Genomic DNA, 435,000 nt, shown 5'->3' with positions numbered 1-435,000 from the left:
AAAATATAGATATGTACTGATAAATGATCTGAATTATAATATCTAAAAGTCGAATCACATCAAATCGGGACCTTGTGAATCGGAATCAATACCCAGCCCTGTTTCCAGCCATCGTGGAGTGGGACAAACTAAAAACTACCATAAAAATCAAATGCCATCAGTACATATTAAATGGTTCTGGTTCTGATGGCAGACTTAACCTCTTAAAAAGGAGTTCTTCTTTCCCACTGTCACCAACTAATTACTCATAAAAGATTCTCTCATTTTTGGGTTTCTTTCTCTAATGTGGTGTTTATTTTAGAATATAAAGAATCTTGACAACTCTTTCTTGAATATCATTAAGTGTTAACTCTATAAATTCAACAAATTCAATTCAACTGAAAAAAATAATCAAAATAATCTTTGTTATAAAAATAAAATAATAAATAATCCTGGAGACGTAAATATAATTTGTATAAACAAAGGCGGGATTTGCCAGGTGATAGTCAGATCTAGCCAATGTTAAGCAGATTAACGGTCGTTTAAAAAAAAACCCCACAAACACTGTGGTGCACGTGATTCTGGAGCACCAAGACTCACTGTATATCATGCTTATATGATATCAAAGGCCTTGGCAAACCCTGCATGTCTCTTGCTGGATCTTTGCTCTCCCTCCCTTTCTTCCACCTTACACTTGGACGCACACTCATGAACCCACTCAGAGCTGAACAAGCCTGAGGCAATGCTAGGTCCATTTGATTGAAATAGCCATATTTCAAGTCAAGTGGGGGGCCATATTAAAATACTACTTGGCAGGCAAAATCTTCTTACACTGAAGAAGCCCTACAGCTCTCCTGCCCAACCCTAGCCCAACCCCTCCCACTAACAAAAGACTAATAAAAATCTCCCAAGTTTGTGCAAACAAACACAAATGAAGCCAGTCTACTGTAAACTATGACATAGAAACATATTCTCATTTGAGTGCAAATCCTTCCAACATCAGAGAATGGGGAGCGTTCACCTATGTGTGGTTCAGCAGAAGGTTCCCATCCCAATTCTGAGCATGCTGAATCTCTGGCTGTGCTCACCCACCCAGCAACCTTGAGGTTAATCCACTGCAAAACTCCGCTGGCATGTCATGCCATGTGTGTCTGTGTATGTGTGCAAGAGAGCACACGAGTCTTTGTGCCATTTTTTTTTCCATCTACGTGTTTCATCAGTGTAATTCCTGGTGGGATGCACATGACTCCCCAGACCTGGGCAACTTGCAGACCAAACCGTGTGCTGACACTTTAATGCTTTAGGAATTAAACTAACACCGCTGGCTTCCTGGCTCATGAAAGTAATAGGAAGCCATAGCACGGACCAACAGAGGTATTCTTTAAACAGAGAAGCCAGCTGTCCCTGACTTCTGACCTTTCATCTGCAGCCAGGAGTAAGAAAAAAACAATTTCCTGGTGTGGATCAATACAATCACATTATCAAAAAGCTTTAGTTAAGATTTATTTCTACACTGCCATATTCTCCAAGCAGGAATTTTATGATATACAGTGCTAGATCGTGACCTCTAGACGGGGTATGGTCAAGGTGAATGGCTGTTCAATGTTCAGTCTATATCAGATCTATCAACTAAATGAAGCTGTGTACTTGTTTAGTGGTTCATGGTTTCCAAAAGTGTATGTTTGATGATAAAAAAGGATGGCAGATGATTATCTTGGATCGATAGTAAAGGACTTCTCTTAATTTGAAACTGGTACACATGGTTTAGGGAGCATATGAAGTTGAATCCTGAAGCCACACAACGGTTTGTTACAAAAAAAAAAAGAATGCTCCTCTCATGGACATGATGATGAGATAGAGACATGTCATGTCTCCTCAAATTACCACAGCTATTTGTGAAATAGTCAGACTGTTTGACAATATTTAATTCAGCTTGAGTGGAATAAAACGATCAGGCGACGTGGCTCACACGTGATCCGACAGGGTTGTAGAAAAAAAAAAGCTTGCAAGAACAATGTCCCAGCACAAACATACACACACATCTTGGAGAGGGTTTAAAGGCCATTTTCTGCTTCAGTTGGAAATGTGCCATGCCTTTAGCAAGCAAGCAAAAGAGGAGATGAAACAGCATTTTGATGAGAGTCGTTTGGCAAAAACAAGATGGGAAAAACAATTCAGAGGAAAAACATTTGGACCACAAGTTACAAAAAGCAAGAGAAAGGGGAGAAGGATGTGCAAATATGCACTTAATGTGATATGATGTGCAATTCGATGAATATGTCGACAAATATGGGACTTGGTAAGTAAATGTTTGTATACCACTTATGAGACGTATATGTGCCATGTTACGATTTAATGAATAAAATTATTCTGTTTAAAATGTTCCACATACGAAGTTGTGGTGCAGGAATGTGTGTTCATCGATCGCCGAATCGTTTAATCTCCTCTACCCAAACACTTACATTCAGAGAGCATACAAAAGCTTAAATAAGGAGAATTGACGCATTGGTAATGTATGCATATCATTGCTAAGGAGAACTGAAATGACAATCCTCCTCTCTCCATCTGCCCACCCGCCACCAATACCACCCGCCACAGTTCCCAGAGGGTCCCCCATGACAATACAGAGGTGGTTGTACCTCCTGTGTGTGGTCAGCTAATAAAACAATTGTCTGGCCTTGAAAAGAGGATTACTTTAATCTAGCATCCTGCTGCTCTAGGCGCATAACGTGAACCTAGAGCAGCAGAATAAAAGGGTCTCTGAGAGCTATTGAGACACCCATTGTAAAGCAACTGAAGCTCCCCCATCAATCCATAACCCAAGATGCCCTGAGCTGACCCTCAGGTCCAAACAAGGGTACTGTAGTTTATCCATCTGGAAAACCATAAACACTCTTTAACTCGACCTTAAGTGAATTGGGGTGCACAGTCAACTATGAACAATGGATGCCCCTACACAACACTATTAATTATTGACTATTGCGTGGGATCGTGGCAATGAGCCTTATTGTTAGAGCTGAATTCAGCTTTAACAATAAAGCAATTCAAGTGAAACTTTATGAGAAGAATTTAGACTATGGTCAGACCAACAATAGCACCTAACCTTAAAATAAAACTTGCATAAACCCTGCAGTCACTGAAAAGGAAAAAACACTCTTTCTCTTTTCTTTTTTTGTAAAGTTTTGGCATCTGCTTTAAAATCCCTTTCAATTATTCACTTCAGGTTTACTTGGAAATACGCATGTTTAAGCTAGCAAAATCTAGAGAAGTCGAATCACAACAGTTTTCTCAGCAGTGTTGCCTGCACACACATGTACACACAGCCCCGTCTCTTTTATGTGTCCATGTTCTTTCACTGTTAGGTCACTTTTCCTGCCACACAGTTGAAAGCGGAAAGGTGCAAACCAGTCATTGACACATGCAACATAAGCATCTTATGTTGGAGACAAGCCAGTGTCTGTGTCAACTAGGGCTGGGCTATATCATACCGTTCATGATAATACCGGTGTAATTTTGGGCAACGATAGGAAAATGAAATATCGCGATAGAATGTGGGAGAAACACACATGCGCAGTGCCTATGTTTACATACGCACATGGCGGCGACGCAGAATGAGAAGAGCGAAAGTGGATCGTTGAATGAAACAGATGAACCAGAGTTGGTTTGTAAAAATGCTGCAACTTCAGTGGTGTGGAACTGGTTTAGCTTTCGTCCGTCAGATACACAGCAAAGCACTATTTTTGGTAGCACATGCTAGCGGGCTGTCGTTATTACCATGTTGTTTGGAAAATACGGCACACTTAAAATCAATCCTTTGATTTTTCTGAAAATTGACAGTGTCCCTTATAATCCCGCGTGCCTTATGTATGAATTCTGGTTGTGTTTACTGACTTCGAAATGATTTTATGGTGAACACGGCGCTCGAAAATCTGTCAAATGTTTCAGTACGACTTTGCTAAGCTACGAACCCGCACCGCTTGATGGATTGTCGGAGCATTACGGCTATCGTAGGCAGGAGCCTACAGGGTGATCGTACTGTGCTTCAACATAATATTACCGTATTGTGTGTGTATAACCTCTTTTTAAGTTTTGTGGATATTATACATGGTTATGCTGAGGATATGTCGGCCAATTTCCACTGGAAATGCCTTTTGGTTAAACTGTCAGCAAGGAATTTGCACTGTTACATTTTATATAACTTTAATGCACATAAAAACAGCTGCTTGTTTAAGTGAAAATACATTGATGGGGTTTTTACACTAATAAAGTTGTGGAGTTGTAAAGTATTTTGTCTAGTGTCAATTATATCGTCAGTTATATCGTTATTGCAAATTTTCAAATGTATATCGTGATAAATATTTTTGGTCATATCGCCCTGCTCTAGTGTCAACTAACCCCTCGTCAGCTCTCTCTGTCCACTTAAACAACTTATGGCTGTTGCCCAACTGATGCAGCAGCTCTCCCTATTGAAAACACTCAAATGTGTTCACATAGCTGGAGCAGATGGTCCAAACTTGCATCCTGCCATGTGCCCAGCACACTTTTTAGCCTGTTTGTGTGCCATGCCTGATCATAACCCTGCACTAACAGGGAAGGGGTGGCTGTGGTAGGACCGAGGGAGGGAAGAGCAACAGTTCTAATTTTCCACCCTGTCAACAAACTTCAAAAACAGATGGATCTTGGAGCAGAAATCCCTTTAGCTCTGCTTGAATGACTAAAGCCCCTGTTCACTGACCTTTTCTAACACAAATGCATCCTAAGGAGAAATGAATCTTGTGCAAATACACACCAGTAGAAATCAATAAGCATTCTCCACAGCCGTTTGCCCTCATAGCTACCATTTGCACATAGGTCAAATATGCTTAAGTCCCCCTGAAATGCCTCTTTTACCACAAAGAACTGCTGATCTGTATTATTCTGGCATTGAATAATCAAAAAGGAAACTTTTGTGGCTAAATGAAGATGTAAACCAGTAAGGACTGTGACCATGCAGGATCAGAATAACACACCTCACATATCTCACAATGGCACATATCAAACTACGGAAACTTTCCAAAATGAACTAAATTGTGACAAATGGGTGGGAGTAAAGACCAAAGCCTCTTTGACAACAGCCAAATACCTGAGTGCTCCTCGTCAGCACCATAGAGTATGTGTCAAGAGATGTCAGAGAAGGGAACAGTCACGAAACCAGCAACAGGATGCTGGCGGATACACTCAAGTGGGACATTCAGCAAGGCTGATGTTAAAATTCGAGGAATTTATACAGTAAAACATGATTAAATTGCGAGAGAATTGAGAGATTGGTCTTAATAAGACCATGGCAGTCCTTAGGATACAAGTGAAGAACATAAACTCCTTATTTATATGGAGACAGGGAGCAATGATAATTTAACATTTAACAGTAGTGATTTGGGACAGAAAGATATTTTCTGCTAAGAAATCGTCAGAATCATCATATATATACACTTTACCATATTTAACCTAAATTTAGCTCGAGGGGAGCAGTAATGAGAAGCTGTCCAATTACTAGAGAGAGATGACCAGTAATTGGACTGCTGAATCGAGTGACAAATAACAAGGATGACTCTTAAGGCTACTTAAGATGGGCAATACACAATTGAAACGAGAATCCCATCCACCCACTATGATCTAACGATTTTAGGGTTTTCAGTCACCAGGATAGGATGGAACACACTGACTGCACTGCATGGTCCAGCAACTAAATAAAGTCATCCAAAACTAAATCTTCAGTTCTGACAGCCGTTTTCTGCAAATACTCTCCACTGAGCTTTCCTTTCATTAAGATGTGCTCATAAACGACAACAAACTGTTGTTTAATTATGTAATGACATTCCCAATAGCTCTTGGTTCAGTTACAGCAAAGAGTCCTGCAAACTGCTCTATTTTGAGGCTTAATGTCTACTTGGATACTTGTGCCTCTGTTGCTTTAACGAACTCTCTTTTTATCTGCTCTGTTATAATACTCTGATTGCATTTGATTGATTTCTTTTAAAGCAAGCATTGATTGCGTTTGCCTCTCATGCTCACTGTCTGCCATGAATGATGCCTGGAACTCTCCAGGATGTGTACTGCTTCATATTGTTTCTGATGAACTGATGGATTTGTTTTAAGCTATCCCCTCCGTAGCTCTTACCAAACTGCCACTTTCCATGATTCTTGTATTTGTCTTTTTTTTGCCTTGCCGGCTATTCCATGGTTGCATCTCATTATTGCTGTCATTATAGTTGTTGTTCTGCTTTCTCTCTAGCTGTGTTTTATCATGATTCCCCCCTACAGACACTCAGACCGACATTAGCAGCACATTAAAAAACACATAATCTTTATTAATTTCAATGAGGCTTCTCCCCTGGTGCAGTAGGAGTGCTGCTGCAGGGGGCTCAGGCCCAAAAGAGCAGAGCAGTCTGGGTAAAGGTATATCCTAGCTCTATTTTTGCCCTGTGCAGAGCAATATCAGGCAATGCAAAACAATGGCCTGTCAACTACATACAAGCAATAATTACAGGAATACATTCAGCATGTAACCTGAAACCGAGTAAATGATTGGTGCTTTATCACTCTTTCAATCTTTGTGTCTACTAAGCTACCAACTTCCAGATTTGCTTTTCTTTCTATTATTCTGTGCCCTGAAGCAATACATTCACACCACACACCCCTTGTGTAGTTCTGCCAGAGGGCTATTGTTGGCCTCAATGAGCTCAAACAGGAGGTCATTATGCATCCTTTAAGACTGCCAACAATGAATTATATTCTTAACCAAATCACATGACTAATACATATATGCAGACTAGGGGTGCAAAAGTACATGTGTTCATTCCAAATTGTTCACTGTGATGTTTGGATTCCTCCATAAGCCCTGTTAGCCAAACTCTTAGAAGTCTATTTACTTTAGCAACCCAACAACAAAGCAAAATTGTTTTTGCCGTGCACCAGTTGTTGTACATTTTTCACATTTTTCAGGCAAAAATGGCAAACATTATCTGGTTTCAGTTCCACACTGGTGATTTCTTCTGTTTTTTTGTGTGACTGTTGATAACATAAAATAATCCTTCTTTGGATATGTGTAACAGGCACAATCTGATGTTGTTCCTAGACCATCATAATACTGTTTATAAAGGATCAACAGTGCAACTAAGCAGTGACGTTGTCGGAGCATTCAGTTAGCATTAGCCAAGAAGTTAGCTAATGCTTTTAAAACTATCACTAGCAAACCAACATGACTAAAATAAATTTGGGTAACATTACTATGATAATGCAGGAACAACACCAACACATGGGTGTATGTAGTGAGTGGGTGCCATGTTTAGTCAGTTGAACCTTCCAAGCTAGGTCTTCACAGACAGAGAAAACAACCCTTTAGTTGTGCTGATGGGTCAAATGGTTAATTTGAGTTCATCTTGAATATCTTAATGGACAAATGCAACATATTCATGCTACCAATTAGCACAGTGGTTTAGCAGAGGACCTTGTGTATAAGGCAGTGCAGTGCCTGCGATCAGTAGCGCAGAGACACAATGGGGCGTGATTGGACACAACAGTTGGAGCACGGGACCTTTATTGTTGTCTGCATCCCCCATGGCCTCTGTGTAACACTCTTGTTGAAGAGGGGGAGGAGGCTACATCACCTGTTGTCAATGCCCCCCCACCCTCCACAACCACCCCCAACCCCCAGTCTAACCCCTCACCCTTTGGTTTTTGTCTCTCGGAACACACACGCGCGCACACACTGAATGGTCTAATTAATTCATGGTTATCCTCTGGAGAAGTGTTTGGCTAGTGGGTCTGGCTCAACGACCAGCAGACGGTCGGATCATACAGAGGGGGTTAAGCTGACGGCCTCACTCCGACCATCTGATCCCCCCTTTCTAAGATCAGAATAACCACCAGCTCTGTGCTCCGCAAGGCCGAGACCTGCAATCCCATTAGTGAAGGATGGACACACCTCAGAGGTCACACAAATACACACACACACACAAACACAAAGAAGTTATCTTTATCTCTGTTATCTCTGAGCAACTGATAGTTCTGCTGCTGCAGCCAGCGCAACAAATTTGGATCCTTTGCTTTTAGTTAGAGTTGCATTAGTGATGGTACAGTATCACTGTGACTCAAGTCAGCCCTGACTTTGGTGAATAATGGTAAAACACAACACAAATCCTTTCAACAGCTGCTGAAAAGTCTGTAGGTATGGAATTTTTACTCCATCAAACTGCTGTGGATGCAAAAGTGCCCTCCGACAAAAATGTTCTCTGGGATTGGTCATTTGTGATTGACATGAGACCAATCAGATGACAAGGGTCAAATTCTCTGCTAATGAGAAGACTGCTTACTAATTCTATGAGCAACCAACTATGGAGAAGTTACAATCATCACACTTATTTAAGTGCACACACAAATCTACACATAAGATTTCCAGCACAAATTCTTTTACACTCAGATTTTAGATATCAGCATTTTGTCAACAAACCTCTCTTTAAAAGACATCTAAGACATAATGATATGATAACATCAGCTGATTCAAATCACAGTAACAGCTTTAAAAGGCTAACTGAAAAAATCTGAAAGATTATTAACAGTGTAAAAGAAGCTTAAGTCTATTAGTAATACAGCCTCCAGACACAGGCATTTAAGTATTCTTTGGTCCGTGTGGCAAGCCAATGACGAGAGCTGAATGAGGGATGAAATACAATTTCAGAAATGGCTATTATGTGACAAGAAAGTGACTTTTTTGTCAGCATTTATAGTTGGACTGCAAACAGATGTCCAATGGAACAGGAGATCTTGGCCCAGACATCTGCTGATATACTGGAAGGCCTGAAACATTGGCTCTTGCTCAAAAAAACTGAGTCATCAGCTGATAGTCAGTAGGTTTCAAAATTATGCTAGCTTGAAGAGCAAAACCTTCCACCAGCCTTGTTTCATCTTTAATCACTTGAAGATTATGTTGTTATGTTATGTCTTTATTAGAGATGGCACGATACCACTTTTTTATGTCCGATACCGATACCGATATCATAAATTTGGATATCTGCCGATACCGATATGAATCCGATATAGTGTTTTTAATCAATAAAACTGTTTTTTAATATCTTGCTGCATTTTGTATAAGTTCATACTCAAGTTTAAATAAACAACAACACTAAAGCTATTCTGTTATACCTGTATGTAAAAAATACACTGCACCCAAAATATTTCATAGTTCAGGAACACTGATCAATCTAATAAACTTAATCCTCCCTATTCTGGTATTTTAAAGAGTACTTAGCAGAAATATTAAGCAACCTAACTAATAGGGTTGCAAACTCCCAGCAAAAAAAAAATAGGAACCACCCCCACCCTCCACCTCATGATGCTTAATCAATGTAATCAACTTTAATTTGATGCAGGGTGAAAAAAAATGCACAGAAATAAATTATTTTTCAAGAATAATTAAATAGATTCAACATCTTTCTTCAACAGAATTGCAGAATTCACAGATGGTACCTTCTCAAAGAAAAAAGTACTATAGCTTACTAGGGTATATTAGACTTAACAGTTACTATATACAGTAATGGACTTCTATACATTTTAAATCAGATTAAAACTTTGGGTGTAAGATTCAGATAATTATTTATTAAAAGCTAGGCATTTTAAATGAGAATAAGAAAGAAAAGTATGTCTTTGTGCCCCTTTTCCCTGTTCATGCCCTATCGGCCCCCTGGCTACACTTTGCTAGATCCGCCCCTGCACAGTTACCAGCCGTCAGCTACGTGAAAAGGATCCTGGTGTAGAAAGTAATATTAAATACATTCTAACAACAGCTTATCAAGCTTAAACGTGCTGCTGTTGTTCAGCCGCTGGTTTCCTCTTTCTGGTGCAAAGTGGACCAAAAAAACAAAGAAGAGAGACGGACTCGCGATAGAAAAAAGCGATCAGCTGATTCAGTTTTAGATTGAAGTAGCGGCAGGAAGGTGAGGGAGAGAGAGTCAGTCGCTCCATATATCGGTTGTTAAGCTTAACATGGGAACGCTTTACAAACATTCAGAGATGAACTTACACACTTGCTTTACTTCTCTCTGGGATAACTTCCTCGGAGATGAAATGCTGGTTTGGTAGCGAGGCTACAAATACACACAGCAGCTCTATCACGTGAGCACACTGCTCCGACGTGCTACGGTTATGAGCCGAGTTACGCCGTGTCGCAAGTTTTGTGAGGTGTTTTTGATATTTAAAGGATCGGATTACATTTTTTATTTCTCGCCGATATCCGATCCAGTAATTTAGGTCAGTATCGGACCGATACCGATACGTAATATCGGATCGGTCCATCTCTAGTCTTTATACCTTCTTTAAGTGGAAAGCACACAAAGCACACTAAAATGTCATTCAGCACCAACAGCAGCTTTATTTTAATGTTCATTTTCATTCTGGTGTTAACAGCACTGACCTCAGCCTCTGTTTACACTTGACTGGCTGCGGTATGACTACGGGTCAATGGCCACTTAGCCATACATATACAGAGCACATAAATCAGCACGGCTGTCCTCCACTGTTTGTGACACAGCCTCAACAGAACTCATATCACATCCCATATGGCTTCAGACCACCGGGGTTACCAGCAGAGATAGAGATCCGTTCTAGGACGGCACAGGCAGCGTGCAGAGCGAATGCTCTTTTAAGAAAGCCACACCACACCACTTTTCTGTCCTGCTCTCCTAACTCCCCTAAACCTACCAACAGCTTTTCTCATTTTCAGATTCATAAACCTTGAAATCCATTTTTCTGCACAGGGGTCACAGTGATCAAAGCCAGTATGACAGGTGTGTGTACACACACTGCATATGTGTGTGTGTGTGTGTGTGTGTGTGTGTGTGTGTGTGTGTGTGTGAGAGCGAGAGCGAGAGAGCTGGAAAGGGAAAGCAGCATCCAGCTGGTGACAGTGCAGTTCAGCTGTTTCTGGAGAGGATTACAAAGGGTGAGAAAGTTGGCCTGGACTATAGTTACAAAGACTTACACATGTTTACACACACACATGAAATTCACAAAAAAGACAGAGGGAGGCAATTTTATCATGTCTCCACCTGTTCATTCCCTAAAATTCTCAAGACAGCTGCTATCCTGAATCTGTGAAGGTTAACCTCGAAATGACCTTAGAACAACGGGTGTGAGTTGGTTTTGGGGGCAATAAAAGCCTTAGAGTTTACCACAGTCAGCTTTATTTGAAGTTCCTTTGACTCCGCCCCAAGCACGTTGGAAAAAGTGCCATTTCCCCTCGCCGGTTGGTGTGAATATTCATGAGCAATAAAGCCAGGCAGAGTAGCAGGCATAATAAAAATGTCAGAGTTGTAAAGCACTCAAAGTAAAAAGCCGCCAAGAGCTCGGGCAAGTCACTCTGAATGTCAAATCTCCGCCCAGGGGTCTCTGGTCCGTTAGGACTATTGTGCTGACTAGCTTCCAACAGACGTGCCATACAATTTTGTATGCCACATTTTCAGGATCGAAGGATCCTTTTTAGCTCGCAAAATCGGATAGGACTGGGGTGAAAAACACAATTTGGACGGGTATACTAGAGATGGAGGATGTGCTCTTAAAGCAGGGCAGTGCTACATACAGGCTGGGACTACTGCTAAATAACAGCTACACAAACAGCACAAAGTGAAAGAAATTGTGCAGTAATTCTGTTGGTATGACTACTCTCTTTTGTTCCAGCATTTTTTAAAAGCTCTCAAATGTATTATGTAGCAACACATCATCTAATTTTTTTAAAATGTAGAATTACTTTCATCTGCTAGCAACATCACCTGTGAGGTTTAGCTACATCTGCTGATACTTCAAAAGGCTAACTGTTCTTGGATCCAGCATCCATTCATCAAATGTGTCATTAATAAATGAAAACTAAATCTGAGGCAACTAAGTAGAACCATCCTTAATGAGGTATTGAGTGTGTAATTAGCACTGAATAAATGCTTGCAAAAGAACAATGGTCTTTTTACTGCTGTGAAAAAATGATTAAAACAAATTCGTACCTGCAAAAAACTTAGTCAATGTGAAAAGAAAGTTATTTAACTTCTTCTGGATAACTATGCTTATTAAGGGTTCATAAATTCAACTAAAACTTCCTCATTTTAGCTCTCATCATCATTTGTAAAATTCCATTCCAATACCTTGGAGTGATGCTGACCAATAAAATTATTTCTAAGGCACACATAGATATCTTTTTTACTTGGAATACTACTATTTGTATTCACACAACTTCACTAAGTTGTGGTGATTTTTTGCCTTTAATACGTACTTTATTTTAACCCACAGGCTTTTTTTCCCTAAACCTAACCAAGCAGTTTTTTTAGTAGTCAACAGGTAGTCTGTGGGAAAAAACTAATCCTACATGGAAATGCCAAAAGCCATAGTACTTGGCTCCAGACTGAATCAGCCCCCATGTAAAAATGCCCAAATTCACAGCATTAAAAAGATTCTTATGGATTGGTACAAAAATGTTTTTTCTCTCTACAGACACCTCCACCTTTTATAACAACTACACAGTGGGCGAACACATTTGGATACTCCCAAGGTTTAAAGTCTAAAGCGAGCTTTGGTTGTTAGCTGTCTAGGAGGCTTAACTTTAGGTAATTTGAGTCCCTCGTACAGGGAGTGCAGAATTATTAGGCAAATGAGTATTTTGTCCACATCATCCTCTTCATGCATGTTGTCTTACTCCAAGCTGTATAGGCTCAATTACCAATTAAGCATATTAGGTAATGTGCATCTCTGTAATGAGAAGGGGTGTGGTCTAATGACATCAACACCCCATATCAGGTGTGCATAATTATTAGGCAACTTCCTTTCCTTTGGCAAAATGGGTCAAAAGAAGGACTTGACAGGCTCAGAAAAGTCAAAAATAGTGAGATATCTTGCAGAGGGATGCAGCAGTCTTAAAATTGCAAAGCTTCTGAAGCGTGATCATCGAACAATCAAGCGTTTCATTCAAAATAGTCAACAGGGTCGCAAGAAGCGTGTGGAAAAACCAAGGCGCAAAATAACTGCCCATGAACTGAGAAAAGTCAAGCGTGCAGCTGCCAAGATGCCACTTGCCACCAGTTTGGCCATATTTCAGAGCTGCAACATCACTGGAGTGCCCAAAAGCACAAGGTGTGCAATACTCAGAGACATGGCCAAGGTAAGAAAGGCTGAAAGACGACCACCACTGAACAAGACACACAAGCTGAAACGTCAAGACTGGGCCAAGAAATATCTCAAGACTGATTTTTCTAAGGTTTTATGGACTGATGAAATGAGAGTGAGTCTTGATGGGCCAGATGGATGGGCCCGTGGCTGGATTGGTAAAGGGCAGAGAGCTCCAGTCCGACTCAGGCGCCAGCAAGGTGGAGGTGGAGTACTGGTTTGGGCTGGTATCATCAAAGATGAGCTTGTGGGGCCTTTCGGGTTGAGGATGGAGTCAAGCTCAACTCCCAGTCCTACTGCCAGTTTCTGGAAGACACCTTCTTCAAGCAGTGGTACAGGAAGAAGTCTGCATCCTTCAAGAAAAACATGATTTTCATGCAGGACAATGCTCCATCACACGCGTCCAAGTACTCCACAGCGTGGCTGGCAAGAAAGGGTATAAAAGAAGAAAAACTAATGACATGGCCTCCTTGTTCACCTGATCTGAACCCCATTGAGAACCTGTGGTCCATCATCAAATGTGAGATTTACAAGGAGGGAAAACAGTACACCTCTCTGAACAGTGTCTGGGAGGCTGTGGTTGCTGCTGCACGCAATGTTGATGGTGAACAGATCAAAACACTGACAGAATCCATGGATGGCAGGCTTTTGAGTGTCCTTGCAAAGAAAGGTGGCTATATTGGTCGCTGATTTGTTTTTGTTTTGTTTTGAATGTCAGAAATGTATATTTGTGAATGTGGAGATGTTATATTGGTTTCACTGGTAAAAATAAATAATTGAAATGGGTATATATTTGTTTTTGTTAAGTTGCCTAATAATTATGCACAGTAATAGTCACCTGCACACACAGATATCCCCTAAAATAGCTCAAACTAAAAACAAACTAAAAACTACTTCCAAAAACATTCAGCTTTGATATTAATGAGTTTTTTGGGTTCATTGAGAACATGGTTGTTGTTCAATAATAAAATTATTCCTCAAAAATACAACTTGCCTAATAATTCTGCACTCCCTGTATGTACCTCTCTGGCATGCTTGTGGTGTTGGTGCTTTCTGGGGCTATTGTAATGGAATTACTTGAAAAATATTGTGGCTCGTTATAAGGTATAATCTCAGCCTCCGTCTCTAAATGTCATTGTTGTCAATCTTTATGAGCGGTGCAAGGAACGGCTCATATATATTTCATGAGTCACTGGTGATCGACCTGTTCTGCTGTTTAGGCACGAGGATGTGCTGTGAGGTGTGGGAATTATGGGAGCTAGTGCAAATAATATGTGTTAAACATTGCAGACTGAATCGGAGCTGACGACAGCAGATGTTCTCTGTCACTGAGGAACCGATAAACATTTTAGAGCCATCTTTTTAAGCCTGAACAGGTCTTTCATCTTCAAAAGAAGATTTCTGGTGAAGTATCCATAACTTCCAAGCTTCAGCTAAGCTGAGGGAGTGTTGCTTCAATTCTACATGAAAGAACCTCTGGTAGTAACAGATCTACTTTTTTGCTCCTGTCACTTTTGGTGTATACATAAAGAACATTAAAAGACTAACATGTGATATAAATCTTTTCAAAATAAAGCAGTTCCAGGCATGTTTGTCAGCGCTGGAAAATTCTGCCAGTTTATCCATACTGCAGCACACTGGCTGTCATCACCCTGCTTGCTTCTCAGCTTACAGCAGATGGTCCGTGAGGGGTTAAACCTCCTGAACCTTCCACCCTTCCCGCTGTGTTGGCTTTCACCTCAGTACCAAATATACACACCAATACACAATGCAGCTCTCTCTCAGTTTGCCCTCAGTGCTTCCAAGTCACCGGCTGGGGAGCAAAGTGACACCATGCCACAAAGTGCCATCTTGCGCCTTTTTGGTGCCATGCTGAGCCCCCCAGGCAGCTCCAGGCAGGCTTATGTGCCTCTGGCCTCATCTCAGGCCCGATTGGTGCCGTGCAGAGGGGCCTGGAAGGAGCTGGCACTGGCCTGGCTTTGGCTTTGGCAACTGTTTGTTCTATACAATCTCCCTCTCTGTCTCTCTCTGGGGGCGATACTCCAAAAGCGTGTCTGTGTGCTGGCATGAAGACACAAGTAAAAATACATCGGTTTTCCCTCTACCAACATGGATTAGGGATGCTTATCTGTGAAAGCAACCGCTGTGAGCCAAGTTATGTCCGTGTGCATGTGTGTGTTTGCAGGCAGCTGTGCACAATGTCACCTCATGACACCACAGTATTAATGGAGGAAGCTGGATATACAGAAACAGGACTGATCAGCTAGTGGCACTGCAGGCTGAAATCACACTGGTGTTAAAGATAAACCCTTGTGACCCTCCACCACCTCACAGAGATTGAGTGTTAGATTTTGTTGATGTGGGCCTACAAAGAAGATTAAACTCTCTGGTAACCTTTAACAGCTGTCAGATATATGGCAAGGGTGCTGGAAACCATAACTTTTGGTTAAGCGCTATGCTAATGTGATGAATGAAGAAAAGCAGGAGGAGCATCTTTGCATGTCTTAAGAAGAACTTAAAACTAGCACAGCACGAAGAAAGAGTTGAGGAGAACATTGGGAATTATTCATGTGGAGCGAGAAATGTACGGCCTCTGTCGCTGATTCATTTCTTTCCTCTTTTTGAAAAGCGAAAAGTGATTCACAACACCTCCACCTACTCTACCTGTCCAGGTTTCCACATACAGCTTACACTTCAAAAAACACCCCGCAGCTGATGTTGATACTGAAACAGAGCGAGACCAAAGTGAAAGGTAATTCTTCACGCTACTTGACGAACGCTTTAGTCGGGGTGACGGACACACTGTGCAGATCCCAGCTGCTTATTGAGGATGGAGAATGATTCATGGGCCGTTCTTCTGTTGAGGCGGACGGGCGAATTCAGTCTTATTATTACCTTTGTGGGGAGAGCATTTCAGGAAAATATGACACCTGGCTACAAAGTGTTGCACAAGAAGCTAGGGCTTTGCTAGTTTTTAGTGGGGATCAGGGTTTGTTTGACCATATTCAGCTGGTTTCCGTTAGTGGAACAAGAGATGGTTATAGTTTTAAAGGGAGGCCGATACTAGGAGAAGCCTGAGTGAGGGGATTAGAGGAAATGTCAATCTGCAACAGCTGCTGGAGGCAAGTTTGTCTAAATGAGCAGATTAAGAAAGATATCAGAGGAGCTGTAGAGCCTGGCTATCACTGTCACTACCAATGATTCTGCTCATTATAGATGTCATCTGACAAGTCATATTATATGTCTACACAGAGAGAGCAACAAACTAGTCCCCAACTATGTTTGTATTATAAACTGACAGGATTTCTTGAAATTACCTGCTGCCGCTGTCAAAATAAACTTTGACTTTATAATGATTTTCTAAAACTAAAGATAATAAGCGAATCTAGCAGCAAAGATTTAATTGGCTCTGCCCAATCTCACTGTTCACAGGAAGCATGGTTACGGGGAAAAAAATCAAGAGGTGTTTGTTGGAAACCCATCTGACAGGAGATTGTTGTATTTTAAGGATCGAACATCTGCTAGTGAGAAGCTGCCAACTAACAGTGGCCTTTGGTCCCCTCCCTGCGAGACAGTTTTTCAGCTTTCCTGTCCAGTGGCGACAACTGTTATCTCTGTTGTCGGAGCTAGCTGTCATCTATCTACATTAACAGGCCTGGTCACAGAGGCCTGGGCAGTGGAGGCTGGAGAGAAGGGTGAGTGGGGCTCTGGGTAAAGCTGCCAGGAGATCTGACACCAAGGTCAGGGGTGGTGTCTTAAGTTAACTCAGCCAAGTGAAAGCGATGATAAGAGAGCAGAGTGTTTTGAAGCTTCCTCTGCAAACCTCTGCTTTTAAAACGCAGCTAATGTTATTATTCTGTGAGTTTTATCTGTGATTTCATTCATTTTTACTGAAACTACATGATATTTGACACTTGTTATGAGGACTGCTTTTCTCAATACACACTATATTCTTTTGTTTCTTGTTGCCTCTGCTGCTTAGTTTTTTGCCGAACCAGCAAAGCCCCTCTGCTGTGGAACCAGCTCCCAGTTTGGATTCGAGAGAGAGGGCATTCCCTACTTTTAAGTTAGACTTTAAAGGGCTGGAACCTGTGATCCAATAGGCTCAGGCAGCTGGGTGACTTCTCGTGATGCACTCTTTTTTTCTGTCTTCCCTCACCTCCCAGCTAACAGATCACAACAGATGGTTGCCCCTCCCTGAGCCTGGTTTTGTCTGTTAATGCCGAGTTCGTCCTTCCCACCATCGCCCAGTGCTGCTCATAAGGAACCATCCTTTCTCTTGTGCTATAGGCTCTTTAATTTATAAAACACTGAAATCAGTGTTGCTGTGAACCCACGCTAAAACACACATATACGCCAACACACACTAACACAAGCGCCACACACCAACACACACTCACACACACTCACACAAACACCAACACACACTCACACAAGCCCTTATAGCAAAAACATCAAAGACACTTACTTGCCACTTCCAGCGATGCATTGCGACTGACTGCTTCACCCAAGTAGTTGCGCGCCACACACACATACACACCCTCATCAGGTTTGCTTCGCCTTCCGTGTACAATTCGCAGAAAGAAGAGGGAGCCGCTGGGTAATAGCATCCTGTGGGACCGAGGGTCCTCTCGATCAGTCTCGACCCGCTCTCCATCTTTGTACCATTCCACCATTGGAGTCGGACGCCCCTCAGCCTTACAGTTGAGGGTAGCTGGCTCCCCCTTGGACACAATTAAATCAGAGGGATGCTCTACAATCCGAGGGGCGGCATCCTCTAATCTGGGTCGGGATCCTGGTGGGAAAAGACACCACAGAGGAGAGACAAGTTAAAGACTACATTTGTGGTGCATGTTTTATCGTGATACAGCCAATGTCATTTGACACGGGAGAACACAGATGCTGTGTTCTCCCGTGTCATGAGGAACACAGCATCTGCTTAGTCATTAATGCCAAATTATACAAAAACCTCATTTCAAGGTACTGAACTGAGTATAAGCAGAAGTTTGTACGATGGGAATACCATAAAACTACATTGGTCACAGACTATGGATGTGAAGAGCATGGTTACAAAAGCATACCAGTGGAAAGGATCACACCTAACGAGCCTAAAAGTCCTCAGCCTTTTTTTTCCTTTTTACATATTGGCCACTGCACACAAAAGGCAAGTGGGCGGCAAAACTTGTAAAAACACACTCAGCTCGCCTATTTCCAAACCTCTTGAGCTGGACTGCAGCTGAACTCGTCATTTTATCACCAACAACACGACTGTGTGAAATGAGCACATAATGTTACATTTCAAGTATAACTCGAGAGGACGTGTGAAATTACATGCTCTAAATTCAGCATCTATAAAACTAAAAGCAAATCCTTGAGCCGTGGATGAGAAGCATGAAGGCAGTAAATCGCAGGAACCACTCTGATCTCAAGCTGATGAGAAAGTAGGCTGACTGAACCGCGCACATACTAAGATACTGAACACATATAATCAGCTCTGTACTTTACTTTCAAAGAATCCTTTGCTGAGTGGTCTCGACAGGTGTTTGGGGTTCAGGTTTGTGCTAATCTGTCCAAATGTATTGAATTCTTGTTCAGAGCTCTGCAAGTTTTCTCTTTCTTTTCTGAAAGCTGGATTGAAAGACAGAAGCAGAGAGAGATTAAAGTGGGGTAACTCCCCAGGTTCTTCTACCACCTCCAAATTTTGCTCTCCTTTGCCCAATAATCAAACTTACTCCCGAAAAAGTTGGGACAGCTACTAATAAATCCATATTTTTTTTAACAATAAAACATAGAAAACATGTCAAATATGTAAACCGAGCACAATAAATGCTGAAAGGTTTATGGAAGTTTAGGATCAACATATGCACCTATCTATACCGCATACTGTGTCTATTACAACACCATGGCATCGTGCTGAACTGCCCTGCCTGCAGTCCAGACCTTTCACCAGTTGAAAACATTTAGCACATCATGATGTGATCTGATAACGGACAAGAACAGGACAACATTCCAGCAGCTGGTCTTCTCAGTTCCCAGACTTTCATAGACTGTTGTTCAAGTGGGGATGCTGTTCCTATCAAATTCAAAGTCACATTGTTTTTCTCTGTTTAAACATTTGACGTGTTTTCTGTGTTTGAATTTAATCCAAATCATTACATTCTGTGTTTTTTTGTTTTTTACATTTTAGACAATGCCTGATTTTTTATTATTTTTTTTAGAATCGGAGTTGCAAATGATAGCATGACGGTTGTGCTGTAATGTCAGAAAAGCAATAACACAAACTCAAAAACCACGAGGCACAAGTGAAACATCACCTTGGAGAGCAAACAAAAGCAAGAGAAGAGGAGGTGCATCATCGTCGGTGTTATTCAGACGCTTGTGGGATTCATGAGTGTATTTCTGATTTGTCTTGCCTCACCACTATACTAGCAAGCCGTGCTGTTTTGTAAATTATAGGAGTGCTGCAATGCTTAGCAATATCCTAATGTTGAGCAGTGTTGTCTTTTTAGAACATTCACAGCAGGAGATTAGCCCGAGCGCTGTGCATATAACAGGAAAACAGAAAACATGAATTGCTGTTTATTTTTTAGGAGCGTTGCAGCTGAGCTCTGGACTGTAGTTTTATTCCACACCACTGATGCCATGATTGCTCAAATAAGGCTTAAATAGGTTTTGTCTAAATTGCTTTCAATCGTGAAAGCTTTTGAGTAAATTTGCATGTAAAGAAGACTGAAAACGAAAAGCAGACAGAGCTACAAGCGAGCAGATAGTGACACTGTTGCATTTGGACGAATCTTTAACCCAGGAGGTGATCAGCTCCCTGTGCTCATCCTCTAATATTGAGAGATAGCTTAAAACGTGCCTGCAGCATAGGAAAGTTGTAGACAGTGTGCTGCAGGGTGACAGAAAAGAAAGATAGCTACAATAGTTCATCCCACAGGTGCATGGATAAAAGGAAGTTCAAAGGTTAAGACTTTCTGTCTGATAACGTCTGATAAGAAAAGCAGTCAAAATTCTCGCCTTCAAAGCGACAAATCCTCAAGAAGGTTTTGGGGGATTAAAAACTCCACTAAAGTGCTTTTTGCTGATGGGATATAGAGTACCATATGACAGTCTTGCTCTCGATGAAATTACATTCAAAGAGATAGGAAGCTCAGGATAGGAGGAAAATGTGCAAAAGCTTTGAAGTTGCTTTTAGTTAGATTCAAATAGCAGCTGGGAATCTGTGTGCCAAGCACTGAAAGCATGACACAAGATAAGGATACACCTAAAATTACATTTAAAGTACTGTTACTTGTTATCTTGCATCAAACATTACCACTTTCTTCACATTTCAGTTGACTAAAATGTTTTTACAGTCTTAGTTTTTTGATGACTTTGAACTGGGGCTGAAAGTGATTGTATTTTAATTCAAGAATTCATGATAGTCTAATTTATACAAACTATTCCCCACAAAAGCACCTTGTGACGGAAAATATAAGCCTGAACTTGCATTGATCAAATTTAGAATCAGCGTTGACGTTTTCTGTGAAAACCCAAATGGAATTCTACGCTGCAGCACTACCAGAGAAAACTTTTGATGTGAAGGATTTCTAAAAATGAATCAAATAAAGTAATATTGTTAAAAGGTTGTTCTTCTGTCAAACGCTAACAGAAAACAGTTGTCATTTGGTTAAGTGCTCTCTGACCTCCCTCAAGGCCTCTGAGCTGTAGACTGTTCATCTAATAGCTTTAAGGTAGTAGCATCGTGGCTGAGCTGAGCCTGTCTGATCGGGGATATCTGGAAGAGAGAGAGGGGGGGGGTCTGTTGTGAGAACTCAGCAGGGCACAGCCTTTAAGAGCTGACTCATAAATTTTACAGTAAAAGCTGGTTGGAACAAGTCATGTGGAAATGTAAAGCAAAAGCTTTTAAGGAGGACGAGACCATCATGTGCGACTGAGCTAAATATTATCAAGAGAACGTCCAAGTTGCAACCACTGAAGACCAACTCTTGACAGATAACACGCCTGCTATCCACAGCAAAGCAAGCTTGGAGAAATGATCTCTCTCCCACTGTAGCAATATGTGGGATGTCACACAGAAATCTACGGCTCCACTGAAAGGATGACAGCAAAATGTCACTGCAGCCGGGAAATGTTCCGCAAGTACTATGGAAAAATGTCATTTTCTCAACTTCTACAATACCCACATTGATTCCGACATAAATATGATGTTACAGAAAGGCAAAATGGTTGCAGATCAGCATAACAGAAAATGACTATACTGCTATGCATACAAGGATATTTGAATTTCTAAGGCAAGCAGCACTGCTCAGCTACCGAGCGAGCGTAGACATATGGTATGTAACGGATAAGTGCAAGGCTGGAAAAGATGAACTCCAATCAGGTTAAATGGACAGTTTGGAGTCTCGACAGTCTGACTGCTTGTCTTGAGAAGACTTTCTAATAGGAACGTCGGGGCCCTCTGAGGACCTATTAGCTCCCATCCATCGTGTAATACAGCAGGATGGCAGCAACTCTCAATGATACATGTGAGATAATAAAGCCACAGGGATGCTCTAGGAGTCTATCCTGTGAGAACTGCAGTCTGGTTAACAGAGAGTGAAGAAAAGATGCAATACTGTCTAAATTGTCAAATCAAAAACAGATATTGTGTGAGAGTTCCTGTTTAGATCCTGTTGCGAAAATTGTTTTTATTTCCTAATTAAAAAACTGGACAAAGAAATACAAGAAATGCAATATGAAACTTTCTGCAGCTTTGCAGTCACCACATCCCACCTACGGGAGAAACTTCTAGACATTCTCATCACAGCTAAAGAACAGGACTATTGGCAAGTATGAAATATGTAATGCTCTACAATGTAAGGATAAAGGCTGCGCAGTGTTGTTTTGTTACACTGCAGAATGAAGGGCAAATTCAGACAAAGAGTAAATTCTTGGGAGTAACCAAGGAAAAGTCAACAAATTAAGATGTGGATATAATCTAAGTGCAAAATCTCAGGCTCCTTAATGTCATCCTCTCCAAAAAAGAGCAACGAAGCACAGGTATGGGCAACGGTTCATCAGTAGTAACATTTCTGGCAGACTGAGAATTGCAGATTGAGCCCAACCAATACATTATATAAGATATCAGCTATTTGCTGATATACTGGCCTCAGCACATAAAGAAGAGACACACCTTATAAGCACGTTAGAAGGGTTGATATTGTTCACCAGAGGGTCCAATAAAATAAGCAAGTAAGTAAAGTAAGTTATTGATTCACTTGTTGCAAAGATAAAACAACGTTATTTTTTTAAAAATTGCATTATCATTTTACCTTAGTAAGGACTTGTAAATAACCACACTTGACAAATGATTTGAGTGTCTAAAAGATTCCAATCAGGTTTTTAACTCACCAAACGTTCGGGTCAGTGTTGATCGTATGTCTGTATCAGCTGACACTAATCTAGACCAACCAGACTTTCTAATATTTCCAATCATTGTTATCTTTACTTCACTTTCTGCAAATATCTCTCAAGACTATGTCTGAAAAATGTCTTTAATTGAACTGTTTCTGATGCATGAACTGTAATTTTTGTGAGAAATGCTAATCAGCAAATCTCTCATCTATGAGGGGAACCCCCCCACCCCACCCTCGCTGCATCTACAAACTCATTAGCCTATAGTGATAATGCTGGCAGGGTTGTGGTCAATAGCAGCTTCTGGTAAACCTAGTAGAGTTTTTCTTTTTCAGGTTTAATCAACTACAAATGTGCTACAGGTGAGTGCCTATCTATCTGCATTGTTACTACATCACAGTAATTCAAAGAGTAGATAGTTGTCTTTAGTCTTTAACATAAAAATTTAAAGTAAATAAACGGAAATAAATAAATCAGATCTAATTTTTTTACATGTCAGTATGTTAACATATATGTTATTGTGTATTTTGAAATTTTAGGAAACCTGTTGCATTTGAATTTGCCTGCCACTTAAAAATGTTACTCCCTTTACATTCGCTTCTCTTCTGTAGCACTAGCTATACTGAAGCTCCACAACCAGAACATCTCTGGATTGTTGATGAGTGGGTACAAATGATGTTTTAAAATCCTTATGTCTATAGGATTCTCTTTTATGTGTTATTGTTCCTTAAAATTTGGATTCAAATCGGAGTGGAAGGCGGACAATGACGTAGAATATTAACTCTCCTCAAATGCGCTAAACTCAGGATAAAGAGTCTGTTTTAAAAATGTGAGCAGAAAATAAGGATAACTTTCTCAAAGTGTAGGAAGTAAAAATCAAATGAATTCAGTCGCCTCGAGACGCTTAAATAAATCCTCAAGTGCAGGTACCAAAAAATAAAACACTTAAGTGCAGTAACAAAGTATTTGTACTTCAGTACTTCCCACCACTGCTTATATACTTACAAACAGTTTAGTCTGTATATATTTATATCATTCCATAGCCTTCCTTCAGCTGTAAAGTGGGATGATACACTAACTTGATTCTTACTTGGTGTAACTACAAAGCTGCTTATTCCAGGAAATAATTCTTCCTATTCAGCATGAAATTTCCCTCCTTATCTGATGAATCTAAAGTGCCAGACTCAAAATCCAAGAGCTCAGCACAGAAAGCACTCTGTATTTAGAATATTTAAATATATATCCCGAAACATGAGTAGAAATGCATTAAAACTTTCAAACAACTTCAATGATTTTCACAAACAGTGGGAGTGAATTAAACCCGTGAGGGTGACGGAGAAATAGCGAGGACAGCGAGTTCACAAAACAAATGAAAAACTGGGAAGAAAACAGCCGAGGGGAGCACCGACCACCACTGCAATGTCCTTTCTGTAATGGAGCCTGAAAAAGTACAGAGCTAGAACTTTGTCTCATCTAGTACAAGAATAAATGTCTTGGTGTGTCCTGTGCTTTTAAAACGAGTACAAAAGAGAACCCACAGATATCTACAGTTGATTCCGAGCCCCAATCCTGCCTTATTGCACCACAAACAAAAGAGACCTTTCATCACTAAGCACATTTACTTCTTCTTAAATGATAAAAAAAATCAGAACACCCAGTAACCCGGTATCTGTCCAAATGGTACAAGACTGGGGCTGATAACTGATCTGCATTTGATCACCGCACCACTGGTATCTTTCAAGACATAAAGTAGAAGGATATCTATTCTGTATCTTTCAAGAACACCTGGGCAATTAATTGAAAATGAATCAAAACTAATTCAGAACCTCTAATTGTGCTCTAAAGTGATTTTGATTTGAAGGCACATCACCCATTGCTGACAGCATTTTCCAAACACAGATGGTACAGTGATAAGTTGGTGGTCAGATTCATGCAGCAAATCCAAGAAGGGTCCTCATTTTGTCTGATATTTGTACAAGGCTCAATCTTGAGGTCAACACAAATCCTGCGCTGCAGCCATAAGTACAAGCTGTCTCCAGCATGCAGCCCACCCCTGAGCCAACCACAGCGACTCACAGAAGGTTTCAGCGCATTGGTGGAGCGTGAATCCAGTCCACAAGGCAAATTATAGGACACACAGAAAACAAATATTATATTATGGAAAACCGTGTAAGGAGCTCTGAAACGCTGAAACGCTAGTTTGCCAAAGAAAATTCTCACTAAGAAGAATCTTCTCAATTAATAATTGATTTATTTCTGGTTTGCAAGTTAAAAAAAAAATCTAAACTATGAATAAAAACTAGAGCAGCAAGCTGAAATCATGAAATTTAGAACATTTCTATATGCAAACAAAAACAAGTATAACAAATAATAGAATAAATAAATTAAAAAAGGATCAAACTAGCCGATAACTGAACTTCTACCAATGGCCTGATCTGAGTAATCACTAACTGTTACACCTCACTTGTATTTGTAAATTTCATATTATAAAGCGCTGTGAAAATGCAGCAAGACAGTTAGGTATAAAAGTTCTATTGAAAATGTAACACTGTGTATGTATCAGAAACGTTTGGTTGACGAAGGCCTTGGAGGGAAAAGGACATAAAACGTGGACGGCACTCCAGCCCAGCGAGTCTTCCAAACCAGACAGGCTGAGAAATGCCTTTCATTTCAATGTGAAGGACTTGAAAATAAATCAGAATACTGCAATACATCAAACACTGCATTCCTTATCGCTCTGTGGTGAATTGTGGTAAAGAAGACAGATTAACCCAGCCTCTGGCTTAGCAAGTCAAATTAAGCCTAAGATGAGCTAACCCTCACACTGCGCTCAAGATAACCGAGCTTCCCTCCATGGTCTGTTCCTCCTGGTTAGAAAAAGTCTTTCTGTTGAAATAAAAGTACCTCTGACTGGCTAACAGGGGGAGCGTAATAATCTTTAAAGAGGGAACAGAGGAGTGAAGAGGATGCTGTAATTCCTTTTCCTCCCTTATTTTTCTTTGTCGAGATTTCTTGTCTCCACCTTCTATTTACTGAAGCTGCAGGAAGTGATTTGGAAATGTGCATTCAGAGTTAAACTGGCAGCAGCGAACGAGGCAAGCTGCAGTTTTTTCCTCCAGCCTTGTACTCTTTAACCCTCTGGGGAACATAAAATGAAGTACTTGCATGACAATACAAAGTGCCAGCCATAAAGAGACAACGGCTTTAACTGAGCCTGTGTTGATCCTAAGCATCTAAATGAGTGGGGTCAACTTTGGAAAAGGAACTTCTGTGTTTTTTATACTGTCTCTGCTGAGGCCGTGAACAGTTTGGTGTGAAAGTGGCCGAAAATGCTTCGTCCTGCTCGTTTCTTTGAAAAGCAGTGATCATGGTAATGTGAGTGAGAATGGCCCTGTGAGTATAGCCTCTTCCTCTGGTGAAGAGACTGTATGGGCTGGATGTTCGTGCAGGCTGACCAGGCAGAAGCTAGAGAGCAAAGTGCATTTTCTGCTCCAACAGGAAGAGAGCATTTTCCCACTAAAAATGTTCCTGGTGGTACAACATGCCTGAGAGACTAGGAAGTTGATTAAGCTTTGATTCACTTACACCTACAGAAACAAGACTGAAGGGCTGCAAAATGTCTTAAAAATGGACATTTCTACTGTTTATTTTGAAACATACTTCAACAAGACTTCACCTGACATTCTGGTATGAATAATCATAATAATGTGGGGGATGTTTCAGCTAAACTGTTCTCTCCAGACCAGCATCCTTCAAGTTATCACAAACCTTGTCGGTTGGAGCTCCAGCAGCCCGCTGGTAACAAGCATCGATTTTGTTTTCCGCTCACTCCACCAAAGCGGTTTCAAGCTTTGAAAGAAGAAGAGAGCAGCAACTGTATTTGGTGACTGAACTCCCACACTTCATCCCATTTCACTGTAAGTGCTCTTTGTGATGAGTGCAGAACGGGGGTAGGTGGGTGGGGGGTGGAGATGGTGCGGGGGGTGGGAAATATAAGCATGGAGATAGTTAGTGGATGGTTTGGCTCCAGAAAGGCTGTATGATGATGGCACGATTGTTCATTATCTCTAATTATCTGTCCATTAGTGATTGCTGACGAAGGTGCAGTCTCTCAGTCGTGTCAAAGAGGAAATCCTCGAGGGGACTCCAAGACAGGAACAAGGCTGGTTGTGGGTGGCCAAACACATCAGTGAGGAAATGCCACTGGTTTCCTGTCCCACAACAGCATATTTCAAGATTAGCCCCTATTGGATGCGTGTCCCCTTATACAAACAGACACAAATGTGCAGGCTGGCTGCTATCTCTCTGAAAATACACATCACACCACACAGCATTTTGAGGGAGGAAAGGGTCGAGACAACGACTTCCTGAAGAGGATCCACGACATCACTAACATGACAAAAGTAAACTATGGTGTGTGGTTTGATTTTGTTCTACTGACTCTTAGCTTGCTAGTCAAACATGAAATAATCTACATGGAGAGTGCCTGTATTATTAAAAAAACCAGCTCATGATAGCAATTAGCTCAATCATATATGAGACACATTTCCAAGACCCTTTATTTAAGTGGTAAAATGCAGCCTTGACGTACTGATGAGGACATTTCAAGTAACACTGGTCCTGATGTATCATTAAGTCATGAAGTGGAAAAACTGTAAAGAGCAAGAGCTGGATTAACATCCATCTGTTGTCACTTCTATAAGTGCTACCAACTCCAAAGATTTTTGAGGTGAAGGTAAGGTGCCTATTAAAGAAATCAATCAATTAGGCATAGCTATCAATCACCCATCAGGGCAAACAAAGTCCTCCTATCCCCAACTCGATGTGTGTATCGACACCGTCATCAGAAAAAAAAGCTGTCCCTGTCAGATTTTTACCTTGCCATTAAATCATCAACAGTAGCTGTCAGTTTCTGGCTACTACGGCATCACCTTGACACATCCGTGTAGAAAATAATCCATTATCAGGTGGCTTTTTCTCATGCAGAGCTTTTGAGTGCCAGACTCACAAATATATCCACAGCACTGAGTTACTGCTCTGACAGCTGTGGCAGTACCCACGGGCTTTTTCTTTGACTCTCCAGCAGTCGGAGTTATGTCACTGCTTCAAACATCGGCAGATAATATAAACAGGATAAACATGAAATCTGATTGGCTGCTTCACCAGTCAGATTTCATGATGACCTCACCCTTTATTAGGCAGATAGTCAGACACTGAAGCGATAAAAGGATGAGGAGTGTTAGTGTTTGTAAGAACAATGCAAACACTGCTTAATCATCCAGGTAAGGAAATCCCATTAAGTTGAATGTGTTCATATGGGAGAAATGTTTTGTCACTCATCCAAGTGACTGAAGGTCAGCACCACTGACTAACAATGGGCTCAGATTCATGTCTCACTGCCAGCCGGAATGCAATTCGCACAAACAGTTATTATGTTTAAGGGAGAATGAGTTTTTCACAGAGGGCAGGTAGGTTTGGATAACATATTTCCCTTATTAAGTGAAATGATTATTCAAAAACTGTACTTGGGATATCTTTGTCTCTATCTCTCTCTCCCTCTCTCTCTATATATATGTCTGTGACAATGTGTGTCTACAAAAACCTAAGGAAGGAAGAGGGTTGATTTCATGACACTGTACGTGTCTGGACACATACGGGGGACACAAATACAATCTGAGGGGAAAACTTTAGACACTTTTGAATCTTTTTTGGTCTCACTGCGGTGAAATACTTGCTATTTCATTTTATTATTATCTATATGAAGATTTTTTTTTTCCTGTCTCAACTCTCTTTGGGAAAATGCACACACCAAATGCCTCTTTGAAGCAGGCAGACATATCGGATGTGTCCCATTTTTGCGGGCACAGAGGATGCAGGAGGCCAGCCTCTCTGGAAGTTGTCAGATGCTGCGTTTGGCAGGGACTTTTTGACACAGCGTGTGAATTTATGCATGTCACTTTAATCATTTGCTAATGACAGCGATGAAGACCGCAGTGACTACGATACAGAAAACAACACCTCTATCACATGAAGTGTCCAATAACAGGCTGCACAAGCAACCCTCATGGCACAATACTGTTTTGTCTCCTTCTGTGTTGTGACCAGCTTTGCCTAAAACCACTGAAATCTAATGTTGAAGCAATCCATCTGTCTGCAGCCCAAGGCTGGAAGCTTAGGTATACTGTGTTGGGCCCTAAAGGCAGTTGCACTTGAGACCTTCAAGGAGTAGGGAGTGCTAACTTGTCCTGTCAGCACCTGCTGCTAAATAGAGATGAGTTTAAGTCCTTTCCCTTGATGCCTGATGAAGAAGGAGCTCAGTGTTTGTTGATTTTGGCTCGCTGTGGTAGGAACATGCAGCATAGATAATAAGCAGTGCCATTAAGAGAGGGAGTGCAAGCCTTAGTTTGCAGATGAACGAGCGAAAACACCCCACTGATATGTTTACAAAGTGTTTTTATTTATTTACTACAGACCAGTACACAAATAACTTGTTATTAATGCATCATAAGGTGTAGTCAATCTGATGCGTAATGCATATTTGGGACTGTGAAATTCTATTATCATGGGTACACACATAATGAGCGGCTGTTCAACGACAAGCATACGCAAATTCACCTCATGTTTATTTTAGCATTACTTATTATTCATTTCTAGAACTGGTTGACTAGCAGCTGGAAAAAAGCGAAACTACTCAAATAGTTAGCAGCACGGTGGCACGGTGGTTAGCACTGTTGCCGCACAGCAAGAAGGTCCTGAGTTCAATTCCACCATCAGGCCGGGGTCTTTCTGTGTGGAGTTTGCATGTTCTCCCGTGTTTGCGTGGGTTCCCTCGGTACTGCTTCCTCCCACCGTCCAAAGACATGCAGCTTGTGGGGATAGGTTAATTGGATAATCAAAATTGCCACTAGGTGTGAATGTGCGAGTGAATGTGAGTGCGAATGGTTGTCTGTCCCTGTGTGTTGGCCTGCGACAGACTGGCGACCTGTCCAGGGTGTACCCGCCTCTCGCCCTAGACAGCTGGGATAGGCTCCAGCGCCCCAGCGACCCTGAAAAAGGATAAGCGGAAGCGAATGGATGGATGGATGGATGGATACTCAAATAAGATTCAGAGAGTGGATGGATGATTAACGCTGCTGATTCTGAGGTAACAGGAGGAGGACGTTTAGTTCCCTGCTCTGATTTTGAGTGTTATTTTTCAACTGGCGCAAGTTAGGATCTTCTTGTAGCTTGAATGCTATACTGTGCCTCATTTCAGTGCATCATGGTTGAATGTATTGACAGCCTAATTGATCTGTGCAGAACAGATGGGCAGGCAGGTGGGGGGAGGAGGAAGGTACACTCACTGTGCGAGTGCGTGTTTGTTCTCGGAAATGACTACAAAGGTTTTTGTGTCTTTTTTCTTTCTGCAGAAAAGAATGTTGTCAGTATTCCAAAAGCAAAAACAAAATGAGCTACTGCATATTGGAGTGCTGTTATGAGCCATTCCAGTCGGTGGTGATGACTGTAACATATAAAAATAACAAAGTAAATCTGGGTTTGCAATGTGGAGTGCGGCTGGTAAAAGTCTCGCGCTGGGCTTCCATCTGAATAACCACCTAAATGGAACGGTGCTATCTCATTTTCGAAACACTGTACTGATTGCTGACTGCCAACAGAATTCACAAGAACTGTTTTGTATCAGTGCCTATTAGTACGTCCATGGGTTTGTGCAAAAAGCATTTTTCAAACAGCACATTCATCTCTGTGGGACACATCTTAGAAACTCGGAAAAATAAAAATACACATCTTCTTTTTACTTTCAGTTTAGTCATTCACGTGGTTTTGGGTTTAGAGTGAACTGGTCTTTCTGCCATGAGGACCCAGCGGTTGTTCCCCAACTTTAAAGAGGACTACTCAGACGTCTCAATGCAATCTCAGCTGCAGTTATAACTCCTGTCAAACTGTCCTTGATCAATCCATTAATCCCCTCCAACACCTCCTCCACTGTAACTCATTGAGGCTGACAGCATGCCTGAAAAGCCTTTTGCGCAAAATGCACAACTGCCAGAAACAGAAGAAAGGGTTTTAAACAATGGGCATCTCGGTAATTGTGCTATTTCAGCCACATTACACCCCACGGCACTTCCCTCCCTGAAGGAAATGGAGCTGTGCGCTCAGACTGTAATTACAGAGTGGTTATCTAGGTTTGGTGTCGGCTTTTTCATCTGGCAACTAGTCTGGTGAGGACATCCACATCGCAACAAAGCAGCTGTTTCCAGCTCCTGCCTTGAAGTCACATCAATAAAGTACATTGTAAACACATGAGTCACTGACAGTCATAGGAGAAGAGTTTCCTGAGGTCATCGTGGTGACTGATAGTGACAGCGGTGATTGGCAGATTCCAGTGTCATATTACTGGAAAAACAGTCTGAGACCAGACTCTGTGACTCTGGCTCCGCATGAACGGCCCCTTCACACGAAGACGAGGGATGGAGAATCATTCCTAAACTCTCCTTCATTGCATCTTCTTCTCTACACATATCTGTGCTGGCACTGATCTGAAGCTTCGTCTTCCTTTTAATCTATGCCACTTTGTATAACAGTGTCAGAGTGTGACAAAAACACACATTTAAATGTAAATTTACCGACGGCGGAAAAAAAGGCTGCCGCTAAAAACAGTACAGTCGGTACAGTTCGCTTTTATTTAACTCACCGTGTGTTTGCTAAAGTGAAAATAAGCAGCTTTAATCCAGCCTTTATAGTCCCAGAGGAGCATCTGGAGTCAGTGAAGGAGCACTTTCACAGATGCTGAGTTCATAGGCAATGTTTACAGGCTTGTAAAAGGGAGCCTCAGCAGTGGGGCTGGGCCCAAAGACACCACACTGTCACAAACTACATCATCCCACTTGCATCAAAAAAAATTGCTTTAGTACATCACACACGGAGGTTCATCTGTGCTGAACACAGACATGTATGTATGTTGACAAAGAGCCTGTAGCCAACTGGCAGCAATTTCAGTTATACACGTGTGATTGAGGGAGGATCTGAGGATCCAGCAGTCTCATTTAAGCATGTCTCTATCATCCCAGAGGTGTCTGATGTCTACAAGAAAGAGCCATAGTATGACTCCTGGTGTGCGTATGTGGCAGATTTCACTTCTGAAAGCTGAAATCAAAAGCACCATATGCATACGTCTGAAGGCAGAGTCATGAAACAACAAAAGCCAATATTGTGCATCATACATTTATATCCAGGGATCCGGTGACGCTTAAACCTACACTGTTTGGTACTCTCCACCACACAGACTGGGACATAGAGGAGCTGCTTAACATTTTACATGCAGCAGCAGCAGCTGGTAAAGGCTTTTTCCACCAAACCTTGTACAGTAGCAAGAAAGCATGCATTTTTTAGCAGTGCTGTCCACAGAGGGACTCAAACTTTCAACCCTCCCACACTCACTTACAGTAGTGGAGAAGGAACTGAAGGGTTTTTGTTTCACAATTGCATTGTGCCCATAAAATATGTTCATCTAATGGGCCCAATGCTGGAGATAAATGAGGCAGCAAAGTCAGATTTCTGTGGGGAGCAGATGCTGGTGATAATCCAGTATCCCCTGGGCAGGTCACACAGTAAAGCTGCATATGGGCAACTCTGCTGTCTGTTGTTCCTAAGTGGCCTTTTAAGTGACATCATCTAGGAGGATTACTCACTTATGCACAAATGCTGACATAAAGGGGGGCTTCCTACAAGATCAGCTGACTGATGTGAAATAGTAACTTTGTAAACTTTACATAACGGACATTATACAAGTGTTTTGTTTGTTTGTTTGTTAACTATAACCACAAAACAACCAATTTAAAACTTACCATATGCCAAACTTCCGAGTGCAAATACAACCAGTAAGGGAACCAGAGCCGGACGGTACTCCATTATACAAATGTGCACATAGGTAGATAAGGTTGGTGGCAGTCTTCAGGCTGTCCAGCAGCAGCAGCACTTATAATTTCCACACAGACGCACAAATGAGCGCCAGCCTATGGGATGAAATGTCAGCAACCAGCAGCGGACTCCGCAGGCAGCATCTCAGCCGCTCTACAAATAAACCACAAGTTCAAACTTTAATCCCTCAACGCTTCTGCAAAATCTGCGCTTAGTGTCGTACAAAGCAAGCTGCAGGTGATGATCGGAGGGGCGGCTGAGAGTGAGGGGAAGGCAGCGCCCGGTCAATGAGTCCCGTTTTTTCCTCTTTTTGTTTGTTTTTAACAGAGGAGAAACATTCATCAGGGCTTCCTCCTATAGAAAAACAGCCCCAAAGTAGCCGGAGTCATCGTACCGGGAGGAAACGTCCACTTTGTTAAAAGCTCAGCTCCATGTGTGTCACTGCTCCGTCCCTCTCTGCCGCTCCGCCACCAGCACTGAGCCTCAGCAGCAAACAGTGCGCTCCCGGTGCCAAAGCACACCACGGTAACAGAGGCCACAATGGCATTACCGGCTTCCGCTTGTGCTTTCAAAATAAAATTCTGATGAAGCAACCTGATGCAATGCCTACGGCTATATTATAAATTGATAAGTTAGAAAAGCATAGCTTTAAGAGGGCAATCTTTGGAAAATGAGTATTAAAAAACATCTGTGTTAATGCCAGTGGAGCCTGTATCTCATGTCTGCGGCAGATCTTGACAGACCTAACAAAATGCGATTGGTTACAGAAATCATTCAACATGTCAGGATTTTTATGCACCACATCTAATAGCTTCGACTCCGGATTCGGGATTAGAACGGTCTATCTATCTATCTATCTATCTATCTATCTATCTATCTGCAGAGAGAGAGAAAGAGAACCTACACTTCCTGTTTGTTGTTATCTTTTTTTAATATTATATTAACAAAAGTACATCTAAATTAAGCTTTCTGTTCTTTCAGTTGCGACAAAAGCTCCAGCCTGCTGTAACAGTATGCTGAAGGCAGACTCAGCATGCCTCCGGTTCATCCTTGTTTAACTCCGACTAACTTTACCACTCCAGTGCCATTCTCTTAAAGGGCCAGTGCGCTCAATTTCAATGCGTATGTTGCGGGAGCCTCTGAGGGACCTTTACAGTTAAACCTTTTCAGGCTGTAATGTTCGTACCTTCTAACCAACAAAACATGATAAGACCATGACCAGTTAGTCATTTATGTTAAATTCAGATTGAAATAAACTTCAGGAACTTAGAGACAATTATAATAAAAGAGCAAAAGTTACTAGTGGAAATATTTACTTGTTTTTTTGTTTTTTTTCAGCCATTACTGTGAGTGATTACTCAGTGTGCTTGATATGGACATGAAAAGTAGATACGGTTCGTGTTTCGTCAGATTGTATTTTGGCTATAATTGTAACTTAGATGAAGATTAGAGACGAGTAACCAACACAGAATCCCACAAGTAATCCAAACAGTTTAGTACTTTTTCTCTGTTGCTCTGTTTTCGTGTCCTCTATGCGCCGGTAAGATGTTTCCCACTCAAGCTGAGAATTTTCCTAAGCATTGAGAAGACGTCACCATGCTGTTCAAAAAAATCCAGATGTATAATATGCAATCAAAAACAGCTTGGACACTTTATCTTACATCTATATAGTTATATATGAATATTTTGCATCCTTGAATATGCCATGAAGAGCATGAATGCTAACGTACTGCTGCAAAGATTCATGATCTTTGCATTCATTCAGAAACCACTTTTTTTTTTCTTAAACTGAACTCATAATACTCAATGAGGCGCAAATGTCAGCTTTTATCTCATGGCTGTTATCTAACCACACAGGCATAAATGATTTTGGCAATAGTTTGAATCCAAATGCAAATTTCTCTTACATGTGTACGACCTTTGATTGTGCCGACTGTGATGCTATGTATACAAATCAGGCGATAGAAATGACTCAGGCACTAAAAGATGCAAACAACCCCCCCACACTGCTGCAAAATGTCACTATTTATCTGAGCACAGGCTCTGCCTGCAACTGATGGAAAGCGAAAAGCAATATTACATGTGCCAGGAGATACGGCAAACTGCAGCCAATGAAACTTGACTTAAGAGCCACAATTCTGCAATAAGGAATGATTGGCTAGAGTGCTGTTGAGCTGAATAAATATTAGGGGTCAGAAAGACCTGGTAAACACACAGCTCTTGACATTTATAGAAATGCATTGAATGGTGGTTTGCATCAAGCTGCGCATACTAAGTTGAGCTTTAACACATTCTGTCTCGCTGTGTTCTCAGCATTGCATGAAACAGAAATAATTCCACATCAGTAAGGTCACAGTGTCTGCTGCAGAGGGCTGAAAATAAATTCTCTCTTTTTGGGTTAGCAGGAAAAATGAGAAGCAAGCGCCACTTAAACACCCCTGATATTTCTTTCATGTTTTATGCATGTACATGTTTAATTTAATTGCAGAAACTGATTAATTGAGCATTGCTCTGTGATTGAATAAAACATGATGAGGCCCTCCACTTAAACGCATTTCCGTTTGTCTGTGACTGATGCCGCTACTTTGGTGCTTTCATCAAACATTTGGCATAGCTGTCAGTGGAATCAAGCACTCCATGAATTCAGACTAATTATCCACATTAGGAACTGAATTACAATGACAGCCCATCAGTGTGGATTGGTGCTATGCAACACATTTGCAGCTGAGCCGTAGACCACAAAATTTTGCCCTTTCCACACACAAAGATTTGTGTGTGGAAAGGGCATAATTTTTGCTATTCATTTGAAAGCATTGTAAAGGCCACATAGAGTCAACTTTTGTGAAATGCCAGCATTAAAACATTTCCTGGCATTCCTGGCAGCATAGGAAAAGACGGCCTCTATAATATATGGAGGCTAATTGATGGTTTGGTTGGCAGGAGACTTTTCATTGCCCTACCTCTAGACCAGCCAGTGTTTGAACAGAGTCTCTGGAATCTACAAACAATAAATGTGAATCCAAATAAAAAAAGAGTGTTTCCACAGTTGTTTAGAACAGATCCACTAAAAGAGTTGAATCCAGCACATGGCAAGCACGCTTCAAGACAAAAGTATCATCATATTCAGTAAAGCACCGGGCAGCTGAGCCTACTTTATAAATAAACTAATGACTTTAAGTGAAAGCAGCCTATGATGTATGAAGGATCTTTTTTCCCCCTCTTTTGGCCGAGGTTGCACTGTTTCTCCAGGCCGTTTAACTGTTCCACTCTGAATGGCTTTCAAATGCCTTTCAGAAGAATGAGAAATATCAAGTATCCCCCAAACATCAATTTATGGAAACCAAATAAGCCTTTCAGACCAACGTACCACACACATATCATTTACATATAAGCTCCAAAATAATCAAAAGGAAAGAGACTTGTTATTTAAAAGTCTATTCATTTATTTAAGATGAGACAGAGCTCATTTTGCATGCATGTGTGATGCAAACAACAAACTATCAGTGCTTTGTCATTTTAAGGAAAATTAATGTCTTGCACTTATCACCATGAAGGGTTTTCTAAAGAGTGCTTTCAGTATATGAAGCCATCCCAATGACATCGAGTAGTTGTGGAGACGGATTAATGCTTAAAAAATATACAATTTCTTTTGGCTTCATCCTTCTTCTTTAAGCAGCATTGTTGTAGGTGAAACCTGTGGCTCCATGATTCATGAAGTGTCAAAATGTATTACTTCCTGTCCAAGGATGTCTATAGATGTGACTGACTTTTTCACCTCTGAGGACAGAACAATAAATGACCTTGGAGATGTCCATTAAATGGAAAATGACATATTTTGTTCTTTCTTTGTGTCTTTTAAAATGGGGGGGTCATTTTAAGGAGACAGTACATGGCTGGTGCAGGACCACTCTAAGTACAATAGATGGATTTATTGTTGTTTTTTTAAAGAACGCATCATATTCATCATATGCATTGTGTTCCAGTTTTCCAATTTTAGATTTAAACAAATAAAGACACAGTAGACATTGAGACACTGATGGTACCAGTCCACATAATATGATATTCCCAGGGTGTGGCTGTGTTTTTGAGTTGAGCATTCTTATTATATTTTGAGTTGTGCTGCCAATTACAGTTTTTGTTGTACTGCTTTATTGTTTAACTTTGAAGGATAGTTTTGCTTTGCTTTTTTTTTTTTTAACCTAGTTTTACTTTTTGCTTTTTAAATTAGTTGCATGTGTACTTTTAGTTCTTTGTCACATTGTTTCACAGCCTTCCTCCATCTCTTGCTCTTGGGTCGTCTCATCTAATTTCATGACCTTTTGATGTAAAGATGGAGCGCTACACATGGCAAACCTTGGTATTTGCTTTTCTCGAATTTGCCAACATAATTTTCTCCTGTTCGTTACTGGAAGGCAAACAAGATTTTCCTTATTTTCGTGCTTAAAAGACCATATGAACTGATGTATTGTTCTTCCCACAGAGAAATGGCCAACATCCTTTACCAGAACCACTTCCTTCCTGCCTATAAATCACCATTAATGTATAAAAACAGTGATGGCAGTGCTGATATTGCTGGGAGTGTTCAAGGAGCAGTTTTGCATGCCTACAATTACAAGAGCTGATAAAGCTGAGGAAGAGGGAAAGTAAAAGTCTCTCAGATATATACGCCCACAGCTGTTGATGTCAGAGATTAGCCTTCTGTGAATTCATTGGCTAAGTGCAAATATGCAAATGCTTAAAATAATTGCTATTTAGCTCCCCCAAACTTGAGCTCTGATTTAAAGCTAAAAATGTTTTTTCAACAATGCAAGTTCATCTTTTAAAGTACCTTTAAAACCCCTGAAAGGCTAACCATGAGAGAACAATTTAAAGTTGGAAACAGCCACTGCTAAACCATTAACAAAACTTGAAGCAGAAAATAACAGAATATTAAGATGGAATCAGTGGCACACTGCCTAGGAGACACTGTACATTCTGAGTCACATGCATATGCCCCTATATATGATGATGCAGCAGAGCATGGAGAATAAGTCATTAAGTCTATTGCTTATAATCTCAGTAGGCAGACGCACGAATTCGTGTTACCTTGAAATGCCATTAAATGCTTATCATCGAGACATTTGAACCATTGAACCAAGGTTTCTCCTCCATTTCTAGTAATAAGACCCCCAAACGTCTGCACCTTTTTTTTAAACTCATGGTGGGTAATGAGAGGACAGCCCCCTCAAGAGGATCCAATGAACGAATTCTAGTATAGATTAATTGATTAGGAGGGTGGCGCTCTAAGATGACAATATATCTCTTTATTGATCTACCTTTCAATGGGAATAGCTGTTATCCAACCTCCCTCAGGGACGAAAAGAAAAAAGAGGAAAAAATACGAGGGGGAGATGGTAAAGCAGTCCAGCTAGGTGGGCAACTAATTTCCTGTTTCTCTTGCTGACTTTTCTCAACTTGGATTCAGTCCCACAGTGTGAATAAAAGGAAATATGGGCAAGAGATCCAGTGGATTGACATCCAGACTAGAGCTCTATTGTCTCTCTACTATCTCTGCTCCTATAAGAATCCACTTCTTTATCTCCACTTCTTCTCAGAGACCTCTTTCTTTGCCATCACTCTATATTGAGAGCACCCCCACCCCTCACCCCAACCATTAATTTTAGGGCTGTGAAGCGAGACGCACCTTCTGCTTTCTCCAACGCTCTCTGCATATATACGAACTGATAGGGGTGTATGAGAGGGCTGGGCGTCCCGTCTGTTTGCCACCACACATTATGATGAGACGGGCAGATTGTGGTGTCAAAGCAAACATTAAGCTCTTGTTTATCTGCTGGGGTTAACCATCCAGTGGGTTTCATATACTGACTGTATTTTGTAATGAGTGAGGATGAGGTTTGGCACTTGTACTATAAGCTGTGTGGATGTCTCTCTGAAGACAGTAGCTGAATGGGTCACCAACAGCAGAAACTGGTTATGATGAAGGACCAAAATGGGTAATAAAAGCAGTTATTTTGAATGACGGACAACAATTTTACATTTTATGACTTGGCTGTCCTTTCAATTTGTGAGATGACGAGGACATGGAGGAATCCTGAATGTGTTTGTATTGGCACTAAGCCGTAAGAGCTTCAGCAAACCTTGTAATATATTACAGCATTGGTGTCACTCTACACTCCCCTTTACTTAATCTCTTCCACTGGGTTTTGGAACAGCCATGGCTGTAGTTTAAACCATGGTTTTCTTTTCCTGAGCCACTGATTCCTGAGAACACTGGAGAGGTGTTTTGAGGATTGATGTTGCCTCTGATGCATCACTTTCCTCACTGACAGGATTGAAACATATTTCCTTGGTTTCTAAAATGTCTGGAATAAAATTCATCCTATTGTTACTAAAAGATGTCTTATCTTTGACACATCATGAAATTCATTTTGTTGCTCTCTCCTACACAAAAACAAGCTCGCTGCTCCTCACTTTGTCAAAGCTGTCTGGTGTCTATATTTCTGGTTTGTTGTCTCCATTGGCTGTGTAGCAGAGCCCTCCTATGTCCCCACCTGTGGTTTAGCTGAGAGAGCTTGTTGGTATAATGGCAAGTAATGAATGGCATTACCTGACCTGACAAGACTGGACTTACTATGATGTGGTCAATTTTAGAGCCAAAGCTTGTAGTAATGGGTGTTGTTCATGACTTTAAACTGTTGCTGTTCTTTTATTAATACATTTAGTAATATATTTGCAAATAAAGTCATTTCTGTTTCTCTACTGAACAATGCCATTTTCACATGACTGCAGTATAGGATTGTATGAAGTTACGCAGGATGCTACTGTGCCCGGCCTCTGCAGTTTTTGGCAGAAAATGCGCACCTTGTTCAAAATAGTCTTTTTCTCAGGCACCAAGTGGTGTCAGGACAGAGGGTCAGAGCCCACAGCCGGCTACCGCACTGTGCTGCTCTGTAATTTAGCCTCCTCTGCTTCCCCACCCCACAGAGCTCCCATCCATTCCTTTCCTCTGAGATGAAATGACTCTTCCAATTCTCCCACTCTGCACTGGGGCTGCGAGGTGGCAGGGTAGCGGGGAGGTGGGTGGGTGAAGTGGCAACTGCAATTATGGCCCTCCCCACAACACACATACCCTAGAGAGCCTGAACAAAATTGTCTCTCCTCCACATACAAGCTCTTCCGACTCCATTCCTTCTCTCACCTGGCGTTAACAGGCAGTCCCGGCCTTTCGTACCAGCTATTATGGTGTGTGACAGAGGCCATTCATGCCTAGCAGCTAGCTGCCTTATTTTCAGTCGGACTACATGAAGGAAAGAAAAGGCAGTGATTCAGCAACATGCATAGTATTTCCAACTAGCAAAGTACTAGTAATTTCAGTAATTTCAATTGGATATTATTAATTTAACAGTCTAAAAAGGATTAAAAAAAGCTTATGAAACCAATTTTGCTGTAAAGAGAGCTGCAGATCACATCTTTCTAAGGATGCAACCAGGAAGCCAAAAACAAAATCTGTGAGACTGAAATTAGAGACTACAACCTGAAATAATTTGCCATTTCATACTCCTGTTTCATCATATCCACTTCCAGGGAGCAGTAATCACACACATAGACAGATCAGACAATGCTAGATTTTGCACAGTGATTACGAACAGACTGCCAGTCTCCTGCATTGAATTTGACCCCCCATCTCACTGGGCTCCTGTGGAGAGGTAAGCTAATATTCTGTTATTACTTTAGCTATGTTTCATGCAAAATAATCCATTATATTTCCAGGACAGAGCTGTGTTGTCTGGCAAATTGGAAAGGGAAAGTAATTACACCATGAATACACACAGCTAGCTCATTTGTTAGAACCGAAAATTGATCTAATAAAGCAAAATAACACTCACAGCAGACATTCTCATTTTAATGGGAGATGGCAAACTAAAGCACAATGCCGAGTGCATACAATATCACAGTGGTCCACTAAAAGTGTAGCCTTTTACTGTTTGCCAGTCCTAGCCTCCAGTGACAGATCAAATAAGACTTGTAAGTATACCTTCATTGTGTCAAAGGTCACTGTGAATGAAAATGAAAGAGCATGAGAGCACATGTGCAATCAGGAGGGAAGATCAATGCTATTCAGACCACTTTGGTTTCAGACTGCAGTGCTCACAGCTGATTGTGGTCTTAATGCTTTCTTTGATTACATTTCTTCAGGTTTCTTCATCACAAATAAAGCTCTGAATACATTTTGGTTGTTTTTGTAACTCCTGCAGTGGTTTGCTGAGATTAGTGACCCATGAGTTTGAGATTCTTTACTTTTTTGTAAATACATCATCTGATATTTCATTTAGAAACATTCCCATGAAAATTTGGCATACACGTGTAAATAATTCAAAATAATCTAATACTCTATCTATGAAGATACTGTACATGAGCTTTACCTAAGGTTAGAGATGAGCAGAACTATTCGAGCTGTTTTTAGAAGAACACTGGAACAACTCCTTCCAGACCACAAGACAATACTGTACAACCAAGCATTTCTGGATTTACTGAGAACAGTCCCACCAGAAAAAGGACACACGGGTCAGAGTATTTTCTTGAGTTTGTATACACCTATAATGTCACCCCTCATTCTACCACTGGATACTTGGCCTATTTTCTCTATTTTCTGTTATATTGGGTAGAGTTCCAGCTTCCAGTTGATCAGACAACAGACTGGGCTGTTTGTCAGGATGCATGGATGGCTGGGAGGTCATCTAGAGAAAGAGGTCACTAGTACACATCAGTAGGAATGAGTCAACCAGATAAACAACAATGATCTGTAGAAATAGTGCACTGAAAACTGTGGAACCAAGAGCTTTCAGTTGTACGTATGTTATATATGTAGCTGGGTGGTAAAACGTAATTTCATAATGTAGTTTCCCACTTGGGTTAAATAAGTGTTCCCTCACGATGTTGGGGGTGAAGTAAATGTATTATGTGTTGATTTTTCTTTCTTTTTTTTTACTATATCATTTGTTGCTGTTTTGTTGTTGTAAGGTTTAAACATGCTGCCAGAAGTTACATATAGTTTGTTCTGCCTCCATTTGTTTTTCTCTTTATTTACATAGCATTGTTCTTTCTCTCAATGAAACTTATAGCGGGAGTCTACATTGTGATGAAGAGAGACAATTTTATTACTGGAACTGAAATCAGATCTATGAAACCCTGAGCTCCAAATAACCAACAAATACATGAATTTATTCTCATCTCCAGTTTGAATAAGCCTTTAAGGTCCCTCTAGAAGCTTTCTTTCTTTAAACTACATTTGATTCCATACCTCTCGGTGGCTTCCTTCCTTGTCTGATGAACAAATGTAAAGAGTCTGGGGAAAATGGCACTGAGATTCCTCCTCAAACCCCCTCCTTGAGGCTGTCAGGGTTAAACGTTACTGTCTCAAGGGGGAAAACGTGAGATAACGAGTGAGAGCCTAGTCCAAACACTCGAATGGGAAAATGACTGGTTTACATTTTCATATCATGACAGCACTGTTAGTATGAATACTAACGGCGTTAGCATGTTGAAGAATGCTAACGTTGTAGAATGTCAGTCATTTAAATTATTTTATTCAAATCCTATCCAAAAAATGGCATCATACAAATATTGCAATAATATACAAATGATGTGTCTCAGTCAACAAGTTGGAGGCACCTTCGCCTCCAATCATTGTAGTTGCCAGTCATCCTGTCCAATATGATCAAAGTTTGTCACAGATACAGTAGCCAGCTACGTTTATGCTATTTGTATAACTGATCTTCTAAGTGTCGTTACCTTGTCTTGTGAAAAATAAAATCTTACTGGTTGTTGTTGCTAGGACCAGCCCCAAGATGTGAGATGTGGCCACTCAACATATATATGTCCTGTCTTACTATCACAGTAACATGACTGAACTGACCGTGAGTACCAGACAGTCTTGATTACAAAAGCTCCAATAATGAAGACGTACCTTAGGTTTATGCTAACATATTTCCAATTAGCTTCATGAGCTTAATCTCATGAAGGAATTTATATACACATATAAACCAAAGCATTAAAACCACCTGACCAGTGTTGTTTACATCCCCATCTTGCTGCCAAAACAACTCTGACCCATCAGTGCTATCTAAAACATGGATGCTGGCAGCAGATCCATTAGGTCATCTACAGTCCTCAAATCCTTCCTGCAGATAACCAGTGAGATGGGGATCTCTAATCATTGACCAGTTTTGAGTGCATTACACATTACATTTTTTTTAATCACTTAATAAAATTAGAGGTACTACTTGAGCTACATAGGTTGTGCATATCTACATGATGAGGAGATAAGGAAAAACAATTATCAAAGTACCTTTTTTTCTTTACTTGCCTTACAGTCAGCTGACCTACACTTTAGAGGACTGGAAAAACTGGCATTAAGTTTAAATTCATTGTATAGAAGGAGAAGAATGTGATGGTAAAATAAGCCCAGGCTAATAATAGCTGCTGATAACACCACATTGACTTTTGTGCATCTGCAAAGACAGCATGCTAACACTAAGTAGGGAAAAACCCAGAGTGATGTTAAAGCTGAATCTATGCTCTCTCCAGGCAAACAGTCAGACTCTGATCTTTAACACTAGATTTACTATCCTGCGCAAATTTGCGTAACTTCCCTAAACCCAATACCCCCTAGAATTACTGGCTTTTTTATTTTCTGGTGCAAGTCCCGAGGTGTTAAGCACCCCTGCTGAGATTTTCACAGGTCGTCAGCTTGTTTCTCCTACAGCTTTTGTTGTGCAAACCACCCATTGTCCTTGAGGCCTGGCACATTTGCATTTGCTCACTCAGAGTTGCTCAGATCCAAGGCAGGCCAAACCTCTGTGTTACAACTTTCAGAAATGCCTGATAGAAATGCTTCAACTTACTCATGAGATTTTGACCACATTTTTTGCGGAAGTCACAACTATACTGAATGCACGACCGTTATTGCCAGCTGCAAGAAATGCTTGGTAGGGAACAGCTGTTCCCTACCAAGGTTCGTTTCAAAGTTTGAAAGACTTTGAAATAAAACAGACTTATGTACCCATATATTGTGAATGTCTGTCTTTTGTATGTAGGTTGTAACACAGAGGTTTGGCCTGCCTTGGATCTAAGTAAACAAATGCCAATGTTGCACACACACACACACACACACACACACACACACACACACACACACACACACACACACACAGCAAATCTGCATTTATTTGTCCCACAAGTGGAAAATCTGCATTGTCATTGCAAAAAGTGGACAGAGCACAGTATAGAAAGTGCACTATACAAACAATCTGGAAACATAAATATGGACACGTGTATTCAAAAATATTGGTGTATGTATACACACACACACACACACACACACACACACACACACACACACACACACACACACGTAGATAGATAGATATGTGTGTGTGTGTATGTATATATACATACACACACACACACACACACACACACACATATATATATATATATATATATATCGATATAGATATAGATATATATATATCTATGATATATATATATATCATATATCATATATATCTATGATATATATATATCATAGATATATATATATCTATATATATATATATCTATATCTATATATATCTATATCTATATATATATATATATATACATATATGATATAGATATATATATATATGATATAGATGTGTCTGTGTGTATAACTAGACTTTATGCTTTAAGTTCATGAACTTATGGCATTCATTTCAATCCTGTTTGTAAGAGCAATCATGTGTCCTGTTGGTGCCATTGTGGATTGCTGGTCAGAAAGTTTTCTGGTGCCACTAATCAAAGAGACAATGCCCCGAGATAGATTCATTTCAATTATGCAACACCTTCGATTTGATGACAGGGACACGCGGGCAGAACGGGTGAAAACAGACAAATTTGCAGCGATCTCCGACATCTGGACACGCTTCAACGAGAACTGTGCTAAGAGTTTCACCCAGGGGAACACATGACCATAGATGAACAGCTGTTCCCTACCAAGGTTCGTTGTCCATTCACCCAGTATATTGCAACCAAGCCAGACAAATTTGGGATCAAGTTCTGGATGGCCACGGATTTGGACACCAAATATGTCTGCAGTGCATCTCCTTACTTGGGAAAGGACCCCAGTCGTCAGAAGGGAGAGAGGCTGGCAGAGAACGTGGTCATGAAACTGATGGAGCCGTTTTGGATGATGGAAGAAATGTCACAACGGACAATTTCTTTACTTCACTGTCACTGTCGCACAGACTGCTGCAGCGCAAAACAACATTACTGGGCATGGTGAATAAAGTCCGGCGTGAACTTCCTCAACTTGCAAAAGATACTGCAAAGCGAGAGGTATTCTCCACTTCAGTGCTTAGAAGTGGCAGTGTGTCCTTGACAATTTATGCACCTAAAAAACCAAGACTGTGTGTGTTCTAAGTTCCATGCACCAAGACGTGACGATCGGTGACGGCAGAAAGAGGAAACCCAACACGATCACAGACTACAACCACATGAAGGTATGTGAATGTGTGTACAATTTTACACCAGTGCTACAATGTTTTCTGATGTGTGCTATACAGGCCTATAGAAAAAAACATATACTCATGACTCTCTCGCTCTGCTTTTACAGTGTGGTGTAGACGTGTTGGACCAAATGGCACGGATGTATTCTGTAAGATCAGCAACACGCAGGTGGCCAGTAGCGGTTTTCTACAATATGCTGGACCTGGCGGCAGTGAATGCCTACATTTTGTACAAGGCATGTACAGGGTGGACAGGCAAAGAAGATTGTTTTCGTCTTCTAGCTCAGCAACCGTTGCCGATTCATGCAGCACAAGGAAATCTTAGCACAGAGGCAGGTGCTGTGCCAGGGACTGTAAAGACAACACAGTGCCAGGTGCAAGAGAGCTGCAACAGGAATCGCAGCAGATTTACCTGTGCAACATGTAAGAAATTCACCTGTGCCAAATGCAGGGATGATGGACACTGGGTCTGCAAACCCTGTAAAGTTTGAAACACTTTGAAATAAAACAGACTTGTGTACCCATATATTGTGAATGTCTGTCTTTTGTATGTAGGTTGTAACACAGAGGTTTGGCCTGCCTTGGATCTGAGTAAACAAATGCCAATGTTGCACACACACACACACACACACACACACACACACACACACACACACACACACACACACACACACACACGCACAGCAAATCTGCATTTATTTGTCCCACAAGTGGAAAATCTGCATTGTCATTGCAAAAAGTGGACAGAGCACGGTATAGAAAGTGCACTATACAAACATTTTTATATATATATATATATACATATATATACATACATAGTTATACACACACACACATATATCATATACACACACACACACATATATGTGTATATATATATATATGTGTGTGTGTGTATATATGATATAGATGTGTCTGTGTGTATAACTAGACTTTATGCATATTATATAAGGTGTGGCTATATAAATATATAAATATATGTACAACTCTGTGTATATATGTTTATGGACAGGCATGCAGGCAGGTAAGGAAGGAAAGTAGCCTTGCAGGGAAGGAAAACTTGAATCTCTCATGGTTAGGGGTTGGGGAGGGTGTGTTTGCACAACAAAAGCAGGAGAACAATGGAGCTGACGACCTGTGAAAATCTCAGCGGGGTGCCAAGAGGTGTTAAGGTCGGGGGGAATTTACGCAAATCTGCGCAGGCCAGTAAATCTAGTAATAGGGACTTGCACCAGGGAAAAAAGGCTCAGTAATTCTAGTGTTAATACAGCACTGTAGCTTCTACCTGTAACTTTTCAATCAGCATGGCAGTTGAAGTGCTCTTTGAGCTCGTTTTCACATTTGCTGCAGGCTTTGGCTCAAAACTAAAACACTAAAGCTTCTGTCCTCATTAGGACCAGCATGGTGCGTAATATTATAGCTTTATGTTGTTAAATGGTAATTATGGGACAGTACATTTCAGGACATGTTAGGTGTAATGCAGCAGTAATGTACTAAGCAGTGTAATAAATTACTTTCTAATGCAATGTACTACCTTTAAAAAACAATGCGTGTGCTTCACTGTCAGTCACATTGTGTTGTCCCTCACTCCCCTCTGGTTGTGGCTTCACCTTGTCCTCATGGGGGAGGCTGTTGCAATTAGAAGTGGCAGGACAATGGATGTGTGTATTTGGACTCCAATGATGTTTAGGTGGATGGTAGATATCAAGCTCACATTTACATGAACGTCAGGACCCAAGACTTCCAAGCAAGTCACTGGACCGTAATGAGATGATCAGTGTTATTGACTTCACCTCTCTTTAATGTTCTGCTGTAAATTTGTCAGCTTCCTCAGCACACGTGTAATTTCCCAGTCCAATTTGGGAAGCCAAAAGATTTCACCTTTTTTAAACCATGAAGAATTCTGACCTTCAGCTTCTGTGGCCAGAGCGGAATAATAAAAAAGACTGCGAGGGATGAGGCAGCCCAAAGCACATGGATGCTTTAAAAGTCTTTTGTTTGTCCAGGTTCAGAACCACTTCATCATTAGTCATCATTAGTATGCTGATGAGTGTGAGGATGGAAACTGTGTCTCTATGTGAAGTTTTTTAATAGGTTTTTCACAGTATTTCATAAAAGGAAAAAAAGAAATATATGTAAGAGGGTAGACTAAGACATATGAATTAGAAGTTACTGCAAAAACATTTATAAGTGCTGTGCTAGAAAACCTCCACTGATTCAGAACTTAACCTTAAATATAAAGTATTAATTAAGGTCATTATATTTAAAAATGTAGCTGTGTCAATGGAAACACAGCGACATATAAAGACGCACAAAAGACACAAAGGTGCAACTATTCAGCTGTCGCACACACACACCTACACACCTACACACACGAATTCAGCCTTATCCCTTTCATCACTGCTTCACTTCAGCCGCTTTCTTCTCCATCAGCAATTCTTTTTTCCCATCATTGTCAGAGACGGCTTTATCCCTGTGAAAGCAAGGACATTGCTCGGCTGTAGGCTAGGCAGCGCTGCACTAGAAGAAAGCCCTTCACAGATGATTTCGGCTTTCTCTTTCCCTGACGGGGGGAGAAATCACAATCCCTTGTTCGTTGAAAATTATTGCTGGATTACCTGTGGTGTCCCCGTGCAGCAGAGCTATCACAGCTAAACCAACCCAACCTGGATTTATGACTTTCATGATCGACGCAGAAAGCGCAAGAATTACACATAAAATCTTCATTATTTACGTTTATATATATACCACTGCCAGACCCCATTTGTCTCATCCTGCCTTTGTCTCCTGTCTCTTTGTCTCTAATGATGACAACAATGACCAGGACAGGACTCACCAGGCTTACAGGGATCCAGGTTTCCACTCCTAACCTTACTTACTTGCTCTTGGCTTCAGTTTCTCCCCACCCTGCCCTCTGACATACAATGTGCCTGTGGCTGATAGGGAGAAGAGACAGTGTTGGAAGCAAGGGAAGGTGGCGGAGGGGGTTGGGGGCTCATTGTTTTCTTTCTCTCTCCTGGATCTCTCTTTATTTATGATACCTCCTGCACGACCAGGGACATGCAGCGACCCCAGGAACAACATTCAGCCATAATGTGCTGGTGATTGTGTATTGCAAAAGCAGACTATCCTCTTGTGTGTTGACTTTCTGGCTGATCACAAAACAATAGCCCCCCTGCCCATCACTCTGAGGGAGACAGTTGGTTTGAAGTTTGAGTGAATGAGGGCCACTGGGGGATGGTATCCAAGGCTGGACCATGAGGGTGAATAATGTTTTAGAGGGAATAGGGGGAGGTTTCATTTTAACAGTTATTGTTGCCTTCATCTTCTGACAGAGTCCCTCTGGGAAAATGATTACAAACTATTCAGCTCTGTTTAAAATGTATTTGGTTATTTAGGAACGAAACGTTAAACATTTGTGAGCAACTGTCCTCACGCCCACCATGCACAGCAGCACTGAGTCAGCAACTTATGTTAAAACTGTAAGCCTGTGAAAGAGCCCATGCAGGTAATGAACTATTGGCAGTTGTTAAACAGACTGTGTGTAATGGGTTGTTGGAGCAGTGAGTGCCCTGCTCACCTGTTAGCCTGAGCTTTGGACCAGCTGGACAGGCCAAAGAGCAAAGGTGGGCAGTCTGGGGAAAGGAGTTCAAAGCTGGTGTTGCTTAGCACATTTGAAGTTGCTTAGAATGGCCTCTTCAATAAATGCAACAGCTGATATGAATCAACCTTACAGCTGTTCATGCAACTGTTGTTGCACATTATTTACACTCCATTACCTCTTCCTCAGTTCTATGACTATGCTGTCATGACAGTAAGCACCTATCCAGCCTGTGTTCAAGAGGGCAGACAGGGTTCATCACAGCAGACAAGCACACTTTCTATACATTTACACCATATGCTTCATGAATATTTTATGCTAGATTAAAGTTTTTCAATTTCCTTTTAAAACAAAACAAACAAACAAAACAAGAGTTGGTCACTAGATTAGGTTTGACCTTCCTGAGAGTGCTAAAAGTTTCAGGGCAAAAGTTGGATTTGCAAACAGACAGAAATGTCACATGTTTATAAAAGATTAAGATAAAAGTATTAGTATTGGTTTCTGTACTTGAAAGTTTTCTAGCATTTTGAAGACACAGTGTTAGCTGGTAGTGTGTGGACCAGTTCTGTTTACATTATACATGCTTCCCTTAGCCAGTATCACTAAAAGACGTAGCATACATTTTCACTGTTATGCAGATGGAGTAATTTTATGCAGGATATGTCCTTCAATGCACGCATTAAACAAATATGTAGGACTATGTTCTTCTATCCATGCAATATCTCTAAAATTAGAAATATCCTGTCTCAGAGTGACGCTGAAAAACTAGTTCATGCATTTATTACTTCTAGACTGGACTAGTAGAATGACAGGCAGAGTTCTCAGGCCCTTCTTCTGTGGAACCAGCTCTAAGCTTGGATTTGGACAGACAGACAGACACCCCCTACTTTTAAGATTAGGCTTAAAACTTCCCCTCTTTGACAAAGTTTATAGTAAACGCTGGGTCAGGTGACCCTGAATCCTCCCTTAGTTATGCTGCAATAGACTTAAGGCTGTTGGGGGATTCCCATAATGCATTGAGCGTTTCTCCTTCTCTCACCCCTGTTCACTCACCATGTGTTTATACACCACTCTGCATTTAATTATGACTTATTATTAATCTCTGGCTCTCTTCCACAGCATGCCTTTTGTCTTGTCCCCTCCCTTCACCCCCAACCGGTTGTGGCAGATGGCCGCCCCTCCCTGAAACTGGTTCTGCTGGAGATTTCTTCCTGTGAAAAGGAAGTTTTTCCTTCCCATTGTTGCCAAAGTGCTTGTTCAAAGGGGGTCATTTTCTGTATTATTGTAGGGTCTTCACCTTACAATATTAAGCACCTTGAGGTGACTGTTGCTGTGATTTGGTGCAATTTAAATACAACTGAATTGAATGTAACTGAATTTTGGAGCCAGGAGTGACCATATTTAGATTCAGATTCCGGTAAGCTTAGCAGCATCCAATAAAGTATAGGAGTGCAATACACAGACACTGGGTAAAACGCCTCTTTGACTTTGTGTTCTTTATACCAACTGGATGTTATATCCCCACTCCCTTTTCATACCAATGACACTGATTCCAAATAGTAGAAGTAGCCTTGTAAAGCAAATGTAAAAAATAGTTCACATGTTAATACCTGTCCTAGACTAACTCTAAAAGTTGTTCACCTATTAGGAGTTGCAGACAAACTTTAATTATCACATTCATGAAGGAAAAAAAAGTCCAATCTGAACTCAGAAATGGATTCCTTAACCAAACACAGCAATGAGAAACATTACAGATCAGTGTCACTGTGAAACATTGTGTCACGTCTCAAGACTGAACAGTTTCTTTCATTGCAGAAACTCATTGATTGATGTCAGAGTCACGACTCATTTGAAAAAAAGATTAGTCACCAGCTTCGACTGACACAGTGAGAGTATGAAAATAACCACTAGACAGTTTATCTCATTCTTTGGATTCATAATATTTGTAACTTTTAACAGCTGCCCTGGGGCGCACTGACAGAGGCGAGGCTGCCGGACACTGGCGCCGCCAGGCCTTCTGACCACCACCAGTAGGCAACGGGTGAAGTGTCTTGCCCAAGAGCACAACGACCGAGACTGTTGGAGCGGGGCTCGAACCAGCAACCTTCCGATTACAAGACAAACTGCCAGCTCTTGAGCCACGATCGCCCCAACAACAGTTTCCAAGTCATATTTTTTAAATTTTTTCGAACTATTTAATATTTTTGTTTATGCTGATTATGTGCAGTAGAAGGGTCAATAGGAGAAACTTATAACTGGTTGTTAGCCTTGAGCTCCAGTCTGCATGCCAAATACCCCGGGGGAAGGTACTAACCCCAGGTTTCTCTCCGATGCATCCAACAGAGTATGAATGTGTGTGAATGTCAGAATCAAAGCACCTATGTAGAAAATAAAGTATAGAAAAAGTGCTTGCATGAATGGGTGAAGTTCAAAGTCCATTTACCAACAGTCCTATGGTTTGGTAGATGTGCTCAGAACAGAAAACATCTGATTGGAAGATATATTATCCTTACAGAGCAAATTGTTGTTTGCTGCTAGATAAATAAAATGTTGCTTACAGAAGAATTGGGAGAGATGCAGTAAAATGCTATCTTATCTAAAGCATTGCATGTATTTAAATATAAGTATATTTAACAGATATAAGTCAGTCTAACTGTCTCTCTCACTAAATGCCAGCTGACTCTTGGTGCAATCAAAGCAGACTGCGTAGCTCATGTCGGAGCTCACTGTGACAATGCAAAGTTCTCCCTGCTAATGGCAGGCATCATTAGTTTCATGTAGTGTCATCACTTTCAGTCTTTTTGTTTTCATCCGAACTGACCCGTGATATTGTGATGGTCAGCTCGTTAATTCGCAGAAGCTTAAGCCAGAAAAAGCATCCCAGCTATGAAATTGGCCAATTATCTGGCAGTGTTTTCATTTTGGACGGGCAAAGCAGTGCCAGCCTGCCAGCAGCTCATTAGGAAATGACTGGCTGCATCTCCTGAGCTATTCTCTATTTTGATATCCAAAACAAGGCTGGGTGAGCAAACGCACCAGTCTGTTACATGTGGCATCTCACATTGCAAACAATGATTTCATTCCTCTGTTAAGTTACAAGTGATAAAGCTCCAGGAATACAATGGATGGGATTTGGTTTGGATTGAGGAATCCAGCCTGGGGAGTGAGGGGTTTGCACACACCAAAGGGCCACAAGATAAATGTGAGAGGTCACAAAATGTTTATATATAGTCAATCATTTAAAAACAAAGCAGGAAACGTTTGTCTTTGTGTGTCTGAATAAGCAAAAGAAGAATGGAGGACAGTGGAGGAGGGCGGCTTGCCAGCAGATGAATATAGTATAGATAGTGACTTTGCTTGGCTCACTGCATAAATAGAAAATAATATAGGGTATGTTTGAGAGAGATGTTAAATTCTGTTTTCTTACAATAATTCATAAATAAAAACACCCTCTAAGAATGCAATGCAAAAATCAGTGTTTTAGGGCATGAGGCCTAAACCAGGGATGTGGAACTCCTTTTACATAGAAGCTAGCTTTGATCTTAAGTGTGCCGGACGAGTGAAACTCCCCTTTCAGTCAGCCTGAAGATGTTTGTTACCAACGTTCATGAAGACGTTCTCAGAAAACCTATTGGTGTTAGGCTTTTTTCTCTTCACAGAGTTGTGTGATGCTGTCCTTATATACAATTTCACTATTTCTGGAGCCTACATACAAACATTTTTATCAAATATCACTTACAGAATAACAGAGCTGATGACAGGTTGTGGATATGCTGGAGAAAAACTAGATGAGTGATGCTGAAAATGACTACTAATGTAAAACCTTCAAAGCTTTATGCTGTAGGAGGACTATAGTACTGACATATCATTTTAAGCCCAATATTTGTTTCTTTGGCTCCCACCAAAGTATCTAACTGAGGCCTAAGTAAAGTCAGCTCAACATATAGTCTCTAAATTGGTGTAAATTGGTGCTGAAAATACTTTCAGTACCAATTTACACCAGAGAGCAGAGTGAACCAGCACAAGAAAGCTGCAGCCTTCATGGATTAAGGTTTTTTACAATATACTGTAGATTATATGCTTTTCAAGCAGTGTTGTTCTATCAGGACAAACAAGACAAGCAGCGCTTGCAAAAAAAGAGCCATAAATTAAAACACACCAAAGTAAAGCCATCGCGCTTCCTTTCCCTTCCCCATCTCAGACAGTGCTGTCATGAAGCTTGTCGCCTGTTTACATCCATCCTTTAAATTACTGCCTTCTTGCAGTCGGAGATGACTGTTGTTGCTTAAAGCTCAGTTTGTGTTGTACAAAACTGTAGCTCTCTGCATTTTATGCATCTGTTCTCCAGGCTGAGAGGTCAGCAGCTTTTCCCTGTGGTTTGTGCGCGCACAGTACGGGAGAGTAGCGAGTGAGAAAAGTTGCCGCTGGCACAGCGTTCACTGCTCTGAGATCAGTTACGATCACAGCTACAGGAGCCTTAAGTAGTAAATGAGCTTTAGAGATTAAGCATCATAACAGATTAGTTCATTGGTTGAAGTAGTAGTTACTACTAACGTTCATTAATTTGGAGTACAGATCCATAACAGGATGGTTCACATGCTGATTTACCTAGGCCTGTGAAATTCTGTTTATTTGTTAGAACTATTTAAATTTTCCAAAAACAAATTTTTTTTAACAATCAGTCTAATACTTGGTTCGCCATTACATTGCTATGTGTGCAACCTACACAAATAGTTAAATTCAATTCAATTCAATTTTACTTTTTACAGCGCCAAATCACAACAACATTCACCTCAAGGTGCTTTATATTCTAAGTTAGACCCTACAATAATACATACAGAGAAGAACCCAGCAATCATAGTACCCCCTATGAGCAAGCGCTTTGGTGACAGTGGGAAGGAAAAACTCCCTTTTAACAGGAAGAAACCTCCAGCAGAACCAGGCTCAGGGATGGGCGGGGCCATCCGCTGCGACCGGTTGGGGTGAGAGAAGGAAGACAGGATAAAGACATGCTGTGGAAGAAGTGGAAGTTCTTGGTCCAGTTCTCAGATATGATTAATGAATTCAGATATCATCAATTTTATCATCCGTTGATCACGAGGTCATCTTGTCGGTTAGTTACCTCACTAAGTGCAACAAAAAATATCATAATGTGACCTCACTCCAACCTGCCTTTTCTTATATGTACATGCTATAGAGGTGAATTATTTACCAAGTTGAATCCTTAAAGAGACAGACAGAATGATATAAATGATGAAATGATAGAAATTGCCATCATTACACCACCTGTCAAAGGACTTGGCCATTTAGTGCCAGTATATTCATCGTATTATCCACATAAATATGAGCTAAAATAGGCCAATAAATCTCTTACATTTTTTGGAAAAGCTGCATTTACCAACAAACAAAAACATGTTTCAGCGACGGTTAATGTATGGCAGTCAATTAAATAATTAACTGACCACTTCTTACACTGCAAGCATATGGTTACGTCATTTCTCGGAGAAAACAGTTCATACGTTCTGAGTTCTTCCAGTTACCAAGATATTGGTTTCATGCTACTGACTTTCAAGGCTGTATAATACTAATTTCCCCTGTGCCACAAGCCACTGTGAGAATGTGAAATGAGTCCATCGCTCTGATAAACGGTCTAAATTAACTGAGATACTTGTATTTATTCATTCATTGCTATTGATTCAGGGCACGTATATGTAGCCAAGGTAAGGCCTTGCGCACAAGTCTCTCTTTAATAGAGATATCCACACACGGAATCATCAAGCGGGAACGCGTAAATAACTTCCTACAATGTGCAGTATCCGTGGAAAATGAGCTGCAAAGAAAGGAGGAAGGATGGCAGTCATCTAGTCCTAGTGAACTATTATTATCTAATCCACATGCAACACACACTGAAATAAATTCCATTAATTACAGCTTTGCTCATAGCCTGCAGAACAGACTGTGCTTAAACCAACAGGAGCACGCCTCTGACTGAGCCTCACTACTCTCAGCCCAATTAAATGAAGCTCGTAAATAACATAAACAATACTTCACACCCTTCAGGCACTGTAGTAATCAGCCTAAAGACACCAGGGCATAAAGGTAACAGTACACACACACACACACACACACACACACACACACACACACACACACACACACACCAAGGTAACATACACAGGTGTTTCAAGTGATGCTGATAAAAGCACAAAAACATTCTCAATTATCCTTTCTATTATCATAATTGTGACAATCACTGTAATGCACGCTCAGCCAATACTTGCTCATATTGGATCAGGTGATGTGAACCCATATCTGGAGTCAATCAAATATAATTTTCAAAAAAGCAGAAAAGCATGAAATTCAAGAGTCTAGTTGTAAAATTTGATGCTAAATAACTAAATATGTATTTCACCCTGCTCACTAATTGCACGGGCTAAATTTATTCTACTGCCGGAATAGCTAATGAGTCGTTTGGGACTGCAGATCTCTGGAGTCTGTGTACAGTGGCTACTTTTTTCCCCAGCTTTGTTCAACTTTCTCCCCAAATGCTATGCAAAGCTAATGCTTACTCACAGCCAAACCCAGACACAGTGCATACTGAATCCTTGTACTTTCACAAGGTTCCCTGGATAAATTGGCGGAGGCTTATGCATACAGATTGCAGTTATTTTAATTGGCTGTTGTTTCCCAGTAAAATTATGAGGAATTTCTATGAACACAGACAAGAGCTGCACATAACTCACACACACACACACACACACACACACACACACACACACACACACACACACACACACACACGTAAGCATTCACTGAAAGCAGCAAAGGCAATGTGCCTGTGGCCACATGGTTGAGTGTAGCTGTCAAATTACGAGTCCCAGATGGCCCTCTGTGGCCCTCGGCCCTCTGCTCTCACATCAGTGGCACGTAAACACGTTCACATCATTCACTCCTGACGCATTAGATACAGCCTAGCTTTTATGATTTTCCTTAGCTGCTTAATTCCCCTCGCTGCTTGTTTTAAATCAGTGCATGAGTGCGATTAAATTTTAATATACTGCCTCTGTGGTGACCTTGAGGCGGATTCTGCCCTTGTCAGCTTTAAAAGGGGAAATTGACAAAAATGTATTGCTAATTATTGATATAATGAGAGAGGCAGGCTTTGTTTTGGGACAGCGCAAACTGAAGCTACACAAGACTGAACCATATATACATACCTGAATAAAATGTGAAATACATTTTCAGGATTCAGCTCCCAAGCTTCTGGACATAAATTCCTCTGAGCCAGGATAAGGTAGGAAGTTCAGTTCTGCTAGAACCAGTCGATGGATCATTAGGCTAAATATCACCATGCTTTAGTTTCACAGCTACATCATTATTGGGTAATTGTTCTTCTCTCAGGTGCTCTAATAAAGTTCAATAAGCAAAGGCTAAGATCAGAAAATGTTGAAGCCTCGGGACAAAATTGTACACACCCAGATTTAGGCATGCAACAAAAATACAGGTAGAATCAAAATAAATGTGCCACATAGTGCTAAATTTGGGATATTGTAATAACTACACATTTTCTAGGGTATAGTACATGTATATTCCCAAGCAATAAAAGGTTCATATTTCTGGATTATACCAGCCTTTCCTGACCCCGTGCCTAGTAGAGATATAAGATATAAGATAGATATAACAAAGGCAAAGCTTTTAGTCACAAGTTCCCTAGCAGGGTCCACATCTCAATCCAAATCTGAAGCCTTTCTTAATAATCAATTAACAACCTAGGTGTAGGTTAATGTTCTGGGAATGGGATACATACAAAGTTGTACTGTAAACCACTTTACTTCGAAAGTAACAATATTGCACTTAATTTTCTGAGAGGGTGTGGCAAAAATAGGGTAGGGTTAGGGTCATTAAATATGTGAGTGTGCATGCATATAATATCTGTTTGCCAAGAAAGAAGATGTGTAACCTTTAACACATCACTCTATGTGCACGCATGCCCTCTGAGGCACACACATGCTGTCATTCTGGGCTGTTGCCTTTTTTGCTCACATGGGAATAGTTTATTGATCAGAGAGGAATCTCCCTAATTAGGCCTGAACTGGCAAGGAAAGAGAAAGGGTAAAGCGAGGGGGAAGGGGAAACAGTGAGGAAAAGAGGAAGACAAGAAAAAACAAAGAAGAAGAGAATGCAAAGAGGCACTTTGACTTGTTGTTCTACGATGGATTGGGACATGAGACAGAGCAGAGGAGCAAACAACAAAGGGGACGTGCAGGGGATGGAAGCGACAGGAGGAGGGAGGAGGGAGAATGACAGCAGAGAACACGAGAGAAAAGAGGAAGAGCACAACGCAGAGGGCAAACAAGCGAGACAGAAATACGATGGGCTGCGAAGTGTGGCTCTGAATTTACTACACAGACTCTAACATGACCACATCCCAGAGTTCATTGCTCTAGTTTTAGGAACAGGGAGGAAACAAAGGCTCCACTCACCCTCTGAGCATTTCAGTACTCAAGGGATTTAATTAAAAGATGCATTTAGGTTTTTCATAACACGCCCAGCTCCTTTTTCTTTTCCCCCTGCAACCAGTCATTTTATAAGAGTGAAATCAGCAGGTTTTTCGATGCATGCTGCTAGCATGAACACAACGTAAGCTAACACCTCACCATGAGTACACGTGAGTCCTTTTCAGGCCTCAATGAAAAACAATGGTGACCCACAGAGAGCAGCACTGCTGCATCTCATCTTACTCCAACTGAATGCTTCACATAGTCATTTTAACTTTTAATTCAATCAATTCAGTTTTATGTATATAGCATCAGGTAAGGCAAAGACTCAGCAATCAACATTTTGTAATGACTTGAGATATGGACAAATCTTCTCCACTCTAAATGCTTTCACATCACTCTGAATCTATTTTTTTAAGAGTTCACAGTTAGATTAACTACAAATTGTCTTGTAGTGTTACGCAGCAATGTAAACACAGAGTGTAGGGCTTCTTTATTTATGCTTGTGTTTGTTGATTTGGATTTCCAGCTCCATGTTTATATTCTTAATTTATTCTTATAGGTTAGCTTTACATCATTCCCATCTGAAAAACACTCTTTTTTCGTCTTGAACTGGCACTCAGTTCGTCCTCTCTCTGAATCCAGCGAGGAAACTTTCTTTAGATTGGCTGCTTCCTTCAAACAGGAGATTTCAGCAGTAGGTGTGCCAGGCTGCTGTGCTCATGGAAACAACTGTATACCGAACCTTTAAAGCATCCTGGGGGTTTACTTAGTCATACAATATCATTATTTTGAACCTTTTGTTATGTTTCAGGTGCGTATCCACCACTGGAATGAATATCAAAAGCATAATATGTCAAGTGGTGCATCTATCTTTGGGACTTCCTTCCTTAAAAACCTTGTGGGCTCAAACTTAAACACCAAACAAAAATGGTTTCTATTCAGGATGTCTGTGTGTCTATGCCAACACACGTGAAATCCTGCCTAAGAAATTCTGTCTTTTGATCGCATCAGGAAACTCAGTTCTGGGTGTCCTATTATAAAAACAGGGGACTGTGTTTCCTAATTTCATTTTCTGCCACAGATCAAATTCACTTTCTCTCTGCTAATTGTTCAGAATGTTAGAAGGGGAAAAATCCAGATTACATAACATCTAACGAAACAAATGTCAGACAAACAAAACAAGACAAAACAGGTAAAGTGCGTTTGTGTCTATTTGTGTCTGAGCAGGTGATAGTTGAGACAGATTCAGAGTTCCAAAACGAGGCATGCGTCATGCTTGTTGAATAAGGCGGTATCGGTGCCGAGCTCATCAAGCAGCCCATTTTCACACAGTCGGTACACTCCAACTAAATCTAATAAAGCTCCACAAAAACACTCTGCAGCAACATCAGAGAGCTGTCTCACAACGCTCTTCCCCCCCACCACCCCCGCTCATGTCTCTCGAAAATTGCACGGGCATACTGCCTGAAATGGTTTGGAATGTTGAAGGCTGGTGCGCTAAAAATGTGTTAATTACGTGGGAGTCAAAGCAAGCTTTCGAGTGTCATTGGTCTGGAAATGTGGAAAACTGAAGAGCTTGGAGCCACCAAAGGCCACAGATGTGATTATAAACTTAAAAAAAGGTCTGACATTTGTTATCTCGTCACATGTTCTAAATGGCTGAGCTGACCAAAATATAGCCAGTCTTCACTTAAATTGGGACGAGGTCGAAATGTGGACAGTAAATAGTGAGAAAATGAAAATGAAAAGCATTGTTGTTTTTTTCATGTTAGACACCTCTCTTTCATCTTTTCATCTAAATGAATTTTTCGATCAGTAACAACTTTCAAAGTCTAAGCTTGTGAGTCATTAATGATGATGGGTAAAAGGTCCCCCCCCTTACCCTCAGCCTCCTTTTGTAGGTCTGTCTCTTTTTTCCCAAATATTTAATCACTCTGAGATGAGGGCATCCTCATTTAAAGAGGCAGGCTGGTGTTAAGACACGTTTTTCTAATCTGAAATGTTCGTCTGACTCCTCACATCAAACCCCTGCTGTTTACAGCCCAGTTTCGTGTTGGTGGATGTTATTATTGCCTCATGTCTACCCCTCAGATCTAGCTCTGATGTGCATTTGAAAGGCTGCTTTACACTGAACAGTCAAATAAAACAAATTCAGAATATTAAAACGAGAGGCTGCTGCTTTTTGTTGCTGGACTCTAATCAGTCTGTTTAAAATACAACACACAGAAATTAATACTAAATTATTATTATTTTGTAACTGGAGAGCATAGTGCTGTTGGAATAGAAGCACAGCACACATCTCTTTTGTTGTCACCCCTGCCGGTGTGATTATGATTTATGTACCCGTCTATTTGATGGTCAGCGTGATGCCTCAGAAATCAACAGATTTCAGTGAAATTAGGTGGAAAATGAAACCACAAGCAATTACAAACAAGTGATTAGTATTTGGTATGGATTCAGAGCCAGGTGTAGATGGAGGGTTTGCTGCACCGGTGAAAGTGTTAGTGCCAAAAAAACGTAACAAAAAACAAACAAACAAACAAAAAAATTAACATTAACATTCAAGTGACAGCTCGAGGGATCAAGTCAAGTAGCATTTAAGCGCATGAAAGCTGACACGGGGTAGATCAGGGTTGATGTACGAACAACAATATGGTAATAGTTTTTTGAACTGCCCCAATTCTATTCAGTTCAGTTTTATTTATACAGCGCCAAATTACAACAACAACAACGGTCGCCTCAAGGCACTTTATATGGTAAGGTAGCCCAACCCAAAAAACCCAACAATCGTATGACCCCCTATGAGCAAGCACTTTGGCGACAGTGGGAAGGAAAAACTCCGGCAGAACCAGGCTCAGGGAGGGGCGGGGCCATCTGCCGGAGACATGATAAAAGACCTGCTGTGGATTTCCTACCGGCAGTCATGTTTTTTTCTTTTTGATGTCACAGTGAGCCCTAACCTTAGACTAGTGGTTCGATCCCCGATCCTCAACTTGTTTGGTGTCCTGAACTTAGACCAAAAAGAGACTGACACAAGGTGGCTGAGATCAAGGAACAGTCTATGTAGGCAACAAAAGCACCTTTGTTGAGGTGGGAAAAATAGTGTACGTAAATAAATATGGTCCTCAAATAATAAATACCCTCAGTTGTCATTTAATATACCTGTATAACAATTTCTATTAGACAGAGCTACACCGACACAAGGAGACAATCCAGAAATCCATCTGTGTGTTTGATGGTATTAGAAATGCAGTTCATGATCTCTACTGCCACCTGTCCTCAAGGCTGCGTGTGCGAGCCAGCTAAATGAAGCTGCACATAGTATAAACATTTGTATGTTGTAAAGTTTTATGTGACCTGCTACTACAGATATAAAATAGCAATTTTGCTTTAATCTGTCAAGTTTGCATCTTAAATAATTATTACTGATGTTCATTAGGATTCGTTGTCCCTGCTAAATAAGTAAAATAAAGAAAACACAAATCTTCATTGAACAGAAATAAAGTTTTTGCAAATATAAAATATTTGTAAAAAATGTTCAGACATTTTTTCTTTCTCTTTTTTTCTCCTAAATGACTTGATCTGTATATTGTTTATAAGATTTGAATAAAATGACAAAACCAACACATTTACAGTTTGAATTATCACCTCAAAGCAGAAGCAACTCTTTGATGTATAAAACAATTCAGTTTTTAGTACTTTTTATACATCGTTAATGTTTTCATACAGAAATGGCAAACATATTGTAAGCAGCACTGCCAAGTGGGTTGTTTCTGGATCTTATGTTTGTCACTTCCTTTAGGATTAGGCTACATGATAAGTAATTCTTTCCTTGACTTAGACGACAGGGAAAACATTGTCTCACAAAAGAGGTGAGAGTTAGAGCAGGCTTTTGTCCTTGTCCTCCAAACCAGCTCATCTGCTCTTTTTTCGTTTAAAAACTCAGTCCACTGGTGTTTATTCTGGACTGAATTGTCTATCACAAATTGTTTTGCATAACTGCAAACTAAATGCAAGACAGAAAAGGGTTTTTATAAAACATATTGTTAGAAAAGGTTGTGCTGCATTTATCCAAGTGTGTCTAACAGTGCTACACTGTCTATGCTGCTTTGAATGATTTAGTGTAAGTATACTGTGTACTCTGTTGCTGTGTCTGTTTTCATTGTACAGCAGACAGAACTAGGAGGACCTCAAGAACTGTCTTCTGTCCAGGCTTCATACATCATTGATTACTTATTGGTATTGATTCAGTCTGTCCTTCAACATGGGAGAGACCACTCACATAAAACACCCAAAAACACACAGAATGCCTGCACATCACAACCTGTGCATGACGGCCATGTTGCAGGCACACAGAAGCAAATAAAAAGAATTAAAGCTCTTCAATGTTTCCTTCTCTCTCTGTGTGTCCATCCCTTTTCTCCCTTTCAGTAACAATGTGTACCAAAGTCATGCAGCAAAGAGTCGTGGCTTCTTTGGTTTGTGTGAGGGCAAAGTGGAAATCTCTTCAGTTTCAATTGCCTCAGTCAATGGCTGTTTCCAACAATGAAACGCAAGCAGATGACCTTGTAGAGCCACTGACCAAGACAGGAAGCATTAAAATTTCATTCTTATACGGCCTGTTCTTCACCTCTTCTGTCAGTCTCTCTTGAAGGGTGGTGGATTGTGACTGAGGCCTGCAGCAAACCTCAGGCTGCTGAAATCTTCCTAAGCTTACATCTTTCTTTCTGATTTGTTGTGTTCAGATGAATAACGACATTTATACACTTCCTGTAATTGTGTTTATGCAGTGCATGTCTGTATGTGCACAGAGCATCATGTTGACAAAATAAGTATGTGGAAAATGAAGTGTCACAGTGAAATTGCTTGCTAAGAAAAAACACATATATATATACTCTCTTTTCATGTAAGCAAATGCAACAAAGCTATTACACAAAACCTGCTGCCATATGTGAGTCCACGCTGTGATATTCACAAGGCTGCTGTTTGTGTCATTCAATTACAAAAAACAGGTTGTAATTGTATCTAATTGAAATTTAGCCAATAAAAACCCATAGCTCTGCCAAATTACTTGCTGCAAATATGTCCTTGGGGACTTGCTGGGGAAATGTACGGTAACACGCTACAGGCATGTCAAAGAAATGACCTTTGGGAAAAAATTCGATTTAGCAGCAAACCAGTTAGAAATTAGCATATCCAGATGTAGCCAGCTAAATTTGATTTCATTGCTTTAATTGGATTTAACCTGCTTTGCTGTAATAGCTATAAAACTAGAGTCTTGGATATGCACCACCTCCATAGTGCTTGGATAATATTAAGACAATATGAGCTGGGAATATTGATATGAGCATCATGACTAGTGTGGGGAAGCAACACTGGAATTGCAATCTCTTTATTTAGAAATGAAGGACAGGTGGAAGATAGCAACAGCAAATTAAAATCTTCCTGTCATCTGACACATGTACCTTTGTATTACATGCTCGATAAGGGTGTAGCTCTGACACAGCAATCACAATCAAAATGTCAGAATACATTTCTAGGTCAAGCAGTGAGGATTGGCAAATAATGTCAGGTGCTTTGTACTGTGGTTGAGGTTACATGGCTGCATGATCTACAAGTCAGTCACTACAATAATGCACATTCTGTTTTGACAATCATAGAACAGAAAAAGGACATAAGATTTCATTCTAAACCAAGTCTGTAAAAACATCATGCTGATGCTGCCAACTATGACTAAACAGCAGGTATGGTATAGTACATTGCATTTGTACTACTGACTGAATACTGACTATAATTTAAGCCACTTTCACCCTTTTACAAGCTTTGTTCTTCGCACTATATGAGCTTCATTTATTGTATATGCATTAAAAATGCATCAGTTACAGTTTGCAGTATCTCACAAAACCCTGATCTGTTTCATGTATATAGAGAAAAAAACTTACTGTCAGTCTTTTTTTAATTATTATTAGGCAACCTGTGTGTTTTGCCCTTTGTGTAGAAAGACATAAAGCATCTGGAACAACCTTTTAACATGAAATGCTCCCCTAAACAAAAATATTAGCATTTTCATCAGCCTCTTCTTCCATGTGCTCACACATGAACTATAGGTCTCACAGTGGAGCCTGAACTACATCATTCTTCACTCGAAGGCCCAGCAGGTAGCTTTCGCTTCCCCTCGACCATAACTAAAAACCAGTGGTCAGCCGCCTCAGTGGTCAGCTCCTCTGAAATCATTACTATGTTAATAACTGCAAAATACTCTTTGGTAGCAGGACAGGGAATAGCCGGACAGCAGGACACAGTGTTAGAGGGAAAATATAGCTCCTTGAAACCAAAAGGGAAAACAAAATGGGAGAAATATAATGGAGGTGGAAAAATAAATGTCCAGAGGGAGATGTGGGGTGGGCCCAGAGAGTGCTGCGGTTTTTAATTCCAGATGATTTCCTCCAAGTTTTACCCAAATCAGGCCAGAGAAGCACTGATGGAGATAGCAACCCCTACCCTCATTAGCCCTCTCCAGCTGCTTCACTGACATTTTGCACTTCATCCAAAGCCCCAGCGTCCCCCCAAACTACCGTCGCTACCAGAACACTTCAAACACACGAACAGTAATTTGGTCCAATCTTAGACCCTTCTGAAGCTATAATGGAGGCCTCCTTCCAACACGGACATCAATAAAATTGCTATGTGTGTCTCTGCGTGCGGACGTCACATTTGTTTTCTTTACTTTCATACCTCCCACATAGTCCCACCGCCATCACCTCCACCACAGCTGATATGGCTGCTGCGAACAAAGAGATGGTCTTCCATTAATGTAATTGGCCAATTTAGCTGCTGCAGCAGCAGCTGAGGGCGGCTTTATACAAGTGGCTTTTCATGAATAACAAATTAGCCGTTACCTGGTGACTGAAGGTCCAACAAGTGGGTCTGTCTTCAGTGGGAAAAAACACTTATCAACAATTTCATTTGAATAGAAATTTGCTGCTTAACTTTTGTTGTAGTTAGGCGTGTGTAGTCAAATAACATTTATATTACACATTTTAGAGATAAAATAGGTGAAGGGTAAACACGTTACTTCTGTTTTCTGTGCTTTTGGGAGTTTATTTTCTCTATGTGCTACAGATTTAGCCATTTAGCTACACAGGAAATTCCACTTATCATACTGCATGTGATCAGTGGAAACTCTTTGTTCTTTTCTCTTTCTGTTTCACAATAGTTCATAATTTGGGGGTCAGAAGAAACATCATTATTTTATTGACTTCCAGTACATTTGTGTTTATTTAAAATGACAAAATTTTAATTATATCTACGCAGACCTACAAAGGCTCACTCTTTCACTCTTTGTTCACTTTGTGCTACCTTTATATACATTTACAATATTAGAAAACCATTTTTCCAACTGCGTCCATTGTTGTGTTCCCACCCAGAACAGCAGAAACTGGATCAAACCAGAAGAAAAAGAACAGCGGCAGACCCCAGTGCACAATAAGAACGTCAGGGTGTGTAGTTTCAGGAACAACCGGCAGTTTCATTAAATGGTAAAACTCTTCTCAGTGTCAGCAGAGCCGTAAAGAAAAGGCCATATCTGAGCCTGTCCAATAAAAGGGAAAAATTATGAAGGACAAAAGACAGGGACACTGGACAGAGGAACATTGTGAGACCTGGAACAACAGAAACAATTTTGGATTCATTTGTTAAGGATTTGGGAGAGGGAAAAAGATAATCCAGGACTTCTGGTGGCAAAGTGGGAGTTTTGTACAGGATCAAAGAGGACTTGAACACGAAAGGTTACCACAGCGTTCTGCAACAGTCTGCAACATCAATTCATTTTCTGCTTAACTGCTGCCAATTTCTTCCAACAACAGGATAATAATCCACAACACAGCTCCAGTCAGTGTAGTCGGCTGGCATCCTGTGTCACCAGATCTTAACCCAACTGTCCTATTGTGTGAACAGCTTGACGGTTTAAATCAGAATAGTTATCAAACCAATCTTAACGTGAGAGGTGGTTCAGGAGGGGGGAAGAGTGAAAATCCCCAATTGTCTACACATATTCACAGTTATGATTTATAGTTAATGCTAAAGTGGACTGGTACTCATATAGTAGTGTTCCTACATGCTTCATTCACCCAGTCACACACAAATTCATGCGCTTTTTCCTGTGGATAATACATCTAACACTTACACGCACACACACTCCAGCGGATGCACTGGAGCACAGGCCTTCTGATTGGTAGATGACCTGGTCTTCCTCCTAAACCGCAGCTGCCCTGAAAACCTGTAAATCTGTGATTGGTGCAAATGCACAACTTTTTTTTTCCTTTTTCAATTTCGCAACTCGTTTAACAAACAAAAACTATTAACCATGAGAAATGTGAAATTTTTGCATTAACCCAAATGTTTCAGCCTGGGTAAAAATAAATAGATAAGTAGATGAACACAGTTCTAGAATTATATGAAAAGCCACTAAAAACCAACAGATTCAGCATATCTGATATACATCATCAGCTCCAATAAATCTTAACAGTCAGTGAACAAAAGGTTACCGTGTTTGAACACATTTTATTCTGCTTCTCTCTGATGTTTGTGTGACATACGAGCGCACGACTGCAGGGGCCAGCCATCAAAAGGGAATGACCTTTCCCACCTCCTCTTTGGCTGCCACGTGTAAAATTCAGTAACCCTTCAGGTTTCTTCAAACAAGCCACAGTCAAAGCATGCAGGGAGCAGGGTGTCTGTCTGCATGGTTGTGGCACTGTGGTTTATTTCAATTCAATGCAGCTCTGATAAGCAACTTGTGATAGCCGTTTCCTGCCATTTTCCCCAGGCAGACAATCACGCAGGCAGATAACAAAAATAACAGAATGTGACCTCTACCTGTCTTGATTCACACAAAAATAACTACAGGAAAATCACATAACTGTGCTGAATGATTGTGCTGTTAAAATGAATTTGTACACAGTTAACTTCTTTATTGTGTTTCACATATCATATACACAGCACATCAATATTAAACCACTAATCCTCCACTTTCAAATCTGTTGACATGCTACCATTTTCTGATTTTTAAAAAATGCCTTAACCTGAAGCATATCGCAGTGGAAGGAGTGTTCAACGCATGCAAAATCTACCTAACGTGCAACTATTCTTATTGGCTCTTGGTTTCAGTTTTGCCCACTTAAATTCTCAAAAGAAGATTGCTTCTGTTCTGTCTTTATGCTTTTATCTGGGAAAATGTGTTAGTGTTCTGTTTTCTCCTTCATTCCTGCTTTCACTTGCTCTCAAAGTAATTTCACTCACAACTTTTGATGCCACCACACTCATCCATTGATCTTTCTGCTCATGTTCTTTGACTCAGACACTGCCTACTCTTATAATATGGCTGTAAAGCAACTCAATGTTATATAGTCTCAGTAGCCTGTAGGCCCTATGCAGAGCTGTGCAGACCATCGTGTGCACCTTGTAGCTGTCTACTGTCACCAAAGGGCAATACATAAAATGAGTGAAGCGACTTGTATTGTGGCATTTTCTTTCTTTTTTATCTTTGTGATATTATTAGTCCCTTGGCCTAGCCTCTGCTGCACAGACAGCTAGTGATAATATACAAACTGACTGTTAAAGGAAACGAACACTATTCACTGAAGCAATACCCAGCATTTCTAATCTGCGCTATTGATCTTTGATGTTCTTTCCTCTCCATGGTAAACTGTGCTGTCTACAAATCGCATCACTACTGTAAAGCATCTACATTTGTTTTGGAGTACTGGATACAAGTACCTGTGCCTTCATAACCTCTGTATTGGTTAAATTCCCTGATTTCCTAAGCAAATGGAGACATTAATTTTTTTCCTTAAATTGTATTTAGTACCGTGCTGAATAAACTTTATTTATCTGTACTGCTAGGTGGCAAAATGTCTAAAAATGACTATATATCAGGCATCATTGAAAACAAATATGAAAACGTGGAACACGACTGTCTTCTGTAAAACCATCTAAAAAGAGTTTTTATGTAGTTGACATATTATTATTATTATTATTGTTATTGTTATTCGTTTGTGTATTTAAAAAAGCTTTTTATAACGCTATAATGCTAACCAGATGTTTAGCATAAATCTGGCATTCGAAATACCACATGCTTTGCAATATAAGATGATAAATGTAACTACTGTTCAGCACTGACAAAATTATAGATTCTGTTGTTTTCTTCATTCTTATTCACATGTTCTCTCATTTTCCAGTGACTCACTCCCAGTTAGTATCAGCTGTACAAATTCGCAAAGCGTCTAATCTAGACTGTGAGATTCTGAAAGTGGACCCAACGTCTGTGATCAGCTACTGGATAATCCATCAGCTCTCTACAAACACAAACGGGTGTCAAAGCTCATGTGAGTGTGCACTTTTTCCTGTGTGTCAGTTCTGAAACTGATTTATTACTTAAGTAAACGTGGAGATGTAAGAGCTGAAGTCATCATATTGCAAGTCACCACTCTCAAGTCCTGTGATCACAGTCAAAACAGCCAAGTAGAAAACATGTCAGTCTTAATGCGGTCACAGTTTAAGAAATCCAGTCATTTTAAACAGTTTTAAAAAAAGAAATATGGACAGTGTTGCACATCCCGAGCTTAAATGACATCTTAAATGATGAGCTTAGCATAAGCCTGTGGACACCAGAGGCCGGTTGGCATTGCTATTATTATGCAAATAGACTGTTTTTCAAGTCCACTTGGAGTCAACCTGAAGGATGTACATGCACTTAATGACTGTAATGTAGTGCTCTGCAGATGAGTCTGCACAGTCACAAAAAAATGGCAGCCATCTGCTTAGACCCTTGTGTTCACCCTCTGACAACAAAATTGACATCACTTGGACCCAACTGGACCCATCCAAAATTGTGGTATTTTATACTGACTTACGTCCAGTCACAAGTCTAGAACCCGTTTATTTAGAATGGGACACACTTGCTCTGGTTGACATCCTGGTTAATGGTTGAAGTGCATGTGTGAAAAAGTGGTTGCAGAACTGAATTTACTACTAGAATAAGAGAAGTTACGTATTAGGTATTAGAAGACTCCAGTGGTTGACATGCAGTTCTTTTCTGTGTTTAATTAAAGGCATCAGAGAAAAGAAATACTTAACTAAAGAAGAATATCTGACCCAGGCTACTGATAGGGTGACTGTCACTTTCTCAATGATAAGCGTTTATTATCTGCGACTCATACCATTTATAAGCTGATAACTTTGTAAAAGGCCAACATGCTAATAGATTCACATTAGTGAGAGCATATTTAATGTGCATATCACATTTGGTTGCACTGCTGTTTAAACTGCTGTGAGACACAGCTCATTCAACTGTTAGCTTCTTATCTATTCTCCCCATATCTACAGAGCCTGAAGACAGCTCCACTCCATGCACAAATGCTGTCTGGTTTATGGGGTTTTTTGCCATTATATTACCTAGATTTTTTTAGCATTGTCATAAATCAATGAGACCACTTAGAACATGGACCACAAAATAAATTACCCCAAATCCCCATCCTCAGTGACACTGCCAAAACCACTGCAGAGAGCTGTTTACCCCCCGTTTCAGTCAAATTGTAATAAGATAATTTCATTTGTGTCCAAGACATATTCAACAAACCAATACTTGATTTGTTAAATTAAATTTGTCAAACTGGTTTGCATAAGAAATACTTATATAGACAAACTCATAGGCATATATATATTATATAGTGAGATGAGGCCTATGGTTTATAAACGTTTTGAAAAGGTCAGAGCGTGGTGCTGTATGGCTGTGGATCATGGCCAGATGGACCAACACATGGCGCAGGCATTGTCATTCAGATGTGGCGTGGGCTGCTTCACTTTTAATAAAGGACAAATAAATTAATTCAAACGCTTTAAAGGCCACTAAGGAAATAAGTATCATCTGTTACTGTGTGATCTGGGAGCTGAACATGTGTTTGCTCAAGTTTATATCAGGTCCAGTATTTTTATCAATGAGAAAATCACTTATCATTATACATTTACAAGCCTGCCTCAAGGAAATTGTATTTGTATCTTAGTTTGTATTACAAAGTACAAATGGGAAATGTAAACCTGGGATATTTTTAGAACTGGGGGGCTTGTATTTTTGTGTTTGGGTCAACTGTAGCTGTAGAAAGCAGAGAACTATGATACCAGAGAAGAACAGGGTTTGTTTTAAGTCCCATGTGTGGTTTGGTTTACACCAGGATTCAAATGACACTGTGTTTTTTCTCTCCTTTGGTCAGATTGTCAGATTAGCCGATTAGAGTTATAGTTTCTTGTCTTTAGAGTGAGAGAAGAGAGGGGAGGGATGTTGGGGATATCATTTTTTTTTTCATCTTAACAAACTCAGAAGACAAATATCTTGCTCTTTGGCTGCTTTCTGCTCCATATAGTTAGTCTAACTGGTTTCTAAGTGTGTCTGTGTGTTCTTTGCTGCTGAGCAGATGGTGTACAGTGAGGTTTTTGAGCTTTCCCTTAGAAAACAGCTGCTGCCAAAAACAATGTTGTGAGTGCAATGACACTGAAGAGCAAAATGTGAGCTGACCAGCTAAGTAACGTTAAATGGACTGTAGAGCTTAAAAACTAATTCTAGTGGTTTCAAAGTGCATTAGAGTGACAACATAGATGTCATTCAATGGCCTGATCAGCAGTTGGGAAAAACTAAAATCTGGCACATGGAAAAGCTGGGATGGAAGTGCAAACCCTCCAATTAGAGGACAACTTGCTATACCACTGCAGCTCATTTAGCTAACAGGACCAGTAAGCCAAGGTGAGCTTCAGATTTTTAGTTAAATCTTTTTAGATTCATTTAACTCTTACATCACATTGTTTTCCTTTTTTTCATTTGATTCATTAGCTTAAAATGTGCATTGTGGTTGGCTTGACCTTCACTGAAATGTGTCTGTATCTGCATAAAATCTTTTCCTCTACAATGTTTTCTTTAGACATGAACATATTTTGAAATACACATATTCCTGTGTACCTGTGTATATTTCTTTGTGGCTTTACTTTGAGCATATAATCCTTCCTGTCCACTGAAGCCCTGTTATTGTGGCAAACACTGCTGTAAGCCCAGTACACACTGTAGGTGAATGAAGGAGAGGAAGCCATGCTGTTGTTGGCACACATTCTTCTATGCCATTCCTAGTTGAGAATGGAACCACGGCTCTGTGAAAGCATGAGGGAAAACAGCAATTTGCCTGACTATCATTTCCACTGAATCTGAATTAAATTGCCCACTAGCTCTATGTGCGTGCATGCATACAGCTGCACACACAGACACAGACACACACACACAATGTTTGCTATAAGCAGCTGGACTAACTGCTGGAACCGTTATGCTCGTGCTCTCCCACTGAACTTGGTTTACTGTAGACTGTAAAACAAAACTGGCAAAGCACACAGCAGTTGTTCCAAACTAAAAATCCATGTCCGCAATACTGGAGAAATCATCCAATGTAAAGCTGAAGATTTAAATGGACCTTTTTTTTTTTCTAAATTTACTCTCATACTATCGGCTTTGGTACCTCTATTAGTGCATCCAGTTGAGGAATAGACTTTGTTAGTCACTGTAGCACTTCTCTTTGGATAAATGAAGTCCAACTGTGTTGGTGATTTCAGTGTGTCTTTGTGAAATATAGACTCATAGTTATGGACAGCTGACATGAGAAAACTTTGGTTTACTTGGCCTTCACTTATTATCCTGCAGTTTAATAGGTTAGCTGTGTTTCTTTGGAGTGCAGTGAGTATAGTTAGGGGGTAAAATTTGGCAGGTGGGGGAGCCCTAAGATCAGCTGTACTAACTCAGCATGGGGAAAAGAATATGTAGTGTGTGTACTGTGAGCTTCTTCATGTACAGGTTGTGATCAGCTGACTCATGCTGCTACTGATGCTCTGAAGTTTTCTGCTCTCTGTGGATTTACATACCTGAATTCAACAGGATGTAAACCAATATTTCACATGCAGATTTTCATGAAAACATCAATTTTCTCTACACTGACAATATAATGTTTGTACTGTCTTTATGCTGGATAGTATAAAGTTAGTATAGATGTGCAACTCAGTGAATGACTCTGAGCATCATCAACTTAAATACTAATTCATCTCTGCTACACTTTATGTGACCTCACATTGACTGTGAACAGCACAGCGTCTGTGCACCCGTCCAACACAGTGCTTTGCTGTAAATTCACCACAGAAAGCTAATCTATTTATCCTGCACCCAAAGTACTGTCATGGAACCGCTGAATAACACAAAGTACTCACTTCAGCATTTGCACTTTGTTACTTCTGGGGACAAGCTCTTGGCCTTCTGCTCAGTTTTTTGTATACTGGTTAACAATATCCACCGGATTCTGTTTTTTTCATTTTCACTGACTGAGTGCCTCTACCCACAGTATACTCTGTTACTTTACTTTTTAACTCTAGGTCCCATTGCAAATATTAAGTGAACAAATGTTTCAGCTTATTAATACTGTGTAGGAGGGACTGAGTGCTTTTGAACAGAGTCCTTGACACCAAAACGTTTGTAGTTTTAAAAACACTAATCAAAACCGAAATAGAAAACAATTATGTCACATCATTAGCCATAAACCGACTGAGTTATAAAATGAGATATGAAATGTACTGATGAGACATGACACCTGTAAGGTGTGACAAAACCGAACCTTCTGGATCTGCATGGAAACTGTTAATGAAGACTAAATGTGGCTTTAATTGTTCATTCATTATCTAACTGACATATGTTGTGTCTGCGGTTTGTAGCTATGCAAAGCAGCTTTATATACTATATAAAAATCTTTTTCTTAACAGGCCTCATCCGTTCAAACAAGGTCTACACAGACAGTTGGCATATAATATGTGTCTCAATATTGCAGTTTTTCAATGACAAGAGACTTTTATGAAGAGTGACGATGCTTTTGTCAAGACCAGTAGGGGTTGAAACATCATCAAAGAATTCAGGATCAACTGAAATTTGCATGTGCTCACATGGACAAACCTTGTGGAGAAAGGTTTTATGGTCAGATGCGGCAATTAGGCCACAATGACCAGATGCGTGTTTGGAGTGAAGATTTCTAACCTAAGAGCACTGCCAGCTGCCAGAATGTTTGTGGTATCATCAAGGTTATTATCGTTAACGAAAACTAGCGAAATAACAAAAACTAGAAGTGAAAAAACATTTTCGTTAACGGAAATAAAAATAAAAACAAAAAAAGGAAAACTAACTAAAACTGTAATGAGTGTTCACAAAACTAACTAAAATTAACTGAATTTATAGCAAAAATGCATTTAGTTTTCGTTGATGTGTGCGTGTCATACAATAGTCAAGGGTGAAAAAGAAGTTTAGTTCCAGGTTTTTTTTCTTGCTGTGTCTCATTATGCCAGCAGGTGGCAGTACGTTAGTCGAGTCGTCTGTGTTGCTGCTCCGTCCACGCGCAGAATCATGTCAGGAAAAGTCTGGAGAAAGCGCCAGAGTCCAATTTGGGATTACTTTGAATATGACTGTGTTTTGGATAAAGCAAGTGTCTTGTAGTGGAAAGAGACAAATTATGAGGGACATTTCTAAAGGGAAAAAAATCCCACAAACCTTAAAGTGCACTTGAAAAGCTCACACAAGAAGGCTAACCTAGCTTACCTTGAGAAGGTAAGGGAGCACGCCCAACCCTCATCCCCAGAAACAGAAGCTAACCCCAGGCAAGGCAGCGTGATGCATCCTGAGACAACAGGACTGGGATATCTACATAACTGTGTGAGTCAATTGCCTTCAAAAGGTTTATCAATTCACTTGAACCAAAATTACGAACACCCGGTGCTGCAAGAGTTAATAGTCTCATTGGGGCCAAGATATACATTTTATAGTTGCCTGGTATCAACGGTTGTTCATCTGCCCTAATTTATTTATTTAAAGAACCCATAGGTGGGAATGTGAGTTGTCTGTCTCTGCGTGTTAACCCTGTGACAGACAGGCGACCTGTCCAGGGTGCAGGGTATGGTAGCTGGAATAGCAACATACCCAAGGATAAGCAGAAGAGAATGACTGATATGATGAAACTGGGATTTTGTTACACTTTATTGCAAACACAACTAAAACTATAACTGAAACCAATCAAAACTAAACTGAAACTAATGATTTTCAAAAAACTAAAAACTAAACTAACAAACAATTGGTAAAAACTAATTAAAACTAATATAAAATTGAAAATCTGAAGTCAAAACGAAATAAAAATAAAAACTAATGAAAATTGCAAAACTATTAAAACCCTGGGTATCATTATGCTCCAGGGCTGGAATAATAATGAAGAAGGAGGACTGCCTCCATACTCTTCAATTTTACCTCAGGCTGGATGATTAAAACTTACACACAGTTGGCTTTTATTAAAGGGCAATGATGCCAAATATGCATCAGGACTGGTTTTGGAATGGTCTATGGCTATTTAATATCCATCCAGAATTATGCCACAATCTTGTTGACAGCTGCCAAAAACATGTGGTCAAGGTGCAACTTGCAATGGGACATTTAATCAAATATCAGTGGAGGTGAACGTATGTATCTGAGCCTGTATAATTTTGACCGTGTGTGGATTGGGGAAAACCAACCAACTAACCCTTCTTTGTAACAATAATGCTGTCTGTGGATCAAAAACTAACAAGTGCATAATCGCATTGGGACATACTATAAGGAAAAGCTGTAACAACATAGGGATCTGTTAACAGTAACATGTTAAACCAAGGTCCATGCCCATGAGTAGACTCTGAAGGAGAAATTGGATTTCTGCAGTCACAAATCCTGCTGTATATTGTAGTTCTGGTGTAAATCCAGGGGATGAGTGTTCGCCCTGACCTCAGCAACAATGCTACCCTACAATCACTCTCCTGTGAATGAGGCCACCACAATCCCATCTTTTTTCATTTCACTCTCCTTCTCCTTCATGACTTTACAAGGCCAAGTCTTGCATTTGAGTGCTCACAGAAAAGCTCTGTCAACACTACCTGTGGATGAGGATTTCCAAAGGTACTACTATCAAGGTGGGGGGAAGGGGGACGAAATATTGGGGACAAGAGAGGCAAGGATAATATTTCTGGGAATAGAGGATGGATACAAGGTGGAAAGGTCCAGTATGAGCCTGTTCTAATTCCCTGGGCATCAATTGCTGATGTTTTGTCAAAGCTGCTGGCATCTCAGAGATACACACAAGGTGTCCTTTGGAATCAGTGCCTTGATGGACTGACCACAGTGAAAGCATTGTTGACTTATCATGTATGGATGTTTGTTCAGGTGCTCATCTTGGAACGTCGATGTTTTCCTTACACATTTGATTTAATGTTGGGAATGGGTGTATTTGGACCTATCAGATCACATGTCTTGTCCTGTTCTTCCTCTGTTTTAGAAATGGGTGGTTCACTTAACTTCAATGTTTTCAGGATGTTCTTGTCTTTCTTTACACTAATAATGAAGTTGTTTGTTAAACTAATTAGTCTACAAAGTGGTTTTACTGAGTGTGAGACCTGCCCCCCTCAACCTGACCTCTGACATAGTTTTGAAAATTACCTATGTTCATAAATCCTCCAATACAATACACCATAAAAATAATACACCATGAAACTGTATGCAGTGAGACAGGAAAAGAAAAAAAGTGGAAGGAAAAAAGTAAACAGCAACAGATGCAAGAGAATAGAGAAATATGAGGAGAATATGAGGAAATGTGTTTTCTATCCAATCTCTGAGGGGAACAGAAAAACAAAACTTTGGTGAATATTGTCGGTTTTTAGAGCCCGCTTTCTCCTCTCTCCACTGTTGCTGATCGATATCAATGGCTTCTCAATTTTGCCGTGCAATGAGTTCTCAATAAAACCAGTGAACGGGCATCGCCCCCCTTCCCTCCTGTTACTGAATCCAATTCCTCAGACAGCTTCAGCCTTGTCCATAATGGATTCTCTGTTTCATAGGCTTTGGCTTGTGTTCCTGTGGTGCTCGGTTAATATTTCAGCCCACTGTCTGTCTTTCCAGCACAGCCCACTTTGTTATATTGATTTATTTGTACTTCCCTCTACATACCACCTCTGTGGTGGGAAGACGATCTATTATGGAATTTAATACCTTTCATAGAGCTCATTTTCTTCTTTTTTCTTCTCTTTTCCTAGAAAATGATGTGTGTGGGGAGTAGTGGGTGTATGCACTCCAACTAAACAAGAGTAGTGAGGAAGTTGAAGTCGCTTATTCATCCTTTTAAATCTAATTTTAACTAACAAACAGGATGGGCCTTATAGGCTGAGGTTACTTGGGTGAACTGTCCTTTTTCTTATCATGTGTAGTTTAGGGCTGCACTAGTAGGATTTCGTTTCCTGCATGATGAGGACAGGAAGTAGTCTTTGAAGATGCTGCAACTTTAGAAGGATGCATAGTGCACAGATGTGAAGAAGGAGGCCTGAACTCAGGACAAACAGCTGCTATCCTTCCTGCATCCTGCATGTTAGATGTGGCACCGCTGTGTTTCTACATGCATCAGTAGATTTTAGGACACTTTTTTTAGGATGGAAATTTAAAGTTGATGTTCAGTGGAAACCAATAGTGTGAAATAAACACTCTCATATCTCCCTCTGCAGAATGACATAGACAAGTCTAAATAAAAGCAAGACATGAATCTCTGGAGAAAAAGTGATGGTGGTAAAATAACATTTAAATGACTGAGCATGTTACGGGAAAGGACTTGTTATGGAGTTGCATCTTCAATTCAGCAATATATGAGCAGATGTATAGCTGACTTTAAGGCTTTGACTGCATAAAGTTAGAATAAATGGTAGAATCTGGTGAGTGAATCTAATCAACAACATCACCTCAAATATAATACAAAAAAAGATGTAATGATGGGATGGGGCCCATGGGATGCCATTATTTTCTTCTCAGTTATTTTCTAGTTTCTTATCTCCATGCTGTTACTGGAAGCAATGCCAAGCAACACCAAGCTGATTTGAAAGTCATATGCATTCATCTGTTTATCAGATTTAATTGCTAACTATCTAAAGGTGCTTGAAAGCCATTATGAAACCCCTCTGCCGCTAAGTAATCTTTTATGATAAAGAATTGTCTACTGAGTAAAGTACCTTTCATAGTACTTTGTATCAAATAGATAGTCCCCTCTTTGCACTTAGCTTGCCCATGTTAGGTGTTTTACTCAGAGGGTGTAATAGACTATAGATGTTCCTTTAGTGTATAGATTTAACTTATTGTGTGGTGAGTTCATATTAGTAGAATTTACTCCACCGCACAACCAGCAACAAACTCTGTCAGAGAGACAGATTGAGCTAAAAGCTAGCTGGTGCATAGGTGTGCTACAGGTGAAATGTGAAGTAGAGCTTCTTAGCAGATGATGATCACTTAATATAAAACTTATAAAATATTACATCCTGACAGAATCACAATTTACGTTTGACTATGCATCCCACTGCAAATGTGCTAAAATTGTACCGCTTACAGACTGTTTGTTACAAAAAGTAAGTAACTGATTACTTGAATAGCAAAGCTAACACTTTATGTTCCTACTTACAGTAAAAATCCTATGGCACAACTTTGTACCACGTCACGACCAACATTCTTCATGCAACTGATTTAAAAAGAGAGAGAGAAAAAAAGAAGAACAATTCATACAGAAACACATTTCCACAATCCCAGTTTTAGTAACAAAGCAGGAGCAAAAAAGGTACAGCATAAACTCTGAGAACACTCAGACATTACAACGGGGAAACACTAAAAGGTGACCTAAAACCACAGTCTGATCCTGTCAGTCTGGATGGAAGCCATTACTGTCAGTCAGCTGTCTTTCCTGCTGCTTTCATGGCAAAATGAGGGCAGCACTAAGGCAGGCTATTAACACCCACATCATCACCTAAATGAATTATTGCATATTTTCACTGCTCATCTCATAATGAGCTCAGACTGGGCCTTATTTTGGTAGATATATGAGCAAACTAGCCCCTGAGCACTAAAGCTGAGTGTGCAGATAGCTGCTGCAGTATAAAGAAGGCATGAGTGACAGAGAATGGACGGCTTAATTCAAACACATTGGGAGTTTGTAGACAAAAAAGGATGGTGTCTGTGAAGTGTTTCTGTTGAGTGCACCTTTCCTGTCTCTTTATCTTGTCACACACAATAACATCCTTAGTCATCGTAACTAAGATGGAGACAGCTATGGGGATGCAATATTTAGAAGACATGGTATATGGTCATAAGAATAATCCAGTATGTTCTCATAACTGGGCTTTTCTCTGTGTGAAATATAGAGATGGATTCAGGGCTGAAGACCTGAATGTCAGGGATTTGGTACCTTATATATTTGATATTGAGTTTTTTTAAAAAAAATTTATTTATATAGCACTTCCAGAACAACTGCCAGCTAAACACAAAGTGCTGTACACTTGACATTCCAGAAATGATACATTGAATAAGTTAAAAAGAAATACAGATAAAAATAAAAAAAAATTAGATGATAATTTAAATGACATTTAAAATAATAAAATTAGCACAAATAGCAACAAAAAAAAGTTCTCAAAACAACTTAGGTTACTGGTAGTAACAGTATATATGCCATGATACCACAAGTCTATTGTATTCAATATGCAATAAAAAAGTCAAGAAAGGATTAGTCTTTTTTTCCAACTGTTGTTCTTCTGCAGGCTGCAAATACAGCCAAAGTCATCAGGAGTCACTGAAATGTCTTGGTTATGTGTGAGAAGCTGGAGGTGTGGAGCCTGTCACCTTTATCTGCAGGATATCAAATTGATGTGCTGTGCAGAAAATGACTGTTGTTTTGAGGTAAGTGACATGCACATTGCAGAATTTTTTTTGCAACATAGTTCATAATTCACAGTTCACTAAATATGAGGTATACTACTATACCAGTTGTATAGTATATCAGTAGTATACTACTGTACAGTAACATGGCACTCAGACCCAATCTTGATTGGGTCTGAGTGCCATATTTCAGACGTTCACTTGCTCTTGTCAATCAGTCCTTTCAGAAACTACACCAAACTGCACACACTAAATATTCTTTTGGTGGATCCCAGTAACATTTGAAATGACTTTGATTAAAACAGCTACACATCTATGCTGTCTGCAAGTGTCCACAAGCTAGCATTATAGAGCCTTTGCTCACAAAAGACTTTGATTTAAATTAACAGGTTCAGTGTTGCCAGTTTAAAGGGTTTTTTTTTGATAAAGGTAATTTTAGCAATAGTGAATCATCTCTAATAGTGACAATGGGCTTTCTTAGGAGCAAAATAATGACAAAGAATTACTGGTTAGGGGAGTATTAAAAACATTATGAATGTTTTAATTATCACAAATTGGAGCAACAGGTTAATCATCTCGCTCCAAAGCAACTAATCAGGGGATCTCTCCAGTGTGCAGCTCCAAAGGTACTGACACTCTGAAGCTGGAGATCCACTGTGGCTCATCACCTTACAGACACCTTTCATTTGGACACTCTATTGAGTTCTGTACTATCGATTCTGAAAAGGCATCTACTGATGACAGAAGAAATGAGTGAAACTATACATCATTGAGTAAAAACTTCTACGATCACAAGGAATAACAGCAGTCTCAGTTCATCAAGTAACAGCCTGATGTAGTACCTGACTGGCTGGAATAATCCAATCACCCACAAGGAAATTCCAGTTCCAGCAAATACATTAGTGTAGGAAGAGAGATAACTGGTTAGATGATAAAGAGATTCACAGTTTGTATGTTGAATCCCTTCAAATAATGGTTGATGCTTGGACATGATAACTGCAGTCTGTAAATTAGCTCACAATAGATTATTTCACTGCTCGTTGTGTCACTTACTTTGAGTGGAATTAATCAGATTGTGAGTATACTAATTCAGATAACAGGACTTCAGATTACAAATTAGTAAATAAATATTTGTTATCAAATGGACAGTTATCACACAGAATAGGGGTCCTTTTTCCTTAAAAATAGAAAAAGGAGGAAGAAAACCCAATATATATCTATATAAATTTCTCTGTCACACTCACACAGACACACATCACAAAGGTTTGTGTTGCTCACTCAGACCTTGTTCTTGCTGCACAGCAACCCTCAGAAGAGAATGCTTGTTTCTTTTATGCTTAATTTAATGTTTTCAGTTCAGTTTCCTGCAGACGTTCTGATGCATGCTGTGCTGTGATTTATGCACGCTTTATTGATTATCTGACATTTTAAATACATCCCTTGAAGTTTCAAAACCAGCCTGAAATTAACAGCTGTCAGAGTTAACAAAGACACCATTATGTCCTGACACTGTTACCTCCCGCTCAGACACCAGGAGCTAATGATGGAACCATAACCACAGCATCGTATTTCTATGAAAGCTTTGTTGTTCACTGAGAAAACAGAACGTTAGCAAGAGTTTTCTTCCCCAGACACAATAAATGGGAGCTGATATGCACACTGTGCTGAGCCACCAGGTGAACTGAAGATGAAGGATGAATGATAAATGTTAAACACCACCATGAGTGTGTCACATAGACGTTTGAAGATGTTTTTAAAATGGGCTCGCACAGAAACAGGGGGACTAGTGTCTGCATCAAATATATTTAAAGGTGCATAAAAAGAAAGTACTTTTTATGCAGTATTATAAACATTCTATTAATGAATTATGACTATTCAGTCATGTAATGTTGTATCTAGAGATGATTTTAATTAGTAATATACTGCTGGGTAGCTTTATCTATATTAATACTGCATCTACATGTACTAGTAGATTTCTGTTTTACTAAGGTGCCATAAGTTACTAAAGCACAATAAGAACTACTGAGTACAAAGTACAATATTTGCATTAGAAAATATAAGTATAAAGTATAACATATACACAGAAACCCAGAAATACTTTAATAAAGTACAAATGTACTCTAAAATTAAAAACAATGAACATTCTAATTTGATTCCTCTAATGGCTTTACTCACTCGGGAGTAGCAGAAGTTGCACACAGCCTGTCCACGGGACAGCAAGCATACATCATGCCCCACTGGCAGCAGCATATATCAGAACTATAGTGCCTGGGCATCGATTGCCTCTCAGACAAAATTGTGATGGGAACTGTGTGAGGGGGAAAAATGAATTTCAGCTTTTGGCGTCGCGATACCCCCAAGTAGCCAAGCAGTGAGCAGGCAAATCCTTCCCCTTCTCCACCCATGTCTTTTTTAATCCATCAGTGGGTGCCTCCCTGCAAATGCACAGGGACAGGCTCTCTTTTTCTTTTCTTTTCTTTTTTTGCACCACACCACAATAAAACTGAAGTCTGGCTGGAGCAGAATTCACAGGTACTGTGAGCGATTTGTGACTGTTTCATTACTTCAGCCTGATCTGGAGAAAGGGTTGCTGCAAAGGATGATGTAGCCACCATTACATTGTCATTATTTAGCTCTGTAAGAACACTAGAGTGGAATAGTTTCATATCCTGGTGAACTGACTTTGATATAAATTCGGTCTATGCTTCAAATTACAAATATTTTAATTAAAACAGGAGGAGAAACAGGATTTGACTGAGAGATAAAAGGCATTTTGGTTTCAGTAGTTCTTTTCATATGCTAAGCAAAGGAGTTATTGTGATTTGGGAGGTTCAGATTGCACACCCTGATTCAAAGCAGTGTCCTGCTCAAAGAAGAGCACAGCTGTCAAAGTCTAAAGACTCTGTCAGAGACATTTACATTTTAGAACTCGAGAGCAGAGCTAAAGGGACAGTAGGTCAAAAAAAGCCCAAAAAAAGGAAAAGGAAAAAAATCAATTCGCTAAATCTGGAGCACACATTCTCATAATGTTTGTGGATCTGCATACACACACCTCCACGCAATCAGAGAGGCGCTCATGCTTAAACCCACACAGTCACACACAGATAGTGGATTTCAGATCAATGCTAGAAGAGAATCAATGCACAGTGGAGGTGGGAAGGCAAAATGCTCAGGGCAAAGATATATTTAGAAAGGTAAAAGACCTGCAAGTGGGACGGCTGCAGAGGAGAGAGAAAAGGGAGAAAATGAAAGCGGACGAGGAGAGGGGAGGGACACTCCTGGATCACATCCAATCTCCCAAAAAGGCTCAATGATACCAGATGCTGCTCACCTATAGTGAATTATCTTATGATGTGCATCTCGCACATTAGAAAAACAAGCCAAATGTGAAGAGCAATAATCTGCCATTCCTCTCATGTCTTCTATCTCCTGTTGCCCGAACTGTTAGTGAGAACGTGCTGAAGGGAGACGCACTATGAGCACATCTGTACAGAGACAGGACGTGTTTACAGGTGGAGAATCACAGCACTTGTTTTCTCCTCTGTTTCTCTAACTCTATTGGAAAAGATGCGTTCTCACTGGAAGTCTAAATGAATTTGAGCTACAGAGTCTGTGCTGACATGTGAACATATAGTATCTTTATATCCTCCATCTTTGCGATTTAGATTTAGCTTTAGCAACTCTACATCCTATTGTTGGGAAGTTACAACCTTCCAAAATGTAGACTGTATTTTCTTTGAATTTAACAAAGACCGGCAAGTAGACTGAACTCAAAACTTCATGGCATCCTTTTCAGGATACTGTGGCTAACTACATTTTAATTGCAGCCACTCTCTCAGAATGAATAAAAAGCTTTAAAAGTCTGTTAGAGTGACTAAAGTGGAAGAGTCACTCAAGGCTAAAAGCGACTCGTTCCTCCATTCAAGCTGCTGCTATTATGTCTTGTCCTTCGCTTAATTTAAACGTTGCATAAAACATTAATAGTGCTGGTGCAGAGAGTGCATACATATGAATGTATATTTTCAAATTTCCATAAGGAAAGAACAGTGGGCCCACCCACACAAATGCACATATCCATAATAGATGGAGAGGGGGCGTGTCAGCATGCCAGGGAGAGTGATGGATGTAGGTATGTCTGAGAGTGGAACGGGTTAAGAAGGGGGTATTTCAGATCAGTGACGCCCCCTCACCTGTCACAGCCATCCAACAAAACCCACCAAACATCAGACAAATTAAAGAAGAAATGATCCTTTAATATGCAGAAACAAATGAGAGGAAGGCAGAGGTTTATAGTGGAGCTACTATGACAGACAGTGCTCTTAAAATAGAAACCAACCCCCCCCTTGTTTTTCTATTAAACATACAGTGATAGGTTATATTCTCTGGGATTGAAGTTCTAGTTTCTAACACCACTAAAAGATCTCTGTCACCACCTAGTGGTCAAATGTGAGGTGAGAACACAGTGGGGTGTTTCCACTGTTTAGAAAGACAAATTGGGCCACAATAAAACATGCTGTCATGCTGACTTTTATTCTTTTAAATATGCTCACAGTCCACTGTAGCTCATTCCTGGCTGAAGAACTATGAGCAGACGATGAGGGTTACTGTTTTAGAAGCATTTATTCAACAAAGGAAGCCATTAACTACGCATACAACTGTATTACTGGTAACACTGGACTGGATCTTACTCAAAGCATTTTTTACAACCTCCTCCATTCACGCTTCCATCTAGTGTCGAACACACGGTTACATTCAAATGAAAACATCAGAGAGCAACTTGGGGTTCAGTGTCTTTCCTGAGGATACTTAGGCAGCCAGGAATCAAACCACCAACCTTTCTTCCAATTAGTAAATGACCTGCTCTACCTCCTGAGTTACATTCATTCCATTTTGCTGCCAAATTGTACATAAATTATCCAAATAAAAATACTTCTTTTCTTCAGAAAAATGCTCCCTTTCAGTATTATGTGGACTATTATTTTTCATCAGCTTAAATCCTAAATAATCCCTGCCATCTAACCTAACAGTGACCATCAAATAACAGGCCCTGAACCAATCCAACATAGTCCACTGATGTAAACTTCCATAATGCTAAACAACCCAGGTTAGTCTGTTCAGTTTCAACATGAAATAACCAAATAATTTTACACACATGAAGGACAGATCTAATGTCTGATCACAAAAAAGAAAAAGAAAAAAACCAAAATGAATAATAAGATCTGATGCAAACATCATTTGCTGATCCACTCACTTTCAAAATAACCTTACATCTTTCTCTCCTGGTGTTTGTCCATCTCTGAGTGAGCTTATTTCTTACTTATTCCTTTCTGATATAATGAGTTACTGGAATGTGCTGAAAAGAAGTGTGAAAAATGCCTCATGCCATGCGCCTTCCCATTGCTGGCCTCTACCATAAATGTAGAGGCCAGTTATCACAATCACTCAGGATAGATAGATAGATAGATAGATAGATAGATAGATACTTTATTAATCCCCAAGGGGAAATTCAAGGTTCCAGCAGCTTAAGAACACCACACACACAGCATTCACTACAATGTACCAGGATGATACACAACAATCAACAAAACAACATTACTAAATCTAAATCAATCTAAATCTAAATCAATCTAAATCAACAGTAGCAAAGCGTATAATGTACTGGGGATGCAGTCCTGTTTGAGGTGTGTGTCAGGATAATAATGCAATGGTGCAACAGTGCAAGGTTAAAATCTAGTGACCAACAGTAAATGTGTGCATATGTCAACATGTACAATAAAATGTAAGCACAGTAATTTAACAGTTCTAATATAAATATATGGGCAAATAATATAAAAAACTAACCAGCAGTAGTATAAGAACTAAGATAAAACAGAATAAAGTGTACGCATGGTAATATAACAGTTCAAGTATAAATATATTGGCAAATAAGATAAAACAGAATAACAGTAGGCTAGTATAAAAGTAATAGCATTAGTGCAAGTAAACATAGTAGTATAAGAGTTCTAGCAGCAGTGCAGGGATAAGGTACAATACACAATATGGGCAGATAAGTCCTGTGAATGTATTAGAGGGTGGCGGTGCAGATAGACTATGCAGAGAAGACCAACTCTCCTTTTCCCTTAAGTGAAGCATTGTAAAGTTGTATGGCCCTGGGTACAAATGACTTCCTGAGTCTGTCTGTTGCGCATGTCAGGGTATACACTGTGTTAAATGATCCGATCCGGTCTTTTTACTTTTATTCTTCTTAAAGGCTCTTTTTTATAAAGGTATTTGTCATGACTGTATATAAAAAACCCCTATAGCCATGGATTTGGACCCATTCAGATTTGGAAACATACACAGGGATTTATCGCTGACATCTGGTGTTTAAAACTGGTATTACAGAGATAAAGTAGTCCAGCACATTAAAAATTCCCGAGGGAATTCCCAAAGGACCCTTTCCTTCTCTGCTCCTTCTGCCTTCATGGATGAGTCCAGCAGCTGCTGCAGATAGAAAGCTCTGCATCCAGTGTGTCTCAGATGTTTTCCTGCTGGTCTGATAAGACTGAACTTCACTTATCAAACCACTAGAGGGAACCACAGATGTACAGAATATCTCACAGTGACATGACTGTGTCACTGTGCTAGTGTCATATAAAATTATTCCTTTTGTGCTTCTTTTTTTAAGTTTATCCCATGACACTGGTTGGATACAGACCTATCTGAGATGAGATTTGGAAAATCAAGTTTTGGAGTCGGGTGACTGACGGCGTGTCAGAGGCTCCTGTGAGCCACTGGAGGACACACTTGGTCTTATAACCAATGCTTTTGTACCATAGCTAAAGGACATAGTTCAGCATGGCATCAGCTCATATAAAGTGACTAAACACCAGGAATGTTCTGTTTTCACCACAGAACAAACTAATACTTGTTCTTTTGTTTTGTTCTGAAACTAAATAAATGGATGTAGAATGAAACAAGAAGCCCTTTCCTACTTTCCTCTGCGCCCAGCAGCGGCTAGAGACTAAAAACAAAGCAAATGGTTTCCACCTTTTGCTCTGAGTTTGACTTTAAACCACAAGTGTTTCACTCAAACTCAGAGCGGTCCTTTTCCTTTGATCGAGTTTTGTCAGAGGTGGACTTTGACCCTGACATGAAGGGGATTATATATTTGTTTATTTTACTGACTCAGCTTTTTCAAATGCAAAGTATGAAGGAACTGAAAACAGAGGGAGGAAGGGAGCAGCACACAGAGCTTTATGACAGCAATAATTTGCCAGGAGTTTATCCAAAAAGGCTGCTTTGCACTACAATGTGATAAAGTTACTGAAAGAAACTATCAGATTTGCTTATGAGAAAGTCAAAATATAATTTTTTGCTGAAGTATCTGTGCATTTTATTATAATAATTGAAAAATCCGACTGACTGGGAAAATTCATGCAGATAAACATTTACATAGCCAGGATCTGGGTGGAGCAGTGCTGCATAACAAACATCAACAAAACCCAAACTGAGCATAATGAAACAGAACCTTACACCACATCATCAATTCACACGTGACAAAATAATAAATAGCCGATAAAAAATCAAAAGATATGAAAATAAAATATGTATTAAAATAAAAGTTTTAAAAATGTCACACGAAGCCTGTACGCATCCGACATTCATGGATCAAAACACTTGTTTTCCTCTTTTGTGTTTTGCCCATTTTCCTATTCTGTTTCATCTAAATGTTGAATTCATTATCCAAACACGCTGGCAGCCACACATGAACATTACTTTGTGCACACTGATGTGGTTTTATCCCCTTCCCCCCTACTGGCTGCTTTTCTGCAGCTTCAGTTGTTTTCAGAGGGATGAATCATTTTTAATGTTTTGAAGGTAAATCCACCTTTATAATAACAGCACTGTTTGATATGCAGCGCAGTGGACAAGTCAAAGCAGATGTGCATTTATTTTCAGTAAATATATACGTCTGGAACAAAGGCCCAGGTTTTCAGTCAGGTGACATCATATATGACTCATATTATGCCCGACTACAGTCGTCTTCCTAAAGCAGCTTGTTTTCTTTGTGTGGAGGTGAACGTAACTGCAGCTGATGAGATATCAGGCTGTGACATCACCTCTGTCAAGCTTTCAGAATATTACATCCTCACACTGATGAGGTCAGCCCAGCACAGCTGCTGGACATTTCTGCACTTCTCACCTGTTCATTTCAAGAGAAGATAATAAGGTCGAGCTCTGTGCTGCACAACGTGTCAGAAATTAGCATTGCTTGCATATTTTAAGCTTAGACAACAGTTTTATAAACATACGTCTACTGCTTATGCATTTTACTCTCTTTTCCTAACTCTCCAAAGAAAGAAAGAAACTGCGTTTTGAATTTCACTCTTTTAGTCGCTGGCATTTTATATTTTCACAGTTAGCAGTAGTTTAGTGTTTTATTTTATTGATCTTTATATAAGTATTTTTAAACATATTAAATTCTGTTTATATATCAGGAATGTGATGGAGCAGCTGTGACCAGACTGGTAAGTCAGTGATACACCTCGTACTATCAAGCCTCTAACTCAGAGTCAGCTGGGACAGGCTTCGGCCCTGCATGTAAGTGCTGTGAGGTCAGAAACAAGAACTGGAATCTGTCAGCTGTTGTAAATGTCTGTGACGTTGGATGATAGACATTTTAAATACTTCAACTACTATTACAAAGTAACACATATACAGACGTATGGAAACCGAGGCAAAAAGGCCGCAGCAGCTTAACCAACACAGCTCACTTACAGTAACAGAACCCGTGGCATCAATTTGTATTAATAACTTATGAGCCTAACAGCACCGGTGGCAAGGAGAGTTATAAACAGAACAACCTGCCTATTAACTCTCTGTCTACACAGTGTGGGTGTGTACGTGGGTGTATGTGAAAGCTTTCATCCTTCTGAGGTGCTGCAAGTTATGTTTTAGGTAAGTGTGTTAATTCCTCCTTTACTGCAAGTAAAACTGTGGACATCTTTTTTACTAAAATATCCAAATGGGAAAGAAAGACTTAAATAATTCAATAGATTATTAAAGGAAAGAGCAGATCAAAGGTTAAAGAAAGACTTTAGTAGCTGAATATTTGAAGGACTGACCTCTAAAAGCATAAAATGATTTCTGTTCTTGTATTTATGATTTATACTTAGTTTTTAATAAATTTAAACTATAAATTCTTAAATTTTTATGCACTTTTTGAGCATCTTGATAATCAGTTCAGTTCAATTCAAAAACCCTAAACTGCCCTAAATAAACCCTAAATAAGCAATCTGGCTAATACTGACACTGATATTTCCAGTATTTTGGATTAACGTGAATCCTGTTTTTACTATGACAGCCACACACACGCACACACACACGCAGGCAAAACCTGATCACTAAAAATGTTTTAATGTTTTGATTGTTGAATAATTATGTCAGTCCCTATCAATCAGTTATAAGCAACGTTATAAGACAATAATTATGACAACTTATGCTTAGCTAAGTATCCCTCTGATCAGTGCCCAAATCAGCATATCAATGACTTAAAAAATGTTATGTTGGGGTTTTTTTACGTAACCACAGTTTATAGTTACAGTTACAGTTATAGTTTATTTTCTTACCTCTCCCAGTTCAAGTGCGTAATCCTAGATACAGGGGCGACTTTAACAGCTCCGGGCTCACCTGTAGTGAGTGCAGGCTCTTCTGCTGTTTACCTCAGCTAATGTCCATCTTTATTTACTCTAATGGAGGCTGTAAAACCTGGTGAAAGTAGTCCAAGTCAGTGAGTCAGTGAAGCTGAGATGAGGTGTTGGAGATGTCCTCAACTTTACTGTCGGTAATCGCTGAATGGTTTTGCTGATGTTGGCTGCTGTTAGCCGGTGTTAGTGAAGCTTTCTTTGAAGCGGCTGTAACACAAAAGTAACACTAGCTAGCGCAATGTTTAGTGCTCAATGTTAGCCAACTATAAACCAGCTCTTGTTGTTTAGCCAGCTTGCTGTCTACGTGTGTAATCTGTTGACAGTGCGTGATGGTGACACTATCCAGAATAAATAAGCATCTTTATGCAAGTTTTTGTGTGTTAGAGCCCTGACTTCAGTTCAGGATATCAAGCTTGAGGTGAGGAGGCAGATGATGACATTTTATCCAGTTACATTGTCTCAACGTATTAATCACATGTACAGTCCTTCATGTCTTAAGTCTGAAGGTGCAGAAACAATGTATAATTTACCTCCAGAGCACCCAAACATCTAGGAGTTTGATGATTTCTAAAAAAAAAGACGTTTTGCTTCCAGCACCAAGTTTTAATTACTCAAAGAGAACAACAATGCAAACCCAATCAGTCATTTCTGTTTTACAGAATCAAAATAATGCATTACCCCAACAAAATACAACCACTCCATCAACTTAAAACAATGCACTTTGCAGAATACATTAAGTAAACAAATTGCCAGCAATGCATCATCTGAATATGGCCACTCAAAGGTTGTGTATAAACAAAAGTGCAATTTATTACACCCATGGCAGGATAAAAACTATGCTTTAAACTACAACTCAACATGCACTTTGCCTTTTCCTCCTTACTCCCTCTGCCTTAGAAACCATCAAACAAACATGTCTGTTTGCTCCTGCACTTCAAGCTGATTTGTGTGCAAGTGAGCACTTTGAGTACTCCGGGAGAGTAGAAAAGCGCTATATAAGAATCAGTCCATTTACCATTTACCAAGTGAGAGAAACTGGCAGATGAGACATTGACATCATTTTTTATTTATTTTTTTTGCAGTGGAAACTGCATCCAGGACAGAAACAGCACTATACTGCTAACAGAACGTCTCTTCTTTTCAAGCCACAGACAGAATGCTAACGCTAAGCTGGCCAAACACCCTGAGTGGTTTTCAGGCTGAGGTCATGCGAACCTGATCTTCAAAAAGTAACAACAGCAGTAATGTCTGTCTCGCTGGGTTCGCTATCATCTTTGCTTTGTGCTCTCAGCTTTGTGTTCATACTGAAAAAATGAAGAATGATGGTACAAAATGTCCTCTTTAGGATGGGGATATTACTTTACTTTTCTTGAGTACTGACACTAGCACTTCTCATAATCCAGCTCTGAAGCAGGCAGTTCCTATGCATATGCACATTTACTGGACAATGACATCCATGCAAGCATTATAAACTTGTGCATTGGCTAACTAAAGATTTTCCCAAATCTGGGGTAAAATAAAATAAATCTTGAAAGCTTGTGTGTAAAATTGCTCCAATGATGGTGTCTAATGGGCTGTTTTTTATAATAAAAAATAAAATAAAAAACCTATCTATAGTTATATAGTTAATAAATGAACAAATAAATATTTAAACTTTAAAAGAAATAATTTTTTGGCAATTTAAGAAATAATAACAAACATAAGTGCAATTTGACACGAGTCACACATGGTCAGATTTTGTGATTTAAAATTATATAATGATTGCTGTGAAATTTTACCTTCATATTTGAGATAATTTTATAGAAAAATGTATACGTGTACTCCCAGCATGTTTTTTAAACTTTACAAATCCGAGGCCAGTGCTCTAAATTTTTGCTGAAGATCAATTTGTATATTACATTATTATATGGAACAATTGAATGGACTACAATAGTTGCACATATTTACTCGCACACCAGCGCTCTCCTGTTTCTGCACCATGTGAACAGTAAGAGACAGCAGTGGAAGTGGTGTCAGTGTACCCCGCTGTGGCCAGCAGCAAGCGCCTGATTAGCGCTAATGAAGACCTGCAGGAAGTGTTCATGCATGTGAGGGGGTGTACATAGATTAGAGTTGTGTGCACGCTAAGCTTCTATAATGAGACTAATTGCATATGAATTTTTTGCACGAACACTGAACTGCTTAGCCACCTGTAAGAGTCGCAGCTTATTTAACTTTCATGCCACCTTGAACTGGCTGCCATTACGGAAACTCCCCATGGTGTGCACACAAGACCTGATACTTATCTCTGACCCTTCACCTCATGCTCTGCATCTCTCCACCTGCAACTGGATGTCTAATATTTCCAATAACTCCCTGCTATCCTCCCAGTGTGTTTCCATGGCGACTTGCCCTTAACCTTCTGTCAGCCTTTCCCCGTGGTCTCGACCCCCTCCGCGCCTTTCCCTGGTCGTGGTTGCTCTCAGCCTGGGAAATCAGCCTAATAAATAGCTTTATGGTAATCAGGCTGGTGAACGGCAAGAAGAGCTCCCATCTTAATACACTTATTACAGTGCCTGAAAATATCAGTTTCCATTGTTGTCCTGTGGCTCTCAGCACACTCACTCTTTACAATTCACTCTGAACTATACTGTGAGTCAGTGTTTCTCTGTCCCTTCCCTCACAATATGCTATGCTGCTGTTCACCTGAGTAATGTCCTCTGCAGTGATTCTTTAGCTTTGTCAGTGTGTAACACAATTTAAACACAGTCCTTATAGTTTGGTCTCTTTAACCATATATATTATAGACATATTCAGTTATGAGCAAATATTTCAGGCACCAAGGAAAAGCAGAGATCAAATATTTGTGTGAGCACCATTACCTTGAAAAGCAGAATTTGTAGGGAACTTGTAGATTTATGTTGTTCCAGTGTAATCTGTATGTATGTATCTCTGATGGAGACCAGAGAGACTTTTTTCTGTGGCTGGTTGTTTTAGATATGCCAAAATATTTTAACTTGTGACCCACTCAGATGTCTCTGTGGTGGTACTGTGTGATGGATTTTTCTTTTTCTTTTAGTTGTATAATAATTTTATAGAGAGCACACAGCATCTCACATAGTCAGGTTACATACTGTCCTCACATTGGTTTCCTCTGTTGTTCGTCTTAGCAGGGTTGGCCAGGTCTCTGTTGTATGGGCCTTTCAACTACATCTGATAGTAATTAAAATATGACATTTGCGAAACATTTTTTTCACTTGCATGTAGAACTTTGTTTCAAAAGGTGCTCCAAAAATAAAGCTGAATAATATTATCATTGCAAATGTATTCAGATTTGGCCTTTTGATGATATTCTCCAATCACTGAGGAATTGTTTTTATACTTATGATAATAATAATGATCTCATTGTTTATCCAAGATTTAAAGGAGTGTAACCTTTACAGAGTAGTTACTTTAAGTAACATGATCATAATGGGATGTATGTATGCTATGCTATGGTTACTGTACAGATGCTGTTTCACTCTTACCTCAGAGAAGTGTAGTCTCACTGTTTAAAATTGGAGTCATCATGGCTTCTGCTCCTTGAGGGAATTGGCCTCATGGTATCAATCCACAATGTAACTGTGGAGAGCAGCTGCTTCCCTTCCAGTCTTACATGTACATTTGTTTTCATAGCATGTGTGCATTTACTGACCTTGTGTGTCAAACACAACCCAGCATCACTGGTCAAGAAATTCCAATAGCTTTGTCATCTTCCGTAGCTCTTTTATCTTTTCTTCTGGAAGCGTCTGGCTTTTCACCTTTAACATAATCTTGCTTTCTGAGATATTTCTTTCACCCATCCATCATCCAAAATTGTCTTTGACACTTGAAGCCATTTGTCAGCCTTCTCATTACATCTTCTGTCTGTCACTTTTTACTATTTTTTTCCCATATACCTCTTTCCATTTGGCACTTCAGAATTGGGTCAGTACGCTTTGGCTTTGAATACCAGATTGGATCCATTGGCAGGTTGGATTTGCAAAGGTTGGGCTGGTAACATCTCAGAAATGTTTAATATATGACTAAGGTGTCCTAGTATTCTGGATCTGGATTCAACATTCTAGAAAAAATGTGTGTGCATGTTGGGGGGCATAGTGTCCCCATAGTGTATATTAAAGGTAAAGAAATGACAAAAAATAAGCTAATTGCTCTGGTGGGACCCAGAGGGACAGCCCATAGTGACCCCACACAGCCCGGACAGTGCGAGACCCAGATGTGCCCCATATTTCACATCAGTACCTGGACCCACAGTTTGCTGTCTACCCGGGCTCCACTGTATTATACATGTTACATGGGCCACATGTGGGCACTGAAAACTGAAACTCACTGAATTCCTTCTTGGGGGCAAAATTACTATATATAGTAATATAGGTTTTCACAATTCACCCCTACTGTGGGCCCATACTGTTTAAAAAGCCACTGTCTTTTGTGTGTCAAAAATTTGTCTTGTTATCCAGCAACTGTGAAGCCCACAGCACATCATTCACATCATTTCTATCGTCATCAAACCATTCAGTTGTATTGATAGCCACCACCATCCCAGAAGAGACCACTCCCATCAGGATAGAAATCAGTAGAAAAATTGATTTGAACTAAGCGATGTTTCTTAGATCAACCTTTCACCTTATGGAGTTTACCCGACAGTGGTAACGTCAGTAAAAAAGGTTCAGGATATCAGTTTACATCAGCATTAAGAGCGTGACTGGACGGCAGCAGTTTTGAGTCACCTGACTCGGGGCAGCAGAGTGAGGAAAGTGGACGAATCAGACTGCCATCTGCTCCCAGCTTGGCCTACACATGGGAGACTGGTTATACTGGGCAGCTCAGGTGGAAATGTGTTTAACCCCTTACATAATGAAAAATAACAACAGTTCATTAGCATAAGTGGATCTGATTCCAAACCAAAAATATACAAATTATTTATATTTGAGCTTTTTCTGTATTTACAAAGCAGGACATCAAATAGTCTTTAGTCGAGGAGAAGCCAAAGGATTTTATGAGTGTGTCATTTTCTGTTTATTATTTCACACAGTTAAATCCAATAAAGTGTAATCAGAATAGGATTTACTTTATATTTATTATTTTAATCCGTGCAAAGTCTGATTTTCGATTTTCACATAAGGCACAAGCAAAATTAACACAAATGCCAAAATTTGAATAATTTGCAAACATTACGTTAAGCACCTAATTACATTTATATGACAGCAATTAAAAGTTAATTTCAGTCTTTATGTGTTAGCCATTTGGAGTCGAACATAGAGGAGAAGTGAATATTTTTGATCAAATCCATTCAGTTTACGGCTTTTGTTTGTCCTGTGTATGTGTGCCTGCATTTGTGTATATGTGCATGTACAGGGATGCCAAGCAGGTCACAGACTGACTGCACTGATTAATTAGGGTTTACTCAGTAATTACCAAGTGATCGTTGCACCGCCAGCTCATGGATAATGCCTTCCTGACACACACAACATTTACAGGCTTAGATAATGAATCATTATTGGCATGTGATAATGCAGATATTCTGAAGCATAAATTGAGATCATGCATCAAATAATACTGAACAAATCAAACCATGCATGAGGTATTTCTCAAGCATACTGACTGTTATTATTGTATTCATCTCGGCCTGTTTTCTCTTTAAAGATTCAAAGATTCTTTTTTAACAGTGCAAGAACTCCTAAATGAGCAGCCGTTCTTCTGGTTTTAATTAATTCAGGCTTCGTTTTTACTCAGCCTAATCCCAGCGAAATCAAAGGTCTCATTTCCAAGGGAGATTTAGCTAAGACAAGAGTCTACAAATGTTAGATGCAAAAAAGAAAAAAGTAAGAGGAACAAAGAGAGATCAAAATCTTTAATCAAAGCAGCTCTGCGGATTGCAGTCGATTCCATCGTGTTACCATTTGTTGTAACCTTACAAACGGAGGCAGGAATCCTACAATTCAGAGGTATGATTTTATATCCCCCCTCTGCTTTAACTCACAGTTACATTAAAATGAATGGAAATGAAAGAAAAAAGAAATCTCTCAGAAGATAAAAAAAAAGCAGAACAAACTCCTTCTATAGCCTTTTTTTTTTTTTAACATTTTAATGCATCACATCTGTTCACATTCACCTAGAATTCATATACTGAAAACACAGAAAGGAGCAGAAGGAAAACTTATTATGGTATGTGACACAAAGCCATCGTGATCTGCACTCTTCACTTTGTTTTTATATCTTAGTATTCATAAGCATGCATAACCAATTGTGTTGACACTGCAGGGTTGTCATTGCATGTTTCCTTCCCTCCAATGGATTCAGAAGATAATTGGCAATGGGGCTGTGATTTGAAATGGATTTTGGAGACAGCTATATGTATTAGATTGTGTGTGTATGGTTGTGAGAGCAGAAGGGAGGGAGATTTGTTTTCTGCTTTTGCTAATAGCTTTTGTGTTTTTACCTGTCTGCATATTGTTAGCAAATATAGAATATTGACATTTACTTCACTTTGTGTGTGCGGGAGACAGTGTAAGTCCTTTTACTGCACCACCAATCAATTTGCATTTAAAAAACACGCACTTCACGCCTTCACTCTACTCACGCTGGGTTTCTGTTGTAACTCCATTTGTTAAACACAGGGAAAAAATGACTTGGATGAGAAGAATGCCATGCATACTGGTTGTTCCATTAGTCCATAATGATGATGCAAGATCTGACTTCGGAAAAGCAATGTTTGAGTTATGATGTGCGTTTCACTTCAAGTACATGAATGGTTTCGGTTTAAGACACATTTATGTTCCACTTTACTACATTCACATAATTCAGTGATCAGCTTGGACAGGACGGTGCTTACACTTTGTCATAACTAATCACACTGATTGGAATAACAATGGCGTAAGGCAGATGTGATAAACAAAAGAACTATGTCATCACACTTAATATCCCCAGGAAGCTCCCTCTGTTATTATGTTGTCAGGGTTAGAGGGTGTTTGTCGCTGGGTTAAGGGCCACAACCTCTCTTGCTGACCCCTGAGTCGTCAACACACTTAACCCCTCATTTTGATTGACCTTCTCCTTGTCTGGGAGCTCCCAAATGAATCATGTAGCCAGCCTGTTTAATGCAATGAAGTGGGAGTCATTGAGAATGGAAGTGTAGATAATTTATAAGGAGTCCTCATGAAGGCCAAAGCTCTTTTTTTGTCTTGCAGTGTTGGGGGATTTGATTGATTGTGCATCTGTGATGTTGTCACCAAATTAAGATCTTAGTGTAACTGGTGCATATAATTGAAGAATTTTAGGAATCCAAATGGCACTGATGGGCAGTGGTGATTCTGCAGAATACTGAAAATACTAAAATGTCCCGACTACATTTGGATGAACTGAACTACAATAACTCTGAGGATCTTTACTGTTTATCAGGAGCCATCCATGGGTCAAATGCTGACTCTGTCCAACTTTTCAGTTTTGAAGCTAATATCTAAGCCTAAGCAAACTATGAACAAAATTAAAAACATAATGAACCATATTTAAAATAGTGGTCAGTCTTCATTTTCCCAAGTCATAAGTTATGAAACACGTTATTAGGAGGTTAGGGCCAGGTAGGTTTGGGTAGTTTTTTCCCTTAATCGATGAAATCATCATTTTGTATTTATTTAAATACTTTTCACAAAACTGTACGCCTTCATCAGCATCCAGTCTGCTTGCATTCACCAGCTGGATAAATCCTCGGTGTGATGGAGGAAGGTTTCCAAGTTGCTATTAGCATATGCAGAGCTCTCTTCTATTTGCAAAGTAGCATCTTTTGCCCTCTCTCTCTCTGTCTCTACTTAGTCCCCTCTCCTCCATGTTCATCATTGCCACAGATGCTCCCTAATTTCCAAATTTCCATTCCAGCTCAGTTATGTACATAATTCTGCATATGATCTCAGACACAGGGGAGATAAGCATGAAAACCATGACAAAAGGGTCTGTCTGGTGTAAAATCTCGGCGTGAAAGGAGAGAAAGATTTGCAATCAGTCCGTTCAATCAGCCATTTATCCTTGTAATGTCTAATAGTAAAATTTACCTTGATATATAAAGGTGTTCCAATTCTCAAACGGCAGATTTAAATTTACCCAAGCCAAAGAAACTTTTACAATCTTTCAAATCTGTGACGAAAATTGCGTTTGGAAAGAAAAGCTCGATGGGACCAATCATGCGAGCAGTTACGTGACAATTCTTCAACAGTCGCCCCCCCTACTGTAGCGACAAATTGGGGCTTTAAAGTGAAATTGTGGATGATAAGCTTATCAGTGATGCAGCAGGTAATGGAAACTGCGATGAGGAGGCTCAAGCTGACAGCAGCTGAAAATACGTGAAGATGATCTGGCAGTAATGGGCTACCTGGCCGGACTGCCGAGCTGTTGTTGAGCCTCCTCTGCGGGAGGAAGCTGAGGAGGTTTCTTAATGGGGAATATGGGAGGGATGGATGAAGGGATAAGGTGAAGGAGCACAGAATGGATGGCGAGGAACAGGAGATGAATATGCAGTGACTTAGATCCTTGAGTAGCTAAACAAACACTCACAGATATATTCAAAAGGAATTCGCTAGCGTTTTTTTAATTTCCCTTCAGTTATGTATTCACACAATGTGTAATACTGTTTATGCAGCAGACATGCCAATAAATCAAGGTGAGCTGACGCAAATTGAAGTGAGGCAGAGAAGCTCGTGGGAGTGAGCAAGATAAAGGGATAGATGGCCAGAGCAGAATGTTCAAGTGATGATGATGACGGCATTGTTTTTACTGAAATTAACATCATCCACCTTCAGTTTTGCACGCGTCTTCATCTGCACCATCCTCCAGATTCACTGTTTTATTTTGCCTAATGAGGCTGTGCAGGTTTCTACAAAGAAACTACCAGAGACTCTAGTCCTTGGATTATTTCACATATTTCATAGCCTCCACTTGAAACCTAACTTTCTGTAGTCATTAATTACTCCTTGATGTCACCGTTCCTATAAGTTGTGTACATGTGCCAGTTTGGCTATGTGGATGCTGTTAGTCTTTTCATGTTTTCAGACATGAATTGCTGCTTTTAAAAATCATTATGCCAGCTTCACAGTTGCAGAAATCATCATCTGATTTCGGTTTAATTGTACTTACAATACCATTTTGTTTAGATGTTTGTTTTTGTTTTGAGTATTGTGGACCATGTCATGCTGATAGCTTTTACTACAGTTGTGCGATGTAGCTGTCTTCATTCTGACAAGGTGTGATACAAACAGATCCTTTTTAAAAGGATTGTGTGCTCTGTTGAAGTACCTCATTCTTTTTAGAGACACGGTATTAAATCCTATTGTGTCTTAATAATGAGTGAGTTAAAAGAAAAGCTGGTCTATCTGACATTGCATTGCCAGGTTTATGGTGATAGTGAGCTTGCTTTGGATTGGTGCCATCAGTATGTGGTGTCTAAATACCCGCACCTCCCACCCTCCACCATAGTGTGCCTGGCCAGCCACTTCTGAGCTCTCACTGGTCATCAGGCATTCTCTTTCTAACCTGCTACAAAGTCCCAGCTGCGGTCGCACTGCCAGCATCAGCACAAGCTCAAAGAGAAAGGTCACATCTAATGATCCAGCCGTTGTGCTGTAGCTGGAACCAGCTTTGACAGTAAGTAAGGGTTCTAGAGGTGAAACGGTATCTGTGTCTGCGTTTTCAGTGTCTTTGAATTAGCATGCATCTCAGTGTATTGGACCATCCATGTCTCGAGTCTATGAGATGTGAGACAGAGAAAGAGGCAGGGACAGTGGTTGGTAGCTGAGGTGAAACATCTAGTGGTTCCCAGAGCTTCGTGCATACTATGAATAAAGATGTTTGACTTCCCAAATGCTCCCTAGTCATTTATTAATAATACATCTATACTATCTAACCATTAAATGAGGAATGCAGAATGTAGAAGTAAAACATTTTTTCAATATCCATTTTGTGTTACAGGTCCAAAGCCCTCTGCACACATGTACTCTCTACTAGATTGACAGCCCCATTAACAGCAAACAGCCATCATACTTAACATCCAGCACAGCAGGAGCAAGTTTAATGTTCCTCCTGGTGGGCACCAGGGCACCACATTTCTAGAGCTTCAATAGGCTGTTTTTGATTTCAGAGTGTTGCAAATAGTGTGTAAAATGAACAGAAGTGATTGTATTAAATGCTGATTTGCCCTGATAAAGATTCTGCAGGCGACCCTGCTTCTGCACAAATAAAAGTAGTTTTGGATGTTGTGTGTGGGAGGTTGCACCTTTATGGGATTTTGCATATTGAAATATGCAAAAAATACATATTTAGAAGTAACAGTACTGCACTGAACACACACACACACACACACACACACACACACACACACACACACACACACACACACACGTTCATTCCAGAGATGTAGTGAAAAAAGCAAAGAGGGACTAAGCCGACCTCCATAAAGGGTTAAATGGTTCCATTAGAGCACACACATACAACTGCACCATTAGGTATCTCCACCCACAGGAGCCCAAATTCAGAGGTCTTTATGTCTATAAAATTAAATAACTACATAAAATATATATCACAAGTACAGTGATTTTAAATGTGGCCGTTCAGTGACAATCTTAAAAGAGAAAATCTTATTAATTTTTCATTCAAAAATTCTTTTTAAAGGCTTGATTACATTATGCTTTTACATCTTTGAAAAATTAAAGTGATTTCGTTCACAGTACTCGTGCATCACAGCTCCTGAACACTCTTCATATTGATTCACAAGCTGAATATCTCAGCTCTGATTCAAGCATCTGTTCCCTGAAGAGCACCTGTCTCACCTATTGAACCAAGTGGAGGTTCAGAAGTCTCCTATGGATTATGAATGCATCTCCATAGTCTGGTGCTGGAGCCAGAGTGCAGCAGCAGAGAAGCTATTGTTTTAATCCATTGATTCAGGGAAAAATTATTTAAAGTTCATTATTTATGACAAAAATAAATGTCACTTTTTCGTTCTTTATTAAATGACTAAAAACATCCAAACAACATCTTTTGAATAAATTAATCTGAAACCAAATTGAACAACAACATAAGGACGCAAAGTTGTAAATATAATAAGAAACAAGCTTCCAACAATCAATTGCAAATGAATGAAGCCCAATTAGTGACTGTCAGTTAAAGGAGCTAAAAGAAACAGTCAACAGAAGAGGTGTGATAAAGAAAGAAACACAGACAGAGTGAGAGGCAGAAAGTGAATGAACTGATAAATGTACCAGCAGTCCACTATAGTGCTGTGTTTGACTGAAATGTCCATTATTTCCCAAATTGGTTATTGGGCTGCATTGATTTTCCCATTGAGCCTCCCTCTGAGCTCCAGGTTGACCCACACGAGCTGTCCGCCCACTGACTTGCTATTGAGCTTCTCGCCTGGATACCCACAGTTTGACCACCCATCCCCTCCCCAGTGATGAATCAGCACATGGTGGCCAGGAAAACATGTCTCTATTATGGTTTTTAAATATGTATGTGTCTTTGCGGGGTTGCAGTGCAAATCTGGACGATGATTACTTTTGTAGGATGTAATTTAGATATCAGAGGTTATCGTTTTCTTTCCTTTCATATAGTCAATCCTCATCTCTGTGACATGTTCACAAAAGAAAAAAGCTTTTATACCGTCCATCATTGATCACTGATTAGTCAAACTATTACATCTAACCCCACACGTCCTCAAGTGGCTGCCTGAATATATCTATATCACATAAAGACTAAAGGGGGGGATTCAATTTCTGTGAGCTACAGAGGAAGATTCCCAAGAATATGAGGCTGAGATGCACAGCAGGCATGTCTGTCTATCAGCCTATTAGACTGTGTTTCTCTGCTCCAGCCTCAATAGATTCATTGCTGCCTCTCCTGCTTACTTTCTCTATAGATTTTAGGAGTGAACCCCACAAACACTCAATCTACACTCCATTAGAGTTTACAGATGGCAAGAGAGAGAGAAATAGAAGTGTGATTGCAATGAAAAAGAAGCTATAAACTTGGCATTATTGAGGCTGTTTGAAGCTGACTATGGGGACAGGAGGGAGGAGGGAATGTGGGGCTCAGAAGCAAATGCACCTTTCACACCCATGTCCACTCATCAAAGGGAAGCGTCACTCCCCTCTGTGACAGTATACACCCACGCAAGGCATCACAAAGAGTGTGTACCTTTCTGTAGCTTTCCCTCTTTACCGTTAGTCAGTGGAGTCGAGCTGAGAAGCAGCTGGATGTTTTACCAACTCAGGACTGAGCGATAAAAGAAAGATCACATTTCTTTTTAGGTAAATAACATATGGTGAATGTGATAGATGGGTCTGACAATGATGTTTGTGTGTGTGTGTGTGTGTGTGTGTGTGTGTGCGTGTGTCTGAATGCAGCTTTCATTGGTATGCGATGACATGGAGACAAAGCTATGGTGCTCATTAAATCAGACATCATGCCAATCTCTGGACATAACTTTACCCTTGTACACATACACTAACACTCTCTCTCTCTCTCTCTCTCCATATATATGTATGTATATGTATATATCTATATATGTATATATATAGATATATATATACAGTATGTAACGTAACGTTTGTTAACAACAAAACTCCTTCCAGAACGGTAAAAAGTGGACATTAATAAATTTCACCCAGAGCAAAAAGAATAAAACAAAGCCAACACAGCTGTTAATACTGAGCTTCATCACTGGGTAAAGAGGAGCTTGGTGGCGAAAGTTAAAGAGATCTGACAGTTTGGGTACATCGTGGCTGACAGCAGACAGCTTCATTTAGCAGAGTGAGCAGGCTGCCACTCACAGTTCTGCAAAATAGGCGGTGTTATTGGGTAATACTGTCTCTGTCACATTTCACTCACGGCCCACAAAAACACCCTGACAAGTATGTGATCCCAGTTTGCTGACCCCCAACTCCCCTTTATTATTTCCCTGTAAGAAAAAATCATGAGGCAAGTGGGGATGCAGGATTGGTTCAGTGGTAACTGAAGGATGGACATATTCATGTGATTAGAAAGTTTATATCATAAAGTTTACGCTTAAATATTAACACCTTCTACTACAGTCTAGTAACAACACTTTATGTTTGCTGATCGTCATATAGTGTCCAGGAGTATATGAATGATATGAATCCTGACATCACATCCGTTTATCTCCAGTGACCTCACATGAGGTCACATTTTCCTTTTCAGTTTCAGATCTGCTTTGCAAAAGAGATCCAGGTGTCTTGTTCAAGAATGCCATGTGTGTTTTGAAGAGGTTGAAGAGGGGAAGATGCACTTACCGTTGAAACCGGTGAAGTTTCCCCACTCGAACAGCGAGCTGTTGAAGGGCGGCAGGGAGCCGTTGAAGGATTGCAGGGAGCCGTTGAAGTAGACGTCAGTTCCATTGGAAGGGTTTCGGATGGTGTCTGTGAACAGATTCATCTGCAACAAGGTCTTGATCAGGTAGCGCAGCATTGTGGTGCACAGAGGGACCTGCACTCCCCCTCTCTGCTCTCTGTACTTCTCACTGTGTCTCTCACTCTGTTAATTTTAAAAGTGTGACTCTGCCTCCCGCTGAATCTGCTTTTCCTCCTTACTCGGGGTTAAGAAGAGCTAAAGAGATGCTCTTTTCATCTCAAGTTGATTCAGACATTTCCAAACATTTTGAAGAAAAAAAGCTGAGAAATCTTGATTAAAAAATAAAAGTGAGTGAAAAGAAGTCAGATGATAAGGAGATTAATTGCTTGTAGATGTCAGACTGAGTCAGGGGGCCCCTCGCTGTGAATCCCTCCCAGCATCGGATTGTTCCTTCCTCCTTGTTTCTTTTGTTCTGGGATCAAATAACTTCACATGCTGTCTGCCGCCATACAAAACAACAGCTTCTCGCTGGTGTAAAAGAATCCAGCAATGTGATGATGACCCTTTCGAATTGCTCTCCTCTCTCCAACCCCTCCCTCTGGCTCCTCCTGTGTCCCTCCCTCCTTCTCCAGCTCTCCTCCTCTCTCGCGCTCTCTCTCTGCGGTGGGGTCCTGAGGGTTTCTGAGGAGCGAGAGAGAGCAGGTGCTGTTGGCAATAAATGTTTAATTATTAGATTAATAATCATCCCAGGAGGCTGTGAATCAGGGTGGTGGAGAAAAGGAGGTGAAAAGACGCACCGTCACTGTCTTAACCATACGTCCAAAAAAGGTCATCACATATGCATAAATGAACACATACAGTATGTGTTGGACAAACAAACCTGGGACTAACTAAACTCCTGCTGGCAGTGTTTGTTTCCTGCTGGTCCACATTTTCAAAGCACATTGCATGCAGACTTTTTCCTTTGTCCACATCAACAAATACCAGAGTGGATCTGTCTCTAAAATGACTTTCTCAGCAGTAAAGTGTAAGTTGGCTACAGCATCCTATCCTATAGCACCAGTGTTTGTTTTAAACTAAGCAGTAGAAAATTTTAATTCATTTAATTTTTAAAAAGTGAAAAGAAACAAACGTTACTTACTCAGCAATTAACTCTGCAATTTTCAAACATGCATAGCGAACATAATAATAACACTTTATAGCAGCCATCTTTAATAAATGCTGAATTGCTAATTAAACTTTATTTAACACTTTTTACTGTGAACAAACAATGATATTGTAATAATGTTTACCAGTTAATTTAGTTTCATTTTAAACTGTATAAATCACAAGATTGCAAACTTTAACGATCAGTTTACAATATACAGTAAAATAACAGATCAAAGCAATGCTTACATTAACTATTGATTAGGTAAAGATCCAGATATTTTTTTGAGTTTTTTTGTTGAAAAAAGCAGCATCTGCTTCATAATGGCATGACTTTAGCCCCTCTATAATGCAGTTTCTTTTAGCTGTGTTGGCCAACCACTATATATCCTGTTTCTATCCTGTGTCTATATGGATGAACGAAATGTAATCACATGCCTTCATGCTCAAGCATGCTATAGCTCTTAAAGCATAGTCTGCATATCATCATGGATACACACATGCGATCATAGCAGCATGGTCACATGTGGCTCCTGGACACCCCACTGACAGCCTCAGTGTGACTCCCATTAATGATGCCCATACACCATCCGGGGCCTGTCCTCCTGCTCCATCACTGTGACAAAGGGAGGCAACAAACCAACAAAGATGCCGTGACGACCCCCGTCCCGCGCCCTCTTCTTCGTGTCTTTTCCAGTCACTCTTTATTTTAAGCTGTTTTCTATTCATGAGACATGTGTGCCAGCTAAATCCACACATACAGTGTTAATGGGCATTCAATATGGGCATGCTATGGAAGAAGGCTGAGTTGCAATGGAGAATCAATAGCCACTGACAGGCTACATTGTGTATGAGAATCATGTTATCTTGTCGGGTTGTTCCAGCATTTTACATGGATGTGCTTCAAAGAGTTTCAATGATGAGTATGGACCACATTGAAAGTCTATATATAATTAGATATGTCTAAAGTCCTGGCATATTACATGAAGAAATAAGTCTTCTCTATTTCAGATTAGTGGCATTGACCATGTTAACTCTTATTGCCACTTTTTATTTCTAACATAAACTAATGAGGCAGCAGCAAAGTGCCACTACAAATATACGTCAATGATTGCATGCTCCCTGGATGCTCTCCTTAGCCACTCGTAATTCTCAGTAATGACTCTCCTCGGCCATGGAAGCTGCCATTTTCATGATCATATCATTTCTGCAGTGTAAAGATGGTGCTTTTAAAACATTCTGTTGTGTGAATAAATAAAAGTAGCATCATATTCTTTTTCAGTTCATCTGATATTTATTTTCTTGAATCTACTGATTGTTCATGGTAAAAATACCTAAAATTGTGACACATTCCTATATTTTATGTCTGGTGTTGTGTGATGTCAAAGAATGCACTACATCTGGAGTTTAAGATCATACACTTACATATCATTCACTTATTATATACATGGAATAAAATAGCTTTTTGTATGTTTAGGAGTTCAGTGGCTTGGGCCCTGACCCCTGGCACCGCTAACTGTACTCTTTCATAGAGCGAGTCTACTACAGTGATCACTCAAAGCTGTGTCTACTAACAGAATCCCCAGCAAACAGGACGGTGAAAACCCTTAAAGATGTTGCTGTGAAAGATTACTGTTAACCTCTCCACCACGATTCTGCTGATAGTGCAAAAGTTAAAAGTGATCAGGAAAAATGGTGTTCCAGGCTTTCTTAAGATATTTCAAACTGTAATTTTCTGCTCCATGTCAACCAACGCTACATCTGATTGGTTGGCCAGCAGCTGCTTGTCTGTCTGGACCTCAGCTCTGTCGTTCTCAACCACCTTCAGCAGTGTGTCCCATTGGGAGTTGGTTACTTCTAATCCAAATGTGGCACAGATGTTCCTGCTACTTTACGCTGGACTGTTTAAGCTGTTAAGCCTGCAACGTGGGAGAGTCAGCTGTGTTGAACTATAAACACTGACATTCACGCTTGAGAGAACTGTAGAAACTCAGTTTTTGTCTTATATAGTGTATTTACATTTATACATATTTCATAATGACCAAATTATGAGTGCAATGAGAAAATGAGGACTTTTACATAGTACTGTATGAGAGAGATACCTAATGAAACTTGTCAGAGTGTATTCAATGTTTTTCATAAAAAATAAAACGTTCAAATCTAACAGTATTGCCTCATGGTACAAGTAAGTACCTTTTACTGCTTGGAATGTTCTTTTTGCTCATCAAAAAGTTACAAAGTTACAAATAGATTGCATTTATGCATAACTGCACTCACCGATCCAGATCTGATTTGCAACAATTTGCCCTCTGCCTCATCCGGCTGACACACAATTTCACTCAGTGCGGCAGACAGGCAGGTACATAACCCTATCTTTACTAGCAGCAGAACGCACAAGCAGTAGCACAACAGACTCGATAAAGGATTTTAAAGGATGACTATGGAATTTCACAAGATCAGAAAAGCCCCTGTTTTAGCAACAGCAAGTCATGTTGACCTCTCCTGCAACAACAGCTGCAACAAGATGTTATTTCTTGAAAAAGCTAAGCTTTCAATTTGCATGTATTTTTTTTAATTTTAAGTAAGACAGGAACATTTTTCTGAGTTATTATTATTTTTATCAGTGATTTAGATCATTTAATTACAGATCATAAAGTTAAAATGCACATTAGAATAATGTAATAAACTAGTGGTACAAAAAATAACACTAAAGCTAACATAATAACACATCTGAAAAACATAATTATTACAGAAGAACATTATGAAAAGTTAAAAATGAATTTTGGATAACGTATTTTAATTAGGCTAAAAAAACTAAACACTCTGAAACAGGAAAAGTCATGAAATATGAGATGATGGGGTTTTAATTTAACAGTTACAGGATAACTGTGTTAAACAGTTACCATAACTGTAGCTGTTTTTTTTTCCACCATTGTATCAAAAATGGTATCAAGAATTTGAAAATCCAGTAGTATATTTTACCTGTAGGTACTTGTGTAAGAAATGCAAATTTGCTCATTCATACCTGCAAATTTCTGCCTTTTTATTTAAACAAAAACAGCCAAACAAACAAAAAACTGAGGTTAAACTAGTCATTAACATGACTGGAGCTTAAATAGCCATAGTGCTGTGAGAGTAAAAGCATTTGCGACAATTGTAGTAACATTTAGTAAAATAACACCTGTTTTTAGACAGGTTTCATTTCAGTTTAATCCATTTCATTTAATAGCTGGACATTTTCTAACCAAGTGTGACTGTGGTGCTGAATAGCAGGTATCTGCATGGTGACCTTTTGCTTTGTTATGAGGATCCCGGTTTGAGGCATGAAACCAAATTTCATGCAAATCCATCAAAAGGGGGATGAGTGGTGACACACTGAGTGTTTGGCCTTTCATACAAATGTTAATGCAGAGATGGATACAGATGGGTCATTAATGTCAGCGCCCTGTTGGACGGAACGCTCTGTCTCGCTATGACACACTTTACAAGCCTTTTAGCATCCACACGCAGCCTTACAAAGAGAAAAACATGAAGTTATCCGTGCGAATCCTTTGATCAATACAATGCAGTCTTTTTAGACTCACGGTTAGATTGTGGTGGACAGAGAGTCACGGGACGGTGGTTTCATCATGATTACTATTCAGAATTTAACAATGGGAATTTTGGCCAGAGACTACATGCAAAATATGGACAAGTGTGTGGATTTGAAAAGTGAAGCTAGTGTGGAAGTGTCTTACACCTGCATTGTATTTCAAATGACCAAACTGCTCCAGTCTTATTTAATATAATATGGCCCCATTTAGATTGAAAAAAGAGGATTACCTTTTGACTGTCATCTCAGGTCACTGCTGCAAACCCTTAATAATGAGTGCTGAACTGGAAGTAATAAATAAAACTGAATGTAATGGTTTTCTCTTGAATTATCATGTAAGTGTGAAGTCCCACAGTTTCTCAGTCAGATCCACCCTCCTGGTGATGGTGATACCCAATCTTCTCAACTCAAAGGTTTAAAACTGACCACAACAGGGACTTTGATATATAGTGTGATACTGATTAAATTAAAGTTCTGATCACCAAACTGATTAGGACACATGACATTCTGACCATGTCTATGCAGAACTGGATGACCAGCCATACAATCAATGCAAAGATACTTTACTAGACATGTGGAAACATTTATTTCATGTCACTAGCAGATATAAATTTGGCAAATCAACGAAGTTATTACAGTTAGTCCTATGGGAAGCAGGACTGTCAAGATGAAGCCGACAATTTCAGCCTGATGACTTTTCCTAAAACTGTGTATTGATTGTTCTGCATATTTGGACTGCATACTAAAAGCATGTAAATATAAGAAAAAAAACACATGATGCACATTAGTAAGAACTGTGTTTCTGGTCAACAGAGAAAATCAGAACAACACAGATGAGCTGATCTCACCTCGTGTGTAAGAACTCATTTGGAGAAATGTTATATATTATTTTTACCATGTGCACAGTGCTATTATTGCATTTTACAACTTCTTTTCCAATGGTGCTTTATGGACACAGACTTTATTTGTTCGAGACAAGAGGCAAGCCTGCTGCAGTATTTGGGAGCAGCTGGTGTTTGGGGATTACCTCAGTTGCAATAACATGCTTTAACACTGCTAACATGACTAATGCATACCTGGATTTTCAGTATAATTTATTGAGTGTACAGTGCGGGAACACCTTGATCCAGCTGGTTGTAGTTCCATATGTTCCTGTATAATTAAATGCAGGATTTACAGCAATTAACAGCTGATCCAAAACAACAGTCAACACATAGCAAATCCCTCACTGAGAAGCTGAGCTTAGCATAGGAAGTTACAGTGATGTGATTCTAACAGGTGAGAAAACTATCTTGAGATCATCATTATAGCTGAAATCCTATTGCTCACTTGAAAATCACTATTGAAACAGAGCTCAGACCTGCTGACAGTACCATGCAGGTACTAAACATCTGCCAGACAAATGTAAGAGCAGCTTTTTGTGTTAGCCAGGTTAACATAAGCATTTTTACAGTTTCAGTGAAACAATGAAAAATTGACTTTGCCTTTCAACTCAGGGCACTTTCTACTGAGCACTTTCTACCCAGTCACACACACTGTTATGTACATCTAGTACTTTTTACCAGTTGTACACACTCACACACCAACAGATGCATATATTCTAAGTGTGCAGTGATTAAAACTCTAGAACTAGGAGGAGATTCATACATATCCAGGTGAAAAAGAAGTAGTAAATTTGTATTATTTTCATTTTCATGGACTAGAAAATGTAAACATAAAGATTTTCATTTTCTTGTCTGGTTCTACTAACTTTGGACACAAGTGAAAAAGTCTCAAACTTAAGTCCCTTGCTCAGAGGCGTTCCAAAATAACCGCGTTGAACAGGAGACAAATTTGATCACGAAAGTAATGATCACACAGGGACATTATTATTATTCCAGAGTGCTGCTTAAATTTTCTGAAACTGCATATTTAATGAAGGAGTTGTATCATGTCACGCTAATGCATTAGCCATTTTAGATTCATTAAACTTGAATTACAACAAGCTTCCCAGCCCATGCATCTTTCATTAATCTTACTTTTTTACACATTTTATCAAAAACATATTCTTTCAAAATACTGTAAATTTTTTACTCAAAGACTGAAAATAGATTTAGCTTTGTGCACTTTGCCCTGGGGAGATTTACCTCAAATGTTACATAGTAAAGGGTCCTCGCAGAAACATGTAAAGTTTAAAGTTTAATCTGTCCTGAGTGCAGGAGCTCATAGTCATATCAGTGCTTTTCCTGTCAATGCAAAGACAAGGCGTTAGTCTAATTTCCCCAAACGAGTATCAGCTGGAAGTGCAGTAAATGTCTGAAGTGTCCTGAGTGCCGAGACGCGGTTTGCTGCCAGCACCTTTAGCCAGACAGGCAGAAAGGTGATGCCTGTCTGGCTGCCACTAGACATCACACGCTACCAGGGTGTAACATCTGTGCCCAGGTCTGGTAGTCTTCATTTCTGGGGTCTGCTGCTGTAGTTTGCCCCCTTGGGAACCTCTGAGCTGGGGCAAAGACAGCTGGATCCCCAACCCCTCTCTCCTGGCTGGAGAGTGGTGAGCTAAAGGCAGGCAAGCAGCCAGATTCAGCATCCCAACCAGGCTGCAGGTGTACTGCCATCAGGGAAGGAGGTGGCAGTAATTGCAGTAATTTTTTTTTTTTTTTTTTTGGCAGTAAATACCATGTGCCTCTGACCTGGGCAGGCATGCAGTTGGCAGGGTCCATCATTAGAGCTGGGTATTCGCTTCTGGCCATATGCTGGAGTGCCATAATTGGTGCTTCTGTCCTTTACATTTAGCTGGCAGGCCAGAAGGAGAGGCCCACAGAGCAAAATGGCCGCTGTCTCCCTCTGGGGTGCTGTGTCCAATCACACCTCTCACAAACTGGCTCTCCAGGAAACCCTGCGGCTCATTACCTCATTTCCTCCAATTGCCTCATAACTTCAAAGCCAACTTCAAAGCCTATGGATGGCCTGCTATCATTGGTGAAACCTAGACAACCAAGCCCATTTAAAAGCAAGAGAAATCTTTGTGTGTCTTCTTCATCTATTTCTGCCCACAGACAGTTAGCAGGAAGCATAAGTGGGAGAGACAGAGCCAATATGCTTTAGCCGGGGGATTATCTGATCTCCAGGGGCCTAAGTTACATGCAGGGCTATGAATGCAGGAAGTTAAACAAAACACTAGCTGCACCCCACACCCCAGCTGCAAAAACCTTGAGCAAACTCTGGATAATTGCACAACAAAAGCACAATTAGCCACAAGCCCATGGATATTAAGTAGGAAAAGATGGACCTGTCATTTATCCTATCACATATTTGCATCTCATGAATTCTCCTCCACACCCTTGCACATTTTTTTCTATTCTTTCCTTCAGACTATTTTATTTTCAGATGAATGCAGATAAATGCAAAATACTCATTTAAATATGCATTAATATTAGAACTGGCCCCACCCAAACTGAAGGTGATAATTTTGGTAAGCCCCCAACCACGTCTGCTCCCTCAGGTTATATTCCTCCAGTCCTGCAGTGGGCCACTGCCTTTTCAAGTGCTTCTTAGAGACTGACCCTTTGCACCATGCTGCAGTGAGACTTTGATGTGACTTGCCTGGAAAAAGACCTCGCGCCTTTCAACGAGATTGGTTCGTGTTCTCACAATCAGTGCCTGAGGACCTTCAAAACACAGGAGTTCATTCCAATCAGGGATGGGGAGAGAAAATATTGAGGCACCAGTGTGCAGAGGTCTGCGTTATATTGATTGGCGCTAAAAAAGATGACTTATTTGTCAGCCTCAGAATTTGAAGGAGGAGTAAACTTTTGAGCTAGATTGCTTTCCCACAGTGCTGTACGCAGCAGACAGCCAACTTCAAAGAGGACATGCATTCCAAGGGAAAAAAAAAATCAATAGCGAGTATCAGTCCCCGCTTGATAAGTGCTTTAACTAGGACTCACCTGGTGAGTCTTTGCAGACATTCTCCTTCTTATCTGATGAATCTGAAAATCTCATTTTAACTATTAAATGCCAGACAAATGGTACAAAATAATATATATATATCTATATATAGATATATATATATATACAAGAAGCTATCAAATAAATGTGCCCTGCTGGGCCCTCTCTAGCCTCCATCTCAGTGAGGCTGATGAGCTAGGTATACTCCCCAGGTGCTGAGAACTCCTCCCAGCTCACTATACTATTTCTCCCAAGCTTGAAAGATGAGCGTAATCTGACTAGGAGGTGGGCTGCTACTGACCAATAACCAACACCCTTTATTTCTTTTTCTTTTTTTCTTTTTTTTTGTGGCAGTGAATTATGGATTTTAGCCATCTGGCCATCCAGGCAGGGTGGGGAGGAAAATGATATGCTTGACAGACGACTTTAACAAAGATGTGGCAAGAGAGAGGGGGCGTGTCTGAAATCACAAGCTGAATTATCGCAAGCACGACCGGGCTATTGTGTGCTGTGATGGGTTGGTTATTCACAGCTGGGGCAGTCCAAATTGTTCTTTTATATTCTTTTATTGTACTTTATTGAGGCCAGAGGGGCTCTGGAAATGATTAACAGACAGAACAACAAGACAGACCCATTGTTAGCCTTTCCCTCTTCATTTAGTCCCTATCCATTTATTTCCAACACCGTCTCAATGATGTAAATGCATAGGCTTTGCTTGGTTAACTGTGCCATCACTGGTCAGGTCCCGGAAAATTGGATAGGATAACACAGCAGGTGCAGTCAAATTGAAGTCTGTTTTTATTACTGTTTTACAGAAAGCTTCATATTTTGGAAAATCTAGCCATCTCTACTGCAAAAGTGTAACTTTTTCTCCCTGAAACTTTAGAAAACTATCTTGGTGACTTGATTCACTCATCGTCCTTTCTGCAGATACCTAACACAGTACTTTGACATTTTGTCATGCAACACAGAATAACAAGGATTGTGGAGCAAGCCAAGTTGCCCACTCTGTATGCAGCCCCCTCTTCCTCCTGCTCTGCCTTTCTGTTGTGCTTCTTCCATCTGATGTCCATTTTACAGCCCACCTCTTCTGAGCCTCAGGGGTGGTCGGGGGGTGAGAGCAGCCAGGGCCAGCTTAACAAAACCCCTCAAAGGGCACCAGTCCCTCCTGCCACTCCAGAAACCAAACTAGACGAAATTTTTATGGCAATTAGGGTGGAGTGAGAGTGGCTCCTTTCCAGGCACCCAGTGGCTTTCCTCTGCCAGTGGGTGCCTGTGTCAGCACACTGAAACCATTAGCACAGCTAGCACAGAAGGCCCACTGGCAACGACTAATTGTTGGCCTCTCAGGAAATGACAGAGGCTCTAATGGTGATGCCATCATGTAGAGATCAGAGACAGTAACTTTAGAGTGACTGGTGGTGGTGTGCCTAGACATATTGCTCTTTCACTGAGTCAATTTCATTCTCATTCATTCACATCAAAGGATGTTTGCATCACTAAATTCACCTTGGCCTTGCTTTAACAAGTAGGTAGGATGACTTTTATATGTGTGTGTGTGTGTGTGTGTGTGTGTGTGTGTGTGCAGCCTGAATTCATAGGCGTGTGTATGTGTGTGTATGAACTGCACTGTCTCACTGTTCATTCTGATGATTTTGGGTTGAGATGAATTAAATATCCATCAATTACTGTGTTTTCACACATTTGTCTTTACATCACAAAATCTAAATTATAATACCTTCAATATTTTAAGATATTTCAAATTTTCCACAAAGAAAACATTTGCCACACTTATTAAATTCAGTGAAATTCAGAGATAGAACTGCTTATGGTGTGCCTATCCGAAAATCACCCTTCCATCCTCACCACCACAATTCCAAACCTCCCAGCTTTTTTGCGCACACCTCCCAGGCCCAACTCTCTGGGACAATGCACAGCATATCATCTAATTAAGGCACCGAGCATTTCATTGAAATCATTAGGAGAGTCTTGCTAAGATCTGATGCTTGATCGGATTTCAGGCTAGATCCTGGCATTAAAGTATTATCACTCGTCCATCTCTCTGTCTCGATTTGCTTAAATCATACATTTAGCCTCAAGTCTAAATGTTGTGAAGAATTTTGACATGTTTCATTTGTTCACGGCCAAGTGCTATTTCTTTATCAGATCTTTAGCTGAATGCTGTTAGGATTTCTGCTCTTTAATGTTCTTTTCATTCAAAGCTTATGAAGAGTAGCACATAAGCTTGAACAAACAGAAATCTTTTTTTTAAAATAATGACAGGTCCATGTTTTAGCAGCAGATAGAATGATATGATCTCCAAACAAGACAATAAAAGCTGTAAAAGTTCAGTGGTGATATTCATAATTAAAGTTTGTTTAAAAACATGCACTAAATGCATGAAAAAATACTTCTAGTGTAGATTTTTTCATGCAGCTCAATCTCAAATTTGTACCTGATGTGAAATTGAGGTGAAATTACCCCTCCCCCAAATTCAATGTAGCATGGTGATTTTTAATATTAAAGGAGTAATGGAGGAAATATCTTGTCAGCCTTACAGCAACTGAACGTGTTATCTCTTCTTAAGTTTTAACAATAGAGCCGGTATCTCCTGTTTGTTCATCCGTTCAAAGCTCATGTCTTTGTCTACCAAAGCTGTGAGTGATTACCGTTCATTGGAAGGGGCAGCCCTTTAATTAGCCAGGGGTCCCAGGGGTACCATTACCATGGGGTAATCTTGCCCTCTTTATTATCCCATTTTAATATTGACTAAGAAAGAGATACACGGGGTGGGGCAATTTGGTTTCCTCATACAGGACACGAGCTCCCTTGAATATTCATGTGGTTTTGGAGTAGGTGTGTGGGTATGGACGACATGTGACAGGGATGATGGACGACCTGGGTCAGGCATCATCTGGGGTCCCTCACACTATAACAAAAGGGGATGTAAGTTCCACAGGACTTAATAAAGAGGATATGCCGCAAAATAAAAGATAAAATACTGGAAATCATTCCCGTCCATTATGTGAATATTAAGGAATATATGCACAAAAATTCCTGATTTCATCCTACTCTGTTTTGCAAGCAAGATTCACATTGCTTTCCAAGGGCAATTAGGCAAAACCCATACCTGACAGCACAGGGATTTGAATCAAAGTCTGGGAGTTAAGGAAGAGTTATTCCTCACTGGCCTTTCCTCCATGAAAATTACAAACAACTGATGGTATTAGGCTAAACTGTCATAGAGAAGACTATTTCTTCCAAAAATAAAGTCTTTCCTGTCAAAGTCACCCTTTTCTCTGGTAACAAAGTTAAAGAAAGCAGCATCCATCAAAGCACAGAAACTAATTCCTGCCAAGGACAGAGCTGATCTCTTCCATTTTCACCCCAAGTGAACTTCTCTGAAACCTACTTTAATTAAAAGTCTGAGTGGAAAAGGAACATATTTCATTCAGCAACTTGTCTTACCTTCTTTTTCTCTCTCTTCAAGTCAATTTTCCTCCCATTGTTCCCTGACTCAGCTGCTCATTTCAAATGATGTCAAATCAAGAGGCACATCACAGGGCCTGAGTAATTACCAGCATCTATGAATGTATTTTAGCCATCGTGTTTAGGAATAGAAAGATTAAGGATGAAGAGACATATGTTGTCAAGTACTAACCTTGGAAGGACCTGACATGCATCTTTCACAAACATCTTTCACAAAGTGGCTTCAGCAGCCTCTCAGAAATCTCCCAAATGCAATTACAGCAGGGGATTATGTCCCTTATTCAAATTCAAATTGGCCACAGTGTGTGTTTAAGAGTATGTTTTTTGCATGTGGAAATGAAAAAGGATTGTTATTGGCAGCTGATCCCCTCTCAGGGCTTCAGGCATCCTGTTTGCGCTTGAACTGCCTGGTAAACAGTGTGTACACTATAACACTGTTTCTAAATTATGAAAATCTGCTGCTGTTAAAAGCACTTTGTTGCTGTATTCTAAGTGATAACAGTCAGGCCATTTCTGTGATGTGACTTGCAATCAGAGCAAGTGTTTCAACTCTGCACAGCAACACACTTTATGCATCCATTAGTGCTGTCAGTATTTACAGGAAAGGAGGAGATATTTTATTAAAAACTATAAACCCTTTTTCTATTCATCCATCATCCATCTTTTCACAGTATGCTGAAGGCTGAATTCAGCCACTCTTTGGAGAACACTTGTATCCGTGATCTCATTCGCCTTGAGGCGACTTTTGTTGTGATTTGGTGCTATATAAATAAAATTGAATTGAATTGAAATTGAATTCATTCTCATTCTTTGACTTCCCAAAGGTCATGACCATATGTGATAGTAGCAACACCTGCTGACACCATGCCAATCCATGTGTCGATCTCCAACTCCACTCACTCGTGAACAAGACCCTGAGATGTTTAAACTCCTTAACTTATTCCTAAACCACTCCACTCTGTTTTGACTGAGAACCATGGCCTCAGATTTGAGATGATAATTTTCATCCCAGCTGCTTTGCCCCAATTCACCCCAATGTGAGCTTGAGATCATTGCTCAGTGAAGCACATCATCTGCAGAAGAAGAATCTGAAGAAAATTCATGGATGGATGGATGGATGGAATGGACTGGTTCTTATATAGCGCTTTTCTACTCTATCTGAGCACTCAAGGTGCTTTACAGTTACCCAATCTAAGTGCTTCCTATGTAACATATACACACACATTCATACTCCAGTGGATGTATTGGGTTAGTATTTGGCCAAGGATATTTGGCATACAGACTGGAGTGGTCATCTGCTCTACCACCTGAGCTACAGCCACCCTATCCATGGATGGATGGATGGATGGATGGATGGATGGATGGATGGATGGATGTTTTAATTTACTTCTTGTGATTAAAGTTAGATTGCTTGGTGCTATAGGTTGGGTAAAGCCAATCTATGGAGTCAATGTGACATTAAGGATAGAAAGTTATGTAGAATCCCTGTCTGATTGAAGATTTGACAAAGTTCAGCTGGAGCTTTGCCAGACTAGTCCAAATAAAAATGATCGGCTTGTTCTTTTTGCTCCACACTGCAATATTTCAGTTTGCATTTTGCATGCAATTCACACAGTAACCTAAATGTACCTCACATAGCCCAAAGTGTTTGCTGTTTTGCACAGTGAATGTTCTTGGATTCAGTTTCCATCACCTTCAAGTGTTTTCTTGGGTCAAGTGCCGATGACACGCTCTGTTTCAAGTATTCAGACTGGAATATAAGGTGAACACTTGAATAAGCAAGAATCGATATGAAAAGTTAGGGAGGACACATAAACATAAATATACTCTTGATGGACACAAACTTAGTAAAGTTGGCTTTGTGCATTTTGTTTAATGAGTAATTTCACTTCCCAAACATTTGAGTGAAACAGGACTTTCTACCCCTGAGGTTTCTCTATAAAAGAAAGAGAAAGAGTACTCTCTCTTCTTTCCTTAACCAGAGAGGGGTCACATGTGTGGCTGTGTTTGAGAGGCATTAGTGCTCCATGGTAATCAAAGACTCTGGATAGAGAGGGAGGGAAGAGGGGATATAAAGAGACTCGGTTGGGTGCCAGAACAGCCCCCTCTGCACCCGATGCCTTTTAATTAGGCTCACAGCAGGGACGCTACACCGGCACACACGCTGCTCATCGCTCACACACAGATGTATGATGGTCCTCATATAAGCTGACAGTCACATACCTCTTTCTGCTTCATTATTCCGGCATATGTGTCATCCCCATTTTTTTGTTAAATTGGGGGTTCAGATGTCAGCTGTCCAGGCATCAGAGAAGCAAAGAAGCACTGAGTGTTCTTAAGTCCAGTGACCCCTTTCTTTTAGGTAATCCTACCATTGCATGGGCTTTTTGTCCAACAAGTATTATTTGTGCTATATCCTTTGCATCTAATATCTGCATATTAATGAAAATATAGAAGACAAATGGGAGAAGTGATTGATTATTAACTCGCTTTAAGGTTCACGATGCACCAAAAGATGTTAAAATTATGCCTGTAATGCACAAAGCTCTGAAAGGGACACTGTTATTTGCTATGTGCTACTTAATTTGACATCTAGAGTAATACATCTAAAAAGTTTAACAGCTTAATGGCATGTCTACATCTTTCCCTTTGCCTCTACAGCTTCATAATTTCAAGCATGAAGTTTTCTGCTCATTAAATTTACTGACATGATCAATATTCTTTGATACAGAGCTCACCATCTGCCTGCACTCTTCTGATTGTTGACGTTTGGTCAGTGACCCTTAACCTTGCAGGGACATGTCATGACACTAAAAGTCACCCTGATGCTTCCTAAAACAGTAAAGGTAAAATCCTTAACCAGCAGGAAAGTTCAACTGGACAGTTCATCCAGACCTTCTTCTAGAAAAGTCTTCTCATGAATATGAGGCAGGCACAGACAGATAGATATTTTTTTCTGTTGGTTTCCAACTGGGATTGCCAGGAGTTAGCATAGTGGTGTGATTTGAAATTCAAGCTGCACATTATCATCCACCAGTTCATATCCACCAGGAAGCAAGGAAGGAAGTCTTTGACACATGAAGGTCATAATGATACACTCTTATCCTTGAGATTTAGTTCAATTATGGAGGGATGTAGTTTGGTATTTTAAGAATCTTTCTTTTCCCTGGTCTGTCAAAAAAAAAAAAAAAAAAAAACCCTGCTTGGGGAATGTGGATTTTTAGCCTACTGAAGCTCATTCGCACATTTGTATAATTATGGTAAGGAAATCAGCATTATTCATGGCTTGTCTATTAGTCACTGACTGGACCTCTTTTCACTTGCATGCAGAACTAGGATAGTGGAGGTGGTTAGTCTATTAATATATTTATATTATATACATTTTTTTAGATGTTTTCTTCTGCATCCTCCATACTCTGCCAGTTGGGGCGATCGTGGCTCAAGAGTTGGGAGTTCGCCTTGTAATCGGAAGGTTGCTGGTTCGAGCCCCGGCTCCGACAGTCTCGGTCGCTGTGTCCTTGGGCAAGACACTTCACCCGTTGCCTACTGGTGGTGGTCAGAGAGTCCGGTGGCGCCAGTGTCCGGCAGCCTCGCCTCTGTCAGTGCGCCCAGGGTGGCTGTGGCTACAACGTAGCTTGCCATCACCAGTGTGTGAATGGGTGGATGACTGGATGTGTAAAGCGCTTTGGGGTCCTTAGGGACTAGTAAAGTGCTATACAAATACAGGCCATTTACCATTTTAACCTAAGATCCTTTAATGAAGCTCATTTAAAAGGCACAAGTCATACAGGCCAAAATCAAGGAAAAGCACTGACCACCATCGACTATGCAGTAGGTGTTTATAGTCACCCACGTTTGGTGTGGAGCTTCCTGCATCTCACCTGGGCCTCGTCGGCAAACAATCAGCAGGAGGGCTACTTAAACCAGTGCAACTCGCTACTCCTTGCCAGTTCATTATGTGCTTCACGGCGGTAACTTGTAAACCTACTCTACCTGCTTTTTCCCTGTGTAACCTTGTGTTTAGAGGTTGTCGTTTCTCACCAGGACTCACCTGGACATCTGTTTCACCTCCTTGCCTGCCTGCTTGCTTGCCTGCCTTCCGGCCGGCCATCCCAGACACTGGCCTGGACCTCCCCTCCTCAGAACTTCTAAAGCCCAGACCTGCAAGTAAGGAAAATAAACTCACCAGCAAACGTTTCTCAGTCACCTGCTCCTTACCCATACAATAACTCCTTCTCCGTCTGTAACAGAATCCTCTCGTTCCTCTGTCTCTCGCCATGACCTCCTCAGTGACCCAGTTTCCTGGGGCCACCCTTCCCTGCTCCAGTCACCTTTTTCCGCGTTGCCATATCTAACTAGGATCACATATTTCAAACATTCTCTGTTACAAAGTAAACACTCTTGTACATTGTTATACTACGTGTTTTGGTGTCTCCATTTGGGTCCACTCCTTGGGCAAACCTATCATGACAGATACATTAATTTTTATTGCATTAAAGGATAAGAGTGTAAAATGTAAACTGCATCCAGGACAGAAACATTATGCCACCAGCACAAGTTTGGCTCCTTAGTGTATTTAAATGGTTAAATATAACCCATTAATATCTCTATTAATGGCTTGCTTATAACAGCCCTTTAAGCTGGCAGTGGTCAAACCATTACTTAAAAAGCCAACACTTTGCCCAGCTTTCTTAGTTAATCATAAGCCAATCTGCAATGTTCCTTTCATCTAAAATATTATTGAAAGAGAAGATAGATGTAAAACAGCTATCTGATCATCTGCAGAGGAATGATTCACAGTTATGTTCATATACAGGGAGTGCAGAATTATTAGGCAAGTTGTATTTTTGAGGAATAATTTTATTATTGAACAACAACCATGTTCTCAATGAACCCAAAAAACTCATTAATATCAAAGCTGAATGTTTTGGAAGTAGTTTTAGTTTGTTTTAGTTTTAGCTATTTTAGGGGATATCTGTGTGTGCAGGTGACTATTACTGTGCATAATTATTAGGCAACTTAACAAAACACAAATATATACCCATTTCAATTATTTATTTTACCAGTGAAACCAATATAACATCTCCACATTCACAAATATACATTTCTGACATTCAAAAACAAAACAAAAACAAATCAGCCACCAATATAGCCACCTTTCTTTGCAAGGACACTCAAAAGCCTGCCATCCATGGATTCTGTCAGTGTTTTCATCTGTTCACCATCAACATTGCGTGCAGCAGCAACCACAGCCTCCCAGACACTGTTCAGAGAGGTGTACTGTTTTCCCTCCTTGTAAATCTCACATTTGATGATGGACCACAGGTTCTCAATGGGGTTCAGATCAGGTGAACAAGGAGGCCATGTCATTAGTTTTTCTTCTTTTATACCCTTTCTTGCCAGCCACGCTGTGGAGTACTTGGACGCGTGTGATGGAGCATTGTCCTGCATGAAAATCATGTTTTTCTTGAAGGATGCAGACTTCTTCCTGTACCACTGCTTGAAGAAGGTGTCTTCCAGAAACTGGCAGTAGGACTGGGAGTTGAGCTTGACTCCATCCTCAACCCGAAAAGGCCCCACAAGCTCATCTTTGATGATACCAGCCCAAACCAGTACTCCACCTCCACCTTGCTGGCGTCTGAGTCGGACTGGAGCTCTCTGCCCTTTACCAATCCAGCCACGGGCCCATCCATCTGGCCCATCAAGACTCACTCTCATTTCATCAGTCCATAAAACCTTAGAAAAATCAGTCTTGAGATATTTCTTGGCCCAGTCTTGACGTTTCAGCTTGTGTGTCTTGTTCAGTGGTGGTCGTCTTTCAGCCTTTCTTACCTTGGCCATGTCTCTGAGTATTGCACACCTTGTGCTTTTGGGCACTCCAGTGATGTTGCAGCTCTGAAATATGGCCAAACTGGTGGCAAGTGGCATCTTGGCAGCTGCACGCTTGACTTTTCTCAGTTCATGGGCAGTTATTTTGCGCCTTGGTTTTTCCACACGCTTCTTGCGACCCTGTTGACTATTTTGAATGAAACGCTTGATTGTTTGATGATCACACTTCAGAAGCTTTGCAATTTTAAGACTGCTGCATGCCTCTGCAAGATATCTCACTATTTTTGACTTTTCTGAGCCTGTCAAGTCCTTCTTTTGACCCATTTTGCCAAAGGAAAGGAAGTTGCCTAATAATTATGCACACCTGATATAGGGTGTTGATGTCATTAGACCACACCCCTTCTCATTACAGAGATGCACATCACCTAATATGCTTAATTGGTAGTAGGCTTTCGAGCCTATACAGCTTGGAGTAAGACAACATGCATGAAGAGGATGATGTGGACAAAATACTCATTTGCCTAATAATTCTGCACTCCCTGTATACTCGAACATTGGAACATGTTTTTTTTTTTTACCTGTTTACTGGAACATATTCCAATTTTAGTCATATATTGGACGTAATGTTTAGAGTCTCAGCTTTCATTTGAGGGTATCCACATTCAAACTGGATGAAGGGTTTAGGAGTTTCACCTCTTTAAAATGTGTCACCATCTTCATAAAGGGACTAAAAGTAATTGGACAATTGACTCAAAGACTATTTTATGGGCAGGTGTGGGCAGTTTCTTCATTATGTCATTATCAATTAAGATGAAAAAAGGCCAGGAGTTGATTTGAGGTATAGTGCTTGCATTTGGAAGATTTTGCTGTGAACAGAAAACATGCAGTCAAAGGAGCGCTCCGTGCAAATCAAACAAGCCATCCTTAAGCTGTGAAAACAGGAAAAAGAAATATCCAAGAAATTGCTACAATATCTACAGTTTGGTACATCATGAAAGAAAGGAAGCACTGGTGAACTCAGCAACACAAAAAGACCTGGACCTCCACAAAACACAACAGTGGTGAATGATCGCAGAATTGTTTCCATGGTGAAGAGAAACCTCTTCACAACAGCTAACCAGGTGAACAACCTCCAGGAGTTTGGCTTATTATATCCAAGTTTAGAATCTCTGGACCAGGCTAGATCCAAAGCATACCACATCATCTGTAAAACACAGCGGAGGCGGTGTGATGGCCTGGGCCTACTTGGCTGCCAGTGGCACTGGGACACTAGTGTTTATTGATGATGTGACACAGGACAGAAGCAGCAAAATTAATTCAGAGGTGTTCAGAGACATGCTGTCTTCTGAAATCCAGCTAAATGCAGTCAGACTGACTGAGCGATGTTTCATAATACAGATGGACAATGACCCAAAACATACAGCCAAAGCAACCCAGGAGTTTACTAAAGCAAAGAAATGAAATATCCTTGAATGGCCAAGTCAGTCATCTGATCTTAAACCAACTGAGCATGCATTTCATTTGTTGACTAAACTTTAGACTCAAAGGCCTTCACACTGAAAGCCGCTAGAGTAATGAACATTTTATTTTCAATTATTTAATTTCTCTAATTACTTTCAAGCCCCTGGCAAGCCCCATTATTGATTTAATTACAGGTAAAGTCAGGAGTGCACATCTTAAAGCACACACTGCAATTCATTTAAAAAATTCTCAATCCGCAGTAGTTTCCCCTGAAATTGTCACTGTTCTGGCAGGCCCTTTTTCTTTCTTTTCTTTCTTCACCAGCACTCTCTCTTTTCTCCCAGGTGGAGCTGGGAAGGGTTCTGGTCGTATCCCACCTTTGGATGGGGTTGCTCCTACCTCCTGAGCCAGCCAGGACAGCTGTTTTAACCTCTTCTTCTCACTGTTGTAGCCGTTGTGATGTTCTAGTTCTGTTTTGTGTGTTGCAAGTTCATTCAACTAAACTTGCAAACCAAGAAAGTTCTTCTTTCTGAGACCTAAGGACTTATCAAAAACACTAAGCTAGCCTTCAATCGCCCAACTCCACTAAGTGAATCCTTTGCCTGTCCACCCTTCACTGTCACTACCACCTGATAACTTCAAATGTCTCCAGTGCTTACAAGCTCACAAAGAAATTTCAAACCTCTGGTGTCCCCCTACTTGGATTTTTTTCTGCAGTAGTTCACAAGAGCAAAACTTACATGTGCCCTGATGTCATTCTTGGTTGTGTAAATAAAGAACTAAAACCTGCATTGACCATTTGGGTCTTGTGTTTGACTATATCTGATCTTGCAGATATGACAGAAATACACCGATTATGAAGACTTTGTATCATTTGGTTTGCCACAAGTCAAATGATACAAAGCCTGTGTGTGTGTTTGTCAGTCGCTCAGACTCTGAATGTTCTCAGAACTCTCTAGTCTCTCATTATTTCTGTTTTTTCCCTCCAGTCTCCTTTTTTCCATCTTTGTTCATGTAGATTCATAAACATGGGATGCTTTTTGTCTCAGTTTGTTCCACCCCAAATTTGAATTTACTCAATTTTGTGTACACTGTTGCCCCCTCTAGTTGGTGTGTGTGTGTGTGTGTGTGTGTGTGTGTGTGTGTGTGTGTGTGTGTGTGTGCTTGCAGCCTGAATTCACAGGCATTCTCACCCTGTTTATGTGCAGCTCCAGACAAACCAGCCGATATTGAGATTGCTATTAAGCCCAACATCCAGCCAGCATTACTGACCACAGTCGTCGAAGGTCCAGCACCTGTTGTATTTTAATGCAGGTATGTTTGTGAGACATACCTTGTGAGTTTTTCAGAGTTTTTCAGAGTCAAACGCTGCTACAAAATGTGATGGTCCAAGGTCCAAAACAAAAGAATAATGTGCATAAATTTGTGTTCTGTTGAGAGCACACTTCCAGGGACCGAGAACTTGAAATAAATAATGCTATTTTTCTGACATTCTGTCAAATGAAAATAAAAGCACTGTATAGTATCAAAAATACTGCAATAAAAAATAGAAGGGCAGTTAAAATGTAGTTTGAGTAAATGCTAATGTCTTACATTTTATAGGGTATCAAAAAATAAAGGAAAACATTATATGATGATACAGATACTTTATGATATAAATGTAGTGTGTTCAGATATCCGTGTATGTGCTTGGGAAATATCATTACTATATCACTACTGTGTATTATGTTCTTATATTATGAAGACGAGCACTTCACTCCCAGAGCAAACAGCATATTATAAACTATGAATACAAACATCCCTTTATCTGTAAAGCCCAATTACAATTAAACAATAAAAGAACAAAACTATCACAGTGGGTTATAATACACTTAAATACATAAATAAATACATACATAGCTCACATAACCAGGCTGGTTTAAAAAAAATAAGAGCTGAATAATCAGCTGTCAGTGTCAACTAAAACAAGTATAAAGTATTTTAAAGCAAAATGAAGCTTGCTATGCTCTCACATAAAACTCTGAATTGCTGGTTCCTTCCTAGAGTTGTTTAATTTAAAATCCATTGTGGTAATGTACAGATCCAAAGTGAGAAAAAAAGTTACCTTTGTCCAAATATTTATAGACCTGACTGCAGATGTATGGAACGCCAGGACTGCCATAATGAATTAATTTCTACTTCTCTGCTTTGTTTTGTGTTTTTGCAGATTATTAGGAAGGCAGTCTAAAATTACAAAACACAATAATGAAATGAACTGCAATGATGCAGTAAATACAGGTACACTTTCTCCTACATCCTCCTATTTCACAAATTATTTCTCCCAATGCCGACGACGAGGTGCGGCCACACTGATCAGGTCAGCTGCAGAGGCTAATGGTGTAGTGAGCAGTGGACAGGCTCTGGGTCAAGAGGCCCTGGTGGTTCAGCTGTTCCGCACCTGCGCTCCACACCGAAGCGCTTCTCTTCACCATGAAGGGATACATTCAAACCTCAATGATCTATCTCTACAGCCTTTTTATGAACCCCACTTCTAACCAAACAACTGGCACTGATTAGGCTGTGGATCAAAAGACAGCAGTGACCATTAGCAATCCTTTGTTCATTCATCTCAACTTGATTCCTTTGACTTTCCACTGATGCCTGATATTTGGGAGATTCCAAAACCCACACAAACTTCTCATATTGCCGACTGTAGAGATACATGAGGGGTCTCATTTAAAAAGGTGCAAAACCAAGGCTCTTTATAGAACTAGGCACATGTGTTTGCATTGTTAACTGGACATAAAATATTCCACTGGGCTGTTCTACAATAAAATTCAGCTGTGTACCACTGGAATAACCTCACAACTCAAACAAAAGCGTCACTTCTGCATTGTGATTTATAGATATCCTCTGTGGTGACATTGCAAACTATATAGACACAAACCAATTATTTGCATCTTGATTTGCCATTCATGAGATGTTAATGAACTGAGAAATGTCCCTAATTCAAAAAGCTGTCTGTGCTATTTTGAGTTAATTGGGTAATGGTACGCAGCTGCTGACCATTTTGGATAGCATAAAACTTTCAGCTGCACTGGTTGGAGCATATTTTTTAGGTCCATCATGGAAATTTGCTTCACTAACAAGGCAGAACAGGCTGATTTTCAAAGAGGTGATGCAGACACTTTTTGGTGCTTTTCGATAACACTGACTCAAGGAGCATAAATCACATGTTTTCTGATAAACAAGAAAGCGCAAACCTTAAACTGAAAGCCAGTTCACACAAGCTAAAATGATAGCTGCAGCAGCAGCTTTGAAGCATCCAGAAAACAAGCGTTTACCCTCTGAAGTGCTTCGACTTGGATTCCCTCACCTGGACACTTCCTTTAGATGCAGGGAAGCATGACATGACTTTGGCCCTGACCCCAGCCCCTACCTAGATGTTTTGTTTGGAGCGGGTGGAGATCAGATGTTTCTGGTCATTACACCACCCTTCATTATGTCTCCTGTCACATCCAAACAAACTTAATGAGACATTGTTTAATGTCCAGAGTCCCTCCCTGCCCCTGATCTGTGTGTGTTTGGGTGCATCGAGCCAAATTACCTCAACGTCTCATTCAGTGAGGGCACCTGGGCCCCCTTGTCGCTCGGGGGAGGTTAGCTCAGGATAGGGGAATCCACTGGGAAGGTTGGGGCAAAGCTGGACCCAGCTGGAGGAAAGTAAAGAGCTAAATGCTGATGGGGAGGCTTGGATGAGAGAGGCTTTTGAGTTTCAGCATCAGGAGACTCAACGGGGGGCTCATGAGGGTTCTTTTGTTAGAGGACATGTGGGAGAATCCAACATAATTGTCATCTAGAAAATGCCAGAGCCCTGCTCAAGTCGGTGAATGCACAAACATTTTAGAGGAGTTGGAATAAAATAAAGAAAAAATGCAAAAATGCATCTTAAACAGATCAGAATCTCACTGTGTGTGTGTGTGTGTGTGTGTGTGTGTGTGTGTGTGTGTGTGTGTGTGTGTAAATAATTTCTATATCTTTTTTTTCAATAATTCTGATAATGAATTCACTCTCACAGCACACCACTGGTGCAATACAGTATGTATATAAAACATTTAATGACATGCAATATATCAGTCGTCCATATGATTTATTTTTATCTGCTCCTATTATTCCAGTTTTTTGTTATTCTGCTCTCTCAGTTCTAAATCACAGTGGTTATCCACTGAGATTAAGTGATAGAAATACAACTGAAAACTGAAATATACCAAACAAAACTTTTGTTTATTCGAAAATGTAATCATTATAAAGTGTATACCAGTCAAGTAAATTTCATTTGGCTTCAAATTTCATTTCAGAAAGATTTCTCTCTTTTATGGATTTTCAGAGTGATTTTGCTGTCAGCTGTCAGCTGAAAAGCAGATGGCAGAGGCATGATTTCCTCTGTTATTGCGCTTCTTTTCACTGGTGTCCTTCAGACACCAGTGAAAAGAAGAGGCAGTCTGTGCACTGGTCATTTCACACCTATCAGGTAAGGATCCATTCGGAGATCTGAGATGATGGTGACACTGAAATGGATGAAGATGGCGAAAAGGCTTCTCTGAGACTCCCTCTTAAAGCTTTTTAGGAAAAAGAGGGATGGAACATTTTTGCTATTTTACTGAACAAAAATCAGTTTTTAGCACCATTTTGAAGTTGGGTGAATTTCTAATGTGATGATACAAGACCATACTGTGCTGCAAGAGCTTACTGGTAATTGGTACTAGTTTAGTTGTAATCATTAAATCAAACTGCCCGATGTCTCCCCTTTACCATCAATTGATTAAGTTATGTGAAACAATTACAACAGCATTTTGTATTTGAGCCAAACACTCATAATTGAATCACAGTTTTAAAGCAGTAAAAGGAGACAGTCCAAGCCACCTAATTAATAAATATGAAATGTTATTATGTATCATTATTACAGTATTCGTACCAAGTGTTTTATGTTGTTTCAGATTATGGCCAAGTGCAGCTTGAACCTAATCCTTTCAGAGCCACATTGAAATGCAAAAGGGTTGATGAGAGCACCTGAAAATGGAATATAATGAGCGTAGGTGTTTAGCCATTCCTAATACATGAATATTACATTTTTGCAGAATGCTAAGAGGGCTACATCGGCCAGTTGTAGTCTCACAATCAGCCCATATTAAGACTTTGGAGCTACAAGTGCTTTCTGAAATATTTGAATCTGTCAGTCAAAGATATGAAAGTAAACTGAAGAAGATGTGCAGGCAGGTGCAAATTCGATAGTGTGATTGGTAAAAACGCCATCAAATTTAAGCTGACAGGTCACACTTTAACTTCATAATCATTATGTCACCTAGCACATGTAAAATGATGAGTTTGGAGCGGTAAGTAGGGCTGCACTCAGATACGCTTAAATCAAAACACTGGAGGCCATTCCTGGCACTGTCATTAATACTGAGGCTCATGGGTAACAGATGTGGCCTAATCAAAGATGAGCATGGAGACAAAAATAAATCCATCACCTGACTGAAGGGGGAATTAGTCTTGCAACCTTCAGTAATATAAAAGTTCATTTTTTGACCTCCTTTTATAATTGCCAGGTTTAGAACAATTACAGATGCATGTCACATTTTTTTTTACAGCCAACTGCCAGATCAGTGCATCTGAAGTGACAAGGAAATGTTTAGTTTTAAATGTGCAGTGACAGAAAACAAAAACACCTCATTCAACTCTAAAAATAAATAGCATGAAAAAACATAATTTCCTTACAATGTTCTCCTTTATTACTATCAATTCCAGTGAATTAGCAATCAATTACAGTTTGAAATGATTTTGACTTTAAATTCATTAGACATCCACAAAGGAGGTGATGCTGAAAGGTGAAGTCAATGTCCTGAAATGTGCAAATAAAGTCCCATCTCATTAACTTTAAGTTATGTCTGTACATGTCCCCAGAATATAATGGCCCTCTCTTGATGGTAGATTAACACAGATCCTTACTATTTTGTTCAGATGTGCTTTCAGGAATATTAAAACACAAATGAGGACCCAAAGGGCTTGACCTTCCTGCTTCACAGCCTGGCAGTGGCATACACACTTTTCTTATTATTGCTTTCTCACTGAGATCTCAGCTAAGAGAAATAGCAATGACACACCAATAGAGTGTCATTGAACATTTGAATTGAATTAATTTGTTGCAAAAGGAAAACCAGTTTTCAAAAATGCACTGCACTTATTCTGCAGCTGCAGTTCACAGATGCCCTCTAAAGGGCAGCACACACAGCGTTACTTTTTTTCTTTTGTTTATTAGCTAATGCTAGCATTTCCTGGGGAGTATTTTCAGCATTTTTCAACTATTTTCAACAGTCTTGATGAGTGAGTCATTTCTACTGCTACTCTTCAGAAATTTAAATTTATTCCCATTTAAACAGTTTTACTGACCACTCAAAGGGCTTCATGCTTGTTTTATGATGCTGCACTTGTGTCCATTATGTTTGCCTACAGAGGACTGAACAGAACAAACATGCTTCTGTGCAGTCCTCTGAAAATCCAACATAGCTCAACTGTGCATAGGTCGAATGCTGATTGGCTGACAGCCCAGCCAGAAAAGGAAAGGGAGCAACAGTTCACCAGGATCGGTAAAAGCATGAAAAAAAAGCTTTAAAGATCAAAAAGTACGGTATAGGAAGTACACGTAGTGGATGCAGTAGACATTTTTCATTGTTTTTAGCATTTGGTGATGAGGAACAGGTAGAATGACCAAGGCCCTGAATGGGATGTATACAATCGACAGATAGAGGAAGTGACTGACATGACAGTGTTAAGAAAAGGACAACACAAAGGCTCTGATCATGGCAGCATAAGAACAGGCCCTAAGCAACAGAGTCTACAGCTGACAGCACCCAACTAGACCGTTTACAGGCGTCCCAGACATTATCCAACACACACTGGCAGAATGTAAGATAAAAGCTGAGGCAGCATACAGCGAGAGGCACAACGAAGTGGCTGGGATAGTGTACAGGACCGTGCTCCGTATGGACTTCAAGTTTCAAAGTCTAACAGGAGACACCACTGAGGGACAATAGGTCGGACTTCCTGTAGCTCCGGAGGTAGAGCACATCATCTACAAATCAGAAGGTTTGCTTCCTGGCTGCTCCAGTATGCAAGCCAAAGCATCCTTGGGTAAAATACTAAACCCCAAGTTCTTCTCTGATGCATTCATCTGTGTGAATGTTAGATAGAAAACAAAATAGAATACAAATGGGTGAATGGGGCATGTTGTTTAAAGTGCTTTGAGTGATCAAATAGCTTCATAATCATTATGTGTGTATATATTTGTTTGATATTAAATACTTATTATTTCATTTCAGTTCAAACATGAGCTACATTCCCAGAAAGTTTACCCACTAAAAATACCAAACCTATTGTCATTGTTCCAGAATACTTCACGCATCGTCTTATCCTGACAGGAAACCTGACATGTTGTGTTATTAGCAGCTACTTTTTCACACTGAAAGTTAGACTGTCAGTTGTTTCCTGTCTCTGACCTTTAATAGACAGCCAGTCCACAGATCTCATTCAAAGAAAATTATACAGGGTCCTGACCCATCTCTTTGGCCAGGTTAGGACCATGTTGACCACACACACACACACACACACACACACACACACACACTCACAGCCAAGCACTGGACAGATGGCAGAGCTGGACTGAATGACCTGCAGTCCCTGAAGAAAGCCAATCAAACACTGTCACAGAAAAGATGAAGTAAATAATGCCACAATCAATCAATGGGGCCATGAAATAACCAATTATATACTCAAAATCCAATAAAATTCTTGTTCACTGCCCTCTGACTGCTGTGTCATGTTACACGTTGCCCTCTGGGTGCAGTTGTGAGGATCAGCAGAAACAGGCACTCTGTCCCTATGTTTGTTACTCTGTATTATTATTGCAATTTTAAAACTGATAAGGTTTATTGTATAGTACTTATCAAAACCAGCAAATCAGTTAAAAAAAGACTAATAAAGACTCAAGTAGAATGTCAAAATAAGAATAAGATACAATGTGATTATTATAGTGATGAACAACTTAAATTAACATAAAAATCTAAAAAACCTGAATGTAGTTAAGCTAAGAATGTCAAAAAATGTATTTTTTAAAGAACAAACAAAAAGTGTATAATTTGAATGAGCCTTTAATAATGATTTAAAAGCAGACACTGATGACATGACCCAAAGTTTTTTTGTGAAACACTACAGCCAACACAAAGTCCTAAAACACTTGTCCAATCAGCATCTCCAGAACTGATGAAGCCACTAAGGAAGCTGCGACTCCTCTAAATATATTTCATCATGGGCCGCATACAGCTGATTTTGGCCGTCTATGAGTCAGACCAGTGAAACTACACATTTAATCCCTATGATTGATTAGTATGAGAAAAAAAAAGTGTAATTTCAACATTACATGCAGGGTTGTTTTTGCATGATAAAGAAATGCTGTTTTACTAAATGAAATAAATCTGTCACAGTGGCTCTACGGGCTTAAATTGTAAGAAGTTAATGTTTAAAATGATAGAAAATCTTCTGGTAGCTCTTTGTCCACACTGTGTTGTAATTACAAAACAAAAATTGTTTGTTAATTCACAGAAAAAGTCCTATTTTTTCTACTGCAGTCCCATTATTTAAAAGAAAACTGTGAAAAGTATTTTCTGTTATTTAATTGTCTATCAATTACTTCGCTACTTTGGTGTAGTATGAATGAGTCCTTGTGCAGGTCAATTAAATCACAGTTAAAAATCCTATATTTATCCCCTCTTTTCCTCCCAAAGCCATTCAGTAAGGCTAAATTAGAGTGTTTGCCAGGCCACTTCTGCCTCCTGGGGCCTTATGTTTGACACCGCTACTCTAACAGCCAGGGGACCGGATCTATCAGCTGTGTTTGAGCTGTTTTTGACGTCTAGATCATTTTTAATTGAATTGTTGTCTTTTATCATTTTTGTAAGTATTATTGCTGACTGTTTAGTACCAACCATACAAGTGCGTGTATTTGTTTTACTGAATGTTTTTCTAGTTTGTTACTAATTAAGTAAACTGCACACAATTTTTATTGGGGCAACGAGTTTGCATAGTTTTTTTGACTTCTTAGATCTTACAGTGCAGTAGTTTGAACATTTGTAATAACATTTCTGTGAAATTGGAACAAACCTCTCCTTTTCTAGAACTGTGGCTAACACTTATGACATGAAAATGAATCGAGATCGCGTGATAAATGTTACTTTTCTTGTTTTGTTTATATCTAAAGTTTAAAAACAAAAATAGAAACTGTTGAAATTACCTGGACTGCCTCAGCCGTACGTTCTTTTAGAACAGAGCTACAGATTAAAAATGCCAAAGGCGAAGTGATCAAAAGTCTGGCTGTACTTCACAGCAAAAGATGCAAACTCAGCAGCCTGCAACAAGTGCTTTAAGCTGATACTGTGATACTGTCAAAGGAGGTAACACCTCAAATCTGATGAAACACCTGGCAACGCATAGCGTTTTTTTTTTAAGCCGAGAAATGCGCCGTGTTTGATAGCTTGCTGCGAGACCTCACACCGTGCACATCTACTGCGGGTGTGGTGCCTGTTATCGGACCCGGAGTTAGCAACATCCCCCAAAAACCCGAAGAGTAGAGTCCTGGCCCCTAGCCCTGTCAGCGTAGCAGAAATGATGACGGATGATGATGGCAGCAGCAGCCGTTCTCCTCTGCGTGAGTAGCTTCATGTTGTTCGTGTGTAATTAACGTTGAGTACGCTAACCACATTATTACATTAATGCATGTAAGGTAAGGTGAACTAGCAAACACCGTCGTATTTACATGCGGCTGTCTTCTTGTTTGATGGCAAATACTCCCTTCACCCTGGCCAAAAAGGCTAAAATGACTAAAGAAAAAGTGGAAAACAGTTAAACATGAGAGGTTTTTGGACAAAGTTTGTGTTTTTTCCATTGTTTAAGCACTGCTTCGAGCCAAGAGTGATACCATATATGCCTTATAGCTGCCGAAAAGGCTAACATTGTTATCTTTTTACAAAAAAAACAGCTGAACATGAGAGGTTTTTGGACCAATTTTGTGTTCTCCATTCTTTAAGCACCGGTTTGAGCACCGTTTAAGCACCTGAAGAACCTGAAGAACCTTAAGAACCTGAAATTACATTCGCAATACCCACCTCACTTGCCGTTGCTTTGGTCTGTCCACTGTCCTGACTTTCCTCCACACTTTCTCTATCCTGTATGTCATCACATCCATCCTCCACCTCATTGGTCCCCTGTACTATCCTCTGATCTTCTAGCGCAGCATGTGGAGCACTGGCTGCGACCTCCATTCTGTCACCCTGCGCTGCTAGTGGCTCGCCGATGACAGCGCCGCTCGTAGACGGCTGCTCGTCCGCACCGCTACGAGCCGGCTGTTCTCCCGTACCGGCATCTACAGCGCGCTCCTGCTCACTTGCCCCACTAGCATGAGCGTCTTGTTCACGGCGCACCTCCTGCTCTTTGTGAGGGCAGGATGAGCGTTTATGGCCAACATCACCACACTCAAATCACTTCATGCTACCTGCACTAGCGTAAACAGTATATAAGCTGTTTTCATATCTTACTTTAAACGACACTTCCAGTGTCTGCGAAGGATCGTTCAGGTACATGAAGGCCTGCCTTCTTAGTGACTGAACGTGCTGCAGTCTGGCGTCTTTGCAGCCAAGACGAACAACCCTGAACCCGCTAGCAAACTTTCCAAAGCGGGTCAGACACCGGACACGGTGACCCGCGTAGATGGCACAAACAGTGGCGAAACAGCCACAAACAAATCATCCAGAATGATCCCCCTTTCAACCAACAGGTGAACCAAGCGCTCCTCACGGAGAAAAGCAACCACAGCCTTGTTCATCCGAGAGCCATAAGTTATGTTCTCAAGGCCCACCTGTTCACCAACAGCTAGCAGAACCTGCTCCACGGTGTACTGCTGGGGTGCCACCACCCTGGCCCCATGTCTAATAGACAGGGGAGGCGAACCCTCACTGGGGAGGGACGCCATGACTCAAGGTAAAACTGGCCAATTAACTAAAATTCTTCACTTCACACAACACAATGAAATAAACTTGCCTTGACTTTTAACCAGAGATGGGCAGTAACGCGTTACTTGTAACGCGTTACTGTAATCTGATTACTTTTTTCAAGTAACGAGTAATGTAAGGGATTACTATTGCAAAAACGGTAATTAGATTACTGTTACTTTCACGTAGGAACGCTGCGTTACTGCGTTACTAAAACCGTGATTTTTTGCGAGAACGTCTCATGACAGTGACGTAAGCGAGTGCGACGTTCGTGACAACAGCTGTCTGCAGATCATAATATATCAGCTGTGTCCCAAAACGTCGGCTGCATCCTTCGGAGGACCCGGCCTTCGCGGTCTACGTGGGCCGGGTCCTCCGAAGACCGAGAAGGCCGGAAGTGCGAGGCTGTGAAATGGGACGGTCTAGCCTTCAGATTTGCGTCACCGCTGTGTCGGTGGAGTTTAATAAACTCGGCCGTCTGCTCCTTGCTATCTGAAATATAACAGGACACTGGCGTAAATTCTCGACCGTCTCACACTTCTGTTTAATCAGTTTTCTGTTTGACGTTTATTCAGCTGTGTGAAAATCCCGGAGGAACCCACCCGATGGATTAATAAAGTTTTATTTAATCTAATAATCTAATAACTTCGATCTCAGCCAAACCGATTTACTCATGAACAAATAAAACACCGAAATAAGGCAAACAATTACATTTTTAAGTTATCCGAGTGACTTATATATCATGTTTAACCTGAGTAGCGAAAGAGCGGGGTCTGAAAACGATGAAGCCGAGTCCGCTGCTCGCCGCTCATGAGTCCATTGAACCCCGGTTTGCTATCGAGCGGGTGGGTAACAGACGTCTCCGAAAACGTCGGCGCACTTTTGCAAATATGCGATGTCTTGATAAACCAAGCAGATATTTGAAATTTACACCGCCACTTTCTCGCCTGAAAATATGTTAAAAGTTTATTTTGTGACCCAGAAAGATTAATAAGACTAATTTTAAAACTTAGTAGTGGCCGCCATTGTTGGCAGCTGAAATTTGGCTGGACCGCTATGAATTCTGGGATATGGTGGGCCACGAAGGACACACCCAACCCATCCTTCAAATTGGGAAATGAAGGACGATTTGTCGGCTGCATTTGAAGGAGTCGACAAATTGGGACAGCCTTCGTCGCCGGGCTGTGACGTAATCGGCCTTCAAATGCGGCCTCCGGAGGATGCAGCCATCGAGTGCGGGACAGAGTGTAGCATGCAGCATTTAAAGCGTGGAAGTACTGACCTTATTTTGAGTTTGATTCCATAAAAGTGACAAAACATTAGTGTCCTACAGCGTGGAAGAAAACTTCTTTTACAGCGAAAAACCCTAAACTTCCAAGCAAGCACCGAGTGTACTACGACATAATGTGAAATTCACAGAGAAACTCACGGATTCTTCCACTGACCGCTGCAGCACACCTGCACCAGGGTAAACCTCCGCCTACCCCAGTCCTGCTTTACAGGTGAAAATAGAGCAACAGGACCGCTAGTCTTTGATTTTATTTATTTTCTGCTGTGTTTTACTTGCATCTATTTGAAAGAGTGAGTGTAAACACAAAAAAATATTTTATTTTATGTGCTGGAATGTGCAGAAAATAGGTTTAAATGTTAAACAAATTTCTTCCAGTCAGAGAATGTTGCATATAATTAAATTTTTGCTTGATGCATAAAGTTGAAAGATTAAAACTAATAAAACAAGTTTTAAAAAGAGACTTTTCCATTTGATTACATTTTCTATGATGAATTATGCAGAAAAAGTAGAATTGGGCTGAAAGATCTATCACTTTATCACCTATTCAGGTTGTAAATCGTGTTTTTAAAAAGTAACTAAGTAACTAAGTAACTAAGTAATTAATTACTTTTGAAAATAACTAATCAGTAAAGTAACGGGATTACTTTTGGGGGGAAGTAATCAGTAATTAGTAACTGATTACTTTTTTCAAGTAACTTGACCAACACTGCTTTTAACCACCCATAAACCCAAAGTTTTCCGGAAAAAAGCAGACCAAACGTCCCAAACTCACTCAGCAGCTCCACGCACTCACCACACACCTTCACACACCCATTCACTCACACTCCCAGCATGCAGTGCAGGAAGGAGAGGAGAGGAGAGGAGCAGAGAGGGAGAGAGGAGCAGAGAGGGAGAGAGAGGAGCAGAGAGGGAGAGAGAGGAGCAGAGAGGGAGAGAGAGGAACAGAGAGGGAGATGTAGAATGAGGACAGAACAGAGATGGAACAAGAGCAGGTGAGACACACATGTTAGTCAAATGGTTGTTTGCCAAAACTCATCAGAACATGTATCTAGTGCCTAGTGTAACTTTTTAGATACCATTTGTTACTTTTCAAATTCTATATTTATTAAGTTATGCAGTCTTATGAAGGCTAAATAATTATATAAACTTTTCTGAATCTAAATAGTGTATTTATATTTTGATATTGTTAGGGATGACTACAAGTCTACTGGCTGACGGGGTTAACACTGGACAAAACACAAAAGATTCTCCTTCATGATCCAAGAAAGAAGGAGTACCAGCAGTACTTGTTCAGACAGTAAAATAATATCGTACCTCTGTTCGGGTTCAGAAGGTGGCACGACCGTGTCTTCTGCCTTGTCTTCATTTTTGGGAAAAACCTTTGACTTTTTCTGCCAGTTATAAATAAATCCAGTTTAACACAAATAGATGCACAAATTCCTGCACCATTTGTTCGTTCAGAGCTTATTCTCTGCAGTGATAAACTCACCTCACAAAAAAGCCATCTGCGCCACCAGGAAGCCTTCTTTGATTTGTTTGTCTGAGCCTCAGCTGGAGGTGAGACTGGTGCAGAAGAGGTGGCTGGAGTGTCAGGGACCACATGTTCATCTGTGAGATCCTTTCGTACACTCACAATGGAAAGATAACAGAGAAGATCAGTCTGCTGTAATGCACTCAAACTGCCCTCAGTGCCTCAAGAAAGTCAGCTAGACCGACTGCTTGAAGCAGAGGGAACAAATCTACAACTTACACAGTGAAAACTGATTCAGCTCAATTATTCAGACAAATATTTACTTTCAAATGAGAAAACTGTGCATGCATGTTTATATGTGTATTTATAAATGTATATATAAACATGATTTTAAACATAGTAAAAATATGACAGAGAGCAAAGATTATACTATTTCAGTGGGGCCTCTCCAACACCCACAGTATCCTCTTTTATTATCTGTTTCAAATAAATCAAACAGCATGTGATTCAATAAGAACTGTTGCACAAAAACAGCATTTTTTAAAAAAACATTAAAAAAAACATGACAAATCAGGCTGTGCCTTTCTTCTTCTTAGAGTCCAGCAAAACATGTTTGCACTTTTGCTGTTTGAGCAAATAATCCGTATAACTTGTTTTTACAAAACACTTCTCCTTCTCTCTGAAAGTGTGTGAACTTACAGTCCTCAAAATGTGACACCTACAGAATGTGTTTGAGTTAGCAGGTAACAAACATAAACATGGTTACCATAGTGATAATAATAAACTTTTCAATGTGTTGCTAACATTTTGGTTGTTGTGATGATTCACAATGAACATGTGTTGACACAGGCATATATTTGGATCTTATATCTTCTTATTAAATGTAGCTAACGTCCGATAAACTGAAATCTGGGACTTACCTAACACTAATATTTCATATATTACTTAAACTCACTAATTTAATTAAGGGATTTGTTTTAATTATAACGGAAAAAAAACAACAACAACAAAAAACAATAGAAAATGCAAGAAGGTTGTGCATGTAAATGTGCTGGCTGCTGTTTGCATGTTGTGTTCTCTGAGGGTGCTCCGGCTCCCTCTCACAGTCCAACAACTTGCTTTTTTAGGTTAATTGCCGATTCTTTTGGGAATTACATTCATCTATTGGGAATGTGATTCTGAGCGGTGAACTGTCAAGGGGGTACCCCGAGTTTTACATTATGGCAGCTGGGATAGTCTTCAACCTCCTCTACAGCAACCCTTAAGTGCTTAAGAGGAAGGAAGAAGGAAAGGAAGGAAGGATAACTACACTTTATGATCTCAGCTGTGATTATTAAAGGTTTGTGCTTTCTAGACATTCCCTGTAATGGAAAGAGCAGAGGGGTATGGTACTTCATCACGGCCAGAAGGAGGCACTGTGGAACTATCAAACAAAAGACCCCAGAGCTGATAAGGCAACATGCTGTCCATTACAACCAGTTATGAGGACACAAGGTAGGTGGCAAACTCATCTGATCCAGCCTCAGTCGCCCTAAATGAGAGTAAATGTGTTACTTTTCTTCAAGTCCTGTCATATGACTCTTGCTCTTGCTCTTGACAAAGGCGGTCGCACTTTTCTCCTCTCCTCCTCCTCCTCTCCCTTAGCTTCCCTGCTTAGCCTCTTGTGTCCTTGTCTAGTCTCGTGTTTTTTTTATTACTTTTCCCTGGAACACTCTCTCACAGTCTGTTCTCTAAAACCTAAAAGAGAATTATGGATTTCATCAACTGGTCTCTGAATGCAATTGACACCCCTTTCTCAACGAGAAGTTTGGGCTTGGGTGAGCCTGAGTGCTGAAGATATCTACCTATTCGGAACCATCTCGGCAGATATCTGCCTATTCGGAACCATGGTAACAGGGTTCTGGTTGATCGGAGCTGGCTTGGCCCTGACTTACCGGAGAACTAAGGAAGCGGAACCGGCTGTTCAAACCCCCACAAGGCTGCCCGCTGGGAATGAAACGATGGGAAGAGGCGTGAGTTTCTCAAAATGGGCTCATTGAGTGCAGCATGGATAAGATCTTAGAAAGGCTTACGGCTGCCGTGAATACTCAGAATAAGATCTCTGAGTGTAGACTGGATTACATCTCGGAAGGGCTCGCTCGGCATAACATCTCTGAGAGTAAATTGGATGACATCTCGGGGAGGCACACTGTCGTGAGTTCTCAGAATCGGCTCTTTGGGCACAAGAATGACAACATCACAGAGCGCAAGTATGGCGAAGCTCGCGGCTCTCCAACAGGACATTGAGAGACCGGTTTTGGAGTGTAGAACTGCTTGGAAATTCATATGAGCTGTTCGCACTAAAGTAAAAAGCACCATCACTTCATGCGGATACCCCTTCGGCGCCAGCTGCGGTTGCAAGGCTGGAGCTGAACAACAACACCCTGATAATGACTGTGTTTTGACTGTTCTTCCCTTTCTATGCAAGGCCACCTGGGTTGGCTGGAAGACTGTTTACTTAGCCTGGCAGGGCGAAGGACACTGTCTCAGCTGAACTCTGGACACACACACACACACACACACAGACATATATACACATGCTGACATACACTCATCCCCCCTCCCCCCTCCAAACGCCTTCGACGCTTATTCCCTTCTGATGCTGACGGTGGATCATGGAGACCAGCGCATAGGCTGCAGGCCCGGATGTACTGTCGACATTGGCTGTCTCTCACCCTTTACCCATCCCTGTTGCTTGTCATGTGTTTCTTTGGTGTATTAAGAGTTTTTTTCATGTGCTATGTGCAGAGGTGTTTTTTTTCTGTTCTCAAACTGATCTCCCTGTTGGAGCTCAGTCTAGGGGGAGTTATTTTTTTTTCTCCTTATCTTTCCTCATGTTGTGCATTTTCCATTGTTATACCTCTCTGACCTGTCTTGTGTAGTGTATGTATGGTCGGAGGGTAAGATGGCGCCGCCATTGCGTGCAATAGGTCGGCAGCCTTATGAAATTTTCCCTTGTGGGACTAATAAAGGTATATCATATCATATATCATATTATATTATTTTCTATGTACAAAAGTTTTAGAACAGAAATATCTTTATGCATGCTCAATCAACCAGGTAAGGGAATCTCAAAATGTTGATTCATCTGGACGTAACGTTTTCAGTGGGAGAAACGTTTCATCACTCTTCCAAGTGACTTCTTCAGTCTCAGCCGACTGCATGTTACCCAACCTTATAAACAGTACATTTGCACAATGACTCAAACTAGCACCACTGAATGAACAATAGGTTGGTAGGTCAGTTCCTTGATCATTAAAATGCAAATTTGAATGATCATTGATCAATGACCATTGATCAAAGGACATGGTTACCATTCACAGAGATTTGGGAATGGCTGCAATCACCAGATTTTAAGATGATAAAAGCACAGAAATATTTAACTTAAAAAGATAAAGCCAAATAGATTATATTACTGTTCCCTTTTTTTTTTAACATTCCTGAATTATAGCTACATTTTCAGGAGGGTAAAAGTAGTACTTGTCTAATGGAAGAGTCTGAGGTGACTGAGAACCCATGATTGCAAGGTGACTGAGAAATGTTTCTAGTTTAAGGAAACTATGAAGGAGTTGACATTCAACAGGTCATAAAGTCAAGAGGTGGAAAGACAATCCTGAGCTGAATAAACGGGTGGAAAAGAAGAAATAATTTCAGTGGTGGTAACATAAAAACACTGACAAAAGAGAAAAATGGGAAGAAAAGATCAGTATATCAAATACAATATTAAAGAAAGTAATACTTAAAATGAGACCAATATACTAAATCTGTATGAAAAATAACATGTTAGATGTTAGAATTAATTATGAAACAAATACTGGAGCAGGTCTAATTGGCACAGATACAAATCTTCATTCATATAGTTTTAGAAAACATAATGAGAAACAAACTAAGAAATCATGTTTGTTAAATATGCGTAATTTATATGTTTTGGAAATTTACAATACCGTTCACTAGAAAAAAAAAACCCCTGCATGGTTTGAATCTCAAAATCTTAATATTTGCTAAATCCCATTGTAGCTCTTAATATTAAATACAAAGATTTGCTCAAATTCTATGCAACGTACATGTTTGTCCAGTTTGAATCTGTCATAGGCCCGAGGTAATTTTCACAAAACAAAATTCATGTCCAGCATATTTATTCTGTTTACAATCTGTAAAAGGCTACGATCAGAAATGGAAGTATTTAAAAGCTATAATAGTGAAATAAACATCTCCTTTTTTACCTTTGTATTTGTGGAAGAAGTCAATATAATGTCTCTGTATCTGTTCTTTAATTTCTCCCCCTCACATAATTTAGCATTAAACCTGAAGATTAACTGAAAAAAACATATAAAAGTTGGACCATTGTCAAAAACATTAGTATAAATAAAGTGTATTAACAGTAAAAACTAGACCTCTGTTTGCTACCTTACCAAGTTGAGAAGTTCAGCTCTTTAAGTACACCACAATGCCACGGTCCTGGGTCGGTGACCCAGTCTTTTTTGTTATGTGTTATCACTAGTTTTTGATTTAATTGTGGTATATCACTGTTAGGGAGCTAGAAAAACAAAATAGGAACCAAAACACTAAGTTCTCCAGTGTTTCTTGATTTCTAGTTCTTGGGTTTTGTTCCTGTGTCCCTAATGTCTAATTCAGGTTTAGTTCTGTTTTATGTGTATTTTCTTATACCCCAGTCGGTCGTTTCTCATGTCACACCCGTGTCTGTGCTCCATGTTCCCTCTGTTCAGTATCAAGTCCTTGCCTTTGTGCCAATCGTGTGCTTCCTGTTTTATTTTGATAGTCACTTTCCTGTGTTCAGTGTTTTGAGTTTTGCTCAAAAACTCCAAGTTAACTGTTATGTGCCTTTTAATGAAGAGTGGCTTCCATCTGGGCACGCTATCATACAGGCCTAATTCTGGGCCACTTTCGTATGTGGTACTGAATCCGATACATATCTGATGTTTTAGAAAGCAACTGCTGTTTGAATTGTCATGTCGCATTAAATCCGTCTTTTACGTCACTGAAACAAGACAGACGCCAATTATCAGGGCTGGAGAAGACATCATGAATGCTTCCTGGCCATCCAGTGAAACTGTTGGGAAGACAACGTTGGAGAAACGTGAACATTTTATTTGTACTGTAAAATCTGCAGATTCTCACAGAAATCAGTAACTATCCTTTAAAGCACCTCTCCTCTCTAAAACAGCAATAAGGATAATTATTAGGCCATATGTAAATAAAAAAATAACTTTATAACTTAAAGCAAAATTGGGAAATGTAAAGTCCGAAACAAGTCTTTATATTAAGGGCCATCAGTCAAACAATACTGTTTGCTCTGGGTCTAAACAGAGCGCGTTGTGTGTGACGTCTTCTTTTGCGCATGCGGGCCGGTTTGAGGGTTCACACTAGAGCACGTTTGCTGTCACATTTTATTTGTAGTGTGAACAAGCAGACAAAAAAATGGGATTTGATCAAAAAATCGGAAGTGAGCATTAAGGCCTGCAGTGTGAACGTAGCCTTAGCTTTAACATCATTTTGGGTTCTTCTTGGCTAGCTTAGTGTTAGCATGCAGTCTGTGCAGACCAATGACTGGTGCTGACGCTTGCAAAGAGCTGAAGTTGAGTTAGCACCATACTGCCGTGTTTCTGCCCTGGATACGGTTTCCAAACAAAAAAGTAATATCCACGCTGTAGACTGCAACGTTGTTTTCATTCTTTGGCATGCACTGAAATTAGCAGATTGTTGTGCAAGTACAAGTGGAACTGATAAGCAGAATCAATAGGCAGGCAGACTAACAATTCCAAGGAATTGAACTACTGGGAAGAGGTTCTCGATTCCCATCTCTGGAATAGCTCACAGAAGAGCCAGAGAATTTAGTTTTTTTATGGTCTGAAAGTCTTTCAGGTGCCTTCTGTGAAACTCCAAGTTAACTGTTATGTGCCTTTTAATGAAGAGTGGCTTCCATCTGGGCACGCTACCATACAGGCCTAATTGGCAGAGAGCTGCAGAAGTCATTGTCCTTCTTAAAAGTTCTCCATTCTCCATACAGCAATACTGGAGCTTTGTTAGAGTGACCATCCGATTATTGGTCACCTCCATGACAGATGCAGCTCTTCAGCATCCACACTGTGTTTATGTGTTAAAAGAGAAATGATTTCATTGTAACTAAAACCAATTCTCTACTCCTAAGTTGAGAGGCACATAAGAGTACACAGTCCAGCAATAAATTCTCCACCTTTTCTGAGGTTGTTGGGCAATATATATGAGAAATGAATTGCTGGGAGACTGGGGACCTTATGGTAAGAATTTTTACCTTGTGATATGAAATTGTTGGTCTTCCTGTGTGGAGCTTGCATGTTCAACCCTGTGATTGTATGGAAACTCTAAATTGTCCATAGGTATGAATGTGAGTGCAACTGGTTGTCTGTGTCAGGATGAGTTGTGTGGCTGGACCCATGTGCAGGACTCGGAGACAAAACCTTAACTTAAATGGCAGCTTTATTTGCTGGTACGACAAAACGGGGGATACATAAACAAAACTCAAACTAACTAGACTAAAGATGCGTAGCGTGGCATGACTTAACCTAGAGATCGTCGATGAGGAATACACGCACAACAAACGTGGAGGACACAACAACTAGCAGAGAAAAACACAGGGCTTAAATACATACTGAGGTGATTAGGGAATGTGAAACAGGAGGAGAGCACAGCTGGGAGTCATCTGACATGACAAGACAAAGGGGAGGCAAAACTCAACACATTGACATAGTACACACACTTTCAAAGTGTTGGGATTTAAATATATAATCTTAATGCTTATTTGCTGATTAGATTGTTTTATGAGAGGCCCAGACTTCAGTGTAAAACTAGGTCGCAGGCTGACAGGAAACTACATGCTTTTGCAGAAAATAGGAGCTGCATGCAGAAAGTGAAACTAACTAGGGTGTTTGATCGAAACTTAAAGTGTGTGTGACGTCTAGAGGAAGAATATAAATAACTAAGCTTCCCGTTTCTGCTTGAGACTTTGGCTGGCGTGTCTGTGTGCCTGCTCAGTCTCCATATTCCAGAATACGTAAAATTAAAGATCATTGTTTGAGTTTGACCACTTTGAGCCTTGAGTCTTTCTTTGCCGTGAAGAATACAAAGAACGGGATTTAATAAAAGTAAAACAGGAAACATAACAGACGCGGACTAGACTAGGGGATACAGAGGGACACACTGGCAGAAATGACTGTACACTAAACAGAAGTAACACAGAACCATAACCTAAGAACTAGAACACAAGAAATACTAAAGAACTAAGGAGCTAGGAATACTAGAGACACAAATCAAAAGACATCATGAAATCAAGGATAACTAATACAAACAGAAAAACACTGAGTCCACAGACTCAGGACCGTGACAGTCTGTGTGTTAGCCCTGCGCCAGTCCAGAGTACACCCTGGTGACAGCTGGGATAGACTCCAGCTGATTTTATTTTATTGTTTATTTATTTTTATACAGTTTGTTTTTATTTATCCTTCTCCTTTTCTGTGGTTTTTCTTTCTATTTGTTTTTATGTATTTAATCTTCTGTAAGGCACTTTGGTCCATTGTGGATGTTTTGTGATTCGGTGGCTGCTTTTAACAGCCGATTACATCACAGCCAGGTGACAAAGGCTGCTCCAAATGTGACCCACAAATGCATCCTCCTTTTACCCTGGATTTGAAGGATGGTTCGGGTGTATCCTCCGTGGCCCACCCTATCCCAGGATTCATAGCAGTGGCAGTGGATAATTTTTTGATTTAAGCTTGTTCTGCAGCCACAAGAGACAGGCACCTTGCAGTTGACGAAATCCTCTGTATGCCAGAGTTTTCTAGAGTCAAATGTGAGGCCATCTATCTGACAGCTAAAGCTTCTCCTAAATTAGGCCATACAACAGGATCATGACCCCAAGCACAGTAGCAAATCTGCAGCATGGAAGTCCAGACCTCAACCTGACTGAAATGCTGTGTATAAAGGAATGCTTGCAAATGTCAATGAATTGAAGTTATTGCTGCTGACTGAAGGTTCTGTAAAATTCCTCAATCACAGAATGATTATGATATTGGACTAAAACAAATGCCTGAATCCTAAATTGTGAATATCCTATTATTGTGATCTAAAATGTAACACTAAATGTGATTAAAACATTGGACTCCTGGGATGAACAACTGCGAGGATCACCAACCCGAGGAAAACACACAATACACGAGTCCATGACAAAGACAATTCATTCTTGAATGAAGACATTGTTCAGACACATTTAAAATGAAGCCAGTTGTGTTTATTATTAAATTATTGAGGAAATAGAAGGGGGGGGGGGGTTAAGAAGAGGGTAAATAAAAGGGATAGAAAAGAGGAAAGACATAGAGGAGAGAAAACCCCAACAATCCCCTCTGAGCAAGCACTAGGTGCGACGGTGGATAGGAAAAACTCCCTTCAAAAGAAGAAACCTATGACAGATCCAGGCTCTAGAGGGGGCAGTCAACTGTCGGGACTGGTTGGGGGGGTGAGGGTGAAAGAGAGAGAGAGGGGAGGGAGATGGGACAGGTGTTAGGGGTTAAAGGGAAATAGGGGAGGGAGAGGTGTCAGGTGGGAAAGGGAGAGGACAGGAGAGGTGGAAATTACGATGGAATAGAGGTGGAGGAAGACGGGGTGACATCAGCAGCAGAAAACATAGAAAAAGTAGAAAAAGCAGGAGTGTCCCTCCTCCAGAAGAAGCGGAAGCGTTTTTTCTTCTTTTCCAAGAGCTTTTCCACGAGCACTTTTTTCTCTAGGATGAGGGTTCCTAACTCTTTGATTGTTTGTGTATTTTCCTTCTCAAGTTTCCTGCATGTTTTCTCCTCTTCTTCTAATTTGGCTTGTTTTTCTTCCAGCCTTTCTTTCAGTTCTTTACATTTTGCCTCCTGCATTAGCTTTGCCTGGTGCATCTCTGCATAACTCTGTTGTAATTTGTTGTGCGTGTCTTCTAACTGCTGACTTCTCCTCTCGATTTGTTGAAGTGTACACTGCAGGTCTTTGTTTGTTGTCTCTAGTTGCTGCTTTAACATCTGCACATCAGTGTTTTTGCACTTCAAGTTGCTGATAACTTCCTCGAGTCCTGTGTTTTTTCTCAGCATGTCATTGAGCTTACTCTGAATCTCTGAGCATTGTTTTTGCAGTGTTTTCTTTCCCCCCTCCAGTTCAGTTGTTTTCTTGCTCATTTTGTTATAATGGTCTTGCAGATTTTGGTTTTTCCTCTCAAAGTCCTGGAGAATTTGTTTTTCTTCTTTCTGCTTTATTTCCCGTTGTTCTTTGTCTTGAAGCAGCTCTTGATATTTCTGCAGTGTTTCATCAAGCTTTACCTGCTGTGCTCCGTATTTTTCCTGCATGCCTTGGAGTTGGCACTGCATGTCTCTCTGGTTTATGTCCAGCTTTTCTTTCTCTTCAAGGATTTCTTTATTTTTTTGCAGAGATTCATCAAGCATAACTTGCAAACCTTTGTTGTGTTCCTTGATGCTCTGAAGCTTGCAATCCAGATCTTTGTCTTTCATGTCCTGCTGTTCTTTCTCTTGTACGAAATCCTTATTTCTTTGCACTGTTTTCTCGAGCTTTATTTTCAGTGCTGTGTATTTTTCCTCCACGTCTTCAAGCTTGCAGTCCATTTCTTTCTGTTTAATTTCTTGTTGCTTTTTTTCTTGAAGCAACTCTTTATTTTTGTTCATGGTTTTATCATGCCTTGCATGAAGCGCTTTGTACTTTTCCTCCATGCCTTGGAGTTTGCGCTGCTTTACGTCCATTTGCTCTTTTTCTTGGAGGAGTTCTTTATTTTTTTGCAGCGCTTCATCAAGCTTTATTTGCAAGCCTTTGTTGTGTTTTTCCATGTCCTGAAGCTTGCAATCCGTATCTTCCTGTTTCGTGGTCTGTTGCGCTTTCTTTTGAAGAAACTCAACCCTTCCTTTCAGCACTTTGTGATTTATCTCTGTGCCTTGGAGTTTTATGACCAGTTGTTTCTTCTCTTGGAGGATTTCTTCATTTTTTTGCAAAGCTTCATCAAGCTTTACTTGCAGCTCCTGAATCTTTTTGTCCTTGTCCTGCTTGTTTTTCTTCTGTTGGAGGACTTCTTCTGTTGGTTTTTCTTGTGCTTTATTAAGCTTTGCTTGGAGCTCAAAGATCCTTCCGCGCATGTCTAGGACTTCCATTTCTTTCTCCTTTTGAATATCTTCCTTTTCAAGAAGCTGGCTGAACAATCTATCTACCTCAGCGGTCCTTCTCTCATATTCCTCTCTCAGGAACATAATCTCCGCTCGTTGTTTAAAAAAACTTTGCCAGACGTAATAGATGTACTCTGGCTGGGGCCGGTGTCGCGTATTGTGATTGTTCATGAGATTTTTCTCATGCATTTCTTCCAAGCACATATTCTGCATTTGAATATTGTCCTCTTGATCACAAAGAGGAGCGCTGGGCTTTACCACTATTTCTCTGTTTTTGTGTTTTCTTGGAGACATGCTAGAATCTGTAAACAGTGACCAGTGACTCTGAAAAGGATCCAAAAAAGACTTCTCTAGCGAACGTTTGAATGCTGCAAAGATAAATGCTGCGAATAACGGACTAAAAGTTGTTGCGTCTCACCCTTATTTAAGGGTTTTTGGGATCAAAGGGTCAAAGTGGTGGTAAGATTCTAAATGTGGGTGATGTCACAACTCTGTAAACCAATGAGCTTGTCACATGACATTTGTGAGAGGGCATTTTTTACTTGCACAAATTATCAATAAAGTTTCAATCTCTGTAACAATGATGACAGTATAATTGTTACTGTTCAGGAGAACAGCAAACAATTATGTTGACAATTATATGTGTCCAGTATGTTGGCTGATTTTCTTTTACTTTTTGCATTTGAAAATAAAAGTTGGGCTGATTTTAACACCATCACAAGAAGTGTTGTTAATTATTCTTTTTGAATCATAATCAGGTTACGACAAATTGTTATTCTTAGTACTGCATACTTGCAATGAAGAAGTTGTCCGAAAAGTCGTCTTAACTGTTGCGTTTGCAACTGTAGGCAATGTCCTCCTGAGAAACAGCCATTTCATTTATGTTCTCTGTAATGGACTTTTGTTTTTGGTCTGTATCTTTTGACTTATTTGCAGGTTGTTAACCATGCTTGCTAGCTTTAGATGATACCAGCAGTCCATATGGACCAAATGCATTGTTGTCTAGCAGCATAACAAACCCAAAACACTAATACCGAAGATCTAAAACCGTGATATCACCATGACATCGTGGTCGCAATTTGAGGACCATTTCCTTTCTAAATAATACAAGTTCAAATAATTGATGACAGCACAATAGCAAGCATAAACAAACAATGATAAAAACACTAGCAAGTTCTTCCACAATGCATGCCGTGAACCACCATGCACACTTGAGCATTCATTGGTCAAGGTGTAGGCTGCTGGGGGATTCCCATCATGCATTGAGTGTTTCTTCTTCAGTCACCTTTTAACAGACCTCTCTGCACTGAATCATACTTGTTATCAGTAGCGGTTTTTGATATGGATGACATGGGCGGTTGCCCAGGGCGGCATCATGGCATCGGCAAAAAAAAGTTGCTTGCACCTATGCTGCCCCAACATCATGCCAGCGGATTTTGGGTATTGCATGGGCACTGATCGGTTTTCTATTGCCCATTTGCAAGGTGCCCCTGCTGCTTGCCACACAGGGAGGAGAGGAGCAGGGCAGCAGGGGATTCTCTGGCTGGCTGGAGCGGCACCTAATAACCAGCTCGTAAAATGAAACAAAATAAAAACAAACCAATAAACTAGGGCTGTCATCACAATTAATGCAATTAAAAATTTTAACGCAGAATGACTCAAAATCCCTGAAATGCCTCTGTAAACGCATTTCAGGCAGTTTGTCCAAAGTTTATCCGTTCTGCGCTCCAAATGGGTTGATTGTGTTAAAAAAGAAGACATTATGATATAGACTTATAATTTGCACCGATGTGTTTTCATTTCATTTCATTTTTTATTTTGTGTCACACATGGTACACCAGTAATTCAATTCCTATACACAAACCTTCTTTTCAAAAGTCACACTGTTTCCATGCATGAAAAGGAGCAGGAAGAAGAATAAATTCTTATGAACACCCGCCCCCTATCTACAAACTGGATTCCAAAAAAGTTGGGACACTAAACAAATTGTGAATAAAAACTGAATGCAATGATGTGGAGATGGCAAATGTCAACATTTTATTCAGAATAGAACATAAATCACGGAACAAAAGTTGAAACTGAGAAAATTTATCATCTGAAGGGAAAAATATGGTGATTCAAAATGTCATGGTGTCAACAAATCCCAAAAAAGTTGGGACAAGGCCATTTTCACCACCGTGTGGCATCTCCCCTTCTTCTTACAACACTCAATAGACGTCTGGGGACCGAGGAGACCAGTTTCTCAAGTTTAGCAATAGGAATGCTCTCCCATTCGTGTCTAATACAGGCCTCTAACTGTTCAATCATCTTGGCAGAGGTGGGATCAAGTCATTGTTTTGCAAGTCTCAAGTAAGTCCCAAGTCTTTATCCTCAAGTCACAAGTCAAGTCTCAAGTAAAGTCAAGCAAGTCAGAGTCAAGTCGCAAGTCAAGACAGACAACTTTCAAGTCAAGTCCCAAGTCCGAAACTTTGAATTTCAAGTCCTTTCAAGTCTTTTTTTTAACCCTCTGGGGTCCCGGGTATAATTGGCCGTTCTTGACTACTTTTGATTTTACTTCTATATTTCACTTTTAAAATATGTTTTTCTTGCCTTGTTTGGTATCATTATTTACAGCACAACCTCAAATATCTGAAATTTGAGTTATTTTTTCATTTTGGTATACTATATTAGCACAGTTGATCTAAATTCAGACAAAAATTCAGAATCCGAGTAGAAAAAGTTATATTTTTTTACATGTTTAACGAATCATTTTCATAACTTGAAATGCAAATAGAAATTGTACATTTCTAAAAATTATGCACAAGTTTTGCAAACAACAAAGTTATATGGTACTATTTACCTAAAAATGCAGCCAAGGCCTCAGGCGTTTTTTATATAACCATTTAAATCTATTTACAGAACAATCAGGTGTGCTGCATCAAATAAGAAGGCACACAAATTATTTGTGCCAGTCCAAAAATGTAGTTTGTGTTCAGTATAAGACAGAGGAGAACACCACAGGCCTAAACCCTGCAGGTCTGACAACTGGAGGTGCAACAGTCCAGTTTTCTATGTGGAGACAGCGTTTACACTGGAATCTGCCTTTGACAGCTTTTTTAGATCAAATATGAAATTCAGCAGTCTAACCGACACACAATACAAAATAATAACTACACAACAAACTAACTATAGCCTCCAAACACGCTAAACGTCACTAATGTCTCACATATGAAAACTCTCTCTCTCTCTCTTTCTTTCGCTCGCCCGCTTTCCGTCGCGGGTGTCACTCCTAAAAACTTCCCCTTCTCCCTAAACAACCAAATGTCACATGTTGCCTTATCATTTTTTTGATTGGCTGACATGGTAAACTCTAACACCAATAGGGAAGGGGTGTTTTTCTTTTCTTTTTCACTGGCAAGGGAGAGCGTATGCTAGGCTGTCTGTAGAAAACGCCGTTTTGTCTAGCATCCCTGTTGAGAATAACCTTTGCAAATAAACAACAGCTAATAATATAAGATCAAAGTATTTTATTTGATGTATTGACATAAATGACAGAAGAAAAAAAGGCCATGTATAGCAGGACTACTCAATTACACACTAAGGTGGGCCAGATTTTCTAACCAAAAAAATTTCCTGGCTCAGACATGCAAAAGTTAAACACGACCATACACTAATTGCAAATTAAACACAGTGATTTTGAATTGTGATGTGATGGTAAAATAAATATTTGTCAGTCTAAACTGGGTTAAATCTACGGGGTTAATGATGGGGAGGAGACGGAGAGAGACTGAGTACAGCTACAGAACCCACTTTCTGAAACGGACCCTGCTCACCATTCACCGACAATTCTGAGCTAACAAGTTGCATGTTATTCTTGGATGCGCTTGCAGGACCGGATTTAAAATAGCATGACAAACATATCATACCTGTTAAAGCCAAACAGTATCATCAACGTAGCCGAAGAACATTTGCTAATAAGATGAAGTTAGCTAAGTCAGCTGTCTCATCGTAGCAAAAAAAAAAAAAGCACCACCTACCATTCTTTATGCAACTTCAAATGTCGGACAAAGTTGGAAGTTGTTCCATCTCCGTCTGTGATTCTCTTCTTGCATGTTTTGCATATTGCATTTCGTTTTTGTTGACTACTTCGTAGTTTATGTACCCGAAAGAAATTACTCTTGGAAGCATTTTTGGCTCGAGCGTTTTTGTTCTTGTTTTTTCAAATCTGGTTAATTTGATTGGCTGTGCTACAGCCCACGCTCACATACATACGGTGTGGTAAGAATGAATGAATGAATAAAGTGAATTAATGGTCCGCACTTTTTATATAATATGTATGTTAAATTTTAGATTTGGGTAAAATATCAAGTCTTTTCAAGTAAACAGGTTCAAGTCCAATTCAAGTCCCAAGTCACTGGTGTAAAAGTCCAAGTCAAGTCACAAGTCTTACAACCTTTTTTCAAGTCAAGTCTAAAGTCATAAAATTAATGACTCGAGTCTGACTCGAGTCCAAGTCATGTGACTCGAGTCCACACCTCTGCATCTTGGGCCTTCTTTGTCGCACCTTCCTCTTTATGATGCGCCAAATGTTCTCTATAGGTGAAAGATCTGGACTGCAGACTGGCCATTTCAGTACCCGGATCCTTCTCCTACGCAGCCATGATGTTGTGATTGATGCAGAATGTGGTCTGGCATTATCTTGTTGAAAAATGCAGGGTCTTCCCTGAAAGAGATGACGTCTGGATGGGAGCATATGTTGTTCTAGAACCTGAATATATTTTTCTGCATTGATGGTGCCTTTCCAGACATGCAAGCTGCCCATGCCACACGCACCCATGCAACCCCATACCATCAGAGACGCAGGCTTCTGAACTGAGCGTTGATAACAACTTGGGTTGTCCTTGTCCTCTTTGGTCCGGATGACATGGCGTCCCACATTTCCAAAAAGAACTTCGAATCGTGACTCATCTGACCACAGAACAGTCTTCCATTTTGCCACACTCCATTTTACATGATCCCTGGCCCAGTGAAAACGCCTGAGCTTGTGGATCTTGCTTAGAAATGGCTTCTTCTTTGCACTGTAGAGTTTCAGCTGGCAACGGCGGATGGCACGGTGGATTGTGTTCACTGACAATGGTTTCTGGAAGTATTCCTGAGCCCATTCTGTGATTTCCTTTACAGTAGCATTCCTGTTTGTGGTGCAGTGTCGTTTAAGGGCCCGGAGATCACGGCGTCTAGTATGGGTTTACGCCCTTGACCCTTACGCACAGAGATTGTTCCAGATTCTCTGAATCTTCGGATGATGTTATGCACAGTTGATGATGATAACTGCAAAGACTTTGCAATTTTTCGCTGGGTAACACCTTTCTGATATTGCTCCACTATCTTTCTGCGCAACATTGTGGGAATTGGTGATCCTCTACCCATCTTGGCTTCTGAGAGACACTGCCACTCTGAGAAGCTCTTTTTATACCCAGTCATGTTGCCAATTAACCTAATTAGTGTTAATTGGTCTTCCAGCTCTTCGTTATGCTCAAATTTACTTTTTCCAGCCTCTTATTGCTACTTGTCCCAACTTTTGGGGGATTTGTTGACACCGTGAAATTTTGAATCAACATATTTTTCCTTTAAACTGATACATTTTCTCGGATTAAACTTTTGATCTGTCACCTACATTCTATTCTGAATGGAATATTGACATTTGCCATCTCCACATCATTGCATTCAGTTTTTATTCACAATTTGTTTAGTGTCCCAACTTTTTTGGAATCCAGTTTGTATAATAGTACAAGTAGGCACTTACAACCAAAATACACTCTGGAACTATTCTGTACACAGCAAAACAAAACAAAACAAACAAAACAATATACTCAACAATGCACAACACCACTAAATATCAAACCAAAAGGATAATTCTTTTCTGGGTTGTGTGAAATCCCAGAAAAAAAACTATACAAGCTGAAGGTCTATTAGTCTATTAGTTTATGTTGTGGGGTCGGGTGTTGATACTGGAGTGCAAAATTACTGATGGAAGATGGACAAGAAAAGGTCGAAGCCATCAGATCGTCAGTTTAGAAAAAAGAGAAAAGAAGAGGAGAAACGAGCAAAAGATACAGGTAAGCAAATGTGTCTTTGGATAATGGCAGGTATTGTGTATCCTGAAACAAGATAACATTCATTAGTAGAGATCGGGAAACAGTAGTAGTAAACAGTAGACAGACAGTAGACACTCATGTGGCTTACTGAATCTTTTGGATCGTGTTTACCATAATATTAATTAGCCATTAATTGGAAGATGTGTATTTGTCTGCTATTCTCAATGTATGATGGCTGTTTGTTTTCCATTTGCATACTCTCTCTCTCACGCTCGCTCTCTCACACTATCTAAAATATTTATCTGGTTAAATTCAGTATGGTTCTGACAACAGTTTTCACAATAATAGATGTGAAAGTACAATCCTTAATATATTTTATGTGTGTGTGTCAGTGGAGGGGAGAGAGGGAGTGTTCGCCCAGGGCACCAAACAGGCCAGGACCGCCCCTGCTTGTTATTAATCTCTGTCTCTCTTCCACAGCATGTCTTTTATCCTGTCTCCCTTCTCTCCCCCCAACCGGTCTCGGCAGATGGCCGCTCCTCCGTGAGCCTGGTTCTGCCGGAGGTTTCTTCCTGTTAAAAGAGAGTTTTTCCTTCTCACTGTTGCCAAAGTGCTTGCTCATAGGGGGTCATATGATTGTTGGGTTTTTCTCTGTATGTGTTATTGTAGGGTCTACCTTACAATATAAAGTGCCTTGAGGCGACTGTTATTGTGATTTGGCGCTGTATAAATCGAATTGAACTGAATTGGTCTTATATTTGACTATTATTATATTATTGTTCCCATGTTTCCATCAAATGTGGATATTTTGCTTGTGAATCCTGTTGGATATCATTTTTTATTAATTGTAGTTCTTCATCAGTGAAATGGCAACACAAATACAATAAATGCGTGCAATGAGAATCTGGTTTATACTACTTAATCCCTCCAGGATCCACGCCGTGCTTTTTTCCAACCCGGCTAACCGCCGCTCAGGACGTCACTTTCCCTCCCCTCCCCTTAGCAACAGAGGCAACATGGCGGCGTCCAGTAACACAGAGCAATCTCCAGAGATATCGACGCCGTTAAAGGTACCGAAAACCGAGGTGCCATCCCCTGAATCGGAGGATTTGAGTGACAGTAATCAATATCACTCTAATCCCTCGACGCCAAACCGCTTCTCGCCTTTGAACGTGAGCTCGGGGGCTGCGGGCCGGAACACGGCCTCATCCTCCTCCAACAGCTTCACGGCTTGCCGAGGGATGTCGTGGACGCCCTCCGAGACAAACGCCCTCATCGCGGTGTGGGGTAACGAGAGGCTGACGGAGGCGAGGATGCAGCAGCTGGAGGTCGCCGGCACCGTGTTCTCTGGTAAGGCCCCCGGTCCTGCCATGTACGAACGGGTGTCCAGAGCCTTGTCGGAACTGGGATACGAGAGGACCCCGTCCCAGTGCAGGGAGAGGATGAAGGTAAATGAGCTTCAGAGGATGCAACAATAGCTTTAACATCACATACTCACTCTCCATCACCAGCACCTGGACCTCTAAGCTGTGACACTGAGCTGGAGCTGCTGTCTGTTAATCTACAGGCTCACACGCAGAACAACAAGTCCAGTCATATTTCAACGTGTTGTTTCTGCTAAACACAAGTGCGCTTTGTGGACATGGCTGCACTCATCCCGCCTCCTGCATCCCTCACATGTACAGGAGGCTAATTGCGGCTGTCATGCCTGTTATTGTGCGTCTTCTGTTTATAACCACTTCAATGATCAGAAATGATATCCTTTATTAGAGTGAAGTCAGTTTAATCTAACCCTTTGATTCATTCATCTGACTTCCTGCGACAGACACACAGATGAATGTTGCACTCAAGTCATTAGAAAGGTCCGTAACACATCATAATGACCATCACTCATATATGTTAAATAGAAACTCACTCAAGTGTTATATTACTGTTAACAAACCGGGAATTGATAATAATATTTACCAGTTGTTTGTAATGTTGCAATTTATATTGATTCATGTCATTAGTTTATTAAATCAAACTGTATTTGCACCATTTGCTGCACCATTATTAAATGTTATTGTTGTGCCATTACTGAGATTAACATACTGGACAAGCTGCCGCTGGCTCTGCTTTAAACTGCTCTGAGATCAGCTTCCATCTGTGCTGTATATGGCTACCATTAGCAAGTAAACAAGCACTCCTCATCGTCACAGATGGGCTTATTCTTGTTAAGCACCTTGGCCATCATATGTGATAAGTAAAAATTTGAATAACTAGAGAGGAAGTCAACTACTGCCATGCTCAGTTTAATAAAACAGCGATTCACTTGCGGCCATTCCAGGCTCTGGTTGCCTGGAAGTGACCCTCTAATGTATTTACTAGCAGGTCATATGTCAATCAACGGTATTCTTCACTCTCACTGGTTGTCTCTTCAGTTGCTCGGCTGAAAGTTGAACACGGTTCCCACCAACTTTACATCACCTGCAGTTATTTCATCCATACAGACTTGAAGTTGCCAAATATCATTTTTCTACACTTTCTACACTCTCTGGGTACCACTTTGCTGCGAATCGTGCGTACGCAAATTAATGCTGTTCTCAGATTAGTTGTTTTAGGGTACTTACATTCAGTCAAACTCATTCTAACAATAGTAAATTCCCATTTTTGGAAATCTGCAGGGAGCTCTAGTTTTTTGGACAGTAGAGTCCCAAGTTAACATGGTCTGTAGAATCACTAAAGTAGAACCCAATGTACTACTAGATGTTAACAGTGATTGTTTTTACTATTATTATTTTTTGAATTAGAAACTGTTAGCTATTTGCTAATATTTGCAGTCTCTATAAAGGCTAAAAAACGTCAATTTAAAAAGAAAAAAGACGAGACACGTCCTTCAAATCTAAGAGAATTGTATAGTTTGTCCACCAGATGGCACTGTAGAACTTCCCTGTTTGTAAACACCTATTTGGAAGACAGCCAGCTGTTTGAAGCAGGGCAGAGTGTAAATGAGTAAGCAAATGATCACGCATAACAAAGTCAGTTTATGTTTTGTGTGTATGAAAGACGAAGCTATATCGGTGGTATATCGGAATATTGGATTTTTAAATAATGAAATATCGGTATCGTTTTTTTTTTTTAAATCCTAAAACATTCAAGCGCTACAGTGCAATCATAATCGCAGGGCTTTTTACTTTTCACAGATACATTTAAAGCGCTAACCTTTTCGTCCGTTTGCATACACAGTGATTTTGATTTGTTGACGTAAACACATACATCACATTGGTATGCGATAAAAACCTGATAAAGTGGATGCAGGCAGTGTAATCTCCATTTAAAAGGTGGTGCTGGATTTTTTTTCTTTTTTCATTTTGGTTTCATTTCAGTTCAAAATGTTGATGTTTCATCATCAAAAGTGCTGTTTTGCCTTGTTTTGTTTTTGTTGTTGTTTTTTCGGCATATGATAAGATCTGTCTCTGCCTTGGAGACTGATGAGGGCTGACGGTGTTGTGGCTGGATTAGGCATCTTGCTGAGGGTAGGAGAGGCAGGTGGTGGCAGGCGGTGAAGGAGGCAGCTAGGTATGAGCTGCATCTTTCAGGGCCAGGCATAGGTGTAACCAGCATCACAGCATTTGTCATCACAGTGTTGTGAATTCACTTAAAGAGCAGTAAAAAGTGCGATTTCTTAAATAAACATGTACTTATTGTTCTCTGCATTTAACCAAACTAGATTATTCATCACCCTTAAAGCAACAGGTGGTCTTTTAAGAATGCAAATGGAGAAGTAATTGCTACACAGATACAAAAAACTTACCTACTGACTAGGTCAGCCTTTGGTAACAATGTAAAGAAGTGTAAAAATGTTCTTAATTGTGAAAGATGTGTTCATCCTCCTTTTACAAACAGACACTGCGGCGCTGCTACAGTCGTGTGAAGGAGCACGGCATCGGTAAAAGGAAGAGCAGCTACACTATCGAGCAGCTGGAGAAGGTGTTCGGTCAGGGAGGCTGGGACTCCCAGAGCTGTGCCCCTGTGCTCATCAACAGCAGTGGGCTGTATCAGGAGATGGAGTCTGATGGTAGCACCCTGGAAGACTTCTCACAGGAGGACTGGTGCAACCAGGTGCTGGACTCGGCATTCCAGGAGGGAGACATGGAGACCGGTGAGTTTGGCGTTAGCTAGCGGACGACATCAAACAATATGCGACACAGCAGGTGGTTTTGAACTCAGATTTGTGCTTTTTCCTACCAGAAGAAATCCAGTTGCCTAAACACAGAGTCCTACAGATCCAAGCGGAGCTGTCAGAACAAACACAGTAAGTCAACGAGAATCAAGACTTATCCATCTTTGTAAATGCAACTCAGATTATGTTGGTGTTTATAAAATCAATCTGCATAACCTCTGAAAAGCTGACATCACTGCTTTTTGATATTACACACAGAAAAAGAGACACAATGCAGACGGTGATCCGTATTCTTGAGTCTGTGCAGCTGAAATGGGAGCACTTTCAGACGTGGACTGAGTTTTCCCGGCTACACCTCTCCAACAAGCTGGCCATCTTTGCTGTTGGGTACAACACGCGCTGGCGTGAGCACGTGCGTTACCACTATGCTGAAATCAGCTCACAGGTGCCGCTTGGTAAAAGGCTGCGTGAGTACTTCAACCCAGAGAAGCCTGAAGGCCGCATCATCATGACCAAAGTTCAGAAGATGAACTGGAAGAACGTCTACTACAAGTTTTTGGACATTACCATCAGCGAGGCGCGTTGCCTTGAGCTGCACATGGAGGTGGACTGGGTCCGCGTGTCCCAGTCAAAGGTGACGGGCTGCAGCAGAGGCACATCCCACTACCTCCTTCCTGGGGACATTCCCAAGGCGTATGGACTATATGCTATTGGCTACGAGGCAGCGTCGCCCTCTCAAGGCGCTACTCAGACCTCTTCCCCGGGTGACAGTGAAGACCACAGCTTACCTCAGAGTGGGTTAGAGAATGGGGCTCAAAGCCAGTTTCATGGAGAAGGAGTAGAGCGTGGTGACAGAACTGGAGCTAAAGTCACTTACTGCTACCTGGGCATAGCTGAGGACAGGACCATACAGCAGTGTGTCTTTCAGCACTTTCAGGGCTCTGGCAAACACTATGTCCATGGTGAGCCCTCCGCTGTGACGCGGTTCCTGCAGGAGAACTGTCACGATGCTGGAATGAGTCAGAAGGACGAGGCAGGTGAAGACTCACCTGAGCGTTGTGCCATTTACATCAAATTTATTGAGGTGGAGCTGGACTTCCTCTCTGCAGGCTCCCTGGTGGAGTGCCTGGAAACTGCTGTTGGCTATTCCTTAAAATACAACAACAAAGAAACGTTGTAACCACTCCTCACTGTTTCAGATTTGTACTGTTATAACTAACTTATACAGCCAATACAGCAGCAGGAAAGGTGTCTGTAATAGAGCATGGATGTGGACGTTTTATGATTATCGGCAGATTTTCAAACTATGATCTAGTGAATTGTCTGAAAATTGTGAAAGGTGACCAGGGAGATAAAATGTTTTGTTTTTTAAAGGGGACCTGTTTTGCTCTGACTGTATGACCAGAGCAGCTCGTCAAAACGAGCCTTGATCTTATACTGGTCCTTGGTGCAGCTCATCCACTATCAGAAACAAACTGCTTTAATTCCTCATACCTTCATCTTACTTTCTCCTGATTGGCTGCCCCTCACAAACAAAAAGTGTGCCACTTCTGTTCTCTCAGCCAGAACTGTGCGCCCACGATGCCCAAATAAAACACTTCCACTCTTAGTGGCATCTCTGTGAGGCTGATTATTTAGAGCAGTTTGGTTGACAGCGACTACTTGCACATGTCACGAATACAATGGTCTACATTTATTTATTTTGTTTGACAAATAAATGCCACAAATGATCATATCTGAAAAAGTTTAATGTGTTTGAAAGCAGAAGTCAAAATTATTGTGTATCACTAAAATATATGCAGGTGATTTTCTGCGGATGAGTCTGATTTTCTTGTTCGTTTGTGTTTCAGTTGCCTCAAGTTGAAATGTTTTATCAAGTCTAAAAGGAACAGTACACAATACAGGAAACATAATGTACAGTTACAGGGAAAAACAATACAAGAAGTGTGTGTACTGTTTTTTTTAGGCTGAGGTGCACTATTTAAGGATCTGCTGCTTTTCCAGTGTAGATACATATTGCCTCATCAGGGAGTGTTTGGTTGGCAAGGTGACTATTGCAGTATGCATCTGTCTACCTCAGTAGGATGTAGCAAAAATGGCAGCAAAGGGACCATAGTGTGTATTTATTCTGAAACTGCCTTTAATTTGACTGTCACAGTGTGGACATGAAAGTGTCTCAGAGTGATTATTGGTGGAGTTATGCCTTAATTTTGCACATGTAAGAGGGCTGCAGGTCGGGATGCTTCGGTTAAAATTTCAGGTCAGAAAGGAAGAGTAAATATTAGCAAGATAATCCATCAATGCACCCTTACCTTTCCAAACAGTATTCTCTATTAGCAGTATATATTTTTCTGATGAATCCAAAAAACGGGCTTTTAAAAAAATCAAAAATCTTACAACATGTAAAATTGACTAATTTCCATTAAAGATCTTCTCACCAGCCATGTTTGCTACCAAGTTTATTTGATATTATTGACAGTAGAACAAAGACTGAACCACTGATTAATGTGTTGTTTCTTTGCCTCATAAATATTCTTCTTGATGTAATGTTTAGAAATTAAAGATGCCAATGGAAAAGTAGTAGTAAAATATATAAATTCCTTGATATCGTTCTTTCACTGACTGAACTAAGCAGCAGATGCATCACACATCATTTTAACAGGAGTGTAAGACAGTATGTAGTACTGTGCAGTACTTGGAGCATCTCTGTCTGCAGCCATATTCTTGTGGATAATTAGACACTCTTCAGATCATACTGAGAAGTTATTAGCACCTCCCACATTCTGCTTTTTGCAAAACTAAATGGTGCCTGTGTTTGTGAAGTGTGCTCGCTTGCAGGTTTAAACCAGGCACAGCTATAAGACTATAAGCTGAAGAGGGTAACTGATCCTTGACCAATAATCCTTTCTGAACAGGATTTCTGAGGGTATGTGCAATGTGCCAGGAAAGGACTGTGTAGTAAAGAAACAACAGATAATTCCATAGTGAACTGATGTAAATGAAATGTAATATTCATTTATACATATATAAATTCTGGCTTTAGCAAACTTGCAGTGTTCATTTGTTTGGGTATACAGTATATAAAGATGAATATGATATTTTCTATTTTATTGGTTGACACCATGTCCTGTATGTGATTGTTTCAAAGTCACTGTCTTGTATGTTTACATGTTTGAAAAACAATAAAGTGGACACTCACTGTCGTTTGCCACACAGTGAGAATGGAGTTTTTGCTGGTGTGTGTGTGTGTTGAGCTTTAGGTCAGTACCTTGTGTACACCACACATATGCTATTAATAAAATTTGGTAATTTCCTCACTTCTTTCCAGGAGGGTGGCACGGTTGCTCCTCCATTGGTCCTCTGTGGGCTCTCACGCTCTGGGGCCCTCAGGATGTCTGGGGCCTGGATCTCCTCCATGCCTGCTTCATGACCTGGGGTACGGGGCTATGGCTCCCCACACCCTCTAGCAGATCGTTACATGGAGAAACGTTTTGAATACAATCGCGCCCACACAGGTGTGCACACAGCTGTACATACGGGTGTTCACAGACACAAACTACACCTTTCTTGTGCTGTCGGTCTTGCGTGCTGCACAATAACATTAAATTTTTAGTATTTAATGTTATTTACACTTAGCTAGATTATTGCGATGGTGTTGTGTTTATTGTGTTGCTCTCTTTTTAATGAATAAACAGGGTGAGAGTCTGTCACAGCAATAACATGAACAGATAAACAGAATCACCAGTTAACCTAAACCAGCTGTAGGTGGAAGCTGAAGCACCCAGACAGAACTAATCCTGAGAACATGGATTCAAACCAAGGGCCTTCTTTCTGCGAGGCAACAGTGCAGCCACTGCAATCTGGGCATCCCTGGACAACTTTCCTTCAGGATGAACTGGAGAAATTTTCTCTCAATGCACTTTTTGTTCATCAGGTATTTTGCAGTGGAAGGGAAAGTGAAAGCAATAAGGCATGCTCAGACGAAACATGTCACTCCCCCATGAGGCCAGCAGATGGCCATAGCAAGCTACCACTGTAAAACAACACAGTGTAGGGTACACCTGATGGTAATTTTGCATCCCTGAGAATTGACATGAAGTGTAGTCTGCTTACAAACAGTATAAACATGTGATGACATAAAATTAGTGACACAGGTGTGGACTAACATGCCGAAGGAGACCAAACAACAACTGACACTGTACAGTATACTTGACATGTATGCAAAGGGACAATGCCACTGACCTTTTGGAAAGCAGCATTTGAAACTAGGACAAATATCTAGAGATTTTCCAGTGTCCAAATATCTGAAATGATATAGAAATCTGAGCAGTGTTTCATGTTCAAATCAATTAAAGTTACTAATAAGAGTTTTCTATTTTTTCCCCCATCTTTTTATGATTTGTGCAGAAAGGCTCCAAATCATCCAGGCCATGACTATGTTTTGACCTGTTACATGACCAAAAACAAACAACATCGCCACCTTTATAGTTATAATTGAATGCATTACGCCTGAGATGTTAGTAATGTTCCTCTTGAACATGAATCTAGTATTTTTTCTCTTTCTGGTTCTTTCCATAGATAGCTGCTAAATGTATTGTTAGGTGTTAGATAGGAATATTTACCCTGTAAAACCTGAACCATGAAATAATAATAATAATAATGTATTAAACCTTCTGCAATTTATTTTTAAATTAATTAAATATTAATTTGCATGTACAAGTTTTTAATTTGTATCATAATTGCTACACTCTGCCTTTTCTGCAATTTATTGCTTAAAATGTATTGTGCAATTTATTTAGACCAAAAAAAGTATCAAAAGTCAAACTTTACAAAACTGTATGTATCAAATCTATTACACCTAAGAGGTTAGATCACTTTTCCTTTTCTGCAGAATGTATTTGTATCTAAATATATATAATAAACCATTAGAGTGTGATCATGTATGAACACATCATAGTAAAAGATGTTGGACAGTCACATGTTTTTTGTGTTCTTCAGGTTCTCTGTAGTACATTCAGTTGAGCAGCTCTTTGCTCCTATTACCAAAGAACAAAACAGAAAAAGTGTACCATTCTAAATACCAAAAACCTTGACGACATTGTTATGAATCAGTTTTTATGTGCTTGCTGTTTTGTTTCTTTGGGTTTGATTAAGTGTGGAGTGGATTGAGATAGGATATGCACAGGATATGTTTTGATGGGCTTAAAGAAAAACTAAACTGATAACAGGAGGATAACATGTCTCGTTATAGGTCATTAATTGGAGTGAGCAATATGTTTGGCCTCCAGGTGTCAGGTTTGTTTACCGTTTGACCAGCTCCTTGTAGCCGTTTGAATTAGAAGCCTGGTCCAGAATGCAGCATGAGCCTCACTGATTTTGCTCCTAAATAAAAACCGGCATGTTTTGACAGCTTTTGCCTGAATGCTGTGGATTTGAGCTGGAGGCCCAGATGCAGTTTACAACAACAAAATCTCATCCCCGCAAAATTTGGACACTGCTTCTTTAGATTTAATCACGTGAGCAACCCCTGTTCACCTCTCATAATTGAGCAGTCTGCCTGCATTAGCCTCACCCTTGTTGCTGAGGCAACTGGGCAACCTCAGGAAATGAAATAAAGGGGTCTGACCACCTCGGAGAGGACAGGTCAGTCTTTCTTTTTGCAACAGGATGGTGAGCTCACCTTGGGAATTCACGTCAAGCCGTGTCGAGTCTGTTTCTCTACTCTCAGAACCATGCCTCTTCACACATGATAGAACAGGAACTGAAGACTGGAGATTTTAAAGGGGAGGTGAGGGAAAAGAATGGAGCTTTGGATGTGGGGGGTTGAAAACAGGCTGATTGTTAGAAAAGCTTGAGCTGTGGTGTTTAAAACAAGCAGTTTAAAACTGTTTATGTTCCTATTTGTCTTTTTTAAATGAAAGTTCAGGGACTCAGTAGTGAAGGAAGTAATGCAGTTTTTTTTTTTGTTGTTATTTGATTTTTTATTACATATGCAATCATAGCGTGCCATTAGCTTCTCCAAGCAGTATGCTCAAGGTGCTGTTCAGAAAATACTTTGCGATGTTCACAAAGTATTTGTGATGTTCACTGGCTTGTTCTGGGAAGTTGCTGTGGTCTGCTCTTAGGTCCATCAGCCACTGGCGTTGGTGGTGTGACACCACTTTCACCCAGATGTTCTTCTTGTATTGCTCATTTCATCTCTGCGTGGGTCTGCCATTGTGCTTCTCTGGCATATCTCTTCAGCCTAGTGGCCAGAGCTGTAAGCCCTGTGTCTGACCGTCTCTCCAGTCTCAGTTTTGGATATAATGTTGTACCTTGTTTTCATCCAATACCTGTCTGTCATAACGCCCAGCTGCCCTCAGTTACCAAACTAACATCTTTGGGAGCTTCCCGAAATTTGGTTTCCAGCCTTTTTCTCAATGCTTCCGCACGCATCCTTGATTTTATACCAACGTGCTATAAGATCACAGTCACAGTGGCATATTGGCTTATTCATTTCAATGACACTGGTAGTAGGAATAGTGCATGTTGTAGAGTCCACAACTGCAAGGATCTCTTCTGATGGGACACTGTCAGTGACCTAGGGGAGTCATGCTCTTGGTTGAGTGACTACAGAGGCCGGTATCATCTAGCCGAGTTACACTGCGCTCTTCCATCAGGTATGGCTCAACACATCTATACTGCTCACTATTGCTCCAGCGATTAATAATAATAACAACTAATAACTAATAATTAAAAGCATACTGTAAGGGTTTTGGAAAGACTGATAAGTGATCCACTTTTTCATTCACTCACCGCCACTTTGTTTGATTCAGCTGCTTTTTATCAGTAACTCACGAAGTCTGAGGAATTATCCAATTCGTTATTAGCAAAGTGTAGAAATGAAGTGAAGAAACACACACACACACACACACACGCACACACACACACACACACACACGCATTCTTACACCTGCCCCCTACTGAACCTGAGAACTAGCGAAACTGCGTCAAGCTTAATTTTACAGACAGTAAAATAATAAAGATGGAACATTTTTGTTTTCAAAATAAAAGACATCGTCTAAGGCAGTGTTTCACGGACCTTATTTTGTTGGAGGTTTCCGGAACTTGCGCTCGACACTGAAGCTGAGAATACAGCTCTACCGCGGAGGTGGCACGTCTCTCTCTCTCCCTCTCTCGCTCTCTTAGGAAAGGTCTCGGGATGACAACTTGCAGAGTTATAACCCACTCGCCGCCGTGTCGATAAGCAGGGAATTGTAGATGTTAAAAGGAGGAGAAGAAGAGTCTCGGATGACCTTTAGTGTCATTGTCAATCCAGTTTTCACTCCACTTTAATATTCGCATCGCTCCACCAAGTTAGAAAAGGGGATCCGTGCGTCAGTGGAATAAGACCCTTTCCACACTTCCTCACCTGAAGTGTCCCCTACCTTACCTTCCTCGACCAGCGCGTGGAGATAGTGGGAAGCCCGCTGAGCAGACTTGAAGAGCTTTATTTGCCCGAGGCGGAGAGCTGACATAAAGCCGGGTGAAGGACGTTAACAACTGAGAAGTGTGTACATCAGCCATGGGAGCCTCCAGCACTACTTCGAGGAAACTTCCTCTGCTCTACTTTACCTTTCTGTGCGCGCTCACAGGTCAGCTTCTTCACCTGCCTTATATAAATGCCTTCTATTGTGTTTGCTTGTTTGTTCACATTTCCAGAAGCACACACACGCACATATGTCACTTTGTATTTCAGATCTTAAAATAATGAGACTAACATCGCATTTTCATCCATCCTGTTAGCATTAAATATCAAAGCAACATAATGTACATTAGAATGTGGGATTTACTGTCCGACCACGTTGTGCTGACATGAGTCATAATCAGAAACCTGTAACTAATGACAGAAATGACAGCAGGGTCTGCTTCTGGGGGTTCTTTGCTGTATGTGTGCCAGAGGATGAAGGGCTGGATTTGAAGCTGAAACACCTGTTTGTTTTTCACAGGATTTGAAACAAGTGTGTTACACATGATTATGTCTTCCAGGGAAGAATAATCCCTTTATAGCTGCTGCAACACGAGCTCAGCCGTCACTCTCTCTAGCAATGTATTAAACTCCTACTTTCACTGATAGCTGTACAGTACAAGCAGCCTACTTTCCCCTCTCTTTGATATAGAAATTGGGCCATGGTACAGCTGCACGAGTATTTTGCAAACGTTTTGGGGAGCAAGAAGTTTTTAAATGATTAATTCCAGTAAAAAAAAAATGTAATGGCTGCACCTAGAAGAGAGTATTTTTTTCTTTTTTTTCTGCATTTCAAGAGAATATTAATATTTCTTGAGTTTTGTGCAGTTTCTTCTAATTCGGAGACCTACTAGAGTTCATTTAAAGGCACTACTGATTTAATAGTCATTCTAATTGAAAAGCAGCAAGGAACTGCTGGACGTTCACGAGCTCATGAATTTTGAATCATCATTTTATTGTCCCTCTTATCTTAATTTAACCCTCAGCAACAACAGAAATGATTTTCTTTTAATCAGTGTCAGCGATGAAAGAGTCAAACACTCAGTTTTTGGACTGCTCACATGCTCCGCTCCACTCTCATATGGAAAAACAGGAAACATCTATTTAAGTTGTAGAGCCCCATCTGCTCCAGGTGAGCGGCTGTCACTTCCAAGAGTCTGGGTGCTGACTTTCATATTGCTCTGTGAGACATGAAAGCCAGTGAGAGATACACACTTTGCCTGAATTTGTTCTCAGCTGCCCGTAGCTTATGTGTGCTTTTCAGTGCTGTTGCCAAAACAATCACATTCCCTGTCAGTGAGGGAGTTTCTCTCTGAGGGAGTATTACCTGAGTAATACTTCCATTTTGCACCATATAGGTTCACTGCAATGAGACAAGGCATTGTAAGGGGTGACTGCAAGCAATGTCTGGCAACCAATTTTATCAGCAGGCTATGATTCAGGGTCACAGGACAACAGGAAGATATGAGCACAGTAGCTGACCTTGACCTCACCATCAATCGCCCTGCAGGTGTGTCCTGAAAACACTGAGCAGTCAAGACACAGAGAGGAAATGTTCATGAATAGCACCCTGTGGCAACAGGAAAACTGTGAGCTCCTTGAATCCCAGATGTGTGCGTTAGAGCAGGAAGTGAGCAAACCTCCTCCTACAAACAACATGGTGGTTCAGTTCAAAATCCAGAGCAGTGGAGAATGTTATCAGACTCGCAAGCAGCTGCTGAGTGATTGAGGATATGTTAAAAACATATGACTTCACTTCCATACTTACTCTTTTTTGAGTGTGTTTGCACTATGACTACATGATGTACTCATAAGAGTGAAAAAGTAACGTGTGAAAAATTCTCACCAACAGAAAAATGCAGGAGTGAACATGTGTAATGAACGATTTGAGATTCTGCTACTCCTCTGTGTCAAGACAACCTTAATGAATAGAATATTGTCCTTTTCTGTCTCCCTGTAATCGTTCAGATTTACCACATGTTGATGTATAAATTATCTTTTTCACAGAATGTTCTGACCGTATTCTGTGACCACGTCGGGTAAATAACTTGTTTCTAAAAACGATTCCATGCTTATTATTCTTCCTTGTCAGAAGTCTGGCGACTGCTGTCGCACATGTATTGTTGTTTGACCCATTTGCTCAGAAGGACTGCCTTTTTGTGTGAAAATCTATTTATTTAAGATTTCCGTAACAGTTGCAGCATGTCAAATGTCATCTCGAGGGCACAACTCGCCATGTTTGGAATCTATCCCAGCTGCCATAGAGTGAGAGGTGGTGTACATGCACAGGTTGCCAGTCTTTCAAAGGGCCAACACAGAGAGACAGAGAACAGTCCACACTCACACCTATGGAACTTTAGAATCACCATTTCACCCAAACTAACTGGCTTCCTTCCTGTGGGAGGAAGTGGGAGTACCCACAACTCCACAGAAAAAGATAGATTTAAACCCAGAATTTTCCTGCTGTGTTCCTCACAGCAGGAAAACCGCTGTGCTGCCCCCTAAAAACGAATGTTTAATACATTGTCCTGATGCACCATAGATTTTGGTGCCAGTTCAAAGTCAAAAATGGACTTTTTAGAAAAAATGTAAATAGTTTTTGCTGTGTGTCAGCTGCAGTGATTGTTTTCTTTGTTCCCCAGTTTCTAAGAGCATTCAATAAAATCAAACGTTACATATTCTGATTGCCTGTGGGTAGATTTGGCGTTACGGTTAAGATCTTCACCAGTGGCAACTTAGACCTTAAAGGGTTAAAATAGTCTAGACTAGGCACATTTACCTCTGGGAAAACAATGACCTGCCAGCTGGACAAAAATCAGCTCATGAGATGCTCTGTTCTTCTGCTCCACTTCAGGTAGAAACAAGTGACACACACACACACACACACACACACACACACGTCTGGTGTTTCTATTCTGGTGGGGACATCTCATTGAAATAGTACTTTCCTTAGCTGCTTACCCTAACCCTAACCATCAAAAATGAATGTCTAACCCTAACCCTGAACCTAACCATAACCCAAGTTTAACCCTGACACCAAAACCACATTTTGAGTCTCAAAAATGGCTTCAAACTTGTGGGGACGGGGATTTGGGTCCCTCAAGTATAGTAAACTTCCAACACACACACACACACACACACACACACACACACACACACACACACACACACACACACACACACACACACACACACACACACACACACACACATTAGTAGTAGTAAGACCATCTGAAACAGCTGCACATAGTCAGCTTTACCATTGTGGCACAGTGCTGAACTTCAGTGTTGTCCTCTGTATAATTCAGTGTTACCTTTCCTAATTAAACGTGACACTTACCTTCTGTGCTACCACCCAGCAGTTGTATCTTTTTATATTAAGCTTTGCTAGCATGAAGAGTTCTTCTCAGTCACACAAACTCATTAAGATTGTCTCAGTGAAGTTGTGTTTGGGTCAGCTAATTTGATTACATTAGCTTAGGTTCATCAGGAACTGTGCCTAATTATTCACTCGTGTCTAATTGCTTAATTTGCCCTTTGTCTTTTTCTGAGGTAAGCTGTGTAAGTTGGCAGAGTTTAATCTTTTCCTGGTGTTATATCAGTCTTACCACTAAAAGTCCTTGTCATGTGTATTTAGTATTTTATTCCTAGAAGTATGTGGTTCACGCCCCTGCGTTCATCTTTATCAAGGCATCCTGGTGAGGGGTGCAGACACAGATTCGGAAGAAATAAAACTTTAAAGTCAGATTGTTGGCTGATATGATTGTAAAATGATGGGATTGTTAGAGAAATTGTACTGACACTTGTTCGCTCTGGATACTCTGCACTATTCTTAGATGTTTCTAGGACCAATAAAATGGACAGAGTGCAACTGAAAGAGTTGCTGTTTTAGCTCATCCCAGCACCGTGTTCTAGCACCGGATTTACATAAGCACACACAATAATCTTGAAGCTTGACGTCACTTATCAAAGACCAGCGGCGGCGATGTATGAGCTATGCCTTATCTCTTCAGCAGCCGCTGTACAATTAATCTTGTATTCTGGACACACCATCTGGCAAGAAAGCACATCTTCATTTGTTTTCCAGGTGTGTCCTGTGATGGATGCTAGTTATTTAACAAGGTCAACCCATACAAGCTTCAAAATGCTCTGTTGGGAGGTGAGGCGGTGGTGTCCTCACCGCTGATGACTGTCAGTGATTTATAATATTAAGTGAGAGTGTTGCGATAATTATTAATAGTCGCATGTCTTATTTTAACATAGAGTCGCTCTGGGCTATGAACCTTAATGCTTTAAAAGATAATAGGTATTGAAGCTTGGTATATTAGCACACTTGACATGTGCTAGGTTCAAGTTTCACACGCTATTTTACCACATTAGCACTTAATTCCAAAATATGTTTTTAACTCTAAGAAAATGAAAAAGCCGAGCTATTCAATGCAGTTTGTCCAGCGTACAACTATGGCCTTATCTCTAATTGCCTGTTTTTTAGAATAAAACCAAATAGATGTGCAGCAAAGCCCCTTTTCCACTCTGAGCTGGGATTACAAGGGTTTGAAGGCTGCGCTCCTCACGTATGTGTCCTCAGCAACTGGTGCAATTTTGATTTCAGGGAGAAGATTGAGGGATTTATCGGTACATAATGACACACATACAGCAGTGCACTCTTTCCTCTTTAGTGAGGTAGTTTGATGTCCAGTTGTCAGTCTGTGCAAGTGTGCCTTGTAATCTTTTATATTTACACTCACTTGCACCCTGTACAAAGCCCAAGAGGACAAGAACCGGAGTGGAGATTAGTTCAGATTCAATCTCACAGCACAATATATCACATCCCAAAAAAGCCACGATGTGCTTCTTGTCTTTCCCTGTAGTTGTTTTCACTGTCTTTGTTCTTATTTCATATCTTTTTTGTGATCATTCAGCATGTAATTATCTACTGAAATTCAAAGAAGTCATGTTAAAAAGGTTTGAAGTCTGCACATATGCACAAAGAACATGGTAACACAAAGCTAGTGCACAACCCAGTGTGGCATTAAAGCTGTTGTGCGTTTTTAAGAGATCTTCCCAAGAGGGCAGCAGCAACTATAACATCACATCTCCATAAAGACATTTTAAGTGGCCAAAAAGGCTGGATTTAATATAATGCACGTCATAAAGACAGGTCATTTCTTTATTTTATATGTAACCCCTTCATAAATCCTGTTGACTAGAGTCTATTTGCCATTATAAGCAAAGATATTACACAGAAAAAATGAACGGAAACTTCAGAAATCACTTTCTGACACTCCAACCCAGCAGCGAGACCTGATCACTGTAATGAGCAGTCAGGCTACAGCTGAATAACAAGAAAGTAATGTAAAGAGTAGTGTAACAAATTACTTTCTCCAGGGACTAACTATGTAATATACGCCTGTTTATGTTTAAGAGATGTAATGTGTAATACAATGACTCCAACGCCAGTTATCGTTCTCTAAATCTTTGGTTTCATTTAGTATCTCACACTCTTCTTCTCTTAGTGGTCATTTAGCACATCTGAAAGATTATTTTTCTGGTCTTTGTGTGAACGAGAGATGTTAACAGTCTCTTCAGACAGACAATCTGGCATTGATACCTCAATCCCACTCTTATACTGCAATTAAATCTGGGGTCATGCAAACACCTTAATCTAATTATATTACAGTAATTAGGCCCATTCACAGGATTAGTGATGTGATTGAAGCATGTGGAGCACTGCAGTGCTGGCTGCATTTTTAAGCACTGCATTGACCTGTAAAGACCATGCTCAGTCCAGCCACTGGAGGTTTGATGATTTGCAACTCGTGCCCCACATTCACTGAGTTACTACTATTTTTAAGTTCATACAAACATTCTTATTTTTAGTCTCAGTATGGGATAAACTGTGGGAACGAGACAAAAGCGTAACATAACTAGGCCTGTGTCATGTTACTTGGAAATGTGTGGATGTAATACAGGAATTTTTCACCAAGAACATGGAAATAGCAGTTAGATGACAGATGTACAGTGAGACATGGTGCCAGCCATGACTTTTACTGTATGTGGCAAGTGCCCCTTTTGTGGGTTTTCAGTGACATCTCTTCTCCATCCATGGACCCAGAAGGAAGAAGGCCTCCTCTCTGGGGTCATGAGAAAATCACTTGGTGACTTTCCCAACGATCAGCTCTGGCCTGGGGACTCTTAAAGGCACAGACGCTCGTGCTTCTTCCTTTTTCTGTATGTCCCTCCCCTTTATTCTTTCTTGACAAGAAACCTGGACATAGTGGCTGTTTGGGATGTTGATTGATTTTTTTCTTTGTTTGTTTTTTGAGAACATTCCTGCAAATTCTGATAGAAATCTTGTCTGGACAGTAAACATATTGTTGTTTTTGGGCTAAGTTATTCCCAGCTGATGTTTGCATTCAAACATTTACGACCCTTTGCAACCCTCTATGTTTATACATAAATGTAAGGCATGAAATTTATTTTTAGAGGAGTTATGTTGGTTTTATGGGGTCTTAAGAACATTATATACTGTGGAATTAAACACACATTGCAGACTGCAGTGTCAGCCTTATACCCACTGTTTAATTCAGGGTTGCCTGTGATGTAGCCAGGCTTTGACAGCACACTAGCTAATGACTATTTACAGCTGAGGGAGCCGCAGGAGGCTTATCAGGTGGTTCTTAAGGCCAGTCTGAATCCTTTGCTGGGCATTCTCCCTCTATTACCAGTGCATCAGCAGTCTGATGTAAATAGCCCTATTATGGTAACCACTAACTGTTAACTAATAATTAAGTCTTTCACAGACACTGCTAATTGGAATATCTGGCTCTTGTCCAGATTGTCAGAATTTTCATTTCAGGCTTGTAAGTTTTGCTAAATGCCACGAAACACTTTCAACACATTAGGCTTGTAAAATAAAATCAACAAAACATCTGCTGGTAGAATTTGTTCTCTTTATAAGCATTTCAGGAGAAGCAAATTATATGACATAGTGAAATAAATCCAGATGTGTTAACCTGAACCTTCAAAATAAAATCATTTACTCACTTCTACACGTCATCAGAATTTATAGTATACATTTCTAATGCAGAGGCGACAAAATCACTTCTCAATCAAATCAGGAAACAGCATGCTTATAATAAAATGGCATGCAGTCATTTTATTTATTTATGTTTAAGCAGGTACCTTTAGTGACATATTTCGATCTCCTTATTACAGTATGCAGTCGAGTAGCCGAGAGAAGGTAAAATATTATATATTTCTGTTAAAAAAAGAAACAAACATAGTTGTCACAGTTATTTAAAGGAGTTTGAAAAGGTCTCCTAAGGCCAAGGTCTGTAGAATTCGCTCAACCCACAGGGGATGGAGTAAGAAGAGCCCTGACTCCAGCCACTTTAGTGAACACATGTAGCTTGTTTCCAGTGCTGCTAACAGATGTTGCAACCAGAATTTGTCAATAATCGCACATTTCCTTGACCCGTCCTTGAGAAAAACTAAAGCAGAAGTCAATAAAGCAGCTCACAGATGGTAATGAAGGCATGGGCTTAGATGAGATATACCATGTCAAGTTATTCTAAATGTGGGTGAGGGTTAGAGGTTGATACTCTAACAACTTCACAGAGTCATAATCCTGGACATAATCCTAGGTTTTTTTCTTCAAGTATTAGGGCAGGTCATACGCACACTCAATGATTACTTTATTACTTTATTAAGTGAATAGACTTCATAATTTTCAAATAGAACTCTGCTACAACATGTATCAGGAGCACATCACTGGTTGCTAACAGGAGAGCTAGCTAGCTTATCATGGAGGATGCTAACAACAAAGGTACAGCAGTTCAGAAGTCGAGCTAGCCCAGCAGCTTTTATTTGAATTTTTGCAGCACTTTTTAATTTAACTACAAACTGAAAAGCTCATACAGTAACTAGGGCAGTCCACATGTCATGTGTGAGTAAAAGGAGTTGTGATCAGACTGGAAGGATGATAGGAGAAACTAGCAAAACATGCAGTAGCATATCGGGTGCACATACGAAATAAAACTAGTGCAAATTAATGAGGTTTGTATGTTTATTAATTAAGTCTTTTAAATCTTGAAATTCTGATGGCAGCAGCGTTTAAATGTCAGCACTGACATTTATTATCAGCACTACAATAGCAGGTAGAGGTGTAGTAAGAAAGAATGACATTAATTTTGGATTATATGACCCATTAAAAATCTATTGAAATATGCTGTTGCACTGATCTGTAACATCAGCTTGGGACATATTAATGGCATTTCAGTCTGACAAGTAACTTTTGAAATGATTTCTTATGCAGCAAAATATAGTTTGGTGTCAAGGCTCTAAATGAATCTCTTCCCTCAGATATGCAGTTGCGGGAGCCATGAGTAAATATACCTACACATGGATTCTGGTGATGGGGTTGAAATAGCAGGCAGGGAAAACTGATGAAGAGATGAAAAAATTTGCAGCTTGAATAGACCAACAAAGTGGGAAAGCGTGTCTGGTATGTGACGTGAAGAGATTGAGCTATATTACTATGTAGGACACAGTGCAGCTCAAGCTGCTTGCCTGAACTAGCTCGCAGTCTTTGCTCCATTGAGCAGCCCTACACATTTACCCCGAAAAGCCGTTAACACATTTCCAACCATGCGTTTTCTTATACATATATCTAATTTGAGGTCACGGGGGGGCTGGAGCATATCCCAGCAGGTGTAGGGTGAGAGGTACCAGCCTATCACAGGGCTTTACCACATATTACATTTAAAAAACAATAATTTATCATTTTATCATGATATCATTTGATACATACTAGCATGTAGATTACAACAAAGTAACCAGCGTGTGTGTAGATCAATGATGTTATAACTACAGAACACACAGAGCATGTGGACAGACAGGGAATGGCCATTTTTGGCAGATGCTGACACTGACACCTGTGTGAAGAGAACAATTTCTCCAGCTTTATCAAAGACATAATTGCAGTGTCTCAGTGGAAGTCAGATGGAGTAATTGTGTAAGAGGTGACACTGGCAGCTATGTGGAAAAAGCCATTATAGTCACATTATTAAGCTGGAGCCTTCAGGGCATCAGAGGTTGGACTCGTGTTCTCAGCGAGGCAGAAAAAGCGAAGAGGTTCTGTTAGAGAGAGAGAGGGAGGAACAGGTAGGGTTTATGTCCCACGTCTCTTCAGACGCCTCTCAGGATTAAATGTCATTCATCAGTCTTATGTTCGGTGCTATTTTTTAGTTAGCATGACTCTTCATAATCCTCTGTCATCTGCTAATTTCCTACTTTTCCTACAATTAAATGTATCAGCACCCGAGAATCAGAGCCGTTGACTTTAGATAGCACATAAAAACATACAAAAAGAGACACTACAATTCTGCTTAAGAATAATCTGGGAACTTATGGTTGGGCTGCTTAACACGGTACTGCTGCGACCTTTAAAAAAAGAAGAAGAAAAAAACAGATATAACAATAAATAAACACAGTAATCTGGGAAAAGTGTGTTAACAGAGTGGAGAGACTTTCAACCCTTACCTTCACATGGTGCATATAGCAGCATGCTGCTTCATGGCCAGTCGCACACACAGCCATGTGTATTGTTGGATTGCTGTGAACTTCTCTGAAGTTGTGATGAAAGGTGCATTAAGGAAGGTTTTAGTAATGATCAACAGTGGTGTGAACGAATGCTATGATTTGCTCCTGTACTCCAAGATGGCCAAATGCATCAAGGAGCTGACAATTTCAGATCTATTTCAGTGGTTTTAAAGGATGAAGATTCTGTCAACAGTATAAGAAAAACTGATTTCCACATACACTTGGGAAGCATGTTTTTTTTGTTTGTTTGTTTTTTTGCCAAGAGGACTAATAACGCTTAGTTAATCATTGATAATTAAGGTAAAAAGAAAACACATATATTCCATCCATTATTATTATTATTGTTAATAATAATAATAATGATAATGATAATTGGCCAATAATCAAGAGTTCTGTCAGTAAGGTTTGGTGTAAGGTGGTTGTAAGAGTAATAATTGTAAGAATTTATCTATAAAAAGACACTCAGAGATTAAATGACTTGGGCCCCTTCATGTCACAGTTCTGTCTGTCTTCTACAAGGACATTTATTCCAAGTTTGTGGTTGAAATCCACTGAATTTGCCTTTCCAACATATCCCAAAGCTACAGCAGTGTTCTGAGTGCACCTACAACTCCGCTCTTATTTGACAGACAAATATAGAAGCTGTTCATGAAGGACCAATGTAAGTGGAGCTTTCCCGTCATTGCAGTCCTTTAAGTCCTGCAACCACGAGCATAGAAAAGCAGCCAGCCGCTCTACATTATTTCACTGGATCGTCTGTGACATTCCAGAGGGCACCACCCCCCGTCATCTCATAAAATGTTTTTCTGTCCAATCACCACGTCACGTTGAGTCATTAACAACAGCTTTAATCACCTGATTTTAGTTTTTTTTTTTTTTAAATATAGGACCACATCAAAACAACAGTCACCTGAAGGCACTCGATGTTACTAGTCACTGACAGAGCAAGAGTAAATTCTTAGCTTATGGATCTCCTTTATTGTCCTTAAGATTTCAATAGTTTTTTCATCACAGACCGCTGTGTCTTTTATCAGCATTATTAAATCTTCCTCCCCCTCCTCTCTCTTCTTGCCCTTTTCCTTTTCATCTTGTTGTCTAGTCCTACTCCTCCTCTTTTCCTCTTCTTCTCCTTCATCACATCTCTCCTGAGGCCTGCAGCTCGAGCATCTCATCAGCATCAGTGTCTCGGGTCAGCCGGGAGGATTAGAGTGAGGGGCTTAAGATGTCTGTGTAGTGTACATGTACGTGTGTGTTTTTGTACAGAATATATATGTATATATATTCCTCCTCCATTCTTTCACTTAGTGCTTTTAGTGTTTCTGCATAACTATATCTGTAATACTGTCTGTGTATATGTAAGGATTTGTATTCAGACCTTCATCTGCACTTCGTAGCCTCGCACTTTTGTGGATTTACTCTCCTTTTCTTTAAATTGTTACTCATTCCATATCTCCCTGTGTTTTTCTTCTTTTTCCACAGCTCCTCTCCTCCCTGGGTGGTGCATAATTATAAGCTCTTATCTATTTTTCTGTCACACACAACTACACTCAGGAGAGAGCTCAGTTGATGTCATTATCTCCGATAATAGCTCAGTGGTGCAGCAACCCCCCACACCCCCATCTTCCCCAGACCTCACCACGCTCCACCATATACAATATAATTACTGTTTATTAAAAAAAAATCCTCTGCACCGTGACCATACCTTATTCTATCTTGGCTAAGGCACCTCCTCACACAGATAGCCATGATGTGTTTTTTGCTGCTAATAAAGTTTGGTTTTTTGACAGTGTAAGGGGATCTCTGCCAATACTGTCATAATTGGATTTCTTTTTCTTCATTTTCAGTCCAAGTGACAACAGCCCTCTGAGAAAACATGAGAAAACATGGTTGCTGTCATCAAATTAGAGGCCAAAGAGCTCTTATTGCTCAAACTCTAATTCAGTCAAATCCACTGTCAGGCATCAATGATAGCAGTGACAGATATAACACAGATTATGTCACAAACAACATAAAGCCAGAGGACCTAAAGTAGAGAAGGGTTGGAGAGTGGCAGCGCATATGCAACTGTGATTGTGCAACTGCAGGCTAAAGGAGTTTAAATATCTGTGTTTGCTGCTGAGGGCTTCCCACCATTTAATCATTAGTTATTATAGTCTCTGCCTCTCGTTTGTCTTTTTGTCTTTTGTCCTGTTTCTCCCTGTTTCCCTGTTGAAAGGGAGTTCTTCTTACTGTCGCCAAGTGCTTGGTCATAGGGAGCCATCTGATTGTTGTTTCTCTGTATTATTGTAGGGTCTTTACCTTATATCATAAAGCATCTTGAGGCAACTGTTCTTGTCTATGTAGTATAAATAAAATTGAATTGAATTGAATTGAATACAGTGAAAAAATGCCATCGCCAGCAAATAGTTTACACACAATAATATCACTTTCATTCATTTACTGGATATAAAGTAGCGATGGTAAATTCGATTCTTTTTACTGAATCAAGTTTTAATGAGTCACTCACCAAAGTGAATCGGGTTTCTTGAGTCATTTGAGTCACTGAGTCAGTTGACCAGAGAGTGCAAAAATGTATATTTTCACTCAAATTTAATTTGTTTCTCTTTGAATGTAAATCCTACTGCTAAGATGAATGATTGTAAAAGAAAACAACTATTTTTTTAGAGCAAAAAAGAGCAAAAAAAATTCTAAAGGGAACATTTATTTTGTTTTATTTTATTTTATTGGTATTTTCCTTAAATGTGTCAGATATATCTCATCTAAATGTCCACTGAGCTGTGAGCCAGGGGGTTGCCAACCAAGAAGAAGAAGCTGTGAGCCAGGAGGGAGGGGGTGAGTGAGTGAGTGAGTGATTCGTAACAGGAAGGGAGGGGGTGAGTGAGTCAGTGATTCGTTCAACTCGTTTGAGCTGTGAGCCAGGAGGGAGGGGGGGAGTGAGTGAGTGATTCGCTTATGCTATGATTCAGCACAGCAAGGGAGGGGGTGAGTAACTCAAATGTGCTGTTAGCATGCTAGCTGAGCGATGCTACTGTGAACCGAGGAGCTATTGTCTTGATGTGAGCTTCTACTCAGGGTTTTTTCTTCCAGTTCAGAGCAGAAATGTTTTTGTTAAGAAACTGGCTGTTGTTTTTTTCCCCACAATTTTAAGCTAGATATATTTCTACTAATGGAATTAGTTTGCTAACAGCAACAGGGATGAGTCAGTGAGTCAGTTGCGCTTGTGAATCATGATTCACGAGTCAGTAAAGTGATTCTCGAGTATTGAACGATTCGTTCACGAATCGAACATCACTAATATAAAGTATCTAAATTTAGGAAGCAGGATCACACCTCCAAACACATTCCTTCCGGGTATCATCTATATATGTTCCCCCAGCTCTACAAGCTGTTCATTCTTCTTTAGGTGCCCCACCCTCCCTGCCCTCTTCAATTCTTTAACTTAATTCTCAAGTCTTTAATAGAAGTTTTTAGTACATGGCGGCCAGGCCCGGGAGCTGCCGCCAGTTCTCTTCGAGGCCTTCCCCAAACTGCAGAACAATTCATGTCCAAGCCATTCACCTTTATCTACTAAAACACTGTCAAACCTCAAATGAGGACGTGGGCCCAGCGAGTGAAGGTGTCTATAGGACAAAGTGTTCTAATCCTCAAGACCAGATAGGCTGTGTGTGTCCCTACGCTCTGATACAAATCATCAGTGGTGATTGTTAAGTTTAAGGAGAGCTCATTACATTTGTCATTTGCATTATGGGATGTTTATCTTCTTAATGATAGTGACAGGCCTAAGATGTAATTAAGAAGACAGCTTGAAGTGGAAATGAACTACTTACTACTTCGTTAAAGTTTTATCAACCCACCAACCTCACCTCCTCCTTATTGTGTTTGGGATATTTCACATTGTTATTATTAGATCATTTCTTGTGTTAGGACAGTATCCATAATTGCTCCAGCTAGGGGGTTCTGTTAACACATGTTTGGGGTAAACGACTGAAGGGGTTATTGTATTTGGAACAAATAATAGTATTCCTTTCCTCGTGATGATCCCTTTGCTTCTAGTATTTCCAAAGCATTCCATTTGCTTTTGGTAAATCTCACGACGACCTCATATCAGCTGCTCATGTCTAGCTATCCTCACATGCAACCATTGTTAAGTGTGAAAATAGAAAAGGATGGTCCTTTGAAAGGCTAGTTCCGTTCTGTTACAGAGAATGTGTGACGTAAGCTCTATTTCTCCAGACTAAGTACAATGGTATATAAACCGACGTGTAGCTATGAGACAGGAAAGTGCAGAGGAAATACTGACTGTTATAGAATGCAGTGTATTCCTGAGAATTCTCCCTTAATCCTAAATGTCTCTCTCTCACACACACACACACACACACACACACACTCCATCTACAACTCCTTCATAGATCTCATGTATCGGTATACAGGAGCACTCTGTGAAGTACAGTACAACAGAGCCATGGAATAATATATTATATAATCTTCTCTTCACATGTTTTGAAGAGGTGGAAGTCTCTGATCCGAATGCTAAACAGGATCTATCAGGATTAAATCCAGGTTGGAGGCAGTTTAGCTTTTTGCTGACTTGATTTCACAACTGGGAATTTGGAAGTGTTTGCTACATGAACCACAAAGCGACAGAAAACTCTGTCTTTCACACTGCTGGGTCTTTTTTTTTAGAACATGCCAACAGACAAAAAGCCTTTCAGCTGAGTATCATTGATGTTTGGAGCATTCATTAGTGACTGGTCATTATGTTCACTGATTTCCTGAGGCCAACCATCCGTGAGAGTCCATTAACTTCAGACATTAGAGTAATTAGGCAGAGTGCTCACTTTTTGTGCACATATTTTCAGTTTCACGATTTGTTTATGTGGCTGTATGCATTGGTGTCCTGAAGCAATTACGAATCTACATTAGGTAGGCAATTGACCTCTTGATGGTATCTTTCTGTATTTAAATTGCTATATAGCTCCATATTATCCCAGCAGAACACTTCAGAGTGCAGACTTACATTGGGCACCTAAAGTGAAGTGAAATGCACAGTTTTCATCTATCAGGGCCTTTTCCTGTTTGGTTTCAGGAGACAGATCGATAGGGCTTTCAGCTCTTTGATAAAGCTCATAATAAGGGATGGATCAGGTTACTCTGAGTCATCGCTTAGTTAAACATATTATTGGGGGACTTTCCATTTTTATGCCACTTTCACATGTTGTTTACTCTTTGTCTTACTCTCTCCTGTAGTTTTTGTTTTGTCCTGTCTTTTGTGCTTGGTCTCTCTGTGCCTCTTTTCTGTCTTCTCTTCAGCTCCAGCTGGTTGTGGCAGATATATGTCCCTTCCTGATCCTTCTCTCTTTCTTTTAAAAGAGAGTTCTTCCTCTTCACTATCTTCACAAAACAATCTAAAGGGATCTTCAGATTGTTGGGGTTTTCTCTAACATTGTAGTGTCTTTATTTTGCGCTATAAGACCATCCATCCATCCATTCTCTTCCGTGAGGCGGGCTACACCCTGGACAGGTTGCCAGTCTGGCGCAGTTATAAAGAATTTACTCAGTAGTAGACATGCACTTAGAATATATGCTCTGTGCACATACATGGCTTTATTTATTTACAAAAGCCTTATTAAACAGCATCACCACACTGTCATGTGAAATGAAAATCCTCATTTGGAAGCAACATGTGTTCCAACCCTATGCTGAACACACGTTCATTCTTCCCTAATGTTGTCGGACACCCCCTCCCAGCTCCCGTGAGACTCCTGCCAATTCCCTGGATGCGAACGGTTTAATCGCGGTGGCAGATTCATATATCCCCACACCCCCTCCATCGGCGTGCTCGTGCTGACTTACTTTAACACACACCCTCTGGGAGCACGAAAGGCAAGCCTCGTCTGATCCGTAATCGCTGTCTCAAGTTTTCCCCCCCACTCTGCTCCCTGTGCGCCTCCTCCACAATCACAATCATCAGGAGAATAACTTTACAGATTCCATTTAATAGCAGCTTTGGCATGCATGTGAAACCCACAGAGGAATACACGCTTCTGTCTCATCTCCCCCTCCTGTCACCGCCTGTCAGTGAGCAAGACATCACACGGCAAGGCACAGGAGAAATGATCAGAACCCCCCTTAACCGCCAAAACTTGTCGCTCATCTGCCTTTTACCTCTTTCCCGTGTTAAAAATAGACCCAAGCTGTCAAGTGTCAACCACAATTTTTTTTCCTTTCTCGGTTTGCCTCCATCGCTGTTGCTCCCTCGGTTCAACGTTTCATAATTTGCTGGCTTTAGTACTTTTCTTGGTCATTAGAGGCCATGTCAGTTAATGCTTGTAAAGCTTGCAGATAATATATCTGACAGTACTGTTGTGGCCCTAAAAAGAGGGCTTTTTTTACAGCTGGTATCACAACATTTCAAAGATTAAAAATGAATTACAAATCGTTATTTAAGATTTAAAGAGGACTGATGTAAACGTGCAGCTCCCTGCAGATACAAAGTCTCTATAAAGAAAGAATGTCTGGTGCTTTCATCAGGATAGATGGTGATTAGACTTCCCTTCATCAAACGTTTGTTTATGTTTTTCCAGCATAGTTTAGAACCACAGTTATGCAATCAATAACTGGTACAGTACCAGCAGCGTGCAGAGCGTGTGATGAGATTGGAATCCTGTTTTTTTCTGCCGTACTGAAGAGCTTCGTGTAACACGAGTGAACAGACACAAACTCGCACACTTACGCACAGAATTTTAATCTTTGATTGTTATCACTAACAGAGGGCTCGTTTATCTTCTGCTTGGTGTTTGATGAATGGGTTATGTAAATAGTTTATACTGCAAATGTGTGTCTGTGTGATTAATTTAACATGGCTTTGGAAATGAACTCTGAGGTTTTAGAGAAACTTTTCTACAAGGACCTTCGACTGTCCGCCGATCTCTTCATAATCTCCGTTTTTTAATTTGTTTCTTTGCTTGGTTTTCTTGCTGTCTTTTCACAGCAAGAGGGTCAAGTGTTCAAGCCAGCTGGGAACTTTTTGCGTGGAGTTTGTATATTCTCCCTAGGCCTGTGTGTATTCTCTGTGGCTCCAGTTCCATCAAAACCCTGTATTGAATAGGTCAGGGGTGTCCAACTCCAGGCCTCAAGGGCCGGTGTCCTGCAGGTTTTAGATATCAGCCTGGTCAACACACCTGAATCAAATGATTGGTTCATTACCAGGCCTCTGGAGAACTTTAAGACATGTTGAGGAGGTAATTTAGACATTTAAATCAGCTGTGTTGGAACAAGGACACATCTAAAACTTGCAGGACACCGGCCTTCGAGGCCTGGAGTTGGACACCCCTGGAATAGGTGGTAAAGAAAATGAATGGATGGCAAGTTGTTCAGACATTTAACAAACCAAAAAAGAAAGATTTTTTGTAAGCTCACTGCAGATTTATAGTCTTGTAGAGACTTTAGCTGTTAAAAGGAGCCTTCTTGAGCCTGCTATGGTCCAACCGTGAAAAAAACTACAGTGTAGGTGGTTGCACTTCCTCATAGGACATCTGATGTGGTCCTTACATTTAAACATAGGCTCCACAAGACTATTCTAAAAGGTTTAGATTAGGTAAATCATTAGGATGATTTTTCTGTTTATCAAAATAAGGAATAGTAATTGCAGCTAAAAATCAAGCCAAAGTATTAACACATAGTAAAAACAACATAACATATTGGTACCTCAATTATTTTTAAGGTACAATACAGGGATCTAGTGTAACATAATACTTATGCTTTCAAATGATGGTGAAACATCTCTTTACACTGAATGGTAATCAATGAATCGAGAGGCTTGTGATTGCAAAAACAATAAGTACGGGACTGCTCTTATCCAGCATGCATATCAGGAGGGCGATGATCACTGGCAGCAGATAATCTTTCTTTGGCCATCCACTCACTTCTTCCCAGAGGACGCTGTCTGATTTCAGTGTTCTCTCTGGTATTTGCCCAGGGTCAGTCTTTTGTATGATTTTTATATAGCATATTACAAAACTTGCACATCATAGTTGAAAAAGGAATAATTTTGATATGCTGAGGTTAACACAGATGTCTATCCAGACTTGACCTTTACATCATTTTATCATATTACGCATTTTTGGTGAAATGCGGTGATAGTTTACCTATGAACTGAGTTATGGCCAAAAACATGTTAAATTGATTTTCACCAGAAAATCAATAAAACACGGTTCACATTTTACCTGAGCCACAAGAGGGATGTGACAAAGGCTTCATGGGGATGCTAAGATAGAATGAAAAAAAGACCAGAGAATAAGCGAGTGACGAGAAGAAGGTAGATTAGAAAGATAAGGAAGATTGTGTTTAGAGTCAAGAGGTGGAGGGAAGGGCATGGAACAAGAGAGAAGGGAAAGGGTGAAGGAGAAAGTGATGAAGACTGCAGCTGATAGGGCCAGATACTGAGCTGGAGATTTGGTGGTTTAATCGAGTCAGTGAGGATTAGAGCCGGATTATGTAGGAATTGTGACATAGCAGCAAATTAGCCTGGTAGCTTTAATCTGAAAGGCGGACAAAGCCCAAGTACTTGACCAGACAGCTCTGTGTGTGTGTGTGTGTGTGTGTGTGTGTGTGTGTGTGTGTGTGTGTGTGTGTGTGTGTGAGACATACAACCAGGTGACATCGTTTATGGTGTCAGTTAAAACATAACACAAAATGGGCTCCGATGTCATTGGCAGTTAAAGTAACATGAGCATGCTGTTATGTGTCTCTACGTTTGTCTGTGGACACATTTTGTCAGCACAAAATCTTTTTTCCCCTTTGAAACCACTATAACAGCTTAGAAAATACTAGTAGCAACTTGCTACTGTAACATTAATGACTTGGTTATATGGTTCATTTAGAGGAAAATTGATCTACAGCTGTTCTCAAGGCTAGTGAGTCATTTTATATTTAAAAATGCCCAAGTATTAAATGTAAAATGAGTATTAAATGGGTCTTTTCTGACATTTTGTTTTATAGATAAACAGTTACCCAAGTAATGTGATAAATAGTTAGAATAATAGTAATCAAATTAAATGAATTAATAATATGCTGACTGATGACCCCTGCGGTGAAAGGGCCCAGTGGTATTGCTCGAGTCTTCTTGTCCCTGCAGAGGGAAAGCTGGCTGCAAATAATACAGAGCAGATCTGAGAGATCACATTTATCCTATGATGAAACTTTTTTATAATTTCCACGATTATATCGTCCCCATCTTTGGGACAAAATGTGCCTTTACTGTTACTATATCAGCCTTAGGAGCGAGAGACAGAGAGGCTGTTCACACCTCTCAAAGTGAGAAACTACAACAAATATGTTCTGTACAAATTAATCTTTATTTATTTCTTTGTTTGTTTACTGCATTTGAGAAGGCATGTAGGAAAAGTTTTACTCTGACTGCTGAGCTGAAAAGGCTCTGAGACAGCAGGAATTACCATCCAGAGAAGACCTAAACTAAAGCGAGTAGTTCCAGTCCTGTGAGCAGTCCGGCACAATGAAACCTGATCAGAGCAGGTAGGTCAGGCACCCGTAAAGGCAGAAAGAGTCCAGCAAGGCTTCTGTACGTGGTGTAATCAGCAATGACGTGCCTCACATGCAGGCATGCAGGCTCATGCCAGCTCTCACCTCAGTGTTTCACACACACACACACACACACACACACGCACGCACGCACGCACGCACGCACACACACACACTCATATCTTGTGGGAACATCTAATTGACATACTTTCCCTAACCCTAACCATGAAAAATAAATGCCTAACCCTAACCCTAACCATAACCATAACCCAATTGTAATCCTGACACTAAAACCACATTTTAAGTCTCAAAAATGCCTTCAAACTTGTGGGGACCAGGATATTAGTCCACATAAGGGCTGTTGGCCCCCACAAGTATAGTAAACTTCCAATTTTTGGTCCCCACAAAGATATGAATACATGCGCACACACACCTCTGGTACACTGTATTAGGTTTATTGGTTGTGGGTGATAAAAAACAACTCTCCTGTCACCTGCTCACCTCAGCTGACTCTGCTGGTCTGTAAATGAGGATAGATGGGGTTCAAAGTTGACGTATGGCTTATTAAAATCTCAAAGATATGTGTGTGCCACTACAGAGGACAGGATGAACTTCCTTACATAAGAGCTCTTTTCCAGCCAGCAGTAGCACCTTGGACTTTATGCTTTGCCTTAGTCCCCCGGAGTCATGGCTGCCTCATGTCCGTTTAAATCACAGTCTTTTCACCTGGACCCAGCGCATTTGTTTCAAGCCCCGATGCAGGGCTGGAGCTGCGAACAGGCTGCAGTCATCTTCGCATATTTGCACACATCACAGTACACACACTTCACCATGGGCCGTGTGTGTAGTTGGCTTTCTATGACTTCATCAGATGCTTGTGTTTGCCTGCTCTTCTAACCCAGTTTGGATAAGCTCTAAGAACAACTGGAGCAGCCTTTTGTTAGGCTCCAAACATTTGCTCTACACGAAGGACATATTAGCTAAATATGCTGACCATTTTTTCTCTTTGTCCATGCAGAGAAAGTGATGTGCTAGTTAAGCAGCAGATTGTATCTGTGGAACTTTGGAATATACTTTTCCAAAGCTATACAAGTAGGAATTTGCCATTTTTAAAGTGTAGTTGGTTTAGGTCTTGATACATGCTCAATCGTCCAGGTAAGTAAATCCCCAAAAGTTGATTCTGTTCATCCGGACGTAGCGTTTTCAGTTCGTTTGAAAAACGCTACGTCCGGATGAACAGAATCAACTTGTAGTTGGATTAGAAATGGATTGTGTCCCAAGACAGAAGGAATGATTACAGTGACAAATAGCTTTCTTAAGCTGCATGTGGCATGTCAGAACTTTTTCTTTATCCATGTGATGTGTGTTGCAGAAGACATTTAAAGAAAACAAGCACTGTTGGTCTCTATCCACACTATATATGAGCTAACTGAGCTAACAGATCCAAAGCTGTCTTTCTTTTAGATGTGTTCACACTAATGGAAATATTCCTCAGTACTTGTGTAACTTTATTAGCAGCGTCCTCCTGAAATGCGCCAACAACATTGAGAGTAACATCCTCCTCTCTGCCCCTTAATACTCTCTGGTCACTGTGGTAACGTGTAAATATTTCTTTCAAAATAAGACACACAACTGCAACACGGGAAAAGACCCAGAAAACAGAGTTAACGACAAAAACCCTGAAAACCATAAATTTCACACCTGAGCTTCAACTCTCGCAGCCCGGTACCAAACAACTCATGGACCGGTACCGGTTCGTGGCCCGGGGGTTGGGGACCGCTGTGTTAGACCATATATACAAAATCGGATGAAAAAAAAAAATAGAAAACTGACAAGGGGGTGGCTGTGGCTCAGGTGCAAGAGCAGATCAGCTACTGATTGCAAGGTCGGTGGTTCGATCCTTGGCTTCCCCAGTCTGCATGTCAAATATCTTTGGGCAAGATAGTAACCCCAAGATGCCCTCTGATGCATACATCGGTGTGTGAATGTAGATTAGTTTGCACTTATGTTTAGGAGTGGGTGTGAATGAGGCATGTTGCATGCAGCGCTTTGAGTACTCCGGGAGAGTAGAAAAGCGCTATATAAGAATCAGTCCGTTTACAAAAGACAAACTGAATCTGAAAATCAAGTAAAACACAAAATCAGAACAAAGAACTGTGTGTAGTAGAGCTATGGGCTAGCTATACTACATTTCTTATGCTTGTATCTAAAACATAAATTAAAATGATTTAACACTTAATTCTTAAACTTTCTCATACTATATGTTTTCCATATCTTTATAGTGGCTTTTGTATGTGTCTATAATGAGAGAAAAATAGCACTTAAAGAGTGCTCATCTTCTCAAAATGTAATTTGGCATCTTATGGATTCATTCAACACGCTTCCAGGCTGATCAAACATATTTATCTAAAAACCAGGGATTTGACTTGAATTTTATCCTTTAACACAGGAACTCTCTCTAACTGCCAAGACGAGTGTACATGTTTGAAGCCTGGATATAGTGCATACTTTAAATCACAGGGTCCTATCTCGTGGCTGTGGCAGCCATGTGTCTACATCCTGTTTGTCCTCGTTGGCGATTTGTTTGTTTAACAGTGGAGCAAAGCAATGCCCGCCATGCTCGAGCAGATCTAGCGCAAACAACTGACTTTCGAGTCTGCCGCAGGATATCACTATCACCTCCACTCATCACATAATTAAAGCCCCTCCTCCCAACAGGGCTCCGGTGGTTCTGGACGATGTGAGGAGAGATGCACAAACTGTGAAGCCTCTGAACATCGAATGGCTTTTTTAGAAGAAGGGACAGCGACATCCTGTTGAGTCTCGAGTGCTTGGTTCAGTGGAAGGAGAGTGTCTTGCATTATGCATGGTGGTTGTTATTTTCATCACATGGTGCTGTCAGGCATCATTGTCGTTCCTGCTCCGTCAGCACAAATTGCAGTATGTGTTCACAGATTGCTGTCGTGGTGTCTACTTTAACCCTCTCTGTTTTAGTCCCTCTGTACTTTGTTTTACTGGAGTTTGGAAATGGCGCTTTAAGGACCCAGCGGGTCCATTAACAGGTCCCGTCTTCAGAGTGGTGGCTTCAGGTTTGGCGGAAGGAAGAGGTTTTAAAATGTTGAGCTGGTTGTTGTGACAAAGCTGGCCTTCACTGTCAGGCCACTCGAGAGAATGAGAGGGAGAAAGTGGCCGTGCTCTGGAGTCCATGCATTATTTCACACACAGCAAGTGACAGCCCAGCACACAGGCACAAATGCCAACAAATGCTGGGGTGTCACTGGGAGGTATGTGTGTGTTTATGCATGAGCATCTTTCATCTGTGCGTGTGTGTTTCCAGCTTCATGCCACTCCTGCTGTGAAAGCTGCCAGTGTACAGTATACTTCACAGCCAAATAACCTGGATTAAGATGGGACAGGATTTAGACAAGTGTTTTGAGGCCAGGTTTTGTAAAAGATGGGCGTGAAAAGAACTGCTGCAGTGTCTCAGAGCTCTTTAACAAAGCGCCAGTAACTGAATGAACAAGACAGGAAGCAGAAAGTGATTGTTTTTTGTTCTGTCACTGGTTTGTCTTCTGGTGACTGGTAAACTTATCTGTAAAAGCTGTTGCAGAATTAGAAGCTATCAGTATCTACACTGGTCTGTGAAGGCCCTTCACCTGGAAGATTGACTTATTTGGCTTAAATGAGAAAACGTACGCATCATTAGGTGGATTTACACCTTGATAGGAAAAAAAGAGAGACGTTAGAAGCTGAGAAGATAGAAAACTGTGATTTTTACTGTGTGCTGCTGATGGAATCGTTCATCCATAAAAGCTGATTGAAGGTTTCTTTAATTACATACTTAGGGGGGTAGGTTAATAACATAACATGTTAGCATCAATTAACCCACTCAATAGTGCTAGTTTGTTTAGTGGATGTCTCAGCAACAGCCCCACATGTTTGCCGGCACATTATTTATGAGGAAACACCATACAGTGAAATGTGACTATAGTGGGGAAGATGAAACCATAGAACATGTTTTATTATTTAGAGAAATATGACAGAAGGTCACTGATTCAAAAACACAGTTCAACTGTATCTTATCGATATGCTGCAACAGTGAACGCTATCAGGCCATAGTTCATAATTCAGACTAACTTGTTGTTAGAATTGTAGTTTTTTTATTTCATTTGAGGTCAAGTGGGTCCATAGTGTTGTGGTTTATATGTTTAACAAACAAGGGAAAGATCTCTGGTTTGAAATAATACCTTGGTGTTTATGTCAGGGAAGTCATCTGGTGTAAAAATCTGCCAGATTAGCTGTGTGTGGTAACCCCTCATCAACAACGGAGTGGCTCAAAGCAGCTTTTTTCCCCCAATTCAGTTCAGTTTTATTTATATAGCGTCAAACCACAACAACAGTTGCCTTAAGGCACTTTATATTGTAAGGTAAAGACCCTACTTTGACTGTTGTCTGACGTTTGTCAGTCAACTGTCTTCTTAATGTGGGTATGCCCAAATTATGGGCAGCCCCATCTGTGGGCCATGTGACTCTGCCCACATGTTTGCTGGAATACGAAGTATTTTTATATCTCATTTCAGTTACAGTGATTTTATTCTTCTTTTATTTTATTCTTATTTATTCTCTGTTACTTAATCATCTAAGAAAGCGATTGCAAACAGCAGGAAATACAAAGGTGGGAGTATGTAAACAGTTCTGTTTGTCTGTCTGTTAGCAGTCTACTTTTCAAGATATAATTTTTAAATTTTGCATGATGGTTGATACCAATAACAGCTCAAGCAGATTTAATTTTAGTGAAAATCGGGTCAAGGTCACACCAAACGTGAAACTGAGTAAAAATTTTATATTACGCACAGTTTTTTATGGAGGGTCTTGACAACAACATACTAGGTTTTGGAGGACATGAGTCATATGAAATGTCATAGAGAGAGGTGTACAGCACACTTTTTTCAATATGATGCCATGAAATGTAGCAAACTGACACACTGCAAATATATCTTAAAATCTCAGATTTTATAACTTATAGAAGCCAAAGATTCTGCTCCAATCATATGGGTAAAACACACCATTTTGCTATATAATGCTTCAAGACCGTAGGTCAAAGGTCAGGGTCGCACAAATGAGGAATAAGCTTTAGCTCGCATGTTGTAATAAAAACGTAAAACATCACAGTTTTAGTATAGCTCTTGCTTTCAGGAGCAGTTGGGCTCTCTGTATATTATTCTTGCTTGCTTGAGTTGATTATACTGCAAACTCTTCTACTATATATGTTCCAGTCTATTTTTAATTCATTAGACCTCGATCACTATAATGCTTCAGTTTTGCTATTTGTTTCTCCATTCAGTTTGAAACCTGCTGATAATGACAGAGGGAAATAGAAAGAAAGAGCGGGAAGAAAAAAGTCCAAGATAGAGGAACTACACTGAAATCACAGTCAGAAGAAAGATGGAGGTTGTCTGTCTCATTTTCATTTGCTTTGTTTAGATGTGTGTATTTGTGCACACTGCCCTATTTGTGTGTTTGTCCATTACATCTGAGCCTAGTTCCTCTTTCCCCTCCTGACATTCCACTTCCCGTCACAGCAGCCTGGCGCTTCCAGATAAGGCCTTCCAGTACGTTCTTCCTTCCTGTCATTGCTCTCTACGCCATCCAGCACCAATTCCACCCCACAGAGATCAATCCCACTGATAACAGCTTGCCACCAAAACGAATAATGGCTTCTCCACACTTCAGTACAAAGACTGAGGTTTGTGGGTGAAAAGCAGTCTCAGTGTGGAGAATATCCACGCTGAGCATGGGGTGGAGAATGACATGTGAAGAAGCGACTCAAGGCTGCTGCTCATACTATGTCAGAGTGGCCTCAGATACTTAGTGAGCATGGATCAATAAGTTGTAACCTTTTGTGCTTGATGCATATTAAGGTGCAGCAAGGCTTCAGCAGTGAACCTGGCAGAGGCTCAGTGAGATAGAGTTTGTTAAAGCAGCTGATTAAATGAGCACTTCCCATCCTCCTACATCTAGATGCCTGCTGCTGAGGGGGAAGAGGGACTCACTCGTAGAAAGAGAGAGAGAGCAAGAGCATCTGAAGCTCTCTCTCTCTGTTTCATTTTTACTTTTTGCACAAGCATGCAGGTGCTTAGTAACTGAAGTTTGACCCCCACTGTCTACTGTCCTGAGGGACTCTGGGTAACAGAGCAGGCTGGAGTGCACACAATGACTCGATTTAGAAAGAGACTCTTACTTGCAAAGGAACGGCGCCAACTTTGTTAACCCTCCTTCCCTTTTTACTCCATAATGAAGCATGAGCTGTAAAAGAGAAGTGAAGGGAGTGTGCTGTTTGTTCACTTTTCAAAAATATATTTTTCCCTTTCAAAACATGCAGAAGAAAAAACATGAAACATGGAAATCTGGCTTATAGATCTGTGCTTTCTGTTCAATATGCTGGTATATGTAAGTTTATTTATGTTTTTTTAGAAATAAATCCAATATTATTTACTGCAGAGCTCACACTACCAGCTCTGGCTTCTCTGAAAAAATCAGAAAATGCAAATTAGTCTGGAAGTTTGCTCAAGAGTATGTGCATTAGTTAACGCTTGCATACTGTGTGAAGCAGACAGTATTGAAGTAATCTCAGATTTGATTCTTTTTTCAAGCATGAAATAATTATTAGCCCTGCAACAGGCTGGCGATCGGTCCAGGGTGTGCCCAGCCTTAGGTCAGGCAAGTGTCAGGCTTGCAATACTGGCTGAAAACTAGGTTCTGATACATTTAATGTTGTCCTACAAGACAATACATGAATCACAGGGGACAGTAAAACTGATAGCTGATAGCTTAAGTACTGATCCCAAAATGGAATTAAAAGTTGCATCAGTGCAGCAGTATGAGTCAATATTTAAAAATAATACAAATCTATGAATTATTGCAGTTGTGAAAATATCCTAATAACCCCTTTAGCTAAATAATGAATGTATCCAGAATTAGTTCCATTTTTTTGTAATGATGTTTAAGTAAAGATACAGTCATGTTTCATTCAACAAAAGAGACTCATTTAGCAGAAAGCCATTCACATTTTGCCTCCTGCTGCTCAGTGTTGTTGTCACAGTCACTGTCTATGTGTTCAGCACACAGCAGGCAGGACATCTGCTCATGCTGACAGAAAAGATCACATCATAGCAGCTCTCACATAACCTCACGGGTCACCTGTTGGTCCAAGTTTCTGGTTTTGTAGCACAGGCCACAAGCTTTGGCCTATTAATCCTTTGTTCTGAGAGCTTGGAAACCTAACCTTTTAGAGAGTTTCCTTACAAGGGACATCAGATTCACCCTTAACATTACCTGGTGAGACCTCAGCAGGTATTATTTTTTGTCTGCTCTTTTATTCAGAGTTTTGCAGTAATTTTCAGTTCCTTACTCAAGGCACAAAATATATGGAGGAAACACCAGTGCTGTTTGGGGATTGCAATTTTTCTCTGTTTAATAAACCCGGCTCTAAAGGTTTAATGTTACTGATACTGCATGTGAGAGCAGTGTTTATAGTCTACCAACGAATTAGAGTCATTTCTATCCACAAAAATCTGCACTGATATCTTTAAATCTTACTATGATGACAGTAGTATATATAAAACATTTATTAATATCTGAATGTTTCAAAAGATTTATGTTGCAATGTTTAGTCAGTTCCATGTGTTAGCAGGTGGATGTCAGTGTACTGTATGGATGTGTATGCTGTCTGCCTGACGCTGCTATCCATCTGCTTAAGCTCCAGATGTTTATGTCTCTTTGGAGAGTCTTACTATGAGCGCTGCTTTTGAACATTGATGGGATTATGAGTGTTGAGACTTACCAAGGGGCCCTTGCTGCTTTCCCATCTTACCCAATCAACTCTGAGTGCAGCAGCGATGAGAAGAAAATCTACCATGGAAACACATCTGTCCTCATACACATGTGGGGTAACTATACATAAGCATAACCAATTTAAAATAATTGAATACTATAGTGCTATATACTGTGATCAGTGTCACTTATGTATGCAGGGCCATTAGTGCCATAATGACTGACTTTATGGCAGTAATAGTGGCTATAGCATAATTATAATCTCTCTAGCTACAACAATAATTTCAGTATAAATATAGGTTCATTCAGTGAGATCATTTTGTAATAGATTCACAAACTGCTGTTATAGCAGCAATGATGGCCCACTGCCCCCCACCAGGTCATGGCAGCCACATGCAAGACACAATCGCTATTATTATACATGTGTTTCCTGCATTATAGTGAGGAATGATAATGGTATATGAGTCCAAACCTCTCCTGAACTCAGTCACTGAACGACAAACAGTGAAAGACAAACAGTGTTTTCAGGCTCTAACTTCAGACAGCATCTGTCAAGATAGTTAAGTTTTATGTTCATTGCCAGAATTATTTCTGACAACCGCAAAATCGTCTGGACACAATGATAAGATCGCCCAGCTGAAGACTGACTGAAGCAAAAGGCAACATGAGCAAATTCAGTCCATGTCTGGATTTTCATCAGTGTGATTTACCGTTTCTAAACAAGGCTGGCAGCTTAAAAATGCGATTCTGATTTTTTTTTTTTTTTTTTTTTTTTGGGAATTGCCTCGCTTTAAGAATCTTGATATCCTTTATTTGAGTAAAACTTATGAAGTGAAGAAGTACCAACTGCAATGCAGCAGGAACTAAGAGTGCCAGTCTGATAGTTTACTGTATTTACTGATGCTTTAGCATACGTTTAGTGTTCCATGGTGCTGGTGGAGAGCACTGCCTGACACATTATTTGGGTTGAGATCTGGTAACAGCAACGGCCAAAGCATATGATTCCCATAGTTTAACAAATCATTTACTGGGTCCAGTAAAGATGGGCATCAACACATTGGAAAAGCCCACTCCAATCATTATTATCTCCACCATTTGTTGGCTGAATTGTGTTATATTTTGCATCATATTTTATAAACTCATCTTGTGTTTAATGTTTTAATATCTTAAACTGCACAATAACTAGTTACCCTGTCCAACTGTCAGCTTAGATGTAATAATAATAATAATGATAATAATGCATGCGTGTTGAAGCACTCAATACATCTTCAGTTTATCAAGACAACCTGAAAAAAATGATGTAAATTACAGTGAGACAAACCGTTTCAAATCAATGCAAATTATCATGTAGGTGTCACCATTAGAATCAGGATCAAAACAAATATTCTCTCATTCTTTCTCATGGCAAACAGCAGATGATTCCTCTGGTTACAAGAAGTCCAGTTGTATAAAAGGAAAACAGCACTTCAGCTTCCTTTGCTATGACCTTAGTAAACACTTTCCTAATGTCTCAGCTGCTAGTTTAAAGTTCATCAGATTTATTTTGTCAGTTATTTTTCTTTTTTGGGGGCTAGGCCAGTTTTGTGTCTCGATCCTATGAGCGTGCAGGTCTCTTTTGCTAAGTCAGACACAGACAAAGCCTGTGTGTTAACAGTTTTGACACAACAGGACTCTACTAACCATTTAGTGTCATTGCAGTGGCAATTCAATTCAGTTTTATTTATACAGCACCAAATCGCAACAACAGTCACCTCAAGGTGCTTTATATTGTAAGGTAGGCCCTACAATAATACATACAGAGAAAAAACCAACAATCATATGACCTCCTATGAGCAAGTAAGTAAGTAAGTCTCTGAACTGGGAGGAAATGTTTATGGAAAAATAGCAGTTTGCTCAGTGTCAGCTCTCTGTTGGTGACAGTGGGAAGGAAAAACTCCCTTTTAACAGGAAGAAACCTCCGACAGAACCAGGCTCAGGGAGGGGCGGGGCCATCTGCTGCGACCGGTTGGGGTGAGAGAAGAAAGACAGGATAAAAGACATGCTGTGGAAGACAGTGAGAGAGATTAACAACAACATCCATCTTTTATATACAGCAATAACCAGTAAGGGGCTGAAGACTTGGGAATGTTGACGGGTAAAGAAGTAGAGTGAAGTGAACTTTATACTTGTGACCTGAAGGTGAAATCCATTGAATCCTCTGAATGAGGAACACGTCAGATCATGTTTTCCTTTTGACGGCATGAATGCTTCTGCTGGTACATTAAAAGTTAGTTCTTTACTGTCACTTCCAAAGCCCGTTGGGGTAAAATGCAAATAGATAGCACTTCTGTCCCAGGTTTAAGGCAAGCAGACAATACAGAGAACTCACTCAGTTCCTGACTGAAAGAAAATGGGCTTAAAATCAGGTCGTGTTTAATCCCAGCAACAATGCTAAGCTCACCATTATGTTTCTCATGCGAATAAGAGGAGCTAAACCAACTTAAATCTGTGGCCAAGCTGTAAGGAAGGATACCATGTGCTCTAGATGTCCAGTCGCATATTTTTGTATGAAATTTCTATCTTTGGTCATTATTCCTGGTTCTCTGCCAACAGAGAGCTGACACTGAGCAAACTGCTATTTTTCTATAAACATTTCCTCCCAGTTCAGAGACTTACTTTATCAGACGGATGTCTCTCTAAATAATCTATCCACAAGTGGCTCTTTGATAGCTTGAATACCCAGGGGACTGTTACTGCTCTGCTGTCTCACTGTACTCAGCAAATAACCCAGTCCCACTTGTTTATTTTGCTTATTGCCTCAATCATCAGGTGCTTTTCTTATTCTGAGGATGGATTTTCAACTTACAAACAACTTATGTTTCGGTTGCATTTAGGTTGGAAGGGATAAAGAGCAAAATAAGTGTTTCCTCTGGGGACAGTGAACTTTGCCTGTCACTTCCTGCCTCTTTGTTTCTGATGCCCCCCGCCCCATGTGTGTTCTCTCTGGGATTGTGTGCTTACTAATTAGGATATACAATGTCTTCTGTAAGACAGGAAGACAGGATGTTTTTGAGGATGCTGGGCGTGCCTTAACATATTATTATATGTATTATGTTGACGCGATAGATATACAGCACACCTGAATGAACACCTATCAGTCATAGCTCTCCTTGTTCTTTACAAAGGCGTTGTTAGCATGAAACAGCTGTACTAGCACCTTGGATAGGTTACTGGGATTTTTGGGATGCTAATTTTGACAAAAATTACACAAAATAAGCTTTAAACTAAATGCCCTTAATAAAGGTCATTTAGTTTAAACAGGTGGGTTTGTCTCTCTAACTCTCTCTCTCAGTCTCTCGTCCAATCACCAGAGTTCATTATGTTATTATATCATTATGTTCTCCATATGTTGTCAAAAATAATGGGATAATCCACAACATACACTCAATACCAGAAACCCATCTATGATTTTCTCCTAGCAAGTTCTTTGACATCTTCAGTTAGCATTATTAAGCGTCAGTCGCCCCTCCCCCCATCCACACCGCTGCGATATCTTTGTGTCAAAACAAGATGAATGCCTCTTGCTCTCTTCCTGCAGAGCCCTTATCTTTGATTCAGAGCGCCGTCCTTTCCTCTCTCCTTCCTCGCTTCTTTCAAGGGTGTGCAAGACTACGCTCTAAATTATGGAAAAACCCAAACCCGTTTCCAACACCAAAGAGTTACATCTTTAAAGATGAGCAACACTTAAAATAAGCACTTAAAGCAAGACAGAAGCTGTAAATCCTAATAAGAGGAAACTGTCAGAATCTCAAAATCCTTTGGGAAATTTAATGAGCCTGCAAGAATGAGCCAATCGTGATGATTAGAATCAGACTGCAATGAAGAACATGTGTCTTTACTGCACACACCTGATTGGGCTTTTGCTCACTAATAAGACAGGTGGTTTTGTCTCTTTTGCATGTAAACACACACACATACACACACACCCACACACACCTAACCATGCAAACATCAGCATCTGCCGCTGCTAGTTCTGAGAGCAGGGAGGCGGTTCTAATGCAGGGTGTGCATTGCACCATGGGAGGACCAAATGGCGTCATTATGGACCGTGTCCGCTCCTTCAGTGCCAGACAAGCTGCTTTCATGTCCCCCAAATCCTAGTCTTTCTTCTGCTCCTGTGTCTTTTACAGCATATCACTGTGTAGCCTGCTCTCCCCCAAAGGTCAGCTGATTCCTGATCAAAGCATTTCATAAGAGTTAAAAGTAAAACTTTTTGCTGATGATCAACATATCTAATCTGTTTCACTTCACTTTGTGCTGGCTTAGAGCTCCGTGCTCAGCCGGCATCAACAGAAATGCATTATGGATCAAGTGCTGCGATAACACAGCAGCTGAAGGCACGCAGCATGTAGTTGAGAAACATGCACATGTCTGTTGGCGCTCGTGGTACTGTCCTTAGTTTTTATGTTTTTATGCTTCCAGCCAGGACGCCAAATCCCTTCAATGGCATCCAGAAACACAATCACCAGAATCTTGTGCGAATCTTGTGAGAATCACATCATAATCACGTGTTTTCCCACTGATAAATGTAGAGAAGTAAGCACGAGTCCAATATAGAAAACTAATGACAGTTCTGTGTCCTGCTGCCCAGAGTTGAATATAAACACAGGAAATGTCACCTGGCGCGTAGTTTTCAAACTGACACTGATTAACCCAGGGAGGCACCACAGTCAAATATAAACCAAGGTGTGTTCATCAGTTCAGATGGCAGCTTACGTGACATGTTAACTCTAACTTATTATTTGCAGCACAAGTTTCACATGGACTTGTGGATCTTAGATTAATGCTTACTGTATTGTGTAAGTTGTACTTGTAAATTGACGGTTAGTGTACGGATGGAAATTTGCCCACAGGTTTCTTTTTCTCTGGGATTGTCCTGAAATCCACATTTATCATCTTAGCTTAGCTTATCTATGTGATGTATTTCTGGTAATTGCCATCATTCCAAATTTGGCTATTTAGACAGCTAGCAAGTGGCAATTTACCTGATATCACTGTGACATATTTATGTTAAAAACTTATTAAATCAGTAAGTTTTTACTCCTGGTTCACATAATAACAGTAAGGGGGGGGGGGGGGCTATTTGCTAGGCATATGTACTTGTCTGTATTTCATCCAGCTGTAAGCTCCGGGAGTCAGACAAGGACAAAGGTCCTAACATTGCCTACGCTGTGTGGAGAAAGGCATGTTTAATTATTGAAATACTGCAGTAGCATTTCTTGGAAAACAAATAATTGTTTAGAGCTATAACAATAAATGTATTGTTCTAAATATAAACAATACAAACTTTTATATAAACAGTAACAGTTGAGCCTTAAGAGTTTTTCTATTATTCTTTGTAAAATAGCATATGCTACCGTTAAGAAAAGGTCAGTGAGTCAAATGTGGGAGTAGTCCGGCAGCTGAGAGTGTGTTAAAGGCTGTTGGTGTCTCTGTGTGGACAACTTCCTGTCTGACCCCGAATACTGGACTTCACTTTAATGCTGCCTACCAAGACAAACAGACTAATCCTGGAATATAGCTACATCACGGCGCTATCAGGACGCCCAGCTTTTTCCTCCCTGCCGTCATCCGCACAATGCAGAGGAAGTGTGTGTGTGTGTGTGTGTGTGTGTGCGCGCGCGCACTCGTGTGTAGAGGTTTTATGCAAGGGGCTGTCTGTGATTTATATAGATTTATATATAGTATATAGCATATATATAGTAGATGATGAGAACTTTCCCCTCTTTTTCCATAAAGGGTCATTTTTCTATAAAGGCTTATTCAGTTCTACAGTCGTTTTAATCAAAGACAGCGCAGTCATTTTACTCCTCGCTCCTTTTCCTCTTTTTTGTCCAAAACTGCAGGGGAATTGGGGGTCCATTGTTTTCTGTCACCAGATAAGAAGCACTCTTTCAGACTGATGAGGCTGCCTTTTTTTATCTGCATATGTTTAATAAGAGCTTAAAGCTCAGGCCACTGGCATTATTTCATAATTTTTCCTCTGTGGCCATTCCCACGATGCTTTGATCAGATGGAAGGAAGCTTCAATTAACCAGAGCTGCCACTATTCTTGTTAAAGGCCTAGCTGCTTTCAAAAACCTGCACACCACAATGCAAAATAAGCACTGCCTCATAACATTAGAACCGGAGAATTATGTCTTATGTCACTATGGAAACTTGGATTACAATGATTGGGAGAAGGGAAGGTGAAAGGTATGGGATACCAGCAGACTAGTGGATCAGAAGGCTAAAATTAGCTAATAATCTCTAGTGATTTAAGCTACATTAGCTAATGTTTTTGAGGCTATTTTGAGAACAAATTAAAAAAGCAGTCATATCAACATCCCCACATTATCAGAACAGCTTTGCTATATTCCAGTTAAAGTGTGTTTTAAATCTGCATCACTGATTTGTGTCATGAAATTACCTGTGCATGTTCTTTCTGCCGCAGCCACCAAAGCCTTTTCCAGGCTATTAATGACAAACCAGCCTCTGTGTGAGAGGCCTGTTTACATTCTATCACATACTGTTGTAAACAGACAAGAAAATATAACATTTGAAGATGATTCCATAAAATAATATACTAAAATATGCTATTATTAGTACATTGCTGTTTTTAGGGGTGCTCTGATCAAAACGGGTCTAAACTCGCCCCATTGCAACTTTTTTGAGATGTGTTGCTAATATCAAATTTAAAATGAATAAATGAAAACGGTCGGATTTTGCAGATTAAGCCATTTTTTGGACATTTGAAATGTTTTCCATTGTGTATAAATATGGATTTATGAGATTTGAAAATCCTTGCATTTTGTTTTTATTTACATTTTACACAGCATCCTAACTTTTTTGGAATGGAAGTTGTGCCAATTTAAAAATCACAGGCTACCCTAAAACATGCATGTCTTTGGCACTACGTGAGAAAGCCAGACGCATGGGGAACATGCAAACTCCACACACAAGTCCAGGTGCAGATTGTTCATTTTTCGATCACAGGTATCACAGCCGTATGACAGACTGGTGACCTGTTGAGACTGTACCCCACCTTTTGCCCTATTAAAGCTGGGAACTAGCACTTTTAACCTTAACTCAAAGAAGTAGTTAAGAAGATGGATGGATGGATGGATGGATGGATGGATGGATGGATGGATGGATGGATGGATGGCCCTACCCTGTTCCTACTATTACATTCTATTATTACTATTATAGTATATTAGTTGTAGGCAATCACTTGCATTAGTTGTATTTGTTGTTGACAGTTGCTGGTTTGTGTATCTGTCACATGAATAAAAGCAAAGTTCCTTCAGTTCTGATGTAGAATCGACCCGCACTGATCCAACCCAGTGTGTGAACATGGTGTACAGCCAATGGATAAATGATGACAGAGTAAAAGGTAAATGTATTAAGTATAAGTGTCAAGAGTTCCAGGTGTAAAGGCAAAAACTCGATCACTCGAATTCTTTTATGCAAATGACCAGTAATGTCTGCTGACATTTAGCTGGAATAATGGTTATCATGTTGACGTCAGGGTAAGTGTGCTGGCATACATACACAGTACAGCTGAGACCCTTCATACTCATTTAGCTGACGCTTTTTTACTATTGGCCTAATTAGAGACAATGGTGAATTGATAAAGTTAGATAAATAAAATCTTTAAATTGATAGATTATTTTAATTGACATTTGAATTTAAATTCTTTACATTTTGCATAAATACGACAGTATTACGCTTATATTAAGGACTGACAGTCTTTTGGCAGACTGACATACAACCAGCTTCTGATTCATTTTCCATTAGCCACCAGAAGGATTGTTTATGAAAGAAAATCATATCAGAAGGGAAACATGCAAGAGCACATCTGATTGGCTAAAAGTTGCTGGTGATGAAAATGTCATCTGTACCCAAACATGACAAGCATGTCTACCATCTATGCTGCTGCCAAGTTACAATGAGCACTCAGTTCTTCCAGATGTTAATTGGTTTGGCTCTCAAGGACAATGTGCAAGGACGGCGGAAGAACATATCAGCTGTGTCTCTTTATAATTAGCAGTCAGCACACAGGCTGAATAAGCATTCACTTTGCATCCCCAGATGTGTTTATAGCTCTTTAGCAGACTGGAAGAGACCGGGATAATGGATACGTATTTTTGGTAGGTTGAAGGCATAAACATAAACCCTCCTGGCCTTTCGCTATCTCTGTTCTACCAATTAAGCAGCTGCCTTTGTCCTCCTCTCTTCTGTCACACTCAGGGCATCCAGCTTTTGAGTGGCAGTTTGGTAGTTTGGCGGTTGAAAGAAAGAGACGACACATTCCTCTCTGCAGCAGTCCTAACATTGTGTTTCTCCTTTAATTATCCTGTGAGGAATGGCAGTCTCGCAGTTATCAGAAGATGAGCTCTGCCCCAGTCTTTGGCCCTGAGCCCGTTGTGTGAATGAGAAGTTGTGTGTGTGTGTGTGTGTGTGTGTGTGTGTGTGTGTGTGTGTGTGTGTGTGTGTGTGTGTGTGTGTGTGTGTGTGTGCCTGTTTAGACATCTTTGTGGGGACCAAACACTGGAAGTTTACTATACTTGTGGGGACCAACAGCTTTATAGCCCTTATAGGGACCAAAATCCCAATCGCTGCAAGTTTGAAGGCATTTTTGCAACTCATAATGTGGTTTTAGTGTCAGGGTAACAATTAGGTTTTGGTTAGGTATTTAGAGTTTTGGCTTAGTTTATTTTGTCTCAAACTTCATTGCACGGTCCTAGGTATCAGCTGTACCATCCTATTTCCCCCTTGGCTCCTCTTCTTCTCGACGGCATCCTCCTCTTCTTCTTCGGCCTCTCTTGTACATCCCTTCTCATGCATTGTTAATTTAGTCCAACACCCCCATTACTTTAATCCCCACAAGTCCCTGTGATCTCCAAAGAGGTTTGGTAAAATACACACTCCAATGTCACCCATATTTCTCAGTTTTATTCACTAATCCTAGGGTTAGGCATTCATTTTTGATGGTTAGGGTTAGGGTAAGCAGCTAAGGAAAGTACTATGTCAATCAGATGTCCCCACAAGAATATGTGTGTGTGTGTGTGTGTGTGTGTGTGTGTGTGTGTGTGTGTGTGTGTGTGTGTGTGTGTGTGTGTGGTAAAACTTGGACTTCTATTTTTACGAGGACTTGATGGGCTGAGGAGTGAGAATCAGAAAAAGTTGCCCAAAAGTTCTCGTTTTGATGAGTTTGGATTATTTCTGCGTATGTGTGGAGATTAAAGCAAAAAAATAGTTTGGGAAAGAGAGGACATTTTTGCTATGAATAACCTTAGACTTTGATTGATGTCTTTTTTCAAATGTTTTGAGGATACTGGACATCTTCACTTTGATTTAAAAAAAACTCCGCTTGAAGTTATTTTTCAGTTTCTTCCTTAAATTTCCTCTTAATGTATGTGAAAAGATTAAATCAGATGCTTGGACAGTGCCACTGTTCCTGTCTTTCTTCTCATCTCATCTGTTATCTATTATTCATGGTGCTTTTGTTCTTTTTGTCTGTAAATGTGCTGTTAATGTTGCACAGACTGTGGATCTCAGTGGAACTAGCCAGACTATATTTGTGGACAGTCAGTATCTGCAATTACCGTGGTATGATGTTAAAGCATTATTTCTTTGAAGTTTCAAAGCACTGGGAATACTGATACAATAGTTGTCTACTGGTTTGTTGCAGGCCTAGTGAATTAGTGAATTATTGCTGTCTTCTATAGCACGTCTTCATGGCCAGGTACAGTGCACACTGCCCAGTTCTACTTGTTTGATTTTCTTTTCTTAAAGAACCAAAAAATCTCCAACTATCAAATATTAATACACTGGATAGGCAAGATTATCCAAATTAAAGGTGAGGATGTGTAGAAGAAGAAGAGAACGCGCTTTCCTTCTGTCTTATAGCTTTTATTATGACCAAATTCAGTATAGAAAAAAAAAGATGTCTAAGATTGTTTAAGCACTATTTTATGGTCTATGTAACTAAAAACCTGTTTGCAGCATTATTTGAATGCATATATTTATGTTACGGTATTTTCCACACTATAAGGTGCACTTGAAATCCTTTAAATTTCTCAAAAATCGACAGTGCGCCTTATAATCCATTGCGCCTTGTGTATGAATTCTGGTTGTGCTTACTGACCTCGAACTGATTTTATATGGTACACGGTGCTCAAAAATCTGTCAAAAAATGTTTTAGTATGACTTTGGTAGACCACGAAACCACACCACTTGATGGATTGTAGGATCATTACAGCTACCATAGTCAGGAGCCTCGCGGAGTAATCAGGGTCCAAACTCCGCTTCAGGTCCTAAAGTCAGACAAACACTGCGGCATCACTGAGAGTTAAAAACTGTCTAAATTCTTTCATCTTTAATAAAATGATCAGTGTTGCTGCTTTACCAGGTGTAACAATAAAGTTTAACATCCAGGCATCCATGAAAACAGAATGTATTAAATTTAACGGAGTTAGAAGTTAGCAGGAAGTTAGCTCGCTAGTTTCCACATAAACATGATATAGCATGTTCTGACTGAGAGATTTCTGGAAAATTCACACGTACAGCTCTGCTATCACTTCCAACATAAATGAAGACAGAAAACTAAACAGCAGTGACGTTTGTAGGGTTACTGAAGTTGGGCTAGCTGCTATATAATGATGTGCTACGTGATCGCTAGTGACACAGCTATGTTAGCATAATATAAACAGTGAAGCTGGAGGATGAATGCTAACTTTTTTCCACTTGATAGAAGTTATCGTGAGGGTTCCCGAAGGTTAGGGACAAATACAATCGCTGTAAACGGACCAAACTTCAGTCAGGAGAACAACTGAGATAATCCATCCACAATACGAGATTAGTCACTAATATACTGCAACAACATGGGAATAGAGCAGCTGCCAGAGAATTTATCATTAATGAATCAATGGTACGGAAGTGGAGGAAGCCAGAAGAATGAGTTGAGTAAAGTTTGACTTATCTGACTGTTTTGTTTCGCTTAATGCACTTTATAATCCGGTGCACTTTATGTATGAAAACAGGCCAGTTCATCAACAGTGTGCCTTATGGTCCAAAAAATACGGTATTCAAGAGTATTTAAATGTTTGCAGCTATCTTTTTTTAAAGCTTGATTTTGGACTCTAAGTTTGCAGGGACACAAAAAACCTCACCTCATAGCAATGTATACATCGGATTGATTCAGATTAAGATTTATTAGGTTATGATTAGGTTGCTTCTTCATTTTGTTGCTTAGTTTTATTGTTCTCTGTAAAACTGTGACCACTAAAGCCTTTTAGGTTACTTTTTATAAACTACTTTCTGATATTGTCAGTATTTTTAGTCTTAGTATTTTAAAATTCCACTTTGGTTTAGTGTTTGATTTTCTCTTGTGTGATGACACAACTCTGGACTTGTCAGTATTGGTCATTTAATATCATCATCACCCCTTTGATTTAAACATTCCCATAACTTGACTTGGAAAGTTTTGGACTTTGTGAAAGTGACATCAGGTAGAAAAAAAGTCTTGTAGTAGACGTTAGTGGTATTGTTATGTGTCCAGTGTGAACAGTAACAGCTTATGGTCAAAGCAGCAGGACATTTTCTGATGCAGGTATCCAAAACAACCTGCAGGCCAGTATTTAGACATCTGTTAAACAACAGGTACTAAGATGAACTTGGGGACTTTCTCAAATGTGAATGCAGCAGTTCTACAGGTCTTTGCCCACTTGGTTTTTTTTCTTGTTTTGGTTTTATTCACTTCATCAGGCAAGGGAAACATGAAAGATTTTCACAGGATGACCTTTATCATCTAGTCTGGGTCCTGATCTTTAAGAGTAGGAACCACCAATCCAGCCTCAGATCTACAGAAAGTGGTCCAAGCCTTATCAGGGGAGGTTTATCTCCATGAGAAAGAGCACGTCATTGCATCTCCACCCATCCCCCAGAGACAGGGTTCAGTGGTGCTCCATGGAGACATCATTGCCACACTGTCATCTTCATTCAAGATCATATGCTCTTTCTTCTTATTCTCAAATCTCTTAAATTAGCTATTTCTCCAAGTTAGACATTATGAGATGTATTTGATGGTAATATTGCAACAGAGGCATCACTAATGTTTGACACCATATCTTTTTATTCTGTAGCTCACTTGCTTTAACATTTTAACCAAAGCAGCTGATAAGATGCTGACAGGAAGCAACCGACCCGCTCCACCCATCTTTTCACCATGAAATACGTTAGTTAAGGTCATCCTCATCAAAGCATGGTTTCCGCTTTATCTACACTGAGGTCTGCTGAAGTAAACACGGATCAGTCCGAAGGGTTTCCTGCAATTAGCCAATTAGCACACACAGGAACTTAAGCATAGCACACTATTTTCATCAAAGCAATAACTCAGGCTCTTAGTTCTGCGTTTGAGTTTTCAAAAGTAGAATGGGAGGCCTCTCAGCTCCCAGTTTGGATTGTAGAGTACTTTGGTATAAAGAGTTTATGGTTCACTCAACAAAGGGTCACCAGTCAGACTCAAACCCGAGTCACTGCTTTCTGGCCATGTGGTTGCCTGCTTACCCACTGAGCTAAACTGGCAACCGGTAGCTTTACTTTCACTTCATCAGTCCAAGGGACATTTTTCTAGAAGTCTCAATGTTTGCAGACCTTCTCCTGTGTTCTTTTTAGAGACTAGTCTCTCTCCTAACTAGCAACTCTAACAACCAAGACGAGCTTGATTTGTCTTTTTCTTTTTATTCTGAAATTAGGTTTCTGTAGTGGTATCAAGAATGGTTGGAAGGACATTTTGCACAGTTCACTATTCTTGATAGTTTTTACCCTTTCAGTGTTGTTATCACCAGTTTTGCAAGTACTGCAGAACTATAGCACTTGTTACACTGGGGGACAACACTGTAACTCCCACTTTTTTTCCAACTGAAATCTACCCTGTAATTATGCCTGCCAACTCCATATCCAGCTTCCAAAGTGGTATCTCTACATATAGTGAAGAAACTGTTACTTTGAAAGAGAAAGATGAATAAAAGCTTATCCAGCTAACCATAAAACACCTTGTTATATCAGACTTGGTGAAATAGCCCTATTAGATCCAGCGAGACCCATCCAGTCCTCATTACGCCCTTCAGCAAACTCGCTCCCATCTGCCCTGCCATCAGTCACAAAGGAATATTTAAAAGTAATTGTCATGAAGCGAGCAGAATAGATTTCAGACCTGCCACAGAGGGAAAGATTATGCCTCACTGACCAATTTAAGAGTAAATCTCAGTGGCCTTGTTCATTTCTCTATTTTTTCTGCCAATTCTTTTTCTCTATTCATGTTTTTTTCATCTTTTTTTCAATGCAGTACGCTCTCATTGGAATCAGGAAGGATTTCTGTCAGGAAATCTTCTTAAAGCAGCACTTGGCAAGATTTTGATGGGGAAAAAATGCCCATGTGATCAGACTAAATCATGAAGCACAACTCATCCACACTAATGAGGAGCTGAAAATTTGGCCTGTTTTCCCCTACTGAAATGTTTGTGTCTGGGTTATCCCTGCTGGGAAGTCTTGTATTCCGAAGTCTTACCGCAAAGATTTGAAAGGATTCCGGCTAGGTGTTTTCCCAAACTTCTTGGCTTAAAAAGTGAACTTATCCGTTGCTGGAGTTTCTAATTTGTGTCAAATAGAACAATTTCTGCATGGGCACACTATTCTCTGATCTAGTTTTATATCTATTCTAAATATAAACATGTCAAGATCTCTTGTTGCTGTTTTAGCTTTAGTAAAATCTTCTTCATCCCAGAGAGTCTCCGTTTCTCTTCCTTCCCTTCATCCAATCTGTGAGACATGCAGCAGCCTCTCATTGGGCTGCCTTTAAGCTTATAGCAATCATCAGAGAGCCACTCCACAGTGACTCATTGCATTTATATTTAAGCCTCTTTCTGTCATCTCTACATGTCCACTGATCCAACCATCCATCAGTCAGCACCTCTACAAACAACAGGCCTATCTCACTGCTGCACCAAATCTTCTTAGGGCCTAAAGAGCCATTGACACAATGGATCTCTGCTTCTCCTTGTTTTCTCCTTTCACCCTTTTTAGCAGCATTTATTCTTACGCTAACCACACCTTCCCATATTTAGTCTATCTTATGGCTTCACTAGTGTGATTCTTTAAGCAATGTTCCCAAAGGAGCATAGCCCACACATTCACTCATCACTGTCACTTATCTACTCCATCTCTCTCCACAGTGACTGAGAAACTGATACCTACACCTCCTCTCTATAGAGATCTCTTTACATGGTGCATTGTTGCCATTCACATTTCACCTGTATAATTTAGAGCTGGAGAAGCAATAAAGCACAAGAGATGTTCATTAATCCAACAAGTCCAAATCCAACAAGATATTATGTCAAATCTGTAATGCTTTAAAGTGAGCTTTAAATGCTAATCAGAATAATTTAGCTTATAATGGGTTTCACCTCATTGTGTAGCTTTCTATAGCTTTTGGCCACAGGGGGCGCTCCTTGCTCAGTGGCAGAGACTGTATCAGAACCACTACACAAACAAACCTGGTTGGCTTTATTTTGTTTTTATCATCAGCAGTTTAGTTGCTGCTTTAGTCTCTGTTTCAGTTCGCAAATAATTTTTTGAGAAACAATTAAAAATTCAAATGAATTTGCACAGTTGCAATGATGGTGGTTATTGATAAACTGTAGTTCTAGTAACATATTTCACATCCACAACATCATAGTACTGTTTTTTAATATTATCTGTTTGTTAGTTTTGTGTTTCTGTTGCTCCAGGGTGGGCATAATGCAGTTAATTGACCTTAAAAAAGCCCAGATTTTCAGTACTTCGTTGCACAATGCTGTATAAAAAACCTACAATCAGTATTTTTTCTGATGTCAAACTATTTCAATTGTGAGGACTTTAATAACTATAAGTCATGTGCCTTGACCTCCACCCCTCTGCTTTGGAATATTTAGCCACCACAGAAATAGTGAGTTGTTTCAGGTAATAGTTTGCTTGTGAAGCCTCTTGTTGATTGGACTTGATTACATCACTTCCTTTACAGGTAAATAGTTTTGTTGCAGTAACAACTGTGACATCTAAATAATGGTACTAATTAGCAGGAAGGTACTGCTGTGCAGTAAAGGAAGCTAATCCATAATGGATGACTTGTATTAGTGTATAAACAGCTTGTTTCAAATGCCTCTTTGAAACTATAATGTGGGGTATGAAGAATGTTTGCTCATATAAGTGGTTTTCCATACTAAAGTTGTGCTGACAAGAGTCCTGTCAATTTTTATAATGTGCCTACGCCTTTAAATTTTCAACATAAACCACCTCGAGGCAACTGTTGATGTAATTTGTTGCTATGTAAATAAAACTGAATTGAATTGAAGATGCCATGGTTTTTGATGAGTACACACAAGCATACAGTGCACTTTAGAGCTGGCAGCCATGTTCCAGGTGCTCGTGTCCTCGTGACAATTCACAGCAGCCTCATGGTAGTTTATATTATAAGGTAAAGCCCCTACAATCACTCTGTGCCCTGTGAGCAAGCACTTGGTGACAGTGGGAAAGAAAATCTCCTTTTTAACAGGAAAGACCTCGGATACAACCAGGCTCATGGAGGGACAGCCATCCATTGTGATAAGTCAGGGGCAAGGGGAAAGAGAAGAGAGTTCCCAGTTATTAAATACAATAGTGGTGTATAAACACACAGAGAGTGGAAAGAGATGAGTGAAGAAGAAACACAAAGCACCCTTAGCAGCCTAACCTTTGCAGCTTAAATAAGGGAAGGTTCAGACTCACCTCATACAGTCCTAACTAAAAGCTTTATCAAAAAGGAAAGTTTTAAGTATATTTCAAAATTAGAGTGCATATGTGCCCTTAATCTAAACTAGGAGCTAGTTCCACAGGAGAGCGGCCTAATAATCCAGAGCCAATGAAGAGCAGCTAATATGGGAAAAGTCCACTTAGTACTCTTGATTCAAACCACTCCAGTGCAATTCCTTTAATACCAACAGTTTGTTTTAATCGCTGTAGTAAAATACTGTGGTCAACAGTATCAAATGGACAAGCACTGAGATGCTTGTCCATTTGATACTTTTTGACCACTGTCAAAAAGTCATGCTCCTGTGTGTGTGTGTGTGTGTGTGTGTGTGTGTGTGTGTGTGTGTGTTCATTTATATTGGGTTCACATACTTTCTGCATATCTCTTATGGGTCCCTGAGGAATAAAGGTGAGATATGCGGTTTCTGTTGACTAATTCCATTATTCAAACCACCCTTATTTTGTAGGAGAAGCTGACATTCCCCTGAGAAAAGCTTTGATTACAGTAAACACAAATTATGCACAGGCAGTGACTGAGGTTTACAGCCTCTGTCATTTATTTGTCATATTTATCAACTACTTAAATGAACACTTTAACTAATAAAAAAAAGTGTCACGTATAAATATGTAAGCGAAAACCTTGTTTTTTTTCTGATTTGGTTGTGTGTGCTGCAGATGTGTTTTGGCTCTCTGCTGCCTCTCTGTGGTCTTAATTACACATTACATTTCACTGTAATAGTGCTCTCTCTATTCAGCTTGCTTTCATTATCACTATTGCATTAAATCCAGATAATGCATCAGCTCATCTGTGATAACATCTTTGGTAATGTAACATTATAAACTGTGTAAGAAGAGCCGCATGCATATAAAATCATGGATACAGTTTTATAATAATGTCCTTGAAGAAAACTTTTTTCTTCAATGGCAATTATTAAAAAGAAGCTAAGAAGAGCCTCATTAATCTTACAATGTCATTCTGCTTATAACCTTTATATTATAAAAAATATGACATCAAACATGAAACAGGCATGAGAAACAAAGAACAATCCAAACATGTTTCCTGCTGCACCTTCAACTGGACAGGTAATGATTCGGAGTCAGAATTCAATTCAATTGAATCACAACATTAATCTCCTAAGACCCGAACTCTTCCACGACATGCATTTTTAATTTCTCTTTGATATTTGGGCATATTGAGGCCCGATGAATGTAAAAACAAAGAATTACCAGATTTTATTTTTTACCTTATTTTTGTTTTTAAGAAAAATGAGAGCCACAAATGAGGATATTCATTTAAAATTTCGATAGAACAGTAGCAGTATAATGTCCTCGTAAGTGTATATCAGGCCCATGTAGAGCAAAATTGAGTATTTTGGTCAAAATAACCAAAAATGTGATGGCCACATATGTGGACGCCAGGTCCTAGGAGGTTAAGGCAGTTTATACTGTAAGATAAACCCTGCAATATTACATAGAAAATTCTAGCAACTGAAGCAAGCACTTGGTGACAGTGGGAAGAAAAAAACTTCTTTTAGTAGGAAGAACCCTCTGACAGGCTCTGGGAGGGACGGCTTCTTCTTCTACCACGTCTGGTTGGCTGTGAGGGGGGCAGACAAAAGACACACTGTCTGAGAGTCAGAGATTACCAATAGAAATTGATATAGAGATTACAATTATTGATTACATGTACAGTGGTGTATAAAAGTAATAAAAAACTGTGATTTTTACAGTGTGTTTTTTCCCTTTCTTCCTTCATCCAGGCATATGGGCCAACTTTTTAATACCCCTGAAATATGTAGAAGTGATCGAGGGTCAGTATGTGGAGCTGCACGCCTCGTACACTGGCGGCAACCCAAATTCCAAGAGCATCGCCTGGAACTTTTTGATGCCTAACACCACCCAGATGAAAATGGTAAGGAAACAATTACACTTAGGTGTAATATATATTAAGCCAAGACAAGAAAAGGCTTAAAGGTTTCTACCACTATTGTGCTATGCAGATAGATGATCTAAAAGGAGGATCACAATCAAATAGATTTAGGGGAAGAAAGAGAACTCAGGAAGGGAAAGGATACAGGGTTTTTTTTATTATTTCCCTTAGTGTCTCACCTTACTTTACTCTTTGCAGGAAGAAAAATTCATTAAATGTAAAAAATGTTATCATTAATAAAAAGAACAAAACTTAACTGCAATCTATTCAGAGTCTTATGTGTTTAGACAGGGTAAAGTGAGCAATTCCCCTGTGACAAATTGTTCAATTCTATTGTATTTTATTTATACAGCACCAAATCACAACAACATTCACTTTATAGTGTAAAGTAGAGCCTACAGCAATACAGAGAAAAACCCAACAATCATACGACCCCCTATGAGCAAGCGCTTTGGCAACAATGGAAAGGAAAAACTCCCTTTTAACAGGAAGGAACCTCCGGCAGAACCAGGCTCAGGGAGGGGCGGGGCCATCTGCTGCGACTGGTTGGGGTGAGAGAAGGAAGACAGGATAAAGACATGCTGTGGAAGAGAGACAGATATTATTAACTAGAAATGATATGTATAAACATATAGTGAGTGAGAAAGGTGACTGAAGAAGGTGTAGGCTGCTGGAGGATCCCAGCAGCCTACACCTATTGCAGCATAACTCAGGGTTACCTGATCACGCCCTGACGATATACTTTAGCAAGAAGGAAACTCTGAACCCTAATTTTAAAAGTAGAGATAGTGTCTGTCTCCACAATCCAAATCTGGTTCCACAGAAGAGGGGCCTGAAAACTGAAGGCTCTTCCTCCCATTCTACTTTTAAATATTCTAGGAACAACAAGTAAGCCTGCAGTCTGAGAGCAAAGTGCTCTAATGGGGTGGTATGGTACTAATTATGCAAGTAACTAAAATTTGACAAAGTGATATTTTTTCCAAACTGCTAATATAGGTTTACTATGCATGATATAATAATAGTAATATGGAGAAAATAATTGACAGGAAACTATTCTGCTTTTTCCAGCTCTTAGTTTTGTTTTTGAATACTATTAGAGTTGCTTTGCATCATTTGTAGTTGAAAGTAATCATAAATACCAATGCATGAGTTCTTGGTGCAGCCCCTCAGTTCATCTTCTCTCTTAAACAGACAGTTTATGCTCCTCACCGTTCTTACCTTTAAGGTAACGGGCGATGATGCTTTCAGATCACTGTGGAGTAATTTTGACCCACTATTCTTTGCATAATGGTTTAATTTATTCACATTGGAGGGCTTTTGAGCATAAACCGTCTGTTTAAGTTCCTACCAAAGCATCTCAATCAGATTTAAGTCCAGTCTTTGACTACTTTTGACCACTCCAAAACTTTCATTTTTTCTTTTACTGCTGTGTTCTGGATCCCTTTGCTGGTGCATAACCCAAATGTAATTGAACTTCATAATACAAGCTGATGGCAGGAGATTTTCCTTCAGGATTTTCCGGTATAAAGCAGAATTCAAGGTTCCATCAGTTACAGCAAGTGATCAAGGTCCAGACCATCAGATGACTAGATTACTCAAAGAAAACGGATTCTAATCTAAGAACATCTTTACCTTTTACTGTAAATGATGCATCTGCCTTGAACCGTTCTATTTATATTGTATTTCAGCCCCTTTCACTGCAGAGATACATGTGCTGGAACTATGTTATATATCAGGTTTCTTTTGTTGTGTTTTGTTTTTTTATTGTACAAGAGCCATATTCTTTGGAATGTAGTATTGATCTAATATTACAGATTTGTATAATTTGTGTTACAGAAAATGACAGCTGAGAATTTATAGATCAGGTTCAATAACATTAATGTTACTGTTTAATTTTGATGATCTGATTTTACCAGTGTTAGTGAAAACTGTTCTTTGAAGTCTTGAACTTGGACATTTAGCAAATACATTTCTGGAAATGTTTTGGATAAATATAAAGTCCATTACATCACTGACGTCTGTTATGCACAACTACTTCTTCTTGTGCTTGTGTTTATGTACTAAAAGACCAAAAAAAAAATTATCATCTTTTTGTTTCATGTGACGCTTGCTTTCTGTCCTCCTGTCCAGATCATCTCCTACACCAACAACAAGGTGAATGTGTTTGACGGACAGTTTAAAGACCGTGTCGGTTTCCTAAGTAAGATGCCATCATCAGACGTGTCGTTCTACATCAACAACACCAGGGAGGCCGATTCAGGAAGCTACATCTTGCAGAATATTAATGATGGTATTACTGGTACAGTTCCCCTGGATGTGAAAGGTAAGAGAAATTCACCAGTCACACAGATGCACTTCTCAGATTCACTATGAAACAGTAAAACAGAAAATCTTGTAATAAAACATTATATAATCCTCTCCCCTCAGTCCCTCCTTCTGTTCCGAAGTGCTCTATGACAGGGAAGCCAGAGCTAAAAGGAAACGTTACTCTGACCTGCAAGTCCAGCTCTGGGAAACCTATTCCTTTGTACAAGTGGAAGAAAACCAGCCCCACCTCTGAGGTCTTCTTCTCACCCATGCTCAGTGAGTGCACAGCAAAAAAACAAAGAATCATTGTTTGCTATAAATGTGAATTGTTGATAGAAAAAGCAGCATGCACACTGTCTTTTGGGATTGTCACTTAGCACATCTTTGAGAATTGTCATTGAATGGCCACTGACATTCCATTCTTGCTCATAAGGAAGCATCTGATTGGTGGAGTTCTCTAATAGCATCTTTAGTTTTCAGTATGAAGCATTTGCTCCTGTTTTGAGCTGGCACTATATGAATAAATATGAACTTAATTAATTAATTCTTATCATAGCCACGTCCAAGCATTACAGATGAGCTATAATCTGAAGAGTAGATTTGTCACATCATTGCGTGTATTTGTAGATGGATTTTGTGTTTTTGGTTGTGTGCCTGCACGCCGCTGTGTGTGCATATACACGGGGAATAATGTGTCTTTGTGTGTGTTTGACTGTCTTTTCCATGTAAACTGCTGTTTTAGATGAGAAGACTGGCACTCTGAAGCTGAACAACCTGAGCAGCAACATGTCGGGGAAATACGTGTGCACAGCCAGCAACACGGTGGCAGAAAAGACCTGCGAAATCGACCTGCACATTACCAACTGTACGCAGCAAGTGTAACTCTCGTTATGGTTTATTGATAAGAATAAATGATGGAAAAATAGTAATAGACCACACTATTATCAAGCTGCCACACTCAGCATGAACAGCGAGTATTGGTGTAATTAATGATTCCCATTCACATGTCTCAGTTATTTCTGTTGTACAAGATCATATCCTACTAATTCCACCAAAACCAGATCAACTTAAAAAGTTAAGTGTTCAGATTAAACAGCATCCTTGTTTTAAGATTTGACTTATATGTAGCGACCCATTATGAATCTTTGACTATTACTATTATTGTTTCTTATGACTCCTGACACATCATAAGAAAACCAAATGAATATGCAGCCAACTTGCTTACATATACATTAAAATATTACAAATATACAATAAGTTAAAAAAGTATCATTATATCACTCATGACTTACATAGATTCAAAGTAAAAAACAAACCCTGTTTACTAGACATGTTTAATGTTGCTAACATAAGTCTGTGACATTTTACATTGTAACCATTAGCTTAGCTGACTTTTCTGTTTAGCAACTAAGAAAGTTATACTTTTGTCAAAGTTGGCTGAATTTGCCTGACTGGACAACCAACCATGCGCAACACAACCTGGCCCGGGTTAGGGTTATCCTGGGAATATATAATGTTGCAGAAGCCTGAAAACAATGGAGGGCGGTAAATTAGTGATCAACATCCCTGTATTGTCTTGTACATTACAATATAAAGTGCCTTGAGGCAACAGCTGTTGTGATTTGTCCCTGTATAAATGGAACTGAATTGTAGCTTAAAAGTGATTTGCCAGGCAACAACACAGCTGGTCACCTGATTAGTCTATCTCTATGTCAAACAGAAAGGACATTTTTACATGACTCAAATATCAAACATTAATCTGCTTTTCTAGCCAGTGCTATACAACTACTATTGATTCTACATGAAATGAGGTAATAAAACTTTTTTTTAAATTCTTTGATGTACTAATTGTATGTTCTTTGATTCCAGCCAATAAAGTGGGCGTGATCGTTGGTGCCACAGTTGGCTCAGTGGCTGGCTTCATCTTCCTCCTTTTTGTGTGCCTCGCTTTTGTCTTCATGATAAGGAGGCGAAACAACGAGGATGACTTGGCCAACGAAATCAAGTGAGTCAGTGTGGCTTAAATCCAAGCAGAATTTTATTATTTAAAATTCGTAACAGCATCTCAGCTGGCCAGCAGATAAGAACTGGGACCTTCTTCCCACAGTGGTAAACAGTGTTGTTTCAAGCAATTCACAAGTCCAAATAGTTGCAGCTTTGGTAGATGATGTTCTTGTTGCCGCTGCTTTTAATCAAATCCATTTTAGTCCTTTGCAGAGGACCCAGGTTTTATTTTGCACATTTTGATCTTGCACATTTCTCAAACTACAGTGATTCTATCACTAGCACTGGGTATTTGCTGCTGCTTGAACCATCAACTTGATGCTTTTGTTTTTCCCAGTCTAAGAGAAGTGCACCTGTTTAAGAAGCCTGTATTTCACATTTAATTTTCATATCCTGTGATAGCAGAAACAAATTACCATAGTTTCAAGATTTAATGAATTACTCCATTTCAGTGTCACTGTGAACTAATTATGCATTTCTAAAAGTAATCTACACGTCACAAAAAAGTAATCCTACACCTCTTTGTCTACAGGGAGGATGCTCAGGCTCCCAAGCGTGTGTCATGGGCTAAGAGTGGCATGGGTTCTGACATCATCTCCAAGAATGGCACCCTGTCCTCCATCGCCTCCAGCCCACACCACAAAGAGTCCTCCCATCACCACAACAACCACCACCACCACCTGCAGCAGTACCCACAGCGTCCCCCCTCAGACACTGCATCCATCATCACCGCCACAGGCAGCAACGCCGGCTATAGACCGTCCCGCCACCAAGGGGCCTCCACTCCCACCCATTACAGCTACAACAACAACACCACCCTGCCACGTGAACAGCTATTGTCCCCCGAGGTCGGCAGCAATGGCGGTTCCATGCCCAGACCCGAGCGCTACACCCAGTTGCCCCAGGCACAGGCGCTGCCGCAAACATACAACCAGCCTCGGCTGCAGCTCCAGACCACTCCCTCCCCGCCACCACTGCCCACCTCCACCATCATGGCCTCCAACATCTCCCGAATGGGAGGAGTGCCCATTATGGTTCCTGCACAGAACCAGGCCGGATCTCTAGTCTAACATGAGCTAAAGAAATACTGTCCCTTTACATTCTTACAAAGGGTCAATTGCAGATTTTTCAAAGGGACTTTATTAATATTTAGCAAAGAATTCAAAGTGAAAAGGTCATTTACTGATGCCAACAAGCTCTCAGACACACTGTTTACTTCCTTTAAATATAATTACTTATAGTTCTTTTATATTCTGTATGCACTGTACACATTTGAAACTATGTATAGATATGATTTTCATACATTTGTCCAGTATCCTCTTTTAATGTTTAATGTTTTCGTTTTTCATATTTGGAATTTTAAATGTAATTTCTTCTAAACTGTTTTCCTCCTGCCATTTATGAACCGCAGCTGGAACACCGTGTGTGCAAATCTCACGGATGGAAAAAAAGAGCACCAGCATGCTACACTTTATCCATTGTCTTTACTTAGGGAAACTACCTGAAGGACTCATAGGTCATTACTGTTCAAGAAGGAGAATGTTGCTCAGAAACACTGGGTTTAATCTATGTATTAACTATATTTCAGCACCAGACACGAGAAAACAACATAATGTGTTATGTGACAAAGTTTGGCTTTGCAAAGTATCCTAATCCTTTTTTTTCTGGCTTTACTTCTGTTGGGTTTTCAACTTATAAAATGCTTTTAAACTCACTTCTTTAAATACAGTTGAGCAAAAGCTTCTGATCATATTGAGCTCTGTTTAGGACTGCAGAGCTGTAAATTTGCTTTTATTCTTGACTAGTACTAATCACTAATAATTTAAAGTTGCCTGCACCATTCAAATTGTAAATATGTGTATTTTGGGGCTAATTGGTAGCACGTTGTTGGGTGCAACCTTTATGGAAAACAATTTAAAGAAACAGGGGACATGTTTGCCTTTAATACCACTTTGTGTTGGCATTGTTTTGTATCTAAGTCATCATCTGCCTCATCAGCATAAATTCATCATTTGGACCTGTTCTTCTAGACTGGCGCAAAGAGCTTATAGCATTAGAGAAAGACACCTGGTGATCACACAGTTCCGCACAGTGAGGATGAAGCTCTTGCGTTTAACAAGAGGGAGCAGGAGCCGCCACCTTTGACCAGTAATGGATCAAGAAAACTGAAAAAATATACCATCTGCCACAACCCAACCGGTTGCGGCACATGGCCCCTCCCCTCCCTTAGCCTGGTTCTGCTGGAGGTTTCTTCCTGTTAAAAGGGAGTTTTTCCTTCCCACTGTTTCCAAAGTGTTGGGTTTTTCTCTGTATTATTGTAGGGTCAACCTTACAATATAAAGCGCCTTGAGGTGTCTGTTGTTGTGATTTGGCGCTGTATAAATAATATTGAATTGAACTGAAGATCAAAAAGAGGCCACCAAAGATATCAGCTAGCAGCAGAGCACCACTATGCATCACATCAGGATTAGAAACATAAGGCAGGTCTCCTTTCAAAATTAGTACAATTCAGTACTAATGTATTTAAACTCCTTGGAAAAAATGCCTCAATAGTGGATATACAATTGTGTAGCACATTTGAAAAATTTCTCTAGTTTCTTTACTTGAGTATATCAAGTATGCTGCTCAGCATTCAGAATTTCACATCCTACTGACAGAAATATCGGGGGAAATGGTAACAAGGCTAAAGCGCATGAAAGTCTGTTTAGAAGGTGTTATTGGTGAATTTGCAGCATTTCTTAGAGAAAGAAAATAGGGACAATACAATGTTAGTTCAGCAAATTTGAGCCATTTTATCAAGTTTCATTCAACCTTTTTGGCTGAAAACCTAAAGACTCCATCAACATTATTGCAGGACCATCAGTCTCGCAATAATGTTGTTCTGTACACTACAGATACTCCTGGAATCGCGACCTCTTTAGACTTTCTTCATGCACCTTGGAAGTTAACAAATGTGTTTCACTTTGCCTCTAATCTGAAACAAATAAACTAGATTTGGTTCAGAGACTATTTTCCATTTCCAAAATGTGTGGACATGTTTTGAATAAAAACAGTTGTGAGGGAGGCACTGTTTTGTAAAAATCGCATTTGTAAGAATGTATCCAAATAGCTAAGGTCATTTTAATACACTGAATGATTTCAGAACTTCCTTTCAAAAGTTAAGAGCTAAAAGTATTTATTATGTTTTTACACGTTAGGGCCATTTGTAATGTCTGTTGTTACTGAATATGATTTAGATTTGGAAAAGAGAAGACAGTGTGGTCATATTCTGCTGTATTGTAATTACACTGGAGCATATGTTTGTTATTTAAGCTTTCGGTTAATGTGCACAGATATTTTTACATTTATTTTCATGACATTCTGAAATGAAGGCTGATGATGCTGAAGGAAAACATACTGTAGATGCATCACGTGCAAACCACTTGAGAAAATAATCTCAAGACTAGAGCCAAGTGGAAAGATTTCATGAGGGAAGTTGAAAGAAAAAAGGAAATCTGTTTGCTGTGCATTTAAGACTCTGTGTCCTTTAAAAGTGTACATTATGGACATTCAAATGTATTCAACGCAAGCCTTTATTTTTATATTGTACATGTATAAAAAGCACATTAAGAAAAGAGAAAGAAGTGCTCACTATCACACTGAGTTATAAACCAGCGTGGATTGTATAACTGCTGTGGACAAATTGGTGGCCAAACAAATATGCTTATTTATACAGACGGCCTAAACTGTAGACAGTAATGTGCAGTGTGCACTTGTATCTTCCATATTTATGTTCATTGAAAATGCTTTGTATTATATTTTCAATTAAAATAAAAAAAGATCAGTTGTTTGTGAGTTTTGTTTTTTGTTTTGTCCTGTTTTCCAATTTTTACCAATTTTGCCTTCTTGGCGAGCTTATAGAAGGAAGGAAGGATTGATGACTGAGCTTGAAGGGACACAGGGTTTTCCTTGGGAGTTTTTTGTTAGAAAAAGCTGAAAAGAATCTGTCACTCAACAATCCAGCACCAAGAAAGGCTCAGCCACTCCTTTAAGTAGCGGTTCGGGACAAGGTTATCACAGGCAACCTGCAGGACATCAGGCCTTGAGGCCTGGAGTTGTGCACCCCTGCTCTATGGGCTCCTATTGTGTTTCTCTTATCTGTTTTATTCATTCATTTCTGTTTGTGTTATTTTAGTTACATTGTATATGGTATAGTATGACAATGTCTAAGGCAGGACAGACAGGGGGGAAAAAGTTAATATCTTCTTGTAGAGTGTGTGTGTGTGTGTGTGTGTGTGTGTGTGTGTGTGTGTGTGTGTGTGTGTGTGTGTGTGTGTGTGTGTGTGTGTGTGTGTGTGATCACCTCAGTCTTGTGTTCCAGATGTGGGACCTGTTCCCAGGCTCCAGCACTCTGGTACCCCACACCTGAGGAAATCATCTCAGCTGTCTGCAATCATCCGTCCTAGCTGCTATTCATGATGGAGGAATTCCTTCAATCAATGCTGATGGCTCAACGCTCTGTTAGGGAATGTAGCTAAATCCACTAGAGTGGATTGGTTTAAACTAGATTAAAACCAACGATGGTCTTAAAAAAATATATTTTAAAATAAAATAATTAAACATACTAACTGAAAATGGACTTGGCTACACTTTGTTTTTCCGGAATGCATTAGTTAGCAAGCTAATTGAAGATCAAAACAGCCAATCAGAATTTTAGCATCCAAGTCTGTGATTGGTTGGTTTTGTGGCATATTTATAACAGTGTACAGAAAGAGTTCAGGGTGCACGGAGCAGAGATGTTGAGAGCGTGAGCGACACACTGAGAGCAGGTCATCAGATGTCTGTCAGCACACAGAGCAGAGATCTGAGCAAGAGCAAACGCCAACCAGAGGGGCTGTTATTGTGTATGTATATGGATAATAGTAGTGATGGGCAGATGAAGCTTCATGAAGCACTGAAGCTTTTCATCCAATTGGTTCACCCCAGCGCAAAGCATCTTGAAGCTTCATTTGCTCTAGTAGGACATCTACTGGACATAAAAATATTAGTTGGCATGAATTTAATGTTTAAAGCCAACAATCCCTTTAACGTTAACTAGTAATGACTTCATGAACTTCTTCACAAATAAAATTTTTATCATTAGAGAAAAAATTACCAATAATCATCCCACAGATGTAATATTATCTACAGCTACTTTTAGTACCATTGATGTTAAGTTAGACTCTTTTTCTCCAATTGATCTTTCTGAGTTAACTTCAATAATTACTTCCTCCAAACCATCAACGTGTCTTTTAGACCCCATTCCTACAAAACTGCTCAAAGAAGTCCTGCCATTAATTAATGCTTCAATCTTAAATATGATCAACCTATCTCTAATAATCAGCTATGTACCACAGGCCTTCAAGCTGGCTGTAGTTAAACCTTTACTTAAAAAGCATCTCTAGACCCAGCTGTCTTAGCTAATTATAGGCCAATCTCCAACCTTCCTTTCATATCAAAAATCCTTGAAAGAGTAGTTGTCAAACAGCTAACAGATCATCTGCAGAGGAATGGCTTATTTGAAGCGTTTCAGTCAGGTTTCAGAGCTCATCACAGCACAGAAACAGCTTTAGTGAAGGTTACAAATGATCTTCTTATGGCCTCTGACAGTGGACTCATCTCTGTGCTTGTCCTGCTAGACCTCAGTGCAGCATTCGATACTGTTGACCATAATATCCTATTAGAGCGATTAGAACATGCTGTAGGTATTACAGGTACTGCACTGCAGTGGTTTGTATCATATCTATCTAATAGACTCCAATTTGTACATGTAAATGGAGAGTCCTCTTCACACACTAAGGTTAATTATGGTGTTCCACAGGGTTCAGTGCTAGGACCAATTCTATTTACATTATACATGCTTCCCTTAGGCAGCATCATTAGAAGACATAGCATAAATTTTCACTGCTATGCAGATGACACGCAGCTCTATCTATCCATGAAGCCAGGTAACACACACCAATTAGTTAAACTGCAGGAATGTCTTAAAGACATAAAGACCTGGATGGCCGCTAACTTTCTGCTTCTTAATTCAGATCAAACTGAGGTTATTGTACTTGGCCCTGAAAATCTTAGAAATATGGTATCTAAGCAGATTCTTACTCTGGATGGCATTACCTTGGCCTCCAGTAATGCTGTGAGGAACCTTGGAGTCATTTTTGACCAGGACATGTCCTTCAACGCACATATTAAACAAATATGTAAGACTGCTTTCTTCCATTTGCGCAACATCTCTAAAGTTAGAAATATCCTGTCTCTTAGTGACGCTGAAAAACTAGTTCATGCATTTATTACTTCCAGGCTGGACTACTGTAATTCATTATTATCAGGATGTCCTAAAAACTCCCTGAAAAGCCTTCAGCTGATCCAAAATGCTGCAGCAAGAGTCCTGACAGGGACTAGAAAGAGAGAGCATATTTCTGCTGTTCTGGCTTCCCTTCATTGGCTCCCTGTTAAATCCAGAATTGAATTCAAAATCCTGCTCCTCACATACAAGGTCTTAAATAATCAGGCCCCATCTTATCTTAATGACCTTGTAGTACCATATCACCCTATTAGAGCACTTCACTCTCGCTCTGCAGGCCTACTTGTTGTTCCTAGAGTATTTAAAAGTAGAATGGGAGGGAGAGCCTTCAGTTTTCAGGCCCCTCTTCTGTGGAACCAGCTTCCAGTTTGGATTCGGGAGACAGACACTATCTCTACTTTCAAGATTAGGCTTAAAACTTTCCTTTTTGCTAAAGCATATAGTTAGGGCTGGACCAGGTGACCCTGAATCCTCCCTTAGTTATGCTGCAATAGACGTAGGCTGCCGGGGATTCCCATGATGCATTGAGTTTTTCCTTTCCAGTCACCTTTCTCACTCACTATGTGTTAATAGACCTCTCTGCATCGAATCATATCTGTTATTAATCTCTGTCTCTCTTCCACAGCATGTCTTTCATCCTGTTTTCCTTCTTTCACCCCAACCGGTCATGGCAGATGGCCGCCCCTCCCTGAGCCTGGTTCTGCCGGAGGTTTCTTCCTGTTAAAAGGGAGTTTTTCCTTCCCACTGTCGCCAAAGTGCTTGCTCATAAGATAAGATAAGATAAGATAACCTTTATTAGTCCCACATGTGGGAAATTTGTTTTGTCACAGCAGGAAGTGGGGAGTGCAAAAGTTATGAAGCAAAAATTAGAATAAAATAAAATAAGAATAAATACAGTACACAACTGTACAGAATAGAATAAAATAAATACTATATACAGTACAATAAAATAGAATAAAATATACAATAAGATAAAAATAGAATACAAATGCTATATACAACTGAGTAAAAATACAACGATGCCAGAAAAGATTATTGCACATTAGTGTTATTGCACATGTGTGGATGTGTGTGTTTGATCAGCTGCAAAAGTCTTTATTGTGGAGTCTGACAGCAGTGGGGAGGAAAGACCTGCGAAATCTCTCCGTCCCCACACCGTGGGTGCCGCAGTCTCCCACTGAAGGAGCTGCTCAGTGCTGTCACAGTCTCATGCATGGGGTGGGAGATGTTGTCCAACAGGGATGACAGCTTAGCCGCCATTCTCCTGTCACTCACCACCTCCACTGGGTCCAGAGGGCATCCTAGAACAGAGCTGGCCCTTCGGATCAGCCTGTTCAGTCTCTTCCTGTCCCCAGCAGAGATGTTGCCGCCCCAGCAGACCACACCATAAAAGATGGCTGAGGCCACCACAGAGTCATAGAAGGTCTTCAGGAGTGGGCCCTCTACTCCAAACGACCTGAGTCTCTGCAGCAGGTACAGTCTGCTCTGCCCTTTCCTGTAGAGGGCGTCTGAATTATGAGTCCAGTCCAGTTTGCTGTTCAGATGAACACCAAGGTACCTGTAGCTGTCCACAGCCTCGATGTCCATACCTTGGATGTTCAGTGGTTGCAGTGGAGGATGTTTGTGCCTGCGAAGTCTACCACCAGCTCCTTGGTTTTACTGGCGTTGATCTGGAGGTAGTTCAGCTGGCACCAGTCCACAAAGTCCTGAGTCAGTCCTCTGTACTCCTTGTCGTCCCCATCAGTGATGAGGCCGACTATTGCAGAGTCATCAGAGAACTTCTGCAGGAAGCACTGGGTGGAGTTGTGGGAGAAGTCTGCAGTGTAGATGGTGAAGAGGAACGGAGCCAGAACCGCTCCCTGTGGGGCCCCGTACTGCAGACGACCCTGTCCGACACACAGCCCTGAGTCCTCACATACTGTGGTCGGTCAGTGAGGTAGTCCAGAATCCAGGTAGTGAGGTGATGGTCCACTCCTGAGTTCTCCAGCTTGTCCTTCAGAACCGAGGGAAGAATAGTGTTGAAGGCACTGGAGAAATCAAAGAACATGATTCTCACAGTGCTCCCAGCGGTCTCCAGGTGAGCGAGGGAACGATGTAGGAGGTGAATGATGGCATCATCCGCTCCAATGCCAGGCTGGTAGGCAAACTGAAGTGGGTCCAGTGATGAGCTCACAAGGCGCTGAAGCTGAGCCAGGACCAACCGCTCCAGGGTCTTCATCAGGTGGGATGTCAGAGCCACCGGCCTGTAGCTGTTGAAGTCCTTGGGGCGTGAAGTCTTTGGCACTGGTACAACACAGGAGGTTTTCCAGAGCTGTGGGACTCGTCCCAGCCTCAGGCTCAGGTTGAAGAGGTGCTCCATCACCCCACACAGTTGGTCCGCGCAGGACCTGACGACCCTCGAGCTGATGCCATCTGGACCCGCTGCCTTCTTGGCTTTAATCCTCCTCAGTTCCCTCCTAACCTGGGTGGTTGAGAGAGACAGGCTGGAGCCTTGTGTTGAGTGTGTATTGGATGCTGTTGTTGGGGGTGGGGAGGGGTGAGCAGGGTGAATAGAGGAGGTGTGAAGTGTCTGAGGTGTCAGAGGTGGAACAGCAGCAGTGGGGGTGGGTGAGTCTGCAGCCGATGTTGGAGACTGCCTCATGGCTGAATCAAATCTGTTGAAGAAATGATTCAGTTCATTTGCCCACCTCACATCCCTCCCAGGCAGAGAGTTCTGATGTTTGTGGCCTGAGATGGTTCTGAGGCCTCTCCATACTTCACCAACGTTATTTTGCTGAAGCTGGTTCTCCATCTTCTGCCTGTAGCTTTCCTTCCCATTCCTTATCAGTCCCCTCAGCTCTCTCTGCACCCTTTTCAACTCCTCTTTGTCTTTGGATTTGAAGGCCCTCCTCTTCTGCTTGAGGACAGCTTTAATTTCTGGGGTAATCCAAGGTTTGTTGTTGGAGAAACACCGTACCGTAGGGGGTCATATGATTGTTGGGTTTTTCTCTGTATTTATTATTGTACGATCTACTGTACAGTATAAAGCGCCTTGAGGCAACTTTTGTTGTGATTTGGCGCTATCTAAATAAAATTGAATTGAATTTGAATAGTGTGGCATTTTGTACACAGCCTGTAAGTGTCAACAACAACAGGAGTGTGTAAAACATGTATATTGTAGTGATGGGAGTATGCTCTGTATATTTATACTGGCAGTATGGAAAATTATTATTTGGAAATGCTTAAAATGGAAATGATCATTTACTGTGAGGTCAGGTGTGGTTGGGGTATGGACAGTGGTTGTGCTTTTGTAACGTTCTCCTGAGGAAAGACAATAAAAACAAAGCACAAATATAAATATCACACACGTAACTTATTACAGTTGTATAATATTATTATATCCTTTAGTAACATTACGGCATGCTATATTATCATGGCATTTGATGGCTCACCTGGTCTTGCTCCACAATCGGTGTTCCCCTTATTCTCATGCAAAGCTCTGTAGTGCCTAAGCATGGATGAGGTGTTGTTGTTATATCCCAGCTCCCTGGCACATAGCAAACACTTCACCTTGTACAAAAGTAAAGACAGCTTAACATAAATTGTATTGCACCATCAGTATTATGAAAATACATCTTCTGTAGAAATTTACATACCTTGTTGGGAGGAATAAGATCAAAATGTTCCCACACAGGGGAGGACATCCTCCTCCAGCTGGCTCCATCCTCTCCTGACTTTCTCTCCTCACTCTCCTAAACCTCCAAACTCTCACTAACCGCAACTCTCCATCAAACACCCACATTTTGAATGAAGTCTGAGGGGTTTATATCGCTGTCATAGCTCGCGGCAAAGTTCGAACCACTTCCTGAACCAGTCACGTGGTACACAGCCGGGCAGCGAGACTTCGGACGTCATCATTTTCAGCTCCTCCCATAAATGAAGCAAGCCAATTACGCGCATCGCGGAACCCCACCCTCCATTACTCGACACAAGCTTTGAAGCTTCGATACAGAGCGTCACATCACTAGATAATAGCAAACATTGAAATACATTTCTTACACGCAGAAATGAATTTTGTTCGCTCAAATTAAACTTTTCTTCCCTCAAAAATTTTTTCTCTTCGAAATGCAACATTTGTACCTGCAGTTTCTTTCTTATTTATTTTAAGTGAACTCAGAATAGAGGCATGAAAATAACGCCACTTTAGTTGTATATTTCAGACATACTTTATGATTAAAGGCTGCTGCTGACACTAACACTGCCAGCTGATGTGTTCAGTGGAGGTTTATTAAAGCTTGTGTGATTACAGATGCAGGGAGACTCGTGTTTCCCAAGCTTCCACTGATGACTGAGAATTCAACCTACAGCAGATAGAGGATGTTCAAGAAGCCATGCTGCTGTCCTTGTCCAAGAAGATGATCCTACTGCTGCTTCACGTAAACAGAAGTGATTTTGATGGAGGACTTCATGGTATGGTGACAGACCTTTTTTTGTTGGACATGGGAAAACTCTGATATTTCCTAAAACTAAGAGATGAAGCTGTGATTTATGTCCAGAGATGGCAAACAGAAGGCGAAGCACTGATTGATGATGAGTCAAACACAGCCCTCAGTGTTTCCCAAAGATTTAGATTTTTTTTGTGGGCTGGGTGGATTTATGTGGATCCATTGTGATGAGAGGAAAATGAGCTTTCTTAAATAACCTAATAAGACATCTTGATGCATTCTCAATCATCCAGGAAAGTAAATCTCCAAAAGTTGAATCTGTTCATCTGGACGTAGCGTTTTGTGGGAGAAACGTTTCGTCACTCATCCAAGTGACTTCTTCAGTCTCAGCTGACTGCAGGTTTCCCCAAACCTTATAAACAGTACATTTGCATAATGACTGAAACCAGCCCACTGAAGGAACAATGGGCTGTGAGGTCAGTTCCTTAATCATAATTATGCAAATTCCCATGACCATTGATCAACAATCACCGACCAAAACCCACTGATCAAAGAACACTGATCAATTTCTTTGATCAGTGGGTTTTGGTCGGTGATTGTTGATTTATAACCCCCAAAAAGAACAAACCCGGTGATTCTATCAGCTGTAATGGTATCATCTGTCCACAAGGTGTCAGAATTTATTGGTCGATTGACTGAGCAACCCTTTGATATCCATAAAGCCGCAACACATCTCAAGCTCACCCTAACAGCCTGATTGTTTGCTTTGCAACAATCCCACCAACTTCACGTGTATACATTATTGCTGTTGAAGAGGAGTATGATGAGCCAGTACCTTCTGCTTCTGCGTAGTCTTTATACAGCAATAAACTGCCGTGAATGTTATTGTGTATGAATTTTCTAGAATGAGGCTTTAGAGGTGCTACATAAATCCCAGTGAGGTTTAGCCTACTCTACTGGATGGGAGACGAGGAGGAAAAAAGCAAACCTGATGGAAAAACTCACACTGAGCTACAACTGAAAGCAAAAAGTGCAAAAACAGAGAAAAGCTTTACATAAAAGAAGAACCTTTCCCCTCTGCTCCTCCTTCATCAAATCTCTTTAAAGTGCAGGACAATTCAAAATCGATTCTGTATGTGTGTATAGATGGATTTATGTGGATGGACCAAAGAAGTTCAAATGAAACATGGAAGCACATAGGGGAGTGAGCAGAAACTAGGAAAGTGCTCAAAGCTTTAGCTGTGTGTGAAAATGAACTAAAACAACAATAATGTTTGTCAGGTTACATGGATGAAAATCATCACTTCATAAGATCACTCAGCAGCAACATGACTGTAAGTACAAGCTCCTGTTTGACTCTAAAAAGACCCTTCATATTTGAAAGTCCTGAAGTGCACAGTGTCATGTAAAAAAATATCATGTAAAAGTGTCATGTGAAAATAGTATTTTATATTTAGTCCTGGATTTAAGAGGGATCCAGTTCAGAGGAGCCAGTATAGGAGAAAAATGCTCTCTCTTTCTGTTCCCTGTCAGTTTTGCTTTGTTTTTCATGGAGGTTCCAGGAAATCCTGATAGTAACAAATTGCAGGAGTCAACAGGGAAGCAGCAAAGTCTTAAACACCACATGGGCTCATCCGGGATTTAAATCTTGAAGTTGGATCAGTGACTCTTGGCTGAATGTCCTGGAGCTGTATGTGAGGCATTCAGGGAACACCACTCAGTCGTAGCTACAGTGTTAACAGAGTTTACATTCTTCATGAAATGAACAAAATACAATTAATATTATCTTAAACAAGCAAAAAAAAAAAAAAAAAAAAAATTGCAAAAAACAACCATGTTAAGTAAGCTTTTTAAATGTCCTTATAAGATTGATTCTGTTCATTAACGTTCTCAGTGGGAGAAACATTTCGTCACTCAACCAAGTCACTTCTGCAGTCTCAGCTGGCTGCAGGTTTCCCCAACCTTATAAACAGTACATTTGCACAATGACTGAAACTAGCACCATTTACAAATAATGGGCTGTGAGGTCAATTCCTTGATCATTAACATGCAAATTGTCTGAGACTGAAAAAGTGACACATGTGCAATTATGTCTAGGTTAGCTTGTGATCAGTTTTGTTCCTATTAGGTTCCCCTTCTGTCATTGTCCTCTGTGTACCACTGTGTGTGTGTGTGTGTGTGTGTGTGTGTGTGTGTGTGTGTGTGTGTGTGTGTGTGTGTGTGTGTGTGTGTGTGTGTGAGTCCTTCTGTCTTGTTTCCCTCTCTTGTTCCCAAGTTCCCCTCCATGGTCTGTCATGTATATGTTTCCCCAGCCCGTCATGTCTCTCCCTCACTCTCTCACCCTCTCTCGTCCCCTCTTTTTCTGTTTAGTTCATTAAGTTCATACAAAACCACTGAAAATGCATTTCTAACTGACGTTCATCATTATTATTTTATTTATATTTTTCTGTTCTAATTAATTAATACATAAATCAGAGCTTGAGCAAGATCTTACTATTTCACAGATGTAGCGTATGGCTGAATTGTGTAAGCCTGACTTATACTGTCCTCAATAAATCTGTGTTTGTTTAATATAGGGCAGAAATATGATAAAATACTTATAATTGTAGAGTTTGTTTTCATGGAAAGTGAGAAATTTTTTTTAAAACAAAAATATCTGAATAATAATCATTTTTTAAATAATCTCTTTAGTCACAATAGATTTGCAGTGAGCAGGAACATTGCCCACTGAAGTCCTGTTTTTTTTTTCTAAATGTAGGTATTATCAGCATCCCGTAAAGATCCTTCTCAAAAAATCTCGTTACCAAATTTTAGACACATTACAGAAGCATAAGAGCTTCTAAAAGCATCTTGACCATTTGAAACACATCCAGACATATTGGAATATTAGGATATATATTATTGGACTGGAATATTAAAAACTACATGTGTAGAATCACCAGTCAAAATTGCTCTCACACGGTAGTCCTGAGGAAAACATTTTAGTCGGTCTTTTTTTGATAACTTGTAAAAGTCAAAGCTTTCAAAAAATAGATTCAAATGATAAAAGAGAAAAAACTCCTGTAATTTATCAGGAGCGATTATACTAAATGCCAAACAGAAGCAAATGAACACACAACTAGGGTAGAATGTTTATTAGAATTTGCAATTAGCGATGTAACATTCACCTACATGACACAAAGGAAGTCATAAATATGCTAATATGCACAACTCTATTGAAATGAGCTTCTTTCATCGGGGGATGATATCCACTGATATACCTCCATGTAGATAGGGATGGAATGCACAGACACCTGTCGCTCTGATGACACAGTAAATAAAAGTACAAAATAAACAGAGTCCATATCAAATATTTAGATACACGTAAAAAGAAATTAGAAATAAGTCAGAAGAGCACTGGATAATTAGTGAAAGCAAAAAGTAAAGAAAAAAAGCTTTGTAATGCACTGCACTGCACCCGTAATAGTATTGTTTCCTCTCCTGCACATGGAGTAACAGTGCTAAGTTGGCAGATAAAAGTGCATGGCTTTTGTATTCAGATTAATTACTTTTTTAATCAGAAACCATACGAAGACGTGTGTGGATGCAGTATGCAGTTTAATTTGTCTGACAGTGTAGTCCTTATGAAATGAATCAATGTACAAAACCATCACTGGTTAAGAGGTCATTGTATGATTTCAAAAAACAATGAAATTCTGTTAGAATTAAAAACAAGAGAAAGTAAAGTAATGAAGGAAAAGAAAGCAGTAATAACTCTGTATCACTGTACCAAAGTGGTGTTATGGTCATTAATAGCATGTCATGCTCCATAAGTGAAGTCTGTTAAAAGTGGGAATCAGCTGTTCCACTTGTTATTCGGATGGTCACCGTTTTGTGGCCTGAGTTTGATGCGCAGGGAAGGGAGGAAGTGAGCTCAGCGAAAGGCAGTAGTCGTAGTTGAGGTGAATATGATAATGTTGATGGTGAGGATCCATAGTTGGTAATGGTAAAAGAGGGGAGGTCATGCAGCTTGAACCAGAGGAAAGGAAGGTCAGAAATGCCCTTGGAGAAGGAAGTTTCCATCACACTGCTGCCTCTGGCTTGGTGGCGCTTTAGGTAGGACACAGGACTGAAGAGGAAGACAGAACAAACTGCCTTGATATAGTTTCCAACATCCAAGAAGTTCAGACAGACAATATTTCAAGTACAGAAAATGTCACTGTTTTCCACTGTGCTGTGTAAAACGCTACAAAAGTGAGTAGAAGACTGTGTTTGCATTTACCTTTTAAGATGTAGTCGGTCAGCAGTGTGGGCACCTTCTCACTGTCCTCCTTCATGGCATAGAGTACTGCATGAAAAAAGCAGACAACAAAGTTGAAGGTACCACTTCTGCCCTTTATTTGGCTCTAATACAGATGTTCTGGTGTGGTCTTACTCTTTGTGAGCATCTGCAGGTCATCAACTGATGGAGGGGTGCTTTTCTTCTCATATGGAATAACCGTGTTTAGGTACTGAAACAGAATAAAGGTTCAGGAGGCTTTCTAAGAGTAATAAGAGAGTAATAAGTAGCCTCTGTTAAACTAAAGGATTACATTTATATTTTTTCTTTTCTTTTAATTTAGACTTTTTTGTTTGTTTGTTTGTTTGAATTAGAATTTTGTTCAACCTTTGGGTCAAAGTGCAATTAATCTAATGAGTTACTTGTACCTTTATATTACAGTATGAGAGTGGTATCAATTTGTCAAGCTACTTTTGACGAAGCATCATGAAATTCCGTTATGTCATGGAGAGTGCCCTGGCATGACGTCGGCTACCGTCGTACTACTGAAATACTGGATTAAGCCTGAAGTCACCAGGATTAGTCCAGCTCCTGTTTTGTAGTATAGCTCTATGAATACCAAACTTTGAATCTGAACTGTCCATCATTGCAAACCAATCTAAGTACTGAGAAAACCTCTGTCAACATACAGTATACGGTTGGAGATCTTCACCCTTACACCTGCTTGTCTTCTTTCCACAGTGCATTCGCTCAGTTCAGGCCAGCTAAGGTAGCCTTTATTTCCTTTGTACCAGTGAACCTTGAGAAGTCAAAACCTTGTAGCTGGTTCCAGCTGGTGGTTGCAGCTGTTCACCAGAGGCATCTAACAGGCTTTCTAATTTCAGGAGGTTCTCTGACACAGCCAACTGGCCATCCTTACGCCTACCCATTTCGCTCACGGCTGACCACAAGAACCAACTGTTCACTTATTGTCTAATGAAACGAGAACTCCTAAATGTGTCATTATATAATTTGTTTCATCTGTGAGCATTCATAATGGTTTGGCTCATCTGTGCATGTTTGTTTGGGTTTTTTTGTTTTTTATTTAAAACATTTAAACCTTACCTGCTTGTCATTCCCTGTGCTTCCAAATGTCTGTTTGATGCCTGTTTGCAGAATGTTGGAAATTCCCTCCATGCTGAAACGCTGTAGGACACACACACACACACACACACACACACACACACACACACACACACACATTATTATAAACTATAATAATTCATATGACAAAATTCATTTTTTTAATTACTCTTCAGCAGATTTCAGCACAGTATCATTGTGAAATTTATTGCATATATTGCATCCACTTCCTTAAGCCATCGGTACGTTCATATTAGTTCAGTAATAGAGAGTAAGGCACCAAGAGCCAGACTCACAGCAGTCAGACTGCTGCTACATCGAATGGAGAGGAAATCCATTAGGCAGTTTCTCTCTTGCTGGACAGGACTGCACTGGGCAGTTACTGTACATAGATGATGGGTCACAGCCACTTTATAATCTTTCCTGGAAGATAATTTAGAGGCTAATGGCCTTTAGATATCCATTATGCTAACAGTTAAAGAGGGTGGGGAAAGGAAGAGCTTGCAGGCACTCTCATTTTACCTTTGTGTAATTTACAGTGAAAAAAGAAATCTGCACATTCATAAAATGCCTCATATTGTTACATATTTGATATTAGCAAAAGTTGTGTGATGGGGCCAAGTGATACCCACCTTAACAAGCATGGTCCCCGTCTTCTGGCCTGTGGAGCTATCGTTGCCTCCATTCACGGGCACCGTCCCTCCCCCCTGCAGGCTCATGGCCTTGTCCCGACGTCTGCGTTTGCTGCTGTCTCGTTGCTCCTTCTGCCTGTTCTGCACCTCCATTAGTGCCGTGATGAACGTGTTCTTCACCTCTTTCTCAAACTCCAGCTCATCACGACGAGCCAGCTGGCTGACAAGCTCCTCTGAGTACTCGCGGATGGCGACTTCCACCCGGTGCAGCAGTTCAACAAGCGCTGAGCTGGGCATCAGGCTCAGGCCTGCAGGATGGATTTGAGAGCGGAAAGGTTGTGGGAATGATCAGAGTTAAGCAGGATGCTAACAGTAAAATAATATTCTTTGAATAGTCTGACTATTTGGAATCTGTGCCACTGTGACAGTATTAATTACCAGTAATGTATACTAATGCAGCCCAGGGTAATTTTGCTATATGAATAAGGTACAGTTATATGAATAACATAATGAGCAGTCCCTGATGATAGCTCAGTGTATAAAGGAAGGAAGTGCAATCAGTATTTTGTAAAAAAAACAAAAAAAACAAAACACAAACAAAACAGCAGCTTGGGAGAAACATTTCTGACAATGCAGCTGGTACAGTGTAATCATTATATTACATCGCAGATGCCTAAAGACATCGTCTGTGGCTGCTCATACTGTAATGCTTTAGCTCAACTGGGAAGTTTTTTTGAATTACAAATTTGATCATGTAAAATGCATGTTGAGGCAGAAAATAATATTATATTACACTTCCACTAGATATAGTAGCATAACGTCCATTTACTGCACTTAAAGTCTCCACCATTTTAAAAAAAAAGGGAAATAATAAAACGAATACATGAATGAATATCGATTTTGGTGACGACGCTTGAAATTTTTTTTTTTTATTATTATTATTATTATTATTTTATTTTATTTAAGTCTCTCTCTAACTGCAATATAATTTCACAATAAGACCAAGGCTCTTTAATTAGTATACACTTCCCCCAGATACTACAAAAAAATTATTTTATCAGCATTATTAAATACTTAATTTCCTAAAAAACACATTTGTCTTTGATCTATGTATTCATGTAGTCTTTCACTGTACAGTATTTACTCGCTTCATACAGTAAAATTCCAGAGTAAAAACAAATGGTGTTGGAGAGTTTTAGCCAGTTATTTTAAAAAAGAAGACAATGTGAACAAAACAGCTGGTTTCTTCATGGCTGTTAAACATGAGGTGTTTCCACCACTTTGGCACATGTGACCAGTTTGCAAGGTGAATATTGTGCAGGGTGTTCATATTATGACACACACATATCGTGTCAGTAATGGGGCAATTTTTTGTCATTACATTGCAACTGTGAATCTAAACTTGATTATAAAAAGTCTTTTGACTCCAAATATATATCTGTATGTGTAACCTTTTGAGTGCTTTTCACAATGATGGAAAAGTAGAAGTACAAATAGTGTAAAAGTAGCTGAAAACCACTAAAATATGGAAGCAACATTTAGATATAGTAGCCAAAAAGGAAAGGCTTATTTTACTCATTTAGTACTGTTGGTGGCTTAATTTATTGTACAACCATTGTATTTTACTTTGTTTTTAATATGTTGATTTCTAAGTGCAGCCAAAATTTAATGTTTGCTAAAGTTAGCTTGGTAATGCTAACTGACATAGCTGATAATCCCTGCACAGATGTGCATGTGCTACGTGTTTAATGCTATGCTTCTGTTGATGTTTCTTTAAGAAGGTTAACAAATTATTATTTACAGTTTATAGTTTTAAAGAAAAGTTATTGACCTTTTAAACTCTCATCTTCAAACTAACTAAATGAGATAACTAATGTACACAGATGGATAGGTTGTATTTGAGACTTCTTTTTCCCTGAACATTATATCTTTGCCTTAGGTTTAAATGGATTCATGATGGAGCTTTTATGAAAAGGGTGATGATAGTTTTTACCTTTAACTGATGGTAATACCAAATAAGAGAGTCCCACCTTTGGTATTTTATTGCTATCTTGAGGTATGTACTTTAATTTTGACCTAAAGGATGACTTTAATAGGAAATTATTACATTTCTGACATGCTACTTAACAGAAAATATGCACTTTTTATGAAGTCTGGTCTATTATATCTAGTCTACAACGTAATCCTGAATGATAGCACTGAATAAATTAGTTTAAACAGCTCAGTCAGGACATTGCATAAGTCAAAAGAAAAATAAGAAATAACCAGAAACATGGATTATTCTCAGCTTTACCTTCATAGGAGCAGTTGTTGTTTGAAGCCTGTGACAGCTGCCTGATCTCTTCTAGCAGGGACAGATTGGTCCTGGAAGAGCAGTGACTGACCTCTTCCTCCTCATCCTCCTCAGTTTCACCAGGATCTGGAGAATTCTCCATCATTTCAACTATCTCCTCAATGACCTTGGAGACAGGAATGGAGGGATTCACAAATAAACAAGCTGACCAAGCTTTAAAGAGTTTACACCCTACAGGTATGAATGAGGATTTATCTATTAATGAGTTTCTGTGAACTTTACTTTTGTGTTTCAGTGTTTTTAACTTGATTTTTGTATTGCTTCTCCCTCTTTTAATGTTAATGTACTTGTTTTTAATTTAACGTATTTCCATTTATCTGTGTAATTTTGAGTATGTATTACTTTAAGACATGCAGGAGATTTTTTTCTCCCTTTTAATCTGTAGTGGTTCAGTCCAGAATCTATTTGGGCTGTGGCTTAACCAAATAGCCAATTAGCCAGTACCACCTGGTTAAATTTAATTGGCCAGCTTGTTTATTTGTGAAGGTGTGATTGGTCCACTTGGATTTTTTCTGTTTCCTGTTTTTTATTTAAACACAAACTGTTTGACATTTTGCAATGACCCTGATGAAGGCCACAAGCTGAAACGTGTTGGTCACGTAATTAAGCCATTCACTTGATTTTTACACACACACACTCAGACCTGATCTGCTGTGATAAGAGGTTCTTCATTCAGGCAGTTGGCATTGTCGTTCTTCTCATTCATCTCCTCCTCCTCTTTTTCATGAATCTGCAAATGATAAATTATGCCAACAGATTACTGTTTTGAGGATGCCAGCAAGAGTCAAATGCTGACGTCTTTGGATTAGAGTAATCAATGAAAATACACATTCAGAAAAAAAAAATCATTGGTGTGTTTGAATGAGAACTCATTCAGGAGTTGTGTTCATTTTTTCCCTGCTCTATCCAGCAAAAATGGCAAACAGATTTACTTTGGCAAGTGGACTAGAGCAGCATTCGCTATACTTACATATACTTAATAGTCATATTTTATTAGAACTTTATTAGGATTTTTTTTATTTTGGATTATTACAACCATAACGGACAAGACTGGGGGATGAAAAAGAAAGTGAAGTTGGGGGAAAAAGGTAACAAGGAGAGGAACGGAGAGAGAAAAGCAAAAAACACTGAGAATCTGCTTCAACATCACCCAAAAAAAAAAAAAACCAGCAGAGAAACCACAGCAACAACCAGTGTATGCATAAATAACAATGACAATGTTATTGAACATCACACAGTATTAGTTATAAGACAGATATTTTCAGAAGCGGCAGCCAAGCAAGATAATGTGTGTCTGTGAGTACCTGTGTGCACACTTGTGTGTCCATGTGTCTGCGTGAGTGTGCTTGTGTTCATAAGGTTTCTCCATTTAATGTCTAATAATGGGTGTCAGGAGCTCGGCCCTGCCCCCCCAGGACCTGAAGCAGGAGACCTGGGTTCCAGACATTTAGAGGCCCTCCACAGAGTGAGAGCCGCAGGAGGACCACCACAGGGACAACCGCAGTTCCCACTCAGAGAAGAGCGGAGGAGAGGCCTGGGGAGGGGTCACCCAGCAGCCACAGTACAGACATCCCAGGTGACTGCAGCGACAAGCCCACAGGCTCCACTGGCTACACCGGAGCAGACCAAGCCCGAGACCCAAGGACACCCCAACCCCCACCAGGAGCAGACAAATCCAGGGGGCCCAGGTCCCACCAAGCAGCCACCAGGAGCGAGCCAGTACAGAACCGAGCATCCAGGCCCAGATATCGAGAAGTACCAATGCACCAGCAGATGGGGGCAACAGTCACTGACAGGGGATGTGTCAGGGGGAAATAGGCCCCCACACCTGAGGGAGCCTGAGATGTTCTAAGAGACAGGGGGAGTCTAAGGCCTGACCTGACACGTACACATAGACAAACAGGCAGACACACACCCTGTTTGGAGATACACAGAAATGGATGCCATACACGTACTTTTTACTCCCGGGTCCAAGCACCAATAACCCACAGAGAGGCAATCAGCCCCCAGATCCAGGAGATGCCCCCCTTCACTCTGGGGTGGAGACAAGCAGACCATCCTGGTTCCCACATCAGGAGAGCAGCCCACCAGCCCAGACCCCAACTGACCTTCTCCTCAACTTATTCTCCAGCCCAGGATGGCAAACAGAGAACATATTATTTCGAAGTCTGATGTTTAAATATTTAAAAGGTTTTACATAATTTACTGTTACATTACTATCACATTTTAAAAAACACTTGCTCATTCCATTTTTAAAAACATGTAGATAGATTGCATCCTGTTTACATGTGGAATTGAAGGAGGAGGACAGAGAGAGGGTGTCTGTCTCCCGAACCCAAACTGTGAGCAGGTTCCACAGGAGAAGAGCCTGATAGTGTGGGCTCTGCTTCCCATTGGAGTTTTGGAAAACTCTCGAAACCACATGTAAAGTTGCAGTCTGAGAGTGAAGTAGTCTGTGAGGGAAGTATGACATTACAAGGTCTTTAGAGATAAGATGAGGACTTGTAATTTCATATATTAAAATATATTCCCTTTTTGTGAAATATCTTTACTCCGCACAACGTTTCCTGGACCTTTTACGTTAGTGATACATGAATCATCTTCCTCTAGCACAGTGATTCCCAAAGTGTGGGCTGGGGTCCTCTGGTGGTCCACAAAGGTACTGTAGGTGGGCTACAGTACTAACAGAACAGTTTGAAATGACTCGCAAGTATATTGAGTTAAATATTTTTTGTGAATGTATTTATTTATATAAAAAAAGTGAATAAAAAATTCGAATAGGAGCTGGTTAGTTGGTGATATTACTCATTAGCCTGACCTAAATTTAATGCTCTTGTATTGACGTTTGTGTCCCAGTGGCAGATGGGTCACTATGCCTGAGCATTAACAATCTATAGTGAAACAGCCTTTGTTTTTATGTTTTTCAAATAAAATTCGAGAAATACATCACTTTCTCTTGAATTTTTATTGAAGATGTGTGTCCCGTGGAATTTTCAGGTTTTTAAGTTGGCTGCAGCGCTCTTGACTTTGATCATGGCTGCTGTAGCAATGTTCAAAACTTATGGGTTTCCATTAAGCCTCAGCTATACTTTACTGTGGTGCTACTGAGCAAATAGATACCATGAAAACATATGATGGTGCATGTACCAAACATTTTTTAATTAAGCACTGTTACGATACGTTTTATTATCAACTTAGCATTTAACAGTTTATCCTTTCCTCAATGCTGATACAATAATGAGAAAGTGATAAATATCCATGTTACAAAAGGCAAATCTATTTTGTGGCTCTACTAATTTCGAATTAAATAGAACCACATTTTTATCATATTTAAAAAGTGTGGCAGTACAAACAATCAGAGGTATGAATTCAGAGAAAAGATTGCCCTCACAGGAAACTGTCATGTTAAATATTTTGTCTCTCTAGGCATAAAACTTTTAACTTGAAGGCATGAATGTGATGCATTTCCACAACCACCCTCTGCTCCTGAGATAACCGCAGCTCCTCTGGCCTTCACCAGTCCAAACATGGCGTAGAACGCTAAGTGTCTGCTGTCCAGCTGAATCTGACAGGCAATTAAGGAAGCAGAGGAGGATGAGGCAGAGCTCAGCTGAATGCCAGACCAGTCAAGGCTAGTCAGGCATGCTTTCAATTGTCAGCATGAAATGAATCTTACAGGAGCAGAAACTAGTCATACAATTCATTTTAGCACATCAAAATGGAAAATAATGACACATAGCATTTGTCTTTAAGAAAAGACATAGAAATTAGTGAATGTAGTTAACCATTTATAGTAAGCAAATAGACAAACATGTAAATATGTGACTGTGAGAGCAATTTCCTGGGTCAGACGTGTTCATGTAAGCATGAAAAGTGCAAACAAACATTAGAGTGGACCAGAGAATGAGCTTTCCATTCATTCAGCACCCATATTACACCACAGTGTAAAGGATGCTCATCAGAATAGTTTCATTCAGTTCAGTCTATTCATTTATATTTAATACTAATTTACAGCAAGAGTCATCTCAAGGTGCTTTTTACTATTGATGAGAATAAAAATTTGCATGGAAATAGTGCAAAACTATTCCTACATGTATATATTAATTAGATTTAAACTAAACATGAAGGCGTGGCATGAAATGTACCTCCTGGTCAGAGATATTGCCGTTGATTCCTTCCGAGTCGGTGCCGTCCCAGGTGGCGATGTAGTTGTCAGTTAGAGCATCCCACACACTGCAAAACAACAGAGACCCATGCCAAAATGCAAACCTGCTCAAGCAAATATCATAAAGAAGTGTAAAGTTTTTGCCCTCAGCTCTTGCCCTCAATAGATTTGTTTTTCTGATTGTAAAAAGCCGTGTACTCAGCCCTATGTTCAGCAGCCTGCAACTCAGTCAATATTTCATTGAGGTGGAGTTCAGGGCTGCAGAAGAGCAGTGCACAATAGAAAAGAAGTGCATCTTACTATGTGTTAAATGGTATCCTCAGCAGAGATTTAGATAAAGTTCCTCACATCATTGTACAAAGTGTTCTCCAGCTCTCCCAGCGTCTGTCTGAGGCAGAGTGAAGTAAAAACTGGGAGAGAAGTGTCCTTTGTGTCTGAGCTTGTGTGTGTGTGTGTGTGTGTGTGTGTGTGTGTGTGTGTGTGTGTGTGTGTGTGTGTGTGTGTGTGTGTGTGTGTGTGTGTGTGTGTCACTCAGAGGTTGGCTGAGGCCTGTTTCCCTGCTCCCAGTGGCACTGCCCCTGCCTGCTTACACAGTGGACTCCATTGAGCTGGCAGCTTACCTCACCAGTCATGCCTGCGTGTCATGGCTGCACACTCCGTGGCCAAAGTTTAGTTCTACTTTTCCTAAAAGTTAGCAAAGCCTGATGGCACCACTCTGGCTTGTGTTTTCAGAGGTAGATTTGTTGCCAGTTTGATTCTAATTTGCAGCTTATAATTATTAGGATCATTAACAGGTTTGGTTGCAGAGTTTGCCTTTCTATATTAATGTGGCAGTACACTACAAAGTGCTTTCAAGTGCATTAGTATTGCTTTAAAACTAAAGAGCTTAAATCAGAATACAGGGAAAAAACAGCTTAGAAGTGTCAACAACATACTACAATCACACTGTAGACACAGTGCACAGCTGCACTGAACACGCAGTAAGTGTTTAGGCAACATGCTGTAACTTACACTGTACTGTATTTTCTAACTGTTGGATATCTATTCTGTTATACAGTATTAAGGACTTTCTGACCAACAAAATATACTGTGAACCTCTCCAGCATACCAGCTTTTAACTAACTAACTAATATAACTAATATATTGTTACAGGATACAGTATCTTATTCTATATAAGATTTTTATCTAATTGGAAACTCTTTCCTTTCTTTAACAGCCTTGAGCTAGCCGCCCATGATTTCAAATCCAGATGGGATTACTGCATTTAGTACTGCACTAATATCACAAATGAATATGTGCCAAGGGCAGTGCTAGTAAGCACATTTTCTTACTATTTCAGCCTGGTTACACACTGAGTCTAGCTATCTGACTGGTGGCTGTAGCTTTATATAACACTTCAAGTGGTACCAGTCTTCTTATGTGATGCTTTTTCCTATAAATAAAACTGAGGAATTTAAATGCAATGAAGCTAACGTAACCAGTCACAACCACATCAGAAACCAGAGCAGCACATGAAGAGCACGTTCTGCATGTATAACACATGGTTGGTCATCTGGCCTACAGGGAGTGGAAGTCCATGTTCCAACGCTGTCCTGCTGTTTCCTGGCCTGCAGCCACACAACAGGAATCATTCTGTTTAAATTTCTAGCTCTCCATCAGCTTGACAGATTCACTCAAAGCTGAGTTTCAGATCAGGTGACTGCAGGGATTACTCCAAAATGTGCCACAGAGGGTTTTCAACCAAGCTGCAGATTTAGACTGGTGATTAGTTTTGTTGGTGTGTCAGCTTCTCCTGTTTTCTCCTGTGTGACATAACAAAACGCAAACCTTCCAGTTTCATTAACACCAGTACCACCTCTTCATGGGACAAACTCTTCTGAGGAACATGGAACACTCATGTATGTTTGACTGAAATGTATTTCTTCTGGGTTCCTTATTTGTGACATTAGTGTATCAATCCACCCACTGCTGTGCGCTCTGCTCTGTACTCACTCAGAGCTTTATTAACCAATAAAAGCTCACTTTTCTCACCAGAAATTAATCATTGCTCAAAGTCATATAATCCTTTCCAAAAAACTCTGCTGTCACACCTACAGTCAGACTATTTTTAGCATGATTCAGAGAACGCCTCAGAAGCTGCTAGCAAGAGGAGGAGGCTCTGGCAGTCAGAGGAGAGGCAGAGACTGGGACAGAGCCAAAGCCAACTGAGGCATACGACGCTGCACACTGAATAATTCAGCATGCAGCCTGACATGGTGGAGGTGGGGAGGGTGGGGTCACACTGCTGATTGACTGCATGTTTGGGGATGTTGTGGTCTGTGTGTGGAAATGTTTTGGCTTTTGTTCCAGGCTGCCAAGTCGTTTCAGCCTCCAGTGTGTGTGTTGTGAATGGCAGCATAATGAGCATATTGCTAACTGATTAACATGAAAGGCTGTTCTTTTTTATGTCTGTTGATGTTTTACCTCCTGTACTTCTTTCCTTCTTCTTTAGACTAGGCATGTTTCTAAAAATGTTCTTTTATATACTTTCTATATCAACATAACTGTAGCAGAGATCCTGCAGGTTCACCAAAAGACAGACAATTTAAAGACAGAATATAGATTAATAACTTTTTCACTCAAACCTTTTTTTTTTTTTTTTTACAGTAATTCCAAATTATACAAACCCTTGTAGACTGTATCTGCAGTAACAGAAACTGACTTTAACTCTTTTCTGTTTTTAAAAGGATTTTAACCAGGTTTAGAATTGGTGCCTCAAGTTAAGCTCATATTGCTCTGGGTTCTTTATAGTTTACAGACTGAACAGTGTCACATCCTTTATGACCACAGCTGTTTGGAAATACACAGTAACAGATGACTAAAGACTGAACGATTCCAATAAGTAAACCTTGCTTCAGATATTGTGTCACTTACTCTTCATCTTGCAGTCGCTCCTCGTCCTCCTGATTGTGTGACTGGTTGCGTATGGGCGCCAGGCCCTCCGTCTTGGTGTTGTAATTGTGGAAGCACACATTGAGCTTCTCGTCAAACTCATTTACCAGGTCCTCCATTGACTTGAAGCTCATCATCTCAGAGAAGTTTTCCAGTTCAGAGAACTCCTCACGGGTGATGGAGGCCAGGGGGACAGTGGTGGTGGTGGAGTAGGAGTCGTTGACGAGGCTTTGGTCCATCTCATCCATCCTACAGGGCCGGAGGTCCTCAAACTCCTCATCTAAGCACACAAGAGGGGCTTCCATAGTGTCCCCTATCAAGTTAATGTCTGAGTCCTGCAGGAAACAGAGTCATGCAGCATTTAATGAACTGATTTTCCTGAATTTTGAAGGGCTTTTAAATTCAAGACATTTTAAGTTTGAGCATATGTTGCTTAATAAGCCAAGGCCACAAATGTGTTGAAAGAAAAACCCGGTCAGTCACAGCACAAAGGTTTTTCATGATTTCCATCTGTCCCCATCTGCTTTATTAACCAGTATCCCAGAAGGATTTATCTGGTCTAGCCTAAATCATGCCTCTCTGTCCTCATGTGGAATGGCACCATCACGTCTAGACAAAGAGGAGATAGAGGTAGGTGTGCCAGAAGGGGACCAGGTCCCAAGGGGGACCAAACCAGTTTGCTTTACTGGTAAACCAGTTAATTAAGTACACCAACAATGATTTAACTGATGAGTGCTTCAGTGTTTTGGACATGAAATTATAGAACCATTTGTCAAAGTACATTGTATATTATAATCGTGCTATTTTTGCGTTGGTCAAAGCTTTGCTTGATATACACTGAAAAAATACTTAAAGAATTTTGGATTACATGAACATTTTCCATGCAGTTTTACTACATAATTGAACTGTAAAATATTTAATGGAATCTGGCCAAATCATTGGTATACATTTAGTTTATATCAAGCATATTTTCCTTAATGATTAATTATTTGAATTAAAAAAACAACCCCAAACCTTGGATTCCATACATTTCAGCTGATTATTATTTTTTTAATGGTTGTGTAAGAGCAATTTTAATCCACACCACAACCTTTCCTGGACATAACCATGCTTTTTATTACCTAAACCTAACCAATCAGGTTGAGATAGCATACATAAACACATATACTATACTGCTACATGCATGTGCTACTATAGACACACAATATAAGGATCCATATAATATTGATACATTTCATTTTCTGTTAATTAACTAAACTCATTAACTATCAATGTATCGTTTGTTCACAATAAATGCTACCAGAACACGTTCTTCTCATTCAGAGGGACTGACTCATGTTCCAGTGGTGATACAAACATATAGGTAAGGATCATTTTTTAACACCATCACCATTCGGACTATAAGGCGCACTTAAAATACTTTAATTTTCTCAAAAATTCACAGTGTGCCTTATGTATTCATTCTTGTGCTTACTGACCTCGAACTGATTTTATGTGGTACACAGCATGGAAAAATCTGTCAAAATGTTTTAGTATGACTTTTTAAGCTACAAAGCATTATGGCTACGGTAGTCAGGAGCCTCTCAGAGTAATACGTATGGTGTGTGTATAAGGACCCCAAAATGGCACCTGTTAAGACACATGCTTACAAAGCAGATTTCAGTCATGTTTTGTTATAATCCAGTGCGCCTTATAGTCTGAAAAATGCGGTATTTACCTTGGTATGTTTTATTTTTGCCTGTGAAATTAAGCGTAGCTTCAGAAGAACATAGAAAACTTACAGGATGAGGTATGTTAAATGTTCCCTTCGAGAAATTAGTTCTCAGATTCCTATGTTCAAAAGTTTATTCCATTAGTTTGTGTTTTAGCATGCGTTCAAGAGTTAGTGCCTAGTGTCAAACTTAATATCAAAATGTGCAAAAGATTAATAGAATTTATCTATTTTAATTGGTGAATTACTGTTACTGTTTACACAGTTTGTAGAATAAATATATAAATAAATAAATATCATACTTCAGTTAACTTGACTGAAGAGTAAAATCAGTATACACTGATAAATGTTAGTTAAAAATAGTATGTGTATGTGATTTAATTTAATAAAACCAGAGAGAGTGAAGGGTGCTGACAGTCAGTGCTGGAGTACATCTCTTCTGAGAAGTTGTGCTTTGCTCAGGCTGCCTGACGCAGTGTCAGACAGCAGTGAGGACTAATTTAGCTCCTTTGTGCTTTGCTGGACTGTGGCCTGGCGTAAATGGGTAAGTACAGAGAAGTCCATTTAAAAACAAGCTTGTGCGAGCCTCTTCCTTCTCATCGCTGCACTCAGCAAAGTGCTGCAGCCGGATATCGTCTTTCAGAATCTCTCCCTTACTTTCTTACTCTCCTCACTGTGTAGCTCGCTTACTTTGTTTGTTAGTGATCTTCCATTAATGGTCTTAACTCTTGTTTCAGTCCACACTGCAGTAGAAGACAAACACATACACATGTAATGGTGACTGACAACTTGTGTCTGTCAATAGGCCAAATTAGGTGGATCTGGTCTCCCAAATAAGGAGCACAGACATGGAAATTAGTGGCTGACTCAAACCTCGCCATGGGGACTCTTTGTAGGAGGAATTGATGAACTGCTGCTTGAAAATCTGGCAGGCTAAGAACAAAAATTGCAAATTCAATTTCTTAAGAACACTCATCCCATCATGCAGTAGCCTTTCTGCTTACTGCTGGGTCAGTTTAATAAGCTGGATGTGGAATATTTTGTCATCCACAGGAAAGGTGGGAGTTTACAGCATCCTTAACATTGGTGACAGTAGAGAGATGTAGCTGTTAGAGATGTGCAGGTACGTGTGTCTGTGTGTCAGCTTTTTTTGTATGTGACCTTCACAGAGAGTGGTAGTGGTCTCAGGTGTGCATGGAAGTGCCAATTGCATGAACTTATCAGAGGTCATTTAATGCAATGGAACCAAATCTGTAATTCCATTTTGAGTAGCATCTGCTGAATCAGACAAATCAAAGAGGAGCTCCCTTCTCTTTGATTTGTCATCTTTTATTGCTCAATTCATTTGAACATTTTAAAATGATGCCATGTTAAGTGCTTTTAAAATTAATAGGCTGTGGTGTATTAAGAATACAGAATGAAATGTCACATCTTTTACAGCCATCATTCTCTTAAGCGTATAAAAAATTCATATCAATGTGATTTTGTCCCACATAAATAGAACTGAAAAGGATTCCTTTTTAAATCAATATTGACTGCCGTGACAGAAATGGAAATCAAGCAAGTGCATGTCATCAGCTCATCATAGGGAGAAAAAAAAAGAGGTAATGGGGGAGGGAGAGAAGAGAGGAAACCATGGTTACAAGGCAAAGATGGAAGCAAGATGCAAACGAGGGTCTGGAATAACGGGAAGGACTGGAAGAACGGACATCGGGAGTAGAGTGCAGACAAGAAGACAAATTACCTGTGGTTAGAGGAGCCGTTTTTGTCCTGGCTTGGCGTGTAGGCAGGATCTTCTCAGAGAAGAAGAACAGGCACCTCCCTTCACAGCAAAACCCAGAGATGAGCAGCAGCAGTCGCATTCACTCCAGGGTAAAAAAACAGAGCGAGGGGAGAAATCAGGGAGGTGACGTGTAGTGTGAGCTTTGGTCTGTATCCCTTCCCTCACCCGTTAGCCCACAGACACCCTTATCTGTCCTCCTACAGCCCGTTGTTTTCCAATCAATAGGGAGCCAACCCAGCTCATTCAGAGCCTGCGCACTGCCAGGTCCTGTGACGATATCAGCTCTCCTCACCCTCCCTCTCCCCATGCTTGCTTCCCTCACTAACCTCTCTTTCTCTCTTTGTCCCGGCCCCTTCCTGCTCTCCCTGCCTGCCAGCATTAATTCCCTAATATTCATGAAGTAGGAAGGAGGGGAGGCAAGGGGCTTTGGTAGGAGATGATGTTTGTAGTGAGGTAGCCCACTGTGTACTCAGAGTGTGAGCATCTTTTGTTGTCTGCTTTGACATTCTGCCATAAACCTGAACTCACTAAGAGGAAAATATATATATTTTGTTAGCTTAAAATTAATTTTTCCTACGTATGTGTGTCTGTTTATATACATATATATCTCTTAAAAACATGCTTTGTTTTTTAAATGATGATGGAAATGCAAAGGAAAATGCAAAAATAGACACAAGGTAATGATTCATATACTGGAATATAAACCAGTGACACTCTTAGGTTTTCTCATGTGTATTCTCACATATACAAGTCAGATTTATCTTCAGTCCCCTTTTGAGTTGTTCCAAGAGTAAGAGTCGCAGTGTAAAGATTTGGGGGAAACAATCTGCCTGTTAAAATATGAATTTATCTTTTAGTAGCTCTGGGTTTCATCAGGATTTCTGCATATGTTTAAATTATGGTACACTTATCTTTTTGGGCTTGTAAGTAAATATACCTGAACACAAGAAGGCAAGAACACTGAGATAAACTAGGAAGCTCAAAGAAACCTGGTTCAAAACCTACCTGGATTTGAGGATTTTTAAATTTATCTCCAAAAAGTAATTGGCATTTCATAGCATTTTGAAAAGTTGGAATGCTATTTAAAAGGCAAACAAAAACAAGATTTACAAATCTGTTAAACCCAAACCCATTTACAACCCAACATAGAAAACATACGAAATGTTCAAACTGAGAGGTTTTACTGTTTATTTCTAAAAAATATTAGCTCATTAGTAAGTGGTGCTAAAAAGAAACAGCTTTGTAACTAGTTGGGTTAATAAGACGTAACATGACTGGGTATAATCTACAAAATGCATCTACAAAATGTTGAAAAATTTCAGAATAAGAAGAAGTTAAATGTGAACAGGATCCAGAAACCATCTTCTCCCAGCCAAAGTTTATTTAAAAAACACCATATGTTTTTCCTTAAACGGTGCATTTTCTCATATTTGGAGCAGTAATAAATAATGTGATTCCTTTTTCATCCAAGCCTGTGATTTAAATCCAGTTAATCCCTACTTCTGACTCTGTGGTCAAGGTTTAGACCTTTCAGAAAGGTCCATCTGGGCCAGCATGAACACGTGCACTCACGTAACAGTTTGTATGTTACTGTCACACTTTCTCTGATGCTCAAGTTTCCAAATATCAAAACTCGACCTTCACTTAGGCCAGGAACATCCAGCTTTGAGGTACATGAGAGGACTAGACTTATTAAAGGTTTTACAGAAAATAAGCAACCAGAGAGAGTTCTGTGCATGCTCGATTTGTATTTTCCCACTTATTTTAAACAGTGATGCTGTGACATTATTTGGACAATTTTTTCTGCAACCCAGCACTTAATGAATATTTTTATTTTGTATTTGGTGACTACCATACAAATGAAAAAATGTTAATGAATAATATCTTAGAACTGAAACTGGCAGCTTCAGCAGTCTCAGGCAGAGAGGAGTGTTGCGTATGACGTCAATACATAGGAGGTGCTGCCCCGGCCTGCTCACAGGCGTGCAGGGTAAAATCAGCATGCGCACTGCAACAAGCCAACAAAAGCCTGCACACACCAGTTTCATTAGCCTGGGTGAGCAGCTGCTTCTTCAAGCGAAAAAGAGAAAAAAAGGAAGAAAGGAGACATGTCCTGTCAGAGGCCTCGCATTACTACAGCAACACAGCTCACACAGTCCAGACTGGTTGCCATGGTTATACTGTAACAGCACTGGAAGAGGAATAACTCTATAACAAGGAAAGAACCCCACTGAGCAGCATATATATATATATATATATATATATATATATATATATATATATATATATATATATATATATATATATATATATATATATATATATATATATATATATATATATATATATATATATATATATATATATATATATGTACATATGCTAAATGAGGGTGGAGAAATTTCTGTGCAAATAGTCATGAACTACTACACAAAGAAAGCATTTTACTTAAAAATGGTGATAAAAAAAAAAGTACAACATATTAAAAAGTGCATGTTCCTGTGTTATTCCATGTAAACACGTTGCTATCGCGCCTCAGTGATGAGCACACCTTCAACCCACGAAGAATAGTCAACAAACAGCTGTCAGCTTTCACAGGACTTTCACACAAACTCAGTTAAATTATCATGACTTACTGCACACTGTGTCCCCAACCTGCTATAAAAATGTACTGATTGTTTATTTTAGGGCCACATGTAATCTTGTCACACCAGAAAACGTCTGTTTCTTTAAAGGGTTCCACCTATAATTGTCCTCGCACTTATAATTGTGCACCAAACCAAACGATCATATGATATCATTTGGGTTGCTGTGCTGAAAACAAATACATGTTTTTCCCTGAGCCTGGTTCTGCCGGAGGTTTCTTCCTTTTAAAGGGGAGTTTTTCCTTCCCACTGTCGCCAAAGTGCTTGCTCATAGGGGGTCATATGATTGTTGGGTTTTTCACTGTATCAATTATTATAGGGTATACTGTACAATATAAAGCGCCTTGAGGCGACTTTTGTTGTGATTTGGCGCTGTATAAATAAATTGAATTGAATGTATGTTCTATTTATAATAGAATTTTTCTTCTGATAAGGCATGAGCCAACGAGGCGGTATGTTTTTTCGCTTGTTTGTTAGTGGGATTATATGTAACCACAAAGCCAAAGTTTAGGAAACTTGGTGGAGAGTAGGAGCATGGGAAATGGAAGAATGTTACATTTTGGTCCAGAACCTGATCACAGTCTTTAAAATTGGTTATTCACAGACGATCCTCTTCCTGAGTGTCCTTCTAGTTTAAATATGTATTTTTTTTATTCCTGACAAAACAAACTATAAAATCATGTCTGTGTCTAAGTAATTTGGTAGATAATAATAATAATGTATACTTTATTGATCCTCGTGGGGAAATTCCTCTCTGTTTTACACCATTCACTCAGTGAAGCAGTGGGCAGCCATTGGGCGCCTGGGGAGCAGTGTGTAGGGACGGTACCTTGCTCAGGGGTACTTCAGTTCAGTGGATTCGAACCCCCGACTTTCCGATCATGGGGCCACCACTCTACCTACTGAGCTATCCTCCTCATCCTGGAATCCACTACAGTGAGTACTTTGCTGCCATCTTGTGGTGATGACAGGGATATCATATTAACTTACTGAAATGTCTCACATTTTATAACTGAATGATCCAAGGTAACAAAAATACAGACAGAAGTACAGATACTTGTGTTAAAAAATACTCTAGTAAAAGTTGAAGTACTTTTTTACTCAAGTAAAAGTGAAAAAGTACAGACTCTGAAATGTACTCAAAGTAGAAACAGGCAGCAGATAAAGTATTTTCTGTTGCCAACATGGAAGAGGATGACACCTAAACAGAAAAATGAGAACAGTCAGGGGTTACAGTGGCATTTGGCAACACTAAGATCTGTAGCTTTCAATTTCAGGTATGACAACGTGATGAAAGTCTTTTTTATTAAATTTCATGAAAATAGGCTTCCAGTACAATATTCTGAACAGATTCTGAACACTCTACATTTGACGAATTTTTTAATGCTTGTATTGTTAAACAGGAAGTGAAGTCTTCTTAAAATGCTTTAGATGGCAATAAATTAATGCAAACTAGAAACAAAAACTGCTGCTGAGTGATTGTGTGAAGGATGGAGGCTTGAACGAAAGAAAGTATTTATATTAAAACATTTTATATGTATGCAAGTTCCTTTACAGACAGATCAGTCAACATCTGGTTAACATAGATCTATGGCAGAGCCCAGAAAGATCAGCAGCAGACTCGGAATAGCAGAACATTTAACAATCCTGAACTCTATTAGATAGCACACACATCAGAACACTGCAAAAGACATGAGTAATGTTCACAATATTCTCTTATTTTAAAAATGAAGAAACTGAATGTTTTACTGCCTGAAACCCAGACGGAGCTGTGCTGATGCTGTGGATGTGAAAACACACAGGATTCTTTATTCTTTTCGATTCATACAACCATGTACAAACTGTTAGATTGGATCATTATATTCATCAGATATTATTGGGAGGTTTAATGCGCTTTATAGTTAAACCCTAAAGTCCTTTGGTGCCCATCAGAACCATACTGCTATTTCTAATCTGCATACAAATATTCTTTCATACCTGTGTTGCTCTTTTAAGATTTGCATAATCACAAAGCACAATACATTCATGCTGATGTACTGTTGAGCCAAGCTTGTCTACTCACAAAAAGGAGCACTCTTAAAGACCTCAGTACAGGATTTGGTGGAATTTTGCCAAAGATTTACACAGAACAAAAATACTATATTAGAACATAAAACTGAAAGCAACAAATGGTCAACCTTATGCTACTGAGGTCATGGACAGGTGTGAGGTCATGTCATGATTTGTGAACTATTCATTTCAAATGTTTAAAAATATATCAGGTTTTAAATTATCTTCTTACAGGATTATCAACTCTGAAACCTCCTCCTGTAAAATGGGGTTTGCTGCTCAGCTGAGGCAGAAGCTCCGGGTGCTCCACCTTGATCTTTGTCCTCTGCTCACTGAGGAGACACACAGTGAACGAAAAGATGAGCAGCTCAATGTTTTCTCAGTGCGTTATATACTGGAGCTTTTAATTAGAACAAAGATCAGCCTCACCTTTGGAGCTTTTTCTCACTTAGGTACTTCTTCGTAACGTTTGCTAGCTCCATGGCCAGTCTTTGATTCTCACTTTTATACTCATTCATCTTCGAGTCAAGCATTCTCAACTCTGCTATCAGTGCCTGAAAAATTAGATGGAAAAACATCTTTTTGTCAGAGATGTGAGAAACCAGTGCCATCTATCTAAATAGATATTAAAAAAATACTGTCTTGAATGTTGGTGCCATTTTTTTGACTTAAAAAAATCATCTGATTGAAGTCATTATTTATATCAAAAAGTAAACACAAATGATACAGATCTGGGATTTTCTGCACAAGACCTTGAGCTTTTTGGTTCTGTCTCGGATGGTCCACTGACACTGCTGGAGCTGCTCGGCTGCCTCAGGACCCGGCTGCCGGGCCAGAATGTGCTTTAGCTCCACATACAGCTTCTCCTTTTCCTTCATTGTAAAATTAAAAGAAAGGAAATTATGGGTAAAGTACAGGGCTTGAAAGAAGACCATGCATCTGTGAGTCACACTTATTTTTATGAGTAAACTTGAAAAGACAAATGATCCAAAGACGCTTCTGCAGGTACAAAGCAAAGATCATTATTTAGATCAGTTAGTTTAAAACAAGTGTTCACCTGCAACAAGAGCTCACGTTCCTCAAGGTCTTGGGTTTTGGCGATCAGGCGCTTTTGTAAGGACTGAATCTTACGGATGAGCTCGTATTTACCAGGGTCACTCCCCTGCAAGTCAGTCATTTAGAACATGTGAAAAAGAAAAGCTAGTGCTATGAAAGTTTCGAGCTAACAGAAGGATAAATCATTCACCTCTAGTCGCCTCCATCTGTGAATATTTATAGGCTTCAGTTGCTCCTCAAGCACGCTGTTCCTTGCTCTCTCTCTGAGCAGCTGCCTCTGCAGATGAAACAGCTCTTGCCTAAAATACAGGATTACATATTAACATAATTTCAAACTGGAGGCATAAACAACAGTCTACTGCTTCACTCTATTAATTAAGACTTTAAAAATAAATCCATTGTGAAAATATCACAAGAAATACTGGAATCTTATAAAGGATCTATTTGAAATAATTTACTGTTTGACAGCAGCGATTCCTACCTAACACTCTTTCCATCTCACTCCTTTTGGCTCTTTTACTCTAAATACTGGTCTCTGCGGGTCACCTCATTCCTTTTCCTTTTTGTGCTCAATGCTTGTATCTTGCCTTCCTCCTCATTCTTCCCTATTGGCCACAAATGCCTCCCTTTACCTCAGCTCCTCCGTATTGGGCAAAGTCTTGTCAAGGATGCTCTTCTTGTGTCTGAGCCTCTTGATCTCCAGCTTGAGCAGGCGGATGTCTTCGATCCTCTGCTTGTAGTGAAAGTCCCCCTTGCTCAGGATTGACTGCTGGATTCTGATCTTCTCATACAACAGTGTACGCTCGTCATTGCTATGCAGCAGCTGCTTGCCCAGGCTGTCCCGCTCTCTGATCACCTTGAGAGAACACATAATCAGAACCTCTTTCTCTGTCTCTCTCTACCCGTCTATATTTCTCCTTCTTTACCTGTTCCAGTTGTTTCTTCTGTTGGATCTGCTCAGCATCGGCGTCCGATATTATCTTCTGCAGTTTTTGCTGCTCTGTTTTCTGGCTGTCTACACACTGCTTTGTTTCTTCCAGCTGGAGCTTGATCAGCTGCAGTTCTGCCTGTAGGAAATACAGGAAATGTAGATAGGAGCAAACATGGATTCAGTTCAGTTCAAGACAATTTTATTTATATAGCACCAATTTACATGTATATATTGAAATCTGTCAGCTAGATATGATTCAAATCACTCCAGTGGTTTAATACCTGTGGGTGAAAGCCATCTGCTGTAATGAAATTTATTCTCTCATGCTGTGAAGTGCATCATTATAAAATTAAAGGCAATCAAAAAATTGGCAGAGGGAAAGGATTTTCAGGAAATACTGTTCAGCCTCATATGTCAAGACAAGTGATTAGAAGCAATGCCAACTGAGTCTAATAAAAAGGCTTTTATTTTCAAAATCACATGGATGTTTAAACAACCTACAATAATTATTTTTTTCAGAGCTGAGCAATAAATCAGATATAAAATCTCTCAATTCATCAATATGATCACAGTAAAGTTATGGTTACAGTGTAACTCTTTACACGTGTTACACGGCTTCATTTTGGGTGTTTTTATATTACCAGTGTTTACAATTATGATTTATTAAATGAACTTCAGAGATGCTGTGTTCCCGAACATTGCAAGAGTTAAAGTGGAAACTGTTTGGTGAGAAGGCAAAAAAGTGGACAGAAGAGCAAGGACCACTTCTTAATAAAACTTTCACCACTGTGATTGGTTGGCTACAATCTTTTTAAAATGCCAAACCCAGTAATGAAGTGGCATCTTTCACAGGGTATTTAAGGTACTCTCTGTGGTCACTCTCCTCTACTTTGCATTGTCTCACAGCAAACATGATTAAAACAGAGGCAAAAAACAGAGAGAAAATCAACCATTCATACTCCCATCCACATCTAAGAAGCACCACCCAAACAGTCACAGGGAGAAACTCCACACAGCTGGTGTAAACCCAGGATCTTCTAGCTTGGAAGTGACTGTGTTAACCAACTGAATAAGCATTTTCTTGTAAAACACTTCCCTCTACTGGTAAAAGTTTTAGTTACATTTTGCAGAAGGCATTTTGCACTATTAAATAAAAGCATTTATTAAAAAAAATTTAATCCATTAAATCAATTTTAGAAAACAGTGCAAAGCCAAAACCATCCAGAATGGCTATGGTGGGATTCAAATGAATATATATTTTCCCAAGAGTCAAGTTACTAAAAAGGCAGATCAGCAGATAAATACAGACGAGGTCAGACCCAGAATCCATTAGGAACCCTTGTGGAACCTTTCTGTACCTTGAGGGTCTCGTTTTCTTTCTCTAAGCGTTTGTGCTCCTGTTGATCCTTGGCAAGGGCCAGCTCCTTCACACTGATCTCATCTCTGAGTCGGGTGACCTGGTTGCTCATGGTCTTCATCTTCCTTTTCATCTCTGCAATCTCTTCCTAAGGGAGAAAGATAGAACACAATGACCAGACAGGAAAGGGAAGAAGAGAAAAGTTGAAGAGGAATTACAATATAAACATTTGTAAATATGGTGTGTTCAACCTTTTCCCTGGTGTAATTAAGCCCTGCTGAGTGATGACACCAGCAGTGATTCATCACTTTGCTATTACCTGAGTTTCAATGAGGTTTTTGCTGTAGAGGTTCCTTTCAGACACGACAGTCTCCAGTACGTTCTCGTGCTGTTTGAGCTTGCACGCAGCCTCGGTGACCTTCTTCTTCCAGTCAAATATTTCTGTCTCTCTAACTTCTACATCATTCATTTTTTGTTGTACCTGTGGAAAGATGAAACGTCCCATTTATAAAAAAAATGAACAAGCAAATCCAGGAGACTAGCTCCTCCTGCATGACCTGCCTTCTGCATGAGGCTGCTGGTCTCGTTGATGTAGCGGTCACGTTCTTTCTCCAGCTGCTGGATGATTTTGCGCTGCTTCTGGGCCTCCTGGCGGTAGCCGCTGATCTCGTGCTCCAACGTTTTCTTGTCCTGCTCAAGGAGCTTGACAAGGTTTTGCTGCTTCTCAGTTGACTGCACAGCTTTGATTAAGTTCTGCTCATGGGAATACAAGCATAAAAACAGTAAGCATTAACACAGGCTCCAGCTGCTGAGGACCAAAAAGAAGACACACTCATTTAGTACTGTTGTACAGAAACAACTGGTTACTGAATATGAAGAGTGATTGAGATAAGTACCCTGTAGACCTCCTCTATATCAGTCAATCATAATCACACATTTATCACAACAAAAAATAAATAACAAAAATTCTGAATTAAAAACTGAGAAGTTTGACTATTTTTTGAAACATATGTTCTTGAGTTTGATGTCAGCCAAATGTTTTAAAAAATCCTGTGTGTACACAGTCAACAGTGTGGAAACCAGTACTGAATCTCTTCTGGTATTACAAACAAAATGATTTTGTGTATGTCTGCATGAAAAATAATATCAATATCGAATGTGTTTTGTCACCAGATTAAAAAATACAAGGTAAAACTCCTCCATCCATAGAAAAGGGAGATATAAACAACATCCAGAACCACTGCTAATCTCCCAGAGCACAAAATCTTTTAAAACTGGTCTGTGATCTGAATACTCAGATGCCACATCCTCAACAGCAACCATCCAGCTTAAAGCTTTCTTCTTGGTAGAGAAAAAAATAGATCCATGAAAAGCCTTCACGATTCTGATCCAGCCACAGGAGCACCACAAGCCAGGGTACTCTTAGTCTGGTTCTTAGCCTGGATTAATGGGGAGGGTTGTGTCAGAAAGGGCATCTGGTGTAAAACCTTTCTCAAATCAAATATGTGTGTCATCAGGAATGAGATTTCCACACTGGATCGCTCAGGGCCCAGGTTAACAACAAATCACCTTGGGTGCTGTTGGGCAGTGCCGATGGAAACTGTGCTACTCTTGGCTGAAGATAAAGTGGGAGGAGGGGGACAAGGTGTGTTAAAAGGCAACGAGAGAGAAGGAAAGTCAGGAGTGTCGAGGTGAGAGTAGGGGTTTTAAATATAAAGATTATGACTGATAAAGCGAGAGAGAACAAAGGCTGATATAAGGCAGGGGTCTCCAACTCCAGTCTTCGAGAGCTACTGTCCTGCAGCTTTTAGATGCATTCTTGTTCCAACATACCTGAATCAAATTAATGGCTTGTTACTTTGCCAAACTGGAAGATATGCCGAAGAGCTTATTCAACCATTTGATTCAGCTGTGTTGGAATAGGGATGCTAGGAATCAAAAAGCTGCAGGGCAGTACCTCTCAAGGACTAGAGTTGGAGACCCCCGATTGTGGGTGGATGCAAACTGTCCCACCATGGTGTAGATAGGAAACAAAATGGAGTAGAGGTAATCTTGAAGGGTGAGCATGGTGGAGGTAAAGAGAGTGTCAGAAAGGGCGATGTGAAGCTGGAAAGCAGGTGATGTTGAATGTTGTCAGTGCATATCCTCACTTAGAGGAGAAAGAGGAATTCTGGAGTAATTCTGGAAGACTAGGTGTAAGACAAAGAACGAGGTAGCACAGGCAAGGAAAAAAAGTTTATAAAGGGTTGTATGGAAGAGTGGGCACTAAGGAAGAAGAAAAGCAGTTGGTTCAGATGACATACCTTTGGAGGTATGAGGATATCTAGGAGAGAGGGCAGTCTAATGTTTAACCAGATTGTTTACCACAATTTTAGTGAGTGAGAAAATGCCTGAGAAATGAAGAAGTGTACTAAAACCAATATTCAAGCACAACGGTGGTATGCTGAACTGTAATAACTACATGGGGCTAAAGCTCTGACCCCCTTCTTATTTGCAGTGTTAATGAACAGGTTGACAGATGAGGTCAGGCAGAAATATTTTGTGCACTATGATGTTTGCAGATGATGTCATGATCTGGCAGTAGATGGAAGAGAGATGGAGGTATGCTCTGAAGAGAAGAGGAATGAAAGTCAGTAGAAGCAGACAGAATTAGTGTGTAAAAGTGCAAATAGAACAGAAGGTGGACAAGTTAAAAAACCTGGGGTCAAATGTCCAAAGCAATGAACAAGAGAAGTGAAAAACTCCAGGTGTTAAACAGGACTCCAGTCCAGACCTTTTGCACATTGATAACATAAGGACACACCAAGCAGCTGAGCAGTTGAAATCCTATGCAAACGGGCAAGCATATCAATATTGGCCTCACCAGTTCCTAAACACTTATAAAGCCTACCTACCTACATAACAAAATTTGATTCGTTAAAAGGGTACTGGCAGGTTCCTCTAGCTAGTAGAGCCTCTAATATTTCAGCTTTTGTTACTCCAGACCATTTCCTGCAGTACACAGTAATGGAATTTGGTATGCGAAATGCACCAGCCACTTTCCAACGGCTTATGAACTCTGTGTTAGCAGGCATTAAAAACTGTAACGTGTGTTTGGATGATATCGTGATATATCTGTTGTGCTGGAATGAGCACATTAGCACACTGAGGAATGTTTTTGCTCATTTAGCCCAGGCTTCCCTATCCCTGAACCTGGCAAAATGTGAATTTGCCAAGGCGGTAGTGACATACCTCAGCAAGCAAGTGGGACACTGCCAGGTGGGCCCGGTAAATGCGAAGGTGGAAGGTGTCCTGAGCTACCCTGTGCCCACCACAAGACGGGATCTCAGGCGCTTCTTGGGTCTAGTGGGGTACTACAGATGTTTCTGCCTGAATTTTTCGACAGTAGTGGCTCCTTTGACTTGTTTGTGCAGTCCAAAGGAACCCTTCGTATGGACTGCCGAGTGACAACATGCGATGACTGTGCCAAGTCTCTCCTTTGCAGTGCCCCTGTACTGGCTGCTCTGGACTTCAGCAAGGCCTTCAAGCTGGAAGTGGACGCAAGCGCTACTGGTGCTGGGGCAGTACTGCTACAGGCTGTAGCTGATGGCATCAGTCACCCGGTTTCCTACTTCTCAGCTAAATTCAAGCCTCATCAACTCAACTACTCCACCACTGAGAAGGAAACGCTGGCCATGTTGCTTGCTTTGCAGCATTTCGACGTGTACGTGGGATCAACCACCACTCCTGTTATGGTTTATACTGACCATAACCCTCAGGTATTTCTAAAACACATGTACAATCACAAACAGAGATTGATGAGGTGCTTGCTCAAGAGTACAACATAGACATCAGACATAAGAGAGGTATGGATAATGTGGTAACTGATGCACTGTCCAGGACGTAGTGTTGACCTCCCTAATGAACTTGGTGGTATGTGTCAAAACTATGTCTGTTTTACTTTATGTAATATTTTATGTGGGGGGTTGTTACAGTCGCTGACCTCTAGTGGCTCTCCCTATGTGAGAGAGAGCCTTTTCTCCCTTTCCTGTGTTCCAGGTCTGCCTCATGAGCTGCAGCTGAGGTGTGTTGCAGCTCGTCAGCCACGGCATATAGACTGCCATCTCAAACCACCATGCCTTTTCTTCTTCCCCCTTTTTGCCTAAGCTGTGAGCTGCAGTGGTTTGGGCAGCAAGTTACAGCTGTGTGTGTGTGTGTGTGAATTTACAACTTTGGTGTAACCTTGGTGTGTGGTTTTTTTTGTTTGTTTTTTTATCTCGTGAGTGAGGGTGTGCCTTTACTAAGATAACTGTGAACCACAGTGGAAGCAGGTAGGGGTTCTCTGCCATTTTTGTTTCAATTGTTTTCTCCTGTTTTGTGGCTAGTCAGAGAGAACAGCCAATGTATTTTTGTTTTTCGATAGAGAGATCTCAGTTTGTTTTTAGTTAGAAAGGGGGTGTTTTGTTTGTTGTTTTGGCCTTGGAGACCCTGACAAACAGAGCTTCCCTGTGTTCATACTTGCTTAAGAAGTTTTGTGTAATGAATCATGTTTTACTGACATCTACCTTGCGGCAGTTTATCATTTCTTTTTCACTTTCTGTTACCCCCCACCCCACACTTCGCTTTTAAGTGTGGCATAACATGCTCATAAAAGAACAGGTGAGATGACCCAGCAGCTTTCAATTTTTGTCAAAAGTGCAGAACTCAAACTATATCATCATAGTTTCAATCCTAACAGTGCAGTTAAGTGGACTTTATTGAAGGTTTCATACATATAGCCCTATACCACAAAAAAAATTAAAGCCAACAAAATACCCATGCTTATGTACTGGACACCTCTCACTGTAAATGAACATGATATTGTTCAGCCATAGTAAAAAGCACAAAAGCAAACATTTTCTGTTATACAGTAAATCATCTCAATACATATTTGGGGTTCAGGTATTTGTTTTAGTCTTTGTATTTGTTTATATTGCAAAGGAGCATTTGCTAGTGTCAGGAAATCAATATCCTTATTTTCCTATTATATTGTTTTATGTACTTTAATAATGAAGGCTTGTAGAGCAAGGCCACCTTTGACTCACAAACTAAGTGCTCAGCCAGACTGAAAAACAGGAAGTTTTAGTGCACAGGCATATTAATAGATAAGACACAGAAAAGAGGAACTTTCCATATAAGCAATGTTTGAGACTGTGTGATGTGTAAAGTACCAAAATAACACCTATATGAGACAGTTTATGATTCTAATGTTAGAGCTCTTGCAACTGGCGTTTGAGCTGTGCAGGGGTCACTCTCTTCTGGAAGATGATTGAATAAAAAGAAATATAAATGTTTTAACACACTATGAGTCGGTTTTCTCTGTTCTATCATGGGGACAAAAGGATCGGGGTTTAATACTAGCAATGGTTTATGCTGCTCTCCCAAACGGCAGGGATGATTACACAGTATTATAATTATAACCTCCGAGGGTTAAAAAGGTTTTGTTGTAATCAGATTCAAAATGAGCACATTCTATAAAATGTCCCAGCTTGGTTTATAGTGTGTCACAGCACTATAAGCTATAACGGATACCTTATTTAAGATGTCTCTCTCTCGGATCAGCTCATCTATGGCTTTCTTGTCAGCTTCTACTTGCTTCTGAGACAATTCAAGATCTGTAGAGGAAGAAGGGTGGTGATTACTATATGTACTGATGGTCAGTTGTGTTGAACATTTCAAAATTGACCATTTTTTCTTCCATCAGTGTGGCGCTGTGTCATCTGAAGTCATTTCTCAGGCCTAGAAATTGCTCTGAAAAATTACAATGCAATTTAGAAGGCTTTCTGGTGTCTCACTCCTTAATGAAAATGATGGCAGCACATAACTTAAACTAACACTTAGTGCTGCATCCCTCTACTCTGCTCTGATCAGGTGTTTGTGTGCATTTCTAACAATCATAACACTTACTTTTTGGCCTCATTATGTCAGCCACCAATACAATATGTATCCAAGGCCACGAAAGAAACACGTTCTCCAAATTCCTTCAAAGGGTTTTTCATTGCAGGATTTACAGTGGCTTGCAAAAGTATTCGGCCCCCTTAATTGCAGCAAAAGGTGGTTCTACAAAGTATTGACTCAGGAGGCTGAATAATTATGCACACCCCACTTTTCAGTTATTTATTTGTAAAAAATGTCTGGAATCATGTATGATTTTCTTTCCACTTCTCACGTGTACACCACTTTGTTTTGGTCTTTCACGTGGAATTCCAATAAAATTGATTCGTGTTTGTGGCTGTAATGTGACAAAATGTGGAAAAGTTCAAGGGGGCCAAATACTTTTGCAAGCCACTGTAGTTCGTAATACCAAAAAGCCACTTACATTCTGGCTTTTTTAACATAGTGATTACTGTCACTGCCTCAAAAATATATATTATTCAGTATATGCCTGTAAAAGTTCTACTTCAAATCTGCAGATGTAAGACGGTCATTTATGTTGCAAAGTGCTTGTGTGTTTCATGAGTCATAAGGTGAGCTCCTTTACCTTTCTCCAGACCAGCGATCTGTGCTTTCAGGGTCTCCCGTTGCACATCCACATCAGCTTTCTGATCCTCTATCTGGTGAAACTTCTTCTGGATGGCTTCTCTCATCTTTGTTTGTTTGGCAACTTCCTGACGCAACTGACTCACCTCCTCCTCTCTCATCTGACCAGTGGGGGCAGCAGGGTGTTTGAAACATTACACACAGTGATGGAAGAGGGATATGGACAGCATATGTCATTGTACATGCATAGGACACTGACTCTGACTACATTCTGATATATCTCTTAATGAACTCTCTGAACAGTACCATGTTGTGACTCTGTTTAAGTGTACATTAGTGGACAACAGTGTACCTTAAGCTCATTTATATTCTGTTGATTTTGCAGGGAGAGGTGTTCTTTGGTTGATGACAGCTGCTCACACTCGTGCTGCAGCTTGGTGTTCTTCGCCTGCATCTGCTCCAACTCCTTGGCTGACTTTTCATTCAAAATCTGTTGCAGTTAGAGAACAAATATGTATTCTTTCATTCAAATCAATTCAATTTTATTCACATATTGCCAAGTCACAAAAACCTCACCTTTAGGTAAGGACCCTAAAATATTAGAAAGAGGCCCTGAGTAAATGTGGTTATCCCAGATGGACATTTGTCAAAGCTCGGAAGGTGCCTAAAAAAAGCTCCAGCCGATCCAGGAGGGAAGGACAACTGCTGCCAAGAGAAAACCCGTAGTGATCCTGTACGTGTCAGGAGTATCGGAACAGTTGAGACACATTTTTTTCTAAACATTTTTTCTCTGTGGCTTTAAACCCCAAAACAAGCTTTGCCAAAAATTGGTCCACCCCGAGGATCGGGTCCCCCGACACAAACACAGTAATATAGTGTACGCTGTTAAGTGCCAGGAGGATTGCCATGATTTATACATCGGGGAAACCAAACAATCTCTGGTGAAGCACAGAAGAGCTAACTCGTCAGGCCAGGACTCCACAGTCTGCTTACACCTACAGGCCAGTGGACACTCTTTCAATGACGAGGACGTACACATCCTGGACAGGGAGGAACGCTGGTTTGAGTCAAGGAGGCCATTTACGTGAAAAGGGAAAGAGCCTCTCTGAATCAAGGAAGGGGGCTAAGTGTACATCTGTCATCATCTTATAATGCTGTGATTGCAGCCATTCCCCAACTCTCTGTGAATGGTACTCATGGCCATTGATCAATGATCAGTGGTTGTTGATCAATGGTCATGATCAAGGAACTGACCTCACAGCACATTGTTCATTCTGTGGGCTAGCTTCAGTTATTGTGCAAATGTGCTGTTTATAAAATTGGGGAAACCTGCAGTCAGCTGAGACTGAAGAAGTCACTTGGATGAGTGACCAAACGTTTCTCCCACTGAAAACGGTACGTCCAACCTTTTGGGATTTACTTACCTGGATGATTGAGCATGCATCAAGACAGTACTAGAAAGAAACTCTGTCACTGCAACTCTGCTCTGCCACCTCCAGCTCAGTTTCCTGTCTTTTTTTTAGTGGCAGCATCAAAACCATACAAAACCTCACTACCAACTTGTGAAAATTCCCTTTCACTCGTGCTGCTGTCTTTCTATCCCAAATCACCCCTTGCACTTGTTTCCACCCACTCTGCCCTGACTGCACACTCTTCTTCACTTCTTTTTTGGACTGTCTGTTACTTTGTATGGAAGTAACAAGTATGGAAGTTTTGGAATTGAAACAGAGGAGCTAATTCTACATTATACTTATTTGTAAAGGTAATTATTACAAATTCTAGTATTTAAAGTAAGAAAAAGTTATTTTTCGCAAGAATTTGAGGCATTTCTTTTTCTTTTAAGCACAACACATCTAAATATGTAAAATACACGATATACAACTAACAAAAAAGATTTATGCAATAATAACCTACGGTTTTAACTGAGACAATAAATATGATAGCAGATATTTTTGAACATGTCACACCAGAAAGATAATCCATCCCACTCCCTTGCTTACTTTTAGCTCTTTTAGCTGCTGCTCCAGTTTCTGCTGCTCCTCTTTAGCCTTTTGGCCTTGCAGATTCAGAGCTTTGATTTCACCCATCCTGGCCTCCATACCGACATGCAGCTGCTTTACCTCCTTATCCAGCTTTTCCTTCAGCCTCATCTCGCGGGAAATCTCATTCTGTTGCACCTGAAGCTCCTGTTGGAGCTGGGTTTAGACAGGAGACAAGCAGCAGTCTGGAGTTAGAGTGGAATTTTATTGTGTTTATCAGAGTCAATGGTCATGAAATCCTACCTCGAGACCAAAACATGCAAATAGAAAATGCATGAAATCATCTATTGAACCAGAAAATACTACATTAGTGCATGTTTATGTGTATTGGGGGGTTTTTTTCTTAGCTAAAAGTGCTTCAAATGGCCATCTGTACATATACTGAGACAGGGGTAATACTGTATCATTATTCATTTAAATATGTAATTACAGACACCCATTATTAAAAGAGTTTCTTTTTTTGCAGGCAAAGTTTCAATCGCTGATCCTTGTGTGTTGCATTATTAGATACAAATGTTTTTACCTGTGAAATATTCTCTATGGCACGCTCTCGTTTGGCCTCTATCTCTTGCTGGGTTGCAATGGCTTTGTTTAGTTTTTCTCTCAGACCCTCTGCTGTAGTCAGCAGCTGATCCCTCTCTTTGGTCAGCTCATCAATCATGTTAAATAGATCACTAAAAACCAAAAGAAAAAAACACACACACACACGTTAAAAATGGTCTAATCCACTTAATCCAACATCTGTACAGTCAAAAAAAAGGGCAACAGACACACTTCTGTTCTTGGTCCCTGGAAAACCCAGTCTGAATTTCAGCCATTATTGTTAGGTTGGAAACATCTTCTTGTAGTTTCCTGATTGTCTCTTTGTCCTTCTTCTCTTTATCATGAGCAGCATCAACCATTTTCCAGGCTTTATCCAGCTCCTACAATGTAAGCAAATTATTTTCTTTAGCAGAAGCTACATAATAAAGAAAATGTTAAAAAAAAACAACACCAAAAAAAATTTCTATACCCGTCACCTCATGATCAGAAAATTATTGCTATGGTCAAGCACCTAAATGAATAAGCTATTCTGCACTATGCTGTAGTTCTTGTGTTTGGGGCACATACCCTTTTTAGTGATGTTATTGTTGTTGCATCTTCCTGAGATAATTTCAGGGCTGCAGCCACCTTAGTTGAGGTGGACACAATCTCTGCATTCAGCTCTCTGCATTTAGACATTAGCCTCTTTTCGTTCTCTCTTGACTTCTTCAGCACATGGATGAGCTTCTCGTACTCCACCCGGATTTTGTCCATGCTCGCATCGCCAACCAGCTCACTGAGGACCACCTGAAACTCTGCCAAGGACTCAAAAGAGTCTTCTCCTGTTGACCCCGTCTCCTGGAAACACAGCAGGTAAACTGTAAGTCTATCAGTCATATCAACTGTATTTAAAGCACATTTAAAACGTATCATAAACCCTTTAACAAAAATCAAAGTAAGCACCTATTTTAAAGCACATTTAAATAAAAAGACAAGCAAATCCTACAATAAAATTTACATTTTATTAAAAATTAATAAATTATATTAATTTTATTAAATTAAATGAAGATTTGGACAGAATATGTGAGCACCAATAAGAAAATCTGACTGGATAGAAACAAAAAACAAACAAACAAACAAGAGGCTCCCTGACTAAAAGCAAGTGGAAATAATATTTGAGCTGTTGGAGGGCACTTTTTGTGGAAGGCCAGACTATTTCAGGGTCTGGGGGCAACAGCTGTGTCTTAAACCAATTCAGGACTTCTACAAAGCCACGCTGTTGTAATATATACAGCATTTTCTCCTTGAAATATGCAAGGCTTTCCCAGAAAAGACATTATCTGGATGACAGCATATGTTGCTCTCAAACGTGCTCATACCTCTCAGCATTGATAATGCCTGTCCAGATGTGCAAGCTGCCAATTCCATTATCACTAATGCATCTCCATACTATCAGATATGCAGGCCTTTGAAGTGATAGCAAGAAGCCAGATGGTACCTCTCTTCTTTATTCAAGAAGATGCAGTGTCCATGCACTTCCAACACTAGTTTCAAACTTTGATTCATCTGGCCACAGAACAGTTTTTCACTTTGCCTCAATCAATTTTAAATAAACTTTGGCAATTTGTCCAAACTGTGTTCTCGCACAGAGAAACGCTGCTGAGCCCATGCAATGATTTCCATGATAGAGTCCTGCTGTTTTTTAATGTAACGCTGCTTGAATGACCAAAGACTGTCGGACTCCAATACTGGTTTTTAGCCTTGCACAGATATTTATCTTTACTTCTGAGAGCTTCTGCTTCTCTAAGCTGCTCTTTTTATAGCCAGTCATATTACTGAACTGTTGCCAGTTAACTTAATTGCTTGCAAAAAATGTTCCCCATGCTGTTTCTTTTTAGTACCACTTACTTTTCCAGCCTTTTTTGCCCTGTTCCAGATTTTTTGAGACTTGTTACTGTTATCAAATTCAAAATGATCTAATATTTTTCATGAAATAGTAAAATGTCTCACGTTAAAAAAAAACTGATATATTTTCTCTGTTCTGTTATAAATAAAATATGAGTGTATGACATTTTTTACATAGACTCATGAGGACACTGAGACAATCCTTTCTACAACAGATGAGCCCACTACTTACTTTATGCTATTATGAGCTAAGTCTAAAATGTATCTCCTTAGCTTTAATGAAAAGTCAAACAATGACATTTTTTAAACCTCATGTTAGCCGTTTAATAGCCAGTATTCGTCTGTGATACTCTGACTAAACCATTTTCAAGACAAACTTACCTCCATGCTACCAACTCAAAGTCACTTTATATTTTCTGGGTAAAATTCCTTAGCATAGCACTAGGGTTTCTATCAACAGAGCTGTGTCATTGGTTGCTAAGCAACCATGATCTCGCGAGAGGCATGGATCTCGAGGATTTACAAGGGAAAGGAGCTTATTGAAGCTTCCCTTAGTTTGAACACGCTCGTCTTTTCTTTCTTTATTAATCAGTTTTGATACATACCGTTTTTATGTCTCAGTGACCACAGATGGGGTCACTTGAGTTGTCATTCTTTTCTAAGGCTGTTTCACACAAGTTTACACCATGGAGGTTTACCTGAGGAAAGTGAGCAAATGTTAGAGAGAATTTAAGAACATAAAGTCTGACCGCATTCAGCACTTTTACATGCTGATTACAGCGCTCTCCTACGGAACAGGATTAGGGCCACTGGGAAGAAAAAAAAGTGGGGACGTTCTTTATTTGTCCCCCCAGAATTCTGAGCACACATTGCTCAGCAGGACCAGTTTGCAGTAAAGGCTGATAGCTCAGCCCCCAACCGATCTAGAAATTTACAACCCTCCCTATTTATCACGGCTTGGGACCAGCATTAGGAATACACTGGCTTGAGGTGCCCCTATGGCTGGGCTTTCTAGATGCACAGTTAAAATGCTTACCTGTTCTCAAAGTAGGGAGGGCTGAGAGTCTTAAGAAACTGGGGTTTGTTCCAAAACAATCTGTGCGGATTTTAAACCAAATTAGAGGTTTTTCTGAACTGCCAAACTCCTCTGTGCGGACACCAATATGTGATAACCATGCCTTTTTGCCTCCTTGGGATGATAAATCCTACTATGTTTGGAAGGAGAAGGGCTTAACCAAATTCAAAGATCTTTATATAGATGGAAAATTTGCATCATTTAATCAGCTTAAGCAAAAGTTCAATTTACCGCATTCACATTTTTAAAGTTACCTACAAATCAGGCATTTTATGCAATCCAATATGAAGAATTACCAAGATCTTCCAAATGAACATAACCTTTTTAATATGCTCCTGAGCCCTCCTTACTGCAAACATCTGATTTCTACAATTGTACATTTGTTTGATGCATTGAAGTGCAGACTACGAGAATAAGAGACGCTTGGAGGGAGGAATTGGGTATAGAAATATCAGAATCAATGTGGGACAAATGCTTATCAAAAATTCATTCCTGCTCTTTTAACAGCAGACATCAATTAATACAATTTAAAATTGTCCATCAGCTACATTACTCCAAGGTTCGGCTACACAAAATTTATTCTTCAACTTCCCCCATATGTGACAGATGTAAAATATCAGAGAGCACATTGGCTCACGCTTTCTGGCATTGCCCCTCATTGACCGATTTCTGGTCCAAAATATTTGATTGGTACTCTAAAGCTTATGGGATCTCCATCTCACCCAATCCAGAAATTGCAGTTTTCGGCTGTGTACGTTCCAGAACTATCCCTGCGACTGTGCGGGTGCCAATTGATCTCAGAATGATGATTGTGAAAAGACTTATTCTAAAGGAAGTCCGCTGTTCCTCCCTCCTTCAGTATCTGGCTCAATGACATGTTATCAGTCATTCAATTGGAAAAAGTTCAATACCTACAAACACCTGCAGCGCGACTTTTGTTGTGATTTGGCGCTATATAAATACAATTGAATTGAATTGAATTGAACCTGCAGCAAATATTTTCTCAAAATCCTGGACTCCGTTTTGTAATCACCTTGAGAAAGCTCACGTTATATGAACATGTACCATGGCACTGCAATTTCCCTGTTTATTACATATTCATGACATTTAATTCATTATGGATACTGGTAGTTTCTAATTTTAATGGGTTTTTTTTCTTTTTTGTCTTTCTCTATTGATTATTATTATTATTGTGCTATTATCTCAGCGCTTGAGCTGTATTTGTTCGTTGATGGGGTTTTCTATGCTGGAAAAATTAAAATAAAATATTGAAAAAAAAATGCTTAACTGTGCTGTTGTTTTTTTGTTGGTGTTGTTGTTGTTTGTTTGTTTGTTTGTGTTTACACAGAAGAGAATATCAAGCTGTAGGGTTGCTGTTTCCTTAAGGATTGGGTTTCCATACCTGATCGGGTAGGGACAACATCCACCCAGACAGTGTTTTCTAAGCAAGCAGACCAAAATTATACAAGTAGCTCTAATTTTCAATAATAGCAAAACCACTCTTATCAGCTAAGAACAGACAACTGAGTACAGTATACATTGTCCGCATCCTCACCAACAATTTAGTTGGGAACAAGAAGATGGGAAAAATGCTGACTGATGAGTTTGGATTTCTGCCGTGACATTCTGGTGGGAAAGTCAGAATTTGATGTAAACAACACGAAATTGCTGGTTGTGTAATTAAATAACACATCCTACCAACCATGTCCATCCCTAGGACCACTGTACACCACTGTTTTACTGGCTGCTTGCAGCAGGATAACGCATCATGGCACAAAGCTCAAATCAAATTGCTATGACAATGAGTTCACTGTACTCAGATGGCCTCCACAATCACAAATCTGCAGAAACTGTGTAATGTCAACTGTAATGCTGTCATGTCAAAGGCAGTTCTGAAGGCAAGGGGCTACAGTAGCACGTATAAGTGTAGTTACTCTAATGTTCCCTTTCAACTGTAATTGCTTTCCATTCCATTACTGTCACTGAAAACTGCCTGTTGCATGATCATCAGGGTAAAAGTAACGTATGCATTTTTAAGTAGTGTTTTACAAAGAAATCTGCAATTTATAGCCAAAATGTCAAAAATATTAAAGCAGTATTTTCTCAAACTATGTCTGTTTATTTACAGAAATCTCAGCAGTTTCTGGAATTGCTTTCCTTTGATCATCTCACTAAAAATGAAGTTTACATTCATTTGGTTTGTAGTTTCATTTTCTTTTACATCAAATGTTGAGTACCATTTTACAAAAAAGGGGAAAAAAACAGCAACACAAAAGTCATGTTAGAAAATTTAAACATTTTAATAAATAAAAACTGATGTAATATACACCATTATGAATATACAACTACAACAAGCATACCAAGACATTTGAGATACAAAAAATTGACAGTTCAATTTAGATGCTTTAAAAGCTTCAATTTTTAGGAAGAGTGGGGAGGTGAGCAGTGATTACAATAGTCATACATTCCTGTTAGTGTTTGTGCCAACAAATATCCAAAAGCATCACGAGGACTGATTTCTCAGAGATGGGGAACATAAAAATGGATAAGATACACATTTGGACTAAAGATTTCCATGAAAAGACATTTTGAGGTACTGAGTTGTCTACTCCTGTAATTAACAATGAACACACTTATGTTTGTGTTGTTTTCCAGATGCACTGTAACTCAAAGTATTCCTTTGTATCACAGGAAGACTGAACAATTAAGAGAAGACAATGAGCACAGTTCTGTTTAAAAGAAAAAAAACATTGTATTGCATTTTGTGATGAGAAAGAAAGAAAGTTTTCAAAAGGTTTCATGTGATATTTGAACTTAATACACAATGAACCAAAGGAGTATCCAAGTAGGTTGAAAAAGCATCTTTAGGAGACACTTTTTAGATGCTTTTTCTGGTCTTCAAACATAGCGATGCTACAGGCTGCTCCTTTTCATGGGGATTTTTGGGGTAATTTGAATCATCGATTTAAACTACCACCTAGCATTAAAGAGCACCTGCAGGGAGTTAGCATGATTCTTTGATCTTATACAATGTCTCTCCAGGGATTTTAAATGATGTTGATGTCTATTGAAAGTCACGGTGACCTTATTAGTTTACTCAGCACCAAACACAATGTGTGGATACTATTTGCAGCCACAAATACAGAAAACTTTAAACAACTCTAAAGTCTCAAAAAAAAATCAGTTTAAAAAAAATCATCATGATGTGTTTTTGAGTGAATCACCTATTACATTTCCTTGCTTTCAAATTTGCCACTCCAAATGTTACTCCAATTGAATCTGTGTATTCCCTGAAACAACAGCAGTCAAAGAAAACCTCCTGGAACATATAAGAGAACCAGGACAAACGACTGGCCAGACAACAACCTACATTGCAGTACAGTACAGGATTGTGTAGCTACATTTTGTCTGAAGCAAGGAAATACCTAACTTAAAAAAAAGCACCACAGATGTTTTTAAATAGCACCAGTTGTCAGAATGTATATGACGTGTTTCTTGTCCTTTTCTTTTTGGCAATGTACAGCAGTGAACTGAATGTCTGGAGTAACTTTTAGCAGCTGCTGCAATGCTCAACCTCCATTTGAGTGCGAAATCCAGGAGAATGTTCAGTAACTTGCACATGCTTCAGTTTCCAACAAAAATCAAACATTTGGAGCCCCCCTTACATCAGTTTCAAAACAGCAGCACAAAGCACTGCTTCTGTTACACATATACTGAAATATACACATATACACTGTCAAATATTATCAGTCTGCACAGTTTGTGAATTCCATAAATATAACCTACAATTAGATTTCTGTGCTCTAATGTGTGAAGATTGCAAGAGAGCACCGTACCGATTCTTTCATGCCAAAGTAGATTCAAAAATGTTTAACTGCAGTAGCCAAAAAGGTCTAAAAAAAAAAGGTCTAATAATGTTAACCTAACACAGAGAAATACTCTTTTCCATAATGAACACATAAGCAGTGTGGTGGAATGAAGGTGCAAAAATAATTGAACAGGTACATTTGCAAATGTACATTACTATAAAAACTAGCTCGCTGCATCCTTCTCTGAGATTCTCTGTGTGATAGACAATGAGATATACAGTACAGTGTGGTGCACCATTCTCTTTTGTTTTGTATACAATTAAACATACATAATTCTCTACTTTGTGTACAATTCTGCAGCGCTACAATATAAAGCAGTAGATGGATATAAAAATAATAGAATAGAATATAGACTTATACATTCTTGAAAACAAGTACTGTCCCCAAATATAGATAGTCATGTGTATATATATATGTGTATATATATATATATATACATATATATATTCTGTCTCTATATTATTTTATTATTAAACTAATTTCTAGGATTTAGAACATTTCCATCACTCACGTATGTTATGGACACTGTTACATCATGTTATAATGTGTCACTAAGCACACCCTACTACAGTTCGCACCCAATATAGTCGATGTGCATTGTAGTTTCTTCTACACGTACACACACACAAAAATGATGTATGTGCATATATATATATACACACACATATACATATATATATATATATATATATATATATATATATATATATATATATATATATATATATATATATATATGTATTTGAGAGGCGTGAGACAATGGATGTTAATTTCAGATATTATTTACATGGTAGTAAAAACTTTTTTCTTAAACTGTAATCTGTTTTCTACACTTTAGTTTGTAATGTAGTTTAGTACATTACTCCATGCTGAAGTAATACATCTGCATATGTATTACTTGCAGCTGTCTGCTGCTGGCTTTTAAGTAGCTTTTGTTTGTAAGTCTATTATTACTGTACATCCTTTCTTCAATCAAAGGATGCCTTTTTTCAACAACAAACTGTACTCAAAAGTGTTTAACAAATATGATTATGTTAGTTATTTATGGGCTTGTAGTCCCCATGATCAATGTGCGAAAAGATTTCACAGACATGTGAGCTGTTTTTTCAGATTAGTGATGTATGATGGATTTCATCACTATAACAGTTTGCAGTTCATAGCTATGATGTTAAAGCAGTATCAAAGCAACCTCTGTGATAATGACTAACAATTACTGATGCCAGTGTTTACATATAAACTGCAAATTTGGGCTCATAAAAAATAATGAAAATGAGGAAAAAGATGAGTCTAGGTGCATTTCGCAACTAAATGTATTTTGTAAGTAAACAAACATTTTTCTTTAACATGTGCAGCATGTATTAGCACCAGGTATTCTTTCTCATTTAGCACATGGGGTAAAATCCTCTTTAGCATTTAAAAATGTGAACATCTTCAACAATATGATGACTGGTCACTGAAAGAGGTGCTCCTCAGTTCAGGGACTGAGTGATACAGTACTGAGATTTTCCTCGAAAAGTGTCTTTGAATGTGTGATTTAAAAATATGTGAAATTTTTGCTTCAGTACCATCAACTGCAAATCATCATATTTGGCTCAAAATGTAGAGCAGTATAGTGAGCTGAGTAATACATGATTTCACAAAGACACCCTAATCAAGCATGGGTTTTGTGTGTGTGTGTGTGTGTGTGTGTGTGTGTGTGTGTGTGTGTGTGTGTGTGTGTGTGTGTGTGTGTGTGTGTGTGTGTGTCCAAAGTACAGTTTGTGATCTACACGGAGGGAAAAAAATGATGTAAATTATAAAAAAAAAATAAATACATGAAATATCTCTAAAAAAGACAAATTGATACTTTGAATTTATTTTGTGAATCAACTTTGATCTAATTTTGAGAGAGATGTTATTGCCACATTCAGTGCAAAAATACACTACCAATCTTTCTTACATTACAAAATGTAATAGCAGATTTGGTAATGTCTTTTTTCATTGCCAAACTATGAGTATTTTTCTCTTTAAAATATTTATTTCTGCATATATATATTCAGGATGCAAAGGTCAGGCAACTTTTACACCTTAAAATAACTGCTTCAGACTCTCATAACTGTCCTGGGAAAGGTGCGTAATGCTTTATAACACAATGTAACACACTATCACCAATGAGTCTTCACCTAGCTAGAGGACAAAACTACCTTTGTATTCTCAATATGGAAACAATGGCAGCAGCAATGTGAAAGAACATGACATTTACAGAAGGGAAAAGAGAGCGAGTAAGAGACTGAAAAATAATAAGTGTTGGAAAGTCTGAAAGGTTGCCAGGCAGATACTTAGCTCGCCTTCTTGCTGTTGGACTGATAAGTAATATTGGCTAATCTCTGATGTCTAGAGTTTTTACAATTACTTTGTAATAATTGTAGATTTATCTATGTTAGCAAAGCTGTCAACTAGCTAGTTTGTATAGTAAAGGCAGAGGTTTAACTGTTAGACATCTAGTTAACTATGATAACATTGGCTCTGACATTGTGATTACAGGTTTTAATCTTTCAGCTTGTCATGGAGAAACGGTGTATTACAACTGTAGGGATGGCCATGTGCAAAAATACAGATGTAAGTCTTTTTATTAATATATACCTCCACAGAGCTAACATGACATGGTAACATGTCGGTAACATGGCCTAACATACACTTACAAAGACATACTGAGGTAGTACATCTACCTGTCCTAATTAGCAGGACATCTAGAAACAATTCTGAAGTCTTAAATCCTCTGACTAATCAAACCCATAGCACATGTTTTTGCCACCTGCACTCTGCTGTTGCAAATATATTTGTGATATTTGTAAAATCTGAGTTGCATTATTCACCAAAGTAAGTAAACAGCTTTTTACAGTTAGTTTGATTTTGATTGTTCAGCTAAAGATTTTAATTGTGGCTTCTATCTTAAAAGCAAGACCACTGTTGCCACACCTCTTTCTCAGAGTGTTTGCTCTGGTAGTGCAAATCCCAGTTTTTGTCAGCATCACTCAATCGTTTATACCATGCAGACTATATCTTCCAATATACATTATTTACATGGACAAGTTAAGAGGTTAACAGTAATTTTTTGTCGAGATAGATGACCTTTCCCTTGGCCTATTTAAGATTTCTCAGCTGTCCTCACTCACCTAAGTCTAATTAAAGCCTTTGGTGATCAAACAATGCAAAGTCACACAGTTGTACAACTACAGTTGCTAAGCTAAAGAGCTGTTCTTGTGACTTTATATACACGTACTTGAACAGGGGCAGCCTGTTCCACCTGTCACAGGGCAAGAGGCCAGCTACACCAATGACAGGTTGCTAGTCTGTCACAGGTCTAACACAGACAGAAAGAACCCATGCAGACAACATGCAGACAACCCCTGCACAGAAAGGCCCCAGGGTGGATTCGAACACAAGACTAGATTTCTTTGAGGTGACACTGCTAACTGCTGCACCACTATGCCATTCCCTACTGATACCAGATACATTCAAATAAGTCTGGAAAGAGTGTTATTCAAGACAAAAAACAAAAATGCCACTAAACACAAATGCGTGTTCTACATGCAATCAGTGAATGAAAAGTGGGATGTAATTCTGAGTCTGAGACAACAGCGATGTCAGAGATGTGTCTGTATTAAACCTGCCCCATGCTGAATAAGTAGCTGTCATTGTTCCAACACAAGTTCTGGGTGGAAATCTGGTTGACTGGTAGGCGATGAGATGCAAAGTCAGTGAAACATGAGCTCGATATTCATCATGTTCTCAGGCCACTATAGAAGTGATACAGAGGACTGAGTAGACCCTACTGTGTGTGCTTTGGGAGACTTGACTCTCAAACTGAAAAATATACACTGGCTATGGCTATAGTGTATTTCCATATGGACATAAATTGGGAAAATATATCAATTGCTCTCATTGCATGCATATCGACAAATATTACTAAAATATGCAATTTCTGGTTTTACATTTTACAATATATAGACTAATTAATTTCAATATAGAAACCTCTGTATACATTAGCTCACTTAAAATTCTTTTCAAATGTGAAATAAATACAACATAGAATAATATGTTGACTATTTAGTTAATTAGCAAAGTGAGCTTTCAGATATATGTATTTTAGAAATAATTCATTAAGAGATTTAAGTATACTGGTACAACATGTCAGTATAGTATGTACATTACAAGATATCAATCACATTAACTCAGTTTTGTTTTAAAGGTGCTTTGTTAAATTACCCCCTGCAGAATCTAATTAAATATTTGACTCATAGGGGACAGTATGCTGAAATGCTTATGGATGTATGCTGCTGATCTTTTAAACCCTGATATTTCTTTTTAGTCCTATCTGCAGTTCTTCAAGAGGCTTTTCCTTTTGGAGGCCTCTGTCACTAATACCAATAACAATAAAGGGCTATTCTATTCTATTCTATTCTGAAGGTATTTTTAACCAGTTGCCTGCTTAAATAAAGGTTACAAATTGGTATTGCCCAGTCCAGGCCTAGTTTAACTTCAGCTAATATATTAAACATTGTACATAAACATTTTGTAAAGAAAGCCAAAGTGGCTGTTTGTTCACATTCTCCTAATATCATTAGTTAACTAATTGTCATTAAATAATGATGCTTAACTTACAAAGCATTTAAACCCGACTGATATAGGATTTTTAAGGCAGTTATCGATATTTGGTAATTTAAAATTTCAATAAATCAGCCGATTGTTTTCTTTTTTCAGACATATGACATGTAAACAGATTTTCCTAACATTTGTCATATGTAGTTAATTATGAGTCCTTAGTAAGGTAATATGACAGATTAAAAATAATCTGTTATACAGTCACAATAAGTCACGGATTACAGATTTACGCTCTGTCCGACTTTGCTCAGATCAGCTGGTTGTTAATTTATTATTTGTGGCATTTTAAAGTTGTGAAGCAAACAGGAAAGTTGCAGGACGCTCTGTGTTGGATAAACTAAGTGTCTTTAAATCCTTGATATAAACTCTTTAAAGGAAGTTGCAAGACTGTTCTAAAATGTATTCCATTATTTTAAAATAATTTCTTAGAAATGCCAATTTTAGGCAATTACAAATTTATTTTACTCATAATTCATTTGTTTCTTCTTAGAACTGTAAATATAATTGTAATAATCTATAACAAATCTTGAGGATATTATAGCTCATTTTTATGCATTTATCTTGGGACTTCATCCACTTTGTGACATGCAAATAGTTTCAGTCCTCTCTGTTTTAGCCTACAAACTGCCACAGCACCATATTTCCTCCACTCACCGAGAGAGCCGACAGCAACACACACACACCAAGGTCTGCTTAAATGAAATAAACTGTGGTGTATTCAACTGGCACAAAGCAAATTAAACTTTTGAATTGCTGTCAAAATACAGCTTTTCAAATCTTGATGCCTCAGACAGGGAGTTCATGGAAGAAGGCTTCCCTGTTCTTCTTTCAACAGGATTCTGAAACCAATCACCACTCACACCAAAAGCCTGCTCACATTGTGGAAATGGAAGTGGTATTTGCAATCATTTATGGATGCATCACTCATGGTTTCCCCAGCATCTCACGAGCCTCTCTTTGCCATCGCTACTACATCACCTCTGAGGAGATAGCTATTTAGCCTTAAGTTGGTGCTTAAGGGGCATCCGGACATGTAGCTACTAGCAGCGATGTGGCAACCAGAGACCACAGAAAGTCAATGACATTCAGCAACTTCAACAACGACTGAACTAAAAGTTAAAGACACGAAGTGGGCGGAACCCAAGTTAAACATTTTGCATCTTCAAGATGAGAGACTGAAGCATCTGCCAATGAGTGCGGAGGATACCAGTGATTGACCGAAGGCATGCTAAACTCATTAGAAGGTTACCTAAGTCTTGAATGACCGCTGGCAACTTACTATCAGTGACAAAAAGAATATGTGACATGCAGAGGAGTCCCTGTGTGGGGACCCCCTTCATAAAGAATATAAAAAGCAACATTCAGGACTTTCACTTTTGTTGACCTTGTCCCTAAACGCAGCACAGCATTTATAGATTGGAGCAGGTCTTGTTAACAAAATGTTACCAGTAATTTCTATAGGAGGAGTGAAGCCAACTTATTCTGACTAAAACTCTTATTATTGGTTTTTGGAAGTGGAAAATGTGGTTAAAGTTATATGAATTAACATAGTTATTTCCACAATAAGTGCATTATCTGGAGCTTCTCTATGTTTTTCTTTTTCGTATAACGTGTGTCAAGTCAGGACTCTCCTGTTATATGTTTTCTTTTCTTTTAGCTTGTTTATTCATGTATTATGAACGCACTCAGAAGATTTAGTTACAGCAGCCGTTTTATTAGATAGATCTAAATGAAAAAAAGAATCACATCTATTCCAGAATTGCTCCTGCATTTCAGAAGGCCCATCTAAAATTGCTCTTTATGAAAGCATTTATTGTGGAAATACCTCATACAAGCAAGTAAATGTAGTCACTGAAAAAATGTCTGATTTTAGAAGACTGCTGGGATTAGCAGCTCAAAATCACAAGAAATAAAGAAATAAATAGATTAAGATGCACATCACCACTGTCATATTAATCAACCTCCATTGTTCTCATATTGCAACATGTCACCATGACACCTACAAGTGAATACACCTTCTATTGATAAAAATCCACACACAACAAAAGCTTGATTGTTTTTTTGTTTGTTTTTTTAACGTACACACCCCTCATCTGCGAATTCCATAATGTAACAAGAAGCAGCATGTGTACTGTGTAATATAGCTGAGTTTCTGATGTTATGGCACTTTTGTTACTCATCCAATCATAAAAAAATGAACTGTGTAGCTGTGTAGCATCCAGCACATCCATCACATGTTAAACACACTTCCTAATCTGTGGAATCAATATTTGAACCAATCTGTGAAAATACAGCAAAAACATTCGGCTCACTGTGTGTGACCTTCAGTGCCACACAGCGTTTTCTTGGAGCATAGATGGAGTCTCAGCAAATGACAAGCACATAAATAGAAACTGGCCAAAAGAAGCAGATATAAAAAACACAAATAAAAAACATTAAATAAAGTTTGACACAAATGAAACAGGCAAAGATTAAGGCCAAATAAAGCCATTGTTTTATGCCCTCCTAAATAAATATGAAGCAAAATTGTAAGTATACACACACACACACACGTGTATATATATATGTATCTGAAATGGCACAAAATCCCTAAAATTGTTTCTTTCCGTTCACTGAATTGTTTTTGGCATAAATTTCAGAAGCGGATTTGCAGCCCTCTAAACTAACTAAAGTAGAAGAAGTGAGGTGTAAAAGAAGAGACAGGACGTGGACAAGATTTTGCTCCAGTGCAAACCGTTCTGAGATGTGAGAAGCTGGAATTAAAATTCAAGTGCAAATAATTGGAGCAGCTGTATAACTTTATAATCAATCGAATCAGCAGCTAAATAGAAATCGCAATATTTTTTGTTATTAAATGGCCACATTGGAGGGTGCCAGATTTGTTGTAATATTATGTGGAATAAAGACAAGCCCTGTTTGGTTCCCATCTGTCAGTGAAAAACTACACAGAGTGAAGATTAGGCCGAGTAAGTAAAGCTAAAGGTAATGTTTCTGTTTCCTTTCACGACAAGCCCTTTTCCTGCTCATTCAGCACAGAGCAGAAAAGAGCTGATGAGTAAAGACGTGAATCTTTCTTGAACAGATAAACTATATGTTCACTGTTTGCACATTTGGAAACAAATATAAAAACAGGTACATAAAAAAGCAACAATAATGAAAATATGAGTAAAAAGGCTAGTTTGTTCTTCTGGCTGATCCAGGTGGTTGTGTGGTCTCGTGTCCTGTGCTCTGAGGTATACTTGGTAGGAAGTGAGAACACCCATATTTGTGAGGCGAGTTTCTCGGCAGATAAGAGATGCTGCTGGCGGAGAGAGGTTCTTATAGAAGATGCTGTAAACGGAGACCCGCAGGATGGGGAGAGAGGATTGGCTCAGCACAAGAAACAGGACCCGAGGCTGGAGGGAATGTTAAAAATAAGAATATGAAGACTGGACTAGGAAAATAGTCGTTACGAAAATCAGCAAAATGGTTGGCTGTATTTTTTCTAGTTAATGATTTTGCACTGGAGTAAAATTTTGGACAAATGTGTCAGTTATCACTTAAATCTTTAGAGGTCTAAACATTTTTTTTAAATGGAATACTACTTGATGTAAGAACAGAAGATTGCTGTGTCTTTGGGTCTCCAAAGCAGGACGTCAAATAATCCAAAATTTTGGGGAGGAAATGCCTCAAAACCACGAGTCCAATCAAAGATGGCATTAATCTGAATTTTTTTAAACAAAAACATATGTGTGGCTTCTGATAATATTTCTCTTATTTCTGCTTTTTTGAAGAAATTCATGTGGTTAATTCATGAAAACAGCAGAATGCTTACTAATGCAAACTAAACTGACCAAGGGGTGCAGCTGCAGAATAAACCAAAATCTGAATGCTGAAATTTTGTGCCACTCCCCTTTGCAGGTAATAAACTGCGACGATTCTAGTGACAGTATTCTTTTTTCTTTCAGCTGAGATGTAGCTAGTGCAGTGTCATTTTGGAAAGGGGAGCTGTATTGCACAGCTGTGACTTTCAGAGGAGGGTGGCATGGTCTAGGTCTGTGTTGTCCATGCTAGCCAAAATAGCTTTCTGGTCCTCCTGAATTGGACGACGGTAAAGCAGAGCAGAAAAGCGAATATATGGGTCATGGAGAATGGGCCGTTTCTTCTTTTTGCGGAGGTAGAGAGCTTCTTCGGGCTGGAGTACCTGAGAGGTGTAGGCCTGCTGGGTCTGAGAGGTGGAGACACCTGGAGGCAAAGAGACAAACAGGCAGGTCATAGCCACCACACTCAAGGTGGAAATGCTGTTCCAACACTTTCCCTGAAATGATGCTTTGCTTCTGGGCAGGAGTAGATCAACTCCATGATGTACCCACAAGTCCAGTTTTTCTGTAATACACTATGAATCTTGAGCCAGCAGGCAGTCAGCTTATTTTAATAACTGGAAACAGTGATTTTTACTTTTACACTGACGACAAACTCCACTATACCTGCATCTGATATACCTCATTTAAACTAGAAATTAAAAACTAAAATATATCTCAATATGCAATCTGTAAGTTCATGCACAACGTATGCCAGGCCACAAGTGCTGCTAAGTCAGGTCATATAACACGGTCAAAAGTCTGTTTTTTTTTTTAAATTACAATGTAGGCATTTTATCCTATGCTTTTTGGATTTACACTATGCTAAGCTAAGCTGGCTCTAGCAATGAGAATGCTCCCTAAGATGACACTTTGAGCTTGTTGCATAAACGTCACCAACTCTCTGCTGTGCAGTAACTCCAAACCTCTGGCATTAACATCAGCACAAAAACGGTATTTTAATTCATTTGAAAGCCTGATGCTGAGCCTCGTCCACCCCAGCTGTGAAACTCAGAAACCAGTCTTACTTGTTATCATCTATCGTCCACCTGGGCCTTACACTGAGTTTCTGTTTGATTTCTCAGACTTTTTATCTGATTTAGTGCTCAGCTCAGATAAAATAATTATTGTGGGTGATTTTAACATTCGTGTAGATGCTAAAAATGACAGCCTCAACATCGCATTTAATCTGTTATTAGACTCAATTGGCTTCTCTCAAACTGTCAAAGAACCCACCCACCACTAATCACACTCTAGATCTTGTTTTAACATATGGCATAGAAACTGAACATTTAACAGTGTTTCCTGAAAACCCTCTGCTGTCTGATCATTTCCTGATAACATTCACATTTACAATAATTGATTACACAGCAGTGGAGAGTAGACTTTATCACAGTAGATGTCTTTCTGAAAGTGCTGTAACTAAGTTTAAGAATATAATCCACCCACTGTTATCATCTTCAATGTCCTGTACCAACATAGAGCAGAGCAGCTATCTGAACGCTACTCCAACAGAGGTCGATTATCTTGTTAGTAATTTTACCTCCTCACTACGCATGCGACTCTGGATACTGTAGCTCCTGTGAAAACTAAGGCCTCAAATCAGAAGTACCTGACTCCATGGTATAATTCTCAAACACGTAGCCTAAAGCAGATAACTCGTAAGCTGAGAGGAAATGGCGTGTCACAAATTTAGAGGATCATCATTTAGCCTGGAGAAATAGTTTGTTGCTTTATAAGAAAGCCCTCCATAAAGCCAGAACATCTTACTATTCGTCACTGATTGAAGAAAATAAGAACAACCCCAGGTTTCTCTTCAGCACTGTAGCCAGGCTGACAAACAGTCAGAGCTCTACTGAGCCAACCATCCCTTTAACGTTAACTAGTAATGACTTCATGAACTTCTTCACAAATAAAATTTTAGTCATTAGAGAAAAAATTACCAATAATCATCCCACAGATGTAATATTATCTACAGCTACTTTTAGTACCATTGATGTTAAGTTAGACTCTTTTTCTCCAATTGATCTTTCTGAGTTAACTTCAATAATTACTTCCTCCAAACCATCAACGTGTCTTTTAGACCCCATTCCTACAAAACTGCTCAAAGAAGTCCTGCCATTAATTAATTCTTCGATCTTAAATATGATCAACCTATCTCTAATAATCAGCTATGTACCACGGGCCTTCAAGCTGGCTGTAGTTAAACCTTTACTTAAAAAGCATCTCTAGACCCAGCAGTCTTAGCTAATTATAGGCCAATCTCCAACCTTCCTTTCATATCAAAAATCCTTGAAAGAGTAGTTGTTAAACAGCTAACAGATCATCTGCAGAGGAATGGCTTATTTGAAGAGTTTCAGTCAGGTTTCAGAGCTCATCACAGCACAGAAACAGCTTTAGTGAAGGTTACAAATGATCTTCTTATGGCCTCTGACAGTGGACTCATCTCTGTGCTTGTCCTGCTAGACCTCAGTGCTGCGTTCGATACTGTTGATCATAATATTCTATTAGAGCGATTAGAGCACGCTGTAGGTATTACAGGTACTGCGCTGCAGTGGTTTGTATCATATCTATGTAATAGACTCCAATTTGTACATGTAAATGGAGAGTCCTCTTCACACACTAAGGTTAATTATGGTGTTCCACAGGGTTCAGTGCTAGGACCAATTCTGTTTACATTATACATGCTTCCCTTAGGCAGCATCATTAGAAGACATAGCATACAGGGAGTGCAGAATTATTAGGCAAATGAGTATTTTGTCCACATCATCCTCTTCATGCATGTTGTCTTACTCCAAGCTGTATAGGCTCGAAAGCCTACTACCAATTAAGCATATTAGGTGATGTGCACTGTGTATAGTGCTGGCTGAGCGCTACTGACGTCGACTGAGAAAATTGTCAGGCGGTGGAAGGAATACTTCGAGGACCTCCTTAATCCCACTGACACGTCTTCCGAGGAGGAAGCAGAGTCTGGGGATGAGGGGAATGACCCGCCAATTTCCGGGGGCGAGGTCACTGAGGCAGTTAAACAACTCCTTGGTGGCAGAGCCCCTGGTGTTGATGAGGTCCGCCCCGAGTTCCTGAAGGCTCTGGATGTTGTAGGGCTGTCCTGGTTGACACGCCTCTACAATGTTGCGTGGAGATCAGGGGCAGTACCCCTGGATTGGCAGACCGGGGTGGTGGTCCCCATCTTTAAGAAGGGAGACCGGAGGTGTGTTCCAACTACAGGGGATCACACTCCTCAGCCTCCTGGGAAAGTCTATGCCAGGGTGCTGGAAAGGAGAGTTCGTCCGTTAGTCGAACCTCGGATACAGGAGGAACAATGCGGTTTTCGTCCTGGTCGCGGAACACTGGACCAGCTCTTTATCCTCTCAAGGATACTTGAGGGTGCATGGGAGTTTGCCCAACCAGTATACATGTGTTTTGTGGACTTGGAGAAGGCATTCGACCGTGTCCCTCGGGTGTCCTGTGGGAGCTGTTGCGGGAGTATGGGGTGTCTGGCCCATTGCTACGGGCCATTCGATCCCTATACAACCGTTGCAAGAGTTTGGTTCGCATTGCCGGCAATAAGTCGGACTCGTTTCCGGTGGGTGATGGGCTCCGCCAGGGCTGCCCTTTGTCACGGTTCTGTTCATAATTTTTATGGACAGGATTTCTAGGCGCAGCCAAGTGGCGGAGGGCTTTCACCGGTGGCCTCAGAATCTCATCTCTGCTTTTTGCAGATGATGTGGTTCTGTTGGCTTCATCAGGTGAAGGCCTCCAGCTCGCACTGGAGCAGTTCGCAGCCGAGTGTGAAGCAGCGGGAATGAGGATCAGCACCTCCAAATCTGAGGCCATGGTTCTCAGCCGGAAAAGGGTGGAGTGCCCACTCCGGGTCGGGATGAGTTCCTGCCCCAAGTGGAGGAGTTCAAGTATCTCGGGGTCTTGTTCGCGAGTGATGGGAGAAGGGGCGGAGATCAACAGGCGGATTGGTGCTGCGGCTGCAGTGATGCGGACGCTGCACCGGTCCGTCGTGGTGAAGAGGGACCTGAGTGTAAAAGCGAAGCTCTCAATTTACCGGTCGATCTCGTCCCTACCCTCACCTATGGCCACGAGCTGTGGGTAGTGACCGAAAGAACGAGATTGCGGATACAAGCGGCAGAAATGAGCTTCCTCCGAAGGGTGGCTGGCCTCTCCCTTAGAGATAGGGTGAGAAGTTCGGCCATCCGGGAGGGGCTCAGAGTAGAGCCGCTGCTCCTCCACATCAAAAGGAGCCAGTTGAGGCGGTTCGGGCATCTGACAAGGATGCCTCCTGGGCGCCTCCTGGGTGAGGTGTTCGGGCATGTCCCACGGGAGGAGGCCCAGGGCAGACCCAGGACACGCTGGAGAGATTATATCTCTCGGCTGGCCTGGGAACGCCTTGGTATTCCCCCGGATAAGCTGGAGGAGGTGGCTGGGGAGAGGGAGGTCTGGGCTTCTCTGCTTAGGCTGCTGCCCCCGCGACCCGGCCTCGGATAAAGTGGATGAAGATGGATGGATGGATGGAGGTGATGTGCATCTCTGTAATGAGAAGGGGTGTGGTCTAATGACATCAACACCCTATATCAGGTGTGCATAATTATTAGGCAACTTCCTTTCCTTTGGCAAAATGGGTCAAAAGAAGGACTTGACAGGCTCAGAAAAGTCAAAAATAGTGAGATATCTTGCAGAGGGATGCAGCAGTCTTAAAACTGCAAAGCTTCTGAAGCGTGATCAGCGAACAATCAAGCGTTTCATTCAAAATAGTCAACAGGGTCGCAAGAAGCGTGTGGAAAAACCAAGGCGCAAAATAACTGCCCATGAACTGAGAAAAGTCAAGCGTGCAGCTGCCAAGATGCCACTTGCCACCAGTTTGGCCATATTTCAGAGCTGCAACATCACTGGAGTGCCCAAAAGCACAAGGTGTGCAATACTCAGAGACATGGCCAAGGTAAGAAAGGCTGAAAGACGACCACCACTGAACAAGACACACAAGCTGAAACGTCAAGACTGGGCCAAGAAATATCTCAAGACTGATTTTTCTAAGGTTTTATGGACTGATGAAATGAGAGTGAGTCTTGATGGGCCAGATGGATGGGCCCGTGGCTGGATTGGTAAAGGGCAGAGAGCTCCAGTCCGACTCAGGCGCCAGCAAGGTGGAGGTGGAGTACTGGTTTGGGCTGGTATCATCAAAGATGAGCTTGTGGGGCCTTTTCGGGTTGAGGATGGAGTCAAGCTCAACTCCCAGTCCTACTGCCAGTTTCTGGAAGACACCTTCTTCAAGCAGTGGTACAGGAAGAAGTCTGCATCCTTCAAGAAAAACATGATTTTCATGCAGGACAATGCTCCATCACGCGCGTCCAAGTACTCCACAGCGTGGCTGGCAAGAAAGGGTATAAAGAAGAAAAACTAATGACATGGCCTCCTTGTTCACCTGATCTGAACCCCATTGAGAACCTGTGGTCCATCATCAAATGTGAGATTTACAAGGAGGGAAAACAGTACACCTCTCTGAACAGTGTCTGGGAGGCTGTGGTTGCTGCTGCACGCAATGTTGATGGTGAACAGATCAAAACACTGACAGAATCCATGGATGGCAGGCTTTTGAGTGTCCTTGCAAAGAAAGGTGGCTATATTGGTCGCTGATTTGTTTTTGTTTGTTTTTGAATGTCAGAAATGTATATTTGTGAATGTGGAGATGTTATATTGGTTTCACTGGTAAAATAAATAATTGAAATGGGTATATATTTGTTTTTGTTAAGTTGCCTAATAATTATGCACAGTAATAGTCACCTGCACACACAGATATCCCCTAAAATAGCTAAAACTAAAACAAACTAAAAACTACTTCCAAAAACATTCAGCTTTGATATTAATGAGTTTTTTGGGTTCATTGAGAACATGGTTGTTGTTCAATAATAAAATTATTCCTCAAAAATACAACTTGCCTAATAATTCTGCACTCCCTGTAGTTAGGGCTGGACCAGGTGACCCTGAATCCTCCCTTAGTTGTGCTGCAATAGACGTAGGCTGCCGGGGATTCCCATGATGCATTGAGTTTTTCCTTTCCAGTCACCTTTCTCACCCACTATGTGTTAATAAACCTCTCTGCATTGAATCATATCTGTTATTAATCTCTCTTCCACAGCATGTCTTTATCCTGTCTTCCTTCTCTCACCCCAACCGGTCGCAGCAGATGGCCCCGCCCCTCCCTGAGCCTTGCTGGAGGTTTCTTCCTGTTAAAAGGGAGTTTTTCCTTCCCACTGTCGCCAAAGTGCTTGCTCATAGGGGGTCATATGATTGTTGGGTTTTTCTCTGTATCTATTATTGTACGATCTACTGTACAATATAAAGCGCCTTGAGGCGACTGCTGTTGTGATTTGGCGCTATATAAATAAAATTGAATTGAAATTGAAAAACTGCAGCAGTTTCTAGAAGCAAAGAGCTCTCATGTTTAATGTGTGGCTGTCCCAGTACTGTTTTCCATAAAATGTAAATCATGATATGTCAGTTGGCTTTTTAGCGCATATATTTTCATCTTGAACATTCAACTCTATTACAGTGCTGTACTCTGTTTTTGTTTAAATAGTGGGATTTTTAGGGAACTCGAGTGGTCAAGCAATAAGCTAGCATACTACTCAACCACTTGAGTCCCACTTTTCATAAAAAGCAGATGTTGATTGCAACATCTGATAGAAAAGGGTGTAATTTAATTTTCAGTGATGCCTCACTGTTTGCTTTTGGGAGTGTTTGGACTCAGAAACACTCCCAACACCTCCATCTGTCAAAAGTCTAGAAGTTTAGTTTAAGGAGAATAATCATTTTTAAGGACCTCGTGTCGTCTGGGGTAATGTTTTATGATTTTTGGCTCTCTTTTTAGAGGGGGGATGTTACCCTTTCTCCTTTAAGGTGGCATTCTAAAGCACTGCCCTGCACATTAAAATGATGCTGGAATGTGACAGGAAAGGCTCCTGACCAAATGTCAGCTGGTGACGAGCTTCAAAATGCCATGCTTGACAATCTTCTGAAAATGGCAGCAGGTCATTTCAAAGACATTTTCAAGATAAAACGGAACCTTGTTCCACTATAGCACAAGTGTCGAACTCCAGGCCTCGTGGGCCGGTGTCCTGCAGGTTTTAGATGTGTCCTTGATCCATCCCAGCTGATTTAAATGGCTAAATTACCTCGTCAACATGTCTTGAAGTTCTCCAGAACTTCCCCTGCAGTATAGAGACCTCAACAGTGGAAAAAATGAGAAAAAAACATTGAATGCTGGTTCACACCTGTTTTCTTTCTGGTCTTGGAGTTATTGTTGTTCATAGTCATCTTCTTGGCCTTTTTAATACGTTGGTATCTCAGTGCATCGATCCTCTCAGACCCTGAAAGGGCACTCTGCGCACCTCGACGTTTTCTGAATAAAGAAGAGAGAAAGAGGAAAAAAGGGGTAACTCCAGGCTAAACGTGGTCAGTGAACTGTATTTCTGCACTACGGAGCGCAACATAACCCAAACAATCTCAAAACAGCACTGCTCGTGCTAAGCGAGAGGTGCAGCACATTGCCAAAGGATCAATGTGAGACACCTATTGAGGCTTACCCAAGCTTTGCGATAAGAAAACCATGTGATTATGACTACTATAACCTTATACATCATCTGGATTTACTATGAAAATTTTTCACTAAATAAAATCCAGATTTCATTAAGTATTATGCACCTTGAAATTTCAGGGGCATTGAAGATATTTTGCTCAAATTGATCCAAACGATTTTCATCCAAAGAAAAACAGAGTATTTCACAACTCCTGAAGCTATCTATTGATCCCATTGGTTAGATTAGGTCAGTGAGAAAAGTTCCACTTAAAAAGACTTGCACTGTTGGTTTCAGAGGAACTGTTTCCAAAATGAAGATTACTAAATGGTCTTTCCAATTCACAAGTTTGCCGATTTGAATGTTTACTCTAAGAAGTATGGCATTTCTCTCTGAAAATAACAGATACAAATGTTTCCTTGGCGTGAAGTACATTTTTCGCAGCTGTTCATCACTTCCCTCCCATTCACAGAGGCACATGTGACAAGGCAGCCCCCAGATTTCTGCCACAAGCACGCGCTTGATTCTCTCAAGGCACAGAAAACAATATGCTTTACAGAGAGGCCATCTTCCCACCGTGGCTGCAGAGAGAAACCGAATGCTGTTAGTAGAGGGGGAGAATCACAGCTGAGCAACAAAGCATCATCAATATGTGTTCATAGACATGGATACTGTCTACAATGGGCTTCACCATGCTGACAGGGGGAGAGATGGCGGGAGGGGAAAATGACTACTTGGGAACAGTCACATAATGAAAAATAAGCCAAAGAAAAGCGAAGCACCAGGACAACAAATGTAACAAGAATTTATCCATATAATTGTTTCTTTTTTGAAACGGAAGAGCAATATTTAGCGATAGCATGCATGGCAGTTTGCACATGGAACACGACTTTAAAGGGGAATACATTCGAAAGCACTTCATTGGGCAGGTAACTCAAAGATTAAGGGGAACCTCAACCCTCCCTGGTTGCCCCGCTTTTATAAAACATTGGTTCTTTAGGAGAAAAAGAAGTGCAGAAGCTGCTTTGGCAGGGCACTTGCGTCACATGGCAGTGAGAACTGTTCTGCAGTCCACTTACAAGTGCAATTGTATACTTACAGGAGATGAATTGATTCATGCTCTCTACAGATGCTTTATGTAGAGGATTAAGGCCATGTGTCCACCAGGATTTTGTCCTAATTTATATAGAAATGCTCGTGGGGAGTGCTGGTCGTGGTTATCGTTATCTATGGCTGTTAAAAACTTTCTAGGACTCTAGTGCAATTTTATTAAAAGCTAAAATACTTTTAATTTCTTTGAGCTCTGAAGTTTAAACGCGCTACAATTTCATCACTGCCAAGAACATGCAACAGCACTGTCTGCTTCATATTTAAAGCAAAAACAAAAACAACCACAAGAAAACACAGTTGTCAACTATTCCTCCCAGTGGACACACAGCTTCAGGTGACATCACAACGCCAATCTTACGAAATATTTTATTGCCTTTAAAATATTTTCAATTGGGGTCGTACAATATAAGCATCTGTTATTTAGAAATGGCAGAATGTGTCACGCTTGAGGAGAATGCTAAAAGCATGTTTACAAAGTGATCTGAGAACAGAGTGTCTATGCGGAGGAAAGAAAAGGTCCACGCAGTCACTGTTTTATCGATTCACTCAGTGCCAAAGAGACAAAACACCAAAATCAACCTGTATGGTTTTTTTAAAGTAACTATCATTTTTCCTTGCCACTGGAGAAAAGCTAACCCTCTAAATTCATACACAACTTTAGGCAGAAGAAGACCAAGCTGCAAAAGCGGGATGATTCAACTAAGTATAACAGGTATATTTAAACTGAAGATCAAATTTTAATACAAATGGCTAAACAAAATAGTCCATCTTAGTTGTCTTAGCTTATTTTGAACTAGCTCATTTTATATTAACTAGACTTAAACTTGGGCTGATGCAGTGGGATCATACTACTAGTAACAAGTAAGTCTGATGTATGTCTGTTATATTCTCAATTATACAAAACACTTCCTACCATGAATCTACTTCTGTTAAAGCTTTTAATAGTTTTTCACACCAGTTTGCATATTGGTGGGGCAAAGGTTCTGTGACATCATTTATGACCCCAGGTATTTATGTACACACACACACACACACATATATATATCTATATGCCTGTGAGCTTGCAGGTTCCTGTGCACTATCTTTGCTGTTCCTAGTAGAGATGGCACGATACCACTTTTTTATGTCCGATACCGATACCGATATCATAAATTTGGATATCTGCCGATACCAATATGAATCCGATATAGTGTGTTTTTTAATCAATAAAACTTTTAAATATCTTGCTGCATTTTGTATAAGTTCATACTCAAGTTTAAATAAACAACAACACTAAAGCTATTCTGTTATACCTGCATGTAAAAAATACACTGCACCCAAAATATTTCATAGTTCAGCAACACTGATCAATCTAATAAACTTAAACCTGCTCCATCCTCCCTATTCTGGTATTTTAAAGAGTACTTAGCAGAAATATTAAGCAACCTAACTAATAGGGTTGCAAACTCCCAGCAAAAAAAGATGGGGAACCACCCCCCACCCTCCACCTCATGATGCTTAATCGACGTAATCAACTTTAATTTGATGCAGGGTGAAAAAAAATGCACAGAAATAAATTATTTTTCAAGAATAATTAAATAGATTCAACATCTTTCTTCAACAGAATTGCAGACTGCACAGATGGTACCTTCCCAAAGGAAAAAGTACTTTAGACTTAACAGTTACTATATACAGTAATGGACTTTTATACATTTTACATCAGATTAAAACTTTGGGTGTAAGATTCAGATAATTATTTATTAAAAGCGAGACATTTTAAATGAGAATAAGAAAGAAAAGTATGTCTTTGTGCCCCCTTTTCCCTGTTCATGCCCTATCGGCCCCCCTGGCCAAACTTTGCTAGATCCGCCCCTGCACAGTTACCAGCCGCCAGCTACGTAGAAAAGGATCCTGGTGTAGAAAGTAATATTAAATAAATTCTAACAACAGCTTATCAAGCTTAAACGTGCTGCTGTTGTTCCGCCGCTGGTTTCCTCTTTCTGGTGCAAAGTGGGCCAAAAACAAAGAAGAGAGACTCGCGACAGAAAAGCCGATCAGCTGATCATTAATAAGTTTCACGATTGAAATAGCCGCAGGAAGGTGAGGGAGAGAGAGAGGCAGTCGCTCCATATATCGGTTGTTAAGCTTAACGTGGGAATGCTTTACAAACATTCAGAGATGAACTTACACACTTGCTTTACTTCTCTCTGGGATAACTTCCTCGGAGATGAAATGCTGGATTGCCAGCGATGCTACAAATACACACAGCCGCTCTATCACGTGAGCACACTGCTCCGACGTGCTACGGTTATGAGGCGAGTTACACCATGTCACAAGTTTTGTGAGGTGTTTTTTTGATATTTAATGGATCGGATTACATTTTTTATTTCTCGCCGATATCCGATCCAGTAATTTAGGTCAGTATCGGACCGATACCGATACGTAATATCGAATCGGTCCATCTCTAGTTCCTAGGACTGCGCTCTTCTTGACAGACATCTCAGATGTTGTTTCTGGGATCTGCTGGAACCACCTGGCCAGTGTGGGGGGTCACTGTCCCAGGTCCCTCAGTTACTACAGGGGTCACTGTTGCCTTCATCCTCCACACCCTCCTTCTTTAGCACTTTTCTCAGCCCTTGGTTTTTCTCAAACGTCCAGTCTTCCTTTCTCCTGTCAGTTGGTATAGCTACATCTATTACTGCAGCCTTCTTCCTCTGCTTGTCCACCACTTCTCTGTCTGGTTGGTTGATCGTGAGCAGTTTTTCTGTCTGTATTTGGAAGTCCAACAGGATCTTCGCTCTGTCATTCTCAACCACCCAGGGGGGCATGTCCCAATTTCGGGACTTCCAGGCCATACTCTGCACAGATGTTCCTGTACACTATGACAGACACTTGGTTAGACCTCAGCCTCTATTGATCTTGTGCTTAGAGCTTGTTCCTGTGTGGCCATGATTAGTTCCGCTGCGCTGTCTTTCAGTCCAGCTTGATCTAGCTCAGTGGTTCTCAAACTTTTCACAATGAGTACCACCTCATAAAATACATGGCTCTTAAAGCACCACCCTTACGACCGACATTAAAGTACAGTAGTAGGCCTATTTGAACACCATATACAGTTTACCAGAGACAATTTTATTTCTTATATGAATGTTATTTATTTTAACAGTCATAAACACGATGTGACAAGTGATAATAATAACAACTTTACTGCAATCGCATGACGTATGAACCCTGCTTCCGGGTCCAAACTGCTCTGCGTTTATTAAGGCTGTTGTGTTTTTAACATGTTTTAATGCTTTGTATCTTGTTCTATTTAATGTGAACAAGCCCCTAAAAAAGGCAGATCACTGTTGGCCTCTCTTGGTTTTTATTACCACTATTTATTTTAATGCTCAATTTTTAAAACCTTACAATGTAACTACAGCCCAGCCCATGCAGCAGTAAATTAATGACTAACCTCGTATTGTCGATGGATAATCTCAGTTGTTCTCCTGACTAAAGTTTGGTCCGTTTACAGCATCCTGCCATGCAATTGCAGTTGACCCTAACCATCGTGAACCCTCGCGTTAACTTTTATCAAATGGAAAAAAGTTAGCCTTTATCCTCCAGCTTCACTGTGCTAATGTGTTTATATTATGCTAAACATAGCTCTGTAGCTAGCCACCACGTAGCACATCATTATATACCAGCTAGCTCAACTTCAGTAACCCTACAAACGTCGCTGCTGTTTAGTTTTCTGTCTTCATTTATGTTGGAAGTGATAGCAGAGCTGTACGTTTGAATTTTTCAGAAATCCCTCAGTCAGAACATGCTATATTATTTGATCTTAAAAATGTTTTTGGAGACTTCTGCGTACCACTAGAGGGAGCCCACATACCACACAGTTTGAGTGACTGGTCTAGCTGTTGGTAGGATTTCTTCATGTCAGCCACGTCTTCTATCTGCCTTGGGTACATACCATGCAGGAGTCTGTCCTTCCATTATAGTGCCATTCTTTCTCCTCTTATTTCTTCAGTTTATGCTGCCTGAAATATTCACTAAGCACATGACTGGCTTTGGCTATCTTCCTGATGTACTTATCGATGTTTGTTGCTTCATCCTGGATAGTGGTTCGGACAGTCACTATTTCTCAGGCTCCTTCCTTTCGCTTAGCATACTGTCTCAGGGTGCTGGACTTGGGGGTGAAACCCAGCTTATTATCCCAGCAGGATAACTGGCAAGGCTTAGGTGTTGACTGCCAGGACTTGTTCTTCCCATTCAGCAGACCCCTTCAGGACTTGCCTTACTCTCTGCAGGTATTAGGGGCTTTCCTAGTGGCCTCTTCATAGTTCCCATTTGGGATCCAAGGTACTTGTAGCTATCCTTGATATCTGCAATGCCGCCTTCTGGTAGTTCATTACCCTCAAAAACGGCCCGAATGTGGCTCTACTGGACTGTAGTTTGTTGTTGATCAAAGCATTATAGACTGAGTTCAACATTTTGGTGTTAAAATGATACTAACATCTAGTTATAGATCAGTCCCTCAAACATAACCTGTTAAATGTATTATTTTCTATTTTTATTTATTATGTATTATTTTACAAAGACAATTTGTTTTGCAGGGAAGTGTCAGTAAATAAACTGTGCAGTAGGGCTGCACGATTTTGCATAAAATGAGAATCACGATTTTTTTGCTTAGAATTGAGATCACGATTCTCTCACGATTTTCTTTTCCAATATAAATATTTATTGCACTTATTAACTGCACATCAACTTCGTAACAGTTGAAACTGAACATAAAAACAATAAATAAACATAAAAACAATAAATGCCTCACATTTTGTGGTTGCCGCAAAATGTTGTACTGCTTGAAATTCCGTCTCCACCGTTGCTGGACACTGCGTGTATAGAGCAGGTAGTGCAACAATAGAAAAATAGTTGCGGGACGGCACTGTGAAGCATTTGTCTAGGGTGTTGATCATTTTCCTAAATCCCTCGTTTTGCACAATGTTGATATATCTTTGGTCAGGTGATAAGTAACAGCCTCCGTAATTTCTTTGTGCCTGCAGGAGTTCGACGTGTATAGGGAAGCGCTGTATAAGGTTCCCGTTATTGATGTTTGGCTGGTTGACCGGGACGAATTTTCTCCTGTCACTTTCTCGTCATCCCTGACGTGTTCTCCGTTGTTTTTTCCCTGCCAATTTGAGCATCACGGCACAGCTTCTGTATCACGTGGTATAAGGCTCCGCCCTTGTCATTTGTTGAGCAGGAAGAGGGAGCGCTTGCTTTCATGCAGATTACGTCCCGGATCAAAATGCGGTACAATCGTCGTCGTTTTTTTTTTTTTTTTTTTTTTTTTTTTAAATCGTTGTCATTTGGAAATGAGATCGCACATAAGTATGAATCGAGATCGCGATTTTCTAACGATTAATCGTGCAGCCCTACTGTGCAGGTGTAATTTTTGTTTTTAACTCCTTTTGCAAAGAAACAATATAAAATATACAGTAAGATAAAGAAACAAGCATAGGTATAATAAATGGAAATCACTTTTTAAAATACTTTTAAAAAGAAGTCCTGTATCCAATATGTCAGGGTCATGTCCTTACTTGGTATATTTAGATTAGAGATGGCACGATACCACTTTTTTATGTCCGATACCGATACGTAATATCGGATCGGTCCATCTCTAATTTAGATGCTAAAATAGCTTTGTGACTTGAGGGTTAACCAGCTTGCTTTAAACTGGACTTAATTTCACCTTTAATGTAGCCTGACTCGTTTTAAGGCATCTTATAAGTAGAATTCCCTTACTGCCTTGGTATCCAGATTTGCTTGTCACAGGGAATACTTTAAGGAATAACTAAATTATTCCAGTTATCATCTTCAGCTAAGTCTACACAGGAAGTGATTTGCTTTTCAGGCATCACTTTGAAGCTGACAGGTGGTTGCTAGTTGATAATCCAGACTCCAGCTGAATAGGTAACCTTCTTCAGCTTAGAAGTTGAGAAAAGATCATTTCGGGTCCTGACATTTCTTTCTTTTTTTCAGTCTTGTGGTGAGACAAACTTGGATACTGGCCAAAAAGGGAGAGTAGAGCTACACTCTGAGCAATACTGACACATAAGAAATTTGACAAAAACAACCAGCTCACAAAAGACAGCTGAACATAAACTATGGTTAATCCATCAGATAAGGTATGAAGGGAAAACAAGCTGTACACCAAACTATATTCTTGAAGTGCATAGAACTTTTGATTTCCTGCATTTGGATGCAAAGTTACTCCCAAAAGCCAAGCAGTTAGCAGTGCGCTCTGCTTTGTCTTGACATAGTGAAAAATGGGTAACAATTTCGAACACCAGCTGGCGGTAGCTGGTAGGCATACCAAAATGCACCGTAGGGTGAGTAAAACAAAATAAGCAGGTCTTTTCTTGGACATTTTGAAATTAATTCTGATATTGCCATTATTTGCTGATGAGTGCTAAGTACATGAACTACTGGATCATGGATTCAGTATGGATTCAGATTTCTTCCTGCTGCTGCAGCTCTTGCTTTGTTTTGTTTTAAACTTGCTGATAAATGTATTATTCTTGCTCACTGTGATTTATATGATGGTGAAAAAGCTCCTTTTTGTTTGTATGGTTTTTTTTGGCATATGCTCTTTGCAAGGCAGAATCTTTGCCAGGCAATCCCGCTGACAGTTCTACTACCTGGAGCAAGGAAACTATATCAATTCAGAACATAATCAGGAATGTGAGGTATTTGGAAAATAATATAAACAAGCTTGTTTAACTGATTAAGACTCAGACGAAGCACAGTGAGAGTAGTCTGAAGCACTTAATGAAGTTATGTTTAGTTACACCTTGCCAGATCCCCTTACCTGCCTTCAGGTCTGTTGGCAGGGCAGCAACATTTATCTGAGTGGTAAGAAGAAATGTGGAGGGACTGCATTAGTTTGGGCTGCACTTGTCATGTTGCAGGAGGGAGGTGTTTCTGTGATCTGAAAATTGAATTCTTAGATGTGGGAATTCATCAATATTATGTGCCAATGGAATTTTTCATTGTTGATACTATTTTAATCTAAACTGAATCAACACACTGTTTGGGTTCCTCTACCAGTTAATAAAATAGTCATTCAACTGACTGTGGCTGTGGTGAATGGCTATGGAGAATTCATGGATCCTGGCTAACCTCTGGACTACTTGCTGTACATGCAACTGAACGGTTTCGTAACCCGTTTGTACTCATCTGCCACAAGGACCAGTACAGAAAATCTTTAACAATGCATACCACAATACCTGCATTTTAAGCCTCTTATTGTATGAAGGTTTGATTCTTATTTAATCACTCACTTTTATTTACTTTTTTTGTTGCGGTAGCCACGAAAGTGAAATACTAAAGTATTGATTCTTCTTCTACCTAATTGAGTGTTAGGTGTGTCTGTATATCTGTGTCTGGGTGCCAACACATTTCAATGTAAAAATTATATTTTTTTCACATTTCTTGGAATTTGTTTTGTTTCAGCAAAAGCAATCATTGAATTTTTACTTTTGACAAGAATACTACTAGTTAGAATCACTGTGTGATGATATGATAGGTGATTACATTGTCATACACAATAATGTGTGGTATCCCAATACAAAAGTTCACTTGGAATGACCACATGACATTGATTAACTACACACATGTATGGAAGTTACTGATCTTTGTATGTTTGGATATTTTTCTTCTTCAGTGTTGCAGACATTGTGATTTATTATGAACTAAACGTTGTGTTTTGAACATTGTAAGTGTTCAGTTTGAGTATACAGTTGTCCCTCACTATAAAGCGGTTCACTTTTCGCAGCCTTGCTGTTTCGTGGATTTTTTTTTTGTGTGTGTGCAATTTCGCATGCTGTTTCTTTTTTGTTTTTACAGCGCATTGTGTTCTGCATCCTGATTGGCTGTAGACCATTGTCAATCAATCTCCTCCATGCCGTGTCTCCTGTACAGAACAGAATGTGTTCAGCTTGTCAAATTTACATAAATCTTCGATCGCTAGCAGTGTGACTCTGAAGTGCTGTACTGTATGTTTGTAAGTTTTCTCCCCAACAAACACAACAATGTCGACGAAACGTTTTGCACCGTCAAAGGCACCTGCAGTAGCACCCAGAAGCAGAGGAAGATGCTAACCATCGCACAAAAAGTTGGACTTCTGGACATGCTAAAGGAAGGTAGAAGTTACCGTATTTTTTGGGCTATAAGGCGCACCGGATTATAAGGTGCATTAAGCGAAACAAAACAGTCAGATAAGTCAAACTTTACTCAACTCATTCTTCTTGCTTCCTCTACTTCCATACCATTGTTCATTAATGTTGAATTGTCTCGCAGCTGCTCTATTCCTATGTTCTAGACCTGAAAACAGGGTTTGATCTTTGGTTTCAGTCTATAATACTGGACTTATTTTTCTATGAAGGTTTGAACTTTGAGGGTGTTTAAGAGAGAAAAGTGTATAAAGTGTGTAATGAGGGGATTTACAGCCTTAAAACAGCTACAATAATTGTAAAAAATAAAGTTGGCTACTTTGTGGATTTCACCTATCGCGGGATACTTTTAGAACGTAACTCCCGCAATAAACGAGGGACCACTGTAGCCCAGTTCAATCTTTACCAAAAGCTACCCTTAAATGTATTTCTAATAACAAAGATTTAATCACTAGCTGGTACCACATCCTCATAAGTTTGACAGCATTTCTAGTAGATAATGGCAGATGATGTGAGCATGAATTGAGGTTGCGGCCTCAGAGAGAACTGGCAGCAGCTCCTGGACCAGGCAGATCCCCATGTACTAATGAGAAGTGAATTCATTGTAAAAGGGAGGGAGTGAGGGTGAGGCGCAAAAACGAGAACAAACAGCTTGTAGAGAACCGGAAGGGACATGTATGGAGGTTTGGCCCCATTCCTGAAATTCAGATAAATCATCTTCAATAAGAGTTCAGCGGCATGAGGAAGAGCAGTCCCCACACAAGTAGACAAGTGGTTTAGTCTTTAGCAGTATATTTCAGTGATACAGCAGAACAAGATTCCCACATTACAGAGAGGGAGAAGTTGCAACAGATGGAACAGATGTTCTGGAGAACTTTTTGAATAAAATTCTTCGCTTTGCTTGATTCTTGACTTTTTCTAGTATTTCTAGTATTTTTCTAGTATTACTGGTGTAGAGGGTTTCTTGAGGTGCTGACCTATTGTTCAGGGGAAGACTGCAGCATGTCAAAATAAATGGCTATAGGGCTATGAAAACAGAGTTGTTGCACACACAACAACCAATATGGTGACAATTAATGAGGCTTAAAGGCATACTCATAGATGCTGACCCATTGCTTAGCCAAGCGCAATTAACCCCTTTAATGCACTTAGTCCAGTGTATTTTACTCGTGTGACTTTTGCATACCAAGGCCGAAAAACATGAGCTGGGTGCAGTTCAGCTGGACTCGAGCATATGACATGGTACTGTGTCTCTGGCTGCAAGACCTGTCTCAATTAAGGTACAAAAGGCCTAAAAACGTTAACTATTACTACTGCTGGAGTGTGCTTCTCAAAAGTGTGTGTGTGTGTGTGTGTGTGTGTGTAGGTGTGTGTCAAAGAAAAAGAAAGGATAAGTGAAATGTACTTGGACCATCAAGCATTGTATAAGTGCAAGCTGATCTTTGCTGAAGTAATTTGGTTAAGGTTATATGTAGTGACATAAATAAAAACTTTTAAATGTTTTCATGAGATATATATACTAAGGATATATCCATCTGTGATTTGGTATCCTTAACAGATTAACAGGGTTAGAGTTTTTGTGATTGTGGTCAGTTAGCAAACAACTCAAGCATGAAATCATGTTGGTGAGACATTTCTGACCTGATCTATTATCTTACAGATGGCTTATGCATATCAGTCAGAATGCATAATGTACTTAAGACTGCAGAACTTAAAATGCATAGCCACTTTGACATAAAGGGAGAAAAAAAAAGAAAGAACTGAAATCAGCTACATGTGTTGACTGAAGTAAGGAACAACTCAAAGACTCAAAGGCTTGTATTCCCCTTTAAAGGACGAGGTGATCAAAAAAGTCCCACCTGCTAACCCCCCCCTTTCAGACATGGATCCAACCCTTACCTATTGCGGTGTAGAGGACCTGGTCACAACAACGCTGCCCAGATAGCTGAGATCAATCAAAAACAAAGCAGGTAAGACTCCAGGAGTCATCAAGAACCACCACACTGCCCCTACTTGATAATGATGGAGACATTGCAGTACATGAGAAGCGGACAGGCCCTGTGACACACTTTGCCCAACAACCTTCCCTTGGTAGTCAGACCTGGATGACCTGAAGGCTTTTAAGGGAGTTGGGGAGACGTGGGTTATAGAATGGGGAAGGAAAGTAGAGTAGGAAAAAAAATCTGAAAGATTGGACAGTAAGGGAGAATTGGTCATGCAATCAAGTTACAAAGGCTGAGGATGGGCCGCAGGGCCTGCCACGATGAACTCATCCCTCTGCATGATAAAGGCATCTTCAAAGGCTTGGAGCTAGACATAACAATGGGTGTTTTCTCTGGGGAACTGACTGGGTGGATATTATGAGAGTCCTCCTGTTAGGTGAAAGCAGGGTAACATATAATACAGATGGAAAAACAGGGATCCTGTGGTGATGACTGCATATTACCAGGCTTTCAGGGGCTGTGCACCCCCACCCACCCCCCCAAAAAAGCATTTGACTGGCCATGGCTTTTAATTTTTTTTAACCAGATGGATTGTAGCCCTTAAAGGTCTGAAATGCAATCTGTGAAGCAAATGCATTTTCTTGTCAATTCACCATTTAATTTACTTACTTACTTTTAGCATTTTCACTTGAAAATTTACGATGTACATTTCCAGGTGAATATTTTGAAACAGTGCTTCAGAGATTCAGTGGGTGAGTAAGTTTATGTCTGACATGAAAAGCAGCACTGACCAAATTGAAGCTAAACTTAAAAAAAGGAAATCAAAAACAAAAATCCAGAGTTCATCAAATGAATCAGAACAAAATGGTTTCCTTCCACCATACAACTTTCATTTTCATTAAGTCAAATGGAAAAAGCATAAGCTAAACTATTAAGCTAATTTGCCACAGAGATGACTTTAGGAAATAATGATTAGTACATAGCACTTCAGTAACAAAAATATCAGAGCAACTTCACAAACCAAAGCATTATGGGTTGGGGCAGATGACTCAAATGGTATCCTGCTCTGTAATCCTTATGGACCTACCCTGAAGCTGACAACTGGGGTGGAGAAGGCTCCGATGGAAGGATCTCCTCCTCAGTCCTCCTTTGAGATGGCATCTGCCCAAATATGTTGCTGCTTTCCATGGGGGGTGATGGAGACTGGGAAGCTGGGTAGCTGGCTGCAGAGGTGGCAAAGGCCATGTGGGAATGGTAGCTGGGGCTTGTTCTCCTGCTACCCTGGGCTTGAGCAGGTGAGGAGGAGGGAGAAGATCTTCTTGAGAAGCTGGCTGTGGAAGGAGGGAGGAGGGTAATCTCAGACATCTCTGAAGGTATAGTAGGTTGGACAATGCCGGGACGTGGCCTGGGACGAACTACTATCTCTGGGGAGCCCTCATGAGAGCTAAGGGGGCTTTGGGTGAGGGGTGAGAGGCGAGAGGGCTGAAGAACCACCTGATGCATGCCAGAATCCATCCTACGACCATGTCTGGGACTGAAATGAGGAGTGGTTTCAAACCATCGTGTGTCCAAGCTACTGAATGTGCTAGGAACAATATGGGCCATTGGATCGGTGTAAGGCAAAACCGGCACACCCATTCCGTGGCTTGTGTGTCTTAGCTGCCCTAAATGTGCCTCTTGCATAGCTAAATGCTTGGCTGGGGAGCCATGAGGCCTGGCCTTGCTGGGAGACTTGCTTGAGTGGCTCTTTGGGGCCTCCAGTGGCAGGACAGCTGGATAAGTGGGCATTGGAAGAGAGGAGGACTGGATAGCACTAAGGGGAAGAACATGAGGTGGAGGGGGATAGGGAGACTCGTGGCGGAGATGCAAAGGTTGATGTGGTGGAAAAATGAACTGGGGTCCCTCCAAACTTGCAAAGGTAAAATCCAATCCCTGCCAAATCTCTGGAGAACGAATGGAAGAGGTGAGGGTCAGTGGAAGTGGAAAACCAGAGACAGCATATTGTGGAAAATCACTTTCTCCCATTTCTTCAGGAATCATAGCGTGGCCAAAAGGACCCTCAGCAAGGTATGGAGGGGAGGACATGACAGAGCTAAGTGGGCTGGTATCTGGCATGTAAAAAGGAGGTGGAGGATCATGATCCCCAGGAGGACCTAGATAGCCATAAAAAGCCCTGTGGTGGAGAGAGCCTCGGATCTGCCCAGTGGCCTGAAGCCGACTGCTCTCCATGATGGTCATACCTTCGAAGGGCCTGTGGAAATGAGAGCTGTAGGCTGGAGGTTGCAGGTAGGATTCCTGACTGGAGATAGGAGAGATCTGGTGAGGCCGCAAGGGGGGCATAACTGGTGGAAGAGCCCTAGCGTCATCATTCTCTTCATCGGACTGTCGGAATTCAGGATATAGGTCTGATTCTTCCACAAATGGGAAGCCCTCAATTCGCCGGGGTTTGACAGACATTTCTCTCTCTGTAGGATCTATAACAAAACGTCCATCTGGGCCTCGACTGATGAGTTCAATGGGTGTTGTTGCTTCAGCTTCATGCTTGGGGATGCTGTATTTCTTGCTTGTTATTGCTCTTTTGGTCTTTTTGTATAGAGATAATTCCTCCTTCTTCCCTGGACTTGGGGGTGGTTTTTTTCCACGCTGGTCATGACTATCTTCAGATGATTCTGATGGAGATGCCTTTGAACGAATGCTCTCTGGGCTCACCTTTCCTGAAGATGACCTATGGAAAACAATACAGATGAAGTGATCATTTAAAATGGTACTTTGTACAAAATAACAGTTTACTGATGGTGCTGGAGATGAATCCAACTACAACAGAACAAAACATGGATTAAAGAAAGAAAAACTAGACCCCATTTACAGGATTGCAAGTTCTAAGTCAAAGCAGCGATCATGAATCATTAGCAAACAAAATTCAGCAAGATACATTTCCTGTTTATTTTTAGGCAGTTAAACTAGAACAAAAAATATGCAAACTTTCAAACTCAGACAAGGCACTCCTCCGACAAGACTAAACCTTTATCCCACAATTTTAAAGTAAGTCAAACCAAAATGTAACAGTTTCTTCCTTTGTCTGCATTCCACTTCTCCATCAAGTTTCATATAAATTTGGTAACTGAAAAAACATCTTGACAATACTGGACACATCTTGACTTTTTTTCAAAAGTGAAAGTGAATGGAGTGTAGATGTAGAGGTTTGGTGACATAAGACAAATGTTTGTTTCTAAAGCAGTAATTAAAGTGCACACAAGAAGGGGATATCAACTAAACTGCACAATACACAAAATCATTAAATTCATGCATAATTCTGACAACAACAAACTGGTTTATCGGTACCCACACAGACATCCCCTTAAGGCATGTGCATAGACCAGTTTTAACCATTGCAGTAAAGGACTGTGTACCAGACCCAAGCACTACTAGTAGTTATCTGTAATTTGTTAGATTTATAACAGTTTATGTTATTGGTTTTAAAAGTGGTTTAACATTTAGTCTTATAATGGGATGCCTTAGTTGCAGAGTGCTTATATCATATGCCATATTACTGCATTTTACCTTCTTTCATTCCCTCTATATCATCCCCCACTTTATACCTGATACTTTTGCTCTACTTCATCATTATCAGTTCCTAAAGTTAAAGGCAAACCAGTACCTGTACGGTACAATTATACTACCAATGAAGTATTTCATTCATTTGAAAGTTGAATTCCATTGCAGTATGACGTCACATTTTCCCATTACAAAACACTGTCAGGACAGGAGCACAAAAAACCAAAGAAACATGATACCCCAAAACTAAATAAATAAATAATTTCACCACTCGCTGATATTAGAAACATAGAGCAGTTTGTAAACCCAATGGTTATCGGTTAGTAATAAATTTTGAGCAACACAGTAGCAACAAGTATGAAGTGGCTGTACTCACCAACACTGTTAAAGCTCAATATGGTAGAGCTATGACTGATTTGTGAGAAAGGAGAGACTTTGATTGATGACATATATAGAAAATTAAGAATATCAGAGGTTGGAGTGAATGATTAGCCACATTTGTCAAAACTAACTCAAAGGATAATTCAATCACCAGACCCAGTGAAGAGTATCCCACTAGTTGGGATATGTACTTTTTGTGCCAATTCTTCAAGTGTTTGAACAATTTTGGTATCTATCCTTCTATAATATATCTGAGAGGTCTTGACCAAATTCAACATTTTGAAAAGATTATGAGTTACAGTATATAACTTGTGCTTGTATATAACAAGAAACTGAGACACTTTGAAATCCATGTTATCAAAGTCTTTCTAACCAAATTCTTGTTAGAAATTAGTACTAGAGCGCTATAGGAAAAAGGAAAGGAAACCACAATTTCTTTGAAGCCACAATCCCTTTATTTAGTGATAAAAATCATTTATAGCAGGTCTGTTTGTTATAAATTAAATAAACAGTATAGTAGGCAATGTCACATGCGATACATGTTAAAGGTACCAGGTTTCAGTAGCTACATACCTTCACTGAAAAATACCATCTGCTATTTGAAGTCACGGGTACTTCTCATTAAATGTAACAACAATTCATTTATCATTATACTAACACTTAATCAATCAATGTTATAAATTTGTGTAGACAACAACATTGTATTTCTAAACTATGTGAAAGATGGTGTCTCTGATGAACCAGGATCTTTGTTAGGTATTATTTCTTGCAAGTAATATTGGTTGAAAACGATATAAAATTTTGTAGAAGTAGTAGAAGTTATGGTAACAAATATTGCTGATAATATTCATAAATCTGTTATCAGACCTACATAGCTGTAATGCTGCAGGAGTTCCTTATATGATTATGGCTGGTTTGTATAGACTGTGGTTTGAATATAAGCTCCCTGCCTCTCTTGCAAGAGAGAAGATACTTATTAGGGACTAGAAAGAGACAGCATACTTATCCTATATAGGCTTCCTGCTAAATCCAGAATTGAATTTAAATCCTTCTCATTACATACAAGGTTTTGAATAATCAGGTTCATCTTAATGACCTTTTAGTATTGTTTCACCCCATTAGAGCACTTCATTCTCAGACTACAGCCTTAGTTGTTGTTCCTAGCGTATTTTAAAGTAGAAGAGCCTTAAGCTTTCAGGCCCTCTTCTGTGGAACCAACTCCCAGTTTGGATCTGGGAGACAGACATCCACTCTACTTTTAGTGTTAGGTTTAAAACGTTCACTTTTGATAAAAAAATATAGCAAGGGCTGGATCAGGTGACCCTGAATCCTCCCTTAGTTATTCTGCAATAGGTCTAGGTTGCTGAAGGCTTCTCATGATTTACGGATTCTTTTTCATTCACCTTTTTCACAAACTGTGAAAAAGTTTTTTATACACCACTCTGCATGTAATCATTAGTTATTAATAATCTCTGGCTCTCTCCCACAGCGTGTCTTCTGCTCATCTATCTCCCTTCACCCCAACTGGTCGTGGCAGGTGGCTGCCTCTCCGAGCTTGGTTCTGCCGGAGGTTTCTTCCTGTTAAAAGTTTTTCCTTCCTACTGTCGCCAAAGTGCTTGCTCAAAGAGTATCATATGATTGTTGGGGTTTTCTCTGTTTTCTTTGTATTATTGTAGGGTCTTTACTTTACAATATAAAGCATCTTGAGGCAACTGTTGTTTGATTTGGCACTATATACTGTAAATGAAACTGAACTGAATTAAAAAGAATTGAACATTGGTTACTGACATATTTATCCTTACAGTACAAACTGGTTTGTTTAGGCTTCTGGAAACTCAGCTGTTAGAAGTAATGGATGAATCTCCTAAATGGATCATTATCCACAGCTTCACAACTCCACAGCTTATGGATATGCAGGCGATGAGACCTGTCTTCATCAACACATTTTCACATTAAACCAGTAGTTTAACAGAGCTTCAGAAATATAGCCCGTCCACATTCACAAGGCAAAAAAAGTGAGTGAAATTAGATGACCATTTGCAATGGTAGAAAGCCATGAGCTGGTGTTAAGCAGAAGGTTGGTTACTTCTTAGAAGAGTCAATGGCAGGACAAGTTAGGGAAATCAAACGAGTTACTAAAAGACACAATCAAGAAGCAAACATGGGTGCCTGTGTCAAAGTTTCCAAAATTCTGTGTCTGTCTATTTTAACATATAAAGTGGTTTGGATAGAGCCAGGGCTAATTTCTGTTTTACTTGCAGTGAGTTTGAAAACAAACATTTAAAATAGCTCATCCACATCTAGATTGAGATTTTCTGAAGGTTGCAAGAAGCTCTTGTTGACTAAGGACAATGCTTAGTGCATCTTATTTTCCTGAAACACTTCAGCAGAGGTGTACCTCTTTATTACCAGCCACTGCAGTTAATTTTTCAAAAATGGTTTATTTTGTCATTAAAGAAGGCCTACAAGACATACAATTCACGTAACTGAGCAACATAGAGTCCCGATCAAAAGTTTAAGACCACTTGAAAAAAGGTTCCAAGTAGAGCTTCAACATGCAACAAGGAGAAATGGGAGTAAGACAAAACATTTTTTTGAGCAGGCAATTTCTTGAAAACGACTCTTAAAACTGAAACAGGCTGTTCTACAGCTGATCAAAAGTTTAGGACCACATGCTTTTAAAAGGCCAAATCTGTGAAAAAACCCTAAGGACCCTAAAGCGCTTTACACATCCAGTCATCCACCCACAGGTGATGGCAAGCCACAGCCACCCTGGGGCGCACTGACAGAGGCGAGGCTGCCAGACACTGGCGCCACCGGGCCCTCTGACCACCACCAGTAGGCAATGGGTGAAGTGTCTTGCCCAAGGACACAACGACCGAGACCATCCAAGCCGGGGCTCGAACTAGCAACCTTCGGATTACAAGGCAAACTCCCAACTCTTTGAGCCACGATCGCCCTTAAAAAACGTCTTCATCTGTCGGGTTCTACTTGAACACCACAGAACTGACTGTTTGGACTTTGCAAGAAAGCACTGAACATGGGACACTGAAAGGTGGAAGAAAGTTTTATTCTCTGATGAGAAGAAATTTAACCTTGATGGTCCTGATGGTCTCTAACATTACTGGCATGACAACCAGATGCCATCTGAGATGTTTTCTACGGACCACAGTGGAGGGGCACCATAATGGTGTGGGGTGCTTTTTCCTTCAGTGGAAGATAGTAGATGCCCTTCGTGTGGCTGTCTTCACCACTTGGAGAAATGTTCCCACTCACCTCATGGAAACACTTGCATCAAGCATGCAAGCGTGCAAGTGATCAACAATAACGGTGGAGCCACTGAGTTCATGTCTGATTTCTTTTTGGAGGTGAGGTCCTAAACTTTTGATCAGCTGTAAAACAGCCTGTTTCAGTTTAAGCATAGTTTTCTATAAATTACATGCTCAAAAAATGTTTTGTCTCAATCCCATTTCTTCTTGTTGCATGCTGAAGCTCTACTTGGAACCTTGTTAAGATCCAAACATGCAAAATATGATTTTTGCCATTTTTCAAGTGGTCTTAAACTTTTGATCAGGACTGTATATGTCTTACATTTAAAACATCAGGAATATCAAGTTCACAACATAAATAATTTTAAATGATCAGTTACCTTGAACTAAATTTTTAACTGAATGAATCACCATTATAATAATGAGTGGTCATTACATGTATGTATTGTAGTTCTGTAACAGAGTCTAAGCGCTAGTCTTCACTAAATAAGAAGACTGAAAGTACTCTGCAAGTATACCTGGCCAAGGAGTGAGCCTAACTTAGCAAGAAGACCGATGACAGAAGGAAAAGATTAGCTGTTCTCTCCAAAAAACTACAAACTCCCTCAGTAACTGCAATAAATTTAAAAAATAAAGGACAGTAATAGTATAGTAGTAATATAGAGCAATATAATGAAAGATAAATGTGATTCATTCACTGTGACACATGAAGAGTCCCATTATCTACTTCTTCTGTCCTTAATAATACATTCTCATTTTTCCCCAGAGATTTGAATGAAGCTCCTTTACCGCTCATGAACGAAAGACTACGACCAGTATTGTTGTTGCCTGATTGTAGTTGGCCAGAAGCATGCAGACGGGTCAAGAGTCTGAGGTGCTGAACCAAAGTGAAGGAGGGTATATAGTGTGCAAGAACAAAGGGACAATGGTTTGCACACTCACTGAGGACCATAACACTGGGACCTGTACCTGCTTGCGTCCAGCCCCTCCCAGTAGGCCTCAATGCTGGGAATGAGGCTAAGTGGACTCCTGCAGAGGTGGGGAGATGAGACAGTAAGAAGTGAGGAGCATATGGAAGTAAACAGGAAGTCTGGCAATGAGAGAGAGAGGGCAAACAAAAAGGAACAGAAAAAATGAAAGAAAAAGCTCGTTCCTGTTCAGCAGCTTAGGGATGAGAAGCATTAATGAGTTGGAGAATAACTCAACGTAAAATTTCAGTGAAAAAGCGTAAAGATAAGAAAAACTATGTGAGAGCAAGAAGAGGGTTTCCTGCCATAGTTTCATTTCCTCACATCTTAGTTTCTGCCACTTCAGACACAAGAGGGCGAAAAAGCACAAAAGGACAAAGCAAAAAAACCATTTCATTAAATGAGACTTCCTTTCCACACTGTACCATCTTATTGCCTTGAAATGGTGAAATATTAGGCTATGTTATTGTATAGTACATTTGCAAGCATCCACATGTGTATAGCAAGCATGCATTCGACCGTGGTCCTCTACAATACTTTGGGGATATTTTAATACAGTTGTATTACACTCAGGATGTTCACTTCAAATCTGGTGCAGATTTCTCCCATTTACAAGAACAGGGAAAAATTGGACTTTATTAAGTAGCATGACAGCTGTGTCAGTTACCTAAGTAACCTGAAAAATTCCTTGACAAACATTCCATCCAGATAGTGAATTAAACGTACACAAAAAATGTATAGTATTTCGATTTTAGAAACTCCATTACAGACCCCCTCATGGTGTTAAAGGGAAAATCTATGATCCTAGTATATAAATGTATTTGGGAAACAAGCTTAGAGAAAGTGCAATTAAAGTCTGGCTTTTTTTTATGTATACCTGATGTTCAACTTGATCAATGTATTGCTTTTAACCTCTCCCTCCCAAAGAGAAGGGAAGTCTCTATTTTATGTTAGCAGATTTTAAAATTCTGTACATGGGAGGTTTACTGAAGTTTTTCTACAGTTTCTTTGTTGGACTCTAAAAAGTAATTCATCAGACCCGTTACCACCACTTAAATGCATGGCTGCAAGAGAAAAATTCTCTAATAAGATAAATCTTCTAAATTGCAAACTTTATTTTGTTGGGGTGTGTTGACTTAATAATTGGCTCAAGAGTTGGCAGTTCGTCTTGTAATCGGAAGGTTGCCGGTTCGAGCCCCGGCTCCGACAGTCTCGATCGTTGTGTCTTTGAGTAAGACACTTCATTTGTTGGCTGCTGGTGGTGGTCAAAGGGCCCGGTGGCGCCAGTGTCTGGCAGCCTCGCCTCTGTCAGTGCGCCCCAGGGCAGCTGTGGCTACATTGTAGCTTGCCATCACCAGTGTGTGAATGAATGAATGGGTGGATGACTGAATGTAGTGTAAAGCGCTATACAAATTATTTATCAATAATTTTGGTAATTACATCAACTTAATTTTGTATGCAATTTGAAATTAAAAGGGTTTAAAACATAATTCAATTTGTAGTTTCTTAATGAAATTAGATAGATAACGTCATTTTCTTCAATGTAACCTCTGATTCAAGGTCCATCTCCTACCCAGTTAAAATGCCCTGCCAAATTCCATATTAAGACTGTGTTGCACGGAGGACTTGCAGGCTGATGTTAAAGCATAAAGGGAATGCACATATTGTCTATTTTTTACAGCACAAACTAGAACGTTATAATTAGACCAACACGGTGAACTGCTTGTTAAGCAAGTAAAATATGTTGTTAGAAATCTTTTTAGGTCAAGCAGTCAAATTGGTCATAGAACATGTTGTTTATGTCGTGTGATTATGTTATGTGTTATGATACCATAATTTTGTCTCATTCTTGTTAATGTATCATAATTTTCATTCATGTGTATGTGTGTATGAAAATAAATAAACAATAAGTCCACTGATAATCTAGATTCAGTAAGATTCAGTTAGGGTAAAAGTATAATCTTTAAATTTGCTTTACAAGGACACTGAACAGGATATCCCAAGGTGCTGTGCTCTACTCATGGGCATGATATATGCTTTGAATCTGATGATGATGTTAACTGTTTTGAATCCTGTAGGTGTAAAATTGATTTAAAAGGTGTTTTCTGCATGATGTTAAAGAAAGATGCAAGACTTTAAGGAGGTTGGAGTGCATACAGAGTTAACATGCACTGAACACTTTTTTGGATGCAGTAGTTTTGCAGTGGAGTTAACATTTTAAACATTTCACATATTTATTTCTGTGATGTTAAATACATAAAGGCCTATAACGTTGCTGTGATGATACAAGGGATTTACTCAAGGTTAATGTGTTTGTAATTTTGGCCAAACCAAAATTTCTGGTTTATTTTCAGTGTTTAAATATAAAGTGTTGAAAATTACAAATAAAATCCTTAAATGTTGAATTCATTTATTTCTTGAAAGCTGTTACAATTACAAAACCAAGAAAAGCTAAAATAATAATGATGAAGAAGAAAATCAGCAACTTAATGACACCATACAATATTTTCAAATACTGTGAAAAAAGTTGTTGGTGGAACATCATTTTATGAGTACACAGCTTAAAAAATAGTTTTTTAAGCTACCAATTATTAAGGGGTGTTTAAAATTACTTTTGATTGTAGAGGAAAGGTTCATTCTCTTAACATAATATAGTTTGTGGAAGCTGTTGCGTTTTTTGTTGAGCTTAAACATTTGTTTTTAGAGTGTAATTACATTTGATACTCTCTAATATCCTCACATGAAACTATCAAAGCTAACAGTGATCGTCTCTAAATATCCCCACCCTGTCTGAGGCACTCAGAGCAAAAGCCCACTCATTATTGATTTCTCCTGAAAACAAGTATCATGTTTTTTTTTTTAAATAAATTTAAGTAAAGACACTGGAATAAATACATCTTTGTAACAGGCTGCTACTGAAGACTTAAGACACTAATCGAGTCTTTTGCTGAGCTGTCTGTTATATGTACACACAGCACTGCTTCATCCCTCGAGTTAGGTGCCTTGTTATGCTTTATTGATTCATAGGTCACTTTTACATGCCTTAACAGGGAAAAAACATTCCTCTGAAAAAAGATCAGGTACAAGGACTGGACAGAAAATTAGTGAAAAGGCAGTAAATATACAAAGAAAGACTTTAAAAGACATCCTGGTATTATATTGTTTACCACTTTAAAACATATTACAAGAAAGTCTGACCCCTTTATAAGCAAAATGAAAAGAAATGAATACTTGTGCACGGTACAGCTTTTACATAGTCTGTAAGGTTCTGGCCACTTAAACTTGCGGATCTGTCCATTGGTTTAACAAAGTCTCATGGAGGCGATTTCAGTGAATAGGGTGAGCTGTGAATGAGGACTGTTCACTCTGTGCTGCTGGATAATGGTACACAACACAATTCTCTTTCAGACACCTCAGGAAATTTTGGTAGAAGCATAGATTGTATATAAAAGATAGATGTAGTTGCTATGAAGTCATCCATTGGATTGTGGAGCTCATTATGCATGTGTCCTCAAACTGTAGGGGGCACACAGCCTGCTAATGAGTGCTAAGTAACACACTAAACTGAATTTCAAGTGTAGCACGGACAACATGGATTGGCTGTGTCACAGAGCAAGCCATGCTGTTTGTCAGATATTTTAGTAACAATGCTCCAACAGCACAAATAGTCCAGACAGAGACTCCATGTGGCTAGGGTGAAGCTTAGCAAAACGGTAGCAGCTACAGCCGGCTGTGTCTGGATCCACTTATCATGCTCCTAAATTAATAAAGTTCAAATACAAAAAAATACAAATCATGCCCTTTATGGGTGCTATGAAGGGGCAAACTGTCTTTTTTAGAGTGGGCATTAGGGTGTAGTTGAGTTCCTGCCTCAACAATTATGACTCTACCGTAAGTATTGGAAGGCTAGGATACTAACTAGCCTGTTCACGTTCTGTTTGAAGATTCTCACAATGCAATATGAGAACCAACAGAAGATGTCAATACAGTGAAGTTTATGTAGAAAAAACAGCTTTCTGAGGGAGTAATGAACACACACACACAAAACAAATATTCAAAATTCAGATGGACAGTCAACAGTGATGCCTTGAAGTCATCATTTAGGTACCTGTAGTACATGTTCATGTCTGTCAGAGTTTTTAGTACACATGTTACTGCTAGTACAGGACGCACTGATAGGGTGGCTGTAGCTCAGGCGGTACAGCAGGTCATCCACTGATTGGAAGGTTGGTGGTTTGATTCCTGGCTTCCCCCTAGTCTGCAGGCCAAATATCCTTGGGCAAGATACTAACCCCATGTTGCTCTCCGATGCATCCATCGGAGTGTGACTGTGTATGAATGTTAGATAGGCACTAACAGCTTAGAAACAGTGCTTGTGTGATTGGGTGAATTAATTAGTTGTGTAAAGCGCTTTGAGTGCTCAGATAGAGTAGAAAAGCGCTATATAAGAACCAGTCCATTTATCATATTGAATAACCTTCTTAATATTATTCCACACAATTTATTAGATATTTACAAGTTTACAATTTATTAGATATTACATTGTATGTTTAAAACAGTAATATAACGTGTACTACTATTTGATTTTCTTTGTTAAATCAATTTGTTTTGTGAGGTTTTGTTGTTGTTGTTTTGTAGTACAGCAATACATTTGTGTGGCACAGGTGTACTTACGGAGTTTCCAGGCTTTTTCTGCAGTGAGTTATTGAAAGAGGGGGGTCTGGAAGATAGGGAACAAAAAACAAAACACTGTAAACTGTAAATACACTGGTAGGGGAGGGAGAAAACAAGCACTTCACTTAGAAGCTGTACAAATAAAGGCAAGGTCATTTGAAGGAATCCACTGAACTGTTTTTATTCCTATTCAATTTCAGCCGAGCCTCAATATTAAGATTCATAATGTGGAAAATATCGTTTTGTCATTCACGATAAACGTGTCTGACCCAACACATTTACATAAAAGGCTTATAAAACTAGACTCACCAAAGGCAACATTAGCATGGCTGCTGCAGGGCTTAGAGCAGGATTTGAACGTGAGCGACACAACAGCAGTAAAATGCAACAGAGGCTTAAAAAAGTCAACATGAATATAATGACTGACTGCAGCCAAGTGTCTATCACTTTTAGCTTTTGATGGTTATGATGTCAGCGTAAAGCAGCAGATCACGAAAAAGAGAAAAACGAGTACAGCAACAAATAATGCGTATTTCCAAAAATATATTCAAATCAATGAAAAACTACTCTTTTAACAACTTAAAAGGATGTTCTAACCTTGTTTTTTGCAAAATGCAAAGTTTGTAGTTAGGAACAGCCGTTCAACTGCTCACTTATGCAAATATCTAATTAGGCAGTCACTTCGCAAAACTGATTTGCATTTAGGCATGTAGACAGGACGAAAGCTGATTTAAGTTACTTTGACAGTGGAATAGTTGTTGGTACCTCTATTACCATCTACTGGGATTTTCTCACAGAACCATTTCTAGGGTTTACAGAGAATAAACACAGCATGTATTCTTCCACAGCATGTCTTTTATCCTGTCTTCCTTCTCTCACCCCAACCGGTCGCAGCAGATGAACCCGCCCCTCCCTGAGCCTGGTTCTGCCGGAGGTTTCTTCCTGTTAAAAGGGAGTTTTTCCTTCCCACTGTCGCCAAAGTGCTTGCTCATAGGGGGTCATATGATTGTTGGGTTTTTCTCTGTATGTATCATTGTAAGGTCTACCTTACAATATAAAGCGCCTTGAAGCGACTGTTGTTGTGATTTGGCGCTCTATAAATAAAACTGAATTGAATAGTCCAAAAAATAGAAAATATCAAGCAAGAAACAGTTCTCTGAACGAAAATGTATTATTGATGTCAGAGATCAGGGGAGAATAGCAATACTCTTTTGAGTTGATAGTAATTCAAATACCATCTTGTTACAACCAAGGTATGCAGAAGAACATCTCTGAATACTCAGCGTATCAAACCTTGAAGTGGAAATGGGTGATGGGTTACAGCAACAGAGGCCACACAAGGTGCCAACCTTATCAGCGAAGAACAGGAAACTAAGGCTACAATTTGAATAGGCTTACCAAAATTGGAAAATAGAAGACTGGAAAAACATTATCTGATCTTATGAGTGAATTTCTGCTGCAACATTCAGATGGACAGATCAGAATTTGGCATAAACAACATGATATTGCGGGTGGAGCGCTGCTGACTTAGACTGAGAACATTGTCGGACGGTGGAAGAAATACTTCAAGGACCTCCTTAATCCCACTGGTACGTTTTCCGGGGAGGAAGCAGAGTCTGGGGAGGGGAAACACTCACCTATCTCCGGGGGCGAGGTCATTGAGGCAGTGAAACAACTCCTTGGTGGCAGAGCCCCTGGGGTGGATGAGGTTCGCCCTGAGTTCCTAAAGGCTCTGGATGTTGTAGGGCTGTCTTGGTGGACACGCCTCTACAATGTTGCGTGGCGATCAGGGACGGTACCTCTGGATTGGCAGACCGGGGCGGTGGTTCCTATCTTTAAGAACGGGGACCGGAGGGTGAGAAAGTCTATGTCAGGGTGCTGGAAAGAAGAGTCTGTCCATTAGTCGAACCTCGGATACAGGAGGAACAATGCAGTTTCGTCCTGAACCAGCTCTTTATCCTCTCGAGGATACTTGAGGGTGCATGGGAGTTTGCCCAACCAGTCTACATGTGCTTTGTGGACTTTGAGAAGTCATTCAACCGTGTCCCTCGGGGTGTCCTGTGGGAGGAGGTGCTTCGGGAACATGGGGTGTCTGGCCCATTGCTACGGGCCATTTGAGTTGCACGAAGTTGGTCCACATAGCTGGCAAAAAGTCAGACCCGTTTCTGGTGGGTGGTGGGCTCCACCAGGGCTGCCCTTTGTCACCGATTCTGTTTGTAATTTTTATGGACAGAATTTCTAGGCAGGGCCAAGTGGCGGAAGGCTTTCACTATGGTGGTCTCTGAATCTCATCTCTGCTTTTCACAGATGATGTGGTTCTGTTGACTTCATCAGGTGATGGCCCCCAGCTTGCACTGGAACAGTTTGCAGCTGAGTGTGAAGAGGTGGGAATGAGAATCAGCACCTCCAAATCTGAGGCCATGGGTTCTCTGCTTAGGCTGCTCCCCCTGCCACCCGGCCACGGATAAGCGGAAGATGGATGGATGGAGCGATGGATGGATGCTTTCTGACTTTCAGAATCTATATTTACTAAAATTTTTAATTATATGTTGTTGTTGTCTTTAGTTTTTAACAAATAACATATGTTTTAATATACATAAAACATACAACAACATAGTCACCACCATTAAATCTTAGCTACTTAAATCACTTTTGTTTATGTTTGACTAGTTAAGAGCATAAACATGTAGCAAAAAGGAGTGTGAAGAAATTAGAAAGAAAACAATATTGGAAAGAAAACAAGCAAGATGGGAAAATAAAATCAAAGAATAAGAAGTACTATCCAGAATATTTATGCGTGATGATACAATGGTTGCTGCAGCACCTCCACAAGTTAAGCAGCTGACATGTTTCAGGTTTTTAGGACTGGCTTAGTGAATGTGGGAAGTTAAATATATATATTAAATATAACGAGTTTCCCCTCACCTCTTTTCCTCTTGAGTTTTCTCCGCCGCTGCTTGTTGACAAAGCAGGCAGCCATGGTACTGAAAAGGACAGCTGCTGCCAAGAAGCAGATGGTGGCCACAATACCAGCCACCACAGGCCGTGCCAGTCCACGCTCCTCCACCAACTCTGGAGGAGGAAAGAAATCTGAGGGGGAAGAGAGAGAGGGAGATAAAAGCATAATGAAGTCGAACAGCAAATTCATGACAGAAACAGAGCCCTATACTCCAGGTATGCAGACCGTGAGGAAACATCACATTAGCAAAGGAACATATGCCAAATTTTGTTTGCTCACTGAACCTTTGACATGGACATCCTTTATATTAATGCTACAGTCAGCATTCAATTTGTGGCTCCAAAACAGAGACTGATATTTACTATGAGATATACCACACAGATGTGAGTTTACTGGTAAAGAGCACACTGTCCCTGCTCTTTGATTAAAACTAAACCAGGACTTTCTGCTGTTTTCTGACAGCGTCATCTGCAAAATTAGAGATGCAGAGTTCACTCGTTTCTGTGTTTGTGTAGAAGAGCCTCCAAAAACATTCTGGCCCGTCCAATAAAATTCAAATATATTCAAGCTGACCTTTACTGCTGCATATGTCTTCTGCAGGGTGCATGTCACAATGACTAAGCAGAATGCGAACTTTTCCTCCTATTCAGAACTACATAGAGAGTAATGTAATTCATGCACTGTTTTGATTGATTGCTACCTTTTTAATGTGGTTAGACTGGCTTAGACAAAAAAGAAAATCTTGTGTCTGATGAAATTCAATTACCTTACCAAGGTTTTCCTTTGTGTTTTTTTCTAAAAGGTCAAAAGTTGAATTGCTTAATGTCTGCTGAACAGGGTACAGGGTCCAAAAAATGTATAAATAAATTTTGTTAGTATGAAATGAGTGATTGGTATTTACACAGTAATCAGTAATGTGCAATTGGTTTACATTAGTGCTCCTTACATTTCCGAAGTTGCCTAAATTATTTCTGAGTGGGAAGTAGATGAGTAACTCCACCACATATGTTGTTATCCCTTGTGTGTTTTTTGTAACCAAAAACTGTAATTCTATAAATGTTTCATGTGTTCAGAGCCAGAGGACAGACGAAGATCAAATGCAGAGTTTGAAAAGACACGAAATGTTAATAAATGCGAAAACCTCAGGCAGTAAGTAAAAGTTTAACAGTGAGTTCATGAAATGTGGACAAGAACACTAGTTTATATTTATTACTAATATTGAAGAATGCTACTTGCCAGAATTAAGTTGAAGAAGAAAGAAAGGAGAAACGGTTATAAATCTTCAAACTCTACAGTATAAGACCCATGCTCAGGTAAAGAAGCTGGTTGCTGCTGTCTCTCACACTGAAAAGTCTGAAAAGGTAAGCAAAGTGCCTTACACAGACATTCATTTCACTGGCCAGCAGGGGGCAACTCCTCTGGTTGCAAAAATAAGCTCGCTAGTTTCCTTTCAAGTCCAGCTTGATGGTCATTTCACAAATTATAAACTATTAGAGTAAAGAAGAGGGCAAAGCAGGGTTTCTTCTAACAATGTTTCTCAGTTAGATCCACTTGCTGGTGACATTCAGTTGCACACGATGGGTAACGAATGAGTCAAACCAAAGTAGTTATATCCACCTTTTATAAATGGAGGCTCCACCTAGCAGACCAACAAGACCTGTAGGAGTCACACCAATGTGAGTCAATCCATTAGCCCTCTATGTTAAAGTTTTACATTTTGCTGCATTATAAAGTGTACAGAGCTGCGTTCCCCCTTCACAGTTACTGTACAGCAGATTAATTTTCTTTATAATTCATCTCTCTGGATACTGGTAAGGCTTAAGTTTAAGGATGTGGCGCTTTGATTAACACGTGTGCCGACAGAGGTAGTTGTAGCTGATAGCTGGCCTAGGCCTCAACACTGCTAATTTGGATAACAAGACCCCTCTACAATGCTTGTGTTGCTGGTGCTTGTTGGATGATTTTAATTGAATTACCTGACAAATCACATGTCCTGCTGTATAATAGAGTCCATCTAAGAAGCTTGTGCTTCTGTTTGTGTGAGCAAAAACTCTGTTATAATAATACTAATTAATATTTAACTGTAATTAAAATGATGGCATTACTATAATTAAAACCCAGCCAATGCAACAAAGAGGACAATGTTTCTGCTGTGCAGCTATGATCTCTGGTTGTGGATTTACAAACTTCTACAACTGTCCTCAGTTATTATTGAAAGAGTTGTTTTGGTTATCTCTCAGTGAAACCAGGAGGTACAATGGGTCAGCTTCTGTTATGAACTTGTGAGAGTAGTTTATGTGCTACAGTGAACTATGATTAGCAAAATACAAAGTATTGTTAACGCAGGAACACCCAATCAGTGAATCACTGTTCAACTATTCAAATCACCTTTGTCATGTTTGAAAGGACAGAGTGTATCCACATCACGCTGGACAAAACTTAAGGAAATGAATTCCATATCAACAGAGAAATGAGCAGAAGCATTTGATCATCGTACAGCGTGGTTCCCAGTTTTGCCAGAGGGGGGAAGCAGAGTACTTCCAAAAACAGGGAGATCACTGTGAAAATCTTGTCTATAAATGTTACCAGCAGCTGTTCCTGCTAAACGGAGTGTACTCAGTGACCTCTGTAGAGGAGTGCCATCATATATGAATAGTTTAATTTCAGACCCCAAACACAGTTTTTTTTTCTGTTCTTTTTTTACAGCCAAAAAAGGCTGGCTTTTTAAAATCACGAAGCCACCCAGTGGAGTACAATCAGTGGAGAAGCAGACAGGAAGATGATGTCATCCTCCTCAGGATGCTACAAAGGAGTGTCCATGTTAAAGCGAGCTTAAAATGAATAGTGCTGAGTTGGTAAAATGTAAAGTTGGTGTTGCTGAGTGTGCAATACATCTACCACCACTCTTCAGCTCAGAGATGTTAGGCTAGCCCGAGGTTAAATATGCAGTTTGCAGCTAGTAGTTGGGTTGCAACTCACTGAGCAGCTTTATCTATCATTCTTCTTCTCTAAGCTTCTGAGTCATTATTCTTCTATACATACTGGATAATGCAGGGTTCCCACACATAATAGCTGTATATACATATTCACATCTCATCTGTCAGTCATGGCCACAAATGAAATTCTAACATTTTAAATGATCTAATGCCTCACCTGTGCTGGACACTCCAACTACGTTACTAGGCTCGCTGATCATGTCATCCATGATGGCCATGACGCGGAACTCATACCACGCCTCCTGAGACAAGAAAGAGATTATGTTATCAGAAATGTTCAGTAAGCCTGAACCTGTAAAATTCCACTGGCATAGACCACCAACACCACCAAGCTACAATACTCCAAGGCTTTGGAAACTTTGGAAATAGAACTCAGATGAACTAAACTCCAATACATGAGCATACTGTCATTATTTATTTAACAAAATCCATCTTTAGCAGGATACTGGAAGTAATTGCTTTCCGTATGATTTCATCAGAGGAATTTTGACCTACTCTTCTTTAACATTTCTTCATTTGTACTGGACATTGCATTCAATTCATCCATCCATCCATTATCCATTATCTTCCTGGCTGTTTTGCCACGCAGGAGCATCAGCTCTACTCCGAGATTCCTCTGGATGTCGGAGCTGCTTACCCAAATTTCTAAGCCTGAGCCTGGTCACGCTACAGAAGAAACTCAAACTTTCAGTCATTTACCCAGACTTCATGACCATTAAGTTATATAACCAATGTGAGAGCTGTGTCTGGATCCGTGTCACAAATTCAAGCACATTTTCATTGGGTGTTGGATTCTTTCAGGGTTCCCCCTCATCTCCAAACCTGTTCTTGATTCATGGACAGGATCCCAAGATAGCCTCGGTGAGGAGGCTGTCTGCTTTGAGATTTCTGCTTTTTGCAGATGATGTAGTTCTGTTGGCTTCATCAGATTCATTCAGATTTTCTGTTTTCAAATTTAAAATTGACTAAGGTTAAGACTTGAGACTACAAGTGGGGCCTATTATTTCAAAGTATCAGGCAACAAATCAGAAGAGTGTCTATTAGATCTCATCCCTTCAAGACTGTTCCAAGAAGTCCTACCATTAATCAATGATTCAATCCTAAATATGATCAGTCTATCTCTATTAATCGTCTAGGTACCACAGGCCTTTAAGGTGGCAGTAGTTAAATCAGTACTTTAAAGTCATCACTTGACCCAGCTATCTTAGCTTATTATAGGCCAGCGTTTGTTTGGGTAAATGAACTGGTTGTCATATAGCACTTTTTAATTCTGCCTGTGTACTCAAAGCACTTTATACAACTTGCGTCATTCACCTATTCATGTAATTAGTTTTTTCTATACGTTAGTGCTTTCTATGTAAGATTCACGGATAACAAGTACAGAGAAGCCAGATAACAAACACCAGACAGAAAGACCTGAATGACCCCTAATTTTCTGCTTCTAAATTCAGTTGAAACTGAGGTTAATGTACTCAGTCCTAAAAATTTTAGAAACATGATGTCTAACCACAGTGGATGGCATTACCTTGGCCTCCAGTACCACCGTGAGAAATTGTGGAGTTGGAGTGGAGTTGTTTACCTTAACCAGGATATGTTCTTCAATGTGCATATTGAACAAATATGTGGGACTGCGTTCTTTGCAATGCTTGCTGCATTTGCACAATATCTCTAAAATTAGAAACATCCTGTCTCAAAGTAACACAGAAAAACTAGTTACTGTTTTTATTACTTCTAAGGTGGACTATTGTAATTCCTTATTATCAGGATGTCCTAAAAACCTCTTGCAAAGCCTTCAGTTGATCCAAAATACAGCAGCAAGAGTCCTGAAAGGGACTAGAAAGAGAGAGCAGATTTCTCCTAAAAATGTGTTTATTGGCTCCCTGTTAAATTCAGAATCTAATTTAAAATCTTCTTACATTCAAGGTCAAGAATAATCAGGTCCAAACTTTTTTTTAAAGACCTTAAAGTATCTTACAGTGCCACTGAGAGCACTTTGCTCTCAGACTACTGGCTTACTTATTAGGGTATTTAAAAGTAGAATTGGAGGCTGAGCTTTCAGCTTTCAGGCCCCTCTTCTGTGGAACCAGCTGCCAGTTTGGATTCGGGAGACACGGACCATTCTCTACTGTCAAGGTTAGGCTTAAAACTTTCCTTAGGGCTGAACCAGGTGTTTATACACCACTTTGCATTTAATCATTAGTTATTATTAAACTCTGGCTCTCTTCCACAGCATGTCTTTTATCCTGTCTTCCTCCCCTCACCTTGCATCAGATTGCTACCGCTCCCCTGAGCCTGTTAGGATGAACAGCGGGCAACAGTAGGAATGAAAAACTCTCCTTTAACAGGAAGAAGCCCCCGGCAGAACCAGGCTCAGGGAGCTATCTGCTGCAACGAGTTGGGGGTGAGGGGAGGACGACAGGACAAACTGACGATATTAAATTTAGAACTTTGACTTTCTTTGGTCATCTTTCACCATTCTGTGGCAGAAAGGCTTATGTACTGAGGAACATCTCTCATTTTAAACTAAAGACTTTTACTTTAATCTCATCATTTTCTATCAGCTTTCTGGTTTGTTCACATGATCTTCAGTAAACTGCACCTATGCTTTTTTTATTAATTTCTCCTTGCCATACACATCACTGTTGTTCAGAGTACTCCTGAAACTGTACGCATGAACATTAAAATTTGCTCTCAGTGAGATCCGAAGCTGCTTCCCATGTAACCTGGGTTCCTCTGTGACTTTGTAGTCTTTTATGGGCTACTGGAGCATTGGTGAACTACTGCTGAATAGTGGTTCCTTAACCTATATTTTGTGCTCAGAATAATTGCTGTAAGCAACTGGCAACGGAGAGAAAAGAATGAAGTTAAAGGAACAGAATATTTTCTTCTGAATCAGCATTATCAGAACATATGACTTTTAATTTGTTGTAGGAAACCATATCCACCAACTTGAAGAAGTAACTAATGCATGCTACAACAAACCTTCTTTCAACCCTTCTTTTTGTCCTCTTGCTATTCTCAAGAAGTCACACAGGGATTTAAAAAAAACCTCTTCCTTAGATATAAGAGGCATAAGGTTTCACATCATATTTCACACCAACTAAAATGTACATGATATTCATCAAATACTCACCTGGATCATATTCAGATTTCTCATTGTTTTTCATGTTTCAGGACTAACGACAGCATGCAATATTTTCCCAAAATTGCTGATGTTAGTAAAATTAGTGAAACACAAAAAGTGTGAAAACATAACAGCTCTCTAACCATGAAAGTGGAATAAATGTAGGCTACCAGTCAGAATTCAGTGTTGCTACAATATATAAATATATCTATATAAGTTTCAGATATCAACAAATTATAATATCAGACAATCCGTCTGGATTTTTGAGATGCTGAAAATGCTTTCGCATGACCTCAGCAGACCATTCATGTGGCTGAATTAAAACACTTTCCAAAGACGAGTGTGTCAAAGACAGAAAGAGGAAGCCACAAAGAGGGCAAACAGCTTTTCTATGAAACACACGTTGACCCATGTGACTTTTCTGAGCAGGTTAGACATTTGATTTTGTAATGAACTGAAACTTTTATTCTCTGACTGAAAAATTCTGCTCAATCTGTGCTGCAAAACCGATGTTTTCATTTTTATTTTCAGAAGCTGCTGATGTGTCTGCAGATTATTTGCATATCTCATGAATTCTACTACTCTACGCCTAATTTGCACTGCTCCTGGTAGATGGTGTTAGCCACTGGTTTAGAAGGCCAAGTACTTTTGGTGTATAAAAAAGCAAAGAAAAACATTAAATTGTGACCGTAACATGAGACGGTCTACTGATTTTTTTTTTAAACTTTTTTAAAGATCAGTTACAACATTACACCAGCCCATCCAATCATGTGCACAGACGCACTGCACAGTGTTTATTAACCATTTACAAAGTTTCATCAAGATCAGCTGCAGTGTTCTAACAGCCGTCTAGTTAATTATTTACAAGCCAGTTATTAGCACATAAATATGCAGTGCACTGAGTTGTCAGCTCACTTGTGAGAACAGATTGAGGATTTACTTGTGGTGCAGCAAATGTCCACTTTAAAACATACACACATATGTGAGGAACCAAAGAGAGCTCCCATTCTGGTCCCATGACCTAAAAAATGCAGTGAATTTCCAACAGAAAAGTTACACAAGCTAGGTGTGATGTGTGCATCTGTGAGACTGAGAGCTGGAGAGAAGAGTATGTGTGGGTGTTTGCTGTGCAATGGAAGTAGAGATAAAAGCATCTGCATGGAGCTGGAAGTGGTGGTTAGATTAAAGAAAGACGTTTGAAAGTGTCGTGGCAGGAGTATTAGCAGACAGGCGGAAGAGTTGAAATGCTGCGAAAAAAGCAACATGCCAGAGCTCATACATCAACAGTGATATACCATTTGTTATAATATCTCTAGGAAATGTACTGTGTTCTATTAAAAAGCACAATTTAATAAATTATAATGACACAGTGTATTACATTGTTGTTAATTTCATGCATGCATGACCCTTACATACCCACATACATAGAAGCATGTGTGTGTGTGTGTGTGTGTGTGTGTGTGTGTGTGTGTGTGTGTGTGTGTGTGTGTGTGTGTGTGTGTGCCAGATGAACTAAGGAAAAAGACAATTTACGTTTACCTCACAGTAAAACTTGCAGAGACAGATAGCGAGCCAAGTCAGCTGTGCATACCTGTGTTGTTACTATGACAACCAAGCTGGCTGTAACAGCACTATGACAGGGGATCTTCAGAAGCCACCCTGGCAACCTAAGCCTATAGCAACCTAACTAAAGGATGGTTCAGGATTACTTGATCCAGTCCTCACTATAAGCTTTGTCAAAGAGGAAAGTGTGAAGCCGAGTCTGAGAAGGCTGCTGTCTCACCACCCTGTTGCTGGACATTGTGGAAAAACATTCTATTACAGTTATTTTGTTTCATTGGATTCAATGTGTTTCTCAGCTCTGTCAAGCTTAAAGTTCCCTTTTTACTCCTCCATGATGATATAAGGTATTTAAAATAATTAACACAGGTATAAATAATAAACATAAATCTTAGTTCTGACCAGACAAAAGCTTCTATGATACCTGAATCATAGAAGAACAAAAGCAAAATGGAAAACTAAATAACAGATATTAATATAAAATAATCATAATTTAGGTGTTTCAATTATTTTATTTTTAACATAGTTTGAGTTGACTATAAATAAATAAATATATATATTTATTTATAGTAAACATTTCTGATGTTTTAACCAGTACTAGTTGCTCCACATGGTTTACAAAGCATCTTATTTACTTTAACATCGAACATGAAATGTCTCCACATGTCTACTCTTCTCTTCCTCTCAAGCGTTAATGTTTTGTTTGTTTTTTATGTGAAACAGGGAGCATGGGAGCCAGCTGATCAAACCTTACTGTACAAGGACACTAAGTCTGATTGGATCACTTGCAAGCTCGTTCCACCTTTCTCCACAATTACTTGTGATTGGATCTTGTCTCTTCAAAATATTTTCATCTTGTTTTTATTTGTCGATGAAAGTGTCAGTGCCTTTCATCATCATTTTTGTCCTTGTGAATTTGTTTTTATTTAGTTATTGTCTTGTTTTTGTCAGCAAAACTATGATGAAGATTACTAGTCAATGAAATTGATCAATAGGAGCTGGTTTCCTCAAAAGAGGACATTGATATCTCAAGGCTATACATCCCATTTTGCTTTTGGAAACACTAAAAATCCCAAGCTGTACCATGAGGTCTTTGAGATATGCTGGAGAATATTTCTTTCTTGTTGATGTTGGTGAATAACTGCTATGCTATAAAACAAAGCTTTAGCCTCCTAAGACCCGAACTCTTTCATGGCATGCATTTTTAATTTCTCTTTGCAATTGTGACTTTATAGTGTTCTATAGAACACTATAAAGTCACAATTGAGTAATGATGTACAAAACTCTTTATTTGGTGTCTGAACACAGCAGCATTTTTCCTGAGTACAAAAACAAAATGAGAAAGAACAATTGAGCCATCTGAAAGAGCAAAATTTAGTATTGTGGTCTAGACAGCCCAAAATGTGATGTCTGGTTTTAAAACTGTGACAAACTTCCATTTTGTATTCAGGCTTTTACCTGGATGAGATCTCGGGCAACCAACTCTGTCTCCCCTGCAGGAATGCTGTCGTCCAAGACCTCCCATCGCTCCCCCAGGCGAAACTCCATGACATAATGCTGGATAGGTGCTGTGTGATTGGCAGGCGGAATCCAGGTGAGCAGGACTCCCTGCTGCGTGCGATTGGCTGTGAGGCACCGTGGTGGGGTAAGCAGCACCAATGGTTCAGGGGTACTTGTAGGAAATACTGGAAGAGCATTTTAGAGTTGAAAATGTCTGTTAAAGATTCAGTTATCTTGAGCAAGTAGCAAGTGTCTATCGGCATGATAAAGTGAATCAGCTCCCCTCTACACACTGACACTATCACACATTTAAACCCAACTGTGACTATAGATGTAATAATAATGGTGATGCATTATATCAAAGCCACCACATACATCACATTTATAAGCATTTTATTCTAGAAGCGACTTGAATTTATGAAGTGGTTAATCATAAACAAGAAAGAACTAAACTAGACTGGTAGTTATACAACACTTTTCTATTCAATTGTCTATTTATCTATACCTACTTTAACCACTCACACTCCAACGGATGACCTGGGGGTAATACGGTTCAGTATACTGCTCAAGGATACTTTGAAACCTGGACTGCAGGAGCCGGGGATCAATTCACTTTCAATTGGAAGACCTACTTGGCGACCTACTACCTGATCTACAGCTGCACTAATAACGGTTCACTCTGTTCATTTAACAAAACTTTTAAAGACACAAAACTAGCACGTTAGCAAACATCTGATTGTGGAACATTTGGCAAATCTAACAGACTATTCCTTTTTCATAGATTGTAATCTTTGAAATTTTGTGTTTATTATCTCTCTTAATTTGAGTGCCTTGTACACTCATATGGTCAGGTGAAAAATAAAATAAAGGCATTACATCCCATCAAATGAATGTTATTTAGAATTGTAGCTTACATATGAAGATGTAACCAGCATTTGTAAACATTCTGACCAAACACTTTTTTCGTAACAATTTTCACATCCATGCTTTCATTCACTAACTTCGGTGGTAAAATTGTGAATAGTTAACTAAAGATGTTTCCAATATATCTATTAGTTCTACTCTTTCCAAAGACGCCACAATAAATGTGTGACCATATCTGACTGAGTGTTTGAGAAAAGACAGAAGAAGCAGCCCCTGGGCTCAAAGCAGCTCTTTGCTTCTCCTTTTTCGGTGGTGCAGCGTGGATACATCATCATTTCCAACTTGTTGCTTATCTTTAGGTAATCTTTGGAAGCTTAATTTATACTTAAGCAATGCTCCTCTATTCACTGCTTTAACAAGTGTAAAATGTATCATGACTGAACAGGATTCCACTTTGAGCCTTTATAAAGTAGCTCTTACATTTCTGTTTAAAAAGTAAACATTTCTTAACAAAGGTCAGCAAATGAACCACTGAGCTGGTAATAACTATGTACCTCACTTCATATTCAATTTAACTAACTAGGAAGCAATTCACTTTATTATTCATTGAAACAAAAATATTGTGGGAAATTTAAACTAATTCCTAAATGAGAAAACACTTTTGAACTGACATTTCATGAATAAAGGTGATATGAAAATGCAAAGATATCACTAATCCTTTAGTCTGTGAAAGCTCACAGGACCAGCACTCACACAGAGAGTGTTGTTTGGCTTCCCCGGAGCCGTTGTGCGAGTTGTTAACTTGTTAGACTTTATTTACAGCACAGATCCTCCTAAAATGACTTCTCTACTACTGTAGTGTGACGTTTAATTTGAAGAACACTTAAGATGTGCCTTTTTGCGCCTTTTAATTACAAATATTAGAATGCAAATTAAGATCAATATAATTTAAAATAGCCTACTACTTTTCTAACACTTGCATGACATGAAAAACATGTCCGGATGATTTTTGTTAGTTCAGTGTTTTTAGCTGCTCTCTCTACTTGCCTGCCAAAGCTGTTTTATTATTGGATCCTTTCCTTCAGGTTAAGCAGTAGTGGGTGTACTCACCTAGTGTGTTCACAGTGACAACCTCGCTGAAGGGGCCTGTGCCAAGCTTGTTTTGGGCCAGGACGCTAAACTGGTATGTTGTCTCTGGCTCTAAGCCGGGCACCACCATCCAGTCGTGGCCTCCAGGCACAGGTATGGAAAGCCAGTCATACGGACCTAAACGCTCCCTCTTCAGCCTGCACAGGATTCATGATGAGATGCAGGCACACAGACAGGAAAAATGTTGAAGAAATAAATCAGGAGGTGAGAGGAAGACTTTTTTTTATCTTTCGGACAAAAATGGACATTGATTTACAACAATTACAACTATATTCAAGTCTTTTCTCAGCACCAGTTTCATCACACAGTGTAGCACATTACAATGATTTATCATAATGTAATTTATTTGATCTCAAACCTAAATTCAACATTGCATAGGTTAAGTGTATGGATTTGAATTGAAATATTTGTACCACATATTTTATTTCATTGTTCACAACACAGTTTTTACTTGATGGTATTAAGCCCATGCTGAGCTCAGCTTTGCAGTTTGCTGTTTGCCCATGCCATACATTCAGCTGTGCCTCAATCAAATCAAGCAGACAACTGTACACAAACAAAAACAGCAACAACCTTCAGTCTATAGCGCTTCACTAATAAAACTTTACAATCAGCTCTCAGGTACCAAGAAATGAAGTAATTTTCTTTAACACATTATCTACAACCTCGTTTCCAAAAAAAGCTGAAACACTGTGAGAAATGAAAATAATATCACAGTATACAAATTTATAAATAATTTATATTTAAGTGAATATATATTTTTAAATAAATGATATGTGGTTAAAATACAACAGAAGCAACACATTAAAATCTTGAAATTTGTCTACATTTTGAAAAATATATGCTTATTTTGTATTTGATGACATTTCAAACCGTTAGAATAGGTCCATGTTTAGCACTCTGTAGCATCATCTCTTCTTTTACCAATGGTAAACATTTAAGAACAGAGGAGCATAATTGTTATGATTTTAAAGTCTCATTCTTGCTTGTTGTAGGATTTCAGCTGCTCATTACTGTAATTTAGGGTCTCCTTTTTTGGGTGAAAATAAATGCTGCTCCAAAACGCTGTATATATCATTCAGCGTTAATGGTGCCAACCAAGTCAACCATGCTATATGAACTAATACATCCCCATAACACTGCAATTGCTGATTATAAACTGTATGGCAGTAAAATCATGGTCTCTATTTTACCCTTGCAGGACAAGGTCTGCATAATTTCCAGAACTCCCCTGTGGTCATGCAGACCACAAAACAGTTTCTGTCAGTCCACCTTACAGTGCTGTCAAGAAGTATTTGCCCACTTCTTGATTTTGTAGTTTTTATCAATGGGATAATAAAATGGTAAATGGCCTGTATTTGTATAGCGCTTTACTTGGTCCCTTAGGACCCCAAAGCGCTTTACACATTCAGTCATCCACCCATTCACACACACATTCACACACTGGTGATGGCAAGCTGTAAGGGCACATGCATGTAGATGGTTGTAGCTGCCATATAGTGCCTGTCTGGGTAAGGCGAGAGAAAAACAAATAGAAGTCAGAGAAGCCGTGCGCGCGCTCTGGTGTGGATGTGTGGAGCCGAGGAGAGGAGAAGTAGCTGTCTCCCACGTGTTGCCACGGCCAGCCACATTAAGAAAGCCTCACGGTTCGACTGAGCCCAAAAGGGGTATCCGTGGGGTCACTGAAGCAGAAGTCGCAACTGCAGCAAGCTTAGACGGAGTTTCACTCTATGTGCAAAGCTTGGCTTGTGTAGCCACGAGCCGCAACTGGTGTTGCTGCAGGCCACCGTCGAGGTAGATAGCGTGGGGACAGGGAGTTGGAGCGAGAGCTAACTCCAGCTGCGCTTTTCTTTAAGACCCTCCACCGTTTCCAGTTGGATTAGGCTGGGTTTGGCCGTTAAGTGAACGTTCGGAGCGAGAGAGTATAGATGGCCGTCTCGCTGGGAGCTGACGAGCCGATAGGAGGACTTTAGCCACGACACTTAATGTTGCCCGTTGCTAGCCTGAGGTTGGATGCACTCCACGGACCCGACGTCGAGGACAAAGTGGATCATCAAGGAATAGGTTACCCTGCCATCTAGACGACGTCCTGGTTGTTCATCCTCCTGGTTACGCTGTATGTGAAAGTGTAGCCTTTTCGTAGCCCAGTGCTTTTTCCACGCACTGTCGCCGAGAGACAAAGGTATGGTTTCTATTTTCCTTGCTTTTGTGAACCTGAGACTGGATTGCTCACTCCGGCTGCTGTAGCTTTGGTCAGCTTAACGGACTGGGACCCTACAGTCAACTCCTGTTCACTACAGTTACACCTTCAAAAAAGACTGTATATAGTGCATGTTGAAAGGACATTTTGTTGGGACTGACTCGCAGGAGCTGGGACTATTACTCTGTGAACATTGTAAATTGTGTTATGTTTGGGATACAGTGTTAATCATTCTAGAGAAGAGAATTTCTTTGTTTAATTTCATAATTTTATTTGTTTTGTGATTTTTGGATCCCCGTCTGTGGCTAGTGTAAACCCAGGGTTTTACAACAGTGGGGTCACAATTGCCTGTTTCATTCATTGAACCTGATTTCTTTTTATTTCTTTTGCATTTTTGTTTCTTGCCATCCATGATTTTCAGGGCCCATCTTAACTGATGAATGGTAAAGTTCAAAGGGCCATCTGAGCAAATTAAAGTTTAACATTGCTTGGAAGAGACCGTTTCTTGTTTTGTCTAACCCAAGTTGCCTTGGAGTAGGGGCACCCTGGCTATCTGGTCGGGTTACAGAAAATCAGAGGGAAGGTAGACTAGGCTGTGTTTATGTCTGATAGTATAGTATACTCCAGGCAGGCATCGTTTCTCAAGATTTCATCCTGGAGCCCCTCTTCTGTGCCTGTAGCAGCCAGACAGCTAAAATCATTCTGACAGAAGTAAGTACCAGGGTCAACTGTACTAGGGGGGGTCACGGACTCAGATCCTACCACCCTTTAGTCGTTCAGGGCAGCCTGTGCGCCTCTTCACCCCTACATAGCGGGGCTAGTAGCCCCTTACAAAGCTACATAATAACAATCATCATCTCAAATGACAAATGTTTGGAGGTGCTTGCTGAAGCTGACGGAAATGACATGAGGGGATGTACAAAGAGGTGGAAAAACCTGAGAGACCTATATTACATATATATATATTCCCTTAAAAAACAAAGGGTGGGGTCCACAAGGCAATTAACACCTAATGCACCAGACATAAGCATAAATGCTGGTAATGACAACAGCCACTTACATATGTTATGCTACAAACCTTTCCTGCAGACGTCTGTATTGGGCCTTACACATTTCAGATCACTGAGCAAATTTTAATATTAGACAAGGATAACCTGAGTAAATACAAAACGCTATTTTAAAATGATTACTTTATTGAGGAGAAATGCTATCCAAACCTACCAGGCCCTAAATTAAAAGTAATTGCCCCCTTAACCTAATAACTGCTTGTGTCTTTCCTTGGTAGCAAGAACTCATCTGGTCGCGGCACATGGCCGCGCCTTCTTGAGCCTGGTTTTGCTGGAGTTTTTCCTTCCCACTAATGACAAAGCGCTTGTTCATAGGGAGTCATCAGTTTGTTGGGATTTTCTCTGTATTGTTGTAGGGTCTTTACCTTACAATATGAAGTGCCTTAAGGTAACTGTTGTTGTGATTTGGCGATATCTAAATAAAACTGAATTCAATTGAATTGCAATTAAATATTTGCAGTATGTCAAGGCTCACACTCAGATGTGAGACACTGAAGCAAAAGTTTAGCAGATTTATAGCAAACATGGAGCATGTTATTGTCAGAGTGGAATGGGCAGTCTGGCAGGGAGATATTCCACTTAATCCTCTCTCTCTAATTTTACAGATGACTCACTTCCAGATTCTTTCTCTTAAGGTTTCTCGAGACTGAAAGAGTGCACAGAGCAAAGCTGGGTTTGTTCTAAGTCAGCCATTCCAATCAAACACAGTGAACACACAGAAGCCAGACAATGCTACTTCAGTAACTTCAGATGACCTGGATGACTGAGAACCTTCACAGACCTACTTCAGTAACTCCAACAATCTAGCATCAATTGAGGAATTTTTGCAGCCTTAAGTATCAGATGGGTTCCACACAGGTGGGTTGATTGGCAACAACTTCCAGGTGTGAAAAACCAGGAGGGTGAGAAAACCCAGAGGAATCCTGCCTCTGAAACAAACAGAGTAAACCCACGCACACACTGAAAGGAGACAGGGAGAGCGAAAAAAAACAAAGGAGAAGAAACAGACAGAAATGCACACCGGCACAGGAGCACCAGGGGACCGTGCCAATACCGTCTGTCATGGTTCTAGGTCATTTGACCCAGCTTTTGGGGTTATGGTTTCTTTGTGTTGTAATTTTTTAGTTTTCTATTATTTAGTATTGAGTTTATCTTTGTATTTGCTGCTATGTTTAGTTATATTTGTTTCCATGTTGTCTGGTAGACATGTCTCGTCTCCCCTTCCTGTCTACATGTTTTCCTTCCTGTGTTTTGTTCCATGTCTCCCCTGTCTGTCATGTGTATCCATGTTTCGCTCCCTCTGTCAAGTCCCACTCTATCCCTCGATCCCTCGCTCGTGTTGTCACAGACTATGTCTCGCTATGTTTCCTGTTTTATTTTGACAGTCTTGTGTTCCATGTTCAGTGTGTGTAGTTTTGCTTCCCCTGTGGAGTTATGTTCATTTGTGTCAGCTGTGTTTCCCATGTGTTTCCACTTCCCTTGTTACCGTTCTGTGTATTTATGTCTTCTGTCTCCCTTTGTTCATTGTGAAGTCATCGGTTTACCTCCTCACGTCTCCGTGGTTCATGTTTTCAGCATTTTCAGGTTTCATGTTTTAGTTACTCCCAGTCCAGGTTTTGTTAGTTCTTGATCTGTTTATGTTTTATCATGTGTTTCATCTTCCTCAATAATGGCTCGCTTTTTCTTAGATTGCGTGCGTCTGCTTTTGGGTCCACACTACAACACGCCGGCTACTTAGCTGTAACACCGCCTGCTTAATAGGAGCCTCTTAGAGACATACTGTGTTTTTGGAATACTTTTGATGGAACTCCTTGACCAGTGAGGGATCCAAAATGGCAGACCATGGAACCATAGAACGCTACGTGACGGGAGTCAGTCATATGGCCGCTTAGAAGAAAAATCCACATCCAAGGGGATAGAATGAGGCACAGATGATGCCAGTAAATAACAGATGTATTTTTCCATTACTTCGTTTGGCGCATCCATAGAGACGGTTTGTTGGGAGAGGTGATCCAGGAAGGACATCAATTGAACAATCATTTTTTTCCCTTAATAAATGAAATCATATTTAAAAAAATACTTGCGGCAGCCAGTGGTACTCCTCCTCCTAGCCCCCTAGTAGGTGCACATATGGTATCAATTTTAAAGATCCTACTTTTCCTTGTTCTCAAGTTATTGCTTTCATAAGATTTTCAGAAAACTTGACCTGTGAAACCTAACCTTGAGGTCAAAGTCACTGAGATTCGAACTCATCCAAGATTTTTGGTATCAATTTGACGAAAGTGACAAAATCCTAAGTCACTTCTTTCTCAAAGGTCATGGTTTCCTATGAGATTTTATGTAGATCCACTTAAACTGAAACTCCTACATTACTTTGTTTTCGAGTTATGACATTCACAAGCTTGGGTGTCCACGTGACCCGCCACATCAGCCGTTTACAGAAAAACTGCATTTTGTATTTACTCAGGTTATCTTTGCCTAATATTAAAATTAGTTTGATGATCTTAAACACATAGGTATGACAAGGGGAAAGGAGGAAATATCACAGCACTGTAAGTGAGCCCACAAAAAAAATGTTTCATTTCCAGATCTTATTTAAACAACTTCCCTCTTTGTATGGCAGGGTTTAGACTTGCATGAATGCAGCAAAACTATGTTCACTTAGCGTTTTGAGAAGCATCACTGTGCTGATGTTTGGATCTATACTAGTATCCCAAAGTGTTTTAAACAATCAGTAAGTGTATCAGCTGTAGTGGAAAGGTTTAAAGGCCCTTTTAAATGACAGCAGAAGTATAGAGGGATCTGATGCTTGTTGTCAGTATGAAGATTAATTAACATTAATTGAAGCAGCTGCCTCCTTGTTTTTATATCTGTGCTGCTCTCTGGTCTCATCACTGTGTTACTAAAGTATGATGGGTTGCGGAAAGCATGTGGGGCTTAATATACTCGATCCTGATCCTGTGGATGTGAACACGGCATCGTAAATATCAAATGAATTTCACACCAGCAATACTGCTGATGCTTAAGCTAATGATCCCTAATAATCTTTACTTGCATATTGTGTGATCTGTGGCAAGTACAAGTAGTATTCTCGTGTTTAATGTTGTAAACACTGTGCTATATAGAAATCCACACATATGAGGAATCCCTTCAAATTAGAGCTGGTTGTATGGAATATGGAATAAAGCACTTCTTTTTCCTTGGCTGTCTTATTTGTTTTTCAGTGAATATGCTCCCAAACTTGTGTGTAATGACTGGAAAATTGCTTAAGAGGGATTATTCTAAATTGCACTCACCTAATTAGAGACTTCATGTGATATTGACTTTGTCTATAAAAAGCACAGCTGAATGTTACAGTTTTTTTCTTTGAAGTGATTTTACATGTGCCAGCAGAAGAGACTCAAAAGCTGAACACATAATACAGTCTTGCTAAACTGCCAGATAAAGATACTATCTCATCCTCCAGACAATAATATCAAAGACATGGTGCATTACTATAAAAAGACCAGGAGACCTTTCCTGAATTTTGCCTAAATCACTCACTGAATTGCTATATATCTTGAGTAGTTTTTGTGAAACTGGTGAAAAGCTGATAGGTGACTGTTAAGAGATTTTTTAGGATTTTGGGATTTTTATTATGTTATGCTTAAAAGTACGTTTCTTTATCTAAATGTGTTTGCTCTTTCAGTAAGTCACACTCTGTGCAGACTCCTAAATGGGGAACTTACACTCTGTGCTCCACAGGAAGCCTGCACGGGTCTATTTTATCTCTTCCTGTATCTCTTCCTATATGTGCTCGGTGAATAAAAAGACTGTTTTTTTTTACTGGCGATCGTGGCTCAAGAGTTGGGAGTTCGCCTTGTAATCGGAAGGTTGCCGGTTCGAGCCCCAGCTTGGACAATCTCGGTCGTTGTGTCCTTGGGCAAGACACTTCACCCGTTGCCTACTGGTGGTGGTCAGAGGGCCCGGTGGCGCCAGTGTTCGGCAGCCTCGCCTCTGTCAGTGCGCCCCAGGGTGGCTGTGGCTACAATGTAGCTTGCCATCACCAGTGTGTGAATGTGTGTGTGAATGGGTGGATGTCTGGATATGTAAAGCGTTTTGGGGTCCTTAGGGACTAGTAAAGCGCTATATAAATACAGGCCATTTACCATTTACTGCAGGGTGCGAGTCTCCCTGAGTCTCACCCGTGTACACGTTAAACCTGTCTGAGCGTTTTTATTCTGACCTGAGTTGCAAAACAGGAAAACTCCTGACATTTCTTGGTCCTTCGAGCCGGATGGGACACAACACTTTTGTGTGACCCCACAGGAAAGCCTCATCGAGTCCTGCCGGACAGGAAAACTCCTGACAGTGACTTATAGTCTTCATTTTAGGGAATGACCAGTCTTATAGGTGCATTTCTCTAATTAAACCAATTAACCTGTTTAACAAACTATTCTTTCAATTTAGACATTTAAATGAAATCATAATTTTCAGGTAATAGTTTGATATAGAAGCGTTTAAACTAGAACCATAGAACTGGAGAGGGCACCACTGCTACTCAGATAAATAAGGCTAGCTTTTGGCAGCAGCACTATATCTGATGTTCGCTTTATGTCTTTCACTATTTAAGTGGTGCAACAAACAACATTCTAAAATTGTTGGTGTATCAATTTTTAGTTTTAAAGGATGGCAAAGATAGATCTTTTTTGTGTGGATCACATACAGGACAATGATAAATGTTATTACATTTCCTGTAGAATTATATTGTTGTGTCTTCAGCATTTAGACGCACCAGAGTACCGTATTTTCCGCACTTAAAATCCTTTAATTGTCTCAAAAATTGACAGTGCACCTTAAAATCCGGTGTGCCTTATGTATGAATTCTGGTTGTGCTTACTGACCTTGAACCAATTTTATGTTGTACACGGCGCTCAAGAATCTGTCAAAAAATGTTTTAGTATGACTTTGGTAAGCTACGAAGCCGCACCTCTTGATGGATTGTCGGAGCATTACGACTACCGTAGTCAGGAGCCTTGCGGAGTAATCTGGGTCCAAAACTCTGTCTGCTTCAGGTCCAAAGTCAAACGAACACTGCGGCATTACTGAGAGTTAAAAACTGTCTAAATTCTTTCACCTTTAAAAAAATTATCAGTGTTTCTGATTTACCAGGTGTAACAATTAAGTTTAACATCCAGGCATTCACGAAAACAGAATTTAGTCAGTTTAACGGAGTTAGAAGTTAGCAGGAAGTTAGCTCGCTAGTTTCCACCTAAACATGATATAGCATGTTCTGACTGAGAGATTTCTGAAAAAATTCAAACGTACAGCTCTGCTATCACTTCCAACATAAATGAAGACAGAAAACTAAACGACAGTGACGTTTGTAGGGTTACTGAAGTTGGACTAGCTGGTATATTATGTTGTGCTACGTGATCGCTAGTGACACAGCTATGTAAGCATAACAAACTGAAGCTGGAGGATGAATGCTAACTTTTTTCCACTCGATAAAAGTTAACGTGAGGGTTCCCGATGGTTAGGGACAAATGCAATCGCATGGCAGGATGCTGTAAACGGACCAAACTTCAGTCAGGAGAACAACTGAGATAATCCATCCACAATACCAGGTTAATCATTAATATACTGCAACAACATGGGAATAGAGCAGCTGCGAGAGAATTCAAAATTAATGAATCAATGATACGGAAGTAGAGGAAGCCAGAAGAATGAGTTGAGTAAAGTTTGACTTAGCTGACTGTTTTGTTTCGCTTAATCTGCTTTATAATCCGGTGCGCCTTATGTATGAAAACAGATCTGTTCATCGTCAGTGCGCCTTATAATCCGGTGCGCCTTATGATATTTTGAACATTTTGATTTTCATTCATTTAGTTTGTTTAACATGGCTAAGTTCACATGTACCGTACAAGTTACAACAAAATGTGTAAAGTTTCTTGTCTGTGTCATCTATTCTCCTATTTATGTGGACCTCGACAGTACATATGTACCACTGGTGCTCTGCTCTCACACTAGCTTTAGCAACTTCCATTCATTTATGGGGATTTGAAATGCTGCAGCATTCTGTGAATAGTCTGTATATTTTAGACATTCACTGTGGTCAAAGAGTACATCTAAAGCTCAAAATAGATTTGTTTACTTATTTTTTTATTTCTTCTCACATTTCTCATTCATCTTGTCTTGATCCCTTTGATTTACCTCGTGACATTCGTCTCTTACGTGCGTCTCTAGTTTGACAATAACTGAACTTCATAAAGTAGAGATGCATCTTGAGCAACTACCAGAGTGAATTCTTTTGTCTGTATCAATTTTTTGTCATTATGTTTTCAGTACATTTTGTTGTCAGTAAAGTGTGCCTTTGCTTAAGTAAGCACCGTACCTCATATTCAGCTGAGCTATTAATACTCTATCCGGTTGTTCAGTGATGACGCGACGAATCCTACTTCCGGGCCTAAAGTAGTCTGCGTTTAATATGGCTTTTGTGTTGTTAACATGTTTAATGTTTTGTATTTTCTTCTATTTAATCTCAAAAAGCTCCTAAAAACAGTCCGTGATCACCGTTGACCTCCCTCGGCTTTTATTACCGCTAATCATTTATTTAAGCTCAGTTTTTAAAACCTTACGATGTAACTACAGCACAGCCCATGCAGCAGTATATGAATGACTAACCTCGTATTGTGGATGGATTATCTCAGTTGTTCTCCTGGCTGAAGTTTGGTCCGTTTACAGCATCCTGCCATGCGATTACATTTGTTCCTGACCACCGAGAACACTCACGTTAACTTTTATCGAGTGGAAAAAAAGTTAGCTTGTTTATATTATGCTAACATAGCTGTGTCGCTAGCGGTCACGTAGCACATCATTATATACCAGCTAGCCAAACTTCAGTAACCCTACAAACATCACTGCTGTTTAGTTTTCTGTCTTCATTTATGTTGGAAGTGATAGCAGAGCTGTACGTTTGAATTTGTTTCTAAACCCCTGCAGTCAGGACATGCTATATTGTATTTAGATAGAAGCTAGCGAGCTAACTTCCTGCTAACTTCTAACGCCGTTAAATGTCATAAATTCCGTTTTCATGGATGCCTGGATGTTAAACTCAATTGTTACACCTGGTAGAGAAGAACGCTGATCATTTTATTAAAGATGAAAGACTTTAGACAGTGTTTTAACTCTCAGTAATGCCACAGTGATCATTTGATATATGGACCTGCAGCAGAGTTTAGGCCCAGACACGGCTAGTGACGTCAGACTGAACAACCGGATAGTACTGGATTTAAAAAAAAAATCTACTTCAATCTACCGGAGTTTCTTTGACATCTAATAACTACACATAGTGTTCACATCGATCATCCAAAATGCAAATGGTTCCCTTGCAGACCTGGGTTAAAATAGTACCACATGTTCCCTGAAGAAGTTTAAACACCACAGACTTTAATATGTAGACTTTAACAACCCAGGATTGGCAGCACATCATCAACTCACTTTGTACTGCATTATACATTTTGGACATTTCAGATGTAAGAAAATATAAGAATATAAGAGAAGAAAATATTGTGATTCAAAATGTAACAGTACCTGCCATGGCTAAAATCTTGTGAGACTGAAGACATATTTTTAACCCAAGCCTTTTCCCTAGTCAAGCAGTGGCAAAGCAGCAGCAGCAGCAGCAGCAGAACAGAGAAGTCTGGGTTGAGTTCAGTTTAGTTGCGGTATATTTTGTTATTGTTTTTATTGCGTTCCTCAAGAAAATTCCAAGAGCAGAGATGAAAACTCACAGACACTGGAACTCCATGTATTTTCCATCTCTATGTTTTCACAACTGTTCTGAACACAACCCTAGAAAAGACATTTTCAGAAATAACAGAGGACACATTGGAAGAAGAAAAAGCAGGAAGCAAAGCATGCTGGGATGACTCACACATGGCCATACCAGACTGAGAATGTCTGCTGGAAACCTCCATCATATCCTGCTTCCCAAGACACATTGGCCAAAGTGGAGTACGCAGCCACATGGACATTGGTGGGGGCGTGGGGGCTTGTGCCTGCAGAGAGGGAAAGCAATTTTTAAAAGGGCACATTAGTCACCGAGTTGCCCTGCTGTGGTACCCTACATTTATTTTACCTGTCAAACAGACTTATTGTGAGCTGAGTTGGGTCCAGTAATGTAAAATTTTACCTGCATAGGAAATAATACCAGTAAAATGGCTCAGTGTATTTTTATTTTTATTTTTTTGCACTGTTTGCATTGTTTACTTGTTATACTTGAGCCTTCCTTGTTTTCCACTGAGTTATTGATTTGTCGCTAGCTAGCTAACACAAACTAAACTAGGACTGTTAGCAGCAACCCAGTGATATTGCATTCTGTACTGGCACAATATGGTGCTAGACATGATCTAAAAACTCCAACCTAAGACATTTCATTTTAAAATCTAGGTTCACGGAGAGTCTAAAATCTGTGACAGTTTTTTTTTTTTTAGAGTAGGCCTCCATGGTGTCAGTTAGCCTTACATTTAGTGTTTCATGTCCACTTGTAAACTGGAATCTAATACTGCTTCCTTACTTGTTAAAAATGCACAACAGCATGACTAAAGGTCACTTTTAATTAGTGTGAATACTGATAAGCATTCACAGTATTGTTCTTTTAATCTTTATTATTCCATTTTACATATTCCGTACGTTTCGGCATCTATCTCCTTCAACACCGTTCAACTTGGAAAAACCATACAACCACCATTAGATTCCTCTTCTTTAGGACATTATTGCTTGTATTTTTCTCATTTTTAACTTTCATATTTTTTAAATTATTCAACTTTATTCAACAAAAATTTACCATGTATTTCAATGGGAGAATCTTCAATTTCGCATTCACATTTTTATTTGACTGCATTAAAGTAATCAAATAAAGACAGTTTTGATGGAGCTCCTGACCCAGCCCAAGTGTGCTTGTCTGTGTGAGACAGGTTTATTTTAGCCAGGGGTGATGCCAGAGGTCGTGCGTTTTCTCAAGTCTATTTTCTGTGAGACAGGTTCTACAGGATCTTCTTGATGGCACAGCGGATGTTGGTGAGAAACACATCATTTCCCTTCTTGTTGAAGTGAATTCCGTCCTTTCCGAATAGGGTTTCATCATAATATCTCACGGAGGGATGTTCAATGATGAAGCCTCCAAAGGAATGAACTGCCTTTCTCATGACTGAGTTTACAGTTTTTTCACCCATGTCCATCATGTACTTTGGATTTCTGTACCTCCACACTTGGCGTTCGTTGATGCAGGAATATAGGATTGTCATGGAGGGGATCCTTGCATGCAGTTCAGTCAAGTCTTTAGTCATTGCAGAGGAAAGTTCCTGGGCGCATATGAGTCCCAAGTCGTCGCCGCCTGCATGAATGACCAAAATATCAGGTGGACTCTTTCTGGACATCAACTCTGCATTAAAACGAAGAAGGACGCCATCCCAGCGCATCCCTGTTTTTCCAGACCAATGAACACTGGCATCAAGTCCAAAGTTTTCTCCAAACGTGTGGCGTGCTGCCCATTCTCCTCGCTTTATGTAACTTGAGCCGGTGACCCATATGTTAGGTACCCTCTGCTGTGTCTTGCTCATTTCAGTGTGACTGCAGGGTCTCTCTTTAGAGAAACGCCGTTGCTTCTTTGCTGTGGAGAAGCTTCTTTTGTCATCAAGTCGATCCTCAACTTCAGATTGCTTTCTTTTTGATGCAAGTTTGTTGCTAGTTAAAGCAGATTGATCAACCATTGATACTTTCATCACACTAGGTGGACTTTGCACTCCAGTGGAGAAACTGCTCCGTACTTGGCTTGTAGACACTGGCTGTTGGGTTGGATCATCTTCTAGGCTCAAAATGTAGCCATCGTTGCCCTCTTTCATCCAATGTTATTGTTATTGTAGTGGATGTTATGGTTTTTTCATAAATGTCACCAATGCACAGCCTCCTCTCTGCAACTCTTCCATAGAGTCCAATGTTAAAATGGCTCCCAAATTTTGTCTGAAAATCAGAAGTACAGGCTGTTTTTACACTGCCACCACGTCCACATTATAAACTCCACAGGCATGAAACCTGAGAATTCTGTAGACTGGACATTACTGGCGCTCACGGTGAAAGAATTTTGTCTGTACAACTTGTAGTTTTTTCTTCAGAAGCATTTGTTTCAGGGTCACGTTTCTGTTTATTTGAAGCAGCAGAAGAGAGGCACATGTCTGTGTGTGTGTGTGTGTGTGTGTGTGTGTGTGTGGCACCACTGGCTGGAGTCACTATAGCAACCAGGCTCACACCTGCCTGCTTAATGAGCTCTGTCTGTCACTCTGCCAAGATCAATCTTAAAAACTTCTGTTTCAACTGCTGCTGTGTGCACAGTGTTTGCTCTACAGCTATCATTTAACGCTCAAAACGTAGCCACCATTGTTCTCTTTCCAACAGTGTGTCTTCCAAAGCTCAGAGATCTAAACTTTTTAAACTGTGTGGATCCAAGTAGAGGGATAACCTTCTAGCTGACCCATTGAAATACTTGGTATTTTCAGTCAGGAGTTTATCTCAACAGCAGAAAAGACCCCAATGAAATTTCCCCCTTGTGGGACTAATAAAGGTATATCAATCAATCAATCAATCAATTTTCAGTGATTAAAATAATATGAATTTTTAATATTCATTCAGATGTTTTCTGACTCTGAATTTTCTTTTGTCATTAGTCAGCTTTTTCAAATGTACATTTTAAACATGTTCAGCTACTTTCCAACTTCCTCTGTGTGAATGTCAGCTTTCAACAGTTCTGCACTTTTGTTTTCAGGTGAAAAATTCTGTATTTTTCAGCTCATTTAACATTTTTAACTTAAAATTCAGCAAATATTTCATTTCAGCTCAAAACATTCAGCTATCAGCATTCACACAGCAGTTTCTTCAGAAAATGCATTTTCTAGTTATTAATTATAGATTTCAACCAACAGTTCAAGAATCTCTAACACATAACGAAATGCTACTTTCTAAGCTAGTTAGCTACAGTTAGCTAGTAACTTAGCATTTAGTCAGTTCTGGCTCTAAATAACAATTCTTAGTCTTTCCCTTCAGGGTTGCTATAATATTGCCAACTAATCTTAATCTGCAACATAAAATTAAAAATTTGGCAGTAAGAAATTAGAAGCTGCTGGGGAAAGAAGCCTTGGTGAACAGCTAACACTATGGTTGCTAAAGAAAGAGAATTTGACATTTGTATGTGTGTGTCTACATGTCTATATGTGTTTGTGCATTTATGTATTCAGGTACCTATGACTTGGACGTGCGTGCTGGCAGTGATGCTCGTGGCAACATTGGTGGCGACACACTCCCACTCCCCATGGTCCTCCTTTGTGAGTGACTTCAACTGTAAGCTGCCTCGGGGCAGAACATTGTGCTTGCTTTTACTGGGCTTCCCTACCTGCAATCCACCCGGAGCATGGAAAGATAGAGCCAGCCAATGCAAAAGATAAAGAAAACAGTGCATTGGCATGTGTCATACAAAATGTACACTTCAAAGAAAAAAAACAACAACCAGTAGTTTAACAGCTACTAAAAAGCCCAACCTACCATCTGACATCTGCAACAATACAAAATGATAAAATGTGTGTTCAGTAAATGGAAGACAGAAACAATAGCTAATCATACAGTAGTCAGTAAGCAGGATTAAACACACCCCATGATTAAGAAAACAATTGAGAGAATCTAATATGTTCCCTGATTGCATTTTTTATAGACATCATTAAAATGTGATTAAAAATGCTACAATGACATACAGTACAGTGCAATTAAAATCGGAGCATCCACGACAGTGATTTTAGAAATGAAGGTTCCTCAGTGGAAAATAGTGAATGTGACATAACACAACAAGAAGCACAGACTAATGAGCTGCCTTACACATGAGATTCAGTGGACAGGCTGTGCACATGTAGGGAGGATGTATGATGTGCAAGGGGTTTTACCTTCCTCCATGTGATGTTGGGAAAAGGGTCTCCCTCTGCTTCACAGGGGATGACCAGTTCTCTTCCAGCCTCCTGCCTGTACACCCCTCCAGGAACCACTGAGAATTTGGGAGGGTCCTGCCCAGAAAGAAATTGAGAACAGGTGTCTTCACTGAAGACTGCACATCAATGAAGTTGCATTTAATCCTGGAGACAGTTGGATGCCTGTGCCCTTCGTATTCAGGGTGAGATTGTTTGAACTGGGCAAATTAACATCATGTTGCAGTTGTTAAAAAAGTTGAAAGAGTGGAAAGGTTTATGTATATTATTTATTTAATCTGCAGTGTTCTGACAAGTTCCTGTATTTCAAATGAATAAAAAATGTTGCAATATGCAGTAAACTGTCTGCAAATGAGAAAACAAATCCACACCTTTCAGACTTCAGTAAATCCTGTCAGTAAACCTTTAAATACCAGAAGAGGGATGTGCTGAGTATTCACACATGTGGCCTAAATATATGTACCTTTAGCACCAGGGGAGCAGGAGGCGACCATCCCATGGAACCCAGGGCATTGTAAGGCATGCAGGTATAGGTGCCAAGAGAATCCTCTGTCACCTCTGCCACACGGATGCTCCCATCTTCCATTTGACTCCAACCAGGGTACTAAGGATGGAGAAATTGTGCTCAGCGGATAAGGAGTAGACAGATTACCAGTGTGATGGTTGTCAGTAAATACAAATTAAAAAATCCTAAATCTCTTCTCTTGAGTAAGAAACAGAGAAGTGCACTGAAAGTAAAACAATCAATGTGAAAAATGTAATCACAACAGCAGGAATTAAGCATTCATTTCTGGTCTAAAGTTAGGAAAAGTGGAAGAGAGGAATCAAAGCAGCAACGCGCCGGCTCACCTTATCGATCCGCAGAGGGAGGCCATCTTTTTTCCACTTAACCAGAGTTGCAGGGGGGTTGGCATCTACAGGACAGCGAATGAAGCCAGGCAGACCAATGGCTGCGTAGATGACTGATGGCATGTTTACCACACGGGCAGGATCTGGTGAAAAAAACACAGAGAGAGAATGACTCAGGTGCTAAACCATCACTTTGTGGCAGCGTGATGCCTGTTAGTTGTTCTAGTAGATGTGCAGAGAAACAGAGAGGACACTGTTCACAGAATATGGGCTCATCATCATTGAAAATAATAATAATTGAAATATATGACAAAATAAAATAGTAAATAAATGAATCAAGTTATTTATATGAAGAACATCTGGTCTGGTGAATCCTGGTTAATGTCAAACACCTCTGCACCTTCATTTTATTCAGAATCTAACACTTTTCTTTTCCTAAAAACGTATTGTTTGCAAAATAAATGTCAGTATGATCTGCTATTTTCTGCTGTTTGATGTTTTCAGCTCCCCTGAGGCACATCTACTACACAATATTAATACTAATAACATGCCGAACTGCCTTTATTTGTCTTCGTTCCAATCTGTCAAAGCTTACATGTAGGGATGGCATCACTGTTGACTTGAAATGACTTTAGATTCAGATGGATGCATTGGTTTCTAGTGATTAAATTACACAAAATCTCATCCTCCATGGAAATTGATTAGGCTGGACAAAATGTCAGACTGTACATGGAAATTACAAGTTTACTATTCTGTCTGTTTGCTAATCCATCCATCACAAGTAGTTGATGACTTTGCTATTCATAACACTGACTGATGCTTAAAGGTACATTTTAGGAATTTGGGGAAATATGCTATGTTAGGTCCATGTCTTCCAAAGGTGAGAAAAATCATACTACCATCGCATCTACCTCTGCTTATTTACTATTTACAAGCTACAGCTACAGCATATAGTTGAAATGTAGCCCCAAACCATGAAAGCTCCTGATTTTCGGTGCAGTTCTTATGTAATTTGACATACCTCAGCCTTTCCCTTTCTTAAGAATGGCTTCTTGACTGCAACCCTTCTCCTGAGACCGTTTCTGATGAGGTATCAGTAGCTGGCTCAACGAAAGGCTCAGATGTAGCTCTCGGGGCATGTGTCAGGTCCTTGGTGGATTTTTTTATGACATTTTCAGACACTGTCCCTATGCTGTAGATTGACTGTTACTATCTTTGTGCTTCACTTGAGCAGCTTTCTTAAGGTTTTTAAGGACACGCCACACAGCATCTTTTTGGTGGACTAATGCTATTTTATGATTGTCTTAACTTTGGCATTTCATGTAGATTTAGCTGAAAATATAGGAACAAATTATGCATGATTACATAACAAAGTGCCTAAAAATTTGATCTTTGATAAGTTGTTATGTGTAGACAGAAAACTAATATATTTATTGAATTAGTTGCCTTCTTCATCCTTAAATTATTCATAGGTCAGTGTTAAGTGGCTTAACAAGCAAATAAACATTTCTCTGACAATGATCAGCTACAAGGACTGGGCTGAAAATGAGTGAAAAAAGTACCTGACTTCTCAGAGGTCAGGTACTTTGATACTAACCTATATTTAAACAGTTAGTTCGAAGCCTCTATTGGGCTGAATGAGGAATGGAGCTTCAATATTCTTTTCAGTGGTTACAGAAACATAAAAAAGTATTGTATTATAAGGCAACTCCGATCAATTATGAAACAGTTTGGCAACCAAAGCAAGGTTTTACAAGCTGTCACTTTACACCATTTTTATTCAAATTCATCCAGTAATTATAAATATTGTCAAACCTTACCTAAATATGACTAAGTAAGTGACATGAAAGTCGTTGTGATTTTCAAATGTATTTGTAGTCACAGTTAGTTACAGACAAAATCAAAAATTCCTGTGACATCATGTGACACGTAAACTCCCCCATTCAATCATTCAGAGCAGCTCGGATTAGTTCAAGGTTATTTGATCATCTCTACTTTAGCAGACATCCTTCCAGATTTCCCCTCTCAATTTTAACTCTCAAATAATAGGGATTTGCTATGATGAACAAGCTCAGCCCGTTGGTTTCTTTGGGACAGAAAGGACGACTGATGGAGGGAAAGGGACGCAAAACTTATTCAATCTGGAATTGTGAAGGGGTTAGAATAGTGTAATGTCTGAATGAGGTCAGGGAGGAAAGCTTCACAGTAAGCACTGGGTGATAAGGAGGAGAGATGGTGTGAGTGGGAGGAGTGCTATCTGCAGAGCGATGAAGAGAAGGACGAGTGAGGCTGAGCGTGGGAAAGAACACAGGTGAGAGAGGGAGAAAAAGAGACGTGTCACCAAAACAACTTTGCACTACAGTAGTTGTCCTCTAAAGTCCAAACCTCTGGCCGACCGTCATTCTGCAACAAAGAGCCCAGAGGAGCACTGCCACTGGCACCACAGTCAAGTTTCTAAATATAGCTCTGAGACAGCCTATCGCTCACGACACGCTGGTTCCCACTACAAGATGCTTTGGGGGAAGTTATTCACTGGCAAGCGCTTCGGGAGAAAGACACAGACAGTTGAGGAGAGAGATTTAAACCAAATAAGACATGAAAAAGAATAATGACATAAATAGGGGGAGTGGTTGAGGGTTGATAGAGAGAGATAAAAAAAGGAAGAGGTGAGAATAAGAGGAAAGAATATGGCACAAAGAAAAGAGAGAGCCCTCTGCAGTCAAACAGAAAAGTGGTCCTACAGCAATGATGTAATCCCCTCTCCTCTCACTGCTCCCTCCCTCTTGTGACTGCTGTTGCCTACCTCTGTTCTCTCTCTCTCTCACACACACACACACACACACACACACACACACACACACACCACAATCTAACAAGGCGGGAGAGTGAGGGAATTCAAATTGTCTGTTGCCTTGACTACTGCCGATGGCCGGTCACCAGCAGACAAGGCTGAGCTCTCAGTGCTCATCCTGAGACATGCAAATAAAAGCCAGTTGCTTTTATTTAGTGGCTCAAGCTGGGAGTGACTGATGGACTGATAGAGTGTTTTATGATAGGACAGAGAAATGAGGAGGCAGGAATAATCATGAAGATGGGGGAGGGAGAGACAGAGAAGTGCTGGTGTGCATATGAATAAATATTCATAAATGGGTACAAATCAGAAGAAGTAGTGAGGGAAGAGAAGGGGAGAAAAGGGAGGATGTGGGCAGAAAGCAACCAGAAGCAAAATAAAACAGAAAAGTATATTTGAGAAGCAAAACCAGTGTTTGCATGGGATTATATGTTTGGCTGAGAAGTGGAACAGAGTTAGCCGGGAGACTAGTCGAGTGTCCAAATTGATTCCACGGTGCAGAGCATGCACTGAGTGTATTTCAGTTGATTTCTGGACACACAGTTTCACAGCTGTGTCAGGTTTGACTCAAGCCCAGATGGACAGAAACTGGTGTCTCCTCTTAACAGCGCAGAGTGATGAGGAGTTACAATGAGTTGTAGGCAGCCTGTCTAGGGCTCGTGTTAGTATTCGGCTTTGTCTTACCCACATTCTTAAATATGCACACTTTACAAAACTGGAAGATTTTTTTCCAAAGCTTTTCCATTTGAATGCTCCAAATGGGGAAAATCTGTTAAAAATTCAATCAAAGGCAGTCACCTATCCTAAGTTTTTCTCAAACCTACATGGGATACCAGTGATCATGTGAATGTTACAGATGTTGAATAAAAAAAGAAGTTGTCAAGAAGTTTAATCTATTGAAGTTTTGTCGCACTGCCTCTAATGCTCTATTACTCGACCTGTCTTACTCTTTTTCTTTTTCTGTCTTTTTAGCGTTTAATAATTTCTGGGGGTTTGATAGCAACTTTTATCAACTGACCAACCTGGAATGGGTATGGACTCGTACCCAATGTTTGGCACGTCGGGGTCAATGATGCTGAAAAACGATAAAGTGAATCTTTCTTCATGGAAAATATCCAGGGCTGATGAAGCCAACTGGGAGTACCAAAAACTGCAGTTCTTCTAGTCAACCCCATGCCTCCAAGAAAAAATGATTGACTTAATAGCATTAAAACACAGGTTTTGGCCTCTATAAATAGTTTACCCCTTCCTTACATCTCTACAGATGGCAATTATTTCTAAATACCTATCCATCTAGATACTGTAGTTAGGAGTGTGGCCCCTGTGTTGGTGACCCCACAAAGGCCATTGGTCCCTCCGCTTATTATAGTCAGTACACTGGACTTCTGCACTGTCTTAGTGTTGTTCGTGCCTTTTTGGAGGTTTTTATGTTTTATTTTCAAAGAAGAACATAACAGATTTACTCTTTCCCCCATAGAACCACAGTTGTATATATTAGTACATTTACCAATTTAGCACTGAATACAATGTCACAATATAAAAGATCCAAATATGTCCAAGTTTCAGTTATCTAGCTTTTGAGGTGAAGTTGAAGAATTTGGAGGTCGTCCTACTTTTTCATTATTCTGTCCAAGTTACCAGTAATAGTGGTAGCAAATCAGCTCAGGCCATGAGTCTACCACCACCATGCTTAGCAGATGGTACAGTGCTCCTTGGACTTGCCCATTGTTCTGAGTGTTGGTCAACCTAGTACATGCTGTTAATCACTATAACTATTAGTTATAGTCAATTCATGATAATCAATAACAAGAAGTTAATCAGCCAAAACTGTATTTTTATCATCACTTTTTCCTTTTCTCGTTCTCCTCTTCTTCATCTGACTCCACTATCACTGCTCTCACCTCGCTCATCTCCCTCTCATTCTCGCCCTCCTCACCTGAAGCCTCATCTCCTGAACCGAAGTCAGAGCTCTAATGCAATCAAATGTGCATAAACTCACTCTTTTATTCCCGATTACACATGTAATCCTTCTACTGTATTTGCGGAAAGCTGACAGCAAGCTGGTGATAAAAACAACATGTGATTATAAGCTCAGGCAATATGGCGGTGTGGTGGTTGGCACTATTACCCCACAGCAAAAAGGTCCTGAGTTAGACTGGATGCTAGCTGGCCGGGGAGAGCATGCAGACTACTGTACACACAGAAAGGCTTCCTCCCACACCCCAAAAGCACGCTGTTAGAGGGGTTAGGTTAACTGGTGATTCTAAATTGCCCATAGGTGCCAGCAAGGTGATGCAGGAGATATCAAGGAAAATAATGCTTTATTATAAATACACACTGAACCTGGAATATCGATCATATCGAAGGAAAGAGTTAAGAGATGAAAGTCATTCAGTTTGTAAAATTTTAATAAATGCAGTTGAAAGCTTCTGCAAAATGCAGAAAAAGTTGCAACAACTATCAAAAGCTGTGATGAAACTGTCTCTCATGGGTGCTGCCCCAGGAAAGGATAAGCAAGATTTCATCCTGCTGCAGAAATGTTCATTTAACAGCACCTCAGACTAGAGCACACACCACTGCTATGTACCAAGGTAAAAAAAAAAGAGAAGGGAGAGAGACAGGGCACCTACATTGCACTGTTAGGTAGGCAGAGGCAGTCGGTGGTCGGCCCAGGCTGTTGCTTGGAGCACACGTGTATTTCCCAGCATCTTCTGGCTTGACGTGGGCAATTATTAGGGAGCCGTCTATGAGAATACTGACTCTGCGCTTTAGGTCACTGTAAAGATGAAGAAAAGGGAAATGATCAGTCAGCTGTCAGCTTATCTGACATTAGGTCATCTGACTACAAAAGAGGGCTGGCATTTCACTATAATCCAGGTCCTATTCCAACATAAGATTCAGTCAGTCTCCTGTAGCAATCTTCCACACTGAAGCTTTACACTCCAGTTGCTGAACGTTTGTCAATGACATTATTGACAGATACACATATATGTTGGTCATTCATTGATGATATAAGACCCCTGTATTTAACCTCTATATTTAACTTGCTATTTTTTGCTTATTTCCCAGCAGATATGTAACTTTGACTTGTGTGTAACATGCAGCTTGAGTCATGATTCACAGTTGGTTGCAGAGGAACTATAAGTCTACAGGCTTCAAAGGTAGCTGAAAATCACAGGAGCATGTACTTCCCCATGCTTGTTACTTACTACCCTACAGCACAAAATAATTTGAGTGTGAGGTTGATGGATTTATTGATGCCAGTACCACATTGTATATTTCAGACATATAAAAACTCTATAAACCATTCAGTTTGTAGCTCTGTGCCAGAAGGGAAGAAAGGGATCACAGAGGTCCGGGTTCATGCTTCGCTTAGCGTCAGACACAGTGCTGCAGATTTCTCAGCTGCCCCTTCATCCAACCATAATCCTTTTTGTCACCCAAAAGGTGTTCGGCTACTATGAGATCTGATTAGTCACATGCAGCATGTATAAATGCAGCATTTAAATGTCAACTTAGACATAGTGTTACTTTTTAATCAATATTAGTCAATATTGATTAAAAATATTAATAAATATTCATTTTTACTTTTATTTCAACTACTTTTGACTACTGATGTCCATTGGTGGAATATTAACTAGAGATGGCACGATACCACTTTTTTATATCCGATACCGATACCGATATCATAAATTTGGATATCTGCCGATACCGATATGAATCCGATATAGTGTGTTTTTTAATCAATAAAACTGTTTTTTTAATATCTTGCTGCATTTTGTATAAGTTCATACTCAAGTTTAAATAAACAACAACACTAAAGCTATTCTGTTATACCTGTATGTAAAAATACACTGCACCCAAAATATTTCATAGTTCAGCAACACTGATCAATCTAATAAACTTAAACCTGCTCCATCCTCCCTATTCTGGTATTTTAAAGAGTACTTAGCAGAAATATTAAGCAACCTAACTAATAGGGTTGCAAACTCCTAGCAAAAAAAAAATAGGGAACCACCCCCCACCCTCCACCTCATGATGCTTAATCGACGTAATCAACTTTAATTTGATGCAGGGTGAAAAAAAATGCACAGAAATAAATTATTTTTCAAGAATAATTAAATAGATTCAACATCTTTCTTCTACAGAATTGCAGAATTCACAGATGGTACCTTCCCAAAGGAAAAAGTACTATAGCTTACTAGGGTATATTAGACTTAACAGTTACTAAATACAGTAATGGACTTCTATACATTTTACATCAGATTAAAACTTTGGGTGTAAGATTCAGATAATTATTTATTAAAAGCTAGACATTTTAAATGAGAATAAGAAAGAAAAGTATGTCTTTGTGCCCCTTTTCCCTGTTCATGCCCTATCGGCCCCCTGGCTACACTTTGCTAGATCCGCCCTGCACAGTTACCAGCCGTCAGCTACGTAGAAAAGGATCCTGGTGTAGAAAGTAATATTAAATACATTCTAACAACAGCTTATCAAGCTTAAACGTGCTGCTGTTGTTCAGCTGCTGGTTTCCTCTTTCTGGTGCAAAGTGGGCCAAAAACAAAGAAGAGAGACGGACTGGCGACAGAAAAGCCGATCAGCTGATCATTGATCAGTTTCAGGATTGAAGTAGCAGCAGCAGAGGGAGAGAGAGAGGCAGTCGCTCCATATATCGGTTGTTAAGCTTAACATGGGAACGCTTTACAAACATTCAGAGATGAACTTACACACTTGCTTTACTTCTCTCTGGGATAACTTCCTCAGAGATGAAATGCCGGTTTGGTAGCGAGGCTACAAATACACACAGCCGCTCTATCACGTGAGGCACACTGCTCCGACGTGCTACGGTTATGAGCCGAGTTACGCCGTGTCGCAAGTTTTGTGAGGTGTTTTTTTTTTATATTTAATGGATCGGATTACATTTTTTATTTCTCTCCGATATCCGATCCAGCAATTTAGGTCAGTATCGGACCGATACCGATACGTAATATCGGATCGGTCCATCTCTAATATTAACTAACTGCATTTAATCAAGTACTATACTTGAATCTTTTTTCTTCAATTTTCAGTTGTTTGGCTTCTATTAGACATTAAAGGTGGAAAAAATAGGAGGGAGGAGTAAGAGAGAGAGTGGGGAAACACAGGATGTGTCTGGGTCATTCTGACCCAGCAATTTGAGTTTCTTGTCTTTTGGTTCTTTGAGTCTTTTTTATTTATTAGGTTCTCTGTGTAGTTTATATTTCTTAGCCCAGTACGGTTATACTCCTGCGTTTATTCTGTATTTATAGTCTTGGTTTGCCTTTGTGATTCCTCCCCTGTCAGTCATGTGCATCTGTCTGTTCCCCCAGTCCAGGGGTGTCCAACTCCAGGCCTCAAGGGCCGGTGTCCTGCAGGTTTTAGATGTGTCCTTGCTCCTTGATTTAAATGGCTAAATGACCTCCTCAACATGTCTTGAAGTTCTCCAGAGGCCCGGTAATGAACTAATCATTTGATTCAGGTGTGTTGACCCCGGGGGATTTCTAAAACCTGCAGGACACTGACACATGAGGCCTGGAGTTGGACACCCCTGTCCTACTCAGTCTGCGTTCTTCCTGTTTTGCTTTGAAAGTCTCTCCTCTGTGTGTGTTCTGTTTTGTGCTTCCCCATCAGTGGAATTAGTGCCTGCCATGTTTCCCAGGTGTTTCTCTCTTGTATTTGGTGTCTGTGTCTTCCTATGTTTTACAGTTTAGTTCTGTATTAACTTGTGCCAGCAATAAGGCTGAGTTTTTGTGTTTAAATCTTGTCTGTGGGACTGTGTTTGGGTCCAATCCTGCCTTCCACACACAGTACATGACAGGATGGGACGGGAAAGAAACAAATAAGGCAGATTTAAATGTCCTTCTGCCTTTGGTTATCCGACTTCTGGGCTATCTAGTATGCATAAAGCTTTTAAAGTGAAACTTGATATTGCATTTGTAGAAGCTCTTGTGTCCAAAATTTTTCTTGTCTTATTATTTGATTCCAGAATACTTTGGTACACAGAGTTTATTCTAGTCAACCCAGTGACTGTAAGATATCATCATGCAAAACTGTGGCTAAACAAAACAGACCCAAATTGGGTTCCTTGGAGTACATCTAGTTATCCAGGTGTCCATGTTCGTGTAGTTTCTGTTTTACTTTGACAGTCCTGTGTTAGAATCTTGCTTTTAGCTTCCTGCCTGTCTGTGTGTGTGATTAGTCCCAGCTGTGTTTTCCTCCCAATCCTCTTTTTCTCGTTACCCTCTTGTATATGTAGTCCCCCCCAAACATTGCACTAAAACAGTTTCTGATGTAATGTGATGCAGTGGGAATGTGAATTATAAACCTGTCTTAACTTCAGGCTTTGGTGGCTGCTGGGCACTTTATAGGCAAGCAAAATGGGCAAGTGTATTGCATCCATTCGCATCCATTAGCAGTGGAAATGACAACACGTGGTGACACGGGCAGACTAATATTACTGCAGGATTATCGAACAAAATAAGTGATATAAACAATCGATTCTTATATTCACTAAATCTAAAATGAACCTTTAGCCACAGATATGTTTGTCTGTATATTCACGCAAGTTTTCTCATATACTTTTTTAATTTAATGATCTGTACACTTAGTTATAGAAATAAATAAAAATATTTGCATGAGCCATGGCTGTCTTAAAACTAAAGCTGTTTATGGACATGAAATACAAATTTTTTGAATTTCACAACAATGAATTTTTATGGTGTGAGAAGGCAGTTACATAAAACAGCGAAGTGCTTGAGCAATATTATCTATCTATAATCTAATGCGCCACAGGAAGTGGCAATACTGTTAGAAAACAGCAGCGAGTTCAAAAGTTTAACGATGTGAAAGACAAGCGCTCAGCCTTCTCACAAGCTAAAATGCTGCTGGATTTTAAAACTTATTTCGCCATCGAAGCCTTGTTTAATTACAAGCGCAAGGCACACTTGCCTCTGAGTAAATCTCTTAATAAGTAATCAGTTTCATCAATTATTGAAGAATTCTGCTGCTATGTTATAAAAGCTGTCATGTACAAGCGTGACATGAGAAAACACTAGCCTGTTGTTTTGGTAGTTATACATTATTTATCCACTGAGCATAGAGTAAGGGGTTTTAGTTCTGCAATGCAAAGGTATCAAATATTTTCATGTCTAATGCCTAAAAACCTGAAATCTCCTCATTTTAAAGGATTATCTTTAGGAAGAGCGTAGTCAGAAAGTCACGTTAAATTCTGCTTAAAGATACGTATGTGTTTAGCTGCTCAGTTAAAAAAGGGGGTATTTCCTCTCTGTCACTACTTTCATTCTAGCTTTTGACCATCTATTACGTCTACCTTTTCACCTAACTTAGACACCTCCAAACACAACTCTTGGTAGATGCGCCTATGGCATGAATGTGAAAGTTCTGGATTCACAAGATTTTCAGAAAACTTGACCTCTGACCTTGAGGTCACTAAGATTCAAACTCATCTGAGATTATATGCACCTATGTTATGAATTTCAAAATTCTACATGGCCCATTCTCGATTTATTGTATTCACAAACCCCACGCTGCCCACCTGCCCGGCAGGGTGACAACGATACCCCATCGGGCGTTTACGACTGAGAGGTGACAATGAGTCTGTTGCAAGTCAGTTTAAGAAGTTATTGTGCTGAATATCACCACAAAAACAGCACAGCACAGACTCTTGTACTGTACAAACAGGTGAGTGATAGAGCAGACAGTAATGAACCCGATCATAACTTTACTTCTTGAAGAAGACGTTGTCCTCTTCCCAGAACCATGTGTAGGTTAGGTTGCGAGGGTAGGCCTCGGCCTGGCATGTGAAGAAGGCGTCCTGTGAGATGTTCACTGTAATGTTCTCCGGTGGTGATATAATAAACGGAGGGCCTGGTGGGAAACACACAGAATCAGTTAAACAAACACAAGGCTAAATATTTTCATTGGCAGGTCTAATAAACCTTTATCATATTGAATATTTGCTTGACAGGACATCTACTTTTCTAGAATGAAATATGAAATTTAAAAGATGAAATAACAGAACCACTAATGCTGTGGTGGGGCTCACCGGATGCTCGTATTAAATATGCTTTTATTAGAAATTATTTAAGAATGAGAATGAGAATTATTTATGGAATAATGTAAGTAACAAGTTGGATAACTGGATAACAAAACAGCCATCACACATGCAAGGTTCTGTGCTTGGTGACCGCTGCATTGTGCACTCACAGGCAACTCTACTCTCAAAGCTAAATTCTGATCATTCTGGTCACAGAAATCAGTCTAACCTTTAGAAGGTCCAAATGTGACTGGTCACTTTCAGCCAGCTGCTGACAGGTTCAGTTCAGAGAACTTTAAAAAAGCCAGCTGGACTTCTTAGGTTAGTGTAGCTGTTTCATCGATCACCCGAGAGGCTTCTTCAGTCCTTCAGACAAATCATAGGGAATCCCAAGTATTTAACCCCTAGTGTGGGATGTTTTCTTTGGAGGTACTCCTGAGGTTCCCTGACCCACTGAACATGTCACATGAGCCAGTGGTGGGTCATTACGATCACCAGGGCTAAAGAGTGAAGCCACTGTAGGACCTTGCCCTACCCCATCATGTGACCTATTGAGGTCACCTGAGGCAAGGTAGGAATTAGGATTTAAGTGCCTGGGAAGGGATCTCAAGACTGCACTGGCAACCATGGACCTGCTTTATGGATGAGCAGTTCAGTCAACATTTGGGAATCTCTTTACTCGCTGTAGAACTCATTTTTTGTTTTTCTCTCACCCTCCCATAATTCTTGGTTTTCCACAGTTTGAAAATTTTAAATCCACAAATCAACTGCAGTTGCAGTTTCGCTAACAGTCTATTTCCCTACTTTCATAAACCTCCAGAGTTTGTCTGACAGCACCGTTCCCAGTTCCCCATTACACTTGCGTATCGTTAATCTTTTCTGTTCTGTGAATAAATTTTTTGAACCTCTTAACTGTGGTCTGAGTCTGCTCCTTGGTTCTGGTAAATGCAAAAATATGACAATTTGTTGTCTTGATGCATGCTTAATTATCCAGGTACGTAAATCCCAAAAGGTTGATTCTGTTCATTCTGGACATGGCGTTTTCAGTGGGAGAAATGTTTCAATGGGCTTTGATCAGTGGTTGTTGATCAATGGTCGTGACAATTTGCATATTAATGATCAAGGAACTGACCTCCCAGCCCATTGTTCCTTCAGTGGGCTGGTTTCAGTCATTGTGCAAATGTACTGTTTATAAGGTTGGGGAAACCTGCAGTCAGCTGAGACTGAAGAAGTCACTTGGATGAGTGATGAAACATTTCTTCGCTTTGCATGCTAGGTCCATATAAATAGAATCAACCTTTGGGATGACAAGTTGTTAGCTTTTTGCAAAGTTAAATTAGACGATTTTGCTATTAAGAGTTACTTCTGTTTTGTACATATGGCTGTATTTGGCTCATGACTGGGTTCAGTTCGATATTGAAAACATAAAAACTGGAGAATTCTAAGGGAAGTTTTGAAGCACTTCCATCCCACTCCTGATACATGCAGTTAGACATGTTTGCTGCAGACTGAGTAACTTTTTGTTGTTGGATATAGAAAAGTTTATTTTGGCTTTAATCCCGCTAACTCTGACACTCCTTAAGGAGTGCACAGTTGGTCTTGTCTTTGTGAAATATACCTCTAATGCGTAAGCCTTTTTTATGGTTCAAAGAAAAATCATCTGGGAAGCACGGTTTGGGTTGTTAGTTCATCAGAACTACTTTCTCACTGTGGCTGGACAAACTGTCCTCTTCTGAATTCTCACACCAGACAGTGGGAGAAACATTCATGTGACTTAATGAATTAGGCAGGTTCAGTTTGTGACCAAAAGCAGTTCACCTTGTTCTGTTCCTCATGAAAATTAATTGGTGTGGCAGCAGCCGCAATGCATTTTCAAAGAAGCTACCAGTAAAATGTTCAAATTAATACAAACTAATTATGTGTCAACTCAAATCTGTTCCCAGCTGACTTTTTAATGTCACGAGACCCTCATCAAGGACATATCACATCTGAAAATTCCATTCCTGTCAGCTGAATTGTGAGTTGTCATGCCGAAATGTAGAAACGAGCATGGTGTACTTTATGTAATGATGGCTTAACATGTGCATCAGACACATTAAAGACTTAAAGATTGATGAAGGCTACAGTTACAGTTTTTTAACTGGCACTTAAAACCACAAAGCATTAATCATATATCATATGTCTACAGAACAAATATTGATTATGTAGGAATTAGTTGACATGCGCTGGTTTGGGGTCACATTAGGTTATTTCTGGCCGTAGACTCTAATGCATGGATTAACACAACCACCTCTACTCTGAATTCTTAATGTCGCTGCAGACCTCAGAGCCATGTCACATACTTATTTTGCACTCAGTAAAGGATTATGAAAATTTATTGAGTGATCCTTGCTGTGCCAGATGGATCCTCGTTGCAAGCATGGATGTGTTCACACTGCGATTTGCAATCATTTCCTCCCTCTGACCATAACCAGATCTATAATCACACTGTTTTATCTGGAAATACAGTATTTACTGCTTTCTGCTAGATGTAGTAGTAGTAGTGTGGAGTAGGTATTAGGATTTGTTATTTATTATTATGAGTCCTTAAAAATGTGACAATATTACTCAAAACAAGATGTGATGTAAATGTAAAAAGTCTGGGGTCATTTAATGTAGAAGACCTCATTTAAATATGTCTACTGTGTCTGAAGTGACAAAAAGCTGAATTTACTAAAGGTTAATGAAGTAATGAAGAAAAACTTGCTACCAGTCCCACCTGAGCACCTTTATATGCTGATGAGCTACAATATGCAGAGCTAATTATGTTTTTTATTTATGCAAAACAAAACAGCTAATTCACATAGTTTCCCAATGAACTGGAAATCTGTTAAAAAGAATCAGAATAATGGAGTTTATTTTGTGTTTATGAGGGATTGTCAAACCTGCAGTAAAAATACTTCTTCATTATTGTCGTTATTATTATATACCAGTTCATGTTGATTTGTGATTTGACGCTATAAACATGAAACTGAATTGAATTATTTATTTTCTCTAGAAAAGAGAAGCTGACACATGAACCGACCTGTAGGTTGGCAGAATTACTTTACACATCATTATATTTAGTAAAACATGTATTTTTATTTCAGCTGAAAAATTATTCATGTATTATTTGTTATGAGTCTTTATGGTTACAGAGTTTAACATTACATGCACTGTAAGAACTCTTTCAACCATTTCTATTGGAGCTTAAAGCTTCAGCAGTATGAGCTATTGCTTACTGAAAAATACAGTTTATTGTTTGTATATAACTTTATGTTTAGTAAGACATTCATAGTATAATGCAGCATAATGCAATCATAATAATTGTACTTTAATTTCATTTGATAGCTGTGCTTTAGATTGTTAAGGACTGAAAGGTTCAGCAAAGAGTACAGACAGTGGCTGACAGAGCTGAAGAAACAGAACAGTACCTTGTCAGCAAATTAACCCTTCCCTTTGAAATCTCTGTAATATGAAAACCATAAAATCAACCTACTAATATTACACAGACCATCAAATACAGACAAAAGAACCCCCACCCCAACCCAGCATCTACACTATAACAGCTGCTTTGGAATAACCTTTGACTTTCTCCTAATGATGCACGTCTACACACACACACACACACACACACACACACACACACACACACACACACACACACTTATGAATGAATTTCCACTTTGTTCATAACTTGGCTTCATACAAGGATGGACTTTAAAGAATGTCACCAACATGCACACACACATGCGAACACACAGACACACTCAGAGCCAGTGTTGCAACTAAAAACTGCTAGTCTCATATGTTAGTTCTGATCTGTAGCCCACAGCCTGATCCTTTAACAGGCATAGCATTTCCATCTGCCAGGCCCTGAGCAGGACAACCACGATTAGGCCTGTGCTGGCTCACTGTGTTGTTGGTGTTTGAGTGGGGGTGTGTGAGTGAGTGTCTGTTTGTGTGGGTGCCAACACGCCCTATTTGGAACCAGCTGAGTGCTGGAGATTTGTTGGCACAGGAGTCTTTTAGCTGATCTGCTGCTCAGTGGCTTTCCAGGAGGGCTTCTATTAATCCATCTCTACCATAAATTATACAGGATGGGTCAAACAACCACTCGGCCCGTGTTTTGGTGCTTAGTCACAAAGAGAAACGTGATCTCTGTGAACATTGTGCCTGCCTGTTTTGTGATAAATAAAAACTACTAACAACCACCATATGAAGTGAGAAAACCCATTTCATCCAGCAGATTTGATGAACGCATGAGGTCAGTAAAAAATATTAAAAACAAGATAACATAATGTTGTCTGTTAGCCACTCATTTCTGTCTGTAAAGTCACACACAGAGGAGTTAATCTGAACAATTACAGAAGTCAGGGTCCGTTTTAGAAACCACTTGGATGACATACTTTCATTAGTTAGCAAATAATTATTATTTCATACCATAAAATTTATTCCATCCATCCATCCATTCGCTTATCCTTTTCAGGGTCGCGGGGGGCGCTGGAGCCTATCCCAGCTGTCATAGGGCGAGTGGCGGGGTACGCCCTGGACAGGTCGCCAGTCTGTCGCAGGGCTAACATACAGGGACAGACAACCATTCGCACTCACATTCACACCTAGTGGCAATTTGGATTATCCAATTAACCTATCCCCTCAAAACTGCATGTCTTTGGACGGTGGGAGGAAGCCGGAGTACCTGGAGAGAACCCACGCAAACACGGGGAGAACATGCAAACTCCACACAGAAAGACCCCGGCCTGATGGTGGAATTGAACTCAGGACCTTCTTGCTGTGCAGCAACAGTGCTAACCACCGTGCCACCGTGCTGCCCTAATTTTTATTCAGGAACTAAAAATTCTATAATGTAAAACACATATATTCAGTTGTTCTGTTAGTCATAAGGGGTCATCATAGCAGATAGTTCTGCATATTATATATTTTTGATTTTGCAAACTTTTTATGCCGAGTCTACCAATTCAGAAACTAAGAACTCTATAAAGTTTAGAAGTTTAGACGACTGTTAAATGGAAAAATTATATACTTAGAAAAGTCATTATAGTTGTTCATTAAATGGACTTGAATGTCTATACCACCTTTCAAAATACACAACAATTGTTGCAACATAAAAATAGTGCACTTGATAAAAAAGTCTAACAGTAACCAAGATCTAGTTTGTCATAGGGGCCCATGAGAAACTTATCAGTAATATCCTGTTAGCTGCTCAATATTTGTGCTTTTTCTTTGTCCTTCTTTTGTTCAGACACACCAGATAATTTGTTACACAAAACCACCTGGGATCTTCGGGTCCAAAGTAGGATTGTCACAAGAACCTTGTATTGGTGAGAGCTGTGTCAATAATGCACAAATCATAATATCATAGTAACTGTGAAATAATTCTATTTGTATGTTTTGTACAGTTATGTTTACAGATCTCTGACCACACCTGTGCACTTATATATTGATTTATAAGTCAAAAAAAGAAAAAAACACCTTAAAGAAAATTTTGCATAAAGGATAAACACTATTTTTATTATGCTGCATGTCATGCATGAAACAATGGCTTTGGCTTCATGCTGTTCTAGTTCACTTCCCACATAGCTAAACCTATATCATTAACAGCCTATATACAAGCCAATATACTTGGCTTGTGAGTAACCTGTTGATGGCATAGGCCCTACTAAACCAACAACTCATTCACCTTTCCAGTTGATTTTTTCCCCCACTAGAGACCCCAGCGACTGTAGTAAAATGTATTCCAGGAGCCACTGAAGCGACACTGAAGTACATTTGAACCTGCTGGCTAGGGATAGCATAGATTTGATAAGACTGCAATTCAAATTGGCAGTAATGACAACTGGTTGTGTCAAACGGTGACTAAAACTAACCTCATCTTATAGCCTCTGACGGTGAAGTCATCTCTGTGCTCTGAATGTTCAATATCATTGATCACAATATTTTACTATAGAGAACACACCATTGATATTAAATGAATTGTGCTGCAGTGGCTTGAATTGTATCTACCTGATAAGATTCCAATTTGTGCATGTAAGTGGGTAGTCTTCTTCATATACAAAAGTCAGTCATGGAGTCCAGAATTGGATTTAAAACGCATACAAACTCTTCAATAATCAGTCATATCATCACATCATCATAGTGCCTAACAGAATACTTTGGCTTACTTGTTGTTCCCAGAGTTTTTAAAAATGGGAAGCAAAGTCTTCAGCATCAGGTTGCTCTACTGCAGAACCAGCTCCCAATTTGGATTTGATAGACACACTCTCTCTACATTTAATACTAGGCTTCAAACCTTCCTTTTTGATAAAGCACATAGTTAGGGCTGGATCAGATGAATCTGAATCCTCCCTTAGTTACTCTGCAATAGGTCTAGGCTGTTGGGGGCTTCCCATAATGCAATAAGCATTTCTTCTATCTTCACTCCCTGTGTGTGTATACACCTCTATTGTTCAACTCTGGTTCTCTCTCCTATAGTTTGACTTTTGTCCCCTAGCCTCTCTTCTCCTACTATTTGACTATCTCCAAATACTTTGTTGGTGTGTCTTTCTTATATTGTGGGGTATTTTAGTATAAAGCACCTTCAAGTGGCGGTGGTTGTGAATATAAATTGAAGTAAATTGAATTAATCTGTTGAAAAGTCAATGAAAATGGTTCAGTTAGAGATCAAGTCTCAATTTCCTCAGTTCAGTAGTGGTCAGATTATGTCCATTCAACAGTTGGGAAGTGATCTTTAAATTATATGACCTGGCATGCTGTGGTTAGCGTGTTATTATCTTTCCTCTTTGGTCAGACAAATCACCTCTGAAGTTGCTGCAAAGTCACACATTTAAAGGGTATTTACTTTTCATTTCCAGAAGAAAAATACCAGCGACATTGAGAAGTGACGTGTATGATGGGAGACATCAGAGACAATTAACGATTAATTTGGTAAATATGTGATGATTTTGTGGTGGAGCCTGGACTGAGACAGACGAACTGCTTTATATAGAGAAGTTGACATTTAATTTAGAGCCAGAGTCAAAAAAAGCATCCACTCATTCTTATTTCTTTATCTCAGCTCAAATGTTCCTGATGTACCATGTACTTGTAAGACGTCCCTGAACTAATTTAAGCATTGTCTTTCTACTCTCACTCCTAAACACACTGCAGCATCATACACTATTTAAATTCTACTCTGCCTGGTGTGTTCATATGAAAGTGATAGCATGCTTGAGGGAGCAGCCTGCTGCTATCAAAAAGGTTGTGACTGTTTTACACCAGGCAGAAGACTGATTTAGATGAACACATTTTAAATTAGGGCAAACTTTTACATTATTAGCAATGCTAGCAGCACGCCTCAGTGAATAGAAAAGTGTCTGTTAATCCCGCAGCATGATACTGCTCAATTATCTCAGCAAAATGCAAATTTAGATATCCTTGTTTGACCTTAACATCAAAATACCTAAAACAGCTGTGAACTTTTAGGGCATGGGCCCTTGGTGGGGTTGGGTGGAAAGTCTGTGGTGTCTGTTACATGAACATTCACAACTGATACTTTCGGTCCTGTGGGTTGGGGAGAGGTCGTCTGTGGATGTATGTATGCTATAGTTTATGTTTGTGTTATGTCAGTGAGATTGCACAAAAGGTGGGTAGAAGACACGCTTCTAGTTACTCAGTTTTATCAACAGTTGAGTATCAGGAGCATCATTACTCATGTTCTGCTTGCATATTCAAGTTTCCAGCCAAGACTTTAAAAACCTACTTCGTCTAAATATTAAAGCCATATTGCAATGCAGGGATGCAATCAATATTGGCTGGCTGTGATCTTTACGTCCTCAGACAGGACTGCATTAAAATCAAATATGATTCTGTGATTGAAATAACTGCCTGGGCTCAGAAACACTGCGAGGAATCACTGTATGTGATCTCAGTTTGGTGTGCCATCCATGAATATAGGGTTAAAGGTCTTTCATGCAAAGAAGACCTTATATGTGAACATGATCCAGAAACTTTAACTTCAGAAACCAAACTTGATTAAAAATGGACTTAGGCAAAGTGAAAAACTTCTCTCGTCAGACAAATTGAAATGTAGAGTTTTTGTTGAAGAACATGCATGCCAAATGTTCTGGATAAAAGAGGAGAGGGACCATCCAGCTTGTTATCAGGGCTCAGTTCAAACGCCATGCATCGAGTACATGAAGGTTTAAATTAAGCAACTTGGATAACTGCAAAGGCACCATCAATGCTGAAAAGTTTAGACAGGTTCTAGCGCAATATATACGCTCATCCAGATTACAGCTTTTCTGGGAGGCCTTCCATATTTCTGCAAGACAATACAAAACTATACTGCATCTATTAGAGCAGCATGGCTTTGTAGTGGAAAGCCAGGGTGCAAACTGACCTCCCTGTAGTCCGGACGTCTCACCAATCGAAAGATTTTGGTGCATTTTGAAATGAAAAATATGACAAAGATGACCCAGGAGTGTTGAGGAGTTAGAATCCTCTATCACGCAAGAATGGGACATCATTCCTCTCCCAAAAGTCCAACAACTCGCCTCAGTTTTCAGATGTTTAGAGACCAGAGAAAACAAGAGGGGATGTGGAACAGTGATTTGATATGTTTTCATGTCAGCAAACTCAATTATGATATTATAATATTTGCATATTATCTGGTAACATGCTATTTACTTATGTGATTATTTCTGAAGCGACATTTTAAACAAAAATGGTGAACCTAGAAATTCTCATCTTTCTTTAGTTGCTGCTCTCTCCAATAGAATCTACACACATTGAAATGTATGAATATTCAAACACTGGCGTGATCACAAACTCACAGTTAAAACACCAGCCTCTATAAAGTAATATCACTTTATCTTTAAAACCAGACAGCGAATTCAATTCAAAAATAGATCTGTCTGCCCCAAAGTCATATTTTTAAATTCTCAATGTAATGTATTTGTGCTGAGCCTCTGCATCTATGAGAGCAGAGCAGTTTTCTCCAGCAAAGCAGCCATAGACTGACCATCATTAAACTGTCTGCTGCATTTCAAAGGCAGTAAAGGGAGCTGACGTGATTGGCCATTATGGGGGCCCATCCAAACTCCACCTGCTGAGATCACATTTACCCCCACATACCCACAGAAATGGATTGATCCTGCTTCCCTGGTGGAACGGGGCTATTTTTAGCAAAAGTAGCATATGTACCATAGTTTTCTGTGCGATGTCATGATCTACTAATATGCAGTGACAGGAGAAAACAACCCAGAATGGTAATGAAATTGTGAAAGGATCAACATGGCAAGTATGTGTCATAAACAGCACTGAAAAGCGACGCATGCAAATGTTTAATATACCCAAATAGACACTCACTGTTAGCTCAGAAGGTATGTTGTTATCTGTCTGTGGCTGTGGGGGACGGTTTTGCATAGAAAATGGTGCAGAGGTTTAGGCTCTGAGATGAATGACCAACACATTTGGCTGGTTTTGCAATGTGCTTAGTTTCTGTGTGTGACAGGTAACAGAGGGGGACGTGTGCTTTTGGACTGAAAATGTCTCACAGTATGACCCTGATGTTTTCTAAAAAAAAAAAAAATAAAAGGGGAAAATCACAAATCACAATCTTGCAGGAGCATTTTCCCCACATCTGATACTACCTAATGAATCCTGTTCTGACAGTTCTCAGTGAACTTTTAAAATATGCTAGAGCTAACAGATGTGCGTCAGTGTGAAGTTGCAAGTTTTACTGCAATCTGGCTCTAAATTTATTGAAAAATGATTCATCGCCAATGGCAAGTCCATCCTAACAATTTGGGTGAAAAGATAAATTTGTGTAATAATTCTTCAAATATCCTTATCATTTGTATTCTGATGGTGTGCTCGCTTTTGTCTTCCCAATACTATAGGCACAGCTGTTCCAATTCCCAGTGTTTTAGAGCTTCATGACCTGCTCTCTTCAGTCTAGTCAGCTCATCGTTGTTTAGACTGTCTTACTCCTGATACGTCACTTAGCTCTGAATCCATATTTCCCTACTGTGCTACTTAGTCTTGAACTTGAAACTTGAATTAGCAGATGGACAAGCCACAAATCTACCTAAGTATTATCTAAATGTTACTTTCAGGGCAGAACACGGCTCAAGCAAATCTGACCTTTTATATACATTGGTTACCACTGCCACTAATCTACTTCAATGTTATACTAATTACTTTTACTTTTTGCTGCTTCCTTATTCCCAAAGAGTCGCTTCAGCAGGAAGCTCTGTGTGTGTGATTTGGATTTTTACTCCACATGCCCTAACGCAACCCTAAATGGGATTTGTGTCTTCTTTAAAGACTAAATCAGGGATCTTTTTATGCAAATGTGTAAACCACTACACTATGGAGCCACAATGGTTCTAATATTTCCACATCCTAAAATGTTACCAAGTTTAACAATTATGACTGACGTTCATTGTGGTGTGAGATGTTTGAACTCGTCTATTTAAAAACATTCCCTGTAAAACTGAAAAAAACAAAAAAACTATCTACTTTTCATAACTCCTTATGAAATCACCAAGGGAAGTACCACAGGACAGAATGAAGATGCAATATTGGAAATCCTTAGAATACCTTACCTTGTACTAGCAGCCGTGTGGTGTGAATAGCCTCTCCCTGGGGGCTGAAGGCTCGACACATGTAGGCCCCCCGATCTTCCCGGGTGATGGATAGCACCGTCAAACTCCCATCGGACACCTGAGCACACACACAAACATGTAACTGAATAAAACCCAGAAGACAAATAGTTTGTTGTAACGAGCCCCCTCCCTGAGCCTGGTTCTGCCGGAGGTTTCTTCCTGTTAAAAGGGAGTTTTTCCTTCACACTGTCACCAAAGTGCTTGCTCATAGGGGGTCATATGATTGTTGGGTTTTTCTCTGTATGTACTATTGTAGGGTCTACCTTACAATATAAAGCGCCTTGAGGTGACTGTTATTGTGATTTGGCGCTATATAAATAAAATTGAATTGAATTGAATGAATAAATTGAATTAATGCAGTCACAGTACAGAAACAAGACAATCTTAAGTGTTAAAAGCAGCTAATCAATTAAAGTCTTTGAATTTGGTTGTAAAAGTGCCAAGGATTTAGACCCATTCGAGATCAGGAAGTAGCTTCCTTTGATTTTGACTCGGTCTTCTAGGTCCTTCGAGCAGTATGTTGTGTTATGCAGTGTGGTTGTTAAACATTTCCCTTTACAACCAAACCTCTTATAGAAGCAAGTCTTGCTAATTGGCAACCATTTACAAATGCCTCCAAGCACTTACTTGAGCAGTTAATTTGAGCTTCCATCTAAATTAACTTTAATCTCAGCGGTCACCAAGAACAAAAACAAGAATAATGGGTTAACACAAAAAATGAAACACTTTGTGTGAAAAAAAGGATTTTTCCAGGTGAAAACTCTTTTCTGAGTGAGACCTGGCCAGAGGGCAGCGAGGTGTTTGTTATAACAAAAAATGCCTGCAACCAACATCATCTGCCAGGTAGTATGTTTACTTGCAGACCAATCCCTGTTATTTATTGCGTGTTTTTTATTCCCATATCCGTGTATGATTCCTATAATATCCAGGTTGCTGACCACATACAGTTTAATTTTATGTGCTTCCTTAGTTCCTAAGACAGAAAATATCAGTGTGAAAGTTTTGTATTTGGGGGTGGTCTGGTCAGACACTCAATAACCTCAGCAATAACAAAACACCAAATAAAAAGGTCACTAAATCAGACGCAGTAACTGCAGAACCCATTTTTGGAAAATGACTTTATTTTTTCCCCATCGTCGCTGTCTTGCATAAAACCTACTGAATCACTGACTTGAGTTGAGGACATATCAATTTATTTTTTCCTAATTTTTGGCACCCCTCCACCTGCTGGAAATCTAGGCAACCACAACCATCCCTGGGAGTTTCATTTTACAGCCCATTTCCTCAGTGGAAACCCAAACATCACCACATTACCACTTATTTTGTTAAATTAAAGCAATGCTCACCACCCAGATCTGTCTTCAGAGGTTTTTCTCCTAAATCAGATCAGAGTGCAGCCACTCATATCAAAACCAAATTGTTATTCAGATTAAAATCTCTCCCACATCTTTATGTTAGAACATGCTCACGGTTTACGGTTGTTATCAGTCTAAAACAGGCCAAAGTATCGTGACTAACTTGGGAGAAAGCTGCTGCCTGAGAGAGGGACAAATTTATATGTATAACTCTCCTGTGAACAAAGCTCAGTCACCTAAATAATTGATCTAAACTGAGGGAGTCATTCCCATTCTTGCAGGATTCAGTACTGTACAGCAACAAAACGATCACAAAAGGCTTCTTTTTAAATGAAAATAAAATTCTGTTACATTATGTGTGAATGGAATAATGGTTACTGAGAAAAACTCACTGTGCTTGAACACACAGCGAATCTTATAATCTCTGATTGTTGAAAGTAGTAAGGAAACAAGGAGTCAAGCTGAGGAGTTGTCTGTTAATTGAATGTTGCCATTTTAAATGCTGATCTCTCAATCTAAAGACTGCAAACGCATTTATTCAACCTGAGAAGTTAAGTCACAACAGCCTGACCCGAGATGCTGTTACAGCTCAAAACATCTTTTAAGTGACCAGTGTGAGACAATCAAGGAAGCAACAGACTTTCACCAGAGAGGTTTTAAATGTTATTCCTCTCCAGCAGACCTGCAAGCCAGCCCCAGGCTCCCTGCCATCAAACCTAGAGACATCTGAGGCTTTTCCTTTCTGATCATCTTTGCTTTAGATAAATGAATGCTTGTTGGGAAGCTTTTATTGCAGGCTAATGAGATGTCATCAACTTGAGTGACACTATCTTCTCTTCTCACCATCTCTCAGCCAGTGTGCTCAATGCCCCCCTACACACAAACACTCACAGTGAAGAGAACATGTGGGAGAAAACCATAACGTCTGCAATAGTCACTAGACTTCTGAATTTCTGAATTCTGCTCTGATGATTAAGACTATAAGACTAGACATCTGAGGAAGTATCTCTTGGCATTTTGTCCTTGTTTATATATGATGCTAAGAAAAGCTAAACTGAGCTAAGTGAAAGACCTTGCTCACTCAGAACTGGTAGAGACCAAATGTGGCGCTACAAAAACATTCAATATCAGACTTGTACTAAAACTTGACAGTAAATGATGGTGTAGCCCTGTATCAGCTACTGGTGTAAAGAAGCAACAGTTTGCTAACAAGTAAACTTTTACATATTTAACTGTGCGAGTCGGCACCTTGCTGGCAGACTTTGCATGATGAGGCCAGATGCTTTGTACAAACACAGCGGTCTCAGTGCCTGCAACTGTTAGTCTGAACATAGTGTGACTATAGTAACATATTTAATAAACATCTGATACGAATATAAAGTATTTACCTTATACTTGGCACTGCTGACCATGAGACTACCTTCCCGCAACCAGCTGACTGAGGGTTTGGGATTCCCAAAGGCTATACAGGTCAAAGTGATGCTCCCCCCCTCCTTGGCCTCCACGTACTGAGGTGGTGTATCTGTGAAAGTTGGGGGGGCTGAAGAGACAGAGAAGAGGTTGGAGAGGAAATATGAACAGTAAACTTAATAAAGGTAGGAAACATACACAATAAAACAAAGACAAACCTGCACAGCTGCTATTTTCTCCAGCAGATTCCTTCTTATAAAGAATGAATAGAAATAATCTATTGTGATGTGATAAAAGTCAAATAAAATCAGCGGCTACCAGTGAAAGTGGTGGTGAAAAGTCAGAAATCAAAATAGGGGAAAGTACTTTTTCATGGAACTGTTTAAAAACAATTTACGAATTTCTAAGTTGTTGTTGTTTTTGCATATTTGTCACACTTGATCAATAGTATTGGACAAAGATTACCTGAGTAAATACAAAATGCATTTTTTTCATGTATTAAGGGGAAAAAGCTATGTAAAGTCTGCCTGGCCTTATGTGAAAAAGTAATTGCCCCCCTTATTATCCTTGTTATATCATGAATTAACTGATTAACCACATTTTTTTGAAAAGCTAAGTTTAGTTTCACTAGCCACACACAGCCCTGATGACTTGATTATGGACAGACCTGTCGAATCAAGAAATCACTTAAATACAAAGTGAAATAGGCTCCAAAGAATCTCAAGAACAAATGAGAAACAAAGTCAGTGACATCCATCAGTCTTGGAAGGGTTTCAAAAGCTTTGGGATACTAGCATGGAGATGCTTTGGAATGATCCTAAACAGGGTATTTTGTATTTATTTGGGTAATCTTCTTTAAGTGTTACAAATAAATAAATAAACTGCAACAAAGTTGACATTTTGTCATAAAACTGTTGAATTCAGAGATATAAACATACAGTTTTTAAAGCATAATATTTTTACAGTAAGAAATCCATTACTGCAGATTAAAGTGGGCAGACTGCAAAATAACTGTTCAATGGAGGTTTCAGTAATTTCTTGCAGTGTGTGTGTTATCTAGAAAGGTCTACAATTAAAGCAGGTGATGAGTGGCTAAACAATGAAGACTTCTGCTAACCATATTCATGTAAGCTACAGTCCTCTGCTGCTGGGGTCTTACAATAAAGAAGGGAGAGTTGCAGGACATGGACATTTTCTAAAGGTTCTCACCTTTTTGGTCACTTTTTCCATATTTTTGTCTCCTTCAGCTTTTACAGTTTTACAGTTTCTGAACTTATAAGGATCCTTTAAAATCCTAATGCATTTGACCCTAATGACAAATGTTAATTATATTCTTTGCATTTTGAGTCCCAACTGAGTGCTTACCATAGCAAAATGAAGAACTGAGGAATGAACAGGAAGAGAAAAGAAACAACTAAAGAACTGCTGTACAAAGATCAGTACACATCAGAATTCTGCATTGTTAGCTGTCAGACTAAGGGTTAGGGTTAGTTAGGGTTAGGGTTAGACTCAGTTAAGTTGGGGAAAAAATGTAATACTGTATTTAAACACAAACATTTTTAGAGAAATCTGTTTACATTTACTGGCGTTCTGATCTCTAAAACTCTGTTTGATCCCAGAATGCAGACCTCTTCACTTTTTGCAGACTTGAAGCAGACTGGGAGCAGCTTGACAATAGTAAGTTTTCTCCCAGATCTCCTAATACCATATCATTATGATATGAATACATTTACAAAAATCATCTAAATGTTGAAACTCAAAATGTCTCATTAGCAAACACATTTAGAGTCTCCAAACCCAATTAATGAAGTCCACAGAACTTACTGTAGAAGTCAGCAAATGAACTGGGACAAATTGGGACAAGGCTTGTGTATAAAAGTGTTCCTAGGAGCACAGTGACCCCAAAAACTGTCAAAGACATTTGAAAGCACCAAACTTCTTGGATGTCTGATCAAACTGTGTATCCAAACTTGCCCTGAATGATGGCTCTAACAGAGCTTCAGAAGCCCTCCCAGGAGGATAAACATTTAAGAAGCACACCATTAATCCTGCCTTCAGGGCAAACGAAAACCAGGTTTGGCTTTAAGAAAAGTCTGACTGTCCTTGAGGGGCCCACCCAAAGCCCAGGCCAAACCTTACAGAACACGTATACTTGCTGTTGAGAGACTTGAATATAGCTGTTCACAGGTACTTACTGAGGATCGACCACGACTTAAAAACAGAGAAACTGTAATTGCTGTCAGAGTTTCTAAATCTTGTTTGGTAGACATATACCAAGAAAGATAACACGCTCACGCACTCATAAGAATGCTATAAATGCATGAACATTTTAAAAGTATTAATGTTTTCAGTTAAAAAGTGAGATGCAGATTTGACAGTTTCTACAGTAGCAATGACTTATTAAATAAAATAAATGTGGTGACAGTTGATAAATTAATATTTTAACACAACTAAGCCATCTGAGCAAGATAAACTCTTAAAAAAAACCTTCCTTTCAGAGTTTTTATAAGTGTGATTTTTGTTTTTTAAGAATTAAACATCAGTGTGCCTGACATGGTGCATTTGGTTAATACCATTTTTTAAAATCCTCTTTAGCTCCGTTGCTGGCTAGAATACAAGGAGGGATGATCATACAAGACAACTGGCACATACTCCGACAGAAATACAGTTAAGCTGTGTTACAACTGCCCTGCCCCCACTGAACTCATGCCAATTACAGTCTATCCGAGTGCACATGTCAATATCGCTGTCAATGATTCCATGCAGATTTTGAGCATAATTCCTTTTTTGATATTCTCAATCTAATCACCTTAGGACTGAAGCTGATCTGCTTACATGCGTAATCTCTAGCATGTTATTCCATCTGCAGCTATGAGCCAGGCCATAGTGCTAATTCCATGTCTCACATTTTACCATGTCACACAGCTAAGACCGTGCAGCTTCCAGCCGATTTTACAGTTATGGAAACGCAGACTCCCGACCTCATTATATAGCTATATTTCCTTGTAACTAGTTGTCTTACTACTAGTTAAAATAAAGGGTGGATCAGTGCAACTGTACTGCTATGAAAGACTGCTGGATACTGCAGCTAACACTCAAAGTTGCTACCTATAAGCTAGGTACACATGAATCTCATTGCCAGTGCTGTTGTTATTTGCTCAACCTGTCAGTCGCTTTAATTTGGACTTTATTTGTGTGTATGAAAATACAGTAATATACACTAGTACATGAAAATAATATCACTTAAAGGTATCATTTTTGGTAAAGATTAGTGTATTAGTGTAAGTATTAGGGTAGGTGCATTGAATACAGACTGCATAGTGTGTGTTCTTTGCATACACATTATTGTACAGCATTTTCCACAGTATCACCGTTTGTGTTTTACATTTCTTCCTTTCTTTTGACAGGAAAACAGTTGGAGATAGTGGCTCCACTGAAGGAAAATTCTACTTCCCATAACCAACAGTAGCTTTTACAAAGCATTGCTTTCACAAGTCTTGGTTGATCAAATCAAGAGGACAAATATGATATTGTGACAGTTAGCTGGGCTATTTTACAAAAAGGCAGAAAAATATTGAATTATTTAGAATGTCATGTTTAGTTTTAAGCGATTTTTTGACAGATTTCTAAAATATTTGTGTTTTCTTAGCTGTGTTTTTGTTTGGGCAGTGGAGAAACAGAAGATTTTGAAATTCTTGGATAACAACAGCTCATGCCCCCATTCCAACGTTTTCTGTTATTTCTGCAGGGGTGCTTTAGAGCATTAGTAAGAGGGAGGTAGTCACAGGTTAACCACGCTCTGCCATGCAGTCCAGCAGGATGCTGTTCAAATATCATTGTGGAGCAAAACAGGATGAAACAAAAACAAACTGTTTTTGTAAACAAATCCTACGACGGACTAGCAGTGAAACCTAAAGGCTGTAAGTTGCAAATAAATTTCAATATGCAATATAAATGGCACAGCAGTGTGATAAACTGTTTTACCTCTTCTTCCGCCACTAACAATAACTAATTACTATAATAACTAATTGGTATACTGACTACAGTAGTTATCTATGAGTCAATTTTAAATTCTGCATTTTGTCTTAGTGGTTAGGACACTCCACTGGCCAGTAATCATGTGTGCATCTGCTTTTTGACTTTGACAGGGAGGAGGAACAGTTACCCCTTCATTCTGTTCTCCTCAAGGACCTTAAGAAGTGCTGAAAAGCACGTGCGAGGGTGCAAACTGGCACACAGACGAGAAAGGGAAAAGACATGTCAAAACTAAGAAGGGACAAGCAGGCAGAGATAAAGAAGAGCAAAAAATAAGAAAGACTTCATTAGACACAAAATAGAGATATTGGGTCTGGCATGTAGCATGCACTGCAAAGTGCTGCTGCAGAATGGTGTGCTTTTTCAAGAGGGAGGCAATGAAGACCAACCCTATAACATTTGAACCTTTTTTTATTTTCTTTTTTTGGTATCACCTTATCTGCATTTGGGCTTCAACATGACTGAAAGGACCAAAGAGTGCAGGAGTTTAAATCTTCTAAATGGAAAAAAGCCTTAATACAAGCAAGGTAAGGTTTTTCCCTGCTAGGTAACCTAAAATTTCACTCAATCATTCAAGCAGAAACTTGCATAATTATTAAACTGATTTTTACCAACACTTCCCATCTTGCAGCTGATGTCTCCACTCATACACTCTTTCAGGAATGCCGCTCTCAAGTGACAGAAGTTCACAGGAATGAAGGAGGCAATTTTACGGAACATCTCACCAGAAATCTAGAAACAGCGCTTCTGTCTTAATGTGCCAGTCCTGATGGCACTGAAGGCCACAGTGTGACAACCAAAAACCACAGATGTTTGACAATGGCAGTGAGAGGTGGAGTGCAAACAGAAGAACTATAATTAGAAGTTCTGCTTCATCTAGATGGTCAGTATAGCGCCGTGCTCCCAGTGTTCTTCATAAAGTTACTGGTCACACTTAAAACCCTTCTTCAATCAGCTTCACTGTCTAATGAGGTTTTTTGGGTTGGCTATTTATCTTCTTAGTTGGACGGTCAGAAGATTTGCATTTACTATAAACCAGCGTTTATGTCCGACTATTTTCATGGACCGGCCTTTAAGGTGTTGCAGATAAATACAACAAAATAAAACCAGTACCAGTACCAACAAAAAAAAAATGTAATCATAACACAGGAAAAGACCCAGGGAAACCGAGTTAACGATAAAAACGATAAAAAATAACGAGAAAACCAATAAAAACCCCGAAAAACATAAATTTCATGTCCAATCCTCAACTCTGGCAGCCCGGTACCAACTCGCAGAAAGGTATCGGTCCGTGACGGGTGTGGGACCTCTGCTATAAACCAAAGAAAAATTGTGCCTGTATTTGAGCCTGAGCCTGTAATGACAAAGTCAAATGTTTTACTTAACCTTTGTACTGTGTTCATATTTTTGTTATTAAGCCAATGTTAGCAGGTCTGATGGACCCAAATAATTGTGTTATTAAATCAAACATCATTACTTTACTTTTAAAGGCTAGCAATACCTTAGCAGGTAGAGCAGGTCCCCTACTAATCAGAAAGTTGGTGGTTCAACCCCTGGCTGCTACAGCCATGCCTCAGTATCCTCGGGGAAGATACTGAACCCAAAGTTGCTCTCTGTTCAGTGCATGAGTGTGTCTGAATTTTAGATAGAAAGCACTTAAGCAAAGAAATAAAGTGCTTGGATGAATGATGTTGTTTAAAGCACTTTGAGTGCTCAAGTGCAGCCGAAGTGTTACTGGTTTTTCGAACAAAATATATTTTAAAGAAATATAAGTGATAACAGAGGTATGGGTGGAGAAAAAAAAGTTTTTTTCCCAAAAAATATAAATGAAGCAAGGTTTCAGATCATTACTAATAAAACTAATATTACTTCTTTGATGTGAATTAGAAATGGACCCTAATTATGTCAGTGTATACAACTCAGCTACATTGAACAAATAAGACTATTTGGGCCAATCTTCACATTTCCTATTTCTCTTTATGCATATTTACCTAACATATTTTAAGGTGGTGGAGAAGTGATGGTAATTGACTTTATTTATTAAGGAAAAAAGCTAAAAGTATCTGGTCCTATATGAAAAAGTAATTGTTTACTGTTGGTGCAGTGGGGGAGCAGTGGGCCAGAGGCTTTGAGGCAGAGCTCTCAGGAGTGAGCATGAAGTTCAGATCCTTTGGATTTGCATGGAAAAGCTGTTCCACATCCTTTATATAGTACATATGACTGTAAACGGCAACCAAAAAAGTAAAGGGATTATTTTTCAAGCTATTAACTCGTGTTCACACATTGGCTAGGACGGTAACTTAATAGATTAAAAATATTAATAATAATTCAGTTGCTGTATTTTTAATCACATCAGGCCATTCTGAATGGCATAGCAAAAAGTATTTTGAGTGGTATTTAAACTAATTAAAGATATCAACACTACAGCAATAATTGTTACTTAATTTATTACAAGAGTGAATATAGAGAAAAAATGTATTTGATGGGAATCGAGGACCAGTTCCTGCAGAGAACCTGTTCCTTGGAAATGTACCAGTTCTACTTGCACTTGTGCTACTATCAGCTGATTTCAGTGGACGTGCTGGAGGAGGAAAGTAGTGGCACAGTCTACAGCATGGATATTTACAACACTTTAAATATTTGTTTTTATTGCACAAAATGACAACACTGCAATGGTAAAGTGAAAACTCAACCCAGAACAGAAACTGCATTATGTTGCTAACATAACTTTTGCTCTTTGCAATCATCTGCACAGACAGCATGCTAATGCTAAGCTAGCTAAGAACCCAGAGTGATGTTAGAGCTGAGTGAATGCCGACCCCAGCCCAACAGCCAGACGCTGAACTTCAACATGTAACAAACTGATGAGCAGTCAATGTTTCTACATGATCACGTTTCTAAAGTAGAATCACTGTCGCAATCGCTTTGAAGTCCCTTTATGCTGGTTTTTATCTTAGCTGTGTGTTCACACCTACTTACTGAGAGAAAGATTCTGTATGTGTGTCCTCAAAAGGCTAGGGATTTTTGTTTCTATACGTTTACATTATGAGACGATGCATTTCAGGTCATATTACAGAAATGCAGAAGTAATGTAACAAACAGTGTAACAGATAACCTCCTTTGAGTAATTAAGTAAGGTACTGCATTACTTTAAATAAAAGTGTTCTGTGTCGTATTTGTAATTCATTACTTTTTCTGAGTAACCACCCCAACACTGATCACAACAAAGAGAGGAAATACCTCCAGCATGTACAGACATTCGACTACACAGCATAATTTAATGAATGTAATCTCTTTGATATGCTGCTTAGTGATGGTTGTAACTCTCAAAGCAGAGCCAACGAGAACCCAATGAGAATCAGTAAAACAATCCATAAAGAATAGAATCAGTAACTGATGTTGATAATAGAATCAGAATCGCTAAATTCTTATCAATTCCCTTCCCTACTTATATCCTTCCTTATAAAGTCTGAACACCGAAGGCATCATCCAACTTCTAGTGACTGCATGTTTACATACGAATGTTCAGTGTACTCACTTTTGCAGAAATTAGTCTTCTAACTTCCAGCATATTTTAGCCACATACCATAATAACACATAGCATGGTACTATTTTTAAAATAACCTGGGTTTCTTTGTATAAGACTGTTGTCATAACGACCTCCACCAATACTGGCTACACCTAAACTGCTCTATCTTTTTCCTTCTTAGTGGAAAAACAAAGGAAACACAGTAACATATTCAACACATTAAAAGTATTTCATTTTCAAACAGCTTGACCACTTTAATAAATGTTCTATCTAAGAAAATGTAACACAGTCAACTTCAGCGCATCCACTTTGTGAAGCTTAGTTTTAGCAATATATTCTGGAAAACTGGCATCCTTGTCAGCTGTCCCCTGTACAACACCACTGACTGTCTGACAACAGCGCTGATCGGAGCCGTGTGGTTCATGCTTGGTACAGAGACAGGATGTTAACAGACAGTAAAGGAGTAACAGACGGAGAGAAAGGAGGCTGAGTTAGGAGCCTGAGGCTTCTAAACACTGCTGGGAAAGAGGATGGAGAACCAAGACAGAATAAACGCAATGCTGATGAGACTGAACTTGGGGGGTGGGGGACAGGGGCTGCAGGACTGTATCTGATCTGTCTGTTACCACAGCAACAAGCATCTTCATATGCTGTCTGATTAAGTGAGTTGACGAGTGCTAGAACTGCCACATGAAGGCAAGAATATTGTCATCTGTGAAGCCCTGTGAGTGTTAACACTCAGCTTGGTTTGTGTGCAGGAGTTTGTCTGGTATTCTTTTCTAGAAGCACAGCAAATCTGTGACACTGCTTGTACAGGAGGGGACGCAGTGCTCTGCTCAGCGACAACTTTTTCAAGTCAAGTTCTTACAAAAGAGCCACAGTGTAAACAGTCAGAAACCACAAATACTGTCAGTTGAACCACAACATTAACATTAATCCTGGTACAGCTTTACATTTTAACTCTTTTAAAGGGCTGAATTAAAAATCACTTTAGACAAGTAGAAATCTTGAACATCTTCTCTTTCTCAAATGTGAGGATTTGCAGGGTTTTTTCTATTACATCTTTGTAACACAGAAGGATATGTATGGCTTCTGGACTGTTGCCTAGGTGAAACTAGTAGTCTAAAGATTCATATCAGGTCTGCAAATTCTGACTGATTTGTTAGACTATCCTCTCATGAATTATAGCAGAACTGTATTTTAGCGATGCTCTATGGCTACTATAGGGAGCAGAAAGTGCTGTCCAATCAAATTTTTTTACCCTGAAATCTTCATGTTCATTACATATTATTTGAGATGTAATGTCTATTGCCTGGTACATTTGATATATGTATTAACTGGCTACTTGACCAAAAACCTGATTCAGCAATATTATCAAGTTGCTTACTGAGTTGCTTATAATTAGCAAAACCCTATGCAACCTTCAGCAGTGTTTATCTTTTGAAGTGTTCAGTGCCAGCCTTACGTTTCCCTCCTATTAGATTTTTTTTTTCCCTGCAGGGAAACCCTACTCCACCATTAGGCTAAGCACTGCTAAATCCAATTTAGTTGACTAAAACTAGACTAAAAATAAAAAAATTTAGATGATTAAATTATTAAATTATGATTAAACCTAAATAACATGTTAGCAAACACACTCTTAAAACTAAATGAACACTCGTGTCCAAATTAACAATGTTGTTGAAAGAGAGCTAGCATTAGAAAGAAAAGGAGCTTCTGTGAATTATCATTGTAACAAATAGGTTTTCTCTTACTGGTCATCTTGGCCAACATGTTTAATGTAGAATAGTTAAAGTGCAATGTCAGAGCGTTTTCATTAATTCCATCAGCACGTGAGGAAAGAAAACCCTGATAACCGACAGACGGCTTCAGCTCCTACAGTCTCTGCTTTAATAAAACAAGCAAGTTGATCTGCTGCAGGCTCAGCCAGCACTTTCAAACTAGTTGAGAAGGTGAGAAATCACTTGGTTGAATAAATTTACAAAGTTTAACCAGCTGTCTTTACTAATAGTACAGCTTCACATTATCTTTCAGCTGTGATTTGATTTATTTTTAATACATATAATAGCCTTCTTGTTAAATCAATGCATAGCCCTGTTTTTCTGAGTTTTTTAACATACAGATGAGGTAGGATGTTAAATATGACAGCTGGGATTGGCCCTGCCCCACCTGTAACCCTGATAAGGATAAGTGGAAGAGAATGCATGGATATGTTTAGATAGTTGTTGTTAAATAATTATAGATCAGTGCATAAATGTGTATATATATTAATGTAACAAGGGACTGCATATGTATATATTAGGCTGTAACCAGAACAAAACTATATCATGAAGTAATTAGAAGTAGGAATTAATAAGAGTACGCATCCTGGATGAATCACTTTTAATGATTTTCTTTTAACTGTGAAGCAGATATCTTTAATGACTAAAAAACAAGAATTGGTGCATAAGATAACATTTATTTTGGATTTTTTTTTATTAACACATGATCAAAAGGACAAATACTGCCTCAAATACATACACACACCCACACTAACATCTGGTTAAATGTCACCTTAACCAGATGTTTTTGGTAGCCATCAACAAGCTTCTTGCTGGATTTCATACTATGTGCCTCAGCATCCACAGACCCTGTTTTGTGATTTTACGAGGCCTTCCAATTTGTTATAGTACCTCTACCAAATGACTGTGGAATATTTAGTAGCAAGGACATTTCATGACTGGACTTGTTGCACAGGTCACATCCTATCACAGTATCATGCTGGAGTTCACTGAGCTCCTGAGAGCGACCTATGCCTATTATTGGTATATTTATGGGGACAATATGATCTTTTCTTCTATGAAATAACCAAATAGAATGACTGACTGTACCTTTAACCTCCTAGGACCTGGCGTCTACATATGTGGACATCACATTTTGGGTTGCCTAGACCAAAATACTCAATTTTGCTCTACAAGGGCCTGATATCCACTTACGAGGACATTACACTGCCACTGTTCTATCGAAATTTAAAACAAATGTCCTCTGATGTGGATCTCATTTCTAAGAAACAAAAATCAGGTTAAAAAAAAGCACCTTATTCTTTGTTTTTACATTCATCAGGTCCCAATCAGCCCAAATAGCAAAGAGAAATTAAAAATGCATGCCTTGAAAGAGTTCGGGTCTTAGGAGGTTAGAATAAAAGATTTAAAATTGATATCTTCAAAGTGGCTTATTTACAATAGTACTATACTTTATTAGGTTTACTTCTAACCCTTGTGTTGCATTAAAGATGTAGCACATGCAGCCTATTCACAGAATCTACATTATTAGGCATTTCAGCATCTGTTGTGCAAACACTCTTTTATGTGTTCAGTGCATCCACGGGCTAAGAAATAATAATGTAAAAGGCTTATCAATTTGCATTCATTATTTTGTGTCTTTGAGGGTTGATCTATTCAGTTTGTTTCTATTTCTGCTCAGTTTGTTTTTCCATTTCGTCCATTTGTGTCTCATTGTATCTCTGTAGTTTTGTCATAGTTGTTTTGACTACATTGTGTCTATTTTCATTTTTTTATGTGAGTCTTAGTTCCAGTTTGCTTTGCCTGTCTTTATGGTAGTTTTTTATATGTCTTTGTGTTAAGTGTGCATCCCTTTAGAAATGTTTTTCATATTTGTATATATATTTATGTTCAACTTGTTTCTTTTATTTCTGAGACATAAAGCAAAGCAGAATCATTTTTGTTACTCTGTCTGCCTTTGAGTTTGCTTTGTGAATGTCGTGACAGTCATTTGTATCAATTTGTGTTAAGTGTGCATCTTTCTTCAGCTCAAGAACAATTTGAAATCTTGGATTTCCATCGACTAGTGTAGTGCAACTCCTTCAAAGACTGTCAAAAAGTCTATATAAGAAGGTAATAATATATCACACATACACAACAAAGGTATGACTTTGTTCTACTTGTACTGTCTATTCAGTTATTGTTTCACACTGACTTTACACTGAACTGTCTGAATAATGCATGATGTCAGATGCTTCTTACCGTTGACAGTTAGATGCACCCAGCTGCCGTTGTGGAAGGTGTCATACTGCTGCTCCAACATCAGCACCTTACACTCATACCAGCCCTGGTCGTCTGAACGCACATCCTCTATCCGCAGGGAGGACTTGCCATGCAGACTGGCCCGGCCTGGCCAAGAGGCGAAGCAGGAAGGGGACACGGAGGAGAGAAGGATGGTTGGATTGAATTTCAAAAGGAAAATGAAGGAAAGGAAAGAAGGTGAGAGGTGAATGAAGAGAAGAGAGAAGAGGAACACCGAATGAATGTTAAAGCAACATCAGCCTTTGAACAACTCGGATATAAATATGCAGGGATCACATAGTGCTGACACTGACGTTCTCTAGACTTTAGTTTAGAGCCATTTCTAAACAAAGATACTACAGCACTGTTAATCTGCAAAATAACATGGAAGCAGAGCAACAAGTGCAATAGCTGTGTCTATCACTTACAGACAGAGCTAAAATTGTTGCTCCCACTAAATTGCCAGTTTTCAGCCAGTTACCAGATGTTGGGAGTCACCTCCTTCTCCTGGATCTGCACTGTGATTTGAGTGTCACAAAGACATACACTTTCTTCACAAATATTTTGACTTGTACGGTTTCCAAATGTTTTGACAGCTGAAATATTTTAATTTGCTTACAAACTGTTAGGCAAGTTTTGAAAATGTAAAATAGATCAAATTTTAGTCTGTGTGACATTTTCACACACTTTCCAAAATCATCCCAAGCAGGTATTCATTCATTCATTTATTCATTTCAATCTCTCTCTTTTTAGGGGTCACCTTTAGGGTCACAACCGCAGCAGAGCCCTGCCTCCATCTCAGCCTGTCCCTAGCATCCGCCTCTGGCACCCAGCACTCTTCATATCCATCTTCTGTAATGGTCCTGGGTTTTGAGTTTGCTTAGTCTTTTGTTCATTTCTTGCAGGTTATTAAGATACTAATCTTTAGTTTGGAGAGTCTTTGAGTTTTGTTATGTTTCTAATTCGTAGTTCTTGTTTAATTTTGTGTCCACTCTGTCTTAGGCTCTCCTTGCTGTGTCCTCCCCTACATCCCCGGTGTGTTGTCTATAATGACACTCTCTTTCTCTTCCCCTCTTGCTCTCCCTCTCTCTCTTACTTGTCCCTCGCTCTCCAGCTCATTCTCTGTTGTCTCAGCTTCCTGGTTCTCTCTATCTTTCAGCTTTGTCATGTCCGTCTGCCATGTGTGTGCTATTATATTCCCACGTCAAGCTGTGTGTCTGAGTCAGCATCTCTTTTTCCTACTTCCTGTTTTGTTCTGACAGTCACGTGTCCTGTGTGCATGATGTTCAGTTTTGCTTCCCCTGTCTCGTCAGTTAGATTATGTCCAGCTGTGTTCCCCAAGTGTTTCCTCTCTGCCCTGATTCACTGTGTGTATTTATTGTCTGCATTTCCTTCTGTTCCTCGTCATGATCTTTCTCAGTGCTGTGTGTTCTGCCAGCCTAGTGTCTTATCAGTTTTAGTCTTGTTATCTGTAAACCCACCAATAAAGCTGCCTTCAAGTTTAGTTCTGCCTCAGTCCTGCATTTTGGGTCCTATCCTGCCTGCCTTACAGCGCGTCATGACACCTTCACTACATTCATGAATCTTCTCTGTGGCCTTTCTCTGTTCCTCCTGCCTGGTCTCTCCATATTCAACAACCTTTGTCCAATATATCCACTACTTCTCTTCTGCACACATCCAAACCAACTCCACCTTGGCTCTCTAACTTTGTCATCAGATCGCCCAGCTTGAGCTGTCCTTTTTATGTACTCATTTCTAATCCTGTCAACCCCGCTCAATCCCAATCCCAATCTTAGCATCTTCAGCTCTGCTGCCTCCAGCTACACCTTCGGTCTTTTTGTTAATACCACTGTCAGTGGTACTTCAGAGCAGGTCTCAATACCATCTTGTAACTCTTCCATTTCACTTGTGCTGCTATTTAATCTCATCTACTATATAGCTTTAAACTCAAATACCTCTACTCCTTGCATACCTCTTAGCTCTTGCAACTCTCTGCCTGTCATTTACATAAATGTTTCACTCAAATAAAATAAGTTACAGTAGCACTGTCCAATCCAAGCTCTCTTCATCTATTTCACCCTTTTGAAAGACATTTAAAATAGCCCATTCTCTGATAGGATTCGTCATTATCTCATTACGCTTCAACCTTAGCACAGTGGTATGGTGTTTAGCACTGTCACCCCACAATGAGAAGGTCCTGGGTTCAAATCTAGTCTGGGGTCTTTGTTTGTAGACTTTTGTTTATGTTCTCTTTTTGTCTGTGTGTGTTCTCTCTGGGTACTCTGGTGTTTTCCCACAGTCCAAAGACATGCATGGGGTTAGGTTTATTGATGGTACTAAGTTGCCCATAAAATAGCTGTCTATCTCTCAGTGTTAGCCCTGTTACAGACTGGCATCCTATCCAGCCTGCCTCTCGCCCTATCACAGCTGGCATAGGCTCCAGTCTGGACCCAGATGCAGGAGATAGGGAATTAATTTAAAACTCAGCTTCAATGCTCGTAACTTGCACGGAAACAAAACAGTCCAGAACATTTGCATTTGCAACATTTGTTTTTCTTTGAGGAATATCAAAGATTGTGGCACAGTTAGATTAGCATGATTATGATGCTTTTTGTGCACTCTTTGGCACTGTGTCATGTGTAGAATTATTATTAACAGGTCACGGTGCTAAATATTTTGGTAATTTTTAGAGATGTACAAAATGTAGATTTGTCCTGCCAATTAAAGTGAGTTACAAACTACTTAATAATTTCTAGTAATTAATAATGAATACAGCAATTTGGGGATAAATCAAACCCAGTGTGAGCTGTCATTTTCAAAAAGATCCTCATTAAAAAATTCATATTTAGATGTTTTTAAACTGCTACCAAAATTTTTAAAGCAGAACAGAAATGAGGTTAATTAAGCAAGATTAATGCAATTAAAATTCAGTTTACTCTATGTGCCTATATAGTCCAAGGTCTACTTTCATGTTAACTAAAGTAACCAAAGTGAATTATATCAGATATACTATGCACCATTCTTTCATTAGTATTTACAGTCTGGAACATTTACAACCCCCTGACAGTAAGATATGACTAACATCACATACATTTTTTTTACACTTGTGGAACACAAAAATAAAAGGTAAACTGTACCAAAAAAGAGGAAAGTTGGGTGAGGTGATTTATGCCATGGCAATGAGGCTTAATGGTCTCATTTAGAAAAATTATCTGGTTATTCTGTTGCAATTTATATCCTACATATATTGTATTCTTAAATGCATTATACTCAGGTCAGGCACATTCACCACAGTGTCAACCACTTCCCTGATTTTTCTTGAGTTTGTCAGATACAACATCCTTAATTTTCACTACATGCATAGAAATGTCATTTCAGACTCATGGTTAAAGTATAAAGCATGCACAGGACATCCGGCTGACTACACTAGAAGACGTTTACCAGAGTCCCTACTGTAAAACACTTTGTTCATTCAAAAGAGAATAATGGTGCCATACAGACAGCCTTACTGTGGCTGAAGCATGTTTTTATCAGAGCCATCTTTATGCCAGGATTTTACATTTGATGCATGGATGATGTCATCAACATGCAATCCTGCTCTGGCAGATTGTCTTCTGAAACAGTAACGAGGAACTCCATGCCTCCACAGGGCCATGGTTTGCTGTAGTAGACCCAGTCCCTGCATATTTAAGCAGCAAACCATGTATAAAAGTACTTCTGATTATTTTAAGGCAGAATTGTCTAATTAGGTTTTGCTCTCTTATGGCCTGGGAAGCAGTGATGGAGTGAGAGAGGAAGTGGAATTTTCCTGTGAAATCTTTTAATTCCAGCCTGGTTGCCTCTCAGGCAAAAATAGTCTGAGGGAGAACCCAAAGTGGCAATCCGGTATAACCCGTGAAGGTAAATCACATGTCAAAAACCAAGAGGAACAATATTTCTGTAGTTAACAGGAAAAACAGGGTTAGCAGGTAAATTCCAGGTTACTCTATTGGACATTGTTTTTAATGAATTTACATTTTTGAGGATTTTAATATGAAATAGAAAGATGGGTTATTTCTTTCTTCTTAACGTCCTAGCAAAGTTACACTGAAAACATTGTCGTTCCCTCACTCCTCCTATATATGTTAATCAATCTGCAATACGCTTACAATATAAACTGGCACAAGGATTATCAGCTTTTATCTATATAGATTTTAGAAGTTAGTAAGCTTTTATAACACTTACAAATCCTTACAGATTATATATGTGTAGTGACTGGTTTCAAAATAAAATATCAAATGCTAGAAAATGGCACAGCAGAAAAATTTCAAGACGATAGCTGGGACATGCTTTTCAGTTATAAAAGTTTGACTCATGAAGCTATATTAAAACAAACCAATACAAACTTGATGTTAGCTAAGTTTCCAACACCAGTGACATATGAGTTAGTCAACTTTACCAGATTCATGAGTCGCAAATACCAACCATGGACAAGCCATGAAAATCAGCTCTGGTGGTGTTTTGGTGCCAGTTGTACAGTAGCATGTACAACTGGCAGTGGATAAAATAGCAAAGAAGGAGGACAACCTCCAAAGTCAACTTCACCCAAGTTCATTGTTAGTATAGCACCCACCTTCAACCAATATCAGAGATCGAGATTTTATTTGACCCCCATTTTTTTTATTTGAGAATATACATATTCTAAAAATTAAAGAGACCTGTGGTGGTAGATTTACTGCTAAAGGACAGTAGTTCATTTATATTGCTGCCATAATAATCTCAACAGGTGACAAGAGGAAGATTTTACTGAGGTCATACAGAAACCAGAGTCATTTGTATTCCTGATTTATTCCAACATACCTTGAAGCATTACTACACACTCAAATGAAGAGTCACTAGAGGATTTTGGTGGCATTTAAAAGAACACTGTGCTCTCTCTGGCCATGTTTTCTATCCACAATCCACTAACTGTTTTCAGTAGCAGTTATGTCATTTTCACACACACTACTCACTGTGGGTTTCCTCATAAAAGCCATAAATTTCAAGAGACATTCCAGAAAGCTGCAATTAAGCATTTCAAACAGTTTCTTAAAGCCAGAAACAAGTACTACACCTGTGCAAGCTAACATGACAACAAGAGCTAGATAACACAGCAAACAAAGGAAACCTTTGAACCCTTGACCTTTAGAATGGGACTGACCTGGATCATCTATGCTGTGAGGGCATAAGTAGACACATTTTTCTGAAATGTTTCCATTTGTCCGCCTTATAATGAATGGTGCCTCCAAATCAATACAGAGTTTCTCTGCATTCTTTCCCCGCATTGCTTCTCTCTAGCTCTTTGTACTTATGTGATAAAGTTACTAAAAACTACTGCAACTTTAAAAGAAGCAGGCTTTAAATACAGATTGTTCTCAGTGTGCAGTGAAAATGTAGTTATTGAACTTTGTTATAAATGCACTGACTCGTTTAGCGTGGCTAACAACAGCACGAAGACAGCACTATTTTTAAGAGTGTCGCTGACCACAACAACATGTTGTCTACAGCTCACCATTGAGATTCAAATCAATGTTAAATCATCTTATGGGCACATAGTAAATAGAGTAAAAACAGCCTAAACTACACCCACAATAATGCAATGAACGTATAAAAAAGGAATGTTTTGAAGGCAGCAAAAGCAGCAGCCAGCAGGACTTTGATTCATTGTAATAATGACAGAGGTCCAGCTGTTCCTCCAATCCTATCTTATTAACTCAATCTATTCCTACTTCTTGTCTCTTTTATCAGCTTCATACAATCACCACATGGCAGTCTATCACAGTCCAGTCATGATGATTGGCATTAACTTTGATAACATTAGAGGACTTGCCTTGGGTCCACATTTTCAACTTGGTATGAGGTCGCTTTTGGTACTGCAAGATCCCTTGTTACCACTGCAGGTGTAAAAATCAATATTACGTCATATCTGTCCATTAAATGCAAGAATAGAGCCTTCAACGGAAAATCTTTGAGAAAAAAAAACCACGTTGATCTTTTTTCTACTGTTATTTCTGTCCAGATCCTCTTGACAATTTGAGAGATTTTAACCCAACTTTCTATCATTTCTATGGTACACGGACACTGAACAAACCTCTGTTTGTTTCTACTATCACCAGACACTCGTACTATATCAGTCAATGCGAGCCTGCCAGGTTGGCCAGGACAACCAGTTCAGTTCTCTCTGTTACCTACATAGAAGACGACGAGAATCTATGGAAGCATTTTAAATACTAAAAAAGGAATGAATTTTAAAAAATGCATAATTTTCTTTTTTTTTAACTCAAGTTACCTTAACTTAAATAAACTGGAATAATGGGCTAACTTGACACTCTTATCCTATATATAGGATATAGATATAGAGGGAGAGAAAGAGAGAGATAATAAACTAATTATTATTTGTGGTTTGTTAAATGATCTTTCAGTTAGCTTATTGATCTTTCATCCATATCTCCATCATCCATATAGAAAGGTTCCCATCTGTACCGGAAACATTCTACAAAACTTTGACCGATGATAGCTCGGGGGTTCGGGGGTTAGCGCTGTACCCTCACAACAAGAAGGTCCTTGATTCAATTCCACCAGCTCAATGAGGTCTTTTTGTATGAAGTTTGCATGTTCGTCCTGTGAATGCATGTGTTCTCTCTGGATACTCTGGCTTCCTCCGACAGTCAAAGACATACTTGCTAGGTTACATCATGATTCTAAATTGGCTTTAGGCATGAATCGTTGTCTGTCTCTATGTGTTAGCTCTGTGACAGACTGGGGATATGTTCAGGGTGTGCTTTGCCTCTTGCCTTGTCTCAGCTTAGATAGGCTCCAGCCCCACGGTTACCCTGATAAGTAGAAGAAAGTGGACAAATGCATGCATGGAAACATTCTCATGGGAAAATGATTTAGAGATCATCCATGAGAAGATTGTAATTTGTAACCACTTCCTTGTATTTCTTTATTGTTCTCTCTACCTAGTTTAATCTGCAATTTCTATTGCATAATTGTCGTTATATGTCCATATATTTAATTCTGAAGATCTACAGGAAAAAACATTCTATCACTCAATTTTTTCCTTTGTTTTAGTACATAAAAAGAAACTAGTGCAATGCTTGTTTCAGAAGGCAGGACAGAGGGACGTGTAGGAAAGAGTGCCCCTGGGATCAGCTAAATGTAATAACCATTTAGCAACTGTCCCAATCTAAAAAGGGAACAATGTAAGCCTCTGTATGTCTGACGCTTTGGCCATGACATTTAACTACTGTCTAATAACAAACACAATAAGCAATTGATGTCAGCCTACATCATCATCATCAGTAAATCAACTTATCTCAGTGCCAGCCATATTGCTTAAAACACCTTTATTATGAAGCATATATAATAAAAAATATAGAACCTTTTAGCTGAAATTAATGTTTCGGTTTTTAACTGGACAGTCTATGAACATTTGTTTAACCACGCACAGCACACAAAGTCCCCACATCACTGCCCCCCACACCCCTCCCTAACAACTCAAATCCTCAAGCAGCATTAAAGGCAGGGAAGTTTACATAGCATTTTGTTCTATTTATATTAAAGATGGATGCTAAATCTGTTCAAAGTCCTCCAGTCTGTCACTGAGGATGTATTGAATTCTCTCACTGTTGCTATCCTGATGTTAAAAATTGGAACATCCTTTTTTCCCAGAAGAAAAGAATAAGGTTTTTTGCACAGAGGAGGTTATAGGACAGGAGGTGATGCTCAGAAGAGGATTCAGTCGTATTTGGCTTTTAAAATCTTTGAAATCAAGGAAACTTTTCCCAGTCAAAAGTACTTACATTTGGCACATGTGATGCAGCAATGAAACAGATTTGCCTCTTTATTTATCACATATAGATGATTCTGTTTAACTTCACTTTTAAATAGCCTTTTAAAATGTTGAACTTTAACTTTAATCACATCTTAACATAATCTAATCCCCTTTCTCTTCCCAGCTCTCTTTCTCAGTCTTTTTGAGACCATCCATATTTATCTGTCTCACTGCGTTTTCTAAATTATGAAGCTATGGCTTTACTGAGTGTCTGACCTTCAGATGTCTATAGAAATCTGGCTTTGGCAAGCTGTTTTTCTCTTGAAGCTGCATGATGATTGCAAACACACCTTAGTTATACAGGCTCCATCCATCACTGAAGGTTTAAAAGGATTTGCTCATTTCAAAAGTGAAAATAGCACCCAGAGCTTAATCAGTTTGCCTCCAAACCTCCAAACCAATAAACTACTGATGACTGGGTTGTAACTGTAGTATGATTTTTGAGACGAATAGGAAACATTGCAATAGAGCCAAGAGAGTGTGATTGCCAATCCTTTCTCTTTGTGTCCAACCAGTTGGTGAACTGTCTTTTCTAGCCAGTAGGAGATACTTGTTAACTTATAACACACAAAGTCTCGTAGAGCCAGCCTTACACTTGTTTTGCACTTACACAGGCGACTCTTTTATATCCTTTGAGTTATGTAATTCCAAATAAATGGAAGAATTACAAAATTCAACTAAGATAAATGGGTAAGTTTTGAAAGAGGTATAGCAATTGAGGGAGTCAAATCATTTTAACTGTAATTAATCTACCAATTAAGGAAATTGGGAGTGTTATGTAGAATTCATTCCACTTTGGTCTTGAACCTCTCCAATACTGCACCAGAATTTTAATCTCTGGCTCTCTTCTATAGTGTCTTTTATCCTGCGTTTCTCCCATCAACCCCAATCTGTTGAGGCAGATAGCTGTCCATCCCTGAGCCAGGTTCTGCTGGAGGTTTCTTCCTGTTATTAGTGTGTTTTTCCTTCCCACTGTTGCCAAGTATTTGCTCAGAGGGGGTCATTTGATTGTTAGGGTTTTCTATGTATTACAGTATAAATATATTCAATATATGTTGCTTTGAGGCGATTGCTGTAGTGATTTGTCGACATATAAATAAAAATGAATTGTATTACCGTGACTGTATAACATAATGTCTTAGGTGTACCAAACCTTTTGGCCAAAGGCTTGGATAACAGGGTCGAAAAAGAACAAATGACTGCACAGATGCTTCTACTAAAAGACTTTTTACTGATAGTTTTTTACCGGCCACTTCGGCGCCTTGTCTAGGTAGCATACCCTAAAGCTCCAGTAAAGTTAACTTCATACAAGACACTGTGTCACCTGACGAAGGGAGATATCATACAAGGGTGGAACAATAAATTGGCAGGTAATAACCCCAATGGAGTACTATGTCATATTCTTTATTATAATCCTCATTTCTGTTTTAATCCTGAGTTTTGTTTTTTTGTTATCTAAATGTTTGTTCCTTTTTCCCCCTGTGTGTTTCCCCTTTTTATATGCTGTTTTTCTTGTCTGTGTGTGCTTATTCTTGATCTCTCTTTAATTACCCCTCTTCTGTTTAATTTTGAAGTAGATAGTTAAGGATCTCGCAGTGTTTTTACTTTTATCCTTTGTTCTTTTTCCTGCCTTCATTTTCATGTTAATGAGTTAATTGAGTTCACCTGTGACTTATTATTATACAGCTCCTCCTCAGTATTTTTCATGACATCTTCGTGCACTGCTTTTTAAAATTTATCAGTACTTATTAAAGTCTTTTTGTTTGACTTTCGTTTGGCGATCTTGGGTATATGTGGGTCACTTTAAGAACTTTACTGCCATTTGGAGTACTGCATATTCCACTTAAATACAGGGTGGCTGTAGCTCGGGAGGTAGAGCAGGTCATCTACTGATCAAAAGGTTAGTGGTTCAATCCCTGGCTCCCCCAGTCTGCATGCCAAGTATCCTTAAGCAAGATGCTCTCCAGTGTATCCATTGGAGTGTGGATGTTAGTTAGTACGCACTTAAAAGCATAGAAGGAAGTGAATGTAGCATGTTGTATAAAGTGGTTTGCACGCAAGAAGAATATACAGTAGACGTAGTTTATAATTTGGAAACAAAGTTTCCATTATATGCTCAGTGCATATTCATACTTCACGCTTAATTTAAGTAGTAAAATTAAAGAGACATGACAAAGGTTAAAGTATTATCTAGTAAGATGGAGTATTTAGGTGTGTGGGATACATATTTAATCAAATTTCAGAATGTATGATACCCGTCTCATTAGTGTGAACTAGCACACCAAAATGCTTCTGGCTGCTCAGCTAATAAAGGTGATTACACACTTATACAAATCCCCAGTCTTCACTTGTGTATATATTGTTAGTTACTTGCAAATTATGAAAGTTGAACTCCATCTGGATAAAGACACGACTGGAAAGAAATCAGTAGCTGCATATTCACCTCAGTGTACTATCGTGTTAAAAACAAAACCGTGTGAATTGTTGCTATCTTCAAGACCGTTATTCACATTGATATCCTAATGGGACGCCTTTTTTTTCTTTTTAGAAGAGCTGGTGAGAAGGTTATAAAATGTTACAAATGTATGTCTAACCACAGTTTTCTAAACTCAGCAGTCTGAAAGGTGCTCAGTGATCTAATCAGTTAAGACAAAGTGTATGAGGATACAGGAAGATTACACAAAGCTTCTGTACATTTACTACAATCTTCAAGTCAATCTTACTTTTTTTCCTCCTGCAGCCTGAGACGGGTAGAAAAAGGAATGCCATAAAGACCCTTTAACAAGAAACCTTTCACTGTATCTGATGCAGATGTGTCAACTTGTATCTACTATGTTAATTGTTTGTCATTATATTAAACATGTTTTTAATCGATATGACTGTTTTTCACATACATTGTTAGTACTAAATATCAACATGAATTATAGTTTTCAGGTTATTGAACATTGTTGAAGACACTCATGCACGCTCTACTGTGGACACAGGGGGACAAAGGGCTCTGTGGAGTGTAACATACTTGTGGTAACAACTACATGTGAATAGCACAGGTCTGCAACCAAAACACTGCATCGGATTTTTTGACTGTTTCTTTTAGAGTTTTACTCGAAAAAAATATTTGTAAAATTCCATCACGTCAGATTTTCTTGCAAAACTCATGTTTTTAGTTTAAGTAAGTGTACATTTTAAACTGAAATCTGGTATCCTATACTTGAGTCAAAAAACCATATCCAAGCGAAAAGAGGAGAGAAGAAAAGTTTTCACAGACAAAAAGAGTGAACATGTCGTGTTCACTATATCATGAAGGAATCATTTTTTGTTTCTTTGTTCAATTGTAAGAAAAATTATGCATGGTTAACTGTAATAAAATATTTATTTGTTTCATCACTGTTGTGCTTTTTTGACGTAAACTCCTCATGTTTTGCAAAAAACTGCATGTGATGGAGGTAAAAGGAGATTTTTGGATTCAGCACTCGAGAAAATATAAAAATGTAAATTTAGCATCCGTTAAATTTGGTTAGAAAGTCTGGAGAGTTGTGGTTGAAAAGTTTTAGAAAACTTGCAATAATACAAGTGTTTACTTGACATGTTGCAAAGCTTCATTCTAAACTCACCGTTTTAATGAGTTAATTTCACATTACACAGAAATTTCAATTTGGAATAATCAGGTAGTCTAAATGAAAGAAACCACTGCGATTTTAGCTAACGTCAGCACTAACTGCCTCCTTTCCTAATTAGTTTACACATTGCTCAGATCGAAATGTCAATTTTTTTCTCATGCAGCCTACGTACAACTGTCTGTGTTCTAGAACAAAACACTGAGCTGACTTTATGAGATAACTCTCACCACCACTATCTAAAAAAAGTGGAAATCTATTTATATTTCCCAAAATATTCATGGCTGCCGACTCCTTCTCAGCCTGGAAAACTCCCATTAAATCATATAAGAAATAAATGGATGAATGATTTAAGTCAAACGAAGGGGGAATTATTTCTGCAATGTAATGATCAGAGGAATGAAATCAAACAAAAGCAAGGGAAAATCCCTCTCACCTCTCATTCAACTCATCTCTGTGGCCAAACATCAAACAAATGTAAACCCATTCAGGTGAGTGAAATCCTGGATTTAGCTTGGTGTCAACTTACTGATGTCTCAATTTCACTGTAATCACTATCTTACCAGCATATTCCGGGTCCACATGAGGAGGGTAGAAGCGAAAGTTGATGAAGAAAGGGATGGGCATTCCATACTTGAACCACTCCACCACATAGGGCTGGCCGTTCAAGGGATGGGAAACGTCGCATCCCAGGATGACGTTTTCTCCTGCACGTGCTGTCACAAACTGGGGCTCCTCTCGCACTCCGTGGGCACCTGTGGAAACAGTGTGTACAGGTAAGAATCCAGCTTACACATAGACAGAGTGGAAAGTTCCACTTTCAGTTTTTTACATTGCAGCCAGTGTTCTGCATTAGACCAGATTACAATACATTTAAGTTTCACACATTTCAGCAGAGTTTGCATGTTTTCCCTGTGTCTGCATGGGTACTACGGCCTCCTCCCACAGTCCAAGGAAATGCCCTTAGTGGAGTTGTGTTAACTGGTGCTTCTAAATTGTCCAAAGGTGTGAATGGTTGGCTATCCCTGTGTTAGCTCTGCAACACACTAGTGAACTGTCTAGGGTGTACCCTGCCTTTCTCCTTATTGATAAGTCCCAAGAATTGAATTGGATATTAATATGTCCATGTGGTAGCCGTTGGCATAAAAATCAACAAAGATTTCCACTCTTGTCTCTAAAACAACAGATCAGGCTGTATGTGTTTCAGTTGTTTAGTTATTGTAGCCTTTAGTATACCTTCTTGTTTTTGACTTAATTAAACACTCTTTTGAATCTCTGTCTTTAACTCCTCATACTTGCCCTGTAGCCAAATAAGGGAAAAAAAAGGTCATGGATATGTTGAGCTTTCTTCATACTACAGGCCCCAGATCATCTATAAAACACAGTCTACCTACAACAATCTAACAGCCCAAAACTTATTCAAGTGTTGCAGCTCAGGCAGCCAGGGCAGTTAGATGCTCAGTAGCTGTCATGGCTCTAGTAGCATCTATTAAATTTTAGTTTTTTCATTGCTATTAACACCGTTCCTTGATATAGTTGTTTATAGTAGTATTATTCTTTCCCATATGTTCTGTGCTTAACTCTAGTTTTCTGTTATTTTGACTGTACTGCCTTCCTGTGAATACTGTAAAACAATGGTCCTGTTTGGGTTCTAATACAAGTGTTACTTTTATTTAAAAAAAAAAAAAAATGTTGCTCCGCTCCATAATAGGCTAGTGATGATGCGTCTTAACCAGCTCCTTTGACTGATAAAGTTCTCAATCTGCAGGCTATCGTGACATCAGCCAGTTTGAAGTAAACAACAAAGGTGCCTGCTAAGCTCATTCCAGTGGTTTAACAGAAACGCCACAGCAGAGATGGTCGAGATTAGCAAGAAATATAGCAAAAAGCTGTTTAGAAACTGAGTTCCACCCAGGAAGTGAGTGTTTTTGTGTGATAACACAAACCTGGGCTTAGCTAAAAATTCCATCACTCGAGACGCCGGTGACAAATGCAATACACAACCGAGGCCACCAGGTTGATAACAGCAAGATTAACAGCGCTTTCAGACACATGAATGTGATTTATCTTGTGAGAATCTTTTTCAACTGACAGAATGTGAACAGACAAAAACATGAAAGAGGTGATGTGACAGTAATGTCTGTGATGCTCGATAATGCCCGGTCCTTTAAGGTTTTTCTTTAAGAATTCACTCTGTTCACTCAGGACCGAAGTAGTCCGAGTCAGTCTGTGTGTCTGTGGGCTAGGTGCTGAACGCTCACATCGATCCCAGGCTAATTACCATGTAGCTTGGTTTTATGAGCGGAAACCCGGTGTGGTAGCATTTTACCAGTCAATACAGCTAATCAGATGTACTCACTGCTCATTCCTCTGTGGCCAGTAAGGAAGCCAGGCAGGCAAATACAATCTACTGCACACAGATGATAGCCTGCTGCCTGTAGTGCTTCTAATTATTGAAATTAAACAGTGGAAGGCAATGTGAGCACATGGAACCAACAGGATTTTATCTACTACACCTACAAATAATCAAGGGACTCACTAGTGTTAGTATTGTATTCTGTAGAAAGACCTACTACAAATGTGAGTCAGCAAAAACATTTTCAGACACTGATAAAAAAAAAACTACAGTCACTGTTATAACCGTGAGTTGAAGAATCAAATGCTGAAATATTTAGAAACTGGTGATTTGGTGAGTGGATATACTGTCTCAACCTAAAGCTCAACCTGGTCCCACACCAGCACTGTGCATTTTTTTGTTAATTTAAAAGTAATCCAACAAGGGACTACAGTAAAGATCAGATATGGGGAAAAAGACTCTCTATATGTTGTAAATACCAAAGATTACAACTGATTATAACTGTGCTTTATCATATTTACCTGAAACCATCACGAATGTGTTTCATGCAGAGGTGCTAAGTATTTATCATAAAGTCCAAGTAGTGTTAGTGGTAACAAGCAGAGAGCTAGCTGTATTTCCAGGCTAAAAATAAAATAATGAAGAAATAAATATTTCCACAAAGCTGTTCAATGTAGCACAATGTGAAATAATGTGGAAAAGGACATGCTGGAAAAAAGTTTGATCTTCTGTTGCTTTCTTTTGGGGGAGAAAGATGCCACGATGGAAACAGAAGAAGAAAGATGAACGTGTGAATCAGAAGCAGAATGGTACCACATGAGCCCACCTCTCCTTCGACAGTGGTGCCGAGTGCAACAGTAAAGAAAAGGTCGGGACGACCAGCTCGCAAAAAACAAACAGATATTAAAAGGATGCCTTTCTGTTTCAGCCCCAACATCAGACTGAAGACCTCTCTAGTTTGCAGTTACCAATATGTGTGTTTGTTGTACAACACACCAAATCACATTGCTCTAGTAATTCAAGGCCAGCCATAAATTCTCAACAGCGTTAACCCAAATTAACTGTCTTCAGTCAACAGCCTGAGCTTTCAAATGCATATTAAGGCTGGAGGAGGGAAGCACGCAAAGCTTCCACAGTCACCTTGAACTGAGGTCACTACGAAAAGCAATTAATTGTGTAAGTTTAGCACTGAACAGATGATATTTATCATATAATTAGACCTAATCGTTACTGTCAGACTAATGAAATAAAAAACACAAAGTGAAATGTAAATCAACAAACATGAGGAGAGCTAGGCTTCCCTAAACAGCGTGGGATTTCTCATTGAGTGAATTATTACCAGGATAGGCCTTTCATTTCCCATACAATGCAATAAATAACACATTCATGTGCTACATACAGAGTATCTTTATACAGCACGACTGAGAGGCAGTCAGTGTGTGTCAGAAGCAGCCTGTGGATTCGTGGTTTGATGTGTGTTCTCATGCTTGCTGGAAGAACTGGCTAATAACTGAGCTAGTGTGATTTTCCTATTGGTGCACCCCACACCTCTGCAACCCCACCCCCATCCCCTCGCTAACACACACACACACACACACATCTGCACACGCACTACCTCTAGCAGCGCTATGTGTTGATTGGCTGCTGGTGACATCATCACAGATAGCACAAAACAGCCCCCTTGGAAGGTATGACTTCACTGTTTATAACTGATGAGACAGAGAAGGAGCAAGAGACAGACAGCGAGTTAAATCCCCACCAACACCATCAGGGTTTAGCTCATTTACAATCAAAGACCCAGGGGAGGATACTGTAGCAAGGTAAAACCACTGAGGTGTGCATACACATGCATACACACAGCTCCAAGAGTGTAGGCAAGGTGGAACAAAAAGGGAGGGTTCAGGGTATTGGGTATTATACTGTTGTCAGGAGGACTGTAACGCTTGAGTACAGTAAGTTGCTTCAAAGCTACAATCAGATTATAAAGTATAGCATTTAATGAAGGGTGACACAACAAGTCAGGAAAGTGCACATTTTATTCTAATCTCAAAGATCTCTGATGTTGACTGATCACTCAGAAAGGTAAACTGTTATTTTATTTCAGTGTGATTAAGAAAAACGTAGGCGGACTTTGATTGGTACACGGAGAGAGGTGGCTGATGTGGAAGGTGGATATAGTGGGAAAGTCAGACCAGTATTATTGGAGATGGGTTCAAGCGGTTCTACCATAGTGTAGACAGGGAGAGAAATGGAGCAGGTGAATAGAGTGACAGACAGGATCTTCAGTTTGAAGTTGGAAAATGAAGTTGTGATGCTGAATGTTGTCAGTGTATATGCCCCACAGGTTGGACCTTGCTGAAGAGAAGGAGGACACGTGTTAGTGAACCAGTAAGTACAACAAATTAGGAAGGAGGAAGTGAGGGCAGCTTGGGGAAAGATTTATTGAAGCTAGCAGGCATAGAGTTGTTCCAGCTATCTATGTCAGTTTCTAACTCCAGTATCCAGATGGATGAGTTCTGCAAAACAATAAATGTTTAAAAAAATCACTGCAACTACAGTTTTCATGATGGGACAAACTATCCACAGAGGCCAATACTGTTTTTTGCACCAGGCAGTAAACATGCTTTTTAATGCTGTAAAGTGGGTATTATAATAGAGAAGCCAATGGGAGCTGACTCCGTTTTGGATTTAGCCTCCAGTGGCACCAAGAGGAACTGCAGTTTTTACCTTCATTCTTTTTAGCTCTGGAGGTTGCCCATTTACTACAAACAGAATCCAGTGGAAAATACGAGTTTGTCAGAGCACACTTCCTTCTTCCTATTACTTGCATCACATCCTCAATGTAATTATTTCTAAACTCTTTCTGCAGTGGCAAAGAAAACAAAAAACTAAATGTAACATATGTGTGTTACAGGTGTTCTCTGGTTCCAGTACACAGCAATTTAAAACATTATGACATACAAGTCATATTAGCTTCCAGGTCTGAGACAGCCAAAGGTTAACTGTTTTTACCTGAAGACTATTTAACAGTATGATACTCTGTGACACTACAAATAGGTTTATGGCCACATTGAAGTATGCAAGAAGCCATGCATAAAAAAAATCACTGAGGTGCAATAAATAAACAATACAAGAATGATGCATTCTCAACTCTGTAGTATCTCAGCTGAAACTCTGATGCTACTCAGGCCTCTCAGCTGTTCCCCTTGGTTTGTTCCTGGCGCTGCCTCAACAACAGCAACTGCCCACCCTTCCAAGTGTCAACAAAATGTTGTACACAACACAACATAAACTCTTTTTTAGCCACATCCTATTATTCTTGCACCTTCTTCCTGAATCTTATTTGAAAGTTGAACTTAGTATACTGTAGTGGTAATAAAATGACAGTCCTGTGAAATGAATGGAAGCATTATTAATCCTGCCAGTCAGCCCATAAGCCCACACTCAGAAACCCTTAATAAACATGAGGCAATTATTTTGAGTACAATGGAACTGAAATATATCAAATCAAAGGTTTATTTATTCAAAGTGCTTGTTATAAACTGGAAATTTAATTTGACCAGATTACATTAAATTTAACCTTTTGCATTGAATTTTGGAACAAATTTTACATGTTATTAAAATAATTAATTAAGCATTTTGGGCAAAATTTAATGTGGAGCACATATTGTACAACAAAGGATATAATATTCCACCAATGGCTACAACAGAGCTCACTGAATTCGCAGGAATTTAAGCGTGGCACTTCAATAGGATGCCACTGTTGCAACAAGTCAGTTCAAAAAATTTCTTTAGATATTCCACCATCATTCCAAGTGTTATTATTGCAATGTGGATGAACTGAGAAGTAACTCAGTGATGAAATGGCATACCACACAAAGAAGAAGTCGCCAACGCTCTGCGAAAGAGCTTCGGTGCATGAGTTTCCATGTCCGAGAAATGAGTTTGAAGTTGTAAAATGAAGAGGAGATGTTGAATGTCGTCCGTGCATATGGTCCATGGGTTGGATGTCAGTTAGAAGATTCATATTATATGTGTTGGATGGAGTAAAGTACAAACCCATGCACATTTTATTGATCTCTATTATTATTATTGCTATTTGGTGGTAGTGGCATTTAAAATAGCATTTACAAGCAGTGTATATTAACTCTTAATATTCTTCCTTAAGCTTTAGATGATTGAGCCCAACAAAAATGTTAAAATTTTAAAACAGTATCAAAATGTCTTCAAAACCCAAAACATGAGAGCAGACAAGAGCTTGACATCAAACACAAAACAATAAAGTTAAGTGTGCACAACCATGTGAACTGCATGTATTTGTTTTGAAAGGAACAGTGAGGAAAATGCAATCTAAAACTGTGTGTTTGAAGAAAAATGCCAATTTAAATAAGGAGGAAAACTGAAATCTGCAATTGAAAAGTCATATCTACAAGCTAAGGGAAAAAGCATAGCTCATTGATGTTTGTCAGCTTGTGCTCCAACCCTCCCATACACAAGGGTGGCTTAAAACACTAATGCTACCAAAGGATGGGAGACTTGACCTAATTCTGGGTCTTGGGCTCTCATCCCTCATCATTTGAATTTAAATATCTTTCCAACATGCATGCAGCAGCGTCTGATTCACCATGAACTGAATGTGTTGCAGCAAGTCTTTATATTGCCTAAAGCTTGACAAGTTTGACTACGACAAGCTTTTAATCCCAAATACATACTGCTTTCAGTCCACGCACACAACCGAAGCCACTGGTTAAAGTGACCACACCTAGCAAAGACAAAGACTTTAGACAAGCCTTTTCGATTATGATGCTCCTTTTTACAAAATATCTGTAAATCCAGTCCACTTTTCCTGGTGCATGTCATGTGTACCCTGGCAAACTCTTTAAAGAAATTTCTATTTAGGTTTATACTGTCACAGAATCACAACATGCTGGAAGCAGTCAAAGAAATAACTGCAGCTCTTTTAACAATTATCCCATCAATTTAACTCCAATGTCTACTGCTTCTTCAGGAGTGCTGATAAATCACCTTAACCTGTCCAGTAAAGCAAGTAAGCTGTTTGACTTACAAACACTGATTCCAAGATCATCAGTTCAAGCTCAACTACAATGTGCGACTGCCTAAATGGACAAGTCAAATCCCTTCTGGACAAAGGTTTTATTATCTGATGAGAAAATGACTGTTTGGCAACAATGACAGAAGGTATGTTTGGAGTAGTTAAAAACACTATAACAACTGTCAAACATCATAGAGGGTGGGAATCCTAAAGAAGGAGGACAATCTCCAAGTTCTTTAACTCCACTTCAAATAAAACAGATGGATGAAACATGGACACAATTAGGCATTCCATCCCGACAATGATCCCAAACACACATCAAAACTGGTTTTAGAGTAGATAAAGCAGGCTAACATTAAACCTCTGGGTTGACTTTCCCAAAGCCTCGATCACAACCTTATTGAAAATTTGTGGACTACACTTAAAAGCCATGTCGATAAAATGAAACCAACCAGTTTAATCGAACTTTCTCAGTTCTATTGGTGAAACATCCAACCAGAATCCCATCTCACCCTGAAGTCTTTGGCTGCAAACACATCAGGTCGACACGTAACTTGCTAAATGTCATGTAACCAAATATCGCTTGTTAGTGTGAGTGCATGTTTATATTTGCATATGTATGTATACTTGTGGATTAGAGAAAATCCAAAATAAATTCAAACTTGTGCACCCAGTTATTATTTTCTGCACAGCCAGCTGAAGTCATAGCTAGCAGCAGCTATGACGTCAGTTTGACAGCAAATTTGTTGTACAGTGCCATTCGTGCAAGGAACAGCACGATGGATATAAAATGGTCCTTAGATTTGTCTGTGAAGTGTCTGTGAAGAGGACAAAGAAGTGTGTTTAAGCCTCTTACCTCCTGCTGACCGTCAGGAATTAAGGCCAAACAGCTGAGGGTAGATCAGCAGACATTCAAGTTAAAGAATGTTCATAAAGAAGCAAGGGCAAACAGCTCTATGACTATTTCACTATTTAAATGCTGACAATTTAATGAACAAGTCTCTATTTCGGCAGGCAGATGGTGAAAACACCACAGATTTCTTTATGCTATAGTTTCTGTACTGTTTGTTGTTTTCGTGCCTGCAATGTGTGATCAACCTCTGGCAAACCTAGATCTTTGGTGCAATTTTGTTTGGGAAGATGTAAACGCGCTCATCAAACTGCTGTTACAGGAAGGTAATGATGGAAAACTCCCAAGTTAATCTTGGCACAAACCTAAATGGAACAAATGCTGCACATGACTATGAAGTGAAGCAGTGCATTCTGAGCAAGAGAGGTATACACAGACATTTTTCACCTATTCAGCTGGCAGCATGTGTTACATGTTCCACTTTTTTCTCTTTTAAGTAACTTTAAACAGGTCGTGATCACATTCCACCACTGGAGGAAGTACATATGTATTTCAGCCCACCATGTTTTTGGTAGGAAATTAACACTTAGGCAGGACTAAAGACACTGTTCAGCATCCACAACTAAGATAACTCCTCAAACAAAGACAGACATTTCCTCTCAAACAGATGTAAGAAATGTCGAAAGTGCTGTGTAACAGGTGTAGTCGTTATGAGTCTGCATTTTGCAAACACCAATCTGAATCCAGGTATTTCTTTGGAGCCGGGGTCCAGGGAACAGATTCAAATGAATTCGACACCCCTGCTCTTGTGTATCAGCCCACACAGCAGCAGTGTGTGTGGGCTTCTCCCCTAATTAGCAAATTCCCACATGAAAATACAAAAAAATTAAATAAATGCAGTTCTCGAAGCCTACAAATACTTTAATAATTACTTAAAACAACATCAGTCTTACAGCTGAGGAACGAGGGGGAGTGGCAGAGGTAGAGCAGGTCACCTAATAATCAGAAGACTGGTGGTTCAATCAATAGCTGCTCCAGTCTGCATGCCAAATATCCTTCGGCAAGATACTCCATGTGTGAATCTTAGAAAGCATTTGATCATTGAAAAGGGAGCTTGTGTGAATGGGTGAACGAGGTATGTTGTATAAAGTGCTTTAAGTGCTCAGGTATAGTAGAAAAGCCCCACATAAGAACCAGTCCAGTTAGCGAAGCTCACAGAAGTGTGACAAAACATGTAAAATACAAAAATGACCAGCACAGGTCCTGTGCAATGTTGGGCAAGTTACTTTTAAAAAGTAATTAATTAAAGTTACTAATTACTTCTTCAAAAAAGTAACTGAGTTAGTAACTAAGTTACAAGATTCTAAAAGTAATTAATTACTAGGAAAAGTAATTATTGTGTTACTTTAAAAAAAAATGTTTAACCCTCTGGGGTCCAGGGTATAATTTGACTACTTTTGATTTTACCTCCACATTTCACCTTTAAAAACTATTCAGTTTGCCATGTTTGATATCATTCTTTTCAGCTCAGCCTCACATGTCTGACTTTACAGTTATGTTTTCATTTTGACCTATTGTATTAGCACAACTGATCTCAAATTAGACAAAAAACATAAACTCCAAGTAGAAAAAGTTATATTTTTTACTGTAACAACCGCAAACATGTTTAATGATACATACGTCATATGTAATTACTTTAAATGTAAATATAAATTGTAAATTTTAAAATCATATGCACAAGTTTTGCAAACAAAGTTACTTGCAGCCATTTACCTTTTACCTTTTTTATAACCATTTCAAACTATTTACATAACAATCAGGTGCTCTCCATTAAATAAGATGCCACACAAATTATTTGTGCCACTCCAAAAAATAATTTCTCTCCACTATAAAGGAGAACATCACAAACTCGATATCGATTGACATATCGATACCGATCGTCTGCCGGAAAGGGATTGCCGTCGGCGGGAGCACACGCAGCTGCTTAAAATTGTAGCACCCAGATTACTTACGTAGACAGTTACTTCAGTGCAACTGATATAAGGTGTGGTAAGCTGAAAGCAGCTTCAACCGTCTGTTTGTTGAAAAATAGTAACACGACTGCACCGCATTTTCTTGATAGCAACGGTAACGGCGTTGTAACGATAGAAATAGTAATTAGTTTGATTATTCGTTACTGAAAAAAGTAACGCCGTTATTCCCAGCACTGGTCCCAACTACTGTACTGTACTATTAGGAAACTACATTTAAAATGTAAAACCCTTTTAGGCAACATATATGCTGTCGATGTGTAGCTTTAAAGTTTTTATGCTTTAAGTTTGATCAGGTTTTCTCTGTATCACAGCCAGTGATACCCCACCAGCCATCTCCAAATACAGATTTGTTTGGTTTAAACTAGACCTTCCCTGTATTGCCTTGAGTGTCATCAGCTTTTTAGAAATCCTTAGAGCGCAGAGATTTACTAATAGTCTACACCAGAAACGCTTTGGTGTCGTTAAAAAGCTGCTCAGCTCTATCTACTAGGGCTGGGCAATAAAATGATAAATTATGATAAAATGACTTTTTCTCCATAGAAATATGAAACATTGTCAACATAAAGTTGATAGAACTCATTCTGTCCATGATCTGACGGACAACAAGAAAGGCAAATGACAAAGACAATAATGTCATGCCAAACCAATTTAGTTAGCTGCTCTCATTTACAGATGACACTTTCACAGATGCACATGGAGTATAAAGACAGAGCTAAACAGCTGTCATACTCTACAATATGACATGAGCCTCACTGCCCACTTTATTGAAATACTACTGCCTTTCTTTACATTTTAATTCATTTATTTATTTTAGTATTTATTTTTTTTTGCCTTGGAGCATGAGCTTATATATTTACCAGAAGTAGAAGTAGGATCAGCTTTGTGACTGAAATCATTGAGCCATGTACAGATATGTATTTCTCATAGTTTCCCTCTTCCCTTTCTGATTGTTGGGGATTTTCTCTGTATTATTGTTGGGACTTTGCAATATAAAGCACCTTGAGGCGGCTGTTGTTGTGATTTGATGATATTAATGTAGCAAATTCCAGATAAGTTTGTGAGACTGACATTTGAACAATGACGAGGAGGAAAATTGTCCTGGTGAATGACAGGATATAATCTTTTTGGGATATGATCATCTACAGTGGATTTCTTTAGCTGACATGAGTCTACAGTAACAGTAACAACCAGAAAGAAAACAGTAAAAGCTTGTTATTAGTCATTACTAGATTATTTGCTACTCCAGTGTCTACAGTAGATAGTTTTGTATTTTGACTCCATTAGTTACTCCAAAAAAGTAATAGTGCTGTAACTTGAATATATATTGATTATGTTTTTTTATCCTTAATCAGTAAATACTTACATAACACAGCCAAAAGCATGTTGACTGTACAGTGGACACAGTGTTATGGAGAACTGCAAAGTGGAGCGGAGTGACCTGAACAGTCTGCTATGTACCAAAGCTACACTTTACAACAGTTGGCTATTCATCAGACAAAAGGTCACCGAACTGCTGGAAATGCTGAGCATTCTATATGTAGGACTTCTTACTAACAGCAGTTTTGTACTCCTCTCACGGTCAAAGCAGGTGATAACCAGCTTTGTGCCAATTATCTAGGATTAGTGATTTTAGGCTCTCTGAATCATGATGGGGCAAAAAAATCCAAAGTCAAATATCCTTGTGATACAGGCCCTTTCAAAAACAATCACTCTGAATGTGAAACAAACTTGTTAATCCTGCTTTGTAAATCCCTTTTATCGCGTTTAAAAATATTAACTCCTAATTCTCTCTGCAGTAGCAGAAATTATTTTTTAAAGTACCACTTATCACCTGCTGGTAGTGACAGCTCTGACCGGAGCTTGGTGTCCTCTGCAATTTAATGCCAGCTGACAGGCCAACACAACAGATGTTTCTATCTTTGAACTGCATTTTCTTTGCTTGTTTAAATAAAACAAAATATATTTTTTCTATTATCAGAGAAAATTAGATTGGTCTCCTTGGCTGTGATGCATACTGTTCAGTAACTCTGTGTGGTGTCATATTAACTTCCATCTTGCAGCAAGTCAGGAGCAACACGGCCACAAACACAGACAAAGGTTTTAAAAATAATAGATCCTGAGCATCATCAGACCTGCATCCAACCTGCTTTTTTCAGTGTGTTCTCCCTGTATTAACATTACACAACCTGGAGGCCCTGCTGCTCCAAAAACACTCGCTGTTCTTTTTGGCTGCTGCTGAAGATTACGCTAAGGCCTGGTGTAAGCACTGAGCTTTAAGCTAGTTTTAGAGGTGAATGCGAATCAACAGCACTAAACTTATACGGTACTGTTTTTTTCCTAATATCACATTTCAGGTTAAATATTACGCAAAGATAACCAGAGTAAATAGAAAATACAGTTTTTAAATGAAGATTTAATTTATTAAGGGGAAAAAAAACTGTCCAGACCTACCTGCACCTTTGTGAAAAAGTGATTGTCCCCTACACTTAATAACTGGTTTCGCCACACTTGGCAACAAGAACTCCAATCAAGCATTTGCAATAACTGGCAATAAATCTTTCACATCACTGTGGAGGAATTTTGGTCCACTCTTCTTAACAGAAACATTTTAATTCAGCCACACTGGAAGGTTTTTGAGAATAAACAGTGTTTGAGGTCATGGCAAAGCAAAGCTATCAATTCACTGGCCCATTCCAAAACCTTCTTTCTGTTTTTTTTGGGGGGGTGGGGGAGGGTGTTTTGATTGTATTTTATGTGTTGCTTTTAATATGGTTTTTTGTTTTGTTTCGGGTCATTCAGAGGTGCTCTTGCTGGTGTCTTTCCAGTCACTGTCCTGCTAAAATACATAAGCAAAGTGAGCCTGAGCTCCAGACCATCACATGACCACCATCATATTTTACTGTTAGGACAATTTTCATTTTATGAAATGCTATATATTGTATTTACAAATTTAACATCCAAACTTAATGGTCTTTCCATTTTTATTTATCTATTTTTGCACTTGGCAGGGAGTGCTGTAATATCTTCTCTTTATAACAGCAGTACTTCCTACAGCCATGGATAGTGGCGAGAGGACAGGACAGTTGAAAGAACTGGGAAAGCTGTGCAGTAAATGGCCTTGGTGATAGATTTGAGCCTCTACATTAGTCAAAGTGTCTTTATTTGTCTCCCTTGAGAGAAATTTGCTTTGGACAGAGGTGTTAGAAGATTGTTCAATTAACAAAATAAATAAATTAAAAATAGTTTGTGTCATTCCGGAGCTTAAACAAGCTAAATATTTATCTAAACTGCTTCCTCTAATTAGTAATTAGTTTCATAGCATCCAGATAGCACTAAATTAATATTGTACTACATTACATTGAACCAAATCACTGAAATAAACTCTTTTAAAATCAAAAACACACATTAAGGCAAAAACAAACTTCTCAAGCTCAACATTACATGCCCTGCTATGATGACAACACCCCTGGAGTAGGGCTGGGCTATATCATACCGTTCATGGTAATACCGGTGTAATTTTGGGCAACGATAGGAAAATGAAATATCGCGATAGAATGTGGGTGAAACACACATGCGCAGTGCCTTTGTTTACATACGCACATGGCGGCGACGCAGAATGAGAAGAGCGAAAGTGGATCGTTAAATGAAACGGATGAACCAGAACTGGTTTGTAAAAATGCTGCAACTTCAGTGGTGTGGAACTGGTTTAGCTTTCGTCCGTCAGATACACAACAAAGCACTATTTTTGGTAGAGCATGCTAGCGGGCTGTCGTTATTACCGTGTTGTTTGGAAAATACGGCACACTTAAAATCAATCCTTTGATTTTTCTGAAAATCGACAGTGTCCCTTATAATCCCGCGTGCCTTATGTATGAATTCTGGTTGTGTTTACTGACCTCGAAACGATTTTATGGTGAACACGGCGCTCGAAAATCTGTCAAATGTTTCAGTACAACTTTGCTAAGCTACGAACCCGCACCGCTTGATGGATTGTCGGAGCATTACGGCTACCGTAGGCAGGAGCCTCGCGGAGTGATACGTACTGTGCTTCAACATAATATCACCGTATTGTGTGTGTATAACCTCTTTTTAAGTTTTGTGGATATTATACATGGTTATGCTGAGGATATGTCGGCCAATTTCCACTGGAAATGCCTTTTGGTTAAACTGTCCGCAAGGAATTTGCACTGTTACATTTTTATATAACTTTAATGCACATAAAAAACAGCTGCTTGTTTAAGTGAAAATACATTGATGAGGTTTTTTACACTAATAAAGTTGTGGAGTTGTAAAGTATTTTGTCTAGTGTCAATTATATCTTCAGTTATATCGTTATCGCAAATTTTCAAATGTATATCGTGATAAATATTTTTGGTCATATCGCCCTGCTCTGCACTGGAGTACATTTGGTCTCATCATCTGTTTCAGGTGTTGACTGTCTTAATTACACTGAGCTGACCTACATACTGGAAACTGACGCTAGCAGCACGCTTGCCAAGAAGTAGTTAAGGGCAAGTTGGGAGTGGGTTATACACAGGTTTAAATAAAAGCACTCATTACCAATTAAAAAATTGTGTGATCTCATATACTTCCATAATGCCTGTGATGCATCAGATAAATGAAAACATTTCCCACACACATAGCTAGGCAGTACTCATGTACAGCTGCCAAAATGCCAGATTAAAGCTCCAGTTTGTTCACCTGTGCCGCTCCTTCACATGTGTACACCTGCTTACTCAGCAGTTATGCGTGGCTGTCGCTGCTCTGAGAAGGTCATGTCATTAGGATCACTGTAAGCATCACCTTTAACTTTTTCTTTTACATTATTATGTTTTGATACAAACTGACTTCCCTTAGTCCTGTGATTTCACACACAAAAATTATAAATGGATAATTTAGGAAAAATACAAATACAACATTTGCAACAACGTAATCCAATTAGATAATAATCCAGGATTCCTGAAAGATGCAGCAAACAAATCCTGCATTGTATGCAAAACGTGCCCATCAAATGTTCACAGTAAACACATTTTGTCGGTAGAGGAGATACAGTGCCAGCTGCTTTATATGTCTCTATTTAGACATGACAGCTATTCCCTGCCCACCTTAGGTCCAGAGGGCTCTCTCACTGCTCTGCACACAGGTAGCTCTTCTCTCCATCTCTCTAAAAAGCTCACTGCCTTTCATTCTTTCAATCTCTGCATATGAACGAACAGTATAATAAAAAACGACCATCTCTCCGAGCTGCCCTTGCATTGTGTACTATATGATCCCGTCTGCGAGAGCATTGTTTCTTAACTGATTTGACTGTGATGGGAAGAAATGCTTCACATCTACAGAAGATCAAGGAGACAAATTGTTTGGGTAGACCCAAAAATCAGACCAGCCACTTGGCAAAAGTGGGAAGGAAAAACTCCAGAAAAGCAGAACAACAGTTTGCTTCAACTGAGAACTACAGCTTGAATTTTACAGCTACTGATTTATTTTTTGGATCCACGTCAAGTTCCATCAATCCATATACACCAACACCATGGAGCAGTGAAGCGCTGATGTGTCATGTGTCATATACAGCACTATGCCACAAAGCAAGACACCAATGTAGTCAGTTTGCCTGCTATATACATTTTATACAGGGCCCATGTCAAATAATGCCTCTAGAATTCACATAAGTATCAGGGTGAAGATGTGAGGTAGCACAACTGAGGCTACTGTGAGGTATCTTATGGCCCTATCCAATAAATGTTTAATGGGTCTAGAGAAGTCAGCGTGGAGGAAGCTGACTGTGCTGCATCAGTAGGCCACGCTGTAAAATGAGACAGGGGAGGAAGCCAGGATGGTGGGGGTGGGCAAATGTGATATGGAGTACAGGATTGAGAGAAAGTATACAGAACTCACCAGGATGTATGTTAGCAGGAAGCCATTACCAAAAACCACACTACTGCACTAAAAAGCCCCCAAATGAAAATGGGATTGGCATGAAGGATGGTGTTTAGACATGCTCCGTTCCAAATCAGCACTGATATTAAGCTTATTTCCAGAGAAACACACTATACAGTATTTGACTTCAAATGAGCTGCACTGCTCTGTCTGATAAAATGAGTAGAAGTTATTCACTCATCCATCTAACCACTTCCTCTCCCTCACAGCACACAAGTTAATGTCTGTAAAACTGGCAGGGGGTGTGAGGTAAAGAACTAGTGCATCATGCACACTGAGATCTCTAAGCAGATCAGGAAAACGCTGTTAACTGAAGTGAAGGCTTTCCTCGCAAAATGCATTACTTACAAACATTAAACATTGTCAGGATCATTTAGTGGAGTGTCATAGTAACCTTATGAGGCTGAAGGATGTGACAGGTTTGCAAGAGACAACAACTATGTAATGTCTCGGCTACAGAGAAAACTGGGAATCCACTTTGTGGTAAAGCAGTAAGACAGGTCTCATTTTTCTGCTCCCAAACTTTGTCTTTCAAAGTGTCTCCCAACACACTGATAACAAAACGGTTCTTTTGCCCATCAGGGGCTCCCTTATACTGTGTACATCTGCCCATCCATATAGCCCCCTGCAAATCTCATGCAGCTGTGGACAAAGCGCTAATGAAGCCTATAATCTCAGGGACATAACAGAGAAAAGAAAACGATTTCAGAACTTCAGTTGTTAAAGTCTGCAGACAGCAAAGTCCCCAGCAAAGTAGGAGGAAGAGAGACCAAGAACACCTCCAATGTAGGGCAGTTAATTTGATTTTACACCATCTTGTGATTTGATTGGCAGTTGGAAAATTCACTTTGATAGGTACGTGTACAGCCAGGGTTTTGGTATACATTTATTTCAGTCCTCCAAGCAGAAGGACGCGTGAAGAAGTTCAAATCAATCCACAGCACAGCTTCATCAAAGGGAAAGACACCTTTCGCCTATCAGACGAAAGGTGTCTTTCCCCTTCATCTGATGGGCTTCATCATTTCTGCTGTCAGGTACCGAAACCCCCAAATAAAGATGGTGGCAGATTGATGCTAAGGTCTTCCCACAGAAATGATTGGTGTGTCCACAGTGACAGTGACACAAGCCTCCAAGACTGCCTGAAATCTTTTGGTAAAATAAACCATCTAATGAAACTGGTAAGGGTCAGAACCGGTTGTTGTAAAGAACTGGTTCTGGATAGTTCAGTTCCTTGGAATTTCCCACTAATCGGGTACCCTTGCACTTTCGCTACAATTAGCTGATTATATTTCTTGTGTCTGAGGAAGAATACTGGCGCAGTCTTTTTTCTTTCCTTTTTTTTTTACTTTTTATTGCACAAAAGTGTATCCAGAACAAAAACAACCACATTATACTTATGCTATGCTAAAACCCAGAGTGACATTAGTTGAGTGGATGTGGGCCAAAGCTCAGCAGCTATGAGCTGTCAGGCTGCAGACCCCGTTTCTACCTGTTCATGTTGCTGCAGCAGAATCACCGAGGCGATCGCTTCAAAGTCTCTTTGTGCTGGTTTGCATCTTTGCTCTGCGCTGTTAGCTTTGTGTTCATGCAAATATAAATATATCATTAATCAACTAATATTTAAGTGACAGGAAACAGGATGGTCTACTTTGTGTTGTTTTTTATTTCTCAGTCTAGATCCACAAGTCACACAAAGTTACATAACAACACAATGTAAATGACTAATTGAGGCAACAATAAACAAAGAAAGTCCAAGCTTTGCAAAAATTTCAATGGAGGCTGGTGGCACGTAATAGCCTGATTTCAAGTGAAGTGGTGAACATGTTCTAAATATAGCACATAACTAAACCAATACCATTATGTGCCCATGTTGCTGCTAACCATGTCCACAACAGTGCATGGCTTATATTTGTTAAGGTGTGTATTCGTGTTTTTAGACATAGAGGGAGACCCTTCTGCACGGGATCGTCAGTGTCAGTATGTTGTGATTGCTCACTTTGTGTACCATGACTGCAGCAGAAGAACTGTGGCAACTATTAGCTGGACAGCTTTAAGATGAGTCAGCAAGAAGACACCGGTACAGTGTATTCAGTGCACATACAGGAGAACAATGGCTTTCAGAGATGTGCTACGAAGCTGCTCCAAGTCAAAAGCTTTATCATGAACAGTATACCACGCACAAGCTTATCTGTGATAGCCATACTTTCTTTTATTGTCACACATCTGAGGAGTACCTGTGAGGTAGTTAGAAGGGAGCATGTCTGGAATGAAACAGAGCAGTTATCATTGCGGGTGTCAAACAACATTTAGTGAGATAGTGTCTTTATCCACGTTGAACTACGCCGGTGGACTCAAACATCCTTCTCTGCCACCTTTTAAGCTTCTTTCAGGAGTGATATATAGCTAAAGTTATACAGGAAATCAATACTAGATAAGCAAACTCTGTCCTCCCCCACATAGAATTAAGTGGCAAACCCAGGACACTGAGCGACGGGACACACAAATCCAAATGCAATAGAAAAACACTTGCAGCTGAGCCTGAGAGAAAATCAGCTGTTCTCGTCCCAATTTCAGCACTTTAAACGTATTCCAAGCTTATTAAAACTACTAAAGGTGTGAAAGTCAACACCAGTGTGTGCATATGAAACATTCCCAGTTCAGTCTCCCTAAAATGATGGCAAACTTGATAACCATATTGATATCCATGTTTCTCTGCAGGTAAATGTATATTTGGGGGATGCAGTTCCTTCTTGGATATCTTTGACAGTTGATATTTGTGCTCTTCCTTTGAAACAAAGTCTTCCTGTTCATTTGCATGGTTCAGTCTGCAGGAAAGCTTCCAATGCTCTAGTTAGTCAGTCTAATCCCTGCTATCAAACTTACATGTTTGGGGTTACTTGAACTGAACCAAGGATGAATTATATTATCTTCTGCCTATTTATCCCATAGACTGTATATAAAGATGGACAGCATTTGCCCAACTGGACAAAAATGAAGCTAAATTGTCCCAAGGTGTTTTCTGTCCCGTGCTCCACTTCTCTAATGTCTCACTCATACTGTGACTGCACTGAATAGACAAAAATGAACGAAACTAAAATATTTTTGGGTTAATTTTTCCCTTTTTTTTGTCAGTTTATCAGGTGTTTTTCTTTGATAACTGAGCTGAAACAGAAATGCGCTGTCCTTGCACCGGAGGTCCTGCTTACATACTGTATAGCTGACAGGGAGCTGAAACAATTTACAGCTACACATGAAGCGTGCCATTTTTCCCATCAGTTCGTGTGACTGTGTACCCTCAGCGGACGGGTTCACTGAACCCAAATGGAGGCTGCTGGGAGCTCAGGGGGGATGACAGCAGCTGTCAGTCACTGCTCCTTGGCCCAAATAACGAGCTGATTGACATCTAAAGGTTGGTGACTTTTATGAAGTGTGCCATTTGCCCCAAGCAACAAGAGTGCTACTTTCCATTAAGCTCTATGTAAATGAAAGGTTTCTGTATGTGGTGATGCGCAAAGCACAATGTACTGTGCATACCAGCCACTTTATTAGACCTGTGCACCTGATCAACTGCCCATTAACCATAAACCAATCAAATAGCAGCAGCTCAGTGCATTTACACATGGTCAAAACAGAATGTGATTTAAAGTTAGAGTTTATGAAATCTCACAGCGAGATGCGTTAGACTACACTTCATCAAAAACTAATATTGTGCTATACTATTTTATCTGCTTTTTTTTAAACAGTAAATTTAAAAGCACTTGATAACAACAATAATTATATTTAAGCGTTAAAATTAAGGAGCTTAAACAAACTGATCAATTTACCATTATAGAAAAATAAAAATACCAAAGCTGTTAATTTAGAGAAGCTGTGACACTGGGTGGTGGCATAATAAATTTGTTATGCATTACTTACATGTACAGGCAACTCCACTGAAAGACTACTGATGTGATTTCTTTTGCAGTATCCTGTAGGTCTTTGGCATCACAGGGACCTAAGAATGTGATTAGTATTTCTTACTATTGTGTTTCAGTTCAAGATGAAGAAGGAAAACCTGCTTTCATCGTATCCAAACTCATTTTTAAATAAATGCTGGATAAAGTTTACAAGGGGGTATTCCATAGCTGTAAACCAGAGTGACAATGATCCAGCTTCAAAGAGTACGACCACATGCCTGAGAACATTAACTCGACATGAAGCTGGCAGGCAGAAAATTAAGTCTAAAAATATCCACTGACAAGTGCCAACTTTAAACTGCGTCTTTTTTTATGCAAGAGGATTTAAACTAAGATACATTCTCATTTTAACAGGATGCATGACCTTTAGAAAGTTGAGTGTTTAGCATTAGAGAGCCATTTGCATGCACACAGCTCAGTCTGTGCATCTTCTGACTCACACCTACATTCACATACTGGTGAATTACTATTATCAGCTAATATTGGTCTCTCTGAGATTGACACCCATATTGATATAGACACAGTACATAATGCTGAAAAAGATGCAAGACGATGATTTATAAATTGTTCCTTTGTCAAATAATGGGCACACTGGGAAATAATATTCAAAACAAGAGCATGCATATAAATTTTAATTTACACTGTATGCCTCATACAAGCCTCACTAACCATTTATTAGCCTTTAGCCTTGTTGCAGGAAGTATACCATGCAGGCAACTTACAGGACCTTTTCTCAAGATCCTGAAAATGACAGCAATTGGAATTTTGATGAATTGACTAAAGTCAAATAGTGGTGGCCAAACATTTTATAAGCAAATTTATTTGCTAAGAGAATTCTGTGAACTTAATGAAATTCATATTTTTGTTCTATGCATCACAAAAGCATGTTAAAAATATAAATTAAAATAAAAGAAACAGTCATGTACTTTACCATGCTGAGTCTAGCCTTCAGAATGAATCTGGGTGCAAAGATGAAACCACGTTGAGATTTGGCTCAAAGAAACTAAATGTTTGCTTCAATGACTTTCTGAAGCTTCTGTTCCCGTTCCATGACTCCATATCTCTGCTACTCTATGGATTAAAGCTTTAAAATAACACAAAAGCCTTGAAAAAGATATCATCTCAGTTTCCCACTTCAGCTATAATTGTCTGCATGTACCTTTGCTTTTCCCTTTTGTTACATTGTTAACATGCATGTAAAAATGGACCTAAAATGACACATGGGGCCTTATTTTGACATGTAGGTTACAGTCCTCTCAGCTGGCCTGTGCCATATCATATCCTCGCAATAATACACATTATAGTATAAATTTTTATGTGATATAAAAGTGTCATATCGTGATATCATTGCTATAGCAACACCATGCATTTGTATTCCCTGGTGTGCATTACAACAACACAAGCCTCGGCACGTCTGAGAGTCCCGTATCACCTTTCCTATGATGATTTATTACTTTAAAAAGGATCCACTTCAGCAACCTCCAATAAAGCACAATGCTTTACAAAATATACAAGACAACTGCTGCTGCTAAATGTGGAGACAACAAGCTTTTTTCACCACTTAAGGCAAAAACACTGTTGAGTACTACCAGGCTAGAGAGGAGGAAATACATGCAGCTGATGATGCGCAACCCAAATGCAGCTCCTGCATAGTTAGATGGTTAGAGTGCTTTAGTTATTGTTAAAGTATTAAGGAATTATATTATACTTTTACCTACATTTTACAGGGAAAACACTAACTAGGATATTTGTTAACACTATTTGACTTATGCTGTGTCATGAGATATAATGCTACGTCACTATTACTGAATGATGCTGCTGTTGGCACCTTGTTTCAGGAAATTCACACTTTCAGTTAGGAAGCATGTCATCACTGACAGTAGCTCATTGGAAGAGGATGGAAAATGCCCCTGTTTTACATTTATGCTGCTTATGCACACTTACACAGTTTCACCCAATATAATGATAGGATTTTCAGGCTGTAATGCCCACCACTATCTCTCAGAACTCTCCGCATTAAGTAAGTTACTAACTAGTTTGCTCGACTATTAATATAGATTAAATTCATATTTCGCCCTTTTTGATGTGACTCTAAAATTCTGTATTTAGAGAGTACATTGCATAAATGAAAGAAGCTGTTTATAATGCCAACAGAATGAGAAAAGATGCGAACAGGTGACCTATCAATTTATACTGCATGTGGAGAAATTAGGTCATTAACATCAGTAAGCGGATCAATAAGAGGTCAGATGTGAGCATTCCTAATGTAAAGCAACTCTCAGCCCACTCAGAAAACACAAGTCCTTCAATTAGAAAATGCTGAACACCCGCAGGATTTAAATTCACGCTGCAAATGAGACACGAGTCTCCCATTTCTTGGTCAGCAGCTTTATTTTTGCCAAGCAGCCACCCACTTACAGCGAGACTGCTCATTAAGTGATCATACTGTAGGGATCATCAAAAAACTGGGATACCAGGAAAGTTTGTGAGAGTTCAATTAATTAGGCAGCAGCGCTCCGTGCCAGCTCAGTTTTGCCCAAAATACACATGCTCTGACAACATCACTCAGTCACTAACGCAACTTAGGCCCAGATGAATCTCATTTCACTGAATCTACCATAGAGGCCTCTGTATATGCATCCTGCAAGATTTGACAGAGAACAGCTGGAGCAAACCAGACGACCCCCTATGAGCAAGAGCTTTGGAAACAGTGAGAAGGAAAAACTCCCAATTCATAGCAGTGGAAAAACGGGAAGAAAGACACACTGTGGAAGAGAGCCAGAGATTAATAATCACTATTTATTAAATGCAGTGATGTACTGTATAAACACATAGTGAGTGGAAAAAAAAGGTGAGTGTAGACGAAAGATTTCATGGGAAACCCCAGCAGGTTTGGCAAACTGCAGCGTAGCAAAGGGTTATTCAGGGTGTCTGCAAACCTTCATCACTCTTTATGTTTATTGGACACACAACTTTGGTCAAGTGGAATGTGATTGTGTTGGTGATTTTATCTTTGTGAGGTGGATGATTTTTTCTTGGGTAACATCACTTCTAAATAGTCAAAGTATTTCCAAACCAATGGAAGATGATCCTTTTTGAGGAAAAAGCTCTTCACCTTCTGCTGTCCCAGGCATTTGATTTTTTACTTTTTTACAGTGGTACTCACAGAGACAGCCCAGAAAACTTCACACTGCAGGGTGCAGTTGTGATTGGCAAATGCAGGCACATCATCAGGCAGTGATGATTGAGGGAGCGCATGACTTGCTTTTGCTTTGCATTGTATTGGCGGAGCACGCAGTTTCAATGTTGCTCGATCACATAATTGATTATGTGAAGCCAAAATTGTGATTGTGATTAAAATTTGCCCTAATTTAAACTTGATGCCCTAATTTGAAGATTTGTTTACTTTTCTGTCTGGTTTCCATGTGGATATACTGACTGGGACCATTTAAAAAAAAAAGAGCATCACACTCCGATGTGATGCTGACACACAACAGCAATCACTCACTTCTCCTGTTGTCCTGAGTGGGTTCCAATCATTGAGACCCTTGACATGGGGGTGATGCAACAGTAGTTAACGTGCACTCATTAAGGGAGCACTTTACACCCACTGTCATGTTTGCCTCAAACACAAAAAGCACGGCATCGCTCTCTTACTAGCATACATACCAGGAGTTTAATTCTCACTTCTCAACGAGACATTTAAAGATCAATGTAACATGATGAAAAAACTTAGGTTTAGCATAGCAGAGCATAAGTGGAAGAGCATCAACTAAACAGTCACGATATTGAACTAGCTCGTTCCTTTTTCCCCCAACAGACCTATAGTTATAATAAGCATCTCTGCAAATGTGCATTCAATTTTAAAATCAAACTAGAAGACAGAAACATACTTCTGGTTCTATTGTTCGAAGGTTGAAGACGATGATCAGTGTGATTGTTGGACAAATTCCTTTCAAAGAGAGCAGTTATCTGAGCTTCATGAAACTACAGTGATGAAGATTCAATTATTTATAAATATCACAATAATGATTGCCATTAACTGGAAAGCACATGAAAAATGGTGGTGAGCCACAGCCAGTCATCCATCCCTGAGGATATCATCCATTGGCAATTGCACCAAATTTCACAACTTTTTAACAAACAATTCTAGGGTTGCCTATCTCTGCCCAATTCAAGGACTGAGACAAAATACCAGAAGAAAAATGCAGGAGATGTACTGTAAACAGTACTATGGGTGCCTGCACAACTAGATATGTGATTAAGAGCTTTATTACTATGTTATGACTGTAGACTGCAAATCCATTACAGGTTCTGAAGAATGACAAACAGGTAGTGATGCAAGGAAAAAGAGACGTCTTGTGCAGGATTGTTGTGCTATTATTACTGTGGGATCACGCTGTATTTTTAGTGGACTTAATGAATTGACAGAGCACACAGAGGACACAAACACAGACAGTTTCAACTGCTTCTGACTGATCAGGTTAAGATCTTCATATTCATTTAGCACTTACAGTGATACACTGTGTATAAGTGCTAATTATTGCTACCTCAGGATTCACCAATGGTACATTCATGCTAAAATAACCCGGATCCTTATTGCAAAAGCATCTGGCTTATTTATTTGTTTTTAAGCCAAATGTAAACTGAACCAGAGTCTGCGTGGATGTGGGTTCATTGGTTGACACTGTTTGTTTTCTCAGCAGTCCAAAAGAACTGAACAGAGCACAAACACATCAGAGTTAGAACCAGTCCACACAGATCATGAAACATTATGAAAGCATTCTTAAAAGTGGACCTATTACGCTTCTCCTTATTTTTTTCTCATGTGCATCCTGTTCAATTGACAGATGCTCATATTAAACATGAGCAAATAACAAAGTTTCAAATATCAGCTAATAATGGAAAATTACTTTCAGCAGTGGCGACACTATCAAAGTTTTGGCCATGAATGCATGCATCCCTGTTTATCTTAAGCATGAGCTTCAGACTGCTCTAAACACTCTGTTTCAGAGTATGATGGGTATGATGTCATAGAAAAGGGGTATCTTTAACCTTTCCACTTTTATCAGGTCCAACCTAGGGTCAGGGTGAGGAGTACGATAAGGGTTGGGTTAAAATCTGCCTCTTTTCAAGGTTAAGTTTTCAAGCACTTTACGGATGCACAACATCCTTCCTCTGCTATTTACACATAGATCATCTCTACAGTAATGTTCCTCAAGGCTTGAAATAGCACACAGCAATTAACGTATGAGTGAAATTGAATATTACATGAAGCGGTAAAAACTGCACAGGGAAATTCTCTTTTTACACCACGACAAAGCAAACAGCCCCTACTTCCCACCTCCTACCCAGCCCTCTTGGCATGTTGTAGCATGTGTATTTATGTAGCAACTGAGTGGCATTTATCACACAGCTTATTTATAATTAGTTCACTTAGTCTGGGGGAGACAGCCTGTTAGTTGGCATATGTTCAGATCCTGGTTAAAGACACACTGCTCCCCAAGGGGATAGTTGACATGTATGCATATGGTGTGTGTGTGTGTGTGTGTGTGTGTGTGTGTGTGTGTGTGTGTGTGAATGACAGCAGACAGTCGCTGCAGAGGGTGCCCTGAGCCTCCATTAACACAACCCACCATGTTCCTATCCCTCGGCTACCCAGCCATGCTGAGAGAGACCACTAGAAACCTGGAGGGGAGCGAGTTCATCTGAGTGCATGGAAGAGGAAGACGACAGGGCAAATGTACAGAGAGAAAACGGGAAGAGGAGGCGACGAGAACCTGAGTCAGACAGAATAAGTGAGAGAAAGGAGAATGTTGGGAAGGGAAGGATGAAATAAGAGGAAGGAAGGCTGGAGAGAAAGAGAGGGAGTCCGGTTCAAATCCAAGGTTATCACATGGCTAAAGTCGAGCCACTTGCCAGCCGCCAGTTTGGGACAGCAGCGCTCGGATGCAAGGATGCTGCCCTGAACCGCTTCTACCAGCCGGGCCGTTTGTCTCGGTGAGTGTGCCACTGTGCTCAAAAATGGATGCTGCAGAACTCCGTCACAGCACAAGGATCAGATGCATAACCTGACAGACTTCCTAAGGGGGAAGTCTTTACAAAACGCGCGTCCAGTCACCATCACTCCTCCTTCTGCAAGTCGCCAGCTGTCCCAGACATTGAATAGCTTGGGGAAGCCGCTTAAAAACATCGCTCTAAGTCTCCTTCCTTTGGCAGGCAATGCTTAAGTGTATCCTCTTTAGGCTGCATATTACATAACTGTTTGCAGTGGAGCTAGTGGAGCCCTGTCTCACACGCCAGAATGATGTGAGCAAAAATAAACATAATAAAAAACCTGCAAGATCTGTTGTGTCAAAAGTCTGACACACAGTGGTGGACAGCTCACTGAGAGAATCCCTTCTTCATCATCTAATCATGCCGAAGCACATATGCTGTCTCAGTCACCTGCATCTCTCCTCTCTCTCCAAGATGAGTGGGGGATTTTTAAGGTTAAAGCGCTATTGCAGCTTTGCTTGCCCGCCATATCCCTCCCTGTGCATGACATCATTGATGTGAGACAGACTCAGACTCCGTGACACACTTTCAGACCACTGAATTATATGTGGATAGGAAATGATGCCATATAGAATTAAAGCTCAGACAATTAACTGGTTCACAGTCAGCTATGTGAATACTTTTGAGCTTTGGAGAGTTGATCAGACTGAACAAACAGTAACAATGTGCTATATGAATACTCTCAAGCTTTGGAGAGCTGATAAGACAGAACAAACAGTAGCAATATGTCACCTTAGGTTTAAGAAAATTGTAATATTTGACTGTTTTTTGTCCTTTGCCTGCTACACTGATGTGCTCTCTGAATATAAAGCTTGGTAACAGCTGCACTTAACCCTCTCAGAAGTCCCTCAGTGCCCCATGGAAAGGTTATGATCTTTCACCCATGACGACGACAAGCCAAGAAATCTGAAGTCATCATAAGTTGTCATTAGTGCGTGAAAAGCAGCCTGAAGAGTGACGACAACCGTGTGAATTCCCCTATATGTCAAAGTTCTCCCTCTAGCGGACAAAGCCCGTCACAACTGAGCTTCAGCCGCTCCCCAGGAAGAGGTTAATCCATTCATAGCATTATAATGACATCTACACCAGCGCACCATACTAATCACATCTGCCTTCAGATTTCAGCAGCTGCAGACCGGCGTGGAGCTCAGTGAGACAGGCTGCTACAGCTGCGAGAGCCCAAACTCACGCGTCTCGGGAGGAATATGCCAACCCAAATAGACTGCAAAATCTGTCACTCTGGAGCCAAAAACGTCACAACTTTACGTGCCATTTATCAATGATAACCACAAATTCCCGAGATACATTACGGCGGGAATAAGCATTTTAAAACCAGGTTTAGCATCCTCCTTTTTTTTTTCTTTTAACGGTGGACCGGTCCCTTATCCTTTACCCACTCAGGTGATGAACACACGTATGAACTTGTTTTGACATTTTCCCATAGAAGCGACACAGTCAGAGTGAGCTAATAAGAAAAGCATAAAAAGCCATTTCATAGGTTGAACGTGCCAAAGTGAAAACTTGAGCAAAGAGCACCCGCGGATACACACACTGCACTTCGACTCACCTTGAGCGGCCGTTCCTCGGGTGCTGAATACACTTGCTATCAAAGTGGCCACATACCAAATCATAGTACTATTGCCGACCAGAAATAAATCTCATCATATCTCAAAGTGCCCCTTTCGGTGAATCTCTCATCGCCGAGTGCCCCAGGACAAACTGAAGCGGGCCGGTATCCTTGTCTTCTTGTTAACCGAGCCCTGGACACTTTTCCATCGGCGCTTTCCCCTCTCTCTTCCCCTCTCCTCCGCTCTCCACTCGCATCCTGAGTTGGATCACCTGCGCCAATGGGACGAGAGCAGGCGACGCTGTGAAACCAAGCGCGAGCCTTTAGATATCCACGAGCCCGCCTCCACACCCGTTTCATTGAAGGGTGTGGGTGGGCTCCGGATGCTGATTGGTTACCTGCGCTGTCGTTTTCCGAGTTGGAGTGATGCGTTCCTGGCATGAGGTGAGGCTCGGAGGTTCTACACCTCTGCTCGGTGGAGCACCCAGGAATAGCTGCTGGTCGCTGGCTTTTTTTGGTTTGTTTGTTTCGATGCGAATAAACTTACATTAACAGCTGTAATGGCGTGTGTCGGAGAAAATAATGTTATGTGGGTCACTTGTAATAGAGTTAGAGGCAAACCATCCGATATGGTAAGTGCAGCATCTCAATGATAAAACTGAAGGGAAAAACTTATTATACAAAACCAGTTGTAGACGTCAGACATCCGCAGACAGAAACAACCCAACAGGTGGTTACCCTTTATAATGGCTTGCAACCAATTCTATTTCTTTAAGGCGTTTACTGCTCTTTGGCTGTGGATGCTTATGCGTGACTCTGAATTTTTGCAAGTCGAAGGAATCAGTGCTTATGAACAAAACGATGACTTCCTGATTTGAGCTTTTTAAAGGTAATTGATTACATCTTCCCATTTTTCTTGGACAGCATGAATGCAGCAGTGGAGGGAGCGTTTCAAGGTGGGTTGGCGTGTGGAGCTGTTGCGGAGCTGCAGTATCATGCTGCGCAATAAGACGAGAGGAATCCACCAGCCTGTGTGTGTGTGTGTGCGTGTGTGTTGGGGGGGCATCATCACGTGACTCACACCCGTGCATTCATATCCCTTCTGAAATATGAGTTCACTGTTTAAATGACGCGCTGGTGGTCTGCCAAGTCACCAAGACTGCCGTTAAAGAATCCTGACTAATTTCCAAGACTTCTGAATTCAGCATGATTCACACTTTTTCATATAACGATTCCGTCAATGGCAGTTTTAAATTCAACTGACTCAGCCTGCCTTGCTCACAAGCCATCCATCATGCCTCATAGCTAATTCTACATCAAGGTCTGCAAGGACCCCCACACCTCCTTGAGGAGGAGGTTTTGTTAATAGCCTCTGGTAGGATGACAAATACAAGTGATTTAAAGTCATTTTTATTTAACATATTCCTGTGCGTCACTCATATCCTTATTTACACTATTTCCCACGATTCCCATTCGAAACTTTGGCTGCTGTTCAGCCCAGTTTCCCTGCTGAGATCAGTTTAGTTTTTAAGCAATGATTCAGGTCTGACAAATCCACAGCTGAGATAACTCTGGGATGTTATACTTGTGTATTTATAGTCAAATCTTCCTTTCAAAAGGACACGTATAACAATTTTTGGTGTTTCACAAAATCTGCTTAATTTCACTAAGACATTTTGGCAATTTTCAAAACTTTTCTTTAAAGGAGTGTCATAATCAGTTCAATAATTATGTAATTGTATTTATTAGCAGTTCTCATATATGTAGGTGCATAGATATTGTTCCACACTAGAGTATGGTTCATACCCCTGCTGTGTTAAGGGATAGGTGTGGGGCCCAGGCTGGGATTTGGGCAAATAGACTAGTGTGCTATTTTCAATAGTAAGTAAGTAAAATTTATTTATATCGTCCTTTTCACAGATGAAAATCACAAAGTACTTCACAATACAATGAATGAAAAAACAACACATAACAATATAAAACAATAAACTACAACAAAAAAACAACAAATTAGTTGAAAGCTTATTTATATAAAAATGTCTTCAGCTGCTTTTTAAAAGAATCAATGGAGTCTGTACAGCGCAAAAACAGTGGAAGAGAATTCGCCTAATAATTTGGCCTAGGGAGAAGATATAAAAGTAAAAAGAGAATTGGACCCAAGACAGATCCCTGAGGTACCCCACAAGGCTGAATATGTCTTCAAGTCTACTGGATAATAGAGCCAATGGTGCGAGTTGCCATAGCCAATCTTCAAAAGCCACAACCCCAACTCACTAAAACTGGCAGAAGTGGAAACTCACCTGTCACTTATGATCGCTCAAAGTAAACGGTCAAGCAACTCATCTAAGCCATCATGTCAGAGACAGTATGAAATGTATAGCCTGATGGATTAAACTACAAATACACCCAAGCAAATATTCACAGCATTGTGGTTGAAACTACGTTATCACTCAGGTCAAACTTGTAGATAAAAAAACAAAACTGTAGACAGACAGTTGTCACAACAGTTTAACCAGGAAAAACATGCATCACTTGTTACAACCAGAACGCAGGCAGAAGCATATGGCATGTCAAGCACCAGCATATCAGTGTCTCTGACAGTGACATTGCTGTCACATAGATGCAAAGTAAGGTCTACTTTCTTGATGTTCAACGGCCATTTTGGCCTCTGTAAAGACTAGAGTACAGCCATGGATCACTGCCACACTGAGCAGTGGGCTTTAAAGGTGCTGTGTGAAGTGCAAATAGCATATGGAAATTAAGCTTTCATCACACTATCTGAGCCACACGACCATGCTCAACTCCAAGAGGCTTTTATTCCTCTCTGTTGTTTAATGAGCCAGGTGTAACCCATCAACTGTTGTGACCATAAGCTGTAACAATGACACAAACTAGTATCGTGTCATTTAAAGACATGCTCTTCATTTTCTCTCTGTATTCTACCTGCACAAGCTCAATTTGATTAAAAATAAATAAATCTGGAAAACATCTAAAATGATGTCACTTAGTGGGAGCTGTCCAAATATCAGAGATACTGAATTCAATTTGACAAACAAGAGCATGTGATTAAGCAAAAACCTAAACTTAACTGAAATTATTTCAAATTACTGCTAACATGAGAAGCCTGGAATGCAAACTAAAAAAGTAAATACTATGTTTAAGAATAACTTTTCCATATTACTTTTGAGTTCTCTTTTATGTATACAGGTAACAGAAGCCAGAGGCACAGACAGCAGAGCTCATTTCATGCAGGTACACTTAGTATTAGTATTAGTATTAACAATCATCATCATTATTATTATTAACTAATATTCAAAGAGACTGTTGTCTTTACTAGAGTCAGATGTTTAAGCTTCCCAGGATCACCATGTCTGGACTTACAAAAGAAGACTGTAGATACTAAAATTCTTGCTCACCACAGAGTTTGAGTATCCTGATCCTCAGTGTACATTACTGTCAACTCACTGATATTTACTGTTACAAGTCATGGTTTTTCTACAATTTTGTGATCCTTTGACCTTGTGTCTGGAGTCCAAACATACCTTCAAATAACCAAAGTGACAGCGACCTCTAATGGCCATTATCCTTCAGGGATAACTTGAGCCATTATGAGCAACAACAGACTTCAGAATATATTTATAGAAATCTCTGTCTGTGTTAATTGGTCGGGGTGGATTCATAGCTTCTCACAACACCAGATATACTCTACACCTTACATCCCAACAGGTTGATTTTTGGTTCATCTGGACGTAGTTTTTAAACCCTACATCAACCTTTTGGGATTTACTTACCTGGATGATTCAGCATGCATCAACACACTCTGCACCTTACAGTTATTAATGTGTGTTCTTGTGTAACTGTGACAAACGTTCTTCTAAAAGTCTGGAAAATTAATGAAGAAAGGCTCTGCCAAAGGCTCAACCTTAAAACAAGCAAACATTTCCCTAAACCACCGCTTAAAACATCAACAAGACAAACTGGAACAGATGGAAACATACATTTTCATAATTTTGTACTGCCTGTCTATATTCTTTTATCATTTGTTGGCCAAAGACACAATTTTTTAACCGTGGATTTTAAAGTTAAGTCACTTTATATGAAATAAACAAATGAACATCACATCAAAGTCAAACAGCTTATTTTTTATTTAAAGGGCCAGTAGTTCTGACCTTTTAGTGTTCCAATGTCACATAACCAGTAGCCTTTATATCATCACCATTAAGCCCAATCTGATTGCCAGTGCAACCTTTTTTGTACACAAGGTCAACATGTTTCCTTTTCCTCATTTGCTCCCCTCTGAAGTAGCTGAGCTGAGAAAGTGGCGTATGCAATAAAGGAGGGAACTGCAGTAGCTACCACCAGGACTTTTCTTCATTTCATCAGAATCTATAGAGTTGCTTTGATAGGTAACAAAACCTCTTAGTTCAGCAGCTGCCAAAAAGAAGACTCGGTGCTGACAGAAACTGTGATGGTTTGGCTGGGTTGGGTTTGGGACCTATTCTCTTTGTTCCTCCTCGCTCTGTTTTACGTCTCCTTCAGTAAGTCTCAGGTAGAGTTGCTGGACTAGTTTTGTGCTGCTGATCCGTCCACCAGTCAAATCCAAAGCGTTCCCTCTCTTGCCCCCATTTTCTTGAGTGAGTGTGTCAAGTCACCTTCCTGGTGGGATGGGGTGTGGGAGTTTCCCCTCATGTATCCCTGTTGATTTGGGCTGGCACACCTGCTTTCCATTAGTTACTGTCACGTAAAATTACCAGCTCTTCATCCACTCATCTCCTGCTCAGCGCAGTACTCAGTGTGGTAACTAGTGTAGCTCTTTTTCCTCAGTCTCCCTCATTGATTTATTTTCTCCATCTGCCTTAGATCCCCTCTGGTGTTCCTGCTTGAATAAAGAAAACAAACATTCTCTGTGGAAAAAATGAAAAGTAACTCACCAGTGGATACGCATCTGTCTGCCTGCTCAAATGTTTTCTCCTGTGTAATAAAATGAGTAAACCTGGTTTCTCTCTCAGGTTCGGCCTTTGGGTCCAAAAACCTGTGCCAGTTATGACTGTTATAACAGCAAAGATGGTGTAAAATAGAGAAGTTCTGGTTCCAAGCTACATGAGGGACACAATGCATCCTCCAGCAAATATTTGCTCTCTGGCACCATCAAAGATTGATTCAGCCATGAAATAGATTCTTCAATTAAAATTCCCTTAGCTGTAATTCACAAGTTATTGTGTCATTATCCACCACCATAGCTTACTGTATGAAGAAAGGTTGGTTACTGGAAAGCAGCAGAAAAGTTTAAAAATAAACAGTGAAAAAGCTGCTTCCACATAACCTGAGATATAAAAGCTCTTTCTTCATATGTAAGATATCTTCTGGGTTACGGATGAAATCTGAGTTACATCTGACCTGATTTGTGTTCATAAATCGCTTAAGAGAAACAATGTCTTGATATCCTGGATGTGTTTTGTGCTTAAGCCTCTCTGTAGGCCTTGGAAATGAAACTGCAAATACATATGAACTACAATAACAACTCTGTAGATGAGCCAGATTTAACCTGAAGTTTAGCATTTGTGTAAAACAATTCTTTGGTAAACGTTGAAGTAATTCAGCTTCTGTACTCATAAAAGAAAGAGCCCAATTCAGTCTGGCAGGGTGGCTGGAGTCTATCCTAGCTGTCATAGGCGAGAGGCGGGAAGAATAGAAGCTACCGTGGCTTTATAACTTTTGTTGGTTTTGACTATATGTTCACTCTTACCTGTTCTTGCTCTCTCTTCTTTTGCTGTCCTCATCCAGCTCTCCCTCCTTCTCACCATCTCTGTGGTGCTATTACCAAAATATAAATGCAGCAGTGAAACATAATTTACACCCCAACATAATCATATTTTTTTTAAAGTCATAATTGCTTTATAACAATATTCTAAATGAATATGGGCTGGTGCTGGTCATTAACATCCCTCTGGTTTGCTCTCTTGAGCTCTGCTGCCTGGTTTGACCAGACTTTGAAAGCTAAAATAAGCAAATAGTCTCTAACAAGGGAAAATGAGCATAACCAACACTTTTTACAGCACAGTAATGACCCTGCATTATCAGAAAGATTTGCATTTTTCCTTGCATGTTTACATGTTTGGGTAATGTGTGTTTTCAATCTTCACAACTGAATTGTGCCATGGAATGACCTCTTCATCTTGTTTCTGTGTGAGTGCACTGTAACATCATGACATCGAGTACACTGGACCTGTTTTTGCTGGTCTCCACTAAAAAAGTTGGGAAAATATAAAATTATGTTATTGTTAGGCATGTTATGATGAAATTTAGGTATAAACTCACTATTACTTACCTAACAACACAGCGTTTGGCTCACTGAGTGTCATGGTCCTCCAGTCCTCCTACACTGGCTCACCTTCTCTATCTGTCCCTTCTCGTCATGCTCTCCTTTGTGATGTCTGTGCGAGTGAGTGTGTGTTTGTGTATTATTGTTCACACTAAATTTGACACTGATCAATTTAATATCAGTCAATCAAAGAAAATGTTATTTTTGGAGAATTTTAAAACTGACAATTATGAATTTTTTTTGTGTATTTGTTTATTTTTTCTTTTGCATACCATGTCAAGCTTTTCTGTATATAGTTGTGTTGTAGCTTCAGGATCAAACGTTTGTGTGTGTGTGTGTGTGTGTGTGTGTGTGTGTGTGTGTGTGTGTGTGTGTGTGTGTGGCATTAATAACCTTTCTGTGTGGTGGAACTTCAGGAAGCAGTTGCAGGTAAATGTGAGGTGGACATCACATTTCTGACTTTGAGTACCAGTGAATCCTGGTATCTCTCGTAGTCCTGTCTATGTTCCTAACACACATACAACAACGCACATGTACACGTCTTCCTTTACATTCAAACGCTATTGCTTACCCACAAACATTACATGAGTCTTAACCTGAACTGACCCCTGAACTCCAAACTGCACCTAAAAACAGTGTCTGGGTTTCAAGAATAAAACTAGGTCTGATTTCAATTTAAGCACACTACCACACTTCCTGTATGCTTTATGTGTATATCAGAGTTAGCTAATCACCCTAATCACCCCATATCATTTAGAATTAAATAAATATTAAATAATAAATAATATTTTGAATATTTAGAATAGACAATAGGCCTTGGTTGCTAATTACCTAAATACATACATTTACCATAGCCTTAGTAAATCTTTAATTCCAGAGATCATGAAAACCAATCAAACTGATAAAACATAGAACATTTCAATAATTCCAATCTAATCCAATGAAAAGGTGTCAAATGTTCGAATATAATGTTTCCTGTTTTATATCCATGTGGGCATTGTTGGAGATTGGTGGTTCGATCCCTGGCTCCTCCAGTCTGCATGCCAAGTATCCTTGGGCAAGATACTAACCCCAAGTTGCTCTCCGATGCATCCATCGGAATGTGAATGTCGTTAGAAAAGCAGTTTAGAGTCAGTGCTTGTGAGAATGGGTGTGATTGGGTGAATGTGGCACGTTGTATACAGCGCTTTGAGTACTCCGGGAGAGTAGAAAAGCGCTATATAAGAATCAGTCCATTTACCTTATAAAGTGCTTCCAGAGGAAATAATGAATGACAAAACTGGTGCTGCTTGTTATTTGAAAAATCTGAAAGTTATTTGAAACAAATATGTGGCTGAATTAGACGCAGTGAAAATCTTCTGAAGTATCAGTGTTCCCCTCTGTATTGACACACTGTCTCACTGCTGGTAACACAGGTATGTCTACTAGTATCCTGAAGGGATATATATTTATAAATTTGTAATTCTTTATTTATATATTTATAAAGAATTGCAAACAACAATAAGTTGATGCTTAAAGCAGGTTTATTTAATTAATATCCAATTTATTTCCAATTTCTATCAAATTTATCTTTAACATGGTGTTTTAGGTCTGGTTGAAGGACTGATGTAATGGTAAGTTGTCCACTGCTCCACTTTAAATATTGAGAGATTACCTAATGAATTTTAAGCAAACTTGTGCCCCAGTTCAAGACCATATTCATTTGTTTGTAGAAAGATTGTAATTGTAGAATTGCTAGCTCCCCTAGAGTTTTGACCACCCCAACAATAAGACGATTCTCTATGAGCTAGAGATGGACCGATCCGATATTACGTATCGGTATCGGTCTGATACTGACCTAAATTACTGGATCAGATATCGGAGGGAAATAAAAAATGTAATCCGATCCATTAAATATCAAAAAAACACCTCACAAAACTTGCGACACGGCGGTCGGAGCAGTATGCATCACCTGATTGAGCGGCTGTGTGTATTTGTAGCCTCGTTACCAAACCAGCATTTCATCTCCAAGGAAGTTATCCCAGAGAGAAGTAAAGCAAGTGTGTAAGTTCATCTCTGAATGCAGGTAAAGCGTTCCCATGTTAAGCTTAACAACCGATATATGGAGCGACTGCCTCTTCTCTCTCTCTCTCCCTCCCCCTCCTGCCGATACTTCATGAAACTGCTTAATGATCAGCTGATCGGCTTTTCTGTCGCGAGTCCTTCTCTCTTCTTTGTTTTTGGCCCACTTTGCACCAGAAAGAGGAAACCAGCGGCTGAACAACAGCAGCACGTTTAAGCTTGATAAGCTGTTGTTAGAATTTATTTAATATTACTTTCTACACCAGGATCCTTTTCTACGTAGCTGACGGCTGGTAACTGTGCAGGGGCGGATCTAGCAAAGTTTAGCCAGGGGGCCGATAGGGCATGAACAGGAAAAGGGGCACAAAGACATACTTTTCTTTCTTATTCTCATTTAAAATGTCTAGCTTTTAATAAATAATTATCTGAATCTTACACCCAAAGTTTTAATCTGATGTAAAATGTATAGAAGTCCATTACTGTATATAGTAACTGTTAAGTCTAATATACCCTAGTAAGCTATAGTACTTTTTCCTTTGGGAAGGTACCATCTGTGCAGTCTGCAATTCTGTTGAAGAAAGATGTTGAATCTATTTAATTATTCTTGAAAAATAATTTATTTCTGTGCATTTTTTTTTCACACTGCATCAAATTAAAGTTAATTACGTCGATTAAGCATCATGAGGTGGAGGGTGGGGGGTGGTTCCCTATTTTTTTTTGCTGGGAGTTTGCAACCCTATTAGTTAGGTTGCTTAATATTTCTGCTAAGTACTCTTTAAAATACCAGAATAGGGAGGATGGAGCAGGTTCAAGTTTATTAGATTGATCAGTGTTGCTGAACTATGAAATATTTTGGGTGCAGTGTATTTTTTACATACAGGTATAACAGAATAGCTTTAGTGTTGTTGTTTATTTAAACTTGAGTATGAACTTATACAAAATGCAGCAAGATATTTAAAAAACAGTTTTATTGATTAAAAAACACTATATCGGATTCATATCGGTATCGGCAGATATTCAAATTTATGATATCGGTATCGGACATAAAAAAGTGGTATCGTGCCATCTCTACTATGAGCAAGCATTTAGCAACAGTGGGGAGGAAAAACTCCCTTCTAAAAGGAAGTAACCACTAACAGAACCGGGCTCAGGAAGGGACAGCCATCTGCTGCGACTGGTTGGGCCGGGGAGAGTGAAACGAAAAGCCACCTGGAGAAGGATCTGAAAACTGGATTGTAGGTGGCAGACAATTGGTCTGGTAAACCACCCTCTCTGTTCAAGAATAGTCGTTCACAGTGGACATAAGTAGTGGACATAGTCATAGATGGCTTCTTTCACTCCTCTTGCAAACCATCTGTCCTCTCTGTCCAAAATGTGAACACTGACATCCCCGAAAGCGTGACCTTTGTCCTTTAGATGCCGATGTACAGCTCAGTCTCATCCTGTGATGGTGACTCTTCTGTGTTATGTGATGCATTTGTGGAGTGGTTGTCTGGTTTCTCCAGTGCAGAGGTCTGAGCACTCCTTACTGCACTGCACAGCATACACTATGGTGTTTAGTATATGTTTGGGTGTTTTGCTCTTGAGATGAAACAGTTCATCTCTGAGGGTGTGGCTGGGTCTGAAGTACACTGGGATGTCATGTATGGAGCAAATTCTGCTGAGTTTTTCGGATAAACCTGCTACATAAGAAATGACAATGTTGTTCTGTTTGCCATTGTGATTCTGCCTAGTTGGTGTCTGACCTTCTTTCCTGTACATCTTTGCTGATTTGATGAACGCCCAGTTGGGATAACCACATGTTTTAAGAGCTTTCTTTGAATGTGTGCGTTCCTTTTCTTTCCCTTCTGGCTTTTAATGGGAGCGTTTTCTGTTGCAGGATCCTGATTATCACTGAGAACCTACACAGAAATACTAATTGGAAGGTTGATGGTTTGATCCCTGGCTGCCCCAGTCTGCATGCCAAATATACATGCCACAATCTGAAGACACTGAAGAATAGATGGGAAACAAAGCTAGTGACATCCATCAGTCTGGAAAAGGTTACAAAGTAATTTCTACGCCTTTAGGACTCCAATGAACCAGACTAAGCCATTTTCTTCAGTTCATGTCCTGAAGCTCAAGCTCACTTGAATCATGCAGCAAGACAATGATCTGAAACAGCAGAAAAACACCAGAAAGACTTAAATCTGCTCTCTGGCATCTTATGTTTTTTTTAAACCTTAAACAGGCAGTTCATACTTGAATGGTGATATAAAAGACTGTTATCACAAAAACCTTATTGCATTTCTTGCTGCCAAATGTGGCACCACCAGTTATTGGACTTAAAGAGTAATTACTTTTTCACATGTTTCCAGGTATATCAGGTTTATCAGATAAATAAAGCATCTTCTTGTTTTCCTGACTTTGACAAATTCACTGCATATCTGATACCAAACTGATGACCTTAATATCCTACTGATCTGTAGCTGGGCATTAGATCCTGTTGGTTCCACGCTGCCACATCGAAAGTACTTTATAATGCTGCTAATTTCTCTTGCCAAACATTTCTAATCACTCCCTCAGTTATGTTCCCTGGCTAAGCTTCTAGTGAAGAAGATGCTTTGTTTTTTGCCACAGTTGTAGTACCACTTTGTAGTTGACACCAGAAAAAAGGATGTGCAATCTGTCCCATGAGTGGTTTTCTCTTCACATCGTAAGACTTTGTCAAAACTTGATTCTACGCCTACCTACAACTCACCAGCTCTGACTTCTCTTTAGCGATTGTTTTTTCTAAAAACCTTTCCAGCATTTCTTCTCTGTGTTCTGCAGTTTTTTCCACACGTCTGAATTAGTTGTGACCCCATGACTCACTGATGTTCAAATGTCAGGCTGTGATGTTTAGTCAGGGAACATCTAGACCTTATGAGCAATGGTGCTTGTTAAAGGGTGCATAAAAACCTTGATGAAAATAATTATACAAGATCCCTTCTCAAAAAATAAATACAAAATTGAAAAGCCATGTGTATCAAAGGGACAGCAAACTGTTGAAAATGCTCTTTTCCAAGGAGTAAGCCAAAAATCTTACCTGATTTAAATTTGGCCAATTTTGTAGTCAAGATCGTCTTGGGGCCCCTTCTGTTATTTTGCAATAATCTTGCACCTTTGAATGCAATTTTATTTCTGAATGTGACCAAAGTCATGTGGAGGTAAATTTGGGGTAGGGAAGGCAAGAAAATTGTGCTAGTGCAGCCAAAAAACTGTACTATATACTTCCACACAACAGCAGTGCAATAGTTCAGGTTGTTTCTACTCCTAATTTTCTCCCAGAAGCAGATTAACAGTCTTACCAGGTGAGATGTATTCACAGCACATAACACTGTGGATATTAAAACAAAAAATGATGAGAACCCAGTCTTTACATAAGCTGCTCCCTTCAGTCTTAGAAACTGTGGAGCTTAAAACAGCTGAGACCAGTCAGTGGTAAATGGCAAAATATCTATTCACAACACCAAGAGCAAGTCAAGATACACCATTGCCAAAAGTATTTGCTCATCTGCCTTCACACACATATGAACTGGGAATTTTTAACTATTCTTCCAGAAGGACAAACTGTTCCCACACAATTGAGAGCATGGAATTGTCCAATATGTCTTGGTATGTTGAAGCATTAGAGTTCCCCTCATTGGAACTAAAGGGCTAAGCCCCACTCCTGAAAAGCACCCCCTCCTCCAATAAACTTTACACTTTGAACAGTGCAGTGGGAAAGCTACTGTTCACCTGGCAACTGCTAAATCCAGATTTTTCCATCAGATTGCCAGATGGAGAAGCATGATTCATCACTCCAGAGAACACGTCTCCTCTGCTCTAGAGTCCAGTGTTGGCATTCTTTACACCACTGCATCTGACGCTTTGCATTGTTCTTGGTGATGTAAGGCTTGGATGCAGCTGCTTGGCCATGAAAACCCATTCCATGAATAGAATAGAATAGAATAGAATAGAATAATCCTTTAAGGCTACGTTCACACTGCAGGCGAAAGCGCATCAAATCCGATTTTTTTGACCCTATGCGACCCATATCCGATCTTGGTATGACAGTGTGAACGGCACAAATCCGATATTTTCAAATCCGATCTCGGTCACTTTCGTATGTGGTACTGAATCCGATACATATCCGATGTTTTAGAAAGCGACTGCTGTTTGAACGGTCATGTCGCATTAAATCCGTCTTTTACGTCACTGACACAAGACAGACGCCAACTATCAGCGCTGGAGAAGCGCCCGAGAAGACATCGCGAACGCTTCCTGGCCATCCAGTGTAGATGTTAGTGAAACTGTTGGGAAGACAACTGTGAACATTTTATTTGTACTGTATAATCTGCAGATTCTGACAGAAATCTGCAACTATCCTTTGAAGCACCGCTCCTCTAAAACAGCAATAAGGATAATTATTAGGTTATTTACATTATTATGTAAATAACAAAATAACTTAAAGCAAAAAATGGGAAACGTAAAGTCCGAAGTCTTTATATTAAGGGCCATCAGCCAAACAATATTGTTTGCTCTGGGTCTCAACAGAGCGTGTTGTGTGTGACATCTTCTTTTGCGCATGTGGGCTGCTTTGAGCGTTCACACTAGAGCACGTTTGCTGTGGCATTTTATTTGTAGTGTGAACAAGCAGACAAAAAAAATCGGATTTGATCAAAAAATCGGAATTGAGCATTAAGACCTGCAGTGTGAACGTAGCCTAATTGTCCCACAAGGGGAAATTTGGGTGTAACAGCAGCAAAAAAGACACATAAGATAAGATAAGATAAGATGACCTTTATTAGTCCCACAGGTGGGAAATTTGTTTTGTTACAGCAAAAGTGCAAAGTTATGTAGCAGAAATTAGAAAATATACAAATACAAACATATACAAACAAACAGCACACAGGACACAGAACAGAAACATACACAATTTTTGCATATTTACATCAAGGACAATGGTTACCAAAAGTACTGTACCGTTATTAAATTAAATAAAATTAAATACAGATAAGAGGCAAACCCTAGTTATAGTGTGAATCGGTTGATAAAATAGTGCAAGTTATAGCGCTGATGTAAACCTATGTTTGTTGGGAGCAGTTTTGATTGTACAGTCTGACAGCTGCAGGGAAGAAGGACCTGCGGAAACGCTCCTTCATGCATCTAGGATGCAGCAGTCTGTCACTGAAGGAGCTCTGCAGTTCAGCAACATTTCCATGCATGGGGTGGGAGACTCTGTCCATCAGAGATGTTATTTTGGCCAGAGTCCTTCTGTCTCCCACCACCTGCACTGGGTCCAGGGTGCATCCCAGAACAGAGCTGGCCTTCCTGATGAGTTTATCCAACCTCTTCCTCTCAGCTGCCGATAAACTGCTGCTCCAACATACCACACTGTAAAAAATGACAGATGCCACCACAGAGTCATAGAAGGTCTTTAAAAGCGCTCCCTGGACTCCAAATGACCTCAGCCGCCTCAGCAGGTAGAGTCTGCTCCGACCCTTCCTGTAAAGAGCATCAGTGTTGTGGCTCCAGTCTACATGGTTTATTATTCAGGTAAACACCCAGGTACCGATACGAGTCCACTATCTCAATGTCCACTCCCTGGATGTTCACCGGTGTCAGTGTGGTGGGTCTGCGTCTCCGGAAGTCCACCACCAACGCCTTGGTTTTCCCGGCATTGATCAGCAGGTGGTTCGTGCCAGCAGAAGCTCTCTACACACTGTTGTTGAGCTAATCTCAAGGCCACATGAAGTTTGGAGGTGGAGGTTTGTAGTAACTGACTGCAGAAAGTTGACAACTCTGCTCACTATGTGCTTCAGCATCCACTGACCCCCTGGTTTGTGATTTTACATGACCTTCCACTTTGTGGCTCAGTTGATGTAATTCCCAAAATGACAAGTCATTCCCAATCACTTCCAATTTGTTATAGTACACTGATTTTATACATAACACCACTAACAGCTGACTGTGGAATATTTAGTAGTGAGGAAATATCACAAGTGGACTCGTTGCATAGGTGCATCCTATCATGGTAAATGGACTGACTGATTCTTATGTAGCGCTTTGCTACTCTCCTGGAGCGCTCAAAGCACTTTACACAGCATGCTACATTCACCCATTCATACTCCAATGAATGCATTGGAGAGCAACTTGGCTTTAGTGTCTTAGTATCCTAGGTACTTGATTTTGTACACTTATTTTTTTTACATTTTATACACTTGTGTACATTCAAGTGATTAAAACACTTGTTTCAAAGATTCATATGTGTGAGTTAATACTTTAGGCAAAATATTTTTCTGCCTTTGAGCCAACCCTACATTTAGATCATGTTCTTTTTTTTTTAAACTGAAGGCCAGTTTTACATCAAGGATGATAACGCTCAAAATGTTTACAGAGAACATCAGAGAAAAGGGTTTAGTTCTTGTCATATTAGAAAGATCCTAAAATGAGCATTTAATGCTTCAAAGTGAATTGGAATAGAGTCTACATGATTAGAATCAACTGGTGCTTTCAACTGCCTTTCAGTTGAATGTGTATAAAAGATAGCATGTTCATTTCAGGACATTTCAGGAGATCAGGCGCCACATTTCCCCTGGAGCTCTTTGACAATGACATATTCATTCATATCCTGATTAACCAGACTGACTAAGAAAAAAAAGGTTACACTGTATCTTATCTTGCTTGAGGCTAGCGAATGCCAATGAGGTGATTAAATCTCAAAAGCTGTTAAGTGAAGTCAAATTGGGTGTACAGCAGATATCCTTCACTTATATCAATCTGCATGACGCCCACAGGCCAAGTGCTTTCAAAGATGAGATGAACAGTAGTAGAAGTAATCATCTGTCTTTGTAAAGTCTCTAAGGGAAGACTGAGTTTCTCAAAAGACACGGAAAACCCCAAAATACCTAATTTAATGTGATTCTGTTCTTTCTGAATGCTTCTGGCACAGGCAATATGCTTTGCCAGCAAAAACCAGATAAAATTTAAGAAGGAAAAGAATTGTAGACATGTATAGAAGGGACAACAAAAGAATGGAAATATAGGCACCACTAGACTAGTTTGTTTTCCTTCTTTTTTGCTCTGCCTTAGCTTCAAAAACAGCAGAATGTATTGCATCAATGTCAGTTTTATTTCTATAGAAAATTAAAAGTAACAAAGTTGACCCACGTGCTTTACAAGTTAGTTAACAGACAAGTGAAAACAATCGACAAAAATGCAGAACCATAAGAAAGTGCATGAATGGACTCAAGCGCAGGACTCTGTTTGTGAAACGGTTGAACAGTTTATTTACAAAAGACACCAGGTGCTTTATACAAATGTGCAAAGGAAGACAGGGGCTCCAGGGAATCCAGGGACGGGAAGGGAAAACCACACTCCTGTGGGTCACACGCACGAAATGCTCCTCTTCTGTCACACTCTACTCTCCTCTTCGGTCACACACGCCACTCGAAAACACTCACAAAAGCACTCCAGGGGAAAGGCAGGCACGGGTCCAGGAAGATCTGTTTACAGGGAGAACACGGTTAGTAGCCAGGAACAAAATCACAGGAAAAGGAGGAATTAACTAGAGAGAGCCGGGGCTACACTGACAAGAGTCATACAATGATCGAGCGATGAGAAACACCGAACCACCATCTTAAATAGTCACCAGAATATGGAATACACGTACCAGTGTTAAACTAAACTACTCAGGCTGGGCATACACTGTGCGGTTTTTGGCCCATTTTGAGACGATTTTTCAGTTGTGCGACCATTTTGGGGATCAGCCCGAGTTTTGCCTTAATCGTGTGTCGTGCATCGTGTAGTATAATAGGGTAACGAGAAGCGATTACCAGCTCCCGATCAACAATCGTTTGGTCATAAGAAAATCAAACCTGCTAGAGATCCTGTCGCCCGCCATGAGGGTATCAAAGCAACCTCTCACACTGCGCACGTGCAAACACAGAAATGAAAGTGAAAAAGACAGAGTAGCACGGCAGTGCAGTCTGCGATCTGGACACAAGTGATGGAGGCACAACTTGTAGAACTTTGGCAAGCTCATCCGAGCCTTTTCAATATGGCCTCACAAAATTGTCATGACCACAACAACCGTGAAAATAGTCGGATGGACATTGCTGCTCAATTGCAGCTGCCTGGTCAATGTTTTTCATTAGCAATTTAGCAAAGTTGATGGTGGTGGTGTCTGTGTGAGTGACAGACAGAGAGAGAGGGAGAGAGACAGATTTTGTGCTATAAACTTCATGTTATGGACGCACAGTGTGAGCACTCAGGTCGCATCAGAGGATATTCGGGCCGTATAGTGTAAGACCCTGCTTCGTGACCTACGAACTTCTAACCCCTCCAATTCAATCGAACAGTTTCAGCAGGAGCAGGCTGAAAAAAATCGCACAGTGTATGCCCGGCTTAACTCTTTTACACTACGTCCACACCTACCCTACCTACCTACACGGGTATTTTTGGAAATGCAGCTTTAATATGCGTTGCACGTCCACACGTAAACGGCGTTTCGAATCACCGGAAACTGAGATTTTTTAAATTCCTGTCAGGTTGGAGATTTTCGAAAACTCAGTTTTTGCATTTACGTGTTGTAACAGCAGTCTGGCGAGGCGGGAGCGGCTAGCAGGTCCAGCGGGCATGTGGTGTGGAGGTTAGTTGAAATACCCGAAGCCAGTCGGTTAAATCCAATAACAGACCTTTATTCATTGACAGCAACATAAGACCATACAAGCCAGGTCTCCACGGCTCTACTCTGTCCGTACATACATGTGCGGGGATCAGTAGTCGCCGTCGCCAGTTGGTCACAACGGTAAGGTTTCCTTTCAGAGAAAAGAACATGAGCAGCATGGAATGGCTGCCGCTAACAACAGCACACTAGGCACACTAGGAGACTCCCACAACTACTACAATAGTAGGGCAACCCCCCCTAGTGGTGCTATAACCCAAAAGGGTTGTTACAGTGTGGATGAGAAATACGGAGTTCGTCACGCAACGTCAAAGGTATGTGCCTTTTGTCACATCACACTGTGCGCCACGTTATTGTTTACATGAGATGAATTTCTGTAATGACAGATAGAGACAAAATACTGTTACCGTTAATCTGACTATCTGCAGTTTTTACACGCTTACATGTACACACGCAGAGCGGCACAGAGGCCCGGCTATAGGCAGCTGGCTGAGGCGTCCGGAAAAGGAGAACAGGACCGGAGATCGCGGACGACCGCGCACTGGAGAGAGTGATCGGGGCTGAGCAGAGAGGTCTGTGTTGGTGCTGAGGGGAGGTAGCTCCTCGCCGAGAGAGGCCCATGGCAGGGGATTGAGAGGCAGCGGGATGGCGCCTTATGTCTCCGGGACGGCGAGATGATGGCTACGCGTGTGTTAAGGGAAAAATCCCAAACAGAAAGCTGCCAAGGTAAACAGAAACACAGTGAGACAAAATACTTAATCACATGTACATGGGTGAACGTCTCCGCAGAGAGTCACACAGTGTACTTCTTTATTCGTGCATTTATAGTCACTGGTGCCCATACAACAGGGCGGCGTATTTTCGCTCTTCTAAGAAAAATGACTATACAACAGTATGTGGCTATCTTACTGGAACATTCCGTTCCTCTTTTATCAAGACATGTTACACAGGCGTGCTCTCCCGTCCAGCAGGCCGTCCAAGGACGAGCTTCTGGCAAGCAATATGAATCACAAACAGCAATGCATTTAATAAAAATCTTTTCACATTTCCCTCCTGTTGTTTAACTTTCACACTAGTTAAAACACCATTGGTTTATTATCTGTGCATGATTTCTTGCAGCGCATTTTTAATCAGCACGTCATACATTAGTGTATCACAGCATTTCAGTGTCAGGGGGATCATCATCATCTTCGTCCATGGGCAGTGTCAGGTATGCCTGCACATGAACTGCAACAACTTTATTAATCATTGATTGTACACATGGCAAGATACAAGAAGTAAAACAACAGAGTAGGAGTAGAAGAACTCCTACAAAAACCAGTCCTTTTATTAAAAGAGATTTCCAGGAACCACTCAACAGCCAGGTAAGCCAATCTTCAGTGTTCGTGACATAGTCCTGTTGCTGAGTGTCCCTGAGTTGTTTCAGCGTGCGTAAGGCGTCGGTCATGTTGGAAGAGTGAACATTATCTGGAATGTATGTACAGCATGTGTTGTTAAAGAGTATACAGAGTCCTCCTTTTTCAGCCAGAATCATGTCCAGTGCGACTCGGTGTTGCATCACAGTTATGCGCAGGGCATCAATCATTTTGTTGATTGTTGATTTTGTTGAGTCCAAAGCGGTAGTCCAAAGTTTTCCTTAACATGTTCTTTCCAGTGCCCACCCATGGAATTCAGGAACAGTCCAAAGCAAAGCTTAAATTAGGCACATCAAAGTTGCACTGCGGAAACGTCTCATCGTCGTCTTGTAGTCTGAGAGCTATTTACAGCTGACATCCTGAAGGTGTGGTCTGAAATGAAGATTGGGGCACAGGTGCCCGTCCATCCGGGTGGCAGTATGAAGTAGGCACGTTGTCCACACAGCCAGGCCATTCCCTGCACCCAGTAGGTACCGTTGCTGGGCGCAGACATGTTTACAGGTGCGCCTTCTCCGCTGGCAGCGGTTTGGTTGCAGTTGGTGGTGTTGCCTAGGGGTCTGTTGCCTTTGTCTTGTCGGTAGCACATGGAGTGGTTCTTCCCTGGGGTTTGGTCCAAGAACACTGGGAAGTGAATGGACGTGTTCCGATTCGTCACATTGAAGTTGATCCAGAAGAGCCGGTCACACGTTCCGTTGTCAAGTCCAGCGTTTTCGACGGTGATTACCTCGTATCGGGGTGGTCCCTGAAAGATACTAAGAAGGTTAAGCGAATAGATGATAGAGCTTGTCTCATCAATGATGATTTTCTTATGTTGATAGCCAACGCCTGCGAAGCTGGCGGCACGTTTGGCTTGTGTTCTGTTCTTTATTGTCCTTGAAAAGTGCGAGGAGTCCTGCTAGGAGCAGGAGGACAGCTGCTAGGACGGCGAGTGTCTTCATGACAGCCAAACACACCTAGATCCTCGGGTGAGTAGACTACTGGCGAGAAGTAGAGGGCGGGATATACCCAATCAGCCCTCTCTTCACCAGGTAGATCACCAGAAGGTAGGGGTGCTGGAGTCTATGAGTCTAGGCTGTCACTCACTTTCTTGCAGTGGCTTTGGTGAATCCAAGATGGTCTTTCGGCTATCTTACAGGCAGTTGGTGTGGTGATAAGCACTTGGTATGGGCCTTCCCAGCGGGGCGAGCTCCAATTCTTTCTCTGGAGAACTCGAATCAGGACCCAATCACCTGGCTTCAACCTGCAAGATACTGGAGAAGATTCAGAAGGCAGTTTATTGTTCAAAACAATATCTTTGTTTTCTAGTAGTTTCGACATCCATTCTGCTAGTGTGGTCTCTCGGATTGATTTATCTAAAGGTTCACTTGTGATTGGCAGTGGAAATGGTCTGCCATGAATGATTTCAAAAGGCGTAAGTTTTTGTGAACCTTGTGTTAATCTCATCCACATTTTTACTAGGCCTATGCACTCTGGCCACGGCCTTCCTGTTTCTTCCATACATTTTCTAAGCCTCTGTTTTATTGTGCCGTTTGTCCTTTCTACTAGGCCGGCACTTTGAGGATGATAAGCACAGTGATATTTGATGTTAAACCCTAGTGCTTCAGAGACTTTGCTGATTACTTCGTTGACAAAATGTGTCCCATTATCTGATCTTATTAGAGTGGGGATGCCATATGTTGGAATGAAATGGTTACATAAGCATTTTGCTACTGAAATTTCGAAATTTAGAGTGTAAAAGTGTTTTGGAGATTATATCTCCTATCCCTCCTGTTGACGCATGGAGAGTAACTCCATGTGTCACTAAGGCTGCTGTTTTGTGTAGAGATTTTGGAAGTATTGGTTTTCCTTCACAAATCATCAAGTCATCTCTTAGTTGCGCTCCGCATTTCAGCCATTTCTTTTGCTGAGCTGTGGGAGCTGCTTTTTGTTCATCCTTTGTCAGTAAAATTGTTTCCCTTTGTAATTTCATAGTCATTCTTCTGATGTGCTGCACACTTGCAAATTGCTAAATGTCGCATCACATGAGGAGTTTCCTCCCATGTAAACAGATGTGTGCCATGATAAAACCTTCTCCACACACTAGAAACAAAAAACTAATTTCAACCGTTGTTACATCTTATTCACTTATTTTATAATACAGTTATTTTTTCAAATCTAATATCAATCAACTAATTTGCATATCAGCTTATAATGCGCTAAATTGACAGGTCAACAGAAATGCACGTTCAAAGATTATCACAAAAGAGAATTTCCTCCATACAGTAAACTACTTGTGTTGCATCAATCAAGGAGAAAGCATCTCACAATTTATTGTATTACCAACTAAATTTATTGTCTGATCACTGCTTGGTCATACCAGACTCTCTCTGTGTCTTTATTTTTCCTTCTCTGTTTTCACAAACGTTTCACGTATTGTCCTGCAAGCTGGAGAGTTAAATGTCAGTAGTGGGTAAATTCAGCAGTTGATAACAAAACTATTAAGTTTTTCCTGTTTTAACACCAATGTGAGATATAGAGGCGCACATATAGTGTGTGCTCTAGTGTAAGCTGCTCTTCATTGCATGTATGTGTGTTAGTACGCTTGCATGCAGGGCCTCTGGGCCTGTCTCACCCAAAAGGGCATTTTCTTAACAGTTGCCTTTCACTCGCGTGTGTTAAGAAAGGCAAGTGTGCTCGTAGCAGTTGTGAGATTATATTACATTATACCTGTAATCAAAATGAGTGAATCATGATACTGCTGTAGGCCACATCATACTTCTTGTGTAATCATGATGTAGTTTCAGTTTGCATCACACCTTCTAATTAAAAGAATGTGAAAATCATTAGATTTATTAGATAGGTTTGTAGTATCCTATACTGCTGATTTACTGTGAGTGAGTTACACTGTTTCATGACATTTCATACCGCTGAGTTATGAGAAGAGTATTGTGTTCAGAGAGCAGAGGCCTCACTTTTTTTTTTTTTTTTTTGTGATAGTAAAGAGCCACGGGAGCGTCACCCCCACCTTTGGTGGAGGCAGAAAAACAGGGAGCCAAGGTCATAACTCAGGCTCACAAAGAGTCAGAAAGAATGTGAATACTTAGTTTTTTGGCTGTGGCGCATTTTGTATGGCTTCTTTTCTTTGTTTAGTAGCTTTCTGCCTTCACCTGAGGGTGTGCCCTAAGCATGTGACTTCAGGTCTCCATAATTGGAGTTTATTTAAAGATAAATAAGATGATTTCATATATTGCTCGCAGATCATGCACTAGACGGTATGTTGCAGTATTAGCCTGCTTCAACACTTAAGCAAAACACCACTCTTTGTTTTATTATCATTATTATTATTATTGTTATTATTATCCTGTCTCAAAACAGAAAATGAAATTGTAGTTGTTCTTGGCTGAGAAACACAAAACCTCTCTCTTTTTTTTTTTTTTCAAAACAAGAAACTAAGTTTTAATTTTTCAGCCTTGTCACATAAAACAAAACAGACAACCCAGCTCTCAGCTGGCTCTGGACTTATCATCATCAAGGACGCATGGTGAGAGCTACTTCAGAAGTTACAGTGCTCATCACTCAAGCAACATTTAAAAAAAAGGAACAAAAAACAAAACTCAGCACACTACACAGAGAACAACAACAATACACAACTGAAGGTGTTGTTCTTGTTTGTTCTCCTTGAATTTTAGAATAAAGTTATTACATCTCCATTAGTAAATCATATGCCTAATCATTATGTGTCACTGTGATCCACAAGTATGATCACAAATTTATTCATTTTTCAACCCAACAAAACAAACAAACAAAAACAAAAAACAAATTGCCTATGGCATCAAGGTTTTGCGTTCATATTAATTGAGTGTAAGCTGCTTTCTTCATTGCAAGTATTTATTACAATAAGGTTTAATTCATGCATCTTATCACTGAGTTCTAAATTCAAGCTATCTCACTGACCCTTTCCAAAAATAATTTCACATATAACAACTTGAGTATGTGTTGTCTATTCATTAATATAGTTGTCAATTATTTCTGTCATTATTTTGCCTTCTTTTGTTTATGACATGGCGGACATCTCTAAACAATCATGAGTTCAGCCTCCAATTTCAACCCAATTATACCCTGTATTCTTGCAGGGTTCTTTATAGTCTAAAAACCCTCTTTAATTCTACTAAAAACAATCTAAATCCCTTGATCTAAAAACGATACACCTTTATTTCACACACACTTTTAAATTGAGCTCTTTCAGACATCAGGAATCATCACACACACTGCCTTTTCTCTCAAACTTCTACTCGTTCACTCACTCCGCTATGAACCTTTGTGGTGTTATTATTACTTATGTTTTATCATTTTTGTACAAATCACACCCAATCACTCAAAACCTACTACTCACAGCATTCACACAGTCAAAATCACTCAAAATATGCTTCCATACGAGTATTTCAGACATGCTTTTCAAGATATATAGAGGTCACTCACTGTACATCCACAGTAATGAATTCAAACTCTATTTATACAATTGTAGTGAGCAAAACCAGCATCTCCATGCGCGTCACCGCTCCTCATTAGCTTGGTAGTGTCCACATATTTAATTCAGCTTCTCAATCTTGTAGCTTTAGCTGTTGTATACAGGGTTTGGCTCATTAGTTGTTAGTATAGGTTTGCTCTTCATCTTAACAAAGTCTCATCTAAGATGACAGATTTACAAGCAGGTCAGGTGTCTCTATGCACCTGATTAGTGTAGTTATTTCCTTATTTTCTTCATCTCCTATATCATTGTACTGAGTTTGAGCAAACCTTAAGCTTGAATCAGACTACTTTTAACAATCTTCCACCTCACATCATAACTGACTGAGGTGCCTCTTCATATTAATATTATGTTATTATTAATGTTATTATCTTTTTATATAACAGCAATAGTATATTACAATATTTTATTTATATTTTATTTTGCATCCATCGAGGGATGGGGGTGATCTGCAGTTTCACCCCCTCCCAAGCTGGAGACATTTTCCTTTTCACACACTTTCCTTGGCTGAACAATGACAAAACCTTAATATACCTTATACATCTCTCTATTTCATTTAATATGTGTTTGTGTGAGTTATGTATTTTCTTTCATTCTATTCATTCTGGTCTTCATCCTAACTATGTTTCATTGTTAAACCTTCTGTTAATGATTTCACACTGGTGTGCCCTGATGCAGATTTAACTATCAAGGTATCACTTGAGTACTTTAAGCTTTTGGGCTTTTGGTTTAATACTGTTTTGCATGCTCCAGTATCACAAAGCATGGTCATTGGTTGACCGTTGACATGGATGGTTACTGTGGGCTTATGCTCAGATCCTAGGAGTAACTGTTCTATATTGAAGATTTCAGTTTCTCCCTCCCCTTCCCGTTCTAGTCACTTACTCTGGTCTTCACTTCTATTCCTGCATTCTCTTGCAAAATGCCCTTCTTTTCCGCAGTTATAACAACGGTTATCTCTATCATTCCTGTCCCTTCTTTCTTCCTTAAAACCTACATTTCTCCTTCTTTTATTGCCTTTCTCCTCTTTCCATGCTTTAAAATATTGTAGCTCTTGAGAGCCGTTTTATTTTCTTTTTTGGATCTTTTTCAGTATTTATTTCTGCCTGTAAGGTTTCTTTTAGTTTTGTTAAAGCGGAGGGGCTACACTTTCCCTCCCATGTCGGGCATTTAGTTTTCTTTGGATTTCTCCATCTATATGCACTAATTTGTCCGGCGCCTGGACATTTCTTTTCTAGCCACTGCTTGTCAGCAGTGAGTTTTGTTGCTTTATTACCCATTTTCTTATTTGTTTTATATGTTTATTTCTACTTATTTTATTT

General features: G+C 39.8%; 6 protein-coding genes across 10 annotated transcripts in view; 2 read left to right on the top strand and 4 right to left on the bottom strand.

Moving 5' to 3' along the window:
• The window catches only part of robo3 (roundabout, axon guidance receptor, homolog 3 (Drosophila)), a 143,371-nt gene extending 55,532 nt beyond the window's left edge, over positions 1-87,839 (bottom strand). For 3 of the 4 annotated variants that reach the window (XM_039618791.1, XM_039618792.1, XM_039618793.1), the window contains exons 1-2: positions 32,403-32,955; positions 17,627-17,953 (exon numbers count right to left, since the gene is read on the bottom strand). In XM_039618791.1, the coding sequence (XP_039474725.1) occupies positions 17,627-17,953; positions 32,403-32,466 (391 nt within the window). In that variant the 5' untranslated portion in view covers positions 32,467-32,955. Of the gene's footprint in view, positions 1-17,626; positions 17,954-32,402; positions 32,956-87,551 lie in introns of those variants that run through there. The other variant, XM_039618794.1, reaches the window with a different exon arrangement.
• Positions 87,840-151,562: 63,723 nt separating this feature from the next.
• Positions 151,563-157,975, top strand: LOC116319245 (myb/SANT-like DNA-binding domain-containing protein 2). The gene is made up of 4 exons (XM_031738515.2): positions 151,563-152,041; positions 154,479-154,734; positions 154,824-154,887; positions 155,014-157,975. The coding sequence occupies exons 1-4, from the start codon at positions 151,610-151,612 to the stop codon at positions 155,933-155,935; spliced, it is 1,674 nt and encodes a 557-aa protein (XP_031594375.1). The 5' UTR covers positions 151,563-151,609; the 3' UTR covers positions 155,936-157,975.
• A 3,981-nt stretch (positions 157,976-161,956) lies between these two features.
• esama (endothelial cell adhesion molecule a) lies at positions 161,957-215,148 on the top strand. Its single transcript, XM_031738533.2, has 7 exons — positions 161,957-162,389; positions 206,845-206,996; positions 209,145-209,337; positions 209,442-209,597; positions 210,064-210,186; positions 211,191-211,326; positions 211,858-215,148. Exons 1-7 carry the CDS (start codon positions 162,320-162,322, stop codon positions 212,393-212,395), a joined length of 1,368 nt encoding a protein of 455 aa, XP_031594393.2. The 5' UTR covers positions 161,957-162,319; the 3' UTR covers positions 212,396-215,148.
• Positions 215,149-225,190: 10,042 nt separating this feature from the next.
• Positions 225,191-241,247, bottom strand: fez1 (fasciculation and elongation protein zeta 1 (zygin I)). Its single transcript, XM_031738516.2, has 10 exons — positions 240,988-241,247; positions 237,515-237,867; positions 234,582-234,669; positions 231,080-231,166; positions 230,377-230,542; positions 228,084-228,391; positions 227,434-227,514; positions 226,486-226,561; positions 226,333-226,398; positions 225,191-226,179 (listed from the first exon to the last, which is right to left on the bottom strand). Exons 2-10 carry the CDS (start codon positions 237,835-237,837, stop codon positions 226,163-226,165), a joined length of 1,212 nt encoding a protein of 403 aa, XP_031594376.1. The 5' UTR covers positions 237,838-237,867; positions 240,988-241,247; the 3' UTR covers positions 225,191-226,162.
• Positions 241,248-245,001: 3,754 nt separating this feature from the next.
• Positions 245,002-260,741, bottom strand: cfap58 (cilia and flagella associated protein 58). Of its 2 annotated transcripts, none has more exons than XM_039618022.1 (18): positions 260,634-260,741; positions 258,712-258,981; positions 258,376-258,524; positions 258,125-258,275; positions 257,563-257,757; positions 255,915-256,052; positions 255,564-255,723; positions 254,615-254,697; positions 249,626-249,817; positions 249,384-249,545; positions 249,066-249,212; positions 247,703-247,843; positions 247,409-247,632; positions 246,967-247,075; positions 246,778-246,882; positions 246,473-246,592; positions 246,150-246,274; positions 245,002-246,052 (listed from the first exon to the last, which is right to left on the bottom strand). In XM_039618022.1, the coding sequence occupies exons 2-18, from the start codon at positions 258,895-258,897 to the stop codon at positions 245,941-245,943; spliced, it is 2,499 nt and encodes an 832-aa protein (XP_039473956.1). In that variant the 5' UTR covers positions 258,898-258,981; positions 260,634-260,741; the 3' UTR covers positions 245,002-245,940. The 2 variants fall into 2 exon arrangements, with proteins under 2 accessions (XP_039473956.1, XP_031594361.1); XM_031738501.2 differs by lacking the exon at positions 260,634-260,741 and adding an exon at positions 260,410-260,495.
• Positions 260,742-269,090: 8,349 nt separating this feature from the next.
• On the bottom strand, positions 269,091-410,934 carry igsf9bb (immunoglobulin superfamily, member 9Bb). Its single transcript, XM_039617960.1, has 20 exons — positions 410,685-410,934; positions 383,439-383,630; positions 371,368-371,514; positions 359,760-359,911; positions 356,957-357,074; positions 346,021-346,162; positions 340,888-341,033; positions 335,407-335,549; positions 335,021-335,161; positions 334,519-334,635; positions 333,827-333,977; positions 330,480-330,591; positions 319,247-319,422; positions 317,231-317,457; positions 311,246-311,330; positions 308,059-308,223; positions 305,134-305,179; positions 293,374-295,011; positions 280,736-280,863; positions 269,091-273,840 (listed from the first exon to the last, which is right to left on the bottom strand). The coding sequence occupies exons 1-20, from the start codon at positions 410,746-410,748 to the stop codon at positions 273,626-273,628; spliced, it is 4,305 nt and encodes a 1,434-aa protein (XP_039473894.1). The 5' UTR covers positions 410,749-410,934; the 3' UTR covers positions 269,091-273,625.
• Between the last annotated feature and the right edge of the window lie 24,066 nt (positions 410,935-435,000).

Source organism: Oreochromis aureus, linkage group 10 (assembly GCF_013358895.1).
Source record: "Oreochromis aureus strain Israel breed Guangdong linkage group 10, ZZ_aureus, whole genome shotgun sequence".
NCBI lineage: Eukaryota > Metazoa > Chordata > Actinopteri > Cichliformes > Cichlidae > Oreochromis > Oreochromis aureus.
The sequence above is the reverse complement of the archived record's forward strand: the minus strand, read 5'-3'. Positions and strand labels throughout refer to the sequence as shown.

Bases quoted from the DNA above. Each gene is read 5' to 3' on its own strand.
- LOC116319245 (XM_031738515.2), top strand. From the start codon at position 151,610: ATGGCGGCGTCCAGTAACACAGAGCAATCTCCAGAGATATCGACGCCG. The intron at 152,042-154,478 runs GTAAATGAGCTT...TTTTACAAACAG, and splicing joins AGTGCAGGGAGAGGATGAAG to ACACTGCGGCGCTGCTACAG. The intron at 154,735-154,823 runs GTGAGTTTGGCG...TTTTCCTACCAG, and splicing joins GGAGGGAGACATGGAGACCG to AAGAAATCCAGTTGCCTAAA.
- esama (XM_031738533.2), top strand. From the start codon at position 162,320: ATGGGAGCCTCCAGCACTACTTCGAGGAAACTTCCTCTGCTCTACTTT. The intron at 206,997-209,144 runs GTAAGGAAACAA...CCTCCTGTCCAG, and splicing joins ACACCACCCAGATGAAAATG to ATCATCTCCTACACCAACAA. The intron at 209,598-210,063 runs GTGAGTGCACAG...CTGCTGTTTTAG, and splicing joins CTTCTTCTCACCCATGCTCA to ATGAGAAGACTGGCACTCTG.
- fez1 (XM_031738516.2), bottom strand. From the start codon at position 237,837: ATGGAAGCCCCTCTTGTGTGCTTAGATGAGGAGTTTGAGGACCTCCGG. The intron at 231,167-234,581 runs GTACATTTCATG...TATCATTTGCAG, and splicing joins GCAATATCTCTGACCAGGAG to ATTCATGAAAAAGAGGAGGA. The intron at 226,562-227,433 runs GTAAGGTTTAAA...ATTCTGTTTCAG, and splicing joins GCACAGGGAATGACAAGCAG to TACCTAAACACGGTTATTCC.
- cfap58 (XM_031738501.2), bottom strand. The intron at 257,758-258,124 runs GTAAAAACATTT...GTCTAAACCCAG, and splicing joins CCATAGAGAATATTTCACAG to CTCCAACAGGAGCTTCAGGT. The intron at 246,053-246,149 runs GTGAGGCTGATC...GTGTCTCCTCAG, and splicing joins AGTGAGAAAAAGCTCCAAAG to TGAGCAGAGGACAAAGATCA.
- igsf9bb (XM_039617960.1), bottom strand. From the start codon at position 410,748: ATGATTTGGTATGTGGCCACTTTGATAGCAAGTGTATTCAGCACCCGA. The intron at 333,978-334,518 runs GTAAAACCCCTT...GGTGGATTGCAG, and splicing joins CCAACATCACATGGAGGAAG to GTAGGGAAGCCCAGTAAAAG. The intron at 317,458-319,246 runs GTGAGTACACCC...ATGCTCTTCCAG, and splicing joins TGTCACTGTGAACACACTAG to TATTTCCTACAAGTACCCCT.